This window comes from Tamandua tetradactyla, chromosome 18, assembly GCF_023851605.1.
Source record: "Tamandua tetradactyla isolate mTamTet1 chromosome 18, mTamTet1.pri, whole genome shotgun sequence".
NCBI classification, from domain to species: Eukaryota; Metazoa; Chordata; class Mammalia; order Pilosa; family Myrmecophagidae; genus Tamandua; species Tamandua tetradactyla.
In genome coordinates this window covers 59,427,091-59,985,428 of record NC_135344.1, presented here as the reverse complement: position 1 = coordinate 59,985,428, position 558,338 = coordinate 59,427,091, and the positions used below count along the sequence as shown (strand labels likewise).

The following is a 558,338-nucleotide window of genomic DNA, read 5'->3' as shown; positions in this document are numbered from 1 at the left end:
AAACATTTTGGAGAATGAAGGAGAAACAGCAGAGCAGAATGACATAGCCACGAGAAGCAGAGTCCACCAGCCAGCGACCTTTGGAGATGAAGAAGGAAAATGCCTCCCGGGGAGCTTCATGAAATAGGAAGCCAGGAGAAGCAGCTAGCAGATGACACTGTGTTCGCCATGTCACCTTCCAGATGAGAGAGCTACCCTGACCACCGTGTTCACCGTGTGCCTTTCCAGATGAGAGAGAAACTCTGTGTTCACTATGTGCCCTTCCACTTGAGAGAGAAACCCTGAACTTCATCGGCCTTCTTGAACCAAGGTATCTTTCCCTGGATGCCTTAAATTGGACATTTCTATAGGCATATTTTAATTGGGACATTTTCTCGGCCTTAGAACTGTAAACTAGCAACTTATTAAATTCCCCTTTTACAAAAGTCATTCCATTTCTGGTGTATTGCATTCCAGCAGCTAGCAAATTAGAACACATACATTCCCACCATTTTTTTCCCCACAGCACTTATCACATTATTCTAGTTTATTCTTAAATCTTTGAACAAAAAGTAGAAACAAGTAAGGCAGGATGTGTCAAAATACTGACCATGTTAGATTTCCTAAGGAAGATGGAGATTTAGGCTCCAAGATATGTTAGAAGGAGTGCTTTTTTATTTTGCTGCTTATTTAGGTTCTGGGCATGAGAAGATATTGTTTCTACCTTTTGAAATTCCAGTTTTGGACACTATCAGAACTGGAAGGGAAAGCCTATCTGATTTTTTTTTTTCATGAGCAGGCACTGGGAACCGAACCTGGGTCTACAGCATGGCAGACGAGAACTCTGCCTGCTGAGCCACCATGGCCTACCCTATCTGATTTTGTTTTCAAATCTCAGTATTTTCTTTTTTTTTTTTTTTATGTGTATTTGTCTTGGATTTTTGTAGTGTTTACAAAAACAACGAATGGTTTAAGTTTTCAAACTTTATTTTATACTTAGAGATTATCAGTTCAGTAATGTAAAAGCCTTTTGCTTTTATTCCAATTTTTTTCCCAATTCAAAATCTTAAAAGGTTACATTTGGAATAGCATTGCTTCCACTCTCCTTGCTTTTCAAACTTTCTCCTACACATAGCTGGCTTTTTGAAGAATTAAGATCAGCTATAATAAAGAAAAGAAAGTAGGGAATAAAGGGACAGGATGGGGATTCATTACAGAATAAACAAGTGAGCTACTTTAAACTGCTCTAAACTGTTTTTTATATCTCTAATATCTTCTGGGATAGAAAGGACACATCATCAAATAGAAAGTTGACATAAAACCATAAGAACAGTATCTGGATAAAGCCCCAAATGAGCCAAGACTTATGAAAAATGTGGAAAACATAAAGTGTTTGAAAATTTAAATTTGAAACAAGAGGAAGAAACAGTTAAGTCTACTGCTTAAAGTGTTAGTATATTATTATTAAGTAATAAATCAACTGCTCATCTGCTATTTCATCTTTTTGAAGTTGTGTTGTATTTGGAAAATAGTAAAATAAACATTGTACAGATGAATTGAAGTCCAAGGTAGATAAGTTTTTTGGTGGGTAGAGCTTGGGGAGGACATATTACAGCTTCAAATGCTTTAAGAATTATTGCTTAGATGAGAAATATCCAAGGTATTTGGGGAGGTTGCAGAGAAGAGTGTGGAAACATGACCTGTGATCGGTGAGGAATCATGGAGAATGGGAAGCTATATGAAATCTGAAGGTGGGCCACTGCAGGGGGGAAAAGGTATAAGACAGTCTGTTGCACATACAGAATTAATTAAAATTTTATCACGAACTTGTTTGAATTTCTAAAAAGTCATTAAGCATTATTATTAAAATAGGGAAATCCAAATAGGATTTTGCACTTATGCTTTTTTTCTTATAAGCTGGAAGAGTATAGACAACAGAGTGGTAACTTTAGATGAGATTGGCTGCTGATATTTGACAAAATCCAGCAAACATTCTTGATTGAAAACATTTGGGAAACTAAGTATAGAAGGGGACCTCCTCCATCTGATAAGGGGCATATATGAAAAATCGCAGCTAACTTGTACAGATCAATGTGGAGGAGTAAGAAGCTTTGAACAACCAGGACAAACTGGCAAAAACAAATTTCTCAAAGCTCCAGAAAATAGTTGAAGGACTGCAGTAACAGGGCAAGCACCAAATCAAGAAAAGCGGTAAGATCTCAAGGCATCTAGGTAGTCCTGCCACCCCTCGCTGGGTCAGCATAGAGCTGGCCCATGTTCCCAGTGTGAATCCCTGGTCCTGGCTTCCAAGGGAGGAGAGTAATCTTTTTGCACATAGTGAAAGCATGTATGTCTGGCTTAATCTGTCTGTTGGTGCATTGAGGTCCTTGCTCTTCCAGACCTTGCCCTGCATGTAGAAGGCAGCTCACAGAGCCCTTCTGGAGAACACAAGTGCTGTTTGGGCAAAAGGCTGCTGGTTGTAGGATATACAGTTCATGGGACCATGAGGAAACTTTCCTGGGGAAGAAGGGACATTCATTATCAATCCATGTAAATGAAGAAATTCCAAGGCCACATGTGCATGCCCAAGATAGGACAAGCCATACGCAGAAAGGATTGTGGAGGCCCTCATGCTTTGGCTTGGAGCTATTCTTCAAATTCAGTGTATGGATAAGCCCTGAGAGAAAGCACTCCAGGAACTGTCAATTGGCAAAGACTGGGAAAAGGTGGGGGTTTTCCTCTTCTTTTTTTCTTTTTTTTTTGTTAGCTCCTGGCATTCAAGGAAAGCTCTGTTATACACTGCTGGTAAGAGTTTAAGGAACAGACGCATCAGAGTCTAAATTCCAGCGATAACACATTAACATATCAAAATGTCCAGGTTTATCCAAATTTTTGCAAAACATACAAAGAAACAGGAAGTGATAGCCCAGGTAAAGGAAAAGATTAAAACATTAGAAACCATCAGTGAACAGACCAGACCTAGAACACACTAAACAGAAGTTTTTTAAGATGATCTTAAATATGATCAAAGAGTTAAAGGAAAATATGGACAAAGAACTAAAGGAAACTAGGAAATGATAGATGAACACAAGCAATATCAATAGAGAGATGGAAATTGTAACAAAGAACCAAACAAAATCGAAGACCACAGTAATGGAAATTAAGAATTCCTTAGAGGTTTTCGGTAACAGATTGGAGCTGGCAGAAGAAAGAATCAGTGAACTTGAAAATTAGACTATTGACTTCATCCAGTTTGAGTGAAGAAAAGTGAACAGAGGCTGAGGATCCAGCAGGACACCTTCAAGTATACCAACATACACACTGTGGGAGTCCCAGAAGGAGAAGAAAGAGAAAGGGGCAGAAAGATTATTCAAAGAAGTAATGGATGAAAACTTCCCAAATTTAATGAAAGACATGAGATGCTCTCAGTGAATCTCAAACAGCATGAAAGAAAATAGACCCACACTATGTCACATTATAATTGAACTGTTCAATGCCAGAGACAGAGAATTCTGAAAGCCTCAAGAGAGAAGCAACATGTCACATACAAGGGATCCTCAATAAGTTTAAATGCTGCTTTCTCAAACTGTGGAGCCAGGGAGGCAGTGGAAAAACATAAAGTGCTGAAGGCAAAAAATTACCAACCAAGAATTCTGTACCCAGCAAAACTATCAAACATGAGATAGGAATTAAGACATACCCAGATAAACAAAAGCTGAGAGACTTTGTCACCATTAGACTGACCCTACTAGGGGGAGTTGTGTAGTCCAAAAGGAAAGAACACTAGACAATTGACTGAAGAAGCCACATGTTGAAATAAAGATCTCCAGTAAAGATAATGGCATGGGTAAATATAAATACCAGTACTATTATAATTTTTAACTTGTAATTCCACTTTTACTTCCTACAGAATCTGAAAGGCAAAATGCATAAAATGTAAAGAACAATCAATTTTTGGGGGGGCTCAATGTATAAATATGTAATTTGTGACAAGAATAACATAAAGGTAGACGGGCAAAGGGGTACAGGAACTAGCATATGTGTGATATTTAAATTGTTAAGGTATCAAAGCAAATGAGATTGTTAAAGATTTAGGATGTTAAATTTAAGCCCCATGGTAACTACAGAAAAAAATCATATAATATGCAAACTCAAAACTAATAAAAAGAAAAACAAAGCAAAACAAAATATGCAAACTCACAGAAATAGAAAATAGAGTACAGGTTTCCAAGAATGAGAGGTGGACAGGGGCAAGGGGGATTATTGCAAAATGAGTGTAGGGATTCTATTTGGGGTGAAGGGAAAGTTCTAATAACTGATGGTGGTGAGGGTACTGCAACATTGTAAATGTGATTAATCTCACTGAATTTAAACTTTGAGGATTTGGGATGGAAAGATTTATGTTTATGTGTTTCCACAATTAGAGAGAGAGAGAGAAACTAAAGAAGTAGTAATAGCTAAATGTAATACATGATACTGGATAGGATCTAAGAATGGAGAAAAGGCTCAAAAGGACATTGGGACATAAGAGAATACAAAACGTAAGCTTTATATCAACGTTAAACTTCTTGAACTTGATAACTACACTTGAAGTGATTTCATAAGTGAATATCTTTGTTGTGGGAAGTGTACTGGCAGTATTATGTATTCAAGTAGTAGGAAGTGTGTACCCTGTCTCAAATGTTCAGAAAATAGATGGACAAGTAGGTAGGTAGGTAACTGGCAAGTGTTAAAAATTGGTGATTCTGGGTATCTGGGGGATGGGGGTATGTTCAAATTCTCAAAATATTTTGTAACTGTTATATTTTGAAATTATTTCAAAGTAAGAAGTCACAAACAAGGGTGGTCAAAGGTGGCTCAGTGGCAGAGTTCTTGCCTGCCATGCCAAAGACCTGGGTTTGCTCTCTGGTGCCTGCCCACATAAAAAAAAAAAAAAAGGCACAAACATAGTGAAAGACTGAAAGCTTTCTCCCTAAGGTCAGGAACAAGACAAGGATGCCTGCTATTTAGCACTGCTATTCAGCTTTGTATGGGAAGTTCTAGCCAGAACAGTTAGGCAAGAGAAATAAAAGACACCCAGATTGGAAGAGAAGAAATAAAATTATCCCAAGTTGCAGATGACATGATCCTATATATAATAAATACCAAAGAATCCACAGGAAAACTACTGGAGCTAATAAATGAATTCAACAAAGTTGTGGGGTCCAAGATCATTACATGATCAGTTGTGTTTTGGTTGTCACAAATAGGGGGTGCTACTGCCATCTAGTTGGTAGAGGCCAGAAATGCTGTTAAATATCAGACAACACACAGAACAGCCCCTTCAACAAAACACTACCTGGCCTAAAATGTCAGTAGTGCTGAGATTGAGAAAACCTGGGCTATTAATTACTACATAATATATGGAAGATGGGTGGTGATTGTTTTGATCATTTTGGAAACATTTTAAGGGTAAAGCGAGCCCTTCACTTCAAAGAAAACTCAGAATATTTGTTCCCAAAGGCAAAATTAGAACTTTCAAGTGATATTCAAATTTTGGTAAACTTTTATCTGCTACCATAAGCTTGATAACTTTTCAATATTTAAAGACTTTCTAATGGGATCGGTAGTGATAATTACATGATTTCTTGAATACACAATGAAATGTGTCAATATTTTAAAGATTCACATAACCCAGTGAACAAATATTTTCCTAATAACTAATACATGATGTTACAAAATCATGCATGCAATGGTCTGGTTTTAAAGTATGTCCACAAAGTCTTTTATACTTCCTCCTTTCAAAAGATGGAAACTAATTCCTCTCCCCTTAAATGTAGACAGTACTCAGTGATTTAATGTAGATTTATGGGGCAGAAGTGATAGTGGGTGTCCTCAGAGGCTAGCTCATAACAGACGTTGTGGCTTCTGCCTTGCTCTCTCTCTTGTGGCTCATAAAAGACATTGTGGCTTCTGGGGGAAGCCAACTGCCATATCCTTCTGCCTGCTCTGTCTTGGATTACTTGCTGTAGTGGTTTGAAGCTGTACATGCTCCGGAAAAAAACATGTTCTTTAACCTAATCCATTCCTGTGGGTGTGATACCATTGTAAGTAGGACCTTTTGAAGAGATCACTTCCATTAAGGTGTCACCAAGCCCAATCAGGATGGGTCTTAACACTGTCACTATCTTTATAAGTGGGATGAAATTCAGACTTTCCTTAGAGGGAGCAACCAGAAGCCTCCCATCAGTGGAATCCAGAAGAGAAGGGAGAGATCAGGAGACACCACCATGTGCCTTGCTTGCCATATGGCATTGTAAAGACCAAGGATTGTCAGCAGCCAACCCCAGAACGCCACAGTCTTTGGGGACAAATTATTGCCTTGATGATACTTTGATCTGAACCATTTTCCTAAGCTCAAAACCGTGAACAAATAAATTCCATTGTTTAACCTGACCCATTACATGGTATTTGCTTCAGTCACCAAGAAAATTGCTCTGGGGGTACACCAGCTGCCGTATCTTGAGGACACTTAAGAAACCTATGGAGAGGTCCACTTGGCAATGAGGCCTCTTGCCAACAGCCGCATGAATGAAGTTGGAAGCAAATACTCTGACCTCATCAAGCTTTCGGGTGGTAGCAACCCTAGTCAACATTTTATCTGCAATCTCATGAGAGACTGTGAGCCAAAACTACCAGCTACGCTGCTCCCGAATTTCTGATGCACAGACACTGTGAAATAATAAATGCTTTTGTTTTAAACCATTGAGTTTTGGAGTACTTTATATTAGAGCAATATATAACTAATACAGAGGTCAAAAGAGCCATTCAACCTTAAAAATAGCCTAGAATCTGATCACTTTTCATCATATCCACTGTTACCACCCTGGTTCAAGTTAGTTTCTTAACTGGTTTCTCTGCTTCCACCCTTGACTGCCTCGCTCCTTCAGGCTCATCTCAATACCAGAGCCAGAGTTAACTTTTTTTTTTTTTAATTGTTTTTAAATTTTATTTCTTAGTCATACGCTTGCAGAAAAATCATGCAGAAAGTGCAGAGTGCCCATATATCCCCCCAAATTTCCCTATTAACATTTTGTGTTAATGTGGTACCTTTGTTACAATTGATGAGCAAGTTTTAGTTATAATTATAATATTAACTAACCCCCTTAGTTTACATTAGGTTTCATACTTTGTGTTGTTCTATGCTGTTTTATTTTTATTGTGGTAACATATATGCAACATAAAATTTTCCATTTTAACTACTTTCCAGTATATAAATCACTGGTATTAAAACAGAAGTCAAACAGGTCACTTTTTTGTTCAAAATCCTTTACTCTGGGGGTGCAAGGATAGTTCAGTGGTAGAATTCTTGTCTGCCATGTGGGAGACCGGCGTTTGATTCCCGTCCATGCACTTCCCCAAAATCAAACAAACAAGCAAAACAAAGAAACAAACAGAAACTTAACAAACAGTGCTGCAATAACAGGATACTCACATGGAAAAAATTATGAAATGTGACCCCACCAGACAGCATAAAAAAAAAAAGCCCTATACTCTAATAGACTTCCATCTCACTCAGAGTAAGATCTAAAGGGTTTTCAACAGCCCAAGATCTGGTCCATGTGACCTCTCTGTTCTCATGTCCTGCTCTTCCTCTACTTGCTTATCCCATTCTAGCCAAACTGTCCTGCTGAAATGCTCTTCCTTTAGATATCCCACAAGTCCCCATCCTCCAGGTCTTTATTCAAATGTCATCCTTTTAGCGAGTGTATTATCTATTGCTGCATCACAAATTACCTCAATACGTCATGATTTAATACAACAGACTTATTTCACACAGTTTCTGCAAGTCAGGAATCTGGGGACTGTCTTAACTGGCACTTCTGGCTCAAGGTCTCTCAGGGATTGCAAACGAGATGTTAACTGGGGTTAACATAGCCAGACTGGGACTGGAGGATTTGCTTCCAAGCTGGCGTCCTGACATGGCTTTTGTCAGGAGGCTTGTTTGTGCCACACCAGTCTCTCCAAAGGGGGCTAAAGTGTCCTTGCAACATGGCAGCTGGCTTGCTCCAGAGTGAATTATCCATGAAAATGTAAACTAGGAACTACAGTGCCTTATAACCTATCCTTGGAAGTCACACTTTCATTTGTTTACTATCTATTGGTCCAGCCCTATTTCACGTGGGAGGGAACTACACTAGAATGTAAACATCAGGAGTCAGAAATCCTGGGAGCCATGTTGGAGACTGACTACCATAGTATTTGTGTACAACCCTCTCCCAGTCACTCCCTCTCTCTCTCTTCATTTATTTATTTTTTCCATAGAATGTATTCCTGTCTGACATGTATTCTACTCATTTCTGTTTCTACCCACTAAACATTAAGCTTCACTAGAGCAGGAATTTTTGTCTGATTTATTCATTGCGGAATTCTAAGCCCTACAATAATACCTGGAAAATATGCGTAGAAGCTCAAATTTATTTTGAACCTATGATATATGTGAATGATTTGTTATAACTGTGTGACTCAAAAGGCTACTGGGAGAAGTGGGGTAAAAATTATGTGGAATCTGAATCAATTAAAAAATAATTAAGGCTTTAGTAGCCATTGAGAAGGGACTAGGCTTTTTGGAAGGAAGTGAACTCCTTATAACCTAAGTTGTTAATTCAGGGGATAGATGACTTCCTGGTGGGCTAGTTACAGAGATGGTTGGTTGAGTTGATTAAGTTTTATGGACCCTCCAATATCTTCTATTACCCTCAACCTAAATTTTTTTCTGTTTATAATTCACACTCATTTAAAAAATTCAAACAATACCAAAAAGTAGAGAAAAGAAAATAGAAATCACCTACAGTACAAGACAACCACCACTAAGATTATTTCAGACATTTTCCTATGTATACAAATGCATACAAACACAAAAATGTAGATACATGCATCCAAACAGAAAACAACAGGTTATAAAACACTGATATATAATCAAGATTTTCAGTAAATGTAGGTATACATTATAAGCAGCTCATTTTATAAATTTTCTCCATGCTTATTTAAAAAGATTTAGAATTTCAAAGAAGACAGTAAAAGTCACCTGAAAACCTGCCAGACACCAAGAACCATTATACAAATTTTGGTTACTATCCTTCCGAACATCTGTCATATAATCTGATGAAGAATAAAAAAAAAAAACAGAAAAGTTTCTGCATTCATTTAGATTTCGGAAGCACCTTTTAAACTACTACAGGAGGAAAATGAGCATGTAAGTTGTTTATCTTAAACACCAGGACATACACTGAGCCTCTTGGGTGCCTCTGGAAAACAGGCTGATAGTAAAAGGAAAAAGAAGAAGAAACAGACAAACTAGTGAACTTACTGCTGATTCATTGGCACTAAGGGGCAGTCAGGGTGGGTCAGATCACCCCAGTCAATCTAGGGCCGAGCTGACTCCCAGCTGCACTTCAGCTCTTCTTCCCTGAAGAGAGGAATCACCTTCAGAGTCTCAACTGAAAATCTGTCATTCACCAGGACTGCTCCTCAGCAGGCTCTGAACCCCAATTTTTATCACCCCACCCTAGTACTTTTTTAGAAAAAGTTTTGCTCAGCTTTTCAGCTTCTGATCTTTCCCTTTTTGCTCAGTGTCTCACCTTGTTTCAGTTTGCTAAAGTTGCGAGAATGCAATATACCAGAAACAGGTTGCTTTATCAAAGACGACTTATTAGGTTACAAGTTTACAGCTCTAAGACCATAAAAATGTCCAAGAAGAGGATGCTGTCACTGAAAAAAGGCCAAAAACGTCCAGGGTTCCTCTTGTCACAAGGGAAGGCACATGGTGATGTCTGCCTTGCTCTTCTCTCCTGGGTTAATTTCAAAATGGCTCTCTCAGCTCCTGTGGGTCCTTCTAGCTTCTTCTGGGGCATTTTATTTCTGTCTCTTAGAGAGAACTCTGTTCTGAGCTCTTTCCAAAATGTCTCTCCCTCAAAGGACTCCAGTAAATAAATTAAGACCCACTTTAATCAGCGGGGTCACATCTCCATGAAACAATCTAATCAAAAAGTCCCACCCAACAATAGGTCTACACCCACAAGATTGGAGTAAAAAACATAGACTTTTCTGGGGTACATAACAGATTCATCCCAGCACCTTTCACCATCTGGATCCAAAAAAGACATGTTCTTTCCATATGCAAAACATTCATTCCATCACAGTATCACAAAAGCCTTAAACCATTTCAGTAACAATACAAGTACAATACAAAGTCAAAAACAGTACCAAGTTTCATCAAAATCAGCTACAGGCATGGGGAAAATGTCATTGGTTCAAAAAAAGTACATAGAAGTCAATGAAACATTCACTCAGTTTTCAAAACTAAGCAACATACTAGTTTTGCAGAGGTCTAGGTGAATGTTCTGTGAGAATGTTTCTGGCTCAAATGAAGTACATAGAAGTAATTAAAAGATCATACCCAACAATAGGTCTGCCCCTTCAAGATTGGATTAAAAGAACATAGGCTATTCTGGGGTGCATAACAGATTCAAACCAGCAAATTCATCAAGGGAAAAAGAAGTCCCCAATGCCAGCTTACCTCCTTTCTCTCCAGGATCCTGGCTCTGTGAGGACCTCTCAATCCTTCTCTACTCCATCACACTCAACAGATCATCTCACCATGTTTACATACCACCCTCCCTTCTCTCAACTTCCCTTCACATTGTTAAGGGTCAAGGCACTTACATACTCTAAGTATAGCTTCAGAGCCTCAACTATAGGTTAATTTTTTTAAAACATTTTTAAATTGTGAAATATAACAAATATACAAAAAAAGTAATAAATTTCAAAGTACATTTTAACAAGTAGTTATGGAACAGATTTCAAAGTTTGGTATGGGTTACAGTTCTACAACTATAGGTTTTTCCTTCTAGCTGCTCCAACACTCTGGAGACTAAAAGAAATATCAATATGATGATTCAACAGTCATACTCATTTGTTAAATCCTATCTTCTCTGTTATAATTCCTCCTTCTCCTTTAATCTTTCTCCCAAACTTTAGGGGTATTTGGGCCATGCCCATTCTAGGTTTTTCATGTTGAAAAGGGATGCCGACAATATGGGATGGGGGAATGGAACTAGTTGATGTTCTTGGAGAGACTGGTGCCTCTGGATTTCTGGATTTATCTGGCCTAGGAACCATTTGGAGGTTATTGGCTAATTCTAAAATTGGAAAAGTAATACATAGTGTTTAAAGTACTATGATTATTTTAAACAATATTACGAGTGTTCACACTAGAACCAAGTGGAATGACTGGGTTTATAGAGATGTAAATGTTATCTTTGGTCACTAAACTTGACCGTTCCCTCATTTCTCCATCTGTTATAGTGGAGAATCATTAAAAGTTCCTAATATTGATGGATCAAAAATGGAGGTAAGGGGGCAATGGGTGGTTCAGTGGTAGAATGCTGCCTTCCATGCAGGAGACCCGGGCTCAATTCTCAGATTATGTACCTGCAAAAAAAAAAAAAAAAAAAGGAGTATCTCATGCAAGTGTGGGCTGGAAGAACTAAAAATAATAAAGCAAAATTTGAAAGTTATGGGGGGAAAGAGATCACTGTGCTGAATCCTCACTTTTTTTTTTTTGTATTATAGCAGAGAGTAACAGTTACTACCTGAAGCTGATAAAACAAGATAAAGTGTATGGGAATTATGGTGGGACCATCAGAATTAAAAAGACACTGAGGATTGAGGGGAGGGAGAGGAGAGAGTAATTTTTACTTGATAGCTTTCTGTACTATCGAAATTATTTTAACACACATGCATGCGTTCCTTTTATAATTCCAAAATAGCATGTTTCTGTTAGTTTTTAAATTCTTTGGACTCTGACATCTGCTGGCTTGAGAAGTCATTGAACAAGACAATTTCTGGAAGATTAGATCAAATGTAAAAATGGACTTTTAGAAAATATTTGCTTAAATTATTGTTTTAGTTTGCTAAATGTAGCTGAAATGCAATATACCAGAAATAGAACAGCTTTTAAAAGGGAATTTATTAAGTTATAATACAGTTCTAAAATTGTAAAAATGTCTAAACTAAGACATCCAGAGAGAGAGACCTTGACTCAAGAAAGGCCAGTGTCACTAAGTGTCAATGGCTGAGGGATTCCAGAGTCGAGAGGTCATCCTGGAGGTTATTCTTACGCATTAAGTAGATATCACCTTGTTGTTCAAGATGTAGTGGAGAGGCTGGAGGGAACCGCCTGAAAATGTAGAGCTGTGTTCCAGGAGCCATGCTTCTTGATGCTGATTGAACAATGATATAGCTTTCACAATGAGACTCTGTGATTGTGAAAACCTTATGTCTGATGCTCCTTTTATCTACCATATCAACAGACGAGTAGAACAGGAAATACAAATAAATAATAGGGGAACAAATGTTAAAATAAATCTAGTTTGAAATGCTAGTGATTAATGAAAGCGAGGGGTAAGGGGTATGGTATGTATAATCTTTCTTTTTCTGTTATTATTTCTTTTTCTGTTGTCTTTTTATTTCTTTTTCTAAATCGATGCAAATGTTCTAAGAGATGATGAATATGCAACTATGTGATGATATTAAGCATTACTGATTATATATGTAGAATGGAATGATATGTTAAAGTTTTTGCTTGTTTGTTGTTAATTTTTTTTAAGTAATAAAAAAAAATCCAGGAAAAAAAAAAAAAAAGGCCAATGTCTGTCAAATGGGAAGACATGTGGCTGGTGTCTGCTGGTCTTTGTTCCAGTTCTGATACCAGTGGTTTTCTCGCTAAGTGTCTGTCAGCCTTCACTGAGCTCATCCGGGACAAAACTCTGGGTTCTGGCTTGCTTAGCCAGAACATTAATATATATATATATATTTTTTGTGATTTTTTTTTTATTTTAAAAATTTTAAAAAAATATAACAACCAACAAATGCAAACATTCTTAACTTATGATGATTCCATTCTACTTATATAATCAGTAATTCACAATATCATCGCATAGTTGCATATTCATCATCATGATCATTTCTTAGAACATTTGCATCAATTCAGAAAAAGAAATAAAAAAGACAACAGAAAAAAATTCATACCTACCCTACCCACCCTCCCTTTCATTGATCATTAGCATTTCAATCTAAATTTATTTTAACATTTTCCCCCTATTATTTATTTTTGTTCCATCAGAACATTAATATTTTGATTTATATAATGAACTTTCATTTTTCTCTGAAAATCAAATTAATAGCAGTGAAAAATATGTCACCAATGGAAGGAAATTGAAACATTTCCTTTTTTCTTTACATTCTTTCTTCAATTTAATGTTAAAAGAAACAGCATATACATTGTTACTTCAATAACTAAATAAGGAAGGAAGCATCTGCCCAAGTAGCAAATAAAATCCAACAGAAAGAGCCCCCTGATAACGGAAATAGTTGTCAGGCCAGATTTGGTGGGAAACACAAAGGTGACACAATATGAAGAAAATTATCACCTAATTCTAGTTTTTCATTCATGGTGACACCCAAACTTGTATTAACCCCTTAAAATGTTGAGTCCGGGTAATGTTTGGACCCTCAAAGATCTAGAAATGAGTGCTGATCCAATTTGAAGTCTATTTTCAGGTTCGTGATGTCTACCAATGGAAAAAAAAAAAGACTTTTATCTGGGAAGAGCTGGGAATCCTCTATGGGCATTGGGAAAATAATCAAGCTACCTGTAATGCTGAACTACACAGAATAAAAAAATAAGTTTGCAATCAAAGGAGGTGGATCATGAGAGGGGACTTCATTTGCCTAAGGTAAATCCAGATCCTCAACATCCCCTGAATCCTCTGGGCCTGCGGTGTTTCCACAGATGCACCGTTGAAATCTTGTGTTCCATGATGATTCCACACACCCCAGGCAGATATCAAAGCTGATTGCAGACCCAAAGCAAGATGCACAAAAATCAAGCCTGGCTTTTGGTCAGGAACAAACAAACAAACCAAATATCCTGCCCAAATCCACTGAGCCTCATTCTCCGAAGTGGAGGGAGATGCTGTGGTAGATTGAATCAGGTCCGCCACAAAGACATGTTCAAATCCTAGCCCCTGTCCTGTGGGTGTGAACTCATTTGTAAACAGGATCTTCAAAGAGCCTGTTAAAATGAGGCCACCCTGAATCACATGGGCCTTAATCCAGCATGACTCCAGTCCTTTTAAGCAAAGGAAATTAGGACATGGAACTAAAGCCACAGAGAAGACTGAAAGTGATCGCTGGGTGGAGATTAATTGCCAGTAAGCCACCACCAGAACTCTACAGATGTCAGAGGAGGCAAGGCTGGCAACACCTTATTTTGAACTTCTAGCCTCCAAACCATGAGTCAACAAATTTCTCTTGTTTAAGCCAACCAGTTTGTGGTATTCATCATTGCAGCCCTGGCAAACTAGGACAGATACCCCGTGTCAAAAGGAGCAACTGCCTTTTTTGAGTGAGCATCATGTGTGTGTATGTGAACACACGGCACAGAGCACTGCTGCCTCCCCTGCTTTTTTTTTTTTGACAATTATTTAAGACCTTTATTAACAGGTACTTGCAGGTTATTGATTTTTTTTTTTTGAAAAGAAATCAAGTTTTATGCTTTTATTACAAATTTAAAATGAGGTTCTTAAAAATCTCAACTTAATCATATATGAAACAATTGAAAATGTTTAAAGATTTATTGAGAAAAACCAGGCCTTTTTAAATGATTACATTATTTTATTGAAGATAAGTTACTTAGAGGTGAACTGGCTACAAACAAAAGGAAGAAACATGACAGAAGTCGGGTTTGTTATAGGAGATACTACTGCTACTAAAGGCTCTAGCCAACAAGTATTCAGATTCTAGGGTTCCCTTACTATCCCATGGTTCAAAAATGGGTCACATTTTCTAGTCAAAGGGCCCCAGAGACCTAATAGAATTTTTTGGCTAACAAACAAGAGCCTTTAGGTTGTTATTGTCTCAGCCAAGACATCCACTGAAAACATAATTTACTTTTCAGATTCCTCAGGACAATTAAAGTCTCTTTCACATGCATTGCCATGCTCACTGCTCTTGGTTCTCTTTGCCATGTTCTCATTCTTTAAGCATTTTCTCATCTCCCAATCAAAAAATATTGCAGTGACCAAAAAATTTCAAAATGCTGTGTGGGCGCGAGGCCACACTGGGAGGGCTGAAGAGCTATTCCTCACGGAGACTCCTGACCCCAAGGCCAGCTGTCTGGGGAACCCAGGGCCTTGCCTGCTCTGCACAGGGCGAAGACTTAAGCGCCCTCCAATGGCGAACTTGGACGGCCTGCCAACCAGGCTTTTTTAAAAACACTGTTATCACTACCAAGTGTTACATTATGCTACTAGCTAAAAATAAAAAAAGAAAACCCATGCCACATAGATAATGCAGATAGTTCTTTCCAGGCAGCTGGCTGCCAGGCTGAGACTCCTCCCCGGGTGGAATGGGAACCAGGCCTGTTCCGGTGCCCTCTCCCCTCCAACTCCCTGCCCTGCTTTTGGGTTCTGATTCTTGTGGGGATCCTGTCCAAAATACGCTCTTCTGTGGAGCAGCTTGGGTTCTCCTCGGAGTGTCAGCAATCACCAAACTTCTCAACTGCTGACCTCTCCTTGCTTGGGCATGGAGGTGGCGAGGGGGGGCTCCAGCTTCTCCCTTTGTGCAGCTGGATGGGTGGAGTGCCGTATACCAGGATGGTGGCAGACATCCTAAGTGCTATTTTAGAGATGTTGATTTCCAGGTGCCTTGACATGCAAGTCCAGATGATAAGTAGGCAATTGGGCATAAGGGCCGAGATGGGCACTGTGATACAAACGAACCTGCTCTACCCCCATGAAGCTTCCAGTGCAACAAGGGGAGACATTTTAATCAAACCATTGCAGAAATAAATTTCAACGTTTCCTAAGAACGAGGGTGTGACTAAGAGATATTGAATGCTGTTGGGAAATGAAATAAAATGGCTAAAAACATTCATGAATCTAGGGGCAGGGAGGTCCCCAGTGTATGTGGGGGAGGCGAGGGGAGGCTTGATGAGAGCTCTTCTGTTTTCTGAGTGACAGGGTAGAAGGCAGGGGAGCAGGTTAAGGATGAGAAATGGAGACAGAGCATCGGCTGCTCTTAGGGGAAGCTTGTCTGTGAAGGAGAGAAGTGATAGCTGGGGAGAGCTTTGAGTTTCAAGGAAGGCTTTTTTAGTTTGTTTTGTTTTTAGTTCATTTTTTATTTTATTTTTAAGATGGAAAAGACAAGCACATTAAAAGGTTATTTCTAGGCGGGCCGCGGTGGCTCAGCGGGCAAAGTGCTTGCCTGCTATGCCGGAGGACCTCGGTTCGATTCCCGGCCCCAGCCCATGTAACAAAAACGGAGAAACAGAATACAATAAAACAAGAAAATGCTTAAAAATGTTTCCCTTTCTTCCTTCCTTCCTTCCTTCTCTCTGTCTTTCCTTTAAAAAAAAAAAAAAAAAAAAAAAAAAAAGGTTATTTCTAGACGTCAAGATTTGAGGAGAGGTGTAACATACAAGTGAGAGAGGGGATAATCTTAAGTATTCTGAGAGTGAGAAATGGAACCCAAAAGAGGGCAGGGTTTAGCCTGGGGCAGGACAGAACGGTGGGCTGTACGTTTGATATTGCAAAACTGCGTTTCCTGTTTCTCTCCAAAACAGGCGAGGTGATCTGTAAGGTTGATGAGGCAGCCTGAGGGTGGAGAAGGCTCGAAGAGGTCCTCACAGAGCCAGCTGCGGCGGAAGAGAGCCGGAAGGGCTGAGGGCCATTCGGATTTAGAAGGACGGGTCTGTTGTTGAATTGCCCCTCCCGCAGCGGGCACGAACAAGCAGTTGGCTGAGACGATCCAGGGTTGAGGTTTTACCAGACAAGAGGAACAAAGTGAGAGAAGTAAGGGCGTTAAGGTCAATGCAAAAATAACACTGGAATGGAGGAAAGTGGAATTGAAGCTGGGTGGAGAGGGAAGGGAACAAGGGAGAGGGAGGGTAGGTCCGGGGAGCGAATAGGGACGGTGGGTCCCGAGTCCTGGTGATAACTGCAGAAAGGAAACACACAGACAGGATGGCAGGGTGTGGGTGGGAACAGCCCCTGAGCTCTTGGTTTTCTACGTGCAACCCTAGAGCAGAGGCTGGGGCGGGGAGGGGCGGGTCAGTGGAAGGAGAAGGCGGGTCAGTGGAAGGAGAGGGCGATGGGGGCTGGGAGGCCAGGGGGTTGGGGGGGGGGGCTTATCCACCGGGATGCTACGTGGGGAGAGAGATCCCGTAACCCCGGCTAGCAGATGACAGGAACAAGGACAGAGAGAAAGCGTCCTGCGGGGCCAAGTGGTATGAGCCCCAAAGGAGTCGGGTCTGTTTTCACCCGAGAAGGGGGACCAATGCCCCCATCTTCCTCCCAGCCTCCTCCTTCCTCCAGTTACAGCAGAGACCAATCCCTCCACGTGCACGCCGGGTCCCGCCCCATCCCACCTCCCGCGCTCAGCCCCTCTCTTCTGCTCTCAGCCAAGCCTTTCTCGCTACCATGCCCAGACGCTCGGCACGCAGCGCAAAACTGTGGCCTTCCAAATCTCTGCACCGGCTTATGCAGAGTCCTCTAGTCCGTCACCGGCTTCTCAGGCCCCTAAAAGTTGGTGTGGGGTCGCTCTTTTCACTTTATGCCCTGTTTTAGGCAATCTCTTCCAATCCCGTGGCTTGGCGTAGCACTCGCCGTCCCCACGAGACTTACAGGCAGGGTCTCCGAAAGAAAGGATGAGCCTTTCCTCAACTGGGCGGACTCCGGCCGGAGGCGCGCACCGCAAACCTGTGAAACGAAAGTTCGGAGTCGGGATCTGTGACTCGGGGCGGGGCAGACTGGCAGCACCGCCGCGCGCCCCCATCCCCGACCCACCGCCAGCGTCTACTCCAGCGCAGGGAACCACCACGACGGTCGCGCCTTTCGGGTAAGTGGGCGGAGCCTCGCGGCGCCGCAAAGCGCACAGTTACGCCGGTAGGTCCCACCGCGGCCGCTCGGCCGTCGCCCATTTAAGCGCGGCGTCGCCGCGGGTCACGTGCCGGGAGGGGGCGGGGGCGTGGCACCAGGAAGCGGCCGCCGCGCCGGGATTTCGGTGGCTGCCGCCGCGGCTGTAGCTTACCCGGGCCTGAGACGTCGCCCTGCGCCGGGCGCTGTCCACACCACTCCACGCTGGCGGCCGCTCCCGGGCCCCCTGCCGCCGGCGCGGCGCCCGCCATGGGCGAGGAGGACTACTACCTGGAGCTCTGCGAGCGGCCGGTGCAGTTCGAGAAGGCGAACCCGGTCAACTGCGTTTTCTTCGATGAGGCCAACAAACAGGTCCGGGCGGGCCCGGGCGGCGACCCGAGCCTCTCCTCACGCGCGTCCAGGCCCGGCTGCGACCCGAGGCCCACGCGCCACGCCCGTGCCAGGGTCCAGGCCCGGGCCTCCCTCCGGTCCCGGCGCACGAGCCGTTCACTCGCCTCCCGGTGGCCTGCTCCGCTGCCGGGGCTGCTTCGTCGAAAGTGGAGACGGGTGGACCCGAGGGCAGCGCCACTGACGCTTGGCGGGTGCAGTCCGCTGTCAGCCCGCCGGCTCTTTTCCAGGCGTCTTTTGTCGCCCTTGTTTACCATTAGTTAAACTTGGAGCCAGGGATTTAGACTTCGGGTATTTCGTTAGCCTCGGAATTTTGTGAAGTGTGTCGGAGTAGCGGGATGTGTCCAAGTGCCCCCGGCGCCAGGGCCCGAACCGGCCTTAAACTCGGAACCGCGTCCAGGGTCTTGCACGGTGGACGGCACTTCGGACAAGCCGGTTTCTCACAGTTATGGCCGCGACCAAGCAGCCGCAGATTGATACCGTGCCCGAGGGTGGGATGTAACCCGGTTTATGTGTCCCCATGACCAAGGGTGGTGTGTAGCCCGGTTTATGTGTCTAGGTCCTTTCAAAGTTCAAGTGATTAACGCTGCCTTTGTTCCCTCTCAGGTTTTTGCTGTTCGATCCGGTGGAGCTACTGGAGTTGTCGTTAAAGGACCAGATGATAGGAACCCCGTTTCATTTAGGTAACAGGATCGACATTTTCAGAACAGTTTCTACGTGCAAACAAAATGCAGTTTTTTGTTTCCCATAAAGTTGTTTTGAAATTTTACTCTTTACCTGCCCTAGTCTAGAGAGAGAGAGAGACAGAGAGTGAGTTAGAGAGAGAGAGAAAATGAGAATGTGTGTGTGTGTAATCCTTGTCTGAAGGGAGAGGAAGCAGATATTAGTTACAATTAGGTTATTAACTGTAACTTTTAATAATTCTTTCTTTTTAAAGAATGGAGGACAGAGGAGAAGTGAAATGCATTAAGTTTTCCTTAGAAAATAAGATTTTGGCTGTGCAGAGAACCTCAAAGACTGTGGTAAGCTGTATCTTTAAATGTAACCTAAAGAAGAAGACATTTGGAAGAGAATGAATTGCAGAATTCCAATGTTAAAGGAACTAATATTTTAATGCCCTGAAAGCTGTAATTCTGTTGTATTTGTATATGAGCCTATGGAACTCTTGAAGATTAGAAAGATACTTGAATTAATAAATAAAGACTGCCTTAGCTTGTCATTTTTTGACTTAAATTTTTTGTTTTTTAGTAACTTGGAACCTCATGCATCTTTTGAGTTGGGTGAGAGCTATCAGCTGGCTCATGTGGCATACATATATTTGTGGTTGCTTGTGAGGTAGCCTTCCTCAAGTAACTCCATTTATTAACTTGTCTCATCCCTGAATGCTCCATCTAATAGGAATGAATATCTAACGTTGGAGATCTTGTTGGCATTTTAGCCCTTACAAATATTCCCTGCCACCATTTGCAAAGTGGGAGAAAAGCTGTTGGAGAAGATGGGCAGAATCCTATGCTAATATCTTCCATCAGCATTCACTGTTAAAACTTGTGGGAAGCTGCTTGTCAAATGTAGCAATTAACCATTTGAGGGATGGATTTTCAAAATCAGTTATTAAACTTTTTTTTTTTTTTTTTAACATGGGCAGGCACCAGGAATCGAACCTGGGTCCTCGGGTTTGGTAGGCAAGCATTCTTACCTGCTGAGCCACCGTGGCCCGCCCAGTTATTTAACTTTTAACTGAGCATTTATATTAACATCTTTTTTTAAAATTGAGCTGTAAACCTGCTTCTGTTAGGAGTCAGGTCATGCACATTGGTCTTGTCATGGCTTTGGGTTTTTTCAGTTTTTTTCCCTGATCTCTTTGTAAATCTCTTTGCCTTTTCCCTTTTATCTTGTAGTTTACCAAGGGAGGTCGGCAGTATGTTGCTGATTCTAAGCCTCTGTGTTTTCTTTTTTCTTTCAGGAGTTTTCTAATTTTATCCCTGATAGTTCTCAGCTGGAATACACACAGGAGTGCAGGGTAAGGGCACCAGTGGGCATTTCCCCACCTCTGGATAGGTGAGGGGCCAGCGTATCTGGTAGCTGAGAGCACAGACTGGCATTCAGACTGCAAGTTCATGCTGGATCTGCCACGTTAGCTATGCAACTTTGGGCCATTTGCTGCATTTTCTGAGCCTGTCCCATTATCTGTAAAGTGGAATTGGGAGGATTATAAGAGAATTCTGGGTGTGAAGTACTAGCAGTGTCCGTTTTCACTTGCTGTAGCTTTTGTTGGGTCTGTGGGTCTTCTAGGTCAAGGGCCGTGAGTTCCTTTCTTAGCCGCCTCCTGGGGAGATTTTGGGAGTTGTTTTTTATCCCATGATTTGTTGTCCTTGTCGTGTCCTTACTGTTTCTTTCCCCAGGAGTAATCCATGTTAATTAGATTTGCTGGTGTGATTAATAAACCCGGCTAGAGAAAGCTCAGTCGAAACCTCAAGTGTGTGCTTCCTCCCTCCTCCCTGCCCCCAAAACAGACAAACCGCAAAACAAAATTAAGAGCAGGTGGTAGGGGATGGGGTCTGGCGTTTTGCAGCTTTGCACCTGTTTACTATTTGGAGTTTAGGATGGGCCCCTTGATAAGGAAAGTCCCATGATGAGTCAAATAAGCTAACACCTTGCATAGCTCCAGTCCGTCCACCAGGCTCTTGGTACTTCCCTTCATCGAGCAAGTCTGCTGTAGTCAGAGCTCACTGAAACCCTTTGCACCTTTGCCCTGTTCACCTTTATAATGCCAGTTTTCTAATGTAACTGACCAAAAGAATGTAAGCTGCACTTTGAGTCCTAAGGTAGAAGTTGATTTCTGCAAGCTCTTATCAGGCCTTCCTCAAAAGCTCAGGCCCTTCCCTCTGTTCTGTTGACTGGATGAAATTAAGAGTCAGGTGTGCCAGGTGAGAATCAGGGCAAATGCTCTTAAAAAAAAAAAAATTCTGATCAGTTAACAAGTAATCAAATCTGCTGGGTAGCTTATTAAAGATCCAGTGATGCACATAGAGTATTTTAGGCTTTTGAAGTGAGTTATATATTAATTTATAGACATTAAATTTAGGGGAGGTCCTAAACATAAGTTTTTCTTAATAAAAATGTTTCTCTGATTTTTCTCAGACTAAAAATGCCAACATACTAGGATTCTGCTGGACCAGTTCTACTGAAATCGTTTTCATAACAGATCAAGGGATTGAGTTTTACCAGGTATTATCTTAATTATTTATGTTTGCTGAGGAAAGTTCATTGAAAGTAACTTGGCAACCTTTTTTTTAATACACTTTTATTGAGATTCATTTATATATTATACAGACTATCCAAAGTATACAATCACTGGCTTACAGTGTTATTACATTGTTGTGCATACAACCCCATGATCAATTTTAGCACATTTTCATTACTCCAGAAAATAAATAAAAATAAAAAAGGAAACCCAGATCCTCCCATACCCATTATCCCTGTCATTATTAACTCATAATATTGGTGTGATACATTTGTCACTGTTGATGAAAGAGAAATTAAAATACTACTGTTCACTATAGTTCATAGCTTGCAATAGATAAATTTTCCCCATATACCCCTCCTTTATTGACTCCTTTTAATAGTATCATACATTTATTCTAGTTCATGAGAGAACTTTTTTCTTTGAGCTTCCATGTAATTATGATAATCAAGTTAACTGACCATTCGAGTTAGATATGTGCTACCCAAAATATAAATTTTACACCAAACAAACGTTCTCCCCCTTTAGTCTCATATTGAGTTGGAAGTTTGAAAATAGAGGTGATATTCTTTACCCAGTATTCTGATTTCCCTTAGTCCTGTTCAGATTAGCTTAATTCAGTCTCTAGGTGAAGTCTGATAACTTTTTCAGCCTTTTTAATAGTTACTGAATGGGGTAATTAGTGATTTCATAACTTCAGTGAAAGAACTTTTGAATATTTGTTAATCATGAGCGTTGTCCACCACAAGATTCACCGTGTTACGTATTCCCATGTTTTAGCCTCAGCTTTCCTTCTGGTGTTATACAGGGTCCTAAACTTCCCCTTTCTGCCACACTCACACAGCATCCAGCACTGTTAATTATTCTCACAATAACGTGCTCCCGTTACCTATGTCCATTTCCAAACTTTTAAGTTCAACCTTGTTAAACGTTCTGCACATTCTGCATGTATTCAGGGTTCCCACTGTTTAGTCTCATTCTACATCCTGGTAACCTACATTCTGTGTTTCATGTCTGTGAATTCATATATTATAATTAGTTCATCAGCGAGATCATACAATATCTGTCCTTTTGTGTCTGATTTATTTCACTAATATAATGTCCCCAAGGTTCATCCATGTTGTTACATGCTTCAGGACTTCATTCCTTCTCGCTGCTGAATAATATTCCTTCGTACGTATGTACACCATTTTGTTTATACATTCATCTGTTGATGGACACTTAAATTCTTTCCATGTTTTGGCAAATGTGTGTAATGCCGCTGTGAACATAAGTGTGTAAATGTCTGTTTGCATCCCTAATTTCAGATCTTCTGGGTATATCCCGAGTAGTGAGATTGCTGCATCATAAGGCAACTCTAGACTTAACTACCCGGGGAACCTTGGCAACCTTTGAAGTTCAGAATTAAATTGATATTTTGAGATTCTAGAGCTTTAATTTCTTGCTTGGGTTTTTAATCTTTTTTCCTAATTACAAAAGCAATACCTGTTGTAAAACAAATGTTACCAGGCTATGTCTTCTGGAAAGTAAGTATCTTCCATAATCCTTTGAAAGAACTATAATCAGCAGTTTGGCGCGTATTCCTCTCTTTCTCCTACAGTAAACAAACATGTATTTATTACAGAAATGGGAATATTCTGTACCAGTTTTTGCAGCAGGCCTCTTTTTGCAAACTAGTATATCTGGGATATTTTTCTATATTTTATTCTTTGCAATGACTGAGTAGTATTCCATCATGTGTATTTACTGTAATGGGCATTTGGCTTGTTTTCACTTTTTATGACTATTAACAATTCTGCAGTGAACATGCCTGTGAACATTTCTTTATATCTTGGGTGAGTCAGTTTTTGGAAGGCATATACATACAATGGACTACTGAGCAGCCACAATAAGGGATGAAGTTGTGAGCTATACAACTAGATGAATGAACCTTAAGAGCTGTATGTTGAATGAAACAAACAAAAAGACAAATGTTATCATGCCTCAGTCATATGGATTAACTAATGTAAAAATTAAGTGAACTGAAGTCTAGAGCATGGGTTATCAGGTTGGGGCTTATTGTAAAGGGTGTCCTAGATTGTAAGCCCTTACAGCAGTCACATATATTCAGGATGTGTAACTGTTAAATCTAAACTCTGAGACTGAGCTGTTTGTATATAACATGGTCTTTCCCAGAAACTTCGGGTATTTATGTGACACCTGAGACTCAGAGTTAGAGCTCTGAAGCTCTGAAAGTAAAAAGTTCCGATACAGGAACTTTTTAAAAAGTTGAAAAAGTGATCACATATCGAGTAGAGATGTGAATGAAGCTGATCTGGAAAGGATTAAGGTATATTAGAAGACTGGGTAAGGGATGATAGCATCCATATTTTAAAACGTCAACTTCTGTGTGAGACTAAAGGGAGAGATGTTTATTTGATGCAGAATTTATATTTTGGGTACATTTCCTAATTTAACTTGTATGGTCAGTTTAGTTGGACACCATAAATACATGGAATCTTTTTTTTTTTAAATTTATTAATTAAAAAAATTTAACAAACGAACTAAAACATTAATATATGGTCATTCCGTTCTACATATGTAATCAGTAATTCACAATATCATCACTTAGTTGCATATTCATCATTTCTTAGAACATTTGCATCAATTCAGAAAAAGAAAAAGACAACAGAAAAAGAAATAAAACGAAAACAGAAAAAAAAAGATTATACACACCCTACCCCTTACCCCTAGCTTTCATTGATCACCAACATTTCAAACTAAATTTATTTTAACATTTGTTCCCCCTATTATTTATTTTTATTCCATATGTTCTACTCGTCTGTTGACAAGGTAGATAAAAGCAGCATCAGACACAAGGTTATCATAATCACACAGTCATATTGTGAAAGCTATATCATTGTTCAATCATCCTCAAGAAACATGGCTACTGGAACACGGCTCTACATTTTCAGGCAGTTCCCTCCAGCCTCTCCATTACATCTTGAATAACAAGGTCATATCTACTCAATGCGTAAGAACAACCTCCAGGATAACCTCTCAACTCTGTTTGGAATCTCTCAGCCGTTGACACTTTGTCTCATTTTACTCTTCCCCCTTTTGGTCAAGAAAGTTTTCTCAATCCCTTGATGCTGAGTTTCAGCCCATTCTAGGGTTTTTCTCAATCCCTTGATGCCGAGTCTCAGCTCATTCTAGGATTTCTGTCTCACGTTGCCAGGGAGGTCCACACCCCTGGGAGTCAATTACATGGAATCTTGAATATGGCAAGAGGTTTTGTTGGTTTGTCCAGGTTAGTGTGATGCCCCGATAAATTCCAGGGTAATTTGGACAGTGAATAAAGAAGGGTTTGGGGAAAGGAGGGGAAATATTCAGCTTCCCTATTTTAGGGAATTTCTCATATTCTCACAAGCAGTGGGATAACCAAATCAATAGGCTGAGCCCTGGATCTTGGGGTTTGCTCCTACAAAACTTATTCCTGCAAAGGATAGGTTGAGCCTACTTAAAATTAGGCTGAAGAATCACCCCCAGAGAACCACTTTTGTTGCTTAATTGTGGCCTTTCTCTCTAAGCCTAACGGCAAGTGAACTTATTGCCCTCCCCCCTCCACATGACTCTCAGGGGTGTAAATCTCCCTGGCAGTGTGGAACAGAAATCCCAGGATGAGCCAGAACCCGGCATCAAGGAATTGTAAAAACATTCTTGACCAAAAGAGGGAAGAGAGAAATGAGACAAAATAAAGTGTCAGTGGCTGAGAGATTTCAGACAGTTGAGAGGTTATCCAGGAGGTTATTCTTATGCATTAAGAAATGCCAAAAAGACGGGGAAGAGAGAAATGAGACAAATAAAACTTAACATGCACACATTCTTACCCTGAAATAAAAAGGCTGCAGAACATTTCCAAGGACTGTGGTCGAGAGCAGAATCCCTTTTTAGTTTATGGTGGAGTGGTTAGAGGGAAGTACCTGAAACTGTAGAGCTGTGTTCCAGTAGCTTTGTTTCTTGAAGATGATTGTACAATGATAGCTTTTGCAGTATGACTATGTGATTATGAAAACTTTGTGTCTGATTCTGTTCCTTTTATCTAGGGTATGGACAAATGAATAAAAAATAAATAATTGGGGGAAAAAGGTTAAAATGTATTGGGTAGATGGAAATACTAGTTGGCAGTAAGAGGGCAGGATAAAGGGGTATGGTATATATGAGTTTTTTTCTTTTTTCTTTTTATTTCTTTATCTGGAATGATGCAAACGTTCAAAAATAATCATAGTAATGAACATTCAACTATGTGATGATATTGTGAGCCACTGATTGTACATTGTGTGCGGAATGTTTGTATGTTAAGAATGTGTGCATGTTAAGTTTTATCAATTAAAAACAAAAGGCTGCTAGCACATTCTTTTTTATTATTCTTCGATCATTAATTCTGCTGTCCAGTACCACAGGCCTCCCAGCCCTGCCTCCCACAGCAGTGTTTCAGCCCAGTGTTCTAAGTGCATTTGTTTCCTGGGGGCTCAATCCAGTGCTTAGTGTAAATGAATCCTCAGAGCATATCTATAATGTGCCTTGATTAGAAAATACTAAATTGGCATGAACATACCAGTTGGAAACAGTGAGCCCTTCCTCAGGCAGTGCAGACTGGAGGTGAGGTGGAGATGAGCAGGTCTGCCATGGTGGTGAGGTGGTTGGCTTCATGCAGAGGGCTTTGGGACGTTGGCCTGTCTGGACAGTGTCCATGGTAAAGAGAGTTTTGTTGTTCCTTGCTCTTTCCCTGTGGTGTCAGAATGTGGAGGCTTAGACGTGGACTTAGGAGAGAGACAGTCTGCTGAGGCTGTAATCGCTTTGCTGACCTCTCTGGGCCTTGTTTTCTCATCTTTTAGGAGAGTCAATGAGGTAAGGTAGGGAAAGCACTGAGCCTGGGCTCATGAAGAGATAGCTGCAATCAATAAAAGTAATTTCCTACTTAACTTCTGAGTGTTTTAATGTTCTTTAAACTTACTGTACCAATCTTATGGGATTTGGCCTTTTTTAAAAATTTATTTATTAATTAAGAAAACAAGAAACAAAATAAAACAACATACATGATCAGTAATTCACAATATCATCACTTAGTTGCATATTTGGCCATTTTTTTTTTTTTTTTTTTTTTTTTAAAGAGAGAGGGAGGAAAGGAAGGAAAGACAGAGAAGGAAGGAAGGATGGAAGGAAGGAAGGGAGGAAGAAAGGGAAACATTTTTAAACATTTTCTTGTTTTATTATATTTTGTTTGTTTGTTTGTTTTTTACATGGGCTGGTGCCGGGAATCGAACCGGGGTCCTCCGGCACGGCAGGCAAGCACTCTTGCCCGCTGAGCCACCGCGGCCCGCCTGGCCATTTTTTTTTAAAGAAAAGGTTTTATTTCTTGAACTTTGCCTCAGGTGTTACCAGAGAAACGAAATCTGAAACTCCTCAAGAGCCAGAACATCAATGTAAATTGGTACATTTACTGCCCCGAGAGTGCTGTGATTCTGCTGTCCACCACAGTCCTTGGAAATGTTCTGCAGCCTTTTTATTTCAGGGTAAGAGGAAGCGTCCCTTAAAAAAAAAAAAAAAAGCCTTCTCCCAGTCTTGTTGCTCTCACATCCTTAATGTGTCAGACACTGTAAAAGGAGTGTCATCACCACTTTGGACCACTAGAGGGCGCTGTGCCATCTGGTCCAGGCTGTGGGTAGCCGACTGTGCAGTAGGGAGTGGGACACTGGAGAGTACCAGAAGCCTTGATGTGCGTGTGTCCTCAGCGGTTTTACATACAGAATGCTAAAAACGCCAAAAGGGTTTTCATCCATTTTTCCTAAAACTTTTTTTCCCCCATACAGGCTGGCACTATGTCGAAGCTACCCAAGTTTGAGATTGAATTACCAGCTGCACCTAAGTCAACTAAACTCAGCCTTTCAGAAAGGGATATTGCAATGGCTACAATGTATGTCTTGTCTTTTAAAAGAATTCCTTTTTGTAATACGAATTCCTCTTTTCCCACGTAGTATTCGGATTTTATGTATATGGAAAACCTGCTGTCTTTTTGGCATTCTTTTTTTTTTTAATAGCTGCATGATCTTACCGAAGTTCTTTCATCCTTGTAGAGTGATAAAAGAGCATTGAACCAATTTATTTCTTAAGTGTCATTCAGTCTTAGAATGTTTTTTTTTCATTTGGTAAGTTAAAGCTTAGCAAGGATTATTTTTTTTGTTAAAAATCATATCATCATTTCCCTAGATAAGAAAATAACTTCTTAATTTGACAAACATAGAATTGAATTATCTATGTAAGGAAGCATATTTTCATTTGGAAAAGCAGATAGCTCATTTTTTTTTAACTTTAATTTGAACACTTCAAAAAAAAAAAAAAAGAAAAACATTGAAGTCTCCATAACCCAGATTCAACAATTATCAGAATCTTGGTTGTAAATTACTTCTGATTCTTGCATGTAAATTAGTGGTTCCCATACTTCAAACACTTTTACTGGTAGAATGCTTTAGAAAACAGATATAGTGAGAGCTTTCTTGACTGATGTGGAGGTAGGGATTTGGTCCCCTCTCTCCTTGGTTTCTTCCTCACCCTGTGGCATGTCCACCGCTTGTATTCTCTTGACACATTGTTTGAAAACCGCTGGAGTAGAAACATGTATTTGGGAACTTTCATAGCACCATTTACTAGTTGGGGTTCCCAAATGAATATTGATTTTATTTATCTATTGAGAAATAGATAATGCATATGAAATGTGAAAAATACAGAAAGAGGAAAAGAAAGCGGGCTTAGCTTATTATTCAAGGATAATCATTAGCAACGACTTGTATTGCCAATTTTTTTTGAGGGGGGCGTGGGGGATGAGGTGTGTATGCATAGGTTTCTGTTTTCCTTTTTAAAATTTGTGATTAAGCCATATTCCATTTTCATCTGCTTTTTCACTTAATTTTATGATTTGGCTTTTTCTGACTAACTGTACTTTCTTTGAAAACATTATTTTTTAAGTGATTATCTCATAATATACTTACCTATGATCCAGTAATTCATTCAGGATGAAGGGCTTTTAACAGCCAAATGCCACTTCTGTCTCTTTGTTCTCTAACTAGATACGGACAACTTTATGTTCTCTTCTTGAGACATCACTCTCGGACCTCCAATAGTACAGGAGCGGAGGTAGTCCTGTACCATCTACCACGGTAGGCTTTCTTCCTTTTTTCTCTTTTTCAAATATGAACTAAAGCTTGTTGACCTATTTTTTTTTACCTGTCTCTTGTCCTGCAGAGAAGGTTCCTGTAAAAAGATGCATATACTGAAGTTAAATAGGACGGGAAAGTTTGCCCTAAATGTGGTGGATAACTTGGTGGTTGTTCATCACCAGGATACAGAGGTATGAATTCTGTGCGGGCTTCTGGTCCCTGTTTGGGGTTCTGGTCTGCTTTTGTACAAATGAGGCTTGCTTCAAAGAGTCGTAAAAACTGGCAAAGCTTTCTGAACAAAAACAGGGAAGTGCTTTGCCTGCTAAAAGTTTGTCTTTCAGATAGAAACTTGGGTTTTTATTCTAAGTAGTTTAGAAAAAGCACTGGTTCTGCATCAGTGGAGTAGGGATAATTAAGAACTATTTTGGAAATAACACTTGAGGAGACCCGACTTCTGGAATGATTATCACGGTGAAACAGCTAAACTGATTTCACTGCAGAGTCACTGTTAGACAATTATGTGAGTTCTGTGTTTTGTTTGTGAGTGTGGATAATGTTTTGAGGCTGTGTAACCCAGGAGACCTGGAATGGGGCCTACTTTTTCTAGGCTAATTGGGTGCCTGGCAGGAGACAAATGACTTGGCCTCCCATTCCTTCCTGAGGGTAGCAATACCCCTCTGACTGGTGAAGGTGTTGCAAGTTAGTGAAAAAAATCTGCTTAAATCACTTTGAGCTCTTCAAAGGGAGTGTATCATAAATGAAAGAAATACTTGTGAGAGTAAATGAAAATGTAAAATAAAGCTGTGATGTCATGACAAATTCCTCCTCAAATAAGAACTAGCCCATAAGTCCATGAGATGGCTTGTTAATACAGACTCTTTAATGCATCTGAAAAAGGAAGATGGGAGGGAATAAAAGGGACAGTGAAAACCATCATTTATTTTGACATCATAGTCTTTTCTTCTTTGCTTTAGACCTCTGTAATATTTGACATCAAGTTAAGGGGAGAGTTCGATGGCGCAGTCACTTTCCATCACCCAGTACTTCCCGCTAGATCGATTCAGCCCTATCAGCTCCCCATGGCAGGTGAGTTAGAATTCGATAGTGAAGATTGTGCTGCTGTTTCACCAGGTAGATTAGTTCTTCCATCCTCTTTTGGGGTTAACGGTCAAATGAAATTCAACTTCTACTGATTCTATAAGCGTTACGTAATTGTGTTGTCAGGAAATTATTTTATAAAATAACAAATCTTCCTTTAAAGGAAATAGAATGATTTATCTTTCATGAGCTTTAAAATGGAGAGTTTTGATTATTTATTGAGGCTGAAAGGCTTTTTATGTCAAATAAGCCCTGGAGATTTTCTCTTTGCCTGAGGTCTATAACCCTGAACTTATTTGGCTGATGATGGCTGGTATTCTAGCCCAGAATCACTTTCCCTTATCTTTCCCACATTCTGTGTCATAGTTGTAATAAGCACTGCATTCTTTCCTGATTCTAATGGAGACAGTAAGTACTAAAGGCTTTCGTTCTACAGTTATTCCAGATGAGTCCATCTTCTAACCTTCTTGAAGAGGGGAGGTAGGATGTTCAGGAGGGGTCAGAGTTTCAGGAAAGGTGAAAGAAACATTTTAAACTAGAACTCAAACTCAGACAAGATCCCTACTCTTAAGGGAGGTTGGCCCATTGAATTAGCTGGATGCAGTTTCCTTATGTAAACCGTAAGCAGGAGCTTTCAGTGGAAATGTGGGTAGCAAGGTTTTGTCAGTAAATGAATCCGTTAGGTAGCGTTTGTGGGTCTGCCTTACCTGCCGTCGGGGATCCTGCACCTTTCAGAGAAAGCTGAGCCAGGCACAGGCTGCCTGCTGGTGGTGTTTTGCTCTACTTTGTGCCTGGGACTGACAGCAGAGAGGAGTCAACCAGAAGCTGAAGCATGCTCTGGCCAAGCTGGGAAGTAAGGGAGAGGGTTCTCACAGGTTTCAGCAAGATCTTTTGGCTGTCTGTATTCTTTCCAGCTTGCTTCTTTTCCATAGATAATAATGGGAGATTAAAGAGTAGATTGTATCAGATGACTGTCTGGTATCTGCTGCTCACTGTCATGATGGTAACTGCTGGTGAACTGGGGAAAAATCTTGTGAGTCTTTTAGAACCTTTAGCTCCCCTCCATTTGTACGGGGCCAGTTAGGAGACAGCCAGGTTCTAATTGGCTAGTTACAATACGAATGCCAGACTTTGTCAGAATAATAGTCCCTGGCAAAGAGCAGTAGGAGGAATTCAAGATTCCCCTGAATCTCTGGATTTGGAAAGAGTGAGAACTGATAAAGCCATTTTTTTGTTTGCTTTGTTCTAAGGCTAATGCCTTTTTATTTCTCCTACTAGATTGCAAGGTCCTTGGAGGTGTGTAGCATCTCTGTATCTTGCCCAGTGTCCCATGTGAGTTATCCTGTAAGTCATATTTATGGGAATATTTTCAACTGTGCATTATTTGGAGTGCTTTCTGGAAGTGCTTTTTTGGGCTCTTTTGAAAGATGAAACAGCTATTTGCTTATGATGGAAGTACCGGCTGCCCTCTTCTGTTCTTTCTGTTTTTGACTTGTAAAACTAGTGCTTCTCAATCTGGTTACATGTTAGAATCACCTGAGGAGCTTTTAAAACTAAGGTCAGCTGGCTCTCACCTGAGAACATGTAAAGCATTCTGAGGGGCAGCCAGAGTAGAGAATATAGGGTAAGACCTTCGTTCTTCAATTCAAAATCCAAGTGGTGTTTTCTTTGGCTGCTCTAAGGTGGCTCTGCTTTTGAGTGGTCTGTTCACAGTTAGCACCTTGGTGCTTCCGGGCTGCCTGCGGGTGCACTGGGTGTTCTGTGTGGTCGGCCCCAGGCGAGGTGCCGCTAGTCGCCAGCCCAGAGGAGGTGCAATGCCAGTAGGGCGCGGGCCTAGCCGACCTTCCAACTACAGATTGGGAAACTCCATTTGAAAGAACAAGGTTGACTACTGTCATGGTTAGGGACAGGTGTCAACTTGGCCAAGTTGTGGTACCTGTTCATCTGATTGGGCAAGCGCTGGCCTGTCTGTTGCAATGAGGACATTTCATAGGATTAGGTCATGATCACGTCAGCTGCATCCACAGCTGATTCCATTTGTAATCAGCCAAAGGGGAGTGTCTTCTGCAATTAGTGATGCTAAATCCAATCATGGGAAGCCTTTTAAGGAGGACTCAGAGGAGACAGGTCCCATTCCTGCTTTGGCTGGTGAGCCTCTCCTGTGGAGTTCATCCAGGCCATCCATTGGAGTCATCGGCTTCGCAGCCTGCCCTGTGGATTTTGGACTCTGCGTTCCTACGGTCATGTGAGACACTTTCATAAATTTTATATTTGCAAGTGTTCCCTGTTGATTCTGTTTCTCTAGAGAACCCTAACTAATACATCTTGGTACTGGGAGTGGTTCTTAAGGAACAGAATCTTAAAAATGGGTTTTTATGAATGGTTTTCTACTCTGACTGGGCTCAGAGACACTAAGGACTCTGATTCCCGTAATCAGAATGACACTCCCAATCCATGGACTGAGTTGGCAAAGGAGATAGTCAAAATATCATCATTCGATTCTCCTAATGCTTCGCTTGTACGAAGCCAGACTCTGGGGGATAATGTTTTTGACACCTTTACAGAGTTTTGTAGGAATAAGAGTTATAGAGATATTGGTTGGTTGTTGTTAGATACACTGTCTACATTAAAGGGTGAAAGGGATGGGCTTAAGGCTTCAAACAAGAAGCTTAAGTGCCGTCTGAAAGATGTAGAGGTTTCTATGAGTATCCTGAAGGAAAATTTTATTTCCTGTAGCCGTAGACTTTAGATCTCTGAAAATGAGACTCAGAATCTTATTGTTAGAGTAGCAACTACTCTAGATTTACTGGTAAGGCATTTGCGTGTCAGAGGATGGGAGATAAATCCAACAAAAATACAGGGGCCTTCTACCTCAGTAAAATTTCTAGGTGTCCAGTGGTGTGGGGCATGTTGAGATATCCCTTCTAAGGTGAAGGATAAATTGCTGCATCTGGCCCCTCCCACAACCAAAAAAGAGGCACAACGCCTAGTGGGTCTTTTTGGATTTTGGCGACAACATATTCCTCATTTGGGTGTGCTACTCCGGCCCACTTATCGAGTGACCAGAAAAGCTGCTAATTTTGAGTGGGGACCTGAACAAGAGGAGGCTCTGCGACAGGTCCAGGCTGCTGTGCAAGCTGCTCTGCCACTTGGGCCATATGATCCAGCAGATCCAATGGTGCTGGAAGTGTCAGTGGCACTTCCAGTGACAGATGCTGTCTGGAGCCTTTGGCAGGCCCCTATAGGAGAATCACAACGCAGACCCTTAGGATTTTGGAGCAAAGCCTTACCATCTGCTGCAGATAACTGCTCTCCTTTTGAGAAACAGCTTTTGGCCTGCTACTGGGCCTTAGTAGAGACTGAACGCTTAACCATGGGCCACCAAGTTACCATGAGACCTGAGTTGCCTATTATGAGTTGGGTGTTGTCTGACCCACCAAGCCATAAAGTTGGGCGTGCACAGCAGCACTCTATTGTAAAGTGGAAATGGTATATAGGAGATAGAGCCAGAGCAGGTCCTGAAGGCACAAGTAAGTTACATGAAGAAGTGGCACAGATGCCCATGGTTTCCACTCCTGCTGCCACATTACCTTCTCTTTCCCAGACCAGAGCTATGGCCTCTTGGGGAGTTCCTTACAGTGAATTGACTGAGGAAGAGAAAACTCGGGCCTGGTTTACAGATGGTTCAGCACGATATGCAGGTACCACCCGAAAGTGGACAGCTGCAGCATTACAACCCCTTTCTGGGGTGTCCTTGAAGGACAGTGGTGAGGGGAAATCCTCCCAGTGGGCAGAACTTCGAGCAGTGCACCTGGTTGTTCATTTTGCTTGGAAGGAAAACTGGCCAGAGGTGCGTTTGTATACTGACTCATGGGCTGTTGCTAATGGTTTGGCTGGATGGTCAGGGACTTGGAAAGACCATAATTGGAAAATTGGTGACAAAGAGGTCTGGGGAAGAAGTATGTGGATAGACCTTTCTGAGTGGGCTAAAAACATGAAGATATTTGTGTCCCATGTGAATGCACACCAGAGGGTGACTTCAGCAGAGGAAGATTTTAATAATCAAGTGGATAAGATGACCCGTTCTATGGATACCAGTCAGCCTGTTTCCCCAGCAACTCCTGTTATTGCCCAATGGGCTCATGAACAAAGTGGTCATGGTGGTAGGGATGGAGGTTATGCATGGGCTCAGCAACATGGACTTCCACTCACCAAGGCTGACCTGGCTACAGCCACTGCTGAGTGCCCAATCTGCCAGCAGCAGAGACTCACACTCAGCCCCCGATATGGCACCATTCCCCGAGGTGACCAGCCAGCTACATGGTGGCAGGTTGATTACATTGGACCAGTCCCTTCATGGAAGGGGCAGCGATTTGTTCTAACTGAAATAGACACATACTCTGGATATGGGTTTGCTTCCCTGCACGCAATGCTTCTGCCAAAACTACTATCCGTGGGCTTACAGAATGCCTTATCCATCGTCATGGTATTCCACATAGCATTGCTTCGGATCAAGGAACACACTTCACAGCAAATGAAGTGCGGGAATGGGCACATGCTCATGGAATTCTCTGGTCTTACCATGTTCCCCATCATCCAGAAGCTGCTGGATTGATAGAACGGTGGAATGGCCTTTTGAAAACTCAATTACGGTGCCAACTAGGTGGCAAAAACTTGAAAGGCTGGGGTAATGTTCTCCAGGAAGCTGTGTATGCTCTGAATCAGCGTCCACTGTATGGTGCTGTTTCTCCCATAGCCAGGATCCATGGGTCCAGGAACCAAGGGGTGGAAATGGGTGTGGTGCCACTCACTATTACTCCTAGTGATCCACTAGGAAAATTTTTGCTTCCTGTCCCTGCTACCCTGAGTTCTGCTGGTCTACAGGTTTTAGTTCCAAAACGGGGTGTGCTTTCTCCAGGAGAAACAACAGTGATACCACTGAACTAGAAGTTAAGATTGCCACCTGGCCACTTTGGGCTACTTATGCCTCTGGATCAACACACCAAGAAGGGGATTACATTATTTTCTGGGGTAATTGACCCTGACTATCAGAAGGAAGTAGGACTACAACTACATAATGGAGGTAAAGAAGAGTTTTCTTGGAATATAGGAGATCCCCTGGGGCATCTATTAGTACTACCATGCCCTGTGATTAAAATCAATGGAAAACTGCAACAACACAATCCAGGCAGGACCACTAATGGCTCTGAGACTTCAGGAATGAAGGTTTGGGTCACCCCACCAGGCAAAGAACCACGTCCAGCTGAAGTGCTTGCTGAGGGGAAAGGGAACATGGAATGGGTAGTGGAAGAAGGTAGTGATAAATATGAACTTCGACCACGTGATCAGTTACAGAAACGAGGACTGTAATGCTGTTTTGTTTGTGTTATACTATTTAAGTTGTAAGATATCAAGTTTAAGAATGAATGTTGCCCAAGGATTTGCACGCTATTCTGGAGAGATTTAATGTGTTTCCAGTTATATGCAGGACAGTTGAGTATTGTCAGGTAAAAGAAAAAATGTGTGCTTATTCGTTTTCATTTGGAAATTAAGTATGGTCTAAGGTGAGATATATATATATATATGTGCCAAGTTGACAAGGGGTGGACTGTCATGGTTAGGGACAGGTGTCAACTTGGCCAAGTTGTGGTACCTGTTCATCTGATTGGGCAAGCGCTGGCCTGTCTGTTGCAATGAGAACATTTCATAGGATTAGGTCATGATCACGTCAGCTACATCCACAACTGATTCCATTTGTAATCAGCCAAAGGGGAGTGTCTTCTGCAATTAGTGATGCTAAATCCAATCATGGGAAGCCTTTTAAGGAGGACTCAGAGGAGACAGGTCCCATTCCTGCTTTGGCTGGTGAGCCTCTCCTGTGGAGTTCATCCAGGCCATCCATTGGAGTCATCGGCTTCGCAGCCTGCCCTGTGGATTTTGGACTCTGCGTTCCTACGGTCACGTGAGACACTTTCATAAATTTTATATTTGCAAGTGTTCCCTGTTGGTTCTGTTTCTCTAGAGAACCCTAACTAATACAACTACAAAGCAGGGCATTTTGAGGAGGAACTTTAACATGGCATGAAAATACAAAGTTTAATGATGAGTGATCCCTGCTTACTTTCATCTGGATAATTATAATATAAAAAGTTACAAGTGAGAAACCACAAGGAGATCCAACAAAGGGAATTAAGCCAAATGTTATACTCCTATTAGAGTACACCCATCCAGGAACAGGGTGGTGAAAATGATGAATTTTGAGACCATGTTAATCTGAATTACAACTTTTTTATACTGCAGATAATGCATACGTGAAAACATTCTCATAAATATGACTTACGGGATAACATTTTAAAAAGTAAGTCTATTTTCAGTAGTCATCAGCCCTTCATATGGAGAGAAACTGTATGAATGGAACGTGTGTGGGGACTCTTTTGGTTGGCAGTTCCAGCTTGTTAAATATAGAATTCATACTGGAGAGAGACCCTGTGAATGTTATAATGTGAGAGAGCTTTCAGTTGGATGTCTCATCTAATTTGACATCTGAAAATTTGCTGAACAAAAGCTATTCTGTTACAATCCAGGTGAGAAATCTTGAAACCACATCCTTGATTTTAATGTGCATCAGAAAAAAGCATAATGGAGATATGACAGAAAAGGCAATAACCAAGAATTGTCAGCAGCCAGACCAAGAATGCCACATTCTTAGGGGAGAAAGCACCACATTGCTGACCCCTCAATTTTGGACTTCTCTTAGCCTCAAAACCAAAGCTACATGATGAAGATGGCAGAGCATATGTCAGCTTGGGGAATGGAATGACTGCAGCTGCAAAGAACTGTAGAACACTCTTCTCCTGACTGAAATTAACAATGAAGAGGATGATGAAGTCCTACAGGATGGTGAATCAAGACAGTAAAAGCCTGGTCTCTGCCTTATTTCCTGAAAAAGAAAAATTTGCAGCTCCTTTTTGTCATGACAAATCAAATCTTTAATGATGGCAAAGTGCCAGTGAATATGACAGAGAAAGAGCATCAGGGCTCCATCCTTACCCACTGCCCCCACCCCCTACCCAAGAAACTCTTAGTAATCAGCAAGAACTAGCAGAAACATCTTTCTCAAAGCTGCAGAAAACAGTTGAAAAGATTGTAGTAATAGGGTCAGCACTGAATCAAGAAAAGGCCACTTAAAAGTGGTAAGATGTTGCAGTGCCCTGGCTGACTCTCCGCTATCCCCTCACCAGCTCAGTATGCAGCCAGCTACACATTCTTGGTCCTGGGTTCCAGCAGGAACAGAGTAACCCTCGTACATTTACTGGGAACAGGTATGTTGGTCCCAATCTGGTAGTGGCCTGAAGGACTCACTGTACCAGAGCTTGACCTGCATATCAAAGGTGGCTCACAGAGTACTCCTACAGACTCTTGTGGGAAAGCAGTCAGTTGGCTTCCTGGGGCAAGGTATGGCTGGCTGTAGGACATAATGCCATGCCTAGGGACCATTAGGTATCTTTCCTAGGGAAGAAAGAACATTCATACCCATGTAAATGGAGGGATTTTTAGGGCCACATGTCCGTGCCAAAGACAACATATATGTGCATAAAGGACGAGGTAGGATGCTAGCTACGCTGTGGCTCAGAGCTACTTCGTAAACTCATTGAATGGAATGAGTGTTCTAAAGGAGAACACTTGCACTGGTCAGTTTACAAAGACTAGGAGAGGTGTTTTCTTTCTCTCTCTCTCTTTTTTTTTTTTAGCTCCTGGTATTCATGGAAAATACTGTCAGAACACCAGGTGGATACAAGCTTGAGCAGATAGTGTAGCATCTCAATTCCAGCTATAATGCATCAAAATTAATAAAAGAAAATTGATGTTTCAGCAAAAGGTTACAAAGTATACAATGAAACAGGAAGTCAAGGCCCAGGCAAAGGAGAAAATTAAAGCATTAGAAACCACTGATGAGGAGGATCAGACTTGGACAAAAAGACTTTTAAAATGGACTTAAATGTGGTCAAAGAACTAAAGATAAAAATGAACAAAAGAATTCAGGAAAATAATAGATGAACATATAGATTATCTCAATAGAGAGATGGAAAGGAGCCAAAACAGATGAAAACCACAGTAGCAGTAATTAAAAATTCCCTAGATAGATTTAATAGAAAATTGGAGATGGCAGAAGAAAGAATCAGTAAACTTGAAATAAGACAATTGAAATCATTCTATCTGAGGAGCAGAAAGAGGAAAGAATGAAGAAAAGTGAACAGAGCCTGAGAGACTAGAGGGATACAATTACACATACCACTGTACTCATTGTGAGAGTACCAGAAGGAGAAGTGAGAAAGGGCAACAAGAATAGTTGAAGAAATAATGGCTGAAAACTTCCCAAATTTAATAAGAGACATGAATATACACAGTGAAGGTGCTTGGTGAACTTCAAATAGGATATACCCAAATGGGCCCACAGCAGGCCTATTTGTAATCAGATCATTGAATGCCAAAAATAGAGAATTCTGAAAGCCACAAAAGAGAAGCAACAGTTCAGATACAGGAAAGCCTGCAAAATAAGTGCTGATTTCTCATACTAACTGTAAAAAATTGCCAACCAAGAATTCTATACCTGGTAAAAGTGCCTTTCAAAATGAGGGAAGAATTAAGACATTCCCAGATAAACAAAAGCTGAGGTATTTCATCGCCATTAGACTAGTCCTACAAAATGCTAATGGTTAAAAGGAAAGAACACTAGACAATTGACTGAATCAACATGAAGAAATAAAGACCTCCAGTAAAGATAATGACACGGGAAATATAAGTATCAGTACTTCTGTACTTTTTTTGGTAACTCCACCCTTACTACCTACAGTATCTAAAAGGCAAATGCACAAAATGTAACAATAAATCAATGATATTGTATTCATAATTTATAAATATGCAATTTGTGACAAGAACCACATAAGGTGGAGTGGCAGAAAGTGAAGGAACATAGTTTATGTGTGCTGTTAAAATTAATTTATCAAACCAAACAAAATTGTCATAGATTTAGGATGTTAAACTTAAGCCTCATGGTAACCCAGAGAAAATATCAGAAAATAAGCAAACTTATTTTCTACAGAAAGTAGATTGCAGGTTACCACATGTGGGGGGCAGAGGCAATGAATTAATGCAAAATGAGTGTAGGGTTTCTGTTTGGAGTGAAGGTTAAATTCTAATAATGAATGGTGGTGAGGGTACTGCAGCATCGTGAATGCGATTAGTTCCACTGGATCATATACTTAGGTAGGGTTGGCATGGAAAGATTTTTGTTGTATATATACTTCTACAATAAAAAAAGATAACACTAATGAAGAAATGACAATTAAATGCAATACATGATACTGGATAGGATCTAAAACTGTAGGAGAAAAGTCTCAAATAGACATTATTGGGACATTAAAAATGGGAATGTAAGCTTTATGTCAATGTTAAATTTCTTGAACTTGATAACTGTACTTAAAGTGATTACAAAAATGAATATCGTTGTTCAAAATAAGTATACATGAATGTGTTCAAGGAAAAATAAATCAGCATCTTTTCCAACCTGTTGATTGAAACCTGTCTTCTCATTGTACCTGGGTAATTGGAACAGACCTGGAAGTCATGTCTTGTCTGTAGGGCTGTTTCTCAAACCGCAAGGACTGCCTGTGTATCACATGGGCCTTGTGACTGGTAGTCGTGGGTCCCTGTCATAGGCAGTTCTTTGGTTCAGCTTCCCAGACGAGCTCTTAGCCTGAATGTACTCTGTGCAGTTAAACACAAAACACTTTTATTTGAAATTATCTGGGTGTTGACTTTGGATTATCTAGGTGAATTTCTCAGTTCTTCAGTGTGCATGTATAGAAGATGACAAGTCCTCTGTGTTCATCGAGAAAACACTGTGACTGAGCCAGGATTTGACATGCTTTCCCCTTCTGGGGAAGACCTTTCCGTGGATTGATCCTCTACCCACTTTCTCCCCCATATATTATCAGTGGAACACCACACTACCCTTCCTTATTTTATAACTGAGATTGAGTAAGCATCTAGAGAAGGCTGTAAAAGGTATTCCTTTTACATCTTCCATACCAGTATTTGCAGTATTTTGGGCTGTGTTGCCAGTCTTTGCACATTTGTTTTCTCTCCACATGTAGGCCCTGCTTCTGTGACCAGCCAGTCTCCAGTCCCCTGTAAACTCTGTATCCTTTACAAAGGCAGTGGCAGTGTCCACAAAAGTGAAAGCAGTTACCCTGTCGCTACACTGGTATCTATAAAGAGGGTTTTCCTGAAGCCCCAGCCTTGCCAGCTGGGAATAATGTTTTGGGAACCCACTTGTGGGGAGATTCCTTACCATCTGGAGGGCAGGCCAATGCAAATGGGAACTGGGCTTGCCTGTAGATTTCATTTCTTCATGATTTAGCTTTTCCTATAACATGTAGATTCTTCATCCTGGATTGTCTTCCAACCTGACATCATTATCAGCGCAAGCCAAGGTACGTACAAGAGCCTCACCCCCTGCGAGAGAAGAGAGCCTTGTGACTTTGGGTGATAGTAGTAGCCAGTGACGTTTTCAAGGGAAATCTCTGAGAGATGACCTCTCCTTTAAACCTTGGGAATGGGATTGTTTTTCATCTTAAATTCTGTTCTCTGTTATGTGAATATTTCATTATAAGCATATATTTTTATAATTAAAACAACTAAGAATGGCCGTTCCCCTCCTTTAAGTCCTTCCTGTTGCAGAATGTGCAAGGCCTGCCTGATCTCTTCTCACCTACTGCCATTTGTGAATGTACCTGGACCCTTTTGTGTGTTGTGTGTACTTAGGACAAGCTCTCCTCTTTTTTCACCTTGTTGGTGAAGCCTGCCTCAGGTGTTGTCCCTTCTTAGGTATTGCTTTAAACCTTGTGTCTTTCTCTGTTAGAGTACTTTCTATGCTAGTTTTTCGTTATCTTGTTTATTTCCCTATCTTATCTACTGGGCCAACCCTGCTTTATGAGGGAAATAAGCCCCAGTGCCCTAGACAGCTACTGAATGTAAGGAATCCGTTTTTCTCCTGTGCATTTGCATGGTACTGACACCATGGTACTATATACCAGCCTTAGGAGAACTGAGAAAGTGATAGCTCAAATGTTTTTTTATGTAGAGCTTACTTCTCTGACCTTGCCTGTTTACCTGGCATTCTGGGTATTCAGTAAACTTGTGGCTCAATGAATGGATGAATCATGAAGTCCAATGGATGTGCCAGTGTGGGAGAAACCAAGGCACAGAACTGAAGTTAATGCCATGGGAACACCAGTTTCTACCTGCAAGGTTCAATAGGGGGATGGGCGTGGGGAAGGTACTGCTGTGCGTTGATAAACCACCGATGTACCTCTGATAGTAGGAGGGTCGCTTTGTTGTAAGAGTCATCCAGGCATTCAGAAGGAGTCTGGATGTTGGTCCTTCTCTAGTCAGGCATGGTCCTGAAGATCCTAGATTGCTTTGGTGGACTGGAAAAACCAGTTATTAACACCACTTTGCAGTTTGTATTTTCTCACAAATGTGTTGGGAACCAGTCTTTAGACTTCAGTTGTGGTTTACATCACAAACTAAATTTGTTACATCTTAAATCTAGGTTACCTCTGGAACCTCCAAGTGAAACTTCAGCCCATAGTAAATCTCTTGCCGGATAAAGGAAGACTGATGGACTTTCTTCTCCAGAGAAAGGAGTGCAAGATGGTCATCCTGTCTGTCTGTTCCCAGAGTAAGTGTTTGAGGCCCTTCTCCATTGGTCTCATTTTGTTTTAGGCCTGCGCCGCCTAAAGCCTCATCCACTGAGAGGTGGTACGCGATGTTTTGCCTTGTCTATACGTGATAACCTCATTCTTCTTGGATATTTAATCTGAAAAAGCTGCTAAATATAAAAGTGACTTATACAGACTTTGGTAGAGCAGAGGAAATAGAATGGTTCCAGATGAAAGCAGGCATGGGCACTCTTGAGGATAGGAGGAGCTCCCTTGCTTTAAAATGAACATTTTTCAGAATCCGAGTCACTGCGAATATTTGAACAGATCTACTTTCAGAATCTTGTACTGATATCTGCCATAGCTAATTTTTTTCTAGGAACCAGAAGGGCTATGAAGGATCTCTTAATTTTCAGGACCCTAAAACAGAAGATTTCTCTGAGTGCCCTTTAAAAGGTGTATTTGCATTGATAACCCTTTAAGATTTGAGTTATTTTTATCATAGCAACGTGTTTGAATTCTGGGGTTTATACAGGGTGGGCTGTATCTGTGTGAACGTGTCTCCTTTCCAGTGCTGAGCGAGTCCGACAGAGCAACGCTGCCTGTGATAGCCACTGTGTTTGACAAGCTCAATCACGAGTATAAGAAGTACCTTGATGCTGAGCAGAGCTACACAGTGGTGAGTTGTTCTGTGCACTGTGGTGAGGGGCGCCCCCTGATGTTTCGTTTAAGTAATTAAAGGCCAGATGATGATGGATCTGCATCCCTGAAACGTGCTGCCTGCCACAGGGCGTCGGGCAGGGGTGGGGGTGGCGAGCTCAGAGTCCTGGCATCCCTTTAGCTTGAGGCTGCAGCTCACTTAATACACCGTCACTGTATTTAAAACCTGCGTACAATTTCACATATTTATAAGTGGGCTTCTGTTGTGTAGATATATGAATTGGACTTAGCTTTGCATTATTTTGTATGTCTTCTTTGCCAAGTAGAGCTTTGGCTTAGTAAATATAGTCATTTTGTCCCATCATCTTCCCAGCCCTATTTATTTATTATTATTAGAAAATTTGTGGATTTACGGAACAATCACGCATAAAATACAGGATTCCTGCCACCAACATCCTGCATTGGTGTAGACCATTTGTTACAGTTGATGACAGTACATTTTTATAACTGTACTGTTAATTAAAGTCCATGGTTTAATTTAGGGCTTAGTTTGCGTACTGTAGTTCCATTGATTTTTTTTTTAATTTTTATTGTTATCATATATACAATCTAACATTTCCCTTTTTAATTATATTCAGATGTGTATGTCAGTGCTGCTAACCTGCATTTGCAATGTTGTGCTACTATCACCACCAAAATCTATTGCCAAAACATTTCCATTATTCCAAATAGGAACTCTGTACATTGTGTGTGTGTGTGTTGGCAGGGAGGAGGGGGTGTATAAAGTACCTTTTATTTAAAAATATATTGTTATGTTTATATATACATAACATTTATATATATAAAACATTCCCATGTTAATTAGTGTATCTCTACATGATAATTAAAAATTTTTTTAATTAATTTTTAAATTAAAAAAATACAACATTCATAACATATGATCATTCCATTCTACATATATAATCAGTAATTCACAATATCATCACATAGTTGCATATTCATCATCATGCTCATTTCTTAGAACATTTACATCAATTCAGAAAAAAAAAGATAACAGAAAAAATTCATACATACCATACTCCTTACCCCTCCCTTTCATTGATCACTAGCATTTCAGTCTAAATTTCTTTTAACATTTGTTCCCCCTATTATTTATTTTTATTGCATATGTTTTACTCATCTGTTGACAAGGTAGATAACAGAAGCATCAGACACAAGGTTTTCACAATCACATAGTCACATTGTGAAAGCTGTATCATTATACCATCATTTTCAAGAAACATTGCTACTGGAATATAGCTCTATATTTTCAGGAAATTCCCTCCAGCTTCTCCATTACATCTTAACTAACAAAGTGATATCTATTTAATGCATAAGAATAATCTCCAGGATAACCTCTTGACTCTGGAATCTCTCAGCCATTGATACTTTGTTTTGTCTCATTTCATTCTTCCCCCTTTGGTGGAGAAGGTTTTCTCAATCCCCTGATGCTGAATCCCAGCTCATTCTAGGATTTCTGTTCCATGTTGCCAGGAAGGTCCACACCCCTGGGAGTCATGTTCCACATAGACAGGGGGAAGGCAATGAGTTTGCTTGTTGTGTTGGCTGGAGAGAGAGGTCACATCTGAGCACCAAAAGAGGTTCTCTTGGGGGTGACTCTTAGGCCTAATTTAAAAAAAAAATTATTTATTAATTAAAAAATTAAGAAACCAAATAAAACACCAACATATATAATCAGTAATTCACAATATCATCACTTAGTTGCATATTCATCATTTCTTAGAACATTTGCATTAATTCAGAAAAAGAAATAAAAAGACAATAGAGACTTCCGGAGAAGATGGCGGCTTAGTAAGACGCGCGGGTCTTAGTTCCTCCTCCAGAATAGCAACTAAAGAAACAGAAACAATACGAAACACCTCCCGGAGCCATGACAGAGACCAGAAAGACAGCGTACCCCATTCTGGAACGGCTGAACGGGCAGGGAGAACCCGCTGCGGTGAGATACCCGAGGGGCGCGCGTTTTCCCAGCCACGGCGGCTGGCGACTGGGGTCCCCTCCACGCATGTGGCTCCCTGGTCTGACTGGGAACGTTGGATAGCGGGGCCCTCCCGCCACGCTTGGCGTCTCGGGCCAGCTGGGCAATTTGGACTGGCACTCCCCCAAGCCACGGCGGCCGGCGACCCCCCCTCCACGCGCGGTTTCCCAGGCCGACTGCGAGATTCGGATTGGCAAGTTAAAGGAGCCACAGCATCTTTTACTGGTGGGACCCGCAGACAGACGAGCGCCACGAGCGCCACCTACTGGGCAGGAAAAGAAAAACAGAGCCCAGAGATTTCACAGAAAAACCTTTCAACCAGCCGGGTCCCACACCCAGGGAAATCTGATCAAATGCCCAGACACCAGCAGAAAATAATGGATGACGCTCGGAAAATTGAAGATATGGCCCAGTCAAAGGAACAAACCAATAGTTGAAACGAGATACAGGAGCTGAGACAACTAATGCTGAATATACGAACAGAAATGGAAAAACGCTTCAAAAACCAAATCAATAAATTGAGGGAGGACATGAAGAAGACATGGGCTGAACAAAAAGAAGAAATAGAAAATCTGAAAAAACAAATCACAGAACTTATGGGAGTGAAGGACAAAGAAGAACAAATGGAAAAAACAATGGATACCTACAATGGTAAATCTAAAGAGACAGAAGCTACAATTAGTGAACTGGAGGATGGAACATCTGAATTCCAAAAAGAAACAGAAACTATTGGGAAAAGAATGGAAAAACTTGAGCAGGGGATCAGGGAACTGAATGACAATATGAAGCGCACAAATATACGTGTTGTGGGTGTCCCAGAAGGAGAAGAGAAGGGAAAAGGAGGAGAAAAACTAATGGAAGAAATTATCACTGAAAATTTCCCAACTCTTATGAAAGACCTAAATTTACAGATCCAAGAAGTGCAGCGCACCCCAAAGAGAATAGACCCAAATAGGCGTTCTCCAAGACACTTACTAGTTAGAATGTCAGAGGTCAAAGAGAAAGAGAGGATCTTGAAAGCAGCAAGAGAAAATCAATCTGTCACATACAAGGGAAACCCAATAAGACTATGTGTAGATTTCTCAGCAGAAACGGTGGAAGTTAGAAGACAGTGGGATGATATATTTAAATTACTAAAAGAGAAAAACTGCCAACCAAGACTTCTATATCCAGCAAAATTGTCCTTCAAAAATGAAGGAGAAATTAAAACATTTATAGACAAAAAGTCACTGAGAGAATTTGTGACCAAGAGACCAGCTCTGCAAGAAATACTAAAGGGAGCACTAGAGTCAGATACGAAAAGACAGAAGAGAGAGGTATGGAGTAAAGTGTAGAAAGAAAGAAAATCAGATATGATATATATAATACAAAAGGCAAAATGGTAGAGGAAAATATTATCCAAACAGTAATAACACTAAAAGTTAATGGACTGAATTTCCCAATCAAAAGACATAGACTGGCAGAATGGATTACGACCCAACAATACCACTGCTAGGTATCTACTCAAAGGACTTAAGGGCAAAGACACAGATGGACATTTGCACACCAGTGTTTATAGCAGCATTATCTACAATTGCAAAGAGATGGAAACAGCCAAAGTGTCCATCAACAGACGAGTGGCTAAACAAACTGTGGCGTATACCTACGATGGAATATTATGCAGCTTTAAGACAGACTAAACTTATGAAGCATGTAATAACATGGACGGACCTAGAGAACATTATGCTGAGTGAGTCTAGCCAAAAACTAAAGGACAAATACTGTATGGTCCCACTGATGTGAACCGACATTCGAGAATCAGCTTGGAATATATCATTGGTAACAGAGACCAGCAGGAGTTAGAAACAGGGTAAGATAATGGGTAATTGGAGCTGAAGGGATACAGACTGTGCAACAGGACTAGGTACAAAAACTCAAAAATGGACAGCACAATAATACCTAAGTGTAATGTAACTATGTTGAAACACTGAATGAAGCTGCACCTGAAATATAGTTTTTTTTTGTTTGTTTGTATCTTTTGTTTTTGTTTTTTCTTTTTCCTTTATATATATATATATTTTATTAGTATTATTATTTTAATTATCTTCTCTATTTTAACATTCTATATTTTTTTCTGCTGTTTTGCTAGTTCTTTTCCTAAATCGATGCAAATGTACTAAGAAATGATGATCATACATCTATGTGATGATACTAAGAATTACTGAGTGCATGTGTAGAATGGAATGATTTCTAAATGTTGTGTTAATTTCTTTTCTTTTTTTTGATTAATAAAAAAAATTAAAAGAAAAAGACAATAGAAAAAGAAATAAAACAAACACAGTAAAAAAAAAAAAGACTATGCCTACCATATCCCTTATCCCTCGCTTTCATTGATCACTAGCATTTCAAACTAAATTTATTTTAGCATTTGTTCCCCCTATTTTTTATTTTTATTCCATATGTTCTACTCCTTTGTTGGCCAGGTAGATAAAAGGAGCATCAGACACAAGGTTTTCACACACACAGTAACATTGTGACAGCTGTATCATTATTCAGTCATCCTCAAGAAACATGGCTACTGGAACACAGCTCTACATTTCCAGGCAGTTCCCTCCAGCCTCTCCATTACATCTTGAATAACAAGATGATATCTACTTGATGCATAAGAATAACCTCCAGGGTAACCTCTCGACTCTGTTTGGAATTCTCAGCCATTGACACTTTGTCTCATTTCACTTTTCCCCTTTTTCGTCGAGAAGGTTTTCTCAATCCCTTGATGCTAAATCTCAGCTCATTCTAGGGTTTTTCTCAATCCCTTGATGCTGAGTCTCAGCTCATTCTAGGATCTCTGCCCCACGTTGCCAGGAAGATCCACACCCCTGGGAGTCATGTCCCACGTAGAGAGGGGGAGGGTGGTGACACTGCTCGTTGTGTTGGCTGGAGAGAGGCCACATCTGAGCAACAAAAGAGGCTCTCTTGGGGGTGACTCTTAGGCCTAAATTTTAAGTAGACTTGACCTTTCCTTTGTGGGGTTAAGTTTCATATGAACAAACCCTAAGACTGGGGGCTCAGCTCTTAGGCCTAATTTAAGTAGCCTTGACCTATCTTTTGTGGGGTTAAGTTTCATATGAACAAACCCCAAGATTGGGGAATCAGCCTATTGCTTTGGTTGTCCACACTGCTTGTGAGAGTATCAAGAATTCTCCACTTGGGGAAGTTGACTTTTCCTCCTTTCTCACTATTTCCCCAAGGGGACTTTGCAAGTACTTTTTTATTGTTTTATTGTTTTAACTGTTCAAATCACTCTGGGATTTATTGGGGCATCACTCTAGACAAACCTACAAAATCTTATGCCCTACTCAAGGTTTTGTGTACTTATGGTGTTTAATTAAGCTGTCCACATAAGTTATATTAGGAACTGTACTAGTCAAAATATAAATTTTGTACCAAGTGAACATTTTTTGCTTTAGTCTCACACATAAGTTAAAATTTTAAAATATTAATTACCATCTATTTTCAACCCCCTGCAGTATTGACGTTCCTTTGTTCTTCCTCATGCAAAAACATTTTTAAATTTGTACACTTAGTCACTATCATTATACACTCTAGGCATTTCTAGATTATACCATCTCAGTCTTTATCGTTTTTCTTTCTGATTTCATTTGTGCTCCCAGCCCTCCTTCCTCTGTCATTCTCACGTTCAGCTTCATTCAGTGTTCTAACTTAATTGTATAACAGTTAGTATTGTGCTATCCATTTCTGAGTTTTTACAATCAATCTTGTTGCACAATCTGTATCCCTTCAGCTCCAATTACGCAATATCTTACCCTATTTCTGTCTCCTGATGGTCTCTGTTACCAATGAAATTCTCCAAATTTATTCACTAATGTCAGTTCATATCAGTGAGACCAGGTAGTATTTGTCCTTTTATTTCTGGCTAATCTCACTCAGCATAATGTCCTTACAGTCCATCTATGTTGTTACATACTTCATAACTGTATTCTGTCTTACAGCTGCATAATATTCCATCGTATGTATATTCCACAGCTTATTTAGCCACTTGTCTGGTCTGCATCATAATTTTAATGGTTAGCCCTGTGTATATGTATATTTCAGTGTTTTTTATTGTGAAATATAATATATTTGCCAAAAACAGTAGTTTTCAAAGTACACTCCAACAAGCAGCTACAGAACAGATTTCATAGTTTGGTATGGGTTACAGGTCCACAGTTTCAGGTTTTTTCCTTCTAGCTGCTCGAAAACACAGGAGGCTAAAAGAAATATCAATATAGTAATTCAGCATCATACTCACGTATTGAATCTTACCTTCTCTGTTAAAACAACTCCTCTTTTGATCTTTTTCCCACTCTATAAGGATCTTTGGGCTAAGCTCTTTCTAACTTCCTCATTGTTGAAAAGGGGTGTCGATAATATAGGATGGGGGAAGGAATTAGTTGATATTTTTGGAGAGGCTGGCCCCCCTGGGTTTCAGGGCTTATTAATCCCAGAAGCCCTCTGGAGGTAGTGGGTTTCAGGAAAATAAATTTAGTGTATGAAACTTTGATGGAGTCTCTAGGTGTTCTTTAGGGTTAATAGGCATGATATTGGTTGGGGTTTGACAAACCATGGCAATTAGCAATACCTAGCTGAAGCTTGCCATAAGAGTAGCTTCCAGAATAGCCTCTCAACTATTTGAACTGCCATAGCCACTGATATCTTGTTTTTTGTTGTTGTTGTTTTATATTTTTACTGATAAATATCCACACACATACAGTTCAACCATATTATACAATCAGTGGCTCACAATACCATCACATAGTTATGTATTCTTCATTGTGATCAGTTTTAGAACATTTGCATCATTCCAGAAAAAGAAAAAGAGAAAAAAAGAACTCAAACATCCCATACCCCTTACCCCTCCCTCTCATCGACCCAAAGAATTTTAATCTACCCTATTTTTACCCTTTATCTCCCCCTATTATTTATTTTTTTTTATTATTATTATTTTTTAAACTCATCTGACCCATAATGCATAAGAATAACCTCCAAGATAACCTCTCGACTCTGTTTCAAATCTCTCGGCCACTGAGTCTTTATTTTGTCTCATTTCTCTCTTCCCCTGTACCAATACTTTTTAATTATCAGACCACTGTAGTTTTGGATGTCTCTGGGTATTACATAAGCTATACAGACTTGCAAGGCCTTGTTCAATTCTGGGCTTCATGTGTTTGGGTTCTTTAAATAAGATTGTGTGTTACAGATAATTTAGGTGTTAGACACAATAAACCTTTCTGCCTTTGGTCTCACACTGTAGGTGAATGTCTATAGTACATACACTATCATCTTTTGCCCTATATTCTGATTTACTTGAGTCCCAACCAGATTGGCTTCATTTTTATCTCTAACTAAGGCCTGATCACTTTTTTGGTTACTTTAACTGTTATTGTATGTAGCAATGCTGCCTTTCAGAGCTGCACAACTCCAGCTCTGATCTTAGGTGTCACAGAGATACTCAGGGTTTTAGGGAAATACCATCTTAAACACAATAGCTCAGTGACTCAGAATCTAGAAATACACTTATAATTCCAGACTAAGTGTGGCTGCTTTAGGAGCCTACAATCTAATCTCCAGTGTTTTCTGAAAGAGACCTTAGCATATTTGTTCTTTTGTTTCTGGCTTATTTTGCAGAACACATTGTCCCTAAGTTTGTTGTGTGCCTCATGACATCATTCCTTTTTGTAGCTACACAGTATTTCATACACACACACTCTCTCTTATGTATTTATAAATTAAAGACCAGGCAGATAGGGAATATATATATATATATATATATATATCTCTCACAGTTTCCTTTTGGCTTCTCAGTCATTGTACCCTTTGGCCCTCTCCATCTAAAGGGCATCATAGATAATGTCCAGAATTAACCGTATCTTACAGTGTCCTCACTTGGTTGTACAATCAGTAGCACTCTCAATTTTAGAGTTTTCACTGGTCCAGTGAGATGAGGTGTTGATAAACAGAGCCTTACCAATATCAAAATCAAAGCCTCCCCTAATCTCTTCCCCCTCCCCTCCAATTATTTACTCCTAGTATTGCTGTGATACTGTTGCTATCTTCCTGTTAACTATAGGCCATAGCGTGCAGTATTATCTTTCCCCCTTACCCGTCTATTATTGACTCTTTGTACAAGATCAAACCTGGAAGAAGTTCATGCGAGAACTTATTTGTAATTGTAGATAATCAGTGGGATACATGGTATACATCCCCTTTTACTCATATTCACCTTCAGTGTGGCAGTGGTACTTATAACCCCACTAATTAGCTGCCATCTCTTCTGTCCGTTCCCTTACGTTTAAGTTCAGCCTCATTGGGTAACGTTTCTGCAGATTCTACCTTCTGTGTACCTCTAGGTCCCCTATACTCTGCTATGCAAACCTTTGAGGTTACCTTTACCATAGTCATAATAGTGAAATCTATAATATCTATCCTTTTTGTCTGACTTATTTCATTCAGTATTATGTCCTCAAGGTTCATCCATGTTGTCACGTGCTTCGGGATCTTACTTCATTTTACTGCTGCATTAATATTTCATTGTATGTACATATACGTTGTTTTTTTGTTTATCTACTCATCTGTTGATGGGTACTTGGATTGCTTCCATCTTTTGGCAATTGTGAAGTGTTGCTGTGAACATCAGTGTGCAAATGTCTGTTCGTGTCACTGCTTTCAGCTCTTCTGGGTGAATATTGAGTATTGGTATTACCGGGTCATAGGATGACTCAATATTTAGTTTTCTGAGGAATCACCAAACTGTCTTTCACATTGGCTGTACCATTTTATTTTCCCACCAGCAGTACATAAGTATTCAGTTTCTCCACATCCTCTCCAACATTTGTTGTTTTTTGTTTGTTTATTAGCAGCCATTCTTGTAGGTGAGATGGCACCTCATTGTAGTCTTGATCTGCATTTCATTTATGGCTGATGAAGATGAGCATCTCTTCCTGTGCTTTTTAGCCTTTGGTGTTTGCTTTTTGGAAGAATGTCTGTTCATATCCTTTGCTTATTTTATAATTCAGTTATTTGTTCTTTTGTTGTTGAATTGTGTAGTTTCTTTTTGTACAAGGGCATCAAACCTTTATCTGATATATGTGGTTTCCAAATATTTTCTTTCATTGAGTAGGTGGACCGTCACCTACTTTTTTGACACAAAGTCCCTTGAGGCACAGAAGCTTTTGATTTTAAGGAGTTCCCATTTATTTCTTTTTGCTTTCATTGCTTTTGCTTCGGATGTAAAGGTTAAGAAGCTACCTCTTTTTTTACTTATAATGTCTGATCTTATTTGTTTGTGGCACTTAGAAAATCTTATTTTTGACTGGACTCAAACACAGAAAAGACAGCCTCCATCTCTTGGCAATCTGTTCCTGGCGTTTTCCTTTGGCCTCCTTCATTCTCTTGGCCAAAAGTTTAGCATATTCTGTGGTCTCCTCCCTTATTTTTTCTTAATAGACAGTTTCTGCAGGGCAATACCCCAGCGTTCATGTTGCAGGCCACGTGGAGTAACGATTCTGAATCTTGGGCACTTTGTCCATCCCCCCCCCCCCCCGGCAAAAAAAATAATGAAAACATTTCAGCAGTAGTAGGCCCTGAAGCCAGAAGGGGACGCGCCAATGAACTCAATGAACTCAAACCGGTGCCCACAGAACAGAAAGGAAAAAATAAACAAACAATAAAAATTAAATTAAAAACCAGGCAGATAGGGAATTTGCCATTTAGCACTTCCTAGCAGATGGCACTCTTGAGCCGCCTCCTCCCTCAGCCCCACCTCTTGCTGACTGTGGCTCCTGGCTGGGAAAGATGGCATGCGGGGTGGGTGGGGGGGAATGTAGCGGGGGACCACAGCACCCGGCGCCCAACGGATCTGCCACCCACAGCTTCCAGTGGGATGGCCACTTGTGGGGCCTGGCAGGGCAAATGATTCCTGTCCCTGGTTGGTGTGGCCCCTTGCGGTGGGCAGCTGGGCATGCCTCTAGGCTCCCTAGGGGTGCTGTTGGCTGCGGAGGTGCACTTGGAGGTCTCCCCCGCTAGCTGCTGAGGCAGGCCGGAGCAGAGCAACGTTCTGTTCCCTCATAGCCACACTTCCTCTCATGCTGCTGCCTGCCCGCAAAGGGGCTGTGCCCAAACAGACTCAGCCTGCTCTCCCCATCCCAATCCCTGCACCTCTCTCTCTACCAGGACCTGCCTGTGAAATGTTGAAGACTCTCCTCGATCACTCACCTCCAGGACCACAGTACTAGTCATCTTTTCCATCCCTTCTCTTGTTGCTCCATGGAGCAGGGGCGAACCCAGCTTTCCTGTATGTTTTAAACCTTAATTTCCCGTGCCTTATCCCCACGTAGCCTGTGTTCTAGATTCTGACTCTCTGAGTTTGCTTATTCTGATCATTTCAAATCAGTGAGATGATAGAATATTTGTCCTTTTGGGTCTGGCTAATTTCACTCAACATGATGTCTACAGGGTTCATCCATGTTGTCACATGTATCATGACTTTCTTTTTAGGGCTGAATAATATTCCATTGTACGTGTATACCACATTTTATTTATCCATTCATTGGTTGGTAGACACTTGGATAACTTCCATCTTTTGGCAGTATGAATAATGCTGCTATAAATACCAATGTGAAAATATCTGTTCAAGTCCCTGCTTTAAATTCTTTTGGTATATACCTAATAGTAGGATTGCTAAGTCATATTGTAGTTCTGTAGTTAGTTTTCTGAGGAACTTTCAGACTGTCTTCCAGAGGCTGCACCATTTTATGTTGGCACTAGCAGTGAATGAATGTTCCTTGTTCTCTGCATCCTAATACTTATTTTCCTTTTTTTTTTTAATTGCAGCCATTCTGATGGCTGTGAAATGATATTGCTTTGTGGCTTTGCTGATTTTTTTTTTTAATTTTAAAAAAAATTATTACAAGAAAGAGATAAACATTCTTAAGTTATGCTCATTCTGTTCTACATATATAATCAATAATTCACAGTATCACATAGTTGCATATTCATCATCATGGTCATTTCATAGAACATTTGCATCAATTCAGAAAAAGAAATAAAAAGACAACAGGAAAAATAAAACGAAAACAGAGAAAAAAATTATACGTACCATACCCCTTACCCCTCTGTCTTGGCCAGGTGTCAACTTGGCCAAGTTGTGGTACCTGTTCATCTGATTGGGCAAGCGCTGGCCTGTCTGTTGCAATGAGGACATTTCATAGGATTAGGTCATGATCACGTCAGCTGCATCCACAGCTGATTCCATTTGTAATCAGCCAAAGGGGAGTGTCTTCTGCAATTAGTGATGCTAAATCCAATCATGGGAAGCCTTTTAAGGAGGACTCAGAGGAGACAGGTTCTATTCCTGCTTTGGCTGGTGAGCCTCTCCTGTGGAGTTCATCCAGGCCATCCATTGGAGTCATCGGCTTCGCAGCCTGCCCTGTGGATTTTGGACTCTGCATTCCTATGGTCACGTGAGACACTTTCATAAATTTTATATTTGCAAGTGTTCCCTGTTGATTCTGTTTCTCTAGAGAACCCTAACTAATACACCCTCCCTTTCATTGATCACTAGCATTTCAATCTAAATTTATTTTAACATTTGTTCCCCCTATTATTTATTTTTATTCCTTATGTTCTACTCATCTGTTGACAAGGTAGATAAACGGAGCATCAGACACAAGGTTTTCACAATCACACAGTCACACTGTGAAAGCTACACCATTATACAATCATCATCAAGAAACATGGCTACTGGAACACAGCTCTACATTTTCAGGCAGTTCCCTCCAGCCTCTCCATTACATCTTGGATAACAAGGTGATATCTACTTAATGCGTAAGAATAACCTCCAGGATAACCTCTCGACTCTGTTTGTCTATTTTGTTTCATTTTACTCTTCCCCCTTTTGGTCGAGAAGGTTTTCTCAATCCCTTGATGCTGGGCCTCAGCTCATTCTAGAGTTTTTCTCAATCTCTTGATGCTGAGTCTCAGCTCATTCTAGGATCTCTGTCCCAATGTTGTGGCTGATGATTTTGAGTATCTTTTTATCATGTGCTTTCTGGGTGTTTGGATATCTTCTTTAGAGAGATGTCTGTTCATGTCTTTTGCCCATTTTTTTTTGAGTTCACTAAGATTTCCTAATCTTTATTGGTTTTTTTTTCTTTCATTTTAACAGAATGAAAACCAAATTCTTGTTTTGTACAAAGATACATCTGATAAGAAACCCATTAAAAACCTTATAAAACTAAAAATCTTAGCTAACCTTAACCATAAACAATAAAATTCACTTCCAACAAGACTTCTACAACTTTCTGTATCCATCCATTTTGTCCTACCCATTCCTGTTTCTCATGCTGCAACAGTTCTTTTCCTTTGGGGGGAGAGAAATCTCTTTTTCCTTAATAAAAACACTTTTTATAATTTACATATTTACATATTTAAATGACCAGAAAAGATTTTGAAATCAGTCTTCAGGCCAACATCCTATAAAACGCTTCTTTTTTTTTCTTTTTTGTGAAAAATAACATATATACAAAAACAATGAATTTCAAAGCACATCAGAATTAGTTGTAGAACAGATTTCAAAGTGTGGTATGGGTTACAATTTCACAATTTTAGGCTTTTACTTCTAGCTGCTCTAAGATACTAGAGACTAAAATAAATATCAGTATAATGATTCAGCATTCATACTCATCTGTTAAACCCTTCCTTCTCTGTATAACACCACCATTACCTTTGATCTTTCTCCCACTTTTTAGTGGTATTTAGGCTGTGCCCATTCTAACTATTTTTTTTTTCAGTTTGGAAGGAGCTGTTGATAATATGGGATAGGAGGATGGAACTAGTTGATGTTATGTAAGGGTTAGCCCTGCATTTTATGACTTATCTGCTCCAGGGACCTATCTGGAGGTTGTAGGTTTCTATTACCCTAGTGCATGGAACCTTTGTAGAATCTTATGTAATGCCCTAGGTGTTCTTTAGAATTGGCAGGAATGGTTTTGGTTGGGGTTTGGCTAGTTATGGTAAGTAGCAGTGTCTAAGTGAAGCTTGCATAAGAGTGATCTCCAGAGTAGCCTCTTGACTATTTGAACTCTCTCAGTCACTGATGCCTTATTTGTTACACTTCTTTTTCCCTATTTGGTCAGGATGGCATTGTTGATCCCACAGTGCTGGGGCCAGACTCATCCCTGGGAGTCATCTCCCACTCTGCCAGGAAGACTTACCCCTGGATGTCATACCCCACGTAGGGGGCAGTTGCCCATTTTAAAATTGGGTTTTATCTTCTTGTTAAGTTGAAATTTTTTTTATATATTCTGGATATAAGTTCTTAATTTTCCAGATATTATCTCCCATAGTGTAGGTTGTCAGTTTACTCATGGTAAAGTCCTTTGAGGCACAAAGTTCTTAAATTTTGAAGTCCCATCCATCTATTTTTTCTTTTATTGCTGTGCTTTGTGCTTTGGGTGGAAAGTCGAAGAAACCATTGCCTAACAGAAAGTCCTGAAGACGCTTTTTTTTTCTTCTGATTGTTCATTGCTTGTATATAGAAACACAACTGATTTGGGGGGTGGGGGTTGATCTTTTACTCCACCACTTGGCTGAATTCATTTATTAGTTCTAGGGGCTTTCTTGTGGATTTTTCAGGATTTTCTGTGTACAGAATCATGTCATCTGTAAATAGGGAAAGTTTTATTCTTTTCTAACTTTGATGCCTTTTATTTCTTTTCCTTTTTCCTCTGGCAAGAACTTCCACTTATTCAGTGTTGGATAACAGTGGTGACAGTGGGCATTCTTGACTTGTTCCTGACCTTAGAGAGAAAGTTTTCAGTCTTTCACCAATAAGTAGGTTGTTTTCATACATGTCCTTTGTCATGTCAAGGAAGTTTCCTTCTACTATTTTTCTACATAGTTTTATCAAGAAAGTGCTGTATTTTGTCATTTGCCTTTTCTGTGTCAGTTGAGATCATGTGGCTTTATCCTTCATTCTTATAATGTGGAGTATTAATTGATTTTCTTACATTGAACCAACCTTACATACCAGGGATAAATTCCACTTGCTCATGGTGTATAATTCTTTAGCTGTTGGATTCAGTTTGTTAGCATTTTGCTGAGAATTTTTTCCATTTATATTCATTAGAGATATTGGTTTGTAGGTTTTCTTTTCTTGTGGTATCTTTACCACCTTTAGTATGAAAGTGATATTGGCATCATAGAATGGGTTAGGTAGTGTTCCCTGCTCTTCAGCTTTTTGGAGAAGTTTGAGCAGAATTGGAATTAAATCCTTTTGGAGTGTTTGGTAGAATGCTCTTGTAAAGCATCTGGTCCTGGACTTTTCTTTGGGAGGTTTTTTGTTTGTTTTTTAATGTATGCTGTATGGCAGGTATCACATTTCATTCTTTTTCCACATGAGCATGCCATTATTGCAGCACCATTTGTTGAATTTTTGTTTGTTTTTTCTTTCTTTCTTTTGTTTGTTTGTTTGTTTTTGGGAAGTGCATTGGCTGGGAATCAAACCCGGGGGAGGTTTTTGATTATGAGTCAGTCGCTTTACTAGTAATTGGTTTGTTGAGATTTTCTATTTCTTCTTGAGTCAGTGTAGGTAGTTTGTGTGTTTCTAAGAATTTGTCCATTTCATATCAGTTATCTAGTTTATTTGCATACAGTTGTTCATAGTATCTTCTTATAGTCCTTTTTTATTTCAGTGGGGTTCATAGTAATATCCCCTTTACATTTCCAGTTTTCTTTGTCTCCTCTTTTCTCTAAAGATTTGTTGATTCTCTGTTTTTTGTTGTTGGTAATAGTGGTTGTTTTCTATTTCATTTATTTCTACTCTGATTTTTCTTTCTTTCTTTCTCTTGCTTTGGGTTTAATGTGCTCTTTTTCTTTTTCTTCCAGTTTTAAGATTAGGTTTCTGATTTGAAGTCTTTCTTCTTAAATATGTCTTAATTCTTATTTTCTCTAGTACATTGGTTGTTTGAGAGTATGTTGTTTAATTTCCATTATGAATTTTCCATTTCTCCCTCTCTTGTTTGATTTCTAGCTTCATTCTGTTATAGTTGGAGAAATATACCTTTCACGATTTCAGTGCTTTTGAATTTGAAAGTTGTTTTCTGGCCCAACATATGGTCTTTCCTTAAGAATGATCCATGTGCACTCAGAAGAATGCATATTCTGTTTTTATTGGGTGCCGTGTTCTATATATGCCTGCTAGGTCCAGTTTGTTTAGTGTATCATTATCATTCAAGTCCTATACTTCCTTATTGATCTTCTGATAGATGTTCTATCCCATTAACGAGAGTGGTCCATTAATGTCTCCTACTATTAATGTAGAACTGTCAGTTTCTCCCATGAAATCTGTCAGAATTATTATCCAAATGGTTACCTTTATTGCAGATCTTTGCTTATGCTACTTTGATCTACTATCTAGTGTTGCTTCCTTTTAGTTTAACAGACTCCGTTTAACATTGTTTTTAGGGCAGGTCTGGTGGTGGTGGATTCCCTCAGTTTTTTTTTGTCTGAGTATGCCTTAATCTCTCCCTCAATCTTGGAATTAAAAGATACTGGATATCAAATTCTTGGCTGGGAGTTGTTCTCCTTCAGCATTTTAAGTATTTCAACCCACTGCCTTCTTGTCTCCACGGTTTCTGATGAGAAATCACTCAATCTAATTGAAACTCCCTTGTACATAACATGTTGCTTTTCTCTTGCAGTTTCAGAACTCTTCTCTTGTCCTTTACATTTGATAGTGTAATTAGTATGTGACAGGTTATGTATTTTTTCATGTTTATCCTGTTTGGTTGTTCTCTGGGCTTCTTGGATGTGCATATTCGTATCTTTTGTAAATTTGGGATGTTCTCTGTCATTCTTTCTTTGAATATTCCTTCTGCCCCTTTCTCTCTCTCTTCTTCTTTTGGGACTCCTGTAATATTTATATTGGTCACTTCATGGTGCCCCACAGCTGTTTTAGTCTACTTTTTGCTTTTAATGTTTTTATTCCTTTCTGCTCCTCTGCCTGGACTCATTCAAGTGTTTTGTCCTCAAATTCACTGATTTTCTGCCAGCTCCAATCTTCTCTTTTTTTTGGTGTATTTGTGTGTGTGTATGTATTTGGGGTGTGTGTGTGTGTGTGTGTGTGTGTGTGTGTGTGCGCGCACGCGCGCGAATCGAGCCTGAGTCTCTCTCATGGAAGATAAGCATTCTACTACTGAACTACCCATGCACCCTTCCCATCTACTTTTGAAACCCTCCTGGGCATTTTTCATTTCAGTCATTGTGGTCTTCAACTCCAGTGGTTCTGTTTGGTTCCTTTTAAAAATTTCTCTCTGTACTAATTTTTTCTCATATTGCTCATTCATTGTTTTCCTGACGTCCTTTAGTTCTCCCTCTGCATTTTCCTTCATCTCCATGTGCATTTTTTATTGATTATTGATTAAACAATGAATGAGCAATATGAAAAAAAATTAATGAAACATTAAGATATCATTCCATTCTACATATACAATCAGTAATTCTTAATATCACATAGTTGCATATTCATCATTTCTTAGAACATTTGCATCGATTTAGAAAAAGAAAGAAAAAGACAACAGAAAAAGAAATAAAACGATAATAGAGGAAAAAAAGGTTCTACATACCATACCCCTTACCCCTCGCTTTCATTTACCACTAGCATTTCAAACTAAATTTATTTTAACATCTGTTCCCCCTAGTATTTATTTTTATTTCATATGTTCTACTCTTCTGTTGATATAGTAGCTAAAAGGAGCATCAGACACAAGGTTTTCACATTCACAGAGTCTCATTGTGAAAGCTGTATCATTGTTCAATCATCATCAAGAAACATGGCTCCTGGAACACAGCTCTACATTTTCAGACAGTTCCCTCCAGCCTCTCCACTACATCTTGAACAACAAGGTGATATCTACTTAATGCATAAGAATAACCTCCAGGATAACCTCTCGACTCTGTTTGGAATCTCTCAGCCATTAACATTTAGTCTCATTTCACTCTTCCCCCTTTGGTCGAGCAGGTTCTCTCAATCCCTTGATGTTAATTCTCAGCTCATTCTAGGATCTCAAATCACTCTGGGATTCATCGGGGCATCACTCTGGACAAACCAACAAAATCTCATGTCCTATCTGAGATTCCAAGTACTTATGACGTTCAATCAAACTATCTACATGAGTTATATTAGGAAATGCTCTAGTCAAAATATAAATTTTGTAACAAATAAACATTTTTTGCTTTAGTCTCACATAAGGTGACATTTTAAAGTATTATCATCTATTTTCAGCACCCTGCAATAATGACATTCCTTTGTTCTTCCTCATGCAAAAACATTTTTAAAACTTGTACATTGTATTACCAATCTACTCAGTCAATGCATCCTTCAGCCATCTCCATCCATTGGGCGTCATGTATAATGACCAAAGTCAGTAGTCCATCAACACTTTGAATTTTAGATAATTTCATTGTTCCCAAGAGAAAGATAACCAATAAACACATCTTTGCCAAATAGGAAATTTAAACCTCATCTTAACTCTTGTCCCTACCCCCATTATTTATCCCGGTGTTGTGGTATTGTTGATCTTTTCCTGTTAAACATAGCCCATAGCATGCAATAGCAGTTTTCCCCCTATATCCCAAACTTACACACTCTTTGTACAAGATTCAAACCTTTGCAGTAGTTCATACAAGAACCTATATTTGTAATGTTAATAAGTGGGACACGTGTCTATACAACACTATCCAATCATGTTCACCTTCAGTGAGTATGCTACATTTTTAAAAAGCTTATCCACATGTAATATACTATTTCCTTGGCTATGAAATAGAAGTTCCATTTCAAGAGTCAGAATATGCTCATTTTACAATGTCCCACCTTCTTGAAAATCTCCCTTCTTGGAAACTTTGGGTAATATTTTCCTCCATGTTTAAAGCCAAAAAGATTTTGGGAGGAAGTAATGATATACAGAAAAGAAGCTGCAGGGCATTATCCCAATTTGATCTGCAGTACTCTTGTAAAAGTGGAGACTCTGTCCGAGGTTTGCTTTTGTGATCCCCAAATTCAAAACACCTGCTGACTCTTTTTTTCTCCCACCACATCTCATTCTTAGGCAAAGATAAGTTATCAACAATTTATATTTTAGAAGAATCTTAGGACTAAAGATTAATCCAGTAGTTTTCATTGTCCCTTTTGTCACTCAAGTGTTTGTAGCGGTTTCTTTATTATTCTAATGAATTTTATAGAAAATATAACATTTCTCCCTCAATCTAAATCATAGTATGTATTTTAATTTGAAAATAATCATCTACTTCTGAATAGAAGATGTATGTAAGTAGTCTAGTGCTGGCTAATGAAATAATTATGATTTAAAAGAAATAAAACTATAGTTGACTGAATATTGTCAATGGTTTTTATTTATATTTGACATTTTGAAATAAGGGATAAATGAATATATTCATGAGTACCACCTCAAAAGTGCAGACCAATACAGATGTTGTGAATGAGTGATTAAAGAAAATCTTTAGTCGAGAGGGTATCCTGGAGGTTATTCTTACGCATTAAGTAGATATCACCTTGTTGTTCAAGATGTAGTGGAGAGGCTGGAGGGAATTGCCTGAAAATGTAGTGCTGTGTTCCAGTAGCCATGTTTCTTGATGATGATTGAATAATGATATAGCTTTCACAATGAGACTCTGTGAATGTGAAAACCTTGTGTCTGATGCTCCTTTTAGCTACTATATCAACAGAAGAGTAGAACATATGGAATAAAAATAAATACTAGGGGGAACAAATGTTAAATTCAGTTTGAAATAGTGGTAAATGAAAGCGAGGGGTAAGGGGTATGGTATGTATAGTTTTTTTTTCTCTATTATCATTTTATTTCTTTTTCTGTTGTCTTTTTATTTCTTTTTCTAAATCGATGCAAATGTACTAAGAAATGATGAATATGCAACTGTGTGATGATATTAAGAATTACTGATTGTATATGTAGAATGGAATGATATCTAATGTTTTGTTTGTTAATTTTTTTTAAGTTATAAAAAAAGTTTAAAAAAAAACTTGTACATTGTACATTTCACTATTATTATACACTCTAGGTATTCCTAGATTATACAATCTCGATCTTTAACATCTGTCTTTCTTTCTGATTTCATTATGTCCCCAGCCCTCCTCCCTCTATCATTCTCCAATGCAGCTTCATTCAGTATTGTGCTGTCCATTTCTGAGTTTTTGTATCCAGTCCTGTTGCACAGTCTGTATCCCTTCAGCTCCAATTACCCAATATCTTACCCTATTTCTATCTCCTGATGGTCTCTGTTAACAACGACATATTCCAAGTTTATTCTCGAATGTCAGTTCATATCAGTGAGACCATACAGTATTTGTCCTTTAGTTTTTGGCTAGTCTCACTCAGCATAATGTTCTCAAGGTCCATCCATGTTGTTACATACTTCAAAAGTTTATTCTGTCTTAAAGCTGCATAATATTCCATCGTATGTACATACCACAGTTTGTTCAGCCACTCATCTGTTGATGGACATTTTGGCTATTTCCATCTCTTTGCAATTGTAAATAATGCTGCTATAAATATTGTTGTCCAAGTGTCCGTTTGTGTCTTTGCCCTTAAGTCCTCTGAGTAGATACCCAGCAATGGTATTGCTGGGTCATAGGGCAATTCTATATTCAGCTTTTTGAGGAACCGCCAAACTGCCTTCCACAGTGGTTGCACCATTCGACATTCCCACCAACAGTGAATAAGTGTGCCTCTTTCTCCACATCCTTTCCAGCACTTGTCATTTTCTGTTTTGTTGATAATGGCCATTCTGGTGGGTATGAGATGATATCTCATTGTGGTTTTGATTTGCATTTCTATAATGGCCAGGGGCATTGAGCATCTCTTCATGTGCCGTTTGGCCATTTGTATTTCTTCTTCTGAGAAGTGTCTGTTCAAGTCTTTTTCCCATTTTGTAATTGGATTGGCTGTCTTTTTGTTGTTGAGTTGAACAATCTCTTTATAAATTCTGGATACTAGACCTTTATCTGATATGCCGTTTCCAAATATTGTCTCCCATTGTGTAGGCTGTCTTTTTACTTTCTTGATGAAGTTCTTTGATGCACAAAAGTGTTTAATTTTGAGGAGCTCCCATTTATTTATTTCTTTTCTCAGTGCTCTTGCTTTAGGTGTAAGGTCCATAAAACCGCCTCCAATTATAAGATTTATAAGATATCTCCCGACATTTTCCTCTAACTGTTTTATGGTCTTAGACCTAATGTTTAGATCTTTGATCCATTTTGAGTTAACTTCTGTATAGGGTGTGAGATACGGGTCCTATTTGATTCTTTTGCATATGGATATCCAGTTCTCTAGGCACCATTTATTGAAGAGACTGTTCTGTCCCAGGTGAGTTGGCTTGACTGCCTTATCAAAGATCAAATGTCCATAGATGAGAGGGTCTATACCTGAGCACTCTATTTGATTCCATTGGTCAATATATCTATCTTTATGCCAGTACCATACTATTTTGACCACTGTGGCTTCATAATATGCCTTAAAGTCAGGCAGCGTGAGACCTCCAGCTTCGCTTTTTTTTACCTCAAGATCCTTTTAGCAATTTGGGGCACCCTGCCCTTCTAGATAAATTTGCTTATTGGTTTTTCTATTTCTGAAAAGTAAGTTGTTGGGATTTTGATTGGTATTGCATTGAATCTGTAAATTAATTTAGGTAGAATTGACATCTTAACTATATTTAGTCTTCCAATCCATGAACATGGTATGCCCATCCATCTATTTTGGTCTTCTGTGATTTCTTTTAACAGTTTCTTGTAGTTTTCTTTGTATAGGTCTTTTGTCTCTTTAGTTAAATTTATTCCTAAGTATTTTATTCTTTTACTTGCGATCGTAAATGGAATTCGTTTCTTGATTTCCCCCTCAGATTGTTCATTACTAGTGTATAGAAACACTACAGATTTTTGAATGTTGATCTTGTAACCTGCCACTTTGCTGTACTCATTTATTAGCTCTAGTAGTTTTGCTGTGGATTTTTCAGGGTTTTCGACGTATAGTATCATATCATCTGCAAACTGATAGTTTTACTTCTTCCTTTCCAATTTTGATGCCTTGTATTTCTTTTTCTAGTCTAATTGCTCTGGCTAGAACTTCCAACACGATGTTGAATAACAGTGGTGATAGTGGACATCCTTGTCTTGTACCTGATCTTGGGAAAGTTTTCAGTTTTTCTCCATTGAGGATGATATTAGCTGTGAGTTTTTCATATATTCCCTTTATCATTTTAAGGAAGTTCCCTTGTATTCCTATCCTTTGAAGTGTTTTCAACAGGAAAGGTTGTTGAATCTTGTCAAATGCCTTCTCTGCATCAATTGAGATGATCATGTGATTTTTCTGCTTTGATTTGTTGATATGGTGTATTACATTGATTGATTTTCTTATGTTGAACCATCCTTGCATACCTGGGATGAATCCTACTTGGTCATGATGTATAATTCTTTTAATGTGTTGTTGGATTCGATTTGCTAGAAGTTTGTTGAGGATTTTTGCATCTATATTCATTAGAGAGATTGGTCTGTAGTTTCCTTTTTTTGTAATATCTTTGCCTGGTTTTGGTATGAGGGTGATGTTGGCTTCATAGAATGAATTAAGTAGCTTTCCCTCCGCTTCAGTTTTTTGAAGAGTTTGAGCAGGGTTGGTACTAATTCTTTCTTGAATGTTTGGTAGAATTCACATGTGAAGCCATCTGGTCCTGGACTTTTCTTTTTGGGAAGCTTTTTAATGACTGATTCAATTTCTTTACTTGTGATTGGTTTGTTGAGGTCATCTATTTCTTCTTGAGTCAAAGTTGGTTGTTCATGCCTTTCTAGGAAGTTGTCCATTTCATCTACATTGTTGTATTTATTAGCATAAAGTTGTTCATAGTATCCTGTTATTACCTCCTTTATTTCTGTGAGGTCAGTGGTTATGTCTCCTCTTCCATTTCTGATCTTATTTATTTGCATCCTCTCTCTTCTTTTTGTCAGTCTTGCTAAGGGCCCATCAATCTTATTGATTTTCTCATAGAACCAACTTCTGGTTTTATTGATTTTCTCTATTGTTTTCATGTTCTCAATTTCATTTATTTCTGCTCTAATCTTTGTTATTTCTTTCCTTTTGCTTGCTTTGGGGCTAGTTTGCTGTTCTTTCTCCAGTTCTTCCAAGTGGACAGTTAATTCCCGAATTTTTGCCCTTTCTTCTTTTTTGATATAGGCATATAGGGCAATAAATTTCCCTCAGCACTGCCTTTGCTGCATCCCATAAGCTTTGATATGATGTGTTTTCATTTTCATTCACCTCGAGATATTTATTGATTTCTCTTGTAATTTCTTCCTTGACCCTCTGGTTGTTTAAGAGTGTGTTGTTGAGCCTCCACGTATTTGTGAATTTTCTGGCACTCTGCCTATTATTGATGTCCAACTTCATTCCTTTATGATCTGAGAAAGTGTTGTGTATGATTTCAATCTTTTTAAATTTGTTGAGACTTGCTTTGTGACCCAGCATATGGTCTATCTTTGAGAATGATCCATGAGCACTTGAGAAAAAGGTGTATCCTGCTGTTGTGGGGTGTAATGTCCTATAAATGTCTGTTAAGTCTAGCTCATTTATTGTAATATTCAAATTCTCTGTTTCTTTATTGATCCTTTGTCTAGATGTTCTGTCCATTGATGAGAGTGGGGAATTGAAGTCTCCAACTATTATGGTAGATGTGTCTATTTCCCTTTTTGCAGTGTTTGCCTCACGTATTTTGGGGCATTCTGGTTCAGTGCATAAATATTTATGATTGTTATGTCTTCTTGTTGAATTGTTCCTTTTATTAGTACATAGTATCCTTCTTTGTCCCTTTTAACTGTTTTACATTTGAAGTCTAATTTGTTGGATATAGCTACTCCTGCTCTTTTCTGGTTGTTATTTGCATGGAAATATCTTTTCCCAACCTTTTACTTTCAACCTATTTTTATCTTTGGGTCTAAGATGTGTTTCCTGTAGACAGCATATAGAAGGATCCCGTTTTTTAATCCATTCTGCCAGTCTATGTCTTTTGATTGGGGAGTTCAATCCATTAACATTTATTGTTGTTACTGTTTGGGTAGTACTTTCTTCTACCATTTTGCCTTTTGTATTTTATATGTCATATCTAATTTTCCTTCTTTCTGCACTCCTCTCCACACCTCTCTCTTCTGTCTTTTCATATCTGTCTCTAGTGCTCCCTTTAGTATTTCTTGCAGAGCTGGTGTCTTGGTCACAAATTCTCTCAGTGACTTTTTGTCTGAAAATGTTTTAATTTCTCCCTCATTTTTGAAGGACAGTTTTGCTGGGTATAGAATTCTTGGTTGGCAGTTTTTCTCTTTTAGCAATTTAAATATATCATCCCATATCTTCTTGCCTCCATGGTTTCTGCTGAGAAATCTACACATAGTCTTATTGTGTTTCCCTTGTATGTGATGGATTGTTTTTCTCTTGCTGCTTTCAAGATCCTCTCTTTCTCTTTGACCTCTGACATTCTGACTAGTAAGTATCTTGGAGAACATCTGTTTGGGTCTATTCTCTTTGGGGTGCACTGCACTTCTTGGATCTGTAATTTTAGGTCTTCTATAAGAGTTGGGAAGTTTTCAGTGATAATTTCTTCCATTAGTTTTTCTCCTCCTTTTGCCTTCTCTTCTCCTTCCGGGACCTCTACAACACGTATATTTGTGCACTTCATATTATCATTCAATTCCCTGAGTCCCTGCTCATATTTTTCCATTCTTTTCCCTATAGTTTCTGTTTCTCTTTGTATTTCAGATGTTCCATCCTCCAGTTCACTAATCCTAACCTCTGTCTCTTGAGATCTACCATTTAGGTTTCCATTGTTTTTTTTTTCATCTCTTCTACTGTATCTTTCATTCCCATAAGTTCTGTGATTTGTTTTTTCAGACTTTCCATTTCTTCTTTTTGTTTATTCCTTGCCTTCTTCATGTCCTCCCTCAATTCATTGATTTGGTTTTTAATGAGGTTTTCCATTTCTGTTCTTAAATTCTGAATTAATTGTTTCAGCTCCTGTATCTCATTTGAACTATTGGTTTGCTCCTTTGACTGGGCCACATCTTCAATTTTTCTGGTGTGATTCATTATTTTTTGCTGGCATCTAGACATTTCATTACCTTAATTAGTTTATTCTGGAGATTGCTTTCACTTATCTTACCTAGGGTTTTCTTGCTAGATGAGTTTGTTGTCTATCTATTCTTTGACCTTCAGTTCAGTTTTTTCTGGGCCTCTAGCTTAAGTTTTGTTTAACAGAGGGTAATTTTTCAGTTCTTGTTTTCTTGTTTCTTGTCCTGCTTGTAAGGTGCCTTTTCCCTCCCCACCCTTAGGAGGGTCTACATAGGTATTACAGATTCCAACTCGGTTTTCCCAACCTAAACTGGCCTCCTATCAGGGGGAAGGAGTCACCTGCATCAGTTTTCCCTGAGGGTGAGGCCCAGCAGGTTGAAAGACTTTCCTGTGAAGTCTCTGAGCTCTGTTTTTCTTATCCCACCCAGTATGTGGCGCTTGTCTGCCTGCGGGTCCCACCAGCAAAAGATGTTGTGGTTCCTTTAACTTTGGCAGACTGTCCCTGCTGGGGGCGTGTGGAGACAGAGGAGAGGTTGTAGGCTGGTTTTAATGGCTTCAAATTGCCAAGCCCTGGGTTCTGAATTCCTTGAGAGAGGGATTCCACCTGAGTTGCATTTCACTCTTCCCCTGGGGAAGGCTCAGGCGGGAGACAGCCCTGAAAGCAGTCCGTTGCTGCCTATGCCTGGGGCAGTTGCAGCCCGAGTAGTCCCGTCGCTGAATCCAGAGGCAGCCAAGCCTCCGTAGAGACAGCCACAAAAGCCTTTGTTTCGTCCCCTTTCCTCTTTTTTGGTTAGCCCAATAAGCGACCTCCGCCTTGACCAGTTTCGCTTGAGCTGGGGGCCTATTTTTAGGAGTCAGAATTTGTTTATTAATGCCACAATTGGTGTTTGGTTGGACTCAGTCCCTGCTACTGTTAGAGTCTCTTTCCTTTCCCTCCGGGAAGCCGCCTGTGGGGGAGGGGCACCAGGCGCTGGCCGCCGGCCGCCGCAGCTTGGAGAACTCACGGTTCCGGAGACTCGCAGCCGGTCCAGCTGGTCCAGACTGGGGTACGCTGTGTGTGCAGTCACTATCGTGGCTCCGGGAGCTGTTCTGTACTGTTTCTGGTTTTTCAGTAGTTGTTCTGGAGGACGAACTAAAACGCAGACATTGCTAAGCTGCCATCTTGGCCCCCTGTCCATGTGCACTTTAAAGATTATTTCTTTACAGACTTTGCTCGGTATGTCCACATTCTTGTATTCATTGGTGGTGTTTTCTGTATCTTTATCCTCTTCCTTTGGATGGGCCATCATTTCTTATTTCTTTATCTTTCTTTCTTTGTCTCGTTGCACACTGTACATTTTAATATTTTTAAATGTTGACCCTGTGATATTCCTTGGGATGTCTGTTTCTTGGTTTTGTAAGCAGCTGGTAATAAGACAAATTTTCTTGAGCTTCAGCCCTCTTGTCAGGAAGGTCTGCCCAATGTGAATGCCGTGTGCAGGGTTTTCCCTGCTTTCTGGGTGTCTGTCTTGTCTCACACTTTTGCTTATTGGTTTTTTGGAGTTCTTCTGTTTATAGGAGTTTCGCTGTCCCTCTGCTTCCCAGGAGACAGACCACCCTCTTCTAGGTATTTAAAGCTAGCAGCCCTTTGTCCCAGACTGTCTTCCCTTTACATCCCTTTTTGTTGTCTTCTACTGCTTTTGCCTAGAGGGCAAATTCTGGGAAGAGGGTCGTCCCAGAGAGGACTTTCTCAGCAAACATATGGCTGGGAACCCATGAAGGAGCACAGACTGGCTCCAGAGTACCCTGGAGAGATTAGGAAGGATGCCAAAATCTTCTCCATTGACTCCCTGAAGTTGAGCTTTCCTGGCCTGCTCAGCAAATGCAGCCTTTCAGCTAACTATTCCCCTCAGCTCTGAGGAAGCCGTGTCATTAAATCTCTCCTGCCTGTGCCTATCTGGGGAGTACTGAAACAATAACTGCCCTTAGGTATGGGGCCCAGTGATCTGAGTTAGCTGATCAGAAGCCATGATCAGTGATTGGCTGTGCCCACCCCACTCTTGGGGAAGAGGATTTTTATGTCCCAGTCACCAGCAAGCTAGCCAGGCGCTGGACCCTGCAGTGACCTGCTGTGAGGGTGGGGTGGGTAGCCGCTTCACAGGGAGCAATTTGCAGTTCTTTACTGTAATTTATCTCTCTTCTTCCCATCCATCTCTGGATGCTGTACAGTGTTCTTCTGGCCTCTGGTTTTCAAGAAATTTTTTTTCAGACAGTTCCTGTTGTTTTGGCAGAAGGACAGAGTGTTGGTGCTCCCTACTCCACTGTCTTCCTTGGAAGTCCATTTTCTGTTCCTTTGTAGGATGTAATGACTATGAAAATACGACTTATCCTGGCATTGAGTGTCCTGTTAAGATAGCAATGATTAAATATAGCACTATGTTTTTCATATAGTAAGGCGTGAAATGTTTGGTGTGAAGGAAAAATTAACATGGCTTATTACTAGGTTCTTTTAAACTATTAGTTCATTAGATCTTTCAAAGCTAGAAAGGAGAAGCACTTAGGACGAGGGAACAAAGTATTCACTTTGAGGATCTGATTAGTCCTAAGGCTAATAATGGAACTAATTTTAAATAATAGTCCCCTTGATGTAAATTCTAGGACAAGGCTGTTATCCTTGGAGCATGTCTCTATCCCTATTCTTGTCAGAACAAGGAACAGAGTTCTTCTCTCCCAGCTCCTTGGTACTGCTGTTAGTATACTGGGCTGTGGAAATCACTAGGTGTGACTCCCAAATGGCATTTTCTGTGCTTTCTTACACTGGATATTAGGCAGGCTGCACCCCACCACTCCCGCACAATCTGCAACCACTCCCGCACAATCTGCATTTTGACAGAATTGGTGCTTTAGATGCACATTAAAGTCTGAGATCTAAATTGCTTTAAAAAGTTAGGTAGTTTTGTTGGGATCTTATATTCCCAACACATACTATTTTCAGTAATACTTGGGGAGCTCTTGGTTAATATTTTAAAAATTCAGATATGGACTCATTTCAAGAAGTATTCATTTATTGTAGAATCAGGACTTCATGAAACTATAACACAGCAGGTCATTTCATTTTTATTAGGTAACAAATGCCCAGAGAGTCACTGATTATGAAAACTAGAGAAGGAGCTATTTTAAAAGGTTAAAAAAAAGTATGCTGTATCTTAAGAGAAAACCAAGACTTTTGCTTTTTTAGTTCCATCCACCATGAACAGTGGGAGTATTTTCAAGATGATCAACCCTGATTTCCTAAAACTCTTCCCCAGGCACCACAGGACAAATTGTTCTATCCACGCAGTGAAATGAGTATCATTCTTTGTTCAGATCTCAGGTCTGCAGCATATAGGAATTCAGTCTTCCTGGATTAACTGTCAGTGGCACCATTTACCTAAGGGGATGGCTCTGACCACAGTACCTGCTTTCTTATTTTAGGCAGTAGAGGCAGGGCAGAGCCGAAGCAGTCCACTTCTAAAAAGGCCCGTGCGGACCCAGGCTGTCGTTGATCAGTCTGACATGTACACCCACGTCCTGTCGGTGTTCACGGAAAGGAAGGTAGGTAACAGCTCTCTCTATCTTCGACTGGACTAAGACTTCTCAGAGGTCTGTTTGAAGGGACTGGGGAGAGAAGTCTAACCCATAATGGGATTAGGATAGCTGGGGTTGTCTTTGGGGAGAAACTAATGCTAACAAATTGGCTGTTAACACTCAGGCCTAAAACAATACAATAATTGCTTTGGGTGGGGGGAGGGGTGGTTCTGGAGGGATTTGTGCCAAACCAACTTAATAGGACCTGGGAACAGTTTAATGTGGAAAAAAGGGAGATGGATAAATGTGGAGATGCTTGTAGTTTCCTTTGTAATTCTTATGTGTTTATAAGACCACTTTTTCTTTTTCTCTCTAGGAGATGCCTCATAAATTTGTGATAGCTGTACTGATGGAATACATTCGCTCTCTTAACCAGTTTCAGATTGCAGTACAGGTAGCTTCAACTGAGCATTTGTCACCCTGTTAGACAGGCAGGCTTTTTTTTTTTTTTTTTTTAAATAAAAGCACTGTCATATTTTATAAGATGATCGTCTTTTATATGCTAAGAGATTCTGTATACCTGGCTCAGAACTTTAAGGGGTTATTTGATGATCACCGCATTGTCTTCAGCTGGGATGAGCTGTATAGTATGAAGTTGGGTTCTTTCACCTGCACATTGAGAACAGTTGTCTTCATAACTGGAAATTTTACCCTTTTCCTTTCTTGTTCTTGAGGTTGAGCAATTTGGAAATGTTCTTTATTTTCTGCTTTTGTCCTCAGCATTACTTACATGAACTTGTTATCAAGACGCTCGTCCAGCACAACCTCTTTTATATGCTTCATCAGTTCCTACAATACCATGTCCTCAGTGACTCAAAACCTTTGGTATGTATCCCTTACCAGACTTTTACCCTTAAAAGTGATTAAAAAGGTAACATTTTAGCCATCCAACATACTGAAGCTAGTCTAAAAATTTGCCTTTCAGGCTTGTCTGCTATTATCCCTAGAAAGTTTTTATCCTCCTGCTCATCAGTTATCTCTGGATATGTTGAAGGTAAACTCTGTTACTAAGTTTCTCAGACTACATAAATGCCTGTTTCTGTTGCTTGAATTGACCTGGAGTTCTCTCCCTTACTTCTAGAGACTTTCAACAGCGAATGATGAAATAGTAGAAGTTCTTCTTTCCAAACACCAGGTATTAGCTGCCTTACGGTTTATTCGGAGCATTGGTGGCCATGACAACATTTCTGCACGGAAATTTTTAGATGCTGCAAAACAGACTGAAGACAACATGCTTTTCTATACTATATTCCGATTTTTTGAACAACGAAACCAGCGTTTGCGAGGGAATCCAAATTTCACACCAGGTACCATAGCAAAACAGCATTGATAGCTGCAGGAGAGAAGCATGGGATGCTGCCTTTTGAGTTCTGAGTTAGCTTTTTCTTTTCATAAAAATTCATAATAGTTTGCCTGACCCCTACCCCATCATTTATAGTTGATTGATTCTGGTATGCTGTGACAATCTGAACAGTCCTTAGGAAGTCATGGCGGATGTGTGCTTTCGGTAGGACACTCAGGACATGATCCAGGCAATCTGGACCCAGCTCAGGCCAAGCAGCTGACCTTGGAATATCCTTTTCTGAAGATTCAGGACTAGTACTGGAAATAGTGGCTGACGGCTTTAACTGGCTGGGGGCTTATTAGAATAATGCTAACTCTTATCGTTAAATAGTTATGAAATCTAAGGCATCTTCTGTGAGATGAGGAACATATAACTAATTAAACCCTATATGATAGGTCTCTGCTGACTCTAGCTCAGTGCTAGGGCTTGTGAAGTTGTTCCAGGTAATTTTGCAATGGCTAAAAGCTTAGGAAAAATTATTTTATTACAGGAAAATAAGTTAAATCTCAGTATACACACCTATGAGCTGCAAACTGTTCATCTTGTTTTCTTCCCTTTTTGTGATGTCTAATTGGTGACTGAATCTCCTTTCCTTTATAGGGGAACACTGTGAAGAACATGTTGCTTTTTTCAAACAAGTTTTTGGAGACCAAGCTCTAATGAGGCCTACAACCTTCTGAAATTATCTGCTGTTTTTTTTTTTTTTACAAACATGTACAAAGTTAATTTATTGCATTAATAAAGCTCTTTAAACTACAAAATATTATAAAGTATATCTGTAGCATCCTCAAATGTTATTAAAAATATGATATAGAACTTATGTGATGGCTTACTCCTAAAAAAAAGGAGCAAAATTGCATTGATTGGCCTTTAAAAACCGTCAGAGAGCAGGCCATGTATGTCCCCAACAATATATCTTACAGTGTGCCAAAGAATTGTTCCCCTCCTGGAAATTAGGAAGCGGCTTTAGTGTCCTGGGGTTGCCTTCAGTTTTAATTTTAGTAATACTGCCTCATGAGTCAGACTGGCATTCCTGAGTTTAAAAGCATGATGTCCGAAGCGGCTGCTGTTAATAACCTGATGTTTGTTAACATCTGTGTTCAGCATGGCCTTGAGACTGCAGCTCCTGTCCAGTGGCACACTGACCAGCCCTCAGACAGAGGTCAAAGTCACTGAGGTTTGTGAAGGCTAGAAATTGAGAAGTCGTTCTCGCTCTGCACCTTTGTAACGTTCTTGAATGGTAGAACATCTGGCTTTATTTATTGACGGCCCTGTGAAGGATTAAAAAAACAACTGTATTGAAGGTAGTCTGTTATAGTTTGAAACTGAACTACTGTTTTTATCCACCAGACATTAAAAAACAAAACAGAAAAACCTCCTGCCTCAACCTTCCACTGCAGTGCTTCAACTTTTAGTTACAAGGCTGTAAATCAAGCAAATTTATATTCTCCTTTTGAGCATGGGGCATTTATGTAAGCTGACGTGGCCACTGCAGTGAAAGGATCCTCGTTTCAAAATAAGGTAGAAGGAGCAGAGCAGCTCTTTGCTAAGAACAGTGAATCAGTGAGGGGAGTAGAAAGCTGTCCTGCCACTGCTGGCGTTCTGGCCTGAGTGCAGACCGACTCCTGGTCATTCATCTCTTCCCGTACTGATGGGAAAACCCATTCGAGGTCTGACACAAGGGCCTTGTTAAACAGGCAGGTCAGGCCTCAGCAACAGCAATTTACTAAATGAACTAGCTTGGACAATCATGAAGCTCCTGAATAGTTTTTTCTCTTAGAAAGGAGTATCTTTTTACATCCATTCTACTTATCAAATGACATTAATAAAAGTTAAAATACTTGGCAAGGATATCTCACAATTCCATAAATTTCCCTATGTAATGTTCTTCCCCCAGTTTCACCCCTTTAAAAATAACTCTTACCTATATAACTGAGTAAGACAGGAAGGAATATTAATCCATGAGTAGCTCCCAGTAAGACCATAGCCAAATACATCCTGAAGTAAAATATCTGGAAAATTTGAGATTTGGCAAAGGCCAAGACCACAATCCCTCCAAATTTTGTTAGCGTTATTCCACTGAATACCTGAAAAAAAAGATAAAGTATCAGGAACCACTTCTATTACATAATTGAACCCTTCCTCACACAGGCATTAATTAATATTCAAGGTCCAAAGTAATGGGGCACTGAACCCCAGCTTTCAGTTACTAAGGAGGAGTATTTAGTTAGAAAACTAAAATTACATTACTTGCTCATGAACCTGGAATAATTTAAAAGATAGGCATTATATCCTATATAAATCTGATATTCTGTTTCTAAATTGAGTAAATCTACATTCTCAAAGGAAAACTTATTTTAAATATCTTAAGTTGTTATGAAACAAAAACTTTTAATATTTCCTATCATGAAAAAGCAAAACTTCAGACTTGATGTGAATCAAGATGACATTCCAGATCTTATCTAAAACTTGCATACTGGATTCTGGAACATGGTAGCACCCTTGCTTTTCAGCCCATATTGCTGGTGTGTATTTAAATGAAAAATACATCCAGGTCTCAAATCTAACTATTATTACTCCCCTGCTTTAAGCCATACTGCCCCGAAAAAGGGTTTGCACAAAAATCCAATTCTAAAAGGATGTACAGGTCTTTACATGATGGAGCTATTACATGAACTGCCTGAAAACTCAAAATCCTTAGGGGCTACTTTCTAGAAAATTAAAGGATCCAAGTTCTGTGTTAAGGACTGAATTTTAAAGCTCCTTCTGGGAGGTCTTTGGTGGCTGGGCTGGCTGGGCTGGCTACTGGGTGGAGCTGTGTGTGGAGCTGTGTGCTGAGCCTCACCGAGCTGCCCATGTGCGAGAGCGCCTCCTCCGCCCGCTGCACGCGGCTTCCCTTGGTGCTCATGGTGAACGCCCTCGTGATGTGGCTGCAGAACTCCACGGAAATGCCACAGCTCTGAAACAAAGGGATAGTTCCTTTACGACTGCTCTTTACTGGCTGAAATCATCAGGAGCCACCCTGTTCCCAGGATGTGTGGTTACCGGGCACTGTGGGTGCGACTGGAGCCCTAATTGGTCTTGCTCCAGTTTTCTACAGCCTATCTGCCGTCATTAGGGGTGACCCCACTGTGCTGGCACAGTGTCTGAGGTCTTCAGTTGGACCTCACTGCCACTCTACTGAAGGAGAGTTAACATCTGTAAGGACAGATGCACTGGTTTCTGTTTTCCATGGGAACCATCTCTGATTATACTCATATCCATGAGATTACATTTAAAGTACCTGGCAATTGCATGGGAGGAAAAAGGCACTAGAGAGCCCCAAAGAGGGTGGAGACAATTTTTCTAAACAAAAAAATGGACATCTTGCTCCAGGGCTATTTGCTCTGGTAGTCCTTTCAGGATAGTCAACGAAAGGCCAGATCCCCAAGCTAATGCACATCACGTTTCCACTGTCAGTTTCACCAGGAGCCACACTACTATGGATGCGAGTAAAGAACCAAAGAGAAACCAAAGTTCTCTTCATATCCTGACCCACCCCGCCCTCCTACCACCACGGGCACCGAGGGCCGGGCTTGGTGTTTTGCCCCATTGGAAGGTTCATGTGGAATGGGACCAGCAGAGCATTCGGGAGGAGGTGAGAGTGGAACAGGCCTCACCATGACCAGGTTGACCAAGGACACGGCGTTCAAGCTGATACCCCACAGCCACATGGCCCCGAACATGTTGACCAGGACCATGGCGATGGTGGCACACATGAGCACCGCAGCCCACAGCTCACAGCCTAGCAGCACCACGGCCACCAGGAAGATCGCACCCAGTGACACGCCAAGGTTGAAGACCGTGTCATCCACGATGGTCAGATACTGCTCATAGAAGACGTAAAACACACTGTGGACAAGAGGGGAGAGAGTTCCGGTAAAGCACACTCTGGCTTCTGGGAGCGCCACTTCTCCTCTGGCTGCTACTGTGAAACTGTGACTCTGCTCTGGGAGACGGCCTCGTGGAAGCCTCCCTGGGCTTCTACAACCTTGTCGAAGATAGTTTAGCTGGATCTCTGATGGCCACTGAACACACTTTCAGAAGGGCCTGATAATGACCCAAAATGTGTCTTTTATGTAAGGTTATTACTCATAAACCCAATCAATGCTACTTTGTAGACATTACAAACATTCGGTATTTTGGGTAAGTCCTGATCTATCTTGAGAACTCCTTAGGCCAAATGGAGTCTGTGCAAGGCCTGCAGAGAAAATGTTTTCTGCAAAGTTAACCAGCTCCTCCCAGAAACCAGGACACCCACACTGAACTTTTTCCCCAGAAAAACAGGCTGTTCTGCCAAGAACAGGTCAGACTCCTTTCAGTCAGAATATGAGAGTGGAGGGAAAAATCACTGGTTTCTTCTACCTTTCTGTATTTTCCAAGTTCAGGAGATCGTATATTATACTTTTCTTATGAGGAAAAAACTCCCATAAACAAAAGTAAAAAATGTAAAGACACTGTCCCACGTTATCACCAGTCAGGGACACCAGCCTCTGTGAGGCCTTGGCAGGTCTCCACACAGCACCTGCTGCTCACTCTCCGGGTTTACTGCTTCCTCCTTGGTGCTATTTTACAGTCTGTCTCTCTCTGACTGTGAGGTCCAGCAGCCAGAGGTTATGTCTGAGTCTCCAGCACTCAGGTTCTGGCCCTCCCTGCCAGGCAGCAATTTCTCTCGACAGACCTTGCCTGTGCTCACGATGGAGAGGGCATCAGAAGCAGAGCACAGACGAGAGGCAGAGTATCTGCATTGCCCAAAGGGAGCTCCCATTTGTCAAGTTCACACGTTACCTGTACGGGAACACACGGTAGTTCTTTCCTTTGATACCCATGGCTTCTGTGATGTTACTGGCCACAAGGTGGGCCTTCCTCATGGCATCGATGAAGTCGGCCGAGGTTTTCAGCACGGTGTGGTAGGTCATGAAGTACGTGGCTCCGACCCCGGTGCCGTTGCCAAGGATGTTGACTGCTGAACTGTAAGCAGCGTGTCCCCTGAGAGAAGAGTCACCAGGTGTCAGCAATGCCAGCCTTGCAAAAGAATCTGCAGAGTATAAGCACTCGAGGCCAAGTGAAATCATCCAACCTTGGGCACGGACCGTGCTGTTAATTTAAGGGATAAATTCAGTGCCTCCTGATAAGGGAACAATGAAGGTTTTCACTTACCCTCTTCTGGACTGGCTTTTCCTTATTGCTTTTGGCTTCTTTGGTGCCTGCGTGTTCACTTTTGAATGTCCATCAGAGTATAACATAAAGCAGCATAAGCTCTACTCAGCTGCTGTTCCTAGAACTGATTCTGCTTCCAATCAAATATGTTTTGACACAAAATTGGCTAGTAATGATGGGTAACAGGAGGCAGTAAAGAGCAAGGGCCCTGAAGCCAGACAGCCTTGGGATTCATCAGCCCTGCCGCTTATCAGCTATGTGACCCTGGGCAATGTGACTTGATTTGAATGTCAGGAGCCTCTTCCGTAAATGGTGTGACACCACCTATCGATGCAGATATGCTGATGATTAAAGGAAATGATGCAGTGAGGGGCCAGGTATGACGCTACCACAGAGAAGGTTCTCCACAAATGGTGGCTACCTTCACAAGAAATGAAGCCACTTTGACCTGGCTTACAGAGAGAGTTTAGATGCCTATTAGGGGGGCTCCACCCTGTTTTATATAGGCCAAAGCAGTCTGTAAGCAAACCAAAGTGCAAGATTCATTTCTTTCTTTTTTTTTTGTTCCCCCTTTTATTTATTTTTATTCCATATGTTCTACTCCTTTGTTGACAAGGTAGATAAAAGGAGCATCAGACACAAGGTTTTCACAATCACACAGTCACATTGTGACAGCTGTATCATTATTCAATCATCCTCAAGAAACATGGCTACTGGAACACAGCTCTACATTTTCAGGCAGTTCCCTCCAGCCTCTCCATTACATCTTGAATAACAAGTAGGGTTCATTTCTATTTTAATTTTATGGATAATCTTCCAGTGAAAACGCAGACATGATATGTACATTACTGGTGTGACTCTGGGCAAACGTGTCCTCTCGTGGAAAACAGGCATGTTTAGGTTTACCTAACGTACAGGCGGACACTCACTGTCCTCCCACAGAGACTTCAGTCATCTCTACTGCTTCCGGGCCAGAGGTCCTGTCTCCATGGACAAAGTGGCCCTCTGTAACCTCTTGTCTGTCGACAGGCTGGCAAGGAGCATGACGGGGTGGAAATGACCAAAACCTCTGTTTAGGAAACATCACTGAAGCAAAGATCCTGCCCCATATGCCCACTGACACAATTTAATAGATTGAATTTTTTCATATTCTGAAGCACCAGCGTACCCACCTCCCCTCCCCCTGCTGGTAATCTGTACAGGTGTCTGCATCCATCCACCCATATGGGAGGTCCAGGACACAGAAGCACAGGAAACAAATGCCCACACTAGGGTGAATTTGGCTGAAATATAGAAGGCATTTTCTTAAAAAGGTGTTTTAGATTTCTCTTCTCTCACAGAAGGACGGGGACAGAGTGGGGTAGAGGTGGAGAAGAAGCACTTTCCCCGACTGCTCCTGTCACCTCAGTCTTCCCAGTTTTCCATGATGGGCTAAAGTGGACGCGGATGTGGCTGACAGCTCACTTGCACTTACCCTTTGCCACACTTGGGGTTCGGGTTGTCAGAAAGGAACAGGGGCAGGAATTTCATGAAATCTTCACCCTGAGGTCTCTGTTTGCCCTTTGGAGTCAGAGGCCGGCAGCGGACGCAGGAAGGGTCTACCACTAGAGAAACGCAAGCGAGGAGCCAATAGTTAAAGGTCAAGTCTCCTGAGTTTTTTAAAAAGATCACAAAATACTGATAAAGGAATAAGGGAAAATTATTTTCCTGAAACTTTCCCCTTATCCAAAAGCTTCAGTCACACATGATTGTCACAGTCTAATAAATTTGAAATGCCTTCTTTATCTTCAGCAGACTACACAGCATTTTCTTTTTTGAGCCAGTTTTCGGCTATAAGGATGACCTCAATTGGTTTCCATGTTTTCATTAAAATTCTAGAACAACCTCAACAATCTTACAAAACCACAGGGAAACAGTGATTAAAAAAAAGGGAAAGCAATATTATTAAAGGCTAAGTCCAGAGGCCAATTAAGAGAGACCATCAATGTCATCAGGAAAAGATGAGAAACCATATCTGAAGGCCAGCAGCCCTGCCGCAGCACAGCATCTGAGATGGTCAGAATGCAGCACTGTCCAGAGCGAGCAACTCAGGAAAGGGAGAATGACAACAGAAACAAGTCCCAGGGTTGGCACAGAAACAGATCGAGGCCAAGGAGAAATGCAAATGCTTTTCAAGTAATAATGCTAAACACTTCCAGACTAAAAGGAAAGATTTGGAAAAGGAGACGAAAGTACCTGAAGCATTGCAGAATTGTTTTGTAGTATTATAAACTCTGCAGCAAGAAGACTGAGGCTTAATCCAATCAAAATAGTCGTCAATCCAGGACGAGGGAGCAAAGCCTATTCGGGTGCTTGAAAAAAAAAAAAAGAACAAGTTTCCTGAACTGTCCCACAGAGATCTTTAGTCTCAACATTTTTTCTTGAGACCTAACTTTACTTCCCACATTTTATGTGCTGCCCAGTCAAAAGAGAAAACTATATTAGCACTTTATGAAAAAAGCTTCAAGGTATTAGGTAGTAAATTAGTCCTTTAAAAGGTTTTATTTAGGTAAAGTTGGACTGAATGTACATTTTGAATAAAAACAAATTTTCTAAAAATATCTACTTTCAGTGAGAAATTTGAGGCCCAAACTGACTCTCTGGCAGAGACACCTCCTGGCTGCTTCTGCTGTAGTGCAGGAAGCCAAGGGGGCACTCACTAGTTGTCCAGCTCGGCCGCGCTGAATATCTGCTGCACCAGGGAGTTGTTGTTGCAGCCCATGCCTCCGCACACCACGTTCTGCCCTTCCAAGGACGTGTAGTCGTGCCCCTGCTCCAGCACAAAGTACACGGGGGGGCCTGCGTGCAGGTACCGGCTGAGGGACTGGAAGTAATCCACAACGTAGGAGTCCTGCAAGGAGGAGGAAAGGAAAGGAAACAGTCTCCAAAAGTTCGAACGCTACCTGAGCGAGAGGAGTAGCACTGAGAATTCAGAGGGGAGAGCGCTTCCAGTAGGAGTATTATTCAGCCAATAAAGGGAACAAGTTCCTGACACATGGCACGACATGGATGAATTGTGAAGACATTAGACTGAGAGAAGCCAGACACAAAGGGGCAAATGTTAATACTACATGAGTCAACTTATATGAAATGTCTAGAACAGGAAAATTCAGAGACAGAATGTCGATGAGAGGTTACTAAGGGCTGGTACAGAGCTTGTTTGGGATCATGGAAAAGTTTGATAATGGACGGTGTGACAGTGGCATAACAAGTGCCACTCAGCGTGCACTTAGAAATGGTTAACATGGAAAATTTTGTTATCTATTTATTGCCACAATAAAATAAAAATAAATAAATAAAGAGGGCACAGGAGGCTACTAGCTGGGAACCCTTTAATCTGGACACTTGGCACCAGCTTTCCTGCTGGTTCCCCAACCAGAAGGACACCTCCTAAGTTAACAGGCCGGCAGTGAACATTCTATGGCTGTGCCCAAGGGCTGTCTGAGGGTTCAGAACTTCAAGGAGGCCCATGATAGCAGAGCTCTGTGGCTGTTTTCACAACACTGGAGAATCTGTCTGCACTTGTTCTTAGAAGCAGTCATTCCCTTAAAATACCTGCATGCATGTTTTAAGACATTTATCTATCACCAGATAAGCGAGTTAAAGAATGCAACTTACATCTGGCATTGAAAGAGCCTGGTCCAATCCTATCTCCACCTTGTTCAGGACTGCAATGCTGAATGAGAGGAGACCCACAAATACCGCTACCTGGAATAAAAAGCGAGTTACAAGATGGAGAAGCTTAGTTCTTAAATACAAAAAAATCTCAGAACTTTTTATCTACTGAAAAGCAAGTTTAAATGACATCTTAAGAAAAAAGGGAATATGGAGTAGTGGGTGAGACCACTTTCTAGAGTCAAATTCCTTGTTTCAAATCCTGGCCTTGCCACTTAGGATCTGAATGACACTGGATTAGTCACTTAACCTCTCTTGCTTCTTTTTCCTCATCAGTAAAACAGAAAAAAATGGATTTAAATCAGAGAAGCATCTGATTAAATAAGATAAGCCAAATCTTAGCATAGTGCCCAAGAGAAATCGAGTGCTTAATAAATGGCAGATAAGACCATTTCTTTTACTGTTATTGATTTGCCTTAGTAGCAGAGTAACAGATCATCAATGTTGGCTATATCCAACATTTATTTTGATACACATCAAAATAAAAAGCTCTCATATTGCTGCCAAAGATTAGGGCATACTATACAGCTAAAAGGGATCTTTGTGGTGATGGACTAGCTCTATTACTTGATTGCAGTAGTGGTTACCAAATCTGCACAGGTGATAAAATGGCACAGAACTAATTTATGTACATTGTACCAATGTCAAATTCCTGGTTTGCACAATGTGCTATGATTACATAAGACACAATGATTGGGGGAAACTAGGTGGAGGGTACCAGGGTGCCCTGGATTACTTTTGCAACTTCCCGAGAGTCTACAGTAATTTCAAAATAAAAAGTTAAAACAAAAACAAATAAGTAAATCTCTTGCTTATACCAACTGATAAAAACCACCTAAAAATATATTTTATGTCTTTATACACATTTTTGTATTTTTTTTTTGAAATTTTAAAATATTAAGTACCACCTATTTTCAGCACATTGCAGTAATGACATTCTTTTGTTCTTCCTCATGCAAAAACATTTTTTAAATTTGTACATTTAGTCACTATCATTATACATTCTAGGCATTCCTAGATTACACCATCTCAATCTTTATCGTCTTTCTTTGTGATTTCATTTATGCCCCAGCCTTCCTCCCTCTATCATTCTCATATGCAGCTTCATTCAATGTTTTAACATAATTGTATTACAGTTAGGTAATATTGTGCTGTCCATTTCTGAGTTTTTATATTCAGTCCTGTTGCACAATCTGGATCCCTTCAGCTCCAATTAACCAATATCTTACCCTATTCCTATCTCCTGATGGTCTCTGTTACCAAGGAAATACTCCAAGTTTTTTCACTAATGTCAGTTCATATCAATGAGACCATACAGTATTTTCCTTTTGTTTCTGGCTAATCACACTCAGCATAATGTCCTTAAGGTCCATTCATGTTGTTACATACTTCATAACTTTATTCTTACAGCTGCATAATATTCCATCTTACGTAAATGTCACAGTTTGTTTAGCCAACTCTCTGTTGATGGACATTTTGGCTATTTCCATCTCTTGGTAATTGTTAATAATGCTGCACATTGGTGTGTAATTGTTACACATTGGTGTGTAAATGTCCATTTGTGTCCTTTGAGTAGAGACAGCATATAGATGGGTCCTGTTTTTTAATCCATTCTGCCAGACTATGTCTTTTGATTGGAGAATTTAATCCATTAACATTCAGTGTTATTACTGCATGGGTAGTACTTTCTTCTACTATTTTGCCTTCTGGATTTTATATGTCATATCTAATTTTCCTCCTTTTTACCTTTACTCATAGTCTTCCTTTCTACACTCTTCTCCATACCTCTCTCTTCTGTCTTCATATCTGTCTCTAGTTTTCCCTTTAGTATTTCTTGCAGAGCTGATCTCTTGGTCACAAATTCTCTCAGTGATTTTTTGTCTGAAAATGTTTTACTTTCTCCCTCTTTTTTTTCTTTTACATGGGCAGGCACCGGGAATCGGCCAGGTCCTCGGGCATGGCAGGCAAGCACTCTTACCTGCAGAGCCACTGTGGCCCGCCTCTCCCTCATTTTTGAAGGACAGTTTTGCTGGATATAGAATTCTCGATTGGCAGTTTTTCTCTTTTAATAATTTAAATATATTATCCCACTGTCTTCTCACCTCCGTGGTTTCTGCTGAGAGATCTGCGTATAGTCTTATTGGGCTTCCCTTGTATGTGATGGATTGCTTTTCTTTTGCTGCTTTCAAGATCCTCTCTTTCTCTTTGGCCTCCGACATCCTGATTATTAAATGTCTTGGAGTACGTCTATTTGGATCTGTTCTCTTTGGGGTACACTGCACTTCTTGGATCTGTAATTTTAAGTCTTTCATAGGAGTTGGGAAATTTTCAGTGATAATTTCTTCCATTAGTTTTTCTCCTCCTTTTCCCTTCTCTTTTCCTTCTGGGACACCCACAACACATACATTCGCGCACTTCATATTATCTTTCAATTCCCTGAGTCCCTGCTCATATTTTTCCATTTTTTCCCTATAGTTTCTGTTTCTTGTCAGATTTCAGATGTTCCGTCCTCCAGTTCAGAAATCCTATGTTCTGTCTCTCGAAATCTACCATTGTAGGTTTCCAGTTTTTTTCATCTCTTCTACAGTGTCTTTCATTCCCATAAGTTCTGTGATTTGTTTTTTCAGACTTTCTTCTGAAAAAAATTTCTTCTTTTTGTTCTCTGCCTTCTTTATATCCTCCCTCAATTCATTGATTTGGTTTTTAATGAGGTTTTCCATGTCTGTTTGTACATTCTGAATTAATTGTTTCAGCTCCTGTATCTCATTTGAATTGTTGGTTTGTTCCTTTGACTGGGCCATATCTTCAATTTTCCTAGTGTGATTTGTTATTTTTTGCTGGCGTCTAGGCATTTAATTACCTTAATTAGTTTATTCTGGAGATTGCTTTCACTTCTTTTATTTAGGGTTTTCTTTCTGGATGAATTTTTGTTTATCTGTTCTTTGACATTTTGTTCAGCTTTATCTGGACCTTTAGCTTAAGTTTTGTTTAACAGAGGAGAATTTTTTAGTTCTTGTGTTCTAGTTTGCTAGCTGCCGGAATGCAACACACCAGAGACAGATTGGCTTTTAATAAAAGGGGATTTATTTTGTTGGTTTTTCAGAGGAAAGGCAGCTAACTTTCTACTGAGGTTCTTTCTTACATGGAAGGCACAGGATGGTCTCTGCTAGTCTTCTCTCCAGGCCCCTGGATTCCAACAACTTTCCCCGGGGTGACTTCTTTCTGCATCTCCAAAGGCTTGGGCTGAGCTACAAGTGCTGAGATGAGGAATGCCGAGCTGCTTAGCAGTGCTACATTGCCATCTCTCATTTAAGCACCAGCCAATTAAGTCAAACATCACTCACTGCAGCAGACATGCCTCCTAGCCAAGGTTCTGGGGGCTGCTCACAGACGGTCCAGCTGGTCCAGACTCGGGTACGCTGTGTGTCCGGTCACTATCGTGGCTCCAGGAGCTGTTCTGTACTGTTTCTGGTTATTTAGTAGTTGTTCTGGAGGACGAACTAAAATGCGCACGTTGTTAAGCCACCATCTTGACCCGGGAGTCCACATTTTTGTATTTTTGTGTGTATATTTAATGGGCCTTAGAAACTCTTTTCCAAGCTGTCTGATTTCTTAGAATGCACATGACAAATCTGCTTGCTGTGGGGAAAAAAAAGAGAAAAACCACTAGTAAGCTCCTACCACAATTGGCCGCATCCAGTCTTTTAGAAGAAGTGGAGAATAGGAGTTTTTGAAGAATCGAAATAAACAGTTCTCTGAGGCTTGGACACCTGTTCCATCTTCAGGACCTCTGACGCAGCAAAGGATATCCAGACGATTTTTCTGAGGGGACAAAGAGTAACAAAGGTCTCAGAAAAATCCTCTGGCTGCTTCATCTAGACTCTAGACTCAAGTTAAATAGGTTACAAAACATACACTTACCTCTTGACGCTTAATGTCTAACCCCAAGAGACTCACGAAACAGGTAATCTGAAGAAGGAAGTCAATGAAGACCGCCATTCCCGCAAACAGGGAGAAAGTGTGAACAGCCGGCATCATCGACAGGCCTCCTGCAAGGGGGAGAGAAGCTGCCGTGTCCCTTCCATTTCCAGCGGATGGTTCTAGGGGAGTCTCCCACTCAGGTGTGCACAGACACACAGGAAGCCAGGAGAGCCACGCCCATGGGAAGACCTTCCCTTCCCTACAAAGGTGTGCTACAAAAGTTTGAGTGGGAGAAGACCATTTTTCAAAATATCGAGTCAGTACCTGAATCATTTGGGGAGGTGCTAAAAATGCAAGTTGCCTGGACCCTATCCTCATCCTACTGAATCAAGACACAGTGGGAATTCAACCCCAATTCTATTACAATATTTAACAGGCGCTTCAGGCACATGTGTGCACATCAAGATTTTTGAACCACTAACACAGGCCATTTTTTTTTATGGCATCTTCTACTTTTTGCTATAAGAGAGGGACAGTGTTTTCCATCTGCTATTATATCAGTGTAGATATACTAAGAGGCAATTTACAATCATATAAGGCTGATCCAAGTCCAAAGCCAAAAGCGCTATATAAGACATAGGAACTGCAAACTGGCAGCTAATGGGTCATATGTAGCCTATTTGGCCCATACTATACTGACCCATTTTCGGATTAATTTTTTTTTTTTTAAGAAGCCAATATTAAAAAATGACATTTTATGCAAAAATCTAGATTGACCACTTTCCTTGAAAAATAATCAGACCTAGCACCCCGGCTGGCAACACACAGCTGCCTCCTTTGGAAAGGACACGTGGACCCCAGGTTGCCACAGTGTCACCACTCCTACTGTCTCCCAGAGTCGCCCCAAACTTGAGGCAGAGTGTCAGGTCCTATTTACAATCAATCACACCTGCAATAGTTTTCTCATAATAGAGATAAAAAGGAGAAAGACTTTTTTTTGCACCCACGTGTCGGAAAAGGAAGTATAAGGGCTACAGTATTCCTCCTTCTCTACCATACTAGGATATTTTCCCAATATCATTCACTGCCTATACCCACACTCAATCCTCAAAACAAGCCAAAATCTGGCAACCTCCACACTCGACTGTGTACTGCTTTGTGGAAATGGGAATAATGTGCTCAGTGTGTCTGCGCTGGAGGCCACCTCCGATGAGCCTACAGGGGCCCCGTGGAGAGGACGTGGTGGTCCGGGCTGGTGTTTGGGTTTTGGCCCATTGATTATCTAGTTTTTTCTGACTTACTGAGTGATTCCAATACAGCCTCCTCTCGATACAGCCTCCTCTCGAGAGAACGCAGTCCCTTTTCTCACTACACTTCAGAAGAGGGAAAGACAGCCCCACTAACAAGTCTATTTGATGTTTTTTCCCTATGAAAGAAATACCAAAGAGCTGATTTTCTTCCCAGCTTACTCTGGCTCCATGTATTAAGGTAAAATCTAAGAATCTCTCCTTACTAATGAGGCTACTTCTGCAATGAGCTGTGAGTGCAGAGAAGGAAGCTGCCTGCGAGAATAAAGGCAAAAAAGGTTTCATCTTGCCAGCTAAGGCCTGCAGTGCTTTTTGGAGTACTGTGTTAAGAAGGATTCTGTGGCTATTCAAGAATGCCATTTTCAAATTGCAACATTTGTCAAAAATCCCCAAAAAAGGGGAAGTGGCAAGATGAGTTCTAAATATCCGTCACTCTCAGCCCCCTCATGAACACTTTCCTGAAATGTGATGAGAAAGGGGATGCTTGTAAAATGATACCCAAGACCCCGCTGGCAATTCTTCTTGTGGTCTACTGAGTGATACTTTCTGATTACAGAATAAAACTTTACATAGGATACAGCACAGCTCTTGGGTTGAGGCCATTATGTGAGGAAGCCAGGGCTGCTGGGCTAGAGACAAATGGCTCAGCTGGCAGCCAACAATAATCACCAGACATGTGAGCGAGCCATCTTAGACCATGAGGCCACAGGGAAGCCACAGGATGACAGCGGCCCCAATCACAATGACACTGTGTGTGCAGTGTATCTGTGCAGGCATTCTCTGCGTGAGCAAGACTGCAGCCTGGAGACTGAGAGCTATAACTGTACCACTGATGACACTGAGTTTTAGTGGAATGGAGGAGTAAGTGGAGTTAATAAAATTGAGCTTCTCCAGGTTTCAATAGTTGACCATAAGATGGTTTCCAAGAAGGTGGAGCTTTCACAACAAGGGCATATCCACGACTGTCACTAAGTTTTAGTCTAAAGAGAAATGTTGGCTACTTCTTTTGCAAATCTATATGCCTACCACCCTAATTACAATTCTGTACTGTGTATCTATCTTCTGGGCCAACTATGATGCATCAGCAGCCAGAGTCATTTTAGGAATCCCCATGGTGCTGACAGCGAGGACTGGCAGTGCCCACCTCAGGGCTGTGTTCCTGGCTCTCGTGGAATATGCCTTTGTAAACATCATCACCTTTGGGAGAGGCCCTCAGAGGAAGGGAACTGGTGAACGAGATGAGAGTGTCAAGGAGAAGGACAGATTGGAGATAAGTCAAGCCACTCACAGCCACATGCACATTTGCACACTGGATATCAGGAACAAGTGTGAGCAACCCTGAGGCCACCATAGGGGTAGGACCATAGGACGGTGCCAGCAGCCAATACTGTAAGTCCCTGAGCAGCCCTGAAGTAGACAGGCTTGCCCTGAACCAGTACGGGGTCTAGGGTACACCCACAACCAGCACAGGATAAAGGGCCCACCCGCAGGCAAGGGGTCAAGGACCCACCCGCAGGCATGCCTCTCAACTCAAAGTCAAAACCCCTGATCGGTTGACGTGAATTCCACCGACAAATGTTCCAAATGTTTTCCCCTTCACCTTCTTTCTTTTTAATGTCATTTACTGCCTTGACTATGTAGACAAAGATCTGTCCCAATGCCTCAATGTAAACTACTTCTTCTGTTGTTCATTAACACCACAGGCATCTGGCAGCCGATGCCTGCTTTTCTGAGGTAAGAGATTCAGTCATCCAACTGGCCTCAGGTCTTGCACATCAGTTGTATTACTGTACCATGTTTACTTAAAAAACAAAACAAAACAGTATTTTTCCAGTCTAGTGTGGCCCAGGTATCAGCTCAAGAGCTCTATTAATTGCCATGTCTACAAAATATTTACAAAAAAAAAAACAACACCAAGAGAGATGTTAGGTAGCTCCTTAGCACTCTTTAGATGTTAGGTAGCTCCTTAGCAGTCTTTCCTAGCTGCCATGAATCATATTGATTTCTTTATTAAACGAAGATGAGAAGAGGATCCAGCTCTCCGCCTGCTCTTCCTGGTAAACTGTACAGTCTCATGCTCCTGAAAAACATCACCAGTTTCCATGATCTCAGAAGAAAAACAAAGCCATTGACAAGTTACAATTTCCAAGAAGGTGGTGGGAAAAAAAAGGGGGGGGGGGGTTCCTAAAAGTGGAAGAAGAGTCCCCTCCACCCAAAAACCCCCCCAACTCCCTCATCGAAGGGGTCCTTGTCTTATGGAAAGTGGATGGAGGTTCTGGCAAGCGTTATCAAAGCTAAACCGAACCTGCCACCTTCACCTCACTTTAAGTTGGATATGCTGAAAAAACGCTTCTTTCTCAGACTTCCAGGCAAAATTCACATTAGAATCCAACCTGGCAGCCACTGAGAATTTATTTTTTCCTTCTTGACAATGCGGAGTTGGGGGGTAATGACCATTTTCTGACCATTTCCATGATCCTGGGATCACTAAATGTTGTGCCCAGGAAATCATGCCACATTTCATGGTTCCTGCTCTAGGCAGAGGGACAGGAAGGGTGGACAACTTTTGCTTCAGCAGATCACTGCTCTTTCCACAAGGAAGGCAAGATTTATGTGCTGTGGAAATGGTGCCTGAGCAGTTACCTGAATTACTCTAAAACAAAGAGTAGATATTTCTTAGCCTTCCAGGGGGCATTATCTAAGGGTGATAGTCCAACAGGGATCAACTAGCACTTTGTGGCTCTACATTCCAAAATATGAAACAAATGCTTCAGGAAGTAAGACAATCACTCATTAAAAACAAACACACAAAAACCTTCAAAAGAACAAAACCACAGATAACATCAACAATCACAGAAGAACTGGCCCTTCCAGCACTTACATCAGCCTCTAAAGTTTTGGCTCCGCCCATGCTCTCTCTACTTCTCTGCCTTGTCTCTGCTCCTGCAGAGAAGGGGCATCTGTCACCAGCTCAAAACACAATTCTGAACAAGTTCAACCAGCTACAGGTGGGATCTGTCCCACTGTAGGACACTGAAGCTTCACTATTATCTCTACACACAGGGGGGCACATTCAGATACACACCTCCCTCTTTCCCCAGGCTCAGGAGACTACAGGATTGGTACAAGTCAAAGAGTAATTACCCAGTGGCTGAGAGAGTTCAAATAGAGTCAAGAGGCTACACTGGAGGTCACTCTTATGCGTGCTTCAGTTAGACATTGCTACCTATCATAACTTGCCAAACCCCAACCAAAACCATTACTGCCAAACCTAAAGAATAGGCATTATGTAAGATTATACAAAGGTTCCATGCACTAGGGTAACTCTCCAAAACCTACAACCTCCAGATGGGTCCCTGGACCAGATAAGTCCTGAAATGCAGAGGGGTCAGACTCTCTAGAACATCAACTAGTTTCATTCTCCTATTCCATATTATCAACAGCCCCTTCCAACATGAAAAAGTTAGAATAGGCATAGCCCAAAAACCCCTAAAGCGTAGGAGGAAGATCAAAGGTGATGGTGGAGTTATACAGAGGTCGGGTTTAACAAGTGAGTATGAATGCTGAGTTAGTATATTACTATTTCTTTTAGCCTTTAGTACCTTAGAGCAGCTAGAAATAAAAACCTAAAATTATGGAACTGTAACACATACCAAACTCTGAAATCTATTCTGCAACTAACTGGTGTGACATACTTTGAAATGTATTGCTTTTATGTATACATGTTATTTAAAGAAAAGGAGTATAACAGAGAAGTTAGGATTTAACAAATTAGTATGACTGCTAAATCATTATATTGATATTTCTGTTGGCCTCCAGTGTCTAGGAGCAGCTAGAAAAAACCCCCCAAAATCGTGAAACTGTAACCCAAACCAAACTTTAAAATCTATTCTATAACTACTTGTTAAAATGTACTTGGAAATTTATTGTTTTTTGTATATGTTATATTTCACACACACACACACACACACACACACACAAAGTAAAAAAAAAAAGTAATTACCTAAGAAAAATGCTACAGTCTCTGAAAAGGATGACAGGAACATACTAGGAGCCACTTCCCCTAGGACCCTGCCCAGTTGCTGGTCCAGCGTTTCCTCGAGAAGACGTTCATCTCTCTAGGAAACAAATTCATTAAATATGTAACATAAAGTCTCTTTCTAAGTAACAGCGCCCTGTTCTTTGCTCCCTTATGTTAACTCAACACTGAAGAAAAATTACTAGCACTGTCTACTTAAGAGTGTATGCTTATGAGCATACAAATTTTGGTGGGGGACCTCGAGGTTCTTAACCCCAGAGCTAAGTAACATGTGAGAAACTCAAGGAAAGACTGTATCGTATTATCAGAAAAATAAGTGGACTGTAGGCAGCACTGGCTGAACCACGATTAAATGACATTCTTTGATGCCATGGGGTGTTCGTTCAGGCTGAGGGATGCAGGGCACCATGTGAGGGTCATTCAGTCAAAACCACTTTCTACAACGCAGGGTGGTGCCTGACATCCTGCCTTTTTAATGCCATCTTGAACAAATTTCTCATTCTTCTATACTATGTTGAGAATCATTTTAATAGCAAACATTTTGGAAAACCCAAAATATTTTCCAAAACTTGTTAGCCCTTCTTGCACACCTGGGAAAAAGATACGTTTTAAATTTAAAACCAAATCCTCATATCTATCCCAGCAACCAAAGAGAGAGATGAAATTCTTGGTCCCAAAATGCCCAGACCAAGTCACCCTCACCTTTGCCCCATCACTTCTTCTTAAGTTCACAGGGAAGTGAAAAAGCTCCTGTTCCCCACACTCACAGACCTGCTGCCTGGAGTCAGGCTGCCACGAGCAGACCCAAGTTCAGACAGAGGCTAAGCTCCGGGAGGCTATGACAATGTACCTGGTAGGTCTGGACCAGGATGAAGATGTTGTCCACCCCGACAGCCAGCACCAGGAACGGGATGACTTCAATGACGATGAGGGTGAGCGGCATCCCAAGGTAGCTGAAGATGCCCAAGGAGCACGCCACAGAGCTCAGCACGATAAGGATGCCCGCAATGCCCAGCGAGATCTTGGAATCCACCTGAGAGCCAATGAAAGACAGGCAGCTTCGTGAGAGTGCATCTTGGCCTATACCTTACTACAAGGTCCTCGTTTTTATTTCACTACATGGGTTGAGCCAATCTAAAGTTAAAAGTACAATTTGCAGCTCCAGCAAAGAAAGGAAAAGTTTCGGTCCCCCCCATCCACACATTTCATGAGCTCACATCCTTATGTGATGGAGTAGACAAATCAGAAAAAACTGGAGGAAGTGAAATATTTTAGGTAAACCAAAAAAAACGGGGACTAAAGAAAATACATGCAGGACACATATAACCCAGAATTAAAACGTGAGGATTTAAGGCAGTTTAATAATTAATATAATTATTAATTAATAATACATAAGGAACAAGTAGGGATAAAAATATGACACCATGTTGTACAGGGGCATTTCTAACACAGAAAGACATACACCCAATAGACACACAGACATCCCGACCACTTACCAGAAGCCTTCTACAGCTTCTGATGTGCCCCAAGGCTATGGCAATATATAAGAACATGACGGCATAGCTAATTACGACAGTGAAGACATCACTGTTACTTTCCCGGTCCAGTTCATCTTCAATACTTCGTTCAGCAACGAAAGATATGGTCAAATTTGGATTCTCATAGTTTTTCACAAAATTAATAAATCTAGAGAGTAGGAAAAAAAAAGTTTGTATTTAATTAAAACTCAGTGACAGCAAATGAAGAAACCTCTCCCCAATCTCTGTGGTGCCAAGGTCACCCTTTAGTTGCCTAGACTGCAACAGGGACCCCCACACTGATGGCCGCAAGGCGAGAAGGCTCAGATCACAGCCAGATTCCAGACACGCTGAATTTCCCACCATCAAAACAGGGTTAGACCCAGCGACAAATACACCACACCAATATAGGGGCCTACAGTTGGGGGGATAAGGGGTATGGCATGTTTTGGGTTTTCTTTTATATTTTTATTTTTCATTTTTCTTTTTGGAGTAATGAAAACATTCTAAAATTGATTGTGGTGATGACTGCACAACTATGTGATGACATTGTAAGCCACTGATTATACTTTGGAGGGACTGTACGATGTGTGAATATATCTCAATAATACTGTATTTAAAAAAAAAAGGGGTTAGACAAATTTAAAAACTGGTTCATGTTTTCCCTGTTTCTTTTTAACTAAGATAGATTTCTAATGGTATAATAACTAAACAGATATCATCATGAAGATTTTTACATTCACAGGACTGAAGGGTATAGAGTGAAAAGTCCCCTGCCCAACTCAGTCTCCTGTTCTCCAGAGCTAACCACCACAGTTAGTTTCTCGGGCATTCCCTTGGTATTTTTTAAGCATGCTGTGCCTGGATAGCCTATATTTACCTCAAGAGGCTGATTTTGTCTTTTCATTTAATACATCTCGGACCATTTATCTACTTTACACCCTTGAATGAACCCACAATATCTTACTGAACACCCGTGACATATTTTATTTAGATCATTCCTGACCACTGTACATTCAGCTTGTTCCTGGCTTTTGCTATCTGAAAACAACACAAGCGACATTCTGTATGGATACTTTTGCATTCTTGTGCAGGAATACCTGTCTAAACAATCTGTTCATAGGTATATATCTTTACTGATTTCTTCTTCTTAATATAACTTAGACATAGTTAGACGATGTTAGTTTTAATTTAGTAGAATTAACTTAGATGATGTTAGTTGATTTAGTAGAATGAAGTAAGCGCTCGCTGCAAGCATCCAGCTTCCAAGCAAGGAAGGACAGTTTGTTTGGCCCCATCAGCAACTCACTCTCGTTCCCAGGCCTGGGCCCTCTGGAGTTTCTCCGTATCGTTATAGTAATTATTGACAGGAAAGGTAATCACAAGGGCAGTGGCATTGTTGTAGTTTTGATCTAGAAAGGAAAAATGTGACATCAAAGAGATTACAAGTCAGGAGAAAATTAGACAAATATAAGGGGAAAACTACAGCACAGCTAGCTGACTGATTTCTCACTGTAGCTAAAGACTGTAAGAGCACATATGAACAAGGCTCACTGAAATAGTCCACATGGGCTTAGGTCAGTTCTCTACCTGAAGGGGGGAAAAGTTACAATTCAGGAAGAAATACTTTTTTTTTTTAAAATTTGTGTTTAACTACATAATCCATGCGTGGTCAAAATTCCAAACCAAGCAGAAAGGTTTTCAGAGAACACCCTCTCCATCCCCAAACCCCATTCCATCCTCCTCATTTTCTTCCCCATAATGTGACCATTTGTGAATCTTTCCAGAGATATTTCTTGCATACATAAGCAAAAACTTTTTACTTGCACAAAAAATAATATACTGCTCTGCACTTTACATTGTAAAATTTTGTATGTTGGAAACAGTTCCGTTTGGTATATAAGGAGCTTCCTTAGTCTTTTTCCAATAATGTTTTGCAGTACAATTTAACCAATCCCCACGTGAAGCATCATTTCAACTTTTTGTTATTACAAGCAAAGCTACAAAGAATAACCTTATAAATGTTTAATATGCGAAATACATACTTGTAGAATAAATTCTTACAGTTCAATCAACTGAATCAAAACACATGTATATTTCTAATTGTGATTAATTCTCCCAGCTGCCCACCAAAAACATTGTACCACTTTTTATTCAACGAAATATCTGAGACTACTTTGTGCAGGCATCATTTTAGACACTGGGGATATATCAGTGAACAAGAGATCAAAATCCCTACCTTCCTGGAGCTAACATTCTAGTAACCAATTTATAGTCCTCACAATGATGTCCTTTCCCCACCTTTCATCCACACACAGGGTTTTATCAACTCCTAGATTTTTCCCGATTTGGTGGGTAAGACACACTGAAATCCACGACAAGGACTGAGGTCAAACATTTTCCCTACATGATAAAAAAGTGATCTGTATTTCCTCTTTCCCGTTAACTGTCACATGCCCTTGTCAACTTTTCTTTCAGACTGTGGATCTTTTCTTTTTTTTATAAGAGCTCTTTACTTATTAAGGAAGTGACCATCATATATACTAATCTTTTCTTCTCCAGTTTGTTGCATGGGTTTTTTTGTTTTTTTTTTTTTAACTTTATTATGTTTGTTTCACTACACAGGAGTTATTAATTTTTATGTAGTCCAATTTTTCAGTCTTTCTTTTTGTGACTTCTGGGTTTTGTGTCTTACTTAGAAATGCCTTCTCCATTTTAGGAATATATATTTTTAAAAACCATCCTGTGTTTTCTTTTAATTATTTAATGGTTTCATTTCTTATATTTTAATTTTTGATCCATCTAGAATTTATTTTGGTGGAAGCACTAAGGTAGCGATACAGTTTAATTTTTCTCCATATGTCTAGCCAGTTGTTGACACCATCCTTTCCCCACGGATTAGACATGGTATGTTATTCTATGAAGCAGAGCAGCTTTTGAGTATGGACCACAACTTCTCCCGTCCCCTGGGGGGGGTGGGGAAGATAACCTATCCGGCCTCCCCCTCAGGTTGCAGAACAACCTGTTGAGCCGCCTGTAACTGGGCTTCAGATTCATGGGTCACACCTAGCCACACCACCAAACGTGTACAGCGTGCTCTGGGAACCAGCAAAGAGTAAACCCAGTGGTCCTTCCACCGTAATGGAAATACCCCTCTTGTTCATTACAGGGGCTTCTTAGCCCGAGGACCATGGACCCTGCGGTGGTTCTGCAGGTGAGTTTCAAGAATTCCTTGCACTCCTTGAAATGAGACAATTATGTGGGTGTGCACGACTGCAGCCTTCTCGGGAAAGGCTCCTCAGCATTTAGCTTCTCGAAGGGATATGTGACTTAGGTGAAGAACAACAGAATCCATTTCGTTTAAATCCAGAATAAAACCCAAAGTCAAAGAGATATTACTTCGGGGATTCAAGAGAAAGGGACTGACAAGACTACTCAATCTCTGAAATCTTCAAAACTACCACTTACCTGCCAAGGACAGAACTAAGACAACTTTATCCAACAGTAAAAGCTTCCCTTACTCACCATCATAGCCTCCCAGCACAAGCCACGGGAACACTGGTCCTCCAAACGTGCCCAGACAAGGATCATGGAGCACACTTGTGTCATTCAGAGAGGCCGGAGCCCTGCCAAAATGTTTAGAAAATGCCTCCCAATTAGAACGAGTCTTAAGACAGCACAGAGACTAAAGATTTATAAAACATTTAGGGAGGCTGATTATATTCGAGGCACAATATGGGCCTCAAGTTACTTAGCTGAATAACATGGGCCAGTACGTGCCTTCATGGTTTACTGAGCAAAAGGCAGGTAATGACCACACAGCAGTCGGTGTCACACTGCGCAGTGCTGAGGGGCACAGGGGAGGGAGCAACTGAGACATGGGAGAATCTGTCACCCCAAAGATGTGTGCACGGAGCCAGATCTCTAAGGACCAGGGAGAATTCACTAGCGAAGGAGGAAAGCAGGATGCTCCCTAAAACCACAACTGGGGGCTGGGGGGTGTGAGGGTGGGAAGGGGAGGAAGAACAGGAGCACGTAAGAGCAGGAGAGTAACAGCACGGCAGTGTGGGAAATGACGAGAAACCTGTGTCCTGGGCGTGGGGCACCCATGTAGGGTGTGCGGTGGAGATACTGACGAGGGAGGGGATGAGGCTGGGAAGGGGCTGGACATAGACCACGAGGGAAAAGGCTTTAGGTGGCATGTTAAGTAGTTTGGATTTTTATAACCACTAAGCACAAAGGGAGCAATTAAGAGTTTTGAGGGAAACAGACGTCAGGAGCTGTTTTAGGAAGAACAACTCGGGGCAAAGTAGAAGAAGGTCTGGAAGTGGGAAAGAAACAGCAAGGAGGGAGACCAGTCCAGAGCCACAACAGGGGTTGAAGACAGACAACCAGTGGGAGAGGGAGCCAACATCTCAGGGCCGAACAAGCCAGGACTCTACTGGCACTCTGTAGGTCCTGGCACGTGATTCTAAACGTCACCCTTCAGAGTAGACAGACGGTGCCCTGGGGGTGAGGGGAGACGCTAGCTTGTCTTCACGTCCTGGATCCGAGAGCTCATCCAGAGGTTAAAATCCACAAGAGTTACACGGAGGAGGTGAGGGTGGGGAAGAATACAGGGATGGTTTCACGTTCAGAAAACGACACAGGGACTACGGGGAGGTGGGGAAGAGGTTGGTCTGTGCTTGGCGTTAGCCTTTGCAGCTCCTGCAGGACCTCTGGGGACAAGGGCAGTCATGGCTATGTCTCTAGTATCTAGAACAGTACTGAAGAGCAGGGCTCAGCTGAGGGTGAGGTAAATGATATCTGGTTTGCTGAGGCAGGTACTCTCCCAGAGGTGGTGTGTGCTCTTACCGCACACAGTAGAGAAAGTGCGTGTGGTAATCTGCATACACAAAGAAGTCATCCCCTTCTGTACGGTCCAGCATGGAATGGCTATTCTGGAAGTAATTCAACACACTCATAATGGTGCAGTTATTGTTATAAGGTGAGAGGGGGGCCAAACAGATGTCTTGAAGTGTCACAGTCTGGTTGTTGTAAGATGCAGTAATGTTTTCGATGGCTGTTTGTAAATCAAGAACCTGAAAAAAATAAAAATAAACACAGAAATGTGTCAGATTTATCTGAGATTTCAACTAAGCATTATTGGCCCAAAGAGTCAAAAGATACAGGTATTTGGGGAGCATCCTTCCTAGGATGGGGGAGAGCATGTGACCAACTGTCCAATGAAACCAAATACCCAGTCCTTGGGTACAGCAAATTGGGACGGAGACCTGGTTGAGAGTGTCCGGACAGAAGGGAGGTGATGCCATGATCAGATTCTAAACAAAACCCAGACAGGTGCTAGCAAAGGACATGTGCATCTCCCCTCTGCTCCCTTTTGGGCTGTGACCAATGCAGCTACAGAGGGGTGAGCAGAGCCAGACGCTGGTCTTCTTGGACGTGCCCCCACAATACCACACCACCCACTGCCATGCTACACACTGCACCTACTCGTGTAATCCCCACATTTTTAAACAGAGAAGAAACTCTTGGAGGTAAATGATTACGTGGTTCATCTTTTGCATAACATAGGTGGCTTGATAAACATTTGATAAATATACAGTGAACAAGTTGGAAAAATGCAACAAAAAACCGTTGGTTGAAGAAAAGATTGCATGGAAGTCTTGAGATGGTTTTGATGCTTTTCAAGATATCAGACTTCTGGGAGGCAAGAGCAACAGTTAAAGGGAAAACAGTGACACTGTGTAATCATCTCATTAGGAAAGTGGAATGTATTTTATTCACAGGTATGGATCTCAAGGCAAATGTGATATGGAAAATGGGGAGGTTTAATAGCTTTTGAAGAGAAGTGAGATGGCGTCTCATATGCACACTCCTTGAAATGTGGGTTGGGAGTCAGAATTCTGGCAATAATAGGTTATTTCTACAAGCTGGATCAGTAACAGATCCAGCAGCTTCTTCCTCAGCCCCAAGAAGCACAAGGGGCTTCATTCCTTTGGGTCCTAGCACACTACTTTCAGTTACCAACGGGGAAAATATTCATAAATCCCTAGGGTACCGTCCGTATAAATGCATTATGCCTCAGCAGAGGAATGCTACTCAGATCTTCCTCTGCTCACCTCAAGCTCAAGGGAAGTTCAGACCTACTATAAGACGTAAATGCAAGAGCAGCCCACAATAAATTTCTCATTAAGCTCAATACCTATTATTCACTTTCTTGGAAAATAAGTGAAAAGCATCTTTATTTTTAAGATTTTCAAGATATACCATCACATTCAGCCTCAAACCATAGCAGAAAGAATTGGTCAACCTGTAAAAGCCAATAAACCACGAGGTTCCCCTAGACAGATTTCTGCAAACAGCACATTACCTGGTGCAAAATCCCAATGTCCAGCGGTGACCCAAAGGGCACGTCAGCCCCTGAGGGGTACGGTTTGTAAACGTGGGGGACAGTGCGGGGGGCGCGGATGATGAGCTGCTCCGTCCGGAAGAAAGGCCCAAAGTGCGTATCAAAGTACTCCTTTTCCAGGCGCGCCTGGCTGCTGGGGGCTGACCAGAGGTCGACTGGGTTGGTGGTGACTTGGACAAACACCAGACCCGAAGAGCAAACACCAATGAAGACCAGGGAGAAGAAAATGACACAACCGGGGTTCCGGAAGCAGAAGGACCCCCACTGTGTGAACAGCCGCCTCAAACAGCCCTCAAATGCCACGCTGAGTGGGTCACAGCAGGATGCCTCCCCTGGAAGGGTGGGAGAGGAAGGGAGGGTGGAGGTTAAGAGCTGAGCCATTCTTGAAAGTTGGAACAGGGAACATGTTAGCTACTTCTACACATGGCAGCAATCCCAACCCTCCAAGGGCCACATTTGAGATCCCTCCCTGACCTTCTGCCAGCCACCTGCTCCGCCAAGTGCCCCTTCTTGCCTGCCCATGGGAATGGCCTCCCCACCCCACGAGGATGGACATGCACATCACCCTGGCCACTCCGCCTGAAGCAGGTTCTCATCCACTCCACCCTGCACCCCCTGCTCCCAGTCTGTACTGCTGTCATATGCTGTCCCAGCTCTCACCCCAGCCCACCTGACTTTATCACACTTGTTAGTGACTCCATGCTGCTCTGCCACCCCAACTAGACTGTGAGTGTCACAAGGGCAAGGACCGTGTCTGTGTGATCACTATCATCTCAGCACTAGCACAGTGCCCCAACACTGCTGGAGGAAATGAACACTCTCATGCCGATATAATTCCAATCTTTATCTTTCTACACCAAACATGCCTACCTTGGTCACTGGCATTTACAGAAAAAGCTATATTGCTATCAATGGGGGTGTACTCGGAAACAAAATACCGTTTTCTGAAAAATAAAAGCATATAAGTAGTATCAGTGAACTTCATCACGATGAGGCTATTATTCTGACATCCCGTAACCCCGTTAAAACCTCACTTCCTTGTCCCCTTTCTTTCCCCTCTCATAGTTACCTTCTTCCCCTAAGTTTCCTTGCTCTGAGTCCCTCTGCTAACTAGTCCCAGAAGAAAATTTAAGAAGGTATCAAAATACAAACAAATTGATAATCGTTTTGCTCTGAAGCCCTCTTTTAGGTCCTTTAGAAATACACCATCTTCCCGAGTAGCAACAAGGACACCTTACACCCAGATCTCGGTTTTCTAAATACCACCCTCTGATAAAGGAACCAGGGCTCCTTGCAGAAAAGGTTGACCGCAGGACTGGGTCACAGAAAATACAAGATAAGCCTGGAACATCTCGTGATGCAACAAAATAAGAAAGTGCTTGAAAAAGGTGGGGGTATGTCTAAAGGACACCGTGCTCCCAATCGCCAAAACTGGAAAAATGTAAGCAGCAAAATAATAGTCAGACTGGACATTTGTACACTAAGACATTCTCAAAATCCCTGAGTAAATAATTGAATCCTTTGAGACATTTTCAAAATTCTTGGGTAGATAACTGAATAAACAAATAAGGCAGAGGGATATAGCTCTTTGTACAGAAGTCTAATTAATAAATGTAGAAGGAATGAGGAAAATATGAAAATCACCATTAGGCCACTAGCATGGTAATAACTGTTGCAGGAAGGTCCACCAACAGAGGTTAAAATGAGAGGACAAAAGCTTGAGGAGAAACAGGAATATCAGAATAGTCTCAAAGACATTTCTGTTAAAGAATGGATGGTTAATGCTCAGTGCTTCAAATTACAAGTCATTTTGAATAGTGATGACACTAACTTCAAACTTTTAAACATCTAAACAGGCCTTTGAGCGGCTGTTAGTTGCAGGACATAATAAGCAATTCATGGCAGGGTATTAGTGCAGATACTCGTTTCCTGTTCTAATTAACCAAGGCCTGCCAAGTGGAAAACTAAAAGTGCCACTTGGGTAAAACAAAACTAGAGGACAAACAGAACTGCTTACCTGTAGCACCACACTGCAAAAAACGCTCCAAAAAATACAAGTAAGAAAGCCATGTAGGTGATCCACATGATGACATACATGGCGTCCAAGCCAAAGATGATCCAAGGGGCAGGCGGGGGTGGGGGCTGGGGCTTTGGACCGCAGGTGAGGGAGCAGTCCTGGCAGCTGCACGGTCCCGTGACCCCGTCCACCGGCTCATCACATCCTTTGGTGGCATTGTTCATGGGCTCCATTCCACGGACTGGAAGGTCTAGGGGAAGGAATTGTGTTAAGTGAATATCTCAGTTAAAGAAATCATTAGCAATGCTTAAGTTATATCTGAGCCTAATGATAGCACACTGAAATATGGAAGGGTAAAAAGAAAAAGAACTGGAGGTTTCAGTTTGAGGAAATTATGTTTTGCAGTTTTGGCCTTTAAATTTTTGTTACTTCAGTAACTGAGTACAGAGGTTCGGTCACTGAAAACTTTGAGTGCACTACATCCCAGGAAAATCATAAATGTCTTTTTTTTTTTAAGCATTGGTTAAGTACCTAGAAATTGCCAGACTCTGTTAAGGCGCTCATATGTACTATTCAGTCCTGAAAATAACCCAAACCACCTACTCCGAACTCTTAAGTACCATGTCCAAACAACTATGCTTGACTGTCTTATTTGGAACTATGTTCAGAACTTATCACATATTCTTTCGAAAGTCCTCAGGACTTAAATCATGTCTTGCTCTCCATTATGAAGATCTAGTCAAACACTCTAAGCAGAATTCCTGAGAAAGCTTTTGCGTATCACTTTTCGGCCTTTTTTACAAAACAGTTTATTCTTTTAATTTTGTAGCTATACCTGAAGGCAATTCTTTATCCTCATCCATTCCCATTTTCCCCTCTCTATAGTAATAAGGGATAAGTTATAGGATCTAATTATCTTTTTAACTTGGGAGAGAAATTCCAGTAACTAGTTCCTGAATTTGTTTAGTTTCCTAGTGCAGTTTATGGTTCTTTAACTTTAAAATCATATCATAAATACCCCAAATACGGGAGTTTTATCCCTACCTGAAAAAATGGGTGTGATGGTAAAAGGTGCCTGTCCATTGTCCTTATTGAACATGTACTCAATCCAGTTGGTGGCATTGCAGGCTTCTGCATTCTTCCCACAGAGCAGCCCCAAGGCTTTCTCGTTACTGGAGGGGGCCTCCACATCCCGGCAGGCATTGTACATCGCTGGGGGAACAATGCCAAGTGAAAAAGAAACCTGATGTTAGTTGTAACTCACCTTGCAAGATCTTACAAAAGGAATCTCAAACCAGAAACCTGAAACCCGCATGTACTGCAACCACAAGCCACATTTGGTGAACAGGTTAAAAGCAGGAAATACAAAGGACAGGACTGCCCTTTAATCTGGTTCATCACCCTGCAAAAGATGGTATTTCCCTACAGTTCTCACAGCATCCTGGAAGAAGTACTATCCCACTGTACAAGAGGAGCATATTAAATACACTAGGCTCAGGATGGAGACAATAAGAATCGTTAGCTCAGTGAAGGTGGTTCCAGAAAATTTCTGCAGAAGAAACATCTGGATTACGAAATTTGTTGGGGAAACTAATTTCAGGGCAGAGGCCAGGTTGAATGAACCTAACAGCTATTCTTTTTGTTTGTATGATTTTAGTCTACAATTAAACAAGGATATGATCACTGACATTTTGCATATAAGAAAATATAGTAATAGGTCCTATACTGTCAATTTTCATTTACTAGCCTCTGATCGCTAGAAACTTTCCAGGATCATCTTCCCATAAACTTTAAGGAAATACTTATGAATTCATTTTGTTTTGCCCTCACTCTTTGTTTTTTTTTAGATTTTATTTCTGATTGTAAAAGGGATCTAAAAGTGAGAGAAAACTTGAAAATACATAAAATAATAAAAAGAAAATACTTCCTCCCATGCCCTCACTTTTGAAAGAAAGTTTAGCTAGAGTGACAGTCATTTCCCAAAGAACTATGAAGATACTATTCCACTGCCTTCTGGCCTCTATCATTACTGGTGAGAAAATCTCTAGTTGCCATTCTTTGTGACTTTCACCCTCTCTCTACTTACTTTTTTTTTTCCTCTCTACTTACTTTTAAGATATTTGTCTTTGCCTTTTACAGCTTTTCTAAGCTATATTTAGACATGGCTTTCTCAATTAATCCAGCATAAGGATTCATTTTGTTTCTTACATCTGAGAATTCATTTCTCATCCATTCTGGAAAATTTTCAGTTATTATCCCTTCACTTATTGTCTCTCCCTAACTCTTCCCTTTTTCTGGAGTGCCTGGTTTTATTACACATCACTTCTTTAACGATTTCCAGATCTTTATATCTCTATGCTGCTTTCTGGCTAATTCTAGCAAGTCTATCCTCCAGTTCAGCATTTGGTTTTCAGGTTTTATCTTATTGAATATTTCAAATATACAAAATGTATAGAGAATAATATAATTCTCTTGTACTCGAATCACCTAGTCATACTGATCTTACTACTTCTCATCTGCCTCAACATTAAAAACTAGGTGCACAATACATCCTGTGGAAGTCCTGTGACATAGCCCCCTTGAGCCCATCACCTTTCCTAAGGTCACCACCATACTGAATGCAATGTTGACCATCCCCAGGATGTTTGGGTACTTTATGGCATATGGTGTCCATAAATATATAGTACTGTTTTAAAACTTCATATAAACAGCACATTATACATATTGCATAACTTATTCTCAATTAACATTAAAAAAAATTCATCCATGATAGACAGAACTCGAATTCACAGACTTTGAAGTTTTAAGTGTCCCATTACACTGTCATGACTATACTCCACTGCAGTTATCCATTCTCCTACTAACGAGCATTTACTGTCTCCAATTTTTTTCATGATTACAATACTACAATGAGTATTCTTATATGGGTTTCCCGGTTATACACACAAGAGTTTCTCTAAGGTAGGTACTATACACGGAATTTCTGGGGTGAGGGTATATGTATCTTCAACTTAACCAAGTATTGTAAATTGTTTTCAGAATGGTTTCCAAATGCTCATACCACTTTATAACAATGATGTCATAAATTAGAATTCCTACTGCTCCCACATCCTTAGGAACACTTGGAATTGGCCAATTTTTAAATCTGTGTCAATCTGATAAGGTGTGAAATGGAAACCCAGTATTTAATCTGAATTAGTGTTTACTAGTGAAGCTGAGCATCTTTGCATAATTTTATTGACCATATCTTCTATTTTCTAGAATTTGTTTATTGTCCATTTTTTAAAAATCAAGTTTCCTTTTACTTATTGGTAGAACTTGTTCTTGACACTAATCCTTTATGTTCATAAATCTTTTCACTTGTTGACTTTTCCTCTCTTGTCTAAAAATCCTCCCTTACGTTAAAGTCACAAAAACAATCTCCATTTACTTCTAAAAATTTTAAAGTTTGCTTTTCAGATAAGGATTTTTAACCTATCTAATTTTTCAGTATGATGTATAAAAATAAAAATTAGATTGAAATGGATAAATAACTGTCTAAGCCTCATTTATCGACTAGCCCCCTCTCTTTGTGTTTGCAACAGCACACCCATCAGATGTCAATCTGCTTCTGGACAGAATGTTCTCCCTCCATTCAGTCAGGTTGTCTTTTAGTTGACATTTGGTAGATTTATTCCTAGGTACTTTATATTTTGTTGCTTTTGTGATTAGGACCTCTCCTTTTTTTTTTGCCATTTGAAACCCTTTATTTCTCCCAAGATGCAACTTAGTTTAAGAGGCCAAAGAGTGGTCTGAGGGCTAGCTACTGAAGCGGGCACTGAGGCGTGGCGTGGCACATGGAATAATTAACACCATATTCTATCCAGGTATTATAGAGGACCAGAACAGTTCCTCTGGGAAGATGTCCAAGGGGTTATCCCTTTTTTTTTTTTTTTGAACGGGGTCTTTTTTATCTGTTATTTTTCTTTGGCCTTTTAACTGGTTATTACAATTAAATTTGTGTTGCTCTTACTATAATCAACAACTTTGCTGAGTTCTTATTAATTCTATCATTTATAGATTTTTCTTGGACACATTCTAAGGTTCAGTTGTATCTAATGTGCTGTTTAACCTACAAATTTCAAAGACTGTTTCTCATTAATAGCTCCAGTTGGTTCTATTTCTAGCCACTCATTCTTTTTCCATAGTGTGCTATTCTTTTAGAATTCTTTCATTTCCATCATTTTCAACACATTAAAAAGGTCTCTTTCAGACTGCTCCAAGAGTTCTAGTTATTGTGAGTTCATCACTCCTGTTTGTTTGTTAACACCTACTCATTTTCCTTTGTTTCCTCACAGCCAACTACCCTCGGCCAACTACCCTCCTCTCTTCTTCCCTCCCTTTCAGTATTGCTACAATTCACGTACTTACACAATTCATGTCCACTAGAACTAAGGCTCCAAAGGTTACTAAAAAGGTTCATGGGGTAAATTTGCACATACTGAAATCTTCCTTGTGGGGAACTTACATTTAGCAAGGGGTTAAAAGCAAATACTTTACAGAGATGGTTTCAGAAGCTGTAGTTCAGGTCCTTGGATATTAGTAAAGCAACTAACTCATTTCATGGCCAATGGAACAGAAAATTGTTCTTTTCCACACCGTTTCACAGGACAAGAAAAAGGAACAACCTGAACCACACAGTATAAAAGGAATAATTAAAAGTTCACTTACCATTGGCAAAACTATCTCCAATATAGTACTCCAGTTCTTTTACATTCGTTTTCGTCTGGTTTGTAACAGGATCAACATAATCTTCAGTTGCTGTAACATTCAGAAACTGACTCTGTCGAGGGCTACATGTCAGCTCGCAGAAGAGGTTCATTAGGTTATAAAAGCAGGAGGGACATCTAAAGAAAAAGTAACCTTTAATTTGTTTGATCTCACAGATAACAGGGTCTAGCAAAAAAGATGATAAAAAACAGACAAAGAATATTTAGAAGTTATTATAAAGTGACAAATGAATTACCACAAAAACATTAAACCCAGCAATTTTAAACCTAAAATCTCATGTTAAATCAAAGGCACCTCCTTGAAAATTTCCATAATTACTTCTTGTAATATATCTGACCCAGATATAATTTCAAAAGAGAAATATGCTTCCCATGAATTCTGCGTTTTATATAGAGATGTGCTTTCTTTGTCTTGAAGCTAAATGGACTTAAGAAGCATCGTGATGACAATTCTGATTGAGGAGAAGAAAGAGGAAGCAATGAGAATTACTATATTAGCATTCTCAAATTATAATCTACCGAAGGTCTCTCTTCAGAGACCCAGATAATCCTTAGGCCCATCCCTACACATAAAACAATTTCCCTTATATTTGGAAAACATTAAAAAAAGAACAGCAGTGGCGTCCTGGCTGCATGCATCTCAGGAGCGCACAGCTTTTCACGGGAACCACACACACAGTCTGCTGGTCTTCAGGTTCAGGGTTTAAGCTCCTATTGTTGACTTGGTATGAGGCAAAACAAATCTTTTTCCCTCTTTAGTTCACTGCTACCCACGATGGCTACTGACTCCTCATTAGAGCTGCACTCCTGTAAAATGACCCATCAACAAGATGCTCTCTACCCAGATTAAATTCGGGCAGGCACGCACAACACAAAACAAAGAAGACATAGTCCCAGTCTTTGGGAGCCCATGCTTGACAAGGGGACAGACGTGTGCGGGCCCCTTTTCAGGAGTCCCGGGCTTTATCATGACAAAAACATTTCTGAGGGAACGAGGAAGAAATAACTAAATAGTAGCTACCCAGAAAACCAGCAGTCCTCTACTTTTCAAATATCTGAACTGAGTTTTAAAGCACAGAGTGCATCTTTAAGTTACACAATTGGTTCTTTACAATATAAAAGTAATACAACCATTTTATGAAAACTATGGAAAAATAGAGAAAAAGAAAAAAATACTATAATTAAACCATACTAACAAAAAGCACTCCTAGGTATGCACATTTGTCTAACCTTAGCCATGAATTACAAACCTTTTTTCATGTTATTACATATAATCTCCACAATCACCCATTTTATCAGCTGCATAGTATTTCACATATTAGGCTCTCATTATTTGCTACTATAAATAAAGCTTTGTTGCCTCTAATAACAATGCAGGGAAAACTAGGTGATATTTTTATGTTTGTGTCCATAATGTTAACACCTAGAGAAGGTGCTAAATGAATATGTTTTGACTGCCTGATAGATCCCATCGGGCTCCATCTGCGTCACCCCACCTTCCACAGGATATGCTGGCTCAATTAGATTTTCAGTTTTTTGATCTATTATTGTATCGGCTGTAGTCCTGAAAGAACAGTTTAGCTTGTCTAACCTGTTTCCACACTGTATTGCCAACTTAAACTTCTGGCAAGAATCGGGGTTTGCTCAGTGGAAGACTTGGGTCCTGCCATCTGCAGTGTTACCTGCACAGATAAACACTTTCTCTCTTTACAGGGCTTCCCACTCACCTTTACCATATCAGTGAGCATAAGTCTGAAAAACTCACAAAGATAACACAGTCTGCTGTTTTTCCGCACATTTGAGAACTGCTGTGTAAGCCAGAGAAGAACATCTCTGCAACTCTTTTCACTTCCTTGGTCATAGAGAACAGTTCAGGATGGAAACTAATTTTGACAAATCCAGCCGACTACACCAGAACAAGTGTGTCAACAGTCATCAAAGCAGCTCTGCTTGAGGACCAGGCCTCCAGCACATAGTTTCCACAGAGGACAAGAGAAGAACAGGGGAGGTGAGAAGAGGGTGGGAAGAAGGGGGAGAGAGGAGAAGATCGCCTGATGGGGGCCTTGGCCAGAGACTCAGCAGGGCCCCCAAGAACCTTTCCTTCCATGGTACACGTAGCTCAGGCCTAAAAGGCTCTCATCCAAAGCACAGATACCTTTTGCAATGAATCATGAGACATTAAAAGAAAACCAAGAATCAACTCTGTGATTAGAAAGAGAACTTGGAGTTGGAAAATATCTTCATTTCTAAGATGCCATAACATTTTTTTTTAAAGACAAAACAAAACAAAAAAGCTGCCTTTTTCAAGGGCAATCAGAATGTTACTGGTTAACAAGCACTTAAAAAAATCATTTGTGCCATCTCTCCCGGCAGTCCACTTACCTGGACAGAAACTGAAGAGGCAGCTGGAGGTTGTCTTTCAGTGTCTGAAGCTGCTGAACATCGCAACAAAGACTGACATTGTCAAAGAAGAATCCTGGGCAGAGTTCCTTTTGGGTGAAAAAGCACAGAGCAGCACACTTAAAATAAGGACAAATATTCCTCAATGAAATAAGACAATTTCATTCATCCAATTCTTTTAAGGGATACAAGAATAAGATATATTTGCAAAGTTCTTGCAAAATTATTTTAAAAGGCTGTCAAATTTACTACTTACAAACCAGGGATACACGAGTAGAGGTAGTGGAGACATTATTAATTTTTTTTTATTTGCAAGTTCACAATCTACTCCGTTGACAATCATTTTACTTCTTAGATTTTTTTTGTTTTTAAAGTTCAGCCAGTATGCTAGTTCTATTCCTTTTAGTCTCTCCAGGCAAAGTCAGATACATTTAATCATTCTGATGAAAGAAGCAAGTGAAATCTAGAATGTAGGCTATCATGTCAATGTGATTTCAGATAACCTAAGCCCCTAAGATCAGCCTCTTCATCCTGATTTTTCTAGTTCTTTTCTAATATCCCTGTGTATCAGAGGACAATAAAAAACAAAATCTTGGTAGCAGCCAAAATTCATAGGTCCTCAGTGGAAAAGACGAATTACTAAAATGAAAACATAAGGAAGTCAGAGCCACTTAACAGCAGAGTCCACTTAAGTTCCAAAATCTAGGAACAAAAAAAGGCTAAATTCGGATATATTTTGCAGAACCTGAAAAGAGTAGCAATTGAGGTATCAATGTCAATCTCTAAACAGTAGCCTGCTATTGTGAAACTGTATGAGAAAGGCAAAGTAGCTCATGAAAAATAAAGCCTCTTCTCACCAAACTCGTGAGAGTTTGGAATCAGATTTAAGCCCATTAATCCCATATCCTCTTCCTTCCCCTACCAACCTGTCATAATATTTCAGGTATAGTCACAGAAAATCTTGTGATCAGCGTTTTGTGTTTCCAGTGCCCAAGATGACCAGCTTACCTGTACTAGGTCATATCCAGCTTCTGGCAATGGTATTGGTAGCCCAGAATATTTGCAATTGTACCTCTTGCCTCCAGATGCAATCCCACACTCTCCATACCAAGTACAGTTCTGTGAAAATACCTACAGAAAGTAAACACAAAACCTGGTGTCACCAGGGCCTCAATGCTAAAAAATTTTTCAACAAAAAGAGTCTGCAAAAGCACAATGACTGAACCTAACAACACAACCCTGAAAATGAATTAAAAGCAAGAGGTACCTGTTAGTTTAACATTTCGAAAAATATTCATTAAGATAGAAATGAATAAAAAAGAACCTGTCAAATACATTACTGGAGAAGTAAGTAATAGTCCTACTTTATTTGTTAATATGAGGATGCTACATTTTCACATAAGAATCACAGTATAGAGAAAAGAAAGATAGTATACAAGTGAGAGATTATTAAAGCATTTTTTTCACATCTGTACAAGGCTCTAAGCATTGAAAGAACAATTCCATACATATTCAAGTTAATTAATATCAGTATATCACGAGTAACATGAAGAATAAAATAACAAACATCAATAAACCCTAACTAAGATGGAGCAAGAATGAATACTTTATCCTTGATTTAAGGAGAAAGCAAAGAACGTACTAATTTTAAGGAAAACACCTAAGTATCTTAAAAAGATATTTAAAAAACCTTTTACGCAAAGATTTCTCAAAAGCCTCTTGTATTCTCCATGTGAGAGTCACAAGGTTGCCAGAAAATTCAGAAGGGAGAAGGGCTCACTGCAAATCACTGTGTCATCATGGCTCCAAAGGCGCTGCCTAAGCACATCACAAAAACGAGGAAAGCCCCAGAGCACCAACAAGCTGGCGACAGCCAAGGGCGGGCTCACAGTTGTCTATCTGGCAGGGCAACAGGAAATACTGAGAAGGAACCACTTTCCCAGGACACCAAGTAGCAAAATCATCTTTAAATGTCTGAGCAGAAGCAACAGTAAGAAACCAAGTCTCCAAGGACAGAGCGTGTGATTCATACAGATGAAAGGCGCTAACTCGGCCAGGTCCTCAGGGGTGGGGTGCAAAGCCCCGAACAATCCTCGGAGCCCTAAAAACACAAATAAGCCAGAGGCCGGGGTGAATATGTGTGTTAGGGAATCTAAGGAATCAATATTAAGTTGCCTCTGAATTCATTCTTCAGATGTTTTTAAATAGAAGTTATGACTTCTCCCTCTTTTGATGTATTGAAAGTCATATGTTTAGGCCATAAGGGAGGGAAATTAAACAAATCAGGAAGTGACAAGCATTCAACAAAGCCACAATACCAAAGCTTTTGGAAGAGTTGCAAAATTCTACCACTACTTTTATATAAAGAGGATCAAAACTATTATTCCCATAAACCTAGAGAGTCTAGAAACACATCTTTCTTTATAATGCAGGGAAATTACCACAACTCTGGTTTTCCAACTAAAATCTTGTCATCCTTCTATTACTGGGTTTTGAAAAGCCAAAGGCTTGCAGAAGAGGTAAAGGAAACTGCCGGTGTTTACAGGCCATGTGAATCCATCCGGCTTGCCCTAGACCTGACAGAACTGGGAACAGACCGACAGGGTGAGCAGGTCTCAGCCTTGAGGTACCCTGGCATCGTCATCCACGGGAGTGACAGAAACCCAGTCAACAAACCCCGCCATTCTGGTCTGACAAACAGGATGAGCTTTTAGTTTAAACTTTCCTTCCTTAGCACTTGGCGCTGTAAACAAAGAGACGACCCAATGCTGTTTAGGTTCATTTTTATAATGATCACTCCATTATAATCTACATCATTTACTTCAAAGCAAACAACTGTTTCCACCCACCTGGTGGAAGGGAAGTAGGAGGACGGGAAACCCCTCTGAGTCCAGGGTTCTGACCCTCAGAACTCTCAAGGTACTGGATAAATGTGATGCTGAGCCAGAAGGCACCTGGGGTATGTTTTGCCTTGCTGAGCACAAGTTGTGCTACCTGCAAAACAAAGCTGGTAACCCCTGCTTACCTCACAGGTTTGGTGTGAAGTTCAAATGAGGGAATGTCTATGAAAGCATTTAATAACCTATAATGCACTATACAATCAATTGTAAGGGTTAATCATTAATGTCTTTCAATTTTGGTGAGTTCAGTAGAATCCTAAAGACTTGAAGAAGAAAAGAATACTTGAGACTTCTTTGGGCACAGAAAATTGGACTTGACTCAAAGCTCTTAGGTTTGCTCCCCCCAAAATCATCCTGCCTAAGAAACATCCTAAAGCCGGGGGGCCCAAAGGCACTTACAAGGAACTTGTATGCCAGACACTCTTCCAAACACTCTTTATACATGAACTCAAGTAATCCTCACCACAGTTTGAAGATACATGAACTCAAGTAATCGTCACCACAGTTTGAAGAGGGAGGTGTCACTGTTATACTCATTTTACAGACAAGGAAACTGGGGCACAGGGAGGATTAATAACTTGTTCATGGACACACTGAGTGGCAGAGCCAGGGTTACAAACCAGAGCAGTCTGGCTCCAAAAAGACTCCCAATAAAATATAATAAAACTGCAGTATCAAGTTCCTCACCGCTAGCGCACTGCCTCCCCAACTCCCCGGCTTATGCAAGGCCATGGGCACTTGCTCAGCAATCCAGCTGCGCTGGAGGTGAAGGGTGGCTTCCTCCAGGTCTCTTTTCCATCTCAGATTTCTCTGAACCTTCATCTTGGCTGCTTCCTTTTCATCTACTGAGAAAGGAGAAGCTGGCTTTCTGATGCCCACCTGGCCGGTATTCCTGAGATTCTCAGTGTCTGCAAACCCCCTTACCGGCTCATTCCCTTCTACATTTTCAACCTCATCTCTTTAAAGTTGGTCCCTCCACCTGCTCCTGCCTGGAAAGGGAGTTCCAATTTCATTCACAGACCCCTTCTCCTCCTCAGCTCCAAATGACCCCAAACTTCTCTCCAGTTGCACTTCTACAACCTGCCTGACAACCCCATATATTCAAAGGAAATGAAATTTTCCACCAAAGCCTGCTTCCTTCATCTTCCTTCAACCCCTCAACAGGGCTGAAATCCTGTTACCTTTAAAATCGACCTCCCCCCAGATGACCCATTGCCTGTGTACTGGTTTCAAAGTATTATGTATCCCAGAAAAGCCATGTTTTAATCCTGATTCAATCTTGTAGGGGGCATCAGTTTCTTTTATTCTTGATTCAAGACTGTAGGTTGGAATCTTTTGATTAGATTATCTCCACAGAGATGTGGTGCACCCAATTGTGGGTGTGACCTTTTGATTAGATGGAAATGTGACTCCACCCATTCTAGGTGGGTCTGGATTAGTTTGCTGGAATGCTTTAAAAGAGGAAACATTTTGGAGAGAGCCAGAAGTGACAGAAGCCTCAGAGCCGACAGAGACAGCAGATGTAGACACTTAGGGAACAGTTACTTCAGAGAACAGAGACACAGATGCTTGGAGCTCAGCAGACATCATCAGGATATGTTAAGCAAGTCAGAACCTGGACAAGGGAAGTCAGGAGATGAAAGCCAGCCCAGAGAAGCAAAGTAAAGAACCCCACAGGAACAGAGGCTGAAGGCATCAGAGTCTAGGAGCAAGGGACCAGCAGATGCCAGCCAGATATCTGCCCAGCTGACAGCGGTATTCCAGACCCACTGATCTCCCTTGAATTAAGGTATCTTTCCCAGGATGCCTTACTTTGGACATTTTTGTAGGCTTAGAACTGTAAACTTGTAACTTACTAAATTTTCCTTTTTAAAAGCCAATCCAGCTCTTGTATATTGCATTCCGGCAGCTTGCAAACTAACACAGCCAGCTTCTCCCTTTGTAGCCCTCCCCACTGTTCCTTTCCTTGTGGAGCCCACAGCCACTTGTTCAGTCTTCACCACCTCATGTCCAGACCATGGCAATGTCTTCTGCCAGGTAGAGCCTCCTGAACAGTAGCCCCAGTTTCCCAGTCCTCAGAAACCTACAACCTGCCCCCATCCCACAAGCTCCAGATGTTTCACCCTGGCTGTGCTGAGCACTCTCCACAATGCCCCACACCTACCATTCTTATCTCCCACTCTCCTGCCCTCTGCCCCACTCTAAGTGGCACCTGCTGCTTCTGCAGTGGCTCCCACTGGTCCAGCCTCCCCACTTACACTCCTTACACCCTGTTAAATCTTCAAGGCCACTCTCAAATAACCTGCTCTCCATGGAGTCTGTCCTGATCCACCCAACACACAGGCTCTGCCTCCTGAGACTTCATCATACGTTCTGTTCCATGAGGGCACAGCACCAGCAACAGCCCTGGTGTCCAGGTACTGGTGAGGTGTGCCCACTGATCACACTTCATCCTCAGAACAGATCTGCAAGATGGGTGCTGACACAACACCATTTCACAGGTGGGAGGCCGAAATCGTCTGAGGCCGCACCTAAGAAAGCTGCAGTAGGTCCCAGCAAGGCCTGCCTGGCTGGTTAGAAGAGTTCTCACTCCTCTTGTTGTACTTTAGCAGGGTGGCAAGGCTTTATTAACACAGGGGCTGTACCTTAATATTTCTCCTGGGCTGTCAGAACAGCAGGTGCCAGCACAAAGACAAAGGGTACACCCAGGGCGCTGGGAGAGTTCACATGCATTCATGTAAACAAAGCACTGATTTCCAAATTCAAATCATGTGGCTAAAAGCTGACTTCACTATGATACAAGGAATCCTTTGGGGCTGATATGTAATACTGATTAAGATTCACTTGAGGAAGGAAGTATGCCCAAGACTGAAATAAAATCCAACAATATTTGAGTCTGCCATAGCCAAAATGCATATCTAATCAAAAACATGAGCTCAGAAGCCCGCTGCCATGTAACAGGCAAGGCCAGTGTCAGGGACTGCAGAAAACATGCTCTCAGGTCTCATTCTCAAATTAAACAAATAAGAATGGTTATCAGCTCAAATCAGATCAAAGATTATGGATCTAAGTGTCACATGACAAACCCAGAGCCTCTAATAATTTGTCTTTGTTAAAGCCCCATTTAAGTATCTGTGGGCTCAAGTCCAAATAGTGATAACAATCCTTCAGAGTACATCTCATGGTCACTTACTGTTTCAGTTCGCTAAAGCTGCCAGAATGAACTATACCAGAAATTGATTGACTGTTGTAAAGAGAATTATTAAGTTACAAATTAAAATTCCAAGGCCATGAAAATGTCCAAATTAAGGCACCAACAAGAGGATGCCATTTCAGAGGAAAGGCAGCACCCAGGTTCCTCCATCACGTGAGAAGGTCCCTGGCAACTGTGCTGGCTCTCCTGGGATGGTTTTAAGCGGCTCTCTCAGCTCCTGTGCATCCTTCTGGCTTCTGCCGGGGGTTTTCCTTCTGTATCTCCAAATGTCTGTGTCTAAGCATCTGCTTTCTGTGCTGCCCTGGGCTCTTTCTCTCTCCATGAGCACTTTTAAGGACTCCAATAAGCTAATTAAGACCCACTCTGAATGGGCAGAATCACATCTTCATCTAATCAAAAGGTCCTACCCATTAATAGGTCTGACCCTACAAGACTGGATTAACAGAACATGGCTTTTCTGGGGTACATAATAGTTTCAAACCAGCACATTTACCAATCTTACAGAGCTATTCATAACCACAAGAAACATATTTAATTCTTGCCAATTCTTTTTTTTAAATTTTTTTATTCCTAAGCAACATACATGTTAAATTATACAATAAAAAAGTTAAAAACAACAGCATATAAACACATCTTTTTATTTTTATTTTTTCCAATCCTTAAAATGTTGTAAATAAATAATTACAGATACCCTTTTCTATATCACTTTATTCAAACACCACAGACATACATGAAATAAGACTGAAGATCCTCCCCACTGGCTTCTCTGCCACTCACCCCCTTTCTCAGTGATATTCAGAACACACGTTTCTGTCCTTGAGAGGAAAGCCAGGGCCACTCCTGGCAGCACATGGCAGAGCCTTGAGTGAAGCTGGAGCTCCAGAGGATCCTTCCTCACTGCTCCAGCCAGCAAGACGCTGTGTCTACAGGCTCGGGTGGGCGGCATCTGGTTCTGTCCCTTATGCTCCTGTGGTGGCCTGAAGCTATGTACCCCACAAATGATGTTCTTAGCCCATTCCTGTGACTGTGAACCCTTGTAAATAGGACCTTTTGATGAGGTTACTTCAGTTAAGATGTGGCCTAACTGAATCAGGACATGTCTTCACCCTCTTACTGCAGTCCTTTATAAGCAGAATACAATTCAGACACAGAGAGGAAAAAAAGCCACAAGAAGAAGCCGAAGTCAATGGAATCCAGAGAAGTCAGGAGAGGCCACCATGTGCACTGCTACATGACAGAAAAGCCAATGACCAAGAATCACAAGTAGCCAGTCCCAGAACACTACACTCTTCTGGGAGAAAGAACACCTGGAAGACACCTTGATTCTGGACTTATCCTAGCTTCAAAATCATGAGCCAATAAATTTCTGTTGTTTAAACTAACCCATTGCATGGTATTTGTGGTGCCAGGAAATTAAAACAACTCCTCAAGCTTCTTTGTGGACCCACCAAAAGGACTTTTTCTTAGAAGGCCAAGTATTAAATTATAGGCTTGAAGGCCATAGGTCTCTGCTGCAAATACTCAAATCTGTCCCCACCTGTTGTGGCTCAAAAATAGCCAGAGAAAATAGGTAGATGAGTGGGGCCAGGAATGGCCCAACTAAATTTGACTCATACACAGGCTCCTGCTCTAGGACTAAGCCCAATTTAGGTTTAAGAGAATCACAAAGTTGTTAATGGACTGGGAAGAGGTTGCAACAATATTTTCTTGCTTTCATCTTGACTCTGCAGTAAGACCATAAACTCTTAAAGGACAGAGATCAGGATGTAAACTTCCTATAGAACTTCATCCAATGTTTATTGATTGAGAAACCATCAAAATGCACGAGTTATAGGAGTTCAACTGAATTAAATAAGAAGTTCAGAAATGAGAACTGTTGGTTGTTTGGGCTTTAGCACAGAACTTAGTAGTTACAAGGCTAGAGTGTGCCTACTTTTAAAGGTTAGGTCATGTAGATATTTCACAACATGCTCTCGAGTTTATTGGGTGTGTCTGGATAGGAAAGCAAATAATAGGAATAGTTCAGGGAAGGTTAAAAACTTTCTCTTCTGCTATATGTTAGCAACCATAGCAATCTCTAAATTAGACTCTATAAGAAACATATATTACCACATGGAGAAGTTCTGAACATCAGCAAAAGGATCCTACACCCCAGACTGCCTTTAGTGAATCCTGCTAAAGCAGGAACCCAAATGCTTAAATACTTCCTGAAATCAACATTATGTGATTTCTCATTTATTTCTGACACTCAATGGAGTAAGCAGTACCACAGTATTTTACAGGTAAGGAAATTAAGGCTCAGAGACGACATCCTGAGGTCACATGGCTCAAAAATGACAGAACTAGTAATGAGAATCAAGACTTTTGAATGCGAAGTTAAATGGTTTCCACCTCATCTCCCTTGTCCACCACCACACGTGCCCTAGCCACTGCACCATTCAAACTTCACTCCAGTTTGTATACTGATTATCCTCAGATTTGATAATGAATTAGAGACCAGCAGTCCTATTCACTCTGAGCCTACTAAGCATCCCCTTTTTTCTATGCATATTTGTCACTTGTAAAAATGACTAGCATTTACATTTTTTAAAGTACATCTAGGCTAAGCACCACTGGCAGTCCTCAAGCCCTGGCCTGTAGTCTGCTGTCCCACCACAGGTGGGGATGCGCAGGGCTGGGGTCTCCTCCTTTCTCCTGCAGGTGTCCTGCATGGGTAAAGCTAATGGTGGAACCTGGAGACACACCCAGTTCAAGCTCCAGGGAGCAAGAGAGGGAGAGAAGGCTTCTGGCTGACTCTGCTCCCCAGTGCCCCAGGAGCAAGCAGAGAGCCGGCCTGGACAGTCAGAGGGAGTGACATGGGCAATCATGCCCAGAATATAAGCTGCCTGCTGTTTCATCTGGAGTCAGGTAGGCAGACCAACAAATTTAGCAGGAGATCTGGGGTGAATACCAGAGTAGTTTGACTTCTATTTGATGGAACTCTCTGTACCTGTTTTACAGCCAACCGAGTGTGAACACACCCACATAGCAAAGGTACCTGCAGGTGCTTTTGGCTCACCTGTATTTGGGTGTTTACATAGGATGGGCTCAACTAGGCCACATCGTCATTTTACAGATAACCCCTCTAACAGTTTCTTTAAGTGACTAGCCCAAGGTCACTTAGGAGCTCCACCACCCACAAGTTTCAAAAATAACCCAAAAAACCAAAAGACTAAAACAAAACCGTGAGAGTGGATGTCAGTATATACTGTCCATGGCTTTTGCCTATGGAATGTTCACACAGTGTGGCAACAGAACCCATAGGTCAGGTCAGGAGGCCAATTCCATCCCTGATCTATCGGCTATTGGAGAAGCCACACTGGATCCAGGAACAGGTCCTGAATGACATGCCTTCCTGGCCAAGTGGAACATCCGGTGAAACCTCATCCAATTTAGCCTGCCAAGCATAGATAATCCGGTAGTTTAGTTTGGCTGGTGATTGACACCCTTCCCAGAGCTGTGGGTGAAGGGCCTCCTGAGACCAGATTAGAGATATCTTCATCTGAGCTTCAGCTGCAGGTAATGGAACATTCTTAAACACCCTTTTGGGAAAGTGGAGGGTAGGGAAGGGTTACCCACGAAACAGAGATCACATTGTCTTCAGGACCAGAGGGATTCTTTGTTCCGGATAATGTGACAAACATTGAAGGAACACAAAGACCTATTCTGCAAGTCCTTTTCTCTTTGCCCACCCGCTAAAATAAAAAGCCCCATTTCCCTCTGATTACTTTTACTTATTTATGTTAGCAAAAGATCCAAGCAAAGCATGAACTTCACTCTAATTTCATATGGTTGTTCAACTCACCCAAGTCCAAAGGCAAACCCATTCCTGACCTCCTCAGGAAAAGCCATTTTAATAGCTAAGTTTCTACCCAGGCCTCCCTATGTTCCAAGTTCCTCAAGAAAAGCTAATAAAAATTAGTCAGGAGAAATATACACTATTTCTCAAGACTGCACACAGTATTTAGATGACCACAAGGTTTAAAAGCCACGCAGCCTGGTAATGCTACTTCACCAACTGTTAAACATTTAAGAAAGTAAAAATTCCCCCCAAATGAATCTCAGACCTTGAGATGGACAGTCAGTCTGCAATTCCATGACTGACTGTTAACAGCACTCAGATTGCAATCAGGTGAGCTGCTAAACGCAAACACCCCTTCCTGATCCACTCTTCTCCAAGGTTTCCATCCACCTGTTCATGTGTACAGAAAGTCTCTGCAGCAACGAGGGAGCAAACTTTAAAAACAAATAACCGGAGTGCTTCCAGTTAAGATTTAGAGACCCTGAAAAGCCTTACAGGCATTTTGCAAGAGACTCATGACTAACTTCTGACCTATCCCAAATGTCCTAGGAGGAGAGGCACTCAGCTGCCAACAGCCTGGGATACCTTAAGATAAAAGGATTTCAGCGATAAAATAAAGCTTCTTAATAAGGTGAAGCCTGTCTACCACACAGAACTTATCTAAAGTTCTGTGGAAGCTGAATAGCTGTATTTTCTTTAAAACACATTATTGCCACTATTTGCTGAATTTTTATAATGTAAGGCACAGTGACAAGGTCTCTCTATATGTCATGTCATTTAATAACTCCAATAACCCTATAAGGCATCATTTATGCTCAGCAGAAACTGAGGCTGAGTCATTTGCCCAAAATGACAGAGCCAGTGAAACCTGCTTTCCTCTGCCTCCTGTCCTAGCCAGGTGCCCCTGGGTTCATCTACTACCAGAGGCGTGCTATTCCACAACCCGCACTGCTGGGGACCCACAAAGAGGAGGGCCACTCCTCTACTCCCAGCTCTGGGACCCTTATGGGGTGAGCCTCCTCTATCCCCTTCTGAGACCCATATAACAGAAGTTTAAGGGGAGGTTTTTCTAGTCCAGGGAAACACCTTCTCTGCCTTCCCCTCTGATCCACTGGCCCTCTCATTGTTGACACTTTTATGTGAAGGGCTTAATAGGTAGGCGAGCCCCAGAGTTGCCTGTAATCAGCACACCCTTACAGCTTCCCCATGCCCCGGTTTTAAGAAACTGTAGACACACAAATAGAGGTGAGGCACTCATGACCACCTACTCATGCCTACTCTAAACAAAAGCCAGCCCAGGGAATCAGGACACCCGAGTTCCGGGACACACCCTAATTACATGGGGGAGATGGGAAACTCAATTACCCTCCTCTGGGCCTCGGTTTCCAGAGACATAAAAAGGAGTTGATACGAACTTTTTCGTACGCACTCTTTGGAAGACCAATTGACTAATGTCAAGTTCTTAGGACTGTTACAACTTCGTGCTTGACCAATTTGGTTTTGTTTTTTCCTTGCCTTCCCTTCCCCCCCATCCATCCTCTGGCAAGGAAAAGGAAAATGAAGTGGTCGGATCTTCTCAACAACTGTACAGAGTTCGTGGGCATGTGTCACAATTTACAAAGAAAGAAGGAAAAGAAAAAAAAAAGGCAGGGTAATAAATCCACCCACCTTCCTTCCTTCCTTCTAATCCCAAATCCAACACTCAGAAACGAGGTGGCCACAGCTGAAACGAAGCAGGCCACACAAGCAGACCCCACTTTACTCTCTGGCGGACTACAGAGAGGAAAGCGTTGCCCGGGTCAGAAGCCGGAGAGTGGGGACCTCCGGGGACCCAGAGGTAGACCAACTTCCCGGATCCCACCGCTCGAGACGCGCGCCACGTCTGGGAACGGGGACGTCTGGCTGCTGCTCGGCCCGGGCACGGCCCCCGGCCTTTCCGACTCAGGCCCCGCCACAGCCCCCCACAGCCCTCCCGGGGCGCCGTGGCCGCTCACCTGCACGGGACAGAAGTAGAGCAGGAGCAGGACGAGGCCGGGGGCTGAGCCGCACGCCCTCATGCTGCCGGGCCGAGGCTGCGGGCGTCGGCTGCCGCCTCAAGTCCCCGTTCAGTTTTAGGACCCGGCGCGGGTGGACAGAGGGAACTCCGACCGGCAACAGCGAGCTGCGCGCGCAAGTCAGGAAGGAAGAACGCGTCACGGGCTCCTCCTACTTCTGGGCGGTGCCGCTGCAGGGACGCCAAGGGCTAACACCCAGCGCAGGCTGGCGGGATGGGGCGGGGCCTGGCGGGGCGGGCGGCGCCGGGCGGAGGCGGGCAGTTCTGTCTCTGGCAGAGCGCTATCTCCCCGGCCCGACCCTGCCGTTTTCGCGCAGGGTCGTGGCGTGGGATAGGGACTCCCAGAGCTGTGGCTGTGAACCGCTTGAGTTGTGCCAACAGCATGCGGTTTCTGTGCTTTAACTCATTTACCCCCTTTTGCGCCCCCTGGTTGGAGAGGGTGGGCGAGAAGATTTTAGCAAATACGAGTATTTGGAGACGTGTCTTCCCAATTAAGAACCCCTTCTTCAGCGAATTATGAGTTTATTCCGGCCCAAATACACACTCCGAGCAATTTCTCCTCTCAAACCCAGTTACCCAAAAGGAATCTGTGCCAGGATATCCTCAAGCAAAGCTCGGGGCGGCGACGCGCAGTGACCTGACCTTGCGGCGATCCAAGCGCGCGAGGGGCGGAGCGCGGAAGCGGTGCTGCCCTGCGTCCACCCGACTTGGGTTTAAAGGGGCTGGGCCACGTTCGGAGAAAGCGCTAGAAGGGCGCCATCTGCTGGTCAAGCAGTGCGGAGCAGGGGACCTTCCCCACCTCGTAGAATTTGACCCAGAGTCCATTTTTTTTTTTTTTTTTATGGGCATGCACTGGGAATTGAACCCAGGTCCTCTGGCATGGTAGGCAAGTATTCTTGCCCACTGAGCCACCGTGGCCCACCCCAGAGTCCGTTTTTAAACTGCAGGTGAAGTCAAGTAGTACAAAAATTAAGAGGCGTCTTCGTTTTCGAGTTTTGTACTTAGTATTATTTTGCCTTGCACTTATTTTTTAAAATTTTTTTATTGTATAGTATATATATATATATACACACACACACAAAGCAGAGAAATAAAAAAGCAATAGTTTTTAAAGCACTCTTCAAGAAGTGGTTACAGGATAGATTCCAGAGTTTGGCATGGGCTACCGTACATTCCTCTCATATTTCTTGCATTTATTTTTATAGTATGCATTTCTGATAAACTTTTCACTCAGATTTCAACTCTTCAAAACATGCCAAATCATAGGTCATTTCCATTTTGAAGTTACAAATTTCTTGTCCCAACAGTGGAAGCCAGTTTAGAATGAAAAGACTAAATATTCACCTGTAAATATCCACCAAACCCAGCCATGGGTAGGGCTATGATGCAGGTGACGATTGTGATAGTTCCCGTCACTACTCTAGAGAGTGTGTTTCAGTTTCTTTCTTGCATCTTTACCTCCTCAGCCTTGGGGAGGCCACCTACCTGCTTGCAATGAAACTACAGGGATTCCCTCTTGTTGTAGTTGGAGTCAGTTGTCAACTTGGCCAAGTGAAGGCACTTAGTTCTGTTGCTGTGGACAAGAGCCAGTGGTACGTGAACCTCACTTATTGCTCATTACATCTGCAGTTGGCTAGGAGGCGTGCCTCCTGCAATGAATGATTTTTACTTAATTGGCTGGTGCTTAAATGAGAGAGCTCAATGTAGCACAGCCCAAGGAGCGCAGCATTCCTCATCTCAGCACTTGCAGCTCAGCCCAGGCCTTTGGAGATGCAGAAAGAAATCACCCCGGGGAAAGTTGTTGGAACCCAGAGGCCTGGAGAGAAGGCCAGCAGAGACCATCCTGTGTCTTCCCATGTAAGAAAGAACCTCAGTTGAAAGTTAGCTGCCTTTCCTCTGAAGAACTAACAAAATAAATCCCCTTTTATTAAAAGCCAATCTGTTTCTGGTGTGTTGCATTCCAGCAGCTAGCAAACTAGAACACCTCTGGACCTTCAACCTAGCTAGCTCTTCCGTCAATATCTGGAACTTCCTAACCCTCACCTGAATGTATGCTTGGTAGTTGTCGATGGTGATAAGCAGTATGCTCTAATGCAGTGGTTTTCACAGTGTGGTTACTGGACAAGTAGCCTCAGTGTCTGCTGGGAGCTCCATGCCAGAGCTGCAGAATCTGAGTCTCTGAGGATGGACCCACGCACTTGGGTTTGTTTTTTTCTCCTCCAGGGTTTTTAAGTTTTATTTTTAATTTAACTTATGTAGTTTGGCTACATACAAAGGTTTCAGTTTTTCTTTCTCTTTTTTTATGATCATTCCATTCTGCATATGTAATCAATAAGTCACAAAATCATCACATAGTTGCGTATTCATCATCATGATCATTTCTTAGAACATTTCCATCGATTCAGAAAAAGAAATAAAAAGACAACAGGAAAAAATTCATACATACATACTCCTTACCCCTCCCTTTTATTGATCACTAGCATTTCAATCTAAATTTCTTTTAACATTTGTTCCCCCTATTATTTATTTTTATTCCATATGTTTTACTCATCTGTTGATGAAGTAGATAAAAGGAGCATCAGATACAAGGTTTTCACAATCACACAGTCACATTGTGAAAGCTATATCATTATACAATCACCATCAAGAAACATTGCTACTGAAACACAGCTCTACATTTTCAGGCAGTTCCCTCTCCATTACATCTTGACTATCAAGGTAATATCTATTTAGTGCAGAAGAATAACCTCCAGGATAACCTCTCGACTCTGTTTGGAATCTCTCAGCCATTGACACTTTATTTTGTCTTTTTTCACTCTTCCACCTTTTGGTCGAGAAGGTTTTCTCAATCCTTTGATGCTGAGTCTCAACTCATTCTAGAATTTCTGTTCCACGTTGCCAGGAAGGTCCACACCCATGGGAATCATGTCCCATATAGATAGGGGGAGGGCAGTGAGTTTACTTGTTGTGTTGGCTGGAGAGAGAGGCCACATCTGAGCAACATCCATGAATGATGGACCTAGCATCACTTCATTTTGCTTATTTTTGTTTCCACTTTTCCCTTCCTTTTGCTCAGAATCACAGTAGGACTTCCATGGACCCTAGGCACCTTTGCCTTCATGAATCCCTAACTCCACAAACAAAAAAAAAATTATTTTACAATTGCATTGGTATAAAGATAAGCATAATCCATGTCATATTCATTATTATATATTATTATTACATACTCATTTTTCTTTTTCTTTTAAAATAAATTAAAAATTAAAACCCGATAAAGTATCTTGGGCTGTAAGCGCTGTGCCTAATGTGGTTAATGGAGAACTTGGCCCTGCTTTTCTGCTAATGTCCTAGAACTACCCGTAGTATTCACAGGTATTGTAAGTTTTGCTGATGGTCTGCTCAATGAAAGGTACTGGGTCTAGGACCATAGCTAGAGCTGGATATAAAGAACTATCTGTAGACAGGAGGGTGTCCTGCTGACTACAGGGAACAGGAATAGGTGGCCAGCTCTGTCAGTCTACAAAGAAGCCAAAATATTTTGATGAAATATAGGAAACTTTGAATTAATGCTTCTGCTAGACCCCTAGGGAGTTTCAGGTTGAACATTTTTGTATACTTCTTTTTTGTAGTAGATTTCACTCTTCTTAAAAACTTTTTAATTATATATATATAATTTTAAATTATGTATAATAAAGTTTATATATGTATATATATATGTATAATATATATATATGTATATATAAACTGTGCAAATCTTACATGTATCGCTCAGTGAGTTTTTATATACTTGTATTAGTTATCTATTGCTGCATAACAAATTACCCCATACCTTAGTGGATTAAAAGAATGAACATTTATTGTCTCACTGCTTATTTCAGCCAAGAATCTGGGTGGTCCTGGGTCAGGCTTTCTCCTGAGGTTGTTATCATGATGTTGGTCCAGGCTACTATTTTCTAAGGCTTCACGGGAACTAGAGGAGCCGCTTCCAAGAGACCTCATGTGGCTCTGGGCAGCAGGCTTCAGTTCCTGGCTACGTGGGCCTCTCCATACATTGCTTGAGTGTCCTCGAGACATGGCAACTGGCATGGACAGAACTCAGAGTAAGTGGTCCAAGAAAAAGCAATACTGAACCTCACAAGTGACATGCCATCATGTCTGTCATAGTCTATGGTTACCCAGATCAGTCCTGAAACAGTGTGGGAGGGAACCACACCAGGGCTAGGATATGGGGAAGAGGGGATCACTGGGGTCATTTTGGAGACTCGTAACCACCACCTAGATGAGAATAAAGAACATTCCGGCACTCCAAATTTTCCTCATGCCCTTTCCCAGTCAATATCATCACCCCAACACCACCAAATATAACCAATATTCTGACTTATATGAGCATGGCTTATTATTATTATTATTATTATTATTTTGGCATGAGCAGGCTCCAGGAATCGAATCCGGGTCTCCATCACTGCAGGCAAGAATTCTGCCACTGAGCCACAATTGCCATGGATTGATTTTGACAGTTCTTAAACTTCACGTAAATGGAAGCATACTATATATTCTCATTGTATTCTACATTACCTCTTCTTTCTCTCAAAATCATGCCTATGACATTCATCTACACTGCACATAGCAGTAGCTCATCTTTTTTATTGCTGAGCAGTATTTCATGCTGTAAATATTCTTTGGTGGACAGTTTTGACTATTATGAATAAAGTTGCTATGAACATTCTTGTATATGGATTTTTTTGACATATGCACTCAGGTCTTTTAGGTTCTGTAACAGACTTAATTTTTTTATTGGAGAAGTTGTAGGTTTATAGAAAAATCATTCAGAAAATACAGAGTTCCCCCATATCCCCCCAAGTTTTCCCTATTCTTAACCCTTTGCTTTAGTGTAGTAACTTTGCTATAATGATTAAATGATATTATTTTAATTGTACTGTTACCTATAGTCCATAGGTTGCATCAAGGTTCATTTTGTTGTACGGTTCTATCATTTTTAAAAAAATTTTTATTCTAGTAACATATTTTTATGTTTATAAATTTTGACTTTATTGAGTTTATAATTTAGTGGTGCATTCACAATGTTGTGCTACTATCACCACCAACCATTACCAAAACTTTTCCATCACCCAAACAGAAATTCTTTACCCTTTAAGCAAAAAATCACATACTTAAGTGAATTTTACAGACATCATTTAAAATAGTTTACAGTTACAACCCATGATACAACTTAGGGCCAGTGGTTACAACTGAGTCAGAAATGGTGCATTGTTGGTCAGATTTAGGATGAAATGTTAGTCACCCAACTAAGCATACATGAGTTAATGATTAATTCAGTCATGGGTTGCAGTGTAACTTCCACTTAGATGTGGCAATAATTTGCAGCTTAACAATCAGTGGTTCAAGCTGATAGTCCCTTCTCTGTAGGACTTCTGTCACTTGTCACAGTTTTGTTTGCCCCAGGGTGATTTTTGGTCTACCCTTTCCTAAAGTCGGGAGTCCTGCTCCTAGTAAATTGGAGTAGGGATAATACCAGCATTTCCCTCTTTAAAGATCAGAGGATTAAATCCTAGAGAGGGAGGGAAAAAGAAACAAAAGAACCAAAAATAGAGGAAGTGATTCATTTCGTTGACAAAGAAATCGTTGACATTGCATCTAAGAATTGAAGATTTTTAGTAAGTTCCTTCAGTTGTTAAAACATGACTTCACGAGTATTTTTTAAATGATCTTGTTTAAAATACTGCTATAAATAAGGGTAGGGGCACCAGGAAAAATTTCTAAAACTTCCCAGACCCACTAATACATAAATTATTTAACTGAAAGTCAAGTATAATCAGAGAGCCTAGAGAAAATATTTTTATTGGCATTACTGTTTTACCTCATTGTGTTCAGTAAGTTAAACAGAGTAAAGAGGTAGGCTGGACACTTCTTAGGATAGAGGAGAATGAAAATTATTCTAATTTTTGTTCATAGAGTATATAACTTTTTGTGTGTGTGTTCTAGTTTGCTAGCTGCTGGAACGCGATATACCAGAAACGGAATGGCTTTTAAAAGGGGGAATTTAATAAGTTGCTAGTTTACAGTTCTAAGGCTGAGAAAATGTCCCCGTTAAAACAAGTCTATAGAAATGTCCAATCAAAGGCATCCATCCAGGGAAAGGTACCTTGGTTCAAGAAGGTCGATGAAGTTCAGGATTTCTCTCTCAAATGAGAAGGCACATGGTGAACACAGTCAGAGTTTCTCTCTTATCTGGAAGGGCAAATGGTGAACACAGTCAGGGCTTCTCTCTCAGCTGGAAGGGCATGTGGCGAGCAAGGTGTCATCTGCTAGCTTTCTCTCATATTCATGAAACATGACACTCCGGGGAGGCATTTTCCTTCTTCATCTCCAAAGGTCACTGGTTTGTGGGCTCTCTACTTCTTGTGGCTATGTCATTCTTCTCTGCTCTCTGTGAATCTTCCATTCTCCTAAACGTTTCCTCTTTTATAGGACTCCAATAAACCAGTCAAGACCCACCCAAATGGGTGGAGACATGTTGTCACCTAATCTAGTTTAACAACCACTATTGACTAAATCACATCATCCAGGGAGATGATCTGATTATAGTCTCAAACATACAGTATTGAATAGGGATTATTCTACCTTGATGAAATGGGATTGTGATTAAAACATGGCTTTTCTAGGGGACATACATAATTTCAAACCAGCACAGTGTGTGTGTGATTTTCCTCCACATTTTGAATCACAAGCAAGTTACAAAATTACGAACTGATGTCGGATATATGGTTTGAAGAATCAGAATATGGCATTGCACTGGTCATGGCTGGGCAATAATATGGCTCTCCCGGACTAATTTTTAGCATTTTTTCATAGGGAGATAAGATTCACAAATTAAAACCAATGAACCAGCAGAGATGAATATATTTTCTCTCATTTAAGTATGAAGATAGTAAAACATTTACTTACAGGACTATCCACTTTGTACCACACATATTTTGCATTCCCATTGGTGGCACAAAGTAATCACTTTGATATTGCCTCAATCTTGGGGACATACAAGGCGCCACGAATTCTGATAGCTGTCAATGATTCCTAGAAAATCTCAGAAGTGGTTTCACAAATACAATTCTCCAAATATAACTAGAGTCATTTCAAGAAAACTATTTATTTTAATTTAATGTCACCCTAGGCCCTGACCAGTCATTGATCCATATTCTCCCTGTCACAGGGTCAAAGTTCTTTGAAGACTGAACAGGTTCACCAAGGACAGCACTGTGGAGCAAAAGAAGTCTCTGCCATTATGTTATATGCTTACATTTCTTCTGGGGCTTGTCCAATCCTCTCGAAACTTTTCCTCACTTGATTTACATTTCCCATGGACTGTCCATTTCATCTCATCTCTTTTGCTGAGTTCCCTTCTTCCTTGAAAGTTTCTTCATCAGTTTAACACCTCTTTTCTTCCACTGGAGCCTCCCTGGGGGACCTCATCCACCCTATGACTTTGGCTATTGTTCTGGTTTGCTAGCTGCCGGAATGCAACACACCAGAGACGGATTGGCTTTTAATAAAAGGGGATTTATTTTGTTGGTTCTTCAGAGGAAAGGCAGCTAACTTTCCACTGAGGTTCTTTCTTACGTGGAAGGCACAGGATGGTCTCTGCTGGTCTTCTTTCCAGGCCCCTGGGTTCCAACAACTTTCCCCAGGGTGACTTCTTTCTGCATCTCCAAAGGCCTGGGCTGAGCTGCTAGTGCTGAGATGAGGAATGCTGAGCTGCTTAGGCTGTGCTACATTGTTCTCTCATTTAAGCACCAGCCAATTAAGTCAAACGTCACTCATTGCAGCAGACACACCTCCTAGCCGACTGCAGATGTAATTGGCAACAGATGAGGTTCACGTACCATTGGCTTATGTCTGCAGCAACAAGATTAGGTATGCTCACCTGGCCAAGTTGACAACTGAATCTAACTAACACAGCTATTGTCTCTAAATAGATGACTTCCACTTTAATAACAACAGCCTGGTCCTTAACATGAAGCTGTTACTTCCAACTGCCTCCGAGACAACACCTCTTTTTAATATTTCATAGATTCTTCAAACTGAACATGTCCAAAATCTCTATCTCCTCCCAAATTTTCTATTCTTCCCTATGTCCTACCATAGATATGGCATCATCCACCATGTAAGTCTTATGTTCAGAAAAGAGTAATCATTTTGGTCTGAGACTACTCTTCTTAGAAAGGTCCACCTATCCGGGAACTTGGCTGGCAAACAGTTCTCAGCACTGATATAAAACTTGCCGTAAATGTGCCTAAACTGTTTGTACAAACAATGTGGTTTGTGCTGAATATCTGCTTTCCCTCTGAAAGTCTGGAATTTTGGTAGCTAATAGGTCGAGGGTGTCTATGTGAGTGGCTCCCAATAAAAACCTTGGGCACTGAGTCTCGAATGAGCTTTCCTAGGCGACAACACTTTGCATGTGTTGTCACAAGTCATTACTATGGAAATTAAGCACATCCTGTACAAATGCAATGGGAGAGGACTTCTGGAAACTTGAATTCATTTTTCTCTACCCTCACTCCTTTTCTCTTAACAGATTTTGCTTTGTATCCTTCTGCCGTCATCTTAGCCATGAATACAACTATATGATGAGTCCTGTGAGTCCTTCCAGCATTATCATCAAAACTGGGAGTGGTTTGGGGCACTCTGACACCTTAAAGGGGTCCTTAACTCTCTTTTCTGTAATTTCTATATTCAATTAGTCATCAATTATTATTAGTTCTACCTCTACAAATTAAAAAAAATATGTCCTATATTCTCCACCTTCACTGCTGTGATACTAAAACTGTGACTCCATCTGGAGACCACTGTCCCCATCCTCACTAAACAAAGCAAAGCTGTAAGATAAGGATAACAATAGTTATTTTCTATGGTTATTATCACCAGTAATTGAGAAAATACATATACATTTTATGAGATTGTATATGTGAAATTCTTGACCCATCACACTTTCTAAACAAATGTTCTGTTTTTATTGTTGTTAATAATCTGTAGATTCCTCATCTGTTTAGTTCTAGCACCAAATCACCTTGTTATGAAATTAGGAGTTTAGTTTCTCACCCCTACAATCTGCCCAACTCAAAATGCAGGTATCTCCGTGTTCATGGATTGGAAGACTAAAGATAGTTAAGATGTCAATTCTACCTAAATTGATTTACAGGTTCAATGCAATACCAATTAAAATCCCAAAAAACTTACTTTTCAGAAATAGAAAAACCAATAACCAAATTCACCTGGAAGGGCAGGGTGCCCCAAATAGCTAAAGAAAGGAAAAAGAATTTGGCAGTCTCATGTTACCTGATTTTAAGGCATATTATGAAACTACAGTGTTCAAAGCAGCATGGTACTGGCATAAAGATAGATATACTGACCAATGGAATCGAATAGAGTGTTCAGATACAGATCATCTCATCTAAGGACAATTGATCTTTGTTAACGCAGTCAAGCCAACTCACCTGGGACAGAACAGTCTTTTCAATAAATGGTGCCTAGAGAACTGAATATCCACATGCAAAAGAATAAAGAGGATCCATATCTCACACCTTATACAAAAATTAACTCAAAATGGATCAAAGACACCCCCTATTCTATCTTTTTTTTTACTTGGATGGTGTTTACACAGGAGTTGTCTCAGAGTTATTTATTACACAGTGTGTTTATTTTATGTACTTATCTGCATTGTGGAATATTTCTTAATAAAATGGTTTTTTAATTACTAAAAAAAAAAATAGATCAAAGACCTAAACATTAGATCTAAGACCATAAAACTGTTAGAAGAAAATATAGGGAAATATCTTATAAATCTTATACTAGGAGGCGGTTTCCTAGACCTTACACCCAAAGCACAAGCATTGAATAAATAAATAAATAAATGGGAACTCCTCAAAATTAAACACTTTTGTGCATCAAAGAACTTCGTCAAGGAAGTAAAAAGACAGCCTTCACAATGGGAGACAATATTTGGAAATGATATATCAGATAAAGGTCTAGTATCCAGAATATATAAAGATTGTTCAGCTCAACAACAAAAAGACAGACAACCCAATTACAAAATGGAAAAAAGACATAAACAGACACTTCTCAGAAGGATTAATACAAATGGCCAAAAGGCACATGAAAAGATGCTCAACTTCCCTGGCTATTAGGGAAATGCAAATCAAAACCACAATGAGATATCATCTCACACCCACGAGAATGGCCATTATCAATAAAACAGAAAACAAGTGCTGGAGAGGATGTGGAGAAAGAGGCACACTTATCCACTAATGGTGGGAATGTCAAATGGTACAACCACTGTGGAAGGCAGTTTGGTGTTTTCTTAGGAAGCTGAGTGTAGAACTACCGTAGGACCCGGCAATACCATTGCTAGGTATCTATTCAGAGGACATGAGGGAAAGGATACAAACAGGCATTTGCACACCAATGTTTATAGCAGCATATTTACAATTGCCAGAGAGGGAAACAGCCAAAATGTCCATCAACAGATGAGTGGCTAAACAAACTGTGGTATATATATACGATGGAATGTTATGCTGCTGTAAAACAGAATAAATTATGAAGTATGTAACAACACGGATGGACCTTAAGGACATTATGATGAGTGAGATTAGCCAGAAACAAAAGGACAAATACTGTATGGTCTCACAGATAAAAACTGACATTAGTGAATGAACTTGGAGAATTTCAGTTGGTAACAGAGACCATCAGGAGATAGAAATAGATTAGACAATAGGTAATTGGAGCTGAAGGGATACAGATTGTGCAACAGGACTGATTGTAAAAATTCAGAAATGGATAGCACAATACTACCTAACTGTAATACAATTATGTTAGAACACTGAATGAAGCTGAATGTGAGAATGATAAAGGGAGGAGGGCTGGGGACACAAATGAAATCAGAAGGCAAGATAGATGATAAAGACTGAGATGGTAAAATCTAGGAATGCCTAGAGTGTATAATGATAGTGACTAAATGTACAAATTTAAAAATGTTTTTGCATGAGGAAGAACAAAGGAATATAAATACTGCAGGGTGTTGAAAATAGATGGTAATTAATATTTTAAAACTTTAATTTATGTGTGAGACTAAAGCAAAAAAAATGTTTATTTGGTACAAAATTTATATTTTGACTAGTGCATTTCCTAATATAATGTATGTGAACAGCTTAATTGAACACCATAAGTACATGGAACCTTGAGTAGGGCATAAGATTTTTGTTGGTTTGTCCAGAGTGATGCCCCAATAAATCCCGGAGTGATTTGAACAGTGAATAAAAAAGTACTTGCAAAGTCCCCTTGGGGGAATAGTGAGAAAGGGGGAAAATTCAACTTCCCCAAGTGGAGAATTCTTGATATTCTCACAAGCAGTGGGACCAACCAAAGCAATAGGCTGAGACCCCAATCTTGAGATTTGTTCTTATGAAACTTAACCCTGCAAAGGATAGGTCAAGCCTACTTAAAATTAGGCCTCAGAGTCACCCCCAAGAGAACCTCTCTTGTTGCTCAGATGTGGCCTCTCTCTCTTAGCCAACATGAGAAGCAAACTCACTGCATCCCCCTCCCTACGTGGGACATGACTCCCAGGGGTGTGGACCTTCCTGGCAATGTGGGACAGAAATTCTAGAATGAGCTGGGACTCAGCATCAAGGGATTGAGAAAAACTTCTCGACCAAAAGAGGAAAGAGTGAAATGAGACAAAATAAAGTGTTAATGGTGAGAGATTCCAAGCAGAGTCGAGAGATCATCCTGGAGGTTATTCTTACGCATTAAATAGATATCACCTTTTTAGTTAAGGTGTTAACGGAGAAGCTGAAGGGAACTGCGTGAAAATGTAGAGCTGTGTTCCAGTAGCCATGTTTCTTGAAGATGATTGTATAACGATATAGCTTTCACAATATGACTGTGTGATTGTGAAAGCCTTGTGTCTGATGCTCCTTTTATCTACCTTATCGACAGACGAGTAAAACGTATGGATTAAAAATAAATAAATAATAGGGGAAACAAATGTTAAAAAAAAAAGTGCAGGTATCTCTACCTAGTCCAGGTCACCTGGCATTCAGGGGTGTGCCTTTCCTCGGACTCAGTTTCCCTTTGTGGTTTAGTGCTGAGAGGTAGCTTTCTTGTGTTTACAGAGAGTGGACAGAACAGGAGAGGAAGCCAGAATGGCCGTGGAGGGCTCACAAAGTTTCTGCTGCAAAATATTTGTTTCCTGAACAAGCAGTTCTTCAAAACCATCAGTTATTTTGAATGAAAACAGCTACTTACTGCAAGGACCAGGCACATGAGAGACAATAAAAACAGAAATTAGGAATTTGCATTTTCATTGTCTTCGTGACTATCGCCGGAATTCTGTCTGAATGTAAAACCTCCTAGGATCACCACAAAAGTTCTCTGTAGTAGAAATAATGAAATATATAGGTCCGTTAGTAAAATAGAGCTTAAAGGTCTATTCAGGACCCTAACTATCAGTATATTTATCAGTAAGGCTGATTTATTCACTCTAAAATTCCATACTATTAAAAATCACATAGAAATAACTTCTAATTAAAACAAACAAATGAACAGAAAAAAAGCAGCAAAGACCAACTGAGTAGAATATTAACTTTATTTTGATTATAACATGGAATATGTCATTAAACAAACCGGTGTGAAGAAAAACTTTTGTAGTTCAGTTAAGCGGATGATTTGCATAGGAATTACTGGTTTTAAGTTTTAGGATGCTGAGTTGACTGAATTGTGAATTAGACTGTAACATAAAATAAGAATCATCTACCTGTGTCCAAATTAAAATGCAATTTAAACCTCAAACCAGATCTTTGGTGAGTGATTAATATAATCATTTTCCCTGCTATGGGAAATATCCTAATTTTATCTAGATCAAATGTGATCTTTCTAAACTAGACACCTCTTACCTCCATTAAATATTGTTGAAGCTACTGGATTAATTTTGTATGGTCTCAATATTGTTCAGGAATATTATCCACTTAAAACTATCTAAGGAATAGGCCAAGGACAACATGTTTCATTGAAAAGCATTAAGTTTGTGATTTATCCCATTTTGTCTTTTGGAACTTTGTTTTCAGTACCTATAATAGTGCTTTGATTTATATCATGGAAGAGCAACCAATTTTGGCGTAAGGGCTCACTAAAGTGAAAAATATAAAGCATTTAAGGCTATGGTATTTTTCTTTTCAAATGAATATAGCTTTATGAAATTCCCATGGTGGGGAAAGGTGTATCTGTACAACTTTGTGGAAGAAAAGAATGTCAGTAAGGAAATTGGCATTGCTTTTTGGCTGCCAACATGTTTATATTAGTATTTTAGTAACACAGGTAACTTTCCATCCTGAAATTATTTTCAGGCTTTTTGCATAGCTAGTCAGGCTGTAGGCAATTCTCGGGGCTATGAGTTGCTCATTACTGATTTATTAATTATATTAATTCAATGATCAATTTAAATATTAATTTAATCATTAATTAATTATTAAGTTAATTTAAATAGTTAAAAGTTCTTGGACAAAACAGGCTTCGCTAGTGATATGGAACATAGTAAGCTGATTTTTATTGCATCGATCATTTTAAGAGAATACCTTCTATTTCTAAAGATTACCCTAGCATTTACTGACTTAAAGATAATGCTTTTGGTACAACTGAAAATTGCTTTAGAAAGGATCTTTAGAGATTACAACATTTCTCTCCATCTTAACATGTTTTGACATAGAGCACTGGCTGGAAACTAGAGCCAAACACGAACAAGAAAACTAAAGAGTTTAAACAACAGAAGTATCAGTGATGTTTACTATGGTAGATTACAGAAAGAAGGTTTAATTTTTGTGCGTACAATTAGGCACTGACTGAGACAGTTAGACACCATTGATTATAAAGTGCATTAAATACATACTTTCATAAATTTTGACCAACCCAAAGGAATAAGTCAATAAAAGCCTGATTGGAATCAATCAGCCCAGAAACATGCATAGATGGACGCTTATTAAATATGGACTATATAAGTCTTTTATTATTTATACTCCTGCAGTAAAAATAGCAACTCATTAAACTTGCATATTTATCCAAGGATGTCAAAGTCACTGCAATCAAAGAAGTGGTACTGGTGTGGGACATGATTTCCAGGGGTGTAAATCTCCCTGGCTATGAGGGACATGGGCCCCAGGGGTGAGCCTGGCCCTGGTTTCGTGGGATTGAGAAAGTCTTCTAGACCAAAATGGGGGAAGAGAAATGAAACAAAGTTTCTGTGGCTGAGAGATTTTACAGAGTGGAGAGGTCACTGGGGAGGTTATTCTTATGCAATGTATAGATATCTCTTTTCAGGTTTTGGTGTATTGGAGTAGCTAGAGTGAAATACCTGAGACTGTTGGAATGCAACCCAATAGCCTTGATTCTTGAAGATGATTTGAATAACTGTAGTGCTTTTAAGATATGATCCTGTGACGGTGAAACCCTTGTGACTGACGCTCCCTTTATAGAGGGAGATGGGTAAGGGATGCTTTGGGTGTTCTTTTTTCACTTTTATTCTTAATTTTTTTTTGAGTAATGAAAATGTTCAAAAATCGATTGTGATGATGAAAGCACAGCTATATGATGATACTGTGAACCACTGACTGTACAATTTGGATGATTATATGGTATGTGAATATATATCAACAAAATTGCATTAAAAAAATAATGTAGTATTGGGAGTTCAAGGTTCTACAGCATGGCATGGGAAAGAGATTCTCAAGCAGCAGAACCAAAATAAAAGCTCAAAGAGAGAAGTCTAAATTTTTTGTGGTTTATAGTTTCCTGAATTTCCAAATATGCCACTTGTTATCTCACATATCTACAGTGTTGAAACTCAGTACAAATGATTTTTAAGTCTCAGGAATAAGTAAAAAGATCAGTGAACAAATAAACAATTTGCCTTTTTTATAACTCAGCAACTCATCTTCAAAAAGCACATGGCAGTATGTCAGAAATGGCTTTTTAACAACATATATTCATAATACCTATTGATTCATAATACTCATGAGCCTTGGGTAGAAGACATTTTGCCCTGGAAGGATAAACGTACACACACACATACACACACACACACACAGGCTATGATGGATTTATATATTTCAGCATACTTATATTTAACCCAAAGGTCAAAGTGCATCAACTTACTTAAAGTCTAACTTTCAGTCATTTAAAAGAACAAAGCTTTCTGTCTCCTTGCTCAGGAATGAACACCTTGTCTCCTTGCTCAGGAATGAAACCTTAGAGTTTAAGTGAGAGACTCACATTAGCATAGCTTAAAATGAGTTTCTGGGAAATCCATTAGTATGCCAGACCCCACTGAGGCTGAGTTAGAGGCCAGTATTAGATGCCCACAGTGAGGGAACGGAAGGGGAGGGGTCCTGGAGCTCTTCTGTCCTTGACTTAACGCACAACGCACAGCTCTTCTTTGTCAGGTACCCACCAGGTGGGCATTCTGGGCATTTTCTTTCTTACAAGAATTTCCAACGTTATTTGAAAATCAATTTCTTTCCTGGACAATGCAGTTAAGGGTTCTATCTTTCCACCAAATATGGAACTAAATTAGCTCTTTCCGTGTGCTTCTTTACTTCGAAGGAGACGTAATATACGTTCATTTTTGGTTAGTTCTGCTGGCAGTTCATTGGCCTGAAAGAAGGAAAAAAGGGCATGAGCGAATTCCTGCAGTTGGTGTGAATTGAGGGGCTCCAAAAAAGGCTCCCGATGGAAACTTTTTCCTCCACTGATGAAAAATTCCCACTGAACCCACCTTTTTATGTTAAGACATTAAAGGCCTCCTTTAAAAGTATAAATATTGCCCACCATTCTCTGAAATTACTGTTAGAGTTATTTTTCTATCCAGCCATATCCCTTAGTAGACTGTAATCTCCTGGAGGGCAGGGCCCATGTCTTATTAATCATTGTACCTTCATTTCTAGCACAATTAAATTGGATACCTTATATTTAATTAGTTTATTATTTAAAAGACTCTGGATTTAGGGCAGGTATCTTTTAATGACAAGGGAAAGTCAGGAAACATACAGAACATAAGAGATACTTGGGAAAGAACAGCTTTAGTTCAGTGGTTATAACATCCCATTTGACCTAGTCTCAAGATACATTTTTTAAGCCTTTGGCAAATAAGTCCCTACCAAATGCCATAGATATTATGGGTCAGTGGTTCTCAAACTTTTTGGCCTCAGAGCCCTTTTACACTCTTAAAAATTAATAAGGACCCCAATGAGATTTTGTTTTTAACTTTATTAGAAATTACAACAGAAAAATTTAAACCTGTATTTATTTATTCATTTAAAAATAATAAACCCATTACAGGTTAACGTAACATATTTATTTTAAAAATAACTCAATTTTCAAAAACAAAAATGTGGTGAGATGAATGACATTGCTTTACAGTTTTGCAAATTTCTCTAACGTCTAGCTTAATAAAAAAACACTGGATTATCAAATCTGTCTGCATTCAGTCAATATTGAGGTATGTTGTTTAGATTGATGCTTATGAAGAAAATTCAGATTTGCCCAGATAGGGCAGTTTAAAAGGGAGGAATATATATATTTTTTTCATTTATACACATATGTATTTATTATAGTGAGTACACGAAATAAAATACGGTTAGTGCATCAAACTCAATTGATATCCATTAGATATTTTAAAAAGTAAGCTGAGTTAAAGAAATAGAATACAGTTAGTGCATCAAACTCAATTGCTACACATTAGATACTTTTTTTTATTAATTAACAGAAAAAAAAAATTAACCCAACATTCAGAAATCATACCATTCTACATATGCAATCAGTAATTCTTAACATCATCACATAGATGCATGATCATCGTTTCTTAGTATATTTGCATCGGTTTAGAAGAACTAGCAACACAACCAAAAAAGATATAGAATGTTAATATAGAGAAAAAAATAAAAGTAATAATAGTAAAAACAAAACAAAACAAAACAAAACAAAAACCTATAGCTCGGATGCAGCTTCATTCAGTGTTTTAACATGATTACTTTACAATTAGGCATTATTGTGCTGTCCATTTTTGAATTTTTGTATCCTAGTCCTGTTGCACAATCTGTATCCCATCAGCTCCAATTACCCATTATCTTACCCTGTTTCTAACTCCTGCTGGACTCTGTTACCAATGACATATTCCAAGTTTATTCTCGAATGTCGATTCACATCATTGGGACCATACAGTATTTGTCTTTTAGTTTTTGGCTAGACTCACTCAGCATAATATTCTCTAGGTCCATCCATGTTATTACATGCTTCATAAGTTTATCTTGTCTTAAAGCTGCATAATATTCCATCGTATGTATATACCACAGTTTGTTTAGCCACTCGTCTGTTGATGGACATTTCGGCTGTTTCCATCTCTTTGCAATTGTAAATAACGCTGCTATAAACATTGGTGTGCAAATGTGTGTTTGAGTTTTTGCCCTTAATTCCTTTGAGTAGATTCCCAGCAATGGTATTGCTGGGTTGTATGGCAATTCTATATTCAGCTTTTTGAGGAACCGCCAAACTGCCTTCCACAGTGGTTGCACCATTTGACATTCCCACCAACAGTGGATAAGTGTGCCTCTTTCACCGCATCCTCTCCAGCACTTGTCATTTTCTGTTTTGTTGATAATGGCCATTCTGGTGGGTGTGAGATGATATCTCATTGTGGTTTTGATTTGCATTTCTCTAATGGCCAGGGACATTGAGCATCTCTTCATGTGCCTTTTGGCCATTTGTATTTCCTCTTCTGAGAGGTGTCTGTTCAAGTCTTTTTCCCATTTTGTAATTGGGTTGGCTGTCTTTTTGTTGTTGAGTTGAACAATCTCTTTATAAATTCTGGATACTAGACCTTTATCTGATATGTCATTTCCAAATATTGTCTCCCATTGTGTAGGCTGTCTTCCTACTTTCTTGATGAAGTTCTTTGATGCACAAAAGTGTTTAATTTTGAGGAGTTCCCATTTATTTATTTCCTTCTTCAGTGCTCTTGCTTTAGGTTTAAGGTCCATAAAACCGCCTCCAATTGTAAGATTCATAAGGTATCTCCCTACATTTTCCTCTAACTGTTTTATGGTCTTAGACCTAATGTTTAGATCTTTGATCCATTTTGAGTTAACTTTTGTGTAGGGTGTGAGATATGGGTCTTCTTTTATTCTTTTGCATATGGATATCCAGTTCTCTAGGCACCATTTATTGAAGAGACTGCTCTGTCCCAGTTGAGTTGGCTTGACTGGCTTATCAAAGATCAAATGTCCATAGATGAGAGGGTCTATATCTGAGCACTCTATTCGATTCCATTGGTCGATATATCTATCTTTATGCCAATACCATGCTGTTTTGACCACTGTGGCTTCATAATACGCCTTAAAGTCAGGCAGTGCAAGACCTCCAGCTTCGTTTTTTTTCCTCAAGATGTTTTTAGCAATTCGGGGCACCCTGCCCTTCCAGATAAATTTGCTTATTCGTTTTTCTATTTCTGAAAAATAAGTTGTTGGGATTTTGATTGGTATTGCATTGAATCTGTAAATCAATTTAGGTAGGATTGACATCTTAACTATATTTAGTCTTCCAGTCCATGAACACGGTATGCCCTTCCACTTATTTAGGTCTTCTGTGATTTCTTTTAGCAGTTTTTTGTAGTTTTCTTTATATAGGATTTTTGTCTCTTTAGTTAAATTTATTCCTAGGTATTTTATTCTTTTAGTTGCAATTGTAAATGGGATTCGTTCCTTGATTTCCCCCTCAGCTTGTTCATTGCTACTGTATAGAAATGCTACAGATTTTTGAATGTTGATCTTGTAACCTGCTACTTTGCTATACTCATTTATTAGCTCTAGTAGTTTTGTTGTGGATTTTTCCGGGTTTTCGACATATAGTATCATATCGTCTGCAAACAGTGATAGTTTTACTTCTTCCTTTCCAATTTTGATGCCTTGTATTTCTTTTTCTTGTCTAATTGCTCTGGCTAGAACCTCCAACACAATGTTGAATAATAGTGGTGATAGTGGACATCCTTGTCTTGTTCCTGATCTTAGGGGGAAAGTTTTCAATTTTTCCCCATTGAGGATGATATTAGCTGTGGGTTTTTCATATATTCCCTCTATCATTTTAAGGAAGTTCCCTTGTATTCCTATCTTTTGAAGTGTTTTCAACAGGAAAGGATGTTGAATCTTGTCAAATGCCTTCTCGGCATCAATTGAGATGATCATGTGATTTTTCTGCTTTGATTTGTTGATATGGTGTATTACATTAATTGATTTTCTTATGTTGAACCATCCTTGCATACCTGGGATGAATCCTACTTGGTCATGATGTATAATTCTTTTAATGTGTTGTTGGACACGATTTGCTAGAATTTTATTGAGGATTTTTGCATCTATATTCATTAGAGAGATTGGCCCGTAGTTTTCTTTTTTTGTAATATCTTTGCCTGGTTTTGGTATGAGGGTGATGTTGGCTTCATAGAATGAATTAGGTAGTTTTCCCTCCACTTCGATTTTTTTGAAGAGTTTGAGGAGAGTTGGTACTAATTCTTTCTGGAATGTTTGATAGAATTCACAAGTGAAGCCGTCTGGTCCTGGAGTTTTCTTTTTAGGAAGGTTTTGAATGACTGATTCAATTTCTTTACTTGTGATTGGTTTGTTGAGGTCATCTATGTCTTCTTGAGTCAAAGTTGGTTGTTCATGTCTTTCTAGGAACCCGTCCATTTCATCTAAATTGTTGTATTTATTAGCGTAAAGTTGTTCATAGTATCCTGTTATTACCTCCTTTATTTCTTTGAGGTCAGTAGTTATGTCTCCTCTTCCATTTCTGATCTTATTTGTTTGCATCCTCTCTCTTCTTCTTTTTGTCAATCTTGCTAAGGGCCCATCAATCTTATTGATTTTCTCATAGAATCAACTTCTGGTCTTATTTATCTTCTCTATTGTTTTCATGTTTTCAATTTCATTTATTTCTGCTCTAATCTTTGTTATTTCTTTCCTTTTGCTTGCTTTGGGATTAGTTTGCTGTTCTTTCTCCAGTTCTTCCAAGTGGACAGTTAATTCCTGCATTTTTGCCTTTTCTTCTTTTCTGATATAGGCATTTAGGGCAATAAATTTCCCTCTTAGCACTGCCTTTGCTGTGTCCCATAAGTTTTGAAATGTTGTGTTTTCATTTTCATTCACCTCGAGGTATTTGCTAATTTCTCTAGCAATTTCTTCTTTGACCCAGTCGTTGTTTAGGAGTGTGTTGTTGAGCCTCCACGTATTTGTGAATTTTCTGGCACTCTGCCTATTATTGATTTCCAACTTCATTCCTTTATGATCCGAGAAAGTGTTGTGTATGATTTCAATCTTTTTAAATTTGTTAAGACTTGCTTTGTGACCCAGCATATGGTCTATCTTTGAGAATGATCCATGAGCACTTGAGAAAAAGGTGTATCCTGCTGATGTGGGATGTAATGTCCTATAAATGTCTGTTAAGTCTAGCTCATTTATAGTAATATTCAGATTCTCTATTTCTTCATTGATCCTCTGTCTAGATGTTCTGTCCATTGATGAGAGTGGTGAATTGAAGTCTCCAACTATTATGGTATATGTGTCTATTTCCCTTTTCAGTGTTTGCAGTGTATTCCTCACATATTTTGGGGCATTCTGGTTCGATGTATAAATATTTATGATTGTTATGTCTTCTTGTTTAATTGTTCCTTTTATTAGTATATAGTGTCCTTCTTTGTCTCTTTTAACTGTTTTACATTTGAAGTCTAATTTGTTGGATATTAGTATAGCCACTCCTGCTCTTTTCTGGTTGTTATTTGCATGAAATATCTTTTCCCAACCTTTCACTTTCAACCTATGTTTATCTTTGGGTCTAAGATGTGTTTCCTGTAGACAGCATATAGAAGGATCCTGTTTTTTAATCCATTCTGCCAATCTATGTCTTTTGATTGGGGAATTCAGTCCATTAACATTTAGTGTTATTACTGTTTGGATAATATTTTCCTCTAACATTTTGCCTTTTGTATTATATATATCATATCTGATTTTCCTTCTTTCTACACTCTTCTCCATACCTCTCTCTTCTGTCTTTTTGTATCTGACTCTAGTGCTCCCTTTAGTATTTCTTGCAGAGCTGGTCTCTTGGTCACAAATTCTCTCAGTGACTTTTTGTCTGAGAATGTTTTAATTTCTCTCTCATTTTTGAAGGACAATTTTGCTGGATATAGGAGTCTTGGTTGGCAGTTTTTCTCTTTTAGTAAATTAAATATATCATCCCACTGTCTTCTAGCCTCCATGGTTTCTGCTGAGAAATCTACACATAGTCTTATTGGGTTTCCCTTGTATGTGATGGATTTTTTTTCTCTTGCTGCTTTCTTTCTCTTTAACCTCTCACATTCTAACTAGTAAGTGTCTTGGAGAACGCCTATTTGGGTCTATTCTCTTTGGGGTGCGCTGCACTTCTTGGATCTGTAATTTTAGGTCTTTCATAAGAGTTGGGAAATTTTCAGTGAAAATTTCTTCCATTAGTTTTTCTCCTCCTTTTCCCTTCTCTTCTCCTTCTGGGACACCCACAACACGTATATTTGTGCGCTTCATATTGTCCTTGAGTTCCCTGATACCCTGTTCAAATTTTTCCATTCTTTTCCCTATAGTTTCTGTTTCTTTTTGGAATTCAGATGTTCCATCCTCCAAATCACTAATTCTAGCTTCTGTCTCTTTAGATCTACCATTGTAGGTATCCATTGTTTTTTCCATCTTTTCTACTTTGTCCTTCACTCCCATAAGTTCTGTGATTTGTTTTTTCAGATTTTCTATTTCTTCTTTTTGTTCAGCCCATGTCTTCTTCATGTCCTCCCTCAATTTATTGATTTGGTTTTTGAAGAGGTTTTCCATTTCTGTTCGTATATTCAGCATTAGTTGTCTCAGCTCCTGTATCTCATTTGAACTATTGGTTTGTTCCTTTCATTGGGCCATATCTTCAATTTTCCGAGCGTGATCCATTATTTTCTGCTATTGTCTGGGCATTTAATCAGACTTCCCTGGGTGTGGGACCCAGCAGGTTGAAAGATTTTTCTGTGAAATCTCTGGGCTCTGTTTTTCTTATCCTGCCCAGTAGGTGGCGCTCGTGGCACACGTTTGTCTCACGTGTTTGGAAGGGATCCCCCCCATCACCGTTCTCCGCGGCCTGGGGATTTCCGATCCAATTCTCTCAGTTGGTTCGGGGGGGCCGCGTGTGGTGGGGGCGTCAGCCGCCGCGACTTGAGGGGACCCTGTGGCTCCTTTATTAATTTCCCTATTGGTGTTTGGTTCGACCCAGTCCCTGCCACTGTCGGAAATTCCCTTCTCTCCCTGGAGGGGTGTCGGTCGCCGGCCGCAGCGGGCCCAGGGAATTCGCCACCGGACCAGGAAGCCGCCCGCGGGGGAGGGGCGTTGGTCGCAGGCCGCCGCAGCCTGGGGAATTCGCCACGGGACCAGGAAGCCACCCGCAGGGCAGGGCCACCGCGGCTTGGGTAGCCCTCTGATCCGAGACTCGTAGCCAGTCCAGGAAGCCGCCCGCAAAAGAGGGGCGCCGGCCGCCGCGGCTTGGGAAACTTGCCTCTCCGAGACTCTCAGCCGGCCTGGGAAGGAGGGAGGGAGGAGCTCTGGCCGCCACAGCTGCCGCTGCTCAGGGAGTCGTGCGCCGCTCGGGGATCTCACCGCAGCCGAGTCTCGCAGTCAGACTAGCCAGTCCAGACTGGGGTACGCTGTGTGTCCATTCCCTGCCGTGGCCCCGGGAGCTGTTCTGCACTGTTTCTGTTCACCTAGTAGTTGCTCTGGAGGAGGAACTAAGACGCACATACCTTACTAAGCCGCCATCTTGGCCCCACCAGGGAGGAATATTTTAATGGTCTTTTCAGATAACTGTAGATATTTTTCTCTGATGTTAAACAATACTCAAGAAACAGTTGTTTCTTAAAGGTTAGATGCAATGTGAAATTTGAAATCATATCTATGAACTCCTTATATTCTGTTCCATTAAAATCCATAGCTCTATCTTGCACTGTGAGTGGATCTTTTACTCACGCGTGATTTGGAAAATATTAGTTCACTGAGTTATGCAGATATTCCAAATGACACATGTTATTATACAGTTTCAAAAAAATTACATTCATTAATACAATTTGTAGATTTTATCAGAAAAGACTTTAAGTATTAGGAAGTTTTCAAGCTTCTAGTGGTGGACACAAGTTTACAAAAATTCTAATTTACTCTTGAAAATGAGAATTTTACCACTGGCAACAAATCCTCCCAGTTGTTTTCTTTAAGTGATGGGCTTACTTTGTCATTTTGATGAGATTTTTGCCAGACATCGAAGTATGAAGCAGTAGTTTATCTCGAAATTGTTCTTCAGATAAAAATGGTAGTTCCAGGAACAATGTGGCTGGTTCACCTTGCAATTCAAGCAACTGCACAAATGCTTTTTCTGAGACATCAACTTTCAGTATCAGGAAAAGTGCTTTTACTTGAACTTCCCATTTTGTCAAACAATAGTAAAAAGACATGTTAACAAAGGTCAAGATTCACCACAAAAAAATCTTACTGCTTCATAAAGGACATGTTTTTCTTTAAAATTTTATTGTGGTAATATATGTATCACATAACATTTTCCATTTTTAACCCCTTTGAAGGGTACATGAGTTACATTCACAGTGCTGCGCTACCAATACCCCTTTCTATTAACACACATTTTTCCATCACCCAAACAGAAACTCTGCACCTCTTAAGCAATAACTCCTCATTGTTTCCTTTCCCCAGATAACCTCTAATCTACTTTCTATCTCGACGAATTTTCTTATTCTAGATATTTCATGCAAATGGAATTATACAATATTTGTCCTTTCGTGTCTGGCTCCTTTCACTGGGTATGGACCATTATGCGATTTGGCAAGGTCCTGGAGGCAACTGGTCCGTGTGTTTCCAAAGCAAAGGCCACCCGTACATGCAGAAATCTCCCACTCATACCTAAGACATGGCGTCTGTGAGACAAGTTACGTGAAACTCGCCAACTTTGCATAACTGTTAGGATGTTCTGACACTCTCTGAACCTCGGTCTTGATTTCCTAGAAATCAGGACTTTTTTCGGGGTAAGTAAATTTGGTTAGTTAGCATTCCATCACCTTAGAAGGCTTGCTTTTCTTGTTTTTGCTTTATTCAGACATACTTTTCTTTGTGTAACCTCATTGTATTTCCTATATAAGCTGCCTCTTTCTCATGGGTGGTGGTGGGGGGTGGGGAACAAAGGACTTTTGCCTCATCACAGAGCATTCCCCAATTTGCAAATTGTCTCCTTTTGATAAATAGATGGTCTCTCTTTTTTTAAATTCTTAAAATTTGTCTTTTATTTGACGAGACTAAGGTCTCAACAATGTCACCCACCATTGCCTTTGCGCTGTTAGAGCAAATGTCAGCACAGTGAAAGAGTGAAATGACTTCATTGTATCATTATGAATATCGTGTTGGCTTAGACACCCTGCTGAGGACCCTCGGGGGCCCAGAGAACACAGGTTGAGAACTGTTGTTACAGACAAAATGAGAGGATGCCAGAGGGGGCCATGAAAGGGGAAAGGGGCAAACAGAACCGGGAAGAGGGCCCAGTTGTAGATGTTTCCTGTCTCATATACTTTTTCTCCTGCCGCCAGCCTGAAACCCCAGCTGTTTAACCTGAGGCCCTGACCCAAGGCAAAGCTCCCACACTCCCCACCTTCTAGGCCAGATCTTGCTCCCACAGCCCCACCTGCCTACTTTTGGGGAATTTGCAAAGATTTTTTTTTACTAATTATGAGTCTGCCACAAAGGGTCAGCTGTGCAGCACGTCCAAGAGCTGCATCTCTGTCAACCATATAGGACCCTTGGGTCTGATGCTGGAATCAGATGGGAGGTTGCTATGTTAAACCACTATAGACCAGAGGCCCCTCTATGGGGTCAAATTCTACTATTGGCTTCATTCCTGCAGGAACACACTTTGTGCATGCCTAAAGCCTGGGCCTGCAGAGAAATGCTCCTGGGAAACAGAACGAAGCCTTATCCAGTCTCAGGGTAAACATTCAGGAATAACTGAGCTGTTGATGCATCAATCCCTGATATGCGGTGTGTAGGCTGGCAGCCAGCCAGAGGATCCACTACAGTCAGGAAGAAGAGGGGATCTAAGAAGCTGAACCTCTGTCTACAAGCACGATAAGTTACTGCCTGCCTTGTGTGGACCATCTCCATAAGTGTCTGCATCTTTTGCCATGAAAAAAGCTTTATACCCTCAAACTCCATCAGTTGTCAAGTTTTGCTCAATCATTACTGTTGTGTATGCCATCCATATCATTCTGAACACCTGATCTCATTCCTCTTCTCTCCCTATTGGTCCCCACTGAAATTTCAGGTTGCTGAGGTTGTGTGGACTATACGATAGTTAGTGTCCTAGGATTACTAGTCCCTAAAGGCCATCTTTTCCATTATGGAGCAGACCTGTAGGTCCATATGCACAATACTACAGTGTCAAATCCCTGTCTTTCCTCACTGTTCCTGGCAGAAGACATGCTCTGAGACCTCAGTTGGGGGTGTTGGGAATACAGGACACCTGCACTCATGGGGGTGGCTCTATTGGGTCCATTTGGTTGGCTCTCTCCTTTGGTGTTTGCTTGGAAGCCCCAGTCAGGAGTCCTGGAACCCTGCCAGCAGAAGAGTGCTTCTGTTCTAGTTTAGAAGTCATCTTCTCTGGGAAGTCTTTAATAGTGTTCTTTCTTCCCCTTGCTTATAGCTCTTGTCACTCTGTATTGTAATTGTTTATACACTTGTCTTCATTTGCCCCATCAACTTTGATGTCCATCAGGAGAGAGACTATGCAGATCTTATTCCCCATTGCAGCCCCAGCATGCAGCAGTGTATGGTATCTCATAGGCACTCAATTGGTGTTTATTGAATGAGTGAATGAAGGCCAAGAATAAGCCCTCATGAATCCTAGGTGGCTGCTCGAATCCCAACACTCTTGCTTCTGGAGTTGTCATTAAAGAGGCTGCCTGCTCTGGTGGGGCTGGTAGGCAGTGGGGGCTTGTCTGGCAATGACTCCCAGGGCTCTAAGGGCTTCTGCAGTAGGAGGGTCCAACAGGGGCAGCCCACACTTACAGCAAATAGTTTTAGGGAGGGCTCAAAGTCCAACATCTTACCCGCTGGAAATTCCTCATAACCACTGTGGCTGAGATTCTAGGAGACACACAGGAATTGCATTTTCAGTCTCTCTATAAAAGTGATTAAGTCTCTTCTTTGTCTCAATGCAGTACTGTATAGCTCACCTATGAAGATTGATCTCTTTAGGAAGTTTGTGTACATGATCTGAAGATAAGCAGGTGATTGTGATTTCAACTGGCTTATCACACAGCTAGACCAGTTAATGGGAAAAAAATCCCAGTATTTTAGGGAAAGATAAATAGAAACGTTGTCGTCAAGCAAGTCAATGGTGGGAAAGGAGGAATAATTCCACATGGGAAATGGAATGAACAAAAGATACCCTTGGCAGGTTGCTGAATTGCTCCTTCTTAGCTCAAAGAGCGAAAGGAAAACATGGACAAAGAACTAAAGGAACTCAGGAAAGCAAGAGATGACACAGAGAGAATATCAGTAGAGACATGGAAATTATAAAACAGAGCCAAACAGAGCGAAAGACCATAGTAACAAATTGAAAACTCCCTAGAGGGGTTCAACAGCAAACTGGACCTGACAGAGGAAAGAATCAGTGAACCTGAAGATAAGACAACTGAAATCATCCAGTCTGAGGAGCAGAAGGAAGAAAGAATGAAGCAGCACAAACAGAGCCTGAGGAGCCTGTAGCACATTCTAGAGTACCAATAAATGCACTGTGAGAGTCTCAGAAGGAGAACAAAAAGATGGGCAGGTAGAATATTCAAATAAATGGTAGAAAAGTTAGCGGTTTAGTGTGTTTTCTCAAGACTTCTCCTAGGCTACTCTTCTCTCCCCAGTCTCTACATTTGGCTGCTTGAGCAGATGCTGAGTAGGCGGAAGTACAAGGACAATCATTTTCTCTAGTGTTACTGTGCATCCTCCCACCTTCAAGTTTGTCCTAGTTATAAAGATTTGGAGATATAAAAAATATGGAATGGTTTTGTAATGGTGGCATTTACTCCTACTAATTATATAAAAGCAACATTTTCCCCATGTAAAGCTACCAACAACACAAGCAGTTCTTAGGATATGAGCATTCAACTTATGGAGTATGGTGATAAACGAACAGGAATTTGACATTTTTAGGGCACTTCCTCAATGATAGAGTGAATCTTATACCTCTCTGCTACCCTCTTCCCGCTTCTCCTCTCAGGATACTGCACTACTGAGAACTAAAACCATTAATGATATAGAATTTCGGTACAATTACCTCGGTCCAAATGCACTGCTCACTAATAACTTAATAGCAAATCTGCATGTCCTAACTATATATATGAATATGGAGGCACTGAGTGGAGTCATAATCGAGGAGTTATGATATAACGACTGATTATGACTCCTGAAGCATTATATAAATATTCTTTCCTCTTTCTGGTATATTAGAGTAGATAGAGCAGAAATACCTGAAATCTCTGAACTGTAGCCCAGCTACCGTGATCCCTGAGAATCACTGCAAAAAGCCCTTCTCTTGTGCCTTTGTCCATTTTCTTACTTCAGGAATTTGTAAGGGCAAAGGTTTTAATGCCAATGGATAAACTTAAGTCAGCCACTAATTAGTTCCAACCCCAATGTGACCCCTTTTACATCTATAAATTGTTTCTACTTACACTTGCTATTGAAATAACTCTGTCTCCTTTTCTGCTTAGACATGTTGTTTGAAATTGTAATGGCTTCATCTCTCCTTATTAAAATCCATAAAAACCTTGAATCCCTAGTCTAGGGAGGCAAATTTTGGGGCTGAAACGCCATATGCTCTCCTGCTTCATGCCTAGCAATAAACTCTTTCCCTCTTTGAAACCCTGGTGTCTCAGGAAATGGTCGTTCAAGCACATAGGGCAGAGAATTCACTGCCGCTGTCTGATATCAGAGTCACTTTTATCCCCTGCTTTGGAAGACACCGTCTTATCTCTTTGTATTGGGGCCTGTGGTGTTGAAAGATGTGTAAAGGGACTCAAACAGATGCTTGTACACCAATGTTCATAGATGCATTATTCACAATAGCCAAAGGGTATAAACAGCCCAAGTGCCCACCAACAGATGAACGGACAGGCAAAACAGGGTGTATACATAGGATGGAATGTTATCCAGCCATAGAAAGGAATGAAGTTCTGATACATGCTATAATGCGTATGAACCCTGAAGACATTATTCTCAGTGCAACAAGCCAGACACAAAAGACAGATATTGTATAATTCCACTTATATGAAATACCTAGAATAGGAAAATTCGTGGAGACAGAAAGCACATTAGAGGTTACTGAGGGCCGGAAGGAAAGGGGTAAAGCGGAGGTATCGCTTAATGGGGACAGAGTTTCTGTTTGGGGAGATGAAGAAGTTTGGGTAATGGGTGGTAGTGTTGGCAATACAAGATTGTGGATATAATCAATGCCATTGAACTGTACACCTCAAAGCGGTTGGAATGGCAAATTTTATGCTATATATGTGCTACCACAATAAAATTCTTAAAAATGCAGTGCTCTGAAAAACAAAACAAAAAACCCAGAAAAACAAACAAACAAAAAGTGAGTAAAACCGGTACCTTGTTTCTCAAGGCTGGGTCGGCCCCGGCTTCCAGGAGCAGCGCGACTGTTTTAATATCCCCACTGAGCACGGCGGCATGCAGCGCCGAGGTCCCGTTCTAGGAGACAAGACAACGCGTGAGGAGTGGCACAGCCAACGGCACTCGCATAGCTCCGGCTTTCGTCATAAACCATCCTGAGTGAAGAGCCCAACGTCTCAACCTTCCTCTTCCCTCTTACTCTCCTAAGTCACATCAGCATCTAGTCTGGGGTCCTTGGATACACCGCAGTCAATGTACATATCGCCAGCATTCTCCTGCAAGGGAAACAAGGGATCTGGTCCGGGATGCATGTGACTTCGCGTTCACTCCATCAGCGGGACGGACTTTAGACCTTGTTCGGAAAAAATTCCAACAATCCCACGCCAGATACTTTTTCTCCTCAAGGACAACGTATCTAGTCCGTCCTTTGGGTGAGCCACTTGCAGCAAGGCTGAAGGGACAGTGGCTTACCAATGGGTCCGCCTTTTAGCCCAGCTATGGAAGTTCTGCTCGCTCAGGCTGGCAGGAGAGTGACTGTGGAGTTACACAGCTTTAGAGTAAGAGGACGTGGGCTGAGAAAACCGCCCTGAGCCCTGAATTGGAGCATTTCTGAACATACAAGGGTCTAGTGCATGTTTTATGAAATTTAGTGCAAATATTCATTGAAATAAGGAGGCAGCTATATAGAGCGTGTGGCTGGATTCTGGGAAGGGAGGGAAAAAGAATGTAATAAATCTAAGAACACAGTGCAAACACATTACACCTTTCCCTTTCCAGAGGGCACATATGCCCATGAAGAGTACCTAATGCAAACTTAATTCCCAAATTAACAACTTATAATAAAAATCACACTCGGGGTGCATGGGTGGTTCAGTGGTTAGAATGCCCACCTTTCATGCAGGAGATCCGGGTTCGATTCCCAGACCATGCACACACACCCCCCCCCCCCCAAAAAAACACACTCTGATTTTGTAAGAGTAAAATATATGCAGAGAAGAATTTTGGAACAGTAGCATTTTTGCTAAGTTTGCTTTTATAATATTTGTGGTAATTCACTAATCTGGTAACATTTTACTTACCCAAATCTCAAGCAACCTGTCAACTTCACCTATCTGCACCTTGGCTAAAAGTGAAAAACCAAGCCAAAAAAGAACTGTAAGAGATGAGACTAGATACTGATTAGCTTTTTTCTAAAGCGCATTCCTTTTATTCATAGCGTTCACTCTCTAGACTGTTTATTCTGACTTTACAAACAATTTTAACAAGTGTAGCTGTCTAGTTTCCAAACTTATGGAAGATCAGAAGTAGCTTATTGCAGGGGAGAGGAGCCAGCACACTGACTTCAGCAGTTATTTATTAGTTGACAGCAAGAATGGAGTTGTAAAATATGAAGTCCAGACTCACAGTGTCCAAAAAGTCTCTGGGGACATTCAAGGGCAAGTGGCCGTCATCCACATCAACAGCCCTTCTACCTATCGTTACACATCTATAGACACAGCCACAGCCTTGTATCAAGTTTAAAATAGGGTTATGAATAGTTTTTACATTTTTAAATGGTTGAACAAAAAAATAAAGGAAGCATATTTTTTGACATGTGAAAATATGAGATGTCATAAATTCAATGTCCATAAATAAAGTTTTCTTGGAACACAGCCGTGCTCATTCATTTATGTAGTGTCTAAGGCTGCTTTCATGCTGCAATAGCAGACTCGAGCAGTTGTGACAGATTGTATGGCCCACAAAGCCTAAAATATTTACTATCTGGCCGTTTATAGAAAACATTTACCAACCCCTGGTATATGCTATACTTGAAAAGTATAGCGATATATATATATTTTTTGTATGCTGTATGGTGGGGGTGCCATTTCATTCTTTTCCCATGTGACTATCCCGTTATTGCAGCACCGTGAATTTTTCTTTGGGGGGGGGGAAGTGTATGGGCCAGGAATCGAACCTGGGTCTCCAGCATGGCAGGGAAGAATTCTACCACTGAACTACCCTTGCACCCCCACTTTAAAAATATTTTAAACTGCAAATTATTAAAACTTAAAAGAGTTTGGGGTCTCATTTCTGGAAGATCCATCTCTTCAGAATGACACATTCTCTGAGGATTCCACGTTTGAGGCTTATCTAAGGTCAATGCTCCAGTCAATGAAGAAAAGGAACCTGAGTGCCTATCTCTCTTTGTTGATTTCACAAATCCTACCAATGATATAAATATGGTTTACTTTCCTATTTAGCAATTGCATTACTACTAACTTTTTTCTGGAAAAGTAGGCTTTTCTGATTCACTCTTTTTATAACCTTCCACTTTTTCTGCAGTGCCAATGGATCGACAGCATTGAGAATTGTGTTCTTTAAAGAATCCAACAAACCATGCTATGGTTAAACCCTAATTCTGCTGCAGTACCCAGAGTGGAGTTCCCATTTTCCAACCCTTCTCTTTTGCAGATGGTTAAAATTTCTGTTGGGGCCTTACCTTCAAAATACCAAGAGTGGGTGAGAATTTAAGCAACTCCTCTATCACTTCATTATATCCTTTGTTGGCTGCTTTGAGTAAAGCTGTTGTACCATCCTTTATAGAGAGAGGAAAACAAAAGTTGATTGTTAGCATATGTCTGTTTTGGCTGAGAAGTCAATGTTAATTGAGAACTGGGAACACGCTTGTCAGAAACAAGCAAAATATGTAAACTAAAGCACAGTCTTGTGATATCTCTTCATCTAGAAGCAAGTTAGAGCATGGTTAATTCTGCATGAAAGAAAGTCAGACAAAATACGGGAGATATTATGTATCTTAGAAGCCTGCCATTTGGGAATTCGCACTCTGTAGTCCCTAAGAATGCTGAGTAATGGCAAGGCGGAATTTCAAGGGCATGTTTTTAGAGCACCGATAGATCAAAGAGGTATTCTCTGCAGTTCATGACTTAGCAGAAACTAATCGTTGGGCTGTTCTTAACGATTTAAATTATTGCTGACTTGTATATACTGTTTTAAAAATTATATATGTGCTTTTCCTTTTTGCCTTTCCTTGTATACATCCTTGTTCTGGCCAGTCCTAGGTATCTATTTGCCTGTGTGTGTGCAGTGTGGGGTGGGGAGTGGACTGAAATCTGTTGGAAAAGAATGCAAAGACAAATTCAAAAAGTAATCTTCTGCTGATGTCATCCATTTTGTCCTGAGAAGGGCAAAACTTCCTCTTTCTCCTGCATTAGCATATCAGTCACTATTGGGAGCATTTGGCTTATAGAATTCCCCTGTAGTCAAGGAATACCCCAACCTGCCCTTAGGCTTCAGCTGGAATCAGGAAGGAGGATGGGATTAGGGAATTCTCCTTTTCTGGCCTCCGAGATTGTGGGAAGAAGAAAAGAGAGTGGGAGAGAGGCTAGGGAAGAGGTCAGGGACATGTCTCCTGATCTTCCCTTTCTGGGCTCAGACTTGGAGAGGGGAAGGTGGGTCTGATAAGTGAAGGTAATACTAAGAGTAAGGAGGTTAGACTAAGTAACAGGCAAAAAGCAAAAACAGCAGCGCATGACCAGGCAGAAAGGTCTCCCAAGCACCCCTCAGATCCTCTGTGCCTACTAAGAGGGACTGGGGGGCTCCACCAGGGGTTGAGGACTGAGTGGAGACAGCAGGCTGAGGGAGGGTGTCAGGAGAGCTGCAGTGTGTGGATTTGAGGAGCCGGGGAGAGCCAGAGTCAGCCAGGGAGCACTGCCTGGGAGCACAACCGCGGAGTACTCTCTGACCCAGAAAACAGGTCTCATGGCCCGGGTGCAGTCCACGCAGCAGAGGTGGGCAGCGGGCACAGCACGGACTGAGAACAAACCCAGCGGGTACACCCCGCACAGCCGGCACGGAGGCTAGGCCGCCGACCTCCCTAATCCACCCAGAAGTCCTCCTAGGTGGAGGAGGATCTCAGAGGAATGGAACTTTTTTTTTCTTAGACTCAGCAGCTCTGGGTCAAAGTGATTGGATGACACTAAGTTTAAAACAGACTGGACATTTGTTTGTCTGCTAAACAGCAGGTGGGGGTTGGGTGAAAACCCAGGTGGGTTATCTGCAAACTAAAAACAGTTTTTCTCCGCACATCTAGGCTGAGTTAACTGTTGGAGCTTCGTCCCGGGCATTTCCCGCGCATTTCCCGCGCATTTCCCGCGCTGAGCCCCGCCGCCCCGCAGCTTCCGCGGCAAACTCACGTTCCTGGCGGCGTCGCGGTCGGCCCCGCGCAGCAGCATCACCCGCACCACCTCGCTGTGGCCCATCTGAGACGCGATCCACAGCGGCGCCGTCCCGTCCTGCAGGGGGAGAAGGCCAGGGTGGCCACAGTGACGCGGCACCCTTGGAAACCCCAAGTCCGGTGACACCCTCTTAACGTCTGGCTTCTGAAACCGAAGATGCTGGAGAAGTCCCTGCCCACGGAACCCACGCCCTCCTGGGCCTGCAGCTTCCCAAGCGGCACTGTGAGACGGAGAGGGCGTTTTTCGCTGACTTTCATAGACCGGCACTCGGCAGGGCCTGGCCTACCTGGGTAATTGTCAATATTCAATTTTTGGCCTCTAAGAACCGCCCCACTGTGGCACAGTGTGATTAACACAGGACTGCTGCGTCTCGCCCTCGGGGAGCCGCTGAGAGGCACACCAGGCAGGGCCAAATTTGATAAACCCTCTTAATCCACCCCCCACCCCACCCCCCAGTCCCTATCAGTCCGTTTGCTTTGCTGGAGGTCGTGTTCAAGGTCACATGGTACCCCCAGCTTAGCGGGAGGCCCTTCCTTCCCTTAGAACCTGGTGAGTTCTCTTTGAGGTGTGGTCTGAGGGTGAGAGAACTAAAGCCACTTCTCCAACTCTATTCTGCCTATTCAGGTGTCCGGTGCTCCCCATGTTCACATCATTTTGGGGGGATTGTAGAGTGATTGTAAGCAGAATGTGACATTGTATCTTCCGGGAGGGGATGCACATTAGCGAGTTATAGCAGCATGGCACTTTTGGTAATATTTTCTGAGTATTATTCCCCCAGCAGCTTCTTTTCTGTTGTTAGGCATGAGGCTGAGAGGTATTGCTCCAGATGAGAAAGGGTGGAACAGCAAAGGGATGGAGAAGGGTTTGGCAATAGGGTGACTCTGCCAAGACAGAATGGAATGGAAAACAAAACAAACGAAACCCTCTAGTGTTCGGAGGAGGAGCTAGAGAGGGAGGAGGCCAGAGGCTGTGTTTTTCTCTCCCTCTGGGTTGAGGGAGGGTGTCAGCTAAGGATGGTAGAAACACCCAGATAAATTCCGGGAAATCCCAGATGGGGAAGGATTTTCTCCTCTTTTTGGGGTGAAGCCTAGGAAAGTTGGAAGCCTGTAAGAAAAACTCTTTCCTCAGGTGGTGCCTGAGAGAGAGAAGGGAAGTGGCTGTAGGAGTTGTCTGGACCGGTGAACTGAGACCTGCCTCCAATCCCCCACGGCCACCTCCCACCCGGCACCTGGGCATCCAGCAGTCCCCACCTGCCTGTGGGAAATCTGTTGGTAAGATGAGATCCCAGAGTGTCATGACTTCAAAACCAGAGACGATGGCAGGGCCAGCACCATGCTGGGACCAGCTGCATCTCTGCGGGTGCCAGTGTGGGATGCCAGGGGAGCAGAGAGGCTGGATGAGCCAGCTCAAGCACCAGACATGACTCTCTCCACTCCCACTCCAATGCTCAGATGACAGTGTGACCTCTGAGAACTGGGAGAGAAGGGCAGGAGGAGAATGCAGAGTGACTAAACCTAACCTTTGCAGTAATTAAGGTAATATGGCCTAAAGGGACTGTTTCTGCCAGATAAGACTGAATTACCCATCACTGGGAATGGGGGCTGGAGAGCTAGATAACTCAGTTATAGAAGATGAAGTTACATGTTCTGCTGTAGAGTGCAATTTCAACTCCACTGTGCTAGCCAAGGCAGCCACAAAGGTTATTATCCATTGCTGTCCTGGGGACTGAGAGCAAAGATGCTTGAGTGGGTGATGGAGGATGGCAAGTCAGGAGCCCAGAGGGTCTTGGGGCACTGAGTGGTGACTGGGCATCGGCATCTCTGTGTCTCTGAAGAGATTTGGAAAAGGGTGCTGAGACAAAGAATGGAGGAAGGCTGAAGACAGCCTTCACCTACGTCATCATTGTCCCAAGGGCCTCTAAGACCTTGAATCTGAATATTATTTATCATCAGCAATTCATTCATTCATTCAATCAAGGAACAACTATTGAGCGTCTTCTGAGTCTCAGGCAGAGACGTAGGCACAACAAGCACATAAGGCATGGCTTTTGTTCTCAAAGGAACTCAGTCTAGTGGAGAAGAGAAATGGAACATGTATCAGTATTGGACAGTGCTACCATAAAGAGACATGGAAGAAAATGCACAAGATGAACCAGAAGGACCATCTTTGTGGGGATTATGGGGTCAGCTTCAGATGGGGTGATAACTGAGCTGGGTCTGTGCGAGGTAGAAGAGAGGGGAAAAGGCACTCCGGGGAAAGGTGCAGCATTGCACAGTAGCCTGGACAGGCACGGTGCATTCAGGGGGTGGGAAGTCCTATTGGCTGCAACCCAGGGTGTGGGCAGGATTTGGAAGATGGGAGAGAGAGAGTGTGTGGGCTCCACAAAACCTAAAATCTGGCAGGGTTTTTTGGCCCTCAGTACTGACTTCTTTTTTGCCTGCCTCCTTGCCTGATCATTTCTCTCTCCTTGCCTGCTCTGGGTTTGTTTTATTCTTTGCCAATACCACCACCAGGGGGCAGGCAGGGAAAGTCAGCCAGAGGCAACTGGCCAGATGGCTGCCTGTTTGATGTGCTATTCAGGGGTTTAGTTGTTATTTGTAAAATTATATTTATTGATACTAATATGTGGGACAGTGCTGGAGAGTTGCTATATTGGGAAAAATTATTAATATTATCTATTCATCCTCCTCCTCCTCAAATATTTATTATCTTAATTGGAATAATCATGGCAGGTAGAAAAAGCCATCACCATTTCCTGGTTGTGTGACCTTAGGAAAATTACTCTGAACCTCAGTGTCCTCTTCTGCAAAAAATATTAGCCTCACAGAGATAATACCAAATAAGAAAACACATATAAAATGCCGACCACAAGGGCTGGTTAATGGTAGATGCTTAGAAAATGCTAGTTGACTCTGAATATTATTTATCATGAGAACAGTAAATAGTTGATAAAGCACTTCCACATATTTACTTTGATTTGGTTCTCTCAATCACCCTGTCAGATAATGGACTGGTAAGCAGGTAGGAACTATTGGCAAAAAGAGATTTGGGAGTCACCTGTGCATTTAATCACCAACAATTACTTCTCCAGATCTGATTTTGAACCCAGAGAGCTGAAAGTAAGTTAGAGCATTGCTGTCTGATTTATCAGGTGATTATCTAGCTCTGAATAGAGAAGATTTCCTTTTCATCTGTACATCTCAATTTCTGTTTTCTTTTCATTTTTCCTTCATTCTAAAGATGACTTCATAATGAAAAGGATGGAAATTAGGTCAATTTAGCTCTTTTTTTTTTTTGTAGAGTTTTTGTGCAAATCAGAATAGGAAAAATCATTTAAAATATTTAAATAAGTCTTGAATACTTCCTGACAAAAATATAGTTTTAAAATACACTAATCAAATAAATCATTGTGAAGTGGAAGTTACAATGGAAATTTAGTTTGAGAAAGATTCACTGGGTCATGATAGCTCTCACGATGTGTGTGCATAGTGCCAGGAAAAGGTGCTGATATATTTTGCATGTCAGGTGACAAAAGAGGACTGCTGGGTGAAAGGGAGGCTTTGGCTCAGTGCAAGAAAGAGATTATAACGAAGGTTGGCTAAAGACTACATAGGCTGAGGAGGTATTAATGAGGGCCTCAGCTCAGAGGTATTGTAAACACCAGCGGGATTGTTATAGAAAGGATTCAGGGATGGATGGATGGTTAAAGAGGGTGGCTCCTGCAGTTCCTCCCTCTTTTATTGCCTCATTCCATCTGAGATAATACAGTCAAGTATCTTTCAATAAACTTTTATAGATAGATCACTGTATCAGAGGGAATCTAGGACATCAACCTGTCTTAGAAACCAAATCTCCTGGGGTTTTCAGAGGCTCCTAAAGATTACCTAGAAAAAGGAATGAAAACCACTCTCTTCCAAAGTGGCACTAGTGCTGCATTTCTATTGCCTTCCAGTCCTCACACATTGACTTCGTCCACCTGGCAGGCTCAACCCAAACAGAAAGTCGTGGGGGGACCAGTTCAATTCTAAGCTGGGGGTCCTAGGGTATAAGGAACCTTGCCAGGAGCAGAGGGGATTCAGTATGAAGACAACTTTGCTACCAGCCCTACCCTGAACTGGAGCACATTTCTTATTGCTGGGTCCTTGCTCTGTATCCCAGGTCTGGTAAATGAGTCTTTAAAAGATGGCCCATGATCTGACCCCCTTCTCCACAGGAACAGGTGATGGGACTGAGGATGGAAGGGCAATCAGTCCACTGTGGCTCAGTGTACAAAGCTGGGCTGCAAAAAGGGCATGGCCAGCCCAAGAGTTTGGATTTTGATAGTCATGGGTTGATTCAGTTTGCTGTGGAGTAGTCTGCAACCAAAGACAAGATAAGTAAGCAGGGGAGCTGATCAAAAAAGGAGTGGGGAGAGAGAAAAAGTGGCAAGGAAGGACTTTGAGAATCAGGGACCACATAACTCACAAGAGAAACGAGTGCCATCTTGATTTCTGATGGGTTTTCAGTTCCAGTGAGGCTAGTAATCAGGACAATAGCAATACCTAACATTTACTAAGCACTTGCTGTTTAACAGTCACTGTACTGACCGTTTTACAGGCATCATTTTATTTAGTTCTCACCATAATCCTATGGCAAAGGTACTAGTATTATCATAGTTTTACAGGTGAAGAAACTGGGACTCAGGCAGAGTAAGTGACTTGTTCAAGGCCATGCAGTAAATAAGCAAAACTGGGACTATACTTCATTTTCTTAGGGTGTCTATAGCCTTTGATGACCAAGCTGCTCGCCACCTAGAAGTCTGAGTCTGGATCCCTGGTTGGCTCTGACAGTTTTCCTGGGTCTGGTGTCCTACCCATGACCGTTAGCCTGGGTCCTACATCCAGAGCCTTCTGGTTCCTAGTCATGGATCACTATGCACTCCAGGCATCCAGACTTCTTTGGTATGCAACCCAAGCCGCAAGGTGTCTTCTGACAGTCAACACACCTTTTCTGAGTGACTGTATGTGCAGAGGGAATGCAACAGAGCCACTGCCCTCCAGAAGCAGTAGGCCTTCCCTGTTGCTTTCTGTTCCTCTCTCCAACTCCTCAGGAGACTACGCTAATCTGCTGGCTTTATTTACTCCCACTGCCCCAACCTGGGTTCACCCCTCAAAGCTTGCAACCTGGGAGAATCTTTAGCTTTTGGGTCCCAGCATGGCAGTAAGTCCAATCCAAGGCTTCAGATAGAGTAGGTACTTTTTCAGATGGCCTTTCTGTTAAGCTTTAAGGCAATACTGATGAGCACACTGGGAGGACTAGGTAGAGAGATAAGTGAGATGGGCTGACCTCAGCTCTGGGTAAACAGACTACTCAGACCTTTGCCACTCTATAAAAATATTGTCTTAATAAGTAGGTGAGTGCATCTGGGAAAAGCGTGTCAAAGTGTTTTGTTGTTAGGAAAATAGATGAAGTAACCATCTCAGCTAGTGATTAGACAGGTTTGATTCATATCAACTCTACGTGGACAGGAGATATGGAAAGAAATGAAAATGAGTGTTTAGGCTGTTGGATTTCAATGATCTCGGTGACTCTTGACTTCTTTACCTAGGCCAACTCAGAAGGAAAAATATTCTCAAATTTTAAATTAAGAACTTCGTTTTTCCAAAGTCTGTTTGTGGCTTGCTTTGTGATTATTATTTCTCATCAAAAAAGAACTAAAAAGGTTTTCAGTTAGTACCTCAGTGATAGTTACTGCAAAAAAGTTATTCCTACTACAGTTCAGATTCCCTGCAGCTCAGATCAAACGTCAGCTGAGTAATTTCACTGCAGCTCTGTTAACATCCTATCGCAGTGTACCACAAAATGCCAAGACTCCTTAGAATGGCAAAGCAAAAATGATAAAATCAGACTTATCTAAAAATATTTAAAAAATTAAGCCAGGTGAAGGTCCTTGTCCTTATCTGAAAATTCAAGAATTGTCTGACAATGACAATGTGCCAGCTGAGATTTCAGAATAAAACACTGATTTTCAAATGTCCTCCCTATAGAATATTCTACCATGTACAGACCATTTTAATTGAAACTAAGACTTTTCTCTTAACCTCCTCATAAGTTGTGACAAAGTTAGCTGGGAGTGGCATCACTTTTTTTTTTATTAATTAAAGAAAAAAAGAAATTAACACAACATTTAGAAATCATTCCATTCTACATATGCAACCAGCAACTCTTAACATCATCACATAGATGCATGATCACCACCTCTTAGTACATTTGCATCGATTCAGGAAAAGAACTAGCAAAACAACAGAAAAAGATATAGAATGTTAATATAGAGAAAAAAATAAAAATAATAATAATAGTAAAAAAAAGAAAAGGAAAAAGAAAAAAAAAGACACAAACTAACAAACAAACAGACAAAAAAAAGACCTATAGCTCAGATGCAGCTTCATTCAGTGTTTTAACATGATTACTTTACAATTAGGTATTATTGTGCTGTCCATTTTTTTTTTAATTAAAGAAAAAAAAGAAATTAACCCAACATTTAGAAATCATTCCATTCTACATATGCAATCAGTAATTCTTAACATCATCACATAGATGCATGATCATCATTTCTTAGTACATTTGCATCGATTTAGGAAAAGAACTAGCAAAACAACAGAAAAAGATATAGAATGTTAATATAGAGAAAAAAATAAAAATAATAATAATAGTAAAAAAAAAGACACAAACAAACAAACAGACAAAAAAAAAACCTATAGCTCAGATGCAGCTTCATTCAGTGTTTTAACATGATTACTTTACAATTTTGAGTTTTTGTATCTAGTCCTGTTGCACAGTCTGTATCCTTTCAGCTCCAATTACCCATTATCTTACCCTGTTTCTAACTCCTGCTGGACTCTGTTACCAATGACATATTCCAAGTTTATTCTCGAATGTCAGTTCACATCAATGGGACCATACAGTATCTGTCCTTTAGTTTTTGGCTAGACTCTCTCAGCATAATGTTCTCTAGGTCCATCCATGTTATTACATGCTTCATAAGTTTATTCTGGCTTAAAGCTGCATAATATTCCATCGTATGTATATACCACAGTTTGTTTAGGAGTGGCATCACTTTTATTGTATTTGTGGCACTACTTGTATTCTTGGAACAGAACTGAATATGCAGAGTTTATACTTTACTAGAAGACAGAACTTGGACTAATCTGACCTGGCTGGACATCAGGCTCTAATTGTAAGTTCACAGCAGGTGGTAAAAATGACTATGATTTGAGAGAGTCATTGGGTTAGTGAACTTGATAAAAAGAAAAAAATTCCATTGCTTTTTTTCTTTTCAGAAGCAATTCTTATTTTATAAAACACCCTTTTCCTGAGTTAACACTCTGGTCAGAATGCTGGACTCACAAATGAAAACACCTGCATAATCTGCAGTCTTTTTGGCAGGGTGTCACTGGCTCCTTGATCTGAGGGCAGGTGGGGTCCTTCCCCCCACAGGTATGCACTCTGTCATCCACTCCACCCGGGCTGCCCTCCTGCTTGAGGAATGATAAACAGCCGTGTTGTGTTGTGGCTACCACCGAAAGGTCGGTTTACTCTTTAACATGTTGGGGTCAAAGTCATCGTATGACTCAATTTAGATTTGAATGGACATGGTCCATGTAACTCTTGCAGTGTAATCTCTTCGAATAAAAAATATTTTACAACCAGACTAAATCATTTGCATTTCATGTCAGAAATCGCTTTGGAAGGCTATCCTGATAGAGGCTTGATAACCTGGCAGGGCTATCGCTCACTTCTAAGTCCACAGGGTGTCTTCAGTAATGGCCTCCAAATGAAACTTATACAACCTAAAAATGACTAGTTTTTAAAATCAGTTTTGGTAAAATGAAACCTCTGATTCAGAATCAGCCAACGATTTCAAAATAAGAAAGACCAACAAGAAAATGTTAAATCCAGTTCCCAAATGTTAACCCTGGCAGTAATGGGAGCACAACTTTTCCTAAACTGCTTGCTTTCCCAGGAGTATTCCTGGGGCCATCTAAGCTTCAGAATGTCTTTAAAGTTCTAAAAATAAAGTCTTATGTTCATAGCAGCATCCAGCTCAGGGTAGGTGGTCAAGAAATACCGACTGGATGTTGAATACAACATTCATCAATAATTTGAGAGTTTAAAGGACCATCAGGATGATCCTGCCCAGCCTCCTAGTTTTCAGGTGAAGGAAGAGAGGTCCAGAGAGGTTTATTTACTCAGCTAGTTATTGGAAGAGCTGGATCTGAAGCTCAGGATTTCCACCCTCAAACCTACTTTGCCTAGAGGTACTTGATTTTCTCAGGCTCCTTTCGTGTGTGGGATTCTAAACACTGAAGAAGCCTGTAGCCAGGAGCTCAGACTAACCCTAATGCTGCCGTGGCTATTCATTCTGTGAATGTCTGACCATATCTGGTCGCATAACAGCAGAAATCTGCCTGGGTGCCTGGGTACTTTCCCTAGAACATTATCTTTATACTAATGTTATCTCATCTGAAATGTTTTGATGAAAACAAATTAATTAGGGCAGAAATAGCTCCTATGTAAGAAAAGCTAATTATAATGTTTTACATTTGGGATGAATCTTTACCAGTTATAAAGTGCTGCCTGTCTCATTTTGCAGTTTGGTCCCTCTAAGTGTCAACTAATTAATTTGCCAAATGTTAGCTTGCTGTTGGTAAATGAATCTCAGTTGCACCAAAATGATGAGAGACAAAGGTGCAAAACCTTCTAAAGATTATACTGACACGGGCTCCTCTTTGCTTGGTGGGAGAAGTGAGTAAGAGGGAAGGTGGTGTATCAGCAGAGGGGCTGGGCAGGGTCAAGGCTACTGGACCCCACCTCTATTTACCCATGGCCCAGCCTGGTTTATCCTGATGACCTCAGTGCAGCCATTATTTATTTGAACAGGAGGTGGCGGAGTGGGTACTTGACCTCAGACACCAAATACCCAAGCTTTACAAATACTGAGTTGTGATGTCAGCCTGGTTTCATAGGCTTTAGAGTGAGCTCAAAGCAAAGAACAGGACAAATCCCCATTAAAGATTAACTTTTCACCACAGAGGCCACAGGTAAAGAGCAGCAGAGCAGGCTGGATTTTAGGTGTGTGCTGCTGCAGGGTCCCAGCCCTCGCTGCATCATCACACCATGTGGCCGGACAAACATCGGTACCAGACCTTACCTGCCTTGGCTGGTTGACTTTTGCTCCCGAAGATAACAATAACCGAATAACATCCAAGTAACCACCTTGGGCTGCTAGGAACAGTGCAGTGGCTCCATCCTGAGAGATATCAAAGTAAAAGAGATTTTAAAAAGAGAATAATCATCTTTACATTTATTTTAAAACAAACTGGATTTGAAAAATATATATACATTTAACACAATTTTCCATTTTTACCCCCATTTTGATTTCCATCCTTTTTATCAATTAAGAGCTAAGCATTATTAAAAAGCAACCAAATGAGGGCAGGCCACAGTGGCTCAGCAGGTAAGAGTGCTTGCCTGCCATGCCCGAGGACTCGGGTTCGATTCCCGATGCCTGCCCATGTAAAAAAAAAAAAAAGCAACCAAACAAAACACCCAATCCTATTTAGTGTGCTTCTCTGACAAGGGAGTAAAAAGTGTCCTTTTGATTAGATCTGTCTTACCCCCTTTCTCTTTCTCTTCCCCTTGTTTGCATCCCCTAACATGCAGTTTCTCCAAGCATTAAAACACAAGATGCTTTTAATAAAAACAGCCCTCATAAGAACCTCCAGGAAGTCACCAACAGACACAAATAATACCTATAAACACAATAAAGCAATCCTGAATAAAGCCCAAAGTAAATACTCATCTCTGATCTTTTTTTAAAAAATATTTTTTTAATAAAACAACATACAAACACACAGACATTCTTAACATACAAACATTCCATACATGGTGTACAATCAGTGGCTCACAATATCATCACATAGTTGTGTATTCATCACCATGATAATTTTTTTGAACATTTGAATCACTCCAGAAAAAAGAAAAAATTCATACATACCATACCCCTCACCCTTCCCTCTCATTGACCACTAGCATTTCCATCTACCCAATTTATTTTAACCTTTGTTCCCCCTATTGTTTATTTTTTTATCCAAATTTTTACTCATCTGGCCATACCCTAGTTAAAAGGAGTATCAGACACAAGGTTTTCACAATCACACAGTCACACTGTAAAAGCTGTATCATTATACAATCATCTTCAAGAAACAAGGCATTGGAACACAGCTCTGCAGTTCAGGTATTTCTCTCCAGTCACCCCAATACAACATAAACTAAAAAGGGTATATCTATATAATGCATAAGAATAACCTCCAGGACAGCCTCTCAACTCTATTTGAAATCTCTCAGCCACTGACACTTTATTTTGTCTCATTTCTCTCTTCCCCCTTTTGGTCAAGGAAGTTTTCTCAATTCCTTGATGCCAGGTCCTGTCTCATCCCAGGATTTCTGTCCCACGTTACCAGGGTGGTTTACACCCCCTGGGAGTCATGTCCCACGTGGAGTGGGAGGGCAGTGAGTTCACTTGCCCTCTGGGATTTATTGGGGCATCACACTAACCTGGACAAACCAACAAAAACTCATGCCTTATTCAGGATTCCATGTACTTATGGCGTTAACTAAACTGACCATATTACTCAAATCAGGAAATGCACTATCCAAAATATAAATTTTGTACCGAATAGACATCTCTCCCTTTAGTCTCACACAGAAGTTGAAGTTTTGTTTTTTTTTTTTAACTTTTTTTATTGTGTAGTATAACATATATACAAAGCAAAGAAATTAAAAAGCTATAGTTTTCAAAGCACTCTTCAACAAGTAGTTACAGGACAGATCCCAGGGTTTATCATGGGCTGCCATATGATCCTCTCATATTTTTCCTTCTAGCTGCTCCAGCATATAGGAGGCTAGAGGGTTTGAATATTTTTTTATCATCACAATCGACTTTTTTTCCTTCTTTTTTTTTGTGAAAAACAACATATGTACAAAAAAAGCTATAAATGTCAAAGCATGGCACCACAATCAGTTGTAGAACATACTTCAGACATTGACATGGGTTACAATTTCACAATTTTAGGTTTTTACTTTTAGCTGCTTTAAAATACTGGAAACTAAAAAAGATATCAATTTAATGATTCAGCATTCATATTCATTTGTTAAATCCTATCTTCTCTGTATAACTCCACCATCACCTTTGATCTTTCCATCCTTCTCTTTAGGGGTATGTGGGCTATGGCAATTCTAAATTTTTCATATTGGAAGAGTCTGTCACTAATATGGGATAGGGAGATGGAACTATCTGATGTTCTGCACAGGCTGGGCTAGGTTTCAGGACTCCATCTGAAGGTCACAGGTTTCTGGCAAGTTACTCTAGTGCACGGAACCTTTGTGGAATCTTATATATTGCCTTAGGTGTTCTTTAGGATTGGCTGGAATGGTCCTGGTTGGGGGTTGGCAGGTTATGATAGGTAGCAAGGTCTAGCTGAAGCTTGCGTAAGAGCAATCTCCAGAGTAGCCTCTCGACTACTTGAACTCTCTCTGCCATTAATACTTTATTAATTACACTTCTTTCCCCCCCTTTTGGTCAGGATGGAATTGTTGATCCCACGGTGCCAGATCTGGATTCATCCCTGGGAGTCCTCTCCCACGTCACCAGGGAGACTTTCACCCCTGGATGTCATGTCCCATGTAGGGGGGAGGGCACTGATTTCACTTGCAGAAGTTGAAGTTTTAAAACGTGGATGATATTATCCTTTACCCAGTCTTCTAATACACCTCATTCCTATGCTGAATTTCTGATCTTCTTTAGTTTTCTTTGTAACTAGGTGGTTTTGTCTTTGGGCATTTCTTTTTTCTTGAAGAAGCGCCATTCGGTGATTTCAGCAAACCCCACTGTTCAGTTGCTAGCAAGCATTCTCTCCAGATGCATCCAGTGCATGCTTCCAGAGCAGAGAGCATTCACAGTTCATGGCAAGCGTCATTATTTTTAGACCACAGTGGAAAACCCGAGCACACACTGGTGGAAAACACCCAGCTAACCCAGCTAATTGCCACACCTCCCGGCAGGAACATAATACAAGCTAAAATACAAATACCCTTCCCTGCAAGCCCAACCAGGTGTGTTATGTGGAGGGTGCTAGATTTCCAGTGGGTGTTGACTGAGCTGTCAGACTCCCTTGAAGGCAATCATTAAAAAATTAGCCTGTAGAGATTTTTAAGAAGATATTTGATAAGAGGATAAAAATTTCAGCTACTCCTCACTGCGTTGCTATAGAAGATGTACTGTGTTCTTGGCAGCTGATGACTTTCAGGAATTTTCTAAAATGCACCATGCCTGCGTTGGATTTTTCACTGTGCTTTGCAAGTTTCAGTTCCTAAAAGGTTTCAGGGTCATAGATCATTTTCTCTCCCTAGATTCTAACTGTTTTTAATGGAAAGATTCGAATTGTTTGGGTGAGCATAAAAGTCTTAACATAAAATGGAAATTATGGTGCATTAAATTTCTTGAATCACCTTATAGCAGCATGGAATTTTCTATGGGAATGGGCTCTCCCCAGACTTTCCCTTTCTAGGATTATGTGCCTTTCCAATGAGCCTTATGCAAGAATATTATCTAACAAGTAAAAATTCTACACCACGGCCAATTTAGAAATTTGGAAAAAAAAATTCATTTTTTTTCCCCAAAGACTTTGGCTCTTCCCACTTAACCTACATATACACACACTCATACACTCTCAGACATACTTTACCAATAGCCAAAAAAAAATCCAAAGCTTTAGACCTGTGATTCTTAGACTTGGCCACATGGCAGAACCTCCTGTTGCCCAAGTTCTCCACTCAGAATCTTTAGTTAAGTTGGCCTTGGGCAGGCTTGGAATTGGTAGTTTTAAAAGCTCCTCAGGTGATTCTAATGAGTAGCCAGAGTTGCAAATCACTCCTCTAGACCATTATCAAGTAATTCAACTATTTGACCCCACCCAGAATGGCTGCAGGCTCAAAGAGTGTTAAGGATTTCGAAGTGCAGAAGGTTGGGCCACTTGCTAGTGAAAGCTGATGACTCATCCAGTTAACCATGCAATCTCTGTAAATGGTGTTCAAATGGAAACGTTCACACCTACACATCTCATTATACATCTGTGAAAGTATTGTGCCCTAGGCATAAGGACGAACCCTCTAGTTGTAGGATAGCCTAAAATACGGTTCACAGATCATTGGAAGTAGGACTTTCTCCACTTATCAGGAGACTCTCAAGTCACTTCATATCCCCGTATTTTATTTTTTCCTACAAACCCAAAATAACACCTGCCATAAATCCCATGGAATTACAGTGACAATCAAAAAAAAGTCCTTGTGGTTATGGGCTAATCGCCAATTAGTGGATGCCTTCAAAGTTCAGTGGCATGTGTGTATTTCACAGGGCCTCATTCACCCAGCCTCACAGTTCTTCCAAATACCTTGAATTTCGCTTCCTTGTGTCCTTCCTCACCAAGAACTCTACAACAGGAGAATTTATTTTGGTTTTCAGTAAGTCTATGAGTTTTGATATGGCATGAGTATGTATATATGACGTGGCTTTTGGAGCTCTGAACCGCACAGGTACATGAAATAACTCCTGTGCACAACAGATCTAAAAGCGCAGAACAGAGATCAGTGAATAAGACTATTAGGTTTCTACATAGAAAAACCTCATCTGGCCACCGAGGTTTTTTTCCCTAGCTGTCCCAGATTAAGGTCCCCCTGCCCATTATAAAATTTTTGGATCGGCATTTCTGGCATTTGAATTGAGACACTGATGTTGTTTGTTATGAGGGAGCTAGCAGGTGTCCGCCTCCCATCCTAGAAACACACTCACCTGAAGTTGATCATGGATATTGGCTCCGTGCTTCAGCAAAGTCTCCACCACCCGCATGTGCCCGTACTGACTGGCGGCTAACAGGGCGGTGCCTCCATCCTAGGGATGTGCAATTACAGACACATTAGAAACGGGGCGTCAGGGGCAAGGGTTTCCTTAAGTGGATGCTCCTCACATAAAAAGAATTTTCCCACAGGCAATACCAAGATCATGCTCTCTCTTTTACCCATTTTACCTTTTCTTTCCAACCATGACCCAGTTCCTCTTAAGGACTGCATTATGTCGTGCACTTGACTGACCTGCTAGCAATATGATGCAATGATCTAAGTCAGTATGCATAATTTTAAAATTTCCCATGCCAAATGCAGGGACATCAATTTGCCCCTCAATAAGGAAAACAAAGAACAGAAAATCTGTACCAATCATTTCCATCTTGGAATTAGCCTCCGTTGGCTTCTAGCCAGAGACACTCGACCAAGGTTGGTTTCTGTCTGCAGTTCCACTCAGTAGATTTTTTTGGATTTTTATGGAGCAACCATCTGGGGCCATTGCCCTCGTGGGACAAATCTGCAGTCATTACAAGAGTGGATAATACAGCATATCCCATGTGGCACTCAACATTCTACTTCGTATTTTTGTCTGGACATGTGCCAATTCATCCAGGTCTGTTTCAAAGTGTGGGGCCTAGAATTAAACACAGCACTATAAAACAGACAGGGTCTGAGGGGGGATGGGATCTACCTTTGTTCTGTCTGCTTTACTTTTATGTGGTCGAGGTTAGAACTAGCTTTTATGCCAAGCACAACACACTACTGACTCACTGAGTTTGTGGTCAACTAAAATCCTTAACTTTTTTTCAGGTGCTGCAGCTAAGGCATTACATCTTTGCCCATTGTTTGATTGGCTCTCTATATTGGTATGTGGACATTTGAGCTAATTATAAATAATGCAAGAATATGCAATCTGGATCTAAAACATGGATCATAAATAAGATAGTGCGGTTTCTAAATGTTGGCACAGGGTGTTTGTTCAAAATGCCTGTCCTTGGAACCTCACCTTCAGAGGGTCTAATTCAGTCGGTCCCATAAATATGCCTGTTGACCAGTCATGATGGGTGAGTGTGACGCACAGGTGGCAAGCAGGAGAAACACTGCTCTAAGAGTACTTCCATTCACAGGGAGGCAAGATCCCGGGGAATGCAAGGGGCTGGGTAAGGCTGGGGCCTTCACTGAGGGCCAGGCTATGGGGTGAGAGGAGGGCGCTTGCACTGGACTTTGAAGGGTGGAAAATGGAAAGGAGGGAGACCAGAAGGCTGGTGGAGGTGGGTATGGGTGTGGGGGAGAAGAAATTGTTTAATAGCAGCAATAACTACCAGCGTTTCCAAGTTTTGTTCTATGAATTTTTTTTAGCTCTTTGCTTAATGAAGTAACATTTGGGGGGATATAGATTTAATAACAATGGGAACAATAGTTAAAATAGTGTCAGTTTTGATGGCAGGATCATATTAAAATTCAAAGGCTCCGGACATACACATCTTCCCACGGAAAGCTCTTTGACATCTGCAGTTGACCTAATGGAAACGTTCGGAATTTCTCTTCCTGGGCCTCACGTTATATGGATTTCTGGGCTAGCAGAAGCTGGCTAATGTACAAAGGCTTTAAACCAGATTAACTTGCTAACCAAGAAGAAGACTTAAGCACAAGACTTAAGCACTCGACCACAGTTTTACTTGGGTCAAAATTGAGATTTAGGTTCTTAGAACTTTACTTTCCATTTTTAGTTGTATCACTTTACTAATGAAAACAAAAATGATAATATACAATATATACTGTATATACTGTATATTATATTCAGTATGTGTGGAGGCCTATACACAGTTCAGCATAGGTTTCAGAAAAAACAGAAACCCTTTCTGACTTTCAGATCTACTTAATATTCAGCAGAACTTTTTTTTTTTAACAGGGAAACCCACCAAAAACCCCCTGGATATTTAAATGTCATATACTAATGGATTAAGGAAACTTAAAAGTTTCCAAGTAGGGCAAATTTTCAAGAATTTTTTATTATGATTAAGCCAGAACAAAGTTGATTCTTATGGTGGTTCAAATTCTCCTATTACCAAAACACAATCCTAAAAACCATATTATGAACACAAAATTTACCATTCTTCAGTCTCAGTTTTCTTTCCCATATATCTAAAATGACAAATTAATGGCAACTTTAGCGGAAGAATCACAGCTCTGTGTCCAACGGGATAAGTTCTAATTATGTATTATATTTCAGTTAGGAAGGGTGCCAGAGCAACCTTCTTAGAAATCTCTCAGATTCAGTAGGATCCTCTTAATGCTTTTGAGGTCATAGTATAGGGATTAATCTTGAAGTGGAAAAAAGCACATGGAAACAGGGAAAGTTATAAAGCCACCTGCTACTATACCCTGCCTGGTTACAAAATTTATTGTCTCAGGATAGAAAGTTACCAATATGAGAAAGATTCTAAGTAATTTCCCATTAAATTCTTCAATTACGAGTCCAGAGTAAAAACATCTTTTCAGTCGAATCTCAAGGATCATCCCTGAACCACTATGAGTAACCTTGCTAAATCTACCTTCTTAGGCTTAAAAGCTTATAAAGAGGGAAGTACACATTTCTACTACAGATAAAGAGAAATTCAACATCCAAGGTGGCTGAAATTCGTCAACAGGGTATGAAATTATGAAAGTTCTCTTACTTTGGTCCTACATTCAGTGGATGCTCCAAATTCAAAGAGAAATCTCACGATGTCATTGTGGCCTTGTTGGGCAGCAAAGAACAGGGCAGTTGTACCTGACTGGGAGAGAGAGAGGCTGGTTGTAGAGCACATTTGGCTGCAAATACATTTGCAAAGAAAGCGAAACAGAACAATAGCCTTGCATATTAACCTTCCAGCCTAGAAAGGGGCTACAGTTGAGCTGAGTCTATTCCTTGGGACTGAGAGGTGACGAGATGAAACGAGAACTTTCTTCTCTGTGCTTTGAATGGTGGCCCCCCAAAGATGTGTCCACATCCCAATCCCTGGAACCTGTGGGTATTACCTTACATGGCAAAAGAGTGAAAATAACTTTATGTGGCAAAAGATGTGATTAAGTTAAGGACTTTGAGAGGAGGCATTTATCTTGGATTATCTGGGTGGGTCCTATATCCAGTGACAAGGGTCTTTACTAGAATGAGGCAGGGGAACACTTGACACGCAGAAGAGGAGGAGGCAACGTGACCACAGAGACAGAGACCAAGAAATGCTGGCAGCTGCCAGCTGGAAGAAGCAAAGAATGGATTCTCCCCTAGAGCCTCCGGATGGAACATGGACCTGCTGAAACAATGATTTCAGACTTCCGGTCTCCAGAACTGTGAGAGAATTAAATTGCGGCAATTTGTTGTAGCTGCCATTGGAAACTAATACACTTGGTATAGTGTTTGGGAGATATCTAGCATTCATTAATACAGGGAAGAATTCTGGTTACAAAATGGAGCCCCTCAGAGCAGGAAGCAACAGTGCAAGAAAGAATCTAAGTAATTCACCATACATTTCTTCAATTGTGAGCTCAGAGTAAAAAGGCACTCAAGAATACTTCTCAAAAAAAAAACATTTTAATAATCAACAACCTAATTCCAGAATTGAAACTGATTGTTCTATTCTGAGACACAATTTTTAGCATCTTTTCTTCCCAGTCACTTTTACAAGTCTACTCAAAGACTGGTACCCCAATCGTTGGGCAATATGAGCAAAATCACCATATCACTCACTGGGCAATTTTTATTTTGCACGTTCAGATTCTCTTCACTAGTCATAGTGAAGTGCAAACCCTCTTTCCTCAGCTTTCCCAGAGATGTTCAGATGGGTGGGTCTCACCCAGGTATGAGAAGAGAGCTTGTCCTATGAACAACTGATCCTCTGAAGCTCATTCTTCAAGCTGCGTGTGTGTGTGTGAGTGTGTGTGTGTGTGTGTGTGTGTGTGTGTTTGGTGGCAGAGGGAGTGATGAGGCAGACACTATGGCAGAATGTATGACAACAATTCCCGGAAATGACCCTCTACCTCAGGCTTTTCCCTCAACCAGCCTCAGCTCCAGGAAGGTGAGGGTAAGGGGTCCATCGCCAGAGCCTTTCTGCCGCAATGCAGGGCTGATTTCTCCTTGGGTCCCACAGAAGGCAGCAGCAAATACCCTCCCATTGCTTCCTTACAGTGGAGGACAACTAGGTTCCAGAAACCTTAAGATGCAAATAGGTCCGGATCAAGAAACTTGGCTAGAATAGGAAAATTCTCACCTTCTTAATAGACATTCAATTTTAGAGGCTATCAAGGGTCATTTCTAGGCATATCTTTTTTTTTTTTAAGGTTTCATTTTTATTTTATTTATTTATTTATTTTTGCATGGGCAGGCACCCAGAAATGAACCTGGGTCTCCAGCATGGCAGGCGAGAACTCTGCCTCCTGAGCCACCATGGCCCACCCTCTAAGGCATATCTTTATGACGAGAAAAGATTTGTTTTTCAACCAGCTTTCTTGATACATCAATTACAAAAATCATGTTTATAGCAGTTTGAGCCAATTTGGGAACATACATATGACCAATTATTACGGACGTTGACGCAGTCTGTAGACAATAGGAGCTAGACTTCAGTCTGGAATGTGAATGAAGTTCTTAAGTGTGTGTACTAATGTAATCCAGGGCTTCACGCCAACTGCATTTGCAGTTCCCATGCCTCAGAGCTGCTATCAGCCAATACTGCTGGTTCTCCAAAGCGATGGTCTCTCAGGACAATTAGTTTCCAATTTCTTTCTCTAGCAAGCCCAATGTGTCTAGACACTCCTAAGGAAACAACGGCGAGGTGTTTTTTAGGAAACAAATATTCTGATACTGTAAAATGGATCAAGAATGGGCCCAAAGAAGTCTGCTTTCAGAGTAAGTTCCAAAACCCACAAATTCTTCTCTCAGCTGCCCTTTGGGGCCTCCCTTAGGCTTGAGTCCCAGGTTGGCAGGGTCTCAGGAAATTCAGGAGATCACTAGGAACTTAGAGCCCTCTCACTTGAGCCACACGGGTTACCTCTAACCTGGGAACACTCTGGGTATGTGTCCTCAAGGGCCACTGCACTCAGTGCACGAGGGCCCTCCGTCACCAGAGCAACTGGAACCAAGTAAACAGATAAATATAAAAACCATGCCTTGGCTGGAATTACACAAATACTTCTCTCTCTTCTCCCAGGTTCTCTCAGTTGTTCGTAAGAGATTTTTGTGCACGTTAGACCTTCCCTAAAGGATAAAGTTTTTTGAGTAAGTTGATCTATATCATTTTGTTTTTATTCAAGGAAATCTCTCTTTTCCTTAAATTTAAAATAAGGACGATAAAGCAGAAAGGATTAAGGTAATTTTAAACTATAATTTTAAATGGGTCTAGACATTTTTCTCCCAGAGGGAAAATAACTGCTGAAGTGCAAAGGACCTAAAACAATGAGGTAGTTTATGGAAACTGCTCAAAAGAACTGTTTGTAAGAAGATCTAATTGGTTAGATCTATTGTAGTCTCTTTGTCCTGCTTACTCAATAGGCCAGGTTTGCTGGTCCAGGGCCAAGGAGAACTGGACCATTGATTCTCATCAAGTGTCTTCTGTGGTCTACCAACAAGGCTCCTGCCACCCAAAGGGGTGATGGAAGTGATTGCTGGAGACTCTGGCTCTCCTGACACATCCCTTATGCTTACTGTGTCCTAATTTGCTCCAATGAGGCATGGCATTCAAGCCTGGAAGAGGGGAGTATATTGGCTTCTTGAAAGTTTGGGTTGTGGTGTCCCTTTGGAAACAACAATGGCAGGGCAGGTGCCTGGGATAAGGTTGGATCATGGAAAACCAAGCAATCCAGTCTGGCTTGGGGGTGTCCCAGGATGTCCACCTTGGGTCTGAGTCAGCATAGCCGAGAGGGCAGACTCACTCAGGGGATGACCTAAGGACGTGTCCCCATAATGGTCAATTTACCAGACTCTAATCTGGCTCAGAAATACATGGAGCTTCCTTAGATCTGAATCCCAAAGGTAGGTGAAAATGCTCCAGCTCCCACTGCTCCTCTAGCTTGTACCAAGGATACATTCCCTAGCTGGAAGGAACCCCTTAGGTTGCACCTGAATGATGTGTGGGGACAGGCTCACATTTTAGTCCAAGGTTTACCCATGTGAGTGGGGCAGCTTATCTAATACATGGCAAGTCAGAAAAGCCTTTTGAAACTATGGTAAGGCACGGATGGTTGAGATGTCCTAGCGGGTCCCATTAAGAATAGGCTGTGACTCAACCTTTCTAAAAACATAATGACGCTTCTAAAAATAAGATCTTGACCCTTCTAAAGGTGATTTGACCTTTCTAAAAATACAATGCTCTTTACTAAAACCCTATAAACTCTATAACATCTCATCCCAAGGGAAGAAGTAAGAACTGCTTTAAGCATGGCCAAAGATGTATGAGTAATTAAGGAATGTAGGCAGAGGTCTGGTTACCTCAGATTCAGACAAGATCTCAATCTGTCTCAAGATATACTCAATTGCAGTACAATCGAAGGACTACTCACTGGTCTAATTTTAGGCATAATAAACTTCTGAAATCTATGCTTTAATGTCATGTAGGAAAAATGCAATGATTATCTCATCCTCCTGACCAATTCACTATCACAAAAACTTTAACTCTCTCTCACCCTAGTACTTCTTCATCAAGTGCAAAGCCTGACCTACCTCTCTCTGGAGGTTGATGTCTGCTCCTTGTAGAACCAGTTCTCTCACGCAGCCTAAGTGGCCAGCATAGGACGCTATCATAAGGAGCGTGGTGCCATGCTGATGGAGGAGAAACAGATGAACAATCAGGCCATTATTATGCCAGAGGGGGAGCCTGGAATAAAGACTGCAGAGATGTTGGCTGCAATTAGGACACTTCTGAGCGAAAAGATTTTCTTCAGAAATAAAAGTGCCTGGTGAATAATCTCATAATGCAGACAAGATGGGAGAAAAAAGTGACATTGCAGAGGGTGAAATTTTCAATTTAAAAATTCACTCATCTCTATTACTTTCAGAAATACAGTCCAAGTGAAACATGATTACTGTATTTTAAGGCAGCAGTCATGGAATGATCTCATTTTATGATTTGTGTGAAATGCTTCCTCAGCCAAAAGATTATTATTAATGCAAATGGGTCAAATGGTCCCAGTTAGTTTTCTGTGTTTATATGACTTTATCTTCCAGAGGATTCAGGCCAAGACCAAGGGCACTGTGATGAAGAGAGCTGAGAGTCCAGAGCCTAAAGGTCCAAGCCCACCTCTGTCAACCAACAGGGTAACCTGGAGCCAGCGGCTTAAAATGACTGGCATTCATCCCCTTCACATTTAACACGTGGGGCTGGATGAGATGGTCACCAAAATCTCTTCTGGCATCAAGATCCAAGGACTTGAGGTGTCCCGTGTGATACGGGCCCTTCCAATTCAAGTGAACTCTGGTGGTTTTAATTTACAGTTGTTTTCAAGGGCTTATAATTGTGATCTTAACCAATACCTCTCCATGGTCTGCAACCTGCGTTTCAGGAGTAGCTGACAGGAGACTTCTGCTCATGAGAAAGGCTTACCAGGCATAGGGTGATCTGTACATTTTGGAAGCTTCGTGTAATTTTTATCTGTGGGATTTGGAGGGAGGCAGTATTGTTGAGTGGTCTTGGGCAGGTTACATAATCTTTCAAAGTCTCATTCTCAATATCTGGAAAATGGGAGGTGATGGGGAATAAGACAAATATCTGCCTCATTAAATTGAACGAGTAAATGAGATAATACATGTATGTAGCACAATGGTCGATATTCATTCAATAAAGGTCAGACCTTAAAATATTATGAGACTTAAGTCAGTGTTAGATTATCATCGGCTTTTTTCCCAGCGCTAGTTTTGGGAAAGCCATGGTTGCTCTGTAAGACTACAGGGGAGTGAAGAACGGCTAATGGCTTCACGGTGTGCTCTATGATATTTTTCTACCCCATGTGACCATATTTGGTGCTTGAATGTAAGACCTTCATGTAGCTCTCACTCAGTTGCACTCCTTCCTCCATATGTACCAGGATTGGGGTGGTGAGCTTGGCATTACTAACTTTCTTTTGAAAGTGAGAATTTTTTACTTAGGTAACACATAGGCGAACCCTTGCATTAAAACCAATCTGAATAGACAAGCTGCGAGTGTATCCTTTACACAAGAGGTGAGAATATTTTTTTATCACGGGTCACACTGGTCTCAAAATAAAATCAATCACAAACCAGAAGTCCAAAGTGCTTAATCTGGATATTTTAAACAGAAAATTAAGAATGTTAGGTCCATCTGTTTTAAAGTAAACAAAGATGCATGAAACAAGTAACAGCACTTCTTTATAGACTGTATTTCAATTTTACATCATGGTCAACTCTGAAGAAACCAGAGGTTGGAGCAAAGGAGAAAAAGAAAAACAAGTGTTTTAATACTGATCTATTAAGCTACACAAAACACTTCCTTTGTATTCAAAATCTATCAGCTTGACTGATTTTAATTCTCTAAAGATTAAGGTTATTTGATTTCATTTCCTGAAGTTAAAATTTACAATAGTTTTCATCTTAATATTACAATCTTATTATCCCTGTCCATTCTAATCCTTAATATGTGGGTGTCTCTCTGTGCATATCTTTTAAAAACCACCTGATTTTGGACAGAGGATATAATGGGTATAAATGTAGTGATGGCCACAACAAGCAAAACAGCGAAATACATTTCATTAATACAGAAGACTAACAAGGCCCTGCCATGCCCATCTTTGTGGGAAATGTGGGTCTATGCAAAACAGGGCTGGGCTGCATTAGAGAGACAAGCAAAGCAGAAAATGTAAGCATCATGTAAAAATAGCATTCACCTAGGAAGCGAAGATGCATGAATGTTAGCAAATAGAGTATTTGTTCCTTGCAATGCCACTTGTTGGAAAAGTTTTAACTGGCTCTTACTTGAGGATAGCACAGGGCCCGGGAAAGTCCACGAGGCCCCTTCTTCCGTTCTAGCAGCTCTCACGGGCTTTCTAGGTGGTCCCGGTGGCCTGGCCCCACTAGCACACGTCTGAGAGATCAATCACCGCCGCCAGAAACTATCTGGAGCCAGATTACACGTGCAGGCAGCATGTGGAGGAGACAGAAATCTATCCTGCGAAGCTCAGAGGGGAACAGAGGCCCACCCTGCTCTGAACAGCAACCTGCCTCTCAGTGGCCACCTGAGACCCTTTAAAAAAATAGGAGGTTTCTGAAATGACCTTCATTTCAAGTTGCTCCTTTGGGTTAAGGAATTACCTCTTCAGAAAGCTCCTGATAAAATGCCTTTAAAAAAAGAGGAGGTGCAATCTATAAACATATGCATGTCTACTCATAGGAGCAAAATTTTAAATCAGAATCGTTCTTGGTCATCCAGCAGAGTGTGAGTGCTAAGGGAGAGGCGGGGGTGGGGGGTGGGAGGCAGGTGACTTCTGATGGGGGAAGGGCACGAAGAAGCTTGAGAGTGGGGGGTGCAGAACTGGGGCAAGGGGATGTGGCCTTGGGGTGGCCCTGGGAAGCTAGGAGTCCTCGGGAGGCAGACAGAGGGGTGTCCGAAAAGGAGGGACTTCAAGAAAGGGCCGAGGTAGCCAGTGTGGGTGAGGCCGGTGCAGCTGTCCTTGGGCAGGGAGGCAAAGCCCCCCAGGATGGCCAATTCGCTGATTCCCCAATTCCTCTTATGGGTCGGGTCCTGGCGAGAAACCGATGGTACATTCATACTGGGATAATTTAAAGAAAGTTATAAAAAGATGTGGACTGTGTGTAAAGAAAGTACAAAGAATAGTACAGTCCTGAGCTAGTATAGGGAAACCCCATGAGATGGGAGGGAAGGGGGTGCTTCCCAGATGTGGGGTGAGAGGGCAGCCAGACCCAAACAGGGAAGACACTGGGCTGTCCTTCCACTTCCTGACCTCCTGCCAGTGCTCCCATCAGGCAAATCCAACGGGAACATAGAGGCCAAGTGAGTCTGCTGCTGCAGTCTATACAGTCGGACCCCCGGTACCAGCGCAAGTTGTGGGGGGCGGTATAAGGAGGTACAAGCTGAAGACACCCTGCACCGCTGTCCCCACTGGGCAAAGTGGAGCAAACACTAATATTCCACTCTTGGGCCGGAGGCTGATTTCATTTACTAAATGTGTGCAATAAAAGCTGGAAATGGCACACCCTGTTTTCAGGAAAGCAATGCGGCTCTTTTGAAAACATTTTCATTGAAATCCTAAAATCAAAACATCTCTGCTGTCTCTTTTCGTCTGAGGCCCTCCTTTTCCCCAGAGATGTGGACAAGTCCTGCTGAGGGCAGAGAAATTACGGCTTCTAACTAATTAGAAGGGAGGGAAAGGGCTCTCTAAATGATGTCTGCCAGCAGGCAGGAGTATCTATTTTTATTTCCCCTTTTAATTGCCAATTAGTGTATGCATGTTTGCAAAAGGTAATGAAAGAATAAGAGGCTGGGTCAAGGCTTTGATTACTCAGTTTTCTCCTCTTTATAGAAAAACACATAATTTCTATGTCCACACAGCCCACGTCTGCTCTAAATTATCTCCATCTTTCCAGGAAAGCAGTTGCTTTGAATTCTTTGACTAAACAGCCTCTTCTACTTGGAATGTGCCAATTCTGCTCCCCAGTGAAGTGTCTCTTCCCCAGTGGTGGCCACCCTGTTTGGTGCATGGTGTTTGTTCCCTTTACTTTCTGACCTCCTCCTGTCTGTTTTTAAGTTCACTTCCTTACTGTGGACTTTCTGAAAAGAGTAAAGCAAGCAAACACATGAAACAGTAAATAAGCATTGGGAAGGGAATGTAGTCACGGGGTGCTGTCATGCCAGGCGGGGAAAATGTGTGCTCTTGGCATGCATATACCGAATCCATTCCATACACTGTCTCTGCAGTCCACGTCCACTCGGCCGCTGTTTAAAAGCAGCTTCAGGAGGGCCAGGTTCCCTTTCCTGGCTGCCCAGAATGCGGCGTTCGCAAGTGGAGTTTCTTTCTGCAGAAACAAAATGAAACAAGGATCTGAATTCATATGGCCACGTCTACGCAAATCTGTACTATCATTCGGAAGGGAGAATTTCCAGATGTGTCCTACTATTCGAAAGTTTGCTCCTCCAGCAATAGATGGCTGTAACACACCAAGTTATAGGGTGCATTCTGTCTTATGGCAGATCCCTGGGCCAGAATTGGGTGCTTTTTAATTTTTTAATTTTATTTCCTATTGATATATATTATATAGTCACATACTATGACATCATCCAAAGTCTACAATCAACGGTTCACAATATCATCACATAGCTGTGCATTTATGATTGCATTTGACTTCTTTTTTTTGTGAAAAATAACATATATACAAAAAAGCAATACATTTCAAAGCACATTGCAACAATGAGCTGTAGAACAGATTTCAGAGTTTCGGATGGGTTACAATTTTACAATTTTAAGTCTTCATTTCTCACTGCTCTAAAATACTGGAGACTAAAAGAAATGTCAGTATAATGATTCAGCAATCATACTTGTTTGTTAAACCCTACCTTTTCTGTATAACTCGACTATCACCTTTGATCTTTCACTCTTTAAGAGTCAGAACTGGGTGTTTTTGTTTGTTTTTGTTTGCATGCTGTATAGCTGAGGTCACATTTCATTCTTTTTCCATGTGAGTGTCCTGTTACTGCAGTACCATTTGTTTGTGTACTTTTGTCTGTTTGTTTTTTTGTTTTAGGCTGGGAATCGAACCTGGGTCTCCCGCATGGCAGGCGAAATTTTACCACTGAACCACCCTTGCACCCCCAGAACTGGGTTTTTAAAAGCAGTGTTGCTGATGATACAGCAAGCACTGTGAATACCCCATTTCCCGCCAATGTCCTCCCTTTTTGGCCTCTTTGTTCGCACAGTTTCCTTTTCGCTTGGAATAAATTTCCCACATCCTTCAAGGCCAAAGCTTTGCTTGATGCTATTTCCTCCCTGAAATGTTCCCAAATCTCTCTTCACTTCAAAGCTGAACAAAATCTCTCCTAATTCTGGCCTCCCAAAGATGTTAACCTGTACCTTTTCTATGCCCTCAACACGTTCTACCTTGATTCCAGCTGAGTAAATGCCTCATTTCCTTTCTACCAAATTTTCTTTGTGTTAGCTTGAACTTGCCAGAGCTTTAAGTTGCGATCAGGGGCTTTGGGCAGAAAATGCTGTCACGTGTCCTCCTTCACCCCAGTGCTGGGTCATTTTCAAACTGCAAAGATAATGTATGGAAGGCAGGGAGCTGGAAAATAAGGGTTCTTCAGATGGGAGGGCAGAGTTGACTGCAGTATGATTTCCCTCTCTAAAATCAATCGACTCAGACTTCTAGGGAAGAGTCCCCATGCGATAGATGGGCTTTGGAAAGCAAGAGCTCGGGGTTTCAATCTTAGTCCTGGATACGTGCCTTGTGAGTCTGTTTCCTCTTTTGGAAATCATAGTACCTGCCCTTGAAGTTTATGGTACGGATTAAATAATGATGCAGATTAACTTCTAATACAGCGCCCCCACACACCATAAATGCTTAGAAATGCCAGTCTCCTTCCCTCTAGCTGCTTTCCTTTACAATGTTAAAATCAATAGGCAAAATTAAATTCAGATTATTGGTATTAATAAAGAACTTTGCTGGTAGCAGAAAGTGCTGTTTAATAAAAGCACTTTTTGGGGGGGGGGGTTAAACACCTAGCTCACCCAAAAGGCAGTAAAACACCTAGCTCACCCAAAAGGCAGTTTATGTATGAGGCCTTTTTTACATGGGCAGGCACCGGGAATCGAACCTGGGTCCCCTGGCATGGCAGACAAGCATTCTTGCCTGCTGAGCCACCGTGGCCCGCCCAGTATGAGGCCTTTTAAATATATCAGTAATATATTCAATATAATACTTCACTGACTTTAACAAGAAAACACCAACAATTTCAGCTACCAAACAGAGTTAGAAAAACGAAAGCTGAGCTACAGTAGAGTGAGGATATTGGTTAGTGAAAGGAATTCATCTCAGAAGATTTGCAGCACACACACAGGCTAGTTCTCACCGTGTATGTGGGTGAGAAACAGTGAAGCAGGTAGTGATAAGAGACTACAAAAAATAGTTGGAATAGTTTCCTGGAGCATTTAGGAGGAAAAGAAAAACTCACTCTGAATTCTAGATCAACAATCTGCCTTTCCTGAAAGGATAAGCTTTATTGTCCAAGGAGTTGTCAAATCAAGCTGCAACAACTGATCTCACCCCCAACGTTTGCTGCTTTTGCACCAGGCGGGGTCTAATTAGTTATAGTTTTTAGTAACTGGGTGAAGCAATGGAAAGATAGGTTTAACCTGTATGATAAGTCATGAAACAAGGCCCTTTTAATAAAGATTTAATAAAGAGAATACACAGGGCCCAAATGAGGTCTGGGAGGGTGATTTAGGAAGGAAGCAAATTTAATATACACCAAGAAAGAGCCTGGTGGCTTTTCCTGAAACATGAAAACACGAGTGATTCGCTGTAATCCATTTGCATTGATTCTGTTGATTCCTTTCAGCCTCAAACAGCTTTGGAAAGTCCTCTGCAAACAGCAAACTTCTATTTTAACCAGATTTGGAAAGTCCTCTGCGAACAGCAAACTTCTGTTTTAACCAGCTTCTCTCCCCATTGATGTGGCCTGAGGGCTCCCACGCCTGCTCTGGAGGCGCATTTTTAGTTTCCTACAAGATTCTGGAAACTGATCTTTGTGAAAAACCGAAAGGTCTTGCCTACTAGAAAGTAGAGACATGACAGAGTAGTCAGTTAGGGTTCAGATGCTGCGGTAAGAACAAGCTACGTTCAAATCCTGGCCTTGCCCCTTCCCAGTTCCGTGACTTGCTTCCCAGTTCTGTGACCTCTGGCAAGCTATTTAACTTTCCTCAGCCCCCAGTAAAATGAGAAAAATGATAATAATAGTGCCCCTCCCATGAGTCGTTGGGTGGGTTAAATGATCGCATAACACATAGACAATGCACATAAAAGCACTTTGACAGTAAGTACTCTGGAAGTGGTAGTTGTAAATGCACAGCTCTTTTAAAATACTTGTCCAGGTCATTTATTTGGTCGCCAGCATGTGCAGTGGCCAGGGGCTAGAACTGCAGGTATGACCCATGTACCTGTGGTTAGATCACGAGGAGGGAGGCCGGCAAAAGCTTCAGAAAGATGAGATTTTTTTTTTTCGCACTTATCATTTTATTTGATAAGCAATTTTTAGTTTTCATCCACATTGACTGTAGGTTTTAGAAAGTAGTGACAGGTACACAGGTAACCAATGTAGACAGCTTGTTTGGGGAATCTTCATCCTCATTACGTTTTCCTGGACAACTGTACAGGGACACGATATGGGACATTCCTTATCCCCTTGGCCCAGACAGCCCTGTTGAGCCTTGTGTCAGTGTGCACATCTGGCATTCCCATCATCTTCATGGCAGATTTCCGGATCTCTCTGAGTGTGCAAGGGGCACATTTCTTGAAACCCCCTCCATGGGTGCGCTTGTGCATGCTGAGGACGTACTCCCTGGCCGCCACCTCGCTGATGGCAGAATGGCCCTTCTCACCACCCTTCTCTGCAGGAGCCATCCTGCCGAGACCAGGTCAAAAAGGCTACAATACTTATTTTTAGAAATATAGACAAATTCTCCCAAGAATCAGATATCTAACCACCACTTGATCTTCACAATAAGAAAAAACTAAACATTTCAGTAGAGATGTAAATAAGAATGCCTGGAAATGGAAAAAGGAGAGTCAGGTGCACAGTCCCTAACATTTCTTCATTCAAGTTCTGGTCTCAGAATTTAATGAAGGGATTATCCCCCTCTTGGAAAACACTGGAAAAAAAAAAAGAGGGAATAGCACATTGGGATAAAGTGTTTCTCAGATGGCTGGAAGGCTTTGCACACAAAGATCACATTGGGGAGATGCATCATTGACTTTTTTGTTGTTGTTAAATTTTTTAAAAATATTTTTATTATAAACAACATACAAACATTCTTTACATACAAATATTCTTGACATGTTTACAATCAATGGCTCACAATGTCATCAACTAGTTGTGCATTCATCACCATGATCATTTTTTTTGAACATTTGCATCTCTCCAGCAAAACGAAGAAAAAAGAAAAAACTCACACATGCCATACCCATTACCACTCCCTTTCATTGACCACTTGTATTTCAATCTACTCAATTTATTTTTAACCTTTGTTCCCCCTATTATTTGTTTATTTCTTATCCACATTTTTTTTACTCATCTGTCCATACCATAGATAAAAAGAGGATCAGATATATCCTCTTTTCACAATCACACAGTCATATTGTGGAAGCTATATCATTATACAATAAAAAAGGATGGGATTCTTGAGATGAGTTTTTTTTTTAATTGACAAATCTTCACACACATACAGTCCATACATGGTATACGATCAATGGCTCACAACATCATCACATAGTTGTACATTCATCACCGTGATCATTTTTAAGTGTATTTGCATAATTCCAGAAGAAGAAATTAAAAGAAAAAACTCATACATCCCATACTCCTTAACCCCTACCTCTCATTGACCACTAGTATTTCCATTTACCCAATTTATTTTACCTCTTATCCCCACTATTATTTATTTATTTTTTATCCATATAATTTTTACTCATGTGTCCATGCCCTGAATAAAAGGAGCATCAGACACAAGGTTTTCACAATCACACGGTCACATTGTAAAAGCTGTATTCTTTGTACAATCCTCTTCAAGAACCAAGGCCACTGGAACACAGCTCTACAGTTTCAGGTTCTTCCCTCCAGCTACTCCAATATACCACAAACTAAAAAGGGATATCTTTACAATGCATAAGAATTCAACCACTGAAACTTTATTTTGTCTCATTTCTCTCTTCCCCCTTTTGGTTGAGATGAGTTTTGAAAGATAAATAGGGCTCTGGGTGGCCAAGGGGTGACGGGCACCCCCTGAGGTGGCAAAACAGAGACAGAGGGGCTGGCCCCAGCATTCTGGGAGCCGTCACTAGCTCAGAAGGGCTGGAGTGAAGGGTGCTCAGGGAGAGAGGGCAGGAGCTGGAGCAGGGCAGGTGGCCATGGGTCTTGGACTTTACCCTGCGGGGCACTGGGGAGTCTCGAAGTGTTTAACTGGGGAGGACACTCCCTGTGGAGCCTCAGGGAGAATGCCCTGGGTGCTGGGGCCCGACAGGTGTCTACAAAGGTAAAGTCACCACTGCAGCGGCCCAGGCAGGAGTAAAAAGGCCGGAGCTGGGGCAACAGGGTGGGATGGGGAGAGGAGACAAAGTGGGAAAAGACTAAGGTGCTAAATGGGGGAACCTTAATCTCTAAATGCAACAGGCTTCCTCTGTGACTCATGTGGAGGACAGACAGGGAAAGAAGTCTGCACTGACGTCGAGGTTTCTGGTTTGAGTGCCTGCTTGTGATGCCATTCACGAAAGGTGGAAATAGTGTATTTAGGGGGAAAATGATGAGTTCAGCTTTGAACATGTTGAGTTTACGTGCCTGTGAGCATCTAGGTGGGTTGCCTAGGAAGGAAATGGGTCGGTGCCTCATCACACCGCGTGTCCCTCTTGTTGCAGGGCAGGAATCTTGAGCTAATACTTACTAAGAGCTTTCTCTGTACCATGTGGTATATACTCCGCATATGTAGCTCTCGGTTCAGTGAGGTGGGCGATATTACTCTCCCATTTTACAGCCCAGGTAAGTAGGAAATGGCCAGCCAGGCTTCAGCCCCAGGCAGTCTATCCCTTGAGGCTCTGCCTCCTGCAGAATTTTTCTCCTGTAGCTAGTAAGGGGAAAAGCAGGGCTCACCCCCAGTGACCTTGTTCCCATGCACCATTCCAAGCTCTTCTGCCAAAGTGGAAAGTCCCCCGAACTTCCTTCTTGGGTCACAAAAAATCCTATTCGCTGGCTAATTTCCAGATCTCTGCTGCATACAATATGGACATAGTCACACATGTCTGGAGTAGGACCTGGCTGGCTCTTGATCCTTTAAAGGCTGAATGCATGTGAAAATGCTTAACACAAGGCATAAGGCACTTTGCCAAGGATGCCATTGCTATTTAACCTCTTTCTTGATTTTTTCCTGATTTCTACAATAAGACCAATGAGCCTTCCTTGGGCTTGTAGGTGGCAATGTGGTAAATTACAGCCCCCACTGATACTGTGGTCTCACTCTCCATCAGGCAGTGTGCAGAGCACTTTAACAGATCTAATTCCAATTCTCAGCACAACCCTGTGAGCTAAGTATTATTAGTATTCCCATTTTCAGGTGGGGACACTGAGGCACCGAGGTGACTTACTCAAGGTCTTACAGTTAGGAAGTAACAGTGCCAGGGACCAAACCCGAGCCTGCCTGGCCAGAGTCTAAGACCTTACACATTGTGAGAAAACTTCAGTGTAAACTTCCACAAAGAGAAATATACCACATACGCCATGTTTTCTTCTCTCTTCTTTCCCCCCTTTTACTGCTAGAACCTTGGCTAATACATTGCCCATCAGCACACTACCAGAAATCAGGTACAGTTAGGCAAGAAGAGGAAACACAGAAGGGAAATGGTTATTTGTACAGAACAGGAATTATGATTAAAGGTTAAGAGGGGGTAGAGGTTTGAAGTAATGTAAATGTAAATTTACATAACATAAACCCATAATGGGGACTTCAATTATGCACTTATTAATTCAGTCAGGAGAATATTAACTTTAGCCAATCATGACATTTATTTTACGTTAGAGGGTACATTAAATAAGGATATGATAAAGGAAATACTTTTCATGCAGTTTAGGGACTCACTGAGTGAGTCATCAATCAGGCAGCTTCCCTTTAGAAGATAGAATAGAGCCCCACTGAGGGTTGGAAGCGGGGAGCACATACAGGGCAGACGTGGAAGCAAGTGAGGAAATGTTCTGATTGGCTGATTATTAAGTTTCCATTTCACATAAGGGAAGGGGATCTAACAAAGTGGGATGCAGGTATACAGTGATTAATATGGAATCCTATCCATTCTGATAAACTCTACTGGGCCAAAACTAGTATTATCACTGAGTGTTGCTTATCAGTAACCCTGTAGGGTGTGTTCCATTTTCTTGGAAACCCCCTGCAGGTCAGTTGTTTTTGTCTTCTGGAAAAGCCCTTCTCCGAAAAGCGGGTGCAGGGTGTCTTCTCCCGGCAATGCCCAATGCAGGCAGCATTTTATTTTATTTTATTTATTACAAATAGAATGATGGATTTTTTTAGTCACATGCAGAAGTTCAGTGTTGAAATGTCACTGGCTATTCTATTCCATTGTCCCACTTTATGCTAAGTATTTGAAGTTTTCAGAATGTTTAATAAACATCAAATAAGTCTGAAATCATGAGTTGTCAATATTATTACATTTCTGTAAGAGACAGGAAACGGAAAAGAAAAAAAAGTGATCTGCCTGCAATTTGTGCTTCAGAGGCAGGAGAATTTCCAAATTCAGAACTCAAGACCATGGTTTAAAAGCCAGTTTAAGGGCCACGGTGGCTCAGCAGACAAGAATGCTTGCCTGCCATGCCAGAGGACCCGGGTTCATTTCCCGGTGCCTGCCCATGTTAAAAAAAAAGCCAGTTTAAAGCATCTTGTATGAACCCCAGCCAAAACCATTCCTGTCGACCCTAAAGAACACACAGGGCTCTATCTGAGATTCTACAAAGGTTCCATGCACCACGATTATTTTCCAAAAGCCTACAACTCCAGATGGATTCCTAGGCCAGATGTGTCCTGAAACCCAGAGGGACCAGCCTCTCCAGAACATCAACTAGCTCCCATCCCCCTATCCCATATTATCAACAGCCCTTTCAAACATGAAAAAAGTTAGAATGGGCATAGCCCAAACATCCCAGAAGACTGGGTGAAAGCGCAAAGGAGAAGGAGGAGTTATAACAGAGAAGACAGGATATAATAAATGAGTATGACTGCTGAATCATTATATCGATATTTATTTTAGTCTCCAGTGTTTTGGAGCAGCTAGGAGGAACAACTTCTACTTCATGGTAAATCAACTCTACTTCATTCTTAAGCTAATATAGCAGATATCTTCTTTCTCCCAGCTTAAGCTCCCCAGCAACCCTTCCTGGTGGAGGCAGGGCTTTCCCCCATTCCAGTTCTGGCTTCCGGAAAGCTCCCCCTCCATTCTGCTGTACACGTGTGAGGCCACCCACCTTCTCAGCCTCTGCCTCACCTGGTGGTTGCTCTTGATCATTCTACTTTATCTGCTGAATACTTTGGCACCCGATCTTCTTTCATACCTACCCCAAATTCTGATAACATCTGGCCCTTCACCTACAAAACATCTGTATCCACTCAACCTCGCCTCCTTTCCTCTTAGCCCCATGTTAGAGGTCTCCCCGACTTGTCTACCTAAATCCTAAAGCTAATGGAGCGCTGCTGTGGTTCTCTGAGTTGTTCACATAGTCGCTTGTCTCAATTATCCCCTCTACTCCTGAGTCCTCTCAACACTCCCTATCAACATTTTAATACTTCTAAAAATTGATATCATTTACACACTATAAATTCATCCTTTTAAAGCCTACAACTTGGTGGTTTTCAGTATATTCACAAGGTTGAGCAATCATCATTACTCTCTATTCCAGAACGTCATCATCCCCCAGAGAAAACTCGCACCCACTTTCCCCAGTCCCTGCAACGACTAATCTATTTTCTGGCTATGGATTTGCCTGTTCTGGGCATTTCATAAAAGTCGAATCATACATATATGGCCTGTTGTGTCTAGCTTCTTTTACTTAAAATGATTTCAAGGTTCATCCATGTTATACAAATACCAGAACTTTATTCCTTTTTATGATTCAATAATATTCCATTGTATGGACATACCACATTTTGCTTATCTCTTAGATGATGGAAATCTGGAGCTATTAGGAGTTGTGCTGCTATGCACATTTGTGTACCAGTCCTTACGTGGACACGTTTTCGTTTCTCTAGAGTATATACCTAGGTTTGGAGTTGTTGGGTTATATGGTAACTTTAACTTTTTCTTTTGAAATGTTTTCAAATGCACAGGAAAGTTACAAAAATAATGCAAACCTCATTCAGAGAATTTCAACATTCCTCGCCAGACCAGCTACCCAGATCCAAAATTTTACATTTGGCCATATTTGCCATATCATTCTATCTGTGCACCTATCAATCTGTCTATTTATTAATCCATTTTCTGAATGGATTTGCTACACTTAAGTGTAGTCCTTGAATACCTAATATTGCCATGTACATTCCAAAGAACAAGGGTATTATGTAACTACCTTAAGTGCAGTTTCAAGTTCAAGAAATTTTAAAATGATATAAAGCTTACAGTCTATATTCCAATTTTTCATAAGTCCTCCTGATAATGTTCTGGTTTTTCTTTCTTTCTTTCTTTCTTTCTTTCTTTTTTTTTTTTTTTTTTTTTAGCATTTTCTCTTCTTGTTAGATCCCATCCAGGATCATGTATTGCTTTTAATTGTCATTGTGTCTTTAATTGATCCTTTTTTTTTTTTTAATTGTGGGACCCTATATACAACATAAACTCTCCCATTTCAACCACTCCCAACCATATCATCCAGTGGGATTTATCAATGCACTAGGTTGCAGTACCCTCACCATCTTCCATTACTAAAATGTTTCCATCTCCCCAAATAGAAACTCTTTATCCATCCCCTCTGGCATCTCCTAAGAGGAGGAGTAGGGAGGAGAAGAGGAAGAAGAAAACACCTTTGCCAGTCTTTGCAGATTGACATGTGCTTCTTTTGCAGAATGACCTGTGCTTCCTTCAGGGCTTATCCACAGAATGAATTTAGAGAGCAGCTCAAGGGGCCTCCCTGATCCTCTCTGCACATGCATCTTGTCTTGGGCATGAATGTGTGGTCCTATAAATCTCCCCATTTAAAAAGATACATATATCCCCTCTTCCCTAAGAACCAGTTTCCTCATGGTTTCAGACACTGGACTGTATGTCCCACAGCAAGCAATCTCTTGCCCCAGGCTTCCATTACTTAACTGCCCTCTCACAGAAATCTGTTGGAGACTTTAGTGAGCTGTCTTCTACAAGCAGGGCAAGTTCTGGGATGATGAGATCACAATGAGCATTCTGGTTCAAACCTTCAGGCTGCTACAAGAGATTGGGTCGCATATATATACTCCCAATGTGTGCACAATAGTTGATTCCCTCTTAGAACCAAGACCAAGGACCCATACTGGGAACATAAGCTGCCAAGCTGGTGGGGTAGGGGCGGGGGAGGGACCAGCCAGGGTACCACAAGATCATACCACTTTTAAGTTTTCTTTTTCTTGATTTAGCATTCACCTTGTTTCTGCAATCCTTAAATTTTTTTTCCTGGAGCTTTGGGAAGATATTTATACCTGTTCTTGCTGGTTGTTCAAAGCCTCTATGGGGGGATGGAGCCTTGAAGCTTCTCACTCTATCTCCAATGGGTGGTGCCTAAGTTTTATTTTCTGAGAAATTGTCAAACTGCATCATTTTACATTCTCATCAGCATTGAAAAGAGTTCCAATTTCTCCACATCCTCACCAACACTTGTCATTGTAAACCTTTTCAATAATAACCATCCTAGTGGGTGTGAAGTGGTATCCCATTGTGGTTTTGATTTGCATTTCCCTAATGACTAATGATGTGGAACATCTTTTCATGTGCTTCTTTTCCTTTGGCATATCTTTTTTGGAGAAATGTCTATCAAAGTCTTTTGCCCATTTTTAAATTGGGTTATTTGCCTTTTTTACTTAAAGATGCTCAAGTCTCTACCATTTTAAAGCAAACCAACCCTCGGTAAACTCCAAATCCCTGATACTAAATTTCTGTCGCTGGAAAAATTTCTTGAAAGGATTCTCTATACTTGTTTTCACCTACTCCCTTGCCAAACTATTGCAATCTGCTTCCTGAACCCGACAGTTTGCTGAATCTGCCCTAGGCACATCACCAGTGGCTGCTCTGTTACTAAATTTAACAGACATTTCTTAATTCTTTTTTTTCACATGGGCAGGCACCGGGAATCGAACCCGGGTCCTCGGGCATGGCAGGCAAGCACTCTTACCTGCTGAGCCACCGTGGCCCGCCCATTGTTTTTTTTTTTTTTTTCATTTCTTAATTCTTAACTCTTTTTTAACGTTTGGACTGTGGTGGCTTGGAGTTATGTAGCCCAGAAAACTATGTTTTTAATCTTAATCCATTCCTGTGAGTGTGAATCAACTGCAAATAGGACATATGGATGAGGTTACTTCAGTTAAGGTGTGGCCCAACTGAATCAGAACAGGCCTTTATTTTATTACTGGAAGTGTTACAGAGAAGCAGCAGCCACAGGGAGCTGCCAGAAGTTGGAAGTCAACAGAGCTCAGAATAGAAAGGATAAGGTGCCACCATGTACATTGGGGAAGTCAAGGAACCCCAAAGACTGTCAAACATCCAGAAAATACTGATCCCGGGAGGAAGCAAGGCTTCTAGTCTCTGAAACAGTGAGCCAATAAGTTCCTGTTGTTAAGCCAACCCTTTGTACGCTATTTGATTCAGTAGCTCGGAAACTAAAACATACCCTTCTGTCTTTACTGAAAACGTAGAAAACTCTGGTTTAAGATGCCGCATGCTCCTAATATTTCTCATACGTCTCTGGCTGCTCCTTCTTCATTGTGGACTTCGCTTATTCTGCTCATTCTTCCAGATTTTGTCCTCACTCTTATTTTCCACCTCTAAATGGTGGCACCAGTCAATTGCATTCATTTCTGTGGCTTCAATTTCCCCTTTGCACTGCTGACTCCTAAACCTAATTTCTATCTCCTGCCTGGACTTCCATCCTGTGCTCCTGGTTTGTCCATCTCACTGTCTAATCAGCATTTGTCTTGGACTTCCATCCAATCCTTGAATTTTACATATCCCAAACCAAAGTTGTATCTTTGCCGCTCACACTCTGGCCCTTCCTAAGGTGGAAATGACAGCAACTGCTCACTTCTGTAGACTTCACTGGCATGAGCCCACTGCCTTTATCTGGCTGCCCTAGCCCACAGCATCATCTTTTCTTAACATGATGACCACAGCATCCTCTGATTGGTCTCCCCACCCCACGTCTCTCCACACTGTGGCCAGAGATCTTTCTGACAAGCAAATCTCACCATGTTATTCCATCGCTTACAGGATCCGCTGTGAGAGACAGAATTACTGCAGCTTTGGAGTCAGACACACTTGGGTTTGAATCTTAGCATCACTAACTTACTGTCTGCAAGATCGTGAGGGAGTTATTTAACTTCTCTGTGTTATCGATTCCTCATTTGGGGAAAATTAGAAATAAGAAATCTAAGATATAATATATATTATATAAAATATATATTATATTATGCCTTAGATATATATAATATTATGTCTTAGATTTTTCATTTGGGGAAAATGAGAAATCGATGACACAGAGAAGTTATAGGGCCACATAGGGTCACAAAGAATACCATATTAAGTGCTCAGTACATTTGCACTATTTATTTCAATTAAAATCTTTCAATTGAGGCAAATCAGTGAACCCCACTTTCACTCTAACACGTGGGAATTTAAATGGATGACTTCAATAAACTCTTTTAAGCCAAGACTCCTTTGGAGACAAATCTGACAATCTACTGCAGCTCCACTCTACTAGTCTGTCAATTTCAATGCCAAAAATTAGAAGTATCTGGCGAGGAGGCAGCAGTAGGTGAGGATGGAGTTCCAAAACGAGAACCCGGCGCCACAAAACCTGACAGTTGGCTCCGCTGCCCGTCCCGGCCCTGCGGCGGGAAACGGCTGACCCAGGGCTTCGCCCCAGACCAGTTCACCCGGCCCCAGTCCCCGCGCCCATCGCCGCAGCCGGGCTCAGCTGACCCGCAGCCTTAGATCCCAAAAGAAGAGGAGACACCGCCGGACCGCAAACCCGCAGGGCCACCTCGGCCCAGCGCTCACCGTCTCCCTCGCCCCGCCCCGCGGGCCCCGCTGCGGGTCCCCCCGCCCGGCCCCGGGACACCGCCCCGGATCGCGGCACTCACCTTGAAGGACATCCTGCACATGTCCGCGCCGCGCCTCCCAGGCCCGGCGGCCGCCCAGCGGAGCCCGCGCGCTTCCGGCCGGGCGCCGTCCTCTCCTCCCCTCTCCCCTCCCTCCCAGGCCCTGCCCTCCTAGCCGGTGGCGCAGAGGGGCGGCCTCCCCGGCGTCGCGCGCTCGCTCCGCACACAGGGCGGGCGGGGCCGCCGGAGGACTGGCGAGGGGCCCGGGGAGCGACTGTTGCCGGACGCTTGCGTGCGTGGGGCTTGGGGGATGCTCAGTTTCCGGGCGCTGGGGGCGGAGAGGGTGTCTCTCTGTCCCGGGGTGCTGGGCTGGGGGTGGGCGCCCGGTCCCCAGGCACTGGGTGTGTGTGTTCGGGGGTGCTCGGTTCCCGCTTACTGGGGCGCGGGACAAGGGTGGGCCGCTGGGGACGAGGATAGGGCGCTTGGTCCCCAGGACGGCACTTGATCCTCGGGGCCGGGATGCGGGGAGCGGGGACGCGGGGCGCGGCCGTGCGCGCCTGGGCCGCGGGCACCCGCGCGGGTCAGGGCATCCCCAGCCACACACTCTCGTCGCGCACGCACACACCGCGCACGAGGTGCAGTAACACAGTTAACACTCCACGCAACGTGCCCCCCCCTCCACATACCTAATGCACACACCAAACTCCACACGTCCCGTCCACATTCCACTTTCCACACACACACACACCCCTCCACACCCACGTCCACATATACACACGCCTCACATCCACGCGCACACTCCAGACTGCACACATTGTACACGTCCTGCACAGCACTTTCCACACTTACGTCCCTGTATACACCCTCCTCCAACATGCATGTGCAACACACATCCTCCAAAAGCCTTCATTACAGCACATATTACAATGTTGTAAATAAAAAATGAGAAAAAAATTCGCCCAGCATCCCACCACCCTTTAGAATAGCTGTTTTTATTTTTTTGCATTTTCCCCCGTTTTTCTAGGTTTTCTTTTCTTTTCTCTTCCTTGTCTTTTCTAAGAATTTGTTTTTCCTTCCGGGGAAAAGATCTGGGAAACAAGCCTTTTGATTGCACGAGCAATAGGTGCTGTTTTCCTTTTTGAAGGAGAATGGCAAATTTTGAAATATAATCATATTCCTCCTTGGCCCTCTGCTCAGCACCTGAGTGCAGCGCTGCAGGAGTCGGGGCAAGACGTTCCTTTCCACCGGCTACGGGGTTTCTCACACATACAGTTTGCTTCCTGTCCAGTGTTAGTTTGGGGGAAGTAAAAATTGGACAGTCATGTATTATTATTATTAGGTTAAAAATATATTGCACTTAAAATATATATGTATTGCATTTAAGGTGTATGGAAATGTATTGGTAATAGTGGTGATAACATGAATGTAAGTGACAGCACTTAACTGAATGTGTGAATGTGGTTAAAAGGGGAGATTTTAGGTGGTATGTATGTTACTAGAAAAAAAAATTGAAACAACAACAAAACAGGTCTGTACAACACAGTGAACCCTATTGTAAACAATGATCTAAATTTAATAGTACTATTATAAATGTTATTTCATGGTTTGTAACAAATTACTGCACTAATGCTAGGTTTTAAAAATAGGGTAGTACATGGGAACTGTAAAATAATAAAATGAAAATTAAAAAAATACTGCATTTAAAGTGTAAAAGGCAGCAATAATTTTGTAGAAAGTTCAAATGCTAAGGTAAAAGTGGGTATCTCCTCTCCTCACACTAGAAGAATCCACTCCTCCCCTCACCTGTTTGTGCCTCCTCCTACCTTAACTGAATTTACAATGAATATTTGAGTTAAAGAATACAACTACAACTAAAAATTAATAACGACAATTAAAATGTTTCTTTATGTATGAATTGTATTACTTTGTGTTTAAGATAATTTTAAAATAAGGTCATTCCAAAATTTGTTAGAAAATTCCAATTTTTAAATCAAGAAAGACGGAACATTTTTTTCCTTGCCTCCTGGGTCTATATGTATGACAATTTTGAAGTTGCTGCATGACATTATTATATAAGACCAAGCATGGGAGGTTTTGCTGTAACAGTTTTGAGAAAGTAGCAGGTAAAGGGGAAAGAACTAACATTTCAAGTGCTTTCTATATATCAGGTGCTTCCTTATAAAACGTGTAGGAGGTAGGTATTATGCCCTTTCCGCAGATGATAAAACTGGGGTTCCTAGATAAGAAGTAATGTGCTAAGTGATAGGGCTAGACCTTTAACTAAGTCTGCCTGGCTCCTAAGCCTGTTTTCTTTCATCCCACTCTGGCGATTTGAAGATGTTTTTGACAGTGGGTCTCTGGCCAGGTTGCGGATGGGTTCTGGTCAAAGTCACTGGAAAGAATGTGATGTACACCTTCACACACCCCTGGCTAACCCTATCCTCACAGAAAAGCTCCCAACAGAATAGTCCCCTCACCCCCATCCCCACTCATGACCAGGTAGCTACTTCTAAAATGTCCCTCTCCAGAACTTACTGGCAACCCACCCGGAGCTGACATGTGAAATTAAACCTGCCTGGCCCCACCATCCCCATCCAAATGAGTGTTCACCATCTCAACAGGGCGTCTCCACCCTTGTCAGAGAACCTTCTTCCATCCTTGTACTTCTCTTCTGTCTGCCCTAACCCCAATCCTGCCCTAATCATGGCATCGCTTCCAGCACCAGGTCCTCTGTCTCCACTCTGCTCCTGTTACCCGACAAAGGTGGTGAATTCTTTGCCCAATGTACTCAATGACCAATTTCTGAGACACTAGGGTTTCAAAGAGGGGATGAGTTTATTGCTAGTTGCAAAGCAAGAGAGCAGATGACCTATTAGCCCAAAAATCTGTCTCCCTGCACTGCAGTAATTCTGATAGTTTTATAGTATCAGAAGATGGGCAAGTTTTAAGAGAATGAGCACAATGGCTCCAGATGGTGTAATTAGAGGTGATCTAATTATTGGGCATGTACAGATTGATTACATGCTTAGTCAAAGAATGTATGTAAGAAAATGGTGGCCTTCACATGATGATGGGTGTGATTTTTAAAAATTATTTTAATTAATATATATTATATATTCACATACCATGTAATCATCCAAAGTGTATAATTAATGATTCACAATATCATGATATAGCTGTGCATATATTGTCACAATCGACTTTTTTTCTTTTTTGTGAAAAATAACATATATAAAAAAGCAGTAAATTTCAAAGCACTTTGCAACAATTAGTTGTAGAAGAGATTTCAGAGTTTGGTTTGGATTACCATTCCACAATTTTAGGTTTTTAGTATTATAGTGAGGTATAGGTCATTAAAGATTAACATCTGAGCTAGGGCATATGTCAGGCGAGCCCGTTTTGATTAAATCCAGCTTCGATTATCATGATAAGTCTGGAATTGGGGTGTGTTAGTTCTGGGTTGACCCAGGCCCTCTATTAAGAAACATTAGGGGCTCTCTTTCGTGACCATAAGACTCCAAAAGTGGAAAACCAGAAAAAATGGGTAGAAGTGAGGGTCAGTCACAAGGTTTTTACAATCACAAGGGCACAAGATAAAGGCTATACAATCATTATCAGAGATTAAGTCAGCTGGATTCCAGTTCAGTGATTTCAGGTATTTCCCTCTGTCCACACTTATAAACCAGAAAGCAAAAAGGAATATCTATACAATGATTCAGCAACCACAATCATCCCTTAAATCCTCACTTTTCGGTTATACTCCTCAGCCATCTCTCGCCTGACTTTGCAGAGCTCTTGCCACAATCCCACTCCTCACCATGTCCCTTAGCCCTTGATGCCACATGGGGTCTGATGTCTTCAACCTCATCTATCCCTTTTGACTCCTCCATCAGAGTTTAAATTCTTCAAGGCTAGACCCTGTGTCTTACATATCTTTCATTTTCTCTAGGTGGTCAGTTTATACTTAGAGATACAGTAAGTGGTCAAAACATTAATTGTTGATTTATTAAAAGATGAAAGGGCCTGCATTTTCCATATTTTCACATCAGAAAGCCCGCCACTCCTAACCACAGACCTGCACTACTGAAAAGCATAGATGTCTTCATTCATCTCAGATGAGACCATCTTCGTTATTGCCTTCTGTTCACACCAGCACAGAAAGAGGCTCCAGTTGTTTTGGCCTTGATCTTGCATTGTCCCAGTCTCTGCTGTACTTGCCCTAGACAGAACCGTGAAGTAGGTCAAGCTGATCTTCTGAGCCCTCTCCCTGTTCTTTTTATCATCAGGTACCTTCACTCTGACCCTAAACCTAACCCTAACCCTAAACTTAGCCCTAACCCTAACCCTAACCTTAACCCTGCCCTGACCATCTTGTCTGTCTACATTTCCTATCTACTTTCCCACTCCACATTCCCCAGGTGGTTAGCTTATCTCAGTATGGACTGGCATTTGTGCTAGACCAGGCTCTATGCAGTGGGGAGTGTAGCAGACACAGCATTGATCATTTTACCCCCACATCCATTGTCCCTTCCTTTTCCCTATAGGAATGCCTCTCCACCTAACAATGTGCTTCATTGGAACTGGGTCCCTACTCTGTCCAATGCTGTCGGATCTAAACTGGTGATAGTGCCTGGATTAAGTGGGAACAAGGGACAACATCTGATCTCTGAGACATGAGAGGAGCTATATTGGAGCCTTCTGAGAATGGTTTCATCATATCTAAGAGAGATATCCAAGAAGAGATAGCTCTTTCTTCCTTGGAATGCTGTCTTGTATAGACATGATGCCTGGAATCACTGCAGCTGCCTTATGACCATGAGGGAAGTTGTCGCCTGAGGAGAGCAGGGCAGACAGATAGAGTCACCGAGACCCTGCATTGAGCAACCTGGGCTTGCCCTGCCACTGGATTTGTTGTTTAAAACACTTTCAGTTGGTTTCTCTAGAAGTTTCACATGAAAGTATTTTGGGTGAGAATGGAAGCAAGGGGTGGGGGACAAAGGGTCAGGAACTTACCTCATGTTGATTAATGTCTATATGTGCAGGCGTTTGGAATGTGCCATTGACTTTTATTCTAATTTCAATCTAATGTGGAAGCCATTACTCATGATGAAATTGAGACACAGGATGGGTAAGAAACTTGATCACGGAGTAAGGAAGGAAGGAATCGGGATTTGAACCCAGGACAACGTGAGTAAAGCCCCTTCTCTCTCCACTATGGTACTCACCAGGTTTGTAAACAAATGCTTGTTGAGTAAATGCCAGAATGAATTGACCTGTTCTGCATTTTTCAGCTTTAGAATTAGGGATAATATACCTCAGAATAAATGAATTGCAGATGGGTGCTAATAAAAGGGACTGGAACACTAAATCCAATGATTCACACGGAGTTTTTTTGGGGTGGTGGTGGTGCATGGGTTGGGAATCCAATCGGGGTCTCCCGTGTGGCAGGCGAGCATTCTACCCCACCCATGTACCCAACGCCTACAGACTTTGATGATTGCTTTTGATAGGAAATATTCCTACCTTTGTGGTCTACACAATAAAAATTCTGATGGTGAAAGTTTTAGCCTATTGAAGTTTACTTTTTCTGATTAAAAGTCCAGAATAATGATAATGGAATAAAGCAGAAGGTAAAAATGACCTGCAATGCAACTTCCCACTTGCTAAATAGAGCCCTGATACTTCTCTAAGCATGTAGTAGCATAATTGGCATCCTGTGGCTCTTGCTTTTTTACTAAGGATGATAATGTGAACATTTTCCTCTGGCGTTAACATTTCTTTGAATATCTTGCTTTTAATGGCTGTATTTAAAATATGTGTATACTATCATTTATTTAATCTTTCTCCCATTGTAAGACATTTAAGTTGTTTTTGGTTTCTGCTATCAAAAATGATACAAAAATCGTTATTTTTTACTTAAATTTTATGCACATTTCTGATTACAACCCTTGGTAAACTTCTAGAATTCTAGGAGGCAAGATAGAGATTATGAATGGATCCGACAGCATGGGTTCCCGCTTACTATGCTTGAGCTAGCTACTGCCACTACCAAATGTCTAACCTGCCAACAAAGGGGGCTTATACTGAATCCCCAGTATGCCATCATCCCTCATGGCAATCACTTGGTCTCTTGGCAAATTGACTGTATTTGACACTTTACACCCTGGAAAGAGCAGCTATTTATTTTGTCAGGAATAGAAACACATTCCAGATATGGGTCTGCCATTCCTGCTTATGGGCCTCAGCCAAACTCACGACCTCAGGGCTGAGGGACTACTTATTCCACTAGTAGAGTATCCCAAATAATGTTATGTCAAATCAAAGGACACCCACTTTACAGCAAAAGAAGTGTAAGTGTGGGCTCAAGACCGTGGTATCCCACCAGTCACATTTCATATGGCATCACCTAAGGCTGATCACCCAGTAGGGTATAGGAGTGGCCTGTGGAAGGTATAGCTAAAGCACTAACTTGGAGATGATATTTTTGCAAACATAAGTCACCATCCTCCATGACACAATTATGCAACTGAGAAGTTAGAATTGATGGGATGATTATCATTGCTGAATCGTTATATAGATATTCCTTTTTGCTTTCTGGTATATCATACAGAGAGAAATACCTGAAATTGTAATCCAGCTGCCTTGACCGCTGATAATGATTGTAGAGCCTTTATCTTGTACCCTCGTGATTGTAAAAATCTTGTAACTAACCTTTATTTGTACACTTCTTATCCAGTTTTTCAATTTTAGAGTCTTATGATCCCTAAAAACAGCCCCTAATATTTATTAATGAAGGGCTGGTCAGCCCAGAGCTAACCCACCCCAATTCAAACGTTATCTTGATAACCGAAGCTGGATTTAACCAAGGTGGGCCCACCTGATCTGCGCAGTAGCTGATACTTCAACCTGTAAGTGAGCTATACCTCATTATAATACTAAAAATCACGCCCATCATCATATTAAGGCTGCCATTTTCTTATGTATGTTTTTTTATTAAGCATGTAGCCAGTCTGCTCAGGCTCAATATTTAGAACACCTCCAATTACATCTTCTGGAGCTATTGTGCTCACTATCTTAAAGCCTGCCAGATTTTTTGATTCTATAATACTACCATAATTACTGCAATTCCAGGTGACAGATTTTTGAGCCAATGGACCATCTGCTCTCCTGCTTCATGCCTACCAATAAATTCTTTCTCTCTTTGAAGGCCCGGTGTTCTAGTTTGCTAGCTGCTGGAATGCAATATACCAGAAATGGAATGGCTTTTAAAAAGGGGAATTTAATGAGTTGCTAGTTTACAGTTCTAAGTCCGAGAAAATGTCCCCATTACAACAAATCTATAGTAATGTCCAATCAAAGGCATCCAGGGAAAGATATCTTGGTTCAAGAAGGCCGATGACGTTCAGGGTTTCTCTCTTAAGTGAGAAGGCACATGGCGAACACAGTCAGGGCTTCTCTCTCAGCTGGAAGGGCACATGGTGAACATGGCGTCATCTGCTAGCTTTCTTTCCTGGCTTCCTATTTCATGAAGCTCCCCAAGGTGTCTTCCTTCTTCATCTCCAAAGGTCACTGGCTGGTGGACTCTCTGCTTTGTAGTGTTGCTCTCTCTGAATCTCTCATTCTCCAAAATATTTCCTCTTTTATAGGACTTCAGAAACTAATCAAGACCCACTCAAATGGGTGGAGACATGTCATCCCCTAATCCAGTTTAACAACCATTCTTAACTAAATCTCATCAATAAGGGAGATGATCTCATTACAGTTTCAAACATACAGTACTGAATAGAGATTATTCTACTTTTATGAAATGGGATTTATATTAAAACATGGCTTTTCTTAGGGGGCATGCTTCCTTTCAAACCAGCACACCCGGTGTCTCAGGAATTGGTCATTGAGTACTGGGCAAAGAATCCACCATCTTTGTCTAGTAACAATTACAGCTCAAATGAAAGACCTTTCAATGGTGCCATGATCCTAACAGAAAGAAAATGTGGGTCTGAAGGCCAAGGGGCTAGAAGAAAGAATGGCCCCATTTGCCATCATTCTCAATGATCCACTTGGAGAATTTATGTTTTTTTTTCCTGAAACTCTAAGCTCTGCCATGCACGTGGATAGAGTGAATTTGCCTTGGAAGCAGAGAGTGGGAGAAGGAGTGTTGCTGCCTTGGGCCTTGGAGAGAATGGAGCACATTCTTTGGGGATAGAGAGAGCTTTTCTGCCACCCCATTGTTCTGAGGGGGTTGAGCATGTGCCCTGGAGATGGCAGAGTTCAGGTGCTGCCTCGATGCTTGGAGTGGGTTGGGCTGAGAAAAAAGTGGTCTCCCCCAAATTCACCCCAGCATTTGGAGAGAACCGGGCTACTGTGTAAGCCCTTGGAAAGGGTAGGAAAAAGCTCCAAGGATAATAAATGACTCTCAGACTTTGAAATCTAATGGAGTTTGCCCTGCAGGTTTTTGAAACTGTTTGAGTCCTGTGACCTCTGTTTTCCTTTTGATTTCTCCCTATGGCAATGGGAACATGTATCCTATGACTGTTCCTGCTTTGTATATTGGAAACAGATAACTTGTTCTGAGTTTCACAGGACAACAGCCAGAGGAGGATTTTTGCCTTAAGACAGACCATGCCTCTAACTGACTTTGATGAGATATTTGTACTGTTTTTGACTTTGTTTTGTATTTGTATTGTTACTGTAATTGTTTAAGGCTTTTTGATGTTGTGATGAAATCAGTTTATTTTGTATATGGAAAGAACATGTCTTTTCGGGTTCTGGAGGGTGAAATGCGCTGGTTTGAGGCTGTTATGTGCCCCAGAAAAGCCATGTACTTGATCCCAATCCAACCTTGTGGGGGCAGTCCTATTGTTCGGGTGTAATCTTTCTTATTAAGTTGTTTCCATGGAGGTGTAACCCCCCCACCCAATTATGGGTGGAACCTTTTGATTAAGTGGTTTCCATGGAGCTGTGTATCTGCCCATTCAAGGTACATTTTAATCTGCTTACTGGAGTCCTTTAAGAGGAAACCATTTTGGAATAAAACTCAGAGCCGATACAAACAGAGACAGCTGAAGATGCAGAAAGAAAATGCCCCCCAGGAAGCCATTTGGAACTAGAAGCCAGGAAAGAAAGCCAGCAGAAGATGCCACGTGCTTTCCCAATATGATAAGGAAACTCTTAAGGCCATTGGCCTTTTCTTCAGAGTCAAGGTATCTATCCCTGGATGACTTAGTTTAGACATTCTTTTGGCCTTAGAACTGCAAACTTGTAACTTAACAAATCCCTTTTATAAAAGCCAACTCATTTCTGGTATACTGCGTTCTGGCAGTATTAGCAAACTAAAACAGGGTGGACAATGCTTACTTGGGGGTCAGTTGCCTTAGGCACTGCCCCTTCAAATGCTTGTAATTTAAGGGTTGTGCTGAACTATGAGCCCTACACACCAGGATTTCAGTGGACAGAGCTCTGGCATAGAGATGCCAGCTCTAGGAGCCCTAATAATCTGGTCAGATGTCTAGATTTTTGCCTGAGGTGTTTGATTTTCATTGGGATGTTTGGCATTATTGTGTAACTCTCTTAGCTTCCTTGGCTTCCAACATTTGTTTAAGGAGAGTCTGGGTTAATAATTGGAAAATACCCTACCTCTAATCTGGCACTTGGGAATACAAGAATCTATTATAGATGGGCCTAGGAGAGACGCATCATAACTAAAGCTGCCTTTAGCATTCCACTGAGGCTTTAAAGTATCCATGCAAGAGAATTATCCCTTAATGTACTGGAAATCCTGAACGCTGACCAGCTAAAATCTCAGTCCTTACATTCTACTACCACAATGCTAAACCCATAAGAGATGAAATGTGGCAGACATGTACACACAGAATTAGTTTTAAATTATTTGCAAAGTTTGTGCTTGTTTCACATAATAGTTGAAACCAATTGAACCAAAACCATTTAAGAGAAAACCAAAAAAAAAAAACGGATTCAGTCCTTAGGGAAAATGGACTAGAAGACTCCCATGCTATGGAAATTCTCTTACAGCCTTCCGTGGGAGCAGAAGTAGAATTCAAATTTATTTTTGCTTGCAGAGAAAATAGATTCCCCCTGCTTCAGTAGAAAATGCAGATTATGATGCTTTTATTAACATTTGACTTTAGGGCCCTTGTTTGGAAACTACATAGTAATGTACCAAACTGTATTTAAAAAATTGTTTATCCCAAATGTGGTGGAGGCCACAAACTTTCAGGGACAGCTTCTATATAGGGGAGGGGCTTCTTATAGCTTAAAGGTAAAAGGGCAGCTGAGGTGTATAGGAAATTCAGGGAGCCTTAGAGCAACATGGGGTCAGAATTTGTGTTTACCTCATTCTCTTCTCAGCCCTAATGCCAAGGCTAGCACCCAGCCCAAGGTAGGTGCTTGCTGAGTATTTATGAATGAAGGAACAAATTCTCACAGATTATCTGAGGAGCCAAGAGCTTCTCCCATATGGAGAAAAAGCTTTTGATGTTCTTTTCTCTCATGAGATTTGGAGCCCACATTTGCGTAGATCTTTTCTTATTCAGGAATCTCAGGCACATGACCATTAGCTTCGGCAATGAGGCCCTTGGGCAGACAACGATAAAAAGCATATCCCTATTTCTGCGTGAGGGGATACTGCCTGGCAGAACAATCTACCTACTGGGCTGAAGGCAGAGTCTCCCCATCACTTAAACAAAGGATGTCTCATCACTGGTTCCCAACACGGGGATGGAAGCTACCTTAGGTGCCTAAACATATGGCCGAAGGGCTGTGACTGTGTGTGTTTTAGGTTAATTGATCCTCCGTGTATGTATGTGGGGTGGGGCAGGGAGGGCTCTGGAATTCTGGAGTTGAACAGAGGACGCTGTGCTTGCACAGGATGCCCCACACTCCCTGATCTCTCCAGGGCACAGCTCAAACTAAGCTCAGGCCACTGTCTTTGTCGTGCTCTCCCAGCATTAGTGCCTTTTATGTGGCTCTAGAATTTCCATCTCCCTCAGCAAGTAGATGGTGAAGGGGTTGAAGAAGGAACTGTAAACAAAGAATGGAAGGGCATGGGAAGAAATTTAAGTGCGTTTACTGGAAGGAGAAATATTCTTAGAAGCTCACAGAAGGACCACAACCAAATATAGCTTCTAGACTAAACAGTTTCTTCTTCGAATGACATCTGCCAATAATCTGGTGCCAATCATAGGACATTGTGGTGATGTACCAATCTTAGAATGGGGCTAATGCCCCAGACTGTTCCATAGGCAAGTCTTGTTAACCTGGGTCTTAATCCAGGGTCAAGTCTGGCTCGCTGAGGGACAGGGAGCCTGGGACCTCCCAACAGAAAGTGAGAGGAAGAGGCCTGACAGAGGTGCAGTGTCCCGGGAGTCTGGCGGATGACAGTAGGTGATGGCTAAGGTGGACCAGTGGAACAGAGGAGCTTGGAGCAGTGAGAGCTTCCATAGATCTTCTCACAGGCCCTCCAAGACTTCAGGGCTCTGGCAGGGTCAAAAAGTGGGCAGCAGAGAACAATGTACATCAAAGAAGATGACCTGAAAGAAGCATGGATGGAGGTACAAGGACTGCTGTTTGATAGCAAGAGCAAAACCAGTTTCCAGACTCTGAAAAATTCGATCCCAGGAATTGTTTTAGTCAGGAATTTGATGCAGTGGGTCAAGACCTGTATCAAGACTGGGGCATGAGAATCACAAGAGCTAGATAAAATTGCATACTATGTGCTGCATGGCCTTGGGCCCTTTGAAATTATTACTTCATGCAGTATTCACAATTCTTATGATTTGGGTAAAATTAATACCCCGAATTTCATATGAAGAGCCTGAGATTTAAAGAGGTTAAATAACTTGCCCAAAGTCACAGGGTCATGTAAATTGATAGATAGGGGAGCTGGGGCTTCAGCCTACATTTGTAACTCTAGAGCTTGGGGGCTTAACCATTATGCTACACTTAATTGATATTGAAATTCAACTGGGTGGGGTGGGAGCCGAGCCTGCAGCAGACATGTTCACATACTGTGTCATTTAACCTTTATAATATCCTCGTCCTTGTTGTTTTCACTCTTTTTTTTTTTTTTCCAGATGAGAGATCTGAAGCCCACAGAGACTAAGCATCTTGCCGACGATAACCCTGAAGGAAGCAATTGCCTAATTATGGGCCTGGGCATATATCAGAGCAAAGCCAGCAAGCAGCAAGTCTGCCCTGAGACTGATGTGCCAGGGAGAAGGAAGAGGCCTAAAAAATTAAAGATAGGCTAAAATCTGAGTTAGTAAAGGTCCTCTATAATAGAGAGCAATTTTGGAGATCCACAACTTCAGGAAATATGATTTCCTTCACTAAGTATTGGGAGTGTTCTTTTACCTGATATAACCCAATGGTACATTTATCCTTTGTAATGAATGAGTCATGAATTTAATCCTTATATTGAGTTCATATTATTAAACCAACTACCTTACACCCATCATTCTGCTCAGAGGGATCTGAATCAATAGGAGCTATTATGGAGTAAGAGAAAGCTAAAATTAACTTTAGCATAAGTGTCATTTCTTTTGAGTTGTTTAAACTTGGGTGCAATTACTCATCCCAAGCCTAGAGAATTAGGCAGGTTATTTCATGCTCTTTTAACAAGGTTGCAAAACTCTGACTTTTTGTATTTGTTCTACATAGTACAGTTGAGTGAATGGTGAAGATTTAACATAAAATTAGAGCATCAAAGGAATAGAATCTAGCAATCAAGTAACAATCCCTCAACACATGTTTGTTGAGAGCCCACTCTGGGTCCCCCACTGCCTAAGCTTTGAGGCAAGAAGGTTATTTAAACCAGTTCTCCTTTAATTATCTGTGAAGAAGGAGCGTCAAAAATGATTCCAATCCTTGGTAAATCCATATTTTGCAATATACAGTAAAAATGGATTACTGGAAAAATGAGCACACAATTGGATGTCATGGTAATATTCAATTTTAAAAAGTTTCTCAATACGTTCAATTTGTGTTCTTTTCTCATTGCAACAACAGTTCATGGTTTGCAGACCACACTTTGTTTGGCACTGATTTAAATAGGTTGGATCACTCTGCAACCATTTCAACAGGAAAAACTAGGTTTTGCTGCTATTCCTTCAATATTTTAATCTTTTTGATTATCATGTTAGTGGACTTTTTAATATCCGATGAAATTATAAGGAAATCTTTTGATTTAAGGTAGCTCACACTTTTTCCAACTTAGAGATGAAGTAGAAATGATTCCTTCTTAGACCAACCGATTGGGTGGGCCACGGTGGCTCAGAGGCAGAGTTCTTGCCTGCGGTGCCGGAGAACTGCATTCAATTTGCGGTGCCTGCCCATGCAAAGAAAAAATGAAAGCTCACAAAGAATAAAAGGAGGAAATATAAAATTTAACTCCAAGCTGAGGATAAGAAAAAGAGGCTAAAGCTATGTTTGAAAGGGAGGGTCACAAATGGTCAAGTCCCATTTTCAGAGAAAAACTCTGACTCACAGGATAGCTATAAAAGAGTTATCGGACTGTGTAGAATTTCCAAAGATACGGACAGAAGAAATCTATTTTTGTACAATTGTTTTTTCTGGCACTGTTCTTGATACTGTGGCAGAAGACATAGTCATAAGAACTTCTTTTTCAAACTTGGAATGAAGTTAGACTATTTTGGCAAGAGTGAAAAACAGGGCATGAAACTCAAAAGATCAAATTTTACTTTTCCCCAGATACTTACCCAGAAGCAAAAGCCAGAAAAGAGGAAAAACTAAAAATAATAATAAGAGAGAAAATTTTGTCTTCTTGAAGACACTAATTACATAGAAAAAAGTTCTAAATACAAAAGTCAAACTCTAAAATATCAACTTCCCAGAAATGTCTAGAAGTAAGAATATCCTCGCACAAATTGAAAAGACTATTCTATATTTTACTTCTAATGCTTTATAAATCAAAGTATTTAAGAACATCACCAATAGTAGGTGACATTTATAAGATTCTGAGAGTTTTGGTTGTCTACTGTTATATAATAGAGTGCCCCAAAACCCAGTGTCTTAAACAACACCTATTTACTTAACAGTCTGGACTGGGTTCGGATGGGAAGTTCTTCTTTGGTCTCACTGGGGTGTCTCATGCAGGTGCCATCATCTAGAGGCTTGAATGGGATTGTAAGCTTCAAGATGGGTTTATCCATATGTCTTGTATTGCCTCACATCCTCCTTTCTACGTAGCTTCTTTCTCCAGCAGAGTAGTTGGACTTCCTTACAACGTAGAATCTGAGTTCCTAGAGGGAGGGTTCCAAGAGGACATGCATTTTACCAAGTCTCTATTTGTATCACACTTACTAATGTTCCATTTGTCAAAGCAAGTCACGTGACCAAGCCTGGACTCTGTGGGAAGGAATTTCAAAAAAGACATGAATTCTGAGTCAAGTTTCATTGGTGGGGTGTAAGTGTGTGTGTGTGTATGTCACCCATGTAATGATCTTTCACATTAAGAAAAAACTTTTAAAAGTTCATATTAGTCACATTCTGTGTGTTTGAATAAGGCAGAATTATGTTATCTGGAAAAAAATCCAGCTAATTTTTCAGAGCTTTGCATGATGGCACCAGTATTTGGCAGATGATCTTATTGGTGTGTGGGGTTTATAAACTCATTAGATTAGACCCACCAAGCCAACTGATCAATCCACAGGTATTTACTGAACACTTACTAAGTCATTATCACAATACAAAGTGGTCTAGAAGATACATTTTTCTTGTATGTATGGTATCTGCAATGGAGTTAGGGTATCTGCAATGGAATTAGGGAATACAATATTAAAAATAAAGTTGGAAACAGTGTAAGACAGACTATAACTAAGTACTAAATCGTGCCAAATAGAACATCAAGTAGTAAAGCATTTCAAACTTTTAGTCCTGCCATATCCTGACGAGGACTTCAGCACATGGAGACATCGTCCTGGAGCTATAATTATCCATTAATTATCCAAATCTGAATAGGAAGACTTGATTGCAAAACCAACCACTCACTCTACCAGTCCACCTTTCAGGGACGAAGGACACTGGCTTCATGTGTGTAGAGAACAAGGGAAATCAGTCATTTAAAGAGAGGTGATTGGACTTTTTCAACTCTGAATCCTTCTCCTTTGAGAAGGCAGGCATCTGATATATCGGTTTACTAGCACCAACCTGGTCCTCCTGGTCTTTGGTAACCTACAGTCTCACCATACAGCCACATCCAATTGCAGTGGGAGGGATTGACAGATGAATACTTCTGCTGAATGACAGGGAAGTATGATGGCATTTGAAGCAGCAAATTCTACCTGATACACAGTACAAAGACCCGGGAAGAAAGAACACTGATTTTGCCCTAGGCTCCGCTGCGTCTTTCATTCTGCAAATATTTATTAAGTACCTACTTGTTTGCCAGACACTCTGCAAGACCTTAGGGGGTAAAAAATGAATTAAACATGATACCGGCCCAAAAGGTTCTTGCAATATAGTAATTAGGTACCTATTAGTGCTACAATGAGGCATGAATAGTATGTTGTGCAATCACACAGTAGGGTTGGCCAACTCTAACCGAGTAAGAGGGGAGTGAGGGGTGGGTAAGGGAAAGCCCATCCAAAAAGGCATTGCTCGAGGTGAGCTTTGAAGAATGAATAGGAGGTATACATGAGGTATACATGTGGCTAGGGTAGGGAAGGGTATTCCAACAGAAAGTGCAACCACATGCAACGTCTAGTGATATGAAAAATAAAGGCATATGGTGGAGTGGGAAATCTCTTGATAAGGCTGGAGAATAGGGTATACCAGGCATATGAAAGAGATAGGGCAGAAAGGAAGGCTAGGATCAACTTATGAACCACCCTAATAAGGAGTTTAGACTTTATCATAAGTGATAAGAGACATTAAATGGTGTAAGCACAGTAGGAACATGATCAAGTTTACAGTCAAGAATAAGATTTTCCAACAGAACTTTCTGCGATGATGGAAACATTCTATAATCTTTTCTGTCCATTACAATAATCATTAACCTCATCAACTACTGAGCACTTGAAATGTGGCCAATGTGATGGAAGAACTACATTTTAAGTTTAAGTTTAGATTTTTACAATATTGGACAGCTCAGCTCTAAAAAAAAAGTACCTCTCGTGGTGATGTGGAAGATGGTTTGGATGAGGACAAGACCAGAGGGAGGTAGAAGAGAAATTCGGGTGAGAATGATGTGGACTAAATTAAGTCTGAGGCCCTGGGAATAGAGCCGAGGTGACTGGACTGAGAACTATTTAGGAAATGAAATGGACAGAAAAATTTTTTTAATGGTCCTCAAATTAAAAAAAAAATTATTGTGGTAACATATACATAGCATGAAATTTCCAGTTTAAACCATTGTGAAGTGTACACTTCAATGATATTAAATTCACAATGTTGTGCTGCTGTCATCACCTTTTTTTTTTTTTTTTACATAGGCAGGCAATGGGAATCGAACCTGTGTCTCCGGCATGGCAGGCGAGAACTCTGCCTGTTGAGCTGCCGTGGCCCGCCCATCACCATCCATTCTACCAAAACTTTTTCATGACCCCCAAATAGAAACTCTTTATCTATTAAGCAAAAACCCCTATTCCTCCTTCCCACTGGCCCCAGGTAACCTCTAATCTACTTTCTGTCTCTATGAATTTGCTTATTATAGATATTTCATAAAAGTAGAATCATACAATATTTGTCTATTTTATGTCTGGCTTATTTCACTCATCATGTTCTTTTCAAGGTTCATCTAGGTTGTAGCATGAATCCGATCTTCATTCCTTCTTATGGCTGAATAATATCCATTGTCTGGCTATACAAACTTTTTAAAAATCCTTCATCTGTTGATGGACACTTGGATTGTTTTCAGAGCTTCCTTCCTTTTTACAATTGAATAATATTCTACTATGTGTATGTAGCACATTTTGTTTATCCATTCATCTGTTGATGGACACACCTTTTGGCTATTGTGAATAATGCTGCTATAAACACAAATGTGTAAATATCTGTTCAAGTTCCTGCTTTCGGTTCTTTTGGGTATATACCAAGAAGTGGGATTGCTGGGTTATATGGTAATTCTATTTTCAATTTACTGAGGAACTGCCAAATTGAGTTACACAGTGTCTAAACTATTTTACAATGTCACTAGCTATTATTATAAGGATTTCTGTTTCTCTGCATCCTCTCCAACACTTACTATTTTTATTTCTTTCATTCTTTTTGTTGTTGTTGTTTGTTTGTTTGTTTGCATGGGCAGGTGCCGGGAATGATGTGGGTCTTCGGCATGGCAGGTGAGACCACTGAGCCACCATTGTTCACCCTTGTTTTTTTTTTTAATAGCCATTTTAGTGGGTGTGAATTACTATCTTCCCATGGTTTTACTTTGCATTTTCCTAGTGACCAATAATGTTGCATATTCTTTCATTTGCTTATTGGCCATTTGTATGTCTTTAGAGAAATATTTATTCAAGTCTTTTGCCCACTTTTAAAATTGGTTTGTCTTTTTTTTTTTTTCTGTTGAGTTATAGCCGTTCTTTATATATTCAGATATACAGTTAGCAATTATTTTCTCCCATTCGGTAGGTTGTCTTTTCACTTTCTTGATAGTGTGGAATGGACAGAATTTGGCATCTTATTTGACACAAGGAAACAGCCCTGACCATGAGAAGAAAATGAATACTCAGAAGAAGGGATAAATCTATACACTTAGACATATGAAGCCAAATGTGGGGCTGAGAAAGTGAAGCAGCAGAGCTTGGATTGACATGGATAGTAATAAGAAGTTGTGACGAAGTCTTGATCTGGCATATGATGCTTGTTTTCCACAATATGCAAGATAGGTTGTAAGGGAGAAGGCCCTGCAAGCAGAGAGTCCAGCAGTAATTTGGGCATGGTTGAGGGGGGTCTGGACTAAGGTAAAGTAGCAGGAAGGTAGATAAATATGTGAATTCTGTTTAATGGTAATCAATGACTTTAAACATAGGGGATTATGGAAAGAAAACAAAGAGAAATCCATGTTTCCCAGCCTGAGAGGGGAAAAGAAAGTGGAAAGTGAAAGAATGACTGCTAAGCATCTATGATTAGGCAACATGCTAAGTACTTTCACAAAAATCTTATCTCTGGGGTACTAGATAAATTGTGGTGTCATTGATGGAAATGGATTGGCCAAGAAGGGGACATGGTAGGGTTCTACTGCTTATATGTCCAATATGAGTTACATCCTAAGTGGAAGATGTAACTTCCACTACATATTTTTCCATATATTTTTATTCAGGAGTTGAGAAAATCGAATTAAGGATGTGTAGACCTTGGGATTTAGAGAAAAACCCAAACTTATATATATAGTTTATTTGATTGATGAACACTGTTCTAGTTTGCTAGCTGCTGGAATGCAATATACCAGAAACGGAACGGCTTTTAACAAGGGGAATTTAATGAGTTGCTAGTTTACAGTTCTAAGGCCGAGAATTAAAACAAGTCTATAGAAAAGTCCAATCAAAGGCATCCAGGGAAAGATACCTTGGTTCAAGAAGGCTGATGAAGTTCAGGGTTTCTCTCTCAAGTGAGAAGGCACATGGCGAACACAGTCAGGGTTTCTCTCTCAGCTGGAAGGGCAAATGGCGACCACGGCGTCATCTGCTAGCTTTCTCTCCTGGCTTCCTATTTCATGAAGCTCCCCGGGAGGTGTCTTCCTTCTTCATCTCCAAAGGTCGCTGGCTGGTGGACTCTCTGCTTCATGGTGCTGCAGCATTCTCTGCTCTCTCTGAGTCTCTCTCTCCAAAATGTTTCCTCTTTTATAGGACTTCAGAAACTAATCAAAACCCACTCAAATGGGTGGAGACATGTTATCCTGTAACCCAGTTTAACGACCATTCTTAACTAAATCACATCAACCAGGGAGATGATCTCATTACAGTTTCAAATATACAGTATTGAATAGAGATTATTCTACCTTTAAGAAATGAGATTTATATTAAAACATATACCCTTTGAAACCAGCACAAACAGTTTCAAAAGATTTCTCTGACTGCCAGTAGTTTCAAGGTAATAGGACTGATATTTTGTTTGCTGGCCCAGATAAATGGCAATAGCTACAAAGACTCTGTCCTTTAAAATCAATAGGAAAATACTTTAAAGGATGTTAAATATAGAAGAATGCAAGCAGCAGGCAACAGCTCAATCAAACAAATGATTTATATTATTAGTTCAGCCAAACCCAAGAAAACCTGGTGCAGTATTCCAACCTAACTTAAAACTATGAGACTGCTTAGGTTGTGAGATGAGAAAACTGGAGGTTTTCCAAGATTTACGACCCATGTGAGAGCTTAGTTTTAGGCCACTGGTTAGCTTTTTAATTTACCATTGAACTCTTTATTATGAGGGTCTTCTTTCTCCTTCCATACATCTAGAAATATTACAACAAATAATTCAATCAGATCTTTTAACTAAGGTAACAGTAGCTACCTTAATAGACAATCCTCCAAATCTCTGTAGCTTATTCAGTGAAAGTCTATTTCTTACTTAACAGATAAATGCAGGTGTGTGGGGATGGCCTTCCATGTGGTGATTCAGGGATGCAGGCTCCTTCCATCTGGTGGTTTCTGCCATCTTCCGGGACCTTGGAATTCTTTGCCTCCAGGCAGGAAAAGAGATAAAGCATGGAGGGTCACAAGAGAGGTTTTTAATGAACCACTTCTGTTTGCTTTTCACTGGCTCAAAATCAGTCATATGGCCTCATTTGGATGCAGGGAGGGCTGGAAAATGTATTCCTAAGGCAGACACCAACTTCCTGAGAAATTGCTAATCTTCAATCTTTGGTAGGCAGCTAATCCTCATCTCCTTATGTTATTTCCATACCATTGACTTTGTCCACTTCCATCTCCCACACATGCACTTCACTTATATTTTCCAGGAATTCTACATGCTGGAACACACATGCCCTGGTTATCTAACCAGCCACCCCCATGAAAACTCTTTGGAATTTACTTCCAAGAATCTACTGAATGAGATAAAGAAGTAAGTGTTGAATTAAGCACCCCGTTTATTCTGTGAACTTCTCAGCATTAAAAGGTTATGAAAGAGCACTCAGTGATGAGAGACTTCAGTGATTGTGTGATTTACAAAATTGTCTGTTGCTCCTATATTTATGACTCGAGTGAAATTAATTCAATCTGAATTTGGACAAATAGTTACAAATTTGGTATTTGCAAGCACTTCTGCAGAGATCTCAAGGGATACAAGGAAAGTAATCCTTGTATCTGTCCCTGTCCTCTAGGAGTCTATAAACTTATTGTTAAATAAATCCTCTATTGGGCCTGTTTGGCAAATCATTATCAAAATGTATGCCTCTGAGTAATGTATTTTGGGCATGGAAATAAAGTGCAGTATGATTAAACACTAGATGGTGACATATTTTTCCCATTTATCTGGGTCGGTAGTGCTACCTCTTGTGGTCATGGAGACTATTTAATAAGATTCAAATCCTTAAACAGGGTGACCAAAAAAGGGAAAAATGCCAAAAGATGTAGGAGGCTATCTTAGAGGCTGCTTTTTAATTTCTACTCAAAATCTCTGCCATATAAATTACTAAGATTCATTTCAAAAGATGGATGCTCCATTCCTTGCATCACGACTAAGTATGAGCAAGATGATTTAATTACTAACTGCCTTATTTTCGTTCATCCGCAAAAGGAGAATAATGGCTTCCACCCACTTATCAGAGGAAAGGTACTATTACATAGGTGTAGGCTTTCTTTTATCCTAGCCTCGTTGCTTGTAGTAACACACTCCTAGGGTGGAAAGCAACAATCCTTCTTAATAACAAATGTATAAAGTTACCTGCTCTGCCCAACTGCATATTTCACACAAAGGTGGAACAGGAACATGTGGGGCAAGAGGTGGGGAAGAAATTCACGCAATTGGAATGTGAATTCTTTATAGGATCTTTGGCAGACCCTACCACCAGGAAGCACCTTAACAGGAGGGACCAGTGTAAATGTGCCAACCAAAGCTGGATTCTTTCTTCAGTGGGCAGGAACTCTGGATTCAACCAGGCTAAGAATTCCACTCTGTTTTGGTTAATTCTGGGGATTCTGAGCTCAGAGGATGAAATGCAAGATGGAAGCAACTCTACCTAACAAGGTGTCCCTAGGTCAAGAGACCTGGAGCAGGGAGTACATAGCCATAGGAGTGGGATGTAGCGTGACCTCAGTCAGGTATGTGGCTGGCTTCTGGACAGCATCCGGTAGTAGTGGACAAGTCTTTTTTACTTTTTTTTTTTTTTTGCATGGGCAGACAGTGGGAATCAAACCTGTGTCTCCGGCATGGCAGGCGAGAACTCTGCCACTGAGCCACCGTCGCACTGCCCGAGGCAAGTCTTTAAAGCTTGATATCCTTATGTATAAACAACAGTAGGTAGGGTTAGATTTGTGTTTCATGATGCCCAGGGGTCTAGAGGCAATTTTCGGTTTTTCAAAATGACGAATAGAAACTGCCTTTGTACAGTATATGAACACACAGGTTAATAGAAGCATACTTTCTTCACTTTGGGCTGGATGATTTCATGTCAATGTGGTCACGTTAATGATTTCATGCTAATCAAAAAAGCAACCATAATAGTTATATAGATCTCTAAGAGAATTTGTTAGGAATTACAGTTGATGAAATTCTTTCAGAGCAGAAGGTCTATGGGGAAAACAGAATAATAGTATTTTTTTTTTTAATGAAAGAATGGTTGGGATCTGAAAGATGCTTATGATCTTGTAGCATACAATGAAGCCAATCAGTTGGGGAGTCCAACTTTACTCATTGTCTAGTTCACTCCTATTTTCAAGGGGAAGGCCTCACAGGGTGTGTGATATAACAATAGGTAGAGATACCGTTAGCTTTTTTCTATTTTATTTGTATTCTTGTCATTGCAGTTTGTCATCCACTTGATGCTTTTGCCCTAGAATGATGTCATTGTTTCCTCTATGAAGTGATGATAAGAGAGGAAAACTCTGGCAACCTGCTCCTAAAATGAAACCGCGTCGATGGCAAGTTGCTGAATTTTAACAGTACAATTTTGACTGTAGCGAGAAGGAGATAGATAAAAAGGAGAATAAAAACCAGTGCTTTCACTTAATGGAGCATTAGCCACAATGATGAGGCCAGTGACCTACCCGAGAAATGCTTTGCAGGGTGCAATGACTTTATCACTTGAATGTCTAGGTTCCTGACTGGAGGAAAATTCTTTTTAACAATAGCGCTGGAGATTGAATCGGGTTTCCCACAAAATGCATGTTCAGGTCCCAACCCTGGCCCTGTGGGTGTGAACCCATTTGTAAATAAGATCTTTGAAGATGTTATTAGTTAAAGCGTGGCCAAGCTGACTCAGGGTGGGCCTTCATCCAATATGGCTGAAGTCCTCAAAGTAAAGGAAATTGGACATATAAAGAGAAGCCATGGGGAGTGGTCAGAAGCTAGAAGTCAACAGAACACTGAAGAAAAAAGAGAACACACTGCCATGTGCATGACTATGTGATGGAAAAGCCGAGGACCAAGGACTGTCAGAAACAAGCCCCCAAACACCACGGCCTTCAGAGAGAAAGCACTGCCCTGCTAATGCCTAGGACTTCTGCTACCCTCAAAACTGTGAACCAAGAAATTCCCATTGTTTAAGCCAACCCACTGAATGGTATTTGTTTTAGCAGTTGGGAAACTAAAATAAATGACATGGCAAGCTGTATTTCTATCTAAGAATCTGAAGGACATAGCTATGAATGAATCACTTCTGAAGTATTGGGAGGCCAGCCAAACCCTAAACTCATTTGTGTTAGTTTGGGTTTGTTTATTCCCAGCTATGCATATCTGTTGCACCCACCCCTCTAGGGCTAAGTGAACCAGTGGCTTCTGACGTACTCGGGACATTTTTGCAGCCTTCATACCACTGTGGATCCTCACTCAGGTGGGTTTTTCCTTCTGTACTTCCAGAGGGCCCCTAAGGAACAGGAACTGAGAATCACAAGTCCTGGATCCTGCTTATTATTCCTGTTCTTCTTAAAACATGGGCAAGACATTTAATTTCTCTAAGCATCATCTTTTCCTATTAAAACATTACAGCTTCAACTTGCCTTAAAAACACAAGCATGCTTTAGTGTTTATTGCTCATACAGTCTTTCATTTAAACTTTAGTGCAACTCCCTCCCACCTCAGAGTTATCATTATACCCATTATTCATTTTCATCTCTCTAGTCTCTAAGCCTGGGGAGGATAGGTGCTTCCTGGAAGTTTGTTTTGGATATGCTATTTTAGAGAGAGAACTTTACTAGCAACTGCTAACTTTAGATATAGAATTTTTATTTGAGCATCTTTAAAGCTGTTCTCCTGGGCAAACACAGTGATTCTCCTTGGATATCATAAAGTTATTTTTAAACTACAATGATAGTAAGTTGATGATATTACCCATACTCTGACTAGGGAATGCAATAAAACACATCAAAAAGAAATATTTCATTGCACAGAGCAGTAAGTTTATGTCATGCTATTGAATGTGGCCTTTCATAGCAAAATGCAGAGTGGTATGAGGAAGAAACCTTGATTTGAATCGACAGACGTTCTGTTCTGTGCTTGCAGGTTCTGATATCATCAGAAATCTGTAGGAAACCTGGCATTGTGGGAGAGTTCCTGGGCTGGCGAGAGAACAGCTTCTTTAATTTAGACTTTGCTTTCATATTTGCTTATTGATAAAATTATTTTTGAATCTTTGTCATTTATTGAACCTTCAAAGAATCTGGGATCTGAAAGGACCTGAAAAGAGAATGTAAAATCTATCTTTCTCACTTCCCCTTGAATGCCTTTTGTCAATTTAGGTAGGACCATATCAACTTGGGCAGGACTATTCCAAGTAATCCTTAGCATTCACTTGGTTGACTTATTAAAATATTTTAGAAGTTCTTTTTAGGGCAAAAGCAGTATGAATTCATTATTGGAAACACTGAAAAATAGAGACAAGCGAAAAGAAGAAAATAAACAAAAAAAAAATCCCTTTTCTCCATCCTAGCTATCCACTCTTAAATGTCCTGGTATATAGTTTTCAAAACCTCTCTATGCCTGCTTTCACACACACACTCACACAAATTCACACACACACCATATATACATTTTGCATTTAACATGTGTGTATTTAGTTCTATAAAATTTTGTTTTTTAAATGACAGCTTTATTGAGGCATAATCACAAGCCATAAATTCACACTTTTAAAGTGTATAATTTAGCAGTCTTTTTGTATCTTCACATTGTTATTCATTCATTATCCCAAAAAGAAACCCCAAACTTGTTAGCAGTAAATTCCCATTTCCCCCTCCTCACAGCTCCCGGCAACTACTAATCTACTTTCTACTTGTAAGGATTTACCCATTCTGGACATTTTATATAAATGGATTCAAACAACACGTGGCCTTTTGTGACCGTCTTGTTTCACTTGGCGTGCGGTTTTTATGATTCATCCATGTTGTAGCATGTATCAGTACTTCATCCTTTTTATGACTAAATAATATTCCATTGCATGTATGTACCACAAATTGCTTAATCCATTCATCAGTTGACAGACATTTGGGTTGTTTCCACTTTTTGGCTCTTATGAGTAATTCTACTATGAACATTTGAGTACAGTTTTTTTTTTTGTGTGTGAACATATGTTTTAATTACTCTTGGGTATATAACTAGGGGTGGAATTACTAGGCCACATGGTAACACTGTGTTTAACTTTTTGATGAACTGCCAAATTGTTTTCGACATCAGCTGCATCATTTTACATTCCCACCAGCAATTGTGAGGGTTTCAATTTTCTGCATCTCTGGCAACCCTTATTTTTTGTTTTTTTTCCCTTAATTATAGCCATCCTTGTGGTTGTGAAGTGGTGTCTTGTGGTTTTGATTTGCATTTCCCTAATGACTAATGAGGCTGAGTATCTTTTCTTGCACTTATTGGTCATATTCATATATATTATTAGGAGAAATGTTTATTTGAATTTTTTGGCCATTAATTTTTAAAAATTTTATTTATTTATTTTTATTTATTCCTTTGATTGTTGAGCTATGAGTTCATTTTATATTCTTAATACAAGTCCCTTATCCAATATATGATTATAAATATTTTCTCCTCTCTGCTGTCTTTTCATTTTCTTGATCACACCCTTTGAAGCCCAAGTGTTTTAAATTTTGATGAAGTAAAAACCTACTTAATTTTTTGTTTGTTGCTTGTACTTTTGGGGTCATTATCTAAGACTCTACTGTCAAATCCAAGGTCACTAAGGTTTACTACTATTTTCTTCTACGAGTTTTATAGTATGAGCTCTTACTTTTAGGTCTTTCCTCCATTTTTGAGTTAATCTTTGTATATGGTATGAAGTAGAGGTTCAACGTCATTCTTTGCATGTGGATATCCAGTGTACCAGTGCCATTTATGAGAAGACTATTTTTTTGCCTATTGAACTGTCTTGGCACTTTTGTAAAAAAACTAGTTGACCTACAAATGTCAGTGTTTATTTCTGGACTCAGTTATAGAGCATTGATCTATATATGTATTCTTAGGCCATATCATCCTGCCTTTTTTTTTTTAACATGGGCAGGGACCGGGGAACGAACCCGGATCCTCTGGCATGGCAGGCGAGAACTCTGCCTGCTGAGCTATCGTGGCCCACCCCATATCATGCTGTCTTGACTATTGTAGCTTTGCAGCAAGTTTTGAAATCAGGAACTTTGAGTCCTCCAACTTTGTTCTTTTCCAAGATGATTTTGATTATTCTGGATCTCTTGCATTTCCATGTGAATTTTAGGGTCCACTTATCAATTTCTGCAACAACAACAACAAAATGCTAGAATTTTAATAAGGATTGCGTTGCATCTATAGATCAATTTGGGGATATTGCCATCTTAATATTGCTCTCCAATTCATGAATACAGGATGTCATTCCATTTATTTAGGTTCTTTAATATCTTTCAGCAATGTTTTATTGCTTTCATTGTATAAGTCTTGCAGTTCTAAGTTTATTCCTAAGTATTTTATTTTTTATTTTGTAATACATGGAATTATTTTTTAAATTTCATTTTTGGAATGTTCATAGTGAACACATTGCTCATTATGTTTAAAAGTGCAATTGGTTTTTGTAAATATGTCATTTTATAACTTATTTTCCTTTAAAATATTATGAACACATTTTTATGTAAAAAATACACTTCTATAACATCATTTTAATGACTGTGTAATACTTCACTATGTGGCTATACTACCATGTATTTACTCAGTTCCCTATTATTTGACATTTACAGTTTTTAAAACTTTTTAAAAATTATAAATAGCTCTGAGAAGCCCTCATTATTCAATTTTGTTGAGTTTTATCATTCAAAAAATCTTTGCCAATTTGACAGGTCAAAGATGAGTTTCCCTGCTTTGTTTCTATTTCAATCACTAGTAAGGTCAAACTCAGCCACCCACCATGTATTTATTTTTGTATTTGTTTTTCTGTGAATTGCTGGTTAGATTTTGGGATTTCTTAGCTCTGAGTGTTCATCTTTTTCTAATTGTATTGCAAACACAATCCTACAGATTAAAGTCATTAATCCTATATAACTGATGGTGTAAAACTTCTTCTCCTACATTTGTTGTACCATTTTTGTTTAATTACAGTGCATTTGATGATTAGACTTTTATTTTAATTTTTATTAACTCATTTATCATCTTTATGGCTTCTCCTTTTGCTGTTATGCTTATAAATTCCTTTCCTCTCTTTTTATTTTTGAAGACCAAATAGAAGATTAAAGAGATACATTTCCTTGCTCCTATAACATATCCTAGTATTTGATAAGCATATGGATCAGCTGTTTAGCCTATACTATTTTACTGGGTTTCTGTATTTCATCCAGTGCTCTCCTATCTACCCTACTTTCTCCTTCTCCATTCTCCAAAGCTCTTTGGTGAGGTGTCCAGCATTCAGGACCAAATCTCAGTTCTGGAGGAATCAACTCTGCTCTGAGGCGCGAGAGCTCCAGTAATTCACTAAGTATTTCTGAGCTTATTTAAAAAATGAAGTAGAGTGGGCATATAAAGGATTTCCTCCAAAGTACTCTCCAGGTTAACAAACTGCAAATTGTACTACTGGTTTTCTTTTAAATATGTAAGTTCCACAGCTCTCCCAAGTCCCCCAATTCTCCTTCTATTTCAGGCTATTACGTGGCTGTAGTGCATAGAGATCATTCTGTGCACATTCTTTGAGAATTGACAGCTCAGTGCTTGTATGGGAAATCACAAGGTCTTTGATGTCAGTTCTGCAGGCAGTATCAAGTTTCCTCGACTATTTCCCAAATTCGTTGCAAGCCTCCTTCCTTCCCTCTCATCTGAGGTCTAGAGCTGGCTTTCCTGACTTTGGTGTGAGCCTTGAGTATCTGGTGGGGAAGGTCGGGCGGTCCCGGCCCTCGCCCCAGACGTCAGGGTGGGAGTCTGGGAACGCCTTTCTTTCCCCTTCCACGCCTGCAAAGTTTGCAACGCGCTCGCAGAGGAGGACGTCTGTTGGCCTTGGGCTTGGCGCTGTCTGTTCCTGATCGGGCGGTGCCAGCTCCAGCCGCTGCAGGTTTTCCCTGCGAGAGGCCGCCCGCACGTCGCAGGCTCCCTGCGCGCTCATCCCGGGGCGCGGCTGGGCCACCGCCCAAACCCGGCGCCTACAGGCTCGGTGACCCGGGAGTGGAGAGCCGCGGCCGCCCACACCGCTCTGCGGGGATCCCCTCCGCGGGCTCAGATACGCTAGGATCCTGCCCGCGGGATGGCGGCGGCCGCGCGGGTCCGGGGCTGGGCACCACCGCTAGCCTCGCGGCCGCTACCGCCGCCGCTGCTGCTGCTGCTGTTGCTGCTGAGGGTAACTTGCGCGGCCGCCCGGGACTACCGGGCCACGACCGAGCTCAGCCTGCACCCACCCTACTTCAACCTGGCCCAGGCAGCGCGGATTTGGGCCACCGCCACCTGCGGGGAGACCGAGCCCGGCAGCGGGCGGCCCCGGCCGGAGCTCTACTGCAAGTTGGTGGGGGGCCCCACCGCCCCAGGCAGAGGCTATACCATCCAGGTAAGGGCCCGGAGAACGGGGTCATGGGAACCCAGCTCCCTCTCGCGCGTGGTGGAGACCCCGGGCGCAGGTGTGGACTCCTTCCCTAGGTTACTAAGACCTCGGGCGGCTGGCGTGGACCCTGTCCCGGTGCCTGCCAGAGACCCCGCTCAGCAGGCTTGGACGCGTCCCGGCGCGTGCCAGCGATCCCGAGAGGCAGGCGGGACGCCCGGGGGTGATCCCGTGGGCTCCCGGAACTTGTAAACGGATCAAGCATGCGAGGTGAATGAAGGGTGTGGTCAGGTTTGGGTAGGCAAGTAGAGGAAAAAAGTCCGCAACTGAATTCCCGGGATGCCTGGCACTGTTTTCCTTGGAGTCCCCCAGGCGATAGTGGGGCGCGCTTTCGAGGCCCCTTATCTGCCCGAGGGAGGTTTAGGTAGCAGTTACCTTCTGTGGTATACTATTATAATTATCACTAGTCTCATTCGGATGCCCCTGAAATGATGCAGTTCACCCCCTGTCCCCAGGGCCATATCCGAATAATGAGATGTACAGGGACAGAGAGAGATGTGACCTTCTGGGTCTCCCAGAGTCTCAGCTGGGAATCCCCTGTGCTAATAATAGTGTTCCTGGTGCGGGATCAGCATCTCATGGTGTGCCAGAGCCCTGGATGCCGGTGGCTTAGGTGAGGTTTATGGCCTAAATTCATGAGGTGCCGCTGCGATTTGAATTATATTAAGCCATGATGGGCTCCCTCTCCTAAAAGAGATCTCAGGCCTACTGCTGAGGAATTGGAATGTTGCCAGAAGAGGGGGTGGTTTTGGAGTCTGGGTGCCAAAAGCACAAGATGAGTCTATGTCCGTATTTCAGAAAAGTTTTAGACCCTGCGCCTCCATAAGTGAAAAGTTGTTGAACAGGCAATGCTGATATATGCTTATTTATTTATAGAATATATACATGCATTGTTTTATTAATATATTGTGTGTATTACAAAATATGTAAAAATAGAAATTAAAAAGTTAAACTCACAAAGATAAAACTATTTTTAATGTCCTTTATTACCTGCACCAAAACCATTTTGCTTTCTCTAAATATTTTATTTGTGATTGATTGTGAATGGTTATTTTTTATGTTTAGTTAAGCATGTGACAACAATTCAAGGTTGACTTTCTTTAATGCTTGATTTTAGTGACTGTTATAGCTGAAAAGATACTTCAAAAATATATAGATTCAAATGAAAAAACTGTATTGACTACTGAATCCCAGGACTGGCTACATAAATGGCAGGGCCCAGTACAAAATGAAAATGTGGGGTACCTTGTTAAAAATTATTATGAATTTCAAGATAGTGACAGCAGAGTATTAAACTAAGTGTGTGAGTCCTTTCGAACACAGAGCCTTGTATAACTGCACAAGGTGCATGCCATGCTGAGTTCAGTAAATCACAGTACTCATATTTCTGTTCCATTCTGCAATTATTCTAAAAAATTAGAACTTTTTTAGAATAAATAGAACTTTGGCCAGTGATATTCACTTTTCATAATGGTATTCAGTATTTCCTGTAAGAATGATCTTGCATTTCAATATAAAACTCACTGAATTTCTTCTTTCGGAAAATATTGGAATATGTTAGAAAATTCTGTTTCCATGTTTTTAAACTGGACAAATACGAGAATTTTTAGACAAGCACATTTCCATCTTTTCAGCAACAATATATGGAAACATCTTCAAACGTCCATTTTTCAAAACACTCTCCAAAAGCATGCATTTCTTCAGAAAAGTTTACTTTTCATGCATTGTAAAGGTTATGATATTAAAAAACACACCTTTATTTTGGTGGAACAGCATGCATTTCTTCAGAAAAGTTTACTTTTCATGCATTGTAAAGTTTATGATATTAAAAAACACACCTTTATTTTGGTGGAACAGAGAAAGTGTCTTTACTGTTTTATAAATATGATTCAGGAAGTATATTACCGGCAGCCACTTGTCACCTTAAAAAGGTGAGCTAATTTGGCATTTTAGTAAAAAAAAAAAAGTGGAACATGCTTAAGATTAACTGCTCTTTTGAGTACTTTACTATGAGATGACCAGTGAACTCTGTATAGTCAAAATTTTCATGGTCTTTCCCTATTGCAGTACAAGGTTGTAAATATTCTGCTATTTAGGAAAATAGGGTCCACAAATCTACTTCAAAGTGGTACAGCCAAGGGGAACCCCTCTTCTTCCTTCAGACAGCCACTCAGGAAAATTTGTGACATGTAACCAGCTTACCTGGGGACTGGGTGAAGTCTCCTAAGTCAATCTGTATATTAAAATATTAGTAAAACTGAATTTCCTTCAGTTTAAACAGAAACAGAAGCTTCAGTATTTCCTCCTTGCACCCCACTGAATTGTCTGACATCCCTAATTTCTGGGAGAACTGAGCTAATGTTGGGGAGGGTAAATTCAAGGGGGAGGAAGGTATTCAAGAGATCTTCAGCCTGTCTTCCCTCCCAGACTTGCTTGGAATGGCCAGCCCTCATTCTCCTCAGCCAGTATTTTGAGTACTCACAGGTTGACACTATGTTTTGGAGGCCCATAAAAATCACCATCCCTGATTGGTGGTCTGATTGGTGGTCTGATTGGTCTGATTGAGTTTCCATACTAGGACCTTAGATCCAGGTTCACAGTCTATCTCAACCCAGCGGTACCATAAGGCCAAAATGCTCACTGGACAGAGAGTTCCCCGGGAGTTTTCATTAGGGACTTAGGAACAGATTTTTCTCAATGGCAGCTGATTAGGAAATGAAGTCAGTGATCTGCGCAAAACCAAAAGGAAGAGAAGGAGTGCCAAGGGAGAAGCTCATAAAGTTCAGCAGAACGTCATTAGATTTGGTTGCAACAGAGTCTCATGAGAGTTGGTCATCAACAGTGATTAGAGGAGTTTTATTTTTATTTATTTATCTAAAATTAATTTTTTAATTTTTAAAAAAAGTACCAAAAAAACACCAAATGCAAACATTCATAACTTTTGATCATTCCATTCTACATATATAATCAGTAATTCACAATATCATCACATAGTTGCATATTCATCATCATGATCATTTCTTGGAACATTTGCATCTATTCAGAAAAAGAAATAAAAAGAAAACAGAAAAAAATTCATACATACCATACCCCCCACCCCTCCTTCTCACCAGTCACCAGCATTTCACTCTAAATTTATTTTAACATTTGTTCCCCCTATTATTCATCTTTTTTCCATATGTTTTACTCGTCTGTTGATAAGGTAGATGAAAGCAGCATCAGTCACACAGTCACATTGTGAAAGCTATATCATTATACAATCATCTTCAAGAAACATGGCTACTGGAACACAGCTCTACATTTTCAGGCAGTTCCCTCTCCATTACATCTTGACTATCAAGGTAATATCTATTTAGTGCAGAAGAATAACCTCCAGGATAACCTCTCGACTCTGTTTGGAATCTCTCAGCCATTGACACTTTATTTAGTCTCATCTCACTCTTCCCCCTTTTGGTCAAGAAGGTTTTCTCAATCCCTTGATGCTGAGTCTCAGCTCATTCTAGGGTTTTTCTCAATCCCTTGATGCTGAGTCTCAGTTCATTCCAGGATTTCTGTCCCACATTGCCAGGAAGATCCACACCCCTGGGAGTCATGTCCCACTTACATGGGGGTGGTGGTGGTGAGTTTGCTTGTTGTGTTGGCTGGAGAGAGAGGCCACGTCTGAATAACAAAAGAGGTTCTCTTGGGGGTGACTCTTAGGCCTAATTTTAAGTAGGCTTGACCTATCCTTTGTGGGGTTAAGTTTCATATGAACAAACCCCAAGATTGGGGGCTCAGCCTATAGCTTTGATTGTCTGCACTGCTTGTGGGAATATCATGAATTCAAGTTGGGGAAGTTGAATTTTCCCCCTTTCTCATCAAAGACCCGAAGGGGACTTTGCAAATACTTTTTTATTCACTGTTCAAATCACTCTGGGATTTATTGGGGCATCACTCTGGACAAACCAACCAAATCTCATGTCCTACTCAAGGTTCCATGTACTTATGGTGTTCAATTAAGCTGTCTACATACGTTATATTAGGAAATGCACTAGTCAAATTATAAATTTTATACCAAATAAATATTTTTTGCTTTAGTCTCACACATAAGGTAAAATTTTAAAGTATTAATTACCATCTATTTTCAGCATCCTGCAGTAATGAGAGGATGGAGTTTTAATGCCTAATGATACATTCTTTCTCCCTTGAAGGGGGGTGTTGACCTTTAATGTCTGTGCTTTGGTCACACAGGCTGCTATTTGCTTAAGGCTTCATTTATTCCCCCTGACCCTTGGGCTGCCACAATCTACCCCCCCACCCCACCCCACACACAGCAATTTGCACTGACTATCGGAAGACACTGCATCCCTATTGCACAACAATATAAGAGACAACAGAGCACTGGGAGTCCCTCACACTTAGGTGACGCCCCCAAACAGTGATGCCGCCATGGCCAAGGAAGGGAATGAAACCATTCTACTGATAACCGATGAAACCAGTGATTTCAGTCTGTGCTGGTTTGAAAGTATTACAGACCCCAGAAAAGCCATGTTATAATCTTGATTTAATACTGTAGGTTGGAAAGTTTTGATCATATTATCTCCATGGAGATAACTCACAAGTGGGTGTGATCTTTTGAATAGATAGAGACCCACCATTCCGGGTGGGTCTTGATTAGCTTGCTGGAATCCTTTAAGAGAGGAAACATTTTGGAGAGGGTCAGAAATGCAGAAGCCTCAGGGTCAACCGAAACTTCACAGCAGAGCTGACACAGATGTGGACATGTGGAGAACAGAGACACAGTTGTTTGGAGATGCTTGGAGCCCAGCAGACATTGCCATGAGATATAGAGGAAGTCAGAACTTGAGATAGCCAAGGAAAGCCAAGAGATGAAGGCCAGCCCCAGAGAAGTAAAGTGAGGAACCTCCATAGGAACAGAGGCTGAAAGCAATGGAGCCCAGGAGCACGGGAGCAGCAGATGCCAGCCACGTGGCTACCAAGCTGACAAAGGTGTTCCTGGCCCATCGGCCTTTCTTGAGTGAAGGTAATCTATTGTTGGTACCTTAATTTGGACACTTTCACTTCTTAGAACTGTAAATTTGTAACTTATTAAATTCCCCTTTATTCTAGCAGCTTTCAAATTAATATAGATTTTGATACTGGCGATGTGGGGTGCTGCTACAATTTGCAAATACCAAACATGTTGGAACAGCTTTTTACGTGGATAAAGGGAAGATCCTGGAAGAATTGTGATATACTTGATAGAGAAGGCCTAGAATGCTTTGAAGTAATTGTTGGTAGAAATGTGGTCTCTAAAGATACCTCTAACGAGGTCTTAGACAGAAATGATGCACGTGTTATTGCAAACTGGAAAGAAGGTGATCCTTATTTTAAAGTGGCCAAGAATCTGGCAAAATTGACTGCTGGTTTTAAATGGAAGGCAGATTTTAAAAGTCACAAACTTGGATATTTAGCAGAAGAGATTTCCAAATTAAATGTGGAAAGTGTGGCCTGGTTTCTCCTTGTAGCTTATTGTAAAATGTGACAGGAAAAAGATAAGCTGAAAACTGAACTCTTGAGTACAATGAAACCAGAAATTGATGGTCTGGAAAATTCTGGGCTTCCAGAAAGTTAGACCACAGAGAATAGTGCCACACATGAGGATTTAACCAAACAGAGAGACAGTCAGCCATTTCAGAAAAGGCCAGGATTTGAGATGGAGTTATCCAGAAAGGATTTGTGGAAAGTCCTTTTGTCTGATGGGCATGACCCCAGTTTCTATGGCATAGAAAACCAAGAAGAGTGTTGTGGGATCTGTATAAATGGAACCACTGCCAGTCTGGACTAAAAGGGACAGAAAAGGAACAAAGTAAAATAAAAATGTCTTCAAAGGCAGAACCATGGCGGCTAAGATCTGGAGCCCAGAAACCTCGTGCCAGGAGAGTGGACTGACCCACACACCTGAAGAGGATGAATTTGCCCAAGAAGCAGAGGGTGGACCTTCCACTTTATTGTTCAGGAAGAGTTGTTCCACTTCAGGCCTTGAAGAGGGTGAAGCGCATAAACCAGGGACTGGGGGAGCCTAGCTGCCACCCCATTGTTCTGGAGGGGTTGAGCATGTGCCCTGGAGATGGCAGAGATCCTGGGTGCTGCCCCAAAGCTTAGAAAGGATGGGGTCGAGAAAAAGATGGTTTTCCAAATGTCCCCCAAGATTGCAACTACCCCAGTGTTTGGAGAGAGCAAGGCTGCTGCATAGGACCTTGGAAACAGTGGGACTGTCACTTTCTAAAACCCCAAAGATGAATGACTGTCAGACTTTGAAACTGTTTGGGTCCAGTGACCCCTGGGTTCTTTCCAGTTTCTCCATATGGAGATGGAAATATCCAAATACCTATGACTGTTCCTTCTTTGATGTTGGCAGCAGATAACTTGTTCTTAGTTTTACACAGCCAGCGGAGAATTTGCCTTAGGACAGACTCTGCCTGTAGTAGACTTTGTTGAGATTTTGTACTATTTCTGACTTTGTATTGTATTTGTATTTTTACTGAAATGTTTTAAGGCTTTGTGATATTATGATGGAATAAATGAATTTTGCATTTGGAATGAACATGTCTTTTGGGGGTCCAAAGGGTGGAATGTGCTGGTTTGAAGCTATTATGTACCCCAGAAAAGCATGTCCTTTAATCCTCATTCAGTATTGCTGGGTAGGATCTTTTTGATTATTTCCATGGAGATGTGACCCGCCCAATTGTGGGTGGTAACATTTGATTAGATGGTTTCCATGGAGCTGTTCAAGGTGGGGTTGCTCACTGGAGCCCTTTAAGAGGGAACCATTTTGGAGAGAGTCAGAAATGACAGAAGCCTCAGAGCTAACAGAAACTTCACAGCAGAGCTGACACAGATGTGGACATGTGGAGAACAGAGTCATGGATGTTTGGAGATGCTTGGAGCCCAGCAGATATCGCCATGAGATGTTAAGCAAGCCAGAACCTAGAGAGAGCCAAGGGAAGCCAAGAGATGAAAGCCAGCCCTGGAGAAGTAAAGTGAGGAACTCCCACAAGAACAGAGGCTGAAAGCAATGGAGCCCAGGAGCAAGGGACTAGCAAATGCCAGCTACATGACTACTGACAGAGGTGTTCATGAGCAGTCTGCCACCTGAACAGGAGTAGCCACACAATCTAGTATGGACACTATGTGGTGGGAAACTGGGACTATACAAAGCAGCCAATGGGCTGAATTAAGGGCCATATAAATGGTCATTGCTCATGAACCAGGAGATGCAGTAACTATTTGTGCTGACAACTGGGCAGTGTACTGGGGCCTGACAATGTGAATGGCTATGTGGAAGCAAGAGCAATGAACTATTGTTAGCCACCCCTTATGGAGAAAAGAAATGTGGAAAGACCTCTGGACTTCCTGTCATAAGCAAAAGGTAACTGTGTTCATGTCTCTTCCCATAGCACTGATTCTTTACCTGGCAATATTGAAGCAGATGTTTTAGCAAAACTTTGTAACCTAAAACCAACGTCACATGAGGCTGCTGACTGGTTGCATAGGAAGACAAGACACCAAGACAGGACACTGGCACGGCAATTTCAGCTGCCCATCACCAGACAACAACTGAAAGAAGTCGTGAACTCCTGCCCCTTCTGTTCACTGTGATGCCCAAGGTGACCTCTTATTGGTGCCTTAATTTGGATACTTTCAGTTCCTTAGAACTGTAAACTTGTAACTTATTAAATTACCTTTTATAAAAGCTGTTCCATTATTTGTATACTGCATTCTGGTAGCTTTCAAATTAATACACAGTCTTAAATGAGAAGATTCTTCTTCAGATTCTTTTGATGTGCTGAATTCCGACAGGCCAGCAGGGTATTCCATGTATTCCAGCTCACAGGGATCCCAGTCCAAGGCAGGCCAGTTGGCACCCAACAATGGCAGATCAGTATAGACTAAGCACCGAGTTTTTTGTGTGTGTAGGTTACAGCAGAAGCCTATTACAAAAAGATATTTGCTATAACACTAACAGCGAAAAGAAAGACATTTTTAGGGAATTATGAGAGGCAAATCTTTTTGATCTAGTAGAATACAACTAAATTTCCATTAGTAGACAGAAGTGTTTCAGGAGAAGGGGTGTCACGAGGAGGTTTTAGATACTATACCTTTTCCCCCTGCAACTGCAGGGAGCCTTCTGGAATCGAATCCACAGTTAACCTGGATGTAATAAGTGTCCACAGAGTCATAAATACTGTGCCTTGAGGTATGGGGGGGGCGGGGAGGATTTCGGATTGGTTACAATACAACTTTTGGGCTTAAATTTTGGGTGGCCCTGATACCCCATGGGCTTAGGATTCCCAACCAGCATGGCTGCATCAACCAGGACCAAAGCCAATTGACCTTATTTTCCCAAATTTTGAATGCTTGTGGCACAGGCAAGAGCAAGTTATTTTCATTACCTGATTGTAGCTGTAATATTGCTGGCCTTTTGACCTAAATTCTCAGGGTCTGCATGGGCTCCACCATTACCAGTTCAATAGGAGCGGAGCAGTTGTTTGGGTTGTGAATCAAGGCTGATGAGGGCTGGGCACAACTAATGTGTCCATTGCTGCAGAGATTGCTTATCTTTTAACTGCGCCTTTAGAGTTAATTCTCATTCATTCTTTTAATTAACCCTGCTACTGTGGGTTGTAAGGCAAATGAAATGTCCATACAATGTCATGTTCAGTAGCCCATGCTTGGGTTAGCTGTCCAGTAAAAGGAATCCCTCTATCACTGTCCACATGCGTGGGGACTCTGAAGAATGCACTTAGCTTTTCTAAGCTATGTATTTTAGCTTTTTGGTTGGCTTTCCCTATTGGGAAGACCAACTACAGTCCAGTAGCCCTATCTACAACTGTAAAGGCATATTTTGCACCTTTGGATAAGGGAAGGGGCTAGTATAATTTACTTGCCACCTGTTGACTGGAATCTGCTCATAGCTGATGTAACCAAGTTGATGAGGAAGTATCCCTGGGCATCATAGTGAACAGGAGGGGCAGGAGTTCACGACTTCTTTCAGTTGTCTAGTGATGGGCAGCTGAAATTGCTGTGTCAGTCTGCACAGAGTCTGGTACACTTGGTGTCCTGTCTTCCTATGCAACCAGTCAGCAACCTCATGTGATGTTGGTTTTAGGTTACAAAGTTTTGCTAAAACATCTGCTTCAATATTGCCAGGTAAAGAATCAGTGTTATGGGAAGAGACATGAACACAGTTACCTTTTGCTTATGACAGGAATTCCAGAGGTCTGTCCATGTTTCTTTTCTCCATAAGGGGTGGCTAACAATAATTCATTGCTCTTGCTTCCACATAGCCATTCACATTGTCAGGCCCTGGTATACTGCCCAGTTGTCAGCACAAATAGTTATTGCATCTCCTGGTTCATGAGCAATGACCATTTATATGGCCCTTAATTCAGCCCATTGGCTGCTTTATATAGTCCCAGTTTCCCACCACATAGTGTCCATACTAGGTTACGTGGCTACTCCTGTCCAGATGGCAGACTGCTCATGTGTTGATTCATTAGTGTACTAGCAGACTTGGGTGTACTGCCAAATATGTCAATGGTAGGCACAGAGATAGCTACCTAGGGAGGATCATCAGATAGGGGCAAGCATTGTTCTTCCACACAGGAAACTGGTCTCAGGATATCATGCATTTCTGCCGCTAAGGGGCTGTTGTTGAAAATGCTGTGCTGCAGCAGATAAACTTTCAATTTCATTAATGTGCTTAATTATACACTGCCAGAGTGAGGCTTAGTGGCAGTGTCATGTATTCCCCTTATATGGGGATGGCTGTTCTTAATTGCACAGGGCATTTCTGAGTTAGTCCTTCAACTTGTATTAAGGCGTTATCAGAAACACACAGTTATTTTTCTAAAGGGCTATATTGTAGTTTAGACCAAAAGCTGATGGGAACTTGCTTTGCTTGTTGCCTTGACCACAAGTCCCACCCAATGCCAATATTGGTACCAGCCATGTCTAATTTGCAAGACACATCTTGGTTCACCCCCCCACACACACACACATAAAGCCTGAGCTTGTTTTGCTTTTTCAGAAAGTAGCCCCCTGTGGAACATCCCTTTCCCATGTTCTTTCTTTTCCAATTAGGGCATATAAAGGTTTAGAATCTCTGGTAAATGGGGTGTAAATGTTCTCCAATAACCTAACAAACCTAGGAAAGCCATGAGCTGTTCAGAAGTATGTGGGCTGGGATAATTTTGCACTTTATCAACAAAAACAGAGGGAATAGTCTTGGTCTTACTTGACCAAACAACACCCAAGAACTTGACAGAGCATCCAATCTCTTGTAATTTGTAATCCTTGGCTCTCGAGGTGGGCCACTATGGTTTTAGTGGCAGTGTCCAATTCTGCAAGAGAGTTACTGGTTAACATAACATCATCAATATAGTGAAGAGGCATGACCTCCTCTGGAGGTTTCCATATTTTAAAATCTTGGGCTATCAAACCATGGCAGATAGTGGGACCATGAAGTAGCATGGTAAATGTTCACCATTGTTTTTCCCATGTGAGAGTGAATGCTGGCTGGCTGGAGGGATTTAAAGAAATACTAAAAAAGACATTAGCAAGATCCAACGTAATGGCCCACATCTGCCTGTGTGATACACAGTTTGGACCATCATGCCTCCTGGAAGCACGACTGGTAGCTCTTACTTCAGTATCTCTGTGCCCTTAGGCATTCTACCTCTCTTAAGTTGGCCAGAGTTTGTGTGGTTCTTGAAATGGATTGCCCTACTACTGGGCTAAGAGTGGATACAAAGTTCCATACCAGTGACTGGGGATACTATTCAGCCTAGCATGCTTTTTGCCCATTGTGAAGGTTTCATTATCTTGTTCAATAAAATTAACAGCATACATGGCATGCTTTATTCCTAGCTCCTCAGTACATCTTGCAATTCATCTAGCATATTACACCCCTCATATTGGGCCAGGTTTCTCTACAGCTGGCACCTGCTTGCTCTCCTGGCTGGCTCACCAAATGTTCCAATCTAGCACAGTCCTGAGACAAAAGCGCACACTAGGCAGAGAGTTACCCATAAGTTTTAATTAGGGACTTACAAACAAGATAAAATTTTTCCTGATAGTGGCTGGCTGAGAAATGGAAGTCAGTGATCTGTGTAAAAATAAAAGGAGGAGGAGTGCCAAGGGAAAGGCCTATAAATTTCAGCATAGTCTCATGAGATTTGGTCACAGTGGAGTCTCTCAAGAGTTAGTTACCAACAGTGATTAGGGGAGGGGAGTTTTAATGCTTTGTTGATACATTCTTTTCCCCTTGAGGGGGTCTTTAGACCTTAAATGCCTATGCTCTGGTCATGCAGGCTGCTATGTGCTTAGGACCTCTTTTTTTTTTTCCCTATGAGGGGGTCCTAACCCCTGGGTTGCTACACAGTCCTAGAGAGAATAGGAAGTGACTGACTGTGTTTCTAGGTCAGGACACAGCCTACAGAAAGAAAATGTGACCTGGCGTTATACCCAATTCTCTTCTGAAAATAAAAAGTGAGCAGAAATCCTGTTGGGGAGTGCTTCTGCTGTCCCACTTGGCCCAGGAGGATGCTCTAATTTCTGATCTGAGAATTCTCTCCTAATGAGGAGAGCCAGGTGTCAGGGGCACGGAGGGGAAACCATGTTCCGGAGGTGCAACTGTTAGACACTTGGTCTAGCCCAGTGTGTTGGCAGCAGCTCGTCCAGACTTGGTCTTTCAGAAATGTGAGGGGCAAAGTGTTTTAGCTTGCTAATGCTGCTGGCAGGTAATATACCAGAAATGGTCTAGCTTTTCACAGTCATGTGAAGGCTCCCCATTACACAGCCAGTCTGAGCTTTGAAGAACACTGATGAAAGGGGTCATGGAACTCATGGGACTGTCACTGTTGTAGCCCATCTCTTCTAAAACATCGATATGTATTTTCTGCAGTTTGCGGACTGAGAGCATTATCCTTTTAATGTCCCCTAAGACTTTAATTTCCAGAGGAGGAGACCGGAGATCATATTCTGTCAATGTCAACAATGTGATTCCATCAAGTCGGTGCTTATTACATAAGATGTCCACATATTCAAAAAAGCCTTCATCTTTCAACCAAACAGCTACATGTTTGGTTGTCCAGCGGCGAATGCAGAGTTGATTAGGACCTGCCATTTCCTCCTCCACTGCCTGTCTAGGTATGGGACTGAAGAGGGACTATGATGGTTTTTAGTTTGCAAATGTCTGCATTGTTTGAACATTTTATAATAGTGTATCTCCGCGGTCGGAGCCGGACTCCCCAGACCCTCCTCCGAGTCGGCGTCCGGGCCGCAGTCAGAGTCGCCGACCCTCGGAGCCGCGCCGGGGTGAAGCGCTTGGAGCGGCGGGGGCGGAGCCCGGGGCGTGGAGCCCGGGCGGAGGCGGGGCGATGGCGGCTGCGCGCAGGCATCGCTGCGGCTCCGGTCTAGCTTTTCAAAAGGGAATTTATTAAGTTACAAGTTACAATTCCAAGGCCATGAAAATGTCCAAATTAAGGCACCAATAAGAGGTTGACTTTACTCAAGAAAGGCTGATGCCATCTGGAACACCTCTGTCAGCTGGGAAGCCATGTGGCTGATGTTTACCTACTTACTGGTTTTGTCCCCAGTTCCATTGCTTCCAGCTTCTGATTCCCGTGGCTTCTTCTCTAAGTGCCTGTGGGTCCTGACATAGTTGCTCTGGGGCAAAATTTTGGAGTTCATCTGTTCGGAAAGTTTGTTTCCTGATGCCTGCCCAAGCAAAAAAAAATCTGGAAAGGTGCATGGTGATGTCTGCTGGGCTCTCTGGTTCCTGTGTAGCTTTTGTCAGCTTTTTCAGCTCTTGACATCTCCTGGGGCTTCTGTATTTCCAAACATCTGCAACTAAGCTTTCTCATAAACATTTCCTTGTGTTGGCTCTTTTACAGACTCCAGTAAACTATTCAAGACCCACCTTGAATGGGTATAGTCACATCTTCATCTAACCACAAGGTCACATCCACAATTGGGTGTATCACATCTCCATAGAAGCAATCTAATCAAAGGTTTCTACAATATTGGATCAGGACTAGAAGAACATGGCTTTTCTGGGGTACACAATAATTTCAAACCAGCACACAAGGGGAGATAAGTGGGGGAAGGGTGGAGAAATTATAATTAATCAGTTGTACCCAAGTGAGAATGGTACTGAATCTGTGCAGGTACAGTTCAGTGTGGGAAATGGAGAAAAGGTAATGAAAAGGGTTCTAATTCTTTGAACTTTCTAAAAATAACTCTTTGAGGCCTGCCAGGATTTAGAATCTCAGGCCAAAAGGACTTAGCAAAAAATGTAAAAAAAAGTGGCTAAAAGCATGTCTTAGAATAAAATCTAGGTTCATGGTAGTGAGTCTATAAAAATAAGCAGTCACTTGTATCAACAGGCAGAGAGTGTTTAAAAAGCTCTGAATTATGTTGGTTTGAAAAATGTTCCTTGTGATTTTTTGGATTTAAGATTCATGAAATAAGGTTTTATATACTCATTACTGCTCAGACATTAAGTTTTTGATGTGTGAGAGCTCAGGGATTTAGGAATCCTGTCTGTTTGGCTCACAGCTCTCACCCCAGTGCTATCATGAAGCCTGACACAATGTAAGTGCCCAGACAATGTTGAATGAAGGGATGGCTAAGTGAAGATACAGCTGAAGACTGTAAAGACGCTACTGTAAATGAGAAAAATATGCAAGTTAATTCTATTCTATTGAAAAGTAATTGCAATTGAAATATGCCAGACTTTGTGCTTCAATTTTGTGTTTACTTACCTATAAAATCTAAACATATGATCACTTACTAAGACGTCTGATAGAGGTAGTGATAAAATGAAGTAGAAATAAAGTTGTGTTGAAGATATAACCTTGTGGTTAGTTTAGCTTGGCACAAACATTATACTCATGGAGAATGAAATGTATATATTTGCTAAACATACAAATTCAATCATTGCAGAATGATAATTCAACACATCTTGTGTAGATACTTTCATTACACTTCAGATTATATATAGGAATGTATATTTAACCTGTATGATATTGATAGAGAAACCTACACACATGAGCTAAGAATGAGAGTGTTTGCTGTAAGCCACGAAGAAGTCTTATTTCTTCACAGTTGTGTGTTTGTGGAACTTAGACTAATGGCGGTAAACAGGAAACTCCTTCAATAAGGAGCTCTTTATAGAACTATTGTGAAAGAAAACCATTTGTTAACGTCAACAAAAACCTTTTCCTTTGTGAAAACTGATGTGGAAATTCTGATGAGGGCTGGGAAATGTAAGGTAGTAACTATATGCATCAATATATTTGTGACAGTTATTAATGATAACAGCTATATTGAGACTTTGGACAAATGGCTATAGTCAGTAATTTAAGGGTGGATGATTCTTTTAAAAAAATTTTTTTTTCTAACATTTGTTCCTTGTTTATGGACATTAGTCAGAGTTCAGCAATGAAAGTTTATGGACAAAGCATTTGAAGAAAACAAACATGGCTCTTCCTTTGGAGAGCCACACTCACCTACTAGCTAAGAAACATGGTCCCACACATCAGAGTCACAGAAATTCAGATTTGTTTCTTGACAAATCACAAATTACTAGAGCTCACAAACCTTCAGGATTGGTGGTGAATAGTTGGAAAGTGAATGTTCAATCTTTGAATTGCAAGATTAAAAAAAAAATCTTTATTAATAAAACCAATCAACATACACCATGAACATTCTTAATGTATGAACATTCCATACTTGGTGTGCAATCAATGGCTCATGATATCATCACATAGTTGTATTTTCATTACCATGATCATTTCTTAGAACATTTGCATCACACCAGAAAAAGAAATAAAAAGAAAAACTCATACATACCATACCCCAACCCCTCCCTCTCCTTGACCACTAGTATTTCCCTCTACCTATTTTAACATTTGTCTCTCCTCTTATTTATTTATTTTTAACCCGTATTTTTTACTCATCTGTCCATACCATAGATAAAAGGAGCGACAGACACAAGGTTTTCACAATCACATAGTCATTTTGTGAAAACGATATCGTTATACAATAATCTTCAAGAAACATGGCTACTGGAACACAGCTCTACAGTTTCAGGCACTTCCCTCTAGCCTCTCTAATACACCTTAAACTAAAAAGGGGTTATCTATATATTGCATAAGAATAACCTCCAGGATAACCTCTCAACTCTATTTGAAATCTCTCAGCCACTGACACTTTATTTTGCCTCATTTTTCTCTTCCCCCTTTCAGTCAAGAACGTTTTCTCAATCCCTTGATGCTGAGTCCCAGCTCATCCTAGCATTTCTGTCCCAGATTGCTAGGGAGGTTTACAACCCTGGGAGTCATGTCCCATGTAGAGAGGGGGGAATTGCAAGATTGTACTTCATCCTCTGAATTACTGTTGCTATTGAGAATCTTGATCATTTATATTGAGAGAAGACATGTACAATCCTAGGGAAAGGATATCTTCAAAAGCTATATATATTTTTAACTATACTTTTAAAATTTATTTTTAACATTTTTAAATTGTGAAATATAACATATATACAAAAAAGCAATAATTTTCCAAGCACATTTTAACAAGTAGTTATAGAACAAATTTTAAAATTTGGTATGGGTTACAGTTCCATGATTTTTCATTTTTTCTTCTAGCTGCTCCAAGACACTGGAGACCAAAAGAAATATCAATATAATGATTCAACAGTCATACTCATTTCTTAAATCCTATCTTCTGTTATACTTTTTTTCTTTTTTTTGTGAAAAAGAACTTCTAGTACAATGTTGAATAATAGTGGTGACAGAGGGCATCTTTGTCTCGTTTCCCATCTTAGGGGGAAAGCTTTTAGCCTCTCACCATTGAATACGAGTGTGGAACTTAGACTAATGGTGGTAAATAGAAATCTCTTTCACTAAAGCTTTGTTGCTGCTGAAAAACTTCTGGCTATGAGTTTTTCATATATGCCTCTTATCATGTTGAGGAAGTTGCCTTTGATCCTTACCTTTTAAAGTGTTTTTTATCAGAAAAGGATGTTGAATTTTGTCAAATGCTTTTTCATCATCAATCAAGATCATGATATGATTTTTCCCCTTTGGATTTGTTAATGTGCTATATTACATTGACTGATTTTGTGTGTGTGTGTTGAAAGGAACCATCCTTTCATTCTTGGTATAAACCCCACTTGGTCTGGTATATAATTCCTTTAATATGCTGTTGGATTCCATTTGCTAATATTCTGTTGAGAATTTTTGCATCTATGTTCATTAGGGAGATTGGTCTGTAGTTTTCCTTTCGTGTAGCATCCTTACCCAGTTTTGGTGTTAAAGTGATGTTAGTTTCATAAAATGACTTAGGTATGTTAGATAGTTAGGAAGCCACCACATGGGAAAAAGGGGGCCACCCTAAGGCCACCCCCCAGCAGACTAGAACCCACTTTTAATGGATGCTGTTCTAGTTTGCTAGCGGCCAGAATGCAACACACCAGAGATGGATTGACTTTTAATAAAAGGGGATTTATTTTGTTAGTTCTTCAGAGGAAAGGCAGCTAACTTTCAACTGAAATTCTTTCTTAATGTGGGAAGACACAGGGTGATCTCTGCTGGCCTTCTCTCCAGGCCTCTGGGTTCCAACAACTTTCCCAGGGGTGATTCCTTTCTGCATCTCCAAAGGCCTGGGCTGAGCTGTGAGTGCTGAGATGAGGTATGCTGAGCTGCTTGGGCTGTGCTATGTTGAGCTCTCTCACATCAGCACCAGCCAATTAAATCAAACCTCACTCATTACAGCAGGTATGTCTCCTAGCCGACTGCAGATGTAATGAGCAACAGATGAGTTTCATGTACCATTGGCTCATGTCCACAGCAACGGAACCGGGTACCTTCACCTGGCCAAGTTGACAACTGAATCTAACTACCGCTGATGGTTAAATTGAGCAAACTGCAGTCAGAACATTCCGACTTTAATGGATGGTTAAATGGTTAAACTGAGCAAACTGTGGTCAGAATACCCTGTTAAAGCAAGAAACAAAGCCACAAAGGAAAAACCCTAAGAAAGCCCCCTAGTAATCTGTGCACAATACTACTATCAGCTGGTCCCATAAAACCCTGAACTAAACTGTAATCGGGGCCAGTCTGGTTCTTCATCAACTGAGCCTGTCCTTTCTTCCTCTCTTTACTTGCTGCTTTTAACAAATCACCTTATTCTCCCAACTTTGACTCAAGTTTTACCAAGACTCCCGGCCAGTTTTTTCTTCCTCTTTTTACTCACTGCTTTTAGTAAATCACCTTGCTCTCCAAAACAAAAAAGTTTCAGTTTTTTGTCTCGGCAAGTGAAAGACCAGGACTGCTGGCCAGGTAAGGCCAGGGCCAATAGAGTTCCTTTTTCCTCAATTTTTTGAAAAAGTTTGAGAAGGATTGGTGTTCTTTTTGGAGTATTTGATAAAATTCCTCTGTGAAGTCATCTGGCCCTGGCTTTTCTTTGCAGGAAGATTTTTGATGACTGATTGAATCTCTTTACTTGTGATGGGTTTGCTGCGATCTCCTATTTCTTCTTGAGTCTGTGTAGCTTGTTTGCGTGTTTCTGGGAATTTGCCCATTTCATCTAAATTGTCTAGTTTGTTGGTGTATAGTTTTTCATAGTATCCTCTTATGTTTTCTTTTTATTTCTTCACGGTCTGTGATAATGACCCCCCTCTCATTTTGGACTTTGTTTATTTGCATCCTCTCTTTTTTTCTTTGTCAGCCTTGCTAATGGCCCATCAATTTTATTGATTTTCTCTAAGAACCAGCTTTTAGTTTTATTGATTCTTTCTATTGTTATTTTGTTTTCCCATTCATTTAACCTTGCTTTAATCTTTATTTTCTTCTGTTTGCTTTGGGCTTAGTTTGCTATTCTTTCTGAAGTTTCTCCAGCTAAGCAGTTAAGTCCTCAATTTTTGCTCTTTATTCTTTTTTAGTATAGGCATCAGGGCAATAAATTTCCCTCTCAGGACAGCCTTTGCCATATCCCATAAGTTCTGATAAGTTGTATTCTCATTTTCATTCATCTCCAGATAGCTACTGATTTCTCTAGCAATTTCTTCTTTGACCCACTGGTTGTTTAAGAGTAAATCTCCATATATTTGTGAATGTTCTCATTCTTTGGTGGTTATTGAGATCGCGCTTCATCCCATTGTGATCAGAGAAAGTGCTTTGAATAATTTAAATGCTTTTAAATTTATAAAGACCCGTTTTGTGCCCCAGCATATGATCTATCTTGGAGAATGTTCCATGAGCACTAGAGGAGAATGTATATCCTCATGTTTTGGGGTGCAATGACCTACATATGTCTGTTAGGTTTAATTCATTTATCAAGTTAACTTCCCTGTTTCCTTTTTGATCTTCTGTCTGGTTTTTTTTATCTATAGAAGAGAGTGGTGTATTGAAGTTTCCTACTATTATTGTTGAAACATTTATCACTCCCTTTGGTTTTGCCAATGTCTGCTCATGTACTTTGGAGCTCCTTGATTGGGAGCATATAGATTTATGATTGTTATATCTTCTTAGTGAAGTGTCCATTTAATTAATATACAGTGTCCTTCTTTGTTTCTTATGATGTCTTTATAATTAAAGTCTATTTTGTCTGATATTAGTATAGCTACTTCTGCTTTCTTTTGGTTACAACTTGTGTGGAACACCTTTTTCCATCCTTTCACTTTCAATCTATTTGTGTTTTTGTGTCTAAGATGAGTGTCTTGTAAGCAGCATATAGCTGGATTATTTTTCTTAACCCATTTTGCCAATCTATATCTTTTAATTGGTAAGTTTAGTTCATTCATTCATTCAAAGTTTGAATAGCATTTGAAATTATTACTGAAAAGGAGTTTCTTGAACCACCATCTTATCTTTTTTATTGTATTTGTCAGATTATATATTCTTTCCCCTCTTTCTCTTTTTATCCTTTAAGTTCCCCTTACTGGTGCTATTCAACTCTGTGCCCTCCTCCAAACCTCCCTCTCCTGCTTTTTGTTTTCCAGCCAGCAGAACTCCCTTTAGTATTTCTTGTAGAGCTGGTCTCTTGTTGACATATTCTCTCAGCCTTTATGTGTTTGTGAAAAATTTTATGTCTCCTTCAGTTTGGGAGGACAATTTGGTTGGGTACAGAATTCTTGGCTGGAAGTCTTTTTCTTTTAGGATCTTAAATATATCATACCACTGCCTTCTCAACTCCATAGTGTCAGTTGAGTAGTCCAAACTCAGTCTTATGTGGATTCCCTTGTATATAGTAGATTTTTTTTCTCATTCCACTTTCAGGATTTCCTGCTTCTCTTCTACATTTGACAGACAGATTAGTATGTGTCTTGGGGTAGGCCTATTTGGATTTATTCTCTTTGGAGCTTGTTGGGCTTCTTTGCTTTGCATATTTGTGTCTTTTTTAAAGGTTGGGATGTTTACCCCCATTATATCCTCCACTGATCTTCCTAGCCCTTTACTCTTCTCTTCTCCTCTGAGACACCAATGATTCTTAAATTTGTGTGCTCTATTTTGTCCATCATTTCCCTGAGCTCCAATTCAAAATTTTCTATCTTTTTTGTCATTTGCTCTTTTGTGCATTAAAAATAGTTGTCCTTTCCTCTAGTTTGCTTATTCATTCTTCTGCTTCTTCAAATCTGCTGTTGTGTGTCTCTAGTATATTTTTTCCTTGGACTACAGCATCTTTAATTTCTGTGATATCTCCTGTTTTACTATTTATTCTTTCAAATTCCTCTTTATGCTCTTCTACTGTCTTCTTGATCTTCTTTATGTCATTAACCATCCCACTAATTTTATTTAGTAGAGTTATATGAACATCTCTGATTAGTTATTCTGAAGTCTATGTCTCTTCCATTACTTTAATTTGGTCATTAGATTGAGCTATATCTGTCTGCATCTACATGTAGTTAGTGATCTTCTGTTGTCTTCGTGGCATATAAGTATCTTCATAGGGTTACCTTGGAAGTTGATTTCCTTCAGTAATCTAAAGCTCTGTATTTGAGGGATGGGTGTGGAGCAGGATGTGGAGTATGGGGAGGGGCACAACAGTGCGGTGATGGGTTGTGGTGTAGGTAGTTGCATTGGTCAGGGTCATTACACCCTATGCCTGTGAGCATAGGGTATGGGTCACCGGATTGTGGAAGTGTGGTGCAGGGGACCATGGGGGCCAAGGTGCAGCTCAGGCAGGCCTTGGAGTGCAGGAGCAGGGTGCAGTGTGGGTGACACAGAGGTAGGGCATGGTGGGAGGCGAATGCGGGTCTGAGCAGATGTGCTGGGACTGGTATGTGGGCAGGATGCTGGTGGGAGCATGGAGCGTGTGGGCGTGGGTGTCAAGATGAGGGGTACAGGGCAAGAGATTGGTGCACAGGGAGGGCAAGGCCCAGGTGTGTCCTTGTGCAGGGGGAGAGGTCCGGGGGGCCAGGATGTGGATTCCTGAGTGTGTGTGTGTGTGTGTGTGTGTGTGTGTGTGTGTGTGTGTGTGTGTGTAGCACACACCACATAGGTTATAGGACACGTGTCAAGGGGTGAGTGATGACAGGTGGGTGGGGCCCTGGTGTGGGTGCGCAGGCATGGGGTGGGTTGGGGTAGGGGTTCCCGCTTGTGCAGGGTGGAGGCTATCTAGCACTGATGTGCAGGAGAGCACCTGCCAGGTGTGGGAGAAGGGCACTTATACTGTGGGGTGGGGCAAGGGTGTGCATGCATGTGGGGCAGAGGGTGGGGTAGGTGCAGGAGTAAAGAGGTCCGTGCATGGATAAGTTGGTGCCCGACAGGGAGGATGTGACTGCGCCAGTGAGTGGACCTGGGGGGCAGGGACCTGGTGTGGGGGGAAACACAGTGGGGCAAGACTGCGCCTGCGTGGGCTGGGGCCGGATGTGGCCTGGATGCTCAGCTCAGCACTTGCCCAGAGCTGAGGGGGCGTGGTGTGAGTGGGCGCATGCGCGTGCTGAAGTGCGCATGTGCAGAGCTCGGTGGGGTCGGAGAGACTGTCTTGGACTGATTTAGGTGTAGCCCAGGTAAGAAGGTGAGCATCTGCAGCCTGGATGCGTAGGTGACTTCTTGCAGGAGCAGGGAGGGGGAGGTGGGAGTCAGGGGCCAGATATGGGTACGTGTGTCTCAGGCGTGGCAGGGCGAGACCGTGCCCTCGTACGGGAGAGGTGGGTCAGGCTGGGACAGGCTTGCGGCCTGCGAGGGTCGGGGTGGGGGTGCTTGGAGTTGGGTGGGGGGGCTGAGGATGGGGTTTAAGTGCAGGGGCGTTGGGGCAGTCGCACGTCTCGGGGCAGGGGCGTCATATGTGAGGGTAGTGCTTTTCCCACTCTCTTGTCCTGTCTCCTTGTCCGTGCACTCCTGAGGCTGAGGGCCCCTGGCCTCAGTGTGGAAAGGGACCCGCTAGTCTGTCTGCACTAGCTAATGCTCTCTGGTTCTCGCTGTCTCAGTTCTTCTGCTTCTTCAACCAGGGCCTCCCTGTGTGGTGCAGGAGACCTTCCCAGGTCACTTACACCCTGAAATCACTCTTCAGGTGGGTTTCCTGTCACTTCTCCAGCTGTTTCTTGGAGCAGGGGTGAACTCGACCCATCCTATTCCGCCATCTTCCCGGAACCCCCTAAAAGTATTATTAATTACAGCTTCTGACTTGTAGGAAGACTATCTAAACCATCTCAGAATAATAGCTATGAATTTGCATTTTAAAAATATACACATAGGGCGGGCCACGGTGGCTCAGCAGGTAAGAATGCTTGCCTGCCAAGCCCGAGGACCTGTGTTCAATTCCCGGTACCTGCCCATGTTAAAAAAAAAAAATATATATATATAAAAAAAAATATATATATATAATATATATATATATATACACATACACATAAATGTGAAACTACGTTTCTTCATATCTTTTACTCAAATTAAATTGAGCATGTTATTAATTTCTAGTAGCTTTATTGAGAAATAATTTACATGCCATAAAATACACCTATTGTAAGTGTAAAATTCAGTGATTTTTTAGTAGAGTTACAGAATTTGTGAAACTATCACTGCAATCCAGTTTGAGAACATATTACCACTAAAAGTTCCCTTGTGCCTGTTGCACTCAACTCCCACACCTGCCTATATCCCAGGTAAACTCTGAACTGCTTTCTTTGTAGATTTTCTTTTTTCTGAAAATTTCATTTAAATATAATAATAATATATGTGCCCTTTTGTGTCTGATTTCTTTTACTTACGTAATGTTTTTGAGGTTCGTGCATGTTGTTGCATGATTCAATAGTTTGTTCCTTTTTATGCTGAGTAGTATTCCGTGGTATGGATATATAGCATTTTGTTTATCCATTCACCAGTCGTTGGACATTTGTTTTGTTTTCAGTTTGGTATTATTATGAATAATGCTACTATGAACATTCATGAACAAATTTTTGTGAATGCACATGTTTTCATTTTTCTTGAGTGTATGTGTAGGGATGGAATTGTTGGATTGTGTAAGTTTTTGTCAGGTATTTTGAAGATTGTCCCTTATTTAGGATTTGTCTGATACTTTTCTCATGTTTAGACTGGGAAAATGTATTTTGGGGACGAAAGCCACAGAGGCAAATTGCTATTCTTTTCACATGATATCAAATATATGCACTGTCAGTATAACTTTAATATTGGTGTTAGCCTTGATCACCAGGCTTGATGTAGCGTTTGTCAGATTTCTCCACTGAAAAGTTCCTTTTTTTTTCTATTTCCATACTGTACTATTTGGAAGAAAGTCATGATGTGCAGGCCACACTTAATATTTGTATCTTTGTTGAGTTTTTGTCTTGTTACTTTCGGAATGCCCTGAACAAGGTCTTCCAAAGGAGAAAGCCTATGGTTGCAGTGGGAACGCTCCGGGAAGTTTTCCACGTTGGGGCTCCAGCTGGCTTGGGTTTGGGCCCCCTGGCAATTCATCATCCAGATCTCTATTGAGTGTGCGTGGGGTCGCTGACAGCTGAGTGTGCTTAGAGGCTGGTCTCTCTGGGTTTCTGTGGCTGCCAGAGGGCATGCATCTAAACCTCTGCCAGACAGGGTTCTTTCCCCACCTGGCTCTCGTTCCACACATCTGGTATTTTCCAGACACCTAAACTGCTATTCCAGTGCTGCTTCACACTGGCTCCAAATCGCAGGCAGGGCTCTTTGATGTAGCTTGTGGGACAGCGCTGCCAGTGTGGAAAGGGTTCCAGTTTGTAGGTAACCAGCACGCAGATCCTGGTTCTGGCATGTCTTAGCTACGAGGCAAGGTACTTCACCTCTTTGAGATTTTGCTCTGTTATCTTTAAGTATGGAATAGTTTGATATAAACCTCAGGTGTCCTGAAGATTAAGTAACACCAGGGTACCTCTCCTGGGCAGCGCCTCTCAAACCCAAATCTTGATCCCTGTACCCTTTGGGAATGTGTGGTGATAGACTTACTCCTCTTCTGTCTCACTAGATTTCTCCATGGAAGAGGACCACCTCTTAGTGTATGTGTTTGTGTGTGTCTATGCACGCCTTTGTTTTTGCCCTAGCATTTGACACGGTGCTGTATTCTATACTGCAGATTATTTAGAAAAGTTAAATAAATGAATGGATTTTAAACACTAAAATAAAAGTTGTGTTAGAGAGCATTGCTGTAATCTACCTCTAGTTTCTTAGAATAATACGGTGTTTATATTGTGAATTCAGTTGCAAGGTGTTATACATGAGAGGCATTTTAGTTGAGGAGAATCATCAGAATGGTAGGAACTAGGAAAGACTGCTGTTTCTATCCTTCTGAAAAAGTGCAGGTCACTCCACAAGCCTCTGGGCAAACACTGGCATATACCCTGAGCACAGTCAACTTTGGATATCAAAGTTGTTTATTTGGCCAGTCTCATCCTCTTTTTAGCCCTTTCCATTACATTTGCTATTCCCCACATGATTAGGCTAATACAATACAAAGTGTTGAGTGCTGGGTTATGCTCTTTCTAGAGTTTCATCTCTGTCTGGAATAATGCAGGGATTGAGACAGAGTATATGATGAGTACAGGATTGTGGCATGGATGGGTGAGTAATTGAACACAAGGGTGTAAGAATCCTACTTATTCTTTCTCTGGCCCCCTCTTTCCTGAATGCTATCAGTGTTTGTTCTGCTTTTATGTGTTTTTGGCTATTTAAAAAAATTGACCGCAGGTGCAGAATTGGATATGAATTAGTCTTAACCCTCAGTTTATGACATACTCTCATCAGTGGTCTTTGCATAGCTTGTTTTAATGTATGCATGAATGGATATGTGAATGGATGGATGGATTTTAAGTTGTATAAAAGCATTCATGAACCTACTATCAAAAGCAAAAATTAGGGTCTGGGTAATAGCCTAGTCTAACCATATGGTTTCCTCCTTTCATCCCTCTGTCTCCCCGAATTTGGAGTTAACCATTATCTTGAATCTTATATTCATCATTTCTTTGCTCTTCTTTTTATATAATTTTATGATGTGTGTGTATTGCTAAAACGGAAATGCTTTTTATTTGGTTGTTTTTAACTTTATAAAAAGTATATCATGCTTTCGTTGTCACTTAATATTATATTGCTGAGATTCATCCATATGGTTTCATGATTTGTATATGTTCATCTACTTATTGTTCATATATTCATTAATTGAATGAACATACCACTGTTTATTTATCTATCAGTTAGGTTATTTGTATCTAGGCAATTAATTTATTTCTAGGAGTTTGTTCTTCTGAACAGTGCTGTTGTGTGTATTCTTGAACATGACACCATCAGATTTGTTCAAGATTTTATTTTTGGGTTATGAGCTTGCCAGTGAAATTACTGGATCATAAAGAACGTGAATTTTTTACTGTAGACAGCAATGCCAAAACAGTTTCCAAAGTTTTTGCACCAATTTACATGCTTACCAGCCATGTACAAAACATCTTTTGGACCCATAGCCTTCCCAACACTTGTTTTCCTCAACTTTAAAATTTGTGCCTAGTGAATGGGTATATGAAATAGTTTTGCACTCTGAACTGTCTTGATCACTGATGAGGGTGATGCAAACATTTCTTCACATGACTAGTGGTCATGTTTCCTCTTCTGTGAAATGCCTGTTCCTACTTTTGTGCATTTTTCTATTAGACAGTTTGTATTTTTCTTACTGATTTGTAGGTAGTGATTGTTTGATTAGATGGAGATATGACTCCACCCATTCCAGGTGGGTGTTGATTAGTTTACTGGAATCGTTTAAAAGAGTTTTTGGAGTCAGAAACGACAGAAGTAACAGAGCCAACAGAAAGAGAGCTGACAGAAACTTCACAGCAGAGCTGACACAAATGGCAATGGTTGGAGAACAGAGACATGGTAGTTTGGAGATGCTTGGAGCCCAGCAGATGTTACCATGAGATGTTAAGCAAACCAGAACCTGGAGACAGCAAGGGAAGCCAAATAATGAAAGCCAGCCCCACAGGAACAGAGACTGAAATCAACAGAGCCCAGAAGCAAGGGACCAGCAGATGCCAGCCACATGCCGTCCCAGCTGACAGAGGGGTTCCTGACCCATAGTCCTTTCTTGAGTGAAGGTACCCTCCTGTTGTTGCCTAAATTTGGACACTTTCACTTCCTTAGAACTGTAAACTTGTAACTTATTAATTTCCCTTTTTAAAAGCCATTCCAGTTTTGGCAAATTATATTCCAGCAGCTTGCAAACTAATGCAGTAGCCATCACTGGAGGCTATCTACCACGTATGTATTGTGAATAACTTCCAGTGCATAACTTTTCTTTCTACTTCTTTAATATAACTTTGGTGAACCAAATACCTTGATGTTCACACAGTCCAATTTATCTTTTTCTTCTTTTATAGTCAATACTTTCTGTGTCTTTTTTTAAGAAAGCTTTCCTTGCTCCAAGGTCTAAAAGTTATTCATCTTTATTTTCTACTAAGAGATTTGAGGTGCTGTAATAACAGGATAGCCACATGGAAAAAGAATGAAATGTGAGCCATACCATACAGCACACAAAAAAATTTATTTTTTTCTTTGCTTTGTATATATGCTATATTGTACAACAAGAAAGTTTAAAAAACATTAAAAAAATTATCATGTTCCTTGAAAATCCTTACTGAGATTTTTAGATCAGAATTACATGGTCTCTATAGATAAATTTGGAGAAAATTGACAAGATTTTGATATCATTTTTCTATCGAGAAAATTGTATATCTCCAATTATGTAGGTTAAAAAAATCTCTTAATAACATTTTGTAATTTTCCCTGTAAGGTGTAATCTTTTGTTAAATTTATTCTTTGATACTTGATATCCTCTGATACTATTGTAAATGGTATCTTCTCTTTACTTACATTTTCTAATCGTTTGCTGCTGCTGTACAGAAAGGTATTGACTTTTGTATATCAATCTTATATCCAGCCACCTTGCTAAACTCTCAGTATTTTAATATGTTTTCCATATATTTATATATGGAATTTTTAAAAACTTTTTTATTGTGAAATATAATGTATATACAAAATAGCAATAAATTTCAAAGTATATTTTAACAAGTAGTTTTAGAAGAAATTTCAAAGTATGGTATGGATTACAGGTATTTTCTTCTAGTTTACCTGAAGACCGAAAAGAAGTATCCATGTGATGATTCAATAATACTCATTTTTAAAATCCTCATTTTAAAAATCCTATCTTCTCTGTACAACTCCTCCTTATCCTTTGATCCTTTTCCCAGTCTTTAGGCATATTTGGGCAATAACCATTCTAACTTCTTGTTGAAAAGGGGTGTTGACATTATGAGGTAGAGGGATGCAACTAGTTGATGCTCTTGCAGAAATTCGTATCTCTGTGTTTCAGGGCTTAACTGCTTTAGGAGCCATCTGGAAGTTATAGGTTTCTGAAAATAAACTTACTGAGTGAAACTGTTCTAGAGTCTCAGATAAAGCCCTGGGTATTCTTTAGTGTTTACAGGAATACTGTTGTTTGAGGCTTGGCATACCATGGCAGTTGGCAGTATCCTGCTGAAGCTTGTGTAAGAGTAACCTCCAGAACAGCCTCTCGATTCTATTTGAAATGTCTTGGCCCCTGATGTTATTTTGTTACATTTCTTTCCCCCTTTTTGGTCAGGTAGGCATTGTTGATCCCATGGTGCCAGGGCCAGGCTCATCCCTGGGAGTCATGTCCCACATTGCCAGGGAGACTTGCACCCCTGGATGTCATGTCCCAATAGGGAAAAGAGTAATGATTTCCTTATGGAGTTGGGCCGACAGAGGGAGGGAGAGAGAGAGAGGCCACATCTGAGCAACAATAGAGGTTTTCTGGAAGTAACTCTTAGGCATATTTATAGATAGATTTAGCTTCTTCATTATAGATATAAGTTTCTTAAGAGCAAGCCTCAAGATCAAGGGCTTGAACTGTTAACTTGGGAGTTCATAATGTTTAAGAGAGTATCCAGGGATTTTCAGGTGGGAACGTTTAGTAGTTCCATGCTTTTTCTCCAGTCCATCGAGGGACTTTGCCAATACTTTTATTTTTTTATTTTATTTATTTATTTATTTTTACATGGGCAGGCACTGGAAATCAAACCCAGGTCCTCGGGCATGGCAGGCAAGCACTCCTACCTGCTGAGCCAATACTTTTAAATTATCTTCCCAACCTACTCTGAAAAGTATCCAGTTATTACATTAAGCTTACAGAATTGCAAGACCTTGCTCCTAATTTCTAGCCTCCATGTGTTTAGGTTGTTTAACTAAACTGGCCTGACAGGTTAAGTAAGATTGTGTGCTATAGAAAATTTATGTTTTAGACAAAATAAATCTCTCTTCCTTTGGTCTCATAAAGTTGGTGAAGTTCTAAAATACAGACAGTATCATTCTTTACACTGTGTTCTGATTTACTTTAGTCCCAACAAGAGCATCTTCATTCTTATCTCTCATTGAAGCCTGATCTCTTTTGGGGCTTCTTTAACAATTGCTATATGTAGCAATGCTGACTTTCAGAGTTGCAGAACTCCAGGTCTGAGTCTTAGGTGTCACACAGGAACCCAAAGTTCCAGGAAAATACCAAGTTATACACATATAGCACAGCATCTCAGAGTTTAGAATTAACATTTGAGGCTCAGGAATAAATGTGACTGCTGTAAGAGCTTCAGTCTAGGTCCCAGTTTTCTTGTATATGTTTTCTAAAAGAGACCATATAATATTTGTCCTTTTGTTTCTGGCTCATTTTGCTCAACATAATGTTCATTTACCTTGTTGCATGCTCATGACTTTTCCTTTCTGTGGCTGCACAATATTCCATCACATGTACACACCACAGTTTGTTCTTCTGCTTCTCAGTCAACGTACCCTTCAGCCACCTCCATCTATTGGGTATCATGGATAATATCACCATGAACACTAGTGTGAAAATGTCTGTTCAAGTCCCTGCTTTCATTCTTTTGAGTATATTCCCAGTAAGAGAATTGTCTAATCATTTGGCAACCCTATATTTAGGGTTGTGGATCTACTACATTATTCTCCAGAGGGACTGACTTGTTCTACTACCCTACCAGCATTGGACAGGCATTGGTCTCTCTCCACATTTTCTCTACTACTTGAGTCTTTCTACTTATTTATTTATTTTGAATCTGCAGATTTTATTGCAATATATTTATAGAGCATATATTCTATCCAAAATAAGTAATCAATGTTTCACAGTATCCTCACTTAGTTGTACAATCATCACTCTCAGTTTTAAATAATTTTTATTGCTCCTATGAGAAAAAAACAGACATACCCACATCAAAGAGAAAATCCAAAGCTCCCCATAACTTTTGTCTCCCCCAATTATTTACCCCTAGTATTGTTGTGGCACTAGTTATGTATTCCTATTAAATAAAGTAGTTTTTGCAGTAAAGTAGTTTTTCCAATACACCCCATTATTTTTTTATTTTTATTTTTTTATTAATTAAAAAAATTAACTAACACAACATTTAGAAATCATTCCATTCTACATATGCAATCAGTAATTCTTAATATCATCACATAGATGTATGATCATCATTTCTTAGTACATTTGCATCGATTTAGAAAAAGAAATAGCAAGACAACAGAAAAAGAAATAAAATGATAATATAGAGAAAAAAATAAAAATTAAAAATAAAAAAATATATATATAAAAAAACAAACAAACAAAAAGAACTATAGCTCAGATGCAGCTTCATTCAGTGTTTTAACATAATTACATTACAATTAGGTAGTATTGTGCTGTCCATTTTTGAGTTTTTGTATCTAGTCCTGTTGCACAGTCTGTATCCCTTCAGCTCCAATTACCCATTATCTTACCCTGTTTCTAACTCCTGCTGGTCTCTGTTACCAATGACATATTCCAGGTTTATTCTCTAATGTCAGTTCACATCAGTGGGACCATACAGTATTGTCCTTTAGTTTTTGGCTAGTCTCACTCAGCATAATGTTCTCTAGTTCCTTCCATGTTATCACATGCTTCATAAGTTTATTCTGTCTTAAAGCTGCGTAATATTCCATCGTATGTATATACTACAGTTTGTTTACCCACTCGTTTGTTGATGGACATTTGGGCTCTTTCCATCTCTTTGCAATTGTAAATAACGCTGCTATAAACATTGGTGTGCAAATGTCCGTTTGAGATTTTGCTCTTAATTCCTTTGAGTAGATTCCCAGCAATGGTATTGCTGGGTTGTATGGCAATTCTATATTCAGCTTTTTGAGGAACTGCCGAACTGCCTTCCACAGTGGTTGCACCATTTGACATTCCCACAAACAGTGGATAAGTGTGCCTCTTTCACTGCATCCTCTCCAGCACTTGTCATTTTCTGTTTTGTTGATAATGGCCATTCTGGTGTGTGTGAGATGATATCTCATTGTGGTTTTGATTTGCATTTCTCTAATGGCCAGGGACATTGAGCATCTCTTCATGTGCCTATTGGCCATTTGTATTTCCTCTTCTGGTAGGTGTCTATTCAAGTCTTTTTCCCATTTTGTAATTGGGTTGGCTGTCGTTTTGTTGTTGAGTTGAACAATCTCTTTATAAATTCTGGATACTAGACCTTTATCTGATATGCCATTTCCAAATATTGTCTCCCATTGTGTAGGCTGTCTTTCTACTTTCTTGATGAAGTTCTTTGATGCACAAAAGTGTTTAATTTTGAGGAGTTCCCATTTATTTCTTTCTTTCTTCAGTGCTCTTGCTTTAGGTTTAAGGTCCATAAAACCGCCTCCAATTGTAAGATTCATAAGATATCTCCCAACATTTTCCTCTGTTTTATGGTCTTAGACCTAATGTTTAGATCTTTGATCCATTTTGAGTTAACTTTTGTGTAAGGTGTGAGATATGGGTCTTCTTTCATTCTTTTGCATATGGATATCCAGTTCTCTAGGCACCATTTATTGAAGAGACTGTTCTGTCCCAGGTGAGTTGGCTTGACTGCCTTATCAAAGATCAAATGTCCATAGATGAGAGGGTCTATATCTGAGCACTCTATTCGATTCCATTGGTCGATATATCTATCTTTATGCCAATACCATGCTGTTTTGACCACTGCGGCTTCATAATATGCCTTAAAGTCAGGCAGTGCAAGACCTCCAGCTTCGTTTTTTTCCTCAAGATGTTTTTAGCAATTCGGGGTACCCTGCCCTTCCAGATAAATTTGCTTATTGGTTTTTCTATTTCTGAAAAATAAGTTGTTGGGATTTTGATTGGTATTGTATTGAATCTGTAAATCAATTTAGGTAGGATTGACATCTTAACTATATTTAGTCTTCTAATCCATGAACACGGTATGCCCTTCCATCTATTTAGGTCTTCTGTGATTTCTTTTAGCAGTTTTTTGTAGTTTTCTTTATATAGGTTTTTTGTCTCTTTAGTTAAATTTATTCCTACGTATTTTATTCTTTTAGTTGCGATTGTAAATGGGATTCGTTTCTTGATTTCCCCCTCAGCTTGTTCATTGCTACTGTATAGAAATGCTACAGATTTTTGAATGTTGATCTTGTAACCTGCTACTTTGCTGTACTCATTTATTAGCTCTAGTAGATTTGTTGTGGCTTTTTCCGGGTTTTCGACGTATAGTATCATATCGTCTGCAAACAGTGATAGTTTTACTTCTTCCTTTCCAATTTTGATGCCTTGTATTTCTTTTTCTTGTCTAATTGCTCTGGCTAGAACCTCCAACACAATGTCGAATAATAGTGGTGATAGTGGACATCCTTGTCTTGTTCCTGATCTTAGGGGGAAAGTTTTCAATTTTTCCCCATTGAGGATGATATTAGCTGTGGGTTTTTCATATATTCCCTCTATCATTTTAAGGAAGTTCCCTTGTATTCCTATCTTTTGAAGTGTTTTCAACAGGAAAGGATGCTGAATCTTGTCAAATGCCTTCTCTGCATCAATTGAGATGATCATGTGATTTTTCTGCTTTGATTTGTTGATATGGTGTATTACATTAATTGATTTTCTTATGTTGAACCATCCTTGCATACCTGGGATGAATCCTACTTGGTCATGATGTATAATTCTTTTAATGTGTTGTTGGATACGATTTGCTAGAATTTTATTGAGGATTTTTGCATCTATATTCATTAGAAAGATTGGCCTGTAGTTTTCTTTTTTTGTAATATCTTTGCCTGGTTTTGGTATGAGGGTGATGTTGGCTTCATAGAATGAATTAGGTCGTTTTCCCTCTGCTTTGATTTTTTTGAAGAGTTTGAGGAGAATTGGAACTAATTCTTTCTGGAATGTTTGAGAGAATTCACATGTGAAGCCGTCTCGTCCTGGACTTTTCTTTTTAGGAAGCTTTTGAATGACTAATTCAATTTCTTTACTTGTGATTGGTTTGTTGAGGTCATCTATGTCTTCTTGAGTCAAAGTTGGTTGTTCATGTCTTTCCAGGAACCCGTCCATTTCCTCTAAATTGTTGTATTTATTAGCGTAAAGTTGTTCATAGTATCCTGTTATTACCTCCTTTATTTCTGTGAGGTCAGTAGTTATGTCTCCTCTTTTATTTCTGATCTTAGTTATTTGCATCCTCTCTCTTCTTCTTTTTGTCAATCTTGCTAAGGGCCCATCAGTCTTACTGATTTTCTCATAGAACCAACTTCTGGTCTTATTGATTTTCTCTATTGTTTTCAAGTTTTCAATTTCATTCATTTCTGCTCTAATCTTTGTTATTTCTTTCCTTTTGCTTGCTTTGGGATTAGTTTGCTGTTGTTTCTCCAGTTCTTCCAAGTGGACAGTTAATTTCTGCATTTTTGCCTTTTCTTCTTTTCTGATATAGGCATTTAGGGCAATAAATTTCCCTCTTAGCACTGCCTTTGCTGCATCCCATAAGTTTTGATATGTTGTGTTTTCATTTTCATTCGCCTCGAGGTGTTTACTAATTTCTCTTGCAATTTCTTCTTTGACCCACTTGTTGTTTAAGAGTGTGTTGTTGAGCTTCCATGTATTTGTGAATTTTCTGGCACTCCGCCTGTTATTGATTTCCAACTTCATTCCTTTATGATCCGAGAAAGTATTGTGTATGATTTCAATCTTTTTAAATTTGTTGAGACTTGCTTTGTGACCCAGCATATGGTCTATCTTTGAGAATGATCCATGAGCACTTGAGAAAAAGGTGTATCCTGCTGTTGTGGGGTGTAATGTCCTATAAATATCTGTTAAGTCTAGCTCATTTATTGTAATATTCAAATTCTCTGTTTCTTTGTTGATCCTCTGTCTAGATGTTCTTTCCATTGAGGAGAGTGAGGAATTGAAGTCTCCAACTATTATGGTACATGTGTCTATTTCCCCTTTCAGTGATTGCCGTGTATTCCTCACTTATTTTGGGGCATTCTGATTCGGTGCATAAATATTTATGATTGTTATGTCTTCTTGTTTAATTGTTCCTTTTATTAGTATATAGTGTCCTTCTTTGTCTTTCTTAACTGTTTTACATTTGAAGTCTAATTTGTTGGGTATTAGTATAGCTACTCCTGCTCTTTTCTGGTTGTTATTTGCATGAAATATCTTTTCCCACCCTTTCACTTTCAACCTATGTTTATGTTTGGGTCTAAGATGTGTTTCCTGTAGCAGCATATAGAAGAATCCTGTTTTTTAATCCATTCTGCCAGACTATGTCTTTTGATTGGGGAATTCAATCCATTAACATTTAGTGTTATTACTGTTTGGGTAATACTTTCCTCTACCATTTTGCCTTTTGTATTATATATATCATATCTGATTTTCCTTCTTTCTACACTGCTCTCCATACCTCTCTCTTCTGTCTTTTCATATCTGACTCTAGTGCTCCCTTTAATATTTCTTGCAGAGCTGGTCTCTTGGTCACAAATTCTCTCAGTGACTTTTTGTCTGAAAATGTTTTAATTTCTTCCTCATTTTTGAAGGACAATTTTGCTGGATATAGGAGTCTTGATTGGCAGTTTTTCTCTTTTAGTAATTTAAATATATCATCCCACTGTCTTCTAGCTTCCATGGTTTCTGCTGAGAAATCTACACATAGTCTTATTGGGTTTCCCTTGTATGTGATGGATTGTTTTTCTCTTGCTGCTTTCAAGATCCTCTCTTTCTCTTTGACCTCTGACATTCTAACTAGTAAGTGTCTTGGAGAACGCCTATTTGGATGTATTCTCTTTGGGGTGCGCTGTACTTCTTGGATCTGTAATTTTAAGGTTTCATAAGAGTTGGGAAATTTTCAGTGATAATTTCTGCCATTAGTTTTTGTCCTCCTTTTCCCTTCTCTTCTCCTTCTGGGACACCCACAACACGTATATTTGTGCGCTTCATATTATCATTCAATTCCCTGAGCCCCTGCTCAAATTTTTCCGTTCTTTTCCCTATAGTTTCTGTTTCTTTTTGGATTTCAGATGTTCCATCCTCCAGTTCACTAATTCTGTCCTCTGTCTCTTTAAATCTACCATTGTAGATTTCCATTGTTTTTTTCATATCTTCTACTGTGTCTTTCAATCCCATAAGTTCTGTGATTTGTTTTTTCAGACTTTCCATTTCTTCTTTTTGTTGATCCCATGCCTTCTTCATGTCCTCCCTCAATTTATTTCCAGATTTTTTTTTTTTTACATGGGCAGGCACTGGGAATCGAACCCAGGTCCTCTAGCATCACAGGCAAGCATTCCTGCCTGCTGAGCCACCATGGCCCGCCCCTCCCTCAATTTATTGATTTGGTTTTTGAAGAGGTTTTCCATTTCTGTTCGTATATTCAGAATTAGTTGTCTCAGGTCCTGTATCTCATTTGAGCTATTGGTTTGTTCCTTTGACTGGGCCATATCCTGAACTTTCCTGGTGTGATCCGTTATTTTTTGCTGGCGTCTGGGCATTTAATCAGATTTCCCTGAGTGTGGGACCCAGCACGTTGAAAGACTTTCCTGTGAAGTCTCTGGGCTCTGTTTTTCTTATCCTGCCCAGTATGTGGTGCTTTTCTGTCTGCGGGTCCCACCAGCAAAAGATGCTGTGGCTCCTTTAACTTTGGCAGACTCTCGCTGCTGGGTGTGTGGTGGAGACAGAGGAAAGGTTGTAGGTTGGTTTTAATGGCTTCAAATTGTGAAGTCCTGGGATCTGAATTCCTTGAGAGAGGGATTCCACGTCAGTTGCATTTCACCCCTCCTGCGGGGAAAGCTCAGGTGGTAGAGAGCCCTGAAAGCAGCCTGTTTCTGCGTTTGGGGCAGCTGTAACCTGTGTAATCCCAGCGCTGAGCCCAGAGGCAATGAACCCTCTGTAGAAACAGCCTCAGAAGGCTCTGTTTTGCCCCCTTTCCTCTTTTTCAGTTAGCCCAATCGGCGACTTCCGCCTTGATCAGTTTCACCTGAGCTGAGGGTCTATTTTTAGTAGTCAGAAGTTGTTCATTAATGCCACTATTGGTGTTAGGTTGGGCTCCGTCTCTACTACTGTTGGAGACTCTTTCCTTTCCCTCTGGGAAGTCGCCTGTGGGGGAGGGTCGCCAGCCGCCACGGCTTGGGGAACCGCTGTCCCGAGGCTCCCAGCCAGCCTGGGAAGCCACGTGTGGGGGAGGGGCGCCAGCCGCCGCAGCTGGAGAACCGCTGATCCAAAGCTCCAGCCGGCCCGGGAAGCCACGTGTGGGAGGGCCGCCGTGGCTTGGGCAACCGCCGATCCAAGGTTCCCAGCTGGCCCGGGAAGACACGTGTGTGGAAGGGGCTCCGGTCGCCGGCCACCACGGCTTCGGGAACCGCCGCTCTAAGGCTCCCAGCTGGCCCGGGAAGCCGCGCGTGGGGGAGGGGCGCCGGCTGCTGCGGCTTGGGAGACTGCCGATCCAAAGTTCCCAGCCGGCCCGGGAAGGAGGGAGGGAGGGGCTCTGGCTGCCACCCGCCGTGGCCCGGGGAAGCGCGCGCCTCTCGGGGACCTCACCGCAGCGGAGTCTCTTAGCCGGTCCAGCCGTTCCAGAATAGGGTGCGCTGTGTGTCTGGTCTCTGTCGTGGCTCCGGGAGCTGTTCTGTACTGTTTCTAGTTCTGTAGTAGTTGTTCTGGAGGAGGAACTAAGACCCGCGCACCTTACTAAGCCGCCATCTTCTCCGGAAGCCCTCACACCCCATTATTATTAACTCTTTGTACTAGTGTCATACTTTTGAAGTAGTTCCTTCGATAACTTATTTATGTTTGTAGTGCCAGTTGGTGAGGTATATGGTTCTCAACAAACCTTTTCAATCATATTCACCTTTAATATGACACTATTACTTATAAACCCACTAATGAACTATCATCACTACTATCCATTCCCTTACTTTTAAATTCAATCTTGTTAACTAGCTTGTACATATTAGACGACCATTCTTCCTTCTCTGGCTCCTGTCTTTTGGTCCCTGTATTAGTTTGCTAAGCTGCTGGATCTCAGTATATCAGAAATGGAATGGCTTTTATAAAGGGAAGTTAATAAGTTACAGGTTTACAGTTCTAAGGTCAAGAAAACTTCCAAATTAAGGCACAAACAAGAGGTTACCATCACTCAAGAAAGGCTGGTGCTGTCCGGAACACTGTTAGCTGTGTAGTCATGTGGCCAGCATCATGACCCCGGCTCCATTGCTTTCAGCCTCTGTTCCTGTGGGGTTCCTTGCTTTACTTCTCAGGGTCTAGCTTTCATCTGTTGACCTCCCTTGGCTTCCTCCAGGTTCTGGCTTGCTTAGCATCTTATGGGAAGACACATGGCGACATCTGCTGGGCCCTGTATCTCCAAACATCTGGGTCTCTTGTTGGCTTTGTCAACTCTGAAGCAGTTATTCTCCAGGCATCTGCGTCTGCTCAACTCTCGTGGCTGTGAACTTTTTTCAAAATGTTTTGTCTTTAAAAGGATTCCAGTCAACTAATCAAGACCCACCTTAAATGGGTGGAATTACATCTCATCTAATTAAAAGGTCACACCTGCAATTGGATATGTCACATCTCCATGAGATAATCTAATACAAAATTTCAGCCCAATTCTGAATCAGGATTAAAAGAAATGGCTGCCCCCACAAGATTGAATCAGTATTGATACATGGCTTTTCTAGGGTACATAATACTCCCAAACCAGCACAGTCCCCTATATTCTACATTTTAAGACACTGAGTTTACATCTTTCAAGGAGTTCATATTAGTGAAATCCCAGTAACTGTCCTTTTTTGTTTCTGGCTTATTTTACTCAGTATTATGTTCTCAAACTTCATCCATGTTGTCATATGCTTCAGGACTTCATTTTTTCTTACTGCTGCATAATATTCCATTGTATGTATATATTACATTTTGTTTATCCACTTTTCTGTTGATGGACACTTGGGTTGTTTCCATCTTTTGGCAGTTGTGAATAATGTGGCTATGAATATCAGTGAGCAAATGTCTGTACATGACATTGCTTTCAGCTCTTCTGAGTAAATATTGAATAGAGGTATTGCCTGTCATAGGACAACTTGATATTTAGTCTACTGAGGAACTGCCAGCTGTCATCCGCAGTGGCTGCACCATTATGTATTCCCACCAGTAGTGAGTAAGTGCTCCAATCTCTCACACATTCTCCAACATTTGTAGTTTACTGTTTGTTAATGACAGCTATTCTTGCAGATGTGAGATGATATATCATTTTGGTTTTGATTTGCATTTATTTCCCTTTTAGCTAATTGAAGATGAACATCTTTTCATGTGCTTTTTGGCCATTTGTATTTCCTCTTCAGAAAAATATCTATTCATATCTTTCACTCATTTTATAATTGGGTCGTTCTTTTGTGTTGAGTGATAATGATTTCTTTTATATACTGGATATCAAATTCTTATCAGATGTATGGTTTCCAAATATTTTCTCCCATTGAGTTGGCTGCCTCTTCACCATTTGACAAAGTCCTTTGAGGGACAGAAGCATTTAATTTTGATGAGTTCCCATTTATCTATTTTTTCTTATATTTGTTGTGTGTTTTTTTTAATGTTCCATTCTCTTCTGAGTACATTGCTTGTGCTTTGAGTATTTTTTTTCTAAAAAGCTACCTCCCATTTCTAGGCCTTGAATATATTTCTCTGTATTTTCTTCTAGAAATTTTATGGTACTGGCATTTATATTTAGGCCTTTGATCCAATTTGAGTTAATTTTTATATAGGGTGAGAGATAGGGTCCTCTTTAGTTCTTCTAGCTATGTATAGGCAGTTCTCCCAGTCCCATTTATTGCAAAGACTGTTCTGTCACAATCCAGTGGGTAGATCTGGGGGTCTGTTTCTGTTCTAGTTTGCTAGCTGCTGGAATGTGATATACCAGAAACAAAATGGCTTTTAAAAAGGGGAATTTAATAAGTTGCTAGTTTACAATTCTAAGGCTGAGAAAATGTCTCAGTTAAAACAAGTCTATAGAAATGTCCAATTTAAGGCATCCAGGGAAAGATACCTTGATTCAAGAAAGCCGATGAAGTTCAGGGTTTCTCTCTCAGCTGGAAGGGCACATGGGGAACATGATGGCGTCTGCTGGCTTTCTCGTGTCTCTACAAAGAGGGACTCTCTCCAAAATGTTTCCTCTTTTAAAGAATTCCAGTAAGCAACTCCACCTTCAATGGGTGGAGACATACCTCCGTAGAAATCATCTAATCAAAAGTTACCATCCACAATTGGGTGGGTCACATCTCCATGGGAACAATCAAAATGCTCCCACCCAGCAATATTGAATGAGAATTAAAGGACATGGTCTTTCTGGGGTCCACCACAGATTCAAGCCAGCAGTTTCCAAACTCCCAATTCAATTACATAGATCGATATGTCTATCTTTGTGCCAATACTATGCTGTTTTGACCTCTGTGGCTTTATATTAAGCTTTAAATTCAGAAAGTGTAAGTCCTCCCACTTGTTTTTTGATTGTTTTTTGTCTTTTTGGGGCCCCTTTCCCTTCCAAATAAATTTGGTAACTAGCTTTTCCAAGTCTTCAAAGTAGGTTGTTGGAATTTTGATTGGTACTGTTTTGAATCTGTAGATCAATTTGAGTAGAATTCACATCTTAATTACATTTAACCTTCCTACCCATGAACGCAGAATGTCTTTCCACTTATTTAAATTTTCTCTAATTTCTCTAAACAATATTTTGTACTTTTTTATGTACAGGTCCTTTACATCCCTGGTTAAATTTATTCCTGGATACTTGATTCTTTTAGTTACTATTATGAATGGGATTTTTTCCCTTAATTGTCTCCTCAGTTAGGTTATTACTTGTGTTTAGAAACATTAACTGATTTTTGCACATTAATCTTGTATCCCGCCACATTGCTGAACTTGTTTATTGGCTCAGGTAGCTTTGTCAATGATTTCTCAGGATTTTCCAAGTATAGGATCACGTCATCAGCAAACGATGAAAGTTTTACTACTTCCTTTCAGATTTGGATGTCTTATATCTCTTTTTCTTGCCTGATTGCTCTAGCTAGAACTTCTAGGACAATGTTGAATAATAGTTGTGACAGTGGACATCTTTGTCTTGTTCCAGATCTCAAGGGAAAAGGCTTTCAGTCTCTCACCATTGAGTATGATGCTGGCTGTGGGTTTTTCATATATGCCCTCTACCATATAGAGAAGGTTTCCTTAGAGTCCTACCTTTTGAAATATTTTAATCAGAAAAGGATGATGAATTTTGTCAGTTGCTTTTTCACTGTCAAGTGAGATCATCGTATGATTTTTCCCTTTCGGCTTGTTAATATATGACAATACATTGGTTAATTTTCTTGTGTTAAAGCACTGTTGCATTCCTGGAATAAACCCCACTTGGTCATGGTGTATAATTCTTTTAATGTTCCATTGGATTCAGTTTTCAAGTATTTTGTGGAGAAGTTTTACATCTATATTCATTAAGGCGATTCGTTACTACACTTTTTGGTAGTGTCTTTATTCAGTTTTGGTATTAGAGTGATGTTAGCTTTGTAAAATGAGTTAGGTAGTGTTCTTTATCCCTCAATATTCTAGAAGAGTTTAAGCAGGAATAGTGTTATTTCTTTTTTGGAACGTTTGGTAAAATTCCCTTCTGAAGCTCTCTGGCCCTGGGCTTTTCTTTTCAGGAAGATTTTTGATGACTGATTTAATCTCTTTGCTTGTAATTGGTTTGTTCAGATCTTCTGTTTCTTCTTGAGTCAGTGTAGGTTGTTCGTGTGTTTCTAGGAATTTGTCCATTTCATCTAAGTTGTCTAGTTTGTTGGCATGGACTTGTTTTTAGTATCCTTGTATAACTTTTGTTTTAAATTTCTTCAAAGTCCATGGTAATGACCCTCTCTCATTTATGACTTTATTTGTATCCTCTCTCTTTTTTCCTTTGTCAGCCTAGCTAAGGATTCATTGATTTTGTTGATTTTCTCAAAGGACCAACTTTTGGTTTTATTGATTCTTTCTATTGTTTTGTTGTTGTTGTTCCCCAGTTCATTTATTTCTGCTTTAATTTTTGTCATTTCTTTTCTTCTATTTGCTTTGGGTTTAGTTTGCTGTTCTTTCACTAGTTCCTCCAGGTGAGCTATTAGGTCCTTGGTTTTTGCTCTTTCTTCTTTTTTAATATAGGCATTTAGGGCAATAAATTTCCCTCTCTGCAGTGCCTTTGTGGATCCCATAAGTTCTGATGTATTATATCTCATTTTCATTTGTCTCCATAAACTTACCTACTTCTCTTGCAATTTCTTCTTTGACCCACTGAATGTTTAAGAGTGTGTTATTTAGTCTCCATATATTTGTCAAAGTTCTGGTTCTTTGGTGCTTATTGTTTTCCAGCTTCATTCTGTTATGGTCAGAGGAAGTTCTTTGAATAATTTCAATCTTTTAAAGTTTATTAAAACCTGTTTTTTTGCCCCAGCATATCATCTGTCTTGGAAAACATCCCATGAACACTAGAGAAGACTAAATCCTGGTGTTTTGGGGTGTAACGATCTACATACGTCTCTTAGGTCTATTTCATTTATCACATTGTTTAGATTCTCTATTTCCTTATTGATCCTCTGTCTGGTTGTTCTGTCTGTAGAAGAGAATGGTGCATTGAAGCCTCCCACTATTGTTGAAACATCTATTGCTGCCTTCACACACTAGAATTGAATTTATCTTTGAACATTTAAGAAGTACCTTCTAAGATGATTGCCAGGGGCACAGCCATTCCTTTGTCACAGCATTTTTCTGGGGAAGCTGCATGTATAGGTTTGCTATGTGATGGTTATACTCTAAAATAACTTTGTTTGATAAAAGACTACTTCAGTATGTGAAGTTCACAACTGGGTAAGCATGGGCCCTTGGTCCCAATGATAATATATTCAATACATTAGGAAGGCTTAATTTCAATGTTTTAACTGATAATGACTGTAAAATTCTGCATTGAAGAAAATAGAATGAAAAGATTCTGTCAACCAATAAGGAGTAATTCAGTAAGAATTAGTAAGTAAGTAAAATTAGTAAGTAAGAATTAGTAAGTAATCAGTAAGATTACAATACCGAACAGATATTACCCCAGCTAAAATTGGATCCCCATTTATCTACCGAGTGACCTACCAACTTCTCACTCTGGTATTTGCAACCCAGCTCAGCCACATCCCTCCCACTTACTTGTCAAGCCTTATCTTTCAAGGCTCATGCTATTGTCAGACATGACCAGTTGGTCTCTCTGCCTCTGCTCTTGCTGGTTCTTCCACTTCAGAACGCTTTTCTATAATGCCACTGTCTCAAGCCAGCTTAAATCCATCTCTTTCTGAGCCCCATGGGATATCTACTTTCTTTGAACCACAGCACTCTACTGTATACTCTGCCAAGGCACTTGCCTTAATCCATTTCCCTTATGGTTATTTGTATATGTAACACTTCTATTGGAACTGTGGTGGCAGGGATCCTCTTTGTACACTAGTGCCTGACATAGAACTTGCACAAAGTAGGATTTAAAGAGTAAAAAGGATTTTCCAAAGTGAAAACATCTTTGTGTCCCAAGTACTAAGAGTATCTTATGAGACAAGAAAAACATAGCTTTAAAAGATGGAAATTAATATAATCTATATTCTAGAAACATAATTAACGGAGGTATAAGCAGGTGATATGGTTTAAGATTAAATGAGAAAGGGAAGGTCTCACCACCATCTTCAGAACACAGCATGACGAATCTCAACAGCTGACATCTCTGAGTTGTATAAAACAGTCTTAGTTTTGGTTACCTCTTTTACTAAATTCAAAATAAAAAAAAGAACTTGTTTTTTTTCAGGGCCAGTTCTGTGACTATTGTAATTCTGAGGACCCCACGAAAGCGCATCCAGTTACCTATGCAATTGACGGAACCGAGCGTTGGTGGCAGAGCCCGCCTCTCTCCTCAGGGACACAGTATGACAAAGTCAATGTTACCTTGGACCTTGGGCAGGTGAGTTATGCTTTCAGTTGGAATGGAAAAAATTAGTTTGCATCATTTTGATGCTGATGACTGACAACCATAATTATTATTTTAATTCGCTAATTATTGTTAAGTCTGTTACATGAATGTTTGTATCCCTCAACACCCATCATTTGTCCCAAGGCAAATACCCAGACCTGGTATCTGTTAAATGAGTTAAAAAAAAAAAAAGTTGTAAATAGATTCATTGGCAGAGAGATTTTTGTGGCATTCTCTTTCTGGAAATCCTGATGTTGTTAATGCTGCCTGTGGTAGCTGCTTCATGGGGGAACCTGACCTCAGGCGATCCTCCTGAGAAAGTTAAAAATGGCCCCCAGGTTGCCTGCTTCTACTGTACACACTGGCATATCCTCTTCCCTTTGAGTGTGGGAAGGGCTGTGAGCATGATAGGTTCCGTTCCTGTGATTAGGTGCCATTATATGACAAAGAAGAAGGAATTTTGCAAGTATATTTAGTGCGAAATAGTTGATCAAAAGGCAGATTATCCCAGTGGACCTGACTTAATTAGGGGAACTCTCAATTAAGAGCGTTCCCTGAAGAGGAGATTTGAAGCATAGAGATTTTCCTGCTGGCCTCAGAGAAGAAAACTGCCCTATTGGGAGCTGCCTTTGGATATAACCACATGGCAACCCAAGAGCAGGACCTGGGATTGGCCCTGGTCAGCAGCCAGCAAGAATGTAAGGATCTCAGTCCATCAACCGCAAGGACCTGAATTCTGCCAGCATGTGGGAATTTGGAAGCAGATCTTTTCATGCATATGACTACCACCTTGATTTTAGCCTTGTAAGACCCTGAGTAAAGAATCCAGTTATGCCATGCCCAGACTCCTGACCTATGCAACTATGAGATGATAAATGGATATTGTTTTAAGCTGCTAAGTTTGTGGCAATTTATTATTCAGCAATAGAATACTAATAAACCTTCTTTCAGACCAGGGCATCCTTCCCATCTATTTCATCCCATTTCTTCAACAAATATTTGTTGAAAAGCCTTCTATGTGCCATTTGGGATATACCAGGGAACAAACTAGATGAGATCCCTTCCCTCATGGCCTTACATTCCAATGGGGGAGACAGACAATACACATACTCATAATAAAGAAGTAACTATAGTATGTTAGAAGTTGATAAAGCATTATGGAAAGGAGAAAATATAGAACAGGCTAAAGGGGTTCATGAGTGCCAGTAATGGGGTTGGTTCACAATTTTTATTAGGATGGCCAGGAGAGGGTTTACTGAGAAGGTAAGACTTAAGGCAGCGAAGGACTTAGTCATGCAGGTCCCTGGACAGAGAGACCAGCCCTGTAAAGTCCCTAATGTGGAAATTTGTCTGGAAAGTACTAGGAGGGCAAGGGTAGAACCTATTTGGAGCCTGTTGCAGTAATCCAGGAGACAGATGCTGGTGTGAAAGTAGAGAGAAATGATTGAACTCCAGATATATTTTGAAGATAGGCTATCAGGATTTTTTTTAATGGATTGAATGTGGAGTGTGAGACAATAGAGATTCAAGGATGACTCCCAAGACCTTTGATCTGAGCACATGAAAGAGATATTTTACAGAGTTGGGGCAGACAGGGGAGGAGCAGGCTTGAGGGAGACTGTGGGAGGACTTAGTTGGGATGTGCTAAATTTGAAATACTCTTTGGACATCCAAGTGGAGATGCCAACTAGGGTCCTAGGATATATGAACTTGGAATGCTGCGTGGGATGGAGGTAGATTTTTGGTGTGGACTTCTTTAGGTTAAGCTTATTTATGGTTCCCTCAAATAATGTCTTTCACAAACTTTGGAGTTATGTCTTTCACCAACTTTGGGAAGTTTCCGGTAAATTATTTTTTGAATACTTTTTCAATTTCTCTCTCTTCTGTACTTCTGGGATTCTGATAATACAAATGTTAAACCTTTTGTTATTATTCTACATGTTCATGAAATTATGCAGATTGCTCTGTGGGATTAATGAGCAAATTTTGAGAGTTAAAGTTGAGAACACAAGTTATAAGGAAATAGAAATAGGATAGAGATTGGGCATTTGATACTGAAGGAGTACTGAATGTTCAACTGGATTGAATTAAAATTCCAGAAATGGATAGCACAAAACTATCTGATGGTGTACAATGTTGTAAGCGCACTGAATGAAACTGAGTGTGAGTACATAACCCCCAGGAGGGCTGGGGTTATGTGTAACACCAGAAGGAAAGATAGAGGATAAAGACTGAGATGTATAATTTAGCAAAGCCTAGAATGGACAATGTTGGTGATTAAATCTACAAATAAAAGAACATTTTGCATGAAAGAGTACCAATGAATGTCAGCATTGCAGGGTGTTAAAAATAAGATGGCATACAGGAAAAATACAATCAGTGTAAACTATGATCTATAGTTAACAGCAACATGGTAATATGCTTCCACTAAATATAGCAAAGGCAATATACCATAGCTAAATGTCAATAAGCAGGGGATATAGGGGAGAGGTATGGGATTCTTTGTGGAAAAAATGGAAATGTCCTCCTGTATATTGTGGTTTGAAAGCATGGCTATGTGATTATAACTAGGAACCATTGATTTTTTTACTTAGGTTGGATTGTATAGTGTGTGAATAAAACTATTTAAAAATGAACAGATACAAGTGCTGGAAAAAATATGGAGAGAGAGATGTACCTATTCGTTGTTGGTAGGGAAGTAGAGTGGTGCAGCCCCTCTGGAGGGCAGTGTAGTGACTCCACAGGGGGCTAGATGTGGGGTTGCTGTATGATTCTGCATCCCTGTTGTTAGATGTATACTTGGAGGACCTGAGAGTGGGGAAACGAATGGACTGTTTGCACACTGTGTATGTGGTGGCAGTGTTCGTAATTTGCAATGGATGGAGTTGGCCTAAGGGTACATTGACTGAGGAACAGAAAGGTGAAATTTAATATATGTATACAGTGGGATATTGAGCGGCTGCAAGAAGGAATGAAGTGTGAGACATGCAACTCGGTGAATTAATCTTGAGGACAGTATGTTGAATGAAATAAGCCAGAAATGAAAAGATGAATATTGTAAGGCCCCATTAATATGGACTGACTTTAAAGTGCAAACTCTGAGAATTGAACTTGAGAGCATAGGTTATCAGGTGAAGGCCTATTATGAAGTTTCCTAGCCTGTAAATTCTTACAGCAGTAACGTCTATTCCAGAGTTGTAACTGTTATTTCTAAATTCTGAAATGCCAAGCTCTTTGTGCATAACCTGGTAGTTCCCTGGGAGTATGGGTATCTGTGTGACATCTGAGACTCAGAGCTAGAGTTCTGCAGCTTTGAAAGTCAGCATTACCCCATACAGCAACTGTTAAAAATACTGAAAAAGTGATCAGACTTCGATTAGAGATGTGAATGAAGCTGACCTGAGTAGGACTAGGGTAAATCAGACTAAAGGGTAAAGGATGATATTGACTGTGTATTAAAACATCAACTTCTGTGTGAGACCAAAGGAAGAGTTGTTTATTTGTTACAAAACTTGTATTTTCCATAGCACAATATCTAATTTAATTGTATGGTCAGCTTATTTGAACACCTATAATTACATGGAATCTTTAATAGGGAGTGAGATCTTGTTGGTTTGTGCAGGTTAGTCTGATGCCCCAATATATCCCAGAGTATTTTGGGCAGAAGATAAAAGTATTTACAAAGTCCATTTGACGGCCTGGAAAAAAACATGAAATGTTAAACCTCCCAACCTGGGAATGACCGGATATTCTTGAAAGCATTGGGAACTGCCAAGTTAATGGACCAGGCTCTTGAACTTGGGGCTTGCCTTCTGAAACTTATCCCCACAAAGGATAGGTTGAACCTACTTAAAATTAGGCCTAAGAGTCACCCCCAGAGAACCTCTTTTGTTGCTCAGATGTGGCCTCTCTCTCTCTCTAAGCCAGCTCAGAAGGTAACTCACTGCCTTGTACACTATGTGGGACATGACTCTCAGGGGTGTAAAGCTCCTTGGCAAAATGGGATAGAAATCCTGGGAATGAGGCTGGCCCTGGTATTTTGGAATTGAGAAAGCCTTCTTGACCAAAAGGGAGAAGATAAATGAGACCAAAAAAAAGTTTTAGTGGCTGAGAGATTTCAAATAGAGTTGAGAAGTCATTCTGGAGGTTATTCTTATACAGTATATTGATATCCCTTTTCAGTTTTTGATGATTGGCATGACTAGAGGGAAATACCTGAAACTGTTGAATTGTAATCCAATAGCCTTGATTCTTGAAGATGATTGAATAACTTTATAGCTTTAATGTGTGATTATGTGATTGTGAAAACTCTGTGACTGATACTCCCTTTCTCCAGAGTATGGACAGATGGAATGGGATATTTTGGTTGTTCTTTTTTACTTTTATTCTTATTTTTTTGGAGTAATGAAAATGTTCAAAAATCAGTTGTGATGAAGAATGTTCAGCTACGTGATGATACTGTGAACCATTGATTGTATACTTTGGTCGATTATATGGTATGTGAATACATAATATATATCAATAAAATTGCATTAAAAAATTGCTCTGTGGGGTGGGTGAGTCAGCCTGCATCAGTTTGGACTGGCTTCACTGCTTACTCGCTGTATGATGAGCAACATACTTAACACTCTCTGCCTCAGTTTCCTCATTTATAAAAGGAATGATGATAGTGTTTATCTTATAGAATTATCATGAAGTTTAACTGCTTAGTTTTTAAACCTGTTAAGGGCACTAAACACTATTAAAAGACAAACTCATAAGATCTGTGCCTCTAGAAAATACTGTATATAGCACTGTAGAAAATACTCAGGAATAGGAAAAGCAATATAAATAATGCCAAACTGAAGAGGTTTCTTCCCTTTTTTATGTTGGAACAACACGTTTGGTCTTGTAAGATTTGTATTTTATGCCCCCATTGGTAGCATCAGTGTTTTCTCCCTTATTCTGAAATTAATCAGTGAAAGTGTCACTGAGAATTTAGATTTCCTAATTTAATAGTAACTTAAAGACCTTGGATTTAGGGATGTGTGAATTTTGATGTATGGTTAGAAAATAAAACAGAGATCATAAACTTATCAAATCAATTTTTTTTCACCTGCTAAGAAATGAAATGTGATTTTGATGTGTTGTAGTCAAATTGATAGCTCATGTTGTGAGGGGAAGATTGCTGTAATTTGTCTCCTTTTGGGTGGTGGATGATTTGGGGTGGTTGTTTTTCTTGGTCAACATAGTTTCCAACAAGACTCGATCCTAAAGGCGAGTTTTCTTTTTGCAAGGTGGCAAATGTAGGAAGGTTCTGTGATTCAACTAGAGGCATGTTATTTTCTGGAGATGTTCGAGTTCATTTGTTTGTGTATTTCAGGCTATAGAGAAAGAACACAGTGTTTTACAAGAAACATTAATATCATCTGGCCAAGTATGAGTCCATTTTTACATTTAAGGTGAAATATGGATGTCGAATTTTTAAAAGGACATTCTTTGGAATGTAAGAACATCTGTTTCTTCTGGATTCTTGGTGGGGTGGGATGTCTTGTACTCTCCCACTGTGAATCAAGAAGGTACAGCAGTAAGATCTAGAGACACATCTGCCTTTCCTTCAGAATGCAAACGAATCTCACTCTGTACTCATTTCCCCCCCAACAGTTCCTATATTTACCTTCATTCTTCCTCCCCCAAGATGAGGTATAAAAGAAGAGCATGTGATGGTGAGCACGGCCAGGGCGTCACGTTTCCTGAAATGTGGATGGACTGGAGGCCAGGAAGGGCTGCCTCCCAGGTGGAAATGAGAGTGGGTGGGAACCAACACAGGGAAATTCAGGAGCCAAGACAGGGCTTATTTTTGTTTTTATTTTTTTGAAGTAGTGAAAATGTTCAAAAATCAATTGTGGTGATGAATGCACAGCTCACCCTGTTCCAGGAAAAATAGGAAAATCATCTTTAATAAGTATTTTTTAAATTTATTTCACTTATTAAACATACCAACATACAAACACAAACATTCTTACCATATGATCATTCCATTTTACATATATAGTCAGTAATTCACAATATTTGATAAGTATTTTAAGGCTGTTTGCAGCTTCTAATCTCCCCAAGATTATAAATTTTTACCCTATTAATAGTAAAACAAACCCAAAACAAACACACAACCTTCCAGAAAACTCAAAAGGATTAAGTATTTTCTTCAGGTTGAAAGTGTGAAAAGAAGAGGTAAAATTGCACTGTGCTCTGCAGGTTTGCTGGGAGAAAGAGGCCTGGCTGGAGCAGATGGTGGCAGTAGAAAGATGACGATGAGAGGTCTTGGGCCTTGGGGAAGCAAAACCTCTGCTGCTGAGGCCCCATCCCCACTTTTGGCTCCACTCTGTGTGGACAGCCCAGAGTACCAGCATCCCATCTTCAAGGCCTGCATCTGACTCTACTTCCTGCCTGACAGCTCTTTCCTGGGCCATGGGAACTTTCTTAGCCTGTGTATAGAACACGTTGGGAGATGAGGATTTAATGCCTGCAGTGGCAATTCTCAATCCAGGAGGGATGGAAGTTGGTGGGAAAACACATTTCTCTGCCTCTCAATGGGACAATTCTGAGGGACATTCTATACAGCTCTTCAGAGAGTCCTGGAGGGATTGAAGCTCAGTTGTCCTTGGGAGTAATCTTCTCTTTAACACGTCCATCATTGGCTTTTCTCCCTCCCCTGCCTACACCCACTTCAATTTGTGTTTCTTGACATCCACTCCCTAATATACTACCTGTACCTAAGTCTTTGTCTCAGGGTTGGCTTTAGAGAGAACCCAAACTAAGGCAGGGATGAAAGGGGGCAAGAATTGAGACCCAGAAGCACTATGAAACAAACAATATAAAAAAGTTATTTAAAACAATAAATAGAAAATTCAGAAAATATTATTCTAAGACTCTAAGATTAAGAGTAACAAAGGAAACAGCATTCTAGCTTTTAAAGGAAAAACAGATCCCTGGAGACATTTCCCTTATTCTACCTCTCTATTTCTTCATGAACAACCCACTCCACATTATGAACTCCGCAGGGGCCAGATACAAATTTAGAACCCAACCATCTGAGGGAGAATTTAGTATTTAGACTCCTTCTAAGATCCTTTTTTCCTTGATCCTTTTCAACTTTTATGAAACTTCAGTGGACAAATCCAAAGCATACTTTGTAGCTCTGGGCTGCTCTGACTCAGATGGGAGGGAGGCCTGGGTCAGTTTCAGGTTATTGAGGATCTCAGGGTTTACGTTGGTTCTAGGGGTGCTTGATAGATGAGGTCACTAAGGAGTCTGACTCAGCTATGTTCCTGAGGCTATGGTTCAGTCTAGAAAGTGAATGGCTCTTGGTTTTGACTCAGTATTTCTGAATTCCTCAGGAATTCTGTAGACTAATAGCTGCAGAAGGCCAGATACTTTATCTTTTGTTTAGTATGTGATGTTTTGTTCCCAATGTACAGTGTCTGGTACATCGTAGATATTCAAAAAAATGTTTGCTGAGTTCATTGAGAATGAGCCAAGGATGACTCACGGTCAATCAGAATGTCCCCAGGGTACAGTGCTAGTGGAGGCAGATCGCTCTGAAATTAAATCTCTGGGTGAAGGTGGACCAGCCTTTGCACTGTGATTAATTAGATGGTTGGCTTAACTTAATGACACTTGGGTCTCGTTGCAATATCATTTAAGTACTGTGTAGCTATAATAAAATTTGAAGATAAAGAAGATCTTATTCATAACAAACTTATTAATGAGTTTATTAACATATACTTTATTAATGAGCATACAGTTGTGAGGCTCAATCCTGCAAAGCAAATAATTCATTCATGAGTAGGAAAATAGGTATCAATAAAATCTCCTGGGCTACTAGATAAGCAGTTTTATCCTTTATATTACTGTATAACCTAAAAGTGCTAATTTGACTTTGAAGCACTTTTCAAGTAATTTATGCATTAGGAAGAATCTGGCAATATGCATTTTCTTTTTATGCATGAAGAACTTGAGGAAGCTGAATGGATCCAGAGTAACAGACTGCAATGTTGACATGCCGATTTTGTTTGTCTTCTGAACCACTACCCAAACAGCATTGATAATATGGTAGTAAATAGATCATAATACATGTTAATAAATAGATAATATGTGTTACTAAATAAATGCTATCATAGAAGACGTCTGGAAAATAGTGTCTGACCGAAAACTGAACCATACATTTTCTGGCCAAACTGACTTATTTTCAGTGTTCTTTTTCTCAATTGATGTGTTTTCCTCTACCTACCCCTTTCCGCATGTCATAAAATGTATCAGTTTGTACTGTGTATTTCTTAAGGTATGATAGTAGCTAAAACAAATGCATCCTGGACCCTCATTTGGCTAAACACAAATTTATTTCTTGTTCGTGTAACGATTCAAATATAGCTCACCCTGGCCAGGCAGCTCTCTTTCACACAATGGTTCCGAGACTTTAAGATTCTTTCTATATTTTGGCTCCAGTGTCTTCAACTCAAGGTTACCATTGTGGTCTTTTCCATTCCAGCCAGCAGGAATACGAGGAAATAGGATCATAATGCATAAGAGATTTTCTTGTGTATTTATTTATTTATTTATTTTTGAGAAGTCATAGGTTTCCAGAAAAATCATGCAGAAAATGCAGCGTTCCTAAATATCCCTAGCATAATCAGTTTTTTTGATTATTAACACTTTGCATTAGTGTGGTACCTTTGTTGCAGCTGATAAAACAGTATTATTATAATCATGCTGTAACTAGTCTATAGTTTACATTAGGGTTTGCTGTTTGTGTTCTTTGGTCCTATGGTGTTTTTTAAAATTTTTTATTCTAGTAACCTATAGATATCCTAAAATATTCCACTTAAACCACATTCAAATATATAATTCAGTGGTGTTAATTACATTCATAATTCTGTGCTACATTACCCCAGCCATTACCAAAACTTTTCTATCACCCCACACAGAAACTCTGCACCACTTAGGCATTAACTCCCCATTTCTGACCCCACCCAAACCCATTTACATAGGGTGATATTGGAAGGAAAACAGGGGCCAAAGGTCCCAAACAATTCCTAAAACCTATAGGGCAAACTCCATTTGATTTCAAAGTCTGAGGGTCATTTATCCTTGGGTCTTGAGAGAGCATCAGTCCCAACATTTTCCAAGGGTTTATGCAGCAGCCCTGTTATCTCCAAACACTGAGATAAGAGTTGCAACATTGGGGAATACTGGGGAGACCACCTTATTCTCGGCCCCACTCTCTCCAGGCATATGGGCATCACCTGGATTCTTTGCCATCTCTGGGGCACACACTCAACCCCTTCAGAACAGTGGGGTGGTGGACAGCAGGCTCTTTCCCATCCCTGGGAAATGTGCTCCACTCTCTTTGAGGCCTGAGGGGGCAACACTCTCCCAAGCAGTGAAGCAGAAGACACTCCCTCTGCTTCTGGGACAGACACCCACTCCACATGCATGGATGGGTCTGCTCTTCTGTCCTGAGATTTTCTAGCTCCTGACCTTCCTTTCCATGGCTCTTTTTCTGAAGTAAATTTTCCTTTAATCTGTCCTTTTTAGTCCAGACTGGTGGTGGTTCCATTTATACAGATCTTGCAAAAAAATTTGTTGACTTGGAATGCAGCATACAGAGGTTAAATCCATCAGACAATAGAACTTTCCCCAAATCTTTTCTGGATAACTCCATCTCCAGTCCTCTCTTGTCCTGTAATGGCTAACTGCTTCCATGTATGGTTAAAGCATCACATGGGGCACTAGTCTCTAGGGTCTCACTTTCTGGAAGGCCAGACTTTTCCAGACCATCAGTTTCTGTTTGTTTTTTTTTATACCCAAGATTTCAATTCTCAGCTTGTCCCTTCCTGTTGCGTTTTACTATAAACTGCAAGGAGCAGCAGGCTGTATTTTCCACATTTAGTTTCGAAATTTCCTTAGCTAGATATCCAAGTTCATCGCCTTCAAATTCTACCTTCCATCTAACACTATGACTCAGTTTTGCCAAATTCTCTATCACTTTAAAACAAGGATCACCTTCCTTCCACTTTGCAGTAATACATGCATATTTCTGTCTAAGGCCTCAATGGAAGCACCTTTAGCATCCTTGCTTCTATCAGCGATCTCTTCAAAGCAATCCAGCACTTTCCTGTTCATCTCCTCACAGTTATTTTCCTTTATCCATTTAGAAAGCCATTCCAGCATTTTTGATATTTGCTAATCACAGCACCCTACTTCTTTAGTATCAAGATCTGTTTTGGTTTGCTAAAGCTGCTGGAATGCAATATACCAGAAGTGGATTGGCTTTTATAAAGGTGATTCATTAAGGTGCACGTTATAATTCTAAGGATTTCTGCATCTATATTCATAAGGGATATTGGTCTGTATTTTCTTTTCTTTTGGTAGCTTTATCTGGCTTTACAGTAATGTTGGGCTCACACAATGAGATAGGAAATTTCCCTCCTCTTTAACATTTTGGAAGAGTTTGAGCAACATTGATATTAGTTTTTCTTGGAATATTTGGAAAAATTCACCAGTAAAGACTTCTGGTTCTGGGCTTTTGTTGTTGGGAGACTTTTGATTACTTGATTCAGTTTTTTAATTTATTGTTAGTCTGTTGAGGTCTTCTATTTCTTCTTCAGTGTAGACAGTTGGTGTATTTCTAGGGATTTGTCTGTTTAGCTAATTTATTGGTATAGTTCCTAGTATCTTCTTATTATCCTTTTTATTTTTATGGGGCTGGTAGTAATACCCCCCCCATTTCATTTCTGATTTAAATTAATTGTGTCTTCTCTCTTTTTTTTTGCTTTATCAGTATGGTTAAAGGTTTGCCAATTTTATTAATCTTTACAAGGAACCAAATTTTGGTTTTGCTGATTCTATTTTTTTTTAATTCTTTATTTCATTTGTCACTGCTCAAATCTTTATTTCCTAAGTATACCATGATGTTTTCTGCCTCTATGCCTTGCTTTGTGCTCTTTACAGCTCCTCAGATGCCTTTCCACCTTGCTTGGTCTGGCTATGTCCTTCCTAAGAGAACTCAGGTATTATTTGTTGAAACCTTCCCTGGCTGACCACTTGACCACCAGTGTGGGTTGGGTGGCCCTTCTGTATACATGGAGGCATTTGCTATGCTGTGCTATAAAGACTAACACAGTATAACGTGAGTTCTTCAGGATCAAGAGTTATATCCATAGTGCATAAAACCCTGGCCCAACCCCAGAATGTACTATATCCTCAACAACTGTTGACTTAAATGGAAATGAAAGTTCCAATATTTTTTTCATACTATCCCATTTGATTATATGCCTTGTTACAACCATGTATAGCTTTGGGTTATTTTAAAAAGATCCTTGACGTTTTTCATTTGTTAGTTTCCATATAACCAGCACCACAAATATACCAGACATAACAGAAAGTGAGTTAAATATATTTCCTTCCAAAACACTAAGTAGGCTGTAGGCAGACAACATAAATCCAAGAAACAGAAGCAGAAATAGAAACTATACTAGGAAGCAGCAATGCTAGGAAACAAAACATTTTTCTTCTGAAATTTTCTCCTAAATGCTTTACAGATAGAAGTTAATGTTATAAATTAATAAGCTTAGGTCACTGTGACCTTCTCTGTGGCTCCCACAAGGTAACCCTGGGTTTCACACTGACGTCACTACTGACTCTGGCAATTTGCCACATCCCAGGATGGGGCCATTGTAAAGTTGTCAGAGGAGTCCTTCTCATTCCAAAGGATGACAGCCAGGTTTGGCCTCACAGGGTGTGCTGGTTTGAAACTGTTGTGTACCCAAGAAAAGCCATGTTCTTTAATCCTGGTCAATATTGTTGGGTGGGATCTTTTTGATTAAGTTGTTTCCATGGAGATGTGACCCACCCATTTGTGGGTGGGACCTTTTGATTAGGTGGTTTCCATGGAGATGCTTCTCTACCCTTTCAAGGTGGGGTTGCTTACTGGAGTCCTTTCAGAGGGAACCATTTTGGAAAAAGTTTCAAAGGCCACACAGCCAGAGACCTTTGGAGATGCAGAAACAAAATGCCCCTGGGGTGCCAGGATTTCCCTGGAGAACTGGGGAAAAAAAGGGGTGTCATGCAGGATTAAGAAACGACAGACTTAAGAAGTTAGTTAAGTGGGGTCAGGGGATTCAAGCTCATCCACGGCAAGAGCAAGAGCCCCGAATAAACTGACATCCAATATTTATTGTGTCCTTACATGGGAACTGCTTTAGGGAGTATAATCAAAGCAAGATTATTTTTGAATATCTGTCATGCCTGCAAAGCTACAAAGTTTGGTTCCCAGCTCCTTGTCCCAGAAACCATTTATTTCTTATCAGAATGCTCTCTATTCAGATCTCTTTGGGCTCTTGAGTCAGTGTCCTTGAGAGCATTTGCTTCTGCAGTTTACCACATTAGCAGGGCATGGTGTGCCTATGCCCCATGCACTCGGCTGTCAGCCAACCACTCAAGCACTCAGAGAACCATCTCCAACCCTGGGAAAGTCCTTTGAAACCAGAAGCCTGGAGAGAAAGCTAGCAGACTTCACTATGTGCTTTCCCAGCTGAGAGAGAAACCCTATTTGTTGGCCCTTTCTTGAGTCAAGGTGTCTTTCCCTGTATGCCTTAGTTTGGATATTTTTATAGCCTTATTACTCTAAACTTGCGACTTAATAAATTTCTTTTTAAAGCCGTTCCATTTCTGGTATATTGCATTCTAACAGCTTTAGCAAACCAAAACACAGGGGAAGGTACAGTCTGAAGTCCAGGGAGAGGCTCAGAAGGGGTAGGTGCCCGAATCAGCCCACGTCTTATATGACTAAATCAGCCCATGCCATATCTGTCACTCATGTAAGTAGACAAAACACATTATACAAACTGGTTTCATTTCCTGAGATCATGTTTTATGCTGAGAGAGTAATAAACAGAAACAGAGCCCTAAGTGTCTTAAGAAAACATTACCCCTGTGTTTTAGTTTGCTAAGGATGCTAGAATGCAATACACCTTAAATGGACTGGCTTTTATAAAGGGGATTTATTTAGTTACAAATTTACTGTTCTTTGGAGGAAAGGCAGCTGGCTTTCCTCTGACTTTCTCTGTCACATGGAAAGGCACATGGCTTCATCTGCTGGCCTTTCTCTTGGCTTCTGGGTTCAAACCGCTTTTCCCGGGGAATGTCCTTCCTGAATCTCCAGAAATATGAATCTGAGCTCCGATCTCTCTTGTGACCTCTCTCTTTTAAGACTCCAGCTAATTAAATTAAACATGTTCATTGCAGAAGGCACTCCCCTTAGCCGATTGCAGATGTAATTCACCATAGATGAATTTCCCATGCTCATGATTTAAGTCCACAGCAAGAGAACAACTGGGCACCATCACCTGACCAAGTTGACACCTGAACATATTACACCTTGCTTCTCTGGAATGAGGCTGGCATGCAGGAATACTGGCAGTGATTTATGTCAGGATCAAGAGCTTAGAAAAAAGGAATGTCACTCTGTCTCCATGAGCAGGGCTTGCCTGCCATGCCAACCTTTGGTCATATGGGGGTGGTCAGGGCAGGAAGGAGATGGCGGCAGAGGAGCTGGGGCAGGCTAGGTTCAAAATAGTGAGGGATTAGTTGGGGGATTTGGGCCTTCCCCTGAGAGTTGAGGAATTTCTACTCAACTCTCTGCCCACAGCCAGAGACTCTTGTGAACTATGTATATAAACATGTACTGACCCTTGTGAAGCACTAAGCAAACATGAAGTATTATTATTATGATTACTTAGTGTCATGATCAGGTTCATGTGTCAACTTGACCGGGTGATGGTGCCCATTTGTCTGGTTGGGCAAGTGCTGGCCAGTCTGTTGCTATGAGGACATTTCATAGAATTAAATCATGATCATGTCAGCTGCATCCACAGCTGATTGCATTTGTAATCAGCCAAGGGGTGTGTCTTCTGCAACCAGTGATGCTTAATTTAATCACTGGAAGTCTTTTAACGAGGATTCAGAAGAGGCAGTTTTTCTTCTTCCTGCTTCGGCTGATGAGCCTCTCCCGTGGAATTCGTTCAGACCCTTCACTGAAGTCGTCAGCTTCACAGCCTTCCCTACAGATTTTGGACTCTATGTTTCCACAGTTATGTGAGACACTTTTATTAATCTACAGATATTTCCTGCTGATTCTGTTTCTCTAGAGAACCCTAGCTAGTGTACTTGGGAAAAATTGTCACCATTGCCCCCTCCCCTCACTGTCGTCTCCCCCTTTCTAAGTTTCTAATGTGCTTAGGCTGCCTTATCTCTTCAGAATCAAGTGTCTATAAACATATTCACACTAAAGTTTTGGAAATTCAGCACTGATGTTATATCTTCCCAGAATATTTGCATTTTGAAAGATTACTCTCTTTGATATTGAACTAATAGTTAAAAAAATTTATCTCATTATCCTAAATAATGAGATAAATTCTCAAATGTTTGTCCAAGGTTAATCATCAGAGCATTGTTCATAAAAGTGAAAAGTGGGAAACAATCTTAGTCCACTAAAAGGGACTGATTTGTTCAGTGGGTTAGGAGGCAGCCATTAAAATGATGCCTGAGAGTGGTCTTTACTGATGCAACATATCAATATGTGTCCCTGCTATATTGCGAAGAAAAATGGCAAAGCTGTGTAGAAATTGTATATATAGTATGGTTTGATTGCATTTTTGCAATTAAAACATATGTATTTGTGGACAACCAAAGCTATAGGCAGAGCCCCCAGTCTTGGGGTTTGTTCATATGAAACTTAACCCCAAAAAGGATAGGTCAAGTCTACTTAAAATTTAGGCCTAAGAGTCACCCCCAAGAGAGCCTCTTTTCTTGCTCAGATGTGGCCCCTCTCTCCAGCCAACACAATGAGTAGTCTCACCACCCTACCCCTCTCTACGTGGGACATGACTCCCAGGGGTGTGGACCTTCCTGGCAATGTAGGACAGAGATCTTGGAATGAACGGAGACTCAGCATCAAGGGATTGAGAAAAACCCTAGAATGAGCTGAGGCTTAGCATCAAGGGATTGAGAAAACCTTCTTGACCAAAAAGGGGAAGAGGGAAGTGAGACAAAGTATCAATGGCTGAGAGATTCCAAACAGAGTGGAGAGGTTATCCTGGAGGTTATTCTTATGCATCAAGTAGATATCATCTTGTTATTCAAGATGTAATGGAGAGGCTGGAGGGAACTGCCTGAAAATGTAGAGCTGTGTTTCAGTAGCCATGTTTCTTGAGGATGATTGAATAATGATACAGCTGTCACAATGTGACTGTGTGATTGTGAAAACCCTGTGTCTGATGCTCCTTTTATCTACCTTGTCAACAAGGGAGTAGAACATATGGAATAAAAATAAATAATAGGGGGAACAAATGCTAAAATAAATTTAGTTTAAATGCTAGTGATCAATGAAAGCAAGGGGTAAGGGGTATGGTAGGTATAATCTTTTTTTTTTCTTTCCTGTGTTCGTTTTATTTCTTTTTCTATTGTCTTTTTATTTCTTTTTCTGAATTAATGCAAATGTTCTAAGAAATGATGAATATGCAACTAAGTGATGATATTGTGAATTACTGATTATGTATGTTTTATTTTGTTTAATTTTTAAATTAATAAATAAATTTAAAAAAAACATGTATTTATAAGCAAGGGAAAAGTAAGGAAAGTAAACCCTAAGATTCTGCAAATGCTTTTTTCTAGACAGTGGGATTATTGATGATATTTATGTTCTTTATAACTCATTTACAGTGTAACTGAGATTGCAGGCTCCAGTTAATACCTAGGTACACAGCTTGGCTTCACAGGATACTGCACTCTCTAGTTAAGGTACTGGGGTCAGTTTCTTCCTCTGAAATATGGAGATGACTCTTACACCAATGTCATTGGATTGTTGTGAGGAGTTAATAATGTAATACAGAAAAGCACTTAGCGTAATTCCTCCCACACTGTGGGAGTACAATAGATGCTAGCTATTATAGTTGTATTTTTTGCAGTGAGCGTGTATTACTTTTAAAATTAGAAAAACAATAAACTATTTTCCTTCTGGGAAAAAAGGAGAGTTTAGAGAGAGAGGACCAAGAGAAAAATTACTCATGATGGGTTTTAAGGTTTGCATGGAAAAGCTTACTTGGGACTTTCCTGATGACCCCCTTTCCTCTGACTGTTTCATCTTGAAATGAGGTCGGCCCTGTTTGAGATTTTTAAATGCCAACAGGGTCAGAAAGATGCCCAGTAAATGGAAACTGAGTTTATCAAAGAGCATATTTTATTCCTTAGCTAATCTTGAAAATGATTTTTTATGTTGTTTCCCTTGTGAAACATTTGAGATTTCAGACATATTTTGGCTTTAAGTCAAGGCAGTTTTCCTATTACTATTAATGGCCAGTTTATATAAGGAAAAACTGAATTTCATGAATTCTTTGTGAGGGTTTCAATAAAATAAAATCTTGAGTTGTATGTAACGTCTCAGGGGAGTCCTCTGCCCCTGTCATCAGGGTACCCATCCCCTTCCTCCCTACTCAAGCCGGGCTGACCCTGGAACCTTCTATTCCCTCACGTCAGCTTCCTTTGCTCTTTGCTGCCTGATGCCTCTTCTACTCCAGTTTGTATGATTCTCTTCTCTTTTGTTTTTTTACTTTCCATCTCCCATTGCATTTCCTTCCTGTAGAGGAAGAATCACAAGGCAGCTATTCTATGTATAGCCCACCGTGCTTTTCCTGTAGTCACTACCAGCCTCAGGAGGGGCCCTGGGTGCGTCCTGTTGCCTCTTCCAGCCCAGCGCTGGGCCTGCTCTGCAGATCGGGAGGTTCCATACTCTCCCTGGAGGCCCAGCTCCTCAGGTCCTGGCTCCCTGCCTGGCTGCAGCCACACTCACCACCTGGTCCCAAGTAGCCTCACAAAGCAGGCAGAGGGGACCCTCCCCACCGCCGTCCTGTCTCAAACAGCTCTCTCTAGATGAGTGGGGCCCAGATTACAGTTTCCCTACACCTGGAGGCGCCTTACAAGGTTCCCTTCAGCCGTGTAGCTTGCAGGTCAGGATACTCCTTGCCTTTCCCTAAATTCCAAAGCAAACACATGTGCTATGAATGCACACATTCTACAATCTAGGAATTCCAGATTCTACCCATCATGTGTGGCATACTCTGCTCCCTCTTTTTTAAAAAATATTTTTATTGATAAATCTTAACATACAAATGTTCCATATATGTTATACAATCAGTGGCTCACAGTATCATTACATGATAGTGTATTCATCACCATAATCATTTTTTGCATCACTCCAGAAAAAGAAATAAAAAAGAAAAAAACTCATAAAAACCATACCCATTACCCCTCCTCTTATTGACCACTAGTATTTCCATCTACCCAATTTATTTTAACCTTTGTCCCCCCTATTATTTGTTTATTTTTATCCATACTTTTTACTCATCTGTCGCTATCCTGGATAAAAAGAGCATCAGACTCAAGGTTTTCACAGTCACAGAGTCACATTGTAAAAATTATATCATTATACAGTTTTCTTCAAGAATCAAGGCTACTGGAACTCATCTCAATGGTTTCAGGTTTTTCCCTCCAGCCACTCCAATACACCATAAACTAAAAAGGTGATGTCTATATAACACATAAGAATAACCTCCAGGATAATCTCTTGACTCTTGAAATCTCTCAGCCACTGACACTTGTTTTTTTCTCATTTCTCTCTTCTGCCTTTTGGTCAAGAAGGTTTTCTCAATCCCTTGATGCCACTCCCAGCTCATTCCGGGATCTCAGCCCCACATTGCCAGGGAGATTTACACCTCGGGGGGTCATATCCCACATAGAAGGGGAGGCAATAAGTTCACTTGCCAAGTTGGCTGAGAGAAAGAGGCCACATTTGAGTAACAGAATAGGTTCTCTGGGGGTGACTTATAGGCCTAATTTTAAGTAGGCTTAGCCTATCCTTTGCAGGAATAAGTTTCATAGGGGCGAACCCCAAGATTGAGGGCTCAGCCTATTGATTTGTTTGTCTCCACTGCTTGAGAAAATATCAGAAATTCTCCAAATGGGGAAGTTGAATATTTCCTCCTTTCTCCCCAGTGCCCCAAGGGGACCTTGCAAATACTTCTTTATTCACTGTACAAATTACTCTGGAATATATCGTATACCCTCTGTTTAAAGCACCCTGAGTGATGAAATTATATATTTACCTTCACAGTTCCTTAACTTCACAGAAAACCAAATGGAATGTTTAGTTCTTTCTTTCCCTCTCACAGTCATCCCAGCTGGTCAGAAGACACCATCCCTCATACAGCCTGTGACAGCTGCGCACTGTGCTGGGGGTTCCCTGCGACACAGAGGGGGCCAGTCAGGGACAGTAAGCTGGAGCTGGGAGACATTGCACACTCTGTCCCATTTCAGGATCTCCAGGTTCTGGAGGGCACTGACATCTTGGATTCAGGCTAGTGTCTTGCTTAGAGGTTCCAGGCCAAGGTGGCAGAGCAGCTGGGACAGATAGGATCGGGGCTGAGGGGGTAGGGCCAAGAGATAGTCCCAGGTGAGCTCCAGGTCACTGAAAGCAGAGTCTAGCCTCCTCATTGTAGAGCAGAGTGAGGGCAGGGAGCTGGTGTGGAGGGCAGCTACTTTGCAAATTCTTGCGTCGGGGAAAGACGTCGCCCCAACCCCAAGAGGTCTGGCTCTCTCTTGGCACAGGCCCTGGTGAGGGTTAGGCACAGAGCAGGTGGTCCTGAAGCCTTGCTTGGAATCACCTTGCTTGCCCCTCTCATTAGGTGGCTGTGCCTTTTTAGACTCATTTACTACTCTCCTGGCCTCTGTCCACTCAGCCCTTGAGTGGCTCTTTCCTTCCCTCGCCCATTTCTGGGTGCTCCCTCCTTTCCCCCGGCCACAGCAACCACTGCCCAGCCCAAGTGTGGGTTTCACACCCTCTTCCCCTGATCCCTACTCATTTCGAGCCTGGCTGGCTCTGCACCCTTATTGCTCAAACTTTCATGGCAGCCCTGGGATCTTGTTAGAAATCCAGAATCCTGGGCCCCACATAGACCTTTTGAGTTAGAACCAGCATTTTAGCTGTCTCCTCAGGTGGTCTGTCTGGACGTTAAACTGAAAGAAGCACTGCTGTAACCAGTGCTCCTCAAACTACCTGTGACAAAGGACCAGTTTTTAAAATCTCTAATCTGCTGCAGGCCAGTATCTTTGTCGAATACAATAAAAATGAATTAAAAAATGAATTTTTAGAAAAATGGAAAGAAAAATTAAGACTAGACACAGACAAAATACAAGGCTTGTTTTAAAAAATCATCCAATAGCCATCAGCTAACTTTGTTATTAAAGTTTCTAAACCCTGACTCTCAGTTTCGGTGCTGGTTACATTGTGCATGAGTAACAGAGAGCTCATGACTTGCCCCAGCCCATGGACAACACTTTGAGTAGCACTGCTCTAGATATGTGTTGTGACTTCTTTTCAAAGTCAGTGATGCCCAGTGGGTTCTATCCTGAGAAGTGGCCTCTGCTCTCTATGACCACAAAGTCTTTCTCTGGCTCAGATTTGGTATGCATTTCAAGATTCTTTTGTTAACTATTTAAAATCTTAAATAGCCTCAGCTATGGTCTCCCTTCGCTCTTCCTATCCATTCTCTGCTCTTCTAGGTCCTGCTCGGTGCCCCTGGTGGCTGACCTTTGTGGACTGCAGGATTTGATTAGAAGGTGTAGACAGGTGCTTGCAGGGTGAGAGGAGCCTTAGACTGGGGTGTTTACTCCCCCAGCCCTCTCTGCTGTTGCATGGGCTCTAGCATCTCCTTCTCCAGGGGGTCTTGGATCCTGTCAGGCTTCTTGCCCCTCTCCTTGCCCTTCAGGTTCTCAGAGATTCTTATCCGTAAGGTGCTTCACCATCTTGAGAAAGCTTCCCTTACCCCTGCCCACTCCTTTGTCAATAGTTGCTTTATTAAACTTTCCTCAATTACTTCATTCTGGTGGATTATCATTTGCTAGGACTCTGAGTGACACCCAGTACTCCAGTTTCCAAAGGATGCTCTTCTCTTGGTTGAATTTGCCAATATTCCCTGGTTATCATCCCTGAAAGAATGAAAGGAAAATATTAAGGAGGTGACAAGGTTTTTTTAAAAAGTACATGCAATGTGAGAATGTGTGTGTTCCGTGTCCACTGCCATCATATGACCAAAGCAAGAAAGAAAACACAGAAAGATTATAGGAAAGGGAATGGTATCGATATTGGGGGTATGTCAGAGAGGGCAAGCATGCACACTGTGTGTGTTTATATGTAACAGTAAGAGTCGGTAATAGAAAAAATATTTTCTACTGTTTGCTAGATGCTTTGCTAAATGCTGAAGATACAGGAATAAGACACAAAGTTCCTGAAGGTTTGAACATGTTAATTTGTTGCTCTTATTAAAACAAGTGAAAGTAAGAATAAACTTTTGCAAGAGAGAGGTTAAAGATAAGGATTGAGGTGACTGCAAATAGTGAAGAAAGTTGCAGAATCACCTTCTGAAATGTTTAGAGAGAGAGAGAGAGGAGAGAGATCTCAATGGAATTATGACTGTGGAGTAGGAAACAACATTTATTTCTTTTTATGAGTTTGATTCCTTGGAGAATGCCCCTGGTGCCTAGAAATAATTCAGTAAATTTAAGTTTACCATGTGAACCAATAAGGATACTTTAGTCTGCCTGATTAATATATATACCTCACTTACTCGGAGTCACACATATGCAATACATTGTAAACTGTGTATCAGTTGTAACTTGGAGCTTATCAAAGATGTATTAAAAAAAGTTGGACCTTTGGTCATTTATTAATTTAAACATTTATTAATGTATTAATTTTAATTAATGTACTAATTAAAACAATTAGAAAAATAGGTGGAAGAAAGAAGATATCTTGCTCTTTTTCCTTATGGCAGACAGGCTTATAATTCTTAGAAAATTCTTCAACATTTGCTTTAAAAGATGATCAATTTAGAATTGAAAGACTTAGGTTATATAGCAGATAAAACGTTAATGCTAATATGATAACTTACTATGCTAGAAACTGTTCCGGATACCTCTCAAGTATCAGCTCACATAATCCTCTCAATAAGTTTATGAGGTACATCTCCATTTTATAGCAGAGGAAACTGAAAGCTGGTGATGTTAGATAGTCTCCACGAGTACGTTGCCTATGGCTGTCATGGGGCAGACCCAGGCCTTGCTCCAGACAGTAGACTCTGTGCATTGATAATATCCAGGCTCTTTTCCTGTCCTTGCTCAGGCCTGCATGACGCTCTTCTGGCTGATGTGAGTATTTGGGAATGTCTGCTGTCTCTCTCACAGGATTTTTTTTTTTAAATGTTTTTTTATAAACAGCGAACAGACATACCAACATTCTTGACATACAATCACTGTTGACATACGAACATTGTTGACATGGTTACAACCAATGGCTCACAGTATCATTACATAGTGTGTATTCATCATCATAATCAGTTTTTTGAGCATTTGCACCTCTCCATCAAAAGAAAGAAAAAAGAAAAACTTATACATGCTATACCCCTTACCGTTCCCTTTCATTGACCACTAGTATTTAAATCTACTCAATTTATTTTAACCTTTGTTCCTTTAACCTTTATTTATTTTTGATCCATATTTTTTACTCATCTGTCCATACCATAGATAGAAGGAGCATCAGACACAAAGTTTTCACAATCATACAGTCACATTGCAAAAGCTATATCGTTGTACAATCATCTTCAATAAACATGGCTACTGGAACATAGCTCTACAGTTTCAAGCTCTTCCCTCTAGCCACTCTAATACACCATAAACTAAAAAGGGGATATCTATATAACATGTAAGAATAACCTCTAGGATAACTTCTCAATTCCATTTGAAATCTTTCAACCACCAATATTTTTTTTAATTTGTATTATGTTTTATTAATTTTTAAATTTTTTAAAAATATAACAACAAACACAAACATTCTTAACATATGATCATTCCATTCTATGTATATAATCAGTAATTCACAATATCATCACATAGTTGCATATTCATCATCATGATCATTTCTTAGAACATTTGCATCAAATCAGAGATAGAAATAAAAAGACAACAGAAAAAATTCATACATACCATACCCCTTTCCCCTTCCTTTCATTGATCACTGGCATTTCAGTATACTAAATTTATTTTAACATTTTTTCCCCCATTATTTATTTTTATTCTGTATGTTTTACTCATCTGTTGATAAGGTAGATAAAAGGAGCATCACACACAAGGTTTTCACAATCATGCAGTCACATTGTGAAAGCTATGTCATTCTACAGTCATCTTTAAGAAACATGGCTATTGGAACACAGCTCTACATTTTCAAGCAGTTCCCTCCAGCCTCTCCATTACATCTTGACTAACAAGGTGATGTCTATTTAATGCATAAGAATAACCTCTAGGATAACCTCTCGACTCTGTTTGGGATCTTTCAGCCATTGACACTTTATTTTGTCTCTTTTCACTCTTCCCCCTTTTAGTTGAGAAGGTTTTCTCAATCCCTTGATGCTGAGTCTCAGCTCATTCTAGGGTTTTTCTCAATCCCTTGATGCTGAGTCTCAGCTCATGCTAGGATTTCTGTTCCACGTTGCCAGGAAGGTCTATACCCCTGGGAGTCATATCCCACGTAGAGAGGGGGAGAGCAGTGAGTTTGCTTGTTGTGTTGGCTGGAGAGAGAGGCCACATCTGAGCAACGAAAGAGGTTCTCTTGGGGGTGACTCTTAGGCCTAATTTTAAGTAGGCTTGACCTATCCTTTGCAGGGTTAAGTTTCATATGAACAAACCCCAAGATTGGGAGCTACTGACATTTTATTTTGTCTCATTTCTCTCTTCCCCCTTTTGATTGAGGAGGTTTTCTCAATCCTTTGATGCTGAGTCCCAGCTCATTCTAGGATTTCTGTCCCACGTTGCCAAGGAGGTTTACACCCTGGTAGAGTGGGGGAGAGCAGTGAGTTTGCTTGCTGTGGTGGCTGTCTCTTGCAGGATTTTGTCATATTTATCACCTTCCACCTTCTGGGAGGATCCATAAGAAGATCTCTAGTCCCCCAAACAATTGTGCTTCTTTAGGGGCATTTTAAGAAACCATATGGATCATGGAATTGTATTTCCCCCTTGATGTTGGCTACTAGTAGTGTAGAGTCAGGTGTATGGTTCTGCCATGCAAATGTCTAGAGCTTCATCACTGGCATTTTGTGTGTAAACTTCACTATGGAATTAACGTTTCTCTCCACCTATAGTTTTCCTTTTACTTCCCTTTATTGTTTTTGCTTTTTGGTAATTTCATATTGCTGTTTTCTTTATGTCCTCCTGAGTTGTCCTAAATCCTCCCCCATCATTTTTTTTTAAACGAAATGGTATTTAGATGAATACAAACAATGTATTAATGAAACAGTAAAATATAATCAATGTTTTACTTTCAGTCATACATTTTGTTTCTGTTTAGAATAAACTGCCAAGATGTATTTTGCTGTACTTTATGATTATTCTAAGCATGAGAAATTTGTGTATTTATGTAGAAATATTTCTTATTTAATATTGTTACTGAGTCATTTTGAGAAGAACAATGCAGTTCTTTAGAAAACAGTCAAGCTTTGTGAGCTGGCTATGGCTCAGTTTTAATTTTGCTTCTTTCTAAGTGGATTGTCACAAAGAAGCTCAACATCAAGCAAAATTATTGGACATCAAAGGCTCTCTGAAGAGTGTGCCAGTTTATAATCTCCCTTTTACAATCTGTAACAGACAAATAACTTGGTTTTACTCAACCATTTCCCTTTAAAACTGATTTGAGGGCGGGCCGTGGTGGCTCAGCGGGCAAAGTGCTTGCCTGCTATGCCGGAGGACCTCGGTTCGATTCCCGGCCCCAGCCCATGTAACAAAAAACGGAAAAACAAAATACAATAAAACAAGAAAATGTTTAAAGATGTTTCCCTTTCTTCCTTCCTTCCTTCTCTCTGTCTTTCCTTTAAAAAAAAAAAAAAAAAAAAAAAAAAACTGATTTGACATTTCTTTCCCTAGAGCAAATATATCTTTTAATTATAAAGCCTAATTAGCTATTGTGCTATTTCTTTACCAGATTTTTGCTTGTTTGTTTGTTTCTAGTGACAATAGGATAATAATATGTGTGAGGATGTCTGAGAGTAGGTTCAATTTCTAAATATAGAGGAATTCATTCCGAAGTGTTCCTATGATGACAAATAATGCCTCAAGGCATTCCTTAAAAAGACCCCTTCCACCCACGTTGTACCTCTTTGTAGCCATTATTTCTGCTTTTGCTAAGCGTTCTTACTTACTTTGAGGACAACTGGGGATCAGTAAAGCCTGTTTTGCATCCACATTTCTTGTTCTAAGTCTTATCCTTTAGCGGAGAGACTTGCACAAATAAATTGTAACCTGGCAAACTGAAGATACTTATTTTCACCCCAACCTGTTCTGTAGTCATGCCGTGAAGAAGACCTATGCTCCACTGGCAGGAAAAACAGGGCTGGCTTTTTATAGAGATGGTTTGGCAGCTATTAGCATGGTATAATTTCAGGATGTAGAGCAGGCTACCCACCCTCCAGCTTCTGAAATTCATTTAGCTGGAGATAAGGCTATTAAAAGCTAATGTTCTTGGGAGTGGTGATACAGTGACTTAAACTTACACTTGAGGTTAGCTTTCCATAAGAGAAAGAACAGTGCTGGCAACATGCTCCTGATGGAAAAAAGTACATATGTTATGGACTGGGCCAGTGCTTCATATACCGTAATGTAGTATATCTGAATCATTTATTAAAATGATGATCCCAGTTCAGAAGGTCTAGGATGTGGCCATAGATTCTGTATCTCTAAGAAGTTCCTGAGTGATGCTGTGGTTGCTGGTCCATGGAGCACACCTGGGTAGCAAGAGGCTAGAAGGGCATGTTACCAGCACTGGGCTCACTGGTGAGCTGAGTCAAAGGCTGAGGCCAGCAGAAAGGGGAGTGGAGAAGAAGCATGGACCTTGGTACAAGAAGATGAGATCAAGGAGGAAAAATGGGAAAAGCCTCAAAAAGCCCTGAGAATATTAATTGACACAATATGTTAGGACCCTTGAGACTGTGGCAAAGTTCTCTCATGCCAGGTCATTCTTTATATTCCTCCTCTTTTATCAATAAACACAAATAGACTTTTTTAGACGTGGTGTACACAGTGGCTGGAAAATTAGGCTGGGCTGCAGCCCCCTGCCCTGGCAAAATCAGGCAGGGAAGAGAGGCTCCTGGGTGAAAGGACTTGCAGACTGAGTGGGTTTTCAATGTCATACTCCCTGCCTTGGCCCCATCAGATTCTATTACCATCTCGACAGCAGCATAGCTAATTGCTTAAGAGCACAGACTTTGGAATCAGACAGATGTGGGATTGAGCCTTCCTTTGTTACCTACTAACTGTGTGACCACAGACAAGTTACTCATCTCCCAACTTTAGTTTTGGCATCTTTAAAATAGAAGTAATAGTAGTATTGACATACTAGGTGTGCTGGTTTGAAAGGATGCATGTACCCTAGAAAAACCATGTTTTAGTTGTAATCCCATTTTATAAAGGCAGCCATTTCTCTAATCCCTATTCAATACTGTATGTTTGAAACTGTAATTAGATCAATTCCCTGGAGATGTGACTCAATCAAGAGTGGTTGTTAAACTGGGTTAGGTGGAGATGTGTCTCCACCCATTCAGGTGGGTCTTGATTAGTTTACTGGAATCCTATAAAAGAGAAAACATTTTGGAGAAAGTGAGAGAATCTGAGAGTGCAGAGAATGCCACAGCACCACGAAGCAGAGAGTCCACCAGCCAATGACCTTTGGAGATGAATAAGGAAAACGCCTCCCAGGAGCTTCATGAAACAGGAAGCCAGGAGAGAAAGCTAGCAGATGACGCCATGTTCGCCGCGTGCCTTTCCAGATGAGAGAGAAACCCTGACCATGTTTGCCATGTGCCCTTCCAGCTGAAAGAGAGAAACCCTGAACTTCATCAGCCTTCTACAATCAAGGTATCTTTACTTGGATGCCTTAGGTTGGACACTTCTATTGACTTGTTTTAATTGGGATGTTTTTCTCAGTCTTAGAACTGTAAACTTGCAACTTATTAAATTCCCCTTTTTAAAAGCCATTCCATTTCTGGTATATTGCATTCGGGCAGCTAGCAAACTAGAACACTAGGGTTGTTGTAAAGGTGAAAGCATATCAGTTTTAGTACCTGGTATGCACTAAATCCTTGACAAATGCTAGTTCTCCTCCTTCTCCTATCCCTCCTCCTCCTCCTCTCCCTCCTCTTCTTCCTTCTTTTTTTCCTCCTCCTCTTCCTTTTCTTACTCCTCCTCCTCCTCTTTCTTACTATTATTTTAATAATTATATTTGGCTTATCCTCCTTGTGGTTGTCACCTTCTTCTTTCCCTTGCTGCTGGAACCACCTACCCAGTTTTCCTATTTCTTGGTCCTGTATTTCTCAAGCTGAGCACACTGATCTCAGCAAAAAGAGTTCCTGATTCTGAGACCAACCTGAAGCCCAGGGAGCAAAGCAGAGGAGCCCTGGGCTTCCAGCTCAGTGAACAGCATGTGGCTGGTCTTGAGCTGACTTAATGCCCCACTGCCATGTGCCCTCTGCCTCAAACTCAGTGACTAGGTCCTCTCCACCCCTCTTCTCCTTCCTGGCCCTTGTGTTAGGGTCCTCACATTATTACATTATTCTTGGGGTGTCAAATGCATGAATCAAGAATTAGAATACTGCCTAAGTGCAACCATCACGGAGGAAGATCTTCCTTCTGCTTGGGAAATGTTTGGAAGGTTTCACAAGGAAATGACTTCCCAGTTCTCTTTCAAAGATAAATAGGAGTTTTTTGGCCAGTACTGGGCCCTAGTCATATTGGTGACCAACTGTCCCAGTTTGCTTGGGACTGATGGGTTTTCTGGATTCAGGGTGTTTGGTGCTAAAACCAGGACAGTGTCAGGACTACCAGGATGGTTATTCACCCCTACTGGTTCATCACAATAATCTATCTGGATCTTAGGGTCTTGTTTTCATCGAAGAGTCTGTCATCTTTGGTGGGGACCCTGATAATCTAACTCTAGAATACAGAATGACATTCTGCCAAAACAGTGCTGGCTGTCAGACTGTTTTCTAGTTGCTTATTCTAGTCCTTGGAGTTGGTACCTCTCCTGATTACCTGTTTCGCTGGGGTGAGCCTGTTTTTAGCTCAGAATTTCTCAGAATTAGTCCTTGACTCAGAAAGGGACCCCATGCTCAGAGTTTAACGCCATCCTGAAATTCTTAATAATTTTGTCTTCAAATTTGTTCTGTAAGAAAATTCCAGTGGGACAATGGAGTATGTCCTCACAGCAGACCTACTGGATTAGAATTTCTAGAAGTGTAGCCTGAGCATCTCATCATATATGCTTCCCAGGTACTTCTTATGCACATTTTTGAGAAAGCTGCATTATCATTTTTGCCCCCATCTTGCCTTGAATGTCAGTGACAGAGCACCTCTTCTCTATAGTCATCGTCTATGACAGCTTGGAATATGTGGGTAAAAGGAGAAAGAACCCAACATCTCTGAAATCTCAACTTCTAGCACTATTGATTTCTACCTTAGTGGAGAGAGTGGGGCACATATGGTATGGAATCGGGTCCTCTAAACATCATTATCTCAGTATTTCTAGCAAAAGACTCTTGCTCACCAGGATTTCCACCTCTTGCTGAACAAAGTAGAGCTGACTTCCCGTCTCTTTGAAATAAATGATGACCATGTGACTAACTTTGGAACATGATATAGCACATTCCTTTCCCTCTGTCCCAGTTGTGCTTTATCTAGTAGAGTCTCCATTGTTTGTGTCTCTGAATGAGAAGCACAGGGAGCAAAGCCTACCGTTAATGGACATGCAGAATGGGTGAAATAGAAACTTACATTGTTTTAAACATTGAGATTTTGGCTTGCTTGTTACTGCAATGCAGCTATCCCTTGATGATGGATATAGGCTCCGTTCTAACCAAGTGTGACTCTCTAATCATCCCTAAGTCCTTTGGTGGTAGAGCTAAAGGCAGGCACACAAAAGATAATAGGTTGAGTCTCTGGAATTGAGCAAGAAAAAGCAAAGACTTCCTTTTAGAATTCCCTCAACAGAAACTCAGATTCCGATAGAAGTGTGGTGATGAGATAACTCCATGGAACGATCTTCAGACCTTTGTGCTCCAGAAGTTTCAAGAAAGGACAAGTCTTGGGCTTGGCTTATGGAACGGTCTTGCCAATCTGAAAAGAATGCCAAGAAAGGAAGCAGCCAGAAGGTTACAGGGTCATGGAGCTATAAGGCAGGGCCCTAGGATTTGAGTAGCCTGCAGGGGCAGGGATCAAGCTACCTAAATAGATATTTTTAAGTTCGAAAGTTTTCCTGAAGTTTCCCGAGAGATTTATTTAGATCCTGGCAGTTGAACTACAATGAAAGTTGAAGCTATCCTCTTTCTGCAAGTCAGGCAGTGTTAATATATCTGCTTCTCTTAGCCAGTAGGAATGAGTACAACAAATTTCAATTACAGTTGCCAAAACCACAAGAAGAAAATGATTCCTTCTAGGGTGCCTGTGCTTGCTTGAGTTTGCATTTATAAGGCTTGGCCTGGTCATGTCATCTTCCCTCCTCCCTGAACAAGAGGTGACTCCTGCTGCTGGCCTGGAACCAGGAGAGGGTGCTGGTGGATGTTTCCACAGGTTCCACAGGTTTGCCAAGTTGCTTGACCAGAACACATGGCAATATACTTTTTGTTATTCCTAAAGACTGGAGTACTAGTTTGAAATTGTTATGTATCTGAGAAAAGCAATACTCTTTTAATTCAATCTTTTGGGGGCAGACTTTTGAGTAGGTTGTTTCCATGGAGATGTGACCTTGCCCATTCCAGGTGGGTCTTAATATGCTTCCTGGAGTTCTTTAAGAGGGAGAAATTTTGGAGAAAGCACAGACATTTGGAGAAGCTAAGAAAGAAAATGCCCTGGGAGATGCTAAGCTAAGAGATAAAATCTGAAAGTTGCCCCAGAGAAGTTAAGAGATGACCCCAGAATCAAAAGCTGAGAGCAACGAACTATGAACAAGGACCAGCAAATACCAGTCACGTGCCTTCCCAGCTGACGGAGGTGTTCCAGATGGTGACAGCCTTTCTTCAGAGTCCAGGTATCATCTTGTTGAGGCCTTAATTCAGACATTTTCATGGCCTTGGAACTGTAAGTTTGTAATCCAACAAATACCCTTTGTAAAAGCCAATACAATACTGGTATAGTGCATTCTGGCAGCTTTAGCAAACTGAGACAACCAGTGTTCCATTTGATTTTGTTTTGTTTTGTTTTCAATTTTAGATCATTTTCTTGTTCCCAAGAGAAAGATAACTAATAAACACAGCCTCACCAAATAGAAAATCTAAACCTCCCCTTAACTCTTGTTCCTCCCCCCATTATTTACCCCTTGTGTTGCTGTGGTACTGTTGATGTGTCTGTTAAACATAACCCATAGCATGCAATTGCAGTTTTCTCCCAATACTCTGAACTTATACACTCTGTGTACAAAATTTATACCTTTGAAGTAGTTCATGCAAGAACTTATTTGTATTCATAGTCCTAATCAGTGGATCACATGGGTCTATACAACCCCTTTCAATCATGTCCACCTTCAATGTGGCAATATTACTTATAGACCCACCAGTAAACCATGTTCACTTCTATGTATTCCCTTCCATTTGAGTCCAGCCTCACTCACTAACCGTTCACCTATCTCTAGCTTCCGTGTATCTCTAGGTCCCCTATATATTTTGTATTATAAGCCTCTGATTTTACCTTTACCATGGTCATAAAAGTGGAATCACACAGTGTCTGTCCTTTTGTGTCTGGCTTATTTCATTCAGCATATGTCCTCAAGGCTCATCCATCTTATCATGTGCTTCAGGATGTCATTTCTTCTTACTGCTGCATAATATTCCATTTAATTTTCTATCTTTCAGTCTCCTTAGGAAGAAGTTAGAGAATTTCAGAGACACAGGTTCCCCCCACCACCACTCCATGGAGATGAGCTAATTGTACAGTTTATAACACATTGTCATCCATTCCATTTGCAAAGCTCCTCTCTTACTTTAGTTTTATCCCTGCCCCTTCATCCTAGATCCCCACTCTCATTCCCTCCCCCTTCATGAGCATCCACTCTCATGTCTGTGCCACATATCCTTGAATATGCCAGTGACCTTGATTAGTATGTGCTCCCATGTATTCAGGACACTGAGCTAAGTGCTCTTCATGCAACAGTGCTTTATCCTTGCACAACCCCACATGGTGGGCATGAACTGATGGTTTTCTCCATGGGGAGGAGCTTCAGCTGGGTTACGTTTCTGGCCTCTCTATAGCCAGTCCCTTTTCTTCTGGATGATAGGTACAGATGCAGACCTGACAGATGGCTCTACTCCTTCCCTTGGAGCAAACCTATCAGGAGATGTGTACCCTCTCAGCGTCTCCTTCCCAGAGCCACTTCTAGTTGTTCTAATACACTCCAGAATGATCTCTTGACTATCACAGCACATCTCTTCTGGGTCTGTCCTCAGCAGAGGTAATCCGCATTCTCCCGTATTAGTTTTACCAGAAATAAAAGTGATTTTTTGCCCCATCTGTTTATCCCTTTGTTGTATTTTTCGATTGATTCAGAACCAGATAGGGAGAGGGATACTTTTTATTGGGCACTTTCGAAACGTCAAACATCAGGAGCTAAGGCACAAGGAGATGAAGTGAATCACACAGATTGCACAGCTAGGAAATTGGGGCCTGGTTTCTCAACCATGATACTATGCTGCCTATAAAATAGAGTTGTTTCATGTGTATGCATTGGCTTTTAATTTACCTAAATGTGCTATTACAGTTTTATTTCTTCCTTATGTACCATATATCATGACGGTCCACCTACATGTGTAGGTGTGTATCTATTTCATTGCTTCTGACCCCTAAGAAGTTGATATCTGTATGGTCATTAGGGAGATAACCTTTCACTTAATTTATTTAATATAATTTTGTTTTGGGGGGAATCATATGCAGGTATCAATGAAGTATACTCCAAAAGTCATAACAGATTGCATAGTTCTCAGATTGCATTTTTTCTCCAAGAAAAATGTTATAAACAAGAATAATTTCCTAAGCGAGTCCTGAGACATTCATTTAGTACCTGTTATAAGACGCTGATTTTAAGAGAAAATCTCCTGTGCAACTTTTTGGGGTATGGCGAGAAAAGGAGGCTCCCAGGATTAGGAAAGATTTAAGGAAGGAAGAAAACAGGATGAGAGAGTAAGGGGGGTGGGTAAGGTGGCTGGGAGAATGGCCCAAGGGAGGTGAGAGAGGGGCAGGCCATTGTTTGGAGCCTGGGGGAGACTTTCGGGCTCCACCTACCCTCCAACCCCAGACCCAGAAACATTAGGACCCTTTAGATAGAAAGATTTTGGCTGAGAGGTGAAGGCTATGATATTATGGAGGGGTTGAAATTATCTTTGAAAAATAATAACATAATTTGGAATCTGATTTAGGACAAAACATTATGATTGAGAATTATTTCATGGAAGTTTATCATGGAGAAAAAGATTATAGAAATCATTATATTTTTAGGAGTCGTTTAGTCTAAAAGTATATAAATAGATTCAAGGAGGAGTTAGATAACATGGTTGCTGGTTATTAAAGGTAAGTTAGTTGATCTTTGCCTTGGAAGAACATGACTACATCATTTCCTTGTTCAGTATAGTTTGTTAGACAAATTCTTAGACTACTTATCAGTTCAGTGAGTGAACCGAAAGTTGTACCTAATTGTTTTGGTTTGCTAAAGCTGCCAGAATGCAATATACCAGAAATTGATTGGCCTTTTTTTAAAATACAATTTTACTGAGATATATTCACATACCATGTAATCATCCAAAGTATACAATCAGTGGCTCTCAGTATCATCATATATTTGTGCGTTTATCACCACAATCAATTTTTTTTTACTTTTTTATTGTATATATACAGTATACAAAACAAAGAAAGTAAAAAGCAATAGTTTTCAAAGCACTCTTCAACAAGTAGTTACAAGACAGATCCCAGAGTTTGTCATGAGTTACCATACGATCCTCTCTGATTTTTCCTTCTAGCTGTTCAAGAATATAGGAGGCTAGAAGTCATTAATATTTGTTTTATCATCACACTTGGCGTTTTTTTTCTTTTTACCACAGAATATTTTTGAACATTTTCATTTCTCCTAAAAATATAAGAATAAACATAAAAATGGAAAAGAACACACAAAACATACCATACTTCCTATCTACCCCTATTAGTTTTACTCACCTGTCCATACACTGAATAAAGTGAGGGTCAACCACAAAAGTTTTTTACCATCTCACAGTCACACTGTAAAAGCTATATGGTTATACAGTCGTCTTTAAGAATCAAGGCTACTGGAATACAGTTCAGTGGTTTCAGGTATTTCCTTCTAGCTATTCTAATACACTCCAGAATGATCTCTTGATTATTTGAAATCTTTTGGCCACTAAAACTTTATTTTGTTTCATTTCTCTTTCCCTTTTTGGTCAAGAAGTCTTTCTCAATCCCATGATGCCAGGGTCAGGCTCATCCCCAGGAGTCATGTCCCAGGTTACCAGGGAGAGTTATACCTTGAGAGGCGTATCCCATGTGGCGGGGGAGGGGAGTGAGGTCACCTTGGAGTTGGCTTAGAGAGAGAGGCCACATCTGAGCAATAAAAGAGGTTCTCCAGTGGTGACTCTTAGTCCTAATTATGAATAGGCTTAGCTTCTCCTTTGCAGGAATAAGTTTTAAAAGGGCAAGCCCCAAGTTCAAGGGCTTGGCCTATTAAATTGGTAGTCCTCAATGCTTGCAAGAATATCAGGAATTCCCCAGGAGGGGAAGTTTAATATTTCCACGTTTTCCTCCAGCCCCTCAAAGGAGCTATGCTATTTCAAAACTGTTATGTACCCCAGAACAGCCATGGTCTTCTAATCCAATTTTGTGGGGGCAGACTTATTGTGGGTGGGACCTTTTGATTATTTCCATGGAGATGTGACCTCACCCATTCAAGGTGGGTCTTAATCTTTTTACTGGAGTCCTTCTCCAGAGGGAGATAATTTGAGGAAAGCACATATGCTTGAGGAGCTGACACAGAGAGCAGATGGTTGGAGACAGGACACCCTGGGAGATGGATTGGCTTTTGCGATAGGGATTTATTAACTTACTATTTACAAATCTTAGGTTGTGAAAATGTCCCAATTAAGGCATCAGTAGGATGATACCTGGACTATGAAGACAGGCTGCTGGCTTCTGTGACATCTCCGTCACATGGGAAGGCACATGGCCGATATTTGCTGGTCCTTTGCTCTTGGGTTTCATAGCTTTCAGTTTTGGTTCCCATGGCTTCCTCTGTGTGTCCTCTCTTAGCTTCTCTAGGGCTTTTCTCTCTCCAGGCTCTCTTGGCCTTTTCTACCCTTTTCCTCTCATAAAGGACTCCAGTCAAAGGATTAAGACCCACCTTGAATGAAGCAGGTCACATCTCAAAGTATGATAAGCTAACCAAAAGTTCCCACCCACAACAGGTTACACCCACAGGAATGGATTAAAAGAACATGGCCTTTTCTAGAATACATAACAACTTCAAACCAGCACACTAATTTTCTTGTAAATTAGAGAAAAAAAAAAAAAAACCTGAATAAGAAGAAGTGAGTTTTACAAGGAGAAGCTGGCCCTAGATAAAAATAGTCTTTGGCAGCTGAGCATAGTGATAGAAAGTGGGATTTTATTTATGAAATTGAGTTTTGAGTTCTTGGGTTCCAATGGGCGTCAGCTTATTTAAAAATCACCACCAAATCTATTTGTAAATTATTAGTCATGGGTAAAATGCTCTTGAATGACATATTTTAGTCTTAAGTTCTGTACTTTGAGTCTATTTAGAAAATAAAGATTAAAATATGCAAGGATGAAAGATCATGTCATATGCACTAATATTTTCTTTTTCTCCAGAATTTAAAAAAAAGATCACCCATATAAAATACAGATGTAGGTGTTTTGCCTTCTGTAACTTTCCTTCTTTTTTTTTTTTTCTTGAAGTATTCCATTAAAAAATAGCAGGCTTGTCATTTTCTAAGTTATTGTAGTGCATCAAATCTCCAGTCTACACTCTGGTTTAGGGAATTTACTTCTCAAGCTATTGGATTATTTTTAATCAGGAGAGTTTAATCTAACTCTCCTCTCCTTTCCTGTTGCTTCCCTTATCTTTGCCATGTGCTGGCTTGAATCTTTCTTCCTTAAAAAGAGCGTGGGGTGATGTGGTGCTTGTATTGAAATGCTGGGCAGGCTGTCATCTGGGATCAAGAGTAGAAATTTGTGCTACTACAAAGGGTGCGGTGAGTTGCCTCTCAAAAGTAGATGCTCGGATGATGATGAACATGCAACTGTGATGATATTGTGAATTGCTGAGTGTATGTGTTGAGAATGTTTGTTTCCTGTAATTTTTTTTAATTAATAAAAAATTAAAAAAAAAAAAGTAGCTGCGCGGAGCAAAGGTTCTTATCCTGTGTTAGTGGTTGACTAGGGATTTCTTGAATTCCTTCCTGTAAGTTTCTGGAATTATCTACCTTCCTTCATTCCAGGTGGGCAGGTACTTTTGGGAGCCAGTGCAAGAGAATGGAGAAGCTGAAGGACAAAGTGATTTTCCTACTTAGTATTTTTTTGCATGAGCAGGCACCAGGTATCTTGCTTAGTTGCAAAGCAAGCACACTCTTATGGTGCCAGGGACTGGTTCTTACAGCACAGGTGATGATAAACCAAAAGAGGGAGGTCCCTTGCTGAGCCACTGGCAGATGTGCTGTTTGGATCAGGATTAAAGAGATCTTTTTTTCTGGCCAGCTGAGTTTTATTTTCATCACTGGTCTAGATTGTTTTGATAAGGATTTGTACCTCATTTTGTAAAGATTCCAAGCAAGGTTACTAAAATGAAATTTGATGTTACTCTATGTGCAGATTTCCTTCACAATTAAAAAAATTTCTATAAGCTTGGCTTGTCGACTAAGTCTTTCAAATGGGCACCACCCAGAAAGTAAATTTGTTTGTATCCATACTTTGTGATAACTTGTATTTACATTTTATACATGGATAGTGGTGACTTTTATAATTTAGTTAACAAAAATAAATGTTTCAAAATGTCTCTCACTCTTCATTATGAAGGTATGTAAAAAGCTTCACAATTGAGAAATCTGGGGGACAGCTCCTTAAGCAAATGATCAAACTTTGCATCACCAGTAACAGAACAATCTGGCAACATGTGTCACCTGATGTGATGCACTGAGAAGGAAATGCCACCTATTCTTACCAAAATGTGGAACCTGAAACAAATCATGAGAAAATAGTCAGACAAGTTCACAGAATTTTCTGTGATAGAAAGGATTCGAGTCTTCAAAGTGTCAATGTCAGGAAAGACGAAAAACGTGTGTGTGTGTGTGTGTGTGTGTGTGTGTGTGTGTGTGTGTGTGTGTGTGTAGGGGGCAGTTCTGGATTAAAAGATACAAAAGAGGGCAGTGCAGCAGTGGCTCAGTTGCAGAATTCTTGCCTACCATGCCGGAGACCCGGGTTCGAGTCCCAGAGCCTGCCCATGACCAAAAAAAAGAAAGGAGACTTGACAACTTAAATGCAGTCTGTGACCCATGATTGGATGTTGGATTGAAAAAAATACAAAGGACATTATTAGGATAGTCAGGGAAATTTCAAGACAGATAGTGTATAGATAAGATTTTTGTAAAAATGGTAAAAAAAATTTCTTGCATATGAAAATGTTCAGTGTATGTAGAAGGATGTCCATGTTCTTAGGAGATACATGCTGAAGTATTTAGTGATGAAGTTCTCATGACATCTCTAACTTATTTTCAAAGATTAAAAAAAATGTGTGTGTGAACGAGCATGCACATGAGCAAGCAGATGTGGCTATATGTTAACAGTTGGTGAATTTGGGTGAAATGTGTCTGGATATTGTTGTATTATTCTTTAACTTTTCCTGTAGGTTTGAAAATTATTCAAAATAAGAAGTTGGAAAAATAAATGAGAAAATCCTGCTTTGTGGAATAACATGTTTTTTAAATTATAAAGCTATTAACAGACTACTTTCATGCTCATAAAACTTACACTTTTTTGAGGGAGTGTGCTATTTAATTGAATAATAAGTTTGTCTTGATGTAACTTTAGATACATAAAATTTAGATGCTTTCATATGTCTCATTTTTCATTTCATTTCAACTCAATAGCATTTATTAAGCATCTATTCTGAGGTCTGTTACGAATAACAGATTCAAACAAGTATTTGCCACGAAGCATGATAAATGTTCTTTATTATGGGAGAATTTAGATGTATGTGAAGTAGAGATTATTGCCACCAATTTACTTAACAAATATCTTTTTTTGTGATCATTTTATTTTTATTTATTTATTTATTTATTTATTTATTTTTAACATGGGCAGGCACTGGGAATCGAACCTGGGTCCTCTGGCATCGCAGGCAAGCATTCCTGCCTGCTGAGCCACCGTGGCCCGCCCTGATCATTTTATTTTATTATTTTATAATAAATAAAATCTCAGGATGTTTAAATGATGTACTTAGAGTCATACAGCTGATGGGTCTGAGTCATACAGCTGATGGGTGGCAGGGCAAGGGGAGCTGATTCTGCTACACTCTTAGTAGTTCTACCCTCAAACTCAGGCACCAGGCCAGGGCTCATCTCTGTCTCTGTGCTTGCCAACTTATGCCCACTGCCTGAACTCAGTGGAAACTACACAGCTTTAATAGTCCTTCATCAGTTGTAACAAAGGTACCACACTAATGCAACCTGTTAATGTGTGGGGGGGTATATAGGAACTCAGTATTTTCTGCATGATTTTTCTGTAAACGTGCAACTTCTCTAATAAGAACATTTATATAAGACATACATCTATATCCATATGCATATATTCAAATAAAAACTTTTTTAAAATAAAAAACCATTCATATAGAACATTTATTGAGCACGTATTATGTACAATCTAGGAAGGCCCTGAAATGAATAGGTGGTAGACAGTAGTAAGGTGCAATTTCAGAGCCTTCAGAAAGATAAACTTTGGGAAGAGAAAGAAGATCAGACTGTCCTGCTCACCTTGAAATCTTTTGAAGTCGAAGTGTCTCTTACTCTACTTTTTATGGTTATTATCTGCTTTGTTAAATTATCACTTAAAAAGACTACTTTATGTCTCTACTTAAAGGATCAAACAACAATTTCAAGCCATTTTTTGGTTCATTCTGTTACAAAAGCATGTGGAGAAAACTCAGTCCTTCTCAATCATTTTCCCTCTTATCTTTGACCCCCAAACATTATTTCTTTGAAAATACACAACTCTGTCTTTGCTGTTCTATTTGTAGTGACTTCATAGCCTGGCGCTTTCTGGTTTCATAAAGGGCCCTCGTTAATATCAGTAAGTCTCAAGTGTCACTCATGTGCCTTGAAGTATTTTGAGTGGTCAAAGAGTAAACGCAAGTAACTGATACTGAAAAAGGAGTTTAACATAAGGAACCATTTAAAAGACATCTAATTTGAACTTATTAAGCAGAAGAGAATACATTTATACCTGCTGGGTGAACTGCATGAGCCAGGCTGTGAACCCTCTTTGGACTCGCTTACTCTGCCTCTCAGGGACGTTTTGGATTGGCAAGTCTCAGAGGAAATTTGCTGCTGTGTTGGAGCACATGGCAAGAATTGGCTGCAAGTTACATGCAGTAAAACATATGGTTTGTTGGTGCAAATGGAATCAGAAAAATCGCATGTAGCTTACCAATATTCAGGGCACATAAACACACTGAGGAGTCTCAGAACAAAATCCCTAGGACAAAAAATGAGAGCCAAACGTTCTCAAGTGGATCCTGTCTGACGTATGCGGAAAAGTGAGCTGGTGAGATTATTAAATTAGGCTTGGATGGCAGGCTCATAGAATCAATGGAGAGGCACACCACAGTGTCTCCACCTGCTTCTAGATTTTGGATTTTTAATTGTCATGCTGCTTCAGAGGAATCACAGATTATCTCAGAATGGCTGAAGCTAAACAAAGAAAGTCTCCCTTCTGAATCATGGGGGCTATTTCATTTATTTGGATTATTAGTGGCCAAAAGCCCAACTTTGGAAAAGCAAAATGCATTTAAATAACCCTCAGGATGTATTATAACGTAGATACCCATCTGCAGGCTCCCTATCTTGGAATTTTTTTTTGCTGCTTCTCTAATGTTTTAGTTCCCTCAGGATGAAAATGGTCAAATACCAAGTACCTGTCAGGTCCCATGGCAGAGCTGATGCCCAGTGAGTGGAATACACACAGGCTTAGGATTCTTCCAGCTGTGTGATATAAGCCTCTCGCTTAGCCTTTCTGAGCCACACTTCTCATCTGTAAAGTGGTGTTAATAAAGTCCCACTTTCTAGTGTGAAAACTAAATGAGAGATGTTTGTGAAATGCTTAATGTGGTGCCTGGTACACAGTATTTGTGAAATCATAAACCATTGAATTATAGGTTTTTTGGGGGGAAGGGTATGCTCTGATTGTGGGAGTTTCATGGAAGGGGTTAAGAATGCATTGAATTATTCCTATATCCTAAAATGATTCCTTTATATTCTTTATCTTATTCACCTATCTAAAAGTGGTCTTATTTTGATGTGGTCTGAGAGAGGTGTGCAAATAGTTTTAAGGGGAGTGTATTTGTTCTGATTTTCCAATCTAGAAGTTCTTTAATTTCCTCTGAATTCCTTTGCTACATAATATTATGTGTCTTTTGAAAATTATTAACAGTCTCTTCATGTATTGCTGTATGGTTTTCAGAGTACCTTATGATTTCTAATTAAGTTTACTTCTTGGGATTGGATCAGTTTTTCCAAGTGTTGGTAGACAATAGGGAGATATTGGCTTGAGCCCAGGTAAGCAGTTTTTTAAGATCAAGGGGAAAGTGTTTGACTTGGACAGAATGACTGAATTTAGGGTTTTCAGTAACTGGTATGACACTTTTTCCTTTCTCAGAGAAATAACCTAAAGGGCTTTTCAGGGCACAGGGTCTGAGCGCTTTCTCTCCCCCTAACCAGATGAGCCCATTGTTCCTGAACAATGACCTAAAGCAGAGGTTCTCAAAGTGTAGCCTTCCAGAGGTCCATAAGCACTAGGTCCTCTTTTTTCCCACTCCTTCTCCAGGTGAAGTCAGATTTTCTCTCTGAATTCAGAAGCAGAGGTAAGAATTCAGCTGTCTTCTACTGAGCCAGACATTTAAAGAAATTTGCTAAAATGTGAAGCAAAGCCACTTTTTCACCCAAATATTTTGTTTGGAAAATACAGTAGCTTTTCATAAAAACATCATTGACACTAACACAAATGGTTTTATTATTGTTATCTAAAATGAATTAATCATATATATTTTTAAAATTTCTCAATTTTAATTTTAATATGGTAAATAACGATAGATAAAATACACATAAACAAATACACATAGATATAACACACATAAAAAAAAGTTTGAGTTTCTGGGTTTGGGATGTTAACATTAGCTAGTAGTTTTCAGACTGTTTTTTCTTTTTCTTAAATATATGACTCTTACCATACTACTGTATGTGAAAAACGTAAAGACAAATGTTCCTTAGTTTTGTCCAGGAAAGAAAGCATCCAACAGGGTCTGAACGCTTTCTCTCCACCTAACCAGATGAGCCCATTGTTCCAGTAGCTCTGGTGGGCTTCCTAGGAGTGGGGGCATCATGTTCAGAAAGTCACTGTCAAATCTGTTCCCTGGAGGTTAGGGAGCTGGAAGGATGAGGATAATCCTCTCTCATTAGCAGGTAATATAGATTTGTTTAACAGTTGTGTTCATTGTCACACCAGGCTCTTTTGGAAACATAACATCAGTGTTACTAATTCAAGCCAATTAAGTTTCGAAGGTAGTGGGTAGGAATAGACAGCAAGAAATCCTGGGATCCACCCTGGTGTTCAAGACTGGGAGGGTAAAGAAAGCAGCAGGTACCAGAGCCCCACTTCATCTCCTTCATACTTTCACATGGTCCTAGCCATGGGCGAAAGACTGGTGAAGTGAACATGAAAATTAGTAAGAGGGAGAACAAACAGCTGCTCAGTCCTGCAGCTGTGATCTCTCTAGCACTGGTCATGACACTCTTGGAGACAACTTGAGGTATCACTGTTGCCTCCTGGCCCTGGAAGAACTTGGCACATGATCAGTATTGCTTGACATCAGGCTTCTCTGAATGTACAGACTTGAAGATACTGCATAGGCTGATTGAAAATCAAGGCTACGCTGGTTCAGGTGTGAAGAAGATGGTGATTAATATGTAGATTTGGTGGAGAAAGAATGATGTTGATCTTGTTTTTGAACATAAGCTTGAAAAGCTGCTGCACCCAGATAGAGATGTCTAATAGGTGGTTAGAAATAAGGATCATGGCATAGAGGTTGTGGTTGGATGTGTTGCTTTGAGCATCAGCATCATATAGAAGAGTTCCATGCTGTGGATAGACATGGTGACTTTAATAACTGTACCTCTTTTGTTTCATCAGCTCTTCCATGTGGCTTATGTCTTAATCAAATTTGCAAACTCGCCTCGCCCTGATCTTTGGGTTTTGGAAAGATCTGTAGACTTTGGAAGAACCTATTTGCCTTGGCAATATTTTGCTCGTAAGTAATGTTGTGTACCATGTTATGAGGGGCTTTTAATCACTTGCAACAGAACAAGGCTGTGGATTTAATTAGAAAATTATCTCTTAGTATGCCTAGAGACTTGTCAATTTTAACCTTTCTAAGTTTACCCTCATGATATCCCCCTTTCTGAAGCATGTTTATATTAATTCCAAGGATAACACATGCAGAAGTGAGGTTGAGATGCACTGTATGATAACAGTTCTTGCCACTGTGGAGGGCAGCAGCATATCTATAGCTGGGCCATAACTCTGGTCCTTTTCATTTTCTATGAAATTGGAAATTCAGTTCCATCTTTATGAATCCCTGCATTGTGCATTATTTACTTTGACCTTGTAACCTTCACTAATGCAGAATCCTATGATGAATTGAGATGGGTGCGGATTTTGTCTACAAGGGGTTGTATTTTCCATAAAAGTTCCTCAGAAGGAGAAACTTGCCTAATGAAGTGTGAATTTAGTGTCACATCTCCAAATATTGCTGCCGAAAGGCAAGTGGCCTGAAATGGCATGGTACTTTCTTTCATGAATTAAAAACTCTATTCTAAGATTTTTGACTATAAGTTCTGTTTCTCTCTTTTTTTCTGTTTTAATTTTCATTTATTTTCTTATAGAAGCATGAAGCTTCATGAGAGATTTATAACAAGATGATAATATTTTATTTTATAATATTAAAATGTTTTGTTCCTAGATTCTAAAATGGACTGTTTGAAACAATTTGGGCAGGAGGCAAATATGGCTATCAGACAGGATGATGATGTACTTTGTACTACTGAATATTCCCGTATCATTCCTTTGGAAAATGGTGAGGTAAGTAGATTTGGGAGGCTGTGAGAAATACAATTCAGAATTGAATGTGAGGATATAATTGTGAAACTTGTAGATTTCAAGGATATCTAACATAGGTCAAGAGGGAAACCAATGCTTAACACTAAAGGATAAATGAATCAAATTGTGGGCCCCAGTATGAGTTGGGTTGGAAACTCTGTTCAGGATCTTGAATTTTCCCCTGGAAGTCAGAACTTGGGATTCAATGCCCATAGGTCCCAAACTCTGATTTTTTGGTGGTGTATTTAGAAAGTCAGTCACTGATGAATGAGGTGATGACCCCTCCTGCTTCTTCAGAAACCCTGTCATAGTGAGGAGGTAAGGAGTAGGTGGCAGTGCTCTTCCTTGATCCTTTTTGTCAGGAAGGGCATCATCTATTGCAGAGAAAAACATTACTGTCCCCTTGGGCATTCATTTGGCCCTTGCAAAGTCAGCTAGACTATTATTGAGGAAGAGGCAGGGCGTATCAGAGAAAGAATTCCATGAAAATTGTGAGGAAATGTGAACATAAACTGAATTTCAAATAAACTTCTTTAAATGGTATCAGTCTTCCTTTCCTTAAGCAGAGAGACCTTTCTTGAGCATCTCTATCCCTGTATATTCCGACAGTTGGTGAATAGTGCATGTTTCAAATGGTGATACTTTGATGTCATCACCTCAGCCTTGAAAATAAAACTTGGGTTTGTACAGATTTTTTTGTCCTCATCCCTGTCAACTTTACATCCAGAGTCTTCCTTTTTTTCAGCCTCATTTAGATTTTTGGATTACTTTAGCTCTGTGTCTTTGATGCAGTTTGGCAAAGTTGTTTCCTTATATTTATATACTTCAGCATATTTTCAATACTTCATAGTTGTACAGCCTTTGACTACACTGATAGATAAAGAGTTTGAAAATGAAGTGATAACATTTCCTGAGAGGCCAGGTTTCAAGGATATGTTGCCAGAACTCAGAAGTAGGAAGTGGGAGGGAAGATGGAACAAGTAGTGATAGTTTTAGTCATAAACAAGATCCAAGACAACCTACCAACATCCAGTGGCTCAAAGAAACCAAGTGCTTTGGGGTATGTGAGTTATTTATAATTACTTGCTGCTAAATTTTGATATTTTTTCTTTATGTGTGTTTGATTATTTTAGGTTGTGGTGTCCTTGATCAATGGTCGACCAGGTGCAAGAAATTTTACTTTCTCTCAGACCCTGAGGGAGTTTACTAAGGCAACAAACATCCGCTTGAGTTTTCTCCAAACCAACACCCTTCTGGGACATCTCATCTCCAAAGCACAGAGAGATCCGACCGTCACTAGACGAGTGAGTAGTGCTTTTTTAAGTGCACAGTCAGCAGCTTTTGTTATTATTATTATTTTTGCTTATTAGATTAATTGCTTTGAACTCTTTCAAGTAACATTTGTAGCCAGTAATGATGTCAGCATAGGGGTTGTTCTTGTCTGAAATACTAGATGTAATTAGGAGTTCGGTTGTTTGAAGAAAAGTCATACTCAAAGAAGATAAAAGGCAGAGGATTATAGGCAGCCTGGTGTTGGTCTGGATGGGCAGTTATTATAATAAACAACTCCCAATTCTCAGAAGTTTAACAAAATACAGGTTTATATCTTGCTTATTTCACAGTCTGATGTGGGTTAGTAGGTGCAATTTGTGCCACACAGCCATTCAGGGACCCACACTCCTTCTAAGTGAGCAGCCATCCTGTAGAACCTCAGATTCCTCTTTGGATCCTCTGCATCTGGTTAGCCAGTGAGGGAAGAGAGAGAGAGAGAGAGTGCTGGGAAGGTGTATCTGCTCCTAAGCATGCAAGTCACTTTTGTTGGTTAGAACTGGTTATATAGGCCTAGCTGGATGCGAGGAGGCTGGGTCAGGTAATCCTTCCGTGTGTCTAGGAAGAAGTAGAGGAGAACCTAAATACTGGTGAGCACTGGTCCTTATTCTGTGTTGGATGTACAACCTGAACATTCTGACACTCAGTACCTGTCTCCCAGGCAGCAGGGGGTCAGGCAGAATAAATACCCTGAGCTCACTCTTCTCCCACCCTCTGGTTTCTTGCCTCCCATTGGTCAAATCCAACCTTAGGCAGACTGCAAGATGGGCTTCTTTCAGTCCATCCAGTCTAGCCCTAGAGTGCAGAACAGGGTGGAGAATGGTGGAGAGTGGATCTGGAGGGGCAAATGGAAGGTTCTCTGTTCTCCTTTGAGAGTTTGATCTTCTATCTAGATAATATCAGAGGATTGGAAAAGGAAGGAGGAGAGAAAATACGTTTTTCTAGAGTTTTAAGCGTTTTCCAGATAAAGGCCAGGCTCATTGGGTGTAAGTGGTGTGTCTTCTCTTTCTTCTCCTCACTTAGCCCTGTCTGGGCTGCTGCAGAGGTGGGGACTGTGATAGCTCAGAAGATGGACATTTATGAGGAAGACTGGGCTTCCAGATGAAACTGCAGCCAGATTGCATTTCCATTCTAGGAGCCCTAGAGCCTTGCCACAAATGTGCCTCACCCTACCTTTTTTTCTTCCCCATTAATTGTATTTTGGTAGTGGGGATAGGGAGGTTTGCAGGATTTGCACTCATAAAAAGGAGTATTTCGTTTTGCTTAGGTGACTGTAGGCTCCTCTACTAAGTAATTTTTTGTGGAGCACACCACATATGTAATCTTGAGCCCCCAAATCTCGGATGCTTCTTAAGGAGGAAGAATATAATATCAACTACCCACCACATAAGTCGTGTATGCTGTGAGAGTAAAGGCTGACCTGGGCCGCTTTTCTCTTCTGCTGCTCCCTTAGCACCTGGGAAGAGAGAAAGCTCTGTGGGGATCAGCAACTTGGAGTGGCAACTTGGCATGGAAAGCCCTGTTAATGCTGAATTTATCTGGTAGTAGCCAGAGGAGTTCATGATCCCTTCAGCCTTAGTAAAATGTTGCTAGGAAGCATTAATGATTTAACTGTTTTGAATTAGAATACCAGGACAGAGCCCCAGCACCAATGAATAGGACTCTTTAAGATGACTACACTAAACAAAAAAAGGACCCTCCCCACCCCCCAGCAAATCCTTGTGAATTTAGAGACTTCCTACTGACAAGGATTCTGCTCGCTGGCATCATGACCTAATTCAGAAATGTTGCTCTGCAACCCTACATTCCTTGCTCGCTGCTGTGAGCCTCCTGCTAATAATGACAAGCAAGAGAGCTGGAGAAGGTGCCACTTGTTCTCGCTGATGGAGAAGCCTTGGCATAGATGGCCTTGTAAATGAGTATCTACACCCACATTTATGCTTGGTTTAGGGGTTGAGCCTTGGCTGGGTTTACAGCTTTCTCTGTCTGGCGTTTTTGGAGCTTGACCCTTTGACTTTGGCCGATAAAAACCAATCTAGCAAGATCACCACAACCACTGGTGGTCCCTGCCAGTCTCAATGCTGTCTAATCCATCTTTGTAAATGTTTTCTTCCCTTCCCAGAGCCTGGTGCAAAATACATTGTTGGGGGGCACATAAATAAATGTTTAATACATAAAATCCAGAATGAACTAGCAGTTATTCTCTTGCCAAAAGGCTGTAGGGATAAGCCTGTAACTCCTCTAGTAAAAAAGTTATATATATATATATATATATATATTTTTTTTTTTTTTTTAACATGGGCAGGCACAGGGAATCGAACCTGGGTCCTCTGGCATGGCAGGCAAGCATTCTTGCTTGCTGAGCCACCGTGGCCCTATACATATATATATATATATATATATATATATATATATATATATATATATATATATATATATATATATATAACTTTTTTACTAGAGGAGTTACAGGCTTATCCCTACAGGGGATAATATTATATATATTTATAATATATATAATTATAAAATATTAATTATATATTTTTAAAGAGGCTATAGGGTATGATTCTTTTCAAAGGCAATTTCCGTGAATGCATTTAAAGAATTTGATTTTTAAGGACGGGCAACTATGGCAGTATGAGATTAAATTTGATTAAGGATGGCATCTATTTTGAAAGGCAAACTACACCTGAATCTGGTTATTTATTTTTTATTTTTTATTTTTTTGCATTGAGATAGGCAGAGAAGCAGTTCAGGAGTACAGAATAGAATGGAAGCAGTGTAAATAAAGACATGGGTTAAAGATTAGTAAGGGCTGGCCTCTGTTGCTGTTTAGTAAAATGACATTACTCTCTTCTTTTTTCTGTCATATAGTATTATTACAGCATAAAGGATATCAGCATTGGTGGGCGATGTGTTTGCAACGGCCACGCTGAAGTGTGTAATGCAAATAGCACTGAAGAACTGTAAGTGCGCTGTACATTTTTTAGCCTTGCTATGAATAAGTTTAATTGTTTCAGTGGATGTTTCCATGCCATTAAATGTTTCTAGGGTCCTGCCTCTAACAGGAATTTTTTAGGGTTAACAAACAGGAGACATGCTTGCTTGAGTCCTTGCAGTCCTCCACTTTCTCCTACCTACTGTAGCCCACGGCAGTCTTCGTGTGTGACTTGGGCGCAGCCACCAGTTCTCCTCCAAGACGGTGCTTCAGCCAGCCGCTAATAGTTAATTAGAGTCGGCTTGAGAAATAAAACCTATTTGTCATTCCTGGTCTAATGGGGCAAAGGATATATGTCTTAGGATCCCTTTTGTTTTTAACTGAGATATATTTTGCACGCAACAAGATGCATGGATCGCGAATGTTAAGAGTTTGGAAATTACTGTGTCGATGTGTTGTCACTACCAGAGAGATGCTTTTAATGGTTGGAAATTACTGGATGCTAGCTATAGTAGTCTTTTTTGTTCTGTGTTTTTTTTAAAGTCTACAATTCTTCATGAGCAACATTTATCAGAGATATAGTTTTTTTGCAGTCAGATGCAGGTTTGTATATCTCTAGGCCTGACTTCTGGGTCAGGCAGAGTCCCCAGTTACCAAACCTGACCTGCAGCAACCCCTGATGTCAACATCCCACCTTGGGGATCGGGTGCTGCTAGGTGAGACTGCTCACACACCGGCTAGCTGGCCTATGATTGGCAGGGACTTACTTACTAATGGCTAAACCATCCTGCCATGCAACCTCCTGGAAGGCAGGGGTAAGATACCAGAAATCAGGTCAGTCGAATCCTGAGTTGGAGAGTGTGAGCACAAAAGGGTGCCATGTGGGAAAGAATGGCTGGATCATGGTAGGTTGGCATGAGAGCACTGGAAGTCGGTCCATCCTGAGGGGAACAGGGGAGGGCCACGTAGTGCCACCCATGCCCACTCTCGGGCACAAAGCTAACCCTAGATACATAAACTGTGACAATGCTTATTTTCACTGTTAACGACTAAGCATGAGTGGTGGGATTTTCTAAAAGTCATTCACTTATTTAACATATATTCCCCAAGTGCCTCCTAGTATGTAACAGGAACCAGTTCTATGCTGATAAACAAGGAAGACGAGGATGCTAGTGCAGACAACTGACCACTAAATGAGCAATCACAATAATGTGTGGCAGATATTTTGCTATGTGCAGTGTTCCTGGCAAAAGAAATAGCAGCTCAGAATCCCAATAGGGACATCACAACATATTTGAGAAACTTGTAAATTCCTTCCTCTTTATAAGACTTTCATCTTCTAGCTTAGAGCTGATTCCAACCTGTGAGTCATTCTATTAGACTATTGTAGGTTTTCCATTTCTAATTCTTACAGAAATGTCTAATTATTTTTTTTCATAGCTGTTATTTTCTGTCATTTTGTGAAAGGCATTTAATGTACTTTCTTGCTCAAATGATTTGGCCATTCAGTTTCTTAGTTATACATTGCCAGTAAAGTATCTTATCTGCATTTCATTGTTGAAAATATTGTATATTTAAGACTACTGTATTGTGCAGAAAATTCAATTATCTATAAATTATCTGCTAACATGTTACAATATTTTAAAAGCTTTGATTTAATAAAATCTACATTGATATAAATTGTATAGAGAAAACTCCTTTTTAATGGGATTTATTTTGATAGAACTAACATTTAAGGAACCCATAGTCTGAAATCTGTTGCTCAGTGGATGGCAGCAACACCCAATGATTGAAGCTTTAAACAAATAATTGCCAACTTAGCACTGCTGTCCTTGTCTTCTCTCACTCAGTAGGTGACTTTGTTACTTCTCATCCACCCCCCCCCCACTAGATTTATGTCATACTAGGAAATGAAGAATTCTCTAGCTTTTTCTTGCCTTTTACAACAAAGAACTTTCATCAGGAAATTACCAGTTTTAATTTTCATAGACTCTCTTACTATATATTTATATCCATATATCTTATAGTGTTTTACAGTTTCCAAGGTGCATGTACAACTACATAACACAAAAGTTATTATCCCTCTTTTACCCAAGAGGAGAATGGTGTACTGATCAGAGAGGTTAGAGACAGAGCTATTAAAGTCTGAGTTTTAGTCTCAAACTCTGCTACAGATAAGCTTTGGGGCCTTGAACAAAAAAGCCTGAAGCTCCTGGAGGTCAGTTTTCAAGTCTGTGAAGCAGTGTGAAAGCTCAAGAAAGGGACTTCTTGTCTTGTGTGAACAGTTGACCCTCAAGGGCCTTTCTTTCATTTCATTCATTTCTTCATTCCACCATCAAAAATATTTTCACTAGGCAAAAGAGATAAAACAATAAAATGAGATTCTGCAAACAAAGTGCCAGTTTTATGGAGGACCTAAAGGTTTTAGAGGATTATAATGCAGGGTGGGAGGTGGGGACCTGGTGTCTGTGGGAGTCAGGGGGCCTCCCTCAAGTTCCGTTTGCTGCAAGCCACACAGAGCTAGACGAGCTAGACAGGCATGGGGCTGCACCTCTTGCCTTCCCACTCAGGCACTGTCCACCAAGTCATCACTGACCTTTTGACCTAACACATCCACATACAATAAATATTTCCACATTCTGTTAACTTGGATTTCATTTTTAGGCTAACAGGTAAGATTGAGGAAAAGTCTTTTTTCTGATCTTGTTTTATTTTGACCTTAAGTCTACTCTTTTAAAAGCTGGACCTGGGATTAAGAAGGTACATAATAAACGTGGTATCTGTGTATTGGTTGTAAATATCCCTGAAGTAAGTGGTGCTAATCGTTAAATAAACAGTTTTAAGGAAGTAAAACTGCCCTAAAAGAATAGTTCAGGAAGCTCTGGGAAGAATTTTATAAAATTTGGAGACTCAAATTGCCCCAAATTAAGGCACTTTTCTCATTTTTTTAGTCTTCTGAATTCCTTTTTTTTTCTTTCCATTTTCTCCTGCGTTGCTCAGGGTCTATGATGGCTTATTAAAATATACAAAATACAAATTAGAAGTCGAATTGAAAAAAGGAAAAATGAGTTGGGGTCATAAAATGGAGACAGAGATAAAGCAAAAATTTAAATGCATGCTGGGAAGATAGTATAGCATGTTCTTGATCCCTTTGCTTCTAGTTCCTTTTCTGGATCAAGAAGAAAACCGAAGTGAGCTTCCAGGAAAAGCTAAGCTGGGTGACTGTGTCTGAGACCACAAGTTCCCCTGAGATCTCTGGCTGACATAGGGATGCAGGGCTCCATTCTCATCAAAACCTGGGCTACAGCCACAGGTTCTATAGCCACAAAGCAGAGAAGAAGTCATTAGAGAGCTTCACACTGGAAGGGCTGCCAAACCCTGTGGACCCTGCAGACCTGGAGTTCTGTACTGGGTGGTTAGCTGCTCCCAATACACATGAGTGAAGAGACTGTCTCTCCATTCTGCAGTGAAAGGCTGTTTCACTTTTCACCAGTCCACGCCAACAAAAAATGCCTTGCCTTCCTCCTTCCCAGCAGAAGCAAATGCTGATGAAATCCACGTCTGTGAAAAGGAAAAAATCTTATATACTATTTAAGGAGACAGTGATTTAATGGAGGAAGCCAAGGCTTGACAATCAAAAAAGTTATTTACCTTTGAGGCAGAACCCATGAGGAAGTAGGAGAGGGCTTTAACCAAGCATACTTTAACCATGCTGATCTTGATGCATGGTTAGATGGATGGATCACAAATTTAATTCTGAGCTTCCCAGCAGTCAACTCAAAAAAAGAGCCTTGTTCAGTTTCCTGTTTCACCATAATCATAACCTAAAAATCAATCAGCTGCTTAAAAGAAACATGACTGTTGACACTGTGACTAGATAAGTTTACCTTGGGAGTTGGGTGGATGTTCATAAAGGATGATTCTCTAATCTACAACATCTTCAATAGCATCTTTACAGATACAGATAAGTTTTCTCTATTAGCCATCAGCCTGGGCCTCATGAGAGCAATTCAGGAAAAGCAGTTATTTAAGGGTGTCAGTATGATTCAGACAGGTACCCAGCTCCTTTTTGCGTGTGTGGCTGGGTTCAATGTTAATCTACTTGCGAAATTGGTTGGACTATATGTTCTTCCAGCAGTCCTTACATATTCTTTTGGCCAATTTGTACTAAATATTTCATGACAGTGAGTGGAAATTGCCTCTCTGACAAGTGTCCATCTGGACTCCAGCTGCTTTGTGCTGCCATTTAAATCTTCCTCCATGTTGCTTTAACAGACAGTTGAGCTCAGAGAGGGTAGATACCTTCACTTAGGAGCATAACTGAATATAATCCATCCAGAAAATTTGAGGAGATCCCCAGAGGCACAGCCAAGAGCCTTCTTGGAAAATTGGTTTGAATCCTTGCAAAAGGATTGCTAAACTTGCCCATATGAGTGGGAGATCAAAGCCTCAAGTTCTAGTGCAATGTGATGGCTGCAACAGTTTCATTTTACCTCGGAAAACTTTAGGACAGATGTATAATCCTTTGAACTTCTACTTTTAGTTTCTTAGCCCTTTGCCCTGTTAAGTAATTTCTGCTTTTGGCTGCCACGTGTTGGAGCTGGCAAGCCACTGGCATCAGAAGCCTCTGAGATCCTATTAGTAACAGTCTCTTGGATTCTGTCATTCTCTGTGCATGATCCCAGGTTGAGAGCAAGAAACTCGAGCAGACCTTTCTCACACATCTATGCCAGAGCTTAGTGAGGAAATAACTGACATCTCAGTGAACTCAGCACTTCCTTGCTCATTTATTCATTTATTGGAATATAATGTGGTCGAGATTTATTCCTCTATTGGAATATAAAGGGGTTCAGAAGAGAGAGCTCCAGGATGGGTGTGGGGCTTTGGAGTCAGACAGACTGAAGTTTGAAATCAGGTTCTCCATTTGTCATTGTGTGACCTCTGGCAAATGCTTTAATATCTCTGGATCTTACTTTCTTTGTTTATGAAATGGAGATGATAAGCTCAGGATTTAGGGGACTTGAAATAATACATGCAGAGTGCTTTGTTCTTGTAATTGCTCAATAAACGGTACCTGTTAGGATGGCTGTGATGATGGAAATCACGTGTCAGTTTTTCATACACAGGACCAGCTGGTCTTAACCCCAGCGTTTCACGTCTCTGAGATGTGCTTTGCCCACAGGCCCAGATTTCAGTGTGAATGTCAGCACCATACCTGCGGGGAGACATGCAACCGCTGCTGCGCTGGGCACAATCAAAGGCAGTGGCGACCGGCCACGTCGGAGCAGAGCAATGAGTGTGAAGGTGAGCCAGTGGGTGTGGGCCTGGGAAGGGAGGCCCCTCTCGGGGGTGTCGCCCCCATATCTACCTGAGGACATGTGCTGTGCTTTGTCCATGCTCAGAAAGAGGCTGGGATCATGGCAGTCTTAGGACATCAGGTCTACCCACTATGATGGAAAAAATCAGAAATGGTAGTGAAAGTGCACAAATAGAACAGATATAACAATAATCATTGTTAATAAGTATTAAGCTTCCACTATGGCTCAAGGATTGAGGCTTTAACATGTTGGCTTTTCTTCTTAGCAGTATTGAATATGATACAGCCATTATAATTTTTAAAACCCTTTCCATTTCTTAAAATGTGATACTGGGTAGGAATCCTACCTATTTAGAGGTACAGAGAAGGTGGTGAGATTAATGTCAAAATAGAGAGCGTTGAGGGAGTAGGGGCTGGGGGAAGAGCAGGGCAGTAGGATGAGATGGACAGACAGTGGGGTGGACAAGAAAGAGAAGTGAAAAAATGGGAGGTTGCTTTAAATTTCTGGGTGGGATATAAAGTAAGAAAACTGTTATTTTTAACCAGCAAGCCCTAACTAAGACATTCAACTGAAAGTATCTTTTAAACTGATCTTGGGAAGTCGCATATTTATTCCAATAGCAAAAGACATTTTTGTAATTTTTAGTTATTGGCTTCAGAGACTGGCCTACTTTTCTGAATATTTGTAGCATTTGAAGGTAGGTTTGTTTTTTTGCAATGATCAGAAGATATGTGGAGTCAAATTTGTTGAACTAGGTGGGTAATAATCTGTACTTTATAATTTTTGGTCAAATATTTTTGTAACTCTTTAAAGACAGGACCAGTAATATCATATGAGCAGTAAACTTATTCAAAAGGCAGGTCCAATGAAGAATGTTTTGAGAGATGCTAACATTGTTGGGTACTTTGAATAAGAAAATGCTCCACCTGGAAGAACAGGGTAGCTTTTCCAATTTCTAATTCAATCCTCTGCCCCAATAGATATATCTGGCAACTTGATTAAGACATACAGATTACTAGAAAAGATTTGGAAAATTCGATTTGGATAAAAGGCCATGAATAATATTCTGCCAGGGAAAGAATGAAAATATTACTCATATTACATTTTATTCATCTTGGCAAAGATGAAAATCCTAAATGGGTTTAAATTAAATTAATTTTAGAAGTAACATTGATGCTGATAGCTGCCTAAGGTGAGCACTCAGGTGGATGTTTGAATCCAGGCGTGTTACTTGAATGACCATTTCCACTTTGTAGTAATAATTAGCAGGTGCTTTCTCAGTAACTTCCCCATTCCTCACACCCAGATATTGGGGTCAGAAAGGAGAATAATTTCTTTCACTGCTTTCAGGTGCTGGCTTTGGATATTTTGCTTGAATAGATGTTGAGCACATGAACTTCAACATCTGCAATTTGATTAGTTTGCTAGACTAACGGAACCCTTCAGTGAATGACTTACTTCATTCCAACACTTAAGTAAATAATTTTGCCTTTGATAAGTTTTTAACCTTTTAAAACTTGTCAAAATGGTTAAAAGTTACAGAAACAGCTTATAGAAATCATATCTATTCTGAGCCATTTGTTAGGTGTGTTCTAAATTCTATTTGAATTATATAATTTAAAATAAATGGACTTTTAAAGAAATCACTACTGTAGTAAGTACAGATGCCTTGAATTTGTTTTTATCATGGCGCCAAAGAGGAAATGAAAATAAGAAAATGCTCAACCTGCAAAAACAGGATAGCTTGTCTAATTTCTAATTCAATCCTCTGCCCCAATAAATACACCTGGCAACTTGATTAAGACATACAGATTACTAGAAAAGACTTGGAAAATTCGATTTGGATAAAATGTCATGAATAATATTCTGCCAAGGAAAGAATGAAAATATTACTCATGTTACATTTTATTCATCTTGGCAAAGATGAAAATCCTAAATGGGTTTTAAATTAAATTAATTTTAGAAGTACCGTCTACTACTTTTAAATAATTTGGAAATTATAAATTTACGAAAATCACCTACCAATTACTACCCAAAGAGAGCCACTATTCATATTTTGTTTGCTCTTTTAGTGTTTTTTTTATCCATAATCAAGTTTCTATTCTATCCATAATCAATATGTTTCTATTCAATGCCATCCTGAACTTGATATTTAGGTATTTTCACTTGATGTTTTAGATATTTTCCCATATTATTAAAAATTCTTTGGCATTTTTTGGGGTGTGCATGGTCCAGGAACTGAACCTAGGTCTCCCGCATGGAGGGCAGGCATTCTACCACTGAACCACCCATGCACCCCCTTGACATCATTTTTGATGGTACATGCTGCTGTCACTCTGTGGATTCAGGACAATCCAGTTGATGTATGTTGAGTACCCACCATGAACCAGGGACTATGCTCTGCTGCTCACAAAACACATGCAGTCCCTGCCTTAGTAGAATTTACAGTCAAGCAAATATATCTGTTATTTACTTAGCCATTCCCATATAGTTAGACTCTGAGATTATTTTCAGTTTCTCTGCTATGATAAATTGTGCTGAAATGAAAGCTTTAGAAATATTGGCTGAAAGTATAGGGTCAGAATTCTGCCTTTCATACTTAAAAGTTATGTAAGCATGGATCCATACTTTCACCTCTCTAAGCTTTGACTCGCCCATTGAAGCTATGGAGAAAATGATGCCTACCTTAGAATTATTATACAGATCAATTGATAAAATGCATGTAAAACACTTTTCAAAGTTTACTGTGAGGAGAGTTAATGTTATTAGCATTAGTAATAGCAGCAGCAGTAATAGTTTCTCTCACTTTGTTGTAATTATATATTATCATTTTCAAGAAAGAAATTCCTCCTTAATATCAAATAAAAGGAGCTACAAATTACATATTGTTATAGTGTAAAAATTCCTAAAATTTTCCACTGAGAATGTCCTTGGTGCTCTAAATAAATTTTATTGGAGCTCAATGAGCAGTAATATTATTTGGGAGAAATCACGAAGTGTCTCATGGTAATGATGGAATCTTGACTTACTAATGTTTTTTTCAGCATGCAACTGCCATGGCCATGCCGTCGACTGTTACTATGATCCAGATATTGAGAGGCAGCAGGCAAGCTTGAATATCCACGGCATCTATGCCGGTGGAGGGGTCTGCATTAATTGCCAGGTGAGGCACTATTGAAGTCAAAGAGGAAGTGTCACAGGAAATGAGCGTCTAGTAAGCCCTGCTCCCATAGAGGTGTAAAGACATGATGTGCAATTAAAAGTGTTTTCTGAGACCATTCTCTACTTTTGCACCCAAAAGGCCTTGTTAACTACGTGTAATTTAGGCTTTGTAGGGAGAGTGGACTAAGGCATGTTCACGCACACTCTTTTGATTAGGTTATTCTTTTGAATAGGTTATTCGAGTAGGTCTTTGCCTAAATGGAGAGGAGACTTCCTGACCATCCTGACTGCCTTCCTGAGTGCTACCCATCTTATGCAGAATGATTGTAAAACAGGAAGGGCAAACAGTTGTGAACTTCAGTGCTGAGCCTTAATCTTATTTGCAGAAGGATTCTGAATCCAACTCAGTGAGGAAGTGCATCTATGCTGCCTATCATAGAAAACCAAACACAAAACACTGATTGTTCATCCCTTTGTAGGACAAATGGGATCACTGGAATTTAGCCAAGAGGGGTATGTGATACAGGAGGGTACATGTATTCATGCATTAAGATATTCATTAAAAATCAAACAAAATGTTTATGGATTTGGACTTTATTACCATTTCTTCTTATGGGCTTTTAGAGTGAGGTTTTGTTAATGTTACAATGAAAGAGACACTATTCCTATGAGAGGTCCACTTTTATGGAACCTGGGCCACACACTCAGAGAGAGATCCACCTCTCTCTGGCTTGTTACATATCACAGGGTTTCATATGTAAGTGAAAGATCCCAGGATCTTAAGGCTATGTACTACCAGACCCTCAGGGGATTCATATGCATATTAGAGTTGAAGATGCACTGGACTAAGATGTGTAGGTAGAATCCTTTCTCCAGATGAAGGGCCCTGCTCCTTTGATGTTTCTTCAGTATGTCTTTAGAATGTGTTGTTTCTACTCTTCTTTTTCTCATGATGTTTTGTACTTGGCTGTTTGAGAAAACCATCAATATAGGGTTTTTTTTGCATAGTGACTGAAAAAGCATTTTCTTTTTCATATGAAATTACTGAACTCTTCTTTCGGAACACCGACTATTTTCCCAACTTCAACTTAAAATGCATTTGTTAGCTTAGATATTTAGTTAGCTTAACTAATTCTGAATTATTTCATAATCAAAGAGCAAAGAGAAAGTTCTGTGGAATTTATAATAAAGATATAATATATATGAAGCTAAGACATGTAAAACAAGGAGAGAATTAAATGGACATATAGGACTGCAAGGCGTCTATAGTTTTCATGAAGTGATATGATATTAACTCTAAGTAGACTGGAAAATTTAAGGATGTACATTGTAATCCTTAAAGCAGTTACTAACAACATAATACAAAGAAGGGTTGGTGAAAGGCCAATAGAAAAAAATGAGTTTTAAGGATTATTCAAGTAATCCAAAAGAAGGGATGAAAGGAGGAGCAGAGGGACAAATAACAGATACAAGTATGCATATGCACAGATGCAAATCCACATACAAACAAAAACAAAAGGAAGTGGACAAAAATAAAACAAATAGGAAAATAGTAAACCTAAGTGCAACTGCATCAATAAATACATTGAATGTTAATAGAATAAACACTCCAATTCAAAGGCAGAAATTATTGGAATAGATCAGAAAGTAAGATCCAACTGTATTCTGCTTACCAGTTATGAACTTTAAATGTAAATATATAGGTAAGTTGAAAGTAAATGAATGGAAAAAAATACCACGTAACAGAATGGTGATATTAATACCAGATAAAATATCAGATAATATAGTCTTAAAGACAACATTATCAGAGGTAAACAGGGACGTAAAATATCATGTATAAAAGAGAGACCACTACAGCATTTATAGACATTAAGAAATAAATAAGAGGGCCACAGTGGCTCAGCAGGCAAGAATGCTTGCTTGTGATGCCAGAGGACCCAGGTTCGATTCCTGGTGCCTGCCCATGAGAAAAAAAAAAAAAAGTAAACATTATGGGTGAGCCACGGTGGCTGAGCAGGCAAGAACGGTTGCCTGGAATGCCTGAGGACCCGGGTTCGATTCCCGGTGCCTGCCCATATATAAAAAAAAGAAAGAAAGAAATAAGAGAATATTATGCCAACAGAATTGACAACCTAGATTGGATTAACTGGATAAATGTCTTGAAAAGTATAATTTGCTAAAACTGTCACAAGATGAGACAGAGCATCTGAATAGCTCTATTTCAGGGAAAGAAACTGAAGTAATTAGTAAAACTTTCCCACAAAGAAAATGCCAGGCCCATAGATTTTTACTGGTGAATTCTATTAAATGTTTTAAGAGGAAACACCATTCTTAAGCAAATTCTATCAGAAAACAGAGGAGGAGGGAACACTTCCCAACTTGTTTGATGAGGTCCTCATAGCCTTAGTCCTCAATACTTGACAGATATTATGAAAAAGGCATTATAAAAAATTGCTGACCAATATGATCATCATAGAATCTACAAAATAACTATTAGAACTAATAAGCAAATTTAGCAGGTTATAGGATACAAGAATAAAATATAAAAGCTCATTGTATTTTATATACTAGTAGCATTAATTAGAAAATGAAATAAAATTCAATTTAAAATAGTCGAAAAAGCATTAAATAATTAGGAGTAAATTTAATGAAAGTTATATAATACCTCTGTACTAAAACTAAAAAAACATTACTGAGAGAAATTTAGAAAGACTTAAATAGATAGAGAAAAGTAACATATTGGAAGACTCAATATTGCTAACATGTCATTTCTCCCCAAACTGATCTAAAGATTAGACGTGGGCTTTTGGATAGAAATTGATGAGTGGAATCTAAAATTTATGTGGATATATAAACAGTTTGGAATATCCAAAACCAGTTTGAAAAAGCGAAACAAATTTGGAGGTCTTAAAAATTATTTCACTTCAAGATTAATTATAAAACCTACAGTGTGAAACTGACATGAGGATGGATGAATAGATCAATGTAACAGAAAGTTTAGAAATGGATCCATACTTAAATGAATATTTGATTTTTGACTAAAGTACCAAAGCAATCCAATAGGGGAGAATCCTTTCAACAAGTGGTTCTGAATTAACTGAACTGGTAAACTGGATTTACCCCCTGCATAGAATCTGTCAGCACCCACCTCACTCTAAAGCTTGGGTGATTGAGTTTTTCTCATCTTTTGTAAAGTGTCATACAAGTACAACTTTAGGCATCTACTCTTTCAGTCCCTTCATTATAGAAATGGTGGAGTCTCCAATGTCCTTTGGGCTTTGACCTGAGTGAACTGTGGTCCAACTATGTGGCACGTAGCACAAGTCCTAGGGAATCACCTGGTATTGAAGGCAAATTGCAGGTGCTTTTCTATCAGCAAAGTTTTCTGCTGCTCCCTCAGTCATTTGTTTCTGTTCTTCGTGTCCTAAAAAATATAACTTCTATGTGGAAAGAATTTTTTTTTTCTCACTCAAATGGCAGTGAGAAAATTTTGTGATAGAGGGGAAAGCTTGCTCTTTCCACTTCAGAGAATTTTTCCTCATTTCCTATCCACTGGGAAAAATTCCACAGCCAGGGTTAAGTTGATGCCCTTGGTCTATTATAATTCACAGTGGCAAGTGACAGAGTTGAGGGGTTAATTGCATTTGATGAGAAGGGAGGATGGGCTACAGCTGTTTCTTATTTGCTGGAGATGTTTATGCATGTAAATTTAAAAACAGAAACGTCTCCAATGTGGTTTCAGACCTCAGATTTTAGCCCATAGGTCAAAGAATGGTAATAAATAAAAGGCTGTAATTAATAAAATCGCCCAAAGCATGGGAAAGACTACAGAAAGGGTTTTTGTTCTCTCCTCTTGTCTTTCTATGCAAACTCTTGTATGGGTCAAAATGTGTTATATTTGTTCTTATTAACTTCCTATTGCCCTTCCTTTCATTAATGAAAGAACATTGTTCTGATTATTTCCACATTGTAGAGAGCAAGCCAGAATACGGCTAAATCCATGGTGTATGGTTCTTGGAAACTGATGATGCATGTTGGGTAATTCAATTTTGTAGCAATTATAAGTATTAATTATGAAATATAAAAAGTTGCCTGGTATTAAACTTTAAAATGAGCTCTGTGTATGAGACTCATGCCTACTTTTTCCATTTACGTAATAGAAACGTTTGGAGAATAGTTTCATGACTAAAGTACAGATAAAATTAGAACAGTGAGAGAAAAGGATCTGTATATACTATTTCTAACAAAATGGGAGAAAATATAAATTTACACATGACCCTTTATTTCTTGGGTTAAACCCAAATATGACTTTTTATCCACTCATTGGTTTTTCTGAATGAAGATATGGGGTATAGTTCTCCTGAGCTTTTTTTTCTCACTCAAATGCCAGGTGCTTCATTAAGCAAACTCTGTGGTAGAGGGAAAAGCCTGTCTTGTTCTGTTCAGGGAACTTTCCCTCATTTCCTACTCCAATGGGGAAAGAATTCCAGAGCCATGGTCAAGCTGATATCCTGCACTATGACTTGGAGACACAAGATCAAGATCAATACTTTTTTTCTTTTTTAGTGACTTTCCAGTTACACCTGGACATGAGAGAATTATATCCTGATCAGCTTATTTCTCTGGATGAATAGCGTGTAATACAGACTTCTCCAGTACGCTTCCTGCTAAGTTTCCTTTGTTTCTTCCTAGCATAACACAGCTGGCGTGAACTGTGAAAGGTGTGCTAAGGGTTATTACCGGCCTTACGGCGTTCCAGTTGAAGCCCCCCATGGCTGCATCCGTAAGTTTCTTTTCAACTTGGTACATCTCAGATAATGTCCATTGCTTTAGGGAGGCCAACAGGTGACCTTCTGATCGGTTGGTAATTCCCTTCCTTCCCTCTCTCTTCATGTTATTAGTTCCCTCTTCCTTTCCTTGTCAGCGTCATCCCATGAAGACTGCCCATCACTTTGCTTGTGCCCACAAAGAATAGGCATTGGCAAAGGAAAGTGGGACTGCATGAATGCAATTGTGCCTTTCCAGGAACTTTGCTTTTTCATAACTTCGCTAGTCTCTTTCTTCCTCACTGATATGGTCCCATAGAGGTGACAGAGTCTTAGCAAAAAGAATCCCCAGGACACATGAATTCTAAACAAATTAGGTAGAGGACACTAGGAGATGAAGGGCTGGAGTGATGCATGATGTGCTCAACTGTTAGAGTCTCCCAGATGTATGCAGATGAGCTAGAGAGCATTCACTCTGTGCCCTTTCAAAAATAACTGCAGGCCAGTGAGAAAGTATTCACACTTGCCTGAGAAGAATGGGGGCATAGTTGCCTCATTTCTACACCGAGGGACTTATCTTTTTAAAACTTGGATTTCTCTCAGCTTGCAGCTGTAACCCCGAGCATGCAGACCACTGTGAGCAGGGCTCCGGCCGTTGTAGGTGCAAGCCGAATTTCCACGGAGACAACTGCGAGAAGTGTGCTGTTGGGTACTATGATTTCCCGTTTTGCTTGAGTAAGTACCTGCTGAGGTAGGAGAGGCTTTCCTTCTTGTTACACAGCTGGGCTTTGTGTGTTATGACCTAAGGGCAAGGAAGGCAGGGTTGGGATGGGGGTGGGGGTGGGGGATCGAAAGGGAGCCAGGTAGGTCATGTATGCATGAGAGTATTTCCAAAAGTTTGGAATATAAAATTTACATAAGCATGTTTTATAATCTCGTATCTCCAAAGCACCAAGGTGTACTATAGAAATGGCCATTATAGTAGGCCAAAAGGGCCAAATGTTGGCGGATATTGGCCAAATATTGTCAACCTGACAGTAATCCATGTGTGGGGATTTTTCTTCACCAAGGTAGAAGGACCACTATGGACTTCCAGGGGTTCATTTGCATGTATATGGCATGTGTCATGTTTCAGGGGGCTGGGAGGATGCATTTCTTTTTTCTTACGATATAATAGGTCATGTTATCCTGGGTCCTCCCTCCATTTTCTGCAGCAGTTTAAGTGAACATTCTGCCATTGCATAAAGAAAAAAAATACACATATGTCAGAAACACTAAGAACCAGAAGCAGGACAGATTAGGAAATCAGCTATGTAGATTATTGACACTAGGGTTCAGTTTGCACTGCAGCAGTGTAAAAACTGCACTTTTATGTTAGAACAAAGAGCACTATCTCAAGAAGAGCCCCCTCCCCCGCCCCTTGCTATATTAATTCTTCCCATCCCCACCCTCACACCTCCTTTAGATCAATCACAGGGAAAGTACATTAAGGCGAGTTGTGGGTCTATGGGGGCAGGACTCATGTGAATGGGTTTATGTCCTGGTTCATACCTGCTGGCCCAGGGTGAAAATTAAAATAATATCCCCTTTCATTTTACAGAGTGTTCTAGCTTGCAAGATGATTATAAATTATCTTATCAACTCCTATTTAAAGTTGCCATCATAAAATGGCACCACATTGGGACTTAATTTAGAATCTGAATGGGAGTGAGAAAGAGTTGCATATACCTTTTTAGTGAAAAAAGAAACTTAAAACAATTTTATGGCATAAGCAAAATTTTGAGGAATAAACTTAAAAGAAAACATTTTTTAAGAAGTTATTTGCAATCTTACATTAAAAAAAAAACAGTAAAGATGCTGAAGAAGCCAACCTCATGCATGCTTAGGTTGATATTTAGCTCTTGTGAACATCAAACATCCACTTTTGTTTGTGAATATCCAGTTACTAGAAATTTTAAATACCTCAATGCTGCCTTTTTTTCAATTAGTTTCTACCCACTATTCTTTGCTAAGTTAGAGAGGGCTTGCTTCTTTTAGTAAGTGCAATTTTATGTTTTAGTTTATTGTTTCATTAATCATTCTCTGTATTTTGTAATTAACTATTTTACAGGAATTCCCATTTTTCCTATTTCTACTCCAAGTCCAGAAGATCCTGTAGCTGGAGATATAAGAGGCAAGTAACCTCCCTCTTGGTTTAGGTTCAATGAAAATGTTATACCCAGAATCCTTTTCCTATTTCCTGTGCACGTGGCTATGCCCAAGTTCAAATCCTGTTACTGAAACATGGTGGGCATATTGCAGGTGTCTCCAAATTTGAGCTCCTGAAACCAGTCACCATTCTCTACTTTGTCCTTTATAATGGCACTACCTGATCAAGAAAACAAAAGGAGCTGGGATTACAGCATTGGCTTGCTCAAAAATCTTCAGTGACTGCCCTTGGCCTACTGTCTTATTTGGGTTCCAAAACCAGTAGATTATTAGGGAAGTGATCCCAGGAAACACCAGTAAGAGTGTTTTAACTGCCGTAGCTCCATCCCTCTAAGCACCTATAGGGGACAGCACAGAACTTGCTTAGATTTATTGATTGATATTGACAGGATAATCTGCCATGGAAGGAGGCTTGCTTCTGGGACATTCTCTCTTGGGCATTGCCAGCTTGGCCAGCAGAAAGACTGAGGAGCTTATACAGTCAGGAAAAGGCCCTGGGCAGAGAGTAGCAGGGGTATGCAGTAAACAACCTTTGGGATGGAAGGATGTAGGTACTACATCTACCTAATCATTCATTCTGTATGTATTTTGTCATCCCCTATCTTGTACAAAGCAGCACTAACTGTTGAGGACCTAGCGGTGAACAGAATAAAAGAACTTATATTCCGGTGGGAGGAGTCACACAATAACATACTTAATGTACACATCACTAAACAAAATATATGATGTGTTAGATTATGATATGCAGGGCTGCTGCATGCCTGTGTTCAGGTAGTGTCCTGCACAAGAGAACCATTCTTGGGAGCAGGGGGTATTATTCTCATCATAGACATAAACTAACTCACATGAGAAGATTCCAGGCCTCTCGGCTCAGTCCTGGAGTTGGGGAAAGAGCTGTTTCCTACATAAGCCCACATGACGCATGCAGGTATATGCACACTCAGAAGGGCACACCATGTGCACAAAGCCCATACTCGCAGGGATCACGCTCAGTCACCCACTGAGTATGGATGACCACAGAGGCCTGATGGTCACATGGTCATCTTTGTGGGGAGTGGATGTGTGGAGCATGTGTGAGCATGTGTACACTTATTCCTGCAGTGTCCAGGGTGTGGTGACAGATATGTAGCACTAATGAGCAGGAAAGAAGATGGGTTCTGCAGAGTTCCCCTTGGCAGAGCAGTTGAGGTTGTGCAATAAGATAGTCTATTAGGATATGGGCTACAGGCAGCCCTAGTGATAAGTACTGTGGAAAAAGTAAGGCTGAGAAGATGGCTAAGGAATGTGAGATTTTCAAATTTAATTAGGGTAGCCAAGGAAGGCCTCTCTGGGCAGGAAATTAAGGTAAGGATTCAGGTATCTATGGGGGAAAGCATCCTGGGCATTGGAAAAAGCAAGTTCAGAGTCCCTGCGGCAGTAGTGTTCAGTGACCTAAAGGAGGCCAGATGTGTAAAAGCAGAGTGAGTAAGGAAGAGAACAGTAAGAAACGGAAGTACCAGGGACCGGATTGTAGGTTCTTGTCTGCTATGATAAAGACTAATTTTCACTCTGAACGAGATGAGCCATGGAGAGTTTTGCACAGAGAAGTGTCCTTATATGTGGATGTTGTGGTTACTGTGTTAAAAACATATTATAGGAGGAGAAGAGAAGAAGCAGAGAGACCTGCTGGGAAGCTGTTTTAGTAATCCATGAGAAAGAGATGATGGTGGCTTGGACCAGGGTAATCCAAGTGAAGGCAATGCAAAGTGGACAAATGCAGGCATAATCAGAAGGTAGAATTGACAGAGTTTGCTGAATGATTGCTGGACTGGAGCAGAATACAAGAGAAAGAGAGGACTCTTGAGTGTCTCTGGGGCTTTTGGAATGAGCACACTGAAGGAGGAAGTTTCCATTTCTTGGAAGAAGAAAGACTGTAAATGAAGAGAAGGCAAAGCACATGGGCCTAGGGTGGAGGCAGACAGATGCCATGAGAGGAATTTGTGGGTTGCTCCATCTTTTTGCTGTGTGAAATAAGAAGCAAGGTCAGGGGCAGAAAGTGGGGATAGAGAAGGAGGTGTTGGAGTTGGAGAGAGATAAGGGGTAAAAGAGTCACCTAGGAGGGTGGGGGAGAAAATGAGCAAGGAAATGTCATCAAGTTGTTGGGCAGCACAACATGTAACAGAGAAGTTAGGATTTCAAGGATGATTATGACTACTGAATCATTATATAAAGATGACTTTTTTTTTTTTCCATTCTGGTATATTAGAGTAGAAAGAGAAAAATACCTGAAATCTCTGAACTATAATTCAGCTGTGCTGATACTAATAATGATTGTAAAAGTCCTTATCTTGTGCCTTTATGATTGTAAGAACTGTTACTCCTTTTATCCAGTCTTTTTCTCAAAGTAACTTATAAGAGCAAATGCTCTAATGCTAATGGGAGAACTTGAGTTAGCCATTAACTGGTTCTAGCAGTTTCGTTCCTTTACATTTGTAAATTGTTCTTGCTTATGATAACTATTATAATGGTCATTCTAGCCTAATCTCAGCCTTGTTTATACTTACTATTGTAATGGTAACAACTCCGCCTCCTATGTTTGAATTCATAAATCCTTGAACCCCCTAGATTCCAGGAGACAGATTTTGGGGCTGCTGGATTTTGGGCCCACTAAGCCATCTGCTCTCCTGCTTCAAGCCTAGCAATAAATTCTTTCTCTTTCTGAAATCCCAGTGTTTCAAGAATTGGTCATTTGAGTCACTGGGCAGATACCACACCTTTGTCTGATATCAATTGGAGAGTTTGGTGGGACCAAAGGTCCTAAGAAGGAAGGAGGCCATCTGCCTGAGATTCTGGGGCACTGGTAGAACAGGTAAGTGCAGTAACTGAGCCTTTTGTGGCTGCTAGACATTCTTTAGTCTCAGGCTCCACAATCTGGCTTTTCTCTGTTCTGCTGGCACCCCAGACCCTTTTGGCACCTTAAGAAGTTTCAAACAGAGAAATCATTTCCAGTTCCAAGTCCAGACATCTGACTGGGTGAGTGGGTCATCAAGGTAGAAGTGGATCAGGAAGTTAATTCAGCGATTTGAGTCCCCTAGACCTGGGCTAGAAGGCCTCAGTCTTGGTTCCAGAATGATCCCCCTTGCTCTGACCTCTACACCTTTCTGTTTTCTGGGTACCATTCTGTATGGGGTTTGAGGCCCTGACCTGTAGTTTTCCGTACAGGGTTTAAAACCCTGCCCTGAATTTGTTGAGTATGCTCCTGGAAAATAAGTAATCCAACAATTAATTGGTGTTCAATGAAATTAAGTAGGACTGTTTAACTGCTCACTGTGTGTTATCTAGGTATAGTAAGTGTTTAATGCTTGTTTAGTTGTCAGTCACTTTGTTAAGCATGTAATGCCTGTTTTTCAGTCTAATTATTAGTGGGTGTATTATTTAAATATAAAGTAAGTGTCAGGTGTCTTTAAATTGTTAGGGCTTATCTTACTGCATTTGTATTGGTCAAGTGTTCCTAATTGATTAATGATTACAGGAAGTCTTTTAAATGGGAACCTTTGGACTGTATTGAAAATTGGAAAGATTTTAGTTATGAGCCTATGAGAAAAAGATTTATTTCTGTAACACAAGCTGGCCTCAATGTGATGTAAAATTGGGAGAGATGGCCTGAGAATAGTTCTAAAATTGTTCTGCGAAAGGGCAGAAATGAGATAAGATAATGTATATTCAGTTCTTTATTTGTCCCTCTCAAAAATATTTCTATTTCTGTTCTTTTGTGACTTTCTGTTTTTGTCTAGAAGACAAAAGACATTTGTCTCCAGATGGTAATAGCAAATTAACAAAAAAATTTTAAAGTACTCTATTCAAATTGCTTAAAAATAAATAGGTACTTTTAGATAAATATATAAATGAGTACTTCTGAGGTGAAAACAAAAAAAAGAAAAGAAAAGATAAACTCCCTGGGTAGCAGGGTTCAAACCTTAGTTTTATAATTATTGTAAACAAACCTGGACATTAGAAAGAAACTGCCCCTGGAATTTCCCTAAGGGAGCAGAAGGCTGCCAGAGGGCTGCCTTTGGAAAAGGCAAAGACCATTCCCAATTGTCCAGATTACAACTTTTTTTTTTTTTTTTTGGTGAGTAATTTTTTTTTTTTAATTAACGAAAAAAAAAAAAAAAGAAATTAACCCAACATTTAGAAATCATACCATTCTACATATGCAATCAGTAAATCTTAACATCATCACATAGATGCATGATCGTTTCTTAGTACATTTGCATCGGTTTAGAAGAACTAGCAACACACCAGAAAAAGATATAGAATGTTAGTGTAGAGAAAAGAAATAAAAGTAATAATAATAGTAAAAAAACCAAACAGACAGACAAACAAATAAACAAACAAACAAACAAACAAAAACGTATAGCTCAGATGCAGCTTCATTCAGTGTTTTAACATGATTACTTTACAATTAGGTATTATTGTGCTGTCCATTTTTGAGTTTTTGTATCTAGTCCTGTTGCATAGTCTGTATCCCTTCAGCTCCAATTACCCATTATCTTACCCTGTTTCTAACTCCTGCTGGACTCTGTTACCAATGACATATTCCAAGTTTATTCTCAAATGTCAGTTCACATCAGTGGGACCATACAGTATTTGTCCTTTAGTTTTTGGCTGGACTCACTCAGCATAATGTTCTCTAGGTCCATCCATGTTGTTACATGCTTCATAAGTTTATTCTGTCTTAAAGCTGCGTAATATTCCATCGTATGTATATACCACAGTTTATTTAGCCATTTTTCTGTTGATGGACATTTTGGCTGTTTCCATCTCTTGCAATTGTAAATAACGCTGCTATAAACATTGGTATGCAAATGCCCGTTTGTGTCTTTGCCCTTAAGTTCTTTGAGTAGATACCCAGCAATGGTATTGCTGGGTCGTATGGCAATTCTATATTCAGCTTTTTGAGGAACCGCCAAACTGCCTTCCACAGTGGTTGCATCATTTGACATTCCCACCAACAGTGGATAAGTGTGCCTCTTTCACCGCATCCTCTCCAGCACTTGTCATTTTCTGTTTTGTTGATAATGGCCATTCTGGTGGGTGTGAGATGATATCTCATTGTGGTTTTGATTTGCATTTCTCTAATGGCCAGGGACATTGAGCATCTCTTCATGTGCCTTTTGGCCATTTGTATTTCCTCTTCTGAGAGGTGTCTGTTCAAGTCTTTTTCCCATTTTGTAATTGGGTTGGCTGTCTTTTTGTTGTTGAGTTGAACAATCTCTTTATAAATTCTGGATACTAGACCTTTATCTGATATGTCGTTTCCAAATATTGTCTCCCAATGTGTAGGCTGTCTTTCTACTTTCTTGATGAAGTTCTTTGATGCACAAAACTGTTTAATTTTGAGGAGCTCCCATTTATTTATTTCCTTCTTCAGTGCTCTTGCATTAGGTTTAAGGTCCATAAAACCGCCTCCAATTGTAAGTTTCATAAGATATCTCCCTACATTTTCCTCTAACTGTTTTATGGTCTTAGACCTAATGTTTAGATCTTTGATCCATTTTGAGTTAACTTTTGTATAGGGTATGAGATACGGGTCTTCTTTCATTCTTTTGCATATGGATATCCAGTTCTCTAGGCACCATTTATTGAAGAGACTGTTCTGTCCCAGGTGAGTTGGCTTGACTGCCTTATCAAAGATCAAATGTCCATAGATGAGAGGGTCTATATCTGAGTACTCTATTCGGTTCCATTGGTCAATATATCTATCTTTATGCCAATACCATGCTGTTTTGACCACTGTGGCTTCATAATATGCCTTAAAGTCCAGCAGCATGAGACCTCCAGCTTCGTTTTTTTCCTCAAGATGTTTTTAGCAATTCGGGGCACCCTGCCCTTCCAGATAAATTTGCTTATTGGTTTTTCTATTTCTGAAAAATAAGTTGTTGGGATTTTGCTTGGTATTGCATTGAATCTGTAAATCAATTTAGGTAGGATTGACATCTTAACTATATTTAGTCTTCCAATCCATGAACACGGTATGCCCTTCCATCTATTTAGGTCTTCTGTGATTTCTTTTAGCAGTTTTTTGTAGTTTTCTTTATATAGGTTTTTTGTCTCTTTAGTTAAATTTATTCCTAGGTATTTTATTCTTTTAGTTGCAATTGTAAATGGGATTCGTTTCTTATTTCCCCCTCAGCTTGTTCATTGCTAGTGTATAGAAATGCTACAGATTTTTGAATGTTGATCTTGTAACCTGCTACTTTGCTGTACTCATTTATTAGCTCTAGTAGTTTTGTTGTGGCTTTTTCCGGGTTTTCGACGTATAGTATCATATCATCTGCAAACAGTGATAGTTTTACTTCTTCCTTTCCAATTTTGATGCCTTGTATTTCTTTTTCTTGTCTAATTGCTCTGGCTAGAACCTCCAACACAATGTTGAATAATAGTGGTGATAGTGGACATCCTTGTCTTGTTCCTGATCTTAGGGGGAAAGTTTTCAATTTTTCCCCATTGAGGATGATATTAGCTGTGGGTTTTTCATATATTCCCTCTATCATTTTAAGGAAGTTCCCTTGTATTCCTATCTTTTGAAGTGTTTTCAACAGGAAAGGATGTTGAATCTTGTCAAATGCCTTCTCTGCATCAATTGAGATGATCATGTGATTTTTCTGCTTTGATTTGTTGATATGGTGTATTACATTAATTGATTTTCTTATATTGAACCATCCTTGCATACCTGGGATGAATCCTACTTGGTCATGATGTATAATTCTTTTAATGTGTTGCTGGATTCGATTTGCTAGAAGTTTGTTGAGGATTTTTGCATCTATATTCATTAGAGAGATTGGTCTGTAGTTTTCTTTTTTTGTAATATCTTTGCCTGGTTTTGGTATGAGGGTGATGTTGGCTTCATAGAATGAATTAGGTAGTTTTCCCTCTGCTTCGATTTTTTTGAAGAGTTTGAGGAGAGTTGGTACTAATTCTTTCTGGAATGTTTGATAGAATTCACATGTGAAGCCAACTGGTCTTGGACTTTTCTTTTTAGGAAGCTTTTGAATGACTGATTCAATTTCTTTACTTGTGATTGGTTTGTTGAGGTCATCTATGTCTTCTTGAGTCAAAGTTGGTTGTTCATGTCTTTCCAGGAACCCGTCCATTTCATCTAAATTGTTGTATTTATTAGCGTAAAGTTGTTCATAGTATCCTGTTATTACCTCCTTTATTTCTGTGAGGTCAGTAGTTATGTCTCCTCTTTTATTTCTGATCTTAGTTATTTGCATCCTCTCTCTTCTTCTTTTTGTCAATCTTGCTAAGGGCCCATCAATCTTATTGATTTTCTCATAGAACCAACTTCTGGTCTTATTGATTTTCTCTATTATTTTCATGTTTTCAATTTCATTTATTTCTGCTCTAATCTTTGTTATTTCTTTCCTTTTGCTTGCTTTGGGATTAGTTTGCTGTTGTTTCTCCAGTTCTTCCAAGTGGACAGTTAATTTCTGCATTTTTGCCTTTTCTTCTTTTCTGATATAGGCATTTAGGGCAATAAATTTCCCTCTTAGCACTGCCTTTGCTGCATCCCATAAGTTTTGATATGTTGTGTTTTCATTTTCATTCGCCTCGAGGTGTTTACTAATTTCTCTTGCAATTTCTTCTTTGACCCACTTGTTGTTTAAGAGTGTGTTGTTGAGCTTCCATGTATTTGTGAATTTTCTGGCACTCCGCCTATTATTGATTTCCAACTTCATTCCTTTATGATCCGAGAAAGTGTTGTGTATGATTTCAGTCTTTTTAAATTTTTTAAGACTTGCTTTGTGACCCTGCATATGGTCTGTCTTTGAGAATGATCCATGAGCACTTGAGAAAAAGGTGTATCCTGCTGTTGTGGGATGTAATGTCCTATAAATGTCTGTTAAGTCTAGCTCATTTATAGTAATATTCAGATTCTCTATTTCTTTATTGATCCTCTGTGTAGATGTTCTGTCCATTGATGAGAGTGGTGAATTGAAGTCTCCAACTATTATGGTATATGTGTCTATTTCCCTTTTCAGTGTTTGTAGTGTATTCCTCACGTATTTTGGGGCATTCTGGTTCAGTGCATAAATATTTATGATTGTTATGTCTTCTTGTTTAATTGTTCCTTTCATTAGTATATAGTGTCCTTCTTTGTCTCTTTTAACTGCTTTACATTTGAAGTCTAATTTGTTGGTTATTAGTATAGCCACTCCTGCTTTTTTCTGGTTGTTATTTGCATGAAATATCTTTTCCCACCCTTTCACTTTCAACCTGTGTTTATGTTTGGGTCTAAGACGTGTTTCCTGTAGACAGCATATAGAAGGATCCTGTCTTTTAATCCATTCTGCCAGTCTATGTCTTTTGATTGGGGAATTCAGTCCATTAACATTTAGTGTTATTACTGTTTGGAAATTATTTTCCTCTACCATTTTGCCTTTTGTATTATATATATCATATCTGACTTTCCTTCTTTCTACACTCTTCTCCATACGTCTCTCTTCTGTCTTTTCGTATTTGTCTCGAGTGCTCCCTTTAGTATTTCTTGCAGAGCTGGTCTCTTGGTCACAAATTCTCTCAGTGACTTTTTGTCTAAGAATGTTTTAATTTCTCCCTCATTTTTGAAGGCCAATTTTGCTGGATATAGGAGTCTTGGTTGGCAGTTTTTCTCTTTTAGTAATTTAAATATATCATCCCACTGTCTTCTAGCTTCCATGGTTTCTGCTGAGAAATGTACACATAGTCTTATTGGGTTTCCCTTGTATGTGATGGATTGTTTTTCTCTTGCTGCTTTCAAGATCCTCTCTTTCTCTTTGACCTCTGACATTCTAACTAGTAAGTGTCTTGGAGAACGCCTATTTGGGTCTGATCTCTTTGGGGTGCGCTGTACTTCTTGGATCTGTAATTTTAGGTCTTTCATAAGAGTTGGGAAATTTTCAGTGATAATTTCTTCCATTAGTTTTTCTCCTCCTTTTCCCTTCTCTTCTCCTTCTGGTAAACCCACAACACGTATATTTCTGCGATTCATATTGTCCTTGAGTTCCCTGATACCCTGTTCAAATTTTTCCATTCTTTTCCCGATAGTTTCTGTTTCTTTTTGGAATTCAGATGTTCCATCCTCCAAATCACTAATTCTATCTTCTGTCTCTTTAAATCTATCATTGTAGGTATCCATTGTTTTTTCCATATTTTCTACTTTATCCTTCACTTCCATAAGCTCTGTGATTTGTTTTTTCAGTTTTTCTATTTCTTCTTTTTGTTCAGCCCATGTCTTCTTCATGTCCTCCTTCAGTTTATCGATTTCATTTTTGAAGAGGTTTTCCATTTCTGTTCGTATATTCAGCATTAGTTGTTTCAGCTCCTGTATCTCATTTGAACTATTGGTTTGTTCCTTTGAATGGGCCATATTTTCAGTTTTCTGAGCGTGATCCGTTATCTTCTGCTGGCGTCTGGGGATTTAGTCAAATTTTACTGGGTGATGGACCCAACAGGTTGAAAGATTTTTCTGTGAAATCTCTGGGTTCTGTTTTTCTTTTCCTGCCCAGTAGGTGGCGCTCGTGGCACACGTTTTTCTGCAGGTTCCACCAGTAAAAGGTGCTGTGGGTCCTTTAACTTTGGAAAACTCTTGCCATTGGGGATGTTCGCCAGCCGAAGCGGCTTGGAAGAGTGCCAGCCGGCCCGGGGGGTCTGAACGCGGGGAGGGTCGCCGGCCGCCGCAGCCCGGGAGAGCGCCTAACCGAATTTCCTAGTCAGCCCGGGGCGCCTAGCGTGGTGGGAGGGCACCAGCCGCGGCAGCCCGGGAGAGTACACCGTTCCTAGCCTGACCGGGGAGTCACGTGTTTGGAAGGGACCCCCCCGGGTCACTGTTCTCCGCGGTCTAGGGATTTCCAACCCAACTCTCTCAGTTGGTCCGGCGGTCTCATGTGGTGGGGGTGCCAGCCACCTGCCCAATTCTGCCAGCTGGCCTGGGAAGGAGGAAGGGAGGGACTCCAGCCACTTGCCGACCCCCCAGCGAAAGCCCGCGCCCCTCGGCGATCTCACTGGAGCTGGTTCTCCCAGACAGTCAGCCGTTCCAGGATGGGGTACGCCGTCCCTTTGATCTCCGTCATGGCTCTGGAAGCTGCTCTGTATCTTCTCCACTCCCCCAGTAGCTGTTCTTTAGGAGGAAAGGTGAGGGTGGCAAGGCTGTCGAGGACGGTGGCGGAGGAGCCGGTGAAGGCGGAAGAGGGCACGGTGGTGGTTGGAGAGCCGCCGGAGCAGGAGGAGAAAGGGAAGGATAAGATGGTGAATGGAGCGCCGCCGGAGCAGAAGGGGAAAGAGGGGGGCAAGATGGCGGTGGGAGCGGAGAAGGGGGAAGAGGAGGGCTGGCTGGCTGGCGGCAGGAGCGCCGCCGGCGGAGAAAGAGGGAGAGGAGGGCTGGCTCTGGGTGAGTAATTTTATAAAGCAAAGAAGAGTCACAAGAACTTCTCTGAGGAGGTAACATGAGCTAAGCCTTGAGAGACAGAGGTGTGAGCAGATCCCGGATTACAACTTTAAGTAAAATAGGTCTAATAAGTGAAAATAGTTAAAAGAGGGGCATAGAAACTCTCAGATTCCTCCACCCTCACCTAAAAGTTTTAAATCCAAGTTCTACAGACCAGACCTCATTTTTTCTGTCTTATCTATCCCAGCCCCTGCAAAGTCTAACCACCTCAGGCAGCCATGAGGGAAGGGCTGGGTACAGAAAGATGGGGGGAGGGCTGGTTTAGAATTCTTTTTTTTTTTTTGCCCTGGGCCTGGAAATTATAAATGGTAGGCATAAAAAATGCAGACTAGCCCATGTTTGTTAAAAAATTTTTTCCAATAATACATTTGTAACAATAACCATAGTAAACAGATCATTATTAAAATATGAATGGTCTTGATATAGGAGAAATTGAGTAACATTGAATTGCCAAATTTCAGTGAGTAAAATGAATGGGCCTTGAGATCTTTCGAAAAATTTTTCTAGGTTTAGGCTTGGGACAAATTAAACAATTGCAGTATATTTTCCTGAGCTTGACAGTTGGTGTACTTTAAGGTTGTTCATAATTTTAGGATATTATGAAAACAAGAAGTTTTTTAACCTTCAGTAGAAGGGATAAAATAGCAAATACAGCTATAAAGTTGCAGTGGCAAAGTCTAGTCTGATTCCTGTTCTTATGACTTTTTGAATTGAACAAATGCAATTTTATTCGGCTTAAGAATGTTCTCCCTAAATTTATACAAGCTCAAAATTTTACGTTTTCAAAATTATCAGTGTACCTGGTTATCACATTTATATAATATAATAGGAATATGCTGATGTTTCAAATATATCCTATTTAAGAAATCAGTTTAGTAAGAAATGTGAGGTTTTTTTTATAACCTTGATTACCTGGATTTTAAAGAATCTGGCTTTTTAGTTACTTTGCCATTTGTTACCTTAGTATATGGGAGAATTTGAATTTGTAGTGGTTTTGTTAATGTCAATCAGTACATATTTGTTAGTAAGTGCTGTCATGAATAGGGAGAACAATTCTTAGCTTCAAAGAGGTTATATTTTAGTGAGAATATACTTGTACCAGGGCATAGTATAAGACAGTAATAATAAGGAATAAAAATGATGGGAGAATTTAAAAAGCAGATAAACAATTACCTAAGAAGACCTCATAGAAGAAATGACACTTGTAAGACCTTTAAATAAGAAAGAGCATTTGAATAAATAGAGCTCTGAACTTGTTTTTAAAGCCCTAACTTAATGTTGTGAACTAACATATTCCTGGTATTATTTAGTACTTGGGAATACAGTTGAGAAAAATTTGAGTCTTTTTCTGGAGATAAACCCCTCAGTTATTGAAGAGCTGATTATATTTCAAACTTGGGCTCTTCTGAGCTTTGAAGACAGTGTTGGATTGGACTGAGAAATTTTAGACATATTGTAAGGTAATCATTTGTGTGGTGTGAGTATAAAATATAAAAATACGTTCCAACATGTCTGGCTAGATAAAGACTATGGGTGGGATGAATAGTATTTTTATTATTTTTCCATACTGAGATGATCATATATTGTGATAAAAGTAAATTTTGTTTATACACTGACTACAAGCCCTGAATGCACATGGAAAGTTGTAGGTTTATAGAGGTGAATTCTGCCTGTCATAGTCAATGTTGACCAAAAATTTAATAAGCCTGTTTGTCATAAATTTTTCAGAAAGGTTTTATGTCAAACCATATATTCATACAAAACTAAAGTTTAATTTCTTTTCCTTTTAAAATAATGTGGATTGTTAGTAAGCTCTTAATGAAAAGTTTTAAAAAGTTTTTCTTAACCATCTGAGTACTGTGTCTAAAGACTAAGATTTTACATCAGAATACTATCCATGTTAAAGTTTATGTTGACCTTATCTTCCTTTATTTCAGAAGACAAGTCTCCTTGTTTTTAAGGGAAAACAATTACAAAGGATTTGTTTCTTTTAAGTTGTAAAAGTGAGTTGCTAAAATAGTTTAATATATCACATAGGAGGCATTTAGGATGTATTACAGGGTTAAAAGGGATTTTCTATCCTTTCATTAGCTAAATTTGTATGGGTATTCATGTATTTTGAGATTTATAACATTCCTTAAGGCCTGACAATGTTCTCACTCTCCATGTTATTTCCTGATACTAATCTTTATGATGTCAGACAACAGTATGATGTTGTTAGTCATGGTTTTAGTTAGTCTTAGGAAAAAGGTTACAGATCAGGAAACACCAAATTTACTTGTCAGTCACACTGCTTTGCTCTAATGCGTCTCTAAAAGTATATGTGGTCAGCTATGGTTCAGAGCTTCATGTCTAACCAGGAAAGACTTTAAGAGAGAGGAAGGACAAATATATGTTATAGTTCATCCATTAATTAGCATAACTCTGGTAAATGTGTAAAGGTGAAACAAGAAAAAAAACCTCTGCTATGGTTTATCAGTAGAATACAACTGTCAAATGTTTTTTATTTCTGAAAGTAGCTTAATTTAAAATGCTTATAAGAAAATTAGGTCTGAAATTGTAAGCTCTTTCAGAAGTCACATTTACTTTTTATCTTTAAGGTTCTTCCTAAATTCTGAGATGCTTTGCTCTTTGAATAACTTTGTAGTTCCCTGGAATTTTGAGTATCTGTGTAACACCTGAGACTCAAAATTAGGGCTTTCCAGCTCTGAGGGTTAGCCTTGCTCCAACCAGGAACTATTAAAGAGACTGAGAAAGAAATCAAACTTCACTTAAAGAGGTGAATGAAGCTGACCTGGTTAAGGCTGGGATAAATCAGAATACAGGTTAAAAGATAATATTGTCTATATTTTGGAACTTTAACTTCTGTGTGAGACCAAAAAAAGAGATGTTTATTTGGTCAAAAATTTTAATTTTCTGTGGCACACTACCTAGTTTACCTTTGTGATTAGTTTATTTAAATAAACTAATTCAGCTTAATTTGACATGGAACCTAGAATAAAGAATAAAATCTGAATATTCTGTACAAGTTAATGTTATTCCCTAATGCATCTCAGAGTATTTGGGGCAGAGAATGAGTGAGTCTTCTTGAGGTACTGGAGAAAAAGAAAAACTATTTAACTTCCCCACCTAGGAAATTCCTGATATTCTCTTAAGGAATAAGGACTCCCAATTTAATGAGCCAAGCCCCCTCAATTTCAAGTTTTGCCCTTATCAAATTTCTGAAATGGCAAAGCTGAGCCTACTTATAACTAATGCCTAAGAGTCATCCCTAGAGACCTCTCTTGTTGCTCAAATGTGGTAGCTCTCTAAGCCAAACTCTGGCCTCCCCCCTTTGTGGGACATGACTCTCAGGGGTGTAAATCTCCCTGGCAATATGGAACATGAATCTCAGGGATAAGCCTGGCCCCGACAATGTGGAACATGACTCCCAGAGATGAGCCTGGCTCTGGCATCATGGAATTGGCTGACGAAAAAGGGGGGAAATAAATAGTTTCAATGGCTAAGAGATTCCAGATTGAGTGGAGAGGTCATTCTGGTGGTTATTCTTGTGCAATTTTCAGCCAGATATTGCAAACTGCCACAGTATGGCAAGCCCCAACCAACAGTATTCCTGGAAAACCTAAGGGGGATAACCTGGGCTCTATAAAAATTTTATTTATTAATGTTTGTTTTTCAGAGACTTAAAGCCTCCAGATTGTACCTATGCCCTGAAACCCAGAAGTACCTGTTTCTCCAAGAACAACAACCAGTTCCATCCCTCTACCCCATAATGTCAGCACCCCTTTTCAGCATGAAGGAATTAGAAGAGTTGTCATCTGGATATCCCTCAAGATTGAGTGAATTATCAAAGGAGAGGGAGGAATTGTAACTGAAAAGTTAGGATTTAAGGGATGATTATGATTACTGAATCATTAGACAATTATTTTTTCTTTCTGGTACATTACAGTAGAAAGAAAAATACCTGAAATCTCTGAATTATAATCCAGCTGCCCTGATATCTGCTAATGATTGTAAAAACCCTTATCTTGTGCCTTTGTGATTGTAAAAGCTGTTACTCCTTTTATCCAGTCTTAAAGTAACTTGAAAGGGCAACTGCTCTAATGCTAATGGAAGAACTTGAATCAGCCATTAACTGGTTCCAACTCCAGTTTCATTCCTCTACCTTTGTAAATTATTTCTTGCTTATACTAACTATTGGTAGTATAAGTCTTGGGAAGACAGAGTTTTGGCTGCTTGGCCATCTTCTCTCCTGCTTTGTGCCTAGTGAAAAACTCATTTGCTCTTGAAAACTCCAGTGTCTTAGCAAGTGGTTATTTGAGTCATTGGGTAGAGAATTCATCACCTGTGTCTTGTATCAAAAGGGTCACTCGACATCAGCAGCCTTGCATGTAATGTAATAAAAATGCTTTTCTTCAGCATTCATAGTTATATTATGACTCTGGTTACCTTCTTATCCTTATGTCCTATTTCTTCCCTCATTCCTGATGTGGATATTTAGTCTTCCTCAGGCATTTGGTCACTTGAGAACTGTAATCCCCACAATAAGTACAAGGCCTCCTGCCCATAGTGGGTTCCAGTAAATGTTTTGTTAAGGTTGGTATGCCAGTTTGAAGCTGTTATACCCCAGAAAAGCTATGTCCTTTTTCCTGATCCAGTCATGTGGGGGCAGCCATGTTTCTTTTAATCCTGACTCAGTATTGTGGGGTAGAAATTATGGATTGTTTCTTTGGAGATGTGATACACTCAACTTATTTATGGTTTTATTTATGTTCTATTTACAATAATGTCTTTGTTACACAATTGCTTTCCCCCCCAATCAAACTGGTAGTGGGCGTGTGGGCGTGACCTTTTGATTGGGTGGAGCTGTGACTCCACCCATTCAAGGTAGGTCTTGATTAGTTTATAGGAGTCCTTTAAGAGGATACATTCTAGAGAAAGCTCGAAGCCAGCAGAGATGCAGACATTTGGAGATGTTTGGAGTGCTGACAGAGAGAACCGATGACTAGGCAGGAATGTTTGGAGTTGCAGAGCCCAGAAGCCTTCACCACGTGCCTTCCCATGAGGTGCTAAGGAAGCCAGAACCCACAGTTGTGTCCTGGAGGAGCTAAGTGAAGGCTCACAGACACTTAGAGAGGAAACCACTGGCATCAGAAGCTGGAAGCAACAAGGACTAGCAGACATCAGACATATGCCTTCCCATGTGACAGACATCGGCCTTTCTTGAGTCAAGGTATATTTCTCTGGATGCCTTAGTTTGGACATTTTTATGGCCTTAGAATTGTAAACTTGTAACTTAATAAATTATCTTTATGAGAGCCAACCCATTCCTGGTATATTGCATTTCTGGTGGCATTAACAAACTAAAACAGCTGGTTAATTGTCTAGAATGGAGCTTAGCTTTTGAGCCTTGATTACAACACATTTCTGGTTTTCCTCCACAAGAATGCTTTCGATCTCTTATTTGTGGTCTATTTACAATAATCTCTTTGTTATACAATTGCTTTTCCCCCCAAGCAGACCGGTAGTAACATCAGACAAATTATTTAAAACTTGAAGGAAATTCAGGAGTTTGGTACAAAATGTTAGAGAAGCCTGAGAACACAACCTCAAGGACAAGAAATTTCAATTCCTGCAATAGGCTTGTTTAGGAATTTGAGTGCATGGATAGCTACTTCAGTCTGGCCTCCTATTATAAAAAGATTTTTATTCCCCTAATCACTTTGTAGAGAAGAGTTACCTGTCATTATTGCCAAAGTTCTGAGTTCCGTGTGGTTGGGGCTGGGAGATATGTTACAAACAGAACTCTGAAGGTTGGAGTCATGGCCCCTGTAGCACGCTTTGCTGACTGTTCCTTTCCAGAATGAGAATTTCATCTGCCTGACAGGGTGGGACAGCTGCTCTTGCTTGGATTCCTGCCGGAGACAGTTTAGAGATGGGCAGGTACATTCTGATATCTCAGTCTGGAGACACTGTATAGGTGCTAATAAAATGGAATGTAAGGAATGGTATTTACCAAAGAGAATTGTATTCTTGAATAGTTCAAATACTTTTCATCCATTAAACTTTTTATTTTATGAAGTACCTAATCTGTACTAGGCACTGCCAAGCCAGGTGCCTGCTACACAGTCTTTTCTCCCTGGGAACTCCCAATGTTAAAATACAAAGACAGATAAACAGTTACAGGAGCAGGAGTTAGGTGCTATGATGGAGCAAGAACTCAAAGCTAAGGGAGCATGCAGCAGGGGCTTCTTTACAGCTAGGGTGGAAGAAGGAAGGGGAAGGGCAAAAGGAAGAAGATAGAGGTTCTGGAGGGGCTTCTTTAGAGCAGGAAGAGGAAGCATCCAAGCTGAGTCTTGGAGGTTGAAAAGGAGTTAGCCAGGCAGAGGGGCAGCTAAGAGAAGGCATGGGGATAGGAAGAGCAAATGGACAAGTAGGTCATTGGGGCTGAATCTTAGGAACACACTAGATGTGTAGATTTATTATGATGCTTCTACAGCAAATGATAAGAAAGCATCTTGAGGAAGAAGCACTTTTTTTTTTTATTTGCGCAAAGGTGCCAGCCTGGAAGAATTTGAAGGATCTACTATGTTGCACATGTCAAGGACTTTGAATTGTTTCCTTAGGGCAATAGAACACCTGTGAGGGATTTAAAACTGGGAAGTGATATGGGAAGGTTGGAATTTTAGAAAGATCACTCTTGAAACATATATAGAGAATGGATTTTTGGAAGGGACAAAACTGAAAGCAGAGAGCCTTGTTATGAGGCTCTTGAAATAATGCAGGCAAATAAGGACGAGTTGCTAGAATTAGACTATGGAATTCTGGAAGGACAGGAGGAGTCAAGGGAATTTCCTGAGATAAAGTCACTGGGCCTGGTGGGGAGGTATGGGAAACTGAGTGTGAGGGAGAATTGGGGGGATCTCTGAGGTTTCTGGCTTTATCACTGCAGGGGGCTATGTACTAGATGAGGAAGAGGAAACGTTGGAAAATGCATTTCAGAAACATAGTTTTTGAAGTGTATATGTACTGGATTTTTTCTTCTTCTGTTTACAGATTGTTATAAATCAGAATTCTTTTGATCTCAATGCCAAGATGAAGTCCAAGTTTATGACTGAATCCACTGCTAGGTTTAACACCAAATCTGTAATTCCCATAAAATTTCACCTTTGCCTGCGGCTTTCTCAGCCTGCTGTGCCATGGCCTTTGGGACTTTGGAAGGAAAAGGCAGTGCTCAGGCCAGTCTGGGTTCCAAGGCTCCTACTGTGACGTGTGTACCTTGGATACTTACAGATTTTTTTATCAAATTAAGCAACTGCATTCCATTTACATATGAATAAGTTAGAGGTTATGCAAAGACTGGAATTTTTCTGATTTACAGTGATTTTTTTTTACTTAATTATTGTATTAGAGAAAAATAATTCTACAACCTTGTTATTAATCTTTTATCTGAAAGGTTAAGGATTTAGGGCAAAGGGGAAGGGGTGGAATTTAGTTAACTTTTTAAATTATCTGTTATTTAATCCTTGTAGAAAATCTTTCCAAAATGCATGAGACTTCTCTTCCTTGATAAGAAGGGGAAACACTTCCTCCTGGTAACATGTTACAGATTTAGATGCCAATGAAATAGGTAGAAATGGAGAAATACTTTAAATGTAAGCGATTGGTTATATATGTACTAGTCTAGGACATACCCTGAAGGCTCCATTAAAAATCAGTTTTCAGCCTGTATTCTTAGTGTAAGAGAAAGAGCATGGGTTTTGGAATCAGGCAGACCTGGTTTCAAATCCTAACTCTGTACTTCTGGCTGTGTGACCTGGGACCAGTTAATAACCTTTCTCAGCATCTTTTCCCTCAATTCTAAAGTACTAGCCTATCTTACAGAGCTCTTGCTTGACTTCATAATTTATCCATTCAAAATAATACAGCCAAGCAAGAGCCCTGTGTTTTTAAGATATATTTATTTGTCAAACAATACTGGCTGCTGGGTACTGTGATGGCCCTGTGGGTCCTATGGTGAATTACCCCACTGAAATTCTCAGTCTGCTGAGTGTATCGCTTATTTGTTGCTGTGTAATAAATCACCCTAAAATGGAGTGGTCTAAAGAACAAAGAATATTTCTCACAATTGTGTGGGTTAGCTAAATGGTTCTTTGGCTGGCCTCCCTGGAGGCTCTGCTGGGGTGCAGCTCAGCAGGGCTAGCTGGTACCTCCTTCCATAGGACCTTGCCTCCTCCCGGAGGGCAGCTCAGTTGCTCACACACCGAGGGCTCACAGTTCTCAGAGGGCTGAGTTGGAAGCCACAAAGCCTCTTGGACCCCAACCAAAAGTCACGTGACAGTGCTTCCGCCTCATCCCATTGGTCAAAGCAAGTCAAGAGGCCTGCCCACCATAAGGGGTGGAGAAAGATACTGTGTCCATTGAGGGAGGACCCGTAAATGATTTGTGGGAGCTTTTAATTGACAGTGCAGGGGCAGGGGAGGGGTTACAGATAGATAATAAACACAAGTGAATAAGTTCATAAGTGATTTCAGAAGTTACAGTGTTCTGAGACAAAACACAGCTGAAAAAGAGAATAAGGAAAGGAGAGGGAAGGTGGGGTGGGGAAGGTCATTTATACAGATTGATCAGGGAAGACCTTCCTGAAGAGTTGACGCTGGAAAGGAGACCTGAAGGATGAGAAAGAGCCAGTTGTGTGCCAAGAATCAGGAGAGGTGCATTCTATGCAGCAGAATCAGCTTAAGTAAAGGTGCTGAGATGGGAAGAACTGTTTTGCAGATAAATACCCACCCCTAGATGTTTCTTAATGGCATCACTGCCATTATTAGGGTTCTCTAGAGGAACAGAACCAATGGGAGATACCTGTAAATATGAAATTTATAAAGGTGTCTCATGCATTGGTGGGGACGCAAGAGTCCAAAATCTGTAGGGCAGGCTTCGAGGCTGGTAACTGATGAAGGGTCTGGATGAACTCCAAAGGAGAGGCTTGTAGCGTGAAGCAGGAAGAGACTATCTCATCTGAATCCTTAAAAGCCTTCCAGTGATTAGATTATTTCCGAAGACTCTCCCCTTGGCTGATTACAAATGCAGTCAGCTGTGGATGCAGCAGACATAGTCATGATTTAAGTCCATGAAATGTCCTCATAGCAACACACAGGCCAGCACTTGCCCAACCAGACAAATAGGCACCACTACCTGGCCACCACATGAACCTGACCATGACAGTTGATCATAGATGTAATCAGTCATAGATGCAATCGACTGCCTTCTGATTTAATAAAAAGCCTGCTGATTTATCAACCAGTCTCGAAAGATCCTTTCAGTAATGGTTAGGCCATGCTTGCTTGACCAGACAATGGGGCACCATCACCTGGCCAAGCTGACAACTGAACCCAGCCATCACACTGACCTTTCCTGAATGTTTCTGTTCTTTCCCTTCCAGATATGGTTTTCTGGATTAAGAATGTTTATAAGTTGTAGATAAGTCAGTCTATGTTTCCATGATGGAAATCTGTAGAAGAGAGAAGTTAGCAAAGGAATAGAGAATGGGAACTTCTCCTGACAGTTTCTTCTCCTCTGCAGGGTGTGACTGTGACCTGGAGGGTGTTCTGCCTGAAGTCTGTGATGCCCATGGAAGGTGCCTCTGCCGCCATGGGGTCAAAGGCCCTCAGTGTGATACCTGTCACTCAGGCTTCTACTCGTTCCCTATTTGCCAAGGTAAGTGAACAAAACCTGGTTTTATAAGAATCAGTCCCCTGAAATAAATTTCCTGCAGAGGAAATGCAGAGGATCTTTCTGGCAAAACTGTGTGACCTGTGGTTTGATAAGTTCATCTCAGGCTTACATATGTATGTTTTATGTAACTGTCTTCCTGCTTGGATGCTGTCATCTTCCTTTCCACTCCTCATCTCCCTTTCTCTGATAGCTACACACATGGGCTCTGGAGTCAGCTGTCTGGGTTCTGTTCCTAGTCCTGGAGAGGAGATGGTCTCTGAACTGTTGAGGAGCCTGCCACATAGACCAAGGAAGAGGCAGGGCCTTCTAGGGGCCTGAAAGGATGACAGTTAAAGCAGAACTAACAAAAATGTCAGTGAATGATGTAGACAATTAATATGAGATACCCTATTACACTCTTTTTCCTCAGAGTCTACATTTAAGATCCAATTGAGGGATGTTGAAAAACAAAAGATGGTGAAAAAGCAAGGTCCAGAGCAAAACTAGGTTTTGCTCACTTACCTTGGCAAATAGGGAATGAGTAGAAGCCTGAGTGACAGGTATCATACCGAGGGCCTTTGACCCCACAGCGGCAGAGGCACCTTCCGTGGGCATCACAGACTTCAGGGAGAACTCCATCCAGGTCACAGTCACACCCTGCAGAGGAGAAGAAATTGTCAGAAGAAGTTCCCATTCTCTATTCCTTTGCTAGGGGGAGGGAAGACTATATGCAAAGTAACAGATACATGAAACTCCTAGATGGACTTTGCTTCTCATCCTAATAGAAGTGACTGAGGGGATGGGGGGAAGGGAGCAGGCCATGTATGGCTCAGTCCCTAGAGCCTAATAGGGTGTACTAAATTTTGGGTGAATGAAAAATGAATCAACAAATTTGCTGAAGTTCTTTGTCCTTGCCTCTCCCCACTGTCTGCCATTGTTCTTCCCCTGGCTGCTATGGTTGTAGGGAAAGGGAAAGAGAAATAGACATCATGTCAGGTATTATAGATGGAAAGGGACTTATAGGTAATTAGCTGTTGACCAAGTGATTAAGGGTAAGCAACAGGCATGAGACTGGATTTCCAAAGAGGCCTTCAACAGAATCACTGAGTTTAAGACCAGACCACGATGGCTGCAGCCTAAGGATAGAAGGTCCATGCTGCTGCCTCCATGTCATATCTTTTTATTTTTTCAGGCAAAATTCTTATATATAGAATGGTAAGTCAATGTTATTGCATTTTTAAAAATATTTTTTTTATTAATTAAAAAAAATTAACTAACACAGCATTTAGAAATCATTCCATTCTACATATGCAATCAGTAATTCTTAATATCATCACATAGATGTATGATCATCATTTCTTAGTACATGTACATCGATTTAGAAAAAGAAATAGCAAGACAACAGAAAAAGAAATAAAATGATAATATAGAGAAAAAATAAAAATAAAAATAAAAAATACAAAAATATATAAGAAAAAAAACTATAGCTCTGATGCAGCTTCATTCAGTGTTTTAACATAATTACATTACAATTAGGTAGTATTGTGCTGTCCATTTTTTTTTTAGAAATCATAGCATTCTACATATGCAATCAGTAATTCTTAGCATCATCACATAGATGCATGATCATCGTTTCTTAGTACATTTGCATCGGTTTAGAAGAACTAGCAACAAAACCGAAAAAGATATAGAATGTTAATATAGAGAAAAAAAATAAAAGTAATAATAGTAAGAACAAAACAAAACAAAACAAAAACCTATAGCTCGGATGCAGCTTCATTCAGTGTTTTAACATGATTACTTTACAATTAGGTATTATTGTGCTGTCCATTTTTGAGTTTTTATATCTAGTCCTATTGCACAGTCTGTATCCCATGAGTTCCAATTACCCATTATCTTGCCCTGTTTCTAACTCCTGCTGAACTCTGTTATCAATGACATATTCCAAGTTTATTCTCGAGTGTCGATTCACATCATTGGGACCATACAGTATTTGTCTTTTAGTTTTTGGCTAAACTCACTCAGCATAATGTTCTCTAGGTCCATCCATGTTATTACATGCTTCATAAGTTTATCCTGCCTTAAAGCTGCATAATATTCCATCGTATGTATATACCACAGGTTGTTTAGCCACTCGTCTGTTGATGGACATTTTGGCTGTTTCCATCTCTTTGCAATTGTAAATAACGCTGCTATAAGCATTGGTGTGCAAATGTCCGTTTGAGTTTTTGCCCTTAATTCCTTTGAGTAGATTCCCAGCAATGGTATTGCTGGGTCGTATGGCAATTCTATATTCAGCTTTTTGAGGAACCGCCAAACTGCCTTCCACAGTGGTTGCACCATTTGACATTCCCACCAACAGTGGATAAGTGTGCCTCTTTCTCTGCATCCTCTCCAGCACTTGTCATTTTCTGTTTTGTGGTAATGGCCATTCTGGTGGGTGTGAGATGATATCTCATTGTGGTTTTGATTTACATTTCTCTAATGGCCAGGGACATTGAGCATCTCTTCATGTGCCTTTTGGCCATTTGTATTTCCTCCTCTGAGAGGTGTCTATTCAAGTTTTTGTCCATTTGTAATTGGGTTGGCTGTCTTTTTGTTGTTGAGTTGAACAATCTCATTATAAATTCTGGATACTAGACCTTTATCTGATATGTCATTACCAAATATTGTCTCCCATTGTGTAGGCTGTCTTTCTACTTTCTTGATGAAGTTCTTTGATGCACAAAAGTGTTTAATTTTGAGGAGTTCCCATTTATTTATTTCCTTCTTCAGTGCTCTTGCTTTAGGTTTAAGGTCCATAAAACTGCCTCCAATTGTAAGGTTCATAAGATATCTCCCTACATTTTCCTCTAGCTGTTTTATGGTCTTAGACCTAATGTTTAGATCTTTGATCCATTTTGAGTTAACTTTTGTATAGGGTGTGAGATATGGGTCTTCTTTCATTCTTTTGCATATGGATATCCAGTTCTCTAGGCACCATTTATTGAAGAGACTGTTCTGTCCCAGGTGAGTTGGCTTGACTGCCTTATCAAAGATCAAATGTCCATAGATGAGAGGGTCTATATCTGAGCACTCTATTCGATTCCATTGGTCGATATATCTATCTTTATGCCAATGCCATGCTGTTTTGACCACTGTGGCTTCATAATATGCCTTAAAGTCAGGCAGTGCAAGACCTCCAGCTTCGTTTTTTTTCCCTCAAGATGTTTTTAGCAATTCGGGGCACCCTGCCCTTCCAGATAGATTTGCTTATTGGTTTTTCTATTTCTGAAAAATAAGTTGTTGGGATTTTGATTGGTATTGCATTGAATCTGTAAATCAATTTAGGTAGGATTGACATCTTAACTATATTTAGTCTTCCAATCCATGAACACGGTATGCCCTTCCATCTATTTAGGTCTTCTGTGATTTCTTTTAACAGTTTTTTGTAGTTTTCTTTATATAGGTTTTTTGTCTCTTTAGTTAAATTTATTCCTAGGTATTTTATTCTTTTAGTTGCAATTGTAAATGGGATTCGTTTCTTGATTTCCCCCTCTGCTTGTTCATTGCTAGTGTATAGAAATGCTACAGATTTTTGAATGTTGATCTTGTAACCTGCTACTTTGCTGTACTCATTTATTAGCTCTGGTAGTTTTGTTGTGGATTTTTCCAGGTTTTCGACGTACAGTATCATATTGTCTGCAAACAGTGATAGTTTTACTTCTTCCTTTCCAATTTTGATGCCTTGTATTTCTTTTTCTTGTCTAATTGCTCTGGCTAGAACCTCCAACACAATGTTGAATAACAGTGGTGATAGTGAACATCCTTGTCTTGTTCCTGATCTTAGGGGGAAAGTTTTCAATTTTTCCCCATTGAGGATGATATTAGCTGTGGGTTTTTCATATATTGCCTCTATCATTTTAAGGAAGTTCCCTTGTATTCCTATCCTTTGAAGTGTTTTCAACAGGAAAGGATGTTGAATCTTGTCGAATGCCTTCTCTGCATCAATTGAGATGATCATGTGATTTTTCTGCTTTGATTTGTTGATATGGTGTATTACATTAATTGATTTTCTTATGTTGAACCATCCTTGCATACCTGGGATGAATCCTACTTGGTCATGATGTATAATTCTTTTAATGTGTTGTTGGATATGATTTGCTAGAATTTTATTGAGGATTTTTGCATCTATATTCATTAGAGAGATTGGCCTGTAGTTTTCTTTTTTTGTAATATCTTTGCCTGGTTTTGGTATGAGGGTGATGTTGGCTTCATAGAATGAATTAGGTAGTTTTCCCTCCGCTTCGATTTTTTTGAAGAGTTTGAGGAGAGTTGGTACTAATTCTTTCTGGAATGTTTGATAGAATTCAGATGTGAAGCCGTCTGGTCCTGGACTTTTCTTTTTAGGAAGCTTTTGAATGACTGATTCAATTTCTTTACTTGTAATTGGTTTGTTGAGGTCATCTATGTCTTCTTGAGTCAAAGTTGGTTGTTCATGTCTTTCCAGGAACCCGTCCATTTCCTCTAAATTGTTGTATTTATTAGCGTAAAGTTGTTCATAGTATCCTGTTATTACCTCCTTTATTTCTGTGAGGTCAGTAGTTATGTCTCCTCTTCCATTTCTGATCTTATTTATTTGCATCCTCTCTCTTCTTCTTTTTGTCAATCTTGCTAAGGGCCCATCAGTCTTATTGATTTTCTCATAGAACCAACTTCTGGCCTTATTGATTTTCTGTATTGTTTTCATGTTTTCAATTTCATTTATTTCTGCTCTAATCTTTGTTATTTCTTTCCTTTTGCTTGCTTTGGGATTAGTTTGCTGTTCTTTCTCCAGTTCTTCCAAGTGGATAGTTAATTCCTGCATTTTTGCCTTTTCTTCTTTTCTGATATAGGCATTTAGGGCAATAAATTTCCCTCTTAGCACTGCCTTTGCTGCGTCCCATAGGTTTTGATATGTTGTATTTTCATTTTCATTCGCCTCGAGGTATTTGCTAATTTCTCTAGCAATTTCTTCCTGACCCACTCGTTGTTTAGGAGTGTGTTGTTGAGCCTCCACGTATTTGTGAATTTTCTGGCACTCCGCCTGTTATTGATTTCCAACTTCATATCTTTATGATCCGAGAAAGTGTTGTGTATGATTTCAATCTTTTTAAATTTGTTAAGACTTGCTTTGTGACCCAGCATATGGTCTATCTTTGAGAATGATCCATGAGCACTTGAGAAAAAGGTGTATCCTGCTGTTGTGGGATGTAATGTCCTATAAATGTCTATTAAGTCTAGCTCATTTATAGTAATATTCAGATTCTCTATTTCTTTATTGATTCTCTGTCTAGATGTTCTGTCCATTGATGAGAGTGGTGAATTGAAGTCTCCAACTATTATGGTACATGTGTCTATTTCCCTTTTCAGTGTTTGCAGTGTATTCCTCACGTATTTTGGGGCATTCTGGTTCAGTGCGTAAATATTTATGATTGTTATGTCTTCTTGTTTAATTGTTCCTTTTATTAGTATATAGTGTCCTTCTTTGTCTCTTTTAACTGTTTTACATTTGAAGTCTAATTTGTTTGATATTAGTAGAGCCACTCCTGCTCTTTTCTGGTTGTTATTTGCATGAAATATCTTTTCCCAACCTTTCACTTTCAACCTATGTTTATGTTTGGGTCTAAGATGTGTTTCCTGTAGACAGCATATAGAAGAATCCTGTTTTTTAATCCATTCTGCCAGTCTATGTCTTTTGATTGGGGAATTCAGTCCATTAACATTTAGCGTTATTACTGTTTGGAAATTATTTTCCTCTACCATTTTGCCTTTTGTATTATATATATCATATCTGATTTTCCTTCTTTCTACACTCTTCTCCATACCTCTCTCTTCTGTCTTTTTTGTATCTGCCTCTAGTGCTCCCTTTAGTATTTCTTGCAGAGCTGGTCTCTTGGTCAAAAATTCTCTCAGTGACTTTTTGTCTGAGAATGTTTTAATTTCTCCCTCATTTTTGAAGGACAATTTTGCTGGATATAGGAGTCTTGATTGGCAGTTTTTCTCTTTTAGTAATTTAAATATATCATCCCACTGTCTTCTAGCTTCCATGGTTTCTGCTGAGAAATCTACACATAGTCTTATTGAGTTTCCCTTGTATGTGATGGATTGTTTTTCTCTTGCTGCTTTCAAGATCCTCTCTTTCTCTTTGACCTCTGACATTCTAACTAGTAAGTGTCTTGGGGAACGCCTATTTGTGTCTAATCTCTTTGGGGTGCGCTGCACTTCTTGGATCTGTAATTTTAGGTCTTTCATAAGAGTTGGGAAATTTTCAGTGATAATTTCTTTCATTAGTTTTTCTCCTCCTTTTCCCTTCTCTTCTCCTTCTGGGACACCCACAACACGTATATTTGTGCGGTTCATATTGTCCTTGAGTTCCCTGATACCCTGTTCAAATTTTTCCATTCTTTTCCGGATAGTTTCTGTTTCTTTTTGGAATTCAGATGTTCCATCCTCCAAATCACTAATTCTATCTTCTGTCTCTTTAAATCTATCATTGTAGGTATCCATTGTTTTTTCCATATTTTCTACTTTATCCTTCACTTCCATAAGCTCTGTGATTTGTTTTTTCAGTTTTTCTATTTCTTCATGTTCAGCCCATGTCTTCTTCATGTCCTCCCTCAATTTATCGATTTCATTTTTGAAGAGGTTTTCCATTTCTGTTCGTATATTCAGCATTAGTTGTCTCAGCTCTTGTATCTCATTTGAACTTTTGGTTTGTTCCTTTGACTGGGCCATGTTCTCAATCTTCTGAGCGTGGACCGTTATCTTCTGCTGCTGGCATCTGGGCATTTAGTCAGATTTCCCTGGGTGTCGGACCCAACAAGGCTGAAAGATTTTTCTGTGAAATCTCTGGGTTCTGTTTTTCTTATCCTGCCGAGTACGTGGCGCTCGTGGCACACGTTTGTCTCACGTGTTTGGAAGGGATCCCCCCGGTCACCGATCTCCGCGGCCTGGGGATTTCCGATCCAATTCTCTCAGTTGGTTCGGGGGGCCGCACGTGGTGGGGGCGTCAGCCGCCGCGACTTGAGGGGACCCTGTGGCTGATCGCCGGCCGCAGCGGGCCCTGGGAATTCGCCACCGGACCAGGAAGTCGCCTGCGGTAGAGGGGCGTCGGTCATTGGCCGCCGTGGCCTGTGAAATTCCCCACCGGACCAGGAAGCCACCCGTGGGGGAGGGTCACCGCGGCTTGGGTAGCCCTCTGATCCGAGACTCGTAGCCGGACCAGGAAGCCGCCCGCAGAAGAGGGGCACCGGCCGCCTCGGCTTGGGAAACTTGCCTCTCCAAGACTCTCAGCCGGCCCGGGAAGGAGGGAGGGAGGAGCTCCAGTCTGTGGCATTTTATCTATGACCTCCATTACCCACCCCCTGACTTTGTGTTATAGAATCCCTCTACCCTGGGTCTGTGTAGCCAGGAAGACGGTATTCTCTCTCCCCTAACCCCTAGTTTGAGGCCACAGTTTCACATCAGGAGGAGAAGGCTGCTGGTATTGCTCATCTTCCCCAGCCTTGTGGTACAAAAGCGTGATTCCAGGCAGGTGCAGCAAAGAGGACCAGGTTTCTCTTCCCCTTCCCAGCTTCTACTTGTAGGACAGAAGCTCTTTCCTAAGCACTGCAAGACTGAGAATAGCGGGGCCCTAATTGCCCCCACCTCAACTGACTCCCAGAGTGGAGATTCCAAACTGGGAGAGACAAGCTGAGAATTTCCCCAGCTGTACTTGTTTCTCCAGGAAAAGTTCGTGGAGGAGCACTGCCTAAGGAGACTACTTTGAATAGAGAGTGGAGAGCTTTGTACCTAATGACATTGTGGAAAACAATGGAGATATTGGGAGGGAGCAGTTATGAGGAGGCTGGTAGCTCTGATACAAGCAAAACAATAGAGCAGCCAGAAGTTTAATAGAGAATCAGGAAAAGAGACAGCCAAGGAAAGGCTTCCTGGTAACACAGATAATTCTGGAGTTGGGGAAGGTTGTGTGCATATGCTAGGCTGTACCTACTCAAGAGAAATCAGAGAAGAATGTGGGGCAGGCTCAAAAACATCCCCCAAGCCACAAACAAACTGTCAGCATAGGGTGGAAATCTCATTGGCACAAGGAGCTTAATCACAACCTCTAATCAAACACTGTCTGAATAACCTACACTGACCCAGGGGAAATTCCTAGGAGATCCCTGTCTGTCATCCCTGGCTGTCAAGTTCCTCAACAGTGACCAGAGAGAGCAAATGGAAACTAGTTGTCTCTGAGTAAATGTGGGCCAAAAATATGCCAACTCCCTGAACTGTGATAGCTGCCTCAAAGTCACACACACATTCAGTGATAAAGAGTAAGAATCTAACTGGCCAAGGAGATTTAAGTACAACCTTTGACCAATAAGTTGCTTGTACCAACCTAGAAGTGACCCAAGGTAGCTAAGATAAAAGTTTAAAACAAGGGGGACATCTAAGTAGGGACCTGAGGTAGCTAGGATAAAAATAAGGGGGAAATCTGAGTAGGGACATCAGAGGCTGAACATTGCAGGGGAGATAGATTTTGCAGAATTAGTTCAGACAAGTCACTAAACACCCAAGTAAACAATTGTAACAATTTCAGAAGAGAGATTAGTAGCCAAGTTGCTATATTATCTAAAATGCCCAGTTTTCAACAAAAAATTATGAAACAAGCCAAGAAACAGGAAAATGTGACCCATGCATGGACAAAAAGTATAATAGTGGAAAATTCCTTTAAAGTGGCCTAGAGGGTAGACTTAGCAAAGACCTCCCAGCAGTTTTTATAAATAGGAACAGAGAGCTAAAGGAAACCATGCTTGGTGAATTAAAGAAAGGTCTGCTAACAATGTCTTATTAAATATAGAATATCATCAAATTGGAAATATTAAAAACAGCCAAATGGAAATTCTCAATTAGAAAACATATTAACTGAAATGAAAAATGCACTGGAGAGGCTAAACAGTAAATTTGAATAGGGAGAAGAAAAAAATCATTGAACTTAAATATTGAACAAAAAGATCAAATGAACAGTCACAGAAAAACGTGGGGCACCTCAGAGAAGTGGAGGATACCTCAGAGAAATGTAGCACACCAGAAGAAAAGGAGAGAAAGAACAGAAGAAATACACAAAGAAATAATGGCTGAAATCTTCCCCAATTTGGTGAAAAAACAGTCTAAACCTGAAAAGTTCAGTGAATTCCAAACAGTTAAATTCCAAGAGGTCCACACCAGACACATCACAGTTAAAATGACAGAAGACAGAGATAAGGAGAAAATCTTGAAAGCAGTAAAAGAAAATGACCCGTCATGTACAAGGGACCTCAGTAAGATTAATCATTGAATTATCAGCAGAAACAGTGGAGGCCGGAGAACAGTGTGACTTCATATTCAAAGTGCTGAAAGTAAAACATTGACAAACAAGAATCTTACATCCAGCAAAATTATCCTTCAAACTGAAGGCAAAATCAACACATTCCCAGATGAACAAAAACTGAGATAATTCATTCTTAGCAGACAAACTTACAAGAGATATTAAAGGAAGCTCTTCATGCTGAAAGCAAGAGATACCAAATAGTAATTTGAGTCCATATAATATTAACTCCTAATGGGTTGTAATTTCTTTTTGGGGGAAGAAAATGTTCTAAAGTTATATTGTCGTGATGGTTGCCGATCATGTGAATAAATGAGAAAACATGGAATTTACACTTTCAATGATGAACTGTATGGTATGTCAGTTATTTATCAGTAAACATGTTTGTTTTTTTTTTTAAAGATAAAGCAGAAGGGGCAAAAACCCAGTACATGAAGGCAGGGCATTTCCTCTTTAGGCACACATCACCCTTATCTCTCTCTAATTTTGACCTGCATCTCTTATGATTTCTTCTACAGCAGTGATAAGACAATATGCATTAGTACTTTAGAGTAAAAAGAGATTGAGATGACAGACACCTGATTTATAGGAATCCTCAGACTCAGGACAATAAGTAAAAGCTAGAGAGCTGCAGGATGATGAGCAGCACCCCTGTTTCTTTATTCCTAGGTGATGCTCTGCAGGAATTATATTTTTTTCTTTAAAACACATAGTAGTCCCAGGATATGAAGAAGCATGAGGATTATGCTTCCAAGGCTGAGTTTTTCGAACTACAAATTCATTAGTGGATGGATAAATCAACTTTGTGGTTTTAGACCACCATTAACGTGAAATTGAATAGACTAGAAATGATTAGAATGCATCACAAGTAGTAGTGGTAAAAAATGTTTTATGAAGTTCTTTATAGTTACTTATTTTTGAATAAATATCTCTCTAAACTTCTTTATCTACCTCTGTATCGATCATGTATCCTTCTATGTGTGTATATATACACGCATATATGTAGTGTATTTATGTATGTATTCATATATCTGTGGGTATATTACATTGCAAAATAAAATGTATTTCTTACTGTGGATGCTGCTCAAGAGGTTGAAAGCTACTGTGTTAAATGATTCTGGAGATTTTGTCTGTGCTTCTGAGTAGTTTGTGCTTTTCTTTTATTCTGCACTTTGGTCCTGTGGCTTTAGGCTTTGAAGCAGTTATATCCTGAAGTCATAGAGCATTTGAGGGGATTTACTATCTCTCTCTCATCTGGAAACTGTTGCTCAATAGACAGCAGCAATAATTTGATCAATCAATGTTCACCATACCCGTGTACTCACTGGATACTCCTTTCTGGATCTGTTGAAGGAATAAGAAACCATTCTGACTTTTCTTTTCCACGTTTTCTGTGAGGAGTTGGCGCCAAAGAGATAACCATAAGAAACTAATTTAAAGATGCATATCCCATTTTATCTTTAATCTACAATCTTATATTTGCTCTTTTGCCTTAAACCCAACAAGGGAAAAGTGGGCATACATTTCAGTGTGCTATCATTTTTTCACCTCTGACTCTGCAGTATGGGAGCACTAGTCTGACTTTACCAACAAGCTGCATAGAAATGTACGGGCAGATACACTTACTGTTTTTGTTCTTAAACTTTTTATTTTGAAATACTTTCAAACTTAAAGGACAGTTGCAACGATGATACAAAACTCACCCAGAGAACTCCAGTATACCTCCCCCTACCCAGATACCCTGATCCACTAATTTTAACGTTTTTGTACATTTGCTATATCATTCTGTCTATCCATTTATCTGTCTCTCTGTCTATCTATCTATCTATTTTCTAACATATGAGAGTAGGTTTATATGTCATGGTACTTGAACACATAATATTTCTATGTACATTTCCTCAGAACAAGGATTTTCACTTATGTCACAGTTACCTTTTACAACGCTTAGATTTGATTAATTTGATAAGTAGGTTGAGCTTAGGATTCTTCATGGGGGGGAAATAACAAGATAATTGGAATTTTGAAAATTTGTATGATTATCTTCTTTTCATGTGTTGCTCTTTCAAATGAGAATCATCTTAGGTTCTCAATATGAATATCAAAAAAAATTTTCTTGAATTTAAAAGCACATACAAAGGCAATATTTAAAAACCCACCCATGTCAGTCTTTTTGAAAATGTTGAAATTGAAGTATTGGCCCTAAAATGTGATTGATTCCAAGCCAAGATATCAATTGCAGATTTTTTAAAGGAAATGTCAGGAAAGTGGAGGAGAGAGGTGGATATCTCTGGAGAAAACTGCTGTGTATCTCTTTCCCCTCTCCAAGAGACAAGGGGAGGCTTTCATAGGATGCCCGTAGAATGATAGAGGTGCCTGAGGCCAACCTTCAGCTCAGAAAACCCAGAGGATGAGAGTTAAGGTGACTCTTGATTGGTGACAAAGCAGGGAGGTTATTACTGTGCTGTGAAAGACTTGGACTTAGAATGTGTTGGAGCAAGGGATATGGGGTGTTTCCCATGCCCAGGTGTGGGTCAATCTGGATGAAGTTTCTTGAATCTAGTCTGGTAGGTCCACCTAGAGGTGCCAAGAGATCTCCAAAGAGGATGTCCTGGGGCTGAGGAAGTTATGGACTGAAGAAGGAATAGAGAGGCATCTATTACTGGTCGAGGGAGTGGCAAGAGAGGGTACCCAGCAGGGAAGTACCCTTGGTAGAAGAGTCAGCATCAAACCTTCAGGCCTTGCCAGGCCCCAGAGAATGGGATCAACTTATTGCTGTGCTGCTCCAGGAACAATCCTTTCCCCTTACTTCTTCCTCTGCCCCCAAACTGGAGGGCAGCTGTGAAATTGAAGCCAGTAGTAGAGAAGGAAGACCCAATCCCACCATCACCACCACCTCACTTTCCCATTGCTGGCTTTTGGCCTGAATCAAGCCTGAGCCAAGGGAGGGGAAATTTGATCTTAAACAGGGTTTCAACATAAAGTCTTAACAAAGAGTGTCCTAAAAAGCCCTTGGAGTTACTAGTGTTTATATCCATGTTCAGGGGATGATCATCCTAACTAAAAAAAGTGTAAAAGTGCATGGGATTTATTTCACATCAGGAGTTGTGCTTGTTCAGTGTACTAGTTGCGTAACATGAATTGCATCTCTGGGTAGCTGAATTTACCACAGTTTCCTTAAAGGGACTCCATAATTCTGATTTATTTCTAGGAACACTGGTCATTTTTTTGTACCATGCTTATTGCAGTGTAGATCTTTGTAATAAGCTCCAAATCCTAATGATTTTTCCTCTTAATAAATCACTGTTTTTAAATGTATGCTGTAATTCTTTGAACTTAAGCAGAGTATTATTCCATCTAGCTAGAATTTGGTTATTTGGCAACCTCGAGATCTGAAGCAACAGTGAGAGCCAAGATTTCCTGGCCTTTGCAAAGTCAAAAAAGATGTGCAATAATATCCATGCATTTTCCTACTAAAAGAATCCCACAGCTCCTCTCTCACCCTACTCAGCCTATCATTTTTTTAATTGTATTAAGTTTGGTAGTTTGTTTTCCAAGCCAAAACCCATGGCAAATTAGAAGCATAAATATTAGAAGAAGTGGAGAGAGACTGTGCTAAGGCAACACACTAACACAAGAGAGGAAACAGAAAAGCAGACCTGACACCTAAGTAGTATAGAATTTGGGACTATTTAATGAAGGGCAATAATCTTACCAAACTCAGGAGGGACTGAGAGTATCACTATAGAACGTGTGAGTTAGCATTATAATGATGGATCTGAGTCATTAAGAATTGGTTAATTAAGTTTAATATACCTTTTTAAGGAGGTTGGGAAGTATATCGTGCATTTTAGTAAAAGTACTATTTTATGTGGTTAAAATGAAAACATTTTGAGGATTAAAGAGTCAGTTAAGACAGTTGCGTATGTCAGAAAACTTGGCCTAAACTGGTTAAAGGCAGAGACATTATCAACTGTAATGGTCTATGCACATTTGGCTTCAGGAGCAGATTGAGCGAGGGGCTTGAAAAGTGATGGCAGGATGTGTTTTTCTTCATCTTTCATCTCTGTTCTTCTCTATGTTGGCTTCATTCTTAGACCTCATGTGGTGGCAAGATGGTCCCCAACAGCTCTTTGACTTACATCCTTCTAGCTTCAAGTCTAGGTGAAAAGAGTATGCTTTCCCCCAGAGTACATCTGGATCATGGGCCCATTCCTGACTCAATCACTGTGACCATGGAATTCACTGCTTTGTTTGGCCAAGCCTGAGTCTCCCCACATGCATGGACTGTGGATAGAGTCAATACCGTCTGAATAGCACTAAATGAATCAAGGGTGAAGAACAGTTCTCCTCTGGCAAAGTCAGGGTACCCTAACCAAAATGGAGTGGAAATATTGTGTCGGTAAAATACACCAGTCTCTGAGAAAACTGGCTCCCTAATGTGGCTAATCCTATGAGAGACTAGGCAAACTGCTGAGGTTTAACTGTAGTGTTTTTCTGCATAAGAAGATTTTATCTGATATGAAAAGCTCTTTAATAAGCTGTAGTGCATGAAGATCATGCCACATGCTCTTTTAAAGATTGAGTCATAATTTTCTTTTTTAAAGATTCATCTTCTCATTTATGTTTTTGTTATGTTTAGTTCCTCCCGTTCATTTCTCTGCTTCCAAAGGTCTACCAAAGCCATCTGGCTTCATTGGCCAGACACAAAGAGCAAGGAAAAATAGGAGTGGCAAGACATGCTGACTGCTGCTTGAGAGAGGGGCTGGAGGAGAACTGGCAGATGCTTTTGAGACTCCAGCCTGAGGCTGTTTGTGCTCAGCCTCAGCCAGTTTTGTCTGTAGTTCCAACTTGTAGCTCAAGTGCAGAGAGAAATGCTCACGTTGTGAGGGAAAAGGGGGGCAGGTAAATATTATGCTTTAATTCCATTCCCCCTTTTTATTTTCCACTTGTTCCTCAGCACCATCCAAAAGAAGTGGGTGAGGGGAGAGAAAACATTATTAAAGCCTTCAGGGAGGCTGAGGGAATTCAAGCAGAGTGAAGCAGTTCAGCCCAAGTCCTACCTTACCAGACTTTATTAATGCTATACAGCTGTAGAGAAGCCTGGTATTGCTTAACTTTGAGTTTTATAGGAAATGCATGGTCTGCCTTATTCCTGGTGTGGTGTAGAGGTGTACTCTGCTGCTTATGATCTCAGATTTGAATCATCAGGTTCCAGGAAGACTTTGGGATAATCCAACTTTCTGCTGTGATGGTCTCCCTTCTCTTGTGCTCACCTTTTTCTAATAGCTTTGTGATCTTTTTTGAGAGAAGGTCGGTTGCTTGGCCCATTGAATTTTAGAATGCAATCAACATGACTCCAAAGGCAACGTTAGATGGCTCAGTATACTCTAGCCAAATGAAGTTATCATTGCTTTGCTCTTTGGGGTTTAAAAAACCCTTCTAAATTGCTTGTGCCGACTGTAACCCTGGATTTATGTTTTGTGTTAAATTACTTATGTACTCCAAATTTCTCTAAGTACAATGACATATTCTTCTCATTTTGATTTTGACTCACTCCACTGCCTTATAGTTTTCTTTCTTATACATGTAAATCAAAGCATAGATGGGAGACTGGAATGGGGAATTATCTTTATGTGTTTAAGATTTATATCTATATTTAGTTCAACTCTTTTCTGCAGCCACAGAATATAACTCACTTGTTTAATGTGGTTATTTGGGGAGGGAGGGGATCAGTACTCTTCCCTTTTCTTCTTTCTCTTTCTCCCCTCACTTATCCCTTTCTTTTCCTCCTCTTCTCTTCTCTTTCCTCTCTCTCATTCCTGCTTTCCTCTCTTCCTTTTACTCCTCTTCTGTTCTATTTCCTTTTTCTCATCCTCTTTTTTCCTCTTCTCCTTGTTTCCCCTCCCCTTCCTTTTTTGGGTGCCATTTGCAGCCAACAACTAGTTAGCCTTTAGAACAGAGAAGAGAGGGTGGGAATGTGGAAACAATGGTCTTTCATGACTGGATTGAAGGTACATGGAAGTACAACTGTCCCCAAACTGGAACATCATGGACCTGTCTCAGGGCCCAAAACAGCTCCCATTAGAGTTTGGTGTAGTCTTTGAATTATGCTGATAGTTCTTTCCTTAGGAAACTCCTATAAATAGGTTGATAGTGAGAGATTAACTTATTTCTACCTGTTAATCTAATCTCATGACTCAGGCAAACTAGTCAAGGGAAGAGGACAATTCCAGTTAGGTAATGAGGAGTCGTCCTAGGAAAGGTCTCTGGTGTGGGAAGCTCCTGGGAAAGGTCACAAGGGTGTACTGGGGAGCCATCTGAGGACAAGTTCTCTGCAATTTTGCTTTGGACTGGCCCTGCACTTTATAATTCATTTTTTGTTTAGAAGAACATTGAAGTTGTTTGTTGGAAGGAGGCTTAGGATTTTACATAGAATTAATTTACATTTTGTACAGTTATCCAGGGAAATGGATTAAGTATTATGACTGATGACTTTATAGCTTTAACTCAAGAAGGTGCCAGCTTGCTTTTCCAAAGAAGGAAATGCTTCAAAATCACAGATGATAAAAGCATACTTTAAATGATAAGGAGCACTATTTGACTTATTATTTACATGTCTATATAGTGTCACATTGCTCTATGAGTCATTTATTGAAGGAAAAGAGAATGATATTACTCTTAGTAATACCTGTCTCATAGTGATGTTGCATGATTTAGAGAGATAATGTATATCAACTACCCATACAGGGCTGGACCCTGTAGGTTTTCAATAGTTGCTCATTCTTTCATCAAATATCTATTTAGCGTATACTATGGACCAGGACTATAGTTGATGCTGGAGGACGTTAGAGAGCATGACAGATAAGCACCCTCTTTCCAGAACTTTATCACTTTTTATACTCCTTGGAAGTACAAGTGTCTTAAAGCTGAAACAATGGGGAGTAGGAGGGAAGAAGCAAATACTCCAGAAGCAACAAAGGACCTGGACCAAAACAAAGAGCAGAATTTAAAAATTTGTTACACCTTATAGTATTTCCAAGAGTGAGGGAAGGACTGCCAATACTGGGGCTTTGGTTTGGGATTTGGCAGCTTTCACTGACAGTTGAGTTGAAAGGAGAAGAGTGATGGCAGATAGAGTAACTTTCAATTTTCAAAAATATTTGTGTTTTTAAGGTTGGGTCTTAGTTTTCACCCCCAGGTTGTAACTGCAACTCCCGTGGCTCCTGGACAATACCTCTGCACCCCACAGCTAGCATCATTGCCACCCATGTTATGCTGAGCAGAGTGGCAGCCAGTGCCCTTCTGGCTTCCACAGCCATACCCCCAGCTCCCCTGAGTGCCTCATGGTTCTCTCTGCCTTCAGTTTCCTTTAGGGCAGAAATAGCAGAAAGAGCCCAGGAACATTGCCTTAGAAGTCTGCCTCCAGCAAAGGATTTGATCTCTGCAGACAGGACTGGAGGGCCCATGAGGCCATAAAAGCTCACTAACCCTGACAGCATTAGGTGTCTGAGTTCTTTTCCAATTGTCTACCAGTAGCTCATGGCATTATTATGCATGTTTCTTAATCTCTCTTAATATTTAGTTTCTTTGTGAGAGGAGGTACTTCATAATATGCCAGTAATTCTGTTCTGCATTTTATGGCTCCTTTCGGTCAGGCAATATGTATTTTTCACATTTCCCTCTACCCAATCCCTACCTACAATGCCATGTACACAGTAGATCTTCACTTAATGTTTGCTGGATGAATGCATGTGAAATAGGAGGTTTAAAGGCTGTAAATTCTCTGGACCTGTCTCTAACTAACTGGGTTTCTGTCTTTGCAAGACACAGGTTCCATTGGAATCCCAGGTAATTTGTAGATGAGAAAACTAGCTAAGTTTCCTTCCATCTGCAAAGGTTTGTGATTTTGTGAGTCTGGTGACAACTTAGGCAAACTCTACCATTATTGCTATTGCTAGAAAGCACTTTCAGAGTAACCAACCACACTTGAGGCTGGACTGAGTCTTGGCAAAGAGAATAAAAGGCAGCATGGTCTTAGTGCCAGGGGAGCTCAGTACTGCAAGGCTTGGGGATCCTAAGGACACTTGTAAATGAATCACTAGCATTGGTGCTTTATTTTGTGGAAGTTTTTTCTCTCAAGGCCCGAATTAGAGGCATTTTTGAGACCTTGCAAACAATGCCATATTTTTTATATTGCATACTCTGAATATAAATTTGGAAGTCAAAATACTAGTCCATTGATTGCCATTAGCAGGATGGTGCAAAGAACATTTCTCCAAGCACAGGGGGACTTGGGTCATCACAATAACAGTGTGAACAAGAACAAGCCCTTTTTGAGCTCTGCCTCTGCCATGTTTCATGCCTTATCACTGGTGACTCTCAGATAACCTCCTGAGTCAGTACCAATTTATAGAAGAGGAAACAAGCTTAAAGAGGCTAGGCAACTTGTCCACAATTCTACAACTGTTAAGTGGCATAGCTGGTTCTTGAATCCAGATGCATCTGGCTCCAGAGACAGCAGCCCATTGCGATGGACTTATTAGATGGCCTTAGAAATGTCTTCTGAACTTCACTGTTTAACAATGGCATTTGATGACCCAAACTCTCCAATTCCTTCCAGTTCTTAAAATGTGAAACCCTCCCCAGAAGCAGGGTCCTTGAAGTGCAAAATGGGAGTGATGCTGGGTAACTCTCCTTAGTAGTTTGACTGACTACACAGAGACTGGTGGGAGCCTGACTCAGTGGGAAGGGAAGTGGAGAAGGGGGTGGGCAGAATCTGTTTATTATCTCCTTAGCCAAAGGCGATGGGAAGAGTTTGAGGTGGGGCAAAGGAAACTGGGATGATTTTTCCATCACTCTCATAGCTTCTTTCATGATTGTTCAACTACAATAGACCTTGAGGAAATAGGTTTGCAGAGAGTTGACAGGGAAAAATGGGGGATAGCTGTAAGCCTATCTGTCCTGGAATAGCTTGCATGTGCTCCCCAGTGGAGGGTATTGAATTTAAGTGGCCTCTCCAGTGAGCCAGGTGCCCCCACTACCTGTTCCCTCAATCCCTCTCCCAGGAGCACCAACTTTTGTAAGCAAGAGGCACCCTAAAGCCCTGGAGGGTCCATGGGCCAGGACTCAAGCCCATCTTGCTGGATATTAAATTAACCATAGCACTAAAAACTAGCATTATTTTTTTTAAATTTATTTATTAATTAAAAAAAAATAAAACAACAATCAGTAATTCACAATATCATCACTTAGTTGCATATTCATCATTTCTTAGAACATTCAGAAAAAGAAATAAAAAGGACAATAGAAAAAGAAATAAAATGAACACAGGAAAGAAAAAAAAAAGATTATCCCTACCATACCCCTTATCCCTTGCTTTCATTGATCACTAGCATTTAAACTAAATTTATTTTAAAAACTAGCATTATTGAGTGCTCATTATGGGACAGACATTGTCCCTAGCTCTTTCAAGTATTGTCTCATTTAGTACTCACAACAAGCTTGGTAAGTTTATGCTAATATTATCCCCATATACAGAAGGGAGAAGTGAGGCTTAGAGCAGGTGAGTGACTTGAGCTGATAAGAGGTGGAGCCGGAATGTGTATCTGGGTCTGTCTCTGTCTGCCCCCCATGCTGTTGTCCAGGATGCTATTGTGCCTCCTCTGCATAGCACCTGGAGTCTGACTGAGCTCTTTTCATCCAGCCTGCCAGTGTTCAACCCTTGGCTCCTACGAGACGCCCTGCAGCCCAGAGACTGGACAGTGTGAATGCCGGCCAGGGTTTACGGGACAGCAGTGTGACAGGTGTCTCTCAGGAACCAATGATTTCCCCTACTGCCAAGGTAGGGAAGACATTACTGTACTGGAGGGTATCTCCTCTGGGGAGTGTGTGCACTCAGGCTTCCCGAAGAAGCCTGCAAACCCCCTGCAGACCCTCCCTAATCACACCTATTCATTTCCCCTCATGTGCCTGGCTCCTTCCCTGACTCAAGTCCACCTAACATGCATGTATCAGAAATGCAGCTCTCTGCATCCCAAAGGAATCCAGAAATTATTACTACTAACACAAACTAAAAAATTTCATCCCCATGTGCTGTACATTGGGTTTCTTGATTCATAGGGAAATTCTGTATACAGCAGTGTGGATAAAATGACTTTTCCAGCTAAACCAACCCTCCATTGTCTTCCCACCCCCAATCCCTTCTAAGGCATTTCACCATCTGTTTTCTTACTAACTTGCGGCACTGGTATTGGTGACTCGGTCATCCACTGCAGGGAATTTATATGGGCCCCTGGTTGCTAGCTGGGCAGGTCTTCTGTTTTCTTTTCTTGCCTTTCTGACAACTATGCTCCCAGAGTATTATAGTACCACACATTAGCACAGATGTTAGGGAAAGGGGCATGGGATGAAATTGAGTCTGTTCAGCTTGGAAAGAGAGGACCAAGAAGAAGACGGAAACCAAATGTACAATTTTGGACCATTGTGAGGATTTATTCCTCCCTTAAAATGAGAAATGGAGGCCCTGCCACATTCTCTGGCAGAGGGGTTGCACACACAATATGCCCATGAAATCTCTTTGTGCTTTCTGGTGTGCGTGGCCTCTACTGGTATGTAGGTCCCAGTTATTGATTTCAGAGGACTCTTTCTCTGTTGAGAAGGTGTGTTGGCAGAAAACAGTACCGCATGTTCCATCAGGAGTGTGTAGTTTTCTTAGAACCTTTTCTGCTCCTGAAAACATTCCACCCTTGTATGCAGAGCAGTCTGAAGACAGGGCCACAGCTTAAGCTTGATTGCCCAGAACCCTGTCAACCAGTCTCAAGAGACCAGTTGTTCTGGATGGTTGAAATTGTAGCCAGCAGTCGGGGTCTGCTAGCCTTGAAGAAGGTCTGAAAGTCTGCAGAATTCAAGGATGCCTTGGGGTGGGTCTTCTCACCTCTGTGAGGAGGCCAGGAGTGGAAGGAAGAACTGACTGTCTAGCCAAGAAGCTGAGTAGATGCAGCAATTTTAAGTGCTGGATAGTAAGATTTTTTGGACCTAAGGAAAGGAAGGCTAGGGCATGGCCAGGTTGGAAAACCGCAAAGAGCAGGAAAGTAGTGTTGGGCATTACGAAAAAATGCGAGGGATAGAAGCAGCATCCAAAAAAAAGAAGAGAGAGAGAGAAAGAAAAGCACCAAGGGGAAGCTCAGAGACAAAAAGACAATTAAGACCAAGAAAAAAAAGGCTAGGAAGCAGAATGAAAGAAAACAAGATTGTATTAAAGATTCATTTAAATGACTTGAGGAACCAGACTCAGAATAGGTTTTAGCCAACCTTTTTCATTTTTAACACTGTATAATAATAATACTGACTCATTCTAAGATCCCAATTTATTGAAGAGATTTTGTTAGGCATGTGATATATTTATTGAGCAGGAACCAAACTAATTACATAAGAAATAATTTTAATACAGGTAGGAAAAATGGGGGTTTATAAAGAGTTCCAAACTGAGTAGCATTTTCAATGTACATTAAAAAAATCTCTTGGTATCATATTGCCCTCTTCTGGACAATATTAAAGATGCTCCAAATTTTAGATTCTCCTTTCCCTAGTCTCCTCTTTCATCATCAGTTAGAAATGAACTTTTATTAGTAGGCAGGGAACAGAGTTGTTCAGTTGAAGAAAGGGTGGTTTTTGGATTAAAGATCTAGACATTATCCAGGGTGCCTTTTAATGATTTATATGCTAAGTCCCTTCCCACCCATTTATCAAAAAATAGAAGTGTAGATGCTCTATTTTTAAAAACAAAACCTGGAACACCAAAACAAACCAGAAAACAAGAACAAAATGAACAAACAAAATAACCCAGACATTTAAAACATTTCTAAATCACACACAGGCTCCAGCAGTGGCTGTGACCCAGCTGGTACCATCGATTCCAGTCTGGTAAGTAGAGAATTGCAATAATAAATATATGATAAAAGGGTTGCAATTCCAAAGATTGTTCTAATACTTAAAGATTTATGACTGGGAGCTTCCTGAAATTAAAAGTAAATGAAAACGAAACACGAGGCTAAGTTGCTTAATGAGGATCAGTGTTCATTTCACATGGCATATGTGATTTTGTGATTTTTTTTTTTTCAAAAACAGAAGAAAAAGGCTTATTTAAACTTTTTGTTCTCCAGTCCTAGAAACTGTTTCTTACTGTAGTTTACACTATGGACCTTAACACTGTGGAGCTCAGTACATAAGTTTGACATATATAATTAGTAGAATTAAAAAAATCAAAGGTGGGAGGGCAGTGGTGGCACAGTGGCAAAGTTCTTGCCTGCTGTGCTGGAGACCAGGGTTCAATTCTCGGTGCCTGCATGTGGAAAAAAAAAAAATCAAAGGCCAAGTATACATTAAATAAAGCTGCCTGTGTACAAGAGAGACAGTTTATTTGCTAACGCTACAAGCATAATGTTATGATATTTTGAATAGTTTTCTAAGAGTGTTAAAAGTATCTGTTTTCTCAGCTTTAATTCCAAGATCTAAATGTTAGTTTGACTTTATTTTAAAGGGTTATTGCCAATGCAAGCTCCACGTTGAAGGTCCTTCTTGTAGCAACTGTAAACCTTTATATTGGAATCTGGCCAGAGAAAATCCCAGTGGGTGTTCAGGTAAATTTTATGATATATTATAATTTATTGTATTGCAACTTTCTCTTAATTTTTTCTACCTCAGTGAGTAAACCCATGGAAAAGCTATTTACTTAATCAGTTCAGTTTGTTGGAATTTCTGTGTAATGTTTTGGTGTTTTCTCCTACTTTTGGCAGAACGTCTGTCATTTTCAAAGCCTCAGCAAGGGATTTATATCCTGTTTCTCTAAGCATTTTGTTGTTTGCTAAAGCAGCTACTCGATAAATGATTTTTACATCCTTGTTTTTATAATCCACTCTTTCTGGTTTAACTTTATTTAATTTAGTCTTATGTTGAAGCCAGGATAAGAACTTAAAAACACTGACTTGAAAGTGCCAGACTGAGCAAGTATACTTAAATACAGTGTATTGCCATGTAAGCTTATCAATAATGACTTTTAACATCAGACTGATTGAAAATTCCATCATGCTGCAGTTTTTTCTCAGAGTGGCCATAAGCAAATGACTATTCCTTGTAGGTGGACGGTATTGAGCTTTCTGATGTGCTAACTCCAGAAACCCATCTAATAGGGCTCAGTGGTGCAAACTGTGATTCTGCCGAAGTGTGCTGGAAAGTTTGACTGCATGTGTGGTATTGTTGGCATGCAATGTTCCCAGAGCTGGGGGACTGTCCTATGCGCAGCTCTTGGTTCAAGCACCACCCGCTTATCTCCACAGAATGCCAATGCGATGTGTCAGGAACAGTGAGTGGAATCGGAGCATGTGGGCAGGTAACGTGGCACAAGTTTTCATTTGATAGCAAGAGAATGTTAGAGCAATTGATTGTGGAGTTTCCGTGGCTCTTTTAGCACCTCTCTTATTGTAGAGTACATAGTAATCTTTTTGAACGTTTGGAGATCCTGGCTTCCCTGCTTCCTAATGAGCCAGTTTTCAGTCTTGAAGATTATATAATTCTGTGATTTTGTCAAATTTCATCATCTGGTTCCTCGTTTTGCAGGGAGATGGTGACTGTGACTGCAAGTCTCATGTCTCTGGTGATTCCTGTGACACCTGTGAAGATGGATATTTTGCTCTGGAAAAGAGCAATTACTTTGGGTGTCAAGGTAAATACTTCCACGGGGTCTGTTAGTAAAGCAGAGTATTGGTAGACAAAAACTGTCTGTAGAACCTTTCTTCTGTGGCCATTGTCTTTGTGTAGACTTTATAATAATAAGTTGACACTGGAAAATTTTGTCCAAATACAGGGAACTTGGCCATTCCCTTGAAACTAGTAATAAATTGCAAATGGGGCTGCTTCTACCTTTCTCATTATGTAATAGTAAATAACATGGATTGGGAAGAGGGGGTCAGCTGTTAATCCCTAAATAACATCAAGACCGAGTATTTTTTATTGTGGTGAAATCTGTGTAACATAAAATTTACCATTTTAACAATTTTTGAGTGTACAATTCAGTGTCATCAATTATATTCACGAAGTTGTACAAACATTATTATTTACTCTTTACAAAATTTTTGTCAATCCAAGCAGAAATTCTGTACCCATTGAGTAATAACTTCTCATTCTCTCCAGTACCCTTGGGTACTGCTAATATGCTTTTTGTACTATGAGTTTTCCAATTTTAGATATTTTATATAAGTAGAATCACACAATATTTATCCTTTTGTGTCTGGCTTATTTCAAATTTAGAATAATGTTTTCAAGGTTCACCCATGTCATAGCAAGTATCAGAACCTTATTCCTTTTAATGGCTGAATAATATTCCATTGTATGTCTATATTGCATTCATATGTCAACCAAGATTTAGTAACTTTAAAGATATATATTTTATATTATCAAAAAAGTTAAAGCCAGCTTTTTGGAGATAATATACATTAAATAATAAAAGTTCAGGACAGTTGCCCCCACCCCCATTCTGCTCTTTTATTGCTCCCACAGTTCCTCATTAACACACATTATTTAAAACAGCACTGTACTTCTAAGTCATGTTCAGTTCCTGGGCTACTGTCACCTGTGGACTGGACAACAGCTTTCTGGCTGTCTGCAATAGTGCACTACCAACTTGCAAGCAAACTTTTGGAGAGATACAACCATTTTAATTTGGTTGCTTGCTACATATTTCAAATACCTTCCAAATATAGGATTTGACAGGAGAATAAGGCACAACACCTGAAACATGGGGATTATTTCTTAATCTTTTAAAAAGATATTTTTGTTGAAAAATCTTCACACACATGCATTTCATACATGTTGTGCAATCAATGGCTCATAATATCACAGAGCTGTGTGTTCATCATCATGATCATTTTTAGAACATTTGCATCTCTCCAGAGAAAGAAATTAAAAGAAAAAACTCATACATCCCATACGCCTTACCCCTGCCTCTCACTGACCACTAGTATCTCAATCTACCCAATTTATTTTACCCCTTATGCCCCCAATTATTTATTTATTTTTTGTCCATATTTTTTTTTACTCATCTGTCCATACCTTGAATAAAAGGCACATCAGACACAAGGTTCTCACGATCACACAGTCACATTGTAAGCATTATATCTTTATACAGTCCTCTTCAAGAATCAAGGCTACTGGAACACAGCTCACCAGTGAAACATGGGGATTGTTAATGTGCATTTTTCATAGGGGGAGGCAAAGTACTCAGCATGGAGATGGTTTGAGAGGTAACTGCGCTGTTTCCTGATGTGCAGGCTGCCAATGTGATGTTGGTGGAGCTGTCACCCCCATGTGCAGTGGGGATTCTGGAGGATGCCAGTGCCGGGAGCACATTGTGGGGAAGGTGTGCCAGCGGTGAGTCCTTTTCAAGCTTTATTTTAATGTTTTGGAACATAATCTTAGATGTTCCTGCCTGTTCTGACAGTGGTGGTGATGAGAGAATACTGGTGTACCTTTTCTCAAGGTTAGTAAATCTTGTGTAGTTTTGTGCTGAGCACTGTATCTTCCGAAGTGTTTGCTTTTGATGTTTTCTGAGCATTTCTAGGTTTTCTTACAAATTTAGAAAGTATTCACACCCACTTTGTTTTCTAAATATTTTTTGATAATACATGTAAAAATATGTTCATTGTAGAAATATTTTAAAATATATAAAAATAAAAAGACAAAAAAATCTTCATTCCACCACCTTCATCATCTCTATAATTATTTTGGTGTTTTTTTTTAGGTATTTTGTTTGAATACAAGTTGCTATTAAATACCAACTTTAGCACGGGAAATATTTTCTGTCATGTTCATTATTGAATCTTCAGTGCTTAGCACCCATGTCTGGCCCATAGATGCTCAAAAAATATTTGCAAAATGAGTGAATGTGAGTGAATAAATGAATGGATAAATAAATTTATGGTAAATAACCCAATTTGACTTTCTAAGTTGCTGGCAGCCATTCAGAAGATATTAAAGGATGCTGTCACTATCGGTTATTCTACATGATTTTCCCATGTTACTGCTTGGAGTGGGTAGGTAATGGATGTGTTTTAAGGGAATGTTTACATGAGTAAAAATAATAATTTAGAGGACAGGCATTAGAGTCATTTGTCATTATTTAATGCCCTCTGTCAGTTTGCTAGGGGTCTCTTAGCAGTAGCAGTATTGTGATTCAAGGATGTTCAGATTATCATTAAGCCTAATTTATTTACTGTCTCCACATTTGCTTGTTATTTATAAAAGACCTGAAAGCAACTACTATTTTCCGGATTTGCATCATATGAAGTATGAGATTGAAGATGGCACTACACCTAATGGGAGAGATGTTCGGTTTGGATTCGATCCTTTGGAGTTTCCAGATTTTAGCTGGAGAGGATACGCCCAGATGACCTCGATACAGGTATGCAGAAATACCTCCAGACAGCTTTATGGGTGAGGAGCCTATGAATTTACCCATGACATTTTCAGTGAACCTCCAAAAGATGAACCATCTTCAAACTGATTCCAGGATAATTTTTCTCCAGAATGTGAGTTGAGGTTCGGGTATGGTGTAGGATTAAATTTTGACCGAGAAGCATATATTTATAACAATGATAACCATATGATCTCTAGACAGGAAAGGGAGAATGCAGAGAGGAAAATATCTCTCACTCAGAATGAGCCTGCAGATAATATCAGCAGTAGTCAAGAGATGAGTTCACTTTAGATATTTATAACAATGAGTGGTGATATGTATGTATTTGCATATACTTCATAGTTCATTATTATTTTAATTGGTCACCAATCAAGGCAGAAAATGAAGGGATTAAGGAAAAATAGCTTTTATCTCTGGAGACTTTTTGCAGAGCCTTGTTTTCTGAAGAGATCTGGCTGTATTACAATGAGGAACATGTTTCTTTAAAGCCATTTGTCAAAAATAAAATGAGTTGACTTAAATACTTCCAATAAAGCTTGTGTGGTTAATTTTTGATCAATACTTTTTTTAGACTTTGAATAATGATATGAACAGAAACTAAGAAAAATAAGTGTTAGGTAGTACTATTTAATTTCTCTTTCCCACATTTCTCCTTTCCTTTGTTCTGCTCTGCTATATTTATATATCTTGACTTTGTTTTGGAATGATAAGGGAATATGCATTATTTCTTTACCTTTAGGACTTGTGTAATATTTATAACTAAATAATTCTGTAATAGTCATTGAGTAGTTTTGTTCTCCAGTTTTCTCCTTGAGCTTGGTCTATTTAAGCTGTATTTCTTAGGGGAGAAATTTAGTATCAGAGAAGTACAGTGAGGACCAAGGTAACCTGCTTTTGTAGTTAGCAGTCCCAGGACTGGCGCTTGCTGTGTCAACCACAACCAGCCCTTTGAAAAACTGGGATAAGTTCACAATTCTCCTGGAACTTCCAATGATTCCCAGCAAGCTTTTGCTGCACCTTGCCTGGCCCACGTCCCTGTTCTAAATTGCCTTTCCCTAATAGTATCTAGGAGCTTAAGACACCTTGCTCTTTCCCTCTTCTCCCCAAATTCAGAAATTCACTTTCTTTAATGCCTTGATTTTAGTTCATTACTCAGAAAAAAGCCAAGGATCCCACTGAGTCATAATAGGATGTAAATGAATGAGAACCCAATCAAAGTATATCCCTTCTCCCAGGTATGTACAGTTTTAAAGAACAACTGGTTGACAAAAAAGAATGAATTTCTGATGATGGATTTTCTGAGGAGGAGGTATTTTTGGTCTGAGGACCTTGGTGATATCCCTCAAATCAGTACTTAATTAACTCTGCTCCTAATACATTTTGCATTTTTCCTTTCCAACTTTGAAGTGACACTTAAAGATGAATTCATTCAAATTGAGAGTAACAGCTGGAGTTCATTGGTATGAGCCAGCTGCAGCTGTTTCTCCCAGAACAAGTGATAGTACCCAAAGCTAGTCTTTATTGTCGCAGATGTTTAATTCAACAAATTCAACTCCCCAAAGTTGCTGGGGGAGAGACCAGAAGAGCTGCTGATTTGAGAACTTCCTTTGGGCCATAGTAGGATTTGGACATACAGTCAGCAGTTCAGAATTTAAATAGGCTGCTTTTCCTTCAAGATCATGGGCTCAGCAACCTTCACAGAGCATATAGTGTGGGCAGCAGGGGCCCAGAGACCAATACAACCCCTCCTCCAGGTTGAGAAGCCCACATTCTCTTTCGACAAGGAATTTAGGAAAGGGGCTTCATAAGGTTTAATAGACATATTTTAGTTGCATACACAATTTACCACTGTGTTTGGGGTCTGTAGCCTCTTCTTAGTCACCAGGGGGTTTCTATAACCATTTAGAGCTTTGTGTATGTGACATGGATAGTGGAGTGGTCTTGCTTCGAGGGTGGTGGTGTTAAATAATACACTTTCCTTTCCTTCTCTTCCATCTTTTTATTTTTCTCAGCTGTGGTGGTTGTCCCTGTCACCGTGGCTTTCCTTAAACTAGTCCATCTAATGCTCCGCTCTGTCTACCAGACTGTAAAAAGGTCAAAAGAGATCTCAGTGGCTGAGGGAGTACGTTTTCACTGTAACTTTCATTGTAAGTGATTTAAATTCATTGTTAGGCTTTCCTATGTTCAACTTTCATATAGTTACTTTTGTGCTTGTTGATTTGTGTGTGTGTGTGCCCTACAAACCCAGTAGTGAAATCTGAAAATATAATCATTGTTTGGCTAGCATTTCTTTTAACCAGTCATCTCCAAAATTTATTTATTTATTTTTTGGGGGTATTTTTCAGAATGAAGTAAGGATAATGTTGAATGTGGGCAAGTCAAATCTCTCCTTATTTCATGTTATTCTGAGATATATTAACCCTGGAACTGAAGCAGTATCTGGCCATATAACTATTTATTCTCCCTGGGTTAATGAAGGTAGGTGAATTTTAAAGCCTCTTTTGCATTAAGAAATGATCGATTAGTGAAATATTTTCTCCAACTTTAATAACTTGACAATCTTTAGAAAATATTATGGCTGTCTGATCAGGACAGTTCTTGAGGTGCTTTGATCTTTGTTATTTTTTCATTCTTTAAATGTTCTGCTTATTTATGTTTTGCCATTAAATTTATCATTAATTATCATTTAAAAAAATTGACATAGACAACTTGATCAAGATGGCAGCATAAGACATCCTTGGGAATGTTTCCTCTTAGAAACAGCTGAATAAAAGGGCAAATCCAATTTGCTTAAAAGACTCCACAAGCATTGAATTGGAAAAAAAAAGCCTTTCCCCCTCAAAAAGAGATAGAAGGTGGTTCTTCACTGTTTAAGAGACACAAAGCAACAGCATTCTGGCCTGGGCATCTCCTTCCATGGTCACTGACCACAGAGTCATCCATGAAAGCATCTTAGGGTCCCATGCACATTCAGGCACAGGGACCCAAGGCCACATAGAACTAAGGCAGGGCCCTAGCGTCGGCGTGTGTACACATACAAAATGGTCACCTGGAAACCAGAGTGACCAGTGACAGAATTGTTGGCAAGCAGTACACACTCCCAGCCTGGTCCCTAATTGTGGGTGCACCTAAACAAAAAATTGGGTGTTTTTGAACACTGACTCTTTTCTGGCTCCTCTGACATGGAAGTTACTAGAGGCAGAAAGCTACATGAAAAGGGGAAATTGAGATGCCATAGACAGGGTGGACACAGGGCTGAAAGCTGAAGTGAAAAGGGATCCAGAGTGTGGGAGAGGAGTTGAGAAAATCCTAGCCACTGCGGAGGAAAATTTATATAAAAACATAGAGAACAGTCCAGAACTCCCAGAGGAGGAACAGAGGAAAGAAAATCCCCTCCTAGAGTGGAAACTGTCACACATAATAGAGTAATCTTTAAAGTTAGTACACATGCCCAGGGTAAGAGGCAGGCCCAAAAAGACCTGATAAAATCTGAACTCTTATGTTGTTCTAAAGATTCCATATAAACTGTCCCAAGTATTGGGGAAGAGCTTTAACACACAGCCAGTATACATTAATACCCCAGGCAAGAGGGAGAAACTGACTTACAGAATTAGCACATCAAAGTAATCAAATGAACAGGCATTAAGAAAAGATCACAAGCCATACAAAGAAAGAGGAAGAAATGGATCATTCAGGAGAACAAATTAAAACTTCAGAGGAAACACAAACATTGGAATGACTAATAAAAGATGTTCAGTCAAATCTCCTAAACCAGTCCAAGACATTAAAGGAAAATATGGATAAAAATAAGTTAAATATGAATGTAGAACTAAAGGACATGAAGATAATACACGAACAAAAAGAATTAGAAAGCTTAAAAAGTAATGTAATGGAACTTATGTGCCTGAAAAACACAATAATAGAGATTAAAAACACACTAGAAGCATTCAACAGCAAATTTGAGCAGGCAGAAGAAAGAATCAGTAAACTTGAAGACAAGACAACTGAAATCATACAATCAGAAAAGCAGGTAGAGAAAAGAATAAAACAAGTGAGCAGAGCCTAAGGGAACTGTGGCACCACATGAAGTATACCAACTGTCCTGGTCAGGTTCATGTGTCAACTTGGCCAAGTGGTGGTACCTGTTTGTCTGGTTGGGCAAGTGCTGATCTGTCTGTTGCAATGAGGACATTACGTAGAATTAGATCATGATTACGTCAGCTGCATCCACAGCTGATTCCATTTGTAATCAGCCAAGGGGAGTGTCTTCTGCAATGAGTGATGCTCAGTCTAATCACTGGAAGCCTTTTAAGGAGGATTCAGAAGAGACAGGCTGTGTTCCTGCTTCTTCCGGCAAGCCTCCTGTGAAATTCGTCCAGACTCTCCATCGGAATCATCGGCTTCACAGCCTGCCCTGCGAATTTTGGACTCTGCATTCCCATGGTTACATGAGACACTTTTATAAATTTTATATTTGCGAGTGTTTCCTGTTGATTCTGTTTCTCTAGAGAACCTAACTAATACAACTTGGTACCAGGAGTGGTTCTTAAGAAACAATCTTAAAAATGTGTTTTTATGAATGGTTTCCAACTAATACAACTTGGTACCAGGAGTGGTTCTTAAGAAACAGAATCTTAAAAACGGTTTTTTATGAATGGTTTCTACTCTGACTGGATTCAAAGGCTCTAAGGACTCTGGTTCCCATAATCAGAAGACACTCCCAATCCATGGAGTGAGTTGGCAAAAGAGATAGTCAAAATATCACCATTCGATTTCTCCTAATGCTTCACTTGTACGAAGCCGGGCTCTGGGGGATAATGTTTTTGACACCTTTATGGAGTTTTATAGAAATAAGAAGTATAGAGATGTTGGCTGATTGTTGTTAGATACACTGGATACATTAAGGAGTGAAAGGGATGGGCTAAAGGCTTCAAATGAGAAGCTTAAGCACCATCTGAAAGATATAGAAGTTTCTGTGTGTATCTTGAAGGAAAATCTTATTTCCTGTAACTGTAGACTTGAGATCTCTGAAAATCAGACTCAGAATCTTATTGTTAGAGTAGCAACTTTACAATACAAACTGAAATCTCAGTGTTGCATGGTGCCTGCCGTTAAAGTGAGGGCATTGATTGGAAAGGAGTGGGACCCTGAAAATGGGATGGTGACATATAGATTGATAATGATGTCAGGGGTGAGGTTGAAACCCTAGGTCATGCTGAGTCTTCTCTAGATAACCCTGTAATAGTCTGCTGTGAGGACATAGCCACCCCGCTTCCAACCTGCCTTGAGGAATTGATCACCCAACCTCCTCCTGAAGGGATTAGCCCTAGAGTGATTAATCCTGTTTCACCAGATGAAACTGCAAATGAATTCCCTGAAGCAAATGGCTTGGAAGATATTTCTAATCTACCACCACCCCTCATTTCTTCCAGACCTATAACTAGACTAAAGTCCCAACAGGCCCCTAAAGGTGAGGTACAAAGTATCACACATGAGGAGGTATGTTATACTCCAAAAGAAACTGTGTGAGTTTTCCAATTTATATAGACAGAAATCAGGGAATATGTGTGACAATGGATTTTAAAGGTGTGGGATAATGGTGGGAGAAATATAAGCCTGAATCAGGCTGAATTTTTTTTTTGGGCCTACTAAGCAGAGATTCTGCATTCAGTGTTATAGCTCAAAGGGTTAGAAAAGGTATTAACAGTTTGTTTGGATGGTTGGTTGAAACATGGATCAAAAGGTAGTATTACCTGAGGTTGAAATGCCAGAACTGCCCTGGTATAATGTAGTTGAGGGATCCAGAGGCTTAGAGAGATTGGAATGTTAGAGTCTATTTATCATGCAAAACCTGCTCTTATACCCCAGGAATTTCTGGAAGATGCACCTTTTACCAGAACAATGAGAAATAAATTTGTGAGACTAGCGCCATCATCCCTGAAGAGCTCTGTAGTTGCACTTCTCTGTAGGTCAGATTTTTCTGTGGGAACTGCTGTCACTGAGGTGGAGTCCTTAAACACAGTGGGGATGACCAGATCCCTGGTGGCAGCATTTTAAAAAATTTATTTATTAATTAAAAAATAAAGAAACAAAATAAAACAACATACATAATCATTAATTTACAATATCATCACTTAGTTGCATATTCATCATTTCTTAGAACGTTTGCATTAATTCAGAAAAAGAAATAAAAAGACAATAGAAAAAGAAATAAAATGAACACAGAAACGGAAAAAAAAGATTATACCTACCATACCCCTTACCCCTCGCTTTCATTGATCACTAGCATTTCAAACTAAATTTATTTTAGCATTCGTTCCCCCTATTATTTATTTTTATTCAATATGTTCTGCTTTGTTGACAAGGTAGATAAAAGGAGCATCAGATGCAAGGTTTTCACAATCACACAGTCACACTGTGACAGCTGTATCATTATTCAATCATCCTCAAGAAACATGGCTACTGGAACACAGCTCTACATTTTCAGGCAGTTCCCTCCAGCCTCTCCATTACATCTTGAACAACAAGATGATATCTACTTGATGCATAAGAATAACCTCCAGGATAACCTCTCGACTCTGTTTGGAATCTCTCAGCCATTGACACTTTGTCTCATTTCTCTCTTCCCCCTTTTGTTCAAGAAGGTTTTCTCAATCCCTTGATGCTAAGCCTCACCTCATTCTAGGGTTTTTCTCAATCCCTTGATGCTGAGTCTCCGTTCATTCCAAGATCTCTGTCCCACGTTGCCAGGAAGGTCCACACCCCTGGGAGTCATGTCCCACGTAGAGAGGGGTGGGGTGGTGAGACTGCTCGTTGTGTTGGCTGGAGAGAGAGGCCACATCTGAGCAAGAAAAGAGGCTCTCTTGGGGGTGACTCTTAGGCCTAAATTTTAAGTAGACTTGACCTATCCTTTTTGGGGTTAAGTTTCATATGAACAAATCCCAAGACTGGGAGCTCAGCCTATAGCTCTGGTTGTCCACACTGCTTGTGAGAATATCAAGAACTCAACTTGGGGAAGTTGAATTTCTCCCCGTTCTCACCACTCCCCGAAGGGGACTTTGCAGACTGGTGGCAGCATTTAATCGCCAAAGACAGGGTAGATGTAGCTATTATAATAGACAGCAAACTCAAAGCAGGAGTCAAAATTATATGACTCTCAGAGATTTGTGGCATTGGCTAGTAAATCGGGGTACCTAGAAATACAATAGAAGGGCATTCTCCTATTTTTGTTTGAGCTGTATAAACTAAAGAGTTCTAGGTCAAGTGAACAGAAGTCTAACTTCTTGTTTGAGCTGTATAAATAAGAGTTCTAGGTCAAGTGAGCAGAAGTCTGATCTGAATTACAAAAACACAGAATCACAGCCCATTAATCAATTTCCAGATTTGAGACAGTTTGCAGACCCAGAGCCCCTTGAATGAAGGGACAGCCAAGTCCCTTTGGGAGAGAATCCTGTTACACTGCCACAAATTTATACTATTTATCTTTCTCTAGGCCTTCCCCAAGGAGATTGACAGCCTTTTACCAGAGTAACTGTGCATTGGGGAAAAGGAAATGATCACATACTTCAGGGATTACTAGATACTGGTTCAGAAATGACATTAATTCCAGGGGACCCAAAACGTCACTCAGGTCCACCAGTCCGAGTGGGGGCTTAGGAGTCCAGGTGATCAATAGAATTTTAGCTCAGGTCTGTCTCACAGTGGGTCCAGTGGGCCCCTGGTCCCATACAATAACTAAATTGTAGTTATTTCCCCAGTTCCAGAATGTATAATTGGAATAGACATACTGAGCAACTGGCAGAATCCCCACATTGGCTCTCTAACTCGTGCAGTGAGGGCTATTATGGTGGGAAAGGCCAAGTGGAAGCCACTAGAACTGCCTCTACCTAGCAAAATAGTAAATCAGAAGCAATACTGGATTCCTGGAGGGATTACAGAGATTACTGCCACTCTTAAGGACTTGAAGGATACAGGGATGGTGATTCCTACCACATCCCCATTCAACTCTCCTATTTGGCCTTTGCAGAAAACAGATGGGTCTTGGAGGATGACAGTGGATTATTGTGAGCTCAACTAGGTGGTAACTCCAATTGCAGCTGCTGTTCCAGATGTGGTATCATTGCTTGAGTAAATCAGTGCATCCCCTGGTACCTGGTGTGCAGCTATTGATCTGGCAAATGCTTTTTTCTCAATAGCTGTTAGTAAGGACCACCAGAAACAGTTTGCTTTCAGCTGGCAAGGTCAGCAATATACTTTCCCTGTCCTAACCCAGGGGTATATCAACTCTCCAGCCCTATGTCATAATTTTGTCCGCAGGAACCTTGATTGTTTCTCCCTCCCACAAAATATCACACTGGTCCATTATATTGATGATATCATGTTGATTGGACCTAGTGAGCAAGAAGTAGCACCTAATCTAGACTTACTGGTAAAGTATTTGCATGTCAGAGGATGGGAGATAAATCCAACAGAAGTACAGGGGCCTTCCACCTCAGTGAAATTTCTAGGTGTCCAGTGGTGTGGGGCTTGTCGAGATATCCCTTCTAAGATGAAGAATAAGTTTCTGCATCTGGCCTCTCCTACAACTGAAAAAGAAGTACAATGTATAATTGGTCTCTTTGGATCTTGGCAACAATATATTCCTTGTTTGGGTATGCTACTCCAGCCCATTTATTGAGTGACCAGAAAAGCTGCTAATTTTGAGTGGGGACCTGAACAAGAGGAGGCTCTGCGACAGGTCCAGGCTGCTGTACAAGCTGCTCTGTCACTTGGGCTGTATGATCCAGCAGATCCAATGGTGCTGGAAGTGTCAGTGGCAAATAGAGATGCTGTCTGAAGCCTTTGGCAGGCCCCTATAGGAGAATCACAATGCAAACCCTTAGGATTTTGGAACAAAGCCTTACCATCTGCTGCAGATAACTAGTCTCCTTTTGAGAAACAGCTTTTGTCCAGCTACTGGGCCTTAGTAGAGACTGAATGCTTAACTATGGGCTCCCAAGTTACCATGAGACCTGAGTTACCTATCATGACCTGGGTGTTGTCTGATCCACCAAGCCATAAAGTTGGGCATGTGCAGCTGCACTGTATTGTAAAATGGAAATGGTATATGTGAGATAGGGCCAAAGCAGGTCCTGAAGGCACAAGTAAGTTACATGAGGAAATGGCCCAAATGCCCATGGTCTCCACTCCTGCCACATTACCTTCTCTTTCCCAGACTAGAGCTGTGGCCTCTTGGGCAGTTCTTTACAGCGAAATGACTGAGGAAGAGAAAACTCGGGCTTGGTTTATAGATGGTTCAGCACGATATGCAGGTACCACCTGAAAGTGGACAGCTACAGCACTACAACCCCTTTCTCGGGTGTCCTTGAAGGACAGTGGTGAGGGGAGATCCTCCCAGTGGGCAGAACTTCGAGCAGTGCACCTGGTTGTTCATTTTGCTTGGAAGACAAACTTGCCAGAGGTGTGTTTGTATACTGACTCATGGGCTGTTGCTAATGGTTTGGCTGGATGGTCAGGGACTTGAAAAGACCATAATTGGAAAATTGGTGATAAAGAGGTCTGGGGAAGAAGTATGTGGATAGACCTTTCTGAGTGGTCTAAAAACATGAACATATTTGTGTCCCATGTGAATGCACACCAGAGGGTGACTTCAGCAGAGGAAGGTTTTAATAATCAAGTGGATAAGATGACCTGTTCTGTGGATACCAGTCAGCCCCTTTCCCCAGCATCTCCTGTCATTGCCCAGTGGGCTCATGAACAAAGTGTTCATGGTGGTAGGGATGGAGGTTATACATGGGCTCAGCAACATGGACTTCCACTCACCAAGGCTGACTTGTCTACAGCTGCTGCTGAGAGCCCAATCTGCCAGCAGCAGAGACCCACACTCAGCCCCCAATATGGCACCATTCCCTGAGATGACCAACCAGCTACGTGGTGACAGATTGATTACATTGGACCACTCCTTTCATGGAAGGGGCAGCAATTTGTTCTGACTGGAATAGACTTATACTCTGAATATGGGTTTGCCTTCCCTGTGTGCAATGCTTCTGCCAGAACTACCATCTGTGGGCTTACAGAATGCCTTACCCATAGTCATGGTATTCCACACAGCATTGCATCTGATCAAGAAACACATTTCACAGCAAATGAAGTGTGGGAATGGGCACATACTCATGTAATTCTCTGGTCTTACCTTGTTTTCCATCATCCAGGAGCAGCTGGATTGATAGAACAGTGGAATGGCCTTTTGAAAACTCAATTACAGTGCCAACTAGGTGGAAATACCTTGAAGGCCTGGGGTAGTGTTCTCCAGGAAGCTGCATATGCTCTGAATCAGCATCCACTGTATGGTGCTGTTTCTACCATATCCAGGATCCATGGGCCAGGAACCAAGGGGTGGAAATGGGAGTGGTACCACTCACTATTACCCGTAGTGATCCACTAGGAAAATTTTTGCTTCCTGTCCCCACGACCCTGAGCTCTGCTTGTCTACAGGTTTTAGTTCCAAAAGGGGGAGTGCTTCCACCAGGAGAAACAACAGTGATTCCATTGAACTGGAATCTAAGACTGCCACCTGGTTGCTTTGGGCTACTTATGCACCTGGATCAACAAGCCTAGAAGGGAATTACATTATTGTCTGGGATGATTGACCCTGACTATCAGGGAAGTAGAACTGCACCTACACAATGGAGGTAAATAAGAGTTTTCTTGGAATATAGGAGATCCCCTAGGGCATCTTTTATTACTACCATACCCTGTGATTAAAATCAATGGAAAACTGCAACAACCGAATCCAGGCAGGCTACCAATGGTGCTAAAACTTCAGGAATGAAGGTTTGGGTCACCCCACCAGGCCAAAAACCACGGCCAGCTGAAGTGCTTTCTGAGGGTAAAGGGAACATGGAATGGATAGTGGAAGAAGGTAGTGATAAATATGAACTACATCCACATGATCAGTTACAGAAACAAGGACTGTAATGCCCTTTTGTTCATTATACTATTTAAGTTGTGAGATACCAAGTTTCAGAATGAATATTACCCAAGGACTTGCACCCTATTCTGGAGAGAGTTAATGTGTTTCCAGTTATATGCAGGACAGTTGAGTATTGTTAAGTGAAAGAAAAAATGTGTGTTTTAATGTTTTTTACTTAGAAATTAGGTATAGTTTAAGGTGGTATGTGTAGCTGCCAAGTTGACAAGGGGTGGACTGTCATGGTCAAGTTCATGTGTCAAGTTGGCCAAGTGGTGCTTCCTGTTTGTCTGGTTGGGCAAGTGCTGGCCTGTCTGTTGCAATGAGGACATTTCATAGAATTAGATCATGATCACGTCATCTACATCCACAGCTGATTCCATTTGTAATCAGCCAAGGGGAGTGTCTTCTTCAATGAGTGATGCTGAATCTAATCACTGAAAGCCTTTTAAGGAGGATTCAGAAGAGACGAGCTGTCTTCCCGCTTCAGCCAGCAAGCCTCTCCTGTGAAGTTCTTCCAGACCTTCCATCAGAATACTCGGCTTCACAGCCTGCCCTGAGGATTTTGGACTCTACAGTCCCATGGTTACGTGAGACGCTTTTATAAATTTTACATTTGTGAGTGCTTCCTGTTGATTCTGTTTCTCTAGAGAACCCTAACTAATACACAACATATACATTCTGGGATTCCCAGAAGGAAAGGAGAAGGAAAAGGGGTAGAAAAAATATTTGAGGAAATAATGGCCAGAAAGTTTGCAAATCTTAGAAAATGTGTGAATATTCATGTTCCAGAAGTGTAGCAAACTCTAAATAAGATAAACCCTAATAAATGTACTCCAAGACATATACTAATCAAAATGTTAAATGCCAAAGAAAAGAATTCTGAAAGCAGCCAGCACATTTTTCAAATTGTGTAAAACAATTTGTTATATGCAAGGGATTCCCAATAATTCTAGGGGTCAATTTCTCATCAGAAACCACGGAGTCAAGAAGACCATGGTATGACATATTTAAAATACTAAAAAAGAAAAACTGCCAGCCCAAAATTCTGTATCTGGCAAAACTACCCTTCAAAATTAAGGTAGAATTTAAGACACTGACAGATAAGCAAAAACTGAGAGAATTTATCACCAAGAGACGTGCTCTGCAAGAAATGCTAAAGGAAGTTCTTCAAGTTGAAGGGGAAAGGAAAGGAAATAGTAGCTTGGATCAGTAGGAAGAAGTGAAGATTTTCAATAAAGATAATTACATGGGTAAATGCAAAATCCAGTAGTTTGACATCTTCCTTATGAAACTACTCTTTAACAAATATGAGTTAGAATATAATTGAATAAAGAATAATCATATTCGCATGTTATTGACATGCAGAATATAAAGAGGTAATGTGTGACAAAAACAACATAAAAATGGAAACTAAGAGGTCTAGTAACAGAGACTATGTATGCTATTGAAGTTTAGTATCTTTTTGAACTAGTAGGATAAAGACTTAGGTTGATTAATACGAATCCCCATGTAACCATGTATTTAAGATACATGCAAAAACAGAAATGAGAAAGGGATGACTCATTTGCATCACAAAAGATCAGCTATGAACAAAAGAAGGCAGTAATAAAGGAAAAAAAAGATACAAGATGTATAAGAAACAAAGGACAAAGTGGCTGAAGTAAGTCCTAACTTACCAGTAATTACACTGAATGTAGATGGCGTAAACTCCCTAAAAAAAAGACACAGACTGGCAGAATGGATTAAAAATAGTGTATTTCAACTACATATTGTTTACAAGAGATTCAACTTAGACCTAAAGACACAAATAGGTTGAAAGTGAAAGGATGGGAAAAGTATTCCATGCAAATAGTTACCAAAAGAGAGCTGAAATAGTTAAACCAATATTAGACAAAATAGGCTTTGAGGTAAAAACTGTTGTAAGAGATAATCCACCAAGAAGAAATAATAATTGTAAGCATTTATACACCTAATTACAGTGCCCCTAAAAACATGAGGCAAATGTTGAACAGAAGAAAGAAGACACCTCTGCACTATCATTTGGAGAGTTCAGTATACCATGTTTATCAATGGATAGAATATCTAGCAGAAGGTCAATAAGGAAATGAAGAACTTGAACAATATTATAAGTAAACTAGTCGTAACAGACCTATACAGAACTCTGCACCCAAAAACAGCAGAATACACATTCTTCTCAAGTGCACATGTATTATTCTCCAGGATAGACCATATGTTATGTCACAAAGCAAGTCTCTTAAATTTAAAAATATTGAAATTATACAAAGCGTCTTTTCTGACCACAATAGAATGAAGCTAGAAATCAATAACAGAGGGACAACTGGAAAATCCAGAAATATATGGAAGTTCATACACTCCTGAACGATCAGTGGATCAAAGAAGAGGTTACAGGGGAAATCAGGAAATTTCTTGAGATGGATAAGAACAGAAACCCAATATAAAACCTAAGTTCATTTCCTGGACCATGCACCCCCCAAAAAAAACCCCAAAAACTTAAGGGATGCAGTGAAGGTGCTGCTTTGAGGAAAATTAATTAAAACTCTAAGTGCTTACATTTAAAAAAAAGAAAGTTCAGATCGCAGACTTAAACTCACATCTGGAGGAACTAGAATAAGACGAGCAAATGAAGCTCAAAGTGAGCAGAAGGAGGAAAATAACCAAGATTAGAGTTCAGATAAATGAAATAGAGGTTAAAAATTCAACATACCAATCATTGTATTTGGCTGAATTTTTGAGTTATATCACCACAGGGAAAAGTTAATGTGCAGCTCTTTCATGAGGAAGTGTCATCTTTGTGGTATGATTTGAGAGACTTTAGCCTACTACCCTAAATTCTCCCCTTCTTTCAGGAAAGCCACATATTTCAGGGAGAACAGAGTGAGGATAGGAACTTTTAAATGAGTGCTAAAAACATGGAGTCCCAGAGAGCTCCAGATAGGGATATGCAATCCCTTTTCAAGGCTTAGGGACCCAGGAGGGATTGCTGAGGGCAGAGGCACAGCAGAAGAGAAGTACAGCCTAACTAAAGCCTAAGATAAAGCCTGAAAGTTTGTTCTGCAATGAATTAGGGCTTTCAACCATTCCCAGAAACAGATTCCAGGAAGCATTAGAAATTCCACATGAACACAAAATGGTGTCAGCCTAGCCTAGAAAAGAGATAAAAGCATTTCATTTAACATCCATGACAAATATTTGGGGGGACTGGGGAGAAATGACAATCCTGAGCTATGTCAATCAACTTTGCATGTCTGGAGTTTGAGTAACTGATAACCAATAGGAAGAACAAGCAGTCTTGTTGGATCATTTCCAGAGTACTTTAGCAACCATTTCCTCCTAAGAGCCTCATAAGAGCTTTGTGAACTGAAGAGGGTTGAAGAGTAAACAAATCTGAGGGGGTTAGTAAATTGCCTAAGCACACAGCTGGCCTCTGTAAACAAGTACAAGACAATTAGCTTCAGCAAATTGCCCTCTGTCAACTCAAACCAGTTAAAATACATTTTGATTTGTTTTCTTGTCCTGTGGGACACCATTCCTAAGCCCCAGGTCTTAGTCAGAGCCCCTGTTATGTATTCCTGTATTCCCATAGTAAACTGTGCCTCCTCCTAAACAGCACTGTGCACACTGTCCCATAGTCTCTGTTTTCAGTTCTGTGTCCCTGGCCTCCCCGAACCCTGCATCAGGAACAAAGGTTGTGCTTGTTGTGGTCATTGTGATAAGCTCAGAACCTCGATCTGGGCCTAGCCCTTAGTGGCCACCCAGACAAGAAAGTGAAAGCCAGGATTTGTAGTAAACATTTCTTCTGAAGAAAAAAGTCTCAACTGAACTCAGATGCAATAGTTTTGTTTGCTTATTTCTGAACATTTTACAGAATAGGGAGAAGGATTTGTGTACCTGTAAAGGCCAGTCTGATTAGAGAGTAGACTCGTGGTCTATGAAAGCTATAGATTAAATCCTATATTTTAACAGACTAACAGACTGATGACAGAGATGGTATTTATATACAAGATTTAGATCTGTATTTCTTCTGCCTGCCCCCTGAGAAAAGAGGAATGATTAGGAAAATAGCCAATAGACTAGATGCCATTGTTTAAAATTTGCATCAGCTCTTGAAGGCTTGAGCTTAGGCAGTAATAACAATCTCACTTATACTTGCTTTTGAGAAAATACACCTTTATTGAGCTTTTCCTGTTATCTGGCATGGTGCCAGTTGGTAGGCAGATTGCAAGGTGAAGAAGGCAGGTTTCCTGGTTTGGTGGTCCCCAGGTCTCCTCTCTTGCCTTAATGCAAAAGACAATACATTGCATTCCAGAAATAGACAGGAAACGAAAACATTTTTATTATTACAAAATTAATGCATGTTCTTTAATGGAAACTAACATTAAAAAATTACAACATAAACAAAAAGGAGATAATAGTTAATAGCTAATATAATCTATTGAATGCTTTCTATGCCCTTGGCACTTTTCTAAATAGTTTGCAGGTATTAACCTACTTAATCAATTAACAAATTAAAAATTACTTACAATCCCAGCATAGGTAGCTACTGCTAACATCTCATCAATATCTTTCTAGTCTATTTTATGCCTATACTTATGCATATATATTTTAAATATCAGTGAATATGATTAAATAAGATTAGTAAATATGATCCGTTCACCACTTCAACCTTTTTCATTTGTAAACTAAAATGTTCAAAAGGGAATATTCAAAATCATAAAAACAGCAGCTAGAAAAACACCATAAGCTGTTCTTTTAATTTCTGATAGGTGCTGCTCAAAGCAAAGAGATCATCTTCCTGCCAAGCAAGGTGTCAGCCTTTGTCACTGTCCCTGGAAATGGTTTTGCAGACCCATTTTCAATGGCACCAGGGACGTGGATTGCTTGTATTAAGGCAGAAGGAGTCCTCCTGGTAAGTGAGAGTTCTGATTGGAGAGTCCCACCGAGACTGTGACCCACAGCAATCATAAGATTCCTGACAATTACAATATCAAAATTAAAGGCAGTTCCCTTTTAGGCACAGGAGACTATAGTGACATTTGCCCTCAACTGACTTAGAAAGCACCATAAAGTTTCTTTTATATCCTTCCAGTCAGCTTCCTTCTGAAAAAAAAAAAATTACAACTCATAATGACTCAGAAGTTATCAGAACAAAGGCAGAACTTTCATGAGCATATGTCCTCAGCATTTAAAACCTCATTTGGGAACTTTCCATCAGGAATTAGAAGGGTATCTGAAAAAATAAGCCTTCCTGGGAATTTTGCAGAATGAAATCAGAAGAACTTAGACAAAGAGGAGACCCCAGTGTCAGTAAATTTCTTCATGGTGGAAAGAAAGGGAAGAGGCTGGAGTGCTCTCTGACACTCTTCTTTATACTTTAGACCTTGGAGCTAGGCAGAAAGTCTCAGGGAACAGATTACCTTGGGCCAAAGACTCTTCATCAAGGAAAAGGCTGGGTCTTTGAACACTAATCAAATATCCAGAGAGGCCAGGGGGAGTTAGAGGGATGAAACCTGCTAACTGAGATACCCCTGATTGATATGCAAAGGAAATATCTTTAGCTTATAGCAAGAAGGTCTTTTCAAAATAAAGTTTGGCAAAAGCTTGGGTTCATGCACTCAGCAAGAAACATAAAGCTTTTCCTCTGGTAGGATTCCTTTGATTGGCTCAGTTAGCATATCTGAGACTGTGCTACAAGTCTCCCTTAATTGCTTTTTCCATAGAATAAGGACAGTGCTTAATCTTATGGGAAAACAGACAGGAATAGGCCCTTTGCAAATCTGGGGTTTTAAAAAGGTAATGTGGAGGTTTGTTGTGTTCATTTAATCTTTGTTTTCTTTGTATCTTCGTAGTTGAAAGCTTTGTTGGTTTACAGAATGTTTCACAGATGTTACAAATGAGGAAGAGAAAAATTCCTTTGATGCCAATAATGGAATAAAATTGGACTAATGGAAAGAAAAAGTTCACTATAAAAGTTGCTTCGTAGGCATGAAAGATACCTAATTACTTTTAATAAGGGCAATTGTATAGGGATAAGTATGTTTGCTTCTGTATTATTTTCCCATTTTTTCTGGAGCATCCATTATCAACTTTATGGTTTTAGGCTCTGTGGGGCCATAAAGTAATTAAGAGATATGATCCCAACCACAGGAAACTCACTAATAGATAAAACTCACTTTTTAAAATGAAAATTCAGATAGTAAGAGTACTGTTGTATACCATTGAGTGTCCTGAGCCACAATTTCCTGTTTTTCCCAACCTATACATTTCTCTTCCTCTTTTTTAAAGACAGATTGGGGCCTCTGAGGAGAGAAAAAGCCTTATAATTCATGTAAGAGTTCCTTCACAGTCATGACAAACCATCTTTCCCTCCTTCCCCAGTAGGTATGTGCTGAGGCTGTGGGAGCCCAGAAGTTGTCAAGTCATTGGGTCTCAGAAGCCCTGGGCTCTGCTCTCTCCTCAGCAGATACTTAGCTGAATTTACCTTTTGGGTTTAATTTGGCACACTCAATGGAACAGGCCCTCCCTCTCATTTCTTAGTTAGACTATGGGCCAGTTTCATTTTGTAAATCACTAGGATCACAAAATACCATTTTTTATACTATATCCACTGATATAGATAAAGAAAGCCATAAAACATATTCTACACTTCTCTACCAGCATCTATAATGATGAAGGCAACTCGTATTTCAAAGGAACATTTCAGCAATTGATAGTTTATTAACTTTATTATTGAATTTTTAAACAACTCAGAAGAGACATTAAAATTCTCCTGAGACTGAAAAATAAAAATGCCCACACAGAACAGTTTATCTCCAAGGCATAAAGAACCTCTGATAAGTTGCTTTTTGTTTTTGATGAGTCATGGTGGAGCACAAAACCATTGGTATGGAGATCTTAACTAGAGGAATACTATCTGGTTACTACTGACTTAACTAGTATGTTTATTTTATACCAAAGTAGGACTCCAATCAGGATGGGTAAGTTTCCTTCTGGTCTTTATTTGCTAGGATTACCTGGTGCTGCTACCCAGAGACTACTATGAAGCCTCCATACTGCGGCTGCCTGTCACAGAACCATGCACCTATTCAGGACCTCCCCAGGAGAAGTTAGTATGGGGCGGAGGGAGCAGCCAAAAACTCATCAGAGTCCTCTAAGTTAGGACCCTTTAACGTAAGGATTCCAAATAGGCCTGAGGATCACAACTGCAATCTCTTGCTCAGAATAATTATTTAATGATGATTTTTCTCTGTGACAGTGGATTGGTTTTCAAGTGAGAACTGCAAAGCGCTTTGCATGCTGTAGCTGACTTAAGAGTGAAAGCCACTCTCTAGCACATGCAAATGCTGAGGCATATCCAAGTATCACCCTTGAAATCATGTATCTGGTGAGGGAGAGAGCGTGATATATAACCTGGGTTTGTGGACCTTTGCTTCTTCCATTCCCTCATGCAGTTGAAAATTTACCACCTGGTTGCTGTAGTAGGCAATTAGTAAGATTCTGTTGAAGGAATGATGAATGATACAGTTTATTAGTATTCCAAATGGAGATAATAGTAATACCAGTGTGGGACTCTTACTACAGTGCTCTCTCTGCTGTAATAATAGCCATATTACTGTTATGTGTTCTAGTCATGTCGTTGGGGATGTACTTTGATTCTCTGTTTTGTGTTCTGAGTTATAACTATTGTACTTTATGTTGTTGTTGTTGTTAAAGTTGCTTGCTTTACCAGCACTTGCCGGTGACCAGATTCCACTGCGTGCTGGCTTGTGAAGCCAGACACTTCCTGCTTGGAGGGCAGCCAAGGCCCTTGGTGCTGAGGCAACCCACACCCGCACACCCCGTCTTGGTGGACCTCAGTGGGACAGAGGTGGGACAGCCTTTTATTTACTGTCAAAGCTACAACAACTTCCTCATCAGTGTCTGCTGAAAACACTGGCCATAGTCACTTTATCAAATTAACAGGAACTTGGGAGAATTTCATAGAGGTGTTAATCACATAGATTAAACATAGAGGTGTTTGCCAAGTTCACTGATTGTCATTATTCACTTTGGCTTGGGGCTGGACTGTGTACCATGCTGAGCAATGCTAAGGTGATACCTTGAGAACACTTACTAAACGTGGCTGGGGAAATGGGCAGCCACACAATCTTTTCCTTTTGGTTAAGGGGACTTATAACGGGACATCCTGTTCTACCCAGTTCAGGGCAAGAAGGCCCTTAAACAGGGCCAGACAGATGAGACCGTCCTTTCTGAAAGGCCTCCAGAAAATACATAGCTTACCCTAAAAGGATACAACACTCACTGACTCTCCTGCTCCTTTGGATAAGGAATTCGTAACAGCTGAGTTTCTCGAGCTCGGAATCTGGAACTGCTAAACTCAACGTCGTCTAACTCATGGTTTGGAGGACAGGTTACTACAGTTGTTGGCATTACTTTTCTTCCAGGAGTTCTTTGAACCTCATAACCAAATTTAAGATTATTCAGATTTAAGCTTTGAAGTTAGAAATATGGCAACAAAAACAACATACACATCCACAGCTCAAAATAAGAACACTGAAAAAACTTCCTCCACTGTATTTCTAGTCCTTACTCTCTATACTGTTACATACCATTGAGGAAAATGTTCATTTGGGGGATTAAATTTGTGGAATGAAAACATGTAGAGTCAATTCTTACTGAATATTTAGGTGTACACATTTTTGTAAATTATATTCCTAACATTTTGAGAATAGCAGCTAGAGGATTTTAAGTCTGTTTCTTAAATATAGTCATTATTGGAGTTTGTATTTTATAAAATTATATATGCATCTTGTGATAGTAGATCAAAATGGATATGTATAAAGAAAAATGGAATGATCTCCCCTCTGCCCCGTTCTGATATGAAGTCTACTGTCTCCCTCCCTACCCATGCTATTTTATACATATACACACGCACACACATACACGTACAAATGGGGGTAGGTATATGCGCACACACATGTGTGCATATGTATGCACGTATGTACATGTGTACAGACATAAGTGTGTGTGAGTGTGTGTGTGAAAATCAAGAAGGCCAGCCTTCAGGAAGTGATGCTGATGATTCATCAAGCAACACCTTCACCTTCTAATTAGCCCAGAGCCATAGTGCTATTGGGCAGGGCCATTTTTGAATGATGCATAAAATTAAGTACTGAGCCCTCTGGCTGTATTTAACAGCCCTTTTTATTATTTTATCTGAATGCTTATAGACCTGTGCTGTCCAATACAATAGCCACTAGCCCCATGTGGCTATTTAAATTTAAATTAATTAAATTTAGAACTAAAAATTCAGTTCCTCAGTTGTGCTAGCAATATTCCAAGTGCTCAATAATTACATATTACAAGTGGCCATCCTATTGGATAACACAGATTATAAAATATTTTCCTAATCCAGAAAGTTCTTCTGGACAGTGCTGTTATAGATGATCATGCTAAAAGTGAGAGTGCTAAAATCTGGAAATTTGACTTCCCTTCCTGTGAAAGAATCCTTTCTACATTATCCCCGTTAGGTGTTTATTTAGTCTCGGCTGAAAAAGTGATGGAGGGCTCATTTCTTTTTAAAAATTCTTCCATTAAAAAAAAATAAACTGAAATTATTAGAAAACCCATTTTTGTATGAAATCGAAGTCTGGTTTGTCATAAAATCTAACATTTGGTCATCATAAGGCTACCAGGAGCAATGCAGAATAATTCTTCCTCTGTTTGGAAATGATGTGGACTATATGGCTAAGAGGATGGCTCCAGAGGAAAGCTTCCTGGGTTCCTGTCTTGGGTCATGACTAAGGAATTGTGAAAACTCTCTGGGCCTCAGTTCACTAGTATTCCAAATGGGGATCATCATAATATAGCCTCACAAGTATAATTAAATAAGATAATATGTGGGACTCTTATTACAGTGCTCTCTCTGCTGTAATAATAGCCATATTACTATTATGTGCTCTATTCAGGTCTCCGTGTTGAGGAAGAGAGACCCACCTCATCTAGCCTCATGTGAAGGGGTGTCTTTTTCAGGATACACACAGGGCGGCAGGATCCCAAGGGTAGTAACTGAGTGCATTCAGGTCTTGAAGGAATCTGTGAGGAACAGAATCTACCCTGCTTTCAGTCTCTCACAGGGGCCTCTAGTGCTCCCTGAGTGTTTGTCTGTCTCTCTTCCTTCTGAGTGGTCTCCTGTGCTTACTTATAACCCTGAGAAATCTTGTCTCACACATAACCCATGAAGGCTATTCTACTGTGGTCCCATTTGTTTGTCATCTCTTAACGCCAACTCTCATCATTCCCTGAGTCTCCTCTCTATTCTCTCTAAGAGAAAGAATCTGACCAGTTCATCTTTTTAGGTTAGACTATATACACTGTACATCAGGAAAGCTGCTGTTTCTTGTAAAGATATTTGGATTTTTTAAAATTTCAACCTGATCTCTGTATTTTAAATGTGACTTTAATGTTTGTATTTATTATGGTTACTGACATTTGAAATAATTCTTACCATCTTGTTGTTCTGTTTTTTGTTTACTAGCTTTTAATTTCTTCTCCCTTCCTTGTTTGTTTCATTGCAACAGTTTTCAATAACCACTCCTGTCCCCAACCCCCATTTGTTTGTTAGATATAGATGATTACTTTGTGGTCTTAGTGATAAGTTTTAAGTTTTAGTAAATGTTCTTAACTGTAGAATTTTCTAACAAAGCCCAACGTTAATCAGTTATTTCATTCTCTTCCTAAACATGACATAGACATTAGCATGCTTATTTACCCATTAAAATCCAACCCCCAACTTATTGTTGTCTTGATTTTTTTTTTTTACATTTCCCTCCAAATTTTCAGTTAGATTATAAATTTCCTCTCAATTCAAATACATCGCATACTTTTCCTTCCTCTCTCCATTCTGTTCTTCCTTTTGTTCCTTCTTTCTTCCCTCCCTCTTTTCTTTTCTTCCTTCCTTCCTTTTTTTTTTTTCTTTTCCCTTCTTTACTCTGGAATATGGTGTCCAGTCCTGAGGCATTGTCATTTCTGAAATTTCCCATTATTGCAGTACTAGAAATACTCTTTTCCTCTCTACTGCACTGTACCCCCTTTCTCTTGCATCCTGGAACTTCCTTTTTATTTTTAGTTTGTTTTCTTATTTTGCTAGATTATATCCTGCAATGGTGTCCTGAGAAAGCTTATTTTGCTAGATTATATCCTGCAACGGTGTCCTGAGAAAGGCTACATGGAAGGTACTTTTTTTTTTTTTTTGAGACTTCACATGTCTGAAAATATCCTTATTTTGCTCTCAATCTTAATTTTTCACTTTGGCTAAATATAGAATTCTAAATGGGAAATAATTTCTCTTCAGAATTTTGATGAGGCTGTGTCTTTGATCTTTGGTTCCCTAATTCTACAGCTTCTTATAAAAGTATGATGACCCAGGTAGAAAATTTCCAGCAAACTTTTTAGCTTCTTTTCATTATTTGAGGGGACCCTCATCCTTGGCCTCAAAAAATGAACCTTAACCTGGCTGTTGTCTCATATGGAATATTTTCAGTTCTCTTTATTCTGCATGAGCAGAACTGCTGGCCAAAACAACTTGCTTCCAGATTTAGAGGCCGATAAACCTGTGACTTTGTCCCAGTAACACTTAGGGTTTTTCTTTTACTTATATTCCATCACTTGTTCACTTTTTTTTGAGGGGGTGGGGTGCATGGTCCAGGAATCGAACCCTGGTCTCCCACATGAAAGGCGAGCATTCTACCACTGAACCACCTGTGCACCCCCATCACCTGTTTACTTTTGATCCTGAATATATCTTTTCTTTTTTAAATATTTTATCTTTCATTGCTCTCTGGGAGCAGATGTGAATTCGCTGTGCTGTCTGAATTCAAGTCACCACTTATCTTCTAAACATGCTAAATTCTTTCCGGTTTTTGTTAAAAACCCTTCTTTCTTCTCCCACAACCCTTGAACCACTACTCCAGAATTCTTCTTCCCTTTGCAACCAAACTTCTCCAAAGAATTATCTATACTCACTCCTTCTAATTCATTACCTCCCTCTCACTCCTCAACACACTCCATTCTGGCTTCTACTTCCCACTCCATTGCAGTTATTTTTGTCAAGATTTCCAGCGATATCATTGTTACCAAACCCAATGGATATTTTTAGTCCTCATCTATATACTTTCAACACTGTTATAGTCCCTCCATATAAAATCCTGTTTTACCTGGTTTTCCATAATCTGAGAGTTTACCTCTTCCTACCTCTGTGACTGCTTCCTGAAGATATCCTTTGCAGGCTTATCCTCCTCTGTCTAGTCATTAAATGTTAGAGTTTCTTGAGGCTCAGTTTTTCTTTCCCTAAGCAGTCTTGTCCATGACCATTGGTTCAGATACCAATTCCACAGAGATAAGTCCTAAATTTCTCTCCTTCCTTCATCTCCCTGACTTAACTACATTCCCCCAATTATGTGTACCCATAGCACCTCTTCATAGCATTTATCACACTTGTAATTTTATATCATATTTGTCTGATCATCTAATTATTTAGCTAAAGTATGTCTTGAAAACAGAGACCATGTCTATCTTGGTTACCATTAGTTGGCATAGGTGTTGAAGAACTGTTTGTTGGCCAATTCATTTTGAATCTTCATTTTGACATTGTACATGTTAGTTATCCCTCCTACTTTACTGTGAACCACAAACTTGATAACTCCGCCTTCTCTGTCTTTATCCTGAAATATAGATATCTAGGTACATAACTGATAACAGCAGCCATACTTCATGTCTTTTATCTGAGTTTCTCAAAACCAGCTAACTTTCACCATCAAATATATTTAAAACCCTTCCAGCAAGTCTTCCAAAAATCAGTCATAGAACTCCGAGTGGGACGAGCAATAGAAATTTATAACAGTGCTGTGATAGAACTGGCCACCAATAATAACTTCTGGGAGGAAGCCATTACATTATTGACCTGTGTGTGTTTTGTGGTAGGGTGAAGACAAACAAGCCCTTGTTTGGTGATGCCCAAGGGGGAAATGCTATGAATTATCTTTCCATGTGGAAGAGTTGGCAGGACCATATTTCACTACGTAACACAGAATGAAAAAGTGGTGTGGATAATGCACATTGTCCCCTGAGGAAAGTCTTTCTATTATTTAAGTGACAGAAAAATCATTGTGGAAAACAGCAGTTGTATAGTCCAGCTTATGCAGAAGGAACAGCAAATGTGAACTTCCCAAAGGCAAGGGGCCTGAAGGCAGCTTTACTTAAGTTGTGGTAAAGCGTGGCTGGGCTTGAGCCTATGGGATGATGTTAAACTGCTAAGGAATGTCGTTTTTATATGGGCTCAGGCATTAACTATACACATATGTTTTGAGCCAACAATTCCACTTCTAGAAATCCATCTTACAGAAACACTAACATCAGGATATATATATATATATAAGAATGATCATATAACAGTATATGTGGTAGGAAAATGAGAGACAATTAGGCATCCATCAATAAGAGATTAGTTATATAAATGATTTTACATTCAAACTATAGAATACTAGGCAGCCATTAGAAACATGAAGTATATGTCTGTATTGATATAGACACATGAAATACTGTTGAGTGAAAAGGCAAGCCATAGCAAAATGCAATAATCATAATAGTCAATGTTTATATAATACTATATGCCAAATACAGTCCAAGAGCTCTACATGTATCAATTCATTTAATCCTCATAAAACAATCTTGAGAAGTGGGTACTATTGTTTCCCTCACTTTACACAGGAGGATACTGAGACATGCAGATGTTAAGAACTTACCCAGGGTTACAGAGCAGAAGGCAGCTTGTTTGCAGAATCCAAGATCCTAACCAACAGACTATATTGAGGTTGACATACTTTTCTATAAAGGGCCAGACAGTAACTATGCTTGGTTTCATGGGCCACACAGTCCCTGTTACAACTCCTCACTCCTGAAGTTACAGTGCAAAAGCCCTCATAACTGTCTGTGCTGGTTTGAAATGATGTATGTACCCTAGAAAAGCCATGCTTTAATCCTAATCCCATTTTGAAAAGACAGCCATTTCTTCTAATCCCTATTCAGTATTGTATGTTTGAAACTAATTAAATCATCTCCCTGGAGATATGATTTAGTCAAGAGTTGCTGTTAAGCTGGATTAGGTAGAGGCATGTCTCCACCCATTTGAGTAGGTCTTGATTAGTATCTGAAGTCCTATAAAAGAGGAAACATTTTGGAGAATGAAGAAGATTCAGAGAGAGCAAAGCAGAACCACATAGTCACAAGAAGCAGAGTCCACCAGTCAGCGATCTTTGGAGAAGAAGAAGGAAAATGCCTTTCCTTCTTTCATTCGTGAAACAGGAAGCTAGGAGAAGCTAGCAGATGATGCCATGTTCGCCATGTGCCCTTCCAGATAAGAGAAGAACCCTGACTGTAACTTTCCAGATGAGAGAGAAACTCTGACTGTGTTTTCCAAGTGCCCTTCTACTTAAGAGAGAAACCCTGAACTTCATCAGCCTTCTTGAACCAAGGTATCTTTCCCTGGATACCTTAGATTGGATATTTCTATAGACTTGTTTTAATTGGGACATTTTCTTGGCCTTAGAACTATAAACTAGCAACTTATTAAATTCCCCTTTTTAAAAAGCCATTCAGTTTCTCGTAAATTAATTCTGGCAATCAATTTTGGTGCCAAGAGTGGGGTGCTGCTGCAGTTTGCAAACACCAAACATGTTGGAACAGCTTTTTAAATGGATAAGGGGAAGATTCTGGAAGAGTTGTGAGAAGCTTGATAGAGAAGGCCTGGAATGCTTTGAAGAGACTGTTGGTAGAAATGTGAACTCTAAAGACCCTTCTGATAAAGCCTTAGACGGAAATGAGGCTTGTGTTATTATAGACTGGAAGGAAGACGAGCCTTGTTTTAAAATGGCAGATAATCTGGCAAAATTGACTAGTGGCTTTGGCTGGAAGGCAGATTTCAAAAGCCATGAACATGGCTATTTAGCAGAAGAGATCTCCAAATTAAATGTCAAAAGTGCAGCCTGGTTTCTCCTCACAGTTTATAGTGAAATGCGACAGGAGAGAAATAAGCTGAAAATGGAACTCTTGAGTACAAAGAAACCAGAAATTCATGTCTTGGAAAATTTTGGGCTTCCGGGAAGGGAGACCCCAGAGAATAATGCTCCGTGAGGATTTGGCGAAATGTGAAACCAGTCAGCCATTTCAGAGAAAGCCGTGATTGGACAAGAAGTTATCCATGAAGGATTTGTGGAAACTCCTTATGTCTGATGGGCATGATCCAAGGCTACTGCATAGAAAGCCAACGAGAGTGCTGTGGGACCTATATAAACAGAGCCGCTGCCAGTTTGGACTGGGGGGTTCAGAGAAGGGACACATTGGGGGAAAAATAACTTCGGAGGCAAAACCATGGAGGCTGAGGCCTGAAGTCAAGAAGCCTCGGGCCAGGAAGAGTGAACACACCCAAGTCCATAGACAGGGTGAGTTTGCCCCAAAGGCGGAGGACGGGCCTTCCACCACGTTGCAGTGGAGGAGTCATGCCGCCTCAGGCCTTGGAGAGGGTGAAGCACATTCCTTGGGGTTTGAGGAGAGCCTGGCTGCCACCGCATGATAGGGTTGAACATGTGTGCCTTGGAGATGGCAGAAAGCCCTGTTGTGGCCCCAATGCTTGGAGAGGGTGGAGCCGAGAAAAAGGTGGTCACTCCAAAGTCCCCCAAGGTTGCATTTGGAGAGAGGCAGGCCTCTGCACAGGCATTTGGAAGGGGTGGGACTGCCACTTTCTAAAGCCCAAAAGATAAATGATTCTCAGACTTTGAAATCTAATGGACTTTGCCGTTCAGGTTTTCGAAACTGTATGGGCCTAGGGACCCCTGTGTTCTTTCCTCCCTGTGGAAATGCATATATGTATCCCATGACTGTTCCTCCTTTGTGTGTTGGCAGCAAATAACTTGTTATGAGCTTTCAAAGCTCCAGAGACAGAGGAGAATTTGCCTGAGCACAGACCATGCTTGTACCTAACTTTGATGAGACTTTGTGCTGGTTTTAACCTTGTATTGCATTTGATTGTTACTGAAATGCTTTAAAGTTTTCTGATATTGTGATAGAATTAGTGTATATTGTATATGGGAAAAGGATATCTTTTTTAGGGTCCAGAGGGTGGAATGTGCTGGTTTGAAATGATGTTTGCACCCTAGAAAAGCCATGTTTTAATCCTAATCCCATTTTGTAAAGGCAGCCATTTCTTCTAATCCCTATTCAGTACTGTATGTTTGAAACTAATTAGATCATCTCCCTGGAGATATGATTTAGTCAAGAGTAGCTGTTAAGATGGATTAGGTAGAGGCATGTCTCCACCCATTTGGGTGGGTCTTGATTAGTTTCTGAAGTCCTATAAAAGAGGAAACATTTTGGAGAATGAAGGAGATTCAGAAAGAGCAAAGCAGAATGACATAGCCGCAAGAAGCAAACTTCACCAGCCAGCGATCTCTGGAGAAGAAGGAAAATGCCTCCAGGGAAGCTTCATGAAACAGGAAGCTAGGAGAAGAAGCTAGCAGATGACGCCATGTTCTCCATGTGCCCTTCCAGATGAGAGAGAAGCCCTGGCTGTGTTTGCCATGTACCCTTCCACTGAGAGAGAAACCCTGAACTTCATCAGCCTTCTTGAACCAAGGTATCTTTCCCTGGATGCCTTAGATTGGAGATTTCTATAGACTTGTTTTAATTTGGGATGTTTTCTTGGCCTTAGAACTGTAAACTAACAGCTTATTAAATTCCTCTTTTTAAAAGCCATTCTGTTTCTGGTATATTGCATTCCGGCAGCTAGCAAACTAGAACACTGTCTACTTATGATGCCAGTTTTTTTCTTAACAAACAAAATGTACATGTGTGCACATATAGAAACAATTTGGAAGGATAAAAACCAAACTGTTAGCAATCATTGTCCCAAGAATGGGAGTGGGATGTGTATGTTACTTTTACATTATTTCCTTCCATACATTTTGAAGTTCCTTTTTTTTTTTCCTTCAAATTAAAGGCTGGTTAAAGTGCCTCAAGGCGCATTTCCATTTCTCTCATCCCCCACTAGGAACTCTTTTTCATGCTTTGAATTTTGGAATGTCTCTTGCCCTGAGGAACAAGTGGCAAAAAGCCCCTATAAGTAGGGTTACCAGATCTAGAAAAATAAATATACAGGGTGTCCTATTAAATTTGAACTCCAGATAGACTATTTATTTGTTGTTCATTTTAATTTCAGATTTAACAGGACACCCTGTATTTTATTTTGCAACCCAGTCTATAACTCCATGTTTCTTATTATGGCATTTAAAAATATTTCCGGAGTGTCTTTATGCCGTTGAGTATGCCCAAGTCTCCAGGGCATTTCCTGCCTGGTGATGGTCTATCTGCACCTGCTCTCTGACAGGTGGGCCTACACCTGCGTCTGCGCACGCCGCACGTCGGCCACTACGTGGTGCTGGTCGAGTATGCTGCAGAAGGGGACCAGGTGTTTGAGGTTGATGTGAGTATAAAGAGCCCCGGATCTCTGCCCACTGGCCAGGTGAACATCTACAGCTGCAAATACAGGTAATCCACCCTCCCTCCAGGGGACTTATCTGTACCAGAACAGCTAGGAAATCTATCTTAGGGACTTGACTTATTTGGATTGGAAGGTGTTTTCCATCTGAGGCAGAAACAAGCAGGTGACTCCTGTGCAAGCCAACATCATCCCTGGCATGGGCATTGGGCATCCTCTCTGTGGGCAACCTCTTGAAAATGTTGGTGAATTTTCTTAAAAAGCTGCTGGTTACCAATTTGGTTCAGAGTCACATGAAGCAGAATGACCTTTTAATTTTATTCCTATCACTACTGTACAGTGTAATGAACTCAATGCTCTTGTCTCAGAGGCTGGGTAAGCCCATGAGGGCATCATGTAGGGAAAAGATACATTTTCAGAAATGCTTGGATGTGTACATTCACCTTCCTTTCAAGGATATAGAACTGGGAATAGTGAACATCTTACGATCTTCAGATGAAAAAAATTTGATAACAGATTTAGAAATTTGCCCAGATGATGTTCTCTTCCAAGAGCTCTAACTGACAAGGGCTATTATAAGTTGTTTTCTTCGCATAACATTTCAAGATATATGCAAATGTTCAGAGTATGCTTTAATTAAAGAATCAGCCTAAGGAGGGTTTCCACATGAAATTAATTGTATTTAAATGGCACAGGAAATCAGAATCCTGATTGAAACAGCAGGTGGGGAACTGTATTGAACTCCCGGCATTCTAGGTCAAGCCTTGTGTATTTTATTACTTCTACTTTCATGTTGCTTTTTATCTAACCCAAGATGACCTGAAGTAGTTGGACATTTTTCCTGTTGTGCAATTGAAAAAGCTTATGAAAGAGTTACTTTCAGTAACTTAGAATGAAACCTTGTATACGACTTGTTAAAATGGTTATCGAATTAACAAGTCCTCAGCTCCCATAAAAAAAAAAGCTGTGAAAAATGGTCTCTGTAGTGATAACAAAGAAAGCAAAGAATGTAATTGTTTTAGAATTTTTAATAGGAGTACAGATGGGCTCAAAAAGTTCTCCAGAATATCCTGTCATAATCTGGAAATATTACTTGAATCAATAGACAGTACCGGCCTCCAGTGAGCTGTCTCCTTCTGTGTGGGTAGGTCACTCTGCAGCCTGAGTACTGGACACTGTTGGACCCAGAGTCTGAGCAGGGTTTCCCGTCACTCTAGCCTGGACCTCCCATACCAGTTCTTTCCTTCCGGTTGAGCTCCCCAATTCCTCCCTGTTCCACAGAATAAAAAGTGAAGATGGCTAAGAGCAAGGAAGAAACACCATAATGAGCCTTGGACTCCCTGAATCACCCAAGGAGAGGCCCCAATAATATTTATGCTAAGAAGAGGTACGATTTCAAAACCCAAGAAAGAAAGGACACTTGTTAGGAGTCATGAGCATTGCTTGGGACCCTCTGTCTGAATGGAATTATTGGGGAGAACTACGTGATGTTCTGCAGATCATTTTGACTCTGACATGACAACACCTTTAGAGTTCCCTGGCCTTAGGATTCCAGTATTGGATTGAACCACTCCCAGGATGGTCTCATTATGTATTTACACTTGGCTAAAGTATTTCCTTTTTCTGTAACTTGCCTGTCACTGGACAAGTGAAAATGAATAGGGTGTAAGTATGGAGTCCAAAAAATGTGATGCTGTTGAAAAATATTTGACCCATAAACCCATTCTAAGTGATAGGCCCTTCTAACATTGCAGCATTTGCTATGGAGAGTTGAACCTTTCCCAGCATTTCTCAAATGAGTTCTAACTATATTGTTTAAAAAGTAGTATCCCAGTAGAATAGTAGTGCCGCTAATAGGAAGTCACTTTTGAAAATAGTGCTGTAATATCAAATCTGCTCCCCATACAAGAGTTGATCATTAATAATTTAATTTAATCAATCAAGTTATTACTATTAGTCTATTTCTTAATAAAAATTTAAAATAGGATAAGAAGAGAACACACTTTAAGTGAATCACTTAATATATTTAACTCCCAGGATTATGACAAATCCAAATGGAATGTGTTTTCATTGACACGTATGCATGTAGATACACGACAGCAAGGGAAAAGAAAACTGCTGTTTGTTGAATTTCTAATATGTCACAAACTGTGCTTAACTCTTTACTCTTTATATGCTTTAACTTATTTTAGTCCTCATAAGTCACTATGTAAATTATTTCAAATATTTACCTGGGATGATCATTTTATTTTACTAGTTCATTAAGTTCTAAATGATATTTCTAGGCAGGAAAGTTGCCTACAGAATATAAAGTCAGAAACATTACTCAAGAAATGCTTCTTTTATCCTTTGGTTCAAAACTCTGACTTTTAAAAAAATTTTTTTTATTTTAACATTTGTTCCCCCTATTATTTATTTTTATTCCATATGTTCCTCTCATCTGTTGACAAGGTAGATAAAAGAAGCATCAGACACAAGGTTTTCACAATCACACAGTCACATTGTGAAAGCTATATCATTATACAATCATCATCAAGAAACATGGCTACTGGAACACAGCTCTACATTTTCAGGCAGTTCCCTTCAGCCTCTCCATTGCATCTTGGATAACAAAGTGATATCTACTTAATGCATAAGAATAACCTCCAGGATAACCTCTCGACTCTGTTTAGAATCTCTCAGCCATTGACACTTTGTCTCATTTCGCTCTTCCCCCTTTTGGTCGAGAATCCCTTGATGCTGGGTCTCAGCTCATTCTAGAGTTTTTCTCAGTCCCTTGATGCTGAATCTCAGCTCATTCTGGGATTTCTGTCCCACGCTGCCAGGAAGATCCACACCCCTGGTAGTCATGTCCCACGTAGACAGGGGGAGGGTGGTGAGTCTGCTTGCTGTGTTGGCTGGAGAGAGAGGCCACATCTGAGCAACAAAAGAGGGTCTCTTCGGGCAAAACTCTGACTTTTATTTTATTATTATTTTTTTTCAGAACTCTGACCTTTTAAATATTCTTGAACTCTGCAAACTGGATAAGATAGTGGGGAAAATCCCCACTGGTAGAAATGAGGGAATAAGAATGAAGAGAAACAGAAGTTTCAAAAGGCAAATTCTATTTTGTTCATGGTCTTCACGTTAAGATCAGCCATTCTTACTGATTTGGTATGGGATGGTTGATGTGAAGCTAATGGATAACTTTAATTGCCAAATGTATCAGAAATATTGGTAAATTTCAAAACAGCTGTGTCTTAGAGATCAGTTGATACTGGCCCAGGGGCTTTTCCCTTCCAAATGATTAACCCCCAAAATCCACAAAGCCAAGTGGAAAAGAATTGCCAGGCCATGGTTGGGAAACTCTTTTTCCCATAGAGATTGTGAGGTTGTCTCCCTCTTAAACTCTCAGAGCAGGAAAATTCACTATAGTTCATCTAGTTATGAACAGGAGAAACTGAAGAACAGTGAGCCCCCAATTTGGGAGGTGCCAAATGAAGGAATTCAGCTAAGACTCTGTCCCCTCTTGCAGCTTTCTCTGCAGGAGTGTCGTGATCGATCGCATGAATCGTGTTGCTGTGTATGAGCTGTTAGCAGATGCAGATGTTCAGCTCAAAGCCCACATGGCCCAATTCCTTCTGGTATGTTCTGTTTTGCCCATTGAGTTTTAGAAGCATGTTTCAGTTTGCTAAAGCTACCAAAGTGCAATGTATCAGAAATGGGTTGGCTTTTACAATGGAGATTTATTAGCTTACAAATTTTCAGTTCTAAGGCCATAAAAATGTGCCAATTAAGACGTCAAAAGGATGCTACCTTCCCCGAAGACAGGCTGCTGGCACTGGGGTTTTTCTGTCAAATAACAAAGCACATGGCTGGCGTCTGCTGGTCCTTCACTCTTGGGTTTTGTAGCTTTTGGCTTCTTATTCCAGTGGCTTCTCTCTATGTCCTATGGGTCCTCTCATAGCTTCTCTGGGGCTTTTCTCTCTCAGCTCCTCACAATTCTTCCAGAATCCTCCCCTTATCCATTTATTAAGCTGTTGCAGCATTTTGGGTAGTTGCAAATCACAGCACCGAACTCTAAATACCAAAGCTGTATTAGGATTCTCTAGGGAAATAGATCCAACAAGTGATATCTGTAAATATTTTAAGATTTTATAGAAGTGTCTCATACAACTGTGGGGATGTATGAGTCCAAATTCTAGGGCTGACTACAAGGCGGCAACTCTGATGAAGGTTACTGGTGACTTCCCCAGGAGAAGCTAGTTGACTGAAGTAGAGATGCAAATTCTCTTTTCTGGCTGCTGACATCATCACTTCTATTTTAAAACCTTTGCCTGATTGGATTAAATGCCCTTATTGCTGAAGATACTCTTCTTAGTTGATTATAATAAGCCATAAATGCCCTCAACTTAAGTCCACAAAATATCCTCTCAGTAACAGTTTGACCAGTGCTTGCTTGACCAGATAACTAGGCACCATTAGCTGGCCAAGTTGACACATGAGCCTAACCATCACAAAGCATTCTGTTGATGTCTGTAATTTTAAAAAGCTTATTAAAATTTTTCTGGGATTGCATTAAATCTGTAAAATTAACCATATAAAATTGAAGGATAGCCAATTTAAATTTTTATTCTCCCCATATAGAAACTTGACTCACCTCTTTATTTGTTTGAGTTTTTTTGATACCATCCCATAAAATTTAGTCATCAAATTTGAACATATTTCACAAAACCCCATTTCACTAGTTTTTATTTATTGTTACTATTATAAAATGTCTTTTGTCATTATATTTCCTAGTATATTATTATTGCTGGCATATAGAAATGCCATTGCTTGTTTTTTGCTTTCTCTCCCATTTTGTTATCTCTGCTAGATTCTTGGCAGATTCCTTCATAATCACCTAGTTGTACTTTTTTCAAACTATTCTTACTGTATTTAAAAAAGAATGTTAATCAGTTAATTAGAAACATACCATTGAGTTTAAATGTGAAGTTTGGCAGATTAAATAACCTTCATGCCCACACTTTGAATGGCATGACTTGAATATTGTGAATACACAGAGGCAGTGGGCTCTGGGCTATGAGGGGGTGGCCGATGTTAACAATAAATATCTCAAAGAATTTGAGATCATCCAAATATGAAACAACTTCCTGTTACTGCTAAGAGTAAGCATGTATCACATCCTGGGAAATGCCAAGCTAGCATGTTCTAATGTGTTTTAAATATTTGTGCCTGACAGTATTAAAAACTTCAAGCTTGCCCTTAAGAAATGCCTGGATTTCAGAGTTTTGTCATTGTTTTTTTAAATAAAATGAGATTCTCTTTATAAACATAGCAATCCTAGTGAATCTTAACATTCTTCATCCTTAGAAGTTATAATGGGGATGTGTCCTCATCTTTTAAGCTTAGGTTTGCCCTTTTTGAAATAGTCAAATGTCATTTAGTTAACTTTGACTAGAACATACACCCCAGGAAGGCAGAGTATTGTCCATCTTGGTCTTACAGGATCCATAGGTCTTATTGCCTGGCATGTAGTAGGTGCTCAGTAAAAACTTTTGTCATTATTTAATAAGCTCTGTGCTCAAGCTTATAATACAGTTTAGATTAAAATAAAATATATTGATAAATTAATGGCTGAGTTTCTCATGTGACCTAGAAACTACTTCTGGAAACAATTGCTTTAGCAAAGTCCAAATGTGTCTGAGATATGAGTCATCCTTTATTAAGAAGAATTATTTCTAACAGGAGCAACTCTCTCTTAAAATAGCAGGGTTCCTGGCCCTCCCATCACAGCCTCCCCTCTCTCTGCCATGGTGTTTGCAGAGCCCACATAGGAAAGAAAAATAGGCCCTGAAAATTACTGAAAAGAGTTGTTTTAGAACTTCCACGGAATTTTGTACCCAATTGCAGTCAGTGTTCCTGTGTAAAAGTAAAAAGGCTTTGTTGCACATGATAATGCTATAGAAACTACCATCTTTCAATTTTTACTATTTTGAAACAATTATAAATTATCTGGATCCAGTCTTTACTTAAAGCTTTTTTTGATTGTGTTTGACCATACCAATGATTTTGTTGATACCTGTGATGTACCTTTTTGCACTGTATTCATTCAACAGCATCGAATTTGTATCATACCAGTTCAAGAATTCTCAACTGAATATTTGAGACCTCAAGTACACTGCATTGCCAGTTATGGGGGATTTGTTAATCAAAGGTAACATGTTTCCTTTCTTTTCCCTTTGCTTTGCTCTGAGTGATACTATAATGCATATAAGGCTGAAATTTTATGCTTCAAAAATGATTATAGGCCAAGGTCTGGTGATGGATTAAACAAAAATCTAAATTATTAACCTTGACAGTCTTTCCAGAATTTTATTATATCAGGAAGTTGACCCATAGCCCTCCAGGACAGGTGCCCTGAGTTCTCCTCTGAGCCCTCATAAAGACTCACTTTATTTCAATCCTTTGATATCTGTGTCTGAGGCTCTTTACTTAAAGAATCATGGAACTCATGATAGTATGAGAATTAGCGAATCCATGCTTAGTGGAGTACCTACCGGTAGGGTTGTTTTGGTGTAGATTTAAAAATGATTTATATACATAGTCATGAAATTTTGTGCACATGCTTAGGGCTGTGGAAACCATGAAGACAATGTAAATCTGGCTATACCTAAAAGAGATAATGTGTATTTATTCTCTTCATTTTTTTTTTGCATGGGCAGGCACCAGGAATCAAACCCAGGTCACCAGCATGGCAGGTGAGAACTCTGCCTGCTGAGCCACTGAGGCCTGCCCTCTCTTCATTTGTTTTAATAGAGCTTTATGTCAACATTTATGTTTAGAGGTGAATAATTATGTTTCTTTACATTTATCTTATTTTAACAGTTAACTTTAGTTCCAGAAAAGGGAAATTTCTGTAAGTTTCTCTCTGAATTATGTTACATAAAATTATTTTGTTTCTGTTTTAAGCAATTGCATTGAGCAGACAGGCTGAAATACACTTGGCTAAACAACCACGCTGAGTGTCATTACACAAAGATCTCCAAAGTCCCATGGTTTCTCCAAGACTGGGTCCTTTGGATGCTCACGCAGTCCTTTTCTCAAAGACTATCTCTGCTTCACTGACTGTGGTTTTATTTGGGGGGATTAATTTTTTTGTGTGTGAAATATAACATATATACAAAAAGCAATAAATTTCAAAGTTCATTTTAACAAGTAGTTATAGAACAGATTTTAAAGTTTGGTATCTGTTGCAGTTCGATGATTTGTTTTTTTTCTTCTAGCTGCTCCAAGACACTGGAGACCAACAGAAATATCAATATAATGATTCAGCAGTTGTACTCATTTATTAAATCTTATCTTCTCTTTTATACTTCTCCTTCTATTTAGATAACATATATAAAAGCAATAAATTTCAAAGTACATCACAATGATTAGTTGTAGAACAGATTTCAGAGTTTGGTATGGGTTACAGTTCTGCAATTTTGTTTTTATTTCTAGCTGCTCTAAGGTACTGGACATTAAAAGAAATATCAGTATAATGATACAGCACTCATGCTAATATGTTAAACATGACCTTCTCTGTATAACCCTACCGTCACCTTTGCTCTTTCTCCCACTCTTTAGGGATGTTTGGCTATGCCTATTCTAACTTTTTCACATTGGAAGGTGCTGTCGATAATATGGGATGGGGGGTGGAACTAGTTGATGTTCTAGAAGGGCTGGCCCCTCTGCATTTCAGGACTTATCTGGTCCAGGGACCCATCTGGAGGTTTTAAGTTTTGGAGAATTATCCTAGTATCATGACCTTTGTAGAATCTTTTTTATTATTATTTCTTTTTTTTGTAATTTTGTAACAGAGTTTGACATGGGTTACAATTCCACAATTTTAGGGTATTACTTCTAGCTGCTCTAAAATACTGGAGACTAAAAGAGATATCAATTTAATGATTCAGCATTCATATTCATTTGTTAAATCCTATCTTCCCTGTATAAATCCACGATCACCTTTGATCTTTCCATTCCTGTCTTTAGGGGTGTTTGAGCTATGGTCATTCTAAATTTTTCATATTGGAAGTGTCTGTTGCTAATATGAGGTTGGGAGATGAAACTATCTGATGTTCTAGAGAGGCTGGACTAGGTTTCAGGACTTATCTGGACCAGGGACACATCTAGTGGTTGTAGGTTTCTGGAAAGTTACTCTAGGACATGGAACCCTTGTAGAGTCTTATATATTGCCCTAGGTGTTCTTTAGGATTGACTGGAATGGTCCTGGTTGGGAGCTAGCAGGTTATGATAGGTAGCAAGGACTAACTGAAGTTTGCTTAAGAGCACCCTCCAGAGCAGTCTCTCGACTCTATTTGAACTCTCTCTGCCATTGATACTTTATTAGTTACACTTCTTTTCCCCCTTTTCATCAGGATGGAATCCCATGGTGCCAGGGCTGTATTCATCCCTGGGAGTCATCTCCTATGTTACCAGGGAGACTTTCACCCCTGGATGTCATGTCCACGTAGCAGGGAGGGCACTGATTTCACTTGCAGAGGTGGGCTTAAAGAGACTGAGACCACATCTGAGCAACAAAAGATATCCTCCAGAAATAACTCTTAGGCATGCCTTTAGGTAGTCTAAGCTTCTCCACTACCCCCATAAGCTTCACAAGAGTAAGCCTCATGATAGAGGGCATGGAGTATTGATTTGGATGTCCCTAAAGTTTGACACAGTATCAGGGGATTCCTTGATGGTAATGTTTAATAGTTCCATATTCTTTCTCCCGTCCCTCAGGGGACTTTGCAAATACTTTTTGATTATCTGGTTAATATACTCTAGGATGTATGCAGGCATTACAATAGTCTATAAAGGATTATTCTGGGCTCCGTGTGTTTCAGTTGTTCAAATGAACTATATAGATAGGTTGCGTTAGAGTATTCCCTACAGAAGATATCAGTTCCAGACCAAATAAACCTTTCTTCTGTTGATCTCAAAGAGTATGTGTAGTTCTTAAATACAGACATTGTCTTCCTTACTCCTGTGTTCTCTATTATTTTAACCCCAACCTGTTTGGCTTTGTTCTTATCTTTAAATATCAGATTATATATATAGAAACCAGCCTCTCAAAACCCAGAAATAATAATCACCACTCTGGACTCAATGTGTCTGTTCTAAAAGTTTACAATCTAGGCCCCTGTTTTCTTTTTCTTTTCTTTTCTTTTTTTTTTTTTTACATGGGCAGGCACTGGGAATTGAACCCGGGTCCTCTGGCATGGCAGGCAAGCATTCTTGCCTGCTGAGCCACCGTGGCCCACCTGGCCCCTGTTTTCTTATAAGCGTTTTCTAAAGATGACCATACCATTCTTGTTCTTTTGTTTCTGGTTTATTTTGTCTCACCAAATGTCCCACATGTTCATCCACATCATTGCATGCCTCACGACATTGTTCCTTTTTGTAGCAGCACAACCTTCATTCATAAGTATTCGCCATCATTCACCAATCTACTACTCCGTCAGGGCATCCTTCAGCTACCTGCATTCATCGAGCTTCATGTATAGGGCCCAAAGTCCACAGACCATCAATATTCTCAATTTTAGATAATTTCATTGTTCCTAAGAGGAAGAAAACCAGTAAACACACCCTTGCCAAATAGGAAAGCTAAGCCTCCTCTTAACTCTTGTCCCTCCCCCCATTATTTACCTCTGTTGTTGCTGTGGTAATGCTGATGATTTCCTTTTGAACGTAGCTCATAGCATGCAATAGCAGATCTCCCTGTGCCCTGGACTTAAACAGTCTTTGTTCAAGAATTATATCTTTGAAATAATTCTTGCAGGAACTAATTCATATTTCTAGTATGAATCAGTGGGACATGTAGGTCTATATAATCCCTTTCAACCTCGTTCATATTCAGTATGGTAGTATTACTTATAGACCCACTAGAGAACCACCTTCACTCCTGTCTATTCCCTTACATTGGAGTTTAACCTCATTAGCTAATGGTTCACCCATCTCTAGCTTCCTTGTATCTCTAATCCCCTCATTTTGTATTATAAGCCTCCGATTATACCTTTATGCTGGTCATAAAAAGTGGAATAAGACAGTATCTATCCTTTTGTGTCTGGTTAATTTCACTCAGCATTCTGTCCTCAAGGCTCATCCATCTTGTCATGTGCTTCAGGACTTCATATTTTCTTACTGCTGCATAATATTCCATCATATGTGTCTACGACATTTTGTTGATCCACTCATCTGTTGATGGGCATTTGGTGTTTTTCTATCTTTTGGCGATTGTGAATAATGCTGCTATGAATGTCGGTGTGTAAATGTCTCTTTCTGTTGTTGCTTTCAGCTCTTTTGGGTATATACCAAGTAGTGCTATTGCTGGGTCATAGGGCAACTTGATATTTAGTTTCCTAAGGAACCGCCAAAGAGTCTCCCATAGTGGCTGCACCATTATACATTCCAGTCAGCAGTGCATAAATGTCCCAGTTTCTCCACATCCTCTCCAACATTTGTAGTTTCCTGTTTGTTTAATAGCAGCCATTCTTATAGGTGTGAGGTGGTATCTCCTTGTAGTCTTGATCTATATTTCCCTAATAGCCAGTGAAAATGTGCATCTCTTCATGTGCTTTTGAGCCATCTGTATTAGCTCTTCAGAAAAGTGCCTATTCATTCTTTAACCCATTTTATAATTGGATTTTTTGTTCTACTGTTGAGTTGTATGATTTATTTGTATATATAGGAAATCAAACCTCTGTCCGAATTGTGATTTCCAAATATTTTCTCCCATTGAGCTGGCTGCCTCTTCACCTTTTTTACAGAGTCTTTTGAGGTGCAGAAGCATTTGATTTTGAGGAGTTCCCATTTATCTATTTTTTCTTTTGTTGCTTGTGCTTTGGGTGTGACGTTTAGGAGGCTACCTCCTATTACTAGGTCTTGAAGATGTTTCCCTACATTTTATTCTAGAAGCTTATGGTGCTAGTTCTTATATTTAGGAGTTTAGTCTTCCTTCAGTTAATTTTTGTGTAGGGTGTAAGATAGGGGTCCTCCTTCATTCTTTTGGCTGTTGATACCTTTGTAGAATCTTATATGATGCTATAGGTGTTCTTTAGGATTGGCAGGAATGGTTTTGGTTGGAGTTTGGCAAGTTATGATAGGTAGCAATGTTTAACTGAAGCATACGTAAGAGTGACCTGCAGTGTAACCTCTCGACTCTATTTGAACTCTCTCAGCCAGTGATACGTTATTTGTTACATTTCTTTTCCCTCTTTTGGTCAGAATGGCATTGCTGATCCCATGGTGCCAGGGCCAGGCTCATCCTTGGGGGTCATCTCCCACGCCACCAGGGAGACTTTTATCCCTGGATATCATGTCCCACATAGTGGGGAAGTCAATGGTTTCACTGGCAGAGTTGGGCTTAGAGAGAGAAAGGCCACATCTGAGCAACCAAAGAGGTCCTCTGGAGGTGACGCTTAAGCATACCTATTGGTGGGTTAAGTTTCTCCGCTACGTATATAAGCTTCAGAAGAGCAAGCCTCAAGATTAAGGGCTTAGCCTACTGATTTTGGTGTCCCTAATGTTTGGCACAGTACCCAGGGTTTCCCCAGTGATAAAGTTTAATCGTTTCATAATTTTTCTCCCATCCCTCACGGGACTTTGCCAATACTTTTTGATTATCTGCTTAATATACTCTGGTATGTATCCAGGCATTGCATTAAACTATATAGGATTAAAGGCTCATTTTTATTCTGGGCTCCCTGTGTTTACATTGTTTAAACAATCTATCCAGACAGGTTGAGTTAGATTGTGTGCTACAGAAAACCTAGGTTCTTAATAAAACTTTTTTCCTTTGGTCTCAAAGAGTAGGTGAAGTTCTTTAATAAGGCAATGCCTTCCTTACCCCTGTATTCTGAATTACTTTAATCCCAACCTGATCAGTTTTATTCTTATCTCTAAATACCAGGTTATACATATATAAAACAGCTCCTCAAAATCCAGAAATAACAATTACCACTCTGGACTAAATGTGACTGCTATCAGAATTTACAATCTAGTCCCCAGTTTTCTTATACGTATTTTCTAAATGAGATCATAACAATATTTGCTGTTTTGTTTCTGGCTTATTTTGCCTCACTAAATGTCCCACAGGTTCATTCACATTGTTGCATGTGAGATTAATTTTAGAAATAAGATTTTAAAATATTCTTATTTTTCAGTGCCACCTGTGTCTCCCTAACCTACAAAACTCCTCCAACAGCATTGATTTTTGATGCCCTAAGTGGTGGGCCTTCCCCTATCCTGCCCCAGGACCCTTCACCTGCTAATGTTCTTACTGGAGTCACCTTGAAGGCACCGCAGGTAGGACTCCCCTCCAGTGTTGTTTCCAAACCAGTAGTTCTCAAAGTGTGGTCCCCAACCAGCAGCATCCATCTGCATTCCGTGGAAGCTCATCAGAAATGCATGTTCTCAGGTCTGATTCCAGACTGACCAAATCAGAACCTCTGGGCATAGACCCAGGAACCTGTGCTTTAACAAGTCCTCCAGGTGATTCTGATGCCCCTCAAGCTTGAGAATCACAACACCCAACTTTAGGAAATCTCACAATTGCAGGTGGCTCTTAATCATGCATATGACCAGGTGGCCTGATGCTGTCTTGCCCTCCTGGAATTCTATCCACATAGTCATGTGGAAATGTTTTACAGTCCATCCTCTGGCCCCTCGTATTTTCCTGGGCTGTTACTATTCAGCTTTGTTGAGTTTATCTTCTCAAGTTGAATTGTGAATAACTGTTCTTGCAAATGATTTTTATCTCCCCCTTACACCTGGCACAGGCCTTGCAGGTAGAAAATTCTCAATATATCCTTATTGATTAACCATCTAGAGCCTCAAGATGAAATAAAGTAAGGTGATGCATTTTCACTGTGAAACACAAAATTCAGGACTTTTTTTTGTTCTGTATTATGGAAACATACTTAATGTTTGTTCTGATAGTATTCCTTGTAAACTTAGAGATGAGTCATATCAGTTCATGTGGCATCTAATTTGGAAATTAACAGTATCTGAGGGATAAAATTTATAGGATTCTATATGAGAAAGGCAGCTTAGAATAGTAGGGGAAATGAATTGAAATCAAGCCAGTAGGCATCTAGTTCTGGTTTTGTTATTGAATTAGTGTATGACCTTCTGCAAATTGTATCCCTCCCAGATTCATAGTTCTCACCTGAGAGATGAAGCTAATCGTTTGTTGTTGTACATGTGTTATGTCATTTTGTTTTTTAACCTCTAAGTATTCTGTGATTCTGATTATTTGAAGCTCTTCAATTTGAGGGCTTTTCTTTTCTTTCTTTTTTCCTCTTAGAACCAAGTGACCCTGAGAAGACACATAGCTCACCTGGGCCGATATGTCCTTGTCATCCATTTTTATCAACCTGTGCACCCTTCGTTCCCTGCGCAGGTGTTTGTGGAAAGAGGGCGGCCATGGTCAGGTGAGCTGCGGTGAGCGGCCCTGCCTGCCCCTGCCTCTCGTTGTGGTCCTTGCAGGTGTGTGACGGGACTCTTCTCATGTCCAGGTTCCTTCCGTGCCTCTTTTTGCCCCCACGTGCTTGGCTGCCAGGACCAAGTGATCACTGAAGGCCAGGTTGAATTCGACATCTCAGAGCCTGAGGTTGCTGTGACTGTGAAGGTTCCAGACGGGAAGTCCTTAGTGTTGGTGCGTCTGCTAGTTCCTCAGCTTGCTTTTCACATGACCAATTTGGATGGTAGTTCTCTGTGTTTATTTGGTTCATGGAAATAATTCCTTTGAGAAGTTGAGATCATATATATAGAAAAATATTTAAATTGTATAGTGTCCTTTTTTTTTAAAGCATGTGACAACTAAAATCAAGGGAAATAGGAATAGTGAAGTGAAGAGGAAGAAAAAAAGACACTACCCTGTAAGAAACTCTGGCAAGAAAGCATCACCTTACTCCTCTTCTGACTGATCTCCCAATGAAGCCTTTAAACTTGTGTCTTCTGGAACTTTCTTCCTTTGGTTTCTACAGCTCTGCTTTTTCTAGTTTTCTCCCACTTTCTCTAGTGCTGCTTAAGTGGTTTTTCTTTTCCCCTAGTTCCTATGTGTTGGCGCTCCTTTGGGTTTGACCCTGAGTCCTTTGGTTCTATCCTCACTCCATGGATAATATCATTTGTTCCCCTGATTCCATTTTCTCCTCTATGGGAGTAACATTCACATCTATAAATTCATCTCTGACCTTCCCTGAACTCCAGGCCCACTCTATCTACTATACAGCTTCATAGCCATATGTTCTAGTTTGCTAGCTGCTGGAATGCAATATACCAAAAACGGAATGGCTTTTAACAAGGGGAATTTAATAAGTTGCAAGTTTACAGTTCTAAGGCCGAGAAAATGTCCCAATTACAACAAGTCTAAAGAAATGTCCAATCTAAGACATCTAGGGAAAGATACCTTGGTTCAAGAAGGCTGATGAAGTTAAGGGTTTCTCTCTCAAGTGAGAAGGCACATGGCGAACACAGTCAGGGCTTCTCTCTCAGCTGGAAGGGCAAATGGCGACCACGGCGTCATCTGCTCGCTTTCTCTCCTGGCTTCCTATTTCATGAAGCTCCCCGGGAGGCATTTTCCTTCTTCATCTCCAAAGGTCACTGGCTGGTGGTCTCTCTGCTTCGTGGTGCTGCAGCATTCTCTGCCCTCTCTCAGTCTCTCTGAGTCTCTCATTCTCCAAAATATTTCCTCTTTTATAGGACTCCAATAAACCAATCAAGACCCACCCAAATGGGTGGAGACATGTCATCCCTTAATCCAGTTTAACAACCACTCTTGACTAAATCCCATCATTCAGGGAGATGATCTGATTACAGTTTCAAATATACAGTATTGAATAGGGATTATTCTACCTTTAGGAAATGGGATTTATATTAAAACTTGGCTTTTCTTAGGGGGCATACATCCTTTCAAACCAGCACACCATATGTCTCACAAATCCCTCAAACTTAGCCAGTTTCCTGCATAGCCCATGGAGTCCCCTGCCCTGGGCATTATATTAATTGATGGAATCATGGTTCACCCTTGGCCTGAGTCACCAGTAATGTCTGCCTTCTCCACCTGCTCTGCTCTTGCAGTCACTGGGATCCTCCCTATGGTTCCTCCCTGTCGTGGCTCTTGATCACTTCTGTTCAGTTCTGGGACATTGCTCTGGTCAGACCATCCCTTTCATCCCTTGGACTGATTCACGCCCTCCTGCTGTGGTCTCCCTCCTTCAGTTCCATTTTCCTTTCAGTCTGTCTCCCATGCTTCTGGCAGCCCCTGCCTGTCTAAAGCAGAACTGATAATCCCATTTTACTTGACCACTCTCTATTTTTGATACTGGTCTCTGTTACTTACAGGACACAGGACACATGCTTTGCTCTGGCTTCAGGGCCTTCACACCCTACTCTGAATTCATTTCTTGTTCACCTCTCCTGCCCTTTCCCTCTTCATTGCCTCCCTCACCCCCACCCCACTCTAGGTCCATCCTAATTGATTTCAAGCTCCTGATGTGCCAATTCCTCTCATGCCACTAGGCTTTCTCACAATGTCCCTTTGTCTAGAATTTCCTGCCTACTTCCTTTTCTTATGCAATTTTATTGAGATATATTCACATACCATGTCATCGTCCAACGTGTACAACCACTGGTTCACAGTATCATCATACAGCTGTGCATCCATCACCACAGACAATTTTTTAATGTTTTCCTTCAAAAAAAAATTAGAGTAGGAGAAAAAAAAAGATCATCCAAACATCCCATATCCCTTATCCCCCCTATTATTTATTTATTTTTGTCTTTATTTTCTTACTCATCTATCCATACACTAGATAAAGGGAATGTCAGTTACAAGGTTTTCACAATCGCACAATCATACCATAAAAGCTATATAGTTATACAGTCATCTTCAAGAATCAGGGCCACTGGATTACAGTTTAACAATTTCAGGTATTTCCTTCTAGCTATTCTAATATACTAAAAACTGAAAAGGAATATTTATATAATGCATAAAAACCTTCAGAGTGACCTCTTGACTCTATTTGAAATCGTTCAGCCATGGAAACTTGATTTTATTTGATTTCTCTTTCCTCTTTTATCAAGAAGGCTTTCTAAATCCCATGATGTCGGGTCCAGGCCCAACATCGGGAACCTGGCCCCATTCTGCCAGGGAGATTTACACCCCCAGGAATCTCACGCAGTGGGGAGGGCAGTGAATTTACCTGCAGAGTTGGCTTCGAGAGAGAGAGGGTGCATCTGAGCAACAAAAGAGGTTCTCTGAGGGTGATTCTTAAGCATAATTATAAGTAGGCTTAGCTTCTCCTTTGCCAGAATGCCTCATGAGGGCAAGCTCCAAAATCGAGGGATTGGCCTATTAAATTGGTAGACCACAATACTTGCAAGAATATGAGGAATTCCCTAGGTGGGAAGTTTAATATTTCCACTTTACCCCCAAGCCTACACACTTCTTAATGGGAGAAATCCTGCTGACCCCTTAATCTACCTCTGAATTAATTCATCTTCTCTATAGAGCCTTCCAGAACCAGGAAACATTGTCCTAGCCCTCCAGCACAGTGTTCATGATTCCTTCTCTCTCTGAAGATATCAGGGGCCTTTTTATTAATTTTATATCACATGTGCCTAAGACACTGCCCCCACACATGGTTCTTGGCAAATGTTGAATTGAACACCAGAAGAGCAGTAAACAAAAGCTATGGATTGTTGAGCAGTGGTTGGGGTTGCTTGAAATCTCCTACAGCATGTGTTACTGACACAGTTTGATTTATGCAGACACAGAGAACCAAGCATGTTTTTAAAGACCTGGGGCTACAGTTATTTACGATAGAATGCTATGTATGAACTAAGGGTAAAGCCACAGTGTTTGGAGTTCCCCATTGGTCCTGCCTCTTCTATTTGCTTACCTCAAAAAATACAAAACAGCAATCCGTGGAGAGCCAGGAGCATCACAGATATGGCTCCTGTGGGGTCCTGGACCAAGCTAACGGGTCCCTGCTTATTCCCAGGACCCTCAGGGCCACTGCCCCTCCAAGCCTGCATTCCATGGGCTCTGTCCTGGCCCTCAGTATTGTTTCTTCCATAGGAAAATAGACTAAGCAGTTAACTATTAACTAAACCTAATTGCTTAGGTTTGTTCTGATGATTATTTTTTCATAAATGGTTTCATGTGATCTTGGGTTTAACAGAAGAAAACAGTGGTTTTGGCAAAGAGAAAGTCTAAGGAATATCCTTATGCATTCCTTCTTGTTGGAAGCCCAGAGACATTCTGATGGGTTTCTTTTAGGTCCGTGTTCTACTGGTGCTTGCAGAGAATTACGACTACCAAATACTTCACAAAAAATCAGTGGACAAGTCATTAGAATTTATCAACACTTGTGGAGGAAACAGTTTTTATATTGAGTAAGTATCACAATGTGAAAAGACCCTGAAATGCAGGGAACACTTCCACTTCTCCAGCCAGAGCTAGACTGAGAAGCGGGGTGGCCCTTTGCTCTGCCTTCTGCCTCTTGCTACCCACGGGGCTGGGTCACAGTTTGGAGAAGGGAAACACTCTTCCTCTGCACTGACCACCCTGCAGTAGGCCTTGTGGTGTGCCTGTCGGGCAAGGCCTCAGTCCTTAACTTTGAACTCAACAGAGACCTACCCTCCAAGGAGGGCTCCATGGGATGATTAGGAGTTTTTCTTCCTCTGAACTCAGATCCCTAAAAGATACCTCTTAGGACTTGTTCCACTGGAAGAGCATCAGCCCTGACTGCCACTCCCCTTTGCCATCTTACTAAGTGGGGGCCATCACAGAGACATGGACCTCTTGGTCCTCTCTCCTTGGGTCTCTGAATGTTCTGGGTCCAGGACTGCCCTGAGTATTGCACTTCCATTCTCTTCTGCAAACCCACCTGCCTCCGAACCCAGGAACTACACAGGGTCCTGGGGGACAGAACCTCCTACAGAGCCGATAAAGTCTCTGAAGTCAAACAGCTGTGAATCTGAATACCTGCTCAAGCACTCCATAGTACTGTGGCCTTGGAAATTCCACTTAACTTCCAGGAGCCTCAGTTGCCCTGTCTGTGAAATGGGGCTTAAGCCTAAGTCATTGGGTCATTGTGAAAATAAGTCAAATTTAGGAATAGCTTCTAGCAGTCAGGGCCTGCCACTTAGAATTCAATAAACGTTGGCAATTTTCTTCCTCTTCCTTATTATTATCATTATTGCTATTACTATTACATATGTAGGTATACTCTTTTTTTGGTAGCAGCTTTATTGAAATATAATTAACATACCATATATTTCATCCTAGAGGTGTATCTTCATGCTTTTGTTCTAACACCACACACACCAGTCCTTTGATGTGTTCTGGAATGGGTGTGGTTGGGGAAAAGGATGGCTGTTCTCAGCCATAAGTCCAAGGGTGGGTATTTTCCCACCCTTCCCAGACTCTTGAGCTCTGCGCTCCAGATGGGAAAGGGAATGTTGTATGCCTGTCAGGATGATTTTTGAGCCTTGATGTCACCAGGAGTTGTTTTTGTTTTCACAGCCCCCAGACAGCCTCCAGATTCTGTAAGAACTCTGCCAGGTCCCTGGTGGCCTTTTACCATAATGGTGCCCTGCCTTGTGAGTGCCATCCCACTGGGGCCATAGGTCATCCCTGCAGCCCAGAAGGCGGGCAGTGCCCATGCCGGCCGAATGTTGTTGGGCGGCAGTGTACCCGCTGTCGGACGGGCTTCTTTGGGTTCCCACACTGCAAGCGTAAGTGCACATTCCAGGTCTTCTGGGGTCCCTCTGCCTCCCAAGGGATGACTCCACCAAACAGACTGTCTCTCTAGGGCAGGGTTTCTCCAGTCTTACTCCACAAAAGAATCACCTGGGAGCAATGTTGTTAAAATGCAGATCCTGATTCAGAAGGCCTGGGTGGGACCTGAGATTCTGCATCTCTAATAAACACCCAGGCGGTGTCCATGTTTCTGGTCCAGGGACCACATTTTGAGTAGCGGTAGCAGGTAATATCTGTTTCCCATGCCATGTGGCCCATGCATGTGGCAGAGCAGGTGAGTGTGAGTTACTTAAGCGTAAGTATCTTGGACAATGGAAGCCCCTTCCTAGTGAGCAGAAGCCCCTTTGGTGTTTGCAGCCCAAAGAAAAGTCATTTGAGATAGAGAAGAACCTCGATGGGGGTATTACTCACTGGACAAGAAACTCTGGGACCTTTAGGAACTGATGTGTGAGTCTCTCCAGCTTCTCCTGCTGTTTACGGGTCAGCTCCACATCATGTGGTGGCAGTGAGGAGTGCAGTGGGGGCAAACAGTCTCCTCGTGGAGGCCAGCTTTTGCTCTGACCAGGGCCTAACCACTGTGTCTTGTTCTGACCCTGGGCTTGGGAACTCTGATACATTCGGGTGACATGGAGTTGCTTCAGGGAGCTGGCAAGGGGCCCCCCTTGTGCTTATTTCTTGGGCTCTCTGATGAATGGGTGGCACCCACATTAGAATGCTGCAAGGTGGTAGGAAAGTGGTTTTCTTTGAGTATCTATCTCAGAGCTAGCTGATCCTGCTGTGCCTCACTCAGAATTCAAATGCAGTTCCTTCCAGAAGCATTTGGGTCTTGACCTTGAAAAATGGGTCTTTCAGATCGACCATGTTCAATAAGGCCCATAATGCAGGGAAAATCAAGATGTTTCTTCCAGACCCCTTGGGAGCTTCTTGAAACCTGGCCTCTGGGGCAGTCCTGCCAGAGGTCAGGCAGAATCTAATCTCTGCACGGTATCTCTTTATCTCCTGGCCAGCATGCAACTGTGGCCAGCGCCTTTGTGAAGAGGTGACAGGCAGGTGCCTCTGCCCTCCCCGCACAGCCCGGCCCAGATGCGAGGTGTGTGAGGAGCATTCCTTCAGCTTCCACCCCCTGGCTGGCTGCGAAGGCTGCAACTGCTCCAGGAGGGGCATCATTGGGACTGCCTCCCCAGAGTGTGACCGAGACAATGGACAGTGCAGGTGAGTCAGCCTTTGATGGATCAGGTAAAACTCCGTCCTTCCACACATTGGTCCCCTGAATTCCATTTGTCCTGGTCCAAGGAATGCACCACATTTACACCAGGCTTTCTCCTTGTGATTGGGTAGGGCAGAGCTCTTCAACCAAAATGGGTTGTAGTATCTGTAGTGATGGTCCCCTCAGGCCCCAGGTGACCAGACAGAGTCTTAGTGGCCAGATCACAGTCTCCTCCGGCCACAAGCAGCCTGGTCTGCTTACTCAGTGTGCTGTCAAAGCTGGACCATTTTTGGTTTGCCACAATGTGGAAAAGATGAGGAAGCACTGACTTGTACTTAATTAAGTTATGTTTCATCTGCTGAAGACAAGTTTGAGTTTGTGTTAACTTGTGGTAAGCACCTCTCCATTTTTCATTTTGGTGTGAATTCCCAACTGTAATTCCAGTGATGCTGGTGGTTTTGTTAAGGACAGGGCATGACAAAGTCCTTGGGCCTGTGACGCAACTCAGACATGTGAGCTGTGAGGGAGGCTGAGGCCTCTGCAATGGGGCCAGGGAAGCAGGGGGTCAGATTATACTCCACAGAGCCTGATCTGAGAGTGGGGCTGCCTGCACGGGCACCCCCAAGTCCTCCGATGCACAGTGTCTAAAAGACAGGTGGCAAACTGGGGTGGCTCAAGCAGATATTGTGTTCCTAGAATGTTCAGCTCAGCGGTTCAGGCTGTGCATCAAGAGTTGTGGTAGAAAATGGTAATGGAAGCTAGAGGCAGGTGACCCATGATTCCAGATGCTTATTCTGATCTCAGCAGAACTGGAAGGTGAGTAGCTATGGAGACCAAGAATAGGATATAGACTCTTACAAGAAGCTAGTAGGAATTAGATAGAGGATTATATGGCAAGAACCCCGAATCAGAGCCTTTAGAGTTCAGGCCAGTGTGGCAGTGTGCAGGAGAATGGATAAGGTGCCCCATCCACCCTCTTCACCCCACCCTACCTCCAGGCATGTAGTTGTTCCAGGGCCCAAGACCTGTGATTTGAGGGCTGGGAGGAGCTGTAGCTGCTGTGGCAGGGGTCAGCAACTCCTGCTTAAAGGCAGCCAGTGTTGGCTTTTCCTAAGGAAGGGCCCTTATCACGCCTGTCATTGTTGTCTGGTGCCTAACAATGCCTTTATACCATAGGACTTAGTAAAGAAGCTGAGTGAGACTGTTAGTCATGATGTAGTCCAATCTTTAAAACCACAGCTGTGTGAGTCCTCACTAAGTCAACTCAGTCCTTCATTCCTCCCCAGCTGGGAGCCTAAACTGCATGGGACTTACACAAAGAACTTTGAGGTGATAACTGGAGAGTTTTCATGGCAATTAATAACGTATATTAGGTTCTGTTCTCCTTGATGCTTAAGTCATTCTCTGGAAGGAAGTCAGGAGCTTAATTCATGACTGAGTATTCTCTTGTGTCCTGAATGCACCTGTGGGCCTGTGAAAATATCTAACTTGTTTCCAGCAAGTTGCTGATATATGTGAAAAATGACACTTAGTGTAGAAGCAAACTTCTACCAGGACCTAGAGGATGCTAAGGAACAAAAAAAATGTGCAGTCTGTGCCCAGGGTACTGTGGTTTGTGGTCTTAGACTAGAGAATGCGAATAAGTAGGAAGTTAAAGTAACGTGTATATGTCAGCAATGCAGATTCACTCATATCAACTTTATAGAAAGGACAGAGAGAGGAAAATTGAGTGTAAGCTTGTAACGTCATTATTGATCTAGATTTGCTTTTCCAGGGACAATTGACTGCATTTCTGCTATTTTACTCCGTAATCCAAAAAGCAACTGGGCAAATGACAGAACCTTGTGGATTTGGCCTGACACATGGCCATGTTGCTTAATTTCATCTGGCACTCATTTCTAGTTGGCACTTCTCTTAACGTTTCCTGTACTGTCCTCTTTATTCCACTCGAGTTGTCTTTGCTTGCAGTAACTCTTCTTTACCTCTTCTCATTCATCAGCAGGTATCCTTTTTCCTCTCCAAAGCTCACACCCTCACAATCCTTATCATCATTCTTTTCAACTTCTACCAGGCAGGACCTTCTTCCCTCAAATGGCAAATGTTTTACTTATTTTCCATTGATCTTTTATCTCTGACTTCTCCATTTTTGTGTTCACATTAGACACCAATATCCCTTTATTGAAAAACCCAAATCCTTTTATTGACAGAAAACTGATAGAGTCCACCATAAACATTTGGCATTAGAGCTCCAGAGTATTTGTAAATAAAATGTGTGACTTTCAATGGAAACATCCACAAGGATAAGAAGAATGGGCACATTTCTCTCTTTGAAGCCACGAGAGCAACGCTGATGAGAGCTGCCATCTTGGTTTGAAAAGGTACAACAGCACCTAAAAGAGGTGTCAATCAAGACAGCCTGCTGCTATTGAAACACTTCAGCCATTCCTCAGTCTTTTTGATATGCAAAAATCCCCAAAGCTCCCTATTACACCTAGCAGGGTAAATTAACTTGTAGAATGAGAATTGTCTTCAAAAGAGGAAATCCAGTCTTATAAAAAGGGAAGCAAATTGATTTAGGAATAATAGTTTTCACTTTAATATATTTGAAGAACAAATTAAAGGAAATATTTCAGCATATTTATGTGTTTGCACAAATCTTTCTATCAGAGGAAAGGGAAGTTCATTAAATAGTTGATGTCTTAGTTTGTCATGGCTGCTATTACAAATACCACATAATGGGTTGACTTAAACAACAGGAATGTATTGTCTCACAGTTTTAGAGACTAGAAGTCCAAAATCAAGGTACCACCAAACTGTGATTTCTCCTTGAGTTTATAGCGTTCTGGTACTGGCTTGATCTGTACCTCCATCATATGGCAATGTCTGTCTTCTCTGACTTCCACTTCTGGCTTCTACTTCTGTACTCCAATGTCCTTTGCTTGTATAAGGACTCTATTTATATGGATTAAGGCCCACCCTCATTCAATTTGACCTCATCTAAATAGGATCTTTGAAGATCCCGTTTACAAATGAGCTCACACCCACAGGACCAGGGGTTAGGACTTGAACGTGTCTTTTGTAGGGGGCATGATTCAGTTTGTTTGGGAACAGTCAGGATATGCAGAGTATGAGATCCTTGCATTAAAATCTTTTTCTCACCTAAGGACACTATAGCAGGAATCTAGTCATAAAAAAGACTGAAAGAACAAGATTCCATCTCAGTAGCAGAATAAGCAAACCCTAACTTGAGGGAAATAATGAAAAAATTAGATGGAAAAACAGAAGAGGAAGATAAACAGGGGTACCTGGTATGATTATTAGGAAATGGAAGTCCTGGCTGAGTTTGGAGCCCAGAATTTTGTAGGGGCCCAGTTACAGCTACATGAAGATATTTGGAGCCCTAAGTACTGAAAGCACTAATGTCCCCCAATATACATAATTAAAATTAAAACTTATTAAATCACAAGATAAATGCAAGGAAATCCAACAGAGTTCTCAGTTTTTCCATGATAACTACTTTAGTCTTCTTTTGAAAGTAAAACATTCTAGTGAAGAGTTTGGACCTCGGGGTACAGGTTTGGGAACCAAGTGCATGGATGAGAGTGAGGGAGGCCCCCAAGGGAAAAAGTGTGGATCTTCAGGAGGAAAGACTAGGTACAGGCACTCCAGGAAATATCTATGTTTAAACTCCAGGAAATATCTACCTCCAAGCTACCTCCAAGAAGGAGATTCTGAGAAGGAAATGGAGAAGCAGTTATCAGAAAGGAAGAGAAGCGGTAGAATTCACTGTCTGAGAGGGTTTTGAAAGGGAGTGGTTGGTCAACAGTATGAGTTGCTGGAACGAGAACCTCACACACAGTTTCTCAATGCTGCTTCACAGAAAAAGGACATGGAAAATGCATTGGACACTGTAAAATCATTGAAGGTACCAGGAGATGATAGTGTAATTTATTGTAGTATTTTAGGTAAAAATTCTAAAGAGTTTTTTCTTTTTTTAAACAAGCTCTCATTAACCAGTGAGATTTAGTAGATTGGAAAATTCCTAACCTATGACAGAAGCATGCTTTACAGTTTTTCCCAAACCTGAGAGAGAATCTATAGGAATGGAATCTTATTGGCCTGTATCATACTTAAATCAGGATATGGAATTGTTTACCCTGACAGTCCCAAAGAAATGGTAACAGCCTAATGGGATGATATATCTACCCATGATCAAAGCAGCTTTGTCATGAAAGGGTCCTTGGCAGATAACATAGGAAAAACTTCCAGTTTCGTGTATCACTGTAAATTGTATATACCGCCCATGGTAATTCCAATGTTTATGCTGAAAAAGCTTTCGATTGCCTGGAAGGATTATTTCTTTAGAAAATATTAGAGGAAAGAGTGTTTTCTTTTCCCAAGAAAATTTTTCCAATGAAAATGAAGTTTGTTTAGAGGAACCTAAAGCGCATGTAAAAGAAATGATCAGAGACACCTGGAGTTTGCAATAAAAAGAAAAACACATCCTTTCTCAATTATGCAGTAGGCTGTCTTTCAGGTGTACAAATTACCACAAATTAAAAGCTTAAAAACTAGAGTTTTTAAATTTTATTTGCCTATTTATAGATGTTAAAATGCATCATACTCACTAAAAGAAAACCAAGTGTTACAAATATTAATCTCCTTACTTTAGAATGAATCACAGAATTCTAGCAACTCAAAATACTCAATTTTACTTAACTAAAACTGGTGTAATTTTAGAGAAAATTGGGCAGAAATTAAATTGGAAACTGAGATTTAGACTCACCTTTGTCATGTACTTGCTTAGAGACTGGATAGTCATTTTGCTTCTCCAGGTCTCAGTTTCATAATCTGTAAAATGAAGAGGTGTGATAAAATCATCTCTGACCTCCCATCTATATTGAAAATTCTGATTCTATTTCCTCTTAAATTTCTGATTGTATCACAGACACTATTGTTACGTTATATTGTGTAAATACCAAAAAATCTATTATTTTGGCTGACTCTATCTGGATCAAAGGTGTAAAGATGCTTATATTGTTCACAATTTTATTTCTTAATAACACAAAATGGTGATTTATTCAGGTACAGCAATAAAAAAAAGTAAGATTACACTTGCTTTAATAATGGAATATGTATACCATCGGGTTCTTTGAACAAACAAAAGGGCTAGAATATTTTCAGAAGATGTTATGAATCAATGACAAATCTGAGGAAGCTGGGAATCACTGCTTTTAAAAACTGCTAGGATTTTGGCCACTTTAAAATATTTTAAGATGGATCAAAGAAGATAGCAGGTTATCTGGAGGTCCAGTGAAGTCACATGTACAACCTGCCTTTTCCTAAGAGGTCTCAGAAGGGCATTAGCAAAAGAAAAGCCTTTTTGGGTGGCCCCTATCTCAGTCAATCCTTACATTGTTACTAAACGTTTGAGTCTCTTTGGAAAAAGTAAATACCAGGAAAGGTCACAGCCTTGGTGTTCTTGGGACGGAAGTGCTTCCAGCTAGGCATAAATCCACAGACCCAAGCAAAACTTGGAGAAGCAAATCCTTTGATGTCTGGTGATATGGCAGGGCCTGGACCCAAGGGTGAGCAAGGAAGAGGGGGTGCCTGCCACACAGGTGGAGCTCAAAGTTCTCACCCATGTCTTCTTTCTTGCTTTCTTTTTTTTAACCCATCCTACGATTTTAATAAGGTAAACAGACTTATACAGAGAGGAGGGAAAAATACAATTCGCAAAAATGTCAACAATGATTTTTTTAAATTAATTTTTAAATTTCACGCTTCTTTCTTCATCTTCTGTAATTCTAGCATGTTTTGTTTTGTTCCTTTATTTTAATGTAATTTTATTGAAATATATTCACATACCATATAATCATGTTAAGGTATACAGTCAGTGGTTCATGGTGTCATCACCATCAAAATTTGAACATTTTTTTACTCCAAAAAAATAAAAATAAGAATAAAAATAAGCATAAAGCAAAATACCCAAAACATACCCTTATCATCCCCCCCCACCATTATTTATTCTTTCTCTTTATTTTCTTACTCATCTGTCCATTCACTGAATAAAGGCAGTAACAGTTACAAGGTTTTCACAATCACATGGTCACACCATAAAAGCTACATAGTTATACAATCATTTTCAAGAATCAAGGCTACTGGATTGCAATTCAGCGGTTTTAGGCATTTCCCTCTAGTTACACCAATACACCAAAAACTGAAAAGGGGTAACTATATAATGCATAAGAATAACTTCCAGAATGACCTCGACTCTATTTGAAATCTCTCAGCCATGGAAACTTTATTTTGTTTTGTTTATCTTCACCCTTTTGGTCAAGAAGACTTTCTCAATCCTATGATGCCAGGGCCAAGCTCATCCCTCAGTGTCAGGGCCCTTATTCCCAGGGAGATTTATAGCCCTGGGAGTCATGTCTCACACAGGGCAGGAGAGAGTTGGCTTACTGTGGAGTTGACTTAGAGAGAGAGAGAGAGAGAGAGAGAGACTATATTTGAGCAACAAAAGAGGTTCTCTGGAGGTAACTTTTAGGCATAATTATAAGTAGGCTTAGATTTTCTTGTGTAGAAGTAAGTTTCATAAAGGCAAACCACAAGATCGAGGGCTTGGCATATTAAATTGGTAGTCCCCAATGCTTGTAAGAATGTCAGGTCTTCCTCATATGGGGAAGTTTAATATTTCACATTTCCCCCCAGTCCCTCAAGGGGGCTTTGAAACTTTTTTATCTTCTGCCCAGATTACTTTGGGATGTTTTAGGCCATCACACTAACTTGTACAAACCAACAAAATCTCACTCCCTGTTCAAGTTTCCATGTAATTATGGTTTCAAATAAACTGATCCTACAAGTTAATTTAGCATGCAGCAGAAAATCTAAAATTTGCACCAAATAAACATCCCTTCCTTTGGTCTCATTCAGAAGTTGAATTTTTAAAATACTGTCAATATCATCCTTTACCCTTTAGTCTAATTTGCCTTAGCCCTAACCAGATCACTTTCATTCATGTCTCTAATTGAAGCCTAATCTCTTTTTCATCTTTTTGAACAAATGTTATATAGGGTAATTCTGACTTTCATAGCTGTGGGGACTCTAGCTCTGAGTCTCAAATGTCACACAGATATTTGAAGTTCCAAGGAATGACCAGGTTATACACAAAGGACTCAACCTCTCAGAATTTAGAAATAACAATTACAACTCAGGAATAGATGTGACTGCTGTAAGAGCTTACAATCCAGGAACTTTCACAATAAGCCTTTCCCTAATAACCTATCCTCATGAATCCAATTCTCAAAGTTTGCACATTATAGTTCGTCCATATTAGTGAGGTATTATAGTACCTGTCTTTTTGTTTCTGGCTTATTACAGTCAATATACTGTCCTCAAGATTCATTCACCTATTTGCATGCTTTATGACTTCCTTCCTTCTTGGCAGCTGCTCAATATTCCATTGTATACACCACTATTTGCCCTTCCATTCATCAGTCTATGTACCTTTAGGCCACCTCCATCCGTTGCAGATCATGAATACTGCTACCATAAATACCAATGTGCAAATGTCCATTTGTGTTCCTGCTTTCAGTTCTTCCAGTGCATACCTAATAATGGGGTTGCAGGATCATGTGACAACCCTGTATTAGCTTCCTATGAAACTACCACTCTACCTGCCAGAGGAGCTGTACTATTTCTATTTCCTTATCAACAGTGAATAGATACATCCCTCTCTCCACATTTTTTCCAGCGCTCGTATCTTTCTGTTTATTTTTAAAGTGTTATTCACACACTATACAATTCATCTTAAATAAATGATCACTGGTTCCTGGTATAATCACGTAGTTATGCATTCACAACCACAGTCTATATGAGGACATTTCTATTTCTTTTGCAAAGAAAGAAGAGGAGGAAAAAAATGAATAAAAAATAAGAAAATAAAAAAATATAAAGGAGAAGCACCACCACCAAGAATCCCATATCCTCGCCTTAAATCCCCTACTCATTGGCATTTGGCTTTGATATAATATCGCCTTTATTACATTTAGTGGAAGCATATTACGATGTTTCTGTTAACTGTAGACCCTAGTATGCATTGATTATATTTTTTCCTTATACCATCAAATTTTCAATACCTTGCACTATTGACATTCATTCGTTCTCCCTCATATAAAAACATTCATATATTTGTATGTTGAATCACCATCATTGTCCACTCTAGGTGTCACTAAGTTATACAATCCCAGTGTTTATTTTCTATATCTTTCCTTCTGGTGTCCTACATGCCCCTAGCCTACCTCTTTCAACCATACTCACACTCAGCTTTGTTCAGTGTGCTTAGAATATTGTGCTACCATCAGATAGTATTGTGCTGCCCTTTTCTGGGTCTTTGTATTCAATCCTGTTGAACATCCTATACCCTTTCAGCATCAAATTCACAATTTCTACCCTCTCTATCTCCTGAAAACCTGTGTTCTCAACTTTAACTCTCAAAGTTTGCTCATAAATATTAGTTAATATTAGTGAGACCATACAGTATTTGTCCTTTTGTTTATGACTGGTTTCACACAGCTTAATGTCCTCAAGGTTCATCTATGTTGTTGCCTGTATCATGATTTTATTCTGATATATCTTTTTGTCTTTCTGTCTTTTTATGGTTAGTCTTCATTTCTACACTCTTCTCCAGACCTTTTTCTCCTGTCTTTTCCTGTTTGCCTGAAGTACTCCCTTTAATATTTCTTATAGAGCAGTCTTCAGAAACTTTCTCAATGTCTGTTTGTCTGAAAATATTTTGACTCTACCTTATTTTTGAAGGACAGTTTTGCTAGATATAGAATTCTTGGTTGGCAGTTTTTCTCTTTCAGTATCTTAAATATATCACACCTCTGCCTTCTTACCTTCATGGTTTCGGCTGAGAAGTTCACACATAGACTTACTGAACGTCCCTTGTATGTGATGGATCACTTTTCTCTTGCTGCTTTCATAAGTCTCTCTTTGTCTTTGACATTTGATTAGTAAGTATCTTGAAGTAAGCCTATTTTTACCTATTGTGTTTGGAGTATGTTGTACTTCTTGGATCTGTAATTTTATGTCTTTTATAAGATGTGGGAAATTTTCAGTGATTAATTCCTCTGTTGTTCTTTTTGCCTCTTTTCCCTTCTCTTCTCCTTCTGGGACACCCATAACATGAATATTTGTGTGCTTCATGTTGTCATTCAATTCCCTGAGAACCTACTCATATTTTTCCATTCTTTTCCCTATCTGGTCTTTTGTGTGTAAGATTTCAGATGTCCTGTCCTCTAGTTTATTAATCCTTTTGGCTTCTTTAAGTCTGTTATTGTAAGTCTCCATTGTGTTTTTCGTCTCTTCTGTTGTGCCTTTTGTTTCTGTAAGTTCCACTTGTTTTTTCAAGCTTTCATGTTCTTTATAATCGCCCAGCATCTTCTTTATATCCTTCATCTTTTTTACCTTATCTTCCCTCAAGTAATTGGTTTGATTTTTTATTTGATTTAGTGTGTTTGTTTTCACATCTTTAAAGTTGTTTCAACTCCTGTATCTCATTTAAAGTGTTAATTTGTTCCTTTGGGCCATAGCTTCATTTTTCGTAGTACGATTTTTGTAGTATGATTTGTAATTTTTTAATAGTCTAGTCATCTTGATTTCCTTGATTAATTTATTCTGGAGGTCACTGTCACTCTTTTACCTAGGGTTTTCTTGTCAGTTGGCTTGGTTCTCTATCTGTTCTTTGGCATTCAGTTCAACTTATTCTAGACCCTAGCATAGCTTCTTTTTAACTGCTCAGAATTTTTAAATTCTTGTTTTTCTGGTTCTTGCCCTGCCTGTATAGAACCATTTTTTGAGGAGGGTCTCTCCAGATATGATCAACCCTAATGAGATTTTCCCAGACAAGGTAGGCCCAGGTCTAAGAAAGAGAGTGTGATCGATATCAAGTTTCCTTGAGGATGAGACCCAGCAGATTGTCTGACTTTCCTCTGTTGTCTTTAGACTCTGTACTTTTCCTACACTGCCTGGCAGGTGGCACTTGTCAGCCCACAACTCCCTATCAGCATAAAATGGTGTGGAGCCTGTAATTCTCAGCTTGCCAGGGGTTTGACTGAATCAGTGGCTGAGCTGAAAGGCAAGCTGGGGTCTGAATTCTCTAAAGGAGGGTCACTACTTGAGATGAATCCCACCCCTTTTTCTTAGGGAAGTTACCCTTTAGGAAATTATCTCCTTTACTTGACTTGTTACTTTGTCTCTTAGACCTACGTTCACTCTGCCCTTGCCTTGGTCAGTGCCAACAATTGAAAATGTGAGGCTTTCTCTAAAGAGCTACTCAGAATACTTTTTTTTAAAAAAAAGAGAGAGGGAGAAAAAAAAAATCCCTTTTCAGAGCCAATCCCCAGCCCCAAAGTTTTGCCAGTCAAGAGCTGGACTTGGTACTGGCTGTTTGTGCCCCTTTTCTTGGGGTAGAATCCTTTTCCAGTATTCTGAGCTTAACTGACTCCAAAAGCCTGTTTTTTGTTTTTTTTTTGTTTGTTTTTATTCATCATCCCTATCTCCTCTCTACTCAGGGAGATCTCAGGTTACTTACCTGCTTTCGCTGGGTTTATCTGTGTTCAGAGCTGATATTCAACAGTCTAAATTTGTTAATTAAAACTGCAGTTGGAGCTTTGTTGCATTTCCTTCCCTTGTTCCTAGAAGAGATGCTTTTTTTCCATTTGAGGAAGTGTCTCCAACACTGCCTTCCATGCCAATGGGGGTGGGGCCCCAGCCGTAACAGTTTGGAGGATTTACTAACAGTTCCCTGCTATGACCTCAGCTCTTCCACCCATGCCAGACTGGTATACAATGTGTGTCCAGTTGCAGATGTCTCCCAAACAGTTGTTCCACACAGTTCTTGGCAATTTACTTGGTACTCTAGAGGACTAACTAAATGCCACGGCTCTCTATGCTGCCATTTTGCACCATCCTCCCTCATTGAATGTTTTGTTCTTTATCTTTCTAAGTGATCTTTCCCTAGCTGTTTCACTATTTCACGTTCTTCCTCCTCTCCTGATTTGAGAGGATGTGGAGTGCTGTGAGCCTGCCACTCATTAACTGAGCAAACTGAGCACATTACTTACCTCTGCTGTGCCTTTATTCTTCATCTGTAAAATATGGAGATTATTGGACCCCATGTTATAAACTTCTCTAGAAGATTAAATCCCCCCTGCAGAGCACTTTGAACAGTAGCTGATACACACTAAGCAGCCAATAAATACTAGCTATTATGATTGTTTGCCAAGTATTTGGCTGGGTTCCTCCCCCTTCTATACTTCATCACCTGAGGCCAAATCCATTCTTCTGGCTTCAACCACCCCCAGGTCTGGACAGTCCCCCAGATCCATGGCTCCAGCCTTGATCTGTGGTGGGATCTTATCTCAAGTTTCACTTACCTTTTTGCAAATCAATTCAACCTGGCTTCTCTTACAGGCTTTCCTTAGGTGGTCTTGGAAAAGTCCCTAAAAAATTTTGGCCCCTGTCCCCTCACATGTATAATAAAAGGTTGGATTATATGATCTTTAAGGGCCATTGCAGTTCCAAAATTTTGGAACTCTGATCCTAAATTCACATTGTCTTGCTTCTCAAGCCATTTCCCGCTTTGTATTTTTTTCTGTGACAACATTTTCCTAGTCTTCAAATCCTGAAATCCAAGCATCATCTTAGATGAACTCTTTCTCTCTATAGCCAATGAGGTGCCAAATTTTGATAAGGTATATATCATCTCCCTTTCTGCTGCTCTCTGCACTGTGGCTGCCCCTCTGATTAAGTCCTTTACCACTTCACATTTGGATCCTATTGATGGTCTCCTTATTGACCTTCTTTTTCCTGGTTTGCTCATTCATTCAATTCTGTTTTTTGCCCTTTTAGCCAAGAGCTAAATCTTGTAGTTAAATCTACAATTATACTAGTAGGTGAAAATATGTTTTCCCCTAATTTTTGTCACTAGTGTGTAGAAGTATTAGTCTATGTAACGTAAGACAATGCTAATAAATACTTAACGTGTTTATGAGTTTTTCTCTTTGGTATGTGCATCTTTTTTTTTTTTTTTAAACCAGGATGATACATCCCTCCCAGTTTCTGCAGTGTGTGTGTGTGTGTGTGTGTGTGTGTGTGTGTGTGTGATTGCCTTAAATTCTATTTTTATGATATCGGTATGTTTTATCGCTCAACCCATATCTAATACAAACTCTAATTTGGGTGCTGTGCCTCGTGAGGAAAGCACAAATACCTATTAATAAGAGATGACAGTCCACTGGGAGAACATTTTTAAACCAATGATGCTAATGCAGTGTGGCGACTGTGAGATTTTGTGCTGGGCATAGGGGTCATGCCATACCACTTCTATCACATCACTTCTTTGCTTAGAATGCTTCCTCGCCTCCCCAGTATTAACAGAATAAAGACCACCTTTCATGGGTAATCTTGCCCCCACCTACCTAAGCCTTTCCCTCATCTTTCTTCTTTAGCTTGATTTTATCACTTCCACTAAACACTTTTTGCATAGATTCAGTTCTTGATTATGAAAGGTTTTCTTCTCTGTCTTCCACCCAAATAGACTTATCCTCCAAGGATTATATATTAAAAGTACAAACTCCAAGAAGGCATGTCCATGGAGATATGCTTATTATCTGACTGCCTGAAGCATTTTCAGTGTTTAGCCATCCTGTCTCTTACTTGATTATTTAACTTTCTACATCAGTAGTTCTGGATCCTTAGTGAAAATGTGTCAAGGTCAAGACTGACTTATTCTGCTTTGTCCCCTCCCTCCCAGTCCCCTAACACAGAGATGTATGTATGGAAGACAATCAGTAATTACTGAATACATAAATGAATGAATAAGGTAGATTTTAGGTTCTAGGTTAAAACTGAAATTTGAGTGAGAGCAATATTAAGGGACCCACTATGTTTAATGACCAAAGGAAAGAGGTCACCCTAACACATCTGGGCCTGGTTTCCTATGAGACATGGAGGGCAACTCCACGGGCACCGACTTGTCCTCACATTATTTTGTAACGCTTGGCCACCTGCTTGTTGCCTTGGAGATGGCTTTGCAACCCCAGGGCTGCCATTCAGTACCTCCAGGCAGCATTTCCATGAATCTTCTTGCCTTTGCAGTAAAGTTAGCTCCTTGGTAGCAGAGTCTCCCAGGACGGACATGCTGAGGTCAGGCTGACTTCAACTAGGGAATTTTAAAGTATGTTCATCCAGATTTTGAAGAGGACGTTTCCTTTTCGTTCCCTGTTACATGGCACAAACAAAACCTCCTCCTGTTTGCTTTTTTTTTTTTGCACAGGATCCATATGCTCAGTGATCTAAACATTGTATTAGTCAGTCATCCAGACATTATATTCTTCAGATTTTCATTAACCCTTGCCTGTGAGCTCCAGCTGGGCTTAGGGTTCAGTTTGCAGGCCACCACTCTTCTCACTCTGCTCAGCCATTTTGCTTTTTCTCTTTTATACTCTCAATTGCTACTTACATGTTGGTGACTCGACTTTGTCCTATTATCCTGACTTGGTGCCCCCCCTCCTTTGGCCCAGTAGTGTCCATAGCTGCCCTCCCTGAAAAATACTCATGTTCTTTTATTATCCAGTGAAGTGAAATAGAAAAAAAATTGTTCCTGTCATGTCCTTGCCTTCAAGGTCCAGGCGCAGGTCATTCTCTCAGGGAGACACTCGGAGGGGTGGTTCCCCCTGCCTCACTGGGATCAGGCTATGAGTTACTTGTTTGAGCATTCAATTCATGTACCCTTGGGCCAAAAGCCCCTTTGATGCACACTTGCAAAAAGAAACTTCGTGGACCCTGGGACCCAGCTGCCTGGTTATCACTGATAACAACAATGGCTTTGCCCCTCTGTGCACAGCATCATTTTCCTCATTGCTGGTGAAGATGAGCAGGGTTCATCCAAGTCTAAGTCCGCTTGTCTGCAAAGTTCCCTTTCTGTTCTGTTTCCTCTTGTGGATGTTTTTAATTGTTTGTGGTTGTCTGTACTCTCTTCTTTCCTGTTTCTTGACTGCCAGAGTTCCTGTGCTTCACATTCTCTATCCCCTCCAGAAATAAGAAAGGCTCTAGAGGCTTTTGTTTGACTTTCTGATGGCATTTAGTTTGAAATTTATAAGAAGAGAGCAGGGGTTATGATCCCAGGGTCTAGAACTTTCTTAAAGCAAATGCAAGTTGGAATAGAGGGGAGAGACAGGTTCCAAAATGATTTGGGGGTGAGGTTGTTGGGATTTGTGACTTTCTGAATGAGGAGAGAAGAAAGAGGAGAAGGCAAGGAAGGTTCCCACTTTTCTGAAAAGATGGCTCATCTCAGCCTCTCAGAAAGGTCTGTGGGCCCTCCCCTCCAAAGTTTACAGTCTACCACTCCAGAGCATTTACTTCTCACAGAACTTTCCCACCTTAACCTATACTGCTATAGGGCTGGTTTAGAGAATGTGTTCTTCCCCATTGAAAGAATTCCTGCAGATATCAGAGAGGAAAATGAGGGGTACAGGGCTTGGAAGAACTGAAATAACATTTGGCTTTCCCAGCTGTCCTTGCAGGTAAAGTTGATTTCATCTTTTTAGGTGTGGTGAGTGGAATAAGGGAACACCCATCTGCTCCCTTTGGCCAATGCCATAGTAAGGATAATAAAGCAAATACTTAATTGTGTGCAAGTACTATATTATTTAATCCTTACAACAATTCTATGAACTAGATGTTATTGTCTCCACATTTACAGATGAGAAAACTACATTGTAAAAGATGAAATTGGGTGGGCCACGGTGGCTCAGCAGGCAAGAATGCTTGCCTGCCATGCCAGAGGACCCGGGTTCGATTCCCAGTGCCTGCCCATGTAAAAAAAAATGAAATTGCCTACATTCCCATATGTGATGGAGTTGGGATTCAAACCTAGCCATCAGTTTCCAAGTTTTTGTTCTTAATTAAGTATAGAATCCTTTATCTGGTTTTAAGCAGATATTTACCAAAGACAAATATACTGAGATATAGAGTTATATTTATATTTAGGGAAGATAGTCACTGGAGTAAGATATTTTCATAGGCATAAAACATAGGTGGCAATTTTAATTAATTTTAACATAGGCAAACTTAAACTTGGTGGCAATTTAATGATAAGCTTTTAATATCAGATTTGTACTCCCTATATGCCATTAAAAATCACATTCCCTAAAATTTTCTTGAGGCTCGTGAAAAAAGTCAGTGTATAGCTCCCATCCAACTCCACCTGTGGAGCTCAGGGACTGAAGTTCTGGAGGCTGAAACCCAGCTCCTCTTCCTTTTCCCCACAGCCCCTGCTATTCTCCTGCTGTTCATTCCTGCTGCTTTTCCATGCTTGTGTTTTAGGTACCACTTACCTGCTGATGACTCACAGCCTCTTGAGCTTTCCTCTGCGCTTCAGGCCAACCAGAGCTGCTCTTTTTAGCTCCTTCCCTGTCCATGCTCTTCTCCTTTGTTCTTACCCTCACAGGGGCTGCCAATACCCACTCCCTCACTTTAGCTGGAGAACTGGGAATCTTCCTTGCCTTCTCCTCTTATCCCATTATCCAGAAGGTCACAAGTCCCAGCAACCTTTCCCCAAAATCATTTTGGAACCCACCTCTCCCCTCCATCTCAAATACCTCATGTGCTTGTCTGTGGGGGCCCTTCAGCCTCAGGGGTCATGTCCGTCATCGTACCCAGCACCATGCCTGATCCAGGGGATGGTCATCTGGATGGTGATTGTTTATGTACATGCCTTGTACATGCTTGTTTCTGTTCTGCCTTGAACTGTAAGTATCGGGTGAAGAGGTACTTCGTTTAATTGGCTTTGTACAGCAACTGCTCTGCTACATTGTAGGTGGACACTTTAGAACTGTATTTAGCATGGTGATAAGAGCTTCTCTTTCCTTTTATCTGGGTGAAGATGCAAGCCCAGAGTCACAGGGCGTCAGTGTGACCGGTGTGCTGCTGGCTTTTTCCGCTTCCCTGAGTGTATGCCCTGCAATTGCAACAGAGATGGGACTGAGCCTGGAGTCTGTGATCCGGGGACTGGAACCTGCCTCTGCAAGGTAAGATGGACCATGCCCAGGCCAGGAACACCAGCTTCCAGTCAGTCACGAAGTCCTTCGTGTTGAGTCAGTACATGAAAATATATGGGGAATGAAACGGATCCGTTATAGATTTCCATAATGTGATTAGTGTTTATAGTTGTCTCATGATACAAATAGTTAGAAGATGCTTCTCAGACCCCTTTGAGAATCTGCTGGCAGGTATAGACCCCTCTAAAAAAATTAACACAAACTTCTGTCTATAATTTCAAGAGGTCCATACATTCCCCTGAAGCCTATTCTTGGACCCTGAATCCTAGGTTAATAATCTCTGTGCTGAGGGGTTCTGCCAGGTTATAGGACAGTTCCCAATCCAAGCAGATGTGTGGATGTGGTAATGAGTGGGATGATGTGGTATGTGCAGATTGTGACTCCTTTTAGTGTTCCTTCCTTAATCTTCAAGATGCCGAGGGGCATCATATGAAATGTAGGGAATTTTCTCTTCGTGTGTGATATAAAAGTTTAACAATGAATGTGATGCAAAAGCTTAATAATTACTTATCTTTTTATGTGTTGCTAGCATCCATGCTCTAACATCTTGCATTGGTATTTAATTTGTATAAGTAGCTAATTGCAATCAGGGAACCTGTGGAAGAAATTATCTCTTGTTTCATTTTTTACATCAATAGGAAAATGTGGAAGGTACAGAATGTAATGTATGTCGAAAAGGATCATTTTATTTGGACCCAGCCAATCCCAAGGGCTGTACCAGCTGCTTTTGTTTTGGAGTGAATAATCAATGTCAGAGTACACATAAGCGAAGAGCTAAGGTATGCACGGAATTAGAGTCTTTTTGCTTTTATTTAATAATATTGAATGAGGAAAAAAAATGGATTGGTGTGAAACATGAATTATGTGCAATTTTGTATGTAAATTTTTTTAATGGTAAACATTGCTGTCACTGTTCCCATGCTCAGTGTTCTCTCCTAAGATATCCTCATGTTTGTTCCCTCAACTCCATCAGTTCTCTGCTCCAACATCCGCTGCTCAGAGGGCTCTTCCCCTACCGCTCCTGATAAAACAACACACCCTGGTCACTCTCTCGACCCTTACCCTCCTCTCCTTACCCTCCTTTCTCCACAGCGTTTATCACTCCCTGTCATATTATACAATTCATTTCTTAATTCATTATTTGTCTTCCCCATCTCTAGAATGTAAGTTCCTTGATACATTCTCAGTGCCTTGAGCAGGGTGTGGGACATAATAAATGTTCAATAAATACTCTGCATTATTAGAGTTTGTTGTTTCCCCTCTCATTTATCTTTTCTTCCTATCTACTTCCTTTTTATTTATTTCTTTGCCTTCTTACATATTTTACCACATCTTCTCTTTAGCCACTTTTTTTTTCAAGATAAATATGTACAATTTTTGGCCACTTTTTGTACTAACTCCATGAAACTAAAATATGTTGTCTTCATTATTCCATGAAACAGCCATTTACTAATCCAAGAGCCTTGTGCTTGCTTTCTTATGTGAGTAATGTCTGCTGTTCATCTAGCAAAGAAAGAAAGATTCTTTATTTCTCTGTCTGTCTTCTAAAAGGAGCACACGCTGACAAGTGAAAAAAAAGTTTACAAATACATTCCATAGTTTTCTCTCCATCCCCTCAGTGGAACCAGAAAAAGCATTATTCCTAACCTAAGCCTTGTCAATTCCTTATTTTCCTGGCTTCTTCTGTGATCAGGGAAACATTTCACTGTGATGCTCCGTTTAGAGAAAAAACACTGGTAGTACATCACCTGTTCGTTATAAAGAGCTCACCATTAAAATGTGCCCCCAGTCCTACATTCATTGAATACCTACTAGAAGACATGTGCTGGGATACAACGATAAATCACACGTGCATGTGGTCACTGCCCTCTGAGAACTCCTCGTTGAGCTGTGTCAGACCACAGAGACGTGAGGGCTCTATCTCAGAAGTCTGAGAGGGAGCCCAAGAGGAGCACATAAAGGAAGCCTTGGCGAGCAAGGTGGCCACTGCAGGCCTTTTCTACTATATATAATTCAGCCACCACCAAAGAATCTACAGCCACATGTTTCAATGCCATGCTTCTGTGTTCCAGTTTGTGGCTATGATGGGCTGGCGCCTGGAGACGGCAGATGGAGGAGACATTCCTGTCTCCTTCAACCCTGGTAGTAACAGTGTGGTTGCGGACATCCAGGAGCTGCCTGCCACTGTCCACAGCTTGACCTGGGTTGCTCCTCCCTCCTACCTGGGGGATAAGGTAATCACTTCCTCTTGTCCTTCTGAGACCTTGGGGCCTTCTCTACTATTACATGATCATCCATTACAGGGTGCCTAGAAGGAAGCATTAAAAAGTTCAAGTTACTAAAATTTCATAAATTAGGTTAACTAAAAAAATCAGAAGAGAAAGACCGTGCCTTCTGCTGTAAGAGTTTAGAGACAGCTTCATGTATGCCTCAAGCTTTAGCTCACCAGCAAATGAAATCATGTCCGGTGCCTAAAGTTTTCTCAATTTTTACTTAATGCCAAAGAGTTGCTTAAGGAAATAACCACTTAAGTAATATCTGTTGCAAATAGGACATGTATACTTTTAAATGCCTATACTGAGACTTCTTTGTTTTACAGCAGAAGGAAGCCTCCTTGTCAGAAAAACAAAAGCTGAACAGTGATTCGTAAGCTTATTAGAAGAAGCATAGGATCTAGTGGCAGCTTGGTTTTCCCAGGCCAAATCATGTGCATTTCTTTTAAAATTCCTCAGGGAGCTTATAAATGAGTTGTTCTTTCTATGCTGTATAAATTATTATTTCAGAGCCTGGCTTTCTACACTCATTTCATGAGCACAGAAATGTTGGGCTCACATAGGAACATCATCAGGTGTTCTACCTTCTTAGCAAGGGTAGAGCTTTTGAAGAGGATAGATTTCACCATCTCAGGTGATGCCGTCTTCTCACATTTAGAATGAGAAAATATTAGGGCTTTGCCAACCTGAGGTATTTAATTTTGTTTTCTGGTTGAAGGACTATTCGTTTTGACATTTGAATGTGGTGAAGTTTGCATCTCTCAGATAACCCCACTTCTCTCTCACTTGGCATTCATCTTCATCTCTATTTAGTAATCCAACTATTAGTTACTTATTATAGTGTAACTTGTTATGGTGTAAATTATCCCCAAAGCAACAAAAAATTATTGTCTTACACAGTTTCTGTGGACCAAGAATCCAGGAGCAGCTTCGCTGGGTTGTTCTGGCTCAGGGTATCTCATGAAGTGGTAGCCAGGAGGTCAGCCATCTGCACCTACCTGGCATGGGGGCCTCTGTTTCTAGGCTCCCTCACTTGACTGTTCCATGCTGGCTGTTGGCTGGAGGCCTCAGTCCTTCATCATATGGGATGCTCCACAAACTGAGAGTCTTTGTGACATGACAGCTAGCTTCCCCCAAAGCAAGCGCTCAGAGGGCAAGTGTGCACAACTAAAATAGAAATCATAATCCTTTTAAAGTATAATTTTGAAAATGACACCCCTCATTTCTGCCTTATTCTGTTCAGTAGAAGTGAGTGATTAAGTTCAGCCCACACCCAAAGAGAGGGGGATTAAGTGCCACCTCTTAAAGGTAAAAGTATCAAGGAATTTGTGGACATATTTTTAAAAATATTTTTATTGGCAAATTTTCACATACATGCAGTCCACACATGGAGTACAATCAGTGGCTCACAATATTATCACATAGTTGTATATTCATCACCATGCTCATTTTCTGAACATTTGTGTCACTCCAGAAAAAGAAATAAAAAGAAAAAAGAAAAGACTCATATATCCCATACCCCTTACCCCTCCCTCTCATTAACCACTAGTATTTCAATCTACCTAATTTATTTTACCCTTTATTGTCCCTATTATTTATATATTTATTATCCATATTTTTTTTACTTATCTGTTTATAACTTGGATAAAAGGAGCATCAGACACAAGGTTATCAGAACCACACAGTCATATTGTAAAATTGTATCATTATACAATTTTCTTCAAGAATCAAGGCGACTGGAACACAGCTCAACAGTTTCAGTACTTCCAGCCACAACAATACACCACAAACTAAAAAGGGATATCTATATAATGCATAAGAATAGTCCAAAAGATAATCTCCAACTTTGAAATCTCTCAGCTACTGAAACTATTTTGTCGCATTTCTCTTTTCACCCTTTTGGTCAAGAAAGCTTTCTTGATCCTATGATGCTGGGTCCTGGTGAATTCGGGATTTCCGTCTCACATTGCCAGGGAGATTCACACCCTTGGGAGTCATGTCCCATGAAAGGGGGGAGGGCAGTGAATTCACCTGCTGAATTGGCTTAGAGAGTATTTTTAAATCCTCTTCAGCCCATCAGAGTGGCAAAACGTAATCTCAATAAGTTGATCCAAGATGCTACCTTAGAATACTTCCAGACTCTAAGAGCATAGCCCTGTGAAGTTTGTCCAGTTACAGATTCAGGGAAATTTTTCTGCAAATTGGGACCTCAATGTGTTCTCCTTACTTGCTCCAAGATATTTGCATTTTCCAGTAAAGGTTTTTGTGTCTTGCTTACTCTAGAGGTGTTGTTACCTCTGATTCCCATCCCCTTTCTTTCATCCCTTGGTCATTCCTTCCTTCTTGATTGGTCTTTGCTTTAAGGGTGGGAGGTATTAGAGCGAGAGATGAAATTCCTGTAAGAAAACTGTGGCTGTTCACCTCCACGTCCCTGCCACCATCACGCTACTTGTGTGGCATAAAGAGAACATCCATATACCTGATGGAGTAGTCGAACACAGTTTATGTACCCTGTTGAATTCCTTATAATTTAGTTATTATTCACCGTCTACTTTCAGGGCAATTTTTTTTAAACTTATTTTTAGAGGTTCATTTTGCAACTGATAGATATTAACCAATTTTCTTAGTTAAGTAAGAAATCAGTTGCCTGGATTTCTTAGAATAGCTACAGCTTAATTAAACATTTTGGATTAGTAGGCATATTAGAAAAAAGGAATTTGATTTTTTTTAGTATAATTGTTGTTTTTCTTCTAATAGAAGTATTTTTATGCTTATAAAATCCAAGTTTTTTTCATGTTAAAAAATTTAAATGATATAAAATGGTATAACTTAGAAAGTTAATGTACCATCCTCAGTCCCACTGTCTAGAGATAACTTGCTAAAAGGCTGATTCTGTATCTTTCTAGAGATTATATGCCTATGTACTTTTTTTTTTTAGTACATGGTCCAGGAAATGAACCTATGTACTTTTTAATGGAGTTAATGTTGACATAATCTTTTCTAATGCCTATTCTATTAATCCTATTAATTCAATTTTAGGTTTCCTCCTATGGTGGCTTCCTCACTTACCAAGCCAAGTCCTTTGGCTTGCCCAGTGACATGGTTCTTCTAGAAAAGAAGCCGGATGTGCAGCTCACGGTAGGTACATCAGAACACCATCCATATGGAAGAAAAGGGGGAAGAGATTTCAGTCGGTGCTGATCCAATTTTAGGATACCTTGATAAGTGGCACACAAGAAGTTTGGATTAATTTGGAATATCTTGTAGAAATTAAATATTAAGAGCGTGTAGCATCGTCTCAGAATCCTGCTTCTCTGGACCATCCCAGCCCCCAATGGCTTCTTGCTTCTCTTCTCCTAAAGTATTTAACTGTATTTCACACTTGCTTCTCATAAATTACTACTTTGTATTGAACATTTTTATATATTCCTTTCTTTCAGTTTAGTTTATGTTTTTGAGCACTTGCAAGTGTGCAAGGCTCATTGCTGGGCTGTAGAGGACAAGTGATCCTTCATCCTTGCCCTCAAAAAGAGTATGATCTAATGGGGAGATAAGAGAAATATGAAAAACTACAGTCCACCTAAGGATATGTGTTTGTGAAGTCCAAACAGGGCTCTATGAGTTGGGTGATTATGTAATCTGAGAGCCCACAGAAGGCTTCATGGAACAGGTTAATTTTGAGCTAGGCCTTTAAAAAGGACAGGAGAAGAATGCCCTTCCAGGAGCAGTGAATAAGGTGAGCCAGTGGGGCGGTGCTGAGCAGAAGGCGGTGCTCGAGGAAAGACCAGTCCAATTTGACTGTATCCTTGGTGTATGCTGAGTCACAAACCTGGAAGGATAGGGAAGCTCAGACGGCACCTAGTGTGCCATTACAAAGAATCTGACCTTACATAGACAGTGGGGAGCCACTTTGGTTTTTGAGATGAGAAATTACATCTACACATTATGTGCCAGACACACTATCCAGAACTGCAGTGTAGAAAATTCCTTGAGGGCAGGAATGATGTCACATCCTACTTTGTGTTCCTGCAATGCCGAGGACCTTAAACATAGCTTGGGGTTCCATCTCCTGAGCTTGATTGTATTTCTAGTTTATATGCTCTGATTATGGGGTGCCATTACAGGTTCCTGAAGAGGGTTCTCTGGTCATGCACTGTAAAACAGGACCCAGCAAGTCTCACACAGCTCATCACAGCTGAGGGCCTCACATTCTTGGTAGATATGTGTATTCGGGCACTGTGCTGCTGTGTTTTGTTTTTAGTGGTACTATTGAATTGTTTTTAAAATGCGGAAGAACTTTTAGAGTCTAAGAAAAAATAGTTACACAGTAAAAATACTGTCATGGCAGTACTAAATTTCAGTTTCATAATCTTGCAGAGCTTCCTGTAGTTCAGGCCATTAGTATACTTTTTTTTTTTTTTTTAACTGCCGAGGGTTTTATAATTCAAATGGTTGGAGTTCACTGAGAGGTAATGACCAACATTTCTTCTTAATTTTACCTTCAAATAGATAAAGTAATTTAGGCTTATGAAACATTTACTTTTCTGCTTTGCTCCATACCCCTGTAATTAAGAGCCTATGTTATTAAGGCATGTTTCTTCGATTGAGGTTTATTATAATGATTTGTGATCCCAGATAATGCTCTTCTTTCTGAAACACTGGCCCTAATGAATGGAACCGTTTAGGGTTTGATGCTACAACGGGCAAGCTGGGGCTTTTGTCTGTTTGTTTGGGGTGGAGTGCTGATTGGTGAGCACTAACCATCATCCCTTCCTCCTCTGTTGTCACTGAAGAGCCACTATGATTGGTGTGGAGACGTTTGTGTGGGAGGGGGGAGAAGGGTGGAGGTGGTGGAGAGCTGGTGAAAGTGGGAGAGACTGAGAACGAGTAAGGCAGATCCCTGCAGGATGAAGGCTGCAGGATTAATTCTTCCCTCCGCGCTGCCGACTCTACAGTTCCCTGACAATACCAGCTGCACAGTCAGGCTGTGCCAACCCCACTGCCCTACCCAGCCCTCTTCACTAAACCACCTATCAAAACTTTTTCTTGTTACCATAATCAGGTCCTGTAGGTAGTAATGGAAATATTATCTTTTGTGTTTACTAAAAACCATGATAATTTTTTTCCATCTGTTTAGCCACTTTCAGTAAAGGAAATTTTCCTAGTTTCCTGTTTGTGAAAATGAACTGTGTTAATTATTATTATTCCATTCCTATGTCACTAATCCTTTAACTAGTTAATTTCTGAACTATTTTTTAGAGTCAGGTTTTCTATGTAATGCAGCTCCATAGACATTTGTTCTTAGATCAGTTATAAACCTCAAAACATCCCAACAAAGATAATAAAGCATTCTTTCTATTTTTTAACAAAAGCAATAAAGCATTCTTTTTTTCTTTTTAAATAGGGTCAACAAATGTCAATAGTCTATGAGGAGCCGAACAGCCCACGGCCAGACCGGCTGTACTATGGACACATTCAAGTGGTTGAGGTAAAGGAAGAGCATAATAAAATAGTTCTTTTTTTCCTGAATTAAAAAAATTTATTATGTTATGATATACAACATAAAATTTCCCACTTAACTCCTTTCACGTATTCAGTTCAGTTATGTTAATTACATTCACAGTGTTGTGCTACCATCAACATCCATTACCAAAACTTTTCCATCACCCCAAACAGAAATTTTGCACCAATCAAGCAAGTCTCCATTCCTCACCCCTACTTTTACCCCTGGTAACTGATAATCTAACTTTTGAACCCATGAATTTTCATATTATAATTATTTCATATATGCAAGTTAATACAATATTTGTCTTTTTGTATCTGATTTATTTCACTTGATATGCTGTCATCGAGGTTCATCCATGTTGTAGCATCAAAACTTTATTCCTTTTTATGGCTGATTAATATTCCATTCTATGTATATACCATTTTGTTTATCCCTCTGTTGATGGGCATTTTGGTTGCTTCCACCTTTTGGCAATTGTGAATAATGCTGCTATAAAGATCAGTGTACAAATAGTTGTTTGAGTCTTTGCTTTCTGTCTTTTTTGGGATTGCTGGGTCATATGTAATTCTATACTAACTTTCTGAGCAACCTCCAAATTGTTTTCTGGAGCAGCTGCTCCATTTGGCATTTGTATTAGCAATGTACAGGTGTTCCTATTTCTCCATGTTCTCACCAACAGTTATTTTCTGTTTTTCTTTTTAATAGTAACCATTTGAGTGGATATGAAATGGTATTTCATTGTGGTTTTGATTTGCATTTCCCTGATGGCTAATGATGTTGAATATTCCTAGTGGCTAATGGTGTGCTTATTGGCCACCTGTATATCTTCTCTGAGAAATGATTATTCAAATCCTTTGCCCATTTTTTGATGTTGAGTTGTAAGTGTTCTTCATATGTTCTGGATACTAAGCCTGTGTATGGTTTTCAAATATTTTCTCCCATTTTGTAAGTTGTCTTTTTACTTTTTTTCTCATTTTTATTTTAAATTGGAGAAGTTTTAGGTTTACAGAAAAGTCGTGCATAAAAAACATAAAAGACAGAGTTCCCATATACCACTCTATTATTAACACTTTGCCTTAGTGTGGTATATTTGTTACAATTCATGAAAGATCATTTTTATAATTGTGCTATTATCTGTTACTGTTCTATTATTAATAGCCCATCGTTTAAAGAAGGGATAACTGCTTGTGTTGTACAGTCCTACATTGTTCTTTTTAAAATTTTTATTCTAGTAACACATATACAACCTAAAATTTCCCCTTTAAACTGTATTCACATATATAATTCAGTGCTGTTAATTATATTCACAATGTTGAGCTACCATCACCACCATCCATCACCAAAACTTTATAATCGTCCCAAAGAGAAACAAAATTCCCTACCCCAACCTGACCCGATAACCTATACTCTTGATTCTGACTCTCTGAGTTTGCTTATTTTATTAATATCTGATCAGTGATCAGTGAGATCATACAATATTTGTCCTTTTGTGTTTGGCTTATTTTACTGAACATGTTGTCTTCAGAGTTCAGAGTTCATCCATGTTGTCATGTTGTCACATGTATCAGAACTTCTTTTTTTTTTGCATGGGCAGGCTCCAGAAATCAAACCCAGGTCTCTGGCATGGCAGGTGAGAAGTCTGCCACTGAGAATTTCTTTTTTTTTATTTTCTTTGTTTTTGGGTGGGGGGGATTCATGGTCCAGGAACCAAACTCATAGACCCAGAACTTCATTCATTTTTATGGCTAAATAATATCCCATTGTGGGGGTGCATGGGTAGTTCAGTGGTAGAATTCTCTCCTGCCATGCTGGAGACCCAAGTTCGATTACCAGCCCATACACTTTCCCCCAAAAACAAACAAACAAGCAAAACAAACAAAGGGAAAAAACAAACAACAAAAATTCAACAAACAATGCTGAAATAATGGGAAACTCACATAGAAAAAGAATGAAATGTGACCCCCACTATACAGCTTACAAAATAATGTCCCATTGCATGCATATACCACATTTTATATATCCATCATTCGTTGAGGAACACTTGGGTCCATTTCATCTTTCGACAATTATGAATAATGTCCTTAAGAACATCTTTGTGCAAATATCTGCTCAAGTCCCTGCTTTCAGTTCTTTTGTATATATATACCTAGAAGTAGAATTGCTGAGTCATATGGTAATTCTGTTCATTCTATTCAAAGCTAAGTAGCTTTCTGAGGAAAGGCCAAACTGTCTTCCACAGCCACTGTACCATTCTTCATTCCTACCAGCAGTGAATAAGTGTTCCTTTTTCTCCACATCCTCTCCAACCCTTGCACTTTTCTGTTTTTGTAATAGTAGCCATTCTAGAGGGTCTTCCTTTTCCTCTTCAAATTGCTCATTACTAGCATAAAGAAACAGTACTTGTTTTTCTGTGTTGATCTTGTAATATCTAAGTATATTGAGCATCTTTTCATGTACTTTTTAGTTGCTTCTATATCCTCTTTGGATAAATGTCTGTTCAAGTCTTTTGCCCATTTTACAAATTGGCATGTTTGTCTTTTTATTGTTGAGTTGTAGGATTTCTTTATATATTGTGGATATTAAACCCTTATTGGATATGTGGATTCCAAATACTTTCTCCCATTGAGGAGATTGTCTTTTCACTTTCAAGATACAGTCCTTTGATGTACAAAAGGTTTTAATTTTGAAAAAATCCTATTTATCTGTTCTTTTTTTCTTTTCTTGCTTGTGCTTTGGGTGTAAAGTCTAAGAAACCATTGCCCAAAGAAAGATCCCGAAGGTGCCTCCTTTCATTTTCTTCTAGGAGTTTTATAGCCCTGGCTCTTATATTTAGGTCTTTGATCCATTTTGAGTTAATTTTTGTATATGGTATGAAATAGGGATTCTCTTTCAGTCTTTTGCATGTGTACATCCAGTTGTCCCAATACCATTTGTTGAAGAGACTCTTCTTTCCTAATTGAGTATACTTGGCAGCTTTGTCAAAAATCAATTGGCATAGATATGAGGGTCTGTTTCTGAACTCTCAGTTCAACTCCATTGGTCTGTATATCTATCCTTATACCAGTATCAGGCTGTTTTGACCCCTGAAGCTTTGTAATAAGTTTTAAAATCAGGAGGTATTATTCTTCCACCTTCTTTCTTCTTTTTGAAGAGGATTTTATCTATTCAAGTTCCCTTACCCTTCCATATAAATTTAATTATTTACTTTTCCAGTTCTGCTAAGAAGGCTGTTGGAATTTTGTTTGGGATTGCATTGAACCTATAAATCACGTTGGATAGAATTGACATCTTAACAGTATTTAGTCTTCCAATCCATGATCATGGAATGTTCTTCCATTAATTTATGTCTTTTAATTTCTTTTAGCAAATTTTATAGTTTCGTGTGTGTGTGTTTGTGTCTAAGTCCTTTATATCCTTGGTTACATTTATTCTTAGATATTTTATTCTTTTAGTTACTATTGTAAATGGATTTTTTTTCTTGATTTCCTCTTCAGATTTCTCACTACTGGTGTTATAGAAACACTGCTGATTTATCCATGTTAATCTTGTACCCCACCATTTTGCTGAATTCATTTATTAGCCATAGTAGCTTTGTTATTGTTTTTCAGGACTTTATGTATATATATAGGATCATGTCATCTGCAAATAGTGAAAGTTGTACTTCTTCCTTTCCATTTTGAAGCCTTTTATTTCATTTTCTTGTGTAATTACTCAGGCTAGAATGTCCAGTGAAGTGTTGAATAACAGTGGAGACAGTGGGCATCTTTGTCTTGTTCTGGATCTTAGAAGGAAAGCTTTCAGTCTTTCACTATTGAGTATGATATTAGTAGTGGGATTTTCGTACATGCCCTTTATCATCTTTTGGAATTTTGTTTCTATTCCTACTTTTCTAAGTGTTTTTTTTTTTTTAATCAAGAAAGGATGCTGAATTTTGTCAAATGCCTTTTCTGTGTCAGTTGAGATGATCATGTGTTTTTTCCCCTTCATTCTGTTAATGTGATTAATTATTACATTAATTGATTTTCATATGTTGAATCACCTTGCATACCTGGAATAAATCCCACTTTATTGTAGTGTATGATTCTTTTAATGTGCTGTCAGAATTTGCTACTATTCTGTTGAGAATTTTTGCATCTATGTTCATAAGAAAACTTGTTTTGTAATTTTCTTTTCTTATTATATCTTTATCTGGCTTTGGTATTAAGGGGATGTTGACCTCACAGAATGAGTTAGGGAGTGTTCCCTCCTCCTCAATTTTATAGAAAAGATCCAGCAGGATTTGTGTTAATTCTTCTTGAAATGTTTGATAGAATTCACCTATGGAGCCATCTGGTCCCGGGCTTTTCTTTTGTTGGTAGGTTTTTGATGATGATTATTTCAATCTCTTATACTGTTCTATTGAGATAGTCTATTTTTTTCTAGAGTTGGTGTAGGTTGTTCGTGTGTTTTCTAGGAATTTGTCCATTTCATTTATACTGTCAACTTTGTTGGCATACTGTTAGTTGCTCATAGTGTCCTCATGATCCTTTTTATTTCTGTTGGGTCAGTAGTAATATCTCCCCTCTCATTTCTGATTTTATTTGTGTTCTCTCTCTTTTTTTTTCTTTGTCAGTCTAGCTAAAGACTTGTCAAGTTTATTACTATTTTCAAAGAACTAACTCTTGGCTTTGTTTATGTTCTCTGTTTTGTTTCTCTATTTCATTTATTTTGTTATGGTCTTTGTTATTTCTTTACTCCTGCTTGCTGGGGTTAGTTTGCTATTCTTTATATAGATCTCCCAAGTGTGACATTAGGTCTTTGAGGTAAACATTTAGGGCTGTAAATTTCTCTGAGCATTGCCTTCGTAGCATCCCAAAAGCTTTGGTATTTTTTTCTCTTTTTCATTTATCTCAAGATATTTACCGGTACCCCTTGTGATTTCTTCTTTTACCAATTGATTATTTAATAATGTGTTATTTAGAGCCCATATAGTTGTGGATTTTAGAATTCTCTGCCTATTAATGATTTACAGCTTCATTCCATTGTGGTAAGAGGAGATATTTTATATAATTTCAATCTTTGAAAATTTATTGAGACTTGTTTTGTGACCTAACATGTGGTCCATATTGCAGAATGATCCATTGCAATGAGAAGACTGTATTCTGCTGTTTTGAGGTGCAATGTTCTGTATATGTCTGTTAGGTCTAGTTCTATTTTATTCAAGTTCTCCATTTCCTTATTGGTCTTCTGCCTAGATGTTCTGTCTATTCATGAGAGTGGTGTATTAAAGTCTCCAACTATTATTGTAGAGATGTCTCTTTCTCCCTTCAGTTTTACCAGTGTTTGCCTCATGTATATTGAGGTGCCATGGTTAGGTGCATAAATATTTATAACTGTAATTTCTTCTAGGTGGATTGACATTATATTAATATATTTGTTGTTCTTTGTGTTTTATAAAAGCTTTTGACTTAAAGTCTATTTTGTCCAGTATTAGGATGGCTGCCTCAGCTCGTTTCTGGTTGATTAATTTGTATCAATTATCTATTTCTGTCCATTCACTTTCAATCTATTTGTGTCTCTGGGTCTAAGTTGGATTTCTTGTAAATAACATATATTGGAGCATACTTTTTAACCATTCTGGCAATCTATGTCTTTTGATTGGGGAGTTTAATCCATTAGCATTCAGTGTTTTTACTGTAAAGGCAGTAACTGCTTCAGCCATTTTATCTCTAGTTTTTTATATATCCCATATCTTTTTTGTCTCGCTTTTCCTTTATTGCAGCCTCCTTTTCTATACAGTTGATCTTTTGTGATGTATTTGACAGATCCCTATCTCATTTCCATTTCAATATATATTTAAAATAGTTTCTTTGTGGTTACCTTTATGGTTTATATTATACAACCTATGTCTCTAACCTGTTAATTTGAAAATAATAGTAGCATACACGTTCTCTGCTCCTGTGTCCCTATGTTTCCCCCTCTTTATTATTTTTTTGATACATATAACCTCTTTATATTTTGTGTGGTCATTACCAGGAAAATGTGATTACTTGTTTTTCAATCATATTTTATATCTTATAGGAATTAAAGATTGGAGTTATATATTGAGTATACAGTACCACCGAGTTTTGCATTTACCCATTTAGATACCTTTAATGAAGATCTTCACTTCTTCACACTGCTCCAAGCCACTCTCTCCTGATTTTTCCTTTCAACCTGAAGGACTCCCTTTAGTGATTATTGTAGGGCGGGTCTTTTGGTGATGAACTCTCTCACTTTCTGTTTATCTGTGAATGTTTTACACTCGCCTTCATTTTTGATGGACAGGTTTGCCAGATAAAGAATTGAGGGCTGAAAGTTTTTCTCTTTCAGTACCTTAAATATAACATGCCACTGCCTTCTGACTTCCATGGTTTCTGATGAGAAATCAGCACTTAGTCTTATTGAAGATCACTTGTGTGTGACAAATCACTTTTCTCTTGCTGCTTTCAGAATTCTCACTTTATCTTTGGTTTTTGACATTCTAATTAGATTTTATCTTGGAGTAGGTCTGACAGGGTTTATTCTGTTTGGAGTATGTTGTGCTTCTTGGACACATATATACTCTTTCATAAGGGTTGGGAAAGTTTCAGCCATTATTTCCTCAAATATTCTTTTGCCCCTTTTCCCTTTTCTTCTTCTGGGATTCCTATGATGCATGTGTTGGTATGATTCAAGCTGTTACTCAAGTCCCTTAGACACTGTGCAATTTTTTATGTTCTTTTCTTCTGACTGTATAATTTTGATTGCCATGTCTTCTCATTCACTGATTCTTTCTTCTGCCTGTTCAAATCTGCTATTGTATGCCTCTAGCATATTTTTAATCTCTATTATTATGCCTTTCATGCCCATAATTTCTGTTATATTTCTTTTTAAACTTTCTGTTTCTTCTTTTTGCTCACACATTATCTTCTCAATATCCTTTAGCTCTGTATCCACCATTAATTTGTTTCTATCCATATTTTCCTTCAGCTCCTTGAACTGATTTAGGAGAGTTGTTTGAACTTTTTTGAGTATTGCAGTTATTGCAAAGTCTATGTCTCCTCTGAAGTTTTAATTTGCTCCCTTGACTAAGCCATATATTCCTGTTTCCTAGTATAGCTTGTAATTTTTTTGCTGATGTCTAGGTATCTGGCTATTTTGATGTGCTAAATCTGAAGGTCAGTTTCTCAGTTCAAGCCCTAGGTGTTCTTAAGGGTCAACGTGAGTGATGTTGATTGGGGTTTAGTAAACCATAGCAACTAGCACTATCTAACTGAAGCTTATGTAAGAGTAGCCTCCAAACAACAAACAAAAAAATTCAACAAATAGTTCTGCAATAAGGGGATATTCACATGGAAAAAGAATGAAATGTGACCCCTACATTATAGCACACAAAGAAAAAAAAAAGAGTAGCTTCCAGAATAACCTCTGACATACAGGCCTTTTTGTGTGTATGTGCTAGATAACCACTTTTGTTCTAACTGGCTCTCTTTGGGCTTGGTTCCCTGTGCCTGGGTATGCATGGGGTTCTAACTTGATGCCATAAGTGGCTCTATGGTCTGCATCCATAGATTCAGAGGTGGGCTTGCTGCCTCTGTGTGACCCTTAAGCTGTGTGGGACCAAGTGATAAGGAGGAGTCTGGAATGGCAGGTCTGGATCGTAGATTTCTTACCTTTTTTGTTTGTTTTTCTCTTTTTCTTTTTTTTTAATTCAGCATTTGTGAAGTCCTTCTCTAGTCTCTATCATCCTCCACAGTTTCAAGCAAGTGGAATTTGTTCTATTATTAGTTATTTCTGAGGGGAGACTTTTCTAAGGGGATGTCTTATATTGCCGTGCTGATGACCTAAAATGGTTCTTGATGATCCTTTCTGTTCTCAAATTTAATTGTTTCAAACAATCATGATTTTTTACTTATTTTATCCTACTGCATTTAACATAAATAATTTAATAAAAAATAAAATAATTTAATATGATATAAAGATAAGCACTTTTATCGTCACAGTTCTTTGTTCATACTATATTTATGGTACTTAGCATTGTCTTTCCTGTTTAACAGTTAATTAGCCTTGTCTTATAAACCTGTGAGAGTATAAATGCTCCTACACTGCTCCCTCTTATCTTCAGGTCCACCTCAGTGCCTGGGACCCAGGAATATCCAGGAGGATGGATGAATGGATGGGTGGATAGATGGGTAGAGTGGAGGGGTGGATGGATGAATGGGTAAAGGGATGGATTGATAGGTGGAGGGATTGATTGATGCGAAGAGGGATGGGTAGAAAGGTGCTTATAGAAAGAATATGAAAATGCCTTACATCAATGAAAATAAGAGTAATATAGCTAAATAAAGAAGGTATGTTAAATTATAAAACAATTTTTAATAAATGTAGCCTATTTGGTTACAACTATCCTTTTAAAACAATGTTCTGTTTGTATTATTAAAATCATATGATACCTCAAAGTGATACTTTTTCAAGTACCTTGAACACAGAGACGTATTTTAACATTTCTGTATGTCCTTTTCAACTCCTAAAACTTAGCGGTTAAGATAACTGTATATATGCCTTCTTAATGAAACTGGTTATATAGTAAAAGAGAATGAGTGAACCTTATAATTTTTGGAATTCCCTGTTTGCAGCCACGAAAGTCTTGATCCAGATTTTTGTGACCTAAATATTTGGACATCGGGACCAACCAAGCTGATTTTAGGGGTGATGGTAAAGGTTATGGTAACTATTGTGATAGAACAGCTCCCTGCCTGGAGCAAGGACAGAATCTGAAGGGAAAGAAAACCAGCATTTTAACTAACTTAGAGATTTATGTTAGTGAGCAAGATTAATGGCTGGTTAGCAGACAAAGAGCTTTTCAGATGCCGAAGGTAAACACAAAAAATCTTTCCGAATTCCCAACCTGAAGAATAGAGCTTTGTGGTCTGTGTTGGTGGCTCTGCTTAACCAAGTTCTCAGTATTTGCTGGACCATGGAAGTTTCTAGTGTGTCACATTTTCTAGTCCATTTAATGGGAGGCCCTAGCTCTACATCCTGGGCTGGAGTTGCTTATATGAAAAGTAAGTTTGCTTTGCATCTGTTCTTCATCACCCTCGTGGGAACTCTCAGTAAATGCTGATCAAGGCTGTTTTGCCTGGTCTGCTCTCTTCCTTTGTATCTACACTGAGCTTGTGAGACCCATTGGGAATGCCCTCAGTCAATTTAGAAATTTAGAGGAGAGAAGAGCTAGTCTTTGGCATTTAACATCCTAAGAGGATGCATTTCAGATTTTCTTGCTTACATTAGGAGTCACAATCCACAGCTGAAGGTATAGCCTCTTTGCAGACTTGCAGTTCACCATGCTACTGTGCTGTCCTTACTGTGAGCAAATCCCTGCTACACATCTGCCTTAACTGACTTACACCTTCCTGGGTCAAAGGTGTTATTTGTGTCCTGTGAAAATTCTGGGCAACAGAAGTTTGGCAGTTGGCTACCCACTAGCAATACACTTTCTCATTTTTACCTCCTTTTGATCACTTTCCCACATATTCTTCTGCACAATTTATAACCTGTTCTTCATCAATTTCCTACTAAATTTTGTCCTCTGTTTCATATTCTATTAGAGACACTGTGGCCAGTTACTAAAGCATTAAGCATCCTTGTAAAAATTCTAATCTGTGTTCTTTCCATATTCTCACTTATTTTTCTCTTGCCAGCTCTACTATATTTTTCCTATATCCAGGCACATAAGAAGGTCAAATCATACTTGCTTTAACAATTTATATTAAAGTGAATGAATAAACAAAATGTGGTATATCCATACAATGGAATACTAATTGACAATAAAAGGAAAAAAGTATTGATACGTACTACAATTTGAATTAACCTCGAAATAATGATGCTGAGTAAGAGAAACAAAACACAAAAGACCACATATTGTATGATTCAATTTACGTGTTTGGAGTAAGAACCTTTGAAAACTTTCTCCTCTATAAAAGCAATGAGAATGGGGAAAGGTAGAATGAAGGTGGAGTACCTTCAGAGCTTCATTTCCAGAGAATTGGCATTATCTGATTTATCTGGAGGTCTCCTAGAAGAACCCACTTGCAAGGCTGTCTTTATTTGACCTGACTCAGAAGTCTCACAGTTTGAAAAAACTTTTTGCCAGGGGCATTTGTTAAAAACAAATTTGTCCATTGCCTGAAAATGTAGTGCTGTGTTCCAGTAGCCATGTTTCCTGATGATGATTGAACAATGATATAACTTTCACAATGAGACTCTGTGAATGTGAAAACCTTATGTCTGATGCTCCTTTTAGCTACTATATCAACAGAAGAGTAGAACATATGGAATAAAAATAAATAATAGGGGGAACAGAGGTTAAAATAAATTCAGTTTGAAATAGTGGTAGGTGAAGGCGAGGGGTAAGGGGTATGGTATGTATAGTTTTGTTTTTTTTTTTCTCTCTATTATCGTTTTATTTCTTTTTCTGTTGTCTTTTTATTTCTTTTTCTAGATTGATGCAAATGTACTAAGAAATGATGACTATGCAACTATGTGATGATATTAGGAATTACTGATTGTATATGTAGAATGGAATGATTTCTAAATGTTTTGTTAGTTAATTTTTTTTAATTAATTAAAAAAAAAACAAATTTGTCCAGTCATTCACTGATCACTAAGCTAACCAGGCATAAACTTGAGTGTTCATATAGGACAAAGAATGGAAACTTTACAGAATTAGACCTAATTCACTAAAAATCACTAAACAAAGAACAACAAACAGGAGCTACAAAAAATTCTGGGTAGGAAAGAGTATCTGATATCCTCAGTTGCTAGATTATATAATTTTAAATGTCTGATTTCAACAAAAAAATTAAGAGACATGCAAAGAAACAGGAAAGTATGGTCCATGGAAAGGGGGAAAAAATCAAGCAGTAGAGATTATCCTTTAGGAAGCCCAGACATTGGGCTTATTAGACAAAGACTTTACATCACCTGTTTTAAATATGTTCAAAGAATTGAATGACACCATATCTAAAGAACTAAAGGAAAGTATGAGACAAGAGAATATCAATAAAGATATAGAAATTATAAAAAAAAAAAAAACAACCTTGTTTTAGTTTGCTAGCTGCCAGAATGCAATATACCAGAAACGGAACTGCTTTTAAAAGGGGGAATTTAATGAGCTGCTAGTTTACAGTTCTAAGGCCGAGAAAATGTCCCAATTAAAACAAGTCTATAGAAATGTTCAATCAAAGGCACCCAGGGAAAGATACCTTGGTTCAAGAAGGCTGATGAAGTTCAGGGTTTTTCCCTCAAGTGAGAAGGCACATGGCAAACACAGTCAGGGCTTCTCTCTTGGCTGGAAGGGCACGTGGCAAATATGGCGTCATCTGTAGCTTCCTCTCCTGGCTTCCTGTTTCATGAAGCTCCCCGGGAGGTGTTTTCCTTCTTCATCTCCAAGGGTTGCTGGCTCGTGGATTCTCTGCATCTCATGGCTACATCGTTCTGCTCTCTCTGAATCTCCCTCTCCAAAATGTTTCCTCTTTTATTGGACTTCAGAAACTAATCAAGACCCACCCAATGGGTGGAGACATGTCATCCCCTAATCCAGTTTAACAACTGTTCTTGACTAAATCACATCATCCAGATGATCTCATTACAGTTTCAAACATACAGTATTGAATAGAGATTATTCTACCTTTATGAAATGGGATTTATATTAAAACATGGCTTTTCTTAAGGGGCATACTTCCTTTCAAACCAGCACAAACCTAAACAAATTCTGGAGTTGAAAAGTATAATAACTGAAGTGAGAAATTCACTAGATTGGTTCAACAACTGATTGAGTAGGTAGAAGAGAGAATCAGCAAACTTGAAGGTGGGTCAATTGAGATTATCCAGACTGAAGAGAAAGTAAAAGAATGAATAAAACAAAATGAACAGAACCTCAGAGACCTGTGGAACACTGTTAAGCATATCAACATACACATAATGGGAGTTTCAGAAGAAGAGGAGAGTAAGGAACAGAAAAAAATATTTGAAGAACTCATGGATTAAAATTTCCCAAATGTGTTTTAAAACAAAACAAAACACTAATTTTCACATCCAGGAAGCTCAATAAATTTTTAGTAGGATAAATACAAAGATATCCACACATACACACCATAGAAAAAGCACTGAAAGACAAAGACTGTCTTTAAAACAGCAAGAGAGAAATACTTTATCATGTATAAGTGATCCTCAATAAGATTAAAGCTATTTCTTCTCAGCAGAAACCATGAAAGTCAGAAAGGAGTTGTATGGTATATTTAAAATGCTTAAAGAAAAAAACTATCAATCAAGAATTCTAAATCTGGTATGGCCCGTATTTTCAAACTTCAACCTCTGTGTGAGCTCAAAGGGGGAGATGTTTTTCTGGTACCGTATTTATATTTGGGGTAGCACAATTATCTAATTTAACTTGTGTGGTCAGGTTATTTAAACACTATAATTACTTGGAATCTTGAATAGGGCATGAGGTCTTGTTGGTTTGTACTGGTTAGTGTGATACCCTGATATATCCCAGAGCAATTTTGGACAGAGAATAAGAAAGTATTTGCAAAGTCCCCTTAGGTGACTGGGGAGAAAGGAGGAGATGTTAAACTTCCCCATCTGGGGTATTCCTGATATTCTCTCAAGCAGTGGGGACAACCAGTTCAATAGAATGAACCCTAAATCTTGAGGCTCACCCATATGAAGTCTATTCCTGCAAAGAAGAGGCTAAATCTACTAATAATTATAACTAAGAGTCACCCCCAGAGAGCCTCTTTTGTTGCTCATATATGGCATCTCTCTCTAAGCCAGCTTGACAGGTGAACTTACTGCCCTTCCTGCTACATGGGACATGACTCCCAGGGGGGTAAATGTCCCTGGCAATGTGGGACCTGACTCCCGGGTATGAGCTGGGACCCAGAATCTTGGGAACGAGAAAGCCTTCTTGACCAAAAGGGGGAAGAGAGAAATGAGACAAAATAAAGTCTCCATGGCTGAGAGATTTCAAATAGAGTCGAGAGGTTATCCTGGAAGTTATTATCACACATTATATACATACCCGTTTTTAATTTATGATGGATTAGAGTAGCTAGAGGAAAGTACTGAAACTATTGAACAGTGTTCCAGTAGCCCTGATTCTTGAAGAAAACTGTATAACTATATAGCTTTTACAATGTCACTATATGATTGTGAAAACCTTGTGTCTGATGCTCCTTTTATCCAAGGTATGAACAGTTGAGTAAGAAAAAGGATAAAGTGTAAATAAATAATAGGGAGAGGTAAAGGGTAAAAATTGAGTAGATTGAAATACTGTGGGTCAATGAAAGGGAAGGGTAAGGGGTATGAGATGTATGAGTTCTTTTTTTTTTTCTTCTGGAGTGATGCAAATTTCTGAAAAGTGAGCATGATGAACACACAACTATGTGATGATGTTGTGAGCCATTGATTGTATAATATGGTTGGACACATGTATGGATATTTCTCAATAAAATTTTAAAAAATAACTAAATGTATATATAAACAAACACATAAAAAGAATTCTAGATATAGCACAACTATTATTTTAAAATATAGAAGAAATTAGGACTTTATTAGATAAACAAAAGCTAAGGGGGATCATCACTGGAAGACCTTCCCTACAAGAACTTGCTAAAAGGAGTCCATCAAGTAGAAATGAAAGGACACTAGAAAGTAACTTGAAGCCATGTGAAGAAATGAGGAACACTGTGAAGGTAACCACATAGGTAAATATAAAAGTCAGTGTTATTGTGATTTTGATTTGTAACTCCTGTTTCTCTTCCTATATGATTTAAAAGACAAATGCATGAAACAGTAATTATAAGTCTATGGTTAGGGTCACATAATACATTAAGATGTAATTTGTGACAATCTAGAAGTGGAGAGAGGGAGCTGTACAGGAGCCGAATTTTTGCATAGTATTTTTTTTTTATATAGAATTTTTGTATAGTAACTAAGTTTGTATTTATTTAAAATGTCCATCATAGGCAAATTCATAGAGACAAAATTGATTAGTGGTTTCCTGGGGCTGGGGTTCAGAGTGGGCAGTGACTGCAAATAGATGCATGATTTCATTTTGGGGTAATGAAAGTGTTCTAAAACTAGATCATTGTAATGGTTGCACACTTCTGTAATTTTACTAAATATCATTAATTGTATACTTAAAATAAGTGAATATTATTGCACATAAATTTTTACCTCAAACGGTTAAAAACTCTATTAAGATAAAAAAAATTATATTTATATGATCATAATAGCTACCTAAATGTTATCTTGAATATCTTCTATGTGCACTATGCTAAACACTTTACATACTTTATATCATTTAATTTACTATAATGTCATGATAACCCTGAGAGTGGTATTACTATGCCCATTTAAGAAATGTGGAAACTGAGTTCAAAGAAGGCAACAGAATATAAGGTGGAAAATGCAGGCTTTACAGAAATGAAAGGACAAACACTGTGTTACCTCACTGATATGAACTAACATGTGAATGAACTTGGAGAACTTCAGTTAAGAACAGAGACCATCAGGAGATAAAACTAAGTAGATAATGGGTAATTGGAGCTGAAGAGATACAGATTGTGCAACAAGACTGATTGTAAAAATGGATAGCACAATACTACCTAACTGTAATACAATAATGTTAGTACACTGAAGGAAGGTGAATGTGAGAATGATAAAGGGAGGCTGGGGGCACAAATGAAATCAGAAGAAAAGATAGATGATAAAGACTGAGATGGTATAATCTAGGAATGCCTACAGTGTACAATGATGGTAACTAAATGTACAAATTAAAAAATGTTTTTGCATAAGGAAGAACAAAGGAATGTCAATATTGCAAGATGTTGAAAATAGATGGTAATTCTTATTTTAAAACTTTGACTTATGTGTGAAACTAAAGCAAAAAAATGTTTATTTGGTACAAAATTTATATTTGAACTACTGCATTTCCTAATATAACTTATGTGAACAGTTTAATTGAATATCACAAGTACATGGAACTTTGAGTAGGGCATGAGGTTTTGTAGATTTGTCCAGAGTGAGGCACTGATAAATCCCAGAGTGATTTGAACAGTGAGTAAAAAAGTATTTGCAAAGTCCCCTTGGGGGAATGGCGAGAAAGGGGGAAAATTTGACTTCCCCATCTGGGGAATTTCTCATATTCTCACAAGCAGTAGGGACAACCAAAGCAATAGGCCAAGGCTTCAGTCTTGGGGTTTGTTCATATGAAAATTATCCCCGCAAAGGATAGGCTAAGCCTACTTAAAATTAGGCCTAAGAGTCACCCCCAGAGAACCTCTTTTGTTGCTCACATGTAGCCTCTCTCTCTCAGCCAACATGATAAGCAAACTCACTGCCCTCCCCCTCTCTACTTGGGGCATGACTCCCAGGGGTGTAAACCTTCCTGGCAGTGTGGGAGAGAAATCCTAGAATGAGCTGGGACTCAGCATCAAGGGATTGAGAAAACCTTCTCAACCAAAAGGGGGAAGAGAGAAATGAGACAAAATAAAGTGTTAATGGACGAGAGATTCCAAACAGAGTTGAGAGGTTATCCTGGAGGTTATTGTTACGCATTATATAGATATCACCTTTTTAGTTAAGGTATATTGGAGAGGCTGGAGGGAAGTGCCTGAAAATGTAGAGCTGTGTTCTAGTAGCCATGTTTCTTGAAGATGATTGTATAGTGATATAGCTTTCGCAATGTGACTATGTGATTGTGAAAACCTTGTGTCTGATGCTCATTTTATCTACGGTATGGACAGATGGGCAAGACATATGGATTAAAAATAAATAATAACGGAAATGTTCTAGTTTGCTAGCTGCTGGAATGCAATATACCAGAAACGGAATGGCTTTTAACAAGGGGAATTTAATAAGTTGCTAGTTTACAGATCTAAGGCCGAGAAAATGTCCCAATTACAACAAGTCTATAGAAATGTCCAATCAAAGGCATCTGGGGAAAGATACCTTGGTTCAAGAAGGCCGATGAAGTTCAGGGTTTCTCTCTCATCTGGAAAGGCACATGGCGAACGCAGTCAGGGCTTCTCTCTCGGCTGGAAGGGCACATTGCAGACACGGCGTCATCTGCTAGCTTACTCTCCTGGCTTCTGGTTTCATGAAGCTCCCCAGGAGGCATTTCCCTTCTTCATCTCCAAAGGTCGCTGGCTGGTGGACTCTCTGCTTCGTGGTGCTGCAGCATTCTCTGCTCTCTCTGAGTCTCTCTCAATCTCCAAAATGTTTCCTCTTTTATAGGACTTCAGAAACTAATCAAGACCCACTCAAATGGGTGGAGACAGATCATCCCCTAATCCAGTTTAACAACCATTCTTAACTAAATCACATCAACCAGGGAGATGATCTCATCACAGTTTCAAATATACAGTATTGAATAGAGATTATTCTACCTTTAAGAAATGGGATTTATATTAAAACATGGCTTTTCTTAGAGGGCATACTTCCTTTCAAACCAGCACAGGAAATAAATGTTAAAATAAATTTAGTAGATTGAAATGCTGTTGATCAATGAAGGGGGTATAGAAAAAAAATAGGGGAAACAATGGCTAAAATATATTGGGTGGATGGAAATACTAGCAGTCAACGAGAGAGAGGGGTAAGGGATATGGTATGTATGAGTTTTTTTCTTTTTTCTTTTTATTTCTTTTTCTGAATTGATGCACATGTTGTAAGAAATGATCATGGTGATGAATATACAACTATTTGATGATATTGTGAATTACTGATTATATACCAAGAATGGAATGATCATATAGTAAGAATGTTCATGTTTGTATGTTGTTATATTAAAAAAAATTTTTTTTAATTAAAAAACAAATGTAGGCTTTAGAGTGAAGCCTGCCTAGGTTTGAATTCCAGTTCTATCACTCACCACTTGTGTGACTTTGGGCACATTAATTAGCTTCTCTGTGCTCAGTGTTCCCATCTGTAAAATTGGGGTGATAATTATAATATCTACCATGTAGAATTATTGTGGGGATTTAATGAGATAACATGTAAAGTCCATAAAACAATGCTTGGTACGTAAGAAGAGCTCTATAATTGTTAGCTGGTAGTACTTCATTATCATCATTCTAATTATTAGGTTAAGCAACACTTCCAAAGTCACAAAACTTTCAGGGTTATAGAGTATATATTTTAATCCCCTGCTCTTAAACACTCCAAGCAACTAAAGATGGAAGCCCTGGGATGCTTCAGCAGGTGATTAGAATTCCTGTACCATTAGTATATGAAAGGCAGAGGTGACTGGCCTGAGGCAAGAGAGAGCTAGAATGGGGAGAGCAGTTACTAGAAGCTCTCCTAATTGATTCAAAGGCCACTGCTCAAAGCTGCTCCATAGTTTTTATTCCATGGCCAGGAACAGAGTCATTCACTTCTCTACAGAGCATCCCATATTATGGACATTCCGTATCAACTCATGAAAGTGAAAGGTTTTAAGATATGAGGTATTTGAGAGAAAGGAAAATAGATGAAATGATTTTAAGTGAGTGTGTTTTATTGGCTGCGCTCCCGGGCAGAGCTCACCGAACCCAAGATGAAGTGAGGTGAGTCTGCGCACGGGCTTTGGCGAGTTCAGTTTTTAAGGGCAGGGGTTAGGTGATGACATGAAAGGTGCGGCATATTAAACAAAGGATTATTATGCTAAATTTAGGGTTGAGCAGCGGGTGGTTAGATGTCCGTGAATAGATGTTTGCTGCGCAAAGACCTTGATTGTAACAGTTCACCTCCCGTTCCCGAGTGACTTCATGATTTCAGCCATAGAGCCCTCCCTTATTCCCCCGACCTAACAGAAAGTTTTCATAATGTTGCTTTTATTAAAATAAAGTAACGTTGAGTGTGGGTGCAAGAAAACATTGTACTTCCTGCCACAATTACACCCATTTAAACAATGTCTGAGCTGCGTGGCTCAGTTGGTATCTGTGTGCTTTTTTTCCTTTATCTTTCTCATTCACCTTGTTTGCGTACACGAAAGTGCATCTAAAAATAAGTATAACTCTGGGAAACATTTCATTTTATTACCCCTTATTTGCTGTGTTCTTTATTTTTTGCCCTTCTCTTGGCACTCTCCTTTCTTGGGAATAACCTGCTCAACTGACTGCAATGTAAATACACTGTGGACCTAGCCATCTTGCTTTATTTTGTCCTCATAAGATCCAAATGTGTTTCTTTGATTATTCCTGGGAGTCTGCTTCTTCGAGACCCCCGGAAGTGAGCTGATCTAAGGGAGACATCTACTTTCCATTTTCACCTGTAGGGGAACTTCAGACATGCAGGCAGCCGTGCCCCGGTGTCTCGGGAAGAGCTGATGACGGTGCTGTCTAGACTGGAAGGTGTGCGCATCCGAGGTCTCTACTTCACAGAGACGCAGCGGCTAACCCTGGGTGAGGTGGGGCTGGAGGAGGCCACTGATACAGGAAGCGGAAGGACAGCACAGCATGTGGAGATGTGTTCCTGCCCCCCTGACTATGCTGGTGATTCATGCCAGGTAGGAAAAATTCCTCTGCCATACAATCCCCCAGGGGACTTCCTTGGCTGGCTTTTCTGGCTGCTGTCCAGCAGGTCTAGATGGTTTAGAACACTTTGTCCATTGTACAAGTTTCTGCTGGGCTCTTTAGCTTACATTTTACCTGACTTTAATACTTCAGTTATTAAATATGGAAAAGAAACCACAAATGTCTCTAAATGCATAGGAACTCAGGTCCTTGCATCTGGTGATGGTAGAAATCAGGACTTTCTGAAAAGTGGAAAGGAGCCCCCTAGTCAGCTTCCCAATACTAGAGCCAGCGATTTCCCAAGGGCACACCAGGGTTCTTATGCCTTTCCCCAGTTCAGGGCCTCCCCTACCCTCCCCCAAAATAGAATTGAATTCTAGAGAATATTCTGGATTCTGCAAGGGGAAACTGTATTCCAGTTTTCTAGCTTTCAGCAGTTCTTTGTTGGATGAAGCTCGGTCTGCCTGACTGTCCTCAGTTGATTAAATTGTGCCATAAAGTGATAATATTTAATATTTCAAGCTTTACATTTGTCCTCTTGCTAAGAAAAGTGAAGAAAAGTACAATGATTAGGATAATTATTGGAAAATAGCAAACATCACTGTGTAGTCCATACACCCAATGTATATAGAATTATCAAATCCCTTCACTTTCTGTCTTGACTCTTTGGCAACAGAAAACCCCAAGATGATCCACACATGAGTTTCTATTTTATTAAACTGCAAATATCTTATCAGCCATAGTTTTCTGGAGTTCCTGTTTGGTAACATGTAGTCCATGAATTGCTTCCATTCTTTCCCCTTCTTTCTCTTTCTCTAGCCTGATTAAAATACATAGCCCAAAGGAAAGTAGGAACCTCTGGATTACACCCTTGTACCCAGGGTATATTCTTTGCTGTGACTCAGCCTGTGATTTACTGCTGCTGTAGCCTAGTGCTGTCTGCAGGGGTGAGGTGGGTGGAAGGTGATGCCTGCCCCGCCTCATGGGAGTTACAAAGCACTGCACTTACCTCCAGGACTGTTAGGTGTTCTCTCATACAGTCTGACTCATGAGTGAAGTTTAAAGGTGGGGCCCCGGCTGCAGACAGCCTCCCTTACCTGAGTCAGGCAGGCCTGGGCACTGAGCAGGAAAGGCAGGTATAAGAGGGAGAGGCAGAGGTTTGTGCGCAGCCAGCAGAGCACCCCAGGACCAGGATGCCCCCTGAAGTGAAGAGATTAGCCCTGAGAACAGGATGGCTGTGGATCTTTGGGGCAGTCCTGGGGCAGTGTCTGGGATACAATATGCAGCAGCAAAGGGTAGCATTACTTCAGCCTCCTGGTCAAAGTCATCTGCAAGCAAGCCATGCAGAATTTAGACCCAGCCAGGTAATGTTCCTTTTAAATTTTGATTTGGGATGGGGAAGGGTTCCTAGCTTTTTGACATTTTCAGTTAGGGTGATTAATGAGTAAAAGGGTGGGTTGGGGGCTGTGACAGCTTCCTCATTGCTTTGACTGGCAGTGTTCAGTATCCTACCTGACAGATTGCTCTCTGAGCTGTTAACCACAAGCTCCATAAACATCAGCCCACCTGGAAATGCCGAGACAGTTAAGAGTTTGGATGCTTGGGGGATGTTAATAGACTGTGAAACTCTGTGCCCTTTAGAGAGTAACACAAGCCTTGGGACAAAAAGAGTCTAATTGCCTATAGTTTTCCAAGCTCTGTTTGAAAGAAAAATGAGACATAAGAATCACTGAAAACCATGCTCAAGAAAAAATGATGAGATGCATTTAGTATAATACTTAACAAGCATGTTTCAATTTGCCAAGCATAAAACATTTATAAGTTCTGTTCTCTTTCTTTAAACTTCTTGGATGTTATACATATAGAGAACTAGTTCCTATGTCATTGAACTAGTCCTGAAACCTAGGGATATGATTTTATCTTCTATGCTACAAAAGTTTGCTGGAAAAGTTATCATGAAAAATTATCACTTAAAAAATCTTAACTACTGGTACACAGGTGGTTCAGTGATAGAATGCTTGCCTTCCATGCAGGGGACCTGGGTTCATGCACCGCCCCCCCCAAAAAAAACTACTTACAACCCCTTTACTGAAATAATATAGTAAGGCACATTCATTTTCATATAGAGAGTAAGTCTTCAATATAATATGAATATGTGACCTGTATATTATATAAAATGTGAGTGTTTGCTTGCATTACAGAGGTGAGAAAATGATTATATTTTGATATCTGACAAATACTCTGAGTCACATGACATTTAACCTTTGCAGAGTACATTTTTCTTTTTTTATTCAAAAGTAGACTAAGATGGCTACTTTTATTTTTAATCAGAAAAGACTGCCCTCCGCCCCCAAGAATGTTTAGCTAAGGCTTTTACTTAGGCATGGTGTCATAAACTAACCAGGTGTCTTTACTTATTTGGATAATTTGTTTGCCAAATATGATTATTTATAAACATGTAATATGTGTATGGTGATAATTATAAGGTACTTGCCACTTATTAGTAGAGAGTGTAGATATAATTGTATCATCATTGGCTGAATTTCATTCAGATGTATCTTTTATAATCCTATTTCTAGCTGCAAAGCATTCCTTGCATATTTTGATTCTCCTTTAGACAAGCCTATTCATTTAACAGATAAAGTAATCTAATTTTTTTTTTTGCAATGTGTTCTTTTGCCTAACTATTTTCTAATGGCTTAAGAGAACACTATATTGGAAATTATGGTCTTGTTGTTGCATATGATTTGTAGTCATTGGGAACTTCAGAAGAAGCTTCTAATAGCGACGGAGTTATTCCACTCTTGGTAGCACCTGTGGCTTCTGCCTCTTGCCCTGTCGGGTTGGCTTCTTGCTCTTTCCCACTTGACCAGGTAGACAGACACCTTTATGGTGGTGGATGACTGAGGCTGTACCATTCATTTCAAGGTTTCCTTTGACTATAGCTGCAAAGTGCCATTTAAAGAGGATCAGCTAAAAGATGATATTTTTCTCTTGAAATAGTAATTTAAAATATAGGGCATGTAGGAGATAGTGAAGGAAATTAGTGACAATATCTCATTTTAGTCTATGCAGTAATTAGCTCTGCTAAAATGAAAAAAATTATAGTTCTCTTTAAAGACAGACATCTAAATAATTTTTAATGGCTAATATAAGAATAAATGCTTTGTTTTTTTTTTAAAGAGGCATTCTTTACTAGAATCCTTTTTTATGTCAATTTGTCGAAAGAAAACTATAATTCTTCTCATCAGTATGAAAAACAATCACTTGTATTACACTGGAAACAGACAACATACAGAAGATAGGAATAACCCAAACAATATTGAACAAAGAAAACAAGACTAGACCTAAGGAACTCCCTCAGGTCAGGTCTTTGTGTGTTGGTATGGAGCAAACGGACAACTTCCTGGGTTAATCTGGGGTGAGAACTGGAGCTTGTGCCTTCCCCCTGCGTTCCCTGTGTCTCACAGACTAGCAAGTGGCAGTGAAATGAAGGGGTTCTGCCAATTCCTTCTTCTTCTCCACCTTCCACCTTGCTCCTTTCACCAACTGCCCCAAACCCATAAGTTGGAGAGGACGTGCTACCCCCAGAGACGTGAGCGTGATGTGATTGGCTAGATGTTTTTTCCTGAGGTCAGTGAGTTCATGTAAAAGGACTAATTTCCTAATCCTCTTTACTCTTTCAGCACTCCACCCTCTCACCTCCAAACAAGTGGTTGTGAAAGGAGAGCAGCCCCACTTCCATCTCCACCTGCACACTACCCCCATCTCTGATGTCCTCACTGAGGCAGCTCACACTCAGGCACAAACATACAGCCCCACCATGGCCTGGAAACAAAACAGAACCTGACAAAATGCATGTGGGCCTGGCTAGTGTTTGGAATTAAAAATCCATACACAGTCTCCCTACCATGCCAGAGATCTGGGTTCGATTCCTGGAGCCTGCCCATGACAAAAAAAAAAAAAAAAAATTCATACATAAGATGAAGGAAAGATTAAAAAAGTGAATGCTTCACGTTCAGAATTATTGCATGTTTGGGATAATAATTGTTTTCTTTCTTTTCTACTGACGAAACACTTTTTTAAAAAATTAGGATTGCAGCCCTGGATACTATCGGGACAACCAAGGCTTATATACAGGACGGTGTGTTCCCTGCAATTGCAATGGACATTCAAATCGATGCCAGGATGTCTCAGGAATATGTATTGTGAGTATATTGATGACTCTTATATTACCTGCCAGAAATCATTTCTCCCCATTCCTGCTAAATTGCCCTGAGGTATCATTGTAGCATCTTCTACAAAACCCTAAATAGAAGTTGCTATGTGAGTGTAAGAGGTTCAGATTAAATTTGTTCACATTTCATTTCTTCTTCCAGAAGAGAACATCTGTCTGAATGATTAAGTTGCATTTCAGCCTCTAAATCTGTTTCATTAATTGATATTAAAAAGTGAATCCTGGGACTTAACTATTGCCAGGATATTATAAAGCAGAGCCATTACCTTAGCCCCAATTTTGTTGGAATGACAGGGGGTTGTAGGAGGGCAGCCTTTGTTGACATCAGATGAGCAGTAACCCAAGGAAGAAACTGAGGGAGAAATGGATGCTAAGAAGGGCTTCAGGCAATATTCAACCAATCAAATATAAACTTATAGTAAAACCAAGACACAGTGAGTTTATGGGGAAAGACAGGTGAGCAGAGGGTGTCAGGAGGAAGGAAAGTACCTCCTCACTTCTAACTTCCTCATAGCTTGATGTCTATAGTTTATCTACTGAAATACAGTTTTTTTTTTTTTTTTTTTTGGAATATGTTAGAAAATTCTCCCACATAAAATCAGATTCCTAGGAAATTTTTCTTTGACATTCTGAAGTAGAATCTTTTCTTATTCTGCTTCCTTTTTCCTTTTGTCAGAGTTCTCCCTGATAGCAGGGCCTCCCTCATTTAAGAGAAGAATAGACAGTTCCAAGACAATGAGAGAGGTTGGTAGCTCCCAGGGATACAGCTCCCCTGGTTATCTTGTGCTCTTCTGGAAATATCTTCTGGCACAGATTTCCTTTGCATTGTGCAACACAGCTGGAGTGTGTTTCAACTCTTGGATCCTAGACTGTATTGAGACAGTTTGGCATGTCCAGGGACTGCTTCCTCAGCAAGATGGGACAGGCCAGGACAGGAAATTGTTGTAAAGAGCCTGATAGAATATTTTGTAGAATTTTAGCCTTATATGTTCAAAAAGAAGAAAAGGCATTGGGAAATGTTTTTTTCAGCTCGTAAATATTCCTACATAATAGTTTATCTTTAATACAGAGTGTTGTGTGCAACAAAGGTAGATGTTCTAATTTAAAATACATTTTAATCTTATCACTGAAGTGTTTATAGATGTCAAGTCCACCCTATAAAAGCTGCCAAAGAAGAAAGGGAATTTTCTTGGTAGCCACTTATCCAGTAAAAGTATCGCTAGTGAGAGTCATCATTCATATGTTTTAATCAAACAGATTTTTTTTTTCCATTTCCTTTCTTCATAGCTCTGTTTTCATTTATCCCTTCTAGAAACTGTCCGTGCAGGAAACCATTTACTGATCATTTGCTATTGTGGCAGGTGCAAAGCTAAGTACTGGGTTTAAAATAAGACTTAATCCCTGCTCTCAAGAAGCTTGCTGTTGAGTGGGAAACATGCATGTATGCTCACACGCATGCTCATACACACACACTTACATATATGTATGCACACACACTTATGCGCATGCATACACATATACCCACGCACATGCATGTGGGTGTGCATCCACATGCATACACTCATGTACACACACATGCTCTGCACATACATTCATGTGCACACACACACATGCACCCCCATGCACACATTGCATGCACAGAGCTCATGAACACACACATACATGCAGAGTGAGACTCAATTATATTGCTCACTGGCCAGTACTAAGAGGTGATACTGCTCTCAAATGTAGCCATAGTGTGATACGCACATGTTCTTCCTCAAAGAACAGTCATGAGGAAACCTAATACCTTCAAATGTCAAATGCTTTGGAGCTTATTCCTATGCAAATTTACTTCCACCTCTAAAGGTTCAAGATAAATTTCTAATATATGGGAGCTTCACACATGTGTAAATCTCCGTGTCATTTTGGGAATAAATTCTGATGTTTGTAAAGAAAAAGAACCTTCCTTGTGAGTAAAGCAATCAGCATGTATTCCCTGGAGAGAGGACAGGAGTATCAGGTGATCGCTGACACAGGTGCCACCAGCTGGAGGGACAGCTGGGATGGGATTTTTCCCTCCTCTCTGCTAGGTCTTGGCCTCTCCCACTTCTCCTTGCCCCACTTTCCCTTCTGATTTCCTCCTCACCCCCAACCCCCATACCTCTTGCCTTCTATGGTCTCTGTCACCTTTCTGTCACTGTAGCCTCCTCTTCCTCTCCATCCTGATGCTTTCTTTCTCTTCCCATCCTCTTTCTTTGGTTTTCTTTCTTTTTATTCCCTGCAACCTGAGTCCATTGTCCCCACTGTCCCCAGAATGACTTATATAAAATTCACAGCTGACCCAGGGTTCCCCTGTTTTAAGTCCTTCTGTGGTGTCTGAGGCCCACGGATGGAAGCCCATGACCTTAGCAGCCTGAGAGGGTCTGCCTGGGCTCCCTGGGCTGCCTGCTTCTCTGGCTGCATCCCACCTTGCCTTGGCTTCACCCTACTCTAATACCAGTTGCTTCACAGTCCCACATGTCACTGGGCCATTTCCAGTTTCTGAGGTTCTGTGCTCACTGTTCCCTGAGCCTGACACACCCTTCCCTCTCTTCTTCCCCCAGCCCATTCCTCTCCTGCTATTCTCTGTATAGGCAGTAGCACCTCTAGGAGGCCTTACTGAGGCGTCAGAAGGGCCAGCTGCCTCTTCTGTTTGCTCCTAGGGGACACTGGACACACTGATCATCATGTGTTCTATACTACATCTCAGTTGTCTATCTGGTCACATCCACCCTTGAGTCAGGACACCAACCCATCATTGCATCCCCCTACCTAGCATAGCTCGGCATACATTTAATGCCTATAAATGGTTGTTGGTAAATGGAAGTAGGAGAGCATGAGCTGTGGTCAGAGTATTAATTCATTCCTGGATGTTCAAAATAAAACAAAAGGAAACTCAACAGTCAGATGCCTAAATTTGTGGGATCGGCAAAGACGACTTCTGAGGTGGCAGTTCTCAACTTGGAGGGAGGGGCCTTTCAGAAATTCTTACAAGACTTTATCAAGCAACACCAGTCCCAGTGTCATTTGGAACACCCCCACCCTTGTAGACAATCAGTGCTCAGAGTGCTTTTAGTAGAATTCAAATGATTCCAGTGCAATTGTTGTTTCTTCATGTTCTAATTTCTTCACCAGTATTTTCAGTCTCAGAACTACATGGACATTGGTTTAATATGTATGTGTCCAGGCACAATTTCTTTATTATGGTCATTTGGAGTTAAAAAGGAAAGAAAACTAAAGTAGAAGAGTAAATGATTACTTCAGAAGAACTGGATGTTTTATGACCGGGTCAGGGCAGCTGAGCTAGGTTCAGGAAAAGGCTGTCAGCAGTGCCCCACCCCCCAGCTCCTGAGCGTGCTGCCCTGTGGGTCTGATGAACACCACCGTGGTCTGTGCACAGCGTCAACTCCTGAAGGGAAAGACCGCACGAGTGGTGGCCATATGTGGGGAAGGATTTGGAACAGGGGTGAACTTTCTGATAAAGATCAGATATTAACATGTGAGGAGCATCCTTCTTCAAAGGCCAGACCAGTTTTCTGAAATCCTTACTAATCCCAATCCATTATAGCACAATTTTAGTATCAGGAAAATATATTTTAATATCTTAGTGGATTATGCAATTCTCAGTTATTCAAGGGTTGATGAGGGATTGATTTGTTTAATCTGAACACAAATGCTGACATTTATGATTGAAAGGCTGTCTTTCTAATTCTGAACAGCACCATGTCTTATTGTGATATAGATGTATATTATTTTCCCCATACTAATTGCAGATTTTTTTAAAGAATTCACATGTATTAACATTTCCTACTCAAGCACCACATCTGCATACAGAAGGAAAATACAGAAGAAAATTTTAAGAATTATACTGATATCAGGCTTTATGATTAACACAAAGTATCTCTTAATTGTCAGATGCTCACGGCAGGGGGAGTTTTCTTGGCTCTCTCTCTCTACATTCAGGTCTTTATTACTAGAATAAAGCCAAGGAAGGTTATATTGGGCTAAAAATTCTACAAAACAAACAAATTCTGCACAATCCACTAGGCTTTATCATAGTTGATTGCTCATTGATAAAGTTACATTATCTCAATGCTCTACTCTAAACAACAGCTTTCATTAGCCACCAACTTTGACTTGAAAAGTAATTGAGTTTACATAAACATACAGTGAAAACTAATTTCTTGCTTCTCTGGAACATTGGAATTAAGCTGAATACTTTTTAAAAATAGTATGCAACTTCCTATTGTTTTAGCAAATTCTTTGTGTTAAAAACGTATTTCCATTTCATTCTTCTTCATTGCATCGTTATATATGAATTGAAAGAAAAGTAAAATTATTTTCATAGAAGCAGTTCTAAGAGGAAGAAGGAAGGGAATCTACATTTGCAAAGGGTCTGTTGCACTTTACTTTTTAAAATTCTCCCAACAGCCTTGGAAAGGGGGTATTGTTATAATTGTACATTTTAATAAAAGACACATAAATAAATCATGCCTCAATAAAACTGATTTCTAAAAAGCAATGAGGCTCAGGGGTACAAGGGTAGTTCAGTGGTAGAATTCTCGCCTGTCATGTGGGAGACCCAGGTTCAATTCCCGGCCCATTCTCTTCCCAAAACAAACAACAAAAATTCAACAGATGATGCTATAATAATGGGATACTCACACAAAAAAGGAATGTAATATGATCCCCGCCATACAACATACAAACAAAAGGTGATGAGGCTCAGAGGTGAAGGAACTTGCTCAAGACTCCATACCTACTAAATGTTAGAGTAGAATTTGAACCCAACTGGTCTCTCTCTATTTTGTAGGTCTCAACCAGTGAATGGCATTTAAACCTTTTTTTTCTAGCACAAACAGTAATTGGAAAGGCAGAAAAAAATATTTCTGTGATAAAATATTCATTTGGTCAATGGAAATTACATCACCATCAGAGTCGGAGGACTTGGTTTGTAATTGTGTGAGAAATGAAGTTGAAAACTAACTCAAAACTGATAGATGTAATATGCTGCTATTAATTGTACTATTTGTTCTGTCCCAAGAATTGTCAGCATAACACTGCTGGGGAACACTGCGAGCGCTGTAAAGAGGGTTACTATGGGAATGCCATCCACGGATCCTGTAGGGTCTGCCCATGTCCTCATACAAACAGGTACTGCCGAAGCTTGAAAATAGTCTATATTGACAGAAAGTAGTTTTGTGGTTGCCTGGGACTGGGGAAATTGGAAGGATGGGGTGGGAATGAGAAGTGACTGCTAGTGGGTTTGGGGTTTCTTTTGGGGTGGTGAAGATGTTCCAAAATTGATTGTAATGATGGTTGCTCAGTTCTGTGAATTTACTAAGAAACATTGACTTGTACATTTTAAGTGGGTGCATTGTATGGTATGTGAATTATATATCAGTGAAGCTCTTAGATTAAAAAAATGAACAAACAAAAACGCAAAAATCAAACAAAAACAGTCTTTCCAAGGTGTAGTCTTCTGGGCTTTTTCTTTTTCTCTTTTCTTTTGCTATTCACTTAATGATTAGTTACTTACTGAGTACCCATCATGGAGCCAGGACTCGACCCTCACTAGATGCTAGGGAAATTGAAGTAAAGAAGATTGGAAAAGTCTCTGATCTCATGGGAGTGATGGTAGTGGGGAGGGGGAGATGATCACACTCAGTAAGCACTTACACAAATAATTAAGAAGCATAATTTCAGATAGAGATGCATGCTATGCAGAAAATTAAAACATATAATGGATGGTGAGTGAGTGGCTTCTTTAGACATGGCAGTTAAGGAAGGTTTTTTGGAGTTGTGGTTCACAGAGGCTTGAATGATGGGCTATAGTAAGGCATCGTAGAATCTTAGGGATGAGGCAAAGAGATGGAAAGCCCCTGTGTTGATGTGTGCATGGAGCAGTAAGAAGGCAGAATGGCTGGAAAAAAAGAGTGAGACCCAGAGTGACATGATCTGAGCCTCATTCCGGCTCCATTGTGCCCGACTATGTAAGTAGAAAGCCATCATTTTCTTTCCATGGTGATCCATGTTCTGTTTTGTTTTGGTATCTTGTAATATTCTTGCTCATCGTTCCATGGTTTCCACGGGGTCCAAGCAAAATATAGCAAGTGACTGAGTGAAGCAATCAGGAAGATACCGATAAGTATCGAGAGTGCCCAGGCTCAGAAGCAAGTGTGTACCACTAAGGCTGATTTATATCAGCCACAGATCAGAGACTTGGCCACATCTTAAAATTATCAGTAGTCACATGCCCAAGCATGGCATTTCTGCATATGTGTGTATATATATATATATATATAAAGTCTGTGTATTTGATACTCTTTAAGCCTGCCCAGTCCTGTGACTTTATTTGTAAAGGGATCTATCATAAACACTTGCCTAGACTTGGTCGAACAGCCGTTAGAGTAGAAAGCAACAAGAGTTCCACAGGTGCGCTTGAGAAAAGCTTGTCATTAACAGTTGTAAAGCGTATTGTTGTCAGCAACCTCCGTCTGCTCAGCTGCCAGGCAGTTGAAGTAACACGGAGCTCTGCTGATTTATAGATAAAACCCTACCTATCTCATCTCATTTTCCTTCTGGCAAAATTAATACTACTGACAAATTTTTAACACTCCCTTTAGAGCCTTAACTCTGTTTCCATCAAATAGGCCAAGAGCGGTTTCCCAAATCAGAGTTCTTTTACCAGTGAAGTGATAAGTGGAGTTATTTCCCCTTCAGACTCAGTGAGTGTAGTGTCCAATGGACAGAAACAATTCATAAGGCAATAGGCCTTTTCATGGTCTCTTTGAAGAAAAAAAAAAGCTCTTCTCAAAATATGCTTCAGTTTAGAGCTAATCGGGGATCAAATTTCATAACTTTCATACTTAAGACAGTCATGAATGATTGTGCCCAGAGAAATTCCAAGGCAAGCAATCACGCCCTGTACCCCAGTCATTTCTGGGGCCCCAAGGACCTGGCTCCACCACCTACTTTTCTTTCCAGAGGCAAAATACCCAATGTAAAAGAACTAGAATAAACAAGGAGAAAGTGTGAAAAAAAAAGAACCAGAACTCTCTGTTCTTTTTCTGCCTAGACTTGTTTTATTCCTTCCTTGTTCTTCCTGGAAAAATGCTTTGGTAATACTCCCTTCCAAAGAATTACTTTGCTCTGTCTAAAGGGAAAGAATGTATTTCTCCAAGCTAAAAAGAAAATAAAATAAATGCCTTCAGGCCTTATTCATCACAAGTTGTCCAAAGTCAGCTGAAATAGTTCATCGTTATCTCTACAGACATCTTGATAGGTACAGTTTTCTTCACACAAAAAAGCCTGACTCTTGGTTTTTATTTTCACTTAATGCAAGTCAGTACTATGTGACAAAAATAATGAGCACGAAGCCTATAGATTTGTGTTTTTATTGGAGTCTTTTTCTGTCTTCCTTCAAGTTTTGCCTCCGGCTGTGTTGTGAATGGGGGGGACGTGAGGTGCTCCTGCAGACCCGGATACACAGGAACTCAGTGCGAAAGGTGGGTGCTCCTCTTACCCCCACCCCACAAGTAGGAGGAGTGGGAGGGACTCTGTGAGCACTGCTGGGGCTCCTGGTCCTGGGTGGGGCTCGCTGACTTGTGGCTCAGAGCTAGGGGAGGGGCCGTGAGTTTTACTGAGGGCTGGTAAAAGATCTCTTGGGAAAAAATATAGGCCTGCTCACCTAATAAATCATTAACTACTTCTCTTTCTTGCTTTATACATGTTTTGGAAATTTGAGGATGAGGCACACCATATCCATATATCCACATAGTCTTATATACCCCTATGCATATGCACCCCCTCCACATCCCTGCATGACAGGGAATCCCTGTCTCCCCTGATCCAACCCACGCCTTGAAGGGCTTGTGTCAGGGCAGCCCAGGGACCACAGAACACGCTAGGCAGAAGGTTAGACATGAGTTTTAATTAGGATTTAGGAACAGAAGAAGATTCTTCCCAGTGGCGGCCAGTTGGGAAATGGAAGTCAGTACTCCACAAATGGGGGAGGGGGAGGGCAAGGGCTCTTAAGTTAAAGACAAGGGTGTGAGAACAGTTTCAGCAGGGTTGCATGACACAGGGTTGTTATCAACAGTGATCAAGGAAAGGAAGTTTCAGTGCCTTGTTTATGATACCATTTATACATTCGTCCCCCACCATGAGGTTTGATGACCTTTAATGTCTGTCCCGGCCATGTTGGTGGCTACTCGAAATGTCGACTCTCAATATGGAGAAGGGCTTGGGCCCTGGGTCTCCACACTACCCCCACCCCATTCCTACACCCCCCTAACCCCCATATATCCCTGTAGACCTCCTACCTATACTCACCCCTACATACCTCTACCCAGCACATACATCTCTACTGCCCTCCACTCCTATCCCCACATATAACCTACGTACTCTTCACCCACATCCCCACATACCTGTCCACACACGTACAACCCTACACACACACACATACACACACCACTATAGATCCCTATACTATATTATGAATATTTTAAGGGTAAAGTCTGTGTCAGTCATTTTTGAATCCCTGGTGTTGCCTAGCATGGGACTGGCCACATAATACGTGTTCAGTGAATATTTGTGAGACAGACTGAATGCTGTGGAAAGGAAAGTGTGTACTTAATTATAATGGACCACAGATCCAAGCTTTAGTTATTCACAAACAAATTTCCATGATTAGTTACTAAGCATGGGGTGCTCTGTTGAGATTGTGAAGGACCGAAAAGATACTTTAAAAACCTACCTGGGAAGATTTGGAAAAGTGTCATCAAAAGGAAGGGTTCTGTAGAAGCTAAAAGAGCCATATGGACCACATGTTTTTAATTGACAATAACTTAATCATAAAATCAATATGCATTTATTATAAAATGATGTAATATTGATGAGCAGAGAACCAAGGCCCACCACATCCCATATAACCCTCTGTACTCTTACCCACACATATACCTAATAATCACTTGACCTACAGAAAACTGCTGTTCAAAACAGAAAACTGCTGTTCAAAGCATGCTGTATGTTCTTACAGCTCATTTCTATGTGCAGAGACATTTTTTAACCAAAAGTAGATTCCTGTTTTTCTTCCTGTTTTGACTTGTTTTCTCATTTGATAGAATATTAGTAATATCTTTCCACGTCAACAAGTATTCATTGATAGCATCATCTCAGTGACCAAAAAGTTTCCACTGAAGTTCTCTAATCCCTACTATTGGTCTTTGAGATTGTTTTACTGTTCTCCATTTAAAGCAACACTGAAATTAAATCACTACAGCTAAATATATGAACACATAAATCCTTGAGATGTAATTGTAGAAATGTATTCTCCGGGTCAAAGAATAAGGACATTTTCAGGCTTTTGATATTTGCCACACAACCTTCCAGAAAAGTTGTATCCATTTCCATTCCTACCAGCAGTGAAAAGGAGCCACTGCCTGTCCTCAGTTGATTCTAAAAATGATCAATTTTTAAAGTATTTACCAATTTGATAGGGAATAAAATGGCATTTCATTTTAATTCACATTTAATAATAAGATTTTTAGATCAGCTTTACATGTTGTTTAGTAATCAGGTTGGATTTTTTCATGTACTTATTGAATAAGTTGTAAATCCTAGTTTGTGAATTGCTGTAGTCGGTCTCTTACCAATTTTTTTTCTTTCAGATGGTTCTTTTACTTTCCCATTGATTTGTACCAATTCTTTGTATAGAGAGGAAATTAGCCCTTCATAGTATATGTTTTAAATACTCTCAGTTTATTTTCATTTTCATTTTTTTTTTAGAAATTCTAGATGTAAAACGTTAAGTTTTATTATTGCTGTGTTTATTCTTTTATCCTTTAGTATGTCAACCATTGATGCCTTGTTTAAATAATTGTTTTTGCATGTTTGCTTTCAGTATTTTTATGGTCTTATTTTTTACAATCAAATCTTTATTTTGGTAAAAGTTTGGAACCTAGCCTTTTGGTGGTATTGCATCTCATCTGACAGATAGAATTAATGTCAATATGTAAGGCAACAATTGGCCAGAGTTCAGACAACCTTGAATACCCCTGTATTCCAGAGGTCATGTTGCATGAAATATACGTGTTTTTTGGTTACACTGCAGAACCATACTCAGCAGGGAGAGACGTTCATTCTGAGAGAGGCCCGGGGCACAAGGCCAGCAGAATCTCATCCTTCATGCCTCTCCCCCAGGCTGCCTTCTCATTGAGTGAAAGGGGGAGAGGCACTCTGCCTGTTTTTCCTTCTCTAAATCTCCCACTCTCACACTTTTGTGCTCATGCTCTCTCTTGCCAAGAACATTTAGTTGAATCCACGAAAGTTAAACATGCATATACAAAATTTCTATAAATACTTTGATTTGCTTCTGTACATTTTATTTGGTTCCCATGCCAGTATCAGTTCTGTATCATTTCAGAAAGTATGCCTTTTAATATTTGATTGGACAAATATTACAGGCCCGTCTCCATATCCTTTTTTAAACTTTCTCCTTCATCATTCTGGCTTTTTTTTTTTTTTGAAAAACCTTAGAGATTTTTACCAATGGCAAAACACAGAAAAGTTATTCAACCAGATTTCATAGTAAGGTATGACCACTCAAGCCAAGACTCAGGTGATCTGAAATGTTTAGGGCCAAGGTAGGACTTTGGTAAGTCTAAAGGGCAGCTGGAACCCAGAGTTGCAGGAAGGTAGAGGTGGAAAGCAGGCCAGTTGGAAGAGAGCAGGGCAAGAAAGCCCAGGGGGACTAGAGGATGCAGGGTCTGTCTGGTGATAGGCAACATACGAACAGTGGCTAAGGAGTCTGTCCCCCGGTAAAAGGGAGCTGTTTAAGTTCTTCTGTTCTCCACTTTTCGTTTCAGCAAAGGAACATTACCCGTACTTGCCTCACATCTATTATTCATTCTTACTTTCACTGAAAAATGTTTGGAGAGCCTACTTGCCTGACAGTATGCTAAAATGCTAGAGGTTAGAGACTAGCAAACAAAGTAGTCTCTAACTTCAAGGATTTTACACTTCTAGTGATAGACAGCCATAAAAACAAGGACTTAAAACAGCGAGAGAAAACATAACGGGCCTAAGTCCGCTGCAATAGGAGCGGCATCCACCCTGCCTTGAAGGGTGGGGAAAGGAAGTTATACTGAGACAGGAAGGATGATGGGTGGGTTGGAAATGGAGGTTGGCGAGGTGTTCCAGGCATGGATATATATAAATATATTTTAAGTTACAAGACTTACACTTGTGAAACTTTATCATTTGATTTTCCTTATGGTTCTTCACAAATAAGGAAGTAGAAAACAGCCATAGGCTTGATGGGACATCCATTTGGCAGGCATCCGATCTTGAAAAGAGAAATCCATAATTGACAGTTCTTCTCTCACCTCATGTTTGTTGCATTTGAAGTCTTAAGAGAACAAGCCATTGTTTCTTAAACTTTTAGGAAAATGCCCTCAGGTAAATGCCATTTTAATGTCAGAATTTTTCATTTGTTCAAAAGTGAGTACCCACTCTGAACCAGGCATCAAACCTGGCCCCGTCAGTACCTACACAATGATAAGTACAAAGACAGTACAGGGTGCAAAGGAGGACTGTGTCCAAGGAGCTTAGCTGAGTAGAAAGGGAGCAGCCAGTCTCGGGGAGCAGGTTAGGAAAGGTTCCCTAGCTCGTCCTATGCTCTTACCACCTTTTTCTTCCTCAGACACTCAGAACCACAAGGGACAAACATGTTCTTTGCTCATCATTTGTTTTGCCAGTGTCATTAGGAAGTTTTATTTCAATCCATTGTGTTTAGTCACTACCATATAATGAGAATAAGAGAACGAGCTATTATCTGTGATCAGTAACTAAAGGTTTGCAAGAATAGGGAAGAAGTGGAATTTAACTTCCTGAATAATTATGTGACTTTAACATAGGTGCTTTGTAATTATGTTTCTGTTACATGGAAAGTTTAGATTTGGTATGGCATGGTTTGTCAGGCAGAATGGGATGCCCATCACATCAAGTAAATAAAGCCCTATTCTTAATACATCACCAACCTGACTAGTAGGCTTAGATAAGCTATCTCAGTCTAATTACCTTCTCTATAACTAGGGAATATAAAATTCTGCTTCCTACCTACTTTCTAAAATGTAACAATTCCATGTAATTCCAATTTATATATACACATACATATAAAATGAATATTTCATCATGTCTTTAATGATAAATGTATTTTATTGTGTGCATAATCGTGCTAGGTAGCTTGCTACTATTATCTCATATCTCTTAACCAAAAAAGGTATTACTAGCGTGACTATTCATTTCTCTCTTCATTTGTTCATTCATTCAACAAATACTTATCTACCAGGCACTATCCCCAGTGTTAGGAAATATATTGGTGAGCATATGGCCCCCCAGATCCATATCATTATGAAGCTGACATGATAAAGAAAATGAAGCTCAGAGGGTTAAGACACTAGCCCAAGATCACACAGCTAGTAAGTGGGGCAGGCAGGGATCCAATTGAGAACTTCCTGATCCGAAACCAGCGTCCTTTCTACCATATCACTGGCGTATCCATTGGTAAAGCACATTTTAATTGCCTGACAGTACTGTGATGTAAAGCTTAAATTTGAAGAAGAGAGTCAAATGCCATATTTTCTTGATTTTCTCAGTTCCATTGATGATGTGAGACTTGCCACACATCAATTTGATGACAACTGGCAGAGGGGTAGAGCTTCACTCTTGGACAGAAACATTTTTGATTCACATCCCAATTCCAGAACTACTAACATGCTTTTTTTTTTAAACAAAGGATTGTCTGAGAATCAAGGAAATAGGATCATTTAAAAATTTGTGAATGAGCAACTGAGTCCTCATGAAATTACCTAGAGTAAAAAAAGGTTCCTCACGGAGGGTGGTGGTTGTAATTGCTGCCATTTGTTTAAGCCTTTATTGCAGCACTGTAGCAATTGATACAAATTTGAACTATGCAGACGCGAAATCGGAAATATTAATAAAGCTCCCCTTCATGCCCAGTTTGAATTTATATGAATCTTACTTGAAATGTATTCCTATGAGGAAATTAGCCATAAGTATTTATTTTCATTGTGTGTGATTTCTTTAGAAACATAACTTTTGTATAAAATTCAGCCAACTTTGATTTGCGTGTTGGTCAAAATATTCTTGTGTGTGTTTGTCTCTTCATTTGTCGTTCAGCTCATAAGGGGATTTGAGGACTCTGTAGTCCTAGGTGTCAAGGAGGAAAGAAGTAATCTCTGCCCGCCTCCTACTCTCGTCTTTCTCTTTCAAGGCATAAATATCTCTATACTGAGACACTGTGTAGCAAATCAGTGTCAGCCTTCCTCCCATGGGGCGGTGGTATTCCAAACAGGAAGCTGGAGGTTGAAAAAATTAGGTGGAATGAATGAGGAATTATTTGGGTGTTTCTTCTTTTTCTATATTTTGGATAGGTGTGCACCAGGATATTTTGGGAATCCCCAGAAATTTGGAGGTCGCTGCCAACCATGCAACTGTAACAGCAATGGCCAGTTGGGCAGTTGTGACCCTCTGACTGGAGGTAAGGTTGACTCACATCTCTATTCAATGACACTTATGAAATTGGTATAAAAGAGCTGGGTAAGAGCCTGAGCAAAAATTTTCAGGAAACATAATAAATAATTTCAACTAACAAATTGTTCCTTTGTTTTGACAGCCCTGGAGTACTTAGGTAGCATTTACAGCTTTGGCGAATAACTTACATCAATTAGGTTTTTGAAAAAAAGTAAATTGTTTTTAAAATTCAACTAATTATAGCCCAAATAACATCAGATCCTACTTTTGTGATTTTGCCAAGATCTCCCTTTGGCATTGTAAGATTATTATCACACCAACGTTCCTCGTGTGTGTATCTGAAGAAATCAAAGTGCTCTTTCTCTTATAGCAATAAATGTTCTCTGGTGTGGTGGTATAATGGGGATGGATTTTGCATACCAAGGAAAAGGTAATTACTGGGAGTTATTATGGGTTCATTAGGAAAAACTAGAAACTAAGAGGAAAACTGTCTTCTTCTTTCTTTACAAAAATATTAATGTTTATCACGAAAAGCACCATCCATATAAAAATCTCTCATGTTATATTTGTAGATAAGAAGAACTTAAGTCTGGATATATGAATAAGATCTGGTCAAATGACCATTTCCAAAGGAATGTAGTAAAGGAAATGGACTAATATTGGTCTAGAATGAGGACTGTATTGTCATGCCTCAGGACTTTATCCTTGGCTCTGTCTTGTTCAACATTTTTGACTTGTAAGGATTACAGAAGGTGTGCCTACCCAGTTATCAGATACCACGACTTCAGGAAGAAAAGCAGATACCTATATGACCCGTTTAGAATACAAAAGGGCCTCAACAGTCTGGACTGATGGACCAAGTCCAAGCAGACAACATTATGTTAGAGATGAGTGTGTAACCCTTAGTTGAATGGAGGGAAAAAGAATCATTCTTTCAGTACATGATGAGTGAGCTGTGACTTAGCACAGGAGGCATAAAAAGGCTTAAGGTCCTAGTCATCAGTAAGTTTGGTATGGCTCGAAAGAGTATGAAGTGGACTTAAGATGCCTCGTACTATCTTCTCTGAGTTTTTTCTCATGTGTAAAATCAGGTGTGCCATTTCTTTCCACGCTGTCTGTGTAACTCCTCACATAGGCTTTGTTCAGAAAGAGGGAAAGACTTTGAAGGGTCTTGGAACATGTCACATGAGGAAGGATTGAGGGCCTTGAAAAGAAAAAGGCTGAAAGGCTGTTGTGTGGGAGAAAGTTTAATCTTGTTCTATGTGGCATAAGGGGCAGAACTTATATCAAGAAGTAGAAGATAGAGAAAAACCCGTTGGCGTTTAAAGCAGTTTACAAACAAAAGACTTCTAACAGTTCTGTCACTGGAGGTATTCAAGAAGTGTCAAGATCACACTCAGTGTCTTTATGAGATGAATGCGTCTTCAACAGCCACCCCAACTCCAATAACAAAAATAAGCTTTTTGAAATGGATATGGCAACTCTTTGTTCTAAAATAGAAGAAAATGCTCTCAAATATGATGTGTTTGTACCTGTGAGATTTTCTATTTTTTTTCCTATTAATAACTTGCAGATTCCCTAGTTGTTAAAACTAAAACTTGCTGAGAAAATTGCACTGATAAATCAGTCACCCACGTAAGCCAAGTCCCCTGTAGACTGTCCAAAGTACTGTGGGAGATTGTGAAGGAAATAAGACCAGGATTCCTGGCTGTAAGGCATTTACAGCCTAACTGAGCAAGTAAGAGTGATACAACCATATAAACATGTGAGAATGAGTAAAAGGTTTTAAAAAATGAGTAAGAGAAACCTATGGTTATATGTAATAAATTAAAATGTATGCAAATGTATATAAAGAAAACAGAGATTGTCTTGAGTGGTAGGACCAACCAAGGGTGATGTTTTTACCTTATTTTTTTATTTCTCCAAACTTTCCGTGAGGAACTTACGAAAGTTTTTAACAGTTTTATTGAGATATATTAACACACCATACAATCCATCCAAAGTGTACAATCAACGGCTTATAGTATCATTACGTAGTTCTGCATCCATTACCACCATCAATTTCAGAACATTTTCCTGCCATGCCGGAGACCTGGGTTTGATTCCCAGTGCCTGCCTGTGTAAAAAAAAAAAAAAAAAACCTCTGAAACATCCAGTACTCCTTAGCCCCCCACCCTCTATAATTGATCCCTATCATTTGGTGTGGTACATTTGTTACTATTGATGAAAGGATATTAAAGTATTACTGTTAACTACAGTCCACAGTTGGCAATGGGGACATTGTTCCCCATATGCAACTCTATTAACTTCTTGTACTAGTGATGTACATTTGTTCTAGCTCATGCAAAAACATTTTTGTATTTGTACTATTAATCACAGTCATCATCCACCACCAGGTTCACTGTTACACAATCCCATGTTTTAACCTTAGCTTTCCTGCTGGTGACATACACCACTCCCTTTTCAACCACAGTCATATGCATAATTCAGTGCTGTTAATTACACTCATCATAATGTGCTATCATCACCTCTATCCATTTCCAAACATTTACATTCAACCTCATTAAAGATTTTGTACACATTAAATCCGCTCCCCATTCTTTACCCTCATTCTATCCTTATAAAACTTTTTACAATAAAAAGTGAATGTAGTTTATATATCTATAAATACCTAAAAAGTAGTATGGAATATTACTGGCTACCAAGAAGAACAAAAGCAAAAGCATCCTTGTGGCATGTCTAGGAAAATTTCTAAGAAAGGTAAAGCTAAGAATTTTGCTGTGGTGCTGTTAGATTATTTTTCAGAGAAAAGTGAAAGGATATTTCAGTATAGGAATGAGTTGCATAGAGAAAAGAATAGAAGTGGAAGTAGTAAATAATGTCCAAGGATGATGGATAGGCTTTCCCTCCACACTTGGTTTATTTGTGTGTAGTTGGCTATCTAGTTCTTTTCATGACATCTGCCACACTTTATCTGTAATTTGTTCACCTTGCCCGTGGGGCTGTAAAACTACAGGACAGCAGGGATTTTTATCTTGATATCTTTCCTAACATAGGACCTTGACACAGTGACTGCAAAAAAGGTGCTTAATGAATATTTGTTGAATGTTCTTCAGTGATACTGGAAGAAAATGTGAATAGTTGTATAGGAGGATTGATGAAGAAAAGCCTTAATACCAAAGATTAGGAGTTTTAACCCAATAAGAATGGCAACTGGAAGCCACTATCAAGTTCTTTGAAGGATAACTGAAATAATCAGAATGATTCCCAAGGAGAATGACCTTTCATAGAGATGCCCCTTTGTAGAAAAGAAACTGGATAGGGCAGAATTGACATCAGGGAGGCCACAAAAGAAATTCCTGCAGCAAGCCTGCTCAGACACAAGAACATTCCCTGAGCAGTGGCATGGGCGAAGAAGAGAAAAGAGGAAGAGCCAATGATGCTAAATAGTTGGGTGACTAAAATTTTACAAAATCAGCTTTTTTGAAAGCCGGGTGAAAAAACAGATGACAAGTCAGATTAACAATGTCTTCTTTGGTTATATCCTGATTTCAGATTGCATAAACCAAGAACCCAGAGACGGAGGCCCTGGAGAAGAATGTGATGGTGAGAAAAGAAAGATCCTCTCTCCTTTCCAGGATGTGGGGTTCAGTTTGAGATACATATGTGAGCCCCATGCTGAGACACCCCAGGGTGGGAAAGCAGTGGTGGGAAGAAGGTATATGTATGAGGTGGGGCTGGGGGGAGATGGAAGGAGGTGGGAAGAGGAGGACTTACCAGTCATGTCTGAGTCAGATAGACTTAGTAGCTGTATGACCTTGGACAAGCAACCTTACTTTCTCAAGCCTCAGTTTCATCATTTGTAAAATAGGCATAGTAACTATACCTTCCTTATATAGTTGTTAGGAAAATACCTGTAAATTCCTTATCAAAATGCCAGGTTAATAATAATTAATCTACATATAAAAGCTATTTATTATTATTTTCCCCACATATAAAATAAGAAACAAGTTACTAAGAACCACTATTTCTTATAAAAGTGCTTCCTGTTTAGGGCTCTCCCTTTTTCAGAATCTGCATCCCTGCCTGAGAAATCCAGGATTGAGATTTTTGCCCATGTTAAACTGTATACATATTAACAGGGTTGTACAACCTTTGTGTTCTCTTTGCATTCTTGTGGCTGCACCCTACAGCACCTTTGTCTTTGATTGTGGCCCCTACAGATTGTGACAGCTGTGTGATGACGCTTCTAAACGACCTGGCCACCATGGGCGATGAGCTGCGCCTGGTCAGGTCTCAGCTGCAGGGTGTGAGTGCCAGCGCGGGCACTCTGGAGCAGATGAGGCAGTTGGAGAGCCAAACCAAGGACCTGAGGGTAAATACCTTGTGAGTCCAGTACATGCTCGGCCTAGAATAGATACTTGGTGAATAGATGCTTCAGGAGGATAAATACTCCTTCACAGGAAAGGGGAATGCTCAGGGGGGCTCTCCTTGTTCCTCTGATCTAAATGCACATTAGATTTTTGCTGGTGGAGAATAGTAGTAAACATATAAAGCCAGCATTTATCAGTGAACATTCTTTACTTACTGAACGTTTCTGGACTAATTTTTCTATATAGAGCCTTTAGCTCAGTATCTCACATGCAGAAGATTCTCAAAAACAGCTTTGTCAAGAATTGATTTTAGTGTTAAATAATATTATCATTTAGTTTGATAGTAAAGGCCAGTGTCTTCATCTGGGCCTGGAGTTTTTTCTTGATTCAAAGGTTTCTTTCTCTTTTTTTTGAAGCTATAGATTTAATATTTAAAAAATAGATATGGGTCACATTATTTATTTCTTCTTGAGCGATATTTGGTGGATTTTTGCCTTTCAAATAATTTTTCCATTTCATCTAAATTATCAATTGTGTTGACATGAAATTGTTCAGAATGTTTCCTTATTATCCTTTTAATATCTGTAGGATCTGTAGTTGTACTCTTTCTTTCATTCCTGATATTGTGATTTGTATTGTATTTTTTCTTGATCATTCTGGCTAAAGGTTTATCAATTTTATTGCTCTTAGAAAACTTTTGGTTTCATTGGTCTTTCTCTTTTTTTTTTTCTGTTTTCAATTTCATCACTTTATAGTCTTAATTTTTTTCTCCCTACTGCTTTGCTTTGATTTAATTTGATCTTCATTTTCAAGCTTTTTAAGATGAAAACTAATTTTGCTGATTCAAAACTTTGTTTTCTAATATAAATATTTAATGTTACAAATTTCCCCCTAATCACTTCTTTAGCAATGTCTCACAAATTTTCAACTGTTATATTGTTATTTTCCCCAACTCAAACAACTTTTAATTTCCCTTGTAACATATCTTTGACCCATGAGTTATTGAGAAAAGTGTTGTTTAATTTCCAAGTTGAGTGTTTTTTTAGATATCTTTCTATTGTTGGTTTCTATATTTTACTCTGTTATGATCAGAGAAGATACTTTATATGATTTCAATTCTTTTAAAAGAGTTGAGGTTTGTTTCACAACCCAGAATATGTCCACCTCGTTGAATGTTCCATATGTACTCAGGAAGGAGGTGGATGGGAGGGTCTCCTGAGAAGAATGGGGACTGAAGTGCCCTTCTGGCCAAGCCAGGCTCCTGGGGAATACTAGTACTCTGCCCCTCAGTGGAGGCTGGAAAAGCTGCCCTGAGTCTGAGCTGTTCACTGGTGGGCAATGGCTATCTGAGAACCCAGAAAAACTGCAGTAAGCAGTTACCACCTTACAGCAAGGACCTGGACAAGGTCCGCAAACCCGGAGCTGTGGCTGCTTTCCCATGGTGCTATATGACCTAAACTGCCAATATAAGACCTGGTTCTGGACCAGGAATCAGGATGGGTGGATCGTGATAACCATAAGATCTCTAGACAGGGAAGGGAGAATGCAGAGAGGAAAATGTCTCTCACTCAGAATGAGCCTGCAGATACTTTAATAGTCAGATCAGCAGTAGTCAAGAGATGAATTCACTTTAGATAAAATAAAAATAACCTGAACATTACTTTGAAGAATGGCATCCAACAGAAAGAACAAGAAATGAGGAAGTAAAAAGAAAACACCAGAAATCATTGTATAAAAAAATGGTGGAAATGAAAAAATATGTACTCATGGAAATAAAAGATTTCAGTAGATGAGACAAACTCTAGACCCAGTGAAACAAGCTTTGGGGAAAGTTTAATAGGTGCTTGATTCTAATCCCATTAATGTCTAGAGCTGAGTATATACAGCAAAAAAAAATAAGTCTAGAAAAAAAATGGCTCTTTTCCACCCCATCAAGGAAATGATAGCCCATGACATGCAAGCTTAAGATAGAGGAGGAAAAAAAAAAAGAAGTCCTTTATATTTTGAGAGAAAAACAAGCCTCTTTAGTTACTCAGATTTAATCAATGTAGCCCCTGCACTTCTGCAATGAAGGGAAGGGAACTAGCATTTTTGTACATTTTATTATGTGCCGGGCTCTGTATGAAATGCTTTCAGCCTCACAACATCTCTATGAAGAAAGTAGTGTTATTTTCATTTAACAGGTATGGAGAAGCTAAATAACTTGCCCCAAATTACACAGCAAGCTCACGGTGGTTCTAGACAAATGCAAACCAAGATCAGTTTCTAAAGACCATGCTTTTCCCACTGCCCCTCCAATTCAGGCATTCTACTAACATTCTGTATAATGATATGCCTCAGTTTTCCATAGTAACATTGAAATAGAAGTATCTTCTTGCTGTGTCACATGAACACTGTGAGAATTCAGTAGGAGTGTGCTCCTTTACTCAGCATTGGCTCTTAAATGTAAATGTAGGTAATAGTATTGCTTTTTTATAGAAAAGTTTATTAAGTATTAATTTTTTTCCCAATAAGTTACAAATAATTCCCACTATGGATGTTATGTGAAGCAACGCCCTCTCTAGATGTAGTGAGGCGTATGCTGGTCCTGCAGCACTCATTGGTGCATGGCCATGGACAAGTCAGCCAACTTCTTTGTGCTTCTGTTTTCTCAATTTTAAATGAAGGTATTCAACTGAATGAATTCTGAGTTCCCCTCCAATCTTAAAGTTCTTTGAATCTAATGTTTCCTTCTATAAAGAAGATATATATACTGCTTTTAGTATTATCAGGTTAAGTAATAGGTGAAAAGAAAAAAAAAACAACTGAATTTATTATGAAACCTGGAAATCAGTACCTTAGATAAGTGAGATACCTTAATTTGTATGTTATGTCTGTAATGCCAGTTAAGATTCCTGATTCTTTGTGTTTTGCTACTTTATTTTAGAGCCATGCCATAATTTACATCGCAAAGTAGATTCTTCATGTAGCCTATTTCAAAGAAACGCATTTTAATTTTCTGGAATCAGTACTGGTCTTACTAAGGGAATCTTTTCATATCATTACCAGGTTGTAACAGGTTATATGACTTACAATTTCTGCTCTAAATTATGATTAACATTGTACTTTATTTTCAGAATCAGTTACTCAACTACCGTTCTGCTATTTCAAATCATGGAACAAAAATGGATGGCCTGGAAAAAGAACTAAGTAACTTGAATCGTGAATTTGACATTTTGCAAGAAAAGGTAATATGTTAGGTCAATGACCACAGTTATTATTTCTTGCTTTCAAAATATTGTTATTTTTTACCCCCATCAACTTAATTTGTTATTAATCATTTTGTTTTTCATACAGGTTCAAATAAATTCCAGGAAGGCGCAAACATTATATAACAATGTTGATCAGATAACCCAAAATGCCAAAGAGCTAGACACAAAGATTAAAAATGTCATCAGGAATGTGCACAGTAAGAAGAGTTATTCAGCCCAATTAAATATCTTTTATTACATAGCCTTTGTTGCACACTGAAAGAATTTCCCTTTAAGAATTCAACATTATGAAAAGATCCTTCTATAATAACTAATATGAACCCTCCATATAAGACTCTGCCTGTTTGTTTGTTTTTTTTTGTGAATAGTCTACTGGAGCCCAGAATTCCCAGTTTAATAAACTACTTAATGTTTTCTAGTTCTCTTGAAGCAGATATCTGGGGAAGATGGAGGAGGAAACAATGTGCCTTCGGGTGATTTTTCCAGAGAGTTAGCTGAAGGAGAACGCCTCATGAGGGAATTGCGGAACCGAAACTTTGGAAAGCCTCTGAGAGAAGCAGAAATTGAGAAAAAAGAAGCTCAGCTCTGTAAGGGCCTCCCCATATTCCTATATGCATTCTATTCTAATTGAACTGAACTATGATTTGCAAAGTACAAAGTTCTCATCCCCACAGGAAATGAAGTCTTTTCTCCAAGTTACCAGGAGAGGATAAACTGTAACATCTTAACCATCATGGGAGAAAAAGTTTCCTCTCCTAAAATATCGATATTGATACCTCTTTTACTTTTTTAACTTCCTTTTCATTCTTTTAACTTTCTTCCTAACTTTCTTATTTTATAATTTTTAACTGTCACCTCACCCCCACTGGATTTTTGAGTCACAAATGAATATTAGCTTTATTATTACAAAAATTAAAAATAGATGTACTAAAAATTAAGTGATTATATTTAAGGGGAAATGCTTCATTAGTTAAAAATTGTTAGAAATATTAATTTGGCATGTATTTTTTCAAATACTTGTATTCACTCTCCAGAAAAATGGTGGCTCAATGATTAATATACAGATAGTAGCACCTGTGTTTTAGCATTTGTGTTATTTAAATTTGATATTTAAACAATAAAATATCAATAAAAGTAAATAAATTTGATATGTCTTGGATTTTAATGGTAAAAGTGACAGTATTATTAGAGGAAGGAACATGCCCTTTAAACTCTGGCAAGGCTAGTAAAAGTCCCAAGCCTAATTGGTCATGTAACCTTGGGTAGATCACCTCATTTCTCTGGGCCTCCATTGCCTTAACTGAAACATGAGAATGACAATTACCATTTTCATGTGGTTCTCAGAAGAGTTAAATGAGGCAATGTGGGTAGTGCCCTTAGCAGATGCTGTGTAAATAATAGTTTCTCTTTCCATTCTCTCCTAAGTTCAAAGGAAGCAGTGACATTAGTAGAAATTCAACTCAATCTCCCTGTGTAGACTTTTTAAATTACCTGCAATATATTCATCTCTCAAATGGAAAACATAAAATGTGATGTATTACAGTACTGAATCGGGTAAAGAGCTGGCTGGAAACCCACCAGGTAGAAAACAGTGGACTTGTTAAGAATATACAGGACTCTTTAAATGAATATGAAGCCAAACTCAGTGACCTTCGTACAGCACTACAGGAGGCAACTGCCCAAGCAAAGAGTGCTACTGGCCTCAATCAAGAGAATGAGAGGTCTTTGGAGACCATTAAGGTGAGTTCACAGTTGAAATCTGCATACTTTCATTAAGGACAAGAGTGAGGGAAGAAAGGATCTTTATTATAAATAAACTAGCATAGCAGGTTCTTGTCTGTAGGTATGGTTATACCATTTCAAACTCTAATCAAAGAGGAGTGAGGCATTAAATGCAAAACTAAAGCTGTTTCTACTACTCAGTACTGGAAAAGATTCTAAACTCAACCACAGGGAAAACAGACAAAACTATTTCACCCCCATCCACTTCTGGCTGAAAGAGTATTGGAGGAATAAGGCAGCCAAATAGATGAGAAGTTAAACTAATGTTAAAAGTAATTCACAGTGTGTATTATTTGTTTTAAGTAGCTTCTTTTTTGTGTCAGATGTGTAAACATCATTACGTAATCACCAACAAAGGCGTCTTAGACCATTACCTACTTTATAGGAATTAAGCTAAAGCACAGGACGCATACAGAACTTCAAAGACAGAATTTAGTGCTCAAGATTCTATAGTATATATATTTTGATGGTGAATATCATATGCTAAAACAAGAACAAAAGTGAAAGATTATGAAATGATAGTAGAATCAAAGTAGAAATAGCAGGAATACTATAGTACTGACCCAACAAATAAAGAACTTGATAAAAGAAAATAATTAATGTATTAGCAGATGACTATAGATTTAATTCCCAAATGCTCTTTATAAAAAGGCATCTTTATTTGGCTTCTAGACATCACTGATGGCACCATGAGAAGGAAGCATAACCCAGTTTTATGGGTCCCTGAACTTTGGCAGGCTTCTAGCCTCGCCTTCTCAGGTCCCATATCCTCTCCCATTGAAGAGCTGGTGAGACCATCATTGGGAGAGAATGTGCTGATGGTTGATGCTTATGTATTTATTTAAAGTCCCTCATTCTGTTCTACAAACCAGAGCTTAATGTATATATCTGCCTCAATAGCTGGGCTGATCCTAGCCTACAGACCTTCGGTAATGAGAGTGATTGTTTTCTTGACATATAGTTTGAGGAAACCATGGCAACTGATTTCTCATCATTTTATAGTTGTCTAGACAATCTTTAGGTCAACATACTCAAGAAAATTTTCTGCCTGAAATTACTCATATTCTGTGGTCTGATAAATGTGTCTCCTGATAACATATCATGTAGTTCAAGTAGATATTCTTTTTATTCTCTGCAGAGACAAGTTAAAGAAATAAATGCCCTACAAAGTGATTTCACCAAGTATCTTACGACTGCAGACTCTTCTTTGCTGCAAACCAAGCTTGTGCTGCAGCTGATGGAGAAAAGCCAGGAGGTAGAGAAGATACTTACTCTCCAGAAATTCTAAAAGCATTTCAGTTATTTTGCAAGGAAACTATGAGATGGGTTGACCTATTTTCCCCTAAGAATACGTCTTTTAAATGAAAGGAAATATACCAAAATGTTCACGATGGTTTTCCTCTTGGCAGGGTAGGAAAGGAAAACCTTTCTTCTCTATTTCTGTCTGTATTACCTAGTGTATCTGAAATGAACAAATGCTTCTTTATGATAACATAGAAATTGTAGTGCTGTTTTTAAAATGCCAGGCATACCTGGCATTATCAATAGAAAACATTTGGTTTTTTCACTTGGGCAGGCACTGGGAATCGAATCTGGGTATCCAGCATGGCAGGCGAGAACTCTGCCACTGAGCCACTGTGGCCTGCCCAATAGAAAACATTAAAGACTGATAAAAATTGACAAAGTTTTTTAGCAGCTCAATGGGTATTTTGAAGAATCTTTTGTAATAGCTATATCTAAATCAAAAGATAAGTACTTCTGTTTAGTAAAACTTTAATGATAATAGCGTACTTCTATAAAACTTATCAGGGCAGGCCATGGTGGCTCAGTGGCAGAGTTCTCGCCTGCCGTGTCAGAGACCCGGGTTCGTTTCCCAGTGCCTGCTGATTAAAAAAAAAACTTATCAAAGTGGGGTACCCACCAAAAATAAAATCTTCCAAATGCTGATAAAACTTAAGGAAATGATTTCAATGTTACTATCAGCAGCCAAGAATTAATTGGTCTGGTAAATGGGGTTAGAAAACGTAATTTCTCTATGTTCTCTCCCGGAAATATCATTAACACAGAGTTCAAGAAAAGGGTATATAGATTCTTTGCTAAATTCATACTGTCTTTGCTTACTTCCAAAAAACAGGGATATGAAAAATTAGCCACCACTCTAAATGGAGCAAGGCAAGAACTAAGTGACAAAATCAGAGAACTTTCCAAATCGGCCAGCAAAGAATCTCTTGTGGTGGAGGCAGAAAAGCATGCACAGTCATTACGAGATCTAGCGAAGCAACTGGAAGAGTGAGTATGGACCCACCTATTTCTAAGCCTAATGTGCTGCTAATGCACAGCATTGTCCTAAACCAAAGCCTGAGATCACTCTTCTCGGCTAGCTGGGTCTCCAGAACAGGATGGAGGGATGGGGAGCAAGGCCAGAGCCCAGCCTCAAGAACCAGGAGGGTCCAGGTTGGCATCAGACCAGCAGAAGAGAGCTGGCTCAAAAAGGATGAGCTGGGGAGCCTCATCTTTGGGGCCCACAGCTACTAAGTCCATAACCTCAGGTCTTGATTTGCCAAAAGAAATGGGAAGGCTCAGATGGCCTCAGTTACAGACAGTGGAAGGCTACTGGAGAACTAAAGCTACGTGGTCTTCCAGGATCAAGAGGAATGCCAGTGGAGATGAGCTGGTGCGCTGTGCTGTAGATGCTGCCACAGCCTACGAGAGCATCATCAACGCCATCAAAGCAGCCGAGGACGCAGCCAACAAGGCTGAGAGTGCATCCCAGTCTGCTCTCCAGGTGGGCATCCAGATTCTCTCTGGAGGTGGCCCATTTCCTCCCTTTCTTTCAGTGTGCACAGAGGCATTTTTTCAAATCAGCATTTGCTGTATAGCATAGAATTGAACTTGCTCTAGCTTTGGATTATTTCTATACTTACTTGATCATTCATAAATGTAATACAGTTTAAAAAACCATTTGCAAAACCAGATAGAAATAACACTGATTCATGGTTCTAAACCAAAATAAATTATCATCTTGCTTCTTACAAGATATGCTTTTATACTGTGTTTAAGTGTTAATATTTACCAAAAAAAAAAAAAACTCTGATTTTTGTAAACAATTTGATAAACATGTTCTCCCATTACACCGGGATATTTGTATGGACTCCTGTGGGATTTTATATTTACTTTATGATATCCTTTATCTGGAAATAAAGGGAAAAGCCATTACAGATCAAAGATTTGGAAGGCAGCCCTTCTCTGAACGTGGAAGACTTTTGTCTCCCAAAGCTTAAAAGCCTGAAAGCAGTAAGTTCTCTTTTCAGTTATTGTAGATTATATTGTACAAATTTCAGCTGAGTCAGGTAAGAGAGAATGGATTTGAGTCCTAAAAAGTGGGGTGTAAGTGAGCACTACGGCAGAACTTAGTGGTTGAAGAGCTGTGAAGTTCTCGCCCATTGTGACCAAGATAAGCCAACGAGTCTCCTTTTCTGGGCACTCTGAAGGAGCAGAGCTGGGTGGCTGCTTTTGTGGTCAAATATGGCCCTGGCCTAGAAATCAACAACCTTAAATAAGGAAATACTGAGGAATGAAAGTATATCAATAAGATGTCACAGAATTCTGTGATATTAGTCACAGGAAACAGGTCTACCTCTCCAAGCAAAATATGTCCACCTAGAGCCCTAGCTATATCTACCAGGAAACAATCTTCCTCTCAGACCTTCCTCACCCCTAAACCTTATCCTCTGAAAATTAAAGAGAAGGGCCCTAGGATAGGATGAAAAGTCTTACTCCATATTTCCTAAGATATTCCATATATTTAAGACTGATAAATACTTTGCTTTCAGACAGTGATAAAGGAAGATCTTCCAGGAAAAGCCAAAACCCTGAGTTCCAACAGTGATAAACTGTTAACGGAAGCCAAGATAACACAGAGGAAGCTACAGCAAGGTATTAGAGGGGCAGGGATACTCAAGGGCTTGAAAAGGACCTACAGAACAAGGAGGGGCAGCCCTAGAAGCAAATGCTCTTTATGAATCTCTGTCAGTGCAGATGCATACTTTTTTAATCCATTTTATTTTATAGATTTAATACATCCACCCAGTATTCTAAATATCCTCTGCCCCACATATAGTAAATTAGCTAGAGTCTTATAAGTGTAAGTAAGTCTTGACAATAATAGATCTATTTTGGCTTGGCAATGGTGGGACCATCTTCATTTAATCCACTTATGATCATGGCATTGAAAGACCACGTAGTATAAGGTATGTGCTGGTTTCTTATTTAAGGGCAGAATCAGGTCAATAGAGCAACTGCTTCAAAAACTGCTTCAAAAGTTCTTAAGTCCCAATATCTTAACAATTAAGAGTACCAAAAATTGCTATCTTTTATGAAGCTTTAGAATTTTTTAAGCATAAACTTTACCTTTGGAAATTTTCCACTTATTTTATTTAATATATGTATTTTTTTAAAAAAAACTGTCCACAGAAGATCTGAGCCCTTATCTGCATCTCAGCAAATTCCTGTTCTGAAAATGCTGTCTGTTGGTTATCCCTTGTCTTTCATGGTCATCCATGGCCCAGCAGGCTACTGACTCCACAGCCCTTGCTCAGCTTCTTTGTCTTTTGAGGGGATTAGATTTCTACTAAAGTCTTAGTTTTCTAACTGGTAAAACAAGTACCATACACTGGCGTTATCTTAAACAGTTTTGGGATTGCAGTTTTGAATCAAACTCCAAAACTGAGGTGTCAACAAGATGATATTTTCTCCCTAAGGACTGTGGTGTTTGGGGCTAGCTACCAGCAATCCTTGGTCTTTGACTTTTCCATCACATGGTGGTGTTTTCTTTCTCTTCTGGGTTCTGTTGACTTCCATAGCTTCTCCCTCATCTGGCTTTCATGCTGCTTATAAAGGACTCCCTTAATCCAGATTAAAACCCAACCTGATTGAGTTGGTTCATATCTAAACAGAAATAACATCTTATTGACAATGGATCCACACCCACCTGAATGTGGAACAAAATCAAGAACGTATCCAAACTGGGATACATAATTCAATCTGCCACAACAGTACATTTCTTCTTTTGCATTTCAAAAAAATTAAGTGCATGACAAAATATGAAAAAGATATGTAATGATATACAATCATTTGCCTAGAAAATTTTAAGAAGTAAGGTTTCCTGGTACAGCATCTGCTGTCTTTACAAACTTTGGGTTTAGTGGTGAGTATCAGTGTTTTAACTAGGGTTAGGATGGTAACTACATTGTTATTTAAACCAGTCATGGTATCGTAATTTTAAGTCATGTGTCATCGATATGATCTTAAAGTACTTACTGTCATGTCCCCTGTCCAGAAGGTGGCAGTATTATCAGCTAGGAAGTCCTGCTAGCTTCTTTCCTTCCTTTGAATTTCTTCAAATACATCAGTTTGAATATGATCACAAATAAACAATACCCACTTGGTTTATTTTCTTGGCTGGAGTGCTCTCAACAAAACTTCTTTTGAATTCTGACAGAATAGGCATACTTTCTGCATTATTCCTGCCCTCTCTCTTTCCTCCCTTCCTTCATGCATTCATTCATTCAACAGATAAATGCTAATACTAAACCCCTCCTAATGTCAGACACTGATGCCTAGGACCCTGCAGTGAATGAGATGGACACTCCCCATTTCTTCACGGAGCAGGCTTTTGCCCCAGAACAGTGGAAGCTGAGGCCCCAGAGTTATCTGGCCTCTCCCTTTCTTTATGTACCTAATTTCGGAGACTATTGCTCACCAGGCTCTGGTGTGCTCCAGCCTCTGTTACCGAAGAGCCCCAGGGCAGATGGTCTAGGCCAACTGCAGAGGGCATTTCTGGAGTGATCTCTAACATGCAGAGTAATTGCCTCTTAATGCTTTATTTTATTTCAGAAATCAGTCCAGCTCTCAACAACCTACACAAAACCTTGAAAAGTGTGACTGGTCAGAAAGAACTTCTAGAGAATAATCTCACTACCATCCGTGATGACCTTCGTGGGATACAGAGAGGTCAACATCTCCCTAATCCATTGTACTTGGCTTCTGTTTTGAACATTTTAGGTCCTTACCCACTCCTTTTTGTATACACTTTAGGTGATATTGATGGCATGATCAGTAGTGCAAAGAGCATGGTCAGAAACGCCGACGACATCACAAGTGAGGTTCTGGATGGGCTCACCCCCATTCAGACAGATGTGGAAAGAATTAAGGATACCTATGGGAGCACACAGAGTGCCGACTTCGACAAGGCCCTGACTGATGCAGATAACTCAGGTAGCAGGCCTTCTTTATCCGTTCTCTCTATCTTATGTATAGCTGTGGGTCCATTTAAAAATTTTCCCCAGTGAAGTCTGATTACACAAATTAAAACACTAGAAAATGGCTTCACATAATAAATTCAAAGACTATAGGTATTCTGGTAGTTAGATTGGACAGATCAGACTTTTTTTTTAATCCATTGACGATGCTATGAGCTTTCCCTTTTCTAGAGTGGAAGTATAGATCCTTGAATCACAAGATGGTTAATTATGATTGATATTAAAATCAGAAAAAAAATAATTTTTTCCTGTTTCGTTGCATAATTTTCCTAGGGCTGCTGTGACAAATTACCACAAACTTGGTGGCTTAAAACAACAGAAATTCATTGATTTACAGTTCTGAAGTCTAGAAGTCAGAAATCAGTGTGTCAGCAGGACAATGTGCTCTCTGAGGGCTCTAGAGAAAGACCTTTCCTTGCCTCTTCCAGCTTCTGGTGGTTACCAGCATTATTGGTATCCCTTGGCTTATAGATGCTCACTGCAGTTTCTGCCTGTGTCATCACATGCTGTTCTTCCTATGTGTCTATGTCTGTTTTTTCTTCTTATAAGGACAACAGTTGTTGGATTAGGGCCCACCCTAATCCAGTATGACCTCATCTTAATTAATCACATCTGCAAAGGTCTGATTTCCAAATAAGGTCACATTCTAAGTTCTAGGTAGGCATGAATTGGGGGTGGGGGTGGGGCTGGTCAGAGGCACTGTTAACCCAGAACAGTGGGCAAGAAAAAGGTTTGATGCCTAGATTGCAGAATAAAATCCATGACACATTTAGAAAAGATACTAAACCTGACTCTGATCCATCCTGTCCAACAATTGGAACCCAAACAAACCACCTGACAAATACTCTCAGTAAGAGCATCTGTATTTAACCTCTTTCCAACTTACAATTATACATTTTCATTTTCTGATTTTATCAACAGTAAAGAAACTTACCAACAACCTGCCTGATCTTTTGAGCAAGATTGAAAGTATCAACCAACAGTTGTTACCATTAGGAAACATTTCTGACAACGTGGACCGTATCCGAGAACTGATTCAGCAGGCCAGAGATGCTGCAAATAAGGTAAATCCCTACATTGTCAATTGCTAAGGTTAGTTTCTGAATAAGTCACCATATGCATCAAGAAAGAAAAGACATTTATTTACTCAAGAATAAGTTGTCTTTCTTGCCCTGATTCTTTGTTTGCTTGCAATATGAAAATTGATTTCCTCCTGGCATCCTTCAAAGATGTACATCAAACTAATCCCCTAAATTATCAGATATATCAGTGCCATGAAGCCGTTTCCCTCCCACTGAGTTGATGCAGGCAAGAAAAAGGATTTTGCTTCAGGCCCCAGTTGGTAAACTATTGTTATGAATTTAAGTGAGGGTTCTGTGATCAGAACATGCTATTATGATATCAAACAGGAGCTACTTTCTTATTATAACTTGAAAGTTGTAGAATCATCCACCTTTATTGAGAGTAGAGGAATGGTTCCTACTGGGCTGGGAATGTTCTGAACATTAGATTACAGCTACCTTCTATCATCAGAGCATTAATTCATCAGCCTTGCAATATTAACCCCACACTATTTGCTTGAATTCCTGACACACCTCTCTTACAATTTGGTTGGTCCCAAAATAATATAAAGGAAATTTCTTATATGTTTCAATATTCCCAGCCAGCCTCCTGTGAGATATTTGGAGGAAGAAGGTAGGGAAGCCAAGTCATGATATCACTGCTCCGTGACTGATTTCTAGGCTCAGTATTACTTCTTTGTTGCCTTCAGAATCTGCCCTTTCTTCTAGGAAACAGAAGTGCTCTCAACATAAGACCTTTAACAGATAAAAAAAAAACCAGCAGAAGGCCAAGTTTGGAAGAAACCACCCTTTTCACACCCGTATATGCCTCATAAAAACCAACTGAAAAAGAATGTGTTTTCAAGCTTTGCCCTTCTATATTTATTCACTCATTCATTCAGCACAATTTGAAGTGCACTGTGGCACAGTGTTTCAGCACTTGTACTCTAGAGCTAGACTGTCTGGAGTTTATTCTTAGCCCTGCCACTTATGAGCTGTGAGGCCTTGGGCCAGTTATTCCACCTCTCTGTACCTCAGTTTCTTCATCTGTAGAGTGGGGCAAAATACCAGTATCAACCTCATGATGAGTTATTATATAGTAGTACCTGGCAAAGAGCAAATGCAACGTGAATGGGAAATAATAAAAAAAGTTAATGATATAAAACACTTTTTAACACCTCACTTGCCCTGACCTCTTCTGGGCGCTGAGGATACAAAGATTATTTGTCATAGTCCTGAGTTCAGGTTGCTCCCCAGCCACTGTGGGAAGCCGTTAGTGAATAGGTGCCTATGCTCAGAAGCTGGAGCGAGGCAGTGCAAATACCTGGTTACACCCTGAGGGGCTCAGACTAGTCAGTAATGAATAGCACTTAAAGACATGTAGAAGAATGTTCATTGCAACATGGTTTATAATCACACACACAAAAATGGAAAGGGCCAACATCCATCAGCTGACGGTGGATAAAACTGTAATCAATTCATACAGTGAAAGACTATGAGCAGTAAAAGTAAATGAGCTGGAGCCACATAAACCAACATGTTTTAGATAAATCTAAAAATGTAATGCTAAGTTAGGAAAATAAGTTATAGAAGGTTAGCTAAAGACTGAAACCATTTATGTAAAAAGATTTAAAATGTGAAAATATATTAATTACAGTTTTTAGATATATGCATATTTAGTAAAAAATGTTTTAAAAATGCATAGGAGTTATATACATTAAATTCAGCAGTGACATCTGAGAAGGGAGAAGGGAACATGGGGACAAGGCAGGATGCACGAGGGGCTCCAATTTATCAATAATGTTTAATTTCTTAAGATGGAAGATGGAGATACAGGTATATTCTATCTCTTTCTCTCTTTTATTGTATGTATGAAATATTTTCTTTTTTAAAAAATATTTTCTTGATTTAAAATTTTTTATAAGTATACATAGGAGTTTACCAGGTAACAAAAATCAGAAATACATGCCAGGAAGATGCATAGAGATGTGGTTTGATCTCCTGGAGGGAAGAGAGTGAGCAGAAGAGAGAAACATAAATGAGCCTGTAAATGGGGTTGAGGGGAGCTTAGTACCTCACAGGGACTCCACCTCACCCATCTTTCAGCCCCCGGACATAATGCTGTGCATGGACAAGATCCTTGATAAATATTTAGATGCTTAATAAACAAATTGCAGAGTTGGTGTATCCTTCCAGGAGTACTATTCTTTAGATTGTAAGAGAACATTTATTTTCTGAGTTTTAGAGCAGAGCTACCGAAAGCTTGTTTCCAGGGACCAGCACTGGTCCTTAACGAGATAAGCATGAAAGCTGAGAGTAAATATTTAGAGGCTTTTAACAATTTGAATCACTTCAACATTCAGGCATGTGTTCAGTGGGCTTATATTTTGTATATGCTTTTTATTTCATTTTCTAGTAATTTAATTTTTGTTGTATTTTACAAAAGTATCAGCCCATAATGTATTGGGGAAAAATGGCCCTTTACCACAGATTTTGAGAAGCACTATTTTTAGAGAGCCTTGCTGCCTCATATTTACAAATGAAGGCCTGTAGTAAATGCATCCCTTACTTGTAATACATTTTGGGAAACAGTTTCTTTAAACAGTTCATTTTAGAAAAATGTTTCCAATGTATTGCGTGTCTGCTATATACCAGGCAGCATGCTAAGTGCTTCCATGCACGTGAGCTCATCTGCACAGAAGCCTTCCAGGGTTGGAATTACATTCACCAGCTCAGAGAATTACATGCACTTCTGAAAAATCCCTGGCTAACAAACAGGAGGAATGTGGATGCCTTATTACCCACCTCTTACAGCAACCACCTGAGTTGATCATGAGGTCTAAGAGCTGTTCATGCTGCCTTGGTATCATAACAATTTGGCAAAGTCTGACATAGAGTTAAGACAAATAGCTACACAGTCCCAAATTACCTTTCTGAGAGCACCCATTTCTTCCCAATAGAATATCTGACACCACAGATCTCGTTCACCACAGGTTGCTGTTCCCATGAGGTTCAATGGGAAATCGGGAGTCGAAGTGCGGCTGCCAAATGACCTGGAAGATTTGAAAGGCTACACGTCTCTTTCCTTGTTTCTTCAAAGATCTGAATTAAGAGAAAACGGGGGGACTGACAATATGTTTGTGATGTACCTCGGAAATAAAGATGTGAGTATTTCTTTGATATTTCTTTCACATAAAGCCGGAATGTTTTCTGAGACGTGTGGGTTATCTCACCACCGGCACAGCAGGAAGAAGTCTTCCGCAGTCCCCTGTGCCAGCCACCTCTCTGCTGGGACGGCTCCCACAGGGCACCTCCCGTCTGTTCAGGGCTGTTACCCGCTGGTGCACTCGAGGCCTCACCCATGGGCCAGCTGCACCACCACCCGGAGGCACGCCTCCTGGGGTGAGCACAGGACACCACCACCTCACACTCCCAGGGCACCAATGTCCCCTCACAGAGGGTACCATCCTCCTCCTCAGAAGAACCAGCCTAGGCCCTTCTCCAGAGCCTGGGGGTGAGGGTGGCGCATGCTCTGTGGATGAGGAATGGAACAAAATGAAGGCTCTCCTGCCTAACTAATAAGAAATGTGGTTGTCCGTCTTTTTATAAATCCACCTTTGTTAAACCACAGTTTTTGTAGGCATTTTGAATGGCTGGTTTTAGATTTTAAGTCCTCCTTTTAAAACCCATTTCTCCCATGGAAGTGTCAGAGGAAGAGGCGGTCACCAACCAGGTCACAAACATTTGTGGGAAATGAAATATAGTTCACAAAAATTCTGCCTGATCAGGAAGGTTTTCATTCTCAATAGTGGACATTGTATTTAAAGATTCTTAACTACACATTGTTGTTAATTACTCTTTCATGCTTCCAGGCTCTGGTACTTTATTGGTAGCTTTCTTAGGACATAACTTTTGCCTTGTATTATGACAAAATGCATATGACTTTATTCCTTCAACAAATGTATATGGTATACTTAATATGTGCCACAAACTGTATTTACGATAAACAAAGATCTATCTCTAGCCTAAGGGACTTATGTTCTAATATAGAAAGATACTTATGTAGCTGCCCGTGATAATTCAGGGTAGTAGATGTTTAACACAGGCAGGTACAAAGTGCTAAGAGAATGTGTCCAACACTGGGAGAACAAAAATGGCTTATTTCTACGAGGAAGAAAAGAAAAAATAGATAAATTGGACCTTATCAAAATTAAAAACTTTTGTGTATCAAAGGACTTCACTAGGAAAGTAAAAAGACAAACTACAGAATGAGAGAAAATATTTGGAAAGTACATCTCTGATAAGCATTTAATTTCCAGAATCTATACAGAAATCCTGCAACTCAAAAAAAAAAAAAAAGAGAGAGAGACAAACAACCCAATTAAAAAATGATGAAACACTTGACTAGACATTTCCCCAAAGATATACAAATGGATGAAAAGCACATGAAAAGATGCCCAACGTCAGTAGCCATCAAGGAAATTCAAATCAAAACCACACTGAGAATCCTGTGTCAACCTGCTAGATGGCTGTTATTTTTTTAAAAAAGCAAGTGTTGGAGATGATGTGGAAAAGCAGAATAGTCATTCATTGTTGATGGGAATGTAAAATGGTGCAGCCACTGTGGTACACAGTTTGGCATTCTCAGAAAGTTAAATATGAAATTACTATATGACCCAGCAATCCCACTTCTAAGTAAATACTCAAAAGAATTGAAAGCAGGGACTTGAACAGATATTTACAAACCAGTGTTCATGGGCATTATTCATAATTTCCAAAAGATGAAAGCAATCCAAGTGTCCATCAACAGGTGAATAGATAAGCAAAATGTGGCTTATACATTGAAATATTATGCAACCATGAAAAGGAAAAAGGTTGTGATATATGCAACAACATGGATGAAACTTGAAGACATCAAGTTGAATGAAATAAAGCCAGACACAAAGGGACAAATATTGTATGATCTAACTGATATGAAACAATTAGAATAAACAAATTCATAGAGTAAGAAACTTGAATATAGGTTATGAGGGACTAGGAAGGGCTTAGGAAGGGGGAGTTAAAGCTTAACTTGTATAGAAATTCTCTTGGGGGGGCTTAGAAAAAATGGGTTAATTGATGGTGGTGATGGTGACACAACATTGTGAATATAATTAACACTAATAAATAATATATCTGAATGTGGTTAAACAGGAAAATTTTAGGTTGTGTATCTGTTACTAAAATAAAAGTTTTTAAAAAATAATAAAAATAACTTTTACCCAGCTAAAATCTGATGTCAGGCTGAGTCCTATCTGGTTTATCTCTTTTTTTTTTTTTTTTGTTAATTAAAAAAAATTAACTAACAAAACATTTAGAAATCATTCCATTCTACATATACAATCAGTAATTCTTAATATCATCATATAGTTGCATATCCATCATTTCTTAGTACATTTGCATCGATTTAGAAAAAGAAATAAAAAGACAACAGAATAAGAAATAAAACGATAATAGAAAAAACAAAAACCTATACCTCACGTGCAGCTTCATTAAATGTTTTAACATAATTACATTACAATTAGGTAGTATTGTGTTGTCCATTTCTGAGTTTTTGTATCCAGTCCGGTTGCATAGTCTGTATCCCTTCAGCTCCAATTACCCCTTATCTTACCCTATTTCTATCTCCTGATGGTCTCTGTTACCAAGACATATTCCAAGTTTATTCACTAATGTCGGTTCATATCAGTGAGTCCATACAGTATTTGTCCTTTAGTTTTTGGCTAGTCTAACTCAGTATAATGTTCTCTAGGTCCATCCATGTTATTACATGCTTCATAAGTTTATTCTGTCTTAGAGCTGCATAATATTCCATCGTATGTATATACCACAGTTTGTTTAGCCACTCTTCTGTTGATGGAGATTTTGGCTGTTTCCATCTCTTTGCAATTGTAAATAACGCTGCTATAAACATTGGTGTGCAAATGTCCATTTGTGTCTTTGCCCTTAAGTCCTCTGAGTAGATACCTAGCAATGGTATTGCTGGGTCATATGGCAATTCTATATTCAGCTTTTTGAGGAACCGCCAAACGCCTTCCACAATCTGGTTCATCTTTATGGTAGGCAATTGGTAAATATTTGTAAAGAGAGTGAAAGGGGGAATAAATAAATGAGTGCACTGGAGCGCGAGCACAAATGACTTAGACATTATTAATTAAGCATTCTGTATCATCCGATGAAAGGCTGCACCTCGTTTATTCTGGCAACCCAAACGCGTATTGTATAAAACTTGTTAGATGTTTGAAGTACATTCTCTTGGGATGGAAGTCAAGAGAACTCACTGCGTGACATGCTCTGATGTGCCTTTCCATCCCCAGGCTTCCAGGGACTACATCGGCATGGCTGTGGTGGACGGCCAGCTCACGTGTGTCTACAATCTGGGAGAACAGGAGGCTGAACTCCAGGTAGATCAGATCTTGACTGAGAGTGAAACACAAGAGGCTGTGATGGACCGGGTAAAATTTCAGAGGTACAAGTCCAATTGGTTATTGCTCTTTCTTAGCCTCACCTACACACCAAATTCTTCCATTTATACATGTTGCTAAATCCCATTTTTAGTTTCTTGACTTTTTTCTAACATTTTTTTATTGTGAAATATAATATATATATATATATGCAAAAAAGCAATAAATTTCAAAGTACATTGTAATAAGTAGTTGTAAAACAGATTTCAGAGTTTGGTATGGGTTATAATTCCACAATTTTAGGTTTTTCCTTCTAGCTGCTCCAAGACACTAGAAACTGAAAGAAACATCAGTAAAATGATTCAGCAGTCATACTCATTTGTTTGAGCCTATCTTCTCTATTGTAACTCCTTCTCATTTGCCACTTCTCCCAATCTTTAGGGGTATTTGGGCTATGCCCATTCTAACTTTCTCATGTTGGCAAGGGGTGTCAATAATATGGGAAAGGAGGGAGGGTAAAGATTTTACTTGCAGAACTAGGGTTAGAGAGAGAGGCCACATATGAGCAACAGAAGAGGTTTTCTGGAAGTAATTCTTAGGCGTAATTATAAGTAGGCTTATCTCCTCCAGTGCAGAATTAGGCTTCACAAGAGCAAGCCTCAAGATGAAGGGCTTGGCCTTTGACTTAGGAGTCCCTAATGCTTGAGACAGTATCAAGGGTTTCCCTGATGGTAAAGCTTAATAGTTCCTTATTTTTTTCTCCTATCCTTCAAGGGACTTTGCCAATACTTTTAAATTATCTGCTGAACATGTTCTAGGATGTATCTGGGTATTAATAAATCTATTCAGAATTACAAGCCCTCATTCCCATTCTGGGCTCTGTGTGTTTGGGTTGTTTAAATGAGCTATCAAGAGGTTGAATTAGATTATGTGCTATAGAACATTTAGGTTTTGGACAGCCTAAACCTCTCTTCCTTTTGGTCTCATACAGTAGGTGAAGTATGTCTTGACTTTGATAACTTTCACACATTTTTATAAACTTTTATGCTTTCTCTGTTAACAGAATTTATCAGTTTGCAAGGCTTAATTACACCAAAGGAGCCACATCCAGCAAACCAGAAAAACCCGATTTCTATGACATGGATAGTGGAAATAGCAATACTCTCCTCAATTTGGATCCTGAAAATGTTGTGTTTTATGTTGGCGGTTATCCATCTGATTTTAAAGTAAGTATAAATGTTATTTTACTGAGTGAAAATGTTCAAATCGTAATTTGGTATAATGAACTCATGGCTCTATTTTAAATATTAACTATATATAAAATGGATTTGACTATATGTTTGTCAAGTATTTCCAATGATAATAAATGTTAACACTTATTGAGAACTTCCTATGTGCCCCGCACTATTTCAGGCTTAAGTATATTAATTTAAGTGTCATTATCATTCCCATTTTACAGACGAGTAAACTAAGCAGCCCTTTAATAATTTCCCCAAGGTCAGACAGCTATATGGGGACCTGACTCCAAGGTCCATATCCTTAACTCCATACTAAACTGCCTGCAAGAAGTGATTTACACAAATTCTTTCTCAACCTGCCCATTGTCCTTTGTTCAATTAGTAGAAAATTTTTATTTTGTTTTGTTTTAATTTAGCTTCCCAGGAGACTAAAATTCCCTCCTTACAAAGGTTGTATTGAATTAGATGACCTCAATGAAAATGTTCTGAGCTTGTACAACTTCAAAAATACTTTTAATCTCAACACAACTGAAGTGGAGCCTTGTAGAAGGTAAATAAAACCTAGAAACTAGTGTTTCTCTTACTGTGATTTGGTAACTTGAAGTGTTTTGACATTTAACAAAAGGATGGATGAGTGAGATGCTGTTGGTGTTGCTGGTTGCTTTGAACCAATATTTTTACATTATGATTGCATGTGATACTGGTCCTCTACCCTAAAATCTAGTAAGGACGTGCTTTTCCTTATTTCGTATAAAATATTAGATTGATAGAGTTCTCGACTTTTAAAAAGTGTTTGTTTTTTTTTTTTTTTAGATTTTTGATGTCTCCTACCACAAAATATTCAGATTAGATGGTACATGATTTAGGCCCAAAATTATATATATGTATTGTATGTTTAAAAAAATAGTGTTCAACAAAGTACACCATGACTTTCTAGATACTCTGACACCTGAACCTGTTTGAAAATTGCTGCCTTGAGCTATTGATCTTCCTTACAGTTAAAAAGATATGGAATATTCTAATATGAAACTGACCGAGTAGTTATTATTCAAACTAAAATTGTATTTCAAGTTAATAATTTTCTTAAATGTCCAGATCTTCATCTGCTAGGCCATATCTTCCAAAGTAGACATTCCCAGAAGGGACTCCTGAATATTATCTTTTTTGAGCTATTATTTTATTATTATATAGTATTAGAACACATCCAGGAAACATAGCTGGGTGTTTTAACGTTTTAAAGATGTTTCATGCTCTTGGATAAAATTGTGAGTAGACTGCCTAGTGTTCCACTCCATTTTTTTCGGACAGCGTCCTGTCGTATCATGCATGGTGGTCCTTTGGTGGTGGTCTTTTGCAACTATGCTTTAACTTGTGATGATTGATGTTGACAGGAGAAAGGAAGAGTCAGACAAAAATTATTTTGAAGGTACGGGTTATGCTCGAGTTCCAACTCAACCAAATGCTCCCTTTCCAACCTTTGGACAGACAATTCAGACCACTGTGGATAGAGGTTTGCTGTTCTTTGCTGAAAACCAGGTAATATATAACAGACATCCAATACTAACAAATATTTCTATCCTGTTTAGCAATTTTGGGGTTATTAAAGTCAACCAAGTATATTTGAAAAACAGTGTGCAGATGTTACCAGCATCATTTCCCTTGGCCCAATTGTACTTTGTTTGCTCTGTGTGTGTGAGTGTGTGTGTGTGTGAATAAGGCAAGTAATCAATAATTTGAGGACAGCCACAAAAATATGGGATAAATCCCTCCTTTTCCCTTTCTGATTTTGTACTCTTTCATTATTTAAAATAACTGCTTGCCAAGTAATCTACTCATTCTGCCTTTAAAGCATGTAAAGATCTGGTATCTCTGAGCACTGATGGTTCTTACTTCCTGCTATTTCCATTTTGGTTTGGCTCTTGCCAGGCTGTTTAGGATTGAGTCTATCAGTCTGACCCTTGACTTCCCAAGACCCTGAAGCTTCTCTCCTTTCAAACACTGAGGTTCCTAGAGGCTATTCTTATGTTCCTTTGGTCAGTAAAGTCCAGTGATGGTCTACACGTGCCTGTCAGCGCCACCAGCTGTTAGATAGAAGGTTGCTATGACGTTTGCTCGAACTCCTTTATAGCTATGACGGGCCCTGAGTTGAAGGCTTCTGAGAAGAGGTGCTTCTGTAGTTGCTCTCACTGGTAGTACTTCTGGTGAAATGTGGATCAGCCCCATGCAATCTCTGTTCTGAAGATGTGGGATGAATACGGAGCTTGGGATCTTACCAGGCACTTCTCCCTGTGCAGACAGACCTGCTTTTACTGTCCTCTCTGGAACTGGTCTGGGTCCTTCAGGAGAGATCCCCAGGCTGACTCAGTTCTGATGCGTTTGAGAAGGTACTGACCTGACTGAAGAGCACAGAGAGCTGAGGAGACTTACAGCCTCCTCCGGACAAGGCAGTTATCTTCCAAAGCAAGGTCTTCATTGTACTACATTTTGAAGTTCTGAGATACAAAGGACCAGAAATACTATTTAAGTTAGAAGAAAACTTACCTAAGTAAATTACCCTAGCAGCCAGATGGAAGGAAATGATGCAGAGTACTAGCCTGAGGTAGGATGGTTTGTTACTCTCAGCACGTTGGTGTCATTCTTTGTATATGAGTGTGAGGAGCCTAAACCTACCTACCAAGGACAGGGTTTAGGATCCAGATAAGGACTGATTTTCCTTTTAGATAAGGACTATCACCATGGCCTCCAGAGAGAGGCCATCTTGTCATTAGGGGACAGTCTACTAGCAAAACCTTTTAAGCCCTATGTTAGAAATTCTTCAGCATATCTCTCCACTCTGGAAAGTGTCTCATGCATGATGAGCATGCAGGAAGGACCAAGAAGGACATGGTCCTTGCCCCTGAGGGCCTTATATTCTAGAGAGGAAGATGCTTATTACACTGTTAAGTAGTTACTTGGTTAATTACTTCCTCACCACTGTGATAAGGGTAGAGAGGAAATATTGAGGTGAAATAGAGTGCATACAACCTAAAAGTCTTTCTTGAGAAATGGATGCTTAATCTGAGACCTGAGACCTGAAGGGCAACATTTAAAGGAATCAGGACAGCAAGTGATGCAGGAAGAGGGAGAGGCAAGATGAAAGCCTGGAGGTGAAAGGACAGGGAGCAGGCAGGGACTGGTTCCTGGGGGCTGGAACACAGAGAGTCAGAGGGAGGACTGAGAAGCAAAACCAAAGAGGTGGTCAGGGCTCGCAGCATCTGCTAAGGAGTTAAGACCCTATGCTAAGAACAAAGGAAAGTAACATGCTCACATTGGCATTTTCAAAAGCCCCCACTGGCTACAGAGAGGAAAATGGGTTTGAGAGAAGCCAGAATAGACATTGGGAAAACAGCCAGGCAAAAGAAGCTGTGAGGGAGATTAGGTGAGATGAAAAGGAGAGAGAGCTGGGAAATGGTAAACTGAAGTAGATTTTAGTGGGTGGGAGAGAGGGAAGGATCGAGAGTGACTCCTAGATTTGTGGCCTGCTCAGCAAAGTGATTAGTGATTCACTGAGGGAGAGAGAAAAAGAAGGGGAGAGTGGATGCTTGGCAGCATGCAGGAGGTGTGGAGATCATAAGCTTTATTTCGGATACTCTGAATTTGAGGTATCAGCAAGTAACGCAAGCGATGACATTAAGGTAATCTGCTGTACAGCCCTGGCCCTGAAAAGACTGGCCTACACCCGAGAGGAACACATGGGCTTCAACAGCACTGCTGAACGGAGCATGGGAGTAGCTGAGTTTGCCAAGGCAGAAGGTGATGTGAGGGAAGAAGAGGTCCCATTGGGGACCCCTGAGGAACTCCCTATCTGAAATTGAATATAGAATGGGCGGAGCCAGCAAATGAGACCAAGACATAGGAGGAAGTCAGAAAACAGTGGAAAATATCTGGGTTTGAGTAAGACAGTATCTCCTTCTAAAAGGTCACAGTCATATTTTCAAATAATAATGGCCTTCCTAGTTTCCATTTGTACATGCTTCTTATCAGTCCTATGAAGCAAAGTAATGATAATAGCTAACATTTATTGTGTATTTTTGTGTGCCAACTACTGTACATGATATAACATGACATAATATTTAACTATTACCACTATCCCATGAGTTAGGTATTATAACATTATTGTCCCTTTTAACTAATGAGCCAGCTGAAGCTGAGAGATGTTTGTAACTTGAATTACAACTCTCCTTCAATCAGTCTTCTCACCTCATTGTTTCCATGCTCTAGGATCACTTCATATCTCTAAATATAGAAGATGGCAGTCTCCTGGTACGATACAAACTGAATTCAGAGTCTCCAAAAGAAAAAGGAATTAGAGACATCATAAATGACGGGATAGATCATACGGTACATCCTTTTAATCTGTTTACTTGAATTATTAAATGTCCATAGTCTGTTATAATCAAATCAGTGCAAAAAAAAATAATAACCCTTTCTCCATATTATCAGATAAACTTATAGTTATTAACTCAAGGACACATCCTTTTAAAATTTGAACATTTAGGCATGAAATATATGGCGTATGTAAAACACATTAGTTTTAAATGCAGACATTTCTATTAAAATGTTTTCACATTATATTTTTTTCAGAAAGTGCTACTGATCCAGTCTTCCTACCATGTTTACAAATGGATTGAAGGAAAACATATAAAAACATAAAAGCTCTGAACCACTGTGAATAGGATTCTTTTATTTCAAGAATCACATGCTGATTCATGTCTCATTTATTTCAGATTCAGATCAAAATTGGGAAAATCCAAAAACTTATGTGGATAAATGTGAATTCTCGGAACATCAAAATTATAGGTGAAATATTTGATTTCGGCACCTATTATCTGGGAGGAATTCCAATTTCAATCAGGGAACGGTAAGATGGTGTGATTTTTTTAAATGACATTCTACATACCTTTAGTGGTTATGATTGCTAGGGATACATCTAGCTCACCTTTTTAATTTCAGGGAACGTAAAACACAAAAAGTGAGGTTTTCAGTATTAATAGTATCACCTAACTAATCCTGGATCATAGGATGAGCCATTTGAAAGGGGGTACCTGGGGGCACAGTGTATCACACCACTGTCATTCTCAGAAGGAGAGAAACCATGAGGAATACAGTTGGTGTTCACAGTGCTGTCACCAGGAAGGATGGAGGCTGGGACCCTGGCCTTTGCAGGAAAGATAGGAGAGTGCAGGCCTGGCCAGAAAGACTGGGCACTGGAGGCTAGACTCACTACCTTTAGGAAGTCTCTCCAGGACTGTAAGGCATCTGCCTCATTTATGTCTGTATTACCTGCCCCTTCAGTGGTCACAAACATGGACTAAATTCATGACCATTTCTGGGTTTAATGAGTACATGAATGAATCAAATTAATTTGAAAGGTGATAAAGCTTAATCTGAACGAAGGGAAAAAGACAGTATTTTGAAATGCACTTAAAGGTAACTTTTACATCTTGTTTTTGTGTCCTCCAAATAAAACCTTTTAGATAACTGATGAAAATTTATGGGAAAAAGATACCTTGGAAGGCTTAGTCCAGCTTCATGACTAAGATAAAAGTACATTCCAGAATGTTTGATCATGATTACTTTTATATGAGATAAGAAGTTGCTTCAATTTCGTACTCTATAAATTACTTGGAAGGAGTACAAAGTATGATTTGTAAGATTTTGTGAAGAGAATTCTCTGGGCATCTATCCATCCTTAGTAAGGAGGCAGTAGTAATCTGTATTTTAAAGGTGTCAGGTCAGGATTGTCCCTAAAATAAAAAATATAGGTAGGAAAACTCAGCACATTAATAGAGTTTGAAGATGAATGTCTTTACGTTTTATAGATGAAGAAAATGAGAGCCAAAGAGGTAAAATGATCTCATCCATATTAATTGGCAAATTAAACTGTGAATAGTCAATTATCCTGTTTTATTCAGTTAAATATAGTAAAACAAAGTAGTTTAAATTAGTCAGCATTTTTTAGTACATCTGCAAGTTGTCATTTATTTGTTCATTACACAAATATTTGTTGAGTGCCTGATACTTACCAGGCGGTGTGATAGGTGCTGGAAATACAGCAAGAACCAGGCAGATGAGTCCCTGTCCCCGCAGAGCCTAAAGTGTAGTTAGAGAGGAAAGACAGACACGGGGTGGATTGTGATACACGCTGTGAAAGGGCAAGCTCGGGAGGGGGCAGTAGAACCAGCTTGGGGCCTCAGGAAAGTGGGCTCTTGCTAGAACCTGAAAGATGCCACAGTAAAGACATGCAAAAAGCCAAGAACTGGGAAGCGTGAGACGATCAAACAACTGGAGTGCGCTGTGAAGCAGGGTTGTGAGAGAACAGGAGGCTAACACAGGAAGCTGTAGCAAGGCCTCAGAGGTTCTTGAAAGGCATGGTAAGGAGCCACGAGAGGGATTTAAGCAGAGAAAAGATATAATCAGACTGGGTTTTCAGCAGCTCACTCTAGGGTGTGGTAGAGACTAGGTTAGAGGGGAAAAGGCAGAGGCAGGGAGAGTGGTTAGAAGATGACTGAATTAACACAAGTGAGTGATGAGGGGGGCCTGACCCAGGAAATAGCACTGCAGATGAGGAAAAGGAGTGGATTCACAATACATTTAGGATGTCAGATGGGCAGTACTAAATACTTGTTTGGATTTCAAAAGTAAAGAAGAAAAAGTGGTCAAAGATATTGCCTGGTTTATGGGTTAACACTTGGACATCAGCCAAGGAGCAGATTGGGGCAGGATGATACTTAGACTGAGACAGGCTGAGTACCAGGAGCCTAAGAGGTGGGCAAGTGGAGATGCCCAGAGGCTGTTGGGTATGACTTGGACCTCTGGAAGAAGTCCAAACTGGAGAAAAGGGTGAGGAAAGTTAGACACCCAGGTCACTGGGGTTATGGAGACAGGTAGGCTCACTCAGAGCAGTGAGGAATTCTCCAGCAGAGGCAATAAGGAAGCCTTTGGCTAGTGGTTTGCATTTGAATAGTATTAGCATGAGATGCATCTAGAGCAGTATGGATGCCAGTTAAGCAAGATTTACTACAGGAGGGTAGTGAGGGAGAATCAGAAGAAGTGGATTCTAGTTTTGGCTCAGCCACAAAACAGCTGTGTGACTTTGGGTTAAGTTGGCACTCAATGTTCCTTTGCCTTTACACTTCTAGCCATTCAATAAAGACGTTTATAGATATACAAATGTATAGCTGTGTGTTTGGATGTACAGATAGAATTTTCCTAATTATCTGTCTTAGGATCTTCCGAACAAAGGACTGCTTCCTTTTTCTAGGGAAGTTTATATTTTGATTTTTTTTTTCCTCACAAGAACATGGAAAGTACAGGAGTTAGTGGCCAGTGAAAAGATTTCCCTATCCTTTTGCTCCCTTGTGAGTAAAATGCTAAGGAATATTCAGATATTTCTGGCCCTACTTCATCCCTCTGGTGAAGTCTTTCATAGTAAGAGTCCTGAAACCCTCTCTGACATGGCTCAATAGGGCAGGATGGGCATGGAAGAGTTCTCTCTGTAACCTATAGCCAAGCTTTGTAGGAGCAGCTAGGAAACTCTGTCAAAGCAGGAAGCTGTTCAGGTCTTAGAAGAAATGGAAGGCCCTTGGAGACAGCCAAAGACAGCTAATGTGAGACAAAGCAAACTAGTGTAATCTCTAAATAAAGTGGCTTTGGTCTCTCTCATTGTATACTCTGAGAATGGAGACCCAGATGTTAGAATAATTTAAGATTCTGGTTAGAAATCACAGTCTGTTAATCCTATCTGCTTCCTATGAGAAGAGTAAATCACCTCTGATAATGCCAGAGAGTCTAAAACCGACAGGATCTGCACCATTGTGTCACAGAGTATAATAACAAAACATTAGAAAATGAAAATAGTTTGAACAGTAAAAACAAACGGGACCTATCAAACTCCACCTTGAGTGTTGGGTTAAAGCTTACTCTTACTGCTCTCTGAAATCTGCTGGGAGCAGGCAGTGAGCTGGCCAGGCCTTTGTGAATGCCAGGCACCTCCCGTTGACAAGGAAGAAACCATGTGGATGGACAGACCGGGAGCATTTCAGAACTGTTACACCCTGCACAGTCACGTTCCTCTAGGAAATGTGTCCAAGATGCCGGGCCCTACAATGCAGCAGGACCCTCTGGGCCTTCACATGAACAGTGAAAAAAAAGTCCCCACCCCCAAGGAAGAGTGGAAATACTCTCCATCTTAACATCTCTGCTGTAGACGGCTGTTCTGTAAGAAGTCATGACCACTTCTGAGTGTTGAGGGAATACAAACTATGCAAGTGTTCCAAGGGCTTCAGGATCACAATGAGCTACGTTAGACCCCAGCTCTGCCACTTATCAACTGTATGACCTTGAGCAAGTTCCTGAACCTCCCTCAGCCTCAGCTGCTACATCTGTACATGGGCCTGGTGACTACTTATTTCCTAGGGTAGTTTTAAGTGACTTGTAAAGTGATTACATACTACTTCGCTCATGCAGATGCTCAATAAATGTTAGATAAGAAAAACTCCCTCAAAGATGATTATGGTGCTGGAATAATAGGCCTAAGGTGCCAAACTGTACCTTGTCCAAAACAGATGCCTCTATATCTTGGCTGCCTTTCTTTCCCCCTCTTCTCTGCCACCCTCCTCTTCCTTCAACCTGTGCTCTAATAGGAAGAGAGACAACAGCGAATGTCAATTTGGGTTAAAACATGTTGAAGTCCAAGGAAGAATGGATCTAAAAATATGTATAAATAGACCAGTTCCAAGAATTAATATGATCTTTCCTCCTATTCTGAGGCAAAAAGCCATCTTTATAAAATAGCTATGCTTGTGCTGCAATGCCAAGGAGGATTCGTTTCTTCCTTCTCCTTTTAGTGAAATTTAATGTTATGCACATTACATGTAGTTCAACTATTTATAAGGAATTGAATAAAAATGAGTGCTGACACCTTTGCATTTAGAAAAGGATGCCAACTTGGAGATTTATAATGAAATCAGCTTTGGGTTTTTCTTACCACATCATTTGTTTAAGAAACCGAGGTATTTGCTGAGACTTTAGCCAGTTCATGGTGGTGTTAATGCTTTATGTGAATTCAATTCCAGACTGATCCAGAAGTCAAATCCAAGGATAAATGCTAGGGCGGACATGAAGAAAGAGCTGCTTTGGGAAATAGGGGTTAGGTACTACCCCAGCCTCTCACCCCGAGACCTCACTCTGTACTAAGTTCCATTGGAGGGTGTTATACATATGAACTCATTGAAAGTCACCACAAACCTATGAGGCAGATTGTATAAATGAGGAAGCAGAGGTACCAATAAGTTAAGTCACCAGCCCAAGATTGTCCAGCCCTCAAATAGCAGGGTAGGACTTGAACCCTGGCAGTCTGGATCCAGAGCCCACAGCCCCTCAGCAGCACCACCTGGCCTCTCAGAAACACTGGCCAGCACTTCCTGGGTGTTCACTATGGTGAGCCGTGCACGACTCCAAGCAGGCCTCACAAGCAGGGGGTGGTGGATGCAGTCTTTGAACTCAGACAATGACCACTTCATTCCTGTACTTTCCATTGTTTCAACTTGGCATTGATTAAATGCCAAACCACATTTTCCATAATTGAATAGGACTAAACAGTAACAGTTTATTTTTTCCAAGTTTACAATAGCTAACTGAAAAGTAGACAAGAAATACAGTGTAAATACTTTTCTAGAACATTCTTGGCTCTGATAAATTACTTATTAGTTATGCTTCCTCTTTATCATACATGACTCCAATTCCTAGGATACGGAGGGACTAATTCTAGACATTGTGCATCTTATGTATCTCTGAAATTTCAGGGGGATATACTGATCATTCTTGGGTAATCTGTCAACATTATTGTCTGAGGTTTTAAACTTGAAATTAAGAATCACAAGGAAAGGAGGTAGATTTTTCCCAGCATGAAAAAATAAGTCGATAATATAACATTCAGTTCCTGTGACAGCAGTATAGGAATCCCATGGGAAGTGATAACCACAAAATATGTAGTAGATAGTACACTGTTTTAGCTCTGATTCTCAGAAAGCCCTGGCATGATATTTCTTACTTTTTTGTATCCCAAATCAGGTTTAACATTTCTACACCTGCTTTCCGAGGCTGCATGAAAAATCTGAAGAAAACTAGTGGTGTCGTTAGGTTAAATGATACTGTGGGAGTGACAAAAAAGTGCTCAGAAGACTGGAAGGTAAGTGAAGAGTTATGCTAAAAATATGCTGCAGATTTCAAAACATTGCAAAGGAGTGCACCCAGTTTCAATAACCTTTTGACTTTTTTCTGGATCACAGTATTATAGTGAATTATGTATTCACAGAATTATAGTGAATCTGATATACACTTCCCATAAACTTGCAAGCTACAGAACTTCGTGGAGTTTGCATGTTAACTTTGTTGGAAAGTAGCAACACCAATTATACACAAAAATTTACAGGTGTTTGGTAAATTATGCAGTAAAGCAAATTTTATTTGTTTCTGAGGTTCCATAAATCACGTCAGTCAGTTCAGGTATGTTGATGAAGGATAAGATATTGTATTTCAGTCATGAAATGATTACAGTGCCGGTAATTTATCCCATGTTTGCATTTCAGCTTGTGCGGTCTGCCTCATTCTCCAGAGGAGGGCAATTGAGTTTTACCAATTTGGACTTCCCAGAACCTGACAAGTTTCAGGCCTCATTTGGATTTCAGACCTTTCAACCCAGTGGCCTATTATTAAATCATCAAACACGGGTATGAAATATTATATTAATATTGAACCAGATTTAAACTGAATTTAAAGTCTGATGTCAAAAACAATAGAGAGATTATGAAAGTAAATTAGTTGGGCATTTTTTTGTATCATTGTATCATGAATTCTATTGTCTATTTCAACCGTGAAAATTGATCCCCACCCTAGGGTAGGTCATAAAAGAAATCAGGTTTAGAAAGTACATTTCACTTTACAAAACGGAATTTGTGTATATTTATGGACTCATTTTCATTCTTTTTAGGTGCGTTCATAAGAGCTAAGTTGAATTACAATTATTATAGTAAAGTTGCTTGATATTTTAGATCCAAGAAACAAAATTCAGAATGGATCTCCGTTATTCCTTTTTAATTACACAAAGAAATAGTTCTTCAGATTCCTTTTTTTATCTGCAGCAGCTAGTTGGACAATGTTTACATTTGAGGAATGGGAGAATGTAACATAAGGTCCTTTACCCTTCGTAGAACCAAGCCACAAAACTCTCTTCAACCACGAGGTACCCTCTATAATTTAAGAGGATTTAGCTAGTGAAGTTATACAGTCATAGAAGTCAACTAGCACTTATTTTTAGTTGTGAGATTTAGGTGTAGAATGAGTGACATTTCAAAAATAAAAGTAAAAGTAGAATACTACTCTTCTTAGATATGCTTTTTCAGGATTGCTGAGCACAGCAGACATCTAAGACTTGTTGAAAGAAGAATGGTAGCTATGGCTATGGCTGTTAGTGTTAGGAAGATTCTCCTCTCGATATCTTTGCCCATCAGTGCTTAGAGATCTTTTTTTTTTTTTAAATGGCTCTGAAGGGGCCCTTGCCTACAGTTAGATTAAGGGGGTGGCTTTCCATCAAAGCAGGATGGTTTGACGTAGCTCTTCTGACACCCAGCATTGTTTCTTCTGCCAAAGGCAGGGGTAGTTAGTACACATACAAAAAGAGTTGGGTTAGCAATGGAATAGATCACTCCTGGGCAATGGAGAAATTCTAAAAATAAACTAGAGACATTGCCCTCCATTTCATATTGTATTAGCTAAAAATACATATAAATGAGCATGCATTTATCCATTTTATAACTGAGTACTACAGACAGAAAAATCAACAAGAAAACAAAACTATAGTGGCTACAACCACACACTTTAAAAATTGTTTTAGATTAAAAGCTCACCGAAGAACCATGTCTTATTTAAAACAACAAAAATTGGATGTGGTAAAAAAAATTAGTAAAATTTAATAACAACTGCTAAAATTTGACATACTAATTTTACTAAGAATTGATAGAAAGAACCAAATCTTCCCAAAATTTGGATCCACATGCAAAATTTAGAGTTTGACATAAAAAATTGAACTTCTCAGAAATACTGACCACAAAATAAAATTTATAGTATTTGAAGAGGAGATCTCATCATTATAATTTCTTACAAAAAACCAGTTGAGGACAGACCACAGTGGCTCAGCAAGCAGAGTTCTCACCTGCCATGCCGGAGACCTGGGTTCAATTCCCGGTGCCTGCCCATGCAAAAAAAAATCAGTTGATAAATCAAATCTTCATTGTAAAATTTATTTAGAAAAGGATTCCTCCTAAAGATAATAACTTCAGTAAAGTAGAAGTAAAAATAGAAAAATTTGGAAAATGGTTTTATCTCTCTGTTTAATTGACCAAGAAATTTAATTGGCTTAATGAATATAGGTTCAGAAAATGCTTTTTGACAAATTCATCAGAGTTGAAATAATGTGCCTGAAAATTTCATATTCATAACCATGGAGTCAAAATATTCAAAAAAGTAATCTTTAGATCAAAATGGCAAAGTCAAAATATTTGGGTGAGCACAGCCTGACTGTTTTATATGTGGTTTTGATGAATAAATTCAAATACTGATACATTCATAATCCTTGAATGCAAATTAGTCATGTTCTATGGGTATGTTCTATGATGATTTCAGACAAGTAGCCTGCAGGTCACTCTGGAAGACGGTCACATTGAATTGAGCACGAGAGATAGCAGCACTCCAATTTTTAGATCTCCCCAAACGTACATGGATGGTTTACTGCATCATGTATCCGTGATAAGCGACAACTCTGGGTGAGTGGATTGGTACTTCTTCCAGAGCTATAAGAATTTTACTTTATTCAGTTTAATGGGATTTTATTCTGTAAGTATCTGTCCTTGATTCTGACACTGTATTACTAGAAGTTTTGGCTTTCATCTTTGTTCTATGTCAATTTCCTTATTAAAAAATAATCAACAGCAACAAAAAATAATCAGTAGTTGTATGGATACATAAATTGTGATATATATTCAAAATGGAATATTATGGAGTAATAATAATGAAAGATCCACAACTATGTATAATGACATGGATGAACCTCATAAACATAATATTAAGTGAAAGAAGTTACACATAAAAGAGTTCATTCCTCAAGTTTCATTTAACAAAGTTCAACAATAGACCCAAGTAACCCGTATTATCAGAATTCATGATAGTGGTTACGCTTGGGAGGGAGCGGGAGGCTAGATATTGAAAGGGAGTGGAAGCAGGCTTCTGGGGTACTGGACAGGTTCTGATTCTTTTTCTGGTTGTGTAGATGTATTTATGTTGTGAGAATTCATGAAGCTGTACCCTTATGATGTATGCACTTTTTTCTGATGTATGCACTTTTTATATATATAAAATACTTTAATAAAAACTTTATATGCAAAAAAGAAGGACAAAGAGGACTCACATCTTCCATTTCCAAATTGTACTACCAAGCTCCAGTAATCAAAACAGTGTGGTGCTGCCATAAAAATAGATATATAGACCATTAGAACAGAACTCAAAGTCCAGAAACAGACCACACAACTATGGCCAGTTGATTTTTGACAACAGTGATAAGTAGATGCAATGGAGAAAGAACAGTCTCTTCAACAAATGGTGTTGGGAAAACTGGATTTCCACATGTGGAAAACTGAAGCTAGACTATTACCTCATACCATATACAAAACTTAACTCAAAATGAATCAAGGACCTAAATATAAGAGCTAAAACTGTAAAATTCATAGACTATGACATAGGGGCAAATCCTCATGATTTGAAATTTGGTAATGGATTCTAAGCTATGACACCAAACACACAACAAAAGACACAATAGAGAACTTCTACTGCATCAAAATGAAAAACTTTTGTACACCAAAGGACCTTATCAAGAAAGTAAAACAGAACAGGAGAAAATGGTTGCAAACCATATATCAGAAAAGGGCTTAAATATCCAATATATATAAAGGATTTTTACAATGCAACAACTAAAAATCAAACAGCCCAATTTAAAAATGGACAAAGGACTTGAATAGCCTTTTTTTCCAAAAAAGATAAACAAATGGTCAATAATCATATGAAACGATGTTCAATATCACCAGCCATTAGGGAACTGTAAATCAAAACCATGAGATGCCACTTCACATCTATAAGGATGGCTATTATTTAAAAAAAAAAAAACATTAAATAAGTGTTGGAAAGAATATAGAGAATTTGGAACTCTAGTGCATTTTTGACGGAAATGTAAAATGGTGTGGCCACTGTGAAAAGCAAGATGGCAGTTTCTTGAAAAGTTAAAGATAGAATTACCGTAAGACCTAGCAATTCCACTTCAGGTATACACACAAGGAAAGTTGAAAGCAGTGTCTCAAACAGGTATTTATACAGCAGTGTTTATAGCAGTATTATTCTTAATGGCCAAAAGGTGGAAATAAACCAAATGCCCATCAACAAATAATGGATAAACAAAATGTGGTATACGCAATGGAATATTATGCTGCCACAAGAAAGGATGAAGTTCTGAGATATGCTGCAATATGTAACAACCTTGGAAACATTATGCTCAGTGAAATAACTGAGATACATAAGGACAATTATTGTGTGATATCACCTATAAGAGATTTCTTATGTCTGTAAGAGATGTCTAGAAATAGCAAATTCTCAGAGACAGAAAATAGATTAAAGATTACCAGGGGATGGAGGGAAGAGAAAGGGAGGTGTATGTTTGGTATGGATATAGAATGTAAGTAAATAAAATTAAGATTTTTTTTAAAAGAAACACAAACAAATTTTTAAGAGTCCTTAAAATTAAGTCTAGTTTAACTGTTATTTGAAGGAAAAGATACTGAGTCTGGGTCAAAGACAATAAGTCCGGCTTCTCATTACATATAGACAACCTTTATGTCCAGCACTTCTCAGCTGTTTTGCTTTTATCCTCTTTCAGAGTCCGGCTTCTGATTGATGACCAGCCACTGAAAAATAACCAAAGGCTACAAGGCTTCTCAAACTCCCAGCAATCTCTTCGTCTTGGTGGGAGTAATTTTGAAGGTTGTATCTCCAATATTTTTATCCACAGGTGGGTGATCTTTTCTTTATCTTTCTCTGAGGCTTAGGAGGGTCTGGGGAGAATGGCCCTGCCAGTTGGTCCAGTTAGCAGGGTCAGATTTATAAACATATGCTGCACAAAGTTCTCCTACCCTAAACTGGCAAAATACCCTCTTCGGCAAAATGTACACATTAAAAGCAAACAAACAGCAAACAGCTTTGGCACGTAAACTTGGAAAGGTCTAATTAAAATTAACTTTCAGATTATGTCCCTTAAAATTATTCACACTGAGATTTTGTTTTGGTTTAACCAGGAATCTGCAATTAGATTTAATCAGCTTTACAAGTTTTTAAAGCCAAGGAATTACATGTCCAATGCAATGCTAAGAAACCAATCACCATGACATTGAACATGACTTTTAATAATGAGAGTAAGTTTGGTATTTCCATGCAAATGTTAAAATGTTAAATTTTTTATAGAAAATAATCATTTTTACTAAGAGCCAAAAATCTCCCCAAGGCGGAGGGAGAGACCAGTAACTTGGCTGGCTGGCTCTTGGGCTTCAGGATGATACCATTGTCTTCCTACCATCAAGGCCCTATTCTCCTTAGTTGGGTTGAGGCTGAGTTCTCACCCATCTCCTGGTTGATGAAACATGTTCCTTAAACATCTGGTTAGCACTGACTGAAGCAGGAAGACAGAATGATGGAGGACACTGAGTGGTTAGTACCAGCTAGCTTTCCACCATTGTAAAGTTTCACAACATTCATGAGATAAAGCAAGTATTTGATTATTTTTCCTTTTTAAAGTGAGACTTCCCTACTCCAATGCTGTAAGATATATCATTCCATAAACTCACTTCTGAGCTTTACTACTATTTGCAACCACTCTGTATCATCCAGTGGGTCTCCCCTCTCTGCATATTTTTTTTTTTTTTTTTTTTTTTTTTTTTTTTTTTTTAAAGAGGGAGGAAGGGAAGGAAAGACAGAGAGAGAAGGAAGGAAGGATGGAAGGAAGGAAGGGAGGAAGAAAGGGAAACATCTTTAAACATTTTCTTGTTTTATTGTATTTTGTTTGTTTGTTTGTTTTTTACATGGGCTGGGGCCGGGAATCGAACCGAGGTCCTCCGGCATGGCAGGCAAGCACTCTGCCCGCTGAGCCACCGCGGCCCGCCCTCTCTGCATATTTTCTTTTCATATTTTTATCTGATACCCATTCCAAAGAAAACTATAGTATTGTCACCTTGACACAAATCCTGGCCATTCAAGTCAATGAACATTTCTGGAGTCACTTTGCCAGCAAAGCATGGTGCTAGGTGTTCCAGGGAATGAAGAAGTAGGTAACACCTACAAGCTTAGTGTCTCCTCTAGAGTTTAATTTATAGGTAAGACATCAAAGTTCACATAGAAACCATGACCACAAGAATGTGTGTTTTTGAAACAGGCTTTCTCTACCACTGCATCTCTTTCGATGGTTCAGAGTTTGGCAGCAGCTTACATTTGTGCTTTGTTCCAGATTACTACAGAGTCCTGCCGTTCTAGATTTGGTCAGTAAATCTGTCAAGAGAGACGTATCCCTGGGTGGCTGCAGTTTAAATAAACCACCTTTTCTAATGTTGCTTAAAGGTTCTAAAAGGTTTAACAAAGTCACAACCTTCAATGTCAACCTGGTAAGTGTCAAAACCTTACACTTGGCTCTACTTCTCTCCAGTGGATTCTCAAAAGCTGGCCTTATGGGGGATGTTGAGTAAGAGAGCCAGTTAGAAAGAGATCTGCACCCCTGATCTTATAGTGGTCAGTTTCTCCATGAACTGGGATGGACAGGTCTTCAATGGTTGAGTTACACCAAAAATGCTCAAAGTGTTTTTCTTTTTGCTTTTATTTTGTATCTCAGTTTTGCAATTTTTGCAGTCACAGAACAAATAGAACCTTGACTTAGGTTTCTCAATTTCTGTAACTGATATCTTCTTGCCCTTAGACACTTGTGCTGTTTCTGTAACTGATATCTTCTTGCCCTTAGACACTTGTGCAGATTCAGTGGTTTTTCTCTAGAAAACAGGGACCATGTCTCTCCTCTTCCCCACAGACCTCCTCTCTAGGCAGATGCAACTTTTATGACAAGATATTCATATTCACCCAGTTGTTGTCTATACCAGCTTTGCTTAACTTTGCACGTTGGAAACACCTAGAGAGCTGTTACAACCCCAGTGCTTAGGTTGCATCCCATCCAATTAAATTAGGCTAGTCGTCAGTAGGTTGTAAACCTCTCGAGGTGATTCTAATGTAATACCAAGAGAGACTGAAAAGGAAATGGAATTCCTTGGTTTGAGGAACACAACATTGGTAATGAATGGAACCTAGGATTAGGACTTAAAGAGTCTGTGTTCTGCCTGAGGTCAGTTGTGTGACCTCCTTCTCTGGTTTTGTGATTAATATGATTAATGGATGACATGAAGCACCTCCAAGGTACCAGGCTTATGCTAAGCTCTCTAAGTGGATTTTCTTGCAAAATCCTCAGATAACCTTATGAGGTAAGTACTATTGCTAGCTATAGCTAACAGAAAAGGATGCTGCAGTTTAAAAAATTGAGCAGTTTGACCCAGCTCCCACAGGTGGAAGGTAGAGTTGGAATTCAAAACCTGATAGCTTAACTGCAGATCCTTGTTCTCTTAAAAATAGTGTACTTCTATTAGACACACTTTTTACTTGACATCAACCACATGCTGCTTATCTACCAATATTTTCATGCTGCACAAAGATTTGGGGGAGCATGAATAGATAATGCGTGATAGGAAATATATTATGCCACTGAAGAGAAATATATTTCATAAATCACAAAGGGTTATCATTTTACTGTTTTGAAAGAACATCTTTAGAATTGTTCCAACAGGAATGGAATCATATATTTGTTGTAAGGCTGAAAGTTAATAACTAAATTAGCACAATGATGGTAGAAAGGAGAGAAGTAGATGGATTCAAGAGCTATCCAGATGATTGACTGTACGGGTCTCAGAGAATAATTGAAAATGGGAGGCAAGGACAAGGCAGGAGTTAAAATAATCCTGAGGCCTCTGGTCTGGGTTATTGAATGGTTGGTGAGAACATTCTTAGAGACAGGAGAAGGGGAAGCATTTGGAGGGAAAGAAGGAGTGTGATTCATAGCATATTGGGTATCAGGTTTCCACAGGACATCCAGATGGAGGAAGCTGGTGTGATTCTGTCAGGTATCTTTGACAAGGCCTCGGGAGCCAGGTGGAGTCAAGGATATTGGTGGAAGATATATTAGCGAATACCCTATATTTATTCCTCTCCTGTTCTATACAAGGCCCCAGGTTAGATGAAATGAGATATCAGTCCTCCAAAAACCCAATAGCAGAAAAAACACTTCACTTAATGATTAAGTACTGGGCTTTGGGGTCAGCCTTCCTAGGTTTGAATTGGGCTTTATCATTTAGTAGGTGTGTGACCTTGAATGATTACTTAACCTCTCTGTGGGTCTATTTCCTCCGAGGTAAATGAGGATAAAGAATAGTAATAGCTCATGGTGGTGCTGAAAGGGTTAAATGAAGTTCCTGCCACAGAGGCCAGGATGGTTCTCTAGGGGAGATGAAACTGAAGCCAAGTCTGGAGGGTGGACAGAATTTAGATGGGTGTGTTTTGGAGCTGCACCAGCCGAAGCACAAAACCAAGAGGCATGATGTGGATGGGACACATAGGTAAAGACTCTTGGCATGCTTTATCTCTAACTGTCATGGTTTTTCATACTGTATTTTTCAATTCTTACCATGCCCAACTGAAAGCAGAATAAATGTCAACTTTCCACATCTGGAAATTGAGTCCCTCAGAGATTAAAAAACATGCCCAAGAGTAGCCAGCCCATAAATGGAAGAGTCAGAATTCAAACTCAGGGAGTAGAATCCCAACGACTGTGCTTGCTGAGCCACTCATGTAGCTTCCACGGGCTTGGAAAGCTTGATGAACGGCAGGAAGTTTAGTTTGACCTCCATTCAGGTAGAGAAAGAGCAGTGGGAGGTAATGTTGGAACCACACTCGGGTATTAGATCACATGAGCCTTGTTTAGCCTCACATCTGTAATTTGGGCATTCTTCTGTGGACAACAACAAAGCCATTGAAAAGACTGCTTTAAGTTGCCTTTAAAGACTGTTAACCTGGCAGCAGCCTCTGGAATGGTTTGATGTAGGAACCTTCTAGAAACAAGGAGACAAACTGGCATACTACTGTACTGGTCCAGGCGATAGTCAGGGGGTCTGACTTTCTGGGCAGAAGCACTGGAAATGAAAAGAAAGAAGTGAAAGCAAAATATATTTCAGAGATGAACTGTAGGAGGCAATGGATACATAAAAGAGGCAATGGTGGTGGGCGTCAGTGATGACCGAGATTTGGGATGTGGGTGCCTTGAAGGACTGTGATGCCTGAACAAAATTCAGGAAGAGTTGGTGGCAAAAGATGTCTATCCAACCTGTTCACCTTGATTTTACTGCAGCTGACACACAAAGAAAAATATTTCAGAAAGGAAATGAGGCCCAGTGGTGTGACTCACAGGCAGGAAGCTCTAGGGTGGGTTCTGATCTCAGTAGGATCCAGGTTTGGCTGTGATTTTAACTTTCTGGTGGGTATGACTGAACATTGCCACTCAGCAATGTATACACATGGAGTGTTTAAATAACTGCTATCAAGTTTGCATTCCAAGCACCCTATTCAGGAATCACTGGACAGAGAAGGAAAACCTGATCTTGAGGGAATTTGAAACCATTGAGAATTCGCTAGCTCCAGAAAATCCACTGCAAAATGGCTTAAACAATAAGGAATCTATAATCTCATGTAATGAACCATTCAGGGGTAGGTCAGTCTCAGGGACATCTAGCCTCAGCTCTTCTTCCCCACAGTTTTCTTGGCCCATGCTGTGTGGTTCCTGGCAATAGTAACCCCACTAGACAATGTTCATCACAGGAAGCTCTGGTCCTGCCTCTGTGCCTCTCTCTACTAATAAGATGACCTTTACAGAAAGCCCTGCCCCCCAACATCCCCTCACTGCTCATTGGCCAGGACTGGGTCACATGTTCATTCCTGAACCAATCCCTAGCAAAGCCCTTCCCCACCATTCTCTCTAGCTGAGACCCCAGCTAAGTGCTGAGCCCTGTGGGAGATGTGCAGCTCGGGCTGTGCATCAGAGAAAGTAGGGAGGAGCTGTGGAATCTCCGTTTCCTCCAACAATTTTTCTAGTTTTATTCGATATTTATTATGGTTGTTTTTTTTGCCCTAAAACTCAGTCCTCTTGGAAAGGTCAAAGCACCACCTAACTCAGATGGATTTGGGTGCTTCCGCCAACCCTGGTAAAGGCCGGGATGGGTTGTGTCTGTCCTCCCATGGGGAGGATTTACATCTCCACGGCTCACTGGCTGGTTGTGCACACTTTGGGGGCAAATGCTGGCTCTCGAAAGGGGTGCTGTGGTTCTTCAGATGCTCTGTGGAGGGCTCTGTATATCTGCTGTGCCCAGGTTCAGCGACTTTCAGAAGAAAGACCAGAGTTGTGTAGGATGAGAATACCATATATCCTCCCTAAAGAGGGCGTAAGAGAAGGGGGCTTAGAGTCCCATAAACTTTGTTTTCCTGAGAAAATGACCTGCTTTCCCTTCCAGTTATGTTTTATACCTTCCTGGTGGCCAAAAGCCCACCCCCCATCAAAGCCACATTAGGACATTAATGGGGATTGGGAGGTTCTGGCTGCAGGAAATGTTAAGGAGCTGAAGAACGTGCTCTCTGTCTCTGTGTTCTGTTCCGTCTTTATGCCATCAGTCACCCCACAGGAAGGGGCCACGTGGAACCTTCCCAGCCCTGTAGTTTTACTTGGCTGGTCTCCAATTTCTCCACTGAATTCATCTCTGAGTATGAAGAATAAGGTGCTTAGGAGGGTGAATATTTTCCACTCTTTGCCTGACAATTAGCTATCCTAATTTTTGTTCCTCTCCCACACAGCCGGTCCAGGACCCACCCATGGCTTCTCCGAGGATCCCAGCAATGAGACGCGATATGCAGTCCTGCCCACCACCTTCCCAGGCACAGGCCAGTCACAGTGCCCTCCGATTTGGGGACAGTCCCACCAGCCACGTGCTATTCACACTTCCTCAGGAGTTGCTGAAACCCAGGTATTATTTCACTTTCTTGCCTCTGTGCCCACTCAGAACTGACTCTGCGTTCTGCCCCAGAGAAGACTGTCACTAATGAAGGTGGCATTATTGTTTTTGATAAAAGAGGGTGCCAGTCTGCAGAGGACCCTCCCACCCTCCATTTGGAATACAAACGTGACAGTGTACCACTAAGAGGCTGAAACCATCAGTTCTGCTCCCATTTAGAATTGACACTGTTCTAAAAATAATGCTGGTATTTCTTTCCAAAGCTGCTATTTTTTTTTCTATGATAAATCACCTTTCTATTGTATTTTATAGTAAAAAAAATCATCCTTATAGGTAGACTCAATGTCAAATAGATCCTAGTGATTGCATTCGGACTTTTTGTGCTAGCAAGTCATCTCTGGGGAGGAGGGAACGAGCAGAGACATTATGTCAGGAGGAAGTAGAGAAACAAGGTCTGTTATTTTCAGGTGCTTTGAAGGAGATATAAATTAAAAGTTGCTACAAATTCCTTCATGACATATACAGATGCAGCTGGCTTTAAGATTGGACTTTAAGTGGCCATTCCTGCCTGGTCACTTAGTGGCTGTGTAGCCTCAGGAAAATGTGACAGCTCAGGTTCTCTGAGACCAGAGGCCAAAATGGGATTAGCAGGCAAGAGATATATTGTAGGGATGACCTGCGAGAGATCAAGTACGGGAGCAGGATCAGGTAGGAGAGCCTCCAGGCTGCGACGCAGACCTCATACCTGTAAACAGAGACAGGCAGGAAGGAGCATCCAGTGGGAAGAGCTTCCATCTGCAGTGCAGCTGAGAAGGAGCCACCCAGGTGGGGCATCCCAACCAGAGAACACCCCCTAGAAGAGTCGAGTCAGCAAAATACAAGGCCTTCATGCCCCTACCCTGTGCAGTCATTAGCTGGGAACAACCAAGGGAGCTGGAGGAAGGAGACCTCTCCCGAGTGCCCAGGTGGGTCCGAGAATGTGGCTAGTGGTTGTCACCAGTCAGTGGGCCCGCAGCAGGCTCTCTCGACAGGACCACCAAGTGTCTTGACTCCATGGCCATCATTGGCTTTTAACTTGCCTAAGCCTAAGCATTCTCTCTCGAAATTTGACATAATTATATCTATATCACAAGTATTAGCCAATGGCTAAACCTCTCCAATCCTCCAGTTTTCTCACCAGTTTAAATGGGTTGATGATGCTCTAGGAGAGGTAATGGCTTGTGAGGAGGATGGCCCCAGATGGCCCACTCAGTAAGTCAAGGGTGTCATTTATTGGCATGTGTGAAGGCCAGAAAGGAAGCTGCCCAGTGGCTCCACCTCTCAGCCCACGGAAAATCTCCGGATCCCTGATTTGCCAAAACTGTTCTAGTGGAAGACCGAAGCAGGAGTGATTGTCAACTCCAGCCCCCTTTTGTCCTGCATCTTCTTTCTTTCTCAGCACTTTCAGCAAATTGAGTTATCCAGGCTTCTTCTGATGATTCAGCCTTAGTGCCTTTCCTTCCAAGATGAAATCCTATGTAATAAATGGGAAAAAAAGCAACATTTTGAAAGACAAGTGACTTAGAAAAAAATAGTCATCAGTAAATATAATTTTAGTTTTTTTGTCCCAAGTATTGTAGCAATCGTATTTTTAAGGAAGTTGTAAGGCTTTCCTTTTCTGTTGTTTCATTTTGAATTATGCATATGCTAGCAATTGTTTTGACTCTTCTCTATGACATTATATCAGTATGTTAACCCTCTGGTAGATTAGTATTAAACAGCTACTTAGCTCTCTGCTTTTCCTACCAATTTTCTACAGTATCTTAAACTGCAATTTGAATCTACTACTGCCTTTTTTGGGTGTGGGTCTTTTATGAAAGAGAGTTGCTTTAAGAAAGTATTCTGCGAAACAAATGTCAAGCTTGTAATCAAGCCCACATATGTGAAGCACTTTAGTTCTGTAGCGAGTTTAATATCCTCCTTAAATTGACTAACCCTTATTCTCCAAACCTCCGCACTAGCACATAGACATACCAAGAGAAATATTGAGCTATGGCACCATCTGGTTGGTTTAATTTGACAAATAGAGATTTCTTTTTCATTTTGAAGAACATTGCCCTCCAGGTAACTTGCAAATCTGAAGGATAAATGTGTATCTCAGAGTTCTCTCAGCTGCACAGTAATAAAAAGTAAAGAGAAGTACCAGTGTAGGTTGTTTTCTTTCCATTTCCATGTTCTGCCTCCAAATTTTCCTTTGCCATTCAATTCAGTTCAGAACTAGTCAATGTCTGCTATGTGCCAGGCACTGGGTATACGGCTGTAGGCAGGCCAGAACCAGGCCCTGCCCTCTGTCTCTTGTGGAGTGAGACACTGAACATGAGGAGGGCTGGAACGGCCCACAGATCTCCATGTGGCCCATCACCTTCTTCCTGCTGCTTTTACTTAGACTCTCAGTGGACCTGATAACTGCAAGCCACGCAGAAAGTAAGACGTCCATTGCTGCAGTCCCAGGGCCTGGCCCAGTGCCTTGTGTAGAGTGCAGACCCAATACATAGTTGTTGGATAGATGTATGGATTAATGAATGAATGTGACTTTTCATAGAAAGTAAAGCTGACCTAGCCAGCTGTACAAATGATGTTTAACCATCATGCAAATGAACAGTAACTTTCATTAACTGCTTTTACTGCATGATACTTGCCTAATTCCTGTTCTGTCAGGTCTTACAAATTTAAAGATGGGTGGGAAAAGGTGGCTCTACCTTTGCATTAAATATGCCTTAAAGAAATAAAATGCTTATCTGATGCTTAAATTACATACTTGTTATTCAAGGTGTCCTCTCCTCTTCCCCAACAAGTTCCCTTTACTTAAATGTATACAAAACACAATGCATATTTGTTGGGTTTAACAAGCACAGGCATGCTCAGACATATTTGTATACCAGTCATCTCAGCAGCATTATTCACCTTAGCCAGAAGGTGGAAGCAACCCCCATGTCCATTAACAGATGAGTGAATGAATAAACAAAATATGGTATAGGTGTACAATAGAATGTTATTCATCTTTAAAAAGGAATAAATTTCTGATACATGCTACAATGTGGATGAATAGTAATGGCAACATGTTGAGTGAAATAAATCAGACATAAAGAGATAGCTATTGTATGATTTCATTTATATGAAAAACTAGAATATGCAAATTCATAGAGACAGACGGTAGATAGGAGGTTACCAAGGGTGAGGAGAGGAAGGAGAAATGAGAGTATGTTATGGGTGCTAGGTTTCTGTTTGGCGTGATGGAGAAAGTTCTGGTAATAGACAGTAGTGAGGGAAGCAAAACATTGTCAGTGTGACTAATCCCACCAAACTGTATGCTTGGGAGTGGCTGAGATGGGAAATTTTATGTTATTTATATGTTTCCACAAATTTTTTAAAAAAAGAATGTAAAAAGACAATGACAACTGAATGTAGTCTATAATCCTGGACTGGATCTAATAATGGAGGAGAAAATGTGCAAAAGGACATTATTGGGAGCATATATAAATTGGAATATAGGCTATAAGCTTTATATCAAAGTTAGATTTCTTGAACTTGATAATTATACTTACAGTGAATATCCTTGTTCTTAGGAAATGTATATGGCCATGTTAAGTATTCAAGGAACATGATATACAACCTACTCTCAGACTTTTAGAAAATAGATTGATAGATGGAATGAATGAATGATTTGGCAAATGTGGGAAAATGTTACAAGTTGGTAGATCTGGGTATCTGGGGATGGGGAGTGGGTATATTGGGGTTTTAGGTATAGGTTTTTTATTGTTTTTCAACTATCTTATAAAGGAAATTATTTCAAAATAAAAAGTTTTTTATTTTTAATTGAAAATTAAATTTTAAAAAGAGAGAAAAAAATATATAAGCTTGCCCCTTCTTACCCTCTGCTGAGATGTATACTACTAGTTAACTTTGCCATAAAAGTTCCTCTTTATGCCCCAAGGCAATAAGGAAATTGTATCGCAAAACCTTTCAGAACTCATGATGATTTTTAAAAGTTCCCAAGAGATAGGTCATTTAATAAGCCTTAGTTTATTCATTTGAAAAATGGCAGTTTGGGTGCTTGTTTCCAGCTCTGAGAGTCAGAGAAACACTAAAATCCTCTATTTCCTTCTTTACCTTTTGCTTTATTCGCCTCACAGATCATACTTTGCTATGGATGTGCAGACGACATCATCCAGAGGGCTCGTGTTTTACATGGGGACTAAGAACTCCTTCATGGCGCTTTATCTGTCAAAAGGACGTCTGGTCTTTGCATTGGGAACAGAAGGGAGAAAACTGAGACTTAAAAGCAAAGAGAAATGCAATGATGGAAAGTGGCACACGGTAAGAGCTCAGGCTGCATTAGGACCTCCAGTTGGTGCTGAAGTCTCTGTTTGAGGAGCAGATAAAAGGAGCCCAGCATTCTTCCCAGGCACAAAGCCCTGGAAGGAACTCATGTGGTTGAGGGCCCTGAGTGTACCATCTTGGCCCCAGAGACCACTACACATGCCGTTCAGAGATGTCGTCCTAGCCAAAATTGGCTTCACCCCCTGAGTCTTCAGTCCCCTCCACACATCCTGGAGCTGCCACTTCCCCTTGCCTACTCCCACTGCTGCTTCTTGAACCATTTCTCTCCTTCAGGGCCTATTTTCAGGAATTCAGGTCCCTCTCAGGGCCTAATGCCTTCCCTGTAGCTCAAGTGAGAAGACCCACATTCCTAGCATCCTCACTCCTGCCTGAAGGCACCCAGATTTAAAGAAACACAGTTTAAGGCAAAGAGGGACCCATATATATATATATATATATATATATATTTTTTTTTTTTTTTTTTTTTTTTTTTTTTCTGATAGGGAAACTGAAACTAAAAAAAAAATTGAGTTACTACCAAGTCGCCCTTAGTCATTCAACAAATATTTAATGAGCTGACCTCATGGAGCATATAAACAAAAAATATCCAATATAATGTTCAATGCTGGTAAGTGTTCTGAAATAAACAATAAAGCAGATAAGGGAATGACAGAGTAGGAAGACAACTTTTGATAGGGCAGTCAGGGAAGAAGGTGACAATCCTAAGAAGTTATGGGCAAGGTGTTCCAGGCAGAAAGAATAGCAAGTGCAAAGACCCAGTGGTGGGAGCTGACTGAACATAAAAGAGAGTGTTGAGAAGCAGGGCTAGCAAAAGAAACCTTGAAGGCCAAGGTAAGGCCTTGGATTTTATTCTGATTTTCTCTGAGGCTTTTGAATAGTCTTGAACGGGAGAGTTATATGAACAGATTTATATTTTTTAAATCTTCTTTAACTGAAGAGACTAAAAGGGGGCAAGAGGAGAAGTAGGAAGACCAAATGGACGCTGTTGCCTTTCTTAGAGAGGCCGTGGTGGGGTGGAGAGAAGTGACCATCAGAGATACTCTGAAGGTAGAGCCCAGATGGCTTACTAGGGGATTGAATATCACCTGTGAGAAAATGAGATTTTCAACCAGCAGTTGAGCCAGTGGTAGGGCTTTTACTGAGATGGAAAAGATGGAGAGGAGGTAGGCATGGCCAGGGAAAAAAAAACTGTTTAGGGCTAGGGGAGACTAGGAGTTCTGCTGAGGAAAAGTTAAGGTTGAGTTGCCTGCTAGACATTCAAGCCCAAGCATCACTAGGCAGTAGAGTCTAGAGGTCCTAGCTGGGCGTATGAATTTGGGGGTCATGAGTGAATAGTCTCATAGCCGTGTAGTGGAAGAAACCACACTAGCTCCACATTTTAGTAAACATTGTGAAATGCTTGCTCCACTTGATAGAACGAAATCAGCCCTTTTCCCCTTGTTCCAGATCCCTGATCAAGGGCAAGCATGATTTGGCCTCCTCTCACCTTTAGGCAAACTATTCTTTCTTCTTTGTTACATTTGTGTTTGTTTATTTTTTACTTATGTGCCTCTGGGGCTTCAGTTGTTTGTCTTTTGTATAAGTTCCCATATCAATTGTATCATTTTATTGGTTCACTCTTGAGCAAGAACCAGTTTTTTTAGCTTAATATTTAACATAATCTTCCTAAATAATGAAGCTAATGACAATACTGAGAGGGAAAATCTCCCCCTTTTTTTTCACATGGGCAGGCACCGGAAATTGAACCCAGTTCTCCGGCATGACAGAGGAGAACTCTGCCTGCTGAGCCACTGTGGCCCGTCCCATACTTTTAAAAAGTATTTGAGGGAACAGAAAAACATTTAAAAAAAATTTTTCTGTGACCACTAATAAAATGCGGCACCAACTGTCAAAGTTACTTATAAATTAATTAATTTCCTTTACTCTTAAGGTGGTGTTTGGACAAGATGGAGAAAAGGGGCGCTTGGTTGTGGACGGGCTGAGGGCCCGGGAAGGAGTTTTGCCTGGGAACTCCACCTTCAGCATTCGGCCCCCCATTTCCCTGGGATCATCCCCGTCAGGAAAACCAAAGGTAAAGAGTTATACTTCAGAGCTGTAGATGAACACAGCTCACCTTGTAATACAATCATTCTAATAATACGAGATCCTCAGGATCCTCAAAATACTATAAATGATTTTTTTTTAATATCTTATTAATGTCCAGAAGTCCCACAGAAAAGATACCTATTCCCCATCCTTAACCCCTCTTTTTTTGGGTGGGTGGGGGGGACATGATCCGATAATCAAACCCGGGTCTTCCGCATGGAAGGTAAGCATTCTACCACTAAAGCACCCGTGCACCCCTTAACCCCTCATTTTTAACTGCAGGTTGAGATACAGGCTCCAAAGGAGTGAATATAGGGCTCCTTCTTGACTTTGTAAACATAATTCTCTTAGTTTCACTTCAAAAATAGAAGCTTTAGGTTATAGAAGGAGTTTTTTGGTTACGATAATGTTTTCCAAACTTTAGTATTTTGTGCTGCCTTCACCATCTTCATCGTATAGAGCTGAAATATTTATTTAGTAGTTTGTACCCAACGGGCTCACTATTTGGTTTAAATTTGTTTTTAAAGGATCTTTTTATCACAACTGTAAATGGAAACCAAATATCCCTTACCATAAGTAGTAGGTAACCATAAAAATAAGTATTATGAAATGCTTACCACGAAAAAAAAACAGTGTTTTAAAGTTTAGCTAGATGGTGGCCTGTGAAAAACGGAGCTTCGCAAGTGATCAAGAACTGTTTAAAACACACTACACTAAACTGTTATTTGATTCTTGTCCTAATCAGAAGGCTGGAAAGAGAATTGAAAAAGGAATAACTTAAGAACTTAATGTGTGTTTTAATATTATTTAATATCCTAAATAACATAAGATTATCTCAAGAATCAAATTTGGGGAAATGTTGGTCTAGGGAAACTCAAAATTCCCTGTATCTCTGAGAAGGAAGGGAGCTTGGCTGGACTTGTCAAATTCAAAGGCTCTGATTGGGCCACAGCTCCAGGGCAAGAGCTTTTGTAAGTGCCTCCTCCCTCTGTCCCTCTCAATGCTGCCAGAGAGGTAGTTGCACTCTATAATTGTCTCACCCACCTATCTTCTCCTAGATTCTCCTTCTCCCACAAAGTTAAGTAAGATGGTTCTGTCAACCCTCGGGCGTAAGAACTGTCCTCCACCTAAATGGATGGCAAATGTTCTCCCCCTCTTGCCCTTTTCCTCTGGAGCTGGTAGCACATTCTGGTGTGGTGTTGCTTGCAATGTGGGAGGCAAGGGCCAAGACACAATATCTGGGCTTTGAAATAGAAGTGGCACAGCAGGTCCTGAACCACTTGAATATTGTACTGGGATCTGGGACAAAGCATCAGCAAGTAAAAGTATAATTTTGCTTTACCTCAATCTCTGTATCTATTTCCCTCTCAGAAAGGACGATAGGGTGGCTATTCAAGGGTACAATTTAGGTATTCTTCTGACCTGGATAAATTGTCTTAAAACCACTCTCCTCATACCCAGCATCCTGATATCTGGGGCATTCAGTAGCAAGCACCCCATTTGCTACTTTCTTTACAAGCCAAAATTCCTTTCACAGCCTTTCTTCAGCCTGAGGGCACAATACATTGTATTAGCACTCCTCCATAACCTTTCAAAGGGCAGGCAACTTCCAATCAAACATATCTTGCTTCTGAATACTAAAATCTGCAGTCTGCCTATAGGGATTAAATGTAAACTTTGGGCCTCTATCATGGAGAGTCTGAACTTGGTTTTAGATATAGACTCTTCATTGCACAATGACCAATCTGGAGAAATTAAAAATTTCATAGGAAACCAAATCAATAATTTATTATTGACACTGGTACCACATCTATCTCTAGTAGTACCATTTTCTCTTAACTATTATGTCTTCTATCATGTAGGGTTTCAGAATCCTAAAAGCCTTTATTCTAGGAGGAAACTGAGGAATTTTATTCAATGACTCTTAACCTAAGGATTCTCAACCTTTTCTGAGAATCTGATCAAAGTTACGGTCCCTCTCTCCAAGAAAATGTGCATACAGAGAAGAGCTAATGTATAAGTTAAGGGGTTGCAGAACCCTGGAAGCCCATCCATGAGCCTATGGAGGCATAGGACTCCATGCAAGCCCCCTGATTATGCACACCGAGTTTTATTTTAACTCTATAGCACTGGTGATTTTTTTTGGTGGTGCACTTAACCCAATGATGCAGAGAGCTTTTTCACGCTTCATTATTTTCGGAACTTTTGGCCTCTTTAGTCAGTCAGCTGTCTAGCATTTAGTTATCACACTGGCTCATGAAGCCCTTAGAAGTAGCTTGTACTTAAAAAGAGACAGTGAGATCTGTGAACCCTAAGGTGGAAATTTCCTCATGTTGCTGATCTGTCTATGTGGACCAGAGTCACATCAACCTCCCTGTTCTTATTCCAGCACAAGCTCGCAGCCTCCTCCTCTCCTTGCCCCCTATACACACCCCACGTGGTTTGGTGGCACCTTCAAACTTTGACGAATCACCAGACATCTGGTATTCCGATTTCTCTTGGCACCATCGGGCGGGGGGGTCGGGGGTGGGAGGGGGCATGGCAAATGGAGCAGTCAGGCTCGCCTGACTCTTTGAAGCAAAAGGATGAGTCCCTCCCTTTCTTGCTGACAAGCTGCCCCTGCTCTTTACCTTAGCTCCCCCTTCATTTCTGAGAGGTATGGGTAATACAATTTGCTTTTTCTTCTGGTTGGTTGCAGAGCCTCCCCCAAAACAGCTTTGTGGGATGCCTGAAGAACTTTCAGTTGGATTTAAAAACCTTGGGTACTCCCTCTGCGAGCTTTGGAGTGTCACCCTGCATGGGTGGTTCTTTGGAGAAAGGTACTTTCTTCCCTCAAGAAGGAGGTCATGTCATACTAGGTAAGGAGCAGTTGGGTAGAACTTACTTATGCTTTGAGTCTTAAAAACTCCACACTTTTTCTTAAATATGATGTTTTAACTTGTTTTTTTTCTCTTTTGAAAGCAAATTCTGTGCATTTGGGGCCAGAATTTAAGATTGTTTTCAGCATTCGCCCAAGAAATCTCACTGGAATCCTAATACACATTGGAAATGCTGGGAAGCATTTATGTGTTTATATGGAGGCAGGAAAGGTATGTAATAGTCTGATGAAATGGGAAGGTTATATGGATTTACTGAATTTACTCCAGATTCTATTTCTGGAGACCATAAGTTGATGAAGTTATGATAGAAAGTAAAAACCAATCATGTAGTTAAGAGACTTTATTTCAGAGCTTAATTAACATTTTCCTTTAGCAAGTAATATTATCATGTTTTCTATTCTTCATCTTTAAAATTGGGAAAAATCAAACAAACTGGGCTGAATTCCAGCTCCACCTCTTAACTGTATGGCCTTAGGCAAGTTACTTAACCTCCTTCAGACTCAGTTTCCTTATCTGTAAAGTATGTTAGTAATTCTTGTATCTTAGGGCTTTCATTGAAATTATAGAAGCTGGCCATCTATATTTGTTTTTTCTCTTCCCCCTTACCCTGACCACATCTCTTCTTTTATTCATAAGGCCAGTACCAGAATGAATGGAATGGGTTGTGTCACCTTTCACCTCTGCGTGTCACACCCATGCCCATGGCTCTGTGCCCATAAAGCAGTTTCAGACTCTCCTTATTCTCTCTATACGATAACCCAGCCTTCCCGGCCATGCTGGCCTCTGGGGCTCCACACCAGCTTCTTTTAGTTCCTCCTGGATTCGTTCTTCAGTTTATGCTTCTGCTGCCTCACCCTTTCCATCACTCACAGGCCTGGGCCATTATCTTATTTTCAACCATCCAGTTGCATCTCTTTTCTCCTCAAGAAGTTTCCTTAAAACCACAGTCTTCCAGAAAGCCTCACTTAGATAAGGCCTCAAGTCAAAGATTGGTAATATCTCACTTTTTTCACCTCCATCAGTTCACAATTTATTCAATGTAAGAAAAAATAATCTCAGAGGAAAATAAAATAGCTAAAATTCCTAGAGCACTTTTTAAGTCTGAGCAGGTCTCTGCTAGCCCGGAAAAGCCAGCACTTTCCTTTGCTAGGGGATAGAGGGAAGGTGGCTTTTCAGAAGACTTGGTAAAGAGTCTCCAGTAAGCAATTGTGGAAAAGAAAGAATCACACACACACACACAAAATTGAAATCAAGGACCTGATGACCTTCGTAGCAGCAGGGACATTGTTTAGCTCAAAAATTGAGCAAGGAGAGGCTATAATCAAGCTATATGCAAATTACATGTAAATAATTTATAAATGGGCTTATTTTAGTCCTCTCAGTTCACTCACCTTGATTCAGGCCTTTGAGGATCCTAGAGGAGACCCTGACCTAGAGAGTGGGAATGGGGGCCGGTGCACAATAACATGCTGCGTGCCTGATACCTAATGTACACCCTAAACTAATGCAATCGCTTTAAATTTCTTGGACGAGAATGCCTCTCTAAGTAATGCATCCATTGCTTTATTATAATTGGCTGGCCCTCGCAGCAGGGTGTAAGCCTCAGCCAGCATTTTTGCTCCCCAAATTTCACATGCCCTTCTACGCAGTACCACTTTCATGAATTAATTGCTAAGGGGGATCCTCAATATTAATCAGTAACCTTTCAGTAGGGCCTGATGGGGCAGGGCTGCTTGGGAGGGAAGGGTACAATGTCATTGGCAGCAACTGCAGACAAGGCCTGGGGTTGGCAGCTTGCTTGCCTGGAAGGAATGCAGCAGAGAGATTCTTCCAAAGCATTGGGCTCTGTGTCATCCCTGGTCCAGAAGAGGGGCCAACATGTAAAGTGCCCTTAGGCTGTCAGGCGGCAAGGGTTGGAAAGGAAAGGTGGCAGGGGAAAGTTGGCACCGCCTCCTTCTCTGAAGGAAATAAGGAAATGCATGTGTGTTCCAGGTCATGGCCTCTGGGTACAGTGAGGGTGATGGAATCTTTACATCAGTCTCCCCAAAGCAGTCTCTGTGTGATGGACAGTGGCACTTGGTGGCAGGTATGACATCTAGCAGTCTATCATTCATGCATGGAAACTTTCAGACTCTTTCCATCTTGACTTGAATACCCCAAATACAACCTTAGTCTGTCCATCAGCTCATTACTCCCTGACCGTGCCAGCTATCAGGCTGACAAGTCTGTTCTCAACTCCAAATGTGCTTTATATAATCCATGGCTGCTGCCTCCAGATCTCAAAAGTACACTGAGGTATTTTGGTTTTGTTGTTGGTGGTTTTTTTTTGCATGGGCAGGCACTGGGAATCGAACCTGGGTCTCTGGCACTGTAGGCAAGAACTCTGCCACTGAGCCACCGATGCCAACCCTTGCTTTTGTTTTTGAGCTCAGGAAACTGACAAGCTGTGTTTATTTTCTTGAGGTAGTTTAACATTGTGACTTAGATTTTGAGATCAAAGAATGGAGATCAAATCTCAGTTCCATCCCTTACACTACTTGGGCAACTTAATTTTTTCCCTTTAGTTTTCTCATCTGTAAAATGGAGGTAAAAATAATGGAAGCCTCCTAGGGTTGTGAAAATTCAATTGGATTATATATGGAAGTATTTAGCATGGTATTTGGTATATAGTAGGTGCTCAGTAAATATTTCCTTTTATTAGTATATTGTGAAGGCTCATTTTGGGGTAATTTTTGCCAGCAATTAGTTAATAGTGATGCAAACTATTAAACGAATCACAGTGTAGAGAACAGGCATATCCTCTCAAATATAATCTACTCTTTTATTTATAACTTGTAGATATTAGTTTGAAGATATATCAATCTATATTGGCCAAAATTACCTTTTGTAAAAAGTTATTTTGGCTAATTTGAAAGCTACTTTGCAGCTTGCATCTTTGTAACTAGCTAAGATTTTTAACATAAGAGGAATTTTGTTTAGAGGATCAAGAGCTACTGACCCTGGACTCAGTTTTCAGAAGTCATTGACTTCTTGGAAAGTAGCTGAGATCCTATGAAAGAAGCTTCCTATGAGGAAAGCTGAGATCCTGGAGATAGCAGACCAGAGCTTGAATCCCACCTCTTTCAAAACATAATCAAGTATTCCTGGCAAGCTCCTCTATTAACCACAGTCTCTTATCTGTGAAATGGGGAGATATCTTCCTCATAGACTTATTTTAAGGATTGAATTTGATGATGTTATGTGGAAGCACCTAAACACTGCCTGATGTTCAGAAGAAGTTAGTTGAATTTAAATCTAGGTCGACCAAACTCCTTCAAACAGTGTTTCCATGGGGCCAATAGGGATGAGTTAAAATGAAGGCAGTGGAGACACAACATGTATGTTTTAAACAGTGGGCTCTCCTTGGGCAGTAGACTTGACTAGCTTCTTTTCCTCCAGTCACCATAAAAAGAAACCACCTGCACCTGGAAGTGGATACAGACAATAGCTACAAAGCTAAATGGTTCATCTTCCCACCTGCCAGCACTCTGGAGCCACTACACATTGGAGGTGTCCCAGGTAACTCTTGCCCTGACTTCTTCCACACCCCGTGTTGTCCCATGTCAGCTGTTAACATTTTCATCTTAACCCAATAAATATTATAACCCGGTCCATGGTGGCTAGCAGGGCAGCCTTTGACTGGTAGGTGAGGATGCCGAGGCCTGCTGCTCCAGTACCTGGGGAAACCCAGATGCCAACAATGGGCCCATTTCAGGGCAAGCCCCGGCCACACTGTTCCTGCTCCCCCTTGTCTCAATTCTGCAGTGTCATCAGCATCTCTTGAGAGGCTGCATAACCTAGAATTATGATATCAACAAAGAACCCAGAAAGGGGCTGAGACATGGGTCTCTCCTCTCCAGACATTTAGTTTTACTGCCGGCTTTGTGAGGCCAGAACAAGAAAATCAGGCAGGCTGATTTTTGCCTGGAAATAACCTTTTCATTATTTCACCGTTTTATGGGCCTCCAGTGGTTAATTTTATAGGTCTTTCATAGTCTACAAAAAGCACAAGAATTATTATCTATGGAATTGGGCTGTGGAATCTCCTTCTCTGAAGAGCATGAAACCCAGTTGTTGATTTTGCACAGTAGGTGGTGTGTCAGAAGCTGCCCGAGGAGGAGGAGATGCACTGGGTGGGCCACGATTGAGACCATTTTTTAAAAATAGAGCGTGCATTAATTTTGGCAGCACATGTTACCATTAAATGCCTCTCCCTTTCTCTTTCAGCCAATTTGAAGACACTGAAGCTCCCTGTGTGGAAACCATTTTTTGGCTGTCTAAAGAATATTCAAGTCAACCATGTCCCTGTCCCTGTCACCAGAGCCGCAGAGGTCCACGGGGCCGTCAACCTGAATGGCTGTCCTGACCTCTAACACAGCAAGGAAATTCACTGCCCAAAGCACTGATTCGCCCAGCCACCTCCTTCACCCTCTTTGAGATCATTCTTGATCTTAAGACACCATCTGGACTGGCTTCATAGCAAATCTTATTTTGAGTTCTGACCATATACCTGTCATTGGGCATTTTTGCATTCAGTGGTACATATATATTTTATATAAAAAACCCATTTTTTCAAGAAGATGAACCACTTGTTACATGCTTTTGGTACTATTTTCCATTAAAAATTAAGTCTTTTATAGAACATTATTTTCCACTTATTAAAAAACTAAAGTATGTTTTAAAGCACTTTAAAATCACAAAACTTTTACAAATGTTAAAGGATGATAATTTATGGAATTAAATAAACATGGTATACTTATAAATAATATTTTATTAACAAATAACAGTGCCTTCCTGCTCAGTGTTCATTGTATCAGGTGCTCAGCTACCTGTTAGATGTGCTTCCTACAACACAGGGGAACACACACTGATGAGGTAATGTGCATGCTCAGTGCTGGGACCACCGTGAGGGATGAGAAGTGATTCCTGCCCTCTTAAGGAATGTGCAATCCAATGAAGAGGCAGATCATGTTCATAAAATGGTAAATAACTAACAGACTGAATTAATGAATCCCTAATTCTATTTGGCTCCCCAATCCTAGACTTCCTCAGTCTGCTACCAAGTCTGGGATATAGCTATCAGTTCTGGGAGGACAGGAACTCTCGCGTAGGGGAGGTGAGATGGATACACGTACATAATTAATGCTTTGTAGCACAAGCTAACAGAAGTCAATGGGAAGGAGGGATCACCTCCAGTTTTATCTGAAAAATAAGGAAAGATGTACTAGTTCAATATTATTCAGTATCATTTTCCCGAACAGGACTATGGCAACATTTCTGTATCTTCTACATAGTATTTGTGCAGGAGAAAAATAGCAAATAATTCTAAAAATTATAAATAGTAATCCTAAATGATGTCTTGATAGCTGCATATACTACAACTCTGAAAATGAGTCAAAAGAGAACTTAATCTGGGGGGTGCAAAGGTAATTCAATGGTAGAATTCTCACCTGCCATGTGGGAGACCTGGATTCGATTCCCGGTCCATGCACTTCCAACAAACAAATGAAAAACCAAACAAAAATTCAACAAATGATGCTGCAATAAGTGGTTACTCACATGGAAAAAGAATGAAATGTGACCCCCTGTGTACAGCATAAAAGGAAAAAAAAGAACTTAATCTTCTATGACCCTCCACTGCTGTCCAACAGACATCCTTTCTAAGAACCATACCTATATAAAAATAGAATGATCACCTGACGTCACAGTCCCTTTCACAGGAAGCATCCTACAGAAGCTGGGCTGTGGGCCTTCAAGGAGGCTAAGTTTGGAGGTTGAGAGACCTGACTCTAAATTAGGTGCTTCTGAAAACATTGCTTTTCAAATGAAAAATCCACTGGGCAGTTACCACCCAGGAGCCAAGCCTCCCCTCGCCTCAAGAGCCTCTGTTTCCTGTCTTTGTCAGGGCTACACTACACCAATAAGTCTCTTCCCTGGGTTCTTGATGTTAACCTAACTGAATCTACAACATTCATTCGTGCTAATTACTTTTAGCACTTCCTAGAAGCATTACGAAGGGCAGCTAATACCAGTGGTTTTGTCTCTATTTTGTAATAGCTTGGAGAAGTGCTGCCCTTCCGCCTTTACTGATGAAAATTCCAGCCACCAGAAAGCAGCAGAGGGTATCACAGATGGAATGACAGTTGAGGAGACAGAAAGCCCTCCACATGGCTAGTCTCAAATTCTAAATATGCATTCTGTGAAAGGAATGTTTATAGCAACTCAACTGAACCATCATGGAATTTATTTGTAAACTGTAAAGTGCTATACAAATATTATTGCTCTTGTCTTCTTCCTGGCTCACAGGCTCACTGACACTGGGCTGCCTGTGGTATAAGAGGCTTAGTAGGGACAGTAGGATGACAGGTTGTTGACTCTGACCAGGCCACTACAGGTCCCCAGCTGGTTCCATTTGGGTCAAGTTGGGGATGGGGATGGGTTTAGGTTATGATGAAGCCACCAGCACAGCTGCCTTGGCAATGGTCATTCTAGGGATCCAGAGTCACTCTAAAAGCAATCATGTGCCTTTATGCGTCTGCTTCCTTCAGCATCTCTCAGGACATTTTTTGTTACATTTTTTAAAATTGTGGCAACGCACAACAAAATTTCCCATTTTAACTATTTTTAAATGTATACTTTAATGGTGTTAATTCCATTCAAGATCACAATGTTGTGCTCATATCACCACCATCCATTACCAAGACTTTTTTCATCACCCTCAAGGCACCTGAACCTCACTTCTCAAAACACCCATGGTAACCACGTCAGAGGCCGGTGGCACAGGGCAGGGCATGCTGACTGTCCCTGCCTCCCAGACAGGAAGTGGTCCCACTGCTCAATGGAGAACTTTCACTCTGCTCCTTTCTCTACCCCCACTCCCACTCCCCAGAGTTGTCCTGTAAAACCCCAACTTCTGCTCTGCCACCCACTTTAACGCTTCTCTCTTCTAATCCCCTAGTTATTTGTTTTTAACTAATTCCAACTTTGGGTAGGTCAAGGCCAAATTTTTCTTAGGACTGATGACTTGGTTAATTTTATAGAATATAAATGAGATGAGGAATACTATTTACTAGAAATGTTTTTTTTTCCCTTGCTTATGAAGACATATATGACCCCAGAATGTAAAATGTAACTTTCCATTGCTAGAAGGTTTTATTCTCTATAAATTTTGAATGTGTGGATTATTTTACTCTACACTGAGTCACTGATAAAATGAGAATTAGAAGTTTCACCCGGAACTTTCTGTATCACTTCATTCTCCATGAATACACACAGCGTAGCACACACATACTGATTAAACCATCCTTTGCTCAAAAGGCATTTGCTATATAATTAGTAACTTTAGTGGTTTCCCACTAAGGGAGCATGCATTTCTGGACAGTTATAATGGAGCTGTGATCTGGTGGTGTAGCTCAAGCCTGTTGTCCATTCAAAAGGAAAGCTCTCAGAATGTATTTGCTAATCCTGCAGGAAAAAAGCTTCCTCAGAAATGAATTCTAAATTCTGGAAAATAAGTGACTGAATGTATCTAGCATTCAACTGCAGTGCTGTCAAACAGAGAACAAGATCCTTACTTTTCATGTTTTTTCCAAGGAAGACATTGTCCTCGAGTGGCAGTGTGGGGTCAGGAAAGACTGTCAGGAAACTGAAGCTCACCGTAGGACTTTGGGTGTCTTCCTGGACTAGAGTCCAGATGCAGCTCTGACAGATCCTGACCAGCCCAGCTCCCAAATGGGATTTGTCTCCTGCTCCTTAGTTCCCTGTGATGACTTTCCTTCCACCTCCCATGGTAAGAGGAAAGCCCCCCCACCCCCACCCAGGAAAGCCCTAATTCTGCCCCTTGGAGAAGATCCTTTGCTGTTAAAAGTCACTTGCATCTGAGCCACTTCTTGCTCCCTTGGATCTATACTTTCAGCTGAGGTGTAAGCATGCAGGTCTTCTGTCACGTAGTTTAGAATAGTCAAGATGTTTGAAAGACAGAAAGTACCTCCAGTACTTCACAAGGCGTCTCTGAGAGTCATTGGCAATGATGGATGTAAAATGCTGTGAGAATATCGTTGCTAATACTGCTACTATGGACAATACTGTAAAGTTAGAAGTCAGATGCTTCCCTATGGCTTTAATTATTTCTAAGAAAGGAATGTCAATGTCCAAAAAATACATAAAAACCAAGACCTAACATGTTTCCTATTCTACTTGTGACTTTTGTGTATCACCTTTTCTGAGTTGCCTTTCTAAGGAAGCAAACAATGGAGGAATGTTGGATGACGCCACAGTGTTATATATTATGTTGCTGTGTGATAAATGAGATGTATTTCAAATTAAGGAAAAAAAAAAAACTCCTGTAGTAGACATAGGATTTGACAATATTGCATCTGTAATATAAATACTTGTTTTTCAAGAAGTCAGAGAACTCTTGGTATGAGCAGCAGCTCTTTTCCCAAAACGTCAGCATTTATATTCTAGAGTTAGCCTCCTCATTTTGTCAGTTTCCTAGCTTATCTTCCTCTTTGCCTTTCTATCTGAGAGGGCACACTGAAATGTCTTCTTGTCTTCTTTTTTTTTTTTGGTCTGAAAACATATGTCCCCTTGAAGTTCGGTAAATGGCTAGGCACTTGAAAATAAGATAGATGAAGATCCTTACCTGATATCTTACACAAAAACAATTCTATGTGGATTAAAGATTCAAGTGAAATAAATACAACAAAAAAATGCAGAAGAAAATGTTAGGAGAATTATTTACATAATCTTAGTTGGAGGAGTAATTTTCTAAACATGACACCAAATAAAGAAATTATAAGGAAAGCATTCATAGATATGATCATGTAAGAATATTAAATGTACATATGGCAAAACTGAAAAAATACATGTAACATATAACAAAACACCTGTAATATTCTTACAAATTCAGAGCTCTTACAGATTAGTTAAAAATACACCCAACAGCAAAATGGCCAAAAGACGTGATAATTTACAAAAGAAGAAATATGAATTGCCATTAGCTTATAACTATCTCAATCTAATTAGCAATCAAATAAATGTAAAATATGAAAGACATTACTCTTATCCATCATATTGACAAAAGTTTTTAAATAATAGGAAAAATAAATAAATAATAGGATTGTATATTGGTAGGAGGAAAGTGGCAATTTAGCAACAGAGATCAAAACCTTAAAATGTGCATTCTGATTCTAGGAATTTGTCCTAACTGATTAAGAAAAGTATAGGTACATGACTTGCCAGACCCCAACCAAGGCCATTCTGGCCGATCTTGAAGAACACCTAGGGCAATGTATGGGACTCTGGGGGTTTCCATGCTCTGGGGTGATTTTCTGGAGATCTCTGACCTCCAGGTAGGTTCCCGGACCAGATAAGTCCTGAAGCCTAGAGGGACCAGCCTGTCTGGGGCATCGGCTGGTTCCATTTCCCTACCCTGTGTTGTTGGCGGCCCCTTCCAACATGAAGGGGTTAGAGTGAGCATGGCGGCCCCTTCCAGCATGAAGGGCTTGGAGTGAGCACGGCCCAGGTGCCCCTGGGGAGTGGGACAGGAGGATCGGGGTGATGGTGGAGTTGTGCCCAGAGGGTGGGGTTTGACGGACGGGTGCGTTGATGTTTCTTTTGGCCTCCAGTGTCTTGGAGTATTGCACCCCTGGCGCTGGGGCACAGCCTTCAGCCCAGCGGCTTCTGAAGCAGGACGCGACACCAGAGGTCAGGCTTGAAGCATCGCCTTGTGCTGCGCAGCAGGGCACAAAGCCTTGCGGGTGCTGTTTCAAGTCGGGACAAAGGAGGTACAAACAGCTGCAGGTTTTTATACACAGCAGGATGCGGAAAGGTTCGGTTAAGGCATCGTGGACCCATCATAAGGCAAGTTAGAAATGATAACCGTAATTGGGCTAGCTGCAGACGGGCTGTTTCTGATTTGTTGGCCTTTACACTGCGCATGCGCAAGGGACCTTCCCGCGGGCGTCCGTGACCGCCTCCTTAGGGTTGATGGCCGCCAGCTGACGATGACTGGCTCCACAGTTCCCCCCTCACGAGGCATAGGCAGCTTATCCTCCCCGCCCAGGTGATTACAGAAAGACCAAGGTCTGCCAAACACGCGCTCAAAAGGGGGGCGCTTGAGTTTGCCTTTGGGGACCAGGCAGCAGGGGAATGCTTCTGGCCAGCCAGAAAACTGGCTTGCGGATCCCAGGGGGCAGCCGTGGCCGAGGGCACGAGGCATCTCGGTGACGTCTACTTGCCATTGCTGACCTGGGTATAGGGATGGGTTGAACAAGAGCTTTCTGGCTTCTTGGGGCTTCTAGTTGGGCCAGCGTGTTGGGTCTTTGGCAGACAGGGCAGTGGGCGAGGAGTTGCTGGAGAATGGATTGTACCGGTGCTGATGACCTCAAGTAGCGGAGCCACATTTGCAGGAGGTTTTCTTCTCCCGGGTGGTATAAATGGTGCACTCGGGAGCAGAGAGCTTGGGAATCCAAGTGTGTTTTGGTGTGAGGGTGGATTAGCCATGAGTTTGTCACTTTGAAACCTTTGTAAGTTGCCTGCTTTAAATCTTCAGCTGAGTATTCAGGGAGCTCGGAGGAAAGAGATGATCCTGACCTTGGAAGTTTGGGGGTGGCCCATGCTGCGTGATCTGCTGCGTTGTTGCCTGTGGACTCTGGAGTGGCAGCTGTTTGGTGGCCGGGTAGGTGAACAAATCCCATTTCGAGCGGAAGGAGAATTGTAGTGAGGAGGCGAGACAGTGCCTTGGCATGTTGATCAAGCAGTCCCTTTTCTTTCCATAACTAGGCAGAGGCCTGCAGGACTTCCCAGACATGCTTGCTGTCGGTGTACAGGTTTATTCGGAGGCCCTGTTGGAGACGTAGGGCCTGGAGGACCACCTCAAGTTCTGCCCTTTGGGCAGATGCATTTGGGGAGAGGGTGCCACTGGCCACGGTTTTTAGTGAGTTGTTTACAACTGCCCATCCGGTGTACCTGGGGCCATCTTCAACGAAACTGGAGCCATCGGTGAATCACTGAAGATCAGGATTAGGAATGGGGTGTTCAGAGAGGCCTTCTCAAGGCTTGGTTTGCAGACCAATACTGCGAGTACAGTCAAGATTGGGAGTTTCTGGATCCCCGGAGTGCAGAGGCAAGAGTGTGGCAGGGTGGAGTCGGTTGGAGACTTGTAGAGTGACCTCAGGGTATTTAAGGAGAATGGCTTGACATTTAAGAAGACTGCTGCTGTTCATCCAGGTAAGCCCTGGAGTTTCAAGAATAATCCGAATTTCATGGGAGGATAGGACGGTTAGAGGTTCTCCGAAAAGTGAATTTTTGAGCTTCCTGGACAAGCAGGGCAGCTGCAGCGATGGCTGATGGCCATAGGCAGTAGGGCCTCCCCTGGTCATGGAGTCAAGTTGTTTGCTGAAGTAAGCAATTACCTTGGGGCTATAGGATGAGTCTTGACAAAGGATTCCTTGGGCCAGCCCTCCTCCTCCCACCACAAAGAGCTGAAATGGTTTAGACATATGGGGCAGATGCAGAGCTGGAGCCGAGGAGAGACGTTCCTTAAGCTGGTGAACCCGACACGTATCTTTGGTGGGGGCGGTGGTGGTGGCAACGGGAGGCTTTCAGCCTCAGTTAGGATGTTGTAAAGGAGCTTGACCAGAGTTCCATAGTCCCAGATCCAGAGTTGACAGTAGCCGATTAGGCCAAGAAAGGACCTGAGTTCTTCTGCTGTGGATGAGATAGGGATGTTGCAGATGGCCTTTACCCGTTCAGGGGCTAGTAGGCGTTTTCCTTGGTCAAGGTCATACCTGAGGAATCAGACTTTGGTTTGAATGATTTGAGCCTTTTTCAGGGACGCCTGGTATCCTTGTTCGCATAGGAAGTTTAGCAGAGAGATGGTGGCCTGAGCACAGGCGGAAGTGGTAGAAGCCAGGAGCGGCTTATCTGCATACTGGAGACGTTTGTGTTCCGGTGGGCAGTCCCATTCTCAGAGACCAGCATCCACAGCTTGGCTGAACAAAACAGGAGAGTTTTTAAATCCTTGGGGCAAGCTGGCCCAGGTGGTTTGGAGAGGGCAGTCGGGCTGAGAGAAGTAGGTGAATGTGAAGACGGGACAGCTTTCAGGGTCCACCAGGATGCAGAAGCAGGCATCCTTCTGGTCTAACGCCACGTAGTAGTGAAATTGGGGGCTCAGGGTGCTGAGCAAAGTGTAGGGATCCAGAACCAGCTGGGGAAGACCTCCTGTCCGGATGGTGACTGCTCTTAATTTGTGCAGCATGCAGACTTCAGCATTCGGTTGTTTTTTTTTCTTTTTTTTTTGATGGGCAGGATGGGAGCGTCCCATGGACTGTCAGGAACAGGGCATGGTTCTAGGACTTCTCCTTCAAGCAGGCGGAAGATGACTTCCAGAAGGTCAGGAGTAAGGTTGCCACGGAGCAGATACCTGCGAAGGTGGATGGGTTGAGCTCCAGGCTTGAGCTTCCGGCTTGAGGGTGATGTGGATGAGGGTGGCAGCGACAGCTAGTCCAGGGAGCCCTGTTTCCCAGACCTGGGGGCTGACCTGGTCAGAGACCAGGGACAGGGAGGTGACCGTGACTGGGCTGGGGCGAGGTGACCCTCTCCAGAAGTCTGTTTCCTGCTGGGACGTTACAGTGATGTGGCCATTGGCTAGATGAGATGAGAGCTCGAGTCTTACACAGGAGACTCTGCCCATTAGGTTGATGTGGGCCTCGGGTAAGTACAGAAAGTTATTTTCCATTTTCTCGAGATTTAGGCTGCAGACGGGGGTGCTGTTGAAGAGGGAGACTGTTTGGCTTCCCGTCGCCCCCTGGACGGATAAGGCGGGCTGTACAGACGTTGGGAGGGGCCTGCAGACAGCAGACATGGCGGTGCCAGTGTCTATGAGGAATGGCAGAGTTTTTCCGGCCACTTGCAAGTTAGGCCCCGTCACTCATCTTCTCCCTCCTCCATGAGGGTCGTTAGGTTAGGTCAGGCCTGGGGAGCGCCCTGTGCCCGGGTATGTCAGTGTCCCAGGTCAGGGACTTTCTCCCCCTTTTGACTGGCGGCTGCTTCCCCAGAAGCTGACAGTTCGCTGTTGGCTTGTGAACGGTGAAGAGAGTCCACGTAGTTTCTACTGCCCGTCGGGGCTGGGTAGAGAACTCGTCCTTTAATTTGGCTACGTTGGCTACTTCTGATGGTCCCCATGCCTGATACGAATATAGCCGAACCGTGTCCGGAGCCCCCCATCCCGGCAGAAGGAGTTACCCTGGACACAGGATTATAGTCCATTTGGTCCCGAGACTGCAGCGGACGGGGTAAGGCAGTGGGGACTGGAGGACTGGGCGGGAGCTGAGGGTTGAGCGAGCGGTGCCGTGGAGGGATTGCAGTTTCTAGCAGAGGCCTGAGATTTTAACAAAGGCTCAGGAGGGCTGCATGGGAGGGAATTGAAGAGGAAGCAAAAGGAGGCGTTCCTGAAAACCGTATAGTAAGATCTTCCTCAAACTTTCCAGTCTTGTCTAGCCACATTATCCAGGCATTTAGCAAACTAATTTTGAAAGACCCTTTTTGGGTCTTTAATGGCAGACTGGCAGTTTCATATTTTGGCCATATTACAGTACGGCATTTACTCATTCTTTTTCTTAGACTTCCCTTTCCTAGTGTTGACCAGTTTTGTGACACACTTTCCAGAAGTTCAGTAGGTTCCCCATCTCCTGGAGAGGACCGGCTAGTTCCTATTTTAAACACAAGTTAATTACAGAGCAGTTTTTACACAGGCAGAACTGTTAAACAGAGAACCCAATTCCGATTTTATTCAGAGGGTCCAGGAGAGATCCTAGGGTATCCCCCAAAACGGATCTACTCACCCAGTCAGGTGGATCCGCAGTCAGACAGATGGCTGAGACCGGTGGTCCCGACAGGAATGGTTCGAGCCGTCAGAGGCCCGACGACCCCCTGGTGTCCCCGATGTCCAACCAACCTGAGCCACCTTGGGGCCACTCACCGGGTCACAGGTGCAGGCAATCCGAGGGCCTGGCCAATCCGATGACAAAGGTGGGGAACCAGGGGCATCTGACCCAGTGTCGCAGGTTGCGCCAGTTCAGTCAAGTCCCTGTTCGGGCTCCAGGAAAGCTGTTGCACCCCTGGCGCTGGGGCACAGCCTTCAGCCCAGCGGCTTCTGAAGCAGGACACGACACCAGAGGTCAGGCTTGAAGCATCGCCTTGTGCTGCGCAGCAGGGCACAAAGCCTTGCAGGCGCCGTTTCAAGTTGGGACCAAGAAGGTACAAACAGCTGCAGGCTTTACACATAGCAGGATGCGGAGAGGCTCGGTTAAGGAACCGTGGACCAGTCATATAGTCAGAAATGATAACTATAATTGGACTAGCTGCAGACAGGTTGTTTCTGATTTGTTGACCTTTATACTGCATGCGTGAGGGACCTTCCCGCGGGCGTCTGTGACTGCCTCGGTCAGTGTTAATGGCCGCCGGCTGACGATGGCTGGTTTTGAGAGCCTGTGGCAGGCTCCACAGTAGCCGCTGGAAGTGGAGACCTGGGGTTGTGGAATTGTCGCCCACGCAGAACTCTGAGGTCTGTTCTGCAACTGATTGTTGCGATGTGCTTTGAGATTTGTTGCTTTTTTGTATACGTGTTGTTTTTCACAGAAAAGACATAGAAGTCGATTGTGATGATAAACAAATATTTATCCCTCTAGTCTCCAATGTTCTGGAGCAGCTAGAAGGAAAGATATGAGATGATGGTATGGTAGCCCATGAGAAACTCTGGGGTCTGTCCTATAACTACTTGTTGAAGAATGCTCTGAAAACTATTGCTTTTTTCTCTCTTTGAGAGAAACTCTCTTTGAGTTTCTCTCTCTCTCATTTTTGTATATATGTTATATTATACAATAAAAAAAAGTTAAAAAAATAAAAAGGTTTTTAACCAAAAAAAGAAGTTATAGGTAAAGATTTAACTGTGAGGATGTTCATATAACATTGTTTTGCTATGTGTAAGATTTATTATTTATCTATTATGTACACATGTAGTATTCTTTTCAGTTGGAAATAAAATGTACCCATGAGCCAGAAACCTGATTGTGCATCAGGAACAGAAGACAGGAAGGTTGGTGGCCTGGGTGCTCTTGAAGCAGGATAGACCAGAAAAGCCACAAGCCCCAGTTCCCTATCCAGCTCTGAAAGAGTCAATGGACACTTGCAGGTCCCTTGTTTCCTAGCCAGCTCTGAAAGGGTTAATGCAGGCTGCAAACTCCCTAGAGCAAGACTTTTCCCTAAAGCTCCAAAACTCCCTAAAACCATAAAGCTGGTAAAACCATGGGCCTGAAATGGACTCATAGTTAATCACAGAACGCATAGGGTTATAAAGATTGTTAAGCATCTATCTGCCCAAAAACAAATTTTGGGTATATGGTAGCAGGCCACAAGCATAGACAGTTATCTCCTCCTGAAACAATGCAAACCATATAAGCCCATGGTGTTCAAAGATCACTATGGAAACCTGCTACCAGCAAAACTTCCCCATAAAACAAGCTTACCCTGGCCATTAGGCCTGTGTAGCTAGCTTGAAACCGCCTCCATTAATCTCTTTAACTGTGCTTTCTCTCTTTTAAATAAATTTCACTATTTACTACTACTACTGACCTTCTGTTCTCTGAATTCTTTCTGGGACAAGATCTGAACGGCTCAGCTGGCTCTATTGTCAGCAGGACTCCTGTTACACTCTAAAGGAAGCACTCTGTTTCAAGAGCTCTCTACCAACATGGACCCCTATCTCCCTTCTTTACTTCAATTTTGCATTTATTTCCACCCCCCAACTTGGACAAGCATCTCCTGCTTTAACCACCAACCCATATCCCATCATGGGTGGCTGAGCTCCATATGGTTTAACTGAGTAGGGACTAGAGAAACTCCCTATTTAAAATCCTGCCTTTTCATCTAAATATGGTACTAGGGTCCCACCAGGTAATGAAGCAATTTGAAAGGGTATATAAGATCATAACCTAGACTTCCAATGAGTTGGAGATAGTTTCCTGGCTGTGTCCAACCTCTTGTAGAAGGCTGATGAATCTAACACAATCAGATGACTTGAAACTTGAACCTTATTTGGAAATAGCGCCCTTAAAGATGTGATTAGTTCAGGTGAAGCCAAGCTGATTTAATGTGGGCCCTAATCCAATATGACTAATGTCCTTATAAAAAGAGGGAAATTTGGACACACAGAGGGAGGGGAGAAGGCCCTCTAACCACAGAAGCAGAAGTTGAAGTTCTAGGCTGCAAGTCAAGGAACACTTAACGCTTGTTGGCAAATACCAGAAGAGGCAAGGAAGGATTCTCCTTTACAGATTTCAGAGGGAGCATGGCCCTGTCAACACCATGATTTCACACTTCTACCGTCCAGAACTGTGAGACAATCAATTTCTGTTCATTTAAGCCACCCAGTTTGTGGTCATTTATTATAGCAGCCCTAGAAAACTGACAGGTAGCTACCCAAACTCTTCTGAACTTTGTTACATGTATTCTCAAATCAACTACAATAAACTTACAAAGCTTTCATTCTAAAGCATCCTCTTCAACAAAACCTTATGACTTTCTACAAAGTCCAAAGTTAAAGAATACCTTTAGAGATTATTTTAGGTAAACACAGGAGGATGGATGAGTGCCTAGATCACAGGCAGTTACAGTAATACATGGACTCAGAGACCCACAGATGGCCACGACAGTTCAGCTGCCCCTTTCCCCAGATGAGGGGTGCAGCCCAGGAACCCCACAGCCCTCTGAATAAAATCAGCCACTTTTGACCTTGTGTCAGTAGCTTCAGCTGCTGGATGCCTAGCACAGGAGTGGTTGGAGCTACGGGGGAGCTAACAACTGGTGGGGTCGGTGGAATGCATCTCCATTCCCACCACCGCTCACTTACTTTCATTCTCTCCTTGGACACAGACCACAGGTTAATCTTTCCCTGGTCAGGGAAGGGGAAGCTGGCCCTCTTGCCCTCCTCTGAACTTGACCTTGTCTTGCTGCCAGCTGCAAGCCTTATCTGCAAAGTACTTTGCCCCATTGCTGGGAATGGGCACATATTCAAGGGCTCTGCTTTTACCTCAAAGGCACCCAGAGCCTGGGACTGGAAACCACGTGGAGGCTGCCCCCACCCCCCCCCCCCAGTGGCATCTTGCTGAGAGCTGGAGCAGCCGATGTTTGATGTTGGACATGAGGAGGGAGGAGGCTAGGAAGAAGGGACTGAGCACTCCCACTCGCCAGCTTTCTCTTTGCCTCACCTGCTGCCCTGCATGTGCCACAGCCAGTGGGAGAAAACCACACCTCCGTGGGCTCCCTATGAGTTCACTGAGGAGTTGCACGAGTAAGGTGCAAAGTGTATGTTGGGTGCTTCCTGTCTGACCCCCATCACTCACTTTTGCCACAAGGAGGACAGTCTTTCGTGAGGAGCCATGGAGCAGAGTTGCACTGGGTGCTGTGATAGTTGAGGCACCACCAAATCTGAAAGCAGATGGGTGAGGGTGACTGGCCTACTCCAGTGAGCCCCCACTCTGATGACCCACACTCAGGGGCCCTCGGGATGTCTCCACAATCAGCTGGGGGTGGGGGGCGGTTTGCTCTGTAGTTGGTTTGGGTTTGGGTTGCTCTTTATGTTTGTTTTGCTTTTAAGTTTCAGCTAAATCTCACAAGCACCGAAGTGGGTCCCTTTGGGTTTTATGCCCGTTGATATAGAACTGAGACATATGGGGAGGGCTTTGAACACAGAAGACTTGGGGGCTGGCCCGGTTAGGGATCAAAAAACCCAACTGCCCAGCCCGTCTCCAGCCCTAAGATGAAAAGGGCCAGAGAATCCCTGAGACTCACACAGGATTCTGCCTGCTTTACGAGAGTAGAATCATCCAGGGACTTGAATGAAAGCCCTGGCTGCTGCAGAAGAGGGTGTTTGCCTGCAGCGACCTCTGTACTTTCCACACCCAGGGAGGCCGAGGAGGTAGCTTGGTGCAGTGGGAGGCGGGCACGCTGGCTTCAGCACTTCCAAAAGCCAGCTGCTGGTGGGTGCCGTTAGCCCCATTGAGCAGCCTCAGGCTCGAAAAACGCCCACAATTTTCCAAAGTTCAGATCCAGGTGCTCTGTCTTCACAGTCCATGCATTCCCTGGGGATTGGGATTATGAAAGTGAGACAAAAACTGGAAAAAGGGTTTCAACTGGGCTGGAGGGAACCTGATGGGAAGTAGTAGGAATGAGGTTTGGAAAGCTCATGGCCTCTTTTAAAGAGCATCTCTCTGCATTGCACCTGACCTCCTCCTGACCTTGGACCAGGAGAAGCTGGGGCTGCAGAGAAGGATGTCTGCTGGGTCCATGCAGAGTGAATATTTTAAGTTCAAAGAATATTGTTGTCGCACTGTCAACTGTTGTGCAAATCCACCATCCCTTTGGTCTGAAGACAGTTCAGAGCGATCGTAAGTTAAATAAAGGCTTCAGCCAAAGGGACAGGAATTTAAAACAGAAGAAATTAGTTAATGTACAGGGAAGCCATTCTCTAGTCTCAGACTTCAGGCAGATACCCTTTTTGGTATTTTCAATGAAATACTCACAAAAGTAAAGAGGAACTTAAAATAAAAGCAAATTCTGGTTAAATAGCAAGAAAATGCAAGGTGGCCTGAACTTTGTCCTGTTTCCTTCCATCGAATTATTTTACATAAATTGTTTCCTCCATAAGCCTCAGACCTAATAAATATTCATGAAAGGAAGGAAAGAAAGAAATTGCACAAGTGGGAGAAGAACTAAAATGTAAGGATTCCCAAAGCCCACTCTCTCACTAGCATTATGTATTTTATTACTAAAGGTTAATGGGAAATTGATCTATGAATCAGCCAACTGAAGACGTTCAGAAAAGTCTTGGCTATTCATCTATTTGGTGAACACTAAGGGAACCAGCTCCCGTTGAAAGTTTCCCCATAGTAAATGGAGAGTTCAACATATCCTTTCAATGAATGACATTGTCATCTACATGCAACTTTCCTCTGTGGGTATTTAAAATAATGAAAAAGAAAAAAGAAACACCTGGATACAAATAGAAACTACTTTCCAATTAGGAGAATCAGCTGTTGAGAGAACACATCTACCCTTCCTCATTGAAGCTATGAAATAACCCATCTCTTCAAACATCTGTAACCAGGTCTCATGCTCTTGTCACATCCGCCCTTTACTGAGTGTTGGGTAAGATTCCAGACACCGCACCAAATCCCTTGCGAATGCAATTTCATTCGATCCCAACAGTAACCTTAAGAGTCAGGTATTATTATTCCATTTAGCAGAGGCAAAAACTGAGACTCAGAGGTAAAGGCCCATGTTCATGGAGCCAGTCCTCATGGAAATGGGATTCACATCCATGGCCTTAATTGTCCTAAACAGTCTGGAAAGCAGAACCACGAAAGGGAAATATCACATCTTATTATCATTAGTAGTAGTAGTATTATCAGAGACAAAGTAAGACAACAAGAATATATTCTAAGGGCATGAAGAGGGGAAGGAGCCATTGATCTAGCCCACTAATCCTCTCCAAGAACTGGACAGTGGCCATCTGTTTCCTGCTTGGTTTCCATGGCCTTGTGATGATGGGGAAGGAGAGAGTCAGAATACCCTGGGGACCTTAATTTGGAAAAGGTAGTGAAACACCAGACTGCGATGAGGCTGTCATCCTCCCTCTAGGAGGCTGGCATTCTTCCTCCAATAAGTGTCCTTATCATAGATGACACTTTTAAATGAGCCCCCTAGAGCCAGCTGGCCAAATGAACATACTTATAACAAATAATTAAACCAAGACTGGTTAAACACAGTGATTCATCACCAAAATAACTTCATGCCGTCTGTTTGCCCCCCCACGCTGCTCTCAGTTGACACAGGAGTGAGCATTTCCGGGAACAGCCCTCACGGCAGCACCACAGAAAGGCTTCAGCACTGCCAGGAGCTTAGTGACCCTCTCTTGTCTCAAGTGACTTCTGTCCATAGGTGGAAAAGTACCATGTAACTACAATATCCAACCACTAAACTATCACCCAAACCCCACAACTTCTTTCAAAGGCATGCTTTTCAAAGGAGTCTTAATCACCCAGCTTTCAGTTATTTGAGTCACAGTTAACAGATCCTACCACAGGATAAACCTAAGTCAAATTGTGCATTTCCAGGACTTCCAAAAGAGGATACAGTATAGCAGGTCAGAAATAAGTGAGTATCATTATTCTTTTTAGTATGGAACTTCTTCTCATCTGTAATTGGGAAGTGATATCAGTTCTGTAAATATTGAAGTGCCTTGGGACACCACTTGAGCTCTCCTCTCTTGCACACGCTCTCTTATGCAGGTCCTCAAATTCATGCATAACTAACTGCCTGCTTTGTATCTCAGTTATCAAAGGAGGCTATCAAAGGAGGCACCTTGAGCCTAGTATGGCCAAATCTAAAGTGTTCACACCCAAAGCTGTTCATCTCCCAATTGTCCCAGTTTCAGTAAATAGCATCACTGTCTATCTAGTAGCTCAAGCCAAAAACCTATGAGTCATTTTGATTCCTCTAGTCAGTCCTTTCAGTTGTACCTCCCACATACATCTCAAATCTGACCATGTGCTTCTGTCTTCACCATCACCCGCTCGAATTTGGCCATTAGCCTTTCCCCTGTGCTGCTGTGATAGTCTGCTAAATGGGCTCCCTGCATCAATTCTTGCTCCCTTATAAATCATTTTTCACATTGCAGCCAGAGTCTAAAGCATCAATCAGGCAGATTACATCTGTCAAGAAAATTCTTTATTAAGAAATGTTAGAGACAGTTATTGCAATGAATGTGTTAGAGCCATTTCTTTCAATCAGGCCTGAAGAGGGGAAAGCCAAGGTTTTGGTGTTTGGGGATGGGTGGGGGACTTCATGTCCCTTAGGAACTATAGTGAGCTGAGTGCAATTTTCTGTGCCAGTCAATTTAGTATGTAGCCTTAGGATGGATGGTTTCATTCTAGAGGAGATACCATTACGTTTTTAAAGTTCTTATGTCTCTAGTTGTCTTACAAACTAACCAGGACCCTTTCCTAAAGAACAAATGCAGGACAAGTCTCAATCTGACAGCAGTGAGGCCTTCATCCCAGCATGGGTTAGGATTTTATAGTCTAAGGATCTGCCAGTCAAAAGTCCTATAAATATTCCCAGCCTTTCTCCTTAACAATTAGCTGTAAAATGCTTTGTAGCTCAGGCCCTTGTCTCCCCACCACAACTGAGTCAGCAGTCTCTCATCTCCCCAAGGCTAACAACTGCTTATTAAAAGCCTGCAGTTTCTGGCTTCAGCATAATTCTTAATAATCTTATTTTACTAGCCCTAGCAAAAGTATGGGTCTTAGAGTCTTCCATTTCTATATTAAAGAACGTGGAGTTTATAATTCCCTGTTTGCACTTGTTACTTTCCTGCATAAAACCATGGTGTGCTCATATGACCTCAGGGCCTATAAGCCTTACTAATCTCCTCAGCCACCTCTACCCCAGCTCCCCGCCCCCCCCAGCTGTACTACCCCCTTGCTCCTTCTCACACACTCCAAACACTTTCACAGAATCTTCTCACTTGTTCCTCTTGCCTGACTGCTCTTCCCTGGATTTTTTCATGAAGGCTCATCCTTCAGGTCTCAAATTAATTGTCACCTCCTGACTACCTATATCAGTTAAAACTGTATTCAGCTGCAAGCAACAGAAAACTGGACTAGCTATATCATTCAAAAACAAACAAAATTTTTCTTCCATAAGACCTCTTGAGAAGGACTCGGCCCTTGAGAGTTTCCTGCTCTGTTGGACTTGATCTTATGCTTGCTGCTTCAGGGCCTCAAAAAGGTGGTTGCCAGCCAGGTGGCGCATGTGTTATGTTTGAGGCATGAAAAATGGGGAAAGGGGCTAAAGGTTTTCTGCTCATCAGGCAGGAGCAGAAGCTTCATTTGCTCCCTACTCCACCCCCAAAAGACTACCCCTTGAATCTCATTGGGCTTCGTGTCTATTTTTATACCAGTTACTAGCCAAGGGGAATGAAATTTCCATAACTGATTTAGCCAACCTTGAGTCACCCCTGGCATTGGGGTTAACCCCGAAATGATTAAGGAATCCCCACATGCCATCCGAATACGCTAGATTCTGTTAGAACGGAAAAGGGAGAGATGGAGAGGATGACCTGGTGGGCAGGAACTCCCCATTCACTTTCTATCATTTCACCCCATTTTTGTGTCCTTCATTGCTGCCACCATAGTCTCTGAGACCTTGCACTTTCATTTGTTCACTTGTCTATTGTCTGACTCCTGCGCCAGAAGAAAAGCTCCAGGAGATGAGAAAACTGTTCTGTCTTATTCGCAGATAGCATCCCTGGTGACTGGCAGCCAATAAACATATATATTTTTATCAGTCAATTAAAAATACCCACTGCGGGTGGGCCATGGTGGCTCCGCAGGCACAGTTCTCGCCTACCATGCCGAGACCTGGGTTCGATTCCCAGTGCCTGACCATGCAAAAAAAAAAAAACCCTAAAAACATCCACAACCACTTTTCAACCACTTACCACATATCCGCTGCTTTGCACATTTAGTACATTTAACATTCATCACGACTCCATGTGGTCCGTATTAGTCTCCCCATATAACTAATGGAAAGGGCTTAGAAAGGGTTTAAATAATTTGAAAATGTTTCACAGTACATGGTGGGGCTTGGGTTTGCAGTCTGATGTTTGAGCTCCAGCATCTAAGCTTCAGCCTCTGTGATCCTTAGGTCAGGCGTGCTACAGTCCCTAGGTGGGACAGATACCTGCTGCCCACATCCCATCCTCCCACCCACCTCTGCTTCCCTCTCCTGCTAGGGGGACAAGTCCCTGCAGGCTCTTCTTACCTGTGCTGACAGTGTCCAGCATGTTTTATGCCCAATTTACTATCAGACCCCACTTGTCCCAAGAAGTGTCACCTGGAAGTGCACATGGGTCATCTCCAGGAATAACCACCACCAGTGGGGGATGGGAGCTGGTGGATACCTCCAAAGCTTCTGCACCTCAGGTGGACAATTCTGGAATTCTTATGTTCCTCAGAGTCCCAGTAGAATAGACACCCCGTTCATTGCCTATTGCTTCCCATCATAGGCAGAATAGTAGCTCCCCAGAGATGTCAATGACCTAACTCCAGAACCTATGAGCAGGTTACCTTTATGACAAAAAGGGGTTTTGCAGATGTGATTAATTTAAGGACCTTGAGATGATGAGAGTATCCTGGATCGTCCAAGCGAATCCAGTCCAATCGCATGGATCCCTAAAGCTCAGAGAATTGTTCCCAGCTGTGATAAAAAGTGATATGTGATGATGGAATAAAATCAGAGAAATGTGATGATACTCATTGTGAAGATGGAGGCAAGAGGCCACAAGCCAAGGAATGTGGGTAGTCTTTGGACACTGGAAAAGGAAAGGAAAAGGTTTCTCCCCTAGAGAAAGGAATGCAGCCCTGCTGAGACCCTGATTTTAGCCTAGTAAAATCCATTTCAAATTTCTGATATGTAGAACTGTAAGATAATTTATGTTGTGATAAGCCACTAAATTTGTAGTAATTGTTTGTGGTAATGTGTTATAGCAGCAATACACACACACCGTCTCTATGTCTTCCCACTCCCTAACTCCTGCTTTTCAGGATAATAATAATCACCTGTTCCAATGTCCTTATCTCAGGGGCTGTTTACTAAGACAAGAGATACATTTTTTACTGATCTGTGTAGTTCTCATTTCCGTGCATCCTCCTCCTGCCCCTTCCCCTGTAACCAGTCTTCAGTGATCCTGGAATTGGTTCAAGGAAAAGCTACGTAATAAACTTCAAACTTCTAGGCAGGTTTTCAAGTTGTAATAAACTTAAACCGTTCTCAAAGGAATAATTAATATGCTCTTGGCTTCTGGTAATTTAAGAATTATATGACTCTTCAATTACATGCTTTATTGACTGTTTTTATTTCCAAATGTCGTCACCTTGATTTAAGCTACTTGAAAGAAACTCAGTGTCTTAAAGGAACATTCCCGACATGGAGTGGGGCCCAGCTATTTTAACTGAGCTGAGATCTTTTGAAAATGTGCTGGTCTACACTGCCTGATGAAGAAACTGATATGGTTAAGGAAAGAACAGTGACCAACCGTGTTAGAAAGAACACCACCGTCACGTGGAGAAATGTGCCATGTGTGTGTGCAGCACACTTCCTCTGATTCTCCCATCCTCAAGAATGTGTCAGTGTATGTGGGACATGACTCCCAGGGGTGTGGACCTTCCTGGCAGCGTGGGACAGAAAACCCAGAATGAGCTGAGACTCAGCATCAAGGGATTGAGAAAACCTTCTCGACCAAAAGGGGGAAGAGTGAAATGAGACAAAAGTGTCCAAAGCTGAGAGATTCCAAAGAGTTAAGAGGTTATCCTGGAGGTTGTTCTTACACATTGAGTAGATATCACCTTGTTAGTCAAGATGTAGTGGAGAGGCTGGAGGGAACTGCCTGAAAATGTAGAGCTGTGTTCCAGTAGCCATGTTTCTTGATGATGATTATATAATGATATAGCTTTCACAGTGTGACTGTGTGATTGTGAAAACCTTGTGTCTGATGCTCCTTTTATCTACCTTGTCGACAGATGAGAGGAACATATGGAATAAAAATAAGTAATAGGGGGAACAAATGTTAGAATAAATTTACTTTGAAATGCTAGTGATCAATGAAAGGGAGGGGTAAGGGGTATGGTATGTGAAATTTTTCTTTTCTGTTTTCGTTTTATTTTTCTGTTGTGTTTTTATTTCTTTTTCTGAATTGATGCAAATGCTCTAAGAAATGATCATGATAATGAATATGCATCTATGTGATGATATTGTGAAGTACTGATTATATATGTAGAAAAGAATGAGCGTATATTAAGAATGTTTGTGTTTCTTTCTTGTAATTTTTTTTAATTAATAAAAAATTAAAAAAAAATGTGTCAGTGTGTCCTTAAAGGAAGTCTAGGTCTTCCTTAGTGCTGGACTGTGCGGCAGTTCACAAGGTGGCGTGGATTCCAAGAGAGCGTGGAACTATGCAAGCCTCTTCGTAAACTGCGTAACGCAGCTCGCAGCCCTTTGTGTGTCTTGTAATCTTCTCCAGTAACTATTTGTGAGCCCCCTAAAATCTGAACAGGCGCAGGTCACATTCTTTATGAGAATTAATAGCAAAGGCTATTGGAAGCCAGAAATGACAGGAAATCTGATCTGGCTGAGAATTTCCCTGGTGTGCCTGTGTGTTCCTTGAGAAGGAGGCTTCTATAAATAACAGGGCTGGCAGCCACTTGCTGGGCCCCCCTGGCGCTAATGCTTCTCTAAGTCGGGACCCTTAGAATCGGTTCCCCGCGGGGGGCTGCAGCGTGGACAAGCTGCTGGCCTCCCTGCCGCAGACCCAGCGCCTCCCCTCTCAACTCACTACAGTGTGTCTTTAGAAAGTGTGGCCTCTAAACACAGGCGGGCTGGTTTGGGGAAGGAGAAGGAGAGGCTGGAGTGGGATGCTACCTGATTCAGACAAAGTTGTCCCAGGCGTGGACTTGGGGAGCATTAAGTTTTGGAAAGGAGGAGGAGTTCATAGCTCAGTAAGGGGACATGGCGAGACACCAAAAACAAACCGCGTCTGTCAAAATTTTATGCAGAACTTTAATTCCAGATTCTGAAGCTGGGCCATCCTTCTTTTCTTTTGCCTCCCCACTCCCCTTCCCTTCCTTCCCTTTGCCTACTGCTCCCCCTCTTCCCTCCGTTGTTTCCCGCCTCCCTCCCCTCCTCCTAACTTCCTCTCTCCTTCCCTCCTCCTTCCCTCAGGCTCATAAATCTTTGTAAATTCCGACCCTTGGTTCAGGCACTCTCTGGTCCCCCGTCTACGCTAGGTCTCAGGGCAGGGGATTTTAAGGGCTCAGCCCTTCCCTGCTTCCCCTGCTCTCTGTCAGCTGTAGGTTTAGTCCTTCTGAGGCCTAAGCCACCTCTGTGAGTGTCACACCTCCCGGTGACTTCGGAGGGATTATGATATTATATGCTTATTCACTTGTCATCTAGAGGCAGATTATAAATCTCCTCTAGGTGTTTTTAGAGACTCAATCACCCATGCCCAGAACGCTGCGTGGTAGTCAGAGATGTTCAATAAATACATGTTGAATGAATAAGCGAATGAGCTTTGTGCTGGTTTGAAAGAGTTATGTACCCCAGAGAAGTCATGTCCTTTACTCCTGATTCAATATTGTAGGGTAGAAGCCTTTGATTAGATTGTTTCCATGGCACACCCAATTATGGATGTGGCCTTTTGATTAGACGGAGATGTGACTCCGCCCTTTCAATGTGGATCTTGATTAGTTTACTGGAGTCCTTTAAAAGAGGACACAGTTTGGAGAAACACAGTTGCTTCAGGGCCGACATAGATGCAGGCATTTGAAGATGCTTGGAGTGCCAACAGAGAGAACAGATGCCGAGACACGGATGTTTGGAGATGCAGAGCCCAGCAGATGTTGCCATGTGCCTTTCCATAAGATGCAAAGCAAGCCAGAACCCAATGTCCCTGAGGAGCTAAGTGAGGGCCCATAGATGCTTAAAAAAGAAACCACTCGTGTCAGAAGCTGGAGGCTATGGAACTGGGAACATGGCAGATGCCAGCCACGTGCCTTCCTATGTGACAGACATCAGTCTTCCTTGAGTCTCTCTGGATGCCTTAGTTTGGACATTTTTATGACCTTAGAACTATAAACTTATAATTTATTAAATTCCCTTTTTAAAGAAAGATCAAAAGTGATAGTGGAATGATACAGAGAAGGTAGGGTTTAACAAATGAGTATGAGTGCTGAATCATTATATTGATATTACTTTTAGTCTCTAGTACCTTAGAGCAGCTAGAAGTAAAAGCTAAAATTATATAATTGCAACCCATACTGTCATGGTCAGGTTCATGTGTCAACTTGGCCAAGTTGTGGTACCTGTTTGTCTGGTTGGGCAAGTGCTGGCCTGTCTGTTGCTATGAGGATATTTCATAGAATTAAATCATGATCAGGTCAGCTGCATCCACAGCTGATTCCATTTGTAATCAGCCAAGGGGCGTGTCTTCTGCAATGAGTGATGCTTAATCTAAACACTGGAAGCCTTTTAAGGAGGATTCAGAAGAGAGGGGCTCTCTTCCTGCTTCGGCCTGCAAGCCTCTCCTGTGGAGTTCGTCCAGACCCTCCATCGG

The 558,338-nt window shown here is 40.4% G+C and overlaps 4 protein-coding genes, 1 long non-coding RNA gene and 1 pseudogene across 10 annotated transcripts; 2 read left to right on the top strand and 4 right to left on the bottom strand.

Moving 5' to 3' along the window:
- Nucleotides 1-16,460: 16,460 nt before the first annotated feature.
- On the bottom strand, nt 16,461-17,959 carry LOC143662237 (uncharacterized). Its single transcript, XR_013165232.1, has 3 exons — nt 17,868-17,959; nt 17,706-17,780; nt 16,461-16,820 (listed from the first exon to the last, which is right to left on the bottom strand). It is a non-coding gene; the product is annotated as an uncharacterized LOC143662237 (long non-coding RNA).
- Nucleotides 17,721-72,134, top strand: RMC1 (regulator of MON1-CCZ1). Of its 2 annotated transcripts, none has more exons than XM_077135796.1 (20): nt 17,721-17,919; nt 18,951-19,027; nt 19,282-19,366; nt 20,308-20,364; nt 21,486-21,572; nt 27,003-27,143; nt 27,441-27,544; nt 28,695-28,784; nt 28,870-28,975; nt 29,759-29,870; nt 40,040-40,084; nt 40,325-40,378; nt 41,500-41,628; nt 42,181-42,287; nt 69,935-70,054; nt 70,404-70,481; nt 70,808-70,912; nt 71,013-71,081; nt 71,169-71,394; nt 72,033-72,134. In XM_077135796.1, exons 3-20 carry the CDS (start codon nt 19,283-19,285, stop codon nt 72,110-72,112), a joined length of 1,794 nt encoding a protein of 597 aa, XP_076991911.1. In that variant the 5' UTR covers nt 17,721-17,919; nt 18,951-19,027; nt 19,282; the 3' UTR covers nt 72,113-72,134. The 2 variants fall into 2 exon arrangements, with proteins under 2 accessions (XP_076991911.1, XP_076991910.1); XM_077135795.1 differs by lacking the exon at nt 17,721-17,919 and adding an exon at nt 18,071-18,308.
- NPC1 (NPC intracellular cholesterol transporter 1) lies at nt 69,505-118,862 on the bottom strand. The gene is made up of 25 exons (XM_077135794.1): nt 118,677-118,862; nt 107,736-107,858; nt 106,710-106,816; nt 104,269-104,444; nt 100,603-100,770; nt 99,559-99,808; nt 98,412-98,485; nt 97,503-97,873; nt 95,984-96,210; nt 94,655-94,755; nt 92,439-92,541; nt 91,109-91,298; nt 90,463-90,645; nt 89,577-89,691; nt 84,267-84,394; nt 84,027-84,167; nt 80,289-80,378; nt 79,331-79,521; nt 78,867-78,982; nt 78,106-78,235; nt 76,260-76,460; nt 75,092-75,323; nt 74,278-74,391; nt 73,357-73,519; nt 69,505-72,703 (listed from the first exon to the last, which is right to left on the bottom strand). The coding sequence occupies exons 1-25, from the start codon at nt 118,737-118,739 to the stop codon at nt 72,621-72,623; spliced, it is 3,840 nt and encodes a 1,279-aa protein (XP_076991909.1). The 5' UTR covers nt 118,740-118,862; the 3' UTR covers nt 69,505-72,620.
- Nucleotides 118,863-133,889: 15,027 nt separating this feature from the next.
- ANKRD29 (ankyrin repeat domain 29) lies at nt 133,890-189,886 on the bottom strand. 3 transcript variants are annotated; one of them, XM_077135791.1, is made up of 10 exons: nt 189,822-189,886; nt 176,653-176,763; nt 172,441-172,539; nt 168,422-168,520; nt 165,694-165,792; nt 160,996-161,094; nt 151,764-151,862; nt 150,050-150,145; nt 147,550-147,648; nt 133,890-134,452 (listed from the first exon to the last, which is right to left on the bottom strand). In XM_077135791.1, exons 1-10 carry the CDS (start codon nt 189,840-189,842, stop codon nt 134,369-134,371), a joined length of 906 nt encoding a protein of 301 aa, XP_076991906.1. In that variant the 5' UTR covers nt 189,843-189,886; the 3' UTR covers nt 133,890-134,368. The 3 variants fall into 3 exon arrangements, with proteins under 3 accessions (XP_076991906.1, XP_076991907.1, XP_076991908.1); XM_077135792.1 differs by lacking the exon at nt 172,441-172,539; XM_077135793.1 differs by lacking the exon at nt 176,653-176,763 and having other exon boundaries at nt 189,822-189,859.
- On the bottom strand, nt 179,810-180,363 carry LOC143662672 (large ribosomal subunit protein eL31 pseudogene; annotated as a pseudogene).
- Nucleotides 189,887-217,097: 27,211 nt separating the features above from the next.
- Nucleotides 217,098-535,852, top strand: LAMA3 (laminin subunit alpha 3). Of its 3 annotated transcripts, XM_077135788.1 has the most exons (76): nt 217,098-217,893; nt 259,646-259,798; nt 300,452-300,569; nt 301,281-301,399; nt 302,551-302,721; nt 305,621-305,712; nt 310,867-310,988; nt 314,047-314,165; nt 318,857-318,947; nt 319,534-319,665; nt 321,041-321,103; nt 341,192-341,326; nt 360,400-360,537; nt 362,572-362,618; nt 363,235-363,334; nt 364,031-364,083; nt 364,311-364,416; nt 366,020-366,119; nt 366,993-367,149; nt 369,510-369,642; nt 382,921-383,063; nt 385,162-385,259; nt 385,868-386,021; nt 395,592-395,752; nt 399,217-399,325; nt 401,801-401,898; nt 402,407-402,442; nt 407,891-408,032; nt 409,033-409,159; nt 409,244-409,383; nt 413,011-413,126; nt 414,259-414,470; nt 415,503-415,707; nt 431,658-431,802; nt 432,471-432,611; nt 433,905-434,066; nt 437,145-437,243; nt 439,510-439,593; nt 457,928-458,158; nt 462,260-462,373; nt 467,468-467,577; nt 469,851-469,931; nt 475,881-475,987; nt 479,536-479,586; nt 480,204-480,355; nt 483,470-483,580; nt 483,690-483,801; nt 484,024-484,191; nt 485,148-485,344; nt 486,525-486,641; nt 487,521-487,675; nt 488,030-488,171; nt 489,220-489,322; nt 491,282-491,398; nt 491,483-491,662; nt 492,628-492,770; nt 495,761-495,931; nt 499,124-499,275; nt 500,274-500,436; nt 500,865-500,998; nt 501,840-501,984; nt 504,709-504,828; nt 505,215-505,348; nt 510,562-510,679; nt 511,080-511,220; nt 513,172-513,311; nt 515,468-515,599; nt 517,085-517,238; nt 521,566-521,735; nt 525,896-526,079; nt 528,034-528,174; nt 530,887-531,046; nt 531,150-531,277; nt 533,060-533,153; nt 534,506-534,625; nt 535,334-535,852. In XM_077135788.1, exons 1-76 carry the CDS (start codon nt 217,597-217,599, stop codon nt 535,477-535,479), a joined length of 10,056 nt encoding a protein of 3,351 aa, XP_076991903.1. In that variant the 5' UTR covers nt 217,098-217,596; the 3' UTR covers nt 535,480-535,852. The 3 variants fall into 3 exon arrangements, with proteins under 3 accessions (XP_076991903.1, XP_076991904.1, XP_076991905.1); XM_077135789.1 differs by lacking the exon at nt 402,407-402,442; XM_077135790.1 differs by lacking the exons at nt 217,098-217,893; nt 259,646-259,798; nt 300,452-300,569; ... (34 more) ...; nt 439,510-439,593; nt 457,928-458,158 and adding an exon at nt 459,179-459,529.
- Nucleotides 535,853-558,338: the final 22,486 nt, after the last annotated feature.

Coding starts and splice junctions, on each gene's coding strand:
- RMC1 (XM_077135795.1), top strand. CDS start 18,207: ATGGGCGAGGAGGACTACTACCTGGAGCTCTGCGAGCGGCCGGTGCAG. Junction 18,309..18,950: donor TCGATGAGGCCAACAAACAG/GTCCGGGCGGGC, acceptor GTTCCCTCTCAG/GTTTTTGCTGTTCGATCCGG. Junction 42,288..69,934: donor CTGAGCAGAGCTACACAGTG/GTGAGTTGTTCT, acceptor TTCTTATTTTAG/GCAGTAGAGGCAGGGCAGAG.
- NPC1 (XM_077135794.1), bottom strand. CDS start 118,739: ATGAGGGCGTGCGGCTCAGCCCCCGGCCTCGTCCTGCTCCTGCTCTAC. Junction 90,646..91,108: donor GAAGCTGTAGAAGGCTTCTG/GTAAGTGGTCGG, acceptor ATTGGCTCTCAG/GTGGATTCCAAGATCTCGCT. Junction 74,392..75,091: donor CCTTGGTCAACCTGGTCATG/GTGAGGCCTGTT, acceptor CCTTTGTTTCAG/AGCTGTGGCATTTCCGTGGA.
- ANKRD29 (XM_077135791.1), bottom strand. CDS start 189,842: ATGTGCAGGATGTCCTTCAAG. Junction 151,863..160,995: donor AAGTCAACCAGCCAAGGCAG/GTAAGGTCTGGT, acceptor CTCCCCCTGCAG/GACGGGACGGCGCCGCTGTG. Junction 150,146..151,763: donor ACCGCGACGCCGCCAGGAAC/GTGAGTTTGCCG, acceptor CTCTCTATAAAG/GATGGTACAACAGCTTTACT.
- LAMA3 (XM_077135788.1), top strand. CDS start 217,597: ATGGCGGCGGCCGCGCGGGTCCGGGGCTGGGCACCACCGCTAGCCTCG. Junction 431,803..432,470: donor CTGGAACCTGCCTCTGCAAG/GTAAGATGGACC, acceptor TTACATCAATAG/GAAAATGTGGAAGGTACAGA. Junction 489,323..491,281: donor ACAGAGGAAGCTACAGCAAG/GTATTAGAGGGG, acceptor ATTTTATTTCAG/AAATCAGTCCAGCTCTCAAC.